Genomic DNA, 576,716 nt, shown 5'->3' on the forward strand with positions numbered 1-576,716 from the left:
TGCCGTATGAGAAGAGATTAATAAGACTGGGACTTTTCAGCTTGGAAAAGAGATGACTAAGGTGGGATATGATAGAGGTTTATAAAATCATGACTGGTGTGGACAAAGTAACTAAGGAAGTGTTATTTACTCCTTCTCAAAACAAAAGAACTAGGGGTCACCAAATGAAATTAATAGGCAACAGGTTTAAAACAAATAAAGAAGTATTTTTTCACACAACGCAGTCAACCTGTGGAACTCCTTGCCAGAGGCCAAGACTATAACAGGGTTCAAAAAAGAACTAGATAAATTTATGGACGATAGGTCCATCAATGGCTATTAGCCAAGATGGGCAGTGATGGTGTCCCCAGCCTCTGCTTGCCATAAACTGGGATGGGTGATAGGAGATGGATCACTTGATGATTACCTGTTCTGTTCACTCCCTCTGGAGCACCTGGCATTGGCTACTGTCAGAAGACAGGATACTGGGTTAGATGGACCTTTGGTCTGACCCAATATGACCTTTCTTATGTTAGGGCTCTCACCTGCAAGGTGGTAGATAGAATGAGGTTGAAATCCTCACTCTGGAGTGGGGACTTGGCACCACCTATCCCACATCCTAGCTTTGTGCTCTAGCCACCAGGCTATAGGCTCTTTTGGGTTGGGACTCTTTTAATCTCTCCTGTTGAAACTATTCCACAATTTGTAAATACTGAAATATTTCTTGGAGCAGGGATTGGAACCCAGGTGTCACTCCTTCCACATGAGTGCTCAAACCACCAGGCTATGGAGCCATTTGCAGACTATTTCTCTGGTCCAATATTTAATTATTTATACAAAGAGGCACAGCTCCAATAGGAAGAGATTGAGACCTGCCCCAGGATATCGCCCTGGGAGAAGGGAAGGTCTGGGTTAAAATCCTGGCCCCAGAATAGGGATTCACACCTTGGTCTCCTAAATCTCAGTTGAGTGTCCTAACTACTGGGATATCGTGTATGGCGAGGGGATGTCATACTCATTGTTTTGTGAATGGCACCTAAGCCCTGTTATGAATCCAGCCCAAAGATCAAAATGTTTAGTTTTGAAAATGTCACAATGAACCATTTGACACGTTGACACCTTCTTTCTTCAGAATTTGCCAAAACGAACACAAAGTTGTGAAAATTTTTGGTCAATGCAAATCTGCATTTTTTGGCAAAGAAGAGTTTTGTCTGAAAATTTTCACCCAAATCTATTCATCGGCTCACCAAACCCTCTCTAAATGTTTCTGATTCTTTCTCTCTCCCTCCCCCGATTTCACTCTTCCAAATGTCCTTTTCCTTCAATCTTTTCCTCTGCCACCTCATCCTCCATTTTAATTCCAATTTTTATTTTAACTGTCTTAATTAAACTAAATAAATAAAGAGGTAAGATCTTTGGGACAAGCACTGCTTCTTCTATGTACATGTACAGAGAGTAGTACATATTAAGTGCTACAGTAACAGGAATTTTCCTCTGTAACTGTATTTTCCACTGAATGCATCCGATGAAGTGAGCTGTAGCTCACGAAAGCTCATGCTCAAATAAATTGGTTAGTCTCTACGGTGCCACTAGTACTCCTTTTCCAGTAACAGGAATAATTAATGCACATAATAAGTGTGCTATTTTTGCAAATAAGATCACTTTGGGAAATGAAATATCCTTACCATCTTTTAAAAAAGGTAATAGACTATCAATATCCAAGTGTCATTAATGTTCTTGTACTTAAGACTAACTTGCCTACACAAACTAATTTAATGTAAGAATAAAGATTTTGGTATTTAGGTCATGGTATTTCGCTCAAGAAATATACAATCAGTATAGAACAAAGGCATTATTTCTTTAAGGTAGCTGCATGACCACCAAACTTAATTTGAATTTTCCAATACAGTAGTTCAAAATAGGTTCTGAATACTGGAAATGGGATCTAAATATTCAGTTTGAAGCCTAAATAAAATTGCTCTATATTAAATTATAAGATGAATTTTATAAACTTCTGCTCTCTCAGATTAATTGAGTAATGGCCTTGTAAAATTCTCTTCCTCTGAGACAAATAGTGTTGGTGTCCCTAAAGAGACTTTCACCTCTGACACTTTAAATTGCTGTTTGAGGAATCAATCCAAAATCGAATGAAGTCAATTAGTATTTCCATTCACTTCAGTGGGAGTTGAATTGGGTCCTGAGATGATAGTGGGCTACATCTTCAGTTGATCTTAATAGGCATAGACTTCAGTGGAACTATGTTTAGCATACTAATGGTAACCTAGTTGACTAAAGCAACCACTTAGGCAACTGGATTATCATTGCCATCTATTTCAAGCAGTCACTCATTCTGCCCTCAAAAGTATGGCACCATATTTTATTACTATTTCAAAATTGAATATGAATCAAATGTGCTAAATAGCACCACATAGTTAGTGTTAACGCACTTCCAGTTCACTCATTATTAGAATTAAGCAGCTTCTATAATAGCCCCCTGTTGTCTTAACACTCCACAGGATCACACTTCGATCCTATTTTTGACTTGATAGCTGTGTTCCTAGGTGCTTGGAAAATAGTTGTGGATAACAGGTTTCTACTGGGCTCCCATTACAATAAAAGATAAGTTAGATACAAAGAAACTAATTTCCTGTATATTAGCTGTCCCAATGGCTGGTTAAAATCTTATTCCCTATGAGAATTCAGCTGTATTAATCACTCAGCATTATAAGGCCACAGGTTATAGCAGCCAGGGGAATCCTTTTCATATCTTTTGTTATATTCCATTAAATATAATTTCAGAGCCATGCAGTTAACCTGAGGGGTCAGAGCTGGATGCACAAAATACACATTTTGTCCCCTTAAAGCTGGGGAAAAGGTATACAGGACACACACAATACAATGTAGTCCCAGTCTGTTCTGTGATCTGGGAAGACCCTCTGTAGAGATACATGGTGGCGGGTAGCACAAGCTGTGCTTATTCAATGTGGGAGTTAGGAAGACAGGAAGAAATTCAGGATCCTGTCTGTGTTCAGCAGCCTGTATAAAGAATTCTCTTTAGAGCAATTAAAAGTGTCCTGTCTCTCCTCTGCCTTGAAGAACACTAGACGACAGGACAATAAATGTTTATTTTCCACCTGTATTATTTCCCCCCTGTAAAATGTAATAGCATCTTCATCAATAAAATTATGTGTTTGTGAAGAAGACAAATTTGTATGTATTATTTATTGGATGTTGATGGTTATTGAAATCTTTTCTCTTTTGAACAGTTAAGAGATGGCAAGGGATCTGATACAACTCTTCCTGAATGAAGAACAGGGAAGGTTGAATCATCATTCACTCTCTTTCTCAGACACTGTGGATGGTGATGGCTAATTTAATATTCTTTATTTACCAATCAGAAAGTGCTGCATCATAGGTAATCTCACATCTGGAGCTGCTGGCTCTGGATAATCTACTTCTATTACTAATGGTATAATTGTGCTACATATTTTATATGTTTATTACATCCAAAACTATATTAAAATAATGTTAAGATTGCAAAATCAAGCACTCCAAAATTTTGGGTATGCTGGATTTAAGATTACCTGATCAGTTTGGCTCCTTTGTATGCACATGTTGTTATACCATTTTTAATTGCACTCTCACGTATACTTTTTTTTCCACATGACCCCTGTATCCTTCAGTGAATGAATAATTATCCAATATTTCTTTAATCTTTTCATGCATGGTGTGGATCCAGGCCTTATTCGCCACATATTGTTTAACTGCTGCACTGACTATACTTAATTATCTTCACAACACCCCTGTGAGAATAAATGATATCCTTATCCCCATTTCACAGATGGGGAATTGAGGTACAGATACCAAAGCCAAAATTGTCAAGTGTCCACTAATTTCGGGTACCCAACTTCTGACCCATAGGGCTTGATTTTTTTTAGAGTACCTAACATTTTTATAGTATTTTATAAATTTAAATCAGAATTCTAAGTGAATTCATTTGGAATAGTACTCAGTACTCTTACATATCTGATTCCTGATGTCTCATGCTGAGGTCCAAGAAAACAAGAAACCCACTGTTTAGTGAACACCTGTGAAAATTTTGGTTTAAGTGACTTGTGGGGCATCACATAGGAGGCATGGATAAAATCCAGTTCTCCAGAGTTGCATTAACTTCCTTAACTATGAAACCAGTCTTTCTCTTTGCAGAGGAATTACCATAATGCTTCAGACTAAAATTCCATCTAATCCAGTATCCTGTCTGTGTGACATGATCTAATGAACAACTGTAGAATAACTTAATGATAGGGAAATGTTCTGCCTAACCCTAGGCAGTGAGTGAGTGCTTGGCTGTCTGGCTTATGCCCTGCACCATAAAGATTTATATTCCTTATATGTTATCCTTTCTAATGTAACTGTGGTTATTCTCATTGTCTATATACATTTATAATCCTTTTGTGAACCCTGTTAAATTCCTGGCTTAAGTTCCAGTGATATCTTATGCCAATGAGTTCTACAGGATAATTCAGTACTGTGTAAGAAAGTATTTTTTTTAATATATGTGGACACAGTTCACAAGTCAATATCATGGTCATCACTTATGTCTAGAGAAATTTTCTTTTTTCAGTAGTACACTAAAATGCCTATTATATAACACTGTTCCAGTACACTAGCTGATACTTACATTTCAAATAACATTTTAATTTTTCAAAAGTAAGGATTTTAGTTTAAAAAAAAAAGAGAATCAGAGAGGGATAAGCAAGAAATCTTCAATCAGGGTCTACTAAAATTCTCCATCTTTTGTGTCCTCAATTTCTATACATTTGATAAAACATATGTGTGTGTCATTTTAATGACACATATTTATATTTTTCAGTGTTTCTATGGACACAATTGACAATCACTTGTCTCTATATTCATTACCATTCAATATTAGGATATGCCATCTGTGATTGTAAAAAGCTAATTTGTTCAAAATTCCTCAAGGTCAGTTAAATTCAGACCTGTCACAAGGTTTTGTGCAATATTTTGAAGCATTTTGCCATAGCCCACCACTGTAGTAGTTCATTAATGATCTACCCAGAATAAGATTTCATGACCAATTGAGTGTTATGAAATTACATCGGTAAAAATGTGATATACATATTTGTCAGTTTCGATGGAATGCTACTCACTCATGCCTCGCTCCAGGAAGTGGGTTAGGATTAAAACAAAAGTGCAAATCCCTCCTGCCATTTTAATGTTAAAGTAATAAAATAAATATATTTGGGAAGTTGAGGACTTTTAAGCGAATTAGTATTTCTTATATACTAGTGCTTTTTGGCATCTAGATAATGCTAATTATGTTACTATGTGAGGTTTTGTTATACTTGTTGTGATGGGGTTGCAGGGAAGTGGCCCAGGGAAGTAGACTGGAGGGGATGCAGCACGTTGCTGCCATCTACAGGGTCCCTGGTCAGGACCCAGAGTAGTGTATGGGCCCAGTTCCCCCCCATCTCCACTCACCACTGAGAAAGTGGATGGACAGTGGACTGCTATTCTCGCAGAAGCGGGGAGCACAGAGTGCGGCACAACTGAAGGGCTGTGTCATGAAGAAGACACCGTGGTCCTGGGAGTGATGGTGGCGAGACGCCACCAGAAGTGGGTGCACTGGCTAGCAGAGCTGATCCCCGGGACATCTGGCAGGGGGCGCTGGAGTGGTGAGTCACACCCCATTACACTTGTATACACCTTGAATTTCAGACAAGGTGTATTTGACTCATTACTAGATTAGAACTGTTAGGCACACAGATTGAATCTACCCTCTTTTTAAATACACGCTATTAAATTATTTTGTTGGAAAATAGGCCAACATTTTCAAATTTGGGACCAATGTGTTTAAAAGTTATTTCTCAAATGTTGGAGTTCCCAACTTAAGACATCTTTCAAGGTGCCTGAAAATCAGAAAGTCCCGAACACTCACCTTGTGAAAATTAGAGTGAGCTTAAATTATTGTCACCACATAGCTCTCAGTCAGCATGAAACAATTCATCTTCCATACCATATGGCATGAAAATGATAAATATCACCCTGACAGTGCAACCTGATCCTGTCAGGACAGGACCCCAATCATTTGGGGAAAGGGAGGAATTCTATGGGTGTAGGTTTAGTAGCCATATCCAAAATGGCCCTGAGAACATATTCTATGCATGAGATTTTCAAAAACATGCCATGTTGTTTCAGTTGAAGTCAATGCGAATTTTGCTGTTGCCTTCAGTGGGAGCAGAGTTAGGACAGCAATGGAATGGGTAAAATACCTCCTTTTGTTTTGTCTAGCCACATCTTAATTTTGGAGTCTTTTTTGGCCCATGGTATGATAATATTTAATTGATCTTTAAATATTCATGGTAAATAGGCCCAATGGCCTGTGATGGGATGTTAGATGGAGTGGGATCTGAGTTAATACAGAGAATTCTTTCCTGGGTATCTGGATGGTGAATCTTGCCCATAAGCTCAGGGTTCAGCTGATGGCCATATTTGGGGTCCGGAAGGAATTTTCCTCCAGGGCAGATTGGAAGAGGCCCTCGGTTTTTTTGCCTTCCTCTGTAGCATGGGGAATGGGTCACTTGCTAGAGGATTCTCTGCTCCTTGAAGTCTTTAAACCATGATTTGAGCACTTCAATAGCTCAGATATAGGTGGAGATTTTTCGCAGGAGTGGGTGGGTGAGATTCTGTGGCCTGCATTGTGCAGGAGGTCGGACTAGATGATCATAATGGTCCCTTCTGACCTTAATATCTCTGAATATATTTTGTACCTGCTGTTATTCTAGCAGCACAATGTAAGAACTCAGACCAACAAAAATACTTTTCTGTATTTTCAGAGGTAAAGCAAGTGGGTTTATTGCATTAACATTTCAGCCCAGAGCCAGGAATAATTTCTCATTTCAGTGTTCATGGCAAAGGAAAGTGCATGCTACTTTAGTTTAGAATGGCCAGATGATCAATATGGCATATAACAGTACAGAGATGGCAATGTAGCTAAATATATACAGTAGAGCCCAAACTGAGTGAGGCTTTTATAAGTCATAAAATGAATTTTAAAATCGAATTTGTCATTTGACCAAATGCCAGGGTAGGTCTTTTAGGACTGTAGTGACATGCTGTGTTAATTTAGTGTATGTCTCAATTCTGGGAGCAGCTTTTTGCTTTGGAGACCAGGTAGCTTTTTTCCCTCAGAAAGGACAAAAATAAGCCACTGCAGCTATCTAACATACAGGTTATACACCAAGCTTCCTTGACAGAGCTTGTCAAACCAATTGTGACAAACAATTTATTTAGAAGACTTGGACCTTTTTTTCTGTCTTCAAGTTGTTTGTGATCAGATTATAATTTTGGAACTAGATTGTAAGTGTACAGTTTGTCCTGAAAAAGGAGCAGCACACAGCAGCACTGCCGTAGAAGCAGACCAAGGAGGGAATTATGACTGAGAGTCACAATTTTCTCCCTGACTTCTGCTGCTGGTCTATGGCAGATTACTTCCCCAGCCCACTTGTTTCTATTGCAGCTCGTGGAATCAAGCCAAAGCTCCACTCACTTCTCATAGCTGCCTACCCACCTGCATGGGAGAGGCCGCCACAACCTAATGGTGGCTCTCCCTTCCTGGCTAGGACCCACTGGAGGGGTAGCCTGTAATGGGGTGTCTTGCACCCTTTTAACCCTCTCAATGCTGATTCCCCATTCTGGCACTTCGAGTGCAGAAGATGGGGGCCTGCAAGGACTCTAAAAATTAATACTGGCCACTCTAGGCTTGTATTAAACTCCCAAGCTTACAGCTACTCTCTGACCTGGGATGGGTAGATGCTGCCACCACCCAAATGCAAAAACCCTTTGAGAACCCAGGAAGGCTCACTTGGGAATTCCTTCCTGTGGGGTACTCTCAAGCCCTTTCACCCCCCGCCCCCAGCCCCCAGGGAAGAGCTGAGAAAGAAAAAACAAAGAAAATCAGCTGTTGCCACTAGCTAATAATAATAATAATAATTAATTAATAAAACCCCATGTGCACAAACCTCTTAAGACACAGAACTCCAATCCTGTTCTTTAAAAAGATAATTTTTTATTAAAGAAGGAAAATACATCTGAAAAATCAGGCTATTGTTAGATTTAAAAAGGGCTAATACAATAGTTAAACATTAAAAATAGCTTTCTTGAGGTCCAGATTAAAGGTTACAAGCAAAAGAAAAGCACCTGGGGTTAGCACAGAGGAATCCACAAGCCATAACAAATAAAAGGGATAAACCTAATCGCGTCTTCCTAGACATTTCCTGGTATGATATGATGATTTTTCATACCTGGCCCAAAGCCTCTTACAACATCACTGCTCCCTGTCTGCTTCTCCCCAAGAACAACAACAGACAGACAAAAGTGGAGTCTTGTTTCAATTTTAAAAAGTTCCAACCTTGCTATTGGCTCTTTTGGTCAGGTGCCCACTCAATTCCTTTTACCTATGCAGAGCAGTGAGACTTTTAACCTTTTACAGGTAAAGCAAGTAGAGGACAGCTACTAAGAGGGATTTTATAGCTAACTGGCTGGCTGGGTCCATAAAGGGGAGCTACGCTCCTAACCCCTTCATTTATCACAACGACTTTGTGCAGGCACACAGGGAAAGGGACAGTTTTGCACTTGTTCACTCTGGCACTGCTCAATAAATGGTTTCTGGTGTATTGGACCCTGTGGTCTGTTTTTGTACTGTTTATATTGATAGCTCTTTTGAGTACCTTGAGAATTTGATAATCTGAGGGTAATCTTCAATCAATGCATTTAGTCACATGGTACAATTTCTGTTCGCTTCCTGGATGACCTAACCAGTATAAACAGAAGAAATGCCTGAGGATATCACTGGGGTGTTAACTCTCTCAGGGAGAGGGTGGGACTCACTTTAGGAAGAAAGCCATAGCAAGAAAGATGGTGTAACCAGCCTCTCGGAGAAGAGGACCCCTCCTGACAGTAGCTGGGAGCAGTGGTGACAGTAGGTTTTGGCTCAGCTTGGAATCCACCCTGGATACTTCTCCCTCCACAATGGGGACAACACCCCACATTTCTGACCTTTGTAGTTTAGAGAGAGAGATTCTGATCCAAACTTCTCCACGTTCTAGAGGTTTTGGATCTGGGGTGCTCGTTCAGGACCAATTTCTTGTCATACTTATTCATTTCAGATTCATTTGACTGCAGAGCTTTGCTACGAGGGAGCCATGGGAGAATCACAGGAAGTAACACAGGGGCTTGGGCTCCATCTGATCATCTGAGATTCATGTTTATGTGGGTGGCACCCCCTTCATACAGGGGAGGGAGGTAGAAAACCCTTCCCTTGGCAGAAGAATTTGATGGAAACTGCAATGGAAACTTTTCTGAGACTCCTGGACCTTTGACACTGTTTTTCCTGCGTAGGGGAATGGTTTGCCACCTGTTCTACAGTCATCATTGTTACTTTTTCAGTCAGGATATATCCCCTACTGTTTAGCATCTATGTGTGTGTGTGTGTGTTTGGGGATCAGGGGAGAGAGAAACATTTTACATCAACAAAGGATTAGGTTGTTTAGCATACACATTGCTGAGAGTTACTGCACTGCAGTATTTTTCCTTTACCCTATTAATAATGCATTACTTCAATGTTTAATCCAACGCTGACAAGAAGAAAATAATTTCCATCCATGTGGTCAATAATAACTCCATTCCTATCTGGGCATATGTTTAAATATTTAAAGTCCTTTTTACCAGTTTCAGTAGAAGGAGATAAACCACATACGTATATGCATTAACCGACTACATCTTCCATGAGTGACATTAATATAGTTACAGCAATTATATATGCACTACCTGTGTTAATATATTCCATTAAAAATGTATGTTAAGAGAACATTACCATTACGCTGTGAATCTGTCAACTCAGTATATATCAACATTGAAGTGACCCAAGCACCCTTCACTCTGCCCATTTTGCATATACATTTTATACAGTGTTTGAAATTATCACAGTATTTCTTCAGTGATTCAATATAATAGCAAACTTTTTCTGCTAACTTATGTGAGCACGTGTAGCATCTTCTGCTCATGCATGGTACACTGTAGGCCAGATAAAGGGTACATGAAAATCTTTGACATGCACAATGCATAATGAATGAGGGATAATGACATTCACAATGGAAATTAATCAGATGCACATGCTCAGCACCGCTTGCAAAGTTTGTGATCATCTACCTTTGTGTTTCTCATTCAGTTAATTTCCTGAGTGCCAGGCATCGTTCAGGGAACTTTTGTGTAGTCTCCCATCCTATACACAATAATGTACATTATTTCATACATCTGCCAAATGCATAGCTGTTGCCCACTGGTTTCTTTTTATATAACACAGTCATTCAGCAACCTCTCACTAACTGCATACATGTGCTCAGTCCAGTTGTTAGGGTGGTAATTGGACATCTCCAGCAAGCGACCTTTCTATTGCTTCCCTGAAATACTTCAATATAAATAATAATTGTGTGATCAGTGGACTAATTAGTCTAATATGTAAAATTGGAGGTGCCCTCAACCCAAACCCCTACAGAGATATCAGTGTTAGCAGCAACATCAGCAAACTATTCTGTACCTCATTCAACAAAAGAACAATGCAGTATTTAATTTTTTATTATTAAATATATCAAATATTATTTATATATAATTATGACAAAGTAATAAATGAGATCCAAAATCCTTTGTTCCTTGAGACATGAATGAATTAGTAGACATATGTGAATTAGTAGATCTTTACTCTAGATATGGGTGTTAACAAATCTGTGAAAAAAGAAAATCATTTGCCCGCATCACAGACTTTAACAAAGCCAGCACCCTGAACTGATCTTTAAATTGTTGCAAAGTAGAATTGGTAGGAAAACATATGACCTCAATAAATCCATATGCCAATCCATCAAAAGCATCTTTATGTGGATCCCTTTGTCTCAACACCCCATACAATTACTTCGGTCCATGGGTTGGAAGCTCTGGGGTGGCATGGGGAGGAGTCTATGTACTCTAACTGAATGTGGGAATGTATGGATTTCACTCCGCCTTCGTCTGTGCCTGCTCTTGACCTGATTGCTCAGGCTTTATGCAGGTGAAGTAAATTTCAATCATCATTCAGAATGTCCTACATAAATTTTCTCTAATAAACATAGAAGGAAATAATGGGTCAGAACTTCAGTTGGTGTGACTTGATGTAGATCTATTGACTTCAGCTGGGCAATGTTGATTTATAGCAGCTAAACATCTGGCCCAATATTTATATACTAAATAAAGCCAATCCTCTCCCACCCACACCCACCTCCCCCTTAAAATAAAACCCTAAAAGAAAAAGAAATTCTGTTCCCATGTAGAAAGAAAAGGAGCACTTGTGGCACCTTAGAGACTAACAAATTTATTTGAGCATAAGCTTTCGTGACCTACAGCTCACTTCATCGGATGCATACAGTGGAAAATACAGTGGGGAGATTTTATATACACAGAGAACATGAAACAATGAGTGTTACCATACAGACTGTAACAAGAGTGATCAGAAAGGTGAACTGTTACCAGCAGCAGAGCGGGAGTGGTGGGGGGAACCTTTTTTGTGTTAATCAAGGTGGGCCATTTCCAGCAGTTGACAAGAACATGTGAGGAACAGTAAGGGGGGGAATAAACCAGGGGGAATAGTTTTACTTTGTGTAATGACACATCCACTCCCAGTCTTTATTCAAGCCTAAGTTAATTGCATCCAGTTTGCAAATTAATTCCAATTCAGCAGTCTCTCGTTGGAGCCTGTTTTTGAAGGTTTTTTGTTGAAGAATTGCCACTTTTAGGTCTGTAATTGAGTGACCAAAGAGATTGAAGTGTTCTCCAACTGGTTTTTGAACGTTATAAGTCTTGATATCTGATAAAAATGTTGGCATACTGTGGGGCCCTGCTGGTACCCATAGCAGTGCCGCTGATTTGAAGGTATACATTGTCCCCAAATGTAAAATAGTTATGGGTGAGGACAAAGTCACAAAGTTCAGCCACCAGGTTTGCTGTGGCATTATCGGGGATACTGTTCCTGACGGCTTGTAGTCCATCTTTGTGTGGAATGTTGGTGTAGAGGGCTTCTACATCCATAGTGGCTAGGATGGTGTTTTCAGGAAGATCACCGATGGATTGTAGTTTCCTCAGGAAGTCAGTGGTGTCTCAAAGATAACTGGGAGTGCTGGTAGCATAAGGCCTGAGGAGGGAGTCTATATAGCCAGACAATCCTGCTGTCAGGGTGCCAATGCCTGAGATGATGGGGTGTCCAGGATTTCCAGGTTTATGGATCTTGGGTAGCCAATAAAATACCTCTGGTTAGGGTTCTAGGGGTGTGTTTGTGCGGATTTGTTCTTGTGCTTTTTCAGGGAGTTTCTTGAGCAGATGGTGTAGTTTCTTTTGGTAACCCTCAGTGGAATCAGGGGGTGATGGCTTATAGAAAGTGGTGTTGGAGAGCTGCCCCCCAACCTGAAGCAAATACTCACCAGCAACCACATACCACACAACAAAAACACTAACCCAGGAACCTATCCTTGCAACAAAGCCCGTTGTCCACATATCTATTCAGGGGACACCATCATAGGCTCCTAATCACATCAGCCACACTATCAGAGGCTTGTTCACCTGCACATCTACCAATGTGATACATGCCATCATGTGCCAGCAATGCCCCTCTGCAATGTACATTGGCCAAACTGGACAGTCTCTACGTAAAAGAATAAATGGACACAAATCAGAGTCAAGAATTATAACATTCATAAACCAGTTGGAGAACACTTCAATCTCTCTGGTCACTCAATTACAGACCTAAAAGTGGCAATTCTTCAACAAAAAACCTTCAAAAACAGACTCCAACGAGAGACTGCTGAATTGGAATTAATTTGCAAACTGGATACAATTAACTTAGGCTTGAATAAAGACTGGGAGTGGATGTGTCATTACACAAAGTAAAACTATTCCCCCTTGTTTATTCCCCCACCACCACTGTTCCTCACATGTTCTTGTCAACTGCTGGAAATGACCCACCTTGATTAACACAAAAAAGGTTCCCCCCACCACCCCCGCTCTCCTGCTGGTAATAGCTCACTTTTCTGACCACTCTTGTTACAGTGTGTATGGTAACACCCATTGTTTCATGTTCTTTGTGTATATAAAATCTCCCCACTGTATTTTCCACTGTATGCATCTGATAAAGTGAGCTGTAGCTCATGAAAACTTATGCTCAAATAAATTTGTTAGTCTCTAAGGTGCCACAAGTGCTCCTTTTCTTTTTGCGGATACAGACTAACACGACTGCTATTCTGAAACCTGTTCCCATATAACAGCTAAAAATATCATAGCAGGGCTCCATTAATGTAGCAGAATTATTCAAAGATGAAATCAGCTCCCTGTTGAGGTGAAGAGTTCCTGAAGTGGTTCTATTTGTCTATAAGGTAATGCATGTGGGGATGTCTATGACATTGTTTAATAATGGAATCCTAGGCTTCAGTAAAGCCATTTGAAGGGCCGAATGTAAAGCAGTAGAAAAAATTGTCCATAGATATTTATTTAAGGAGTGCAGTCACCCATAGCTCCTTTGAGGACAAATCAGTGTTAGCAGAATACATTTGTGCATCTACTGAACAAAGTATAGGACAAGGGCCATTGCATTTCTTTTGTAAGATGTCCCAGTGAGCTAACGTCACCCAAGAGACATACTAAAGAGACACAGTTACTGTATAACCAAGGGAAATCACAGGCTTGAAATAAACAATAAGCAATATGAAGATAGCCCAAAGGCTGTGCAAGAGACGCACTGCCTGGAACTTCCATCAGTGTAATGGCTCCAAGTTTCTTATACCTAATTTGGGATAGTTGGATAAAAGCTCTAAGGCCTGATTTTTCGAAGGTGTTGATCAGTAGCAGCCTCCACTGTCTTCAACTGAAGTTGAGGGTGCTGAAAACAAGGCTTACAGTGAACAGATTGTACTGCACTCATATTGATCATCAACTATATATATATATAGTTCTCAGCACTTTGTCATCATCAAAAGATTATGCAAACACTAGCTGATTAATCTTCACAACAGTCTTGTGAGGTAGGTAAGTATTATTATCCCTTTATATTAATGGAGAAACAGAGAGCTAAGAAATTAAGGCCACATTTTTCAAATTATGGGAGCTGACATTTGGCACCTAAATTCACATATTGGTATCTAAGTAAATAATTTAGTTTTCAAAGGTGTTTAGTACTGCATCTCTTCTTAATTTCACTACTCCACATGTTTGAAAATCGAGTCACGTATTTCAGACATGCTGAGTGATCAAATGAATAAGAGCTGCGAGGTCTTCAGCTCATTTGAACAACAAGCTATTTATTTACGTGCCTATCTTCAGGCACACCAATTTGAAAAAATCTGGTCTATGTCCCTTTCGCAAGGACACATAGCAAGTCAGCAGGAGAGCTGTGATTTGAACCTGGATATTCCTGGCTCTCAGTCCCATAGTCACTAGACAATGCTGCTGCTCATTGAGGCATGCAGCTCCCACTGAGGTGAAATTCAATAACTATTGTTAAACAGAGCACTGCAAATCTTCTAGGACAGGAACTGAAGACATTCATATCCAAATGAGATTTCAGGGGGGATGTATGCAAGCTGAAAATAATTATATAAGTTGGGTTTTAGCAAAGACATCAAGGTTCACTCCTGAACTGTCATGATACCTTTAATCACAAGGGACCAGGGCAATAGTTTTATGTCTCATCTGCTAGGCATTAGTTCATTTGTACTTCAGGAGGAAGACTGCTATCGAATTTCTACTTGAGTGTTCCCTGGAGGGCTCTTATCCAAGTACTGAGCTGGACTAATGCTACTTAGCTTCTGAGATCTGATGAGCTCACAGCTTTAGGTGACATGGGTACAAGCTTAATAGTTATGGTTAGGAGGTTCTTTCCATTTTAAGTCCCTAATTTCTGGTGCTTGTAACTTTCCAAACCATTACTTTTTTGATAGAATTTCTCATGTGTGTTCAACCCAGAGGTGAAATCTTTAAAAAGTTTGATAAAAGCCATTTGTCAGTTATTGAAATATCCTAACAAGGGAGAGCACTTCCCACAAGCCAGGTCCTTTTTCAAACATTACTTTTGGACATGAATAATTCAGAAGATTTCATCTGTTTTCCCATGTAAGCGTCATGGTGCCATCTTTCCTAATAGGATCACCCCTGCACCCCCAAACGGATCTGCTCAAGAGGCAGCAATATTTTTTGCAATTCAATACACATTTCCCGCCTGCTCCCCCGCCCCCAGTCTGCTTTTGTTTATGAATGGGATGCAATGGAAAGACTACAGCACTGCTCTGTCTCACTATTACTCCTGCACCCTCACTCTGCCAAAAAGCAGGTTTACGTGGACAGATTCAAGGTAAGGTTGTGTGAGACCACTGATAAAAAGACTGGGGATTTTAATCCCTACTTCATAGAAATTTTAAAACTCTCTTTATAACAAAACTTTGAAAGTTTTTCTGAAGTGATGCTCTGGAATAGTGTTACATTCTATCAGTGGGGGTAGACTGTAGACCATAGGAGAAACTGAGGCACGAGTGCATTCCCAATTCTGGAAAGGTAACTTCCTTTAAAGGGGACTATGGGCTTAGTATCACCCTGTCTCTCATTCTTTACAGAACATGGGAATTCTGGGAAGGGGCTGGAAGGAGCCAGGAAGGAGTAATAAGCCCACGAGATGGAAGGACAGTGGGAAAAACAATGAAGGGGCCTGCAAAGGGTGAAGGAGGCCTGGAGAGATAGGAGAGGAAGGAAGACCTGAAGTAATAAGTGGTATACTGGACTGAAAGACAGAGTGATTATGAGCTCTGTGCTGAGGTGTAAAGACTTAGATCTGTGATCAGAACTGGAGAAGGAAACAGCCTGAGGTGAGAGGAGTAGTGTAGGCAGTGAGGCCTGGTGCGTGCACCTGCTCTTATTTAGGAGCACCAGGCTTGGGCTTCTAAAGAGGCTGGGGAAAGCAGCCCTTCACTCTCCTGAATCATTAAGAACACAACAGACACTCCATCAAAGACTGTTAAGCTCAGAGAGGGCAAAGGGCAGTGTTCTTTTTTCATTTGAACGCAATTACCTCAGATGGAGTGAACACTTACATTTGCTGGAGGACTGAACAATCAACCACCAAATGGAAACACATTTCTCAATGAGCCAGAAGCAAAACTGAGGGATAAACTAGACTATTAGCAGGGAGAGACTGTGTGGACCAGAGGGGAAACTGAGATACAGGAGAATGTATTCAGAGTAGCTTCAGGATAGTAACCATCCGTGCTACTACTTCAGGGGAAGGAGGTTCCAGGACACATGCACACAGTGCTTCAGTGATGCAAGCACGAAGCACTGACACTAAGGTGCCTCCTGTATACAGTCATTTCAAATGCCAGGGTTTTTTTTTAATTTCATGTTTGGATCTCACTGGACAATTTGGAGTATTTGTGTTTGCACATAATGATGTTATAAACATTTAAAACAGAAGAATGTGCATGTACAGTATATTAGCTTCCAGAAGAAGTGTGGTCTTCTAGAATTGTATGTGAATATGTACTGAATTTGTAGAACTAATCTATAAACTATCGTTTTACTTTTGTGTTTATTATAAAGTCCAGTTGGAAACTCAAGCACACTTTTCATGAGGAGACCGCTACGTTGCACCGTTGCCAGGTTTTACAATGTTTCTGTAAGATCAATGATTTTGCAACATTTATTTATTTTTTGCTTTGAACAATAAATTTCTGTCAGTTTAAGATTTCTGTCAGAGCTGGAACTAAAGCTGCATTTCTGCCTTGTGCTGCTAGCTTCCCTTATAGGGAGCATGAGCTGCAGTCATTGAATTGCAGTTCTTGCTGCAGCCAGTAGAGGCTGCTTGTTGCCTCCTACTCCATAAGAGTGCCTGTGCTGTGTGAGGAAACGGCAATTTAAGGAGGTAGAGTGAGCAGCTCATACCCTTTCCCCTGTGTGTTGCTATACTAGGAAAGGGAGGAGGGATGGGATCCAGTAGGCTGTGCATCTCCTATCCAGCCCATCTGCACTCCCCCTCCTAGTTCCACTGCTACTGAACACCTTGAATGTGTCACAAGGATGGGGAGAGTGTGCCAGACGGACTGAACCCCTTGGAGAAAAGTGCAAGGACTAAAGAAGGGAAATGGTCAAGGGCTGTGTATACTGGTGTGGAGGGAGCTGGCCAAGAGGCAACATGTGTGGGAAGAGAACAAGACAGGAGGGCAGTGATCAGTCGAGCTGCTGAAAGTCCCCAGAGTGGTAGCTGTGGAAGGAGAATACCCAGGACAAGGTGCCAGGTAAAGGTCTTGTCCCATCAGTCAAATGTGACAGGAAGAAGGTCCCTAGGATGTGTGTGTATGTGTGCATTTCAGACTGAGCCCTGGTCTACACTAAGGTGGCAGACACTGCGGGAACTGTGGGACAGCTACCCACAGTGCAATTCTCCGGAAGTCGACGGTTGCCTCGGTACTGTGGACACACTCCGCCGACTACATACACTTAGAGCATTTGTGTGGGGACACACACAATCGACTGTATTAAAACGCTTTCTACAAAACCGACTTCTGTAAATTCGACCTAATTTCGTAGTGTAGACATACCCTGAGTTCCGTGAAGTGCACCCACCCAAGGGCAGATTCCCTCTAATAGTTCAAAAATCAGAATATGGACCAGAAAAAGTGATTGGCTTCAAAATAATGAGGGCCATCTCTTTAAATTGCATGATCTTTCATGGTCTAATGATTTTTGAACTCCCAGGGTTGACAACAGTGTAAATCTGTAGAATTTCTGTGGCTTAGATGTGAGGAGAATGTAAGTACTGGGACCCTTAATTATTCTGCAAATTAAGCCACAATTTAAGGGACAGAATGACTTTTTTTGTTTTAAACTAGACTGTAGAACTTGTTGGTACATCTCAGGTCAGTATCTTTTAACTGTCTCAGAATAACATGCATAACCACAAACAGTGAGTGTCTGCAGACTAGGAAGTAATGTTTAGCCTTTCCTTGTTATCTACTGTCTTAGTTTACATAAATTGGGGTAACTGGATGAAGCACTGAAATAAATCCTCCTTTCTGATATTTCTCTTGTGTTTTGGCATGGTAATCATGGCTGTGATCTGAATAGTTATTTTCCCTTATGCATTATCATTCACTACAATATTATATATATATACAATGGCATACAAGGTAACAGCTTACTGTTGAAAGACAGGATACTGGGCTAGATGGACCTTTGGTCTGACCCAATATGGCCATTCTTATGTACAAATGTATTCAGAATTGAAATCTATTTGGTGTTGGTGTTTCTTAGCAAGTTAAAGTTTGCAAATGTTTGCACAGCATATGGAAAGAATGCTTCTTGGCATCTCTGTTGCCAGTAGGGCAGAAGTTAGATAATTTGGCAATGACCGGGTTTTCCCATTCACCCCGGTCTAATCCTCTGCTTCCTCTCTCAGGTACCACCTCCCAGCCCATGAGCCTCTGCACCCACTCCCTCCAAATGTAAGTGAGTGGTATAGTGATCTGGCAGGTGGCTCACAATATCACTACTCAAATTTGGCCTGGCTGCCTGTCCATCAGACGAAGGGGCAGCCAAGCCAAACCTGAGTGAGTGGCAGACAAGCCCAACTGGAAGGAGAGGCATTGTGAGCTGGTGTACAGGGTCGCAAGGACAATTGAGTTTGGCTCAGCCAAAAAGTTATCAGGCCATGTCCTGAGTGACTCCCTTGGCTGCGTGGCCTCCAGGCATCAAGAACAATGGCAGTCTGCTAATCCAAAGGTGGACTGCCTAACCCCCCAAACATTGATACGCTTGGTTTTGATGGTTTTTTATTTTTATTTTTTCAGTGGAGCAGAAAGATTATGGAGAAAACTGCTTAGCTGACAAACCCTTAACACATTAAAAGGTTTTTGAATTCTCAAAGCAGGCAACCCACATGCTTTGTTATTACTTTTCTACCTATAGGCATCCCGTTAGTTCTCCTATGTCTTTTTACCAACATAGTTTGTGATCTTCTGTGTCTCTGTCTTCCCCTAAGCAACATTCATATAGAGCTAAGCCTTTAGATAAGTTTCTTTGAGGAACAGTCTTCCATTTTTAAACTTCTGTTCTTTTGTATCCCCCTTGTACAAACTGGAATAATTCACTATCCAGTAGTGTTTAATCTCAAAATAGAATAACCAACCAGCCAAAACAAACATCTGCCTAATGGATGTAGGGAAATAAGATTTATACAAGGTTGTGAAACAATGATTTATGCAACAAGGAAAGCAGAAAATAATTTTCTATATTCTGATCTTGTCCCTGTCTTTAATTTGCACCTGTAAAAAGATGATTAAATGTTATCCCATTACCAGTGATGCACATGATTATCCCAGGGTGTCTTCAAAGGCCCATGCAAGAGAAGCAGGCATGCTAATTTAGTGCTTTTTTCACTCCCCTGATTACATTAATCTGAGGTTACTTTTGCAAAGAATAGAGAATGATCCAGCCAGCTCCCACCTAATTTTTGCTTCTGTGTTTAAACATTAAAATGATGATAAATGTAGTCAGTAAACCGGCAAATTTTACAACTACAGATATTAGTCCTATTGTTGTAAAAGATCAAGAAGCTCTTTTTGAACAAGTCTTCTTTTGTAACAATGAAGATGCTTAAAAGGCATGATTAGTGGGGAACTGTCAAAGTTTTCAAGTTTTTAAAATCTCCAGAAATGTAAGTAATGCCGTTCTGTAGTTTAATAAAATGGAGTCTATTCCCCATTTCTCAACATGCTGTGAAATCTGAGCAGCAGACCTCTGGCTCTTCTACTGGGATGAGAGAAATTACAGGTACAATAAAGATAAGAACATGAGACCTGGGTCAGACCAAAGGTCCATCTAGCCCTGTATCCTATCTTCTGACACTGGCCAATGCCAGGTGCCCCAAAGGGAATGAACAGAACAGGTAATCATCAAGTGATCCATCCCATCACCCATTACCAGCTTCTGGTAAACAGAGGCTAGCGACACCATCCCTGTCCATCCTGGCTAATAGCTATTGATGGACCTATCCTCCATGAATGTATCTAGTACTACTTTGAACCCTGTTATAGTCTTGGCCTTCACAACATCCTGTGGCAAGGAATTCCACAGGTTGACTGTGTGTTGTGTGAAAAAAATACTTCCTTTTATTTGTTTTAAACCTGCTGCCTATTAATTTCATTTGGTGACCCCTAGTTCTTTTGCTATGAGAAGGAGTAAATAACACTTCTTTATTTACTTTGTCTACACCAGTCATGATTTTATAAACCTCTATCATATCCCCCCTTAGTCGTCTCTTTTCCGAGCTGAACAGTCCCAGATTTATTAATCTCTCCTTATGTGGCACCTGTTCCATACCCCTAATCATTTTTGTTGCCCTTTTCTGAACCTTTTCCAATTCCAATATATCTTTTTTGAGATGTGGAGAACACATCTGCATGCAGTATTCAAGATGTGAGCGTACCATGGATTTATATACAGGCAATATGATATTTTCTGTGTTGTTATCTATCCCTTTCGTAATGACTCCCAACATTCTGTTTGCTTTTTTGACTGCTGCTGCACGTTGAGTGGATGTTTTCAGAGAACTATGCACAATGACTCCAAGATCTCTTTCTTGAGTGGTAACAGCTAATTTAAACCTTATCATTTTATATGTACAGTTGGGATTATGCTTTCCAATGTGCATTACTTCTCATTTATCAACATTGAATTTCACCTGCCATTCTGTAGCCCAGTCACCCAGATGTTTATTTTTCAATATGATTACAAGTCTTGTAGTAGTTTCAAAGAAACAGTCTATTCAAAATGTTTTATTTGTGTTTCCTGAATTTAGAGTAATACCCTTGGTATGTTACAACATCTCAGTATTAAAGGGACAAAGTGGGTGAAATAATATCTTTAATTAGACCAGCTTCTGAGCTTTCAAGCCACACAGAGCTCTTTTTCAGGTCTGGGAAAGGTACTCCTAATGTCACAGCAAAATGCAAGGAAGAACCGATTGTTTACCATAAGTAGTTAGGACACATTGTAAGGAACCATTAAAAGTGGAGTATCCTGTTAACACCTCTGCAGCCAAAGAGAGAGTGTTGGTGCGTTACAGATTGCTGTATTAAGCCATAAATCCAGTGTCTTTGTTCGGTCCATGATTTTTAGTGTCTAGCAGAGTAATGAATTTAAGTTCCTAGACTTGTCTTTTGAAAGTGTTGTGGCAGGTTTCCTTTGAGGAGAAGGACTGAGAGGTCAGATATAGAGTGATCGCTTTGTGAAAAGTGTTCAGCCTCAGGGTGATGTGGTGGTTTTGTCTTTTTACTATTTTCCTGTCTGAGTTCATTTGAGAGCGTAGTGATCGTCTGGTTTGACCCACATAGTTGTTCTTGGGGCATTTACTGCACTGGATGAGGTACACCCCATGTTGTGAGTTTGTGGCGAAAGTCAGGTATGTCTGAAAGGAAGCAGGCATTTTTATGTAGTGCGTGGTTTGAGGATGGTTTCTATGAGTCCCAATATCCTGGGACTGACATGGCTATAACTACATTGCATACAATATCTCCATATGTTATTGAAATTAATTTAAAAAAAATAATGTAATACCTGGAGATAAATTCTGAAGTCCTTCCTGATGTTGCCTGGCCCTTGCACTTATGCACATCTTGGGAGGTTTCTGATTTCCCCCACTTACCCACACGTACACTCCCCTGGGGGCTGATGATGCACAGAAGGCTGAACTGACCAGAGAGGTGGAGGGGTGTATGATTCTTCACTCCAATTATGCAGATACTAACTGATGGAGCCACCCAAAAGGGTGTGTGTAGAAGTGTGTTGGCTTCCCTCCTGGTTGGCACACCATGGATTGACACAAGGACTTCCAGAGATAAAAGCATGATCTACTAGAGCTTCAACTAAAGAGCCAAGGGTCTGTAGCTGGGTGCAGTAACAACTTGTATCCTCTGTGGGATTGGCACAAAGGGGAACTTGTGACACACCTACCCAGTTGGGTATAGAATCAAGCTTGAAGAACGACTCCCTGTACTCCCAGTGAGGTAGTGCTGCTCCACACCATTTATGGGCTCTGTGCTCAGACCTTACACTGGCCAAACTTCCTCTAGTGTCAATGGGAGTTCTGTCTGTTTAAGGAATGAATAAAAATTGAGGCTCAGTTTTGAACCAGATACTTTCATTAAAGAGCATTTATTCCCATTGGACAGCTCACTAAGAGTAGGGGTTGGAGAAACAGGCCTAGAGTAAGGACCTTAACATTTGGTCCACAACATGTTGAAAGGTAACAGTGAGCAAACTTCTAGGGGTAAACTATTTGTAGGCTTTGCAAATCATAGGCCAAGCTGGAGCTGAATAGACCTGATCTTGCTCTTGTCAAATTCATTTAGGATTTGAATGGGAGCAGAATTGCAGCCTAGTTGTTTTCTATATAAGTATCCCAGTAGCTTACTGCTTGCTTTCTCAAGTTCAGTTCCTGGAACTTCAAAGATACCGTGACCAATATCTATTCAAATGGAACCCTTCCTAGACTTTAATTTGAGTTTATAGTATGAGATGTGTATATGAGCACTGCTGGAAATGTTGGTGAATGCCCCTAAAGTGATGGTACATGGTTGCACAACAAGAAGGTGCTGAAATATAACAATATGAAAAACTGGAGAAAAACACAGGTTTTTTGAATGGAGAGTCACAGTCCTTTAAAAACAGCTTGAACGTCAACAAAATCTCTATTTCTGCTTAACATTTTTTTATGTCACTTGTCATTAATTGCTAGTAACATGTTGGCAGTGTGCAGAATTGGAAACTGTAGAGTAACCCACTTTGAATATTAATTGCTGGTTACAGATACTAGAACATGTGTTGTGCATGGTAGCTTTGTGCCACAGGGTAGATTGTATATGACATTATTAATAACGTGGTTATTCTTCTAGTCATAGTTTTCAGTCAAAACTGAACAGTTCTCTGTTGCCTCTGTTTACACAGATGTTCTGTAGAAATCAAGTGGAAGGAATCCTTAGTGTTCAATCAGTAAGTGGCAAACCAAAATTCTTACAAGCACAGAACCCTTGGGTATATGGAGTGTTGGTAATAGTCATTAAAGTTTATATTTGTGTCCAAAGGATATTTATATATGAAGCTTGAAGTAGTTATCTAAATCTCTTTACAATTTGCTTTGTTATATAAAAACTTAATTGTTGGGTTTTGAAGAAATAAGCTGCCCCTAAGGTTTTCAAAGTTATTGAGGAATGTCTGTTATGAGAGAACCTTATTTACTCACTTGGCCTTTCAATACTATTTATATTAGTGCCACAGCATGGAGTTAATGGTGAAACTATAGTGGAGAGGTGAGAAATGACTGTAAATAATAAATAACCCAGTAGTGATCATTCACATTCACGACAGGGGATGGATGGATCACTTTAAAATATTAGCTTTGGTTTTAGTAATTGTCATTATAAATATGCAGTTGTATTAAGTCACATGAATGTGCAGGCTTTTTTTCAGATACTAATACATTATTTGGGAGACAGCTGTTCCTCCTGTTGTTCTAGTTTGAAACGTAACTGTGTCAAAATGGCAGCTTCTTGTCAAATAGATGTGTTGCTCTCTTGGTATATGCAGATTGTTTCCTGGATCTGTTGATTCATATCAAGTTTTTGGTAGAGTTGGTCAGAAATTTTCTGATGGAAGGTTTTTCCACCAGAAAATACTGGTTCATTGAAACTGAAATGTTCCACGGAGCACATTGATTTTGATGAAATGTAGACTAAAACCTGACTTGTTTCCTGCCTTCTCACCTTCATGCCTTCCCAAGCTCCCAGCAGTCCATCTGGTAATCCAGCATTTAAGGTCTGCTGGACACTCTCAGGGCAAGTCTACACTACAAAATTAAGTCAACCTAAGTTTCATTGACATACAGTCACTGCAATAATTAAATTGCTTTTGCACATCCACACTATGCTCCTTGTGTTGGCAGTGCATGTCCTCACCAAGAGCACTTGCACAAATTTAACTGTCAGTGTGGGGCATTGTGGGACAGTTTCTGAAAGGCAGCAAGAGGCGATGTACGCAAGGCAGTATTGACACTGACACTGCGTCGACCTAACTACGTTGACCTAAGCGCTATGCCCAGGGCCGGATTAAGACTTTTACAGGCCCTAAGCACTGAAAATATTATGGTGCCCCCCCATATGTAATTCAAAATAAAAACAATACTATACCATAAAATACAATTTTATTTTTTGAAATGACACAAAACTTACACGTATGCTGAAATTAAAATAGCTTCTTTCTAGATTTTCTGATTGCAAAATTATGGATAAATTCATCGAAGCTGACTCGATGAAGCATGTCCGCTTGCATACACAATAGGGACAGTGAATCAAGTCTGTCCTGACACATTGTTGTTCTCTGAGGGTTTTTTATTCTTTTCAGCTGAGAAAAAGAGCATTATGCAGAGCAGTTAGTAATCATCAATGTTAGAAAAATATGTAGTGCGACCTCTACATTTGGAAATACATATTGTATTCCATCTTTCAATATTGTGTCATGAAGATCAATGTGACTGAATTTCATTTTTCCTGTTTCATTAAACTTTGCGCGCATATAACAGTGGAACTGCCGTACTTCTCCACAGAGATTCATGTTCAAGTCAACAGGGTATGAGTCAACTAGCTTTTGGGAACCTTGTGAATATTGTTCATCAGATAAGTCCACCCCGTTTAGAAAAGAAAATCTACTTGATACTTCTTTGTACACTTCACCTCTCCTCTTCATATGAGCTTCCAGAGTATCAATTATAGTGTAGTAAGTAGATACATGAAATTACACAACATACACTATTTTATATGTATATATATATATGAAAGAAAATGAATCAAGTACGTATAACTCAGAAGAATATATCAATCAAAAAACAAATTTATTGCAATACATGACAAGATCTGACTTCCTCGCATTATTTTCGATCTACATTAGTATGATGCCCCCTGGTTTAGGTGGGGATAAGTAATAAAAAGAGAACAGAAAAACAGGGGAAGAGTGTAGTGGAAGAGTGGAGTGTAAGGAAGTCTAAGAAAGTTCTGATTTTTCCCATGATGACTACTTCGATGCTTTTTTAAAAATATCAAATATCCATTTTTTTTAAAGAAAATCTCTTTTTTGTGTGTGTGTGCCCCCTACTTTGCTGGTGCCCTAAGCATGTGCTTATTCTTCCTGTTAGGTAAACCACTCATAGTGATGGAGTTATTAAGTCGGTGTAGTGAGCATGTTACATCAGTGGGAGCTATATTTTAGTGCAGACACTTACAGCGTTAGGTTAACATAAACTGCCTTACATTGACCTAACTTTGTAGTGTAGACAAGGCCTTACTGTCAGTTCCTAGAATTCATCTTTCCAGGAATAGCAGTGCTAATTCTCTGTTGCCATTATACCTGTGCAAAGTGGGTGTAAAATACAGCTTAGGGAATTTTTTCGGGCAAAACTTTTTTCCTCAATAAAAAATGAATATTCTCGTCAGCCAAAAAAAAAATTATGGATTTGTGTTGAATTCACCAAATTATTTCACTCCCCAAAAATGAAAAAAATCAGAAAAAGTGGAAATGTTTCATTTGATATTTATAAAGCACAATGTTTTGATTTTTCAATTCAAAGCAACTTGTTTCAATTTTTGCTTCAATTTTATTTAAAATGTTTATACATATAAAACCCCTTGAAAATAAAATACTAATAAATCAGAATGGTAGTGTTTTGCATATCCTTTGAACTCATTCTTCTTTTGGGTAAATGATTACACAAAGAGCCAGAAAGTGAAGAATCAAGCCTACTGGGGGTTTATCTAAAATAGAGTTTGTGGTTTTGTGTTAACTGCCAATCAATTTACTCATGTTAACACCAATTTAACTAATACAGTAGCAAGTGTTGATTAAGAGGCTTCACAAGTTTATTCCAAGACAAGTGCCCATGGAGTGTCTTGAATAGCATTTACAACTGGATTAGTCAATTTGAGTTAATTGGCAACCAATTCCTTCAAAATGGCACTAAAAATGCTAGTCTAGAGGGGTATCTTCAATAGAAGGCTGTTTTCTGGGGAATTTAATCCCTTTAATTGTCTGACAGAGCCTAAACCTGGCAATCTCCAAAGCATGATGTAAAATTGCATACTTCTTCATGCATTTAAATTATATAGTTTTTTTTTAAATGAGCCTGTATTGCAGTCACCCAGTTTTAGGGCCAAATTTTGAGATGCTCTTCCTTATAAAGACACACAAGGTCAGAAGGGCATGCAAGAATTCTTCCCCTTCACACAGATGCACAAGAGCCTCTCACAGTCACAGAGACCATACTCTGAGGTTGCCAGATGTTAAAAATGGGATAAGGAGAGATGTTGTCTTGGCCTTTCCCACCCCAGTCTTTCACCGGCCCACAGCATGGTGCTACAGCACTGGGGAACCAGTTTGCTGCATTCTAGGGGATAGAGCAGATTATACGTTCCCCCCCACCCATGTACAAAGAGTGGCCTTAGTAATAAGGTTGATTTTTAAATAGAATGTGAGGTGCCCACATGCTGCATTGATAGGCACCTTGTAAAGTAACTAAGTAAACAAACACAAGTAAGCGGTGAGCATGAATATTTAATAGATACAAAGTTATGTTTCATTTCAATTTAAAGCTAATTAAATGGCTTGTCATCAGCATTCTTAGAACGGCATTGCTCCGGAGGAAAAATTGTATTAATCATTCAGCAGTTACTTTTGCAATATAATAATTAGTTTATTTTCTGATTTAGTGCCTATAATATAAGTATCTAGAAACTATACAATAATTATTAAAAACATGCAGTACTTAAAGCCCATACAATAGCCCTTCATAAAAATTTGCCTGATATAAGACAGCCAACAAACCAGAATAAAAACAATAATAAAGTTAATCCAAAATCTTGATGACCAAAGATACTGTGGCATGATCTGAATGTCACCAAACACTTGATCTGATGGACAATCGAATAAAGCAATCTTCAAATGTGGGAGTTTCAGCTGGGAAACCCTTGTGACTACCTCAGAAAATGTAATTCAAGTGCTGACACCTTTAGCTACCACTATAGACTTCAGCTTGTGGTGGCAGTAAGGGAAAATATTTGATTCAGTCTCAACTGTATCCAAAATTGCACAAGTTTAATTAGAGGTATGATTCTCTCCTCTTTCCACCCCCAAGTTAAACTGGTACAAAACAGTGCGGACCATCAAAATCTGTTTTAAGGACTGGTCAAGATTTTTCCATCAAAACATTTTTTAATGAAAAATTGGGTTTTTGACGAAATGAAAAAAAAATTAGCTTGTCAGTTTTCCCCTAAAATTTTTAATTTTTCCAGTGGAAAATCTAAAATCCCATTCGCCCCCCTCCCCCCCCCATTTTGGGTGTTTTGGCTGAAAATTTTTCAGTTAAAAGTCAATATTTTCCACTGGAAATTTTCATAAAGTCTGAAGAATTTATATTCCTAGAAATATTCAGTGAGGGGAAGAAAACTCATTTTCCAACAAACTCTACTTGATTTATATAGATTTATCTTAATTCAGTAAAGAATCAACTATATAAGCTTGGTTTAAATCAAATAAAAATGTTATGTTTTACTAAATTGTTTTTTAAGCCAATTTAAAGTTACGTCTTTTGCAACTTTGAATATAGGGTTGATTTACACACAGTCTGAGCTGTGGTTTTTGCCAAATCAGTTTCTTTATGTGTTTAGTTAAATTGGTATAATTTTGTGTGTGTGTAGACCAGTGGTTCCCAAACTTGTTCCGTCGCTTGTGCAGGGAAAGCCCCTGGCAGGCCGGACTGATTTGTTTACCTGCCACGTCCGCAGGTTCTGCCGATCACGGCTCCCAGTGGCCGTGGTTCACTGCTCCAGGCCAATGGGAGCTGCTGGAAGTGGCGGCCAGTACATCCCTTGGCCTGCGCCGCTTCCAGCAGCTCCCATTGGCCTGGAGCAGCGAACTGCGGCCACTGGGAGCCACGATCGGCCGAACCTGCAGACACGGCTGGTAAACAAACCGGCCTGGGCCGCCAGGGGCTTTCCCTGCACAAGTGGTGGAACAAGTTTGGGAACCATTGATGTAGACAATGCCAACTGATCTGTGCTATTGCCCATTTTAGTCAATGGCAAAACTCTGATAGATTTAACTAGCAGAGACCAGGGCTTTACAAATTTATCTGATGATTCATAACATGAATGATAAGATCAATAGTACATTATATTGAGCTATATAATAAGATTCCGGGATTGTCACTTTGTGTTTCACTCTGAAGCCTAGAATGTCTCTTGAGTCAGCGAGAAGCAATGGAAACAGCTACAAGCATGGTTGAGAAGTCTTTTTTTTCTTCTCAGAATATCACTAGGTTCAATCATCATTGGGATTCAGTCTGTTACCATCCAATTTTTAAGTTCTCAGCCATTTTGACTTTATGAATTATACCAGTGTGATGTACAGCTACCACTAATACATGTATCTATGCCATGTTAGGAGTCCTAGACATTTGTGTTTTCGAGATAATTCAGCCAATCACTACCCTTACTCTACAGCTAATTTGCCTGGCATAATTTCATAAGTTTTATGTAGGAGGCTCTACAAGTGGTGGACTACTTGGCCCAACTGACACACCTGATTCAGAGCATGCGTTTTCCACTAGTAGTAAAAAATGTTAGGTTCTGATCCTGAAATGAGCTCTAGGGAAGAACGCCCAGGTGCCTATTCAGAGCCCGTTGTAGGACTGCATCTTTAAATTGCTTTTTAATACAAGATTACTCTCCTAGCCTTCCTCTCTATGCTTGCTAGAGTTATGGAGGGGTGAAGAGCTAGAATGTATAGGAGCATTGACACAGTTTACCTGGTCATCAACAGCCAAATGACAAAACAGATTGAAAACTGTAGTTAAACGTACAATTTTTAAAACAATAGCCTCAGTGTAAACATATTTTAAACGAAAACTTAGTGTCTTAAAAACTATATTTTGCTATTTTTAAAAGGTGAAAGTCAACCCTATGCAATTGGCCAGCACAAGGGTTACAAACGCTTAAATCCCACTTATGCTTGTGCTGGCCCTCTGCACAGGGTAGATTGCACTGTATGTGAAATGAGTTTATTAAGGTAACTAGTACATTTATTTTGGTTTATAAATACCACCAGTCAGCGCCCCTCCCAAGTTATGAATGGCCTTACAGAAACTTCCTTTCACAGCGTGGTATAAAGTGTGTATAATGGACAGTCTATCCCACCCTAATGGACTCAGACCCACAAGCAGGCAGAGTAATAGTGAGAATAATACTGCTCCAACCCTCTTCCCTGCTCCTCCCAGTTCATCCAGCCCTCACTGCGGAGCTGAGTATAAGGGAACCCGGACCAACCCATTGGGTCCCAGCCCATGGCCCCTGAAGTGACTGTATTGCTGGGGAAATGGGAGGTCACTGCCTTGCCTCCCGGCAACACAACTGGACCAATGTATCATCTCCCTGGGCTGCTTCCCACTGGCATCTGGTCTGGCTGTTCCATGGCCACTGGGGCCTCGTTCCCTATCTCCATGCTGAGCAATACCCTCTGTACTCCCTGTCTGGGTTCCTCAGGCTCTGGGGGCCAGGGTTTTCCTGCTTTCCAAGCTAGCTTCGGGGTGTCATCACCCCCTGCAACAAGTCATAGGCTCTGCAGGTGATTCAGCTCCCTAGAAGAGACGTCTAGCTGCTTCCCAGATCTGTCCCCAACTGATCTGCAGGTCCCGGCCCTTATACTTCCTGTCCTGTCCCAGCACTTCCTGTGAGGCAGAAGGGGCATCACAACTGCATCCACTAGGGTGAATTAACCCCCTCTGTGCTGGGATTAGGCCATTTTACCTCATTAAACTCCCCTAGCAGTTTTTCAAATAAAATTAATCTCTTACTCCATCAGGTGCCACTGAAGGAGTTGACAGAAAAATACTTGCAGTATAGCGATAGCAACATATTTCTGGTCTAATGCAACCTGACTGTAAAATGAAGAAACTTTATCCAACTGCAAAACACATTCATGTATTTTTAATGTTTTATTTTTGCCATATTGGAAATCCCTAGGATAAGAATTGGCTTGTTCACCAACACCCAGCCAAGCAAAAAAGCTTGGTTGGAATTACAGTCAGACTGAAGCAGGATGCAGGATTTGGTAGAGTATTCTGTGCTATCCAAATTTTCCTTATTTGAGGAGTTTCACACCTTTGCTGAAGATTGTACACTGGAAAAAGTTCAAATATGGCACACAAAATATGCACTCCACATGAACAAGTAATTGCATTGACATTTGTGTTGCATACATATATTTTACACACAACTCAAGCACCTTTTAAACAACTGTCCTATATTAAAGTGTCAATGGAGGAGGTTTTGGAAAATATCTATAAATTCAACTGTAATAAGTCACCAGGGCCAGATGGTTTTCACCCAAGAGTTCTGAAGAAACTAAAATATGAGCTTGCAGAACTACTAGCTCTGGTATGTAACCTATTCCTTAAATCAGCCTCTGTGGCAAATGACAGGAGGATAGCTAACGTAACCCTGATTTATATAAAAGACTCCAGAGGTGATCCTGGCAATTGCAGGCTGTTAAGTCTAACTTAACTACAAAGGAAACTAGTTGAAATGATAATGAAGAATAGAATGATCAGACATATAGATAAACACCATATGCTGGGGAAGAGTCAACGTGGCTCTTGTAAGGGAAATTAGGTCTCATCAATTAAAGAGAATTCTTTGAGGGTGTCAAGAAACATTTGGAGAAGGGTGATCTAGGGGATCTAGTGTACTTGGACTTTCAGAAAGCCTTTGACAAGATCCCTCAGGAAAGGCTCTTAATCAAAATATGCAGTCATAGGACAAGAGGAAAGGACAATAAGTTGTTAAAAGACACAATGGTCAGTTTTTCACAGTGGAGAGAGGTAAATGGCAGGAGCGGGGTATCCCAAAGATGTGTACCAGGACTTCCCACGGATCTGTACTGGGACCTGTCAACATATTCATAAATGATTGTGAAAAAGGGGTAAATAATGAGGTGGCAAAGTTTGCGAACAATACTCAATTACTCAAGATAGTTAAGTCCAAAGCAGACAGTGAAGAGTTACAAAGGGATCTTACAAAACTGGGTGACTGGGCAACAAAATGGCAGATGAAATTTAATAATGAGAAATGCAAAGTAATGCACATTTGAAAACATAATCCCAACTATATATACAGAATGATGATGTCTAAGATAGCTATTATCACTTAAGAAAGATATCTTGGAATCACTGTGGATAGTTCTCTGAAAACACCTGCTCCATGTGCCGTGGCAGTCAGAAAAAACTTAACAGAATGTTAGGGAAAATTAGGAAAGGGAGAGATAAGAAGACAGTAAATATTTTTTTGTACAATACACAGTCAACCTGTGAAACTTGTCGCTAGGGGATGTTGTGAAGGCCAAAACTATAACTGAGTTAAATAAAGAATTAGATATGTGCATGGACGATAGGACCATCAATGAATATTAGCCAAGATGGTCTGTATGTTGCTCCCCCCAAGCTCTGGGTGTTGCTAAGCCTCTGAGTGCTGGAACTTGGGAGTAGATGACAGGGGATGGATTACTCAGTGATTGTCCTGTTCTGTTCATTCCTTTGAAGCATCTGTCAGAAGACAGAATACTGGGCTAGATGCGCCCTTGGTCTACCCAGTAGGGCCATTCTTATGTACTTATGATAACAACAATAGCAGAAAATTAGATCTAACATTTAGCATATTAGAGTTCCTTGAATCCTAAAGCCAAGTTTGAGAGGGAGTTTCATTTGAAGTTGATGAACATTAAACAGAGATCTTTCATATATGTAAATACTAATGAGTCTGCTTTTGTTTCTCTGAGCTACAAATGACAGATAATGTGTGTGTCTCCCATTTTAAATCCATAGCAACTGCTTTCTTTTGAGAAACAACCACAGTGCTTAGAAAAAAGAACAGGAGTACTTGTGGCACCTTAGAGACTAACAAATTTATTTGAGCATAAGCTTTCTTGGCTACATCCCACTTCATCAGTTGCATAGAATGGAACATATAGTAAGAAGATATAAATATATATATATATATATATATATATATACCTACAGAGAACATGAAAAGGTAGAGTAAGAGGCTAATTAATTAAGATGAGCTATTATCAGCAGGAGAAAAAAAAAACTTTTGCAGTGATAATCAAGATGGCCCATTTAGACAGTTGAAAAGAAGGTGTGAGGATACTTAACATGGGGAAATAGATTCAATATGTGTAATGACCCAACCACTCTCAGTCTCTATTCAAACCCAAGTTAATGGTATCCAGTTTGCATATTAATTCAAGCTCAGCAGTTTCTTATTGGAGACTGTTTTTGAAGTTTTTCTGTTGCAAAATTGCAACCTTTAAATCTGTTACTGAGTGGCCAGAAAGGCTGAAGTGTTCTCCTACCGGTTTTTGAATGTTATGATTCCTGATGTCAGATTTGTGTCCATTTATTCTTTTGCATAGAGACTGTCCGGTTTGGACAATGTACATGGCAGAGGGGCATTGCTGGCACATGATGGCATATATCACATTGGTAGATGTGCAGGTAAATGAGCCCCTGATGGCGTGGCTAATGTGATTAGTTTCTATGATGGTGTCACTTGAATAAATATGTGGACAGAGTTGGTATTGGGCTTTGTTGCAAGGATAGGTTTCTGGGTTAGTGTTTTTGTTGTGTGGTCTGTGGTTGCTGGAGAGTATTTGCTCCAGGTTGGGGGGCTGTCTGTAAGCGAGGACTGGTCTGTCTCCCAAGATCTATGAGAGTGAGGGATCATTTTTCAGGATAGGTTGTAGATCTTTGATGATGCACTTGAGAGGTTTTAGCTGGGGGCTGAAGGTGACAGCTAGTGGTGTTCTGTTATGAAGAACAGACATAAACTCCCAACCGTTCACCCTATTTAGTTTACTTTATGTGGGATTTGGCAGCATCTTACTGATTTGCTTTTATCTCTTTGATGGTAAAATTAGTTCCCCTGCAGAAGGCCAGAACACTGCTTAAATTCTATTTTTAGGATTTAAATGTTGCATAGGCCTTGTGCTGAGTCTGCACACTTGGGGGAATTTCACCCATAGTAATGGGCCCAAGCTAGAACTTCAGATATAGAAATGCCAAAGGAAGCTGTCCATATGCTCTAGGCACCCTTAATATCACTTAAACAGCACAGGTGCACTTAGAATATATTTCTGAAGTAACCCACTTTCAATAAGCTGGGCACTAAGGCAGTGGTGGGCAACCTGTGGCCCGCAGGCTGCACGCGGCCTGCCAGCCGATTACCCCAAAGGGCCGCAAGACAGTTTGTTTACATTGACCGTCTGCAGGCATGGCTGCCTGCAGCTCCCAGTGGCCGCGGTTCACTGTTCCTGGCCAACGTGAGCTGCAGGAAGCAGTGACCAGCACGTCCCTGCAGTTCTTCCCACAGCTCACGTTGGCTGTGAACAGCAAACCGTGGCCACTGGGAGCTGCATGCAGACTGTCAATGTCAACAAACTGTCTCACGGCCCGCCAGTGGATTACCCTGACGAGTTGTGTGCGGCCCGTGGGCTGCAGGTTCCCCACCACTGCACTAAGGGTATATCTATGTTGCAAATAAAAACCCGTGGCAGGCTCACATCAACTGACTTGGGCTCGCGGTGCTTGAGCTAAGGGGCTGTTTAATTGCAATGTAGACTTCAGGCTTAGGCTGGACCCCAGGCTCTAGGACTCTGAGAAGGGGGAGGGTCCCAGAGCTTGGACTGCAGTCTGTGCGTGAATGTCTGCACCATAATTAAACTGCCCCACAGCCTGAGCACCACAAGGCCCAGTCGGCTGGCATAGGCCAGCCACAGGTTTTAATTGCAGGGTACAAATACCCTTAGAATCTCAAGTCTCCTCTCCTCCTTGAACTTGTCCACCCTTATACTTCCCCTGCTATTTTCAAATGCCTGGGGGAAGGATTAGTTTTGCAATGTGGCCTGAGGGTAAATCAGATTTGGGCTATTTTGGATTTAGGGGGAGGCATGAAATCCAAAGCCCTCCCAGGAGTTCCCTGCTACTTATACCCAGGGGCCTGCTGCCTGGGCACCTCTGCTGATCTCAGCTAAGTTAGTATGGCATAAGGAAAGAGGATACACACAGAGAAATTACATGAGAGCAAAATTTCCTCCCTCCGATCTGCATTGCAGATCTCTTATCAGCATTCTGGATTTTTTTTGCATATTCTGCAGTCATTCTGAGCACAGATCACCCACTGACAACATATGCATTATAAATCCATTATGTATATCAGAGAAATACATTTGCTCTACGTGTTTGTGTTCTTTTCATTGTTGTTGTTTGCACACATCTTGCTGCCCTGTAATCTTCTTTCTCTCCAATTACTGTACTTTTTTTCTGATTTTTAGCATGATATTTAAAAACATGTGAGTTTGGGACTACTCACAGTAGTAAGCACAATGGGTGAAATCCTGGCCCTATTGTGAGTTTTGGCATTGACTTTAATGTGGCCAGGAGTTCACCTTATGTCAGACAGTGTTTGCAGGTTTGTGCCATTATATTGTAGTGTCCCTTTGGTCCAATTAAAATATTTCATATCCAACTAAACCATTGCATGGATGGGTGATGTTTGTATCATGCCAGTAATAGGATAGAGTAATTTTGCTTAGAATTTAACTGTGTGTATTCTCTAGGATTATAAAAATTCTTGGTCTATAATGCTTAAGAAAGTTTCAAGCAAACAAAGACTGCACATCACTTTAAATGTAGACAGCCAAAAATATTGTACTGACCATTGATTTCAGGGAATGTCAATATTAATTGGTTGAAATGGTAACACATTGGGGTAACTGAAGCGGTGAGAGTGGCATCCCCATGTTCAGACTTCTTACCTGCAGTGACTAGTCTTCTTGGAGGAAGAAGGTTTCAGAGGGGTAGCCATGTTAGTCTGTATCAGCAAAAACAACGAGGAGTCCTTGTGGCACCTTAGAGACTAACAAATTTATTTGGGCATGAGCTTTCGTGGGCTATAACCCACTTCATCAGATACATAGAGTGAAAAATACAGTAAGCAGATATAAATATACAGCACATACAAAGATGGGAGTTGCCATACCAAGTGGGGGGTCAGTGCTAACGAGGCCAATTCAGTTAGGGTGGGTGTGGCCCATTCCCAACAGTTGACAAGAAGGGGTGAATATCAACAGAGGGAAAATTACTTTTGTAGTGCTAACATTCGAAAACCAGCAGGAGAGCACTTCAATCTCCCTGGACACTCAATAACAGACTTAGAACTGGCCATTCTTCAACAAAAAACTTCTAAAACAGACTTCAACAAGAAACTGCAGAAATGGAATTAATTTGCAAACTTGACACCATCAAATTAGGCCTGAATAAAGACTGGGAGTGGCTGAGTCACTACAAAAAATAATTTTCCCTCTGTTGACACTCACATCTTCTTGTCAACTGTTGGGAATGGGCCACATCCACCCTAACTGACTTGGCCTCATTAGCACTGACCCCCCACTCGGTAAGGCAACTCCCATCTTTTCATGTGCTGGATATTTATACCTGTTTACTGAATTTTTCACTCCATGCGTCTGATGAAGTGGGTTATAGCCCATGAAAGCATATGCCCAAATACATTTATTAGTCTCTAAGGTGCCACAAAGACTCCTCATTGTTTTTGGAGGAAGAAGCCTCTTCTCCCCACACACCCTTAATATTAGAGTCTCCTCTACATGGGTGCCTGGGCAACTAGTCCCTTTTCAAGCATCCAGTCTTCTCTTCAGGGTAGAACATCTAGCACAGTGAGAACTAGTACTCATCAGCTGGATCTAATGTTCCTACAGCTTTAAAGTATAGTATCACTTTGAAGGTGCCCACAATTGCAATGCAGGAAATATAAGATCCAGGAGCACAATATCCCTCTTCTCACCAGAACACTGTGTACTGCTTTTGTTTTGTCTTTTCTTAGAAATATATCAATATACTGTGATCCTGAAGTAGGGATTGGTTTTATAATGAGTTTTTCAGGATTATCCTTGTCTTTGTATCAACAAATATGGTGCCATTCTATCACCGGCTGTCACTGCCCCTGAAAATGGAAGACAGACCTTTTAGTCTGTCTGCTATATTTTCCAGTGATCTAGATGATTTTTGCCTTTTATGTAAATCTCTGGACTTTGCTCCCTCTGCTGTTTCCTTGCATTTTGATTCAGTATTATGACATGATTCTGTAAATTTCCATTGCCCGCACTTTATGGGTTGGTTGCCTGCTCCTAGAAGTTACTCAGCAGTAATTTATATGTATAGGACCTGGGAGATTGGGAGCTTGACGTAGCTCTTCTTCACACAAGCTAGTAAAAAAGCCATTTTATATACTTTCCTTATGCACCATGTCACAAATACTTTTTACAAATAAAAAATATCATGAACTAAACAGAAAAGTGGCAGGTTTTAAGGTGAGATTTAAAGAGGGGAAAAAACTCTGCATCTTGGGGTAGAATCTGGAAGAGCATTCCAAACAGGGGAGTGACATGGCTGGAGGGGTAGAGATGTGGAAAGTGAATAATTAACTTAATAGCCAAATTATTGGTGAGCTGTAACTTCACATTTCAGACTCAGAATGTTTGCCTGCTGCCTGTTGAGGGGAGTGTACACAAAAATAGGATTGCCGGTTTGAAAAAGATGTCCTGAATTTAAGCAGGTGCATTTTCCAGTTGTCCGGGCGCTTGGTGGAGACTATGAGTAGATCTGTAGTGCAACCAGAAGGTGTGATTGCAGCTGTAGCTGATATTCCAGATCTAGCTTTAACCTAGCCAGCTGAGCTCCCAGGACAGTGAAGCTGCAGCAGCACGAGTTTCAGGGCTGGCTATTCAAACCCACTTGGAACCCTGGGTGATTACTCATGGGGCTAGTCCACACAGAAGCACGTATTGCCAGAACTTCACTGTGCTGGTTGGGTATGTGTGCTCAACCTGCTATCCCATATCATGACTACAGTGGAGACATACCCTATGTTGAAGAGAAACTCAGTGTTCCTGTTCCAAATAATACCTCCATCTGCAGAGCTGGCCAAAATTGGGTAAAGGCTTTTTGATGGAAAAGCTGACAATTTCAGAATCATTTTTCTTTTTACTGGTTGAGAAATGGAAAATGCATTTATTCAAAGTTTTCACATCGTCTCCCCTCCCCCCCCCCCCCCCGCACACTTATTTTTTTTCTGTTTGCTGCTTGAGAAAAGGAGGATTGGTGCATGTGAAGGTATATGGGATAACATTCCTTTGGGGTCAGAGGCCTGCAGCTGGCTGGCTGGCTGATTAGCCCTGCCTTCTAAACCTGGGAAAAGAGCTGTAACCTAGCTGACTGATCCTCATAAAAGAAGATAGCAGGAAATTGAGAGGAAAGACAACAATACCCTCCAGAAAGCAGAGGAGTCTGTGTGGCTGTGCTCCCTATGGACTGCTACTGGAGCAACTGCAGAGAGGAATTGCTAAGGAAACCAAATGAACAGAAGGAAGACTCTGTCCTTTTATTACTGAGGCAAGAGCCAGGAAATGTGGGGTTGCTGAAATTACCAGTGTGAAGGGCAGTCTTGGGGAAGGGACTGCTCAGCCTGCACAGATTGAGGGAAAAGTCTGTGAGGTTTTTGGTTTGTTTTTGTTAAGAAGGCTTTGGAGGGGAAAAGGGAACCTAACCCTGCTGGAAACTGCTTCCCTGAATTCTATGAAAGATCTTCAGACAGAATTAGCCCAGGGAGCTGGCTCTGCAAGGGTGAAACTGGTCTGAGAGGAGGAGGGGTGCTATTAGATAGGTCCCCACCTTTTCCAGAGAGGAAGAAGTAAAAAATGAGAGATTTGTTTTGTCCAAAAAAAGAGGAAACATTCAAAAGAAAAGTTTTTTTGTGAAAATGCTCTAGTTATGAACAAGTGTGTGTTTATTTAAATGGGAGAAGAAGGCCTTGTTCTTCACTTCTGTCTTGTAAGCATGCTAGGTATGTGGGTTTTTATCATGGAAAAGAATATTTTTTTTAAATGGAGCTCTGTTAAAATTGTCATGCATCACTGGATGGGAAGGATGATCTAATTTTTGTAAAGTGAACCACTGAAATCTTTGCTCTCCTTTTCTGAATTTAGTCTAAGGATCTCAGAGTTCTTTAGAAACATGAATAAGACTCTCGAGCCCCTTGTGATGTATGTATTTTCTGCATTATATAAATGGAGAAACAGAGGCACAGAGAGATTATAGGACTTCCAAAAATCATACAGTAAGTCATTGACAGAGTAGGGAAGAGTATAAATAATTAAATTATGAATGATATTCAAAATATTCAGTGGAGAACATGGAAAAGTATGTTTGGATTCTTGACATGGAACTGAGTATGGTGAAAAGGCGTGGGCTGAGATTTTCAACAAAGTCTGGGAGATAGGGAAACACACCAATTTAATTTTAGACTGCTGTGGAAATAACAGCTGTGATAGATGACTCAGTAAATGTACTGTGCATATGATGGTTTCTAGAATCTACATAGCAAAATCATAACTAGCTGAAATCCATTCAAGATCTGAAGACCTTCTGCTCTTCTGTTTTTTCCCTCAATTAGTTTAATCTCTCATTACTTCATTGGCAAAATAGATAAAATGAAAATCCTATGGTGTGAAGCAAAATGTCAATGGTGATCCTCTTCAAGCTGCTTTTGTAATTCCTTCCCCCCCCGTGCCCACCCCCAACCATAAGATGATTGTCTTCTACCCTCGCTGTTTATGAACAATCTTTTGAGAGCATGGCCAGAACCTAGGGCTACAAGACAAAATTCATCTGACAAGGAAAATATAACTCAGCAGACTATGTAGGTTATGATGTTCTCAAGATTTTTTTAAAAAAATTCAAATTCTATGCACCACATACAGGAACTGTGGCCCTGTACACGTAAGCTGCTCTTATGTTCAACTACAAGAGCAGCTGCCATTGGAAGAGGGTAGAAATATAGGCAGCTTTCAAGCAGCTGTTGTTTGTGTTCCAAAACTGCATGCAAAGTATTTTCTCTCCTCCCTATTGCTCCTCCACTCTATCCAGTGTTCTATCTTCTTAAATTAGACTGCTAACCCTAAGCTATATGCCAAAAACTATAGATTGGTTTGTTCCAGAGCTGTTCTTCCTAAAACAGGTGAAGATGGTTGCAATTGGTAGCTTCAAGAGAATATTTGTGGGGAAAAATAGGCTCTTCACTTCAAGAGGCAGGCGGCTTGTGGTGATGGGCAAGGAAGTTGACTCTTTGAACCACTAAAGAAATCACACATACAGTTTAAAAAAGGGGGCAGCTGTTTTCTAATCGATTAGTATTGGAATGAGCTGATAGTTGCTATCATTTCTGGCTCAATGGCCACAGGAACAGCGCAGCATGGGAATACGCAGGAATAAAATAGCAGCAAGAAAGCCACAACAAAAGAAAACAGTAAATAAACAAAACAAAATCAGTACAGAGATGAAAGGAAATGTAAAAGCTGGATAAAATGCAGCAAAATTATAGAAGGCAGAAATACAAATAAATATGATAAAACAAAGAACAAACCACAATATTTTAAGGAGAACCAGTTATAAGGTGAGCTAGGGCATTTCCTAGAGTAGACAGTGCAATACTACACTGACTCCAATCATCGGTGTAGGCAACTGCTCCTCCTCTTCAAGGGCCCTCACCAGAAAAGTCATCAAAAGATCCATCCTCTAGTCCCACCTGCCATTCTCATTGTCTTCATGAGACTACATGCAGAGGTGGTGAGAAGCCCCAGGCTTTATTGCCAGTATTATACCAACAACACAGCACTCAGCTGTGTATCTCCTTTTCAACGGATGCAACCAATGACGTAGCAAGGATCAGCAGCTGGATGAACGATAGCATTCTCAAGCACTTTCTGGGCAATATGGACGTGATTCTGGAAAACTTCCACTCTCAGGGTAGAACCAGTTAGAGTGCACCATGGATCACTCAAGACCTACGTTCCAGAATTCTTGTGCATGATTCCCTTTAATATGTATCTGCTCAAGATGTTCTTTCTATCCCTCAGGAATGGATAAGGGTATTGTATGCTAAAGGCTATAATCCTTGAAATTGGTGCAAAGCAATTTTTTCCCCACTTATCCCTCTTGATCTCCTTTCTTTCTGAGTCAGACATTGTATGAGAAACAGTCCATGTCAGAGACAACCAGTGTTTCTTTTTTGTTTTACTTACATTGGGATAGCCTGGAAATGGACTGGGCTGTCAACTTTTTGATATTAGCTAGGCCTGTTTTTATGACCCTGTATTCTCCTCCTCCAGCCAGTGAGTGTTTTTACTATCTCATGGACAGATACCATTTGGCCAGCTTGGCAGCAGCCTCATTGGACTGACTTTTAGGACTTCACAAATCACTCACTTCAGTTGCAAAGAGATGCACATCCCTCATGTTCTCTGTGGTCTAGGAGTCAGTTTGTTTCCAGCTATTCACTGGTTGTTTGTTGACTTAACTCCAGGCTATGTCTACACTATGGACCTGACCATGGCATGGCTGTGCTACTACAGCTGTGCTGCTGTAAGGTGTCCCATGTAGCTGCTCTTTGCTGGCAGGAGAGAGCTTTCCTGCCAGCATAATTAAACCACCCCCAAAGAGCAGCATTGGCCGCTGTGGTTCTAGTATCTATTAAAAGGTTTTATAACAATAAAAACACAACTCACTCACTCAAAAAGAATATTGAACCAAATACATAATAATAAACCAAATATAAGCCAATTATCTAGAGATCTAAGAGCTGTCTTTTATGTATGAATTAATCCAGCACTAGGTCTGTATTGCTGACTATATAGATAGCTCAGTCTGAGGTCCCCATTGTGTTAGTGATTTCTTACCTCTTTGAGTGATTCTTGACCATTTCAAGGAAGCATAGCTTCTCTTCTCCAGCCAGCAATATCTGTGTGACTGACCTGCTGCTCCTGACATGGATGGATGGATATATATATAATATGTTCCTGTTGGCATGTTCTTTACCATAATGTATAGATTGGATTTTTATCCTTAAACATTGATTTCACTGCCCACACACAAACTGATACAATTATTTCCATCAATAATTGAAATGTACAGATAGACAAAGTAAGAAGAATACCACTTGGGAACTTATTAGAGTTTGATTTAAAGATATTTACTTTGCATATTTTGACATGTGCTGTTGGCAGTATGTATTTTAATGGTTATAAAATATTTTTTTTAATCTCAACCTTTGCTGTCATCAGATAATTGTCTGACACCTCCATGTTTTCATTCAATGGTGAAAATTTAAATTAATAAAAAATGTTTAAAAATAAACAAACTATACCTATTGAAACAATATTAAAAAAAAATTGTGCCAAACCTCTGGATAGACCTCTCAGCCTTGACCTCAAAGATCAATTCCTAGTCTGACTTGGACTATTACAAGAGGAGCATTTATGCTTTCTAAACATAGATCAATCTCTGATGCCAGAGTCAGGTGCTCCACCGAGTCCTGATCTAGCTCTAGTTTCTGGACAGCACTGGCCTAAGACAATTTTCCCCTTGGGCACAGGTAAGATCTGGTAGGCTCTGCATGATTTATGGTGACTTGATTCACCACATATTTGAATGAACATCCTTGGATTAGGAAGTGTAGCTCTTCATACAATGTATTTACTTCTCTCACTTTGCATATGATAGGATTACAGGTTAACTTTTGTTAACTATTTGTGCACACCTCCTTCAGGACCTGTAGCGGTGAGCATGATCTGTGGTTAGCAGAATCCATTCTGATTATTCTAAGGAAATTTAAGAGCACCAGTCTCATGATCACATGCGTTGAACATTTATGACCACTTCTCTCAGGAAAGACTGATAGAGGTTTGAGTCTTGAGGAATTCATTAACATCTCTTCTAAAGGGAAGTTAATCTAAGTACACCTTTTACAATGTGTTTTACAGGTCAATGATTTTAGTGTTTCCCTAAGCTCAACCTGTAGGTCCAGTAGATCCCCTCAGCACATGGGACAGAATTTATTCCAGTTGGATCCAGTTATTAGACAGTACAGATCTTTCAGTACATATTTCACAGATTCAGGGTACCTGATTTCCAACTCTGTGAATTTGCTACAATGGCCTATGTCTTAGACCAGTGGCGGGGCAACCTGTGGCCCATCAGGGTAATCTGACTGTGGGCCGCGAGACATTTTGCTGATGTTGACCGTCTGCAGGCATGCCCCCCCCAAAGCTCCCAGTGGCCGCATTCGCAAAAAGAAAAGGAGTACTTGTGGCACCTTAGAGACTAACCAATATATTTGAGCATAAGCTTTCGTGAGCTACAGCTCACTTCATCGGATGCATCATGCTACAGCTCACTTCATCGGAAGCATCATTGATGCTTATGCTCAAATATATTGGTTAGTCTCTAAGGTGCCACAAGTACTCCTTTTCTTTTTGCGAATACAGACTAACACGGCTGTTACTCTGAAACCTGAATTATTAGCAATATTATTTTATTTGTACTACAAGAGCACCCAGAGGGCCCAATTCTTTTTAGATTATATTATTCTAGTGTCATTATAAACACAGAGACAGTCCCTGCCTCAAAGAGTTTAAAGCCTAATAACTCAAGAGATACATGATAGAGAATGGAAACGAGACAGGTGCTATGTGACTTGCAAATGTGAAAAGAGCACATGGAGATCATCATGATTTTTTTTTAAAAAAAGAAAAACTACATAAGATGAACAAGAAGGAAAGTAAGGGATTGGAAAGAAACTTTGTGAATAGAAGATACAGCTCTGGAATTGAAGTTGGCAGGTCACACACACACACACTCCTCCCCCATCTGTGGGACTAATGACACATCACTCTGTGTGAGTGCAGGAAAACACTGAAACGTTCTCTTTTCCTCACATATAAGGACAAAGAAAGAACAGCTACAAAGTCAACAGCCATCTGCACTAACCCTTTTTGAGTGTATTCAAGAAAATCACTGCACTTACCTATAGGAGTGGAGATCATGTATTTGCTGTGAGTCTCCTTTTGTGTACTGTAACCATATCATCAGTTGGAGATGGGCACAGACCAAAACCCCAAATACTAGCACTCCCAATTTTTGGGAGAAGGGGTGAGATCCAGACATGGACCTGAATTCTGTGGTTCTCTAACAGTAACGGAGCCTGGCTGATAAAGCCCTGGAAGAACTGGGAAAGCAGGCTGTTGGCTGCCCCCTCTCCTGGCCACCCTCTGAAATTGTGAGGCAGAGATGGATCCTGACAGAACAAATAGGAAAGATGAGGTCATCAGCATTGTTGCACCCCATTTATGACCCCACCCTCTCTGAACTGTTGCTGGCTAATCAGGTTGCTGTATCTTGACTGATCTCACAATCCAAGTTCCAGCCCTGCTCCCAGCCAGTTTTCATCTCAGTGGGGCTCATTCTGTCCCCTCTCCCCCATTTTTTTTCTGGCTTCTTGACAAGATATTTATATGTTTAACCTGAAAGAAGTCTCTTAATGTCACTCCCTGCACTTCCTGAGCTCCACTGACGCAGAATAAATTAAACTCTGTGCTGTCTGGGCCGTTACTGAATAATCAATAAGGAAGGTGTTAGAGTTAAAGGATTTGTGCCTGTAGAATATGTCCCTTGTGCTTAGGAGACAGACATTTGTCTGTGTTAAGATACTTTCCTGCACTCGGGTGACAAAGTGCTTATTCAGTACCGAGTTCTTGATGAGCCCAGTGTCCTGACTGTATCATTTTATGGGCATTTTCATGATCTTTTTCTTTTGATGTTAATAGGCAGCTCTATCTAACTAAGGCTATGTCTACACTGGCAACTAAATGACAAAACTTGTGTCTTTCAGATGTGTTAAACACACACACACACATCCTGAAAGACAGAAGTTTTGCCGACAACAAGCGCCACCGGTGTGAACAGCTCTTTGTCGGCAGGAGCGCTCTCCTGCCGACAACGCTAACGCTGCTCGTTTGGAGGTGGAAGGTTTTTGTCAGCAGGTGAGCCGACAAACGGTGGCTTCATTGTGTGCCTTTTAGTGACACAGCTAAAAGCTGTCGCTAAAAGCTGGGTAGTGTAGAATTAAGTCCCCTTTCCCCAAATTCAGCGAATCAAGGAGAGACATGCAGAACCCTGCATACCACCGTACAGAAACCTTTAAGGAGGAGTCCAGTAGGACTTTTGTGCAGAAGAAAATAGGGTGAGAGGGTGGAGAGCATTTGTTTGAAATATATGGGGACAGTTTTGCAACTTGGATGCCATTTTTCAGCAGTAATATTGATTCGCAGTCACATACTTGGAGGCATTGGTAAATGTAAAACTGGCTAGCTCTTCAATATGAACCATTTATAACCACTCATCTGACAATTTTCTAATGAGGATTGAACAGGAAAACTAGTTTTCTGCCCAGGGCATTGCACATTTGGTATGTGGATGGACAGGGAGGGAAAGAAAGAAAGAAAGAGGAAAACGTAGTGGAATAAAATGTTGAAAACAATTACATAGATTACAGAGAATTTGTTGAGAAACTCTAGAACGCTCTTAAATGTGGCATTTTGCCAGATTCACAAGGGAAATTTCATAAATTATACACACTTCTGCAGTGATCTTTTCAAGGTAACCAGAGGACAGTTAATCTGTTTAATTGGCCTAATACTAATTTATGTCAACTGACTATAGCACAGTTTATACTAAAGGATCCAGAAAGCACATTAATTAAAATAAAATTAATAAACCTATTCAATCCATACAAAATATTCACTTCATAGCCATTTTGGGAACAAAATGCTGCATCTCCCTAATTGTTCACTCCAACGGTGGACTGGGCATCATAAATGGCTTATCCAGTTGAAACATATGACAGCAAGGAAGTTATAGGTAGGAAGAATGTATCTATGCTCGTGGAATTCAGACAGAGCATTTATTAAGATATAACAACATGCATTTTAGCAGCAAATCTATATTATGTTTAAAGAGACTTTTGACAGCCACATTTATCTGAATGCCCAAATAGGTGAGCTAGTCTACTGTTAGGAGAACCAACCATAAATACTTTGGATGGGGGGTTTGTAGGTGTCAAGAAGGGAAGGTTTGCTCCTCATAATTCTATACCCTGAAATTGCAGATAGTTACCTCTATCCCACAAAAAGCCATTCACAGTTTTGCCAAACTCTCAGTTCTAAATTATAGGACTACAGGATAAGAACTTTAATTAAAACTCATGTAATCTTTAATCCACTATGTGCCACTTTCCTTTTGTGTGAAATACCTGGATCCACTAGTTGGGGTGGGTATTGACTTTGTAGAGCCATTGGCAGCAGAACTTGATATAAAACATAGCAGTGATCTTTTTATTATGGCTCCAGCTTTCATCAGGGTGTGTACATGCTGCCTCTATGCGTGCTTTCAATGTACAGTAAGGATTACACAGCCTCTGAAAAGAGAATTAATCAATCAGAACAGATATAGTAAATCCATGTGCAAAGCACAAAGGGATAATGTTTATTTGTAGGGAGAGGACAAGGTAAAGGGGAGTTATTAATAAAGCAAACAAAACATCAGTCAAAAGCCAGCAGTAAGATGTTTACTTTACTTCCAGAACCCCAGTCACCCTTTGCTTTCCCATTGTCTCTGAGTTGTCTTAATGGAACACTAATGGTTTTTGAGGCAGGTGAGTGCACAAGTAACAGTTTGGGGATCATTATATTTCCTTAGATCTGATGCTGATGGACTGAGCTGGCTTGCTGAATAGTCAATGCAAGGCTATGAATTTTTCAAAAATGGTAGAAACCCATACAGTAGGGCCATAGCAAGCATAAAACTTGTTAAACACACAAATATGTGGCAGATCTTAGAGCATTTATGATTAATTAGAATCAAATATATCTTGGTATATCCTCAGGTAAATTGTTTTGTAGATAGGTATTTGCCTTCTTTTCTGGCAGGTCAAACAAACTTCATAGATTGGAATGCTGGATCAATACACAAGGTCAAGAGACAATTCATACTGGGTGTCAGCAGGCTGACCCTTTCCTTTATTTTCTTTTAATAAGTAATGGATGGAGGGAGGGTTCCTATTCAGACTCTTATCCCCTCTCTTTTCTGCTCAGGTCTCTGTTCTGCATCTGTTTTATTCCATTTCTACCTCCTATTTACCCAGTCCTCCACTAAGAAGGATGCAGTGCTCTTGATGTTAGCAAAACATATAGGAGCTACATTATTACTGAGTCACTTGTATGTGATGGGATCTACAGACCCCATGCTTACCAGGGCAAGAAATAGAGTAATGCTGGACTAGGAAAGCTCCAGCCTTCAGCAAGTGCAGCGCATGCTTCAGGGGGAGGAATAGTTCAAAAGGACATTGATAACTCAGGGAAAGGGGTGAAGGTGTTACAGGCTGCACCAGGAAACAAGGGTGGTGCTTGGAGCTGAGATAGGTATGGCTACAGCTTTGTTAATGCTGTTCTAGTGGTAGGGATCTGTATCTCCCCCTCCACCACCCCACCTCACTTTGGGAGTTGAAAGCTCTAAAAGAGGCTGCCTTGACCAGGACATTAACAGACCAAGTGGCTGCACCCAAACAGAAGAGCTCCACTCTGGTAGGATATGCCACCAGGGGGAAGTGTAACTTGGACCAATAACTGGTCTGGACGCTTTGCAAACTCCTAGGGCCCTGGGTTTGTCATTGGACCATCAGGCTACACTGTAAAAATGCAACAGTTCTCTTGTTGTGATGTATACATGTATTTCCTTCCTATTCGAATGTAAACCCCCACTCAGATAAGAGGAAAAAGGTGTAGATTTTATTTTTTTTAGGAGGTACAAGTCAGCAGACAGAGCAAAGAAAATAGCTCGTGTGTGTAAGTTCAATTTAAAAAAAAATCTTTTAATTAAAAATGATTTCCTACAAACATTCAATGACAGTATTTCAAAGTTTGTTGTTGTATGAAGTATAATAGATCCTTTTCTACCATAGGATACTTTGGTCAGCACCATAAAATGTTCTTTATCAATCTATGATATCTTGTTGCCTCCTCTATAGAATGAAAACAAGCCAGAGGGCAACTCTTTTTCCCTTGGAAAGGTAAGTGTATTGATCCATGTTTTGTATTGCAGCTGCCATAAGTTAAAATAAAATGGTGATTGTCTCTATAAGCTACTATATGGTCTACACTCTTTTCCTGCCTTTGGCTATTTCTCCATCCCAGGCCATTTAGTTAGATTTTCAGAACTGTCCAAAAGCATTGCTGAGCCTAATTTTCATACACAATTTCACACACAAATTGTTTTAATTGCACACATCTGGTTGTTTCTGCATGCAGTTACCACAATTGCACATGCACTTATTACACTAAGCCACACATTTTAAGGTGCATGAATACATGCAATGTCTGAAATATTGCCTTTGTCATATTATATTCATTCCAAGAAGATGTTTATATATATCCGAGGTATTAAAAAAAGTAACAAACAAACAAAAAACCCATTGCAATATACTGTACCCGTGCTGTTCTTGCAGTTGTTTAAACTAAGACAAATGGTTTTCTATTTAAATTCCTGTGCAGCACAGTCAGTGTGCTCTCAAATGGGGAAAAATGTAAATCAATAATACAGTATGTATTGAAAGTTTTAAATCATAAGAAAAGATTAAATCGCAGCCCAAGAAAACATCTATCTGCATATGTAACCGTAATATATGTTATTGATCCTCTAAAACAGGGCCTGCATTGATTGTTTTCACAAAGGCTGGTCAAGTTGGTAAGTTTCTAGAATAACATGACACAACTGAGATAAGACCCCATAGATGTGTCCACAGGAAGTCCAAGAAAGAATGTGATGGTATGTCACTCCTTACAGAGTTTCATTCAAGTATTAAATGAAAAATGCAACTGTAGCTGGAAAATATGGTTTGATTACAAAGAAGCATGTTAAGTCAATGATTTCCAAAAAAGGAAACATGGCCAAATATGTTTTAGTAGACAAAGGACACAGTAACCTTAAAGTTTGAGCAGCTTAAAGTGAATCGCTGCAATAAATATTGCGAAAATGTCACTAGCAATTATACCCATCCTTTAGATTGATTTAATTAATTAATTAAATAAAGTGGGGACCAATCCAATCTGTTTAAGAATTTCAATAACCAAGTCATCTAGTACTTATATGTCCTCATTAGTGTGGTATCTGACCGCTATAAAACATGAATTAATTTATTGTCATAATACCCCTTAGAGATAGGAAAATGTTACTATCCTACTTTACAGATGGGGAAAATGAGATACACAGATTAAGGCCCAGATTTTTAAAGGTACTTAGGCGTTGCTGTGCTCAGTGTGGCAACGCCAAACTGATTTAGGACAGTCAATAGGATTTAGGATCCTAAGTGCCTACAACATTTTTGAAAATGAGATTGAAGCTCCTAAATCAGTTGTAATGCATAGCAGCGTAGCAGTGTCTAAATACCTTTTAAAAAGCTGGGCACAAGAGACTTGCCCAGATTCACACAATAAGTCGGTTGTAAAGGCAGAAACTAAACCTAGATCTCCTGAGTCCCACCCCAATAGCACCTAAACTGCAGTAAAAAGTAAAGACTTGTTCTGCTAACAACGGGTAATCCATAAAGTTTTTGAAACATATGTAAGATTCACCTCATTTGGGTCCCAGTTCAGACAGGTACTTAAGCACAGGAGTAACTTTAACCATGTGAGTAGTCTGACTACTCACATACTTCAAGTATCTTGCTGACTTGGGCCCTTAAAATGCTGGGTCCCAGAGGTGCAGTTAGAATGATATTATAGATGATGTGGGATTCTTTGAAGGATTTCTGTAATATTCCTCAGACCTTTTTCTATACTTTTCACCTAATGGTATGACATGGAACACATCATGAATAAGCACTACAGAATCTTAGTTACATGTAGTGGTGTATTTTTCTCTGTTAGCGAAGGAAATCCCTCACAGCTTTTTTATTTTATTTTACTGAAAAGAGTAGTCATTCTGCTGACACCAGTTTGAGAGACCTCTTTGTTCCTGAGGCAAGAATTTGTGAACAAAGCATAATAACAGTTTGCCCAGTAGCTACTCATGAACTGTACATTTCAAAGCTTCATCAGATCCAGGAAACCTTTGGCAAAGGCCAAAAAGCTATCATACATTTAAAGGACACTGAGGCAAATTGGAATGAAAAACAAAACTAGGAATACAGTAGCATTAAATCCATTTTTAGCATCAGCCAAGGCACCAAACTGCCTTCAAGTGCACATACCCATATCTCTATATTGTAGCCCGCTTAGAGTACAGAGAGCACTTGTCCTGAGGCAAAGGAAGTGCTGGTTGTGTGAGGGGTGTGCAGAGAGGAAGAATGACAGGGTGTGAGTGTCTGTAGCTCCAGATAAGTGGGCCTACCATGAGCAGGCCCTCATGTAGTGAAGCAGTTGAGAACCAGCCCAAAGCCTGGAGGGACCAAGTAGCCAGGAGCAGGAGCAGCTCTGTGCCAGGGAGGAATCACCTGGGAAGGATAAACCAGAGCTGGAACCAGTATCACCGTCATCCAGTATCACTGTGAGTACTGGGGCTTGTGACTTTGCACTGGGAATATGGAGGGAGGCTAGAAGTAGATAAGTTGGGAGGTTATTGCTCTGTGTGGATTTGCAGAGAGTGGCAGAAGACAGCAGGAGGGATTTGTTGGGGGAAGTTTACTGGGCCTGAAGATGACTCTTGCACTCTCAGCAAATTTGCGGATGATACTAAACTGGGAGGAGTGGTAGATACGCTGGAGGGGAGGGATAGGATACAGAAGGACCTAGACCAATTGGAAGATTGGGCCAAAAGGAATCTGATGAGGTTCAATAAGGATAAGTGCAGGGTCCTGCACTTAGGACGGAAGAACCCAATGCACAGCTACAGACTAGGGACCGAATGGCTAGGCAGCAGTTCTGCGGAAAAGGACCTAGGGGTGACAGTGGACGAGAAGCTGGATATGAGTCAGCAGTGTGCCCTTGTTGCCAAGAAGGCCAATGGCATTTTGGGATGTATAAGTAGGGGCATAGCGAGCAGATCGAGGGACGTGATCGTTCCCCTCTATTCGACATTGGTGAGGCCTCATCTGGAGTACTGTGTCCAGTTTTGGGCCCCACACTTCAAGAAGGATGTGGATAAATTGGAGAGAGTCCAGCGAAGGGCAACAAAAATGATTAGGGGACTGGAACACATGAGTTATGAGGAGAGGCTGAGGGAGCTGGGATTGTTTAGCCTGCAGAAGAGAAGAATGAGGGGGGATTTGATAGCTGCTTTCAACTACCTGAAAGGGGGTTCCAAAGAGGGTGGCTCTAGACTGTTCTCAATGGTAGCAGATGACAGAACGAGGAGTAATGGTCTCAAGTTGCAGTGGGGGAGGTTTAGATTGGATATTAGGAAAAACTTTTTCACTAAGAGGGTGGTGAAACACTGGAATGCGTTACCTAGGGAGGTGGTAGAATCTCCTTCCTTAGAGGTTTTTAAGGTCAGGCTTGACAAAGCCCTGGCTGGGATGATTTAACTGGGAATTGGTCCTGCTTTGAGCAGGGGGTTGGACTAGATGACCTTCTGGGGTCCCTTCCAACCCTGATATTCTATGATTCTATGATTCTATGACCAGGAGCACCCAAGACTCACTGCCAGACTGGAACTTTGCCCAGGATTCCTGAACTCTGCATTTAGATGTGTTGCTTAGTATCTGCCCTTTCATATTGTGGTACCACTGGGCCCAGGGGGTCCTCATGTTGGATGTAACCCTGTTTTACTGCTCACCCTATCTACCCTGGTTTTCTCTATTTGTCCCTCTTTAAATACATATTTCCTTTTCCTATATTCATTGTACTATTGTGGTGTGTGTGTATGTGTGTACTTCACGGGGGTTGGAACAAGTGCTTTTGGGGTAGAAGGGAGTTTCCCTGCTGTGTTCCTGCATGCACCTTTTCATGGCCAGAGCCACCTGCAGAGTGGATGCCATCCTGGCATGAGGGTGCCATAATTATATTATGCACCCTTGATAAAGCATGAATTAAATAGAAATTTTTAGGTGTGTGCTTTTTAAGTTGTACATATTTAGTTGCAGCTTTAGTGATTAAAACCCCTATGCATTCAAATGTGAGCAGAAATCAAACCTCAGCAGACATATAAGTTTACCCCATAAATCTCTATGGGATGTTAATTCTGAACCATAAGAATGCCTGTTTAATTAGGACTGGTAACTATTTCACTACTAAGCTTATTTGACAAAAGATCCATAAAATGTGGCTGTTTAATTTTAAAGCTTTCTGGTTTATTCCACTGAAAGAGTTTTAAAGATGCATATAATTAATTGTTGTATTACTTACATTTTTTTAAATGCATCACTATTCATTAGTAGTAGTAGAATGACAGTAGCTTCTAGTGGTCCCAACTGAGATCTGGACCCCATTATGCTAGGCACATGGAAAAACAGTAAGAAACACATCCTACCCTGAAGAGTTAATAATCTAAAATTTGCTTAACTTGCTCTTGTTTTTATTTTTGTGTGAGATGTTTTGTTCTTTGAAAAAAATGCACCATTGGGTCTAGTCTCCTGTTTGGTCAATAAAAATAAGCATTGAGAATGCCATGGGGCAATTTTTGATGCTTTCATCTCTAATATAAATGACACTTGGTGCCTGATACTGGCTTAACTTCTGGGATCTGCTAGAAAAAGGAGAGAGAGAGAGAGAGAGAGCGCAACACAGAATCAGTGAGAAAAGGAACTGAGCTGTTGCTAGAAGAAAATATGGACTGGCTGCAACCATGGCACAACTTGCCTTCCTGCCACGTATAAATTTCTTTCTTTCGCTCTGCTTGCCAGAAGTAGAAGGGATAAAGCAGCAACAAGTGCCATGGAGGACAGGAGAGGCTCCACTAATTGGTGTCCTCAAAAGACTAGTGGAACAGAGATTGTGGAACTACAGTAAAGAGAGCAAAAGGCATCCTGATTCTGTTGCCTGTACAGAAGACTAGCCTAAAAGCAACCAAAATTGGAGCCCAGCCAAAAAGCATAAGACCTCGTGTTAGCAATCAGCAATAGAAATCAAACTCAGCAGGCGATCCCAGGTTATCCACAGTATTGATAAGTAAGATTTGCAAAATTCTACTTGCGCTCTCCTTGTATTAAATACTTTTTTGACATGTGAGTAAAATATATATTTTTTTTTGGCCATTATCATCATCATAGTAAGAAGATGAGAGTAGAATTTGTGCCTGGGACAGTACATTTATATGCATGATTTTTTAGAGTTGACTGTCGATATTGATAAGAATACATGTGGATGATTGGGGTTTGCTTGATACAAAGGCAGCAATCCTAGCTGACGTCTTACCTCACCGTTCACAGCCATTTGTGAGCCAGGAAAATGTTAATCAGTTACTGAATGTTAGATAATTGTAATTATATGGCTACCTTTAAAAAAGCAATGCCTCCAAGCTTTTCTTTGTAACCTCTCTTTCTCTCTGTAGACCTTTCCTTCTACACTATTTTTTGACATACTGTAAGGATCTTTCTCCATTTGCACTTCAAAATGTCAAACTTTAATTAAAGGAACAAGCGGCTGTAATGGGAACAATCAACTCTGGTTTCAATTGCTGTGATAAGGAATATATTTTAAATTACCAGCATGAACGTACGTAGAGTTTGTTTACAGCACTGTATAAGCTATAGTATAGTAAGTAGTACTGTATAGTAAACAGTAAAAGGATGAAGAATTTACTCATCTGAGAAATGCCTCGTTCATCCTTGACACCTCTGACCCAAATGCATTTTAAGTTCACTTATCACCATTATCTGTGCGTCATTTGTGAGCACATGTTTCAGGTAAACAGAACTTGTGTACATTTTGAAATTACCCAAGGAAATATCTTGCCCGTGTATCACCAGTTTCCAGGAAACTTACCTACAAGGCTATTCAATCTTCTGGTGCTCATTTCCTGAGTACAGGAGTGCTCTCCTCTGCTTGCTTTTTTCCCATGTGACCAATCTTCTTTCCACCTGTCTTCTGGGGATGAGCTTTTCTGGGTAACAGTGTGATTTGATGACGATGTGGTGCAATTGCAAATACCAACATATTGTACCAAAAAGTCTGATGAACCTGAACACAAGATATCTTCGTCTGGTTCAGCTGACTTAAATGTGGCTTGTTTGGATAAACTCACAGTTTCATAAAACTATTCATTGAGCTTTAATTTGCTAAATTAAACATATGTCCTAAAATTACTTATATTCTGGGATTATTAATGGTTAAGCTCCCCACCAAGATTTCCAAACAATTGAAAAAGGTACTTTATGGGAGAAAAAACTACTATGCCCCTCTCATCAGAATTTGGAAAATCAACAAACATGACTTTCTGGAGGAATGGGCTTGCCAGCCTTCTATCTCTGTGAACTACCTTTCTATACTCACATTCTGATGAAACAGTTTGATTTTTTGCTGAAGCTTTTTATATACAGCCTTCATTAGTTTGGTTGGCAACAAAAAGACTGTCGAATGAAGCTTTCTGAGCTTCATAAATCTTCTCTGCTTCTTCCAGCACCTCTCTGTGTAGGAACCCAGGTTTCACAACATCCTAGGCTCTGGTCCAGCACATCAACACTTTCTTCAGTACCAATCTAGTACTGAGTGAATAATACATTTTTCAGTTCAGTGGCTGAACCAAAACATCAAATAATTCAGTTAATTTCAAACTGCTTTTCTTCAGTTTTTGTCACAGAAATGAAAAACTGAAAACAAAAATTGGATGTGTTGAACAAAATACTGAAAAATTTTCCACAGGTCTACACTCATCTAACTTTTATGTGGCACAATCCACTTTCCACTTAAACTTCATTTTGCTTTCCAAGACCATTGAGCAGGTGAAAGTACATCAGGAATAAAGACCTAGGGCCAGATGCTCAGCTGGTGTAAATTGATGTAGCTCCATCAGTCAGTGGTGCAACAGCTGATTTATAGCAGCTGAGGAATTAGCCCATTTTAACTGATAAGAAAAAGCCAAATTCATGCCCAAGTAGAAACAATAGAGTAGCATATTCTCCAGTAGCTGATTATTTTAAATTGGCAATATGCACCATTTAGCAGAGAACACATAGTTGACTCAGTCTTCTTGTCACAACCCTGAAAATCTTGAACTGGGTTCTCCCTGCTCCCACCCAGCATCGTGCTACTAGCCAACCAAGCAGGAGTGACCATGAAACCTGAAGTTCCATCAGGGAGGGTTTCCCTGGACCTGATTGGAGAAACACAGGGAACTCTGATTGGTCATGGCTTCCTGCCTATTTAGACCCAAAGAGAGGCACAGGAAGTTTTCTGCACAACTGGGCTCTCCTGGCTGCTATATTGGATCCCATCTTCTTGCCTGAACTGGAGCCCTGGTTCCCTGCTTTGATCCATGTTCCTTTCTCGTTGCCAATCCTTGCCCTGATCTCTGAATTTGGCTCTGACCCTTCGTTTGACTCTCTGACTCCCAACTCCAACCTCTAGACCTGGCTGCCTATGTCCTGACCCCAATGTTTTGTGAGAACCACTACCCCAGGAAGTGAGCCTAGGACAGGAATAAGGATGGAGCCAATTGGTCAATCTCAGCTCTGAGAAGAACTAGGGTTCTCTGAGTGGACTGCTTGCCTCCAGGAAAACAACCAAGCACTACAACCTTGAACTGCATAATTGACCAGTGAGCACCAACTGTTTGTGGGAGCAGGTGAGCCAACTCTGCATGAAGATCACAATGCTGTGAGCATGACCCATGGTATGTGACCCTAAGCAGGGTCCCTTGACTCCCCTGCCAGAATGGTTTCACGGTAAGTCTTTGTCCGGCAGCACCAGGAAATATTGCAATTTGGGGTAACAGTCTCTGCAATTTGCACTGATCTTGGGATCTTCTGTCTGGTACTCCATGATCCCCCTTCACCATTGGTGAACACAAGAAGTCAGATTCCCTTCAGAATTTTACCAGTGATGCTGCTGAGAACAAGCCAACATTGATCTAACCTCCAATCCAAGAAAATCTCAGATAAGAATGGCTGCCCAGACTGTTATACTCTCAGACCCTATGGCAGAACTCCCCATAAATACCTAGACATCACTGATATGTTTGAAAAGAAAAACACAGATATTCTCCTCGCTACATCCAGCCTATAATTACCCAACAGATTTGCAACAAGGAGTGCAGGTTCAATTTGGGCGAAGGTATGCCAGGTCAGAGCCCAAATTGGCAGAATTATGAGATTATCTCCAAGAAAATCTAGCAAAAGGGTTCATTCATAAATCAAGATTGCCAACTGGAGCAGTAGTCATCTTTGTTAAGAAGAAAGATGGCAGGCTCCAGCTCTGTGTAGATTACCAAGCCTTGAATCAAATCACAACCAGGAATTGATACTGTCTGTCCCTAGTTCCTGAGATGTTGGTAATGACTGCTTTGTTACCCACAAAAAAATCTAGGGCACCCCGCCTATACCCTACTGAGAGCTCAAGGTGTGACCTAATCAATTTAGGTACCTGCCCTTTCCCATGGGGCTCAGGGCTCTACAGATCTGCGGAATCTTTTCCCAGTGACAGAGCCTTACACAGATGTGCTCTAAACATCTATATATTAGCAACACACACAGGATACATACACCAAGCAAATCTCCTATGCTCACCACTCCCAATACACAGACAAAATTCACCGAATGGCCAGTCAGGATTCTCTTTTCTGGGTGTTTCCGGAAATGCCTCTGCATGTCACAGTCATGCAGAGAGGTCAGAGTTCTAGCAGCTTGATGTTAAATTCCAGTCCAGAGATGGTTCCAGAAGAGCATTGCTTTTATTACATTATATAGGTAAAACTAGCTGCCTCCTTTAACTTCACTAAACCTATCACATTAGTCAATACCCCTAGGTAACAAAATTTAACCAGTCACGCACTGGCACCTATGTTTTTTCCTCCCTGCTCGACTCTTTTTACATTTGACCTCTCTTGCCCAAATTGTAACTTACTTATGACCTTCTTTTTGTGTGCAGATGGCCAGCATAAATTCACTGGTCAGAATTTATCTGATCTATTTTACCAGTTCTTGGGGGTCTTTCTGTTTCTTCCCTAAACTTCTCAGTGCCTGGGTGTCTCTACTTTACAAGCCATGGTATTAGAACTCTTGTTAGGGGCATTCCTGAGATGGGGGCACCTTAGCGGCAGTGGAGCATTTTTTTTCTTAATTTTAGTGGGGATCTCCCTGAGTTTCACCCAAGGCTGGTGTAGTATAGGGAGAGTGAAATCTCAGGCCGACACTGGATTGTGTGGGGAATGCCTGAATATTTATGAAGTTTGACCTTTGGGGGTGGAGGGGCGTACAATTTCATGCTTATTAGAGGGGGTGATAAATGGAAAATGGTATTTAGGACATTTTGTAGCCACTTTGATTATTTAGTAATGTTGTTTGGTCTACTGAATGCCCCAGGCACTTTCCAGCATTTCCTCAGTGATGTGTTACGAGATATATTAGACCAATATGTTGAAGTATATCTTGACAATATACTTATTTTTTCCGACAAACCAGAGCAGCACAGTTTCCGCATCATAACAGTCCTAGAGAGACTACAGCAACACGGCCTTTATGCTAAATTAGAAAAATGCACCTTCGGTCAAACCACTATAGAGTTCCTGGGTTTTATCCTGTCTCCTGAAGGAATTAAGATGGATCTGCACAAGGTCCAGGCTGTTTGTGATTGGGCCGCATCTCAACATGTCAGTGACTTACAATACTTACTAGGCTTTTCCAACATTTATCGTTGGTTCATCCCAAACATCTCAAAGCAGATCATACCTCTCACAGGCCTATTCTATAAGAATGTTCAGTTACATTGGCCCTTGAGGCCCCAAATGCTTTTGAAGAGTTAAAGCTAGCCTTTACCACTGCTCCTACATTGGCTCACCCAGATGCCATGCAGGCTTTTGTTGCAGAAACAGATGCCTCCAGTATGGTGACTCAAGCAGTAGTTTCACAAAAACCTGGTGCTGAAGAGATTTTACATTCTTGTGCCTATTTCTCCCAGAAACTCATCCGCACAGAGCAGAACTATGAAATCCTGGACAAAGGACTCCTAGCCATCAAAACAGCCTTAAAGGAGTGGTGTCATTACCTTGAGGGGGGTCAGCATTTGGTCCAGGTTTTTAGCAAATATAAAAATTTAGAGTACCTGTGCAAGGCTAGAGCACTGAATTAGCAATAATTTCAGTGGGCCTCATTCTTTTCACAGTTCAACTTTATTTTCCTTGTCCTGGAATTAGAAGTGGCAAAGCTGATGCCTTGACCCAGAGGGGGAATATTACATTGACCCAAAGGTCCAAGCTAGGAACAATCTCATAAATTTAAACCCCATAATTTCCTGAATGCCACTGTCTGACAGGATTCATTTTCTTTAATCCATTCTGTCTCTGCTTCGAGAATACCTTCCAATGAGTTAGCTGCAATAAACAAACAGCCGCGTGACACTAAGGAGGGAGTCCTGTTTAGGAAGGGACATATCTACTTTCCTCCAAGTCCCCCACATGTGGCCACATTACAACTATACCTCTAATTCTCACTAGCAGGACAGCTGGGGCACTTCAAAATGCAACATTGAATATCCTGTTTCTTCTGATGGCTCCGAATGCATTCTACAACATAGTCAATTGTTGCTTCCTATAATGTGTGCACTTATGCCAAGACAACACACAGTATATCATTTGTCTCCCTTCTATACCTGGAACCCCCACCTAGGTCTTGAGCAACTATTGTGTTAGATTTTATTGTAGACCTGACAGAGTCCAATGGGTTTACATGAACCCATGGTTCACATGGTTTATATGGTTTACATGATCATGAAAGTCATAGACAAAAATGGCCTATTTGTTCCCTGTGTCTGCCCACCCTCATTTGAAGGAACATCCCAGTTATGGATAACCCATGTGGTCCATCTCCATGGTCTCCCAACTCACATTCTCTCTGAATATGGCCCTCAATTCATCTTGGTTCTGGTGGGAGGTACTGCAAATTCTGGGGGTCCACACACACCCCTTCTCAGCCTACCATCCTCAGATCCATGGCCAAACAGAAAGAGCAAACCAAACCTTGGAGCAGTTCCTAGAATGCTACACCAGCTGCATGATGATGATTGGTCCTCACAATTACCACATGCAGAATTTGAATACAAAACTTCAGTCACAGATCAGAGCCCTTTGAAAACTATGGCTTCTATTCATGGTTCCACTTAGGATTACCTGCATCTTCCTACAACCCAACATCTTTGGATTGGATTCTGCAATTCTATCAAATGCAGGAGACACTGAGGGACAGTCTTGAAAAAGCAAAATTGGATTATAAAAGGCATGCAAACTAGCATTGTCAACCATGTCACCCTTATTTGGTGGATGATAAAGTGTGGCTCTCAGCAAAACATCTTCATAAGGATAGGATTTCCTGCAAATTGTACAACCAGTTCCTTGGTCACTATCGAATCAGATGACAGATCAACCCAGTCACCTTTGAGCTCCACCTGCCTCGTTTCCGCAGGGTCCATCCATGTTTCATTGCTCAAACCATAGACAGAAAATCACTTCCCTTACAGGGATCAACCACCTTCTCCACCAGTACATGTGCAAGGTTATGAAGAGTACATTGTCCATGAGGTCCTAGATTCCAAGATTAAGAGGGGAAAACTCTGGTATCTAATCAACTGGGAAGGGTATGCTTCAGAGGAGCATACTTGGGAATCAGCAGAAAACATTCATGCCCCTGCTGTACTCAAGTCATTCCACAAACACTACTCCGAGAAATCCATTCCAGCACAACCTCAAAGGGGTACTATCATGACACTGGGTCTGCAGCGTTCCCAGTCAATTTTTGCCACCCTGCTCTCACATAGCAGCTCCTTATTAACCAACCAAGGAGGGCAAACCATGAAACCTGAAGTTACATCACGGAGGTCTTCACTGGGCCTGATGGAGGAACCCTGGGAATGCTCGACAGGGCTTCCTATTTAAACCCAAAGAGGCACAAGAAGTTGTCTGAACAACTGCACACTAGCTGATCCTTGCTCCTGGTCTCTGACTCCATCTCTGACCCTTGGCTCAACTACTGACTCTAACTTTGGGTCTGATGCTTAGCTCAACTTCTGCCTCCTGCTCCAACCACTGGACCTGGCTGCCTACATCACAGCCCCAAAACCTCTTAACATGGGTTTCAAGGAAAAATCTTAACTCAATATTTCAGAATATAATTGGGATGCATTAGGCAAAATACATTTGTGACTCCTTTGATTCATTTCTTCATGAACACTCATGCAAGCAAAATTTTGTTTGTAAGAATGTTCATAGATAGAGAAACTACTATTAATATTCTTGTGATTAGGTACACAAACATAAATCCTCATGAAAATATGTGTATATACAAGAGTATTAATGTTAAAAATATTCCTACTGCCATCCTGCAAGCTCTTTGTGAATTTGGGTGTCATTTAGTCAGGTAGCAGTAAAAAATGCACGTGACAGTTGACCAAACAAGCATTTCTAATAATGAATAAATAAAGCAATACTCATGGTGATTAGGTCCAAAATATGTTTGTATTAAAAAAACATCAACTGGACACACTTATATAAGGAATAAGTTTGTATATATTGTCTGTTGGTCCATTATTCCAGAGCAGTAAAGTGGACTGAATTGCACTGAATACATTATTTATTGAAAATAGTTCACCAAGCTCTATTTGGGAGTTTGGGGAAAATATTATTTGTTTATTTTAAAAACAAACAAGAATAGTATTGATAGCACATCTCCAGCTGAAATAGGCAGTTTTGCTTCTAGCTGATGCATTTTGAGTTGCTTTCTGGGTACTTCAGGGATTTAGGGAGGTGCATTTTTACTGTAAAATAGTTGTGCATAAAAATAAAAGTCCTATTACTATACTGTACATATGCTTATTTGTCCTTGTGTACTTTGTTAATTTCTGTATTTATCTATTTGGATTGTAAAGTTATTTTTTTCCTTCTAACAGTAAAATGATTAGCGAGATGCTAAGACTAAGGCCTTGTCTACACTACAGAGTTTTGTCAACAAAAGGCAGTTTTTGTTGACAACAATGAACGCATACACACTCCGATGGGACTTTTGGCTGCAAAAATGCCATGTTTTGGCGACAAAATAAAACCACCTTGATGAGAGACATAAAGCTTTTTGCACAAAATTTTTGTCCACAAAGTGCCAGTCTGGATACCAGGCTTCATGTTATCACTTTAATTAGCTTCCAGGAGGTGTCCTACAATTCCCATCCTGACCGCTCTGGTCAGCAGTTTGAAATCCACTGCCATGCAGCTAGGTCTAGTGGTTGGAACTCCAGTGTCCCTCCCCCTTAAAAGCCCCAGGAATTTTTGAAATTCCATTTTCTGTTTACTTGGCATGGAGAGGTCTCATCTCATCTTCCCAGGTGACCATGGCGGCTGCACGCAGCAAATGCTCTCCTGCTTGGACCACTGCAGAGCTGCTAGATCTGCTCAGTATATGGGGAGAGGAAGCTGTGTAGTCCCAGCTTTACTTCAACCATAGGCATTTGTGCAGATTTCAGGAGCTTTGTGTGAAAAAGGGTTATGACCAGGACACGGTGCAGTGCACAGCAAGGGTAAAGGAGCTGAGGCAGGAAAACCATCACTGCAGTGCTGTACCTAAGACTTGTCAGTTTCTATAAGGAGCTGGATGCTATCCTCGGTGGTGACCCCACCTGTACTGTTAAGAACGCCATGGATACTCCGGCGGGTCTAGAGGCGGTGGAACAAGGACCTAACCCAGAGGACAAATTCACTGATGAAGACGTGGTGTTAGACAACAATGTGGAGCCCCCGGTGGGGCAGGTAGCTAGGAACTGTCCACCACTCCAGAGGTGTTTAGCCAGTCTCAGAAGTTGCTATCTGGCGATCAAGAGGCAGGAGAGGAGACACCTGGTAAGTGGCTCTAGTTTGTGTAGTGCAGAGGTGGGTTCAGGGTATAGAAATGTACAAGGCTGGCTGTGTTTCTGTATGCTGGACATTTCCCTGTGCAGCTAATTAGTACAGCAGAACAGGATGTTGATGCACGCCAAGATCTCACGGGAATCTTCCACAGAGATCTCTAGGAAATTTTCCTGTAGGTACTTGGCAATCCTCTGCCGAAGGTTCCTTGGCAGAGCTGCTTCATTCCTTCTGCCATTGTAGGAAACTTTCCCACACCATTCAGAAATCACTTGTGCAGGGTCCAAAGCAGCGCATAGGGGAGCAGGATAGGGACGAGGGACGAAGCCACAAACATGTAGTAGATGTACCCTCACTTTCCTGCTTATCCTCAGCAGTGAGATATCTGCTCAAGTGACTCCTGCCAATGAAAAAGTGAGGGAGAATTTAGATTTTTCCCCCTAGTCGGTTGCAGCACAACCCTTGCAGAGTGCTCATTTCCCCATGTAGAAGCACCCCCACTTCCCAGCCAACAGTCACCATGCTTTGGGTGTTCGCGGAGATGTGTGCTTGCAAATGGTTAGTGAGAAAGTGATTGTTATGTTACCAGAGGTGTATTTTACTGAAATGTTTCAATGCTGTGTGTGAATTTAACACTCATGCTTCGGTGCATTGTTTCTTGTGCTTTGGCAGATGTGGCCTTGAGGGATACCCCACATACACCGGCAGAGTGTCTCCACCAGATAAGAAAGTGCCCAAGATGGAGCAAAGAAGATATGTTCCAGGAGGTACTGCACTTTTCCAATGCAGAGAAAATGGAACACAAGGAGTGTAGAGAAGCTGAAAGACAGGACAGAAAAGAAAATCAGGAGTTTGTTAAGGAAGCTACTGTGTAGGTGATTAAAGTCATGGAGGAACAACTGCAGATGCTGAAGTCCTTAATAATGCTCCAGACTGAGCAGATCAGTGCTCACCTTCCCCTGCAGCACATTCAGAACTCTTTTCCATGCCCCATCCCCCAAATCCACCCACACATTGCTTTCCGCTTTCTGGGACTTCTCAATTTTTCCTTCACTCCACCCTCTTGGACAACTTTCAAAATGATAGTTGGACCTACACACAGTTCTGAAAGTCTGCCCTTCCCTGGTACCTCCCTTCCCACCAAGTGTGTGTGTGTGTGTGTGTGTGTGTGTGTGTGGTTTCTTATGCAATAAAAGCAAAGTTTTTGAATGATAACTCATCTTTATTTGTGTCCTCCAAATTGAGATAGCAGACACTACCAAGACATACACAGGCAGTTTAATCATTTGCTTACTGGAATGTAAGGCCCCAAATTTCACCATTTTTCCAAAGAAAACTACATTGCAGCACCAGTTACAGAGACATTACTGGTTCTCATTTTCAAAGCATTGCCTCAAAGCCTCCCTGATTCAAATTGCTCCCCTCTGGTAGCCCTGGTATCTGGCTGCTCAAAATCAGCAGCCAGGTGGTCTGCCTCAACACTCCACCCCTAAGAAAACCTTTCACCTGTACCTTCACAAAGATTATGCAACATACAACATGCAGCTATGAACATGGGAATATTATCCTCATTGAGCTCTCACCTGCAATTAAGGCATCACCATTGTGCCTATAGTCTGCCAAAGGCACATTCCACCATCATCCAGCACCTACTCAGCCTGTTGTTGAACCTCTTCTTACTGTTGTTCAGGTTTCCCATGTCAGGTTTCATGAGCCATGGCTGTAAGGGGTACGCTGGGTCTCCCAGGATCACTATGGGCATTTCAACATATCCCACTGTAATCTTCTGGTCTGGAAAGAAAGTCCCCGCTTGTAGTTTTATATACAGGCCAGTGTTCCTGAAGATAAGTGCATCATGCACCTTCCCAGACCACCCCGTGCTAATGGCAGTGAATCACCCATGGTGATCCACGAGAGCCTGGAACACCATGGAGAAGTATCCCTTTCTATTGATATACTTTGACATAAGGTGGTCTGGTGCCAAAATTGGAATGTGTGTGCCATCTATAGCCCCTCTACAGTTAGGGAAACCAATCTACAAAGCCACCCACTATTTCACCCGCATTTCCCAGAGTCATGGTCTTTGTAGCAGGATGTGATTAATTGACCTGCAAACTTGCATTAACACAGACTAATGTTCGACTTCCTGACTCCAAATTGATTTGCGGCCAACCAGTAGTAGTCTGGAGTCGCCGCACTACACTGCTACACTTCTACACTGCTTCTCTACGGATAGGCCAGCTCTCATTCTGGTGTCCTTGCACTGTAGTGCTGGGGCGAGCTCCACACAACAGTTCCAGGAAGTTGGCTTTCCGCTTCCAAAAAGTCTGTATCCACTGCTTGTTATCCCAGACCTGCAAGACGATGTGATCCCACCAGTCAGTGCTTGTTTCCCGAGTCCAGAAGTGATGGTCCACTCTCTGCAGCTTGTTCTGTGAATGCCAAAAGCAACCTAAAGTTGCTCCTATCCATATCACACAGCATGTCAGGCAAAATGCCGCGAAAGAAAGCCAGAAGCCCATGGAATGCTGGGACAGAAAACAATGCATCATGGGACATTGAGCCCAGTTCCAAGATGTGCCATGACCTAGTGGCAGAAGGTGTCAAGCTGGATTGTGGGATAGGTACCCACAGTCATTTCTCACACTGTCAATGATAGGAAGCATCCTAGCTTAGTCTGTGGAGGCTGCTGAAGGGAGAGGACACAGACTGCAGGCTCTTCCAAGGGAGTGGCTGCAGGCCCCCACCCCAGCAGCAAGGCACGCAGAGGCCCAAGTGGACCCCACTCTGCCTGATGAGCCCAGAGAAGAGACTATGCTGGCAGGAGCTAGGCCATTTGAGAACCCCAGAGATCCGGGGGAACCATGGAGCCTCACTGAGGGAGGAAGGGGAGGAAGCAGCTCAGGGGACATAGAACCTTCTCCAGTGAGTGCATGGGGGAACCGGTCAGCGTGTTTCAGGAGAATCCCTGCTGACTCAGTGGTGAGTGCTCCCACCACCACCAGAGCCCTGGGATGGGACTTGGAGGACCAGGGAGGGCCCAAGTTCCCATCCCCTGGGTGCCACAAACTCCTAACTGGTGTCCCACTGCCCCAGTGGGCCAATAGGCCACACAATCCTACAGAGGTGGGCTACACTACTGACTGGCTGTCGGGCCACACTGCCCTGAGGGAAAGGGCTGCTTACTGACTCCAGCCACTAGGCCTCACTACCACATTTTGTAGTCAGGGTCACGAACATAGGAGCTAACAAACTGCTGTACAGTTTTTCCTTCTTCTCCCCATACGGATCCCAGTCCCCGTGACAGGATGTACCTACCCTGTGACAGATGCTTATTCTGGGGCAAGAGGTGAAAGCACTAGATGGAGATGTACAGGATTTTCAAAGGGGACTGCTGGGTGGGCAGGATATGTATGTGAGACAAGTCCACGCAAATGGGCCAGACTGCTAATATCTTTTACTAAATTGCCTGGACCCCATTCTATTATTCACTGCAAGTGAATCCAAAGAAACACATTTAATTTCACTTTGAACTTTGGCATCCCTTCGGGTGCTTACGGACTGAAGAGACTATGTAAGTGGGATTCAGAAACTCCTTTTCAAGATCCAAGCATGTTACATAGTCAGAATCCATGTGATTACCAGCCCTTGATGTCACATATTTAGGGCCTAATTTTTAGTTGACCTAAGTGCACAGCTATGTCTTTGAAAACAGATCATTATGTGGATACAGGAGGGTGTGTCCTTATATGCTCAACTGAGTGCTTATGCAAGCTTCTTTGAAAATATGGCCTTCAATAACTGTCTTAATCACAAAAGCATGAGAGTGCTGATATATTTTTTATTAAAAATGACTTTGATGGTCTGCAACTCGTGTCTGTTCTTTAACTCTTCGAGTGTTCTGCACTGGAAATAGAATCATAGAATCATAGAATATCAGGGTTGGAAGGGACCCCAGAAGGTCATCTAGTCCAACCCCCTGCTCGAAGCAGGACCAATTCCCAGTTAAATCATCCCAGCCAGGGCTTTGTCAAGTACTTTGTCAAATACTCCTAGGCCATTCCACTTTAATGAGACTATGTTAATTTAAATTAAATCTGGCTGGTTTTGTTTAAACATCACTAATCCAAAAAATGACATGCATAGCTTTTGCCTTCTATGCCCCATCTTGAAGGAATTCCTGCCAGAGCTGAGCACAAATGAAAAAAATGAGGAGAAATCCTGATATGTGCAAGAATAACACTGAAGGATTATTTAATCACATCACTGTGTTTAATCACATAGGCGTTGAGGAGCTGGGATTTCCCTACGCCCGCAGCAGGTGTACACCTCCCATAACTTTCCCCGTTACCTGCGCTTGCCAAATCAGTTATAAAAGTAAAAAACTTGCTTGTGCCCCAGCTTAGTGGCACAGGAGCCAGCAAATAGCACTGAAAACAGGGGAGTTTGACTGGGAGTTTGGAAGGGGAGTTTGGGGCAAAGACTAAGAGAGCCAGGCAGAGGAACAGACAGGCTAGTGAAGGGAGTGTGTGCTGTTTTGGCAGTGTTTTGGTGCTCATTGGGGGATTGTTTTGTTGTGGGTGGTGGTGTTTTGGTTTGGTTTGTGTTTCCCAGACTAACAGGATTTAGGTGAGAAGGCGATGACAGATACAGAGGCAGCAGTGGAAGTGACCCAAGTAGTGGAACACACTATGACGATGACTGGATGTAGAAGCTGCGGCATGTACATGATCCTGGAGGGGGTATCTGAAAAGAGTTTCGTCTGCATGAAGTGCCGCCTGATAGAGCTAATGGAAGAAAAGACCCGAGGACTGGAGATGCAGGTGGAAACTCTGGTCGAGTTTAGAAGGGAATTTAAGTGGATGATGGAACAAAGACATGAGGAGGTTGAAGGGACAAGCTCAGACTTGCAGATGGAACCAGGACCGAAGAACTCTGAGGGGAGACTGCTGGGTGAGGAGAGTGGACAGTGGGAGCATGTGACTGAGAGAACCAGGCAGAGGAAAAGACTGGCTACTGAAGGAGAAATAGAGCTCAGGAACTGGTTTGTGGACTTGGAAAATGAAGAAGGGGCAAAGCAGGCAGTCACTGAAGGTGAGAGGGCAAAGAAGAAGAGAAAAGCAGCTAGTCCTATGGGAAGAGGGCAAGAGTCAATGGAGGTAACCCCAAATAAGCCCCAGGAGGATACAGGATGGGTTGCAGAGGATTGCAAGGGACAATAGGAATCGAGAGGACTTGCAGCCAGAGGGAACAGGGATAGACTGGAGAATCGCACCATCACCAGGAAAAGGCAAGACTATGTGATTGGGGACTCCTTACTGAGAAGAATGGACAGGCCTGTAACAAGAGGTGATCCAGAGAACAGAAGGGTGTGCTGTCTGCCGGGTGCTAAGATACGGGATGTGGACCTGAGGATGAAGAGGAGCATAACGGAAGTGGGAAAGAATCCACTGATTGTCCTTCATGTGGGAACAAATGATACAGCTAGATTCTCGCTGGAACGTATCAAGGGAGACTATGCCAGGCTGGGGAAGAAGCTTAAGGAAATCGAGGCTCAGGTGATCTTCAGTGGGATTCTGCTATTCCTAGAGAAGGACAACAAAGGTGTGACAAAATTATGATGCTCAACAGATGGCTCAGGCAGCGGTGCTATAAGGAGAGCTTTGGGATGTATGGCCACTGGGAAACATTCATGGACAGAGGAGTGTTCTCTTGGGATGGACTTCACCTGACTAGGGAGGGAAATAGACTTCTAGGATGGAGGATGGCACAACTGATCAAGAGCGCTTTAAATGAGGAATCTGGGGGAAATGGTTGGGAGATGTCCAGGTAATCTCCACACCAGATTTTAACATTGAGAGGGAAGAAAAAGAAGTAAGAGAGGATACAGCTGTGGGTAGGAGAATGGACATAAGGAGGAAGGGTAGTGTACATACTAGTCTAATAGGTGATACTGGCGGTAGAATGTCTGCACCTAATTGGGTAAAGAATGTGAGCGAAGCCAAACGGCAAACATTAAGATGTTTGTACACTAATGCGAGGAGTCTAGGTAACAAAATGGAGGAACTAGAGCTACTGGTGCAGGAAGTGAAACCAGACATTATAGGGATAACAGAAACATGGTGGAATAGTAGTCATGACTGGAGTACAGGTATTGAAGGGTACGTGCTGTTTAGGAAAGACAGAAATAAAGGAAAAGGTGGTGGAGTAGCATTGTATATCAATGATGAGGTAGACTGTAAAAAAATAAGAAGTTATGGAATGGGTAAGACAGAGTCTGTCTGGGCAAAAATCTCATTGAAGAAGAAACCTACTAGAACCTCCCCTGGGATAGTACTTGGGATGTGCTACAGACCGCCGTGATCCGATTTGGGTATGGATAGAGACCTCTTTAATGTTTTTAATGAAGTAAATACTAATGGGAATTGTATGATCATGGGAGACTTTAACTTCCCAGATATAGACTGGAGGACAAGTGCTAGAATAATAATAGGGCTCAGATTTTCCTGGATGCTATAGTTGATGGATTCCTTCACCAAGTAGTTGCTGAACCAACAAGAGAGGATGCCATTTTAGATCTGGTTCGGGTGAGTAGTGAGGACCTCAAAGAAGAAGTGGTTGTAGGGAACAAACTTGGTTCAAGCAATCATGAGCTAATTCAGTTAAAACTAAATGGAAGGATAATCAAAAATAGATCTGTGACTAGGGTTTTTTATTTCAAAAGGGCTAACTTTAAAAAATTAAGGAAATTAGTTAGGGAAGTGGATTGGACTGAAGAACTTGTGGATCTAAAGGTGGAGGAGGCCTGGAATTACTTCAAGTCAAAGTTGCAGAAACTACCAGAAGCCTGCATCCCAAGAAAGGGGGAAAATCATAGGCAGGAGTTGTAGACCAAGCTGGATGAGCAAGCATCTCAGAGAGGTGATTAAGAAAAAAGCAGAAAGCCTACAAGGAGTGGAAGATGGGTGGGATTAGCAAGGAAAGCTACCTTATTGAGGTCAGAACATGTAGGGATAAAGTGAGAAAGGCCAAAAGCCATGTAGAGTTGGACCTTGCAAAGGGAATTAAAACCAACCAGTAAAAAGTTCTATAGCCATATAAATAAGAAGAAAACAAAGAAAGAAGAAGTGGGACCGCTAAACACTGAGGATGGAGTGGAGGTTAAAGATAATCTAGGCATGGCCCAATATCTAAACAAATACTTTGCCTCAGTCTTTAATGAGGCTAATGAGGATCTTAGGGATAATGGTAGGATGACAAATGGGAATGAGGATATGGAGGTAGATATTACCACATCTGAGGTAGAAGCCAAACTTGAACATCTTAATGGAACTAAATCGGGGGGCCCAGATAATCTTCATCCAAGAATATTAAAGGAACTGACACATGAAATTGCAAGCCCATTAGCAAAAAAATTAATCTGTAAACTCAGGGGTTGTAGCATATGACTGGAGAATTGCTAACATAGTTCCTATTTTTAAGAAAGGGAAAAAAAGTGATCCAGGTAACTACAGGCCTGTTAGTTTGACATCTGTAGTATGCAAGGTCTTCGAAAAAAAATTGAAGGAGAAAGTAGTTAAGGACATTGAGGTCAATGGTAATTGGGACAAAATACAACTTGGTTTTACAAAAGGTAGATCTTGCCAAACCAACCTGATCTCTTTCTTTGAGAAGGTAACATATTTTTTAGACAAAGGAAACACAGTGGATCTAATTTGCCTTGATTTCAGTAGTGCATTTGATATGGTTCCACGTGGGGAATTATTAGCTAAATTAGAAAAGATGGGGCTCAATATGAAAATTGAAAGTTGGATAAGGAACTGGTTAAAGGGGAGACTACAATGGGTCACACTGAAAGGTGAACTGTCAGGTCGGAAGGAGGTTACTAGTGGAGTTCCTCAGGGATCGGTTTTGGGACCAATCTTACTTAATCTTTTTATTACTGACCTTGGCACAAAAAGCGGGAATGTGCTAATAAAGTTTGCAGATGACACAGAGCTGGGAGGCATTGCCAATACAGAGATGGACTGGGATATCAGGAAGATCTGGATGACCTTGTAAACTGGAGTAATAGTAATAGTATGAAATTTAATTGTGAAAAGTGCAAGGTCATGCATTTAGGGATTAATAACAAGATTTTTTGTTATTTTTTGAATACAAGCTTTGCTCAGAGAAAAGTATGGCCCTAATCTATCCTATACATACTGCAGAGGCCATCTACTCCAACTAGAACTAGTACAAGCTGCAGAATCTTCAAAAAGCATTGAAAACACCATAAATTTAAAGTCTTTGTTACACTCTTTTTTTCAGAAGGAGTCCAAAAAGACTAACCATCTTGGGAAAAATAGAAGATGCATTGGGACTGAAGTTGAAATTCCCAACCTGAGAAAACCTGCTGGCTTTCTCATGAGCGGTCCTTGGCTATTGTCTTAAAATTACTGCAACCATTATTACTGGCTTTGGAAAGTATCTAACGAAATGGGACAGATCTAAGTAGAGCAGCTAGTGGACTAATTTTGCTACTAAGTTCATAAGAACATAAGAATGGCCCTATTGTGTCAGACCAAAGGTCCATCTAGCCCAGTTTCCTGTCTTCTGACAGTGCCAGTGCCAGGTGCCCCAGAGGGAATGAACAGAACAGATAATCACCAAGTGATCCATCCCCTATTGCCCATTCCCAGCTTCTGGCAAACAGAGGCTAGGGACACCATTCCTGCCCATCCTGGCTAATAGCCATTGATGGACCTATCCTCCATTAATTTATCTAGTTCTCTTTTGAACCCTGTTATGGTCTTGGCCTTCACAATATCCTCTAGCATAGAGTGACACAGGTTGACTGTGTGTTTTGTGAAGAAATACTTCCTTTTATTTGTGTTAAACCTGCTGCCTATTAATTTCATTTGGTGACCCCTAGTTCTTGTGTTATGAGAAGAAGTAAACAACACTTCCTTATCTACTTTGTCTACACGAGTCATGATTTTATAGACCTCAATCATATTTCCCCTTAGCCGTCTCTTTTCCAAGCTGAAAAGTTCCAGTCTTATTAATCTCTCCTCATACGGAAGCCGTTCCATACCCCTACTAATTTTTGTTGCCCTTTTCTGAACCTTTTCCAATGCCAATATATCTTTTTTGAGATGGGGCGACCACATCTGCGCACAGTATTCAGATGTAGGCATACCATGGATTTATATAGAGGCAACATAATATTTTCTGTCCCTTTCTAAATTATTCCCAGTATTCTGTTCGCTTTTTTGACTGCCGCTGCACATTGAGTGGAAGTTTTCAGAGAACTATCCACAATGACTCCAAGATCTCTTGAAGAGAAGACTATTGCCATTCTCTCTTGTAATTCTTCTGTTGAAATCACTTGGGTCATTAAACAATGCCATCCAGGAATCTGCTACAACAGTAGTAGATCTTTGTCCAGCGATAGAAGCTACACTTGGATCAGAGAGATATCCATTGAAAATGTCCTGGAAGAAGCAAAGACTTCAGTACAGAAGTTGATTAATTAAGGCACTTATACTGAATCCGTAAGTGAAGAGGACAAGAAGCATTTGTTAAGCCAGCTGAAAAAGGTAAAGAACACAGACTTGATTCTTACAACTCTACAACAGAAACTTCTGGATTCTACTCAACCTCTACAAGCTTTTACAGATGCCTCTCATATAAAACACTGACAGTTGAGTGGAGTGAGGCACTACGAGCAATGGGATCACAGTGCCATGTGATCAGGAAAAAATAGAGAATTTGAACACAGAGTGGAATGTCATACAATGAGTGAATGAAGATTTGACTTCAACTTCTTTTTTATCATCAGTAGTGGCTTGATACGATCTTTGTGCTGTGCTTCCTGGGATGAAAGAAGTAGGAATCCATCTCTTGCTACTCCCAGTCACAACAGCTACAGCTGACTGTTCTTTTTCATCATTGAATAGAATTTTGTGTTCTGAAAGAGGTCGCCTTCTGCCTGATCATGTGAATGAACTAATGAGCATATCAGTTGAAGGCCTAGAAATACCGGAGACACAAGAAGCCACCAAAGATGAACACACTATATTTGAGAAGTTCATTAAGAAAGTTGTACAAAATTGCAAGAAGAAACCAAGAAGGATGTAGATATATATAATACTTCATAGGAGGCTTGAGTAGCCAGCTTTAATTTGTGTGATGATTTTAAAACATGAGTTGAATCTAATAAAATGGTCATGAAACATTTTTCAGTTTTTATTATGGTGCCATACAGTCCGCCTTCGCCCTCATGGTCTCACTGTTCATTGACACTTAACCCCCTGTAAATTCAAACACCCCCCATAATTTCAATTCCTGAGGAAAACACTACTGAGGAGAACATAGGAAATCTGAAATTTGATTTAATTAAAATTTGTACTTTGGAACAGTGGAGAGGGCTAATTGCATTTGATCTTCTGAAGTTGTCAAAGTTATCAGTTAACACAAAATATGATTATTCTTGTGATCTGGATCTCTCTCTTTATTAGGAATAGGACTGGGACCTTCAAACTATTTCTCATTTGTCTTTTGTTCTTTACCAACCTGTATTGGTTTTGACCTGGTGAGCTAGATGTGCAGTATTGCAGTGGTTCTCAAAGCCAGTCCGCCACTTGTTCAGGGAGAGCCCCTGGTGGGCTGGACCAGTTTGTTTACCTGCTGCTTCCACAGGTTCAGCCGATCGCAGCTCACAGTGGCAGCGGTTCACCGCTCCAGGCCAGTGGGGGCTGCGGGAAGCGGCACTGGCCAAGGGATGTGCTGGCTGCCCTTCCCGCAGCCCCCATTGGCTTGGAGCGGCGAACCGCGGACAGTTGGAGTTGCGATCGGCCGAACCTGCGGATGCGGCAGGTAAACAAACCGGTCCGGCCCACCAGGGGCTTTCCCTGAACAAGCGGCGAACCGGCTTTGAGAACCACTGCTGTATTGCATTATCTAGCTTCTGAATCACACTGGAACAGAATCCAGCTCCTTTTCCCATAGCTATGTTTTGCATTCAGCACTAATAGGACAGGTATTTTAGTTAGTAAAATCAGCAAATATCTGTTATTACCTGCAGCAAGAATTTAAAGATCATGAGGCAGGCCCCCTATAAACATGAGATTTTTTAAAATAAATAAATGTGGTGGTCTTTTCTTTTTTCTTTCTTTTTTTTTTTTTTTTTGCCTGCTCATTTTTGAGCCTTTGGAGTATACTTGGGTTATGTTTTCAAGTCTTTATCCTCTAACATGAAGGTTAGAAACGTACTTTTTAATTTAAATTAAATCCAAGATTCTCATCTAGTCATGTGCCTCCAGGAGCTGGGGCTTTAAGAAGAGCACCAAAAATTGTGACTTGTAATAAGATTGTAAGCATTGACAGCACTGAATATGACTCAAGATACACAGAGGGAGTAGGTCTGCTGAGTAAGAAAATTCCCTTGTAACAAAGACATTTTTCTGATGACTTCAAGGATTTTTTTTGTAGGGGTAGTAAAAACTGATTGCCTGATTTGCTTATAATTCCATGCTGATATAAGAATATTTTAATTAATTAGAATGGGGTAGATGCAGTGTAGGAAAATGGTAGCTTTATATCTAAATTGTTTAAATATTTGACAATACTGTTAAATAAATGCAAAAACAAATGCAAAATTGCAAAGCACAGGTCTGCTGGAAGTAAGGTCATGTACATTGTTGGGTTGTGAATACATTTATAACGTGAAATGATAGCAAGCCAAAGTGTGCTGCTACCCTATATTTTGTACTGCCCACCTCAAAACTATTAGATATTCTTTCATTATTCTGGTTGCTTGTCTTCTTGAGGGAAAATCTGACTTTCTAAGGTAGCATAAGTTAGTTTACTGAGATCCACATAAATATGTGATGTGTAAACATGCCTTGAAATCAAACATGGGGAAAGAATTGAGTCCTGCGGCTCTTTAGTTTTTTGTAAAGTTCAGTTGTCCTCTCTTAACAAGGTTTGCAAACTGAACTCTGAAGCATGGCATAAAGAGCTGACAATTCTTGCAAGCCTGTAAATATCTTCTGATTCACCATCATTTCAATTTGTAGAAGCTATTTGGTCCATCTGTAATAGAAGGAATAATATTTGTTGTTATTTGTAGGTAGGCTTCAGTGTGTTTTAGATAGCAGCATGTGGTTTACAGTATGTAATTACCTTGTGCTTGCTCCAAAAATAATCCACTTAATATTTTGTTACAATTACAGCTGGACAAACAATTCATTGCAAATAATATTTGCTGCCCAGCCCTATTGTTGGTTAGCAAATTGTTCAGGAACCAATCCTGATTTTCTTCGACTGTATTTATTATACATAATTATTCACAAAATAATTTGGATGAATAACTTTCAAGCTATGGGTTATTTGTGACCTGTTCACCTTGACTATTCAGTGTTTGGTTTGTCACAGGGTATTTTTCTGCTTCTTGACTGAATGACAGAACTAGTTTAATCAAGAGATTAGTGAATAATTGACTTCCAGTGGAGAAATTAAAAAAAAAAAAACTATTCAGATTACCATTTATGAAACTTCTGGGATTTGTGAACATTTTCATGAATATGCAGCTGTTGTCTGAGTAATCACAAACAATAAGATTGACCTCTCAGAACACAACTTCATCTCTGATTGGACTGCTGGCAAGGGTGCCAATATGGATTGGTTTCTATACACAGTAGTATTCTAAGAAATCTCATAAATACTACAGGGGATCAAATGGAAAAAATGAGCATTCTCAAGCTAATTTCAGTAATTACTATTTATTAGTTCAAGCATACATACTGATGAACCGAATGATATCAGTTTGGAAAGAAAAGCAAATGTGGACACCAGCACTCTAGAAATGACCTGGTGTCATAAATATAAAGGGAAGGGTAACCACCTTTCCGTATACAGTGCTATAAAATCCCTCCTGGCCAGAAGCAAAATCATTTCACCTGTAAAAGGTTAAGAAGCTAAAGTAACCTCACTGGCACCTGACCCAAAATGACCAATGAGGGGACAAGATACTTTCAAATCTGGAGGCGGCGGGGGGGGGCAGGGAGAAAGGCTTTTCTCTGTATGTCTGTGTGATACCTTTGCTGGGAACAGATTAAGGATGGAAGCTCTCCAACTTCTGTAAAGTTAGTAAGTAATCTAGCTAGAAAATGTGTTAGGTTTTCTTTGTTTTTTTTGCCTCGTAAATTCGCTGTGCTGGAGGGAATGTGTATTCCTGTTTTTGTGTCTTTTTGTAACTTAAGGTTTTGCCTAGAGGGATTCTCTATGTTTTGAATCTGATTACTTTGTAACGTATTTACCATCCTCATTTTACAGAGGTGATTCTTTTACCTTTTCTTTAAATAAAATTCTTCTTTTAAGAACCTGATTGATTTTTCATTATTCTTAAGATCCAAGGGCTAGGGTCTGTGTTCACCTGTACCAATTGGTGAAGATATTATTATCAAGCCTTCCCCAGGAAACTGGGTGTAGGGCGTGGGGTGATATTTTGGGGGAAGACGTCTCCAAGTGGTCTCTTTCCCTGTTCTTTGTTTAAATTGCTTGGTGGTGGCAGCATAGCAGGTTTCTAACCTAAGCTGGTTCCCAAGGCAAGAAAGAAATCTGTGCCTTGGGGAAGTTTTAACCTAAGCTGGTAAGAATCATGCGGGTCCCCACTTCTGTACCTTAGAGTTCAGAGTGGGGAAGGAACCCTGATACCTGGTACAGTTGCTGTTCTGCATTCCTATGAAATAAGGCTTAGAATGGAACAGGATGTTTTACATCTGCTAGAATGTGTTAATAGGTTTTCCTGGCAATCTTTTGAACAGCACAAGTCCTAACACAAAGAACATAAGATCACCAAAATATGTAGACAATGTAACATGGGACACACCAAAGGAGACGGAAAAAGGGAGAAGAGAGAGTAAATATGAAAGACAAAGTATGAGAGGAAGGGATATATTCCTTCTCAAAGAAAGAAACAGTACTTTCCACTCCTTATATGTGATGCAAATTGTGCATCCATGAAGAAGAATAACTGAGAAAATATTGACATACCTACTCTGTGGGGCACTTAAAGGTTATCCACTCGTTTTATCAACAGGTCAGTTTACATTGCATTACCTTTTCCTTTGGGATTTCTACTGAACTACAACTTTTCAAAAAGCGAATATGAAATATAACATTGTTGGGTAGTGGCAACCTGGCTCTAAAATTGGTCATTTCTTGCTCTATGTGGGCAGTTAAACAGGTCACTGATTCCTTTTTCAATATATGTGAAGATAAGAGCTTTGGTACACTTTGTACTAACCATAACCCTGGAATTTGAAAATGACTTAATATTTTACCTCTCAGCAAACATTTCTGTTTTTATTTTTGTGCCTGCATAAACAACCTTTTCTGATACATCCTCATTGTTCTCAGAAGAAGCTTTAATTTTTAATAACACATCTTTTGAATTTGGAATTTGTCCAAAGTGGAATGTTGCCATTTTTGGACGTAACACACTATTTTATTGCACAATATTTTTCCATCCATTAAAAGATTAATCCTTACAGACAAATCCCTGGCCACAATAATGCATGAATTTGTGACCTCCAAACCCGAATGCTGCAACTCATTACATCTGGGAATGAAGCCACATGACCTGAAAAAGCTCCAAACAATACAAAGCAGAGCAACCCATCTACTAAGAACATGAGTCATCACTGATGGCACATAACCCCTATGCTCCAAAGAGTCTAATTCCAGGTTTTTACCCTGATAGTCAAAGACCTTTCTGGGGCTAGCACTGCTGGCTACCTGAGAGATCACCTCAGTCTGTACAACCATGACCTCCCTCAATACTTATGTTTCACTGGAACAATGAAGCTGTTGATCAGTAGGGTGCAGGAAACAGTAGGTTGCTCACAAGTGCAAGAGACAGAACTTTTGCTAGAGCTGGACCTAGACTACCGGACTCATTCATGCAAGAAATCAGAGCAACCCCACACCGCACTAAGTACAGATCTAAATCCAAAATACATATATTTGACTTGGGTTTCACTCAAAGTATTACAAATCACCTTAATTATCAACCAATTTTGTCTGCTGGGATTGGGAAGGAAGTGAGGTATTAAACTTGGCTACATAGACTGCAGTCAATAGTCAAATCAGTAGCAACCAAGATTTAAGGAGTATCTTTTATTATATATTAAAGACCATACTCTGTCCTAATTTAAACCCTATGCAAAGCCTTTCATGATATGAGGATTGTATGGTGTATATATTAGAGGGTCTGGGGCATATTCCTGCAAATATTTACTATCAAGCTTCATGCTGGCTATTATGAACAGTCTCATTAAAGCCGTTGGGACTAATTACAGTGCTCAGCAGTATATTTACCAATAAGTGTTGTAAAATCAGGCCTCTGCCTCTTACACATGCAGGTGTAAATCAGGAGTGACTCCACTAAAGTCTATTCAGTTACACTGGTGAAAACCAATGCAAAATGAAAATTGAGCCTAGGAGTCCCAGTGATTTCAGTTGGGGGGGGGGGGGGGAAATCTGAGCCTTACATCCTTACATGTTTCATCAGGTTTTCACCAGATTTGCTCCCTTCAGATGATCTGAGAGTTTCTCTCATGACACTTATTCCTATCATCATCTAATCACCCACAATTTCTCTGAGTTTTCAATTCTGATTATCCATCCTCATATCTGTGTCAGTGTTAGCAGCATACAGTTGGATTTCATATTCACTTTTCCTCCCTTGTTTCAAACATAGGGAGCCTCACTCACCCATATCCATGACACTACTATACACAGAGAACCTCCAAATGGCTGTCCTTTACTTTTGATGTGTCAAGTAAGCCGAGATAAGAAACAGTTGCTAAAGCTTCTTTGGCTTTATTTTCCAGGAAGTGCCATCACATTATTGAGTTAAGATTTATTAAATAAAAGGAGATCACAACAGACAGAGTGTGGTGCCCTTGGACAAACTGTTCAGAAAAGAAACCTAAGCTTCTTTGAACTTCAGAACATCACAGCTGTGTCCAGGCTGAATAGACATTTCTGGAATTCTGTTCAGCGGCTCAGACATATCAATGTTTTTTTTTTTCATTGTGACTTTTTTTTTTGCATCTGCTCTTTACTTTTTTGGCCATTGAATTCATTTGCATAATTGTAATTATTATGAAACAGGGCAATGCAGTGATTTGATGCCTATAAAATGTCATTGGATTGAAATAAGGATGAATTTGAAAGGTCAGAGATAGGACTCTGCAAAAGCTCAACACATCTTAATATTTTCAGTGTGTTTGCTTTCTATTGTAAAGAACTAAAATCATATGATTTGTATAGCAGAGAAACCTCTTGATAACCAGGCTTTGAGGATTTTTGAAGCATATTGGATATATATTTATTTAATTCAGATCAAATAAAAATTGAATATTTAACTTAATTTTTCATGCAATTGGCACTGGTGTAAGTAGAAAATAATGCAATAAGTGGATGAATGAATTAATTACTTGGAAAAAAAGATAAGGTTAATTTTCTGCTTTACTCTTTTATTTAAAATGTCTACTGGGACTACCTTGTCTTCTAGTCTAAAGAGGAAATGATTTCCTTTTTGAATTGCACATTCATCGCAGGCACATTCAGAAAAGAAAGCAAAGATAGTAGTAATATATAAGAAAGTGGACTTTGCTATCTGTGCGTAAAGTATGACCACAGTCTTCACAGACAAATACATGATTACTTAGATGAAGAGCCAGTGGCATCTCAGGTTTTGTTTCTTTGCACTATTATTCAAGCCTATGGGTCATTATTTTGGATTCTTGTCTGCATTTTAACAAATATGCATCCTGCTTGAACAATAAATTGTGACAAGTTTATCCACAAAGCACAGCTAAATTATGTTTATTGCATGATCTTGAGATTCCTGTTGGAGCTGGGGTTTATAGTATTGGAATAGATTTATTTTCACCAACTTGGTTCAATTTACAGTATTCTTTATCATGAGGTATATCTTTGTGTAATTTCCTGCATTTCAAAACATTTCATAGATATATTTTTCAGAGTCAACATGCTGGAATAATGCACAACACTTAACATAATTCACATACAACTGTATAAAATAATTAATCTTAAACAGCTAGTTTATTTTTCTTGGCACTGCTGTTTCATGAAGTATCTGTACTTTAATCTGTTTAATTTTGTCGTAAAATATTTTAAATTACTTGTAGATTATGATGATAGTAATAGATATTAGCAATGCATTCTGTTACTGTTTTAGAGTCAAATTGTTAATTGAAGGTTATCAATTGAAGATGGCTATAATACAGAACTTTTAAAAGTCTCTTTCTGTCTCATTATCCCCTGCAAAAGGTTTAGTCTTAAAATTTGCTAACTAAAGTCTAATATTGACATTTAAACTTGAATTGACATGGCACTCTTAGAGGAGTATTTTCATGTAATATATACACATTACCATGAACTCAGAAAAGGATATCCTCTTTGTGGGCCTGATCCAAAGCTCACTAGTTCATTGGACTCTTTACACTGACTTAAAGAACTTTAAGCCCAAATGAGCAGCCTAACTAAATGTTTCAATAAAGAACACCTCCATGTGAAATTATAGACCCCCGCAGTTCAAGTAAGAGACATGCCAAAGGACAGCAGACAGTGGGGGGGCGGGTGAGTTAAGTTTGTGGCTGGAATACCAGGATCCTCATGGAGACTGCTAAAATAATGCAACCTTAGCTGTCCTGACTCTACACCTGTCCTGGATGTACCAAGGAAACTTGGGATATGTTGTCCCCTACAGAGCCTTCAGAAGAAGAGGAGCTCCAGAAGAATTTTTCAGTGTCGCAACCTTCTCCCACAGACTTTCTGCCACCAACTCCTCTATGCTTAGCAGAAGTTGGTGAGTCTCACCCCCAAAACAAGTTCAAAATTTGATTTGGCTAAGACCTCAATAGTTTGGAAGCTTATCCAAACCTTCTGTAGTCTCCCTTCTGTCTTCCACTCCTCTTCTTTGCCTCCCATCCTTCTTATTCCGTTCTTCTAATGCAACACATCTCAATTCCAAAACCAGAGTTCATTTCAGAAGCCATTTAAGGTTTCTAAGTGATAAGAGCATACATGCCTAATCACATCAATTTCAAAACATAAGCATTTAAATCAAGGAAATTAATAATTAAGGTAATCAGACACCTTACGCTGTCCTGGTAAACAAACACATTTTTAAATTCTGAGGAAATTCATATCTATTTGTAAAAGAGTACCGGTGTGCAAGCACAGGCATGGCCAGCATGTCTGTTACAGGGGCAAAGCTGTTTAAGACCAAGTATTGCTGGGAGTTGTAGTCTCCAGTTGGGGCAAATAGAGAGGGGTTAGTTGGCTAAGCATCAGGTGTCTCCCTAGGGGAGACTGTATAAGACATGCTTGTGGCTCCATTTGAGGAAGATGGTAAGATCCTGTAGGAAATCCCTCCAGGGGGATTAAGGGAAGTATATATCCTCTGCTCTCACAGCTAGCTAACTCTGAGACAGCCTCTGGGGATTATTGCCCGGTATTTTTCAGTTGAATTTGCTTTGTGACAAGTTTGAGAATAATAAAATAAGCCCTGAAGGAAAAGGCCTTAGAATAATGCCTGGAGCTTTATTTCATTTTCCTGGCTGGTGAAACTTCCTACCAGCTTACAATATTATACACGGTGCTCAGAAACTGCAGTGCTAAATGACGTACAAGAATTAGATCAACATAACATCCTAAACTCTGACACAAAATAAATACTGTTTTATCCATCTATAATGTCAAAGTATGAACCCAACAAAAAACCTTTCAAAATGAAACTTAAAAAGTATGTATATACACAGTACTCACAGATATTAATCTGCCTCAAATGCAAGAAGACCACATAGAGACATAAATGTAGCTTCATAATATTACACACATTTCCTAATATGCTACCTATACAACATTGTTCTCAGGCACCAACAATTGTTTAAGGCCAGACGGGACCAAAAGATTATCTAGACTGACCTCTTGTGACCCCTGGCCACTAAACATCACCCAGGACCCACAAACCAAGCCAACAACCAGAATTAGACCAAAGTACTACAGCCGGCAGGAGACTAGACTATTATGTGCCACAAGCAGAGAACAGGAGGGAATGAAGTGCACCAATGCCCGAGGCCCCTGAAATGACAAGGAATTGATTGAGACATACCCAGAGAATCCTGGAAAACAACCCAATAAGTAAATTAACAAAACCTTGGTACTGTTGGTTAATAAATTAACTCAGGATACTTTGTAATTTTAACAATTTATGGAAGATTATTCTGTGTACAGCCTCCCTTTCCGTTCACAATCTTATTTCATCCATATGGCAACTAGAGCTAATGCTCATATGGAACCTTAATAGTAGCAAATTGTTTCTGAAAGTTTCTCATTTTGGTTTGTTGACTTTGAGGTCTTGGGTTATTTTCAACCTGCATCTGTATTTGAACTCTGAGAGTATGGTTGTGAACCTGCCTAGACTGAAAACATAAATATGTCTTTGAACTCCCTATGAAATGAAAGTACGATATTTCACAATGCTTTATTTACAATAGTACCGTAAAATAATATTTTAAATATAAATATTCTTTACACTTTAAAAGGGAATTAAGGGCACTCTTATAATTTGTCAATACATTAACAACTGTATTCTAGGGAGAGAAAAAATATAAGCAGAAGCCAAAATATTTCATAATAAGACTACATCTAAAAAGAATGAACTTTTAGGGAAAGCACACATAATTCCTGCTGTTTATAGACAGACATTTTGAAAAGTTAATTGGATGGACTCTTGAACTTTAAAATATTTTTTCTAATGTTTGTAATTCTGAGGGAGCAAGCACTGGAGCTCTCAAAGCATAGAGCATATATGGTATTGCATTTAGTAGCTGTTGTGAGGCATGGTTAGGAATGATTACCAACAGCAGCTTATTGAGTCACTGAAATAATGTTAAAACTACCCCATTTAAACACCATACTGGAAGTCCCTCCGTAATCCAGTGGGCACATCCATTTCATGAGGAATACAAATAGTCAGTAGAGAGTAGATGGAGATTATGCTTTCAAGTGTGTTACATCAATTGATGAAGAAATCACAAAAAGAATTTGAAGGAAACTCATCTGACAAGATGGGGAGCAAGAGAAGCCTGCACCAAATATTTGATTATATACCCATTTGGCTTTGGACACACGCAGGTACAATTATGGGGCCAGAGTCTGAGACTCTCAACTCATGTTGAGTTGTACATTACTAGTAGCCCAGTTAAATCAGTATTCCTACTTGTGGAGCAAGGTACTAATAAATGTGAGTAAGGGTATCAAAATCTGGCCTTTAGGTATTCCAAAAGCAAACTCATTATTTTTTAAAGTGCTGTGTAGCAAATATAATAACCTGTTGCATCATTTAAAAAAACCCAAACACCTAGGAGTAAGGAAATAAATACAGACATCATACATTTTCCCCTGACCCTCTAATAAACTAATTATTTTATCAACTGAAAATTGATTTCTTCACAATGCATCAACTTTACTGGTGAAATAATAGTATTAATTTTGGAGTTAAAATTAATTTCAAGATAAATACAATGCAACTTATTTGAAAAAGAAACATATATTCTATTTTAATGAGTGGCGTACTGATTTTTGAGAGTAATGTTGAAAGAACTACGTTCATTTTGGGATAAAGTTAAGGGACAGAGTCCACCATGCCCAAGTAGTTTCTAAGACATTTTCAGGGATTATTAAACGTAATGTCTAGGGGTTTTTACATTTTATTATGCATGTCAGCTGTGCCCAGTATTTAGGTAGTTGTTTCTCCACGTGTGCCTTTTTCATACAGGTGCAGATAAAATGAACACTTAAGGGTTTGAGTTTAACAAGTGCTTGCTGCCTTTTTTGTTTTGTTTTTTGGGTCAGTTAATTTATTTAACATCTTATTTTATGCCCTGTAATGTTCTTCTCATTTCATAGTTTTTTGTGACTCAGTTTAAAAAACACAGAGTCAAATCTGCAGCTATAAATCAACAGAACTCGTTTGACTTCAATAGAGCTACATCAATATACACCAGCTGAGAATCAGGCCCATCATGATTTTATATTCTTGTTTACAATTTGAAAGGTGAACTGTCAGGCTGGAGAGAGGTTACCAGTGGAGTTCCTCAAGGATCAGTTTTGGGACCAATCTTATCTAATCTTTTTATTACTGACCTCGGCACAAAAAGTGAGAGTGTGCTAATCAAGTTTGCAGATGATACAAAACTGGGAGGTATTGCCAATTTAGAGAAGGACCGGGATATCATATAGGAGGATCTGGATGACCTTGTAAACTGGAGTAATAGTAATAGGATGAAATTTAATAGTGAGAAGTGTAAGGTTATGCATTTAGGGATTAATAACAAGAATTTTAGATATAAGCTGGGGACGCATCAATTAGAAGTAATGGAGGAGGAAAAGGACCTCGGAGTATTGGTTGATCATAGGATGATTATGAGCCTCCAATGTGATATGGCCGTGAAAAAAGCTAATGCGGTCTTGGGATGCATCAGGAGAGGTATTTCCAGCAGGGATAAGGAGGTTTTAGTACCGTTATACAAGGCACTGGTGAGACCTCACCTGGAATACTGTGTGCAGTTCTGGTCTCCCATGTTTAAGAAGGATGAATTCAAACTGGAACAGGTACAGAGAAGGGCTACTAGGATGATCCGAGGAATGGAAAACATGTCCTATGAAAAAAGAAAAGGAGTACTTGTGGCACCTTAGAGACTAACCAATTTATTTGAGCATAAGCTTTCGTGAGCTACAGCTCACTTCATCGGATGATGTAGCTCACAAAAGCTTATGCTCAAATAAATTGGTTAGTCTCTAAAGTGCCAAAAGTATTCCTTTTCTTTTTGCGAATACAGACTAACACGGCTGCTACTCTGAAACTTGTCTTATGAAAGGAGACTCAAGGAGCTTGGCTTGTTTAGCCTAACTAAAAGAAGGTTGAGGGGAGATATGATTGCTCTCTGTAAATATATCAGAGGGATAAATATCAGAGGGATAAATACCGGAGAGGGAGAGGAATTACTTAAGCTCAGTACCAATGTGGGCACAAGAACAAATGGATATAAACTGGCCACCAGGAAGTTTAAACTTGAAATTAGATGAAGGTTTCTAACCATCAGAGGAGTGAAGTTTTGGAATAGCCTTCCAAGGGGAGCAGTGGGGGCAAAAGATCTATCTGGCTTTAAGATTAAACTCGATAAGTTTATGGAGGAGATGATATGATGAGATAACATGATTTTGGTAATTAATTGATCTTTAAATATTCATGGTAAATAGGCCTAATGGCCTGTGATGGGATGTTAGATGGTGTGGGATCTGAGTTACCCAGGAAAGAATTTTCTGTAGTATCTGGCTGGTGAATCTTGCCCATATGCTCAGGGTTTAGCTGATCGCCATATTTGGGGTCGGGAAGGAATTTTCCTCCAGGGCAGATTGGAAGAGGCCCTGGAGGTTTTTCACCTTCCTCTGTAGCATGGGGCATGGGTCACTTGCTGGAGGATTCTCTGCTCCTTGAAGTCTTTAAACCACGATTTGAGGACTTCAATAGCTCAGACATAGATGAGGTTTTTCGCAGGAGTGGGTGGGTGAGATTCTGTGGCCTGCGTGTGCAGGAGGTCAGACTAGATTATCATAATGGTCCCTTCTGACCTTAGTATCTATGACGCTATGAAGCCATGAATCTCCATTGTGCAACGCATACTGCAAATATATCTGAATGAAATGAAAGCAGAACTGTGGGAAACATCAGTTTATGCTGCTGAACATAAAATGGAGGTTTAAATTATTCAGGAAGAGGTTTGTACATTTCTACTTGAGATGGTAAAATAGTATTTGGCTTTCTATTGTTTTGTGAAGCATGTGGCCCAAGTTTGTCAATATATTTGAAAATACTTAATGAAAGTTACAAGCAAATAACTGGTAGCTTCTAGAATAATAGTGCCATCTTACATGTTGGTATTCAAAGTTTGACATAAGTTATTCATGTCATCTGATTTTGATTCTGTTCCACAACTTGATGCAATTTATAAAGAGCACCAGGGGGTTGAATATATATTTTCAACATCAGATATGTACTTCTGACATAGAATGTGTGTATTCAACACAGAATAAACTAATTTGACATTTAATAGCTCTTTGAGGCAAGGACTGTTATTTATTGTATTATGTTCGTACAGTGCTTAAAACATTAGAACCTCATCAAGGTTCAGTTGCTTAGCTGAGGTGCTACTATAATAGAAATAATGATCATAATTGGATGTGTCTATCTTATCATCCAGACCACCACAAAAACTTTGTGTATTTGTGAATACTAATATACTCAAATGTGGTAGCATCAAACTAGGGTTCTGCTGTTCACCAACCAGCAGACTATGTAATATTAGTATTCTATCAGCTCTGGCTAACACAGAATTGGTCATGCTCACATAACTCAAAGTAAGTTTGTTCTGATGATCTGTTACAGATCCTTTTTTTGGGTATTGAGAGGTGTTATAAAGTTCTTCGTTTGATCACATGGAATCTGGAAATGAGCCAGATAGTGACTAAAAAGAGAGAAATCCCCATGTTAGGTGAGATCATTATATTTAAAAAATAAATGAGTGACTGAAAATGGATTGTGGTCTATGATGGTTAGTTAAACTTCCATTTCTAGCTGTTTTAAAAGTGGCAAAAATCAAATTTCTTTGGAATTAAGAATCTTTTCACCAGCTGCATGTGCAGTGAACTTGCCTGTAGTTAGATGAGTTCTTTCAAGAGTGAATAGCCCTTCAAATGTCTCAGTTTCCTGAGAGCTCTCAGTCCTGCAATTTTTCTCATGATTCTTTGAGTGACTTGTCATTTTCCTGACTCTTGGCAGCTACATGCTCATATACCCATCAGCAAGTCTTTGGCATCCCATTTCTCCATGCCCCTCTCAAGAACTACTCCTCCACTTGACAATCACTGCTGATTTTGTCTTGGCTGATTTTATAATATCGGCTATCATTGCTTTTGCCAGAACTGTTCCCTTTTTTTCAGTACCCTACCTCATATCCTATGACTACCTGCTCTATTGCCTAATTTTAACAAGAAATTTGGTTTGCTGACACAAAGTGATTTTACCCTCTCAACATTTTCTATGCTCACCAGTATGATGGTACACATGAGCCTTAAAGGGATATTGAAGAATTTGTCTACTTGTAAGACCAAACATGATCATACAGAGTCTATTTGTTATTTGACTTCCTGAGCTAGTAACAGGAAACAGAGATCTAATTCTAAGCTACTTTGTTTATTAGTTAGTTAGAAAAGTAGATAGAAAAATATAATACATGTAAATACATACAGATAAGTTAGGTTTCAATTAGATAAGTAAACTGCAGTGTTAACATGAATGAATCAATATTTGTACATTGCTTCCTTAAAAAGTTCTATGATTAGAAGAACATAATGGGATATACTAAACTAGTAAATCTTTTCAAAATCTGGATTTTGATTAAAATACAACATTAATCTTTACAAGCACATGCTGAAACTCAAAAAACTGCTTTCTTAAATACACTATACCTGAGGAAGCAAGTTCTTTAATAATAGTATATTTCTCATCATATTGAAGGTAACTTTTTGAATGTTCAAATTCCCTACTGCTAAACGTGATTTCCAATGCAATCTGAAACATAGTTACCTATGATTCACATAAGCTTCAGTGATAGCCAAACTATATGGTAAGGCATGATTATTTATGTTGTCACTTCTGGTCCCAAATACCTTCCATTATGTTGATTAGCACAATATCACACTGGCCTGGTGTGCAGCATCAATTATCATACTGCAAAATGGCTATGAGAATAATTTACTTCTCCGCTGCAACATGTAACTGAAGGGCAAAGTGATCTTTTCTGATATCCAATATGCACACACACTCTTACTATCTTTCTGGTTTTTGCACAGCCCTATGGGAACATTTACAAGTGCAAAAAAAAGCTCAGTTTTGTAGTAGGAAAGGAAGGCCTTTCAATGGATGTTCTGGAACTATTCAAGGTGAAGTCATGTTTATCGAGTGTGTTTTTAAATCATATTCATAATATCTGGTTAGTTAAATATGCTTTTGAAATGCATTTCAAAATATTCAAAATGTTATAAAGCTTTGGTAAGGCTGTAATTATCAAGAGCTCCAAGAGGTAGTTAAAAGGTTCATTTAAATTGTTCTGCCTCTAACTATCCATACAAAAGTTAATTGTCTCCCAAATTAATATTTTAAATTTCCTTTTAGGAATTTAGGGGAAGATTTTATATATAAGTATTCATTGACATTCCCTAATAACCCTCAATCAACTCGATAGGGATAGCAAGTTTTAAATCCAATAAAGTTTTCTTCTAAATCTTCCAAATAAAAAGTACAGGTTTTGCCTGAATTAGTATGGAACCCTGAAAATATTCCATTTCTCTGACAAAATAGTAAGGGATTAAGAATGCAAATTAAAGGATTAGCAATGCATACTGACATATCTGATTGCTTACCTCAAAATAGATCTTCCGTTCATATTTGGCAGTTGCTCTGCAAACTAAACAACTGATAAAAGTGAAAATTCTGTGTGGAGAAGGATTATAGAAACACCACTAGCCACAGGATGAATCAGAAAGGAGATATTTTTATTCTCATAACTGAAAAATTACTGAGACCGAACATAGAAAATCTCAGGCCACAAGAATTTGTTTGAGAGAGTTGCTTAAAGTTATCCTTCAGCAACTGAAAGGTGGGGTGTCACCTTAGTCAGTTAGGATGCCTTACCACGGAAATAGTCACATGATGAGTACAGAGGTGGAACAATTTATTTAAAACAAGAATATTTAATACACCACAATAACATATATATAATCCAGTTCCCCAAAATGCTGAATGACATTGATTCACAAAGTTTTCTCTAATTTATAATTAAGAGTCTTTCAACCTTCAGAGGCCATCCTGTATACTCACAAAGATTTTCCTCTCTCATCATCCATTAGGACTTGTGTAGACTAGGATTTGAAGGGGTGATATTAGCTAGTACATATTAACAGCCTAGAGTAGACAAGGTAGTGTGCCTTTAATGTGTGTGAAACTGGTCGAGTTAAAGCCTTCAGGGCCTCTACATGAGGTCATAGATAGCAATTCCTCCCTGATGATATCCTTTCAAACACTAACTAAATGTATGTTTGCACAGCAGAGTTCACTTGGGTGATTGGCACCCAGATATGAGCACCTGGGTTAGCCTAGTCTGCCTGCAAGAAGCCACACTGTACCACCATGCCAGTGGTTCTGTGTCCTCACTGGTGCTGCACTCCCTCGTGTGTATTGGTAGGACTTCAGGAAACACATCCCAGCTTATTTATCTTATGTAAAGAAATATATTATTTTATATGCATACAATACAACATACTAAGCAAAGTACTGACCAAATTACTTTTCTCTAGATATTTAAACTCCTCTGTCTACTTTTTAGAAACCAGCAGAAGGAAAAAGGGCACACAAGTCCTGAATTTGGGAGTGCTACTGTCCAGCTTCTCTTATTTGAACTTCTCCAGGTACTAGAGGATCATTATACATGTTTTTACAAAAAACAATCTACTGTTTTCAGAGGAGGTTAATCTTAAAGTAAGATTGAGACAATATTAAAAATTCTTCTGCCGTTTTCATGCATTCAGATGCTGAGCTTCACTTCCAACAACATGAACTGTCACTGGGTTGTCATACCGACTTCCTTTCTGGTTACTTTTTATTATAATGATGGCACTCTCTCTCCGTCCCCCTTTAATTTAGTGTTCTTTATAATTAGATTAAATTAAAATAATCTTATTACAGAGCAGTTTTCCTTGAAGGCAAAGGTAGAATTAATGGATCAGCCTTCCACCTTTAGAATTCTGTTATCAATCTTAAATTGAACAAAACCCGGCACTTTGACAATGTATCTTCAAGACAGGAAATATGTCTTCTGCTTTATTGCTAAAGTAGTATGAACTTTTACAATAATATCTAAGGCTCTGGTCCTTTAAAAACTTACATGCATTCTTAAAATCAAGCAGGTGACTCTTGTCATTGAGTTAAACACAAAACAAAAGATGGTCTCTGACCCAGATTGCTTACAAACTACCTCTTAAAAAAGGGAACTTTAACTGAGAGAGAGGTAAAGGTTTAGGCAGAAAGAACTAAATTTATCCTTGGTATAACTCTTTTGACATCACTGAAAATAATTAGCTGCTCTCAAAGCATGTCAAACTAATGACATTATTGGTGTCAATAAAATTTTGTGTTGCTTTTATAGCATATTGTTCTCTTCTGGTAAGAAAAATCCTTTTGTGAGGAACAGAGTGCCAAGTATCTGAGATGTATGCAAATGCTAGGGTAAAATATACAGCCTCCATAAAAACACTGAATGTTAGAAATTATGATTGCAGAAGTATCAGATGTCAAATGGGAAATCAAAACTGATTTACAATCACTTTTAGATAAGATATCAGAGACTTTCAATCATCAGTTCTGTATTTAGCAGGGAAAGCAATATTTCAGTCAGATTTGCAGTTAAAAAAGATCAGGAAGCTTATTTACCAGTGTGACTACCAGGATTAGAACATTAAGATGAGAAATACAAACAGAAGCTTACTTTAGCCAGGTGCCGTGTGTAGATAGCTAAAGGGTGTTGGGTCGGGCCCTTAGGGTCTTTTTTGTTAGAGATGGAGTGGCCTCTGGTTCAACTCTTAAGTATACTGATGCTTTCTGTACAGTTTTATTTGAAATATCAGTTTGCCTCCATTATTGCAGAATATATATATATATATATATATATATATATATATATATATATATATATATATATATATATATATAAGAACTTACCAAAACTCCCTAGTTTGTGCCCAGGCTCAAATGATGAAAAAACAGAAAAAAAGTCATCTATTGGCAGAGTCATATCAGCCATTGCCATGTTTCTTTGCCAGTAGAATCATGCCTGTTAGGAGAGCCGCAGGGGCATACTAGGTACAGCAGAGTCACTGCAACCTGCGTCTCTCTTGGGTTGACCGGGAATTACCTAAAAGTAGCTAAAGTGATGGCAAAACAGAATAGAAAATATAGTGGCAGGGTAGAGGAAAACAGATTGGAGGAAGTAGACAGAGGAAACCAGCAAAAGTAAAGTGGGCACACAAATGTTTTCTGGTTCTAGTGATATTAACATTCCTCATTTTAAGTACAAGGAATATCACAGAAACATATCTTTAAAATTGAAATGAACTTTTTTTACTGTAATCACTATACAACTGGGGAATAAAGGGCAGAATGGTAAAACAAAGTATATCTAAGTGTGTCTAAAAATAATGCTGACTGTTCTGGATGGCTTGTACCTTAAAATATTTAAAATAAACCTGTTTCCCCCACAGTCAGTTTACCCTGAATGGCAAGACCAAAAACATAGCTGTAAGCCCCACAGTGCCCTTCCACCATTAGTGCCCCCACCCTGGTTTACTTCACCTTCACAGTTCTCCTCTCTTCACCCAAATTGATGCCAGAACTTGGTGGAAACCTATGGGCTCCGTGTCTCTTCACCTACTGAGATATTAGTTAGACCTATATTTATTCTAGTAGTTACTTAGATTAAGATTAGTCAATGCATTGGTAATAAAAAAAATCTTACTTAGATTAAGGGCATTGCTAGGGTCTCTGCCCACCCCTACAACACTCCTGTACAACGGATAGACTCCCCTGTAAACAGGCCTCAAATGGCTGAAGGCAAGTTTCTAGAATTCAAGACTTGGCATTCCTATGATACAGGAATGTCATTAACAATAGCTCCTCTAGGTGCATCTTATGCTTAGGAGAGGAACACATCCCTGAGCACTGTTTGGTGTGCCAGATGTTTTCAAGGCACACTCTGAAAGCTAGAAAAGGCAGACTGAAGCTGTATCTTCTGGAAACTTCTGTTCAAGCATCTTCGGGTCCTGGCAAGTAAGCAGGGACAACTGCCTCCTCCTTGCCAGTCTAACTCTTGTAGTGTCCTGGTGAGCTGCAATATCACCCTGAGCTCACAGGACACTCGGAAGTCCCTCTCATGTACCACTCTGTCAATCTCCCTCCCCAGTCAGGAGACAAAAATCATCTTCTAAGGCTCCAACACACAAGAGTCTCAAAGCTGAGACTCACCTGAGCAGTGAGGCAAAATCAGCACCAACAGTTGCTTCACGCTTCCTCCGGTACAGCTCAGCTGACAGAACCTTCTTCGGCACCTCACGCACCAGCACTGGATGCCTCTGCACTGATAACAGAGACACTAAGGAAACCTGCTCCATGCTCATGAACACTGATCACTGCAACACTGGGGGACACATTTGATACCAATGGACTCATTGATATACAGGAAATTTTTGGCACCAGCTGGCCTAACCAGGAGGGCCATCTCTGGCATCTCTAATCCAGGACATGAAGCTGACCATTCTTGCTGGAATATGACCTATCCCCACTATGTATAACCCAGATGGACATGGAAGACATGGATCCCTAAGAGGCACATATAAGTCTTTTAGATCTAGAAGCTGGTACCTCCCTATGTATCTTCCTGGCCCTATTGGTTGCCTTAGGTTACATTAGGAAAACAAGCTTCAGAAGGAGACAAATACCTACAGGATCTCTATCAAGTGTTCTTAAAACTACAATACCCACCTGGGAAAGTGAAGAAACAGATTGACAGAGCCATTAGGAAACCAACTTTCCCAGTGATCTCCAGGCCAAGATCACCGCAACCAAAGCAACTGATCCACCTGTCTCCAGCACTGGTTCTGGTTCACCAAAAATTGTTGAAGAAGGGACAGGAGTTCAGTGGAAATTGCTTCTTCTCTGACCACCACCAACCATAAGTTGTTTCTTCCTCATTCCTGTAAAGGCAACTAATCCTCCATTTTCAGCCTTCTCAGAGAAACTAAAAGTATTTCGGTGATCTGATAAGGTTGGTGAGTACTGTAAACATCTTTCTGGACATAATTTAAGAAAAGCAGAATAAATTAGTGGACATCTGCCAACCCCCAATTGCTTTACTGCCACATTGCCCTTGAAGGGTGTAACTGTGAAACCGAGGTTCCCACAGTCAGGTGGGACTCTAGACTAGAGGGAGGGGGAAAATGTGTCTGAGCTTTTGGGGGCTTAGGAGGGCAGTGGCATTGGTTCCGGAGTCTCAGTGGCAGGACTGGAGGGGTCTCACTGCCCAACAAGGGTGTCAGATATGGGGTCTGCACCCAGGAGTATGCCTGAGAGACCCAGAGCTAAGAACAGTGATCAGTCACTGCCAAGACACTGAGAGCTTAGCAACACATGGGATTCAGCAGTTGGCTCCAATCACAGTTGACTGGTGTCAGTTCAGAGAGCTGGACTGGACCAGACTGTGACAATATTATAAACATATATAACAACGTCAATAATTTCTTCCCCAACCAAGTGACTAAAAAGCATGTCCTATTCCTCTAAGCAAAGCTATATACAAGTTAATAATGATAAATAACTCCTATTTGTAAGCTTGGAGATGAACTATCAAAATTAGAAAAATTCTCAGGGGCTATAGCAAATTTTGGAACTTCATAATGTGTATTGTATGTATTTTTATTACAAACATACCAGAAAAAAAGGGATCCTGGGATGAGAAATTGCAGGTGGATCATTTTCTTGTAGGAAGCTTGAGGTGTTAAAAAGAACTGAGCATATAATAGAAAGCTGGCTTGAACCTTAACTAAGAAACAGCTACTGCTCTTCAATAAGAACTTCTCTTTCTTCTACTGTATGCTTTTGTATAAAGAACCAATATTTTGACTCAAAGAAAATCAAAATCTTCTTAAATACACTTTAATCAAACTATATCAGTCTAGGCAAGGCAGTACCATTTCTCTCCATATTATTTCATTAGAGGTGAACAAAATGACTCCTGTGAGAACAATTCGTTCTCCCAAACGAATATTCATATTTGCATTCTCTCCACCATCAAGATTTTTGTATTATGTATTGAATATCTGCTGACCTTTAATACTCATTATTATTATTGTTATCTACAGGCAAATATCTTAGACTTAGGAAGTGATTCTTATGACTTCTTTAGGGTTTAATGGAAGAAGATGAATTATTATCCCCTTACATTGTTAAGGGCAAGCATAGGAGGGAGGAGTGGGAGGAACAGCTTACTATTTCAAGAATATGTTGACAGTTTGATGAGATTTGGCCAAATCATTCAGAAGAGCTGCTGAGAATACTGTCATTAGCTGGTAATAAATTAACTGGAAGTGCCAAATAAAATGTGGGCCAAGTGTGCAATAATACTGTAGTCAGTACCTAAAGTTACACTTTTATTGATTTTTAGTAATGATCATTTGTTGTAGCTTTTGCGTGACTGTCAGCACAGGGCTGAGCATGTTATCTAGGCTAACCTTTTGCATAAGAATAACAATGAACTGAGAACTCTCTGTCATCTTTAATCAGCATTTAATGTTTCTCTTCTGCATAGGAAGGCAGTAAAGCAAAACATGATGCAATTCAAGAAACACTTCAGCTTTGAAAGGACTCTGTTTTAAAGATGAATTCAAAAGCATTTCACTGCCGGCGCGTGGTGGGATGCTGTGTTTCTTCTGTCTGTATAATGTATCTAATTTAATCTGTAATTTACAGGGATGACATCAAATTTTGCAGAAGAAACAAAAAATCCCACTTGCACAACACTGAAAGCAAGACTAAAGTGATGACTTGATATTTTACTGAAGTGCCTGTTGTGTTCTTCATTCAACACTTTGTTAATACTATTAAATCACCTAGGCCTGGTTCCACAAAGGTATTTAAGTGCCTAACCCCTATTTTTAGGCACCCCTGCAATCCACAAAACTGCCACACAGCTGCTGCCTAATCCTGTAGGTGCCTGAACTCAGTGCCTAAGTTTTGGCAGTAAAGTTCCCTACATGCCTATGTTGCTGCCTCTGAGCATGCACAGTGTTATCTCCCTGTAGGTGTTGGGCTGCTTATCTCCTGCCTAAGCCCTACTATGATCCACAAATTTGGGGAAGATATGGGACCTGGGCCAGTAGGTGTGATCAGAGGCTAACTCCATATGAAATGAGACAGCAGGGGTGGGGGAAGGGGAAGAAAGAGGACTATTGGCCATTGGTTAGGGTACTCACATGAAATGTGGGAGACCTCTGGTTTAAGTTCCCCCTCTGCCTAATGAAAAGGACTGTCAACACAGAGTGTTCGGATGACTGCTCTAACCACTGGACTATCGAGTGATTCTTGCTCTTTTCTCTGCCCCAATTAATATTTAATTTTTCCAGTTTGATTAAATAACTGAACAACTTCAGTAGGAGAGATTGCAGGAGCTGCACTTCAGAATATCTGCTAGAGCGGTGGTTAGAGCACTCATGGGAGAACTACACTGATCCCTATTCAAATCTCTTCTCATCAGGTTGAGGAGGACTGGAACTAGGTTTTTCCCACATCCCAGGTGAGTACCTGAACCACTGGGCTAAAGGTCCATCGTCTGGCAGTTTTGTGTGGAGTTAGGCAGCCTCTGAGCATACCTACCAGCTCATGCCCTTCACATGAGTTATACAGGTGAATGACTATCTTCCCCCAGTTTGTGGATTGCAAGTACAGGTAGGTGCCTTCCTGTAGTCTAGACGTAGTGCTATCTCCATGACAAGGGTAGTGCTTAGCTCTTATCAGCATCTCCCATTGGCTAGCTTAGGCGATCCCCGTCTAGAATGTTGTCTTTTGTGGATCCCCTTCTAAGGTCCCTATATTTTCCCATTCACTGTATAGGGAGTCTAGGTTCCTAACTCAGGTGTTGTGGATCTCAGTGTTGTTCCTATGATTTTCTAGGCACTTAAAAGTTAGGCGTTGTGACACTGAGCTTCGCAAGGCCTAAATCCCTTGTGGATCTGACAGAGTTGCCAACCCTCGCAGATTGGCCAGGAGTCTCCCATAATCGGGCTCAATCTCCAGGAGGCTACTGAAGCCACTCTGGGAGATTTCAGGCCGCCTAAAAGTCCGTCAGCACAGCAGGACTAAGAAAGGCTGCCTACCTACCCTGAACCCCCGTGGTTCCCAGAAGCGACCAGCATGTCTGGCTCCTAGGCACAGGACCATCCAGGGGGTCTTTGCACGCTGCTCTGTAGCTCTCATTGGCTGAGAACCGCTGCCAATGGGAGCTGCAAGGGCAGTGCCTGCAGGCAGGGGCAGTGCGTGGAGCCAGCTGGCTACCCATGAGTCTCGGAGCCGGACATGCCGGCCACTTCCCAGGAATCTCCTGAGGTAAGTGCCGCCCAGCCAGATCCTGCATCCTGCAATCCCTCCTGCATGAATCCCAACATCCTGTCCCAGCCCTGATCCCACCCACACACCCAAACTCCCTCCCAGAGCCTGCACCCCACACCCCCTCATTCACTCCAACCCTCTGCCCCAGCCTCGAGCACCCTCTCACACCCTTAGTCCCTCCCAAAGCCCACACTCTGAACCCCCACCTGCACCCCAGCCCCTTGCCCTAGGCTCAGCCCACTCCCACACTCCGAACCCCTCGGCCCCACCCCCCAGCCCAGAGCCTGCACCCCCTCCTGAACCTCAACCCCTCTGCTCCAGCCTGGTGAAAGTGAGTAAGGGTGGGGGGAGAGTGAGTGACAGAGGGAGTGGGGATGAAGTGAGTGGGGGCGGGGCCTCTGGGGAGGGGCAGGGCAGGGGATGGGATAGGGCACGGGTGTTTGGGTTTGTGTGATTAGACAGTTGGCAACCCTAGGATCTGAGCCTTAGGATCCCGCAAAGACTAATAGACATGCTTCACTTGAAGGCTGCTCTAATTAAGGCCAGGAGTCAGGGCATTGCAGATCCATTATGAGAAGCAGAGAGCCATAAGCAGCTCCTTGACAGCACCCCTCTGCTTAACACTGTGCTATGTTTAGCAGAAACTCAGTGAAAGAGAGAATCTGGGTCTGGATCTTCAAAGCCATACAAAGGATTGGTTTGAGGGCTGATTTGGTCAGTTGTTGTTTTCTATGAACTGGTCTGCCCTTCCCTATTTACTTGTAGCTTGTTTTGAATTCTCTCTGGATTGCTTGTATCTACCATATCCAGTCCTCCCTATTAGTTTTCCTGTAGATTATTCACCAGCCCAACTTTTTTTTAAAAAATGCAAGAGCAGACTTTGAACTCCTATCACATTCACAGTTTCAGGATTTTTTTATTATTATTTTTATTTCCATGTGTCTATTTTTGCAAGGTAACTATAGCTTTAAGCATTGATCATGTTCATGCAACATGTAGTAGAAATGTGACTGCTGTTCCCAGATTAAATCCTTGATTTAAGGTTTTTGTATCTCAGCCATTGGAATGCAATTTGGAGGAAACCAGGCACATGTGAACTTATTTTAAGAAGAATGGTTTATATTGGCTAAGAATAAGATGCTATTGGTTTCTTTTTTTTAATTAGTTATAGAGCCATAAAATACATTTTCTTCAGATGATTTTTCTATTTGCAACCGCTAGCAACCAAAAAATAACCATCACATTTTGATTTGATGGGAAATGTAGCCCTTTCTGTTGTTATGAAAATAAAATAAAATAAAATAAAGCTGCTGGCTGAACATATGCTGTAGCTGGTTTTCCTTAAAATATATGCTCTGACATATATCTTCTGATATATCTTCTGATATACTCCCACATTGCACTGAAGGATCAAGGAGGAAGCATTGTAATATGAATTTAATTTCATTAGAGTGGAATTAAATTGCATTCTAGTCCCCTGAATGTTTGGGGAAAATTCAGACCCTGAGTTTCTGGTCCTAACTGTGTCCACTTATTAGTCTTAAAATGTAATACTAACTTAATCCAGTGAATTCAAAGTCTTTTTGACAGCATGGAAGCCAGGACAAAATTGTCTACAGTATTTTTCATGTGGCCCAACATAAATGTTCAACCTTTTGGTATTTGCAATAAATGTGGTTGTTTGCACTGATACTGCATTTTTCTTCTAATTATGTGAAGTGCTTTACAAACAAATTAAGAAATGTAATCATAGGTGCAGATATACTATATATCATATGGATGGTCATTAAAGTGGAAGAACATTCATAATGGGCCAAATTCAGCAGTCTTTGTTATTCATATTTTTTATTCAGACCTTACAAAGGCATACTTTTATTGAAGTTGAAGGGATTTTGTCTGAATAAGTACTGAGAAAAAATCTGGACCATGGCCCAATGTGATCTTGAAAAGTATAGCAGTGTGGGCATAATTATTTCAGTTTCTAATTAATTTTCTTTTCCTTGGCCTAAACCCTTGGAAGAGGACATCCTTCCAAAGCAGAAAGAAGATTAGATGCTCAACTCTCATGATTATTTTTAACAATGACAGCTGGGCTTGTTATTTGGAGGCTACTTTGGATTTAAATTAAGCTAAGATTTTCAAAAGTAACAAGTGATTTTTAGGTGCCCAACTTAAGATACATTTAAGCAGCCTGACTTTTCAGAGGGCAGATGGCTCAGCATTTTCCAAAAATCAGGCCTCTAAGATGGGCATACAATATTTGCACCAAAAATCAGTTTTGAAAATCTTGACCTTACAAGCCAAATCCTGTAAGTTAAACCCTGAATTAATTTTTCTTTTTGCCTATAAAACAGTGATATCACTGGAGATGTTACTGTATGTAATATTTATACATAAGAGTTTCTTGGATTAGTTCAGTGTCTACAGCTACAAAGGAACTGTTCTTTCTCAATATGCAGTTATCATTTAAAAGGAGCAGCGTAAACAGTTTACAATTAACCAGTCCTTTCTAGTAAATGTAATGGATTAATTAAAAATCAATACACTTGTTTCCAGCCACATTTTAATAGGGGAAAGTTTATTCTGAAGAGAAAAGACAGTTTAACACAGATGCATATCAGTCCTGTGAAAATAAGATTATTACTTTGTGTTACAGGACTCAATTTTCACATATACCCAGCTAAATTAGCCACTCTAATCCTAAATCTGGCTGCCCAAATGCACATTTGGATGTTCAAATATAGATATAGGGCCTAATTTTAGGTACTTAACTTTGAAAATTGTGCTCTTGAAGGTCAAATACTGTAAAGAAGCATGTCCAATCAACGAGAGTCCCCAGAAAAATGTTTGGGAAGCGCACAAGGCACATAAAGTTGGTTCGCTATTTTTTAAATCTTCATTATGATTTCTCAAATGCATTGGTTGCTATTCCAATTTGTACATTAACTGTTTTGAAATAGTTAGCAATACCATGATAAATATTTTCAGTGAGTTGCAAGCGGAAAATGTATATATTTATATATATTCTTCTTTTTTTTAACATTTGTACTACTGCCCAAGACAAAGGCAAAGTATATCTATCACATCTGCGTATCTGATATCTATAATGAACCCATCAAAGTAATATCTAAACACTAACAAAAATTACACAAGCAGTATGAAAGACTATTCTCCTTCCATTCTTTGTACATTCCACTGTCCTGGTCTAGGTTTTTCATTGCTTGTTTGTTCCTCTTCTCTTCTCATTATTCAGTATATAACTTATATGCTGTGCATAGGGCCAGGCATGCTTTTGTTCATTGCTGTAGGGGTCAGTTCACAGTGATATGACAAGCTGGTTTTTTTTCTTCTCGATTCTGCTATCTTGTGTTTCAGCATCTAAATTTTCATTTAAAAAACGAATGGATGGTGAGAATCACCCCTCTGCACTGGCCCTTGTATACCACTGTGGCAACTTACAGGGTCTGTAAAATCCCCTCAACTGGCCATGAAGTATTCCCTCAGCACAAGTGCTAAATAGGGTGGACACACACTGCCCTATTTGGGCCCCCTCACAAGCCCCAGCGCAAAAGGCATGTCAGGGCAGGAGGGAAGCCCCCATAGTACATGCCCATTTGACCTTTCTCGGCAACTCCAGGTTGCAGAATTGCAGAGCTGTACTTTAGCAGTCCAGAGCAACCTTCATTTTGGCTGCTTCATTTTGACTCCAGTTAAAACAGAAATATAAATATCATATCAATATGGTATTGGCTTTCTGTTATAGAAGGCCTGGTTTTAGGAAGTGCTGCAAAGCTGCCACAGATCCCACTGACTTCAGATGTGGTCAGTGCTTCTGGAAGTTAGACCCAGAAATTACATGTTTTATCATGCTATCACTAATGCATAGCCATGCATTTATTAATTGTTTAGAGTCATACCCTTGACATATTTTATAGAAATAAAAGAATTTCAACAATTGTGTAGCAACGGAGATGTAATAACTAAAACTCTAGAAGACTGTTAACACTGCTCAGGGGCAAAATATAGTTCCCTCAGATAAGACAGGAAAAAGCAACAGACAAGAGAGGGTAACATCCCTTTACATTTAAAAAAATGTAAAAAGCAGCACAAATGAGGTATTATTTATCTAGAATACACATAGAGAATTAAACAACCTAAAAGACCTGTAAAGCAAAATTATTATAGAATATAGACAGGACTTGGAAACAGCTGGAATGTGCCTGTATGCTGTATATCTCTCTGAAGTTCCTGTCTTGTTCTCCAGAATCTTACTTTTCAATTAAAAAAAAAAAAAGTCTAGTTGTCATGGTTGCAAAGAGAAACTCAAAAACCATGAACAGGGTGTAACCAATGCAGGGATGTCTGCAGTGAGCATGCACCAATAACTTTGAGAGCTATTAACTGCCCACTCCCTAACAGTGTGATATTAATTCAGACACTAGGGATTATAATTTAAATGTCTACACTGTTAACTATTCCAGACCTCATAAGTAAGGAGAGGGAGAGTCACAAAACTACATGATTTACTGTGAGTGACTGTCATAAATATAAAGGGAAGGGTAAACCCCTTTGAAATCCCCCCTGGCCAGGGGAAAGCTCCTCTCACCTGTAAAGGGTTAAGAAGCTAAAGGTAACCTCGCTGGCACCTGACCAAAATGACCAAGGAGGAAACAAGATACTTTCAAAAGCTGGGAGGAGGGAGAGAAACAAAGGGTCTGTGTCTGTCTGGATGCTGCTCTTGCCAGGGACAGAACAGGAATGGAGTCTTAGAACTTGTAGTAAGTAATCTAGCTAGGTATGTGTTAGATTATGATTTCTTTAAATGGCTGAGAAAAGAATTGTGCTGAATAGAATAACTATTTCTGTCTGTGTATCTTTTTTGTAACTTAAGGTTTTGCCTAGAGGGGTTCTCTATGTTTTTGAATCTAATTACCCTGTAAGGTATCTACCATCCTGATTTTACAGGGGGGGATTTCTTTATTTCTATTTACTTCTATTTTTTATTAAAAGTCTTCTTGTAAAACACTGAATGCTTTTTCATTGTTCTCAGATCCAAGGGTTTGGGTCTGTGGTCACCTATGCAAATTGGTGAGGCTTTTTATCCAACATTTCCCAGGAAAGGGGGGGTGCAAGTGTTGGGAGGATTGTTCATTGTTCTTAAGATCCAAGGGTCTGGGTCTGTAGTCACCTAGGCAAATTGGTGAGGCTTTTTACCAAACCTTGTCCAGGAAGTGGGGTGCAAGGTTTTGGGAAGTATTTTGGGGGGAAGGACGCGTCCAAACAGCTCTTCCCCAGTAACCAGTATTAGTTTGGTGGTGGTAGCGGCCAGTCCAAGGATAACGGGTGTAATATTTTGTACCTTGGCGAAGTTTTGACCTAAGCTGGTAAAGATAAGCTTAGGAGGTTTTTCATGCAGGTCCCCACATCTGTACCCTAGAGTTCAGAGTGGGGGAGGAACCTTGACAGTGACATTACATTTTAGTGATCCCAGGGGGGCGGTGTTTGAGAGATACCACCACTTAGTCTTTTCCCACTATATAGAAGGAGACATGCTGAAGAATCTCATTCAAACCAAGCTCAAGGAGACTAGTAGAGTTCCGAGACCATGCACCACCATATTTTGAACATCTGCTCAACCTACTGTGAGCAGCCTCATATTCTGGCAACACACATGGGTGGTGCTTATGTTGTGGGCAGAGATGGGATGAGCAGCACTGCCTTTTTATTTTCCCTAGTCTCACCCTTGAATGTCTGAACAGAACAAAAAGGCTTTGAATGAACATTCAGCTGAAGAAGCAGCAATTCTCCATAGTTGTCCCCAACCCATTTCACTTACTACTACGTAAACAAAATAGAAAAGAAGAGGGTATAAACTCACTCTTTGCTGACTATTACAGACTTCTATAATAAACAGCAGGAACCCCACTGAAATCATCACCAAAGTGCACAGCTTCCTGTCAAAAAGCAATTAGTCTCATTAAACAATGGCAATGGCTTTCATAGATCCACTTTAAACAGAGAACTTGTTATATTAAATCCCTTAGGATTAGAAACAAATACCAACCCAGCCCTCCCACCCCTCAGCCCAAAGAAGTTTGATATAGACGTCTATAAAAACCTTTCTGAAATAATTATATAATGCCCCAAAGGGAACACACACAATTCTTAGCCACAGGAAAATTTACCCTGTCTGATAAACAGCAGCCATCTAAATTAGAAATAACTAACATTGATCAACAAATTTAAACCAAGCCCTTTGTTGACGTCTGAATTTTGGGGCCTATCTACAACAAGATGAATTACTGATCAGTGTATCTAATGTTAAAAATCATGAACTACCAGACAGTCCTCTATAATAGATATTTTTACTGAAACATGTAAACAGATTTCCCAACACTGAGCCCAAAATAAACCTCAGAAATCTAACTAATATTTTTCGTTTTCACAATCCTCTGTAGTTCCTTGTTCTGCCCATGAACAGAAGTAGAAGTGATGAAAAACTGTAATAAAGGTTCACCCACCATTTCTAACCCAACCAAAAACATGAAGTACAAAAATGTTTCCCCTCACAAGGAACCCTGATCTTGTGAGATTTCTAGCCCAGTTTTGTAGACCCAAGAGGATGGGTTAGCGTGGGTGCATTAGACTTTGAATACAAATATGATATTTTGGGTACTTATTTTAATCCAGATTCTAGAGGTGTACTCATCAATAATTATTGCATATCTCTGTGGTAGCTTTAAATAATAGGTTGGAAAGGCAAGAAGTTTCAAATATTTTAGCATGCCCTATATAATTAACATTAATATAATTCATATTTTGTGGTTTTTATCATGCAAAGACAGAGACTTAATAATTGATCAGATGATGCAGTTGTGCCTCCATAACAGAATTCAGAAATTTTCTGAAGTTTCCTTGAAGAAAAATTTTGGGGGAGAAAATAAGCAAAGCTGCTGTGGGCAAGAATGATGGGGCAACAGAGCGATCATGAGTAACAAGAAATATACAGGTGAAAGTTTGTGGGAGATTACACTATTCTCTGCTGTCAGGCATCAGTTACACTATGAATGAGAAACAAGCTAAATCAGAATATCATCACAGATTGCTTGTACCCAGGCAGGTCCCCAGACAATCTGATGTAAAAAATAATAATGTGATAACCAGGGACCATAACATGAGACATTATCTCATGTGATCAGACAGGGAAAAAGAGAGGTTACTTTCCTTTTTCTATGTGGCAGGTAACTTGATTAAAATGACTGGCATTTCCTCCTCTTCTTATCGCTTTCAAGATGAACTGCCTCTGCAAATTGCAGCGCATCATAAATCAGCTAGCATAAATCATGTGAGAGGAGATTTCCTGCTAACCTTCCAGTCTTCAAAGTTATATTTCAGTAATTACTGAAACAGCAGCGATATCAACGTTTTATTGGAAAAAAGCAAAGCACTGTGTATCACATGTGGTGAATACGCAAAGTAGATATGACTTTGGGGCACAGTTTTTTCTTCACTGTTTCTCCCTTGGTCCCAGACTAGCCTACCACCAGCAGCGTATTGGGGTGGTTTCTAACCCTCCCAGCCTATTCTCTGCCCTCTTGCTTTGGGTAGCCCCTTACTCCTCTGCAAAGGTGTGTGGCCAAAGTTAGAAACTAGCCCTTTATAAGAATTGCAAGAGGTAAGATTCGAATCCTTACATTCAAACTACTTCTGTCATTTTGGTTCTGGGTTAGATATAGAATAGGAAGGAGGCCTTGTTTTTAATGGGATAGATTCTGATACTATTGCTCATGCTGAGTGATACATTACACCATTGTATTGCCCTGTGAAAAGTCAGTGGTACTATTCATGGTATAAGGTACTATTCCAGGTGAGGAAGGGTATCACGGTCTGGGGCTGTATCTGCTTTAGATGAAACCCAAGGGTATAGAAATCAGTGAGGAACAGCTATTAAACTTTTGGCATTGTTGAACTTGAATCCGAGCCATGACCTAGACCCGAGTCAGCCTTAAACCCCCATTTTTTTCTATATCCAATCTGGACCTTTCTCTGAATTCCACCTGTTGTTTAGAGAGCATCTGAAACCTTATGAGAGACTTTGAAAAGTTTTCTACTTAGAAATGGTGTTGCTTACAGATTGTATTGTCTCTGTTATAATTAGCAGACAGCAGGAACAGATGAGCATAATAAAATGTTCCTTCTTTTATGCCCATGCACTTTGTAATAAATATGAAAGATGAGAAATGTCATTGTACAAGCAGCTGTTTCAAAACAAAATGGTCTCTAAAGGAAAATGTAAGAAGGTGCCGATAACTCTTTATGGAAGCAGATATTAATGTTGATACCATTCCTCTCTATTGGAAGTTTAATGGTCCAGAAACCTTACATAGGTCATCTGGATTGAGGTGAATTCAATCCATAAAATATATATGTTCAGGGATGGAAGGAAATCACTCACTAATGCCAAGGTCATCATGATCTGGTTTTGTAAAATATTGTCCATTTTTAAATGTTTCACACTTTTCCTGTGTTCCTGGCTCAGCTGTGGCTCCCAAAAAGAAACAATCATGTCATTTTCTACTTTAATAAAACTTTGCCTTGCTCCTAGGATTGTAAGGGGGATAAAAAATAAGAACATATACATCCCAGCATTAACATAGAAAAAAAAAGTTGTTACAAAGAGAACTGTGTTTCTCGTATGCAGACATAACTGTTTTATAGCCACCTTATAACTGCCCCCTCCCATTTAGGATAAATATGAAGAAGTTATTGTATTCCAGTGGCTGAAACAATTAAGTGGCCTCAACGCCAAACATAGGCCCATGTCTCTAGCCAAATACAGCCATGTCCATGACCATTCAGGAATCTGAACTATATGGGTAGGCACCCACTAGACATTGTTTGGGTAATGGTGCACAGGGGTAAGTGAGAAGCAGGAAGAAAGCCAAGCAGATACATCCTGGGAGCATGGTAAGTGACCCTGGGATAAGCATAGAGAGAGGCTATGGGCTGGGGTGCTGGCTGAAAGCAGCTCTGACCTTTTAAGCAAGGAAACTGTTTGATTTCTCCTGTGCTCAGGGAAATAGGACTTTGTGCATTCCTTGTGAATACACAAAAGTGCATCAGAGAAATACCTCTCACCCATTTCTCTTAACTGAACAATCTACATGACCTTGATTTTTTGGCTAGCTGCTCAGGTCAAAAGGGGCAACACTATTCAACCAATGATATGGAACATCCAAGAAAGGTGACTACATATCCACTTATGCTATATCAGGCAATCTGGTTATAGACAATAAACTGAAAAATCCAATGTAATGTCTTCTAACCAGTATTCCCATGGCATATATCGCATCCCACTCTGCACTTCATGAATACACAAATGTTGATGAAAGTACACAGCTGGAAATGATAAGCAGTGTACTAGTTTTACTGTAACCAGCATCTCACAAAATGTGAGGAAAATAGATTGGATCTTTTAAAAGATATTTTTATCTAAAGGGAGAACTATCTGGGAAACATATTCTGAATGGAACTGATCCTCTATCTTATGTTATTAGGTTGATTCAAGACAAACAAAAGCTATACAGACACCGAAGCAAAAATGTTTGTAGTGTTCTTGTAGCCATGTTGGTTCCAGGATATGAGAGAGACAAGGTGGGAGAGGTAATATCTTAGCATTTGGTTCAATAAAGTATATTACTTCACCCACTTTGTCTGTGAATACCAGGTCACTCAAGTGCAGAAAATGAAATAAAAATGCAAAGACATGGTTCCCATTTCAAAACTATCTGATATTTTTATCTGCAAATCAATTCATCATCACAATAAAGCAAGTCTGTGTCTTTTAACCTTTTCCCATAGTCATGGACTGTGGCGTGCAAGTTGCTGTAAGCAAACTCTTTCTTTCTTTTCTTTAATGATTAATGGCTTGACTACAATGGGTGGGTGGGGGGAGGTAATTTCAATGTTATAGAATTACATGCCAACTTTCACTGTATTAGGACAGTGCAAGAAAGAAAGCAGAGCCCAACCAAAATCAGAGCTATGGCAGATGATGATGAGGGGCTAAATGCATCATCAATTAGATCCCCTCTGCTTTCCTTCTTTAAAAAAAACAAAACAAAAAACTACCACCAACAAGAGAACCACACAACACTCCCCCCCCCCGTGCAAATAACCCCCTTCTGTTCCAAATATTTTGTGTTCTCCATTTAGGGTTGCCAAATTTCTAATCACACAAAACTGAACACCCCTGCTCTGCTCCTGCTCCACCCCTTCTCTGAGGCCCCACCCCCAGCTCAGTCCATCCTATGTCCCTCCATCGCTCACTTCCCCTACCCTCACTCACTTTCACTAGGCTGGGCGGGGGTGAGGGAAGGGATGAGGAGTTTGGGGTGTGGGAGAGGGCTCTGGGCTGGGGAAGGGGGTTGAGGGCTCCAGCTCGATGTGTGGGCTGTGGAGTGGGACCAGGGATGAGGAGTTTGTGGTTCAGAAGGGGGTAGAGTGTTGGGGGGGGGTACAGGCTCTGGGAGGGAGTTTGGGTGTGGGAGGGGACCTCCAGACTGGGGAAAGGGGTTGGGGTGTGGGAGAGGGTTCTGCATGCAGGGACCCGGCGGTGCTTACCACAGCTTCCAGGAAGCAGCCACCAGGTCCTTGCAGCCCCTAGATGCATGCCTTAGCTCTGGCATGCTGCTGTGCCGCCAGCTGGACTTTTAATGACCTAAGTAGGAGAAAGGTGAGACAGAGAGAGAAAGGAGCTGTCCAGCTGGTGATTTGAAGGAAACAGTAGGTAAGGCTTTGTGATTTGTTCAATGGGAGAGCAAAAGGTCTGTGACCCAGATGTAGGTGGAGGGGGGGGAGTAGAGGAAGGCTGTTTGCTTATGTTAAAGAGGAATAGTGGGGCAGTGATGGGAATTATGGTAGCGGAAGACTCCCAAATTGTTTAATTGATTGATTTAATTTTGGGAAGATCAGAAATGATGGAGGATCAGAGGGGTCAGAAGTAATATTTCTGGACAATGAAGGAAATAAGTAATTGGCTGCCCTAGCCCAATATCTTATTGTGGGCACATTCCAACTCTGGTTCAGAGTTTTAGTAAATGCCCAGAGAGACCAAGGATGCAGGTCTTTATGGTCCAGGCCTGAAACAGTTTAAAAAGGGATAGAGAGTTTCTGTTTGTTTGTTTGTTTGTTTGAATTATTCAATTACCAAATGTGCTGGCAAGTAATAGCAACATTTGGTGAATAAAGCATGAAATAATACTTACTTTCTTCTACGAGAGCTGATTAAGGGAGGTGTATGAAGTAGAAGTTAAAAGTTCAGAAGAGATAGTAGCAGGAAAAAAAAGATATAGTTTGAACCAGGTCGTCAGCTGGGTATCCGTCTGCATAGGTCCATTAAGGAGAACTAAGTACCCTGGATTTATATAGTTCTCCATAATGGACCTAAGCAGATGTGTATGCAGCTGAGGACCTGGATTTACAACAGCTGAGATAAATTCCTGGTGTGTTTAGCAAGAGAAATGGCAGTGCTGAAGAGAGAACAAACAGGTGTGTAATAGGAGATGCTTGTGTGGCTCCTGAATTTTCTACACAGGAGTTTAGGGAAAGTGGATTCCTAGACACGTGCACAAAAAGCACTACAATATTCACAATAGATGCATTGCTTTCAGAAGTGGTATGGAGAAACTAAGATGTTATGGAACTAAAGAATTAAACTGCTGTTCCTGGATCCTGTGATTCAGATTTGAGTTTCTTTACTGGTTGTGCTTTCTCATATTTCACAATTCACATCTCATAGGGCTTAGACACCCTGGGTTAGGTTCTCTGCTACCTTTAGGGTTACCATATTTCAAGTTCCCAAATAGAGAACAGTGCTGGGAGGAGAAGAAGCTGGAGGGAGATTGTGGGGTACAACTCTCCAGCTGCCCCCCTCTGAAGGCAGCTCCGTTGCCAGTAGCCCCTCAAAAGTAGGGGTGGCAATACCATACCATGCCACCTTTACTTCTCCATTACTGTTGGTGGAAGCACTGCCTTCAGAGCTGGGTGCCTAGTCAGCAGTCACCACTCTCCAGTTGCCCAGATCAAAATTACGGATGTAAGTTCTTATTTCAAAAAATGGATGGAGATTGGAGGACCAACATGTACAGGAAAACGTGGACATATAGTAACCCTAGCTACACTGCTCAAGAGGCTCAGCACAGAAGCTCCAATGATGAGCATATAGTGATTTGCAATCTCCTTTAGAGTACTCTGCATGCTCCAGTAACAAACATGACCTTTAGAGTAGGAGCAGCCTGGGAAGGGTGCTGCTTTAATTTATGGTAGTGCCCCTCTCCCTGGCTACCTGTGGCCAAGCAAACATTTGCATCATGAATGTTTGTGTGAAAATATTTGCACAGATATTCATGTGACTTTTCCTCGGTACAAATATTCTTAAGAAAGCACAATATCACTCATGATTGTATACAAATAAAAAAAATGATCAAAGTGAATTCTTGGTTGTCATTTTGAATGTGTTTGTGAGTATGTTCTCACAGTATTCACCCAGCTCTGCCCTCTGGTTTTCCCTTAATAATCTGTCCCTGGGAGGGTACTGAGGTTTAAGATTTTCAAAGGTGTCCAATAGAGTTAAACGTCCAATCCCTTTGAAATTTAGAGAGGCTTGGGGCTTTAATTCTTTTAGGAGCCTTTGAAAATTCTAGCCTAGCTATATAAAGGAACAACTCAACAGGCTTGTATCTTAGAATCCTTCGTGCTTGCAGGGATCACAAATGACTGGGTTGAAATCTCAAATGTGTGAGATCAGCATTCAAAAGGACTAATTACATCTAAGATGTGGATTTGTGGAAACTGATTTATATGGAATACATTTTACTGGGGAAATATAGTACAAAGCAATACATTGCTTTCATTTTTTGCATATTACTTTACTCTTTTGGGATGGGAGGGACTTCTTAACAGGGCTTTCAGACACTTTTTTTTTTTGGTTTTTTTTTTTTGCAAAACATGGTGTTGCAGTTTTTCCAGGGGGTGAAAAGTAGAGGTATTTAAAGAAAAAATGTCTTGGCACCCATGAATGTAGTTTGGCTCACCTTAATAGACTGAGGACCTGTCTCAACTATTACTAAAATAGAATGTTACCTTTGTCTGGAAAACAACATATTCTAATCCGAATTTCATAAATTGCCTGCAAAGTATTGTTTTTAAAACCACTAATGTTCATATGTGTAGTCTGGAATGTCCCTCTGCTAGCAGCTTTTTGTCACTGAAGCGGGTGGCAGATGTAGCTTCCCAATTTAATGTGTGCCCTATGAGAGACCCTGCCAGGGAAGTGGGGGAGGAGGTGGAGCTGGGTATCACACAGACCGAGCTGCTCAGAGTGGAAGAGGCCCTGTCACAAGCCCAGCACACCACCCCCATGTCCTTGCTGCCTGAAGAAAGGAACACATGGGGGCATTACCCCTCTCCCACAGCTCTCTTGCAGATTCTGTTCTTTGAGCCTCTAGCAAGGCACAATTCTGACGTGCTGCAATATGGCTGGGCAGGTGCCACCATGATGCGAGTCCTGGGATATGGAGCTGCATGCAGTTTCTGATGCAAAGAAGTGAATGCAGATCCCCGCCCTGCCCTGTCCCACCCTGTGTGGTGCCTTCGCACCCTTCTTTTCATGATTTCAGTGGGTGCAGTTGAAGTCATAAACCTTTGCCAAAGCCGCTTGTGGTTGAAACTTTAAAAGAAAGTGCTGTGCTCTTAAGTAAATGCCTGCCTGATATGTGCAGGGCATAAAGAAATTGAATGCTGTTTATACTTTATGGCATTTTATTCCTGTCTGTCAAATGTCTATGGAGATGCCAGATTTCTGCAGGATATCTGTGTGAGTGTGGAGGTCTCCTGAGAATTTCCAAATGCAAGCTGTATGTAAAATAGGTTCAAAAACACTGGTAAAAAATGAAGTCAAAGAAGTTCAGAAGAGCAACAGAGTTGCTTCCTAACTATATTACAGACCATTACCAATCTTACGCTAACATAGTTGACTACACAATCCATCAAAGAATCAAATGTTAGTGAAAGACAACTTTCCACGTTTAAATTTCTGAATAGCTGTATAGCCAACCATTGGAGGAAGAGGACCATAACACATCCTACTGCAGTCTGATGTATTGACTTTACGGATGTTGACACTGGGCTGCCCCACTGTCACAGATGTTTGTTTTGCTGCTAGGCAAGGGAACTTGTAACTAAAACTCCTCAGGTTTTCAGGAATCAAAAGCATCACAAGTCCAGGCAAAGAAATTTACAAGTATGAAAAATTAAAAAGTAAGGTATTACATGCAATACTGATGTTGGTGTGTATTACTCCATCTTTTGGTTTTGGTATTAGCATTTTTGAAAAAGAAACTGCATACGAGAATGGTATGCTTGGAGGACAACACTGAGACTTGTAAACAATTTTCCATTCCATAGTTTTCTTTTATGTATAGGATGATATTTTCAAATTTGACAATTCTGGGAGGGACACTGGACCCATAATAGACCATTTGGAGTTAGAAACCTGGTGACTGATCCTTCTCCCATTACAGTGAATGCCAAAATTCCACAGGCGTTAAATTGTGAATGGGTGAGCTTGTGGCTCTCTGATTTATGGGTAAGCATTGGTTCAGAAGTGGTTTTGCTATTAAAAAAGCATTCTTGTGCTTGTGTGTCATTGAAAATCAACGACACTGAACACATCCACGAAGAATACAATGAGGATAAATGATGTTTATGCTGAGCTTAGTTCTCCTCTGTTACCTCCAAAGCTCCCCACCTACAGCTTTGGAGTTGCAAGAACATAATGGTAAAAATCTTCCTGCATCAACCAGTTGCAGAATTTGGAATTTGCAGGGAATGCATGCTGGAATGTGTGTGATTGCCATGCCCAGTTCTGAGAAGATCACACAAGCCAGAATGAATATATTTCAAGTAAGGGACTTATCTATACTAGGTCTGTGCTTATCTGGAATAATTAAGGGTGAATGTGTGAGGTGGCAAGGCAAGATGACTGGACCCCCAGTCTCTTGTAAAAGTAGGTTTGCAGTAGATAAGAAAAAATATTACATAGCCTTGTCATGGTAAATTATAGGCTTGACTCCTATGTGCCTTATTGGCACACCTATCACAACTTCAGTGGAAGCTGCTAGTGCTCAGCATCCCTGAAAGTAAAGGCTGTCATTAGTGTCTTGTAATGTATCGTGGAGACATCTGGGCAAATGAGGTATATGTTATACTCTATGCAGATTTAGGAAGAAAATAGGGTATGAGTAACACAGGAAGTAAAAAGAAAAGGAGTACTTGTGGCACCTTAGAGACTAACCAATTTATTTGAGCATAAGCTTTTGTGAGCTACAGCTCACTTCATCGGATGCATAAAGTGGAAAATGCAGTGAGGATGTTTTATACACACAGACCATGAAAAAATGGGTGTTTATCACTTCAAAAGGTTTTCTCTCCCCCCACCCCACTCTCCTGCTGGTAATAGCTTATCTGAAGTGATCACTCTCCTTACAATGTGTATGATAATCAAGGTGGGCCATTTCCAGCACAAATCCAGGCTTTAACAAGAACTTCTGAGGAATGGGGGAGAGGCGGGTATGAAAAAACAAGGGGAAATAGGTTACGTTGCATAATGACTTAACCACTCCCAGTCTCTATTCAAGCCTAAGTTAATTGTATCCAATTTGCAAATGAATTCCAATTCAACAGTCTCTCGCTGGAGTCTGGTTTTGAAGTTTTTATGTTGTAATATCGCAACTTTCATGTCTGTAATCGCGTGACCAGAGAGATTGAAGTGTTCTCCGACTGGTTTATGAATGTTATAATTCTTGACGTCTGATTTGTGTCCATTTATTCTTTTACGTAGAGACTGTCCAGTTTGACCAATGTACATGGCAGAGGGGCATTGCTTGCACATGATGGCATATATCACATTGGTAGATGTGCAGGTGAACAAGCCTCTGATAGTGTGGCTGATGTTATTAGGCCCTGTGATGGTGTCCCCTGAATAGATATGTGGGCACAGTTGGCAACGGATAGGTTCCTGGGTTGCAACGGATAGGTTCCTGGGTTAGTGGTTCTGTTGTGTGGTATGTAGTTACTGGTGAGTATTTGCTTCAGGTTGGGGGGCTGTCTGTAGGCAAGGACTGGCCTGTCTCCCAAGATTTGTGAGAGTGATGGGTCATCCTTCAGGATAGGTTGTAGATCCTTGATAATGCGTTGGAGAGGTTTTAGTTGGGGGCTGAAGGTGACGGCTAGTGGCGTTCTGTTCTTTTCTTTGTTGGGCCTGTCCTGTAGTAGGTGACTTCTGGGTACTCTTCTGGCTCTGTCAATCTGTTTCTTCACTTCAGCAGGTGGGTACTGTAGTTGTAAGAATGCTTGATAGAGATCTTGTAGGTGTTTGTCTGTGTCTGAAGGGTTGGAGCAAATGTGGTTTTATCGTAGAGCTTGGCTGTAGACAATGGACTGTGTGGTGTGGTCTGGGTGAAAGCTGGAGGCATGTAGGTAGGAATAGAGGTCAGTAGGTTTCCGGTATAGGGTGGTGTTTATGTGACCATCACTTATTAGCACCGTAGTGTCCAGGAAGTGGATCTCTTGTGTGGACTGGTCCAGGCTGAGGTTGATGGTGGGATGGAAATTGTTGAAATCATGGTGGAATTCCTCAGGAATTAAGACCATTGCACTCTTTTATTTATATTCTATATTTTATTTTATATATATTTCTGGGGTGTGGAGAAGGATACATTTCAGCTTAGTAATATCTGATACAGCCTCTATTGGGAAATATATCCTGCTCTGGCAGGGAGGATGGAACTGATAATCAGACAGCTCATTTTTCTCTCATTATTTTATTTTTAATGTTAATCTTGAACGGCACGTTTGACTCTTTTTTTTTCTTTGAAATTTGCGACTTTTACCCTGAGATTTTACCCTGAAGGCTGTACCCAACAAAGTGGGACAAAAGGTTATACCCTTGAGCTAGCAAGCATTCCTTCTTTATATTCACCTTTCCATTAAATGTCTTTGGAACAAATTTACTTTGGACTGGTCCAGTGAGTTGCTGAATTCTAATGTTGAATGTTACTTTTTGTCTCCTCGGTACATTTTTTCCAAAAAACAAGAGGCCTGAATCTCCCCTGCTTTGCAGCTGTATAGTCATTTATACCAGTGCAAAGAGGGTACAAATCAGAACAGTAGTGTTTTAAACCCCGTTTGCATGATTTTAAATGACTGCACAAAGTCTAAGGCAATGGAGGCTCAGGCTGGGTATGTGTAGTCAGTTCAGTCAAGTTTTGCCCAAACTGTGATCCTAGCATTGTAAAAGAGCTTTTAATAAAAAGGATTGAACGAGACACACAATGTTTGGTGTGAAAATAGTTCCTGTAGACATGTACTAATATAACATTTTTTTTTTAAATAAAGCCGCCTACCCAACAGACAGTACATTGTGTAAAGATAACTGTATTGCAGAAATACTTGCACACCTGAAGAATTCCCTTTGATTAAATTAGCAAATGAGTTTTGTAGGTTTTTGTTTTTTCATAAAATGTTAAACTACTTGGTCATCTATCTCACAGTGCTACTTAAGATTAACTGTGTGGGTGTTTTTATGGAAAGAGCATTACAGAAGGCTTTGATGCTGGATGGTTAATTACTGTTTGTTGACATATTTAATTTTTTTTTCATTATTATTTAGAGATGAACTCATTTAAGGTCATAGTCTTTCTGACCACATAATGCTTATTACTTGGATGCGCTGAGAAATCAGTAATGCTGCTGTCACTTAGAGCTAAAACTAGAAAGCTAAATCTGAACGAAAATGCAAAATATAAAATTAGAAATGAAGATTGTTACATTCTAACTTGCTCATAGTTTTAGCACAAACTTATAAAGAAGGAATGAACTAGGGAGAGATCGTACTGCTCTGTGGATGCTGGTATATTTAAAATATTCTGCTAACTGATAGGAACAACTGATTGATGGGGATTAACACCGTATATGACTCATTAATACGATATGTTGTACCACTGCTAGATGGGTTTACTTCCCTGAATCAAGTCACAGTCACAGTAATTAGTGGTGTAGCCATTGTAAGGTCACAGAATTAAAAAAATACAGCTGGCCTTGCTAAGATGGTAGCCTTGCTGGCACCTCTGGTTCAGAGAGATATCAGATGGTGAATCACATTTTTGGCAAGCCTGGTGTAGGTGCACTATGGGGAAGAGAGGGTTCCAGAGTCTTTATGCCCACCCCCTCCCACCGTGCACCTTGCATCCCAATACAGGGGCAGGCTTAATGTGGTGGGGAGCACAGGAGCTGGGGTATCACCACCATCATCTTCCCATCTCTCCCCTGAGTGGGTGAAGGCAAGAGCCTGGGTCCACACCAACAAGCAAAGTAGATGGGAACAGAGGGGAGGTCATGCTGCACTCTGCAAAATGCTGTTGGAGTTCCTCTTGCAATATTATCTGAATGACTTTTCTTTGCTTTAGCTCACTGATGATTACTTGAGTACCCTGACCCCTCTGAATATCAAACTGCTACAGGCCAAGCAACCCTGTGCTCACACTGCCTCTGCTACTTTCACTCTATTCAGGGTCTTGCTCTACTTGAGTCATCTCTCCCTGAGGTCCACTGTCTGAAACACTTGCTGCTAGAAAGTTCACCTCTGGGACACTGCGACAATTCTAGCTGCCATAAATATACAGTACATAAGGCCTTGGAGGAAAAAAAAATGGGTGGGACTGTCTGGGAATCTTTATTCTGTCACCTACGGCCTCTACCCTCCTTTGGCAGAGAATGCCTCTGTTGGTACAACTGCCCGCTGCGTGTAGGAAGTTTCATAATTCACAGCCTTGTGTTTGCAGGATGAATCAATCCCATGATGTACATAATATTCTAGATGCTTCATCGCTACCTGAAAGCTATCGTCCTACAAGACGTCCTACTTGAATACTTTAGAATGAGCTTTGAGACTTGGAGGAATTCTTCCAAAATGTAACCTATGGAGGATCCTCATAATTATTTGTCTGTCCCTTCTGTCTTGATGTTTTAGAGATCTGTGTAAAACTTTCAATGTGAAACCTGTTCTCACCTGATTTCTTTACAATACAAAAATTCCTTGAGTATTCACTCATACATATAAATGAATGTGCATTGGCCATGATTTCACCCATTTGTGCTCCCTTTATGAAAGCATTGGAGTGATTGTATTTTACTCACATGAAGGTTCACAAAATGCTAATCTTGAGATCTTACACTCAAGTACATGTGGAGACTGAATTTTAAGCTTGCATACTCAAATATCTGCACCAGAAGTGGTGCATTAATACCATATGGGATGTTGCTTGACACAGCAGGGGAATAGGGTTCCCAAAACCTCTGATTACAGCTCCAGCACTGAGGCAGTTAAATGATGTGCCTAAGGAACAGGCACATCTGCGCACCCAGGTGCTTTGTGTGTATGTGATGGGGAAAAATTTCAAATTAAATTCTAGCCAATAAATCTCAGAATAGGTAAACATTTCCAGGAGCGATACAGGTCTTGCCGGAAGCATGGCCCAGAAAGGAAAATGTTTACAACTTTCTAAATTTTCCTTATCCTATGTATTTGGTATAATGTTGCTGTGGCTCCCAGAGAGGTTAAAAAAAAACAAACAAACCTCACTTATTCTTGCTGTCAGTTCGTATTGCAAGTGCTATGTTCATCCAATTAAGGAACAGAAGCAATACAATGTGACTTCGGTGACCAATTGCAACAGGCCAACGCTGTCAGTGATACACATAAGGAATATTAAATACTAGCACGTGATCAGCAATCAATTTCTAGAGGGAAATAAAACTTACATAAAAGGTAGGTAAGTAAATTAGAATTAGAACTGTGATTTACCTGAAGAACAGGAGGCTAAATTCATTTAGTAAATTATATGTTGCCCATTTGCTCATATTTGTTAATTACAGATTGGAAACTCAGGACAGGTTAGGTGAAATCCATACCCTTCTTCCAAGCAATCTTGGGCCATTTATTGTTTTATGTTGAACCAAGGAGATATTTTCAGTTGTGACCTGTGTTTCCTCTAAGGTGCTTACCTGAGCAGCCGCACAGGAGCCCATTAAGGGCCATGCACCTGATGAGGGGAACCAAGCAGGCGCACAGCCACAGGGGCCTGGACGGAAGAGAGGTGTAGGGTGAGGTAGGGGAATAGGGGTTGGGTGGGAAGCTTGGGGAGTGCAGGACTGCGTCGGGGAGAGATATCTCTCCCCCAGCCCTGGGGCTGCTGCAGCGAGAGAGGGCTGGTGGGAGTCCTCTCTCTCTGCCGCAGCCCCAGGGCAACCTGTACCCCAAGCCCCTCATACACGGCCCAGAGCCTGCACACCCAGCCAGAGTGCTCACCCCCACACCCCAACCTTCTGCCCCAGCCCTGAGCCCTCTCCCACACTCTGAACCCCTCCGCCCCACCCCTGCCACACATCACCTCCCTATTGGTGCACATAACAAAATTCATTCCACACATGGATGGAAAAAATAGAGGGAAAATTGGTTATGACTTGAAACAATAGAACTGGGTAGTTTTCACTGAGTTTTCTTTCATGTACAGTATTCCGTTGAACCTGTAATTCAGAATAAAACTCAGGTTTTGGAAACCCATCTATACTTGAAATGAAGAAAATGTTCATATAAACCTTTGTGAAGCAAAATTTCTGATTTTTCCCCAGTTGTTCTATATAATTATTTGTATCATGAGCTAACTTTCCTGTACTAACCTGATGTATTTCTGTCTTCAAATATCAGCTAGCCTGTCATTTTGAAGGACATTGTAAGTCTTCCTTTACAGATTAGGCAACATAATCAGGACTCATTATAACTTATAGTGATAGACTAGGGGAGAAAGATGGATGTTGGCTTTCTTGAAAGGGCCTATTTATGTCTTGTAGCTGATAGTAGTGCCTATGATACTTTCTTGGCCATCTGCACACTGTAATTATCCTTCCCTGTTGTAACATTTCTACTCCTTGTTTTTTTCCTCCCCCCCAAAATCTCTGCTAGAGTTAATATTCCATTTTTCATTCTGTCAACTATGATGAGGTTTTAAAGTCCACACATGGCAGGCCTACAGAAATATACAGATAAAGAATGATAATGCTGGAAGGATACCTCATTTGTTCTGTTCAGTGTAGTATGCAAATGAATTACTTGTAACAACAAAATTAAATAAAATCATCATCATTCAGATCTATTAGAAAAATAAACATTCTTTGTATTTACTTAGAGAAATTAAGCTATATTCTACCGTACATATTTTCTAAGTCACTGTCAAATAACAATGACAAATTTTGCAATAAAATTATTTTTTTAAATATGGAATATTAAATGGCACTTTAATACATCTTGATTTCATTGTTTAAAAATAATTACGATAACATCCATAGGTTTTTTTTAAGGTTTTTAATACACTTGTTAAAGGGGAAGAGAATGGACGAATAATGGTCCAAAATCAACTCCCAATAACAGCCATATAAACTTGAAGTCAGTGGAATTGCACAGACATAACTGAGAACAGAATTTGGTCCCAAGTGCAATCTTACTGAAGATTTCCAATGTTTAAAGGAAGAGGCACCAAAAAGCAAGCTATTTTTCATGTCTTTTCCAGTGCAGATTGCAGACTTTTGGATGTGATGCATTCTATTGATAATGATTATCAAGACGTAATCCATTTATCTTTACGTTCTTCATGCTGTGATCTTGAACAGCACAAAAGAAAAAAACAAACATTGATTAACTAGATCAGTATTGTGTGATAATTCTTCAGTCTGTGTATACATGTTCTGTATGTGATTTTTTATTTGTCATTTGTCATTCTTAAATATAAATAACACCAGCAACTTGGTACTCCTAAACAACCCCACAATAATAGACAAAAGTGCATATATGATTTTAAAAAATCTACAAGGAAACAATTTTGCTCTTAAGCAACTAATGTTTTATTAGGAGCAATGGAAATAAAATGATTTGAACATTACAACGTATAGTGTCCATGAATATAAATTCATATTGCTAAAATAGTGAGGCACCATTTTTATATGGTATGTTGGGATTTGTTCCAAAATCTATTGATGTCAATGGAAAGAATCCCATTGACTTCAATGGACTTTGATTCATATCCTGAGTAAGGTTGTAATTACGCATTATAGGTTTCAGAGTAACAGCCGTGTTAGTCTGTATTCGCAAAAAGAAAAGGAGTACTTGTGGCACCTTAGAGACAAACCAATTTATTTGAGCATAAGCTTTCGTGAGCTACAGCTCACTTCATCGGATGCATACTGTGGAAAATACAGAAGATGTTTTTATACACACAGAAACCATGAAAAAATGGGTGTTTATGACTACAAAAGGTTTTCTCTCCCCCCACCCCACTCTCCTGCTGGTAATAGCTTATCTAAAGTGATCACTCTCCTACAATGTATATGATAATCAAGGTGGGCCATATCCAGCACAAATCCAGGGTTTAACAAGAACTTCTGAGGAATGGGGGAGAGGGGGGTATGAAAAAAAAAGGGGAAATAGGTTACCTTGCATAATGACTTAGCCACTCCCAGTTTCTATTCAAGCCTAAGTTAATTGTATCCAATTTGCAAATGAATTCCAATTCAGTAGTCTCTCGCTGGAGTCTGGTTTTGAAGTTTTTCTGTTGTAATATCGCAACTTTCATGTCTGTAATCGCATGAGCAGAGAGATTGAAGTGTTCTCCGACTGGTTTATGAATGTTATAATTCTTGACATCTGATTTGTCCATTTATTCTTTTACGTAGAGACTGTCCAGTTTGACCAATGTACATGGCAGAGGGGCATTGCTGGCACATGATAACATATATCACATTGGTAGATGTGCAGGTGAATGAGCCTCTGATAGTGTGGCTGATGTTAATAGGCCCTGTGATGGTGTCCCCTGAATAGATATGTGAGCACAGTTGGCAACGGGCTTTGTTGCAAGGATAGGTTCCTGGGTTAGTGGTTCTGTTGTGTGGTATGTGGTTGCTGGTGAGTATTCGCTTCAGGTTGGGGGTTGGCACCCTGACAGCAGGATTGTCTGGCTATGTAGACTCTCTCCTCAGGCCCTACGCTACCAACACTCCCAGCTACCTTCGAGACACCACTGACTTCCTGAGGAAACTACAATCCATCGGTGATCTTCCTGATAACACCATCCTGGCCACTATGGATGTAGAAGCCCTCTACACCAACATTCCACACAAAGATGGACTACAAGCCATCAAGAACACTATTCCCGATAATGTCACTGCTAACCTGGTGGCTGAACTTTGTGACTTTGTCCTTACCCATAACTATTTTACATTTGGGGACAATGTATACCTTCAAATCCGCGGCACTGCTATGGGTACCCGCATGGCCCCACAATATGCCAACATTTTTCTGGCTGACTTAGAACAACGCTTCCTCAGCTCTTGTCCCCTAATGCCCCTACTCTACTTGCGCGATATTGATGACATCTTCATCATGGAAAAGAAGCCCTTGAGGAATTCCACCATGATTTCAACAATTTCCATCCCACCATCAACCTCAGCCTGGTCCAGTCCACAGAAGAGATCCACTTCCTGGACACTACAGTGCTAATAAACAATGGTCACATAAACAACACCCTATACTGGAAACCTACTGACCGCTATTCCTACCTACATGCCTCCAGCTTTCACCCTGACCACACCACATGATCCATTGTCTACAGCCAAGCTCTGTGATACAACCGCATTTGCTCCAATGCCTCAGACAGAGACAAACACCTACAAGATCTCTATCAAGCATTCTTACAACTACAGTACCCACCTGCGGATGTGAAGAAACAGATTGATAGAGCCAGAAGAGTTCCCAGAAGTCACCTACTACAGGACAGTCCTAACAAAGAAAAGAACAGAACGCCACTAGCCGTCACCTTCAGCCCCCAACTAAAACCCCTCCAACGCATTATCAAGGATCTACAACCTATCCTGAAGGATGACCCAACACTCTCACAAATCTTGGGAGACAGGCCAGTCCTTGCCTACAGACAGCCCCCCAACCTGAAGCGAATACTCACCAGTAACCACATACCACACAACAGAACCACTAACCCAAGAACCTATCCTTACAACAAAGCCCGTTGCCAACTGTGCCCACATATCTATTCAGGGAACACCATCACAGGGCCTAATAACATCAGCCACACTATCAGAGGCTCGTTCACCTGCACATCTACCAATGTGATATATGCCATCATGTGCCAGCAATGCCCCTCTGCCATGTACATTGGTCAAACTGGACAGTCTCTACGTAAAAGAATAAATGGACACAAATCAGATGTCAAGAATTATAATATCCATAAACCAGTCGGAGAACACTTCAATCTCTCTGCTCATGCGATTACAGACATGAAAGTTGTGATATTACAACAGAAAAACTTCAAAACCAGACTCCAGTGAGAGACTGCTGAATTGGAATTCATTTACAATTGGATACAATTAACTTAGGCTTGAATAGAGACTGGGAGTGGCTAAGTCATTATGCAAGGTAACCTATTTCCCCTTGTTTTTTCCTACCCTCCTCCCCCCCTGTTCCTCAGATGTTCTTGTTAAATCCTGGATTTGTGCTGGAAATGGCCCACCTTGATTATCATACACATTGTAGTTGAGTGATCACTTTAGATAAGCTATTACCAGCAGGAGAGTGGGGTGCGGGGAGAGAAAACCTTTTGTAGTGATAAACACCCATTTTTTCATGGTTTCTGTGTGTATAAAAACATCTTCTGTATTTTCCACAGTATGCATCCGATGAAGTGAGCTGTAGCTCAAGAAAGCTTATGCTCAAATAAATTGGTTAGTCTCTAAGGTGCCACAAGTACTCCTTTTCTTTATGCATTATAGCTTTCTATATACAAAAAATCCCTTTATTTGAACTCATAGACATTAAGGTCAGGAAGGACAATCATGATAGTCTAGTCTGACCTCCTGCAAATTGCAGGCCATAGAACCTCACTCACCCAATCCTGTAATAGACCCATAACCTGTGGTTGAGTTACTGAAGTTCTCAAATCTTGATTTAAAGACTTCAAGTAACGGAAAATCACCCAATTTACACCAGTTTAAACATGCAAATGACCCGTTTCCCATGTTGCAGAGGAAGGCAAACCCCTGCCCCCGAGCCTCTGCCAATCTGACCCCAAATATGGTGATCAATTGGACCCCGAGCATGTGGGCAAGACCCACCAGTCAGACACGTGGGAAAGAATTCTCTGTAATAAGGCAGAGCCCTCCCCATCTAGTGTGCCATCACTAGCCATTAGAGATATTTTCTACTAGCAGTCAGAGATTGACTACATGCCATTGTAGGCAGTCCCATCATACCATGCCCTCCATAAACTTATCAAGCTCAGTATGAAGACTTATGAAGCCTATTAAGGTTATTTTTGCCTCCTATCAGCAATAGATCATGTCCTCACCATGTCTATTATGACAATTTCATAAACTTTCCAAAACATCAATTCTTCAGATTTTGTCAATGCACCCATGCACATATGAAGAAATATTGTCAGTTTTCTTAGAATCAATATGAACATTTATGTTGTTTTATCTAAAAGCCAATGTTAATAGAAATATTTTAATGACATTTTATTTTTTCCCCAAAAAGGAAACTGTTTTGTTTAGGATTAAATTGCTTTTAGGTATATCCAACTAGTCCCTGTGCTTGTGTACAAGAACCAGGAACTGATCAGAAATAAAAGTGAAACTGACTTGCCCATGCCATATGAAGTACACAAAGGCCTTGATCTTGCTAACACTTACATACATGCCAAACTTTAGGCATATGAGTGGTTTCACTGAAGAGAGTGTTAAAATGAAGCATGAGTGTTTGTAGTGCATTTGATCAAAAAATTTTGACCACATTTTAACAATTTGTAATGAAAGTTTGTTTTTGAAAAACATTTTTGATATCTTTGAAATTTTTCATAATTGTGTGAAAATGCCCACCTTCTCTATCTCTAATTTTCTTTATTTTCCTCTTGAAAAGTATGACATGGGAGGTAACGCCCCCCCCCCCGCAGGTGTCATAACCATACAGCTAAGGGTAGCCTAGAATTCCTCCTTACCTGTAACGGGTTAAAAAGCTCAAATAACCTGGTTGGCACCTGACAAAAAGGACCAATAGGGAAAGAAGATACTTTCAAATCAGGGGAAGCTTCGTGTGTTCTCTTGGAAAGCAGAGAAGCATCAGGTCAGAAAACTCCTTCTCCTATAAACCATCCTAAAATGAGTCTCAATATTGCAAAAAGAGTAAGTAAATAGGGATTTTAGCTTGTGAATTTTCCCTTTGCTAGAGAGAGGTTTATTCCTGTATTTTGTAACTTTGAAACTAAGCCTAGAGGGAGTTCTGCTGTGTTTTTGAATCTTTTATTATCCTTTAAAGTTATCTTCCATCCTGATTTTATAGAGGTGATTCTTCTACCTTTTTTTAAAATAAAATTCTTCTTTTAAGAACCCAATTGATTTTCAGTGTACTAAGACCCATGGGGGGTTGATCTGTGCTCACTTTGTAACCAATTGGATAGGATATTATTCTCAAGCCTCCCCAGGTTGGCACTCATATGCCCAAAAGGGGTGTAAGGGGGATATTTGGGGGGAATAGGAATTTCAAGTGATCCTTTCCCTTATTCTTTGTCTAAATCATTTGGTGGTGGCAGCATACCGTCCAAGGACAAAGAATTTGTGCCTTGGGGAAGTTTTTAACCTAAGCTGGTAGAAATAAGCTTAGGGGAGGCTTTCATGCAGGTCCCAACATCTGTACCCCAGAGTTCAGAGTGGGGAGGGAACCCTGACAGGAAGTAAAAAACCTTTTTTTTTTCCATTTTAAGTGGATTTTTTTTCAACAAAACAAAACAACAAACAAACACTTTCCAGATTTTGTTAGTTTTCCACCGGGCAAAAGTTGGAAAAATAATCAAAGTAGGGAAAAAGTAACTTTTCCTCAGATTTTCCTGCGGGAAAATAATATATCTATATATTTTTCAATGCAGAAAAAACTCAAATGAAGATGTCCTCACTCCCCACCTCCCCCATGAAAATTCACATGGCAAAAGTTTCCACTTTCCAGCTAGCTTTAGTCTATAGAACTGGGACTGAACAATATTGAAAAGTAAATCTGAGCCCAATTTGCTCTCATTGAAATCTGTGGGAGTTTCTCCGTTATCTTCAATAGAAACAGGATCAGCCCTTATGAGTTCTTTTGGTTTTAATTATAAGGCATTATTACTAAGACCTCACACTTGCAGAAGGTTTTAGAATGAGAGAGGATGACATTTGGATTTTAATTATTAGTATTGCAGGAAAATATGTTTGTTTTTAAAATATGTTTGGATATTAAGCAGTAAAAGTCTTTATAATAAATAGTATGAGAAACAAGCTCCCAAGCCTTAGTGTGGACACTGGCACAAAGCAGAGTGCTTGTGGTCACTGAAGGCATATGGCTTTTTTCTGCTTTCCCACTTAATAGCGAGGTGTTGTCTGCTTTACTAGCATGGCTTCCTTCTGATCTTTGCCTTTTACCTCAAATAGAATGCACAGCAATAGTGCAGCCTGGAGGTAATGAACGCATGAGCCACTACAGCTAGGTCCTCATCAGAGAGGAACAGACAGTGTTCTTGTTTCTTTTATCTATAACTAACATTTTGGCAACTGTCCACTGATGTCCAGAGTCAGTGACGAGTTCAGCATGACTTTGAGACCACACACTGTTTTCACTATAGGTGGGCATATATCCTTGACTGAATGTAAGATCATGATGTTTGCCAATCTCTGGAGGCATTACTCCCTGCTGACTAGTATCACTTCAGTGTTTTCTGGGCTCAGCTAGAGCCAACTGTCCTTCATCTTCAGTACAATGGGACAGCTGGGAAACAGCACAGTCTGCACTAGATGAGAAGAGCACATAGAGGTATGAGTCAGCACGCTGCTGTATTAGTCTACCCTCCCTCCCAATTCCTGACAGTTGCATGTACTTTTTAAATAAGAACAATGACTGAGCGTTGTAGACCTTACATGTGAGGGCTCCTGAACAGGAGGAATAGCTGATAAATCAGAACCCTGTGATCTGGCTGAGTGAAAGAGAGGGCCATCTTTGTTGCTGGTCCTGGAATGATGTAACACATCTGTAACTGTATGCACAGGAATAGTCCTGATTATTTCAGTGACAGTATGTGTGTACTTACATCTTTGTAATATCCACAGCTTAGGTTGAGAGTGTTGTTTCAGGTGCATTGTCGTAGGCAGGTCAGCTGAACAGTATAGTATGATTGGTCCATTAAAGGCTGTTTAACATAAATAAAAATCCTGAGGCAAAGACACTCTTGAATTTTTGGTAATATAAGTTCACCATCACTACTGGTATCTTGCTGTATTTTTTCCCTACGTTACCAGGCTTGTGTCCTAAGACCATAACAACTGCCATACTGGGTCAGACCAATGTTCCATCTAGCCCAGTATTCTGTCTCTGACAGTGGCCAGTACCAGAGCTTCAGGGGGAGTGTACAGAACAGGGCAATTACTAAATGATCCACCCATATCTTCCATCTGGCAATCAGAGTTTTAGTGTTGCCCTGAGCATCCGTGACGACCAGATAAACACAGACTTCTAGAGCCCGATCTTCCAAAATCTCTGCGCGCAGAACTCCCAGCTGTAATTTTATTTTAAATAGCATAATGTCAGGTGCTATTCCTATCAATATATAATCATTGCTTCTAAAAATGGAGATGGTCCTTAGCAGGCTAGCCCACACCTCTGGCAGTGCCATGTTGACAGCTTGCCAGTGGTGGCCCTCCTTTTATACAGGGGCTGACACTAGCTGAGGCTTAGTATTTCTTACAGGCTCTGGGGTTGAGTAGCAGGGGCAATCCATAAAAGGGTGGTGCCAGGAAGAACCAGACTCCCTGTTCTGTCCTCTGTGCTGCTGCAGGATACTTGTTACCATTATGCATTTGCTCTTCCCACCTCACTTCTGTGCAGCTATAGCGGCTTAACGTCAGGATAGCTTTTTGAAGACCTTGAGTAACACCTTATATTTCATCATCTCCCTGCCCTGTCTTGCAAGATTGGAGCTTTCTTCCCATCTTCCTGTATTGTTGCTCAGCTGTGGAAACATCTTCCTTTGTGTGTGTGAGTGTGACAGAATGCTAAGGCCTGACAGATGGGTCAGCACTCTGATTACTGTAGTCTGAATTCGTTTCCCTGGTGATAGCTTATTGAGCAATTAGCTAATCAGAAGGAGAGCCTGGGGAGGTAAGGAACTAATTAGCCCTCAATTCTAGCCTGATAAAAGTCAGGAAGGAAGTGTTACAAGGGGCAGGTCAGGGCTGAGCCTGGACTGAAAGAACTCTTCAGAGAGGGGAAATCTTCCTTCCTTCCAGGGCCTGGGTGAAGAGGGACTGAAGGAGGTGGGAACTGAAAACTGTGATGTTGTACTGTACTGCTGTTGGTGGAAGATACACCTCTAAAAGAAAGTGGGTATTCATCCATAAAAGATTATGCTCCAATACATCTGTTAGTCTATAAGGTGCCAAGGACTCTCTGTTGCTCTAAAATAAAGTGGGTCTGAGCAGTTTCTAGGGTATGAAAGGACTGGAACAGAGCATTGTCCCTCACAGCGTACCACTCTTCTGGTTGGGAAACCCACAGACGTTTGCCTTGCAGGGTCATATCTTTTACTTTGGGCTGGGGTGAGGCTCCAATTGATTAACAGGCTCCTTCTCTTCAGTTGCATTGTTACCAGCTCTGATGATTTCATTGTGAGTCCACACCGACCCAGTATTTATTGCTTTTTTTCTGGGTTATTACATTTTGAATCTCAGCTTTTTTTTGTTTTGTTTTACAAAACAAAAAGTTGTTTTTTAGACTTTGTGGTTGGAACCACAGTTGGAAACCATGAACCGTCAAAGGCACAAACACCAGAAGGCAAAGAACATGAACCCACAACTTATTATTTTAAAAATCTTACGATTCATAAGCCAGTCTTATAACAGTGGGGGTAAACTCATGATTTAATGCTTGAGGTTGGTAATATCCACTTGAAAGGGGGCTTGGCAGAGTGGGTAGGGAGCAGCTCTTGTGCATAGGGCTGCTTTACTGTTGCTAACTTCTCAGATCTGTCTCGTCCCTTAAATCTTGTCTCCTTGGCCCTCTGCCACTTGCATATTTTGCTATGCTGCTGCTTGTAATATATAGCCTAAGTTAGATCTATATTATGAAATACCCCCCTTTTCTGTCTTATTTTAGCCATTATCCAGTCTCCGTATTGGGTAGAAGTCATTATGGTTCTGTGTGAGACATCTTTCAGCCCCAGTATTAGTTTTTGATAAATATTTAGAGATCTAATGTTCAATTACACTTTCAAGAAAGATACTTAATGCCCAGAAATAACTGTTACAACCTAGTTTAGTTTTAGGAACAAATATAAAACCATATTACAGTATTATAACCAATCTGAGGCCATCAGAGACTTCATGGTGGTTGCTCTACTGCACACCATGGAAGCTAAGATCTTCACAACGGCAGCAAGGCTACAGTTCAGAGCCTCTTTTTCTTCTGTCTCTTGAGATAAGCTTGAATCTCGGTTAGCTATAGGGAGGTCTTTTCTCCTATCACATGGCTGAGCAGTTCTAATTCGATTCAGTAAATTGCAGGAGTAGATAGCCAGTTAACCCCTATGTCACGGTTCCTCCCCCACTCTGAACTCTAGGGTACAGATGTGGGGACCTGCATGAAAAACCTCCTAAGCTTATCTTTACCAGCTTAGGTCAAAACTTCCCCAAGGTACAAAATATTACACCCGTTATCCTTGGACTGGCCGCTACCACCACCAAACTAATACTGGTTACTGGGGAAGAGCTGTTTGGACGCGTCTTTCCCCCCAAAATACTTCCCAAAACCTTGCACCCCACTTCCTGGACAAGGTTTGGTAAAAAGCCTCACCAATTTGCATAGGTGACCACAGACCCAAACCCTTGGATCTGAAAACAATGAAAAAGCATTCAGTGTTTTACAAGAAGACTTTTAATAAAAAATAGAAGTAAATAGAAATAAAGAAATCCCCCCTGTAAAATCAGGATGGTAGATATCTTACAGGGTAATTAGATTCAAAAACATAGAGAACCCCTCTAGGCAAAACCTTAAGTTACAAAAAAGATACACAGACAGAAATAGTTATTCTATTCAGCACAATTCTTTTCTCAGCCATTTAAAGAAATCATAATCTAACACATACCTAGCTAGATTACTTACTACAAGTTCTAAGACTCCATTCCTGTTCTGTCCCCGGCCAAGACGACGACAGACAGACCCAGACCCTTTGTTTCTCTCCCTCCTCCCAGCTTTTGAAAGTATCTTGTCTCCTCATTGGTCATTTTGGTCAGGTGCCAGCGAGGTTACCTTTAGCTTCTTAACCCTTTACAGGTGAGAGGAGCTTTCCCCTGGCCAGGAGGGATTTCAAAGGGGTTTACCCTTCCCTTTATATTTATGACACCCTACAATATATTTTTGACAACTGGAATGAGCTGATGGCTCCTGATCTAAAATGCTGTAGTATTCCTGAGGAGACTGGGAATACCAATTAGGAATTGTATAAATAGGATAGATAAAACTGGCTCCAGCCTCTTATTCAGGGAATCCCTAAATTCAGTCTCTTTCTATGTCCCTTTCTTGGCTACTTCCTCTTAGATACTGCCAACTTCCACAAGATGGTACTCAGCAAAATTACCTAAACTTAATAAATAAATAAATTAAATTAAGGATGGGTAGTCTTGTTAAGGCATGGGAGTAAGAATTTTACATGCATCTGCCATAGACTTTCTATGTGACCTGGGACAAATCACTTACTGTCTTTATGACTCAGTTTCCCTATTGGTAAAATTAATGAATAAATGCTTCACACGGATACTAACAAATACTTACAAGAGAAGTAAGGCATACTTTATTTAATGGTGTGTTTATCATAAACAAATATTAAGTGCAAAGTATTCTGGTATGTTAATCCATTTCTCTTTCACATTTCATTTTAACAGGGTACTGTATACATTACAACTCTATAAAAATACATAAAGCTGTATTAGTAAATAAGTTTTTATACTGACAGAATTACACAGTGTATGTGACACCTTATTGATAACATGACATGTGAAAGATAAATGGATTAAGGAATATTTTGATTCTTTTCTCTTTTAGTGAGTTGTCAGTTTGCCAGAGTCCTCTTAATATGATTGAGGTGTACTTATCTAATATTATATTGTTTTGAGAGGTTTTTGAAGTTTTTACTAATTGTTTCCTGATCTATTCTCTCAGTGTTTTTTTTTTTTTTTTGAATTTCTAAAAGTGCTTCATGACTTGTTAAGAAATCTATCTGGGACAATATAAATCAGTATTTGTAAATTCCTCAGAGAAGTGTGGCCCATTCTTTGGCAACTGATTAAAAGTTTTGGTCTCTTTCTGTCTCTGGGTTTCTCCTTTATATGTTATTCTGCTATGACTTCTCATTGCTTCTCCCATATGCCCTCGTTGTAAGATGATTTTGTTTTGTTCCTAGATTACTTACTAGGACTGATAATCAACTTAATTAATGTTCACTGCTCATAGATTACTGATATTGTTCTGCCATTTATTTATTTGCTCCTTCATACAGTTTTAGGATCTTATGCCTTTCATATTGTACTTATTTTTCACCATTTGATAAGTGTAAACAATTAAAATGATTAAAATACTTAACCCGTTGGAGTATATAACTTGTTCAGGGCATTCCAAAATTATGTTGGGTGTGATAAGAATCCAGTTAGAAAGGTCATAGGTCATCATCCATTTATTTACATCATGTGTTGCTACATATTGTTTTGACATCCTGGTCTCATTGAAGCCCAATGCGAAGTTTGCAATCAATTTCAGTAAGTTTGAGATTTCATCCTTGATGTTGCATCTCTTCCTTTAAATGCTGTTCCTTGAATATATTATACAAACTTTGCCTGCTCATTGCCCTATCAATGTTTAGGAATTCTCTCTCTGGAGCAAACTTCAGAATGCAGGTGATTGCCGGCAGGCTGCTGAGAATAGCTCTTTGCCTTCTGGTAACATGTTCCAGCAATATGGTTTTCTCATCTTTTCTTATTTATGAATTAAGTGTATTATAATAGTGTTCAGAGGCCCCAGTCAGGACCCATTATGCTATGCACAGTACAAATACATAGTAAAAAACTGGCCAGTGATTTATAATACAGAGACAAGAATCAACATGTGTGCATGTAGGAGACAAGGGGAGCCAGGATAATAACAATGAGAACACAAACTTCCACTGCCAGCTGTGTGTTATTTTTGCATATTTCAAATATTTTGTTTGTTTAAAAACAACAAAAAGAGTAAATCTTTACCAAAAAGGCCCTGGATGATAAATGAACGCTGAGATTAGTCTAAACCATAAATTTTATTCTTGGATATAAACAATTCCAGAGTTCAGGAAAGTATTGAATCAATGTTTTGGGCTCATGTTTAAAGCCTGCTCTTGGAAATACATGTTAGTGTGTACGGGTGTGTCATCTTTATGATATATGTATCGGAACTACTTAATCATAGTTCTCTCACTCACATCGCTCTTGAACTAGCATTCTTAGACCCTAAAATACACTCCCCAGTGGTGGGTATTAGCTCTAAGTAATATTATAGGTATTAAAGGACAATCAATTGCTTGTTAAAATGACCCAGGATTTTCCTAAAAGAGCACTAATGTTATATCAGGGTTTTTTTTTAATTCCCTAAGAAAAGAGATGTGGATATAATTAGGTCAAACAATATTTTTTTTCTTTCCTTACTTCATAAATGCAAATGAGATGCCCCATTATTATTATTACTTAATGAGTTAATATTTATGTAACAAAAGGATTTAATATCTTGATAGTATATTTATGAGCCTGAGTGTTTGGAGAACATTACAATAGCACATGTAATCTTTGTTCACTTGTCCATTTACCCTGAATCCTACATCACTGAAGAGTTCTTCATATTCCTTACTAGATAACATCCAGTCCGAAGCCTGAATGCTCAAGACAGTATTTCAGTTCTGATGGGATGCTGTAAAGGCTCTTTTGACTGCTTCTTCTCTGCTTTCTGATAGGAACATAGGAAAATTACATGTTGGAACAGACGAATAGATTATCCAGTCCAGCATCCTCTTGTGTCTGAAAGTGGTAAAAGCCATATACTGCAGAGGAAAGGATAATTTCCCATAATAAAACATTGTACCAAGAAGGTGGGCATTAGCTATTGTAAATGACGAGGAATGGCTATTCCTATTCATTAAACATCAGTGACCTGACCTAAAGCCAGAAAAGCTAACAATTGTTAATAACATAGCAAGATGTTTAAATAGATAACATTGTACAATAAGATTAACTATATGCAGCATAAAAATATTTCATTTGACACAGATTTGTTTCCATTTAATTTCATGAGTGCCCATCCACTTCATTGTAAATTTTTGGGTAGGGTAAATTGAAGTGTAGTAGAAATTCCTGACTGGTGCTTGTTATATCCTTCATTATTCATAGTACACATCTCTCTCATTTCTTACCTGGAAGTATCCAGATTGGTAGATAATGTGTGAAAGTCAGTATTTGTATACAGGTCACCTGTTAATAAGCACTAAAGTTAATCTGGACTGTAGGATGTTTGGGGCCGGAACTATCTCTCTTCTACGTATCTGTGTGGTGTCTACCACAAGAGGTCCCTGATCCCTAATGAGGGTCTCTAGGTGGTACTATAATAGTACCTCCCATATTAGCGTGGTTGTACCTTTCCAAAAAATCCACTTTTTTTCAGTTCTTGGTCTCTGTGGAAATACATTCTGTGAATTTGTTTCTGGATTGCTTGAAGAAAAAACCCTTCAGCAACTTTTTGAGTGATGGGTCTGGGGAAGGCCGGGAGTGGGAAGTGTTGTAAATAAATTCTATACACTCTCCTTATTTTTTTTTTCAATGGGGCTAGGCAGGAAATTGTTCTCATTGGGGATTTGTACCTTTTTTGGTTTGGGATGGAGAGGCAAAAAGATTTTTTCTGAGTTAGAAGGGAAACCACAGGGGTTTTATTCCCCCTTAACTTTAAAAATGCTATTTGGACGAAGAAGCAATGCAGCAGAAGCTAGCAGATGTATCTTTCTAAGGTGGTGATGCTGTATCATGAAGGCATATGGGGCTAATTCACAAAAGGATTTAAGTGCCTAACTGCCTTTTCAGGCACATAATCCCAGAATCAGGCCCCACTGGGATTCACACTGCTGCTATGCAGCTGCCCCCAAACCCCGTAAGTACCTAAAATCACCCAACAGCTAAATTTTTGCAGTAAAAGCTCTCTAGGCACCTATGTTTCTGCCTCTGAGCATCTGCTGTGCTGCCCCAGGGCAGGTGCCTGGACACTTAAGCCCCAGAGTGATTCATGAACCAGGGGAATATAGGCATTCCTCCACCAGAGTCACTTGTGGGGACCCATGAGATAAGCAAGGTCAGAGCTTGCCTACTGGATTGGTCCCCTATACATGAGCTTAAACAAAATGGGAGCAGAGAATCTCCCTCATAACTAGTATACTCACTTGAGATGAAGTGGTTAGGGTTCTCACAGTACATGAGGTGGAGAAAGGATTTGAACAGAGATCTTCTACTTCCCAGGTGAGTGCCCTAACCACTGGGCAATGGGCTAGTCTAAAGTGGGCTTTCTCAGTCTCTCCTGTTCGAGCTATTCCACTTTAGCTAAATCATTTTTTTAAAAAGTCAGTGGTGTGCAGAGATTGGGTACTGGGTCATTTACCTCCCAGGTGAGTGTTCTAACCACTAGCCAGAATCATTCTCCTGCTTGCTTGCTCTGTTTTTCTTTCTGGTCTGACATTGCAACTGTTCCATGGTGGGTAAATCATGAAAGAATCATGGCAGGGAGGAAGATGGAAGAGACTGATTGACTCTGTATACTAGTGGTTGGAGCACTCACTTAGGAGGTTGAAGACCTAGAATCTCATCCCCTTGCTCCAATGACTTTTTTTTAAAAAAAAAATATTGATCCAAAGTGGAACAGTTTCAACAGGAGAGATGGAGGAAGCCCCACATCTGAATATCCTAAAACTGTTGCAGATCCCCATTCAAATCCCTTCTTCCCCTCAGTTAGAGGGAGCACTTGAGCCAGGGATCTCCCACATCTTAGGTGAGTACCCTATCCACTGGGCTAAAAGTCATAAGAGAAATACTCCTCCTTGCCAATATTAAAATGGTATAGACACTTAACCCCAAGAGAGGGCTTACAGATGATAAACCCAAGCAGAGGAAGGCTTCTGTTGCATCCTGGATTTAAGTATCTAGCTCAGGGGCTGGCAACCTTCAGCACGTGGCCCATCAGCGTAATCCACTGGCGGGTGGTGAGACATTTTGTTCATGTTGACCATCCATAGGCATGGCCCCACGCAGCTCCCAGTGGCCAAAGTTCACCGTTCCTGGCCAGTGGGAACTGTGGGAAGCGAAAGCCAGCACATGAAAATATTTAGAACTCTTCTCCCCCCCTATCTTGGGGCTGATACACTCATCACCCTTTGTGGGGCGAGGGGCGTTCTGGCCCTGCAGTTGCATCTGTAGGGCTGCCCCCAGTCTTGGGGCTGCGTGGCCCTGTGGCCTTAGTCTGACAACCTTATGATCAGGGCAGTACAGCCTGATGGCTAGAGTCAATGATACAGCCCCCTGATCAGTCAAATATCAGGGCAGCCTAGTGGCCAACATCAGTACTATGACCCCTGCTGTCAGGGCAGTGTGGCCCAGAGGCCAGAGTCAGTAATACAGCCTGTGTTCTCAGGCCAGTGCAGCCCAATGGCCAGAGTCAATACTAAGGCCCTTCCTGTCAGGGCAGTGCATCCCAGTGCCTAGAGTTATAGAATCATAGAATATCAGGGTTGGAAGGGACCTCAGAAGGTCATCTAGTCCAACCCCCTGCTCAAACCAGGACCAATCCCCAATTTTGACCCAGATCCCTAAATGGCCCCCTCGAGGATTGAACTCGCAACCCTGGGTTTAGCAGGCCAATGCTCAAACCACTGAGCCATCCTTCCCTGCCGATGCTACAGCCCCTACTGTCAGGGCAGTGTGGCCCAACAGCCTGAGTCAATGATATGGCCCTCACGCTCAGGACAGTGCGATCTAGTGGCCAGAGCCCGTAATACTAGTCAGTGGTGTCACCACCCCAGGGTGGGTGGTGGCTGGGATAGGGGGACCCGGATCCACCCTCTCCACCAGGTCCCAACCCAGGGCCCTATCTATCAGTGGCAGGGTTGCCTGCCACCAGCTCGGCGAAGCTCTAGCCGAAATACACCAAGCCTTGCTTCAGTTCTGTGACCATTTCCCCGTAAAACCTCCCTGGGTTACTTCCTACCCAAGTCTCTGGAATTCTCCGTCTCTGGGATTCTCCAGTCTCTTCACTCTGCATGCCATCCCAAGCCAGTGTGTTGGGGCCCATCTCCGACTGGCTGGCCTCCGCGTCTTGGAGGGCAGGCGGTCCTCCCTCAGGAGCTAGTGATGCACCTCCTTCCCCGCCACCAGTCAGCCCAGACTGAGCTGCTCTGCTGGTATTTATAGCCTACTTCCAGCTGGAACATGCACAGCAAGTCAGGGGTGTGTGGCCTCCTTGGCTAAGAGAGAAGGGTGAACCTCTGGTGTACCAGTGCAGGTCTGATACACCCCATCACCCCCTCCATCCCTGTAATACCTACCAGATAGAAGCACTGAAGTATTTTTAGGCCATATGTGCATGAATTAAGCAGTTCCTAGACTCTCCTAAGCCATATGGTATGATTAAAAGATACTTTTTGCAATGATGGTTGATGTTTGTTTGGTTGCTTATGGCAGTTTTCTTTATGTTATATTTGATTTTAGTCTGTAGAGTATAATTGTAAGTTTAGCCAATATTGCTCCTAGCCTGCTAATTTCGTGCTCCTAGTTGACTAGATTGCTCCTGATCTTTCTGGGAAATAAAATGTTGTTATTTTCATGCTGTTACTTGACTCATTAATCTAACCAACTTTATAAGATTCCCAAGTGCAACATTATTCTCCACTATACTAATAATATGTACTGGAATAAAAAATATTAGAAACTCTTGGTTAAAGCATCTGATGACCTCTAATAAACAGGAAATTTAGAAATTTTACTTTTAGCCAACACAGAGGATTTTAAGAGCCTGATCCTGCTGCATGCTAAGGTCAATGAATGAACTGAGTTTCAATGAGGGGAGGATTCGGATCAATATCTGTACAAGATCTAATAAGTTTGGAAATATCAATCAATCACTGGAGGGCATCTTTACTCTGAATAAATTTTCACTAAGCAACAGAAGAAAATGAAGGTTATGGTATCAAGCTTATTCAGGAGAACAAGCCATTGGGTAGTTAAGAAATGAAGTCATAGAATCATAGAATATCAGGGTTGGAAGGGACCTCAGGAGGTCATCTAGTCCAACCCCCTGCTCAAAGCAGGACCAATCCACAACTAAATCATCCCAACTTAAAAACTTCTAAGGAAGGAGATTCCACCACCTCCCTAGGTAACGCATTCCAGTGTTTCACCATCCTCCTAGTGAAAAAGTTTTTCCTAATATCCAACCTAAACCTCCCCCACTGCAACTTGAGACCATTACTCCTTGTTCTGTCATCTGCTACCACTGAGAACAGTCTAGATCCATCCTCTTTGGAACCCCTTTCCGGTAGTTGAAAGCAGCTATCAAATCTCCCCTCATTCTTCTCTTCTGCAAACTAAACAATCCCAGTTCCCTCAGCCTCTCCTCATAAGTCATGTGTTCCAGTCCCCTAATCATTTTTGTTGCCCTCCGCTGGACTCTTTCCAATTTTTCCACATCTTTGTGATTATAGGACCTTGCCTTCCACAGTGACTTGTAATATTAGCTCATATCACAATACAGAAAGGAAAATAGAAATGTTGACAGCTGACAAAAATCAATGAATTCAGTGACACATGGAAAAAAAGCAAGTAATAACCCAGAGTGCATTACTTTAACTGAAGGTTTAACATGAGAATGAATTATGTGCCTGACATCCCTTTTTTAAGGGCTTTGTGCGGGGTGGGGGGGAGAGCGGGCGGAGGGGAGGGGAGGGAAATGCAAAAGCAGAACGGAGTCTTCCAAGGGGAGTAGCAATCCTTTATGGAAAAGTCCTGTAAGAATGTAATAGAATTTGACAAACTTTCCACAGACCTTTTTAACAACCCTTTAAAGGTTAATAGAAAATGATCTCCACTATAAAATTATGCAGGATGATTTCAAAACTGTATAGAAAGGATTTTATTCTGTTTGAATTGAATAGGGTTTTTTGAACAGTTATGGAACCTCCATTACATTTTTTTATAGAACCATGTTGATTTCATCCATATTCTGTTGTACAGGATTTTCTTTAAGGGAAATATCTCTTGATAGCAAATATATAGGATACTAGACACAGGTATCCAGTCTCCTTGAATACCTCATTAAAATTGGTGTCATATGTAAGAACAGTTAGCATTGACTTATATAGTTAAGGTGCATGTTGGGAAATCATTATCTAATATAATTGTAACAAATGATTTGCAAACCTACAAACCCACATGATGACATAAATTCTCTCTCTCTCTCTCTCTCTCTCTCTCTGTTTTAATGGATCTGTTTGGAGCCTACACCCTTTCTTCTTTCCTGATCATGTGGGTACATAGGGAGGATTTTTGCTTAACAAGGCATCTTGTCCTATCGGCTGTGACCATGAATCTGCCTGAGCATTTTGCTTTTTCTTTTTTTCTATTTGTGTGTATATGCTTCAGGGAGGCTGTGCAATCCAGGGGAGAAAATACTGGAATTAAACCTGGGAGACATGGTTCTCCTCCCAGTTCTGCTTATGATCTGCTGTATGATGGTAGATAAGCAACTTCCCCCCTCTGTGCCTCAGTTTCCCAATCTGTAAAGTAAACATAATTAAAATTACCTCCTTTTAAAAACATTGATCAGGACATGCAAGCAAATGAACAACAGTCACATGGGATGGGTTTAAGTGGCAGGATGCAACATTATTAATGTAACACTGAGGAGGAGGGCTTTATGCCCTTCTCTCACATGCTAAACATTTAACTGGGTCCAGTGTGGGGTTAAAGGGCTCCCACCATATAATGAACTTAGGATAGACCCTCCTTGTCCTACCCCATACTCAGCTCACTTCTGAATCACCTCTGCTGCTCCCCATGTCTGGGGATAGAGGTTTCTAAAGGGAGACCTCAGTCTGCAAAGTGTTCAGGTTTCCGCTTCTTTGATAGGCAGACAGACCACCTGTGACATCCTGGGTCCTATTTACCTCTGAGAACTGTCCCTTTTAGCCTGTATCTGAACTGGACACCAGTCATACAATTTAACAAGCTAAACAGTTTTACCTTTCTTATTGTTAACCTTTCAAGTTCTATTGTGTAAAACCCAACTGCACCTCCATGTGATGCTGTGAAGAAGGCGAAAAACTCCACTAGATTTCTGCCGATTTGATCCAAGGAGAAAACTTCCTTCCTAATCCCAAAACAGCGTAGTGATCAGAACTGCAGCAGACTAAAAAAACATAGCTCCTATCCTACAACTAAGGGGAAAGGAGAGCAGTAGCAACAGCAAAGAGCTTTTGAAAAGCTAGGGACAACTTAAATAAACAGGGGGACATGAGAGCCAATTGGCTAAGCCAGTCCCTCACCTCCAACCAATGGAAAGACACCAGGCCTGAGGGAGGTGGAAATAGCACCTTATTATTACACATGCTGTCATAAATATAAAGGGAAGGGTAACCACCTTTCTGTATACAGTGCTATAAAATCCCTCCTGGCCAGAAGCAAAACCCTTTCATCTGATTTGGGCGGCATGTCATAAACGTACTGCTACAGGTAGCACAAAATCCCTCCTGTAAAGGGTTAAGAAGCTAAGGTAACCATGCTGGCACCTGACCCAAAATGGCCAATAATGGGACAAGACTCTTTCAAATCTGGAGGTGGGGGAACAAAGGGTCTGTTTGTCTGTGTGATGCTTTTGCCGAGAACAGATCAGGAATGCAGCCTTACAACTCCTGTAAAGTTAGTAAGTAATCTAGCTAGAAACTGCATTAGATTTTCTTTTGTTTAATGGCTGGTAAAATAAGCTGTGCTGGATGGAATGTATATTCCTGTTTTTGTGTCTTTTGTAACTTAAGGTTTTGCCTAGAGGGATTCTCTATGTTTTGAATCTGATTACCCTGTGAGGTATTTACCATCCTGATTTTACAAAGGTGATTCTTTTACCTTTTCTTTAATTAAAATTCTTCTTTTAATAACCCGATTGATTTTTCATTGTTCTTAAGATCCAAGGGTTTGGGTCTGTGTTCACCTATGCAAATTCGTGAGGATTCTTATCAAGCCTTCCCCAGGAAAGGGGGTGTAGGGCTGGGGGGGACGGAGCTAGTTTGGGGGAAGACGTCTCCAATTGGGCTCTTTCCCTGTTCTTTGTTTAAAAGGCTTGGTGGTGGCAGCATACGGTTCAAGGACAAGGCAAAGTTTGTACCTTGAGGAAGTTTTTAACCTAAGCTGGTAAGAATAAGCTTAGGGGGTCTTTCATGCAGGTCCCCACATCTCTACCCCAGAGTTCAGAGTGGGGAAGGAACCTTGACACAAGCGGTCTCTTGTCCGAACTTCCAGGAACAGCATGACATCCCCTTAAGTCAGTTCAAGATTATCCCCTCCCCTCTTTCCCGCTCCTCCCCACACACACTCCACTGACTCATGGAGGGTATTTTGAAAATTATAACTGCTAGTTTATCAGCCCTGGTTAAAATTGTGCACCCACTGTACCGGCAGAATACATCTGCTTCTATTAGAGACTCCAACATTGCTGTAATTATAGAACGTGGCAGAGCTCTGTTTTTGTAAGAAAACAAAGTATATTCCTATTAAAGAGCAGCTTGGAGTTGTTGGAAGCAAAATTAACTAAATGTTTTGACAGATCATACTAAATCCTGTGATAATACTTTATGCTGAAAGAGATGCAAATTTACACAGTAATAAAACAGACAGTCCCGCGCTAGAAAACCACAAGATTACTTCAACGTATTTAGCTCATTACTTTAGTCACACATGAATGTATATGTGCAAACTCAGCTCAGCCCACCCCGCCCACATAGTCTGCAACCAAGCACAAGGATGTATTTGTGAATTCATTCCATTTTACAAAAACAATAACTCTTTCTAATAGGCACACAGGACTACAATTTCATCCTGACTGTTTTACCCTTTTATTGTGGGACAAGAATAATTAAGGCTAAAAAACCCAGACTGTTTTAACACTTATTAATCTCCATCTATATCACTGAATTGTTGAATACTCTTTTAGCACCAGCTTCTATTGCTACCATCAACAGGAACAATAGGTGGTTTAGATTAGAAGAGTAAAAGCCTTCCTATTTATAATGAAGGCTGTGGTGATGATGATACTTTTAATATTAGAGTATAGACAATCAAATAGAAGTACTATATTAATACTCATATTTACTGGAGCTGGTTGAAATTATTTAAATTTTTGGCAAAAATTATTTTAGTGATTTTTTTCCTATTTTTCAACCAACTCTATAACTGGTTAGAAAGTTATGTCAAATTTAAATTTCTAGCAAAAAAAGGGGGTGGGAAGGGGAATGTTGATAGTTCCATATGGTTTATACCAGTACTAAGTCCTAGTTCTTCTTTCATATGGCTTGGGAAGTTAGCAATGACTACAAATTTATAAGTAGATTTGATAGCCAGCACATGGCTGCAACAGTGAGCTGGTGAATGTCCTTCAAGCTTCCGGCTGAAGAACGAAGGAGACACTCAGATATTATGTGTTCTATCATTTGTGCCTGGTGACCACAGTCACATACAGGTGTTTGCCTCATTTTCATTTAAAGAGGGTTTGTGCACATCTCCCATGAGATGTCCTAATGTGATTCAATCTGCACCAGTCTTTCCTACATAAATCAAAACCTGGTGGTTCCTTGGCAGGGTCAACGATGAGATGCTTGTTTTGAGCAGTCGAAACACTCCATGTGACTCTCCATTGAGCCTCAGCATGTAAGTTGGGTATAAGGGTCTTGATGGTTCCATAGAGGGTTATGGGATTTTAATTTCGCCTTTGGCAGGTTTTGAAGGTCATCGTGCTGTTACCCGCTCCATTTAAGGCACCTCGCCTATACCCTACTGAGAGCTCAAGGTGAGATCTGGTCAATTTAGGGCACCCAGCTTATACCCTACCAAGGGCTCAAGGCATGACCCAATCAATTTAGGCAGACCCACCCTTTCTCTTCCGAGGGCTCAGGGTGTTAGGCACCTTTTCTTTATCCACGGGGCTCAGGAAGAAACCTAGTCCATTTAAGTACCCGCCCTTTCCCTGGGGGCTCAGGGCTCTACGGGTCTGCGGAACCTTTTCCCAGTGAAAGAGCGTTACACAGTTGTGCTCTAAACATCTACTTATTAGCAACACACACAGACTACGTATACCAAGCAAATCTCTTATGCTTACCACTCACAAGATACAGACAAAATTCACCCGATGGCCAGTCAGGATTCATTCATCTGGGGGTTCTCAGCGATGTCTCTGCACGTCATGGTCTTGCAGAGGGGTCAGAGTTCCAGCAGCTTGATGTTGAACTGAAGTCTGGAAATGGTTTCCAAAGAGCATTGTTTTTCATTTACATGATATAGGTAAAACTAGCTCCCTCCTTCAAATTACTAAACCTATCACATTATCCCACACTCCTAAATAGCAAAAAAAAAAAAAAAAACAATTACACACCGACATCTATGTGTCCTCCTTCCTGCCCAAGTTCCTTATATTTTATCGCTCGTGCCCAAATTGTAACTTAATTGTGACCTTCTCTATTTGTGCAGATAGTCAGCATAAAACGCTGGTCAGAGCTTATTTTACCATTTGTTGACTCTTTCTGTATCCTCCCTAATTTCCCAGACCCTGGGTGTCTCTGCTTTAAAACCTGGGTGGTTATAACTCTTGTTAGGGACATTCCTGAGGTGGGGGTGTTTAATAAACAACAGAACATTTTTTTTTCAATTTTAGTGGTGAACTCCCTGAGTTTCACCCAAGACTAGTTTAATATTGGGGGCGGGGACGGGGAGAGTGTGTGTGATGGATTCTGTCACAGAGACCCCATTGGAACTGTCACCTCTGTGCTGAAACTACCTCTGAGCCCATTTTCCTGTCAGTTTGGGAGTCCAGAACCCCAAACTTAACTCTTGTTCAGCCAGACATGCTAGCCTGCTGCAACACAGACCCAGGGTCTGAACCACATACCCAAAGCTGCAGACTTTAATTGAATGCCATTCAGCAGGTACTCCCATCTCCAGCACCCAGACACCCATCTCCCAATGGGATCCAAACCCCAAATAAATCCATATTACTCTGTATAAAGTGTATACAGAGTAAACTCATAAATTGTCCGCCCTCTATAACACTGATAGAGAAATATACACAGCTGTTTGCTCCCCCAGGTATTAATTACTTATTCTGCATTCAATAATAATCAAAAGTGATTTTATTAAGAAAAAAATGTAGGATTTAAGTGGTTCCAAGTAATAACAGACATAACAAAGTAAGTCACCAAGTAAAATAAAGCAAAAACACGCAAGTCTAAGTCTAATACATTAAGAAACTGAATACAGGTAAATCTAACCCTCAGAGATGTGCCAATAAGCTTCTTTCACAGACTAGACACCTTCTTAGTCTGGGCCCAATCCTTTCCTCTGGTACAGTTCTTCTTAATTCCAGCTCAGATGGTAACTAGGGGATTTCTCATGACTGCTACCCCTTTTTTTCTGTTCTACCTCCTTTTATAGCTTTGGCCCAAGTCAGGAATCCTTTGTTTCCACGCCTCCCTCTAAATGGAAAAGCACCAGGTTTAAGATGGATTCCAGTATCAGGTGACATGGTCACATAACACTGTAAGACCTCATTCTTCATTACCCACAGGCTGGCCTCCATGTCCACAAGAAGGCTTGCAGGTAAATGTACCATCTACAGCCAATTGTCCTAGTCAATGGGTGCCATCAAGATTCTAAACCACCATTAATGACCTACACTTTGCATAATTACAATAGGACTCATAGATATTTAGGTCAGAAGGGACCATTATGATCAGTTAACTTCATATTTCTAGTTTTAGATACAAGAATGTATCTATTCATACAAATAGGATGAACACACTCAGTAGATCATAAGTTTTGTAATGATACCTTACAAGAGACCTTTTGCTTTAAGTATATTCCAGTTAATGGAGTGCAACTTCACAGGGTGTTCATCAGGTCTCAGGCCTACAGTGCAACAGAATCATAGGCACTAACTACATTGGTGCTCCAGGGCTGGTGCATTCATAGAAAAAGAATAGTGGGTGCTCAGCACCCACCAGCAACCCACTGATCAGCTGTTCGGCGGTGAGCAGGGGAGCAGTGGACTGAGGGCAGGAAGAAGCGGAGCACACTTGGAGAGAGGGCATGAAGAGGCATAATGAGGGTGGGATCTTGGGGGAAGGGGTGGAGTGGGGGCGGGGCCTTGGGGTGGAGCAGGGGTGGAACACCCACCCAGAAAGAAGAAAGCCTGTGAGCGGGATCTTCACATTTGCATTGACATAATTAAGCAAGTGAGATGTCTGAGCAACTCTTCTAATCTGTGGCGGCTGGATGTGCAACAGACCCCTGAGCTCCAGTCGACTGGAGTCTATTTGAGCATCCCTGACACTAGGCACAGAGCATTTTTTAGTTGAGTGTCAAGGAGTTTAGTGTGACTGTAGTGAGACTGCACAGGCACACAATATTCAGCTGCAGAATATAACCAGGAAATTGTTGCAATTCATAAGATCCGTGGACTGACGCCCCATGAGGTTCTGGCCTATTTTCTGATAAGCATGAAATGAGACCTGACTTTATCATGGGTTTTCTCGAGGTGTTGTCAAAAGGTCAAACTCTGGTCCAGTGTAACACCAAGATACTTTGAGTTAGCCTCGTGGCTGATCTCTCACTGCAGAACTGCAGATCAAGTTTGGTATTAACCATTTTATTGTTCAGAAGAAAAGTGGTTACTGTGTTTTTGTGGGGTTTTTGGGTTAGGCCGATGTTTCTGGCATTGGAAATAATCAGCCATTGTGTTAAGATTTCAGGTTAGGGTGCTGCTGATGGTATGGAAGCTTGTATCCTGAACAGCTAGGATGATATCATCTGCATACATGAATTTTCTTGACTCTGTCACTGGTATATATCCATGGTATATAGATTAAAAAGTAGCAGGGAGCAAGACAACAATCTTCACATGGTGCTTCTGTTAAGTGTTGGTGTTTTTTGTGCTCTGTGTTTTGTGCAAATTCACTAACATTCTAATGGCAGTTGGCCACTGGACATTGTATTACCAACCTGCCAGTGAAAGTAGCAGCAATTATACTTCCTCAATGTCCTGGTGAACAGTTGAGATGGTTTCATTGCAAAATTCTCATCCAGAATTCAACTGCTTCTACAAAGTTCTGGGTGCTTTGAATCCAGGATTTTGGTTCAGGCCCATCTAATACACATCATTTGCATTCAGCTGACAATTGGGTTTCTTCTCGATAATTTGTCAGTGTAAATTTCCAATAAGTGTAATTAATATTGTGTAGTGTAGTGGAAAATACATATCTCATGTTGCAAAAGAAATTAGTTCAAATTGTGTTGATGTGGTACTCAGAGAATTTCTTTAAAAAAATAACAAAAACTTTTTCATCAATGTAATTTTAAGACTTAATTCAACCACAACTTCTCTAAAGAAAAAAAAAAAAAGCTAAGACTTTATATGTTTTAAAGCCAAATGACAATAAAGAGAGCAGCTTCATGTAGTTGACATCTATCTCAACAGCCATGTTATTAGTAAAAGGGGCAGCTGTTTGAAAGATCAAACTAAACATGTCACAATTAGGGCCGATCCTGCATTCACTTAATAACATGAATAGATTTATGCATCTGTCTAGCCCCATTGAGTTCAACAGAAGTATTCAGGTGCATAAGTTATGTAAGTGTTTGTAGAAACAGTGTCTTGGTGCTTGTTCCTAGGTCTCATAAAGAGGGCTTTGCAAAATGTTCCACTAGAACACTGACTTCACCAGAGATCAGAGAGTGGATGGGCTTTAGTGCTACCTATGAGCATAATCTCAGCTCCATTAATGTTTACAGACTTCAGCTGATGCCAGATCAGAATCAGGTACTAGAAACCTAAGTGATGCCACCAGTAGGGATTTCTTAAAAGAAACCCATTATAAGAGTTTGATTTAAGATGTTGTAGTATAAAGGAAGCATTTTGAATGGTGTATCCTTGACCTTCTGTCCTACATAACCTACTACATCTTCTCTCCACCATTGTTCCAACTGAGGAGTAATTTCTCTTATCACTGGGAGGGATTCTGCAGTATCAGTTTCCATTTTTTCTCTCTCCTTGTCTGTGGAGGTTGGCTGGATTTTTGTATTGATACTATTGTTTTGTACTTTGGTTTTGTTGTACAGCACTTAAAAGCTTTGTAATAGGTGATTAGATGACCTCCTGAGGTCCCTTCCAATCCTGATAGTCTATGATTCAATGATTCTCTGACTTATAGATGGGTTAAAAGAGTGAAATAAATACTGAAATGTCTCAGGATGTCTGTGTGCTTCTGAAGATGCTGTTTTACCAATGGGATGTAAAACTAAGGTCCTAACTACTTGTGGCCATTAAAGTTCTATGGCATGATATTCCAAATTGAGTAATTTCTCTACAGTTGCAGCTGATAACATTACTTCAAACTTCTGTCTCTAAACCATTTAGCAGTGCTGCTTTGCACTGTTAATTGCTTCATTATGCACCGAAGATGTACGTCCTTTTACCATAGGTCATCACTGTCAAGGGAATTAACTCTCTACCCCATTTTAGTCTCCTTTTCAGTAATGACACCTTCACAAGGCCTTAATGAGATAATATATGTAAAGCCCTTTGAGATCCTTGCGTGAAAAGTCCTATATAAATGGGAGATATTAGGTGAAAATTAGTGAATTATTTCACTGTTTTTTTTTAAATTGTACTTTATTGGCATGAGGGCCCAACCTGTGGGGAGCACAGTAGTTGAACAATGTAGTTCCCTTTTAAAAGTACATGGATACAGTGTTTTATTTAGAAATCTGAGGAAAGGGCAGAAAACAAGGTGAGTTCCTCTTGTGCTTTTTAAAGTTATACTCAATGGAATTTGAATAGCAAAGTAATACTGGTCTCTTTATTTTGAGCAGTTCAAAATAGATGGGCAAGGACAACATGCACTATACAAAAATTGACCTCAGAAATGCTTATTACATGTTATCAGTTTAGGAAGTTGTTGTTTTCTCTTTGATATTTTCTATTCTCTGGCTAGAAATCAATTGCAATTGTTTAATTAGTGGTGAACTATCTAGTGATAAATCCCAGACAAGAAGGCTGAATTAAGGTGATGGGGACACTGATGTCTTTTCACTTGAAGGAGGCAAGAGGATTCCCCAGTAAACTCAGCCTGCTTGCACATCTGTAAATATTGGGGAATTTCTAATTGTGATTCCAGCTGTGCTGTTTTGCATCCTTGGTGCCACTGGGAAGGAAAGCTGTCATATGAGCATATGTTTTCCAACTGAAAGCAGAGTACATGGCTTTGACTTTTTTTAATCGTGAAGGAGTGTTGTGTCATTGCAGAGTATCATACAGCTACTTATGCAAATCATCTAAATAATTTAATGTTGGGTCATATCTTAGTTCCTGCTTGTAGACACCTGATGCATAGCTTGCAATTCTTCTGATAAAATTGCAATGGTGTTCACTGGAGATATAAGGCTTGATTATGTCTCTGCAATAGTTGACAAAATTGTGAGTGGTGCAGGACCAACCCCATAATATAGTTCCAGACCATGACCACATCCTTCCAAATCAAACATCCATGAAACCCTGGCTCACCTTAGACACAAGCAACCACTTGGGGGTTCCTAGTTTCTTGACAAGATACAGGCCATCACTGTTGAAGGAATAAACTCTCTGTTCCACTTCAGTCTCCCCTTCAGTAAGGAGACCATAGGTGGTGGTAATTCATTGCTGAAAAGTGGTATCACACAGATTTTGCTTCTGCTCTTGATTTGGGATCTGCAAAGTATAAGACAAACACTCCCTGAGACACAGTGGTGTTGCTTCTCTCAACAGTATCAGTTCACCTCTTGCTAATTTCATGAAGCATAATTTGTCATTGGTTTACAGAATGGTGCCTCAGCTGAAGTGATGGAATAAACAGGACAGGGATTGCTCATGTCTGTGGCAGGCAGATGTCTTCCTACTGTTCTCAGATTGTATGTGAATACCAAGAGACAAGAAAGAGCTAGCTTCTGGTCTTTTTTTTTTTTAAGGCCCCATCTGTAGCAACTAGCATAAAGGGAGGAACACAGGTTACAGGAGGGAAAAGTGTTCACGAGGCACGCGAAAACCAGATTGTGTGTTCGTGCCTAGAATCCTAACCGTAGTTGTAGTGTCTCTGTAATAGGTCTCTTAGTGAAATGCCAGTTTACTTTCAGAAACATGGAGTCCTCTCATGTTATTATGCTATACACAGTACATGAAATACATTCAGTAAACAGAGCAAATGAAAGGTGTTCTAAGAACTAGTGGGAAATGTTAGGCAACATGGAGAAACAACTTAGTGAGGTGCTCAATTCTCTAGCTGTTGAAGGCTAGGAAAAATATATTCATTTTCTGAAGGAAAGGGACATCCTCTCACAAATCCTAGTGGTTAGGTATGATATGGCCAAATGAGGTTGTTTGCAGGGTGGCACATACTACATTAATGCAGCGCTGCAATCCAGAATCCATGGAGGTGTGGATTCTGTTCTGCATTCAGGTGAAAAGGTAGCCCTGTGGGAAACTGAGATTGAAAACACTATCACCTCCCCTTGGCCCCCTCAAAGGTATGTGAAAGAAGTGTACCAAGATAAAAATCTCCATTCATCAGTCACAATAAATAACTTAATTAAATGCATGGGCAAGCTGTTTCAACTATGAGGTATAAGCTCTGTTTCAGGTATAGGAAATCTAGGAAGTATGTTCTGTATTGTGTTTTGTCTTTCCACTATGAGAGCACAGTTCAGTGTCATTTTATTTATCCCCATTAGTGCAGCTGGGTGTCAGTTGCAGTGCCTTGTGCCGGAATGGAGACATTGCATCTGTGGCATACCAGGGACAACCCAGTCTAATGAGCAGCTGTGTTACCCTTGCCCTGCAACCTTGGGTGCCTTATGAAGCCTTGCTGAAGGAGTTCCCACCTGGGCTGCTCACAACCAACTTTCTAGCATACAAGCCACACCCTTAGTACCTGTGTGCAACTGCAGCCTGCCAGCCACACTTGAGTTACACTGGCTTTCACCAGCCTTGGTTATACTGCAGGGTGACTCGAACACACCCTCAGTCTTATATTTTCCCTCAGAAATGTATGTCCTGTACTGGCCAACCCTCTCCTAGATAGTACAAATTATATTAAATCCATTATTCCTTTAAGGGAATAATAGGCACACAACTTGCCACCTCAAATGGAGTTTGTAGACACTTTAGTTTAAACACACTCGATTAGATAAAACAATAAAATAAGTTTATTAACTACAAAGAGAGAGATTTTAGTGAGTATGAGTAATGAGGCATAAAAATCAGAAATAGTTACAAGAAAAATAAAGATAAAATGAAATTGGCACCTAACTTAACAAACTCTGTTAAATTCAAAGCAAAGTTTTCTCACCACATGCTTTCAGCAGTCTTACTGACCAAATTTCTTAGGTTAGGGCCCCTTCTCCCAAAGTCCAATGAAGGCTTCCTTTTTTACTTCAGGTCCAGTGAATGTGATGGGCAGGGTGTGAGAGGTTCCTTGGGGTATTTGTCCTTCCTTTTTATGGTTTCAGGTCCCGTCTTGAAAAAAACATTTCCAGACTGTGTGGAAGGAGGTTTCCTACTGCTTTTTTCTTACCTGTTTCAGCTTCTTTTGTTTCCTTTCCTGCTTGATGACTTTGTTTACTGCTTAAATGAAAAGTAAGCAGAGAACACTTTTTTTTTAGACTGACCTGTTTGCCAACCTCAATTTGGAATGTGTGTTAATAAGACCATAGAGTAAAATCTTATAACTTCACATACAATGTTGCCGCACATATTTTGTCAGGATAATATTGATCAGCAAATTATGAGTTTTCAGATGATATCTTACAAGACATATTTTGTATAAAGATTATTACAATAGTGTGTAGGGTGTGAATACGGGGATGCATTCTGTTACAGCATCCCAGGAGTGATTCACCTTTACAAGACAGCCACGCCTGTAGAGGCTGCCTAGGAGGTTCATTGTTTCAGTATATCCTTCAGGCCGTTTGGACACATCTCAGCCCCTGCTTTCATTAGCCTTCTTTTAGATCTCTCCCAGCCTGCTCTGAATACCTCCTTCAGAATGGGGGCTCAAGGATCCTCTTGCCACACAACCTCCTCCAGACAGACTTCCTGCCACAGGACTTCCTGCAAATGACCTTGGGATCATGGTAACTCTGGAATCATTGACTGCCAATGTAAGATCAGCCCTGCAATTTAGATTTAGGAGTGTAATCCTAGTAAGCTAGCTCAGATACAGTGTCCCACCAGGCTGAGGCACCACATAAGCACTGCAGTTGTCAGATAGATTTTGTTGTTAGTTTGTGGCGAGCAGTTGAGAGACCCAGTGGGCAAAGTAGTTTTCAAAGACTAAGGGTCCCAGACATGGAAGTCAAATGGAGACATGTTGTAAACGTGCCTTAGTGAGTCACAACTGAGAATACGAAATTCAGGACAAACTGCTAAGAAATAGGGCAGATATACCCCAAAGCTGTAGGTTATTCTCCCATGAGATATACGAAACCAGCAACAGAAGTAAATTTCTGTTTCACCACACTGGCTAACAAGAAGTCATAAAAGCAGTTTCCTTAGATATCCCAGACCTTGTATCACCACCAGAAACACTAGATTTAAAGTTAAGTGGTTCTTTAAAACCAGTTTAATCAAATAACAGGCTCTTCTGATCTCAAAGGACCAGCCACACACCCAGGTCATTATATGTCAGATCTTACCCAAAAATCATGCTGATGCCAATCCTTTAGCCTTTAAAATCTAAAGGTTTGTTTACAAAAAGAAAGAAAGGCAAGAGTTAAAAATTGGTTAAAGGAATCAAATACATACAATAATTGCAAAGTTCTTGGTTCAGGCTTGTAGCAGAGATGGAATAAACTGCTGTCCTGATAAGTCTTTGGTTGCTTCTTAATCATTGGAAGAATCTCAGTCCCTTGGTTAGAATGCTCCCATTAGTGTATAAGTCCATAGTCCAGAGGTTTGAGCAGGAAAGAGGCAAAATGGAGGTGTTTCCAGGGTCTTTTACAGCTTCTGCCATGTGGAGGGAAACCCATTGTTTCAAACAAAGCCCTCAGCACAAGCTAGTGGAAAATTACAGGTGACAAGATGGGGTTTGGAGTCACATGGGCAAGTCACATGTCCATGCATAATTTAACACAGTAGGAAAGTCCATTAAGAGTAGATAGGCATTTTCCATTGTAAGTTAAGTTTTCTTTAATGGGCCATTCTACTTGAATAGCTCCTTCAAGATGTGTAGGCTAAATACCTTGTGGGCATTACCCCAGGAGCAAACATTTAAAATACAAGTATAGACCTAATACTCAGAACTTCACATACAAAAATGATACATTCATACAAATAGCATAATCGTATTAAGCAAATCATAACCTTTCCATAGCTATTTACATGCCACTTTTTGTACAAGATTTGTTGCAAATATATAACAATGGTTGCAACAATGATCTATATGGTCATATTTTAATCAGATAACATCAAACATGTCTGGCTTTTATTTTAAATTGAATTTATTGATAGTTCTGTTACCTCATTGTGAGTTTGATGCCACATTTTTTCAGATCAATAGGGTGAAAGTTACCCTCTATAATTGTCTTAGATTGTGAGACTCTTAGGAGCACACAAAGAATGAATACAGTGAGCATAAGCACAGTTACAAGTAAACAGTCTTGTTTGTATTATAATTTATAGATATACATTGCACTCACATACACATCTACAGAACCTGAGAGAGCCCAAGCAATGGCCATGGTCATGCTCACATCCCCAAAGATATTATAAAGTCTGGTGGATCTCTCAACAGGTAGTCATCTATAGAGTGGTGGTTCCTGCTGGGGTCTTCCCTTGGGGTCTTCTCACATTTACCCAACCAGGGAACTTTGTTTATATTGTTGTTCTGACCATGCCTAACACCTTATTCAGATACATGAGGGTTCCAACTTTTTTTTTCCTTATCTGTACTTCCACACCCCGAAAATTTTGGAGTTCTTCACCTTCCCTGGGTTGTTCTCTTAGTTCCCTGTTTTCTTTATTAGAATCTTATTCACATTTACATCAATCCGTTTCTAGGATAACCTGCAGTCAAAACAGAGCTTTCCATGATGTTACAATCAGGTGTCTTGTGATCTACCATGGTCTGTTCCATAGCATCACTACTGGCATATCTTTGATAGTAATCTTGTGGTTTTATTGGGATAGGGTCAGTCTTAGGTCACCCACTCATGTGAAGTCTTCTTAAGACTGTGGCCTAGTGTGGCTAAGCTAAAATCTTACAGGCCTCAACCTGTAGGTCTTGTATTACTGCCTTACCTTACTTATATCCTTAATACACACTTGTCACTCCTTAATATTTGTCAGTCTTCTACTCCTATAATCTTATCAAGTCATCACACATTGATTACCTATGAAATAACTTGAGTTAACTACAACAATAACACAATTAAATGATAAAATCAACTTATTGGCTATACATGAGTAGAATGGTCAAGGGCATGTCTGTTTCCTTTTGTTGGTTATTCCTTCACCTCTCATATTCAGACACTGTTGTTCCAGTTTACTGTTTTTCCGTGTTTTGTGTACTGCGTTCTGGGTAATAATATGAGAGAAATCCATGCTTCTAAAACTAAACTGTCTCCTTATTAAGAGAACTGGTTTCAGATTTTCTGGAAGTGCAACTAGCATGCCAGCCATGAGCACACAGACTGACTTCCTGGTGCTTTCCCCATACTTCTCCCTCGTGCAACTAGTGCTGCTCCTTCCGAGTTTCTTGCAGGTTGCTATGTTCCCATGCAAGGACTTGCTATCACTGCTTATCATCTGATTGGACTCTATTCTGTGCATTCTTTCAACCAGCATATATGAAAACTTCTGTAAGGGGCTGTCCATAAATTACATAACACAAGTCTCCTTTTTTTTTTTACATATTTGTTAGTGATTTTCAAGACCCCTTCACCCCCTTGTAATACTAAAACAAACATGGAAAATTAAGGACCCATCCAATATGTGTTACATGATTTGAGGACAACCCCTAATAGTCACTGTTTTAACTGTCTGAAAATGACTGTACTTGGATGAAACATATAGCTCCAGCCATGCCCCCTTTCTGTCTTCCTCAAGGCTGTAAGCAGCCAGAGTGCTGATTCTGTACACTGAGGGGCAATATCCAGTTCTGGTACAGGCTGCACCTCTTTTTTCCAATGTGTGCTGCTTTTCTGTCTCCCATGTTACCTGCTTATGGGACAACTGATGCCTAGGGCATTAGAGTTGACGAGAGACTTTGGTACATAGTGGGACATAAGAGACATCGGTGTGATCAAAGCTGTGTGATTCATTTGTAACAGCCTTAGAGTGATTGCGAAGTGGTTTATTTTATAGATCACAAATCATTGCCAGTCTTGTGCATTATAGAGAGAAATATGTATAGTGAATTCCTGAAAACACTGTGTCTGTGTGTGTGTGTGCACACACTTATTTGATTGCATTTTCTGATCATCTTGGGATTTTAAGACCTTGAAATTACAGCTTCATGGCTCTGCTGCCCTCTGCTATTTACCAAAAAAGCTTCTACTTTTGTTAACACTGATTAATGCTGGATTCCAAAAATCTTTAGGAACATTACCCCTTTCAGTCTTCTTATCATTCAAGTTTAGGAGGACCCATGGGGTTGTGGAGATGAGAACAACAGTGTTTATAGCCACTCAGTAGTTGTAGGAACCCCAGCGAGGCTCATTTAAGATTTAAAATATGAATTGTACTGACTGTGCTCTCTAAAGTAATAAATGCCTTTTTAGGCTTTTGATAGAACCATTAATATCTGGTAATATTTAAATTAACCAGTACATTAATCTCTATAAACCTATTAAGCTTTATTGTAATAAAGTTAATAATTGGGTCAAGGAGAATATACAGGTTATTTATACTTTAAACGAAAACTTGAAACAAAAGAAATGAGGCAAATGTTATTAAAAACTTTCAGCTACAAGCTAATCAGTGTTTAACTGCTTGCAGAACAGCATCATTATCCAAATTACAATCTATTGCTGAACAGACTAATATAAAAAGTCACTGTATGCTTAAATGCTAAACTCCACAGTGAACTTGAAATGACACCAGGTTAAATCAAAGGCCCATACTCCATTCTAATGAATAATATTTTAAAAGAATGCAACTTTAGAGTAATGCATAGAGTCACAGTTTCTGGGTAACTAAATCTGTATCCACCGCCCTCCCCTCCCCCCCCATGGCCCACTCTGTGTCTCCTCCAGGAGTACCAAGTCATGTCTCAGGCCTCCAACTGTTGTTTGTCTCTGGGCAGGGACCCTTGCTCCACTCCCGTCTGACCGGGGTGGAGGGGGGTGGTTTCTAAGGTCACAAAGCTCTCTTCCTTAAACTGTGAAATCCCCAGCAAGTAAGTCTGTCTACAGGACAGCACTTATGCTTTGCTTTCTCTCCAAGGGGTATGAATGGTGTATTGCCAGTATAAAGCTCTTTCTAAGCAAGCACATTTAGGAAACCAAACAATTTCCTATTTGGTAAATATTTTCCCCTTAGGTAAATAAGAACATAAGAACGGTCATGCTGGGTCAGACCAATAGTTGGAGCCCTACCAAACTGACGGTCCATTTTGCTCAGTTTCACGGTCATAGGTGTTTAAAAATCATAAATTTTATTATTTCAGCTATTCACATCTGAAATGTCACAGTATTGTAATTGTAGCAATCCTGACCCAAAAATGAGTTGTAGGGGGCAGCAAGGTTATTGTAGGGGGGGCGGGGAGGTTACAGCACTGCTACCCTTACTTCTGCCCTGGTGCTGTTGGCAGAGCTGCCTTCAGAGCTAAGCAGCTGGAGAGCTGCTGACCGGGAACCCAGCTCTGAAGGCAGAGCCGCTGCTGGCAGCAGCGCAGAAGTAAGGATGGCACGGTATTGTATTGCCACCCTCACTTCTGCACTGCTGCCTGCAGAGCTGGGCCCTTAGTCAGCAGTCACCACTGTCTGGCCACCCAGCTCTGAAGGCCACAGAGTCTTCAGAGCTGGGCACCTGGCCAACAGCTGCCACTCTCTGGCTGCCCAGCTCTGAAGTCAGTGCAGAAGTAAGGGTGGAGATATCCTGATCCCTTAAAATAACCTTGGGGTCACTCCCCCCCTTGTAACTCCTTTTTGGGTCAGAACCCCAATTTGAGAAACTCTGATCTTCCCCATGAAATCTGTATAGTATAGGGTATAAGCACACAAAAGGCCAGATTTCACTGTCCATGATGCATTTTTCATGCCCGTGAATTTGGTAGGGCCCTACCAATGGTCCATCAAGCCCAGTATCTTGTCCTTTGCCAGTGACCAGTGCCAGATGCTTCTGAGGGAATGAACAGAAGAAAGCAATTATGGAGTGATCCACCCCCTCTTGTCCAGTCCCAGCTTCTGATAGTCAGAGGTTTAGGGACAACTACAGCATGGGGTTGCGTCCCAGACCATCTTGGCTAATAGCCATTGATGGACCTATCCTCCATGAAGTTATCCAGTTCTTTTTGGAACTCAGTTATAGTTTTGGCAGTCACAACATCCCCTGGCAATGAGTTCCACTGACTGACTGTGTCATGTGAAGTACTTCCTTATGTTTCTTTTAGACCTATTAATTTCATTGGGTGATCCCTACTTCTTGTGTTATATGAAAAGATAAATAACATTTCCCTATTCGCTTTCTCCACACCATTCATGATTTTATAGACATCCATCGTATCCCCCCTCAGGCTTCTCTTTTCCAAGCTGAACAGTCCCAATCTTTTAAATTTTTCTTCATATGTAAGTTATTCCATACACTTAGACATTTTTGTTGCCGTTCTCTGTACCTTTTCCAATTCTAATGTGTCTTTTTTGAGATGGGGTGATCAGAAATGCACTGAGTATTCCAGGTATGGGCATGTGATGGTTTTAGTTAGTGGCATTATGATATATTCTCTCTTTTTAGCTATCCCTTTCCTAATGGTTCCTAACATTCTGTTAGGTTTGGGGTTTTTTGACTGCTGCTGTGCATTGAGCAGATGTTTTCAGACAACTATCCATGATGATGCCAAGATCTCTTTTCTGAGTAGTAAGAAGTAATTTAGACTCCATCATTTTGTATGTATAGTTGGGATTATGTTTTTCCAAATTGCATTACTTTGCATTTATCAACAATGAATTTCATCTGTGATTTTTGTTGCCAATTTTGGGTGATCCTTTTGTAACTCTTCACAGTCAACTTAGGACTTAACTATCTTGAGTAATTTTGTACCATCTGCAAACTTTGCCTCCTTACTGTTTACCTCTGTTTTTCCAGATCATTTATGAATATGTTGAACAGCACTGGTCCCAGTAGAGATCCTTGAGTGACCCCACTATTTACCTCTACACAGTGGAAAACTGACCATTTATTCGTACCCTTTGTTTCGTATCTTTTGGCCAGTTACTGATCCGTGAGAGGACCTTCCCTCTTATTCCATGACTGATTACTTTGCCTAGGATACTTTGGGATGCGAGCTTGGCAAATTTCAGAGTAACAGCCGTGTTAGTCTGTATTCGCAAAAAGAAAAGGAGTACTTGTGGCACCTTAGAGACTAACCAATTTATTTGAGCATGAGCTTTTGTGAGCTACAGCTCACTTCATCGGATGCATACCGTGGAAACTGCAGCAGACTTTATATACACACAGAGAACATGAAACAATACCTCCTCCCACCCCACTGTCCTGCTGGTAATAGCTTATCTAAAGTGATCATCAAGTTGGGCCATTTCCAGCACAAATCCAGGTTTTCTCACCCTCCACCCCCCCACACACAAACTCACTCTCCTGCTGGTAATAGCCCATCCAAAGTGAAAACTCTCTACACAATGTGCATGATAATCAGGTTGGGCCATTTCCTGCACAGATCCAGGTTCTCTCACCCCCTCACCCCCCTCCAAAAAACACACGCACAAACTCACTATCCTGCTGGTAATAGCTCATCCAAAGTGACCACTCTCCCTACAATGTGCATGATAATCAAGGTGGGCCATGTCCAGCAAAAATCCAGGCTTTCTCACCCCCCCCTTTTTTTTTCCCGGGGACACACACACACACACAAACTCACTCTCCTGCTGGCAATAGCTCATCCAAACTGACCACTCTCCAAGTTTAAATCCAAGTTTAACCAGAACGTCTGGGGGGGGGAGGGTAGGAAAAAACAAGAGGAAACAGGCTACCTTGCATAATGACTTAGCCACTCCCAGTCTCTATTTAAGCCTAAATTAATAGTATCCAATTTGCAAATGAATTCCAATTCAGCAGTTTCTCGCTGGAGTCTGGATTTGAAGTTTTTTTGTTTTAAGATAGCGACCTTCATGTCTGTGATTGCGTGACCAGAGAGATTGAAGTGTTCTCCGACTGGTTTATGAACGTTATAATTCTTGACATCTGATTTGTGTCCATTTATTCTTTTACGTAGAGACTGTCCAGTTTGACCAATGTACATGGCAGAGGGGCATTGCTGGCACATGATGGCATATATCACATTGGTGGATGTGCAGGTGAACGAGCCTCTGATAGTATGGCTGATGTTATTAGGCCGTGTGATGGTGTTCCCTGAATAGATATGTGGGCACAGTTGGCAACGGGCTTTGTTGCAAGGGTAAGTTCCTGGGTTAGTGGTTCTGTTGTGTGGTGTGTGGTTGTTGGTGAGTATTTGCTTCAGGTTACGGGGCTGTCTGTAGGCAAGGACTGGCCTGTCTCCCAAGATTTGTGAGAGTGTTGGGTCATCCTTTAGAATAGGTTGTAGATCCTTAATAATGCGTTGGAGGGGTTTTAGTTGGGGGCTGAAGGTGACGGCTAGTGCGTTCTGTTATTTTCTTTGTTAGGCCTGTCCTGTAGTAGGTAACTTCTGGGAACTCTTCTGGCTCTATCAATCTGTTTCTTTACTTCCGCAGGTGGGTATTGTAGTTGTAAGAAAGCTTGACAGAGATCTTGTAGGTGTTTGTCTCTGTCTGAGGGGTTGGAGCAAATGCGGTTGTATCGCAGAGCTTGGCTGTAGACGATGGATCGTGTGGTGTGGTCAGGGTGAAAGCTGAAGGCATGTAGGTAGGAATAGCGGTCAGTAGGTTTCCGGTATAGGGTGGTGTTTATGTGACCATTGTTTATTAGCACTGTAGTGTCCAGGAAGTGTATCTCTTGTGTGGACTGGACCAGGCTGAGGTTGATGGTGGGATGGAAGTTGTTGAAATCATGGTGGAATTCCTCAAGGGCTTCTTTTCCATGGGTCCAGATGATGAAAATGTCATCAATATAGCGCAAGTAGAGTAGGGGCTTTAGGGGACGAGAGCTGAGGAAGCGTTGTTCTAAATCAGCCATAAAAATGTTGGCATACTGTGGGGCCATGCGGGTACCCATAGCAGTGCCGCTGATCTGAAGGTATACATTGTCCCCAAATGTAAAATATTTACAGGTAAGGACAAAGTCACAAAGTTCAGCCACCAGGTTAGCCGTGACATTATCGGGGATAGTGTTCTTGACGGCTTGTAGTCCATCTTTGTGTGGAATGTTGGTGTAGAGGGCTTCTACATCCATAGTGGCCAGGATGGTGTTATCAGGAAGATCACCGATGGATTGAAGTTTCCTCAGGAAGTCAGTGGTGTCTCGAAGGTAGCTGGGAGTGCTGGTAGCGTAGGGCCTGAGGAGGGAGTCTACATAGCCAGACAATCCTGCTGTCAGGGTGCCAATGCCTGAGATGATGGGGCACCCAGGATTTCCAGGTTTATGGATCTTGGGTAGTAGATAGAATATCCCAGGTCGGGGTTCCAGGGGTGTGTCTGTGCGGATTTGATCTTGTGCTTTTTCAGGAAGTTTCTTGAGCAAATGCTGTAGTTGCTTTTGGTAACTCTCAGTGGGATCATAGGGTAATGGCTTGTAGAAACTCGTGTTGGAGAGCTGCCGAGCAGCCTCTTGTTCATATTCCGACCTATTCATGATGACAACAGCACCTCCTTTGTCAGCCTTTTTGATTATGATGTCAGAGTTGTTTCTGAGGCTGTGGATGGCATTGCGTTCCGCATGGCTGAGGTTATGGGGCAAGTGATGCTGCTTTTCCACAATTTCAGCCCGTGCACGTCGGCGGAAGCACTCTATGTAGAAGTCCAGTCTGCTGTTTCGACCTTCAGGAGGAGTCCACCTAGAATCCTTCTTTTTGTAGTGTTGGTAGGGAGGCCTCTGTGGATTAGTATGTTGTTCAGAGGTATTTCGGAAATATTCCTTGAGTCGGAGACGTCGAAAATAGGATTCTAGGTCACCACAGAACTGTATCATGTTCGTGGGGGTGGAGGGGCAGAAGGAGAGGCCCCGAGATAGAACAGCTGCTTCTGCTGGGCTGAGAGTATAGTTGGATAGGTTAACAATATTGCTAGGTGGGTTGAGGGAACCATTGCTGTGGCCCCTTGTAGCATGTAGTAGTTTAGAAAGTTTAGTGTCCTTTTTCTTTTGTAGAGAAGCAAAGTGTGTGTTGTAAATGGCTTGTCTAGTTTTAGTAAAATCCAGCCACGAGGAAGTTTGTGTGGAAGGTTGGTTTTTTATGAGAGTATCCATTTTTGCCCACATATCTATTCAGGGGACACCATCACAGGGCCTAATAACATCATTCACACTATCAGAGGCTCGTTCACCTGCACATCCACCAATGTGATATATGCCCCTCTGCCATTTACATTGGTCAAACTGGACAGTCTCTACGTAAAAGAATAAATGGACACAAATCAGATGTCAAGAATTATAACATTCATAAACCAGTCGGAGAACACTTCAATCTCTCTGGTCACGCAATCACAGACATGAAGGTCGCTATCTTAAAACAAAAAAACTTCAAATCCAGACTCCAGCGAGAAACTGCTGAATTGGAATTCATTTGCAAATTGGATACTATTAATTTAGGCTTAAATAGAGACTGGGAGTGGCTAAGTCATTATGCAAGGTAGCCTATTTCCCCTTGTTTTTTCCTACCACCCCCCCCCCCCAGACGTTCTGGTTAAACTTGGATTTAAACTTGGAGAGTGGTCAGTTTGGATGAGCTATTGCCAGCAGGAGAGTGAGTTTGTGTGTGTGTTTCCCCAGGAAAAAAAAAGGGGGGTGGTGAGAGAGCCGGGATTTGTGCTGGACATGGCCCACCTTGATTACCATGCACATTGTAGGGAGAGTGGTCACTTTGGATGAGCTATTACCAGCAGGAGAGTGAGTTTGTGTGTGGGGGGGTGGAGGGTGAGAAAACCTGGATTTGTGCTGGAAATGGCCCAACTTGATGATCACTTTAGATAAGCTATTACTAGCAGGACAGTGGGGTGGGAGGAGGTATTGTTTCATGTTCTCTGTGTGTGTATATAAAGTCTGCTGCAGTTTCCACAGTATGCATCCAATGAAGTGAGCTGTAGCTCACGAAAGCTCATGCTCAAATAAATTGGTTAGTCTCTAAGGTGCCACAAGTACTCCTTTTCTTTTTGCGAGCTTGGCAAAGACTTTCTGCAAGTCCAAGTGCACTGTATTGACTGGATCTCCCTTGTCCACATGCTTGTTGGCACCCTCAAAAAATTCTAATAGATGGGAAAGGCATGATTTGCTTTTACAAAAGTTATGTGGACACTTCTCTGACATTCTGTTTATCTAAGTTTCTGACAATTCTGTTTACTATACTTTCAACCAGTTTGCTTGGTAATGAAGTTAAGCTTACCAGCCTGTAATTGCAAGGATGGCCTCTGGAGCTTTTTTCAATAAATTGCATTATGTTAGCTGACCTCTAGTCAACTGGTGCAGAGGCTGATTTAAGTAATGGGTTACATACCACAGTGAGTAGTTCTGCAGTTTCGTATTTGATTTCCTTCAGAACGCTTAGGTGAATACCATCTGGCACAGGTGACTTATTACGAGAGCCCTACACGGTTACAAATGTATACCTGTGGATGTGGATATTCATGGCTATAAATCAGTATCCACAGAACCACAGGACTTTCCTGAGAACCACAGTGGTGAAAGGAGCAGAACGTGGGGCCGCCGCTCCCAGAAGCCAGCGCCCCACTCCAGCAACTCCTCCGGCACAGCTGTTCCACCTCCAACCCCACCCACTGTGGCAGGCACCAGGCTCGCTGGCAGCTGTCCCTGCTCAGCTCTTGTGTTCAAGCAGCACACACGCCCCCTGACAGGAAAGCAGACAGTTGCATGGAAGGGATGGGGCAGGGCTGAGGGCAGGAGTTGGGAGGAACTGCCAATGTGTGACACTAGCTCCTGGGAGCAGAGGCCCCACGTTCTGCTCCTTTCACCGCTGCAGTTCCTGGAAGAGCCTTACGGTTCCACAGATATCAATTTATATCCGCGGATATCCCCAACCATGGATACAAATTTGTAGCCGTGCAGGCCTCTACTTATTACTGTTTAATTTATCAATTTGTTTCAAACTTCTTCTCCTGACATCTCAATTTGAGATGGTTCCTCAGATCTGTCACCTGAAAAAAGGCTCAAATGTGGGAATCTCTCTCACATCCTCTGTAGTGAAGACCAATGCAAAGAATTCACTTAGCTTCTCTACAACATTCTTATCTTCCTCGAGTGCTCCTTTAGCCCCTCAATTGTCCAGTGGTCCCACTAATTATTTTTTTTGCAGCATTCTTGCTTCTTATATACTTGGAAAAAATAGTTTAATTTAGGTTTTGCATCTTTTGCTAGTTGCTTTTCAAATTTTTTGTTGACTTTTCTTATTATACTTTTATGCTTGACTTGCCAGAGTTCATGCTCCTTTCTTTTTTCTTTACTAGGATTTGATTTCCAATTTTTAAATTATGTCTTCTTGCCTCTAACCAGGGGTGAAAGTAAGTTAGAGGACTTACCAGTACGCTGGAGTCCTGAGCAGGGGGTGTGGCCTCAACTGGAAGAGGTGTGGCCTCAACCGGAAGAGGCAGGGCCTTAAATCCCAGGGCCCTTTAAATCTTTATTTAAAGGGCCAGGGCTCCAGCTGCAGTATTGGCGGCTGGGAGCCCGGGGCCCTTTAAATCACCCCCGAGCTACCAGCTGCAGCAGAGCCCCGGGCCCTTTAAATCACTGAGGAGCCCTGGGGGCTCCCGACTGCCACTGCTATCCTGGGGCTCTGGCAGAGCTTTAAAGGGGCTGGGGCTCTGCTGTGGTAGCAGCTGCCGGAGCCCCAAGCCCTTTAAATCCCCGCCTGAGCCCTGCTGCCAGAGCCCTGGGGTAGCGGTGGCCGGGCTCCATCAGGGATTTAAAGGGCCCCAGGGCTCCAGCCACCGCTACCGCCCCAGCCCTTTAAATGCCTGCCAGAGCCTCACCGCTGCTACCCCAGGGCTTTGGCAGCAGGGCTCCGGCAGGGATATAAAGGGCCGGGGCAGTAGGGGTAGCTGGAGCTCCGGGGCTCTTTAAATCCCCACCAGAGCCCCCCCACCCCTACCCCAGGGCTCGGGCAGCAGAGCTCAGGCGAGGATTTAAAGGGCTTGGGGCTCCAGCCGCCGCTACTGCCCCGCCCTTTAAATCCCCTCCGGAGCCCCGCCCCTGCTACCCCAGGGCTTCGGCAGCAGGGCTCAGGCGGGGATTTAAAGGGCCCTGGGGCAGTAGCGGCGGCTGGAGCTCCGGGGCCCTTTAAATCCCTGCCGCAGCCCCTCTGCCGCTACCCCAGGGCTTTAAATTGCCCTCTCTGAAAGCCGGTCCCGGTACGGCGCACCGGCTCTTACCGGTATGCTTACTTTTACCTCTTCCTCTCACCCCTCTTTTACTCTGTTGTTTAGCCATGGTAGCATTTTGTGGTTGTTGGGGGTTTTTTGGTCCTCGTTGTTGTTGTTGTTTAATTTGGAATATGCATTTAATTTGGTCATCTTGGTGTTTTTAAATAGTTTGCATTAGCTTGCAGGCATTTCACACTTGTGACTGTTCCTTTCAATTTCCATTTAACTAGCTTCCTCATTTTTTGTGTAGTTCCCCTTTTTGAAGTTAAATGCTACTGTGTTGCATTTCTTTGGTATTTTGCCCTGTAAAAGGGTGTTAAATTTAATTACATTATGGTTTCTATTACTTAGCAGTTCAGCTATATGCACCTCTTGAATCAGATCCTGTGCTCTACTTAGGTCTAAATAAAGAATTGGTTTCTCCTTGTGGATTTCAGGACTAGCTGCTCCAAAAAGCAATCATAAATGTTATCTCAAAATTGTATCTCTTCATCGCATCCTGAGGTGAGGTGTACCCAGTACCCCAGTATTACTGGGTTTTCTGTTTTGTAACTTCTTTACCCTCCCTGGGCATTTCACAGACACCATCAGGATCCTGGTCAGGTGGTCAGTAGTATATTCCTGCTGCTATATTCTTATTATTCAAGCATGGAATTTCTATTCATAGCGCTTTTGTGATACAGTTTGATTCATTTAAGATTTTTACTATATATGACTTTATGCTTTCTTTCACATATAGTGTCACTCCCTCACCAGCACAACCTACTCTGACATCCCTATATATTTTGTACTCTGGTATTACCGTGTCCCATTATTATTGTTGCACCAAATTTCTGTGATGCCAGTTATATCCATAGTCTCATTCAATACCAGGGACACAGGTTGACCCACTGTAATTTTTAGATTTCAGGGTCTTAACTATTTTCTGTTTTTAATTTAAAAGAGAGAGAGAGAATGTTGGCTAATATACAGAATTGGATTCAGGAAATCTGTGTTATTCCTGGCTTTACTACTTAACTACTATGGGACTTTGGCTAAGTCATTCATTTTTTGTTAGCCTTGTTTTCTCCAATTTTCCAGACTGTATGATGAAGCTTAACTGATGTTGTATGGTGTTTTGAGGTCTTTCATTAAAAGATGGTATAGAAGAGTAAATTTAATATTTATTAATTACTCTTTTACTATTGGCAGTAGTTTCTAGATTTTTATGAAGAAATACGAAAGAGATGATTATGATGGTCCTTTATGATCTTAGAGTCTATGAATCTAAAAGGAAAAGCAATAAAAAAACAATGGAATAATTGATGCCTCATTTTCACATATAATAATAATAATAATCAGATGGTGGCACTTTTCTCACCTCTTTTATTATTGTTTTATAAGGATGTTTGGAGATTGCAAATATACATGTAGGACCATATTTTTAAAGTTAGATGTGTGTACTTGCTCACACAATCTCATGGGGTCTATGTTAGGTGTGCAAATATTAAGGAAATTGTTTCTGGAATGCCCATGTTAATTTAGGCAACTTATTGTCTGTGTGTGCATAAATACCTGATTGGCACAAGTACAACCATGGGCTGGTCTACGCTAAAGCTGTACGTTGACCTAAATTACGCTACTTCAGTTACGAAACTGAAGTTGATGTAATTTAGGTTGACTTACACTTTACAGCGATGTCTACACCCCACTATGTCGATGGGAGACGCTCTCCCACTGACTTACCTTCTGCATCTTGGGGAAGTGGAGTACAGATGGCGATGGGAGAGCCTTCGTCTATCGACTTAGCTTGTCTTCACCAGACCCACTAAATCGACACCACTGCAGCAGTGCAGATTTAACCAGAAGTATAGACAAGTCCTATGTATGGACAAAGGATGTGACTAACTTTGAAAAATGTGACTCATATTGTATATGTCCAGCTAAACAGTTTAATTTGCAGTGTAAAAATGCCAATGAAGTAATACTTGAACTGTCTTGGAGAATAAAAATAACAATGTCTTTTTGCAGATTCGATTTCTAGCTAGTTGAATTCAGTAGCATTTTAAAGATATAAAGTAACTCAGACAAGAATAGTGATAATGGAAAACAGGTTGCTAACTTGCTGATAGGATGGAAGTTTTATGTTCTTTAGCTGCAAATAAAATTTGCAGCTATATTCCACAGTTCCCATGTTGTGGCAGGTCACTTCTCATTCTCTTCAATTTTATTAGAATGCTGAACACCTTAATCTCACACTGGGAATAATGAAGCAATGTTATTTCACGATAGTGTTGTAGAGATATAATATATATTATTTTGTGACTGGGATCTAATCTGCACTAAATTCAAATAATGTAGTTTCTAAATAACAATAATTAATAAAAAAGCTACCTGAATAGCACTTGTTTGTGTTCAGTCAGCAAAGTACTGTGTGCATGTACTTGGGAATGAGTTGGGAAGATATTAAGTAAAATCATCATAATAATATCACTCTCTGGGTGTTCATTCATATGTCATGTGAAGTTTATAACTCTACAAACTTATGAGATCCAACATCAGCAGAGAGGCAGAGAAATTTTCTTTCCTTTTACCTTCCCTTCTTAAAAAATGTTTTTTATAAATGAATTTATTTTTACAAGTACTGAGGGACAAAGTATCTCCCTGCTTGCAGCTCAGCTAGGGAGATGCCCTCAACCTGACTTGCACAAAAGTGCCCCTTATATTTTCAGTTCTTCATGTGTGATCTCTAGTACCATGTTTTCGACAACCAGAAGTTAATCAAGCAATATATTTTTGAGAAATTAGGCTTGGTAAAAAGAATTTGAAAAATCTTAATATTATTTTGTAAGCCAGATGACATAACTTTCCTTTTCCCTAAATTGCTGCACACTTTCTTCTTGTACCACGTATACCCATTTTCGACTATTGTTCAGATTCTCAGTTTGTCTGCCCACCATTTTGCCTTCCTTCCTCATTTGTGTAGGGTTTTTTTCCCCCACCAGTTACACTCAACTCCCCTTTATGAGGATATTGCTGGCATCACTTCTTTTTACAGGATGGAGCTTGGCTGTAACGAGAGGAAGATCCTTTTGAAATACCATCCAAGGTATGGGCCCCATTACCATAGTATCTTAGACCCTCTCTCTTTTGATATACTTATCATCACACTACTCATGTGAGGTAGGTCAGTACTGAGGGAACTGGAGCAAAGAGAAACAAAGTAGTCTGATAGGCAGTCTGTGGCACAGCAGGGAATAAACATGGGTCTCACAAGTCCCAGGCTAGTGCCTAACCACTGGATGATCTTTAGTTGCAATGATAATTGACCATTGCTGTTAGATGGGAGACAGTGGCCAGACAGGGGCAAAAGACTGTTTTGGGGGAAGCAGGGAAAGGTTTGCAAGAAAAGGCAGCAGTCATACAGGCTCCTAACTGTGTAGGAGTCCATACCCTACTGCACAGCTCATAAACTGGACAGGAGCCCTATGTGACCCAGGAGTTATACAAAAAAGTGCCTGATACATGGCGCTCCTAAACCATAGTGGAACTCTGTTCCTGCATGGCATGAAAGCCCCAATTGGCATCTACCTCTTCTCCAAGCTTTTCCTGTTCCCTAAAGACAGTACATGATACCCTTCTCCTTCTGCAGGCAACACAGTCCACATACGGGCTCCTAGACCCCACAGGTGTGAATTTCCTCAGTTGCAATGCAAATATGTTGTAGTGGTTAGATATATTTTTTTCCCTTTGCAAGGAACACTTTCAGGATCACTGCAGTAAAACTAAAAGATACTGAATGATTTAAAGATCATTTCACATAACTGTATAATTCCCAGTTTGCTGCAGAATTAAGTACATCTCTGCTGCATAAATTGGGGTATTTTGCTATAATGATGCTGGTTCTAGTAGGACCCAACTGAGAGTGCCAATTCAGGACAAATTGCTTAAAGCAGGGCAGTTACAGCCCAAGGCTGGGGTTTTTCCACCTCTAAGACAAACCAAACCAGCCAGCCAGAAAGGACTTTGGCTTTACCCCACTGGCTAACCACAAGTCACACAAGCAATTCCCTTAGACGCTCCAGTTTCCCAGTATTACCACAAGTGCCATTCGTTATGGGGACAAATGGTTATGAAAACCAATACCCCAGTAAAAGAAAAAAAGGTTCTCCTGATCCCAAAGGAACAAGCCCCAGACCCAGGTCAATATACAAATCAGATCTTACCCACAAATCATGTGGTTACCAATCCTTTTGAATCTAAAATCTAAAGGTTTATTCATAAAAGGGAAAAAATAGACGAGAGCTAGAATTGGTTAAATGGAATGAATTACATACAGTAATGGCAAAGTTCTTAGTTCAGGCTTGTAGCAGTGATAGAATAAACTGCAGATTCAAATCAAGTCTCTTGGGTATATCCACAGCTGGGATGGGTCATCAGTCCTTCGTTCAGAGCTTCCATTTGTAGCAAAGTCCCTTCAGAGGTGTGAAGCAGGATTGAAGGCAAGATGGAGGAGCTGCAGCAGCTTTTTATAGTTTCTTGCCATGTGGTCTCTGTTTTCTTTGTCCCAAAGACAAGCTGTCCTTCACATGGCATGGAAAAACCTCAGAGTTCTGTCCATAAGGCAGGTCCCTGCATGCCTTGCTGAGTCACAAGGTCTATCTGCCTTTTCTCAATGGGTCAGTCGTATAGCTGATGGTCCTTAATGGGCCATCAAGTGCGCTAGGCAGAGATGACACCAACTTGTCTAAGGTGTCACCCAGAAGCATAGCACAAGTTTGAACTACAGACAGTATAGAGCCAATACTTATAACTTTTAATACAAAAACGATACACATATACAGATAGCATAATCATAACCAGCAAACCAAAACTTTGTCTTAGACACCTTATTTGACCCCCTTTATACAAGATTTGGTGCCACTACAGGACCTTGGTTGCAACAATGATCTATACGGTCCCAGATTATGTCAATAACCTCACACTTGAATAGAATGAGCTGCATAATACACAAGGCCTTGGGTACATTTCATAAAATGGCTTAGAATTTTCCATTTTTATTTATTAAATAGGATTATTTTTATAAAGGTATTGGCAAATTTTGGAGTTCTTCACTATGGAAATTCAAATAATTGAGAGCATTCACTTGTCCTGGCAGTGTTGATAAACTTCTTATTAATTTCCTGAAGTATATTGCCTCTTGCAGGTACAAACAAGAGAACTGGTCAGCTCTGGTTCATGGAGCTTAGGACATGTCTACACAGCAGCTGGTGCACGGGTAGACCGACATGCACTCACCCTGCTCAAGCTAGCACATTAGAAATAGCAATATGGCCTCAACAGCTTGGGCTAGCCACTTGAGTATGTTCCTGGGGTGTCAGGGAGTATTGTACCCAAGTGGCTAGTTTGAGCCATCGCCTGTGCTGCCATGACCACACTGCTATTTTTAGTGTGCTTGCTCAAGTAGAGCTAGCACATGTCTGTCTATCTACCCTGGGAATCACCCTTCCAGCTGCTGTGTAGATACACCCTTAGACACAGTGCACCCACCTGAGAGAGTTTGTGCAAAAAACATATTTGGCTTAGAATTTAGAGATCTTGGAAGCTCTGCAAGACATGCTTATTACAAATTATACCTAGAGATGGCTGATTTATTTTTTTTTTAATTTAGCAATTGTTGACATTTTTTTGGTGAACACTTCTTGCTCTTTTTTATTGTCTCTTTTCACATCTGTTATGTGGATGGCTGGCATAGTGGCAGAAGCAAAGCTGTTTGTAGAGTCTGACTTTCAACTGTGTAAACCTTTTTTTTTTTTTATGGAACTGCAGCATTCAAATGAGGGTGCTTGCGTTTGAGATACCATTCTAAATAAGTTTAGCTCTACTTTAATGAAGTTTTTGTTTGGAAATTGTGTTTAGTTCCCATTGAGTAGTAAAGACTTGACAGATAAGCTGGGTGTTAGTCTGCTACTTGCTTCTGAATAAATATCTTCTTAATTCAAAATCTGTTCATGAAATATGACCACATAATTTCAGCCCCTTTTTCTGGATTTGCCTCAAGTATTGGCTTTCTGCTGTGCCACCAGCAATCAGACTATCTTGAAAGTGTTTTATTTTACATGAAGCAGATGGCAATAGCGCTGAATCTCACAAGACTTCCAACTGCTGTCATGTCTATAATCACCTTTGAGCCAAAGTCATGTTTAAGCAGAAGAGTTTAAAATTGTTCTTAGTTATTACGATGTGAAGAAGAGAGAGAGAGAATTAAAGTTATGGAAAATTGTGTAATACTTCTTTGAATTCCAGACCAGTATGTTAACCCAAATGTGATTGAAATAGCAGATTAGTTCTGGTGAAGTACACACCGCAACAGTCCAGTGAGATAAGGTGGAGAAACCAATTGCCATTTTCTCCCAGCTGCGATGGGACTGAATTTTGTGTGTTCTTTTCAGGAAATAACTTTACAACAAACTAAGAGCCCAGTCCTGGAGACTGGTGCTTTAATGGCATTTGCCTTTAATGGACCCATGGTTAACACATTACTAGGAAGGGTTCTGAGTGGGTTGTAATGCTCAAAATCAAGTAATTAGACTGACATCTTTCTTTGGGGATGTCTTTGAGGCAGGACAGAAGGTCAGCAATATTTTTTAAAACCTTTCATCAACATATGGCACAGTTTGGCACAGTTGGAATAGTCATAAAATTGTTGGACCCAGACAAGAAAATTGTGAGTTTATTATTGCAGATGATTTCCAACAGGTCATGATCATCAAGTGTGGAGATAGATCATAGTTGCTCCATGGTATGAACAACAGACTTCCTCAGGGATCTTTCTCTGATACTCTTCAATATATAATATATATATATATACAGATGCCCTGCTGCCCACCTCAGTAACTAAGTTCGTGTAAGTTGATGACATCTGGCCAGAAGGAGCTGGCGTTCTGCCTGTCCTCTGACCTTGACACCTTGGCCAAGTCCTTTTCAAAGTGTCAATTTAAACTAAATGCACTGATAAGAGTGTCATATTGTTTTGCTCTCACTTCCCACTTAACTCATGGATGGCTACAGGTCCTTCTGAACAATCATTTTTGAATGGCACCCTACTTATTTTGGAATGAAGCTTGACTACTCTCTGTCATTTCGACAACACATGGAGAAGACCTGCACTAAAATCCAATCAAGAGTTGCACTCCTCTGCAGGCTTGCCAGCAACTCATGGGGCACTAGTGCTGCAATCTTATGGATGTCTACCAATGTCCTAGTTATAGCACCTGCTGAATACTGTGCAGCAGCATGGGGCTCCAATCGCCACTGTGGCAAGTTGGACTCAATGATCAACTCTGTTCTCTTATGATCACTGGTGCAAACCAGACAATTCCAGTGTCCCACCTTCCAGTCCTAGCTGGCATTTCTCCCCCAGCGATTACGCTTGAAGGTAGAGCGCTGGCCACATTACTTTGCGCATCCATCTATCAAGACAGTATAATTCACAATTTCATCTCAAAGCCACATCAAAAACTCCAACTAAAGTCAAGGCTCTTCTTCTCTGAAATAGTTCAGCCTCTCTGAAAGTACATCAGATATGACCTTTCTAAGGAACAGTGGCAACAGGTGGTGCAAAACTATATTTTGGATTGACGGTGCCTTTCTTGGCAGATGGACAGCCCAGATCTGTGTCCCCTAGTTTCTCCGAATCAGCTCTCACATGACCCTCAGAACAACCTTATGACCCAAAAGATCGTTCTTTGTTACAACAGGATATATTGTAGTCACAGGCAGTGTAACCTACATCTTTACTACTGGGGCTTCTTGAGCTGCCTATCCCGCCCCTGTGGAGCTCAAGAACACACAGCTCGCCCTCTGGTTATGGACTGCTCTCTGCATCATCTTGATGGTGGATGGCTGCCTTTGAAGTCTCCAAATGCTGCTGCCATGATAGAGCAGCAACATCACTCACACTACATCTAAGGTGTTGTTTGGTCTGGCAGAAGCCATATGCCAGAAAAACTAAGCTCAGTCATGGAACGGCAAAACTCCCATTTGATTTCAACAGACACCAGGCTCCAAGTAGCAGTTGTATGTGTAAATGGGGTTACTCACAGCTGAAACTTAGCATTTGTTGTTTGTTTCTATATATCATTAATTCTTTTAATATTTTAAACAGCTTTTATTCAGTCTGTGCTTGGATCTCCTTTTAAGGTCAAGAACTGTGTCTCCTAAATAGATCTGCACAGCACCTAGCATAATGGGGCTCTGATCCTGGTTGCAACCTCCATGTACTATCACCATATATATTTATATAGTCTTAGATTCTAATTATGGCTATGTGCTCACACCGGGGAGAAGAATCCTGTCTTCACCATCACCCCACTACATGGGCTATACAAACCTTAGTCCAGGTGCTTGAGATTAATTGGGGCTATTCCCTCCTTGGAGTATTTTGATAGGGAGTGGGCAAAGCCTTAGGTCTATGCCCTCTCCTCACTGGCCAGAGTAGCCAAGCCAGTGTGTGTGGAATTTATGGGGAGAAGAAGGCTTTAGTAATTTACAACTAGCACAGACCAGAAGGAGCAGGGAATGCAGAAGAGGAATTGTGACTCAGAGGCATCTCTGAGTTTTAATGCCCCCCTGGGCTACTCCTAGGTTAGTGAAAAATATACACAACCTCTTGGCACAGACCTAAGCAAAATCCAAAATCCAGTCTATAATTATTAACAAGGCACTTGAATATTAGAGAAAATAGAGAGAAAGAGAAACTAGCTAGCAAGACCAGCACAAACCTTGTAATCCTGTTTGCCTCCGTATTTCCTCAACTTTTGATACACTCTCTGTAATCCTTGCTAGGGGTTTCCTTTAAGTTGATCAGACCTTTCTGAGCTATCAGCAAATGCTGGCTTTCACTGTAGTTTTGGAAAAGTTTCAAAGAAATCATATTTCGTTTCTTCCTTTTTCTTTTTTTTCTAAAGCAGTGTGATTTCATACAAAGTTTATGGCAGACAGTAAAGTTGTTTTTTTATATCACTTATCTGAGTGCTGTTCTGCTACATAAAATATATATTTCATACACTTGAAATCCTGGGACTATGAATTCATAATGACTGCCATCACTTTCAAACGCTACGATAGCTACAGAAAACTTTATATTATTATTATAATAATACACTACTTTAATGTTTGGAGATCCTAGCCCTTGCTAGTAAACTAAAACTAAACTGTATATAAACTTTTCTCTTTAAACAGGCATGTTTTTGTCGAATTGTTCATAAATACCAGATCCTAAAATGAATCCTAAGAATAAACAATAATATTCACTCAAGATTCAACTTTCATTCCTCATTTTTATATTGACTCACTATTGGAAGAATGAAGAACTGAATCCATCCTTCATTTCTGACGTGCTCCTGGACTTACAGCATTTTTATTTTCATTAACCATTTCTTAAACTTCCTGAGTCGGTTTTATTGAATTTAAGATGTGTGTTTATATTTGTTCCGTTGTTTAGGAAATTCCTTGTCTTTAAGGTTGCATGTTTGAACTTAATTATTAAATTTTGTTGTTAACAATGGCAAATGGCCTCCTTGGACAGCATATTCTACTCATTACCTATGCTTGGTATTGACAATCCATCCATGTGAATGCTGGCCTGAGCTGTCTTTCAGTAAATATTTCTATAATAATTATTTAAAATGTTGGCTAAAGAAGGTAGGAACATATTTACCTGAAGTTACAATATGGTGCAACTCCTTTGTTTACACTTTCCATTGCAGAATTTATGCCAGTAAAAAGAAAGATGTATTGGGATAAATATACACAATTAGACCACATTCTGTCATCCTTATTTACATTCTTTGCCTGGTTCATTCCTAACCTAGATGACAGTTCTACACGGCTGTTACTCTGAAACCTGAGTTCAACAGAAGTACTTATGTGCCCACTTGTGCATTTACTTAGCTTTAAGCACATAAATCTTGTAAGAACAGTGATTTTTTTCAAGTGTTTGTCTGTTATAAAACACCTTTGTCATAATCTTCCTTTCCCTCCACACAGATTTCAATTGTTACAGATGAGAATCAGGTCTGTACTATCAACATAATTTAAACATTTCATTGTCTCTAATATTGCCCATTACTAATTCATTAGAAGTCAGCGAATTGGCATAATAAATGAAACACCTACTTAATTAGGACAAACTCTAGAACCAGTGTACTATATGTCAAAGACTAAAATGAGTTATTGACACACTTAGTTGTCAATACTTAAATTATATGCCTCTTGTTGTCGGTATGCCCACTAACAATCATTTTGAAAACACCAGTAAAGGTTCCAAAGTTGTTGCTGAATTGAGTTTTGAACTTAAAGCATGGATTCAAACACATGTGTATGTATGAATAGCACATTCTCATCAAAATTCTAATACTTATTCTTTGAATGTAGAATGAATCTACTGACAATTTTCAAGTAGATTGGTTATCTAGTTTGAGTAAAAATTAAATTTTAAATGGGTCCTTTAAGAAATTTAGTGTCCTGTAGCACTTTTTTTTGTCCTCAATTATTTGCAGATCCTTCAAACTTTCATGTTGATTAAACTCACAGAAATCTTGTACATTGACTAAATTTCAAGGTATTTTTATTCATTTTTTTTTTTTTTGGTCACTATTCTTCATAACTTGAAGTTGCCTTTTCTGCTGAGGTTAAAGAATAATGTTTCTCTACAGAGCATTCCACAAAGAACTGCCCTCTTTTAAAATGTTTCTGCTGTTTTTCTCAAAGCAATATCTTTTATCCCTGGCCTAAAATGCAATCCAAATGTTTATCCTGATTTCCAGCCAACAGGGCACTGAATTTCATTTCTGGGTGGGGGGTGGGAATAGAAATTGCGACAAAAAGCCCAAATACTTGACATTTTTGTGGACGTTAAATTCATTAGCATTTTGTTTGGGGAAAACAGAAGCGTTGCTGCAGCAGAACCATGTTGGTGTTTCTAAAACTAAATGTGAGCCCTGGAGCCCTGGCTCCCTGGCAATCGACCAGGGGGTGTCTTGGGAGCTCGGGAAGGTTCCCATGGAAGGTTTCCATGTTGGCCAGTTTCAGTCTAAATATTAGTTGAAATTGACATATTTCCACTGAACATTTCAAGTTAAATGAATCAGCCTTTTCTGATGTGGGAGGGAGAGAGATTTTGGTTTAACTGTCATAGCATTTCCCCCCAGGTCTCAGGATGACAATGCTTTTCCACATCAGATATTGTGCTGTTGTTAACTGTAGCTGCAAATGTGTAGAATATTTGTTTCCATTCACTCATGTTACAGCAGTGGTTTTTGTTTGTTTTTGAGGTTTTTGACAGAAGGCAGTGTCGTGTGTTTTTTGACAAAAGGCAACAAAATACCCATCTCCAAACACCAAGATTAGACATTAGTTATTGGGTCCTTAATGAAAAGAACAATTTTTGTTTTTAGCCCTTATATGTACATATTAATAGTTTGAGAGAAATAGCCAGCTTTTAAACAAATAAAAATGGGAAAGTGGAGATTAGAAAACGTGGGTTGATTGGTTTGTTTGCCTCTAATTTCATGTGCTGTTCTAGTAGAGGAGCAGGAATGCACAGTGGTGCATGATAGCACAGTAGAACTAGCACAGGCTGAAACATGGAAGTTCTGGGATATGGAAAATTCTGACACTGAAATTTCACAAAAACTAGATGTGACGAGTTCGGTCACAGAAACTCTCTTGGGACTGTCACCTGATGTGCTGAGACTACCTCTGGGCCCATTTTATCTGCCAGTTTGGGCCTCCAGAATCCTGCCTTATTGAGCCAGACACGCCAGCCTGCTCCAACACAGAGCCAGGGTCTGAACCACACCCCCAAAGCTGCAGACTTAACTGAAAACAGCTTAAGAAGTGCTCCTGTCTCCAGCACCCAGACACCCAGCTCCCAATGGGATCCAAACCCCAAATGAATCTGTTTTACTCTGTATAAAGTTTACAGAGGGTAAACTCATAAATTGTTCACCCTCTATACCACTGATAGAGAGATACGCACAGCTGTTTGCTCCCCCAGGTATTAATTACTTACTCTGGGTTAATTAATAAGCAAAAGTGATTTTATTAAGTATAAAAAGTAGGATTTAAATCATTCCAAGTAATAGCAGACAGAACAAAGTAAGTTACCAAGCAAAATAAAACAAAAACATGCAGGTCTAAGCCTAATACATTAAGAAACTGATTACAGATAAAATCTCCCCCTCGGAGATGTTCCAATAAGCTTCTTTCACAGACTGGCCTGCTTCCTAGTCTGAGCCCAATCCTGTCCCCTGATACAGTTCTTGTTAGTTCCAGCTCAGGTGGCAACTAGGGGATTTCTCATGACTGGAACATCCTTTTTTTCTGTTCCACCCTCTCATATAGCTTTGGCACAAGGCAGGAATCTTTTGTCTTTCTGGGTCTCCACCCCTTCTTCTAAATGGAAAAGCACCAGATGTATGATGGATTCCAGTACCATGGTCACATGTCCTGTGAGACCCCAAGCCTTCATTTTTCCTGGCCTGACTCACAGGAAGGCTTGCAAGTAAACAGAGCCATTTACAACTAATTGTCCTAGTTGATGGGAGCCAAACCTCCATTAATGGCCCACACTTTGCATAATTACAATAGGACTTCATAGAGTAATACTTAATATTTCTAGCTTCAGATACAAGAATGATACATTTATACAAATAGGATGACCACACTCAGTAGATTATAAGCTTTGTAATGATACCTTACAAGAGACCTTTTGCATGAAACATATTCCAGTTACATTATGTTCACACTCATTAGCATATTTTCATAAAATCATATGGACTGCAAGTCACACTAGATATTTGAAGGGGGGTGGAATTGTTTTGGAAATACCAATATGTGGTGTTTCTGAAGGCAGAAATACTCCCCAGAGCAGCAGTAGCTGAATAAAATTGACATGATTCTTGTCAGTTTCAAAGCTGCTATTCAGTGGGCAGCTGTGAAATTGACAAGAATCATGTCAGTTTCATGCAGCAGATGTCAGGCTTCCAGGGTCTTGACTCTGGGACAGCTCCACTATGCAGACTGCCCTTGAGACACAGACCCTGGAAGCCCATCCGAAGACTTTCAGGTTCACAATTCCATGGCAGGGAGCCTGAGTATCCTGAGTGTTCTAATTAAAGCCAGGCTCTAGCCTGGGTTTGAGTTCCAGCTCTGCAGAAGGGACCCTGGAAGAGCTGGGTCCCTGGCCCTGGGTAGTGTGTGTTGTAAGGCTGTCCCAGGGATGCAGACCCTAGAAGCCTGGTCTGTCCAAGAGCTGGGCAGGTTTGCAACAGACCCCTGCCTGAGATTTACAGTGGAACTCAGTTTTGATGGAAAATTTCTGAACAGCTCTGTAGCATGTACACTTAGTAATAAAGTAGCTCTGTCGACTGTAAATCTTCTTAACATCCATATGGCCTGATTTCCAATGGTGCTCTGTCCGCTGAGCTCAATGAGCATGGAAAATCCTCAGCAGTTCCTAAAATAGGCAATATTGATTTTTTGCAAAATTAAAAGGAAGCAGCTCTCAATAAATGAATAGCAACAGGTTCTGCTGGTTTTGATTAATTTTCCTGAGTAGCATAAACAGATCATTTTGGACAGGGATGAGGGTGGTATGGACCTCAAAAGATTCAGAGCTTATCTGAACCTCCTGAGCCTTCAAAATCAAGTTGAGACTCTCATAAGAACAGGCTTTCTTGTGGCATTTATGTCACTTCTGGTATGCTTACTTCTGGGAACACCACAAAGAGGAAGGAGCTTCTCTTTGCAGTGTTTCAGCCCTTCTAGTTCAGGAAAGCAAAGGAGAATAAGTGTGCTGGAACATTTAAATGTTATAACTGGTTGACTTCAGTTTAGATTCTAAAATTAGTTACAGGATCAGGAGAGATTTTATTTAATCAAAGCAATTCAGCCATCCTTTATTTTATTTTTCTCTTCCTGTAGCATTTCATGTATGCCTATCACGATAGCACTGTCCCTAAGCTAACCCGATATGATCAAATTCAGTGGCCTTGTAAAAGACCAACAAGAGCAGATTGATTTTCACTGTTCACCCAGAACAATACCAAAATGATCCATTTACTCAGTACAACATCTGAGTAAACATAACTGGAAATAGTCGCTGCTGATATTACTGTGGAATGCCTCTGACTCAGGATATCTTGTATCCTTTCTGTATCTGGAAGCTCATTAGCACCTACATTTTACATCTTTCAGCATAGTGAAAGATGTCATGCTACAGGACTTCCACCTTTGATTCAAAAGGGGGGGGGGGAGAGTATAAAACTGTCTGTTGTGTCTGTAAAGATAAAAATGGAGTTAGTTGTCAAATTTCAGTGGAGTTATATCTCCTATTTACAGACCTCTGTAAGGCAAATCACTTATTTGCACACTGGTTTTTTTAGTTGTTGAGCTGACATCTGAAATGCTTTGTAACATATTGCTGAATGTTATTTTTTCAGTTATGTTTGCTGTGGTTCTGTTCCCCCCGTTCTATTTTTCCCCCAGATACCAGGTTGAGACTGAGATAAGGTTCTGCTAAATCTTTTGATTTTTTTTTCAAATTTATTGGGGATTATTTCCTAAGAGATATACGTTTTCATACCAGGCTGGTTTAGTGAAATCTGCCATGCAAATACATTTTCAAAGCATCAAGAATTCTTGTTTGCTGAAAGTTAACTACTCCTTGAACAGCTCTAAGCTGCAGAGCCATTTCACCTTTCAAAGGAAAATAACACATTACATAGATTTGAAAAAAACTGAAATCAAACAATGTGAAAATAATTCTCCCAATGACACAGCCATGAGGATTGTCCTTAGCTCTGTATGTTACCACTGGAGGACACAGTTTGATTCACCGGCCTGGTGGTATGTCCTCTTTGGACACCAATATTGATAGGTTCAAAGCAACAACTGAGAGGAGTTGAGCACCCTCAACTTCCTTTTGAAGTTGGGGGTGTTCAACCCCTCAGAAGGAGTGTTCAACATCTTGCAGGATAAACCTCTTTGCTATAAGACTGGTTGAGGGTTTTAGTGCTGCAGTAGCAACATATTCCTCTTCTGAGGAGGAGATAACCTTGTAATGCTCCATGGCAATTCCTGTGGTTGAACATGATGTAGCGTGGATGGGCCTTGACTGGAGTGTTCTTCAATATTCCTTGGCCAGCAGATACTGTTCCGTGACAAGGTCTTGAGGGAGAGATGTCTGTGAATGAGAGGCAAAAATTGAATGTGTCTACTAATATGATTTTACAATACATAATGGTGTTCCAATTATGTTTTGTTCTACCCCAGTAAATGACTATATATAACATAAATGTTATTCAAAGAATGGTGCAAAAGACTCTGCAGTTGTGGAATAATTGAGTTCGACCCCAATCAATGACTGAGATTTATAAAATAGATGATGGATGATGGTAAGGTTGCAATAACTGGGGGGATATTCTTTTACAAAGCAGAGTTCCTACCAGTGAGCTACTGTCTACTGTATGTAATCTGTTTTCGTTGACATTCTTTAAATAAATTTAAGGGCACTTTGGGACTTATCTACAGTTCATATCATGCAAAACTGATGTACTATCTCATGATATTTTTCCTAGATTAATGTTTCTGCTGACTGAAAATGCTAAAGAGTCACAACTGTCTGCACGTTTCTAACTCAAGTTATGATATAAGTTTTTAGTTTTCCATAATGTCTCACTTTATGATAACTTGAACACTTAGAAAAATGCAAGCTAACCAGCACTTAGCATAAAGTTTGAAGGCTCATTTAGCAGAGTGTCAGAAGAACTGAAACATTATTCTTTTTCAGATGCTTGGCCAAAAAACAAACCAGGCACTTCTGAACTGGTGGTTCTGAATACATAATTGCTACAGATTGGGTCATTTTTTATTTTTTAACTATTTTCCCAATGTATCACTGTTAAACTAAACTCTGGAAGCCAACTTTTTTTAAATTCAGACTTTTCTTTTTCCTGTTTCCTTTTATGTAGCTCTTCCTGTATTTTCTTATTTGGGTCAGAACCGAGCTAACTCCACCAGAATGTTTCTCATGCCATTTACTTTGGACAGGAGCTCACTTTGAGCATATCAAGGTCTTTTATTTTTTTTTCTTTAGTCTGTGGATAAACAACATCATTTTAGGAATATTACTAATTGCTTCACTCTGATACTGTTAGACAATAAAAAGGGTTTTCCTGTTTTCTCTGCTAAATCAAAGAGGGGTATTTTGGGTAAAATTAAAAAGAATTAACACCTATTGTATAGTTTCTAAAATCTGTATAGACATTATGTTGCAGTACCCGAGCAAGTCTATACACGTGGCATGAGGTAATTGCATAGATAATGCAAAATTATGCACATTATTTAACAGAAACCTGATGATAACTGTTCAACAATCCTGTTGGCGATAATAGTAATTACCCAGTGATGTTGCTGCTACTGTGTTATCATTTTGATAATTCTGTTTCTAAATTGTGTCACTGCTCTATTCCCACAAACGTAATCTCCAGCCATCAGTTGGGTTGCAAAGACAGCTTTTCTAAAAGGAGAAACAGAGAATTATTGTTAGTTTAGTGAGAGAGAAGCTCCATAACACTAGTAAGAAACTTGTCTATTTTCACTGCTTCATTTATCATTAATTTTTCCAATTTTTTTCTTCCTTCCCCTCTTTTTTTCTTTCTCCTTCATCTTTTGAGAGTGAGGATGAATGCTAATGAGACGTTAGTTGGCCTAAGCCGCAGTAGATCTCTCTGGGAAAATGAATTTGTATTCCAAATACTGGAGGTAAAATTTTTCTGATCCTTAGCAGGTCAGTTAAACTGGGTAATTTCCTTCCACCTGTTGGCACAAACAGTCACGTACTGGCTGATTTTATTCATATATACATATATAGATATACAAAATTACATAGATATATATGTGTCTACTTCAAAGTTATTTGTAAGTACACCATTCAAATTGAGATTAGAAAAGAGGAATGGAGGAGGGAGAACTCAGTTATGTTCCAAAGCTATTTGTAGAATTAATAAATAAGAACACATCCTCCCTCTTTCTTCTGTTTCAATGGGGAGAAAAACAAATTCCCTTCTGCCCCCCCGCCCCCGCTCCCCTCCAAAATAGTACTTTTGTTCCAGAAAAGTTAGACCTATATTTTTAGTGGATAATATGCAAATGTAAACTTGATCCTTCAAAACTCTACCTTTTTGAATTACTGCATATGTATTAATATAAAGTTATGAATGACTATGGGAGAAAATTACAGGTTTCAGAGTAGCAGCCATGTTAGTCTGTATCCGTAAATTATGCTCCAATAAATTTGTTAGTCTCTAAGGTGCCACAAGTACTCCTTTTCTTTTTATGGGAGAAAATGTATTTCCACAAATTTCAGATTCAGAGCCAAACTCCCTTAAGGTTCAGAGAGAGGATTATGATTCCAGCCCATCTGTACTTCAGATACAACTATTTGGTTGCAAGGATGGGATTAATGATCGTTTGGGGGAGAGGATAGAGAAGGAAGGATGGACACACATGAAAAATGTGTATGCATCATCAGTGAGTCTGCATTGTGCTTTGCTGCAGCTACAGAGTTTTAGCACTTAGGGCCTGAGCCAAAACCCACGGAATTAAATCTAAATCTTTCCATTGACTTCAAAGAGCTTGAGATTAGGTGCTAAAGAGAAGCTAATGACAAGGCCAGTGGTTAGAACAAACAGTTCACTTTGCTAAAGAACCTTGTGCTATTGCGAACCCAGGTGAAAATAAGTGTAATGTTGTCCTTAAAGGATTAAATCCTAAAAAAGCTTATAACTTTAATGAAAACTACAGCTTCTATAACCACAGACAACATCTAAGAGAATAGGTCTGACTTTAAACAAATTTGATTAAGTCTGTGCAAGTGTATACAACTGTATCTGACCTGAAACAAGCAGATAATACACTTACTGTGTGAGCCAACCCTCCCTGCATTAAGCACCCTTAGACAAGCTTAATCGGAAAGCCTGCTTTGCAGTTATTATGCATGATATCATTTTGTTTGACTAGTGAAACTAGTTCTAAGAGGAGACAGAAGTGTAGTATGAGACCCCCACAAAAGGGTTAAAACACTTTCAAAAGTTGCTATAAAATTGTGTCCGAACTTCAGGATCACTGATCATCCAATGACAGCTTATTCTGACAGTGACTCCTTCTTGTGGATCACTAGTGTTGGTGGTGTCAATGTTTTTTTCTACTGTATCCAGAATACCTATACCTGATACCCAGACCACTAAGTCTTCATTCCACTAGGTATCCTTCAGGCCATGTCCTTTCACCAAGGAGGATTGGACAGATCTTTATTAGGAATATATTAATGTCTCTCTTTAGTAGAGGATAGTGTTGTGTGATGGGAAGCACTACCCTGCTTGGCATTCTCTCCAGACCTAAGCTAGACTTACTGTCTCTATAAAATTCCCTCCCCTTTTCAAGAAAATAAGAGACCAGAAACTGATTCTTCATTTTTTTTTTGTAAAAATATATATTTAAAAAGTTGTAGATATTTATCTGTCAGCTTTGGAGAACTGAAAATGGCTGCAGGCGTGGGAAGCAATTGAGCAAAGACAAGTCAGGCACAATTAAATAGTATAACCTTACAGTTAATGTTATGTGCCAGCTCCTCTCCAGAGGATGCCAAAGTCACTCAGATGTTTCCAGGCCCCAGGCAGAAGTAGGCAACATCTCCAGTGCAGCTGTAGTTTGAAGTGAGCTGAACACCTGGAGATCAGTGGGTGGCAGGAGAGACAGAGTTTTGATTGTCTATCTGCCAGGATGAACTTTATAAATTAAAAATGTGTGCCTTGGGCTTACTTGCATCAGACCCTGGAGAAATAAAACTTAAACTTTGCAAGTGGGCTGATTTTCAAATTCATCCATTTGCATTCTTGTTGGCATATTTCTTTCCCCTCCCCTACCCCTTGCTACCTCCCCCCCCCACACACACACACAAATACACCCTCATCCAAAGGGCCTGGTATGCTTATATTTCATCAAGTGGCTAAAACCACAACAGAATGTCAGTCCTACCATAGGTAATGAAAGCAACAATTAAAAAAAAGCAAGGGGAGATGAAAACATGAGGAATACTAGTTGGAAATGGAATAGCTTTAAGGTAAGTCAGTCTTTCTAATATGCAAACAAACATCACAAACAATTGCCTGTTGTAAAATGTCTGAATTACTAATAGAAAACACAGCTGGAGCCAATCCCCAGTGGTAGAATCGTTTCTAAAATAAATTTGCTTTTTCCATGGAGTTCAGCTATATAGTTTAAAGTAACATAAATCAAGTTTTGAACCATCTCTGAAAAGCAGAAGGAGGAGGAAAAATACTCATTTGCCACTGGGAATTTGGCTCAGCAGATTCATAGAAAAGATGACAACATTTTAAGAATTCATTAAAATAATGTTAAGATTTGGGAATTTGAAAGCAGAAGTCAGGAGATGTGAAACTATAGGGACCATTAGATCATCTAATCTGGCCTTCTGTATAACACAGACAATAGCATTTTGCCTAGTCAATGATGAGTTACTCATTATTCTTTGTTAAAGAAACAGCTACTGTAAAGAAAAACATAAATTTGTTCAAATCAGGAATTACATTTAGAACATACTGTTGTGCTTTTTCTGTGCAATGAGACCCAATTCTGTCTTCTGGACAGTTACCAATCTGTTATAAGTGACCACATTCCTGGACCCCACATGCTTCTAAGACCCCTGCATATATCTAGTCACTGTTGCTGCCTCTGGGTCTCTAGGATGCACTACCAGGCACTGGCCCTTTGTCTGCACTCTTCCTTCAGCATTGGGGCTCCATAGTCAAGCCACTATAGACCCTATAGAACCCTGAGGCCATGGTGGCTTCTCTATGCTACCCCAGACTTCCACCTGGCTTTGAGTGATCTAGCTTTCTAGATTAATCCCTTTGAAGACAGTAGATTAGAAAAGCGAGGAACCCAGGCTTAGTAAACGATGTCTTAACCACAGTCACTTTACTTTTAAAAACAGGAGAGAGTTACCGATCTTTGAAAACAACAATTCCTAAGAAGCAGGCACGTGCAGGCGCACACGCACACACACCATGTATCCAGGCTCAGAAACTCCAGTTCCTTCCCTGCCAGACGGACTTCTGCGTACAGCATCCATTGTTCCATGCGGGTGGGCTGAGAGTTGAGGGACAGAGTTGATGGCCTCAGTTTGCTTTGTGAAGAGTTCACTGTCAATCATTCAACCAGGTGGCAAGCACCATTCCTGGTCAGAGTTTCTGTCTGGCATACATTATAACTTTGCCCTGGACAAGGTTAGACATGTCTCCAGACCCTAATATATGCTTTAATTGAAAATGGAGTTTACAATATAAAATGGAGCTCCTGAAACAAAATGGAATTCACAAAACAAAATGGAGTTCACAATTTCATAGAGTCATACCCCTCTCTGTTGAACTGTTGATCAGTGCTCTTCAGATCAGTAGTCTCTAATCCATTTTTCAAGGGTCACAGCTGGTGTTTGAGGCCACACTAAATTAGCATATGAATATGATACTGGACAACGTTTAGCACAGAACTTTGTTTGCTTGACTGATTCATAAATGAATGGAGTTAGTTCAATCATCTTTCTATACCATTCCCTCCCTCCTTTCCTCCTGTGAAATAAATACATAAATCACCTTTTAGATACAGAACAACAACTGTTAATATTAATCCAAAATATTTGAGAAAGTTTTGAAAATAGGAGAGAATGTTCGCTCAACCTTAGCAGTAGTGTTTGCTACTGTGAACTTTCTAATATAATCTGGGGTGATAACAGTGGCCAAACCAGCTTTGAATTTCTGTTCATCTTTAGTGTTTTATAGGACTTGGTGTTGCTCTCAGCTAACAGATAACCTGATCCAAAGCTCAACTCAGTGGAAAGACTCCCATTGACTTCAGTGGTCTTTGGATTAGGCTCAGTCAGCATTAACATGGCAGACATGTTTCACCTTAGTTGATGACTGTGTTTGTCTACAGTGACTTGTAGAAGAGTCATTATTGTCAATTGTATTTATCTATTACAAATAGAGAAACAGTCACTGTTCCAAAAAAACCTCACAATCTAAAGAGACAAAAGAAACAAAGAGCGAAGAAAAATAAGTATTATCTCTATCTTATAGACAGAGAAATGAATTTGGAGAGAGAGAAGCAACTTGCCCAAGGTTTTATAGGATACCTAGGGCAAAGCTGAAAATTGAACTGAGATATCTTGAGTCCAATCCAATGCCTTAACAATAAGACCACATTCCACCCTCCTCAAAAAAATAAATAAATGAGGAAACAAAATATGGATGGGGTAGAGAGAGGCAGAGCTAAAAGTAATAAGTACATTTTCACAGACCACCTGTGTACCATGTAGCTTGTCACCAGGCTAGTAACTATCAACAAGCCATATGGAAGAAGGGAGACTTACTAAGGGATTTGGAGGAAGATAAGGTAGCGGCTTTACAGATTTTGTGGTGGAAGGATTTGTTCCACATTTAAGGAGCAGCAGAGGGAGGAACATAAGTGCTCTTGGAAGAAGGGTCCTATTAGGTGGCAAAGGCCAGTATCACTGATGGAACAAAGACAGTGGTCAGTGAAGCAGTAAGAGAATAGATCTGATATAAGGTGGGGCTAAATCATGAAGGGACTTAAAGGCAAAGACAAGAAATTTAAATTTGATGTGGTGGAGAAGGGGAAATTAATATAGGGACTCAAATGGGCCTTGACATATGATCATGTTAGGAAGGTGATTATATTCACTTCTTTAGCCAGATGAGAATTTTTGTAATTTGTTCTAACTGCCACATGTATACTAAAAGTATAGAAGGATAGTATTTCTCCTAAATTATTTGGATGGTTAATATTATGTTGAACATATTCTGTCATATTCAACTTCTTTTAATATATCATCTTAGTATTTTACTTACTTTTATTTTAATAAGAGTAAATGTCCAGTAGGACACAACAAATTCGGAGATGGCTAATATCTAAATTGGCTTTTGTTGCCTTTAATCTGTGGTCTTGCATACCTGCTTTTTTATACAGTCTTCATGGCTGAGGATGTTAGGGAGATTCCCAAACCTGAGCCATCTTTTGAAGGTGACAAATCTGAGGAATTGTCACAGATTGAAATGTCACTAGAGGAGGTTTTGGAATTAATTGAGAAACTTAACAGTAACAAGTCACCGGGACCAGATGGCATTCACCCAAGAGTTCTGAAAGAACTCAAATGTGAAATTGAAGAACTATTAACTATGGTTAGTAACCTGTCCTTTAAATCAGCTTCTGGACCCAGTGACTGGAAGAGAGCTAATGTCACACCAATATTTAAAAAAGGCTCTAGAGATGATCCTGGCAATTACGGACCGGTAAATCTAACGTCAGTAACAGGAAAATTAGTTGAAAAAATAGTAAAGAATAAAATGGTCAGACACATAGAAGAACATAAATTGTTGGGCAAAAGTCAACATGGTTTCTGTAAAGGGAAATCATGCCTTACTAATCTATTAGAGTTCTTTGAGGGGGTCAACATACATGTGGACAAGGGGGATCCAGTGGATGTAGTGTACTTAGATTTCCAGAAAGCCTTTGACAAAGTCCCTCACCAAAGGCTCTTATGTAAATTAAGTTGTCATGGGGTAAGAGGGAAGATCCTTTCATGGACTGAGAACTGGGTAAAAGACAGGGAACAAAGTATTGGAATAAATGGTAAATTTTCAGAATGTAGAGGGGTAACTAGTGGTGTTCCCCAAGGGTCAGTCCTAGGACCAATCCTATTCAACATATTCATAAATGATCTGGAGAAAGGGGTAAACATTGAGGTGGCAAAGGTTGCAGATGATACTAAACTGCTCAAGGTAGTTAAGACCAAAGCAGGCTGTGAAGAACTTCAAAAAGATCTCACAAAACTAAGTAATTGGGCAACAAAATGGCAAATTATATTTATCCACATTAAATTTCAAGTAATACACATTGGAAAAAATAACCCCAACTATACATACAATATGATGGGGGCTAATTTAGCTACAATTAGTCAGGAAAAAGATCTTGGAGTCATCGTGGATAGTTCTCTGGAGACGTCCACGCAGTGTGCAGCGGCAGTCAAAAAAGCAAATGGGATGTTAGGAATCATTAAAAACGGGATAGAGAATATGACGGAGAATATGTTATTGCCCTTATATAAATCCATGGTAGGCCCACATCTTGAATACCGCGTACAAATGTGGTCCCCTCATTTCAACAAAGATATATTGGCATTAGAAAAGGTTCAGAAAAGGGCAACTAAAATGATCAGGGGTTTGGAACGGGTCCTATATGAGGAGAGATTAAAAAGGCTAGAACTTTTCAGCTTGCAAAAGAGGAGACTAAGGCGGGATATGATAGAGGTATATAAAATCATGAGTGGTGTGGAGAAAGTGAATAAGGAAATGTTATTTACTTGTTCCCATAATACAAGAATTAGGGGGCACCAAATGAAATTAATGGGCAGCAGATTTAAAATAAATAAAAGGAAGTACTTTACACAGCGCACAGTCAACCTGTGGAACTCCTTGCCTGAGGAGGTTGTGAAGGCTAGGACTATAACAGGGTTTAAAAGAGAAATGGATAAATTCATGGAGGTTAAGTCCATTAATGGCTATTAGCCAGGGTGGGTATGAAATGATGTCCCTAGTCTCTGTTTGTCAGAGGGTGGAGAAGGATGGCAGGAGACAGATCACTTGATCATTATCTGTAAGGTTCACTCCCTCTGGGGCACCTGGCATTGGCCACTGTCGGTAGACAGGATACTGGGCTGGATAAACCTTTGATCTGACCCTGTATGGCCATTCTTATGTTCTTGTGTTACATTGTGCTTTTGTTTCCTTGAGGTTAAAAACTTACTCTTCAGTTATGCCATATGAAAGCTGTACCTGAAGGTATTCATATTCCTGTTCAGGAAAAGAGAACTTCCACACCCAAACATCCTTTGTTTCCCTCTCAGTAATATTAATAAAACATCTCAGTGATGTGTTGCTAAGCAATTGCAGCTCTAGTCTGATGACACACAATTTGAATGAAAATATGACTGATTTAAAGTCTGATACTGAGCAACTCCGGCAAGATGCTGAACCTTCTCAGCCACAGTTAACATGCATGTTTAAAATTATCCTACAATAATTCGATCCAGGGAGAAGTCTGTTTTCATGTTTTATTTTTTTATACAAAGACTTCAGGGCAAACAAAGTTGTTAGCTTGCGAGGCAAAGTAAGACATATTTCTTATATAAAGCAGCTGAAATGAACTCAGGCAATTATTGATATGACTAAGATGCACAATATAGGAAAATATAGCATTCCGTGACTTATTCTCTGAGTCACTAGATGTTAAATGAGAGAACACGTTTAGGAGTTGATAATTAGTTATTAATTCAGAAAGGAAACATTCAGTTCAGTATTTTGTGACTGAGAGAAATGTAACACAATACCATGAGAGTTTATGCTGTTTTCACAGAATCTCTGCTGTCTGATATATATCACTATGGTAAAGTTGAACTGTTTGCTTTGAGAAATGATGTGGAGAGGATTACTAGCACACAGTGATATCTAGATCGGTAAGTAATTTACACTTTTTTCTGTAAGCTAATACTATGCTGATTAAAGTATAAAGATCTCCAGCACCCAGAATAAACATAATTTATCTTTAGAAATTAACAAAATTCTGCATTTTTCTTCACAAGCTTTTTACATGTGTCATTTAGCAGATGAGCCAAACCTGAAATTTGTTAACCCAAATTAAAAAAAAAAAAAGTTGCAGGGAGAAGGAGAGGAGAATGTCTGTCTGTATTTTGCTTCTTTGGATAACTGTAGGAACATAAGATCTGCTAGACTGGATTAGACACTTCAGAGGAAGATGTAAGAACCCTGCGACAGATAGTTATCAGGCAGCCTCAGGGAAAATTTCCTCCTATCCCCTAATAACTAGAGAATGGTTTAAGCCCCAAAGCAGAAGTGTATGTCCCTTCCAAAATGTTTGTGTTTAGGTTTTATTGTTATAATGCTGGTGATTCTTGTACCATGCCTCCTTTGTCAGATATAACAACGAGGAGTCCTTGTGGCACCTTAGAGACTAACAAATGTATTTGGGCGTAAGTTTTTTGTGGGCTATGTAATCTACTTGATCTTGTATAACTTAATCACTGTTTGAGGTCCTTGGGATTTTATGAGAGATTAAATATTTCTAATAATCTGAATTCATCATTAATTCTTGGATTGTTTAACTAAAAATGCATCAGAGACACTTAACTGGGGCATAGGAATATGGTTCTATGTAATGTCCAGTTGGGTGAAGACAAAAAAAAATCAGTTTTGTGCAAAAAGTTGCTTCTCAGCTGGAAATTATTCATATACAATGTATGCAGTTCTCCTTACTGCCACTTTCAAGAGTTGTATTCAAAACTGATTCTTGATTCATCATCACCAATTTCTTTCACAAGGCCCAGGAAGCAATTTTTTCTGATGGAAACAACGGACTCACCACAGCAATGTTTCTGCCACCAAAACGGCAGCTTCTCTTCTTCTTCTCTGACTTCCTTCACTCATCTCAGTACAGTTTCTTTCTAAGTTCTATCTACTATTTCTGTATATGTGAATAGCTGCCATGGTAGACTAATTTAATAACAATGAAGCAGAACTCAGATCTTATTCAATGTCATCTGAATTTATCTTTGAAACACCCCAGAGGCAGGGCAATGTTACTTCCAGTTTACAACTGGGTAAGTGAAATACATAGACATTAAGGTATAAAAGTGTTGCTTCACTCCGTGCTGTAATGTCTATGTCTCATTTTCAAAAATGACTGGGGGTGTGTCTACACTGTAGTTTTAGCCTGTAATCTTGCCCATATTTTGTCCAATCCACCCTACCATCCAGACACAAAACCCTCAAGCATATGCACTTTGAGCTTTGAACCAGTGTTTGCTCGCATAGCTGTGGTATGAGTTAAAGATCAAGCTGTGCTTCAGTGCAGGCTAGAACTCATTCACTTTGCAGGCAAGATTACTCGACTGCTGATAGTCCGCCAACCTGTCCCCCTGAGGGACAGACGGTCTTCTGCAATTGGCAGGATTGACTGGGAAAGAATCCTAGAGTGTCGCAGGACAAATAACCCCAAGGGACACACAACTGAGTGTAGAAACAGTTAGTACACAGTAGTGCATCCGCGGGGCTTTGTGGTGGGAATGCTCACACTCAGACTAGGCTAACCTGGGTGCCTAACTCAAAAGGTTTCAGAGTAGCAGTTGTGTTAGTCTGTATCCGCAAAAAGAAAAGGAGGACTTGTGGCACCTTAGAGACTAACCAATTTATTTGAGCATAAACTTTCGTGAGCTACGGCTCACTTCATCGGTGTAGCAATGCCGAGTGGAACAAGGCCTAAATACCTTTTAAAAATCTGGACCTAAGTGTCTTGCCCAAGGTTACATGGGAAGTCTCTGTCAGAGTCCCAGTCCATTGCCTTATCTATAATATCAACTACACTATGGGATGAAAGTCTGGCCCCACTGAAGTCCATGGCAAAACTCCCACTTTATAATAGTGGCTTCAGAAAGAGTTAGAAGTTGAAGTGCCAGTAAGGATATGAGACTTTTTTTTTGTTTTTTGTTTTTCCCCCTTGATCTTTCCAGTTTTATGGAGTCAAGAGATTTGGTTAATTCAGAAAAGTTTTAGGTGCTAACTTTGGGTGCTAATCCAAACTGACACAGAACTCTAAGCCCTCTGACATTTGCTCATCACCATGGTACATATGCTGCTCTTAGGAAGCGGATTAAAAATTGGAGGCCTTTGACAGCAGCCTATTGTTTTATTAAAGCCATACACTGAGAGCTTCTGGAGGATAGTACAACTGTGGAAGTCAGGCCCATGAATGTCTTCACCTCCAGAAGGAAACCAAACTGCAACCACTACTTGTCCATCAGGGAGCTTTCATATTCCTTTCATTTCTTTTTACAAACTTGTATCTTCTCAATGTTTTCTTTTGTATCTTACTCATGCTTATGATGAGACAGATATCAGGTAGCTCATTACTGAATTTTAAAACTGAAATTTAGAGTATGTTTGTTGTTTCAGTGTATGGCAAAATACAGAAATAATATTCTCTTTAGGCTAGCATTTCAAAAGCTGGGGTCCCCCTCCAGAGGGTCCGTGAGTCATGCCCAGGGCCGCCGGCCTCACTGATCAACTCCTACACCTCCATCCCAGTGCCTCCTGCACACTGCAGAACAACTCCTTTCCCTCACTTCCCTTGCCTCCTGCACGCCATGGAACAGCTGTTCAGCGGTGTGCAGGAGGTGCTGGGAGGGAGGGGGAGGAGCGGGGATGGGGTGCGCTCGGGGGAGGGGCGGAAAGAGGTGGGCAAGAGGAGGGGCAGGGGTGCAATGGGGGTGGGAAGAGGTGGGGAGGGAGTGGGGCAGCAGCGTAGCCAGGGGTGGGCCTGGGTGGGCTGTGGCTAACCTACTTAGCATCCAGGCCCACCCCCTAACCCCAGCTCTGCTCTGGCCCCAGCCCTTGTCCCGCTCCGCCTGGCTGCCTGGTATTCCAGCTGGGGAGCGGGGTTGGAGTGCGGGGGCTTGCTTCACTCTCTCTCCCCCGGTGCTTCTGCTTGGGCCAGGCGGGTGAAGTGGCACAAGCCCCCGTGTCCTGACCTCACTCCCCAGCAGGAGCACCTGGTGGGCAGAGCAGGTGGGGGGACAGGAGCATCCATTTTTCTGGGGCCCTGTGTTGGCCCAGTGGCTAATCCGCCACTGTGAGGACAGCGAGCAAACGGTCACCTGGTGATGGTAGAGGAGATCTTCAAAAAAGGTAGACCCGTCACAGGGCAGGAGCCAGGCATGGAATAGGGCAGTGGGACCCAGAAGGGATCCGGGATCCATACATGCTGGAGAACAGAGTCTTCTCCCAGAGCTGGGTGTGTGCCTGGGGCCCCGAGGAGCCCCTAGCCAGAGGGTTCAGGGGGTGAGGGAGGGCGTCCCCCCATCCCTCCTGCCTTCCCAGCCTCCCTGTAATTGCTGTCCACCTGAAGGCAGGGCCCACCAAAATATCCCGTGCTGGCTACGCCACTGGGGAGCCTTGGGGAAAAGGGTGGAGTGGGGTGGAGCCTGGAGCTGAGCAGGGGGCTTGGGTGTCCATGAAAAATTTTAAATCAAAATGGTTCCTTGACTTGCTAAAGTTTGAGAACCACTGCTCTAGGCCATCTTGGCCACAGCAAGAAGACCCAAAAACATAGGCGTGTTTCAAACATTCATTGGTTTTCAAGTGAGAATGAAACCTAGCCATTGGCACAGATTCTCAGATCAGATGACTGTTGTGTGAACTGTTCCAGTATGCCAGATTTTGCCAGGAGATGGGAAGAGATTTTTGATCAGATGGATCAAGTGAGAACTCCCTCCTGGTCATGTGTGGGAAAAAAAATGGCACCTGGAAGTACTTTTCAGAACACTCTATGAATAGTCCCTGGAAAGACAGCAATCCAACTGACCCCTGCTTGACAAAGCAGGTATGGAATTCTAAAGAAAACAACGTTTAATGAGACAAATGCATTGCAAGAGTCCCAGCTGTCCGCTAAGCAGCTTTGTTGCAGTCAATGTGCCAGACTGATGTTTGTTCTGATGTTGGCTCCTCTGTTCCCAAGCAGGATAATTGATAAAATATGGAAAACAAAACTGAGACGAACAAAAAATAAGTATTTTTTAAATGTAGAATATTGTTTTGAAACAAGTTGGTGAATTGAATTGTCTTTTTACATCATCTGAGAACAGAAATGTTCAATATTATGCAATGAATTAATCATTTAAAATCTCTATATAATATCCATGCAACTTTATCTTCCTTTCTAATAGACATTCTGTGGCCAACTTTATCATAATGTTCCCTAAGTTCTGTAGCAAATCTTTCATTTTTGTTCTTTTGCATAATTACTATGCAGCCAAAACAAACAAACAAAAAAAAACAGGTTGTCGTCTCTTCAATATAATGTTTAGTGGCATTACTGAAACATGTTCTAACTGTTGACATGGTCTTACCAAAGAGCCTTCCAAGTAACTCTACTTACTGTGATGTTTTGACATATCTGGGGTAATATCCAAACTAATGAGTAGTTGTGTCCTCCTCTCCTCCAACCTGGGGTGTCTTTTTCACTGCTTTGCTGCAGTAGTCACCACGCCTTGCTTGCTGATTAACAGCTTCCAGCATGTAAGTCACTCCCAGCTATGTCTGTGTGAGAAGCAGCCTGTCAGACTCACACTGGCTTTGTATTGCAAGGTGAGTCCAGTGTACTACCAGTTCCAGATTTCGCCCCAGAAATGTATATTTTGTACTGCCCAGCCTTTTCTGGGACAATACAAGCTTATATAAAGTTAATCATTTAATTAATAAAAATGATATGCCTACTCTTGCCATCCCAAATGGAGTTTTCCCAACACTTCAATTCAAACACACCGGATTAGATGAAGCAATAAAACAAGTTTAACTACAAAGAGATAGTTTAAGCGAACATACACAATGAGGCCAAAAAAAAAAGTCAGAATTGGTACAAGAAAAATAAAAGTACAACACAACTAATGCCTAGCTTAACCACCTAAGGTAAATTCAAAGCCAAGTCTCCCTCACCACATGTTTAAGCAGCTCCACTTGCTGAACGTCTTTCAGTCAGGGTTCCTGCGCCAGTCCAACGCCGCTTCTTTTGTTCTTCAAGTGTTTGTGAATGATGTGGGCAGAGAGAAAAGGAGGAATCCTTGGGATACCTGCCCCTCCTTTCTATGGTCCTCTACCTCCTTTGAAAAAGCATCTCCAGCTGGGAACATGGTGAGAGGCAGACTGTGTGGATGAGAACTCCATGCTGTTTCTTTGCTAAAATGTAGATTTTTTGACCCTGCCCCCTTTTCCTGCCAAAGAATAGCTACTTAGCAGTAAATGGCCCATTTGACCTTGTTTACAGCTGGCTGAGGCATCAGCTTGCCCTTTGTCTCTGAGGAACTGGTTTTGGTCATTCTCCAGTCTTGAAACATGTTTTAGTAACATTGTACAGTGGAATCTTATAACTTTACATAGAAGGGTGCCACACATATTTTACCACAATAATAATGATCAGCAAATAATGAATTTTCAATGATTCACAAGACATACTTCATTCAAAGATTATTACAATAATGAGCAAGGGGTGAATTCAGGGGTATAGACCATCACAGACATATAGGACTAATTACACATCCTAGAACACGCCATCTAGTTTGAACTACGTTCCCCAAGGATTTTCGTATATATTCTCTTAAGTTGACAACACATCAGCTGTAAAACAGGCTAACTGTGTTAAAATGTTAGCCAAAGACATTTTTTTATTATTTAAGTAATTAATAATACAAACTTCAGGGCATAAACTTAAGTTACTTATCAAAAGCCAGAAAGTTTATTTCAATTATTTTTAAGATTTTTCTTCTAAAAATGTCCTTGCTAAAAGTTGCAATTACCTGACTTGCATGAATAGAATGATGAGGGGTTGTAGAAGTGCATGAAATGTATACTGTGAAGGCTGCAATTTTCAAATCTAATCTCTCAGCAGCAACCAAAATTATGCGGAGGGCAGGACTGTTTCATTTTATTTTTCTCAAACTTGTGAGAGAGAAGAGTGGATGGTCTTATGAATTTTGATGCAAAATATTGAACTGCTGTTCACTATGCCCCTTCCCAAGAGCTGTGCTACAGCACAGAAAGTAGGTTGATATCAGTTTCACAGGGAAGGGCATTATCGTCTTCACAATTGGAAGAACCAGCAATCGCCAAATAATTCTAACTCTGCCGCCAGGACAGACTTCCCAGAGTTGCAATCCTGTGAAACAAACAACCTGAACCATGATCCCATTCAGCAAGTTGGAGTCCATCCAATGGCTTCAAAGTCTAAAAGGTATCCCCACAAATTAAAAACCACAAGAAGCTCAGGAATAATCCAGTGTACCACCTTGTAAAGTTTTATTTATTATTATTTTCCTTTGGATGTGCAAGCGGGGACAAGAAATTGCTTGTGCATTGTGAAATCCTGGACAACTTGTTCACAAATTCATAAAGTAAGAAGCAAAAAAATCCCCCAAAACCTCACCATTGTTGCATGGCTTATTTAAGCCTACACTTTTGAAGGAGAAGTCTGTTTCCTTCCCTACTCCCCACACACACAGCCCGCTAAAGCTGTTAACAGTTGATGTATCAATCTGCTGTAAGATCAAGCTATTTAGCCAATCTATGAATTTGTGTTTTTATGAGTGGTATTTGCACACCCAAGTTCTTGTGACCACAACCCATTTTCTGTGCCATAGTGGATCTCGTGAGAAGGATCATGGTTTGCTCATGTAGTATCTAAATAGGGCTGATGGCTTTGGAGTTGTGAGGGCTCACAAAAGCCCTAGTCTGAAGCAAGAAGCAGGCCAGTGCAAGGTTGGGATGGTCAGCTTGATCTGGATTTTTAAATATGAAGTGGGGGGGAGGGCCAAGTTCAGAAGACGTGGCTAAAGATTAGTCTTTAAATCTTTGGATTGTTGTACAGACCTGATTGAAGTACCAAAACTTAGAGAGGGGGTTTGCCAATATTTAAACATGTCATTTTTATTTTTTTGGGGAACATAGAGGATTTTTATTGGGAGGAGGGGTGGAGGGCATGGGAATATGTTCAAAGTTTATTTGGTAATGTTGGAGTTAATGCATATTTTGAAAAAAAAAGTTAAAATGGCATTTGGATATGTACAATCTGGAGGGGAAAACAGTTAATGTACAATATGGTGAAGTTAATGAAGTTAATGTACAATATGGTGTTAGTATAGAGTATTAGGGAAATGGGAATGGAAAATGGAGATCATTCTCTCAGAATTGAACACTGTTAAAGAAAATGAGAGAGGTGTGTGTAATTTAGAGAAAAGGAGCTGAGAACCTTAGGGGAATACTTTGAAAGAAATACAGGAGTTCAGGGAGAGTAGACATATTATACATTCATAAGTAATGTTTTCCACAGAAATATTAACACCAGAGTCTGTCACATAACTTGCTAATATACAGCTTCTCAGACTCAATTTAGAGTACTGAGATAACTGATTAGAAAAGAGATTATAACCAAGGGACATCCTAGACAATGTCCTTTCACTGAGCTTAAGGAAAAATTCCACTAGCTAACAGCTAACATTTACCTAATATTGCTGCCTATAAGTTATACTTCTTTATAGGAACCTTTCAAAGAATTGAGGCAGGCTATTATACTTGTAGCTTGATTCCAAATGCCAGTTTATGGAGGTGTATGGGATGATCTCTTCTGTGGTGTGGAGACTAGGATAATTAACACTTACATAAATATTGAGAACTAGAAGGTGCAATGTAAAAGAAAAACTAGATGAAAATTCAATAATGCTAAAAATCTCAAAGGGGAAAAACAAGATTTAATTATATTAACCTTCATGATATATAAACTACTGAAGAGTTTGCTGTGTGTTCAGTATAACAGAGATTGTTCTTTAAACCACAGGTCAATAAACAAGAGGATTACAAGAGATTACATTGGCAAATTTCTGTGGTCTCTTACTTTTTTACTCTCTTATTTCCAAAAAAACAAATAGTATCACAAAGTATCATGTTCTTCTAAAAATGCTTTCTACAATATTGGGAAAAATCACATCCCCAGCACAAAACCTGCAGAACTGGGTCACAATGTCTCCAATCCCAAGCGATCAAAAACTGTGAGTTACACCCCCCCAAATCATGAGACTTTCTCTTTAAAAATCTAAGCCTTTAGGTCACTCTCAAGTCACATTTTTATGCTTTTCCTCTGCAAACCTGAGGACTAGTAGCTTACTATTTTTTCAAATGAAAGCTGAGATTCTCATATAGAAGAATTTCAGGAGCCGCGACTTCAAGAAAAACACAAAATATTGCAAGTATCACAATAAAATTGTAAGAATTGGCAACAGTAGGTAATATATTAGGAAGATCTAGAAGACACTTTTGGAAGAACACAAGCATACGCACGATGGCTTTTGTTGCGACTTTCAGCAACCTAACTGAATGTTTCCTGCAACTCTCATAAGTGCTGAGAAGAGAAATCACAGCCCAATGTATAGCTATTAATGTTATAATTAAATAAATGTACTGAGAGAGGATGAAGAATCTTACACAGATGTTCAAGGCCCATATGCACATTGTGCACTTTCATGGCACAAGTGAGCCAGAGAGCAAAGAGCCTCCCCAAGGGGACTCCATACATCATACCCCTGCATGCTGTAGAGAAGGTTTCTGGGACTGTTCTCTACACTGTCATATAGAAGGTTGGGTGTTTTGGGGACATGGCTACTGGGTTCAGACCAAGAATGAATTCACAAGATCCTTCATAGTGATAGTGAGGGAACCATGACCACACTGACTGCTAACCTCTGCAGGTATATGGGGACCTTCTATGATGTGTAACAGCTGTTTTCATGCAGACCACAGATGCCATCTTGATTTGAACTTTTGGCACTTATTCAAAAAAAACCCAAAAAACAAAACCCCAAAACAAGGAAGTTCCTGAACCAAAATATACAGGAATTAAAAATAATAAGTGTGTTTCATTAGAGTTAGTTTCACTTTTTTCCTAAAAATTCTATAGCTTCAAAAAATCCAAATGTTGCAGAGTCTAGAAATGAGCATTAAAAGTATCCAGTCAGTTCTCCACTGCCTGTAGTCCCCTATCACTTAGTCACCTCAGACAGCTTGCTCTGCCCAGCCAAGCTTCTGAATATGAATTTTGTATCTTGGGTCTATCTCTCCAATACTCTACAAGCCAACGTATAAATGACTTCAACCGTGTGAGGATGAATTGAGATGATGCATTTTTAGAGAATGGATTTCCAAAGAATAGTACATTATTGTATTATTTGCCTGATAAACTTGTGTGCTCTTTTTTCCCTTTAAACATCATAAGTCATCTTTCCATTTTCATTATGGCATGCTCCATAATGAACAAAAAAGAAATTCATACTCTTTCAACAATCTAATATGCAAGGTCCTACTGAATAAAAGCTGTTTCAGAGTAACAGCCATGTTAGTCTGTATTCGCAAAAAGAAAAGGAGTACTTGTGGCACCTTAGAGACTAACCAATTTATTTGAGCATGAGCTTTCGTGAGCTACAGCTCACTTCATCACATGTATGCCGTGGAAACTGCAGCAGACTTTATATATACACAGAGAATATGAAAAAATACCTCCTCCCACCCCATTGTCCAGCTGGTAATAGCTTATCTAAAGTGATCATCAGGTGGACCATTTCCAGCACAAATCCAGGTTTTCTCACCCTCCACCCCCCCACACAAATTCACTCTCCTGCTGGTGATAGCCCATCCAAAGTGACAACTCTTTACACAATGTGCATGATAATAAAGTTGGGCCATTTCCTGCACAAATCCAGGTTCTCTCACCCCCTCACCCCCCTCCCAAAAACCACACACACAAACTCAGTATCATGCTCAAATAAATTGGTTAGTCTCTAAGGTGCCACAAGTACTCCTTGAATAAAAGCTATATGTCTTCTGTAATGATTAGTGAGCTGGCTGATTTCTCTTCCATGCATAATGTATAACGCTATATTGTGTATTCAAGTACTCCGTGGAAACCAAAACTACATCTTATTGTCACAGACAGCTAAAGAAACACTAAGTAAGAATTTAGATTTTTTTTTTTTAAATGGTGTCTGCGGTAATTCCAAGTTTAAATCTATCAGCATTAGGAGGATGTTGTTCTAATTCCTTTGAGGCCTGATTCTCTCCAGTTCTGCACCTTACACAGTCATTTTTACACCTGTGTATATTGAATACAATATGGGTGTTGTGCACACCCATTTTGAATTGCACCCACAGTGAACTCCCTTTGCACTAGTGTAAATGGCTACACAAAGCAGCGGCGAATCAGGCCCCACTATGTTTGTCTGGAGTGCATTATCTCAGTCTCACATTTTTCTCTCTAGGCCCTGCCCTTAATGTCTTAACCAAAATTTCCTGTGAATTCAAAAGATTTTAGTGGGCATTTAGGATGTGTTGACACCGCTCTTTATTCTATAATAATTTATTTTCCTAACTATTACCTTACCTCTGCATCACCATATATTTTGTCTCCTCCATGCAGAACATCTTGTGGTAAGCTAGAATGAAAACTAGTGTGATTGTCTGTTTATTGCATGTCTGTACCGGGTCCACTGCAATGGTGTCCTGATCTAGGTGCAGCTACAGTACAGATAATATGAATGGCTTTAGGTCTATACTTTTATAGTAGGAATACAGTTTTCAGTGTCTAAACTAATTTCACACAGAAAACAAAGCTGTGGAAGAAAAGCACCATCTCATCTCTCAAATACTTTTAAAATTCAATATTTTCTGAAAATAAACTAATATTTTGGATATACAATCATAGAATATCAGGGTTGGAAGGGACCTCAGGAGGTCATCTAGTCCAACCCCCTGCTCAAAGCAGGACCAATCCCCAATTAAATCATCCCAGCCAGGGCTTTGTCAAGCCTGACCTTAAAAACTTCTAAGGAAGGAGATTCTACCACCTCTCTAGGTAACGCATTCCAGTGTTTCACCACCCTCCTAGTGAAAAAGTTTTTCCTAATATCCAACCTAAACCTCCCCCACTGCAACTTGAGACCATTACTCCTTGTCCTGGCCTCTACTACCACTGAGAATAGTCTAGAACCATCCTCTCTGGAACCACCTCTCAGGTAGCTGAAAGCAGCTATCAAATCCCCCCTCATTCTTCTCTTCTGCAGACTAAACAATCCCAGTTCCCTCAGCCTCTCCTCATAACTCATGTGTTCCAGACCCCTAATAATTTTTGTTGCCCTTCGCTGGACTCTCTCCAATTTATCCACATCCTTCTTGTAGTGTGGGGCCCAAAACTGGGCACAGTACTCCAGATGAGGCCTCACCAATGTTGAATAGAGGGGGATGATCACGTCCCTCGATCTGCTCGCTATGCCCCTACTTATACATCCCAAAATGCCATTGGCCTTCTTGGCAACAAGGGCACACTGCTGACTCATATCCAGCTTCTCGTCCACTGTCACCCCTAGGTCCTTTTCCGAAGAACTGCTGCCTAGCCATTCGGTCCCTAGTCTGTAGCTGTGCATTGGGTTCTTCCGTCCTAAGTGCAGGACCCGGCACTTATCCTTATTGAACCTCATCAGATTTCTTTTGGCCCAATCCTCCAATTTGTCTAGGTCCCTCTGTATCCTATCCCTGCCCTCCAGCGTATCTACCACTCCTCCCAGTTTAGTATCATCCGCAAATTTGCTGAGAGTGCAATCCACACCATCCTCCAGATCACTTATGAAGATATTGAACAAAACCGGCCCCAGGACCGACCCCTCGGGCACTCCACTTGACATCGGCTGCCAACTAGACATGGAGCCATTGATCACTACCCATTGAGCCTGACAATCTAGCCAACTTTCTACCCACCTTATAGTGCATTCATCCAGCCCATACTACTTTAACTTGCTGACAGGAATACTGTGGGAGACCATGTCAAAAGCTTTGCTAAAGTCAAGAAACAATAATACATCCACTGCTTTCCCTTCATCCACAGAACCAGTAATCTCATCACAGAAGGTGATTAGATTAGTCAGGCATGACCTTCCCTTAGTGAATCCATGCTGACTGTTCCTGATCACTTTCCTCTCATGTAAGTGCTTCAGGATTGATTCTTTAAGGACCTGCTCCATGATTTTTCCGGAGACTGAGGTGAGGCTGACTGGCCTGTAGTTCCCAGGATCCTCCTCCTTCCCTTTTTTAAAGATTGGCACTACATTAGCCTTTTTCCAGTCATCCGGGACTTTCCCCATTTGCCACGAGTTTTCAAAGATAATGGCCAATGGCTCTGCAATCACAGCCGCCAATTCCTTTAGCACTCTCGGATGCAACGCGTCCGGCCCCATGGACTTGTGCACGTCCAGCTTTTCTAAATAGTCCCTAACCACCTCTTTCTCCACAGAGGGCTGGCCATCTATTCCCCATGTTGTGATGCCCAGCGCAGCAGTCTGGGAGCTGACCTTGTTAGTGAAGACAGAGGCAAAAAAAGCATTGAGTACATTAGCTTTTTCCACATCCTCTGTCACTAGGTTGCCTCCCTCATTCATTAAGGGGCCCACACTTTCCTTGGCTTTCTTCTCATTGCCAACATACCTGAAGAAACCCTTCTTGTTACTCTTGACATCTCTCGCTAGCTGCAGCTTCAGGTGCGATTTGGCCCTCCTGATTTCATTCCTACATACCCGAGCAATATTTTTATACTCTTCCCTGGTCATATGTCCAACCTTCCACTTCTTGTAAGCTTCTTTTTTATGTTTAAGATCCGCTAGGATTTCACCGTTAAGCCAAGCTGGTCGCCTGCCATATTTACTATTCTTTCAACACATCGGGATGGTTTGTCCCTGTAACCTCAACAGGGATTCCTTGAAATACAGCCAGCTCTCCTGGACTCCTTTCCCCTTCATGTTAGTCCCCCAGGGGATCCTACCCATCTGTTCCCTGAGGAAGTCGAAGTCTGCTTTCCTGAAGTCCAGGGTCCGTATCCTGCTGCTTCCCTTTCTTCCCTGTGTCAGGATCCTGAACTCAACCAACTCATGGTCACTGCCTCCCAGATTCCCATCCACTTTTGCTTCCCCCACTAATTCTTCCCGGTTTGTGAGCAGCAGGTCAAGAAAATCTCCCCCCCTAGTTGGCTCCTCTAGCACTTGCACCAGGAAATTGTCCCCTACGCTTTCCAAAAACTTCCTGGATTGTCTATGCACTGCTGTATTGCTCTCCCAGCAGATATCAGGAAAATTAAAGTCACCCATGAGAACCAGGGCGTGCGATCTAGTAGCTTCTGCGAGCTGCCGGAAGAAGGCCTCATCCACCTCATCCCCCTGGTCCAGTGGTCTATAGCAGACTCCCACCACTACATCACTCTTGTTGCTCACACTCCTAAACTTAATCCAGAGACACTCAGGTTTTTCTGCAGTTTCGTACCGGAGCTCTGAGCAGTCATACTGCTCCCTTACATACAGTGCTACTCCCCCACCTTTTCTGCCCTGCCTGTCCTTCCTGAATAGTTTATAACCATCCATGACAGTACTCCAGTCATGTGAGTTATCCCACCAAGTCTCTGTTATTCCAATCACGTCATAATTCCTTGACATCACCAGGACCTCCAGTTCTCCCTGCTTGTTTCCAAGGCTTTGTGCATTCATATATAAGCACTTGAGATAACCTGCTGATCACCCCTCATTCTCAGTATGAGGCAGGAGCCCTCCCCTCACAGACATTCCTGCCTGTGCTTCCTCCCGGTATCCCGCTTTCCCACTTACCTCAGGGCTTTGGTCTCCTTCCCCCGGTGAACCTAGTTTAAAGCCCTCCTCACTAGGTTAGCCAGCCTGCTCGCAAAGATGCTCTTCCCTCTCTTTGTAAGGTGGAGCCCATCTCTGCCCAGCACTCCTCCTTCATGGAAGACCATCCCATGGTCAAAGAATCCAAAGCCTTCTCTCTGACACCACCTGTGTAGCCATTTGTTGACTTCCACGATTCGACGGTCCCTTTTCCTTCCACGGGGAGGATGGACGAGAACACCACTTGCGCCTCAAACTCCTTTATCCTTCTTTCCAGAGCCACGTAGTCCGCAGTGATCCACTCAAGGTCATTCTTGGCAGTATCATTGGTGCCCATGTGGAGAAGCAGGAAGGGGTAGCGATCCGAGGGCTTGATGAGTCTCGGCAGTCTCTCTGTCACATCGCGAACCTTAGCCCCCAGCAAGCAGCAGACTTCTCGGTTTTCCCAGTCAGGGCAGCAGATAGATGACTCAGTCCCCCGGAGGAAAGAGTCCCCGACCACCACCGCCCGCCTCCTTCTCTTGGGAGTGGTGGTCGTGGAACCCCCCATCACAGGACAGTGCATCTCATGCCTTCCAACCAGCGGAGTCTCCTTCTGCTTTCTCCCCCCAGACATATCATCTGGTCCACTCTCCGCAATGGTACCTGTGGAGAGAGCATGAAAGCGGTTAGTTACCTGTGTCCGCGTTGCTGGAACCCGGACATTCCCCCTTCTTCTTCTGGAGGTCACATGTTGCCAAGCTTCTTCACTGGCCTCTCGGCTCCACTGTGCAACCTGCTCTAAATCTTTAGAGCTTTGTGCCCGTAGAAGCATATCCTGACTTTTGTCCAGAAAATCCTCCATTTCTCGTATGCAACGCAGGGTCGTTATCTGTTGCTCCAGCCTTCAATCTTCTCTTCCAATATGGAGACCAGCTTGCACTTTGTAGAGACAAAGTCGCTTCTGTCCTGTGGAAGAAAGACAAAGGTGGCACATCCAGTGCAGGTCACAACAGTTGAACCCCCTCCTTCCATATCACCTTCCTACTATGAGCTTCTTCAGAGAAGTTGGCAAGACGTAAGCCTCACTGGGCTCACTCCAGGCGAACTCCCAGGCAAACTCCTGCTGTGTGCTGCTCTGCTGTTCCCTGCTGCTCAGCTGGTTCGCGGAGCTCTGGCTATTTTTAAACAGCCAGGCTTCCCTGAAACAAACAAACAGACAGCCCTAGTGCCCACCCCCTGCAGGCTACCAGCCAATCAGGCACTCGCTCACGCTCTCACACTGCCCTCCCAGCAAACACACACTCGGATACTTACTCAGCAAACACGCACTTGGATACTCACCAATCCCAGGCAAACTCCTGCTGTGTGCAGGATTATTCTGGGATATATAGAAAAATATATAAGAACATAAGAATGGCCACACTGGATCAATTCAGTGATCCATTTAGCCCACTATCCTGTCTATCCCCTTTCATCCAGTTCCAGCTTCTGACAGTCAGAGGTTTAGAGACACCCAGACCACAAGGTTGCATCTCTAACCACCTTGACAAATAGCCATTAATGGACCTATCATCCATGAACTTCTTTAATTTTTTTTCATCCCAATTATGCCTTTGGCCTTCACAGCATCCCTTGGCAAAGAGTTCCACAGGTTGACTGTGTGTTGTGTGAAGATGTTCTTCCTTTTGTTTGTTTTAAACCTGCTGTCAATTAATATCATTGGTTGACCCCTGGTTTTTGTGTTACATGAAGGGTTAAATAACACTTCCTTATTCACTTTCTCCACACCAGTCATTATTTTATAGACCTCTATTGTATCCCTCCTTATTCATCTCTTTTCTAAGCTGAATACTCCCAGTCTTTTTAATCTTTCCTCATATGGACACTACTCCATACCACTAATCATGTATGTTGCCCTTCTTTGTACCTTTTCCAATTCTAATATTTATTTATTTATTTATTTATTTATTTATTGAGAAGGGATGACCAGTACTGCATGCTGTATTCCAGTTGTAATGTTGTCACACTTTTTGGAGTAGCTGACCACGGTGAGTGACTATCTCAGGGCAGACTGTCAGAAAACAGGGCAGACACCCCAAACTTATGGTATGTTATATAATTAGATTTCACCAAGCCAGTATCAAATGTGAACTCCTGGATTACTATACCAGTATTACCATGGAGTCACAGACAGTCCCCTTAGCCTCTCCAACACATCTTGCCACCCGGACAAACTGAGCTTTATGATGAAAGATTATTAAAAGCAAAAATCACACCATATGAGGTTGATCCCTGTCCCAAGAGACTAGTCACTTACCCTAGATCAACTGGTACTCCAGATCTTACACCAAAAACAATGCTGGCAGCCAATTCTATAGTAAAATCACTATAGGTTTATGAGCTAAGAAAAAAAATAGAAAGTTATTGAGAGGTTAAAGCTGGTAAAATATTATAACAGGTAAATCACAGTTTGTGACTACAAATGGTGGCAGTGATAATATACTGCCAGGTTCCCAAAAGTCTTTTCCAGGGCTACCCAGAATAATTCCGGGGATCTCAGTCTTCTTGTGCAGTTATTCTTCCCTGGTTGAATCCAAACAATCCAGAGATGATGGATCATTTCTTCAATCCCTATTTATAACTCCTTTACATGGAAAGCAAACTGACAGTGACTGTACCCACATGGGTTGTTTCTCTGATTACAGATAGTGAGGAATGCACTAAGAATCCACCCAATTATCACTTGCTTTGAAATTAACAGAAATGCTAAAGTCCTTAAACCCTTCATTAGCAATTCACAAGATTTCTTTGGGAAATTTAGTTGCAAGGGTATTTACCATGTAAATATTTGCTGTTACATTATGACAGGAATAGATAAGCGAAAACAATACAAGTAACCTTCCATTAGTTTTATGAAGGTTAAACACCTGAAGTGCTTATACATTTACCATCACTTTAACGTATTACACAAGTTGTCAAGGTTCCTTCCCCACTCTGAACTCTAGGGTAGAGATGTGGGGACCTACATGCAAGACCCCCTAAGCTTATTCTTACCAGCTTAGGTTAAAACTTTCCCAAGGTACAAACTTTGCCTTGTCCTTGAACCGTATGCTGCCACCACCAAGCGTTTTAAACAAAAAATAGGGAAAAAGCCCACTTGGAGACGTCTTTTCCTCAAATCCCCCCCAAACCGTATACCCCCTTTCCTGGGGAAGGCTTGATAAGAATCCTCACGAATTTGCATAGGTGAACACAGACCCAAACCCTTGGATCTTAATAACAATGAAAAATCAATCAGGTTCTGAAAAGAAGAATTTTAATTAAAGAAAAGGTAAAAGAATCACCTCTGTAAAATCAGGATGGTAAACACCTTACAGGTTAATCAGATTCAAAACACAGAGAATCCCTCTAGGCAAAACCTTAAGTTACAAAAAGACACAAAAACAGGAATATACATTCCATCCAGCACAGCTTATTCTACCATCCGTTAAACAAAAAGAAATCTAACGCATTTCTAGATAGATTACTTACTAACTTAAGAGAAGTTCTGAGGCTGCCTTCCTGATCTGTTCCTGGCAAAAGCATCACACAGACAGAAAAACCCTTTGTTTCCCTCCCACTCCAGATTTGAAAGTATCTTGTACTCTCATTGGTCATTTGGGTCAGGTGCCAGCTAGGTTACCTTAGCTTCTTAACCCTTTAGAGGTGAAAGGGTTTTGCCTTTGGCCAGGAGGGATTTTATAGCACTGTATACAGAAAGGTGGTTACCCTTCCCTTTATATTTATGACACAAGTTAATTAGCCTGAAGACAATATTACATCTAACTATCACTATTGATCTATACTAACATATAAGTGAACTGGCCTGTGCTTCTGAACTGATGTGGTTTGCCAGCATCATGGGCATACCATGGCTTTATATAGTGGCCATTATGATATTTTCAGTCTTATTATCACCAATGAACATTCAGCAAATGTTTTCAGAGATGGACAAAAATTTGTCCATGATGACTCCATGATTTTTTTCTGGAGTAGTAATGGAATGGAAGACCCTTTACAGTCAGCTTTGGACTTAATTATCTTCAGTCATTTTGTATAAACTGCAAACTGCCATGTCACTTATGCCTTTTTCCAGATCATTTATGAATATGTTGAACAGTACTGTTTCCAGTACAAACCCCTGGGGGATTCTATTTACCTTTTTCCACTGTGAAAGCTTACTATTTACGCCTACCCTTTGTTTCCTATCTTTTAACCAGTTACTGATCTTTTATTACATGATGGCTTAAGACAATGGCTTTTATTTGCCTGCACCATTTTCTAAACATCAGTTGTACTATTCACTAGAGCTGGGTGAATAACCTGTTTCATTTCAGGTTGAACAAAACAGGTTCATTTTTGAGCTTTTAAAAATATTTTAATTTTTTTAATAAAATTGAAGGAAATTTCAAAACAAAAAAAATCAAAACACTTCATTCAGAAACTGTCACAAGGAAATGTTTAGATTTTTCTGGATTTTTTTTTTTGCACACTTTGGTGAAACTGACACACATTTGAAAAAAAATGATTGTCACTAAATTTGTATTTTTGCCCCTCCCACCAAAAAAGTGTCATTTGAAAAATTTTGCCTAGCTCTGCTGTTGACACAGAGACTTCAAATTACGTTATACTCTAGCAGTAAATTCTTGCAAGCAGAAATGATGTTATTTCACATCAAAGCTCTTTTTACAACCCCCTATGGTTTTCCTGCTTTTTATTACAAAAACACAGAAACTGGTATCTGAATATACTATATCTTATTGTTATCTCCATTTTTGTACTGTAACTAGATAAGTCATCTCAGCAAATGCAGTAGATAAGCATAAAAACTTTGGAAACAGACAATGAAAATTGTGGGGTTTATTGTTACTTGTAGATCTGAAGTCCAGATCGCCAGCAATCATCATAATAAGCATTGCTGCATTTATTTTAGCAATGCTCAGTGGTAACTTGATGTACACAATAATTCAGCAGTGAAGTTTACAGTAATATTAAACTTTTAACTAAAACACATAATAATTCTTTTTAAGACTATTGCTCTTTTCAGAAGCAAATAATTAAATAATAAATATGAGAAGCTGTTTTTTTAATGCTAACATCTCTAACTGTTCATTGCTGTTCATTAATGAATGTGAATTGTTTTGAATCAATACTAAATTGCTTGTGTAACCAGAAATGTGATTTTAAGAGATTAGATTGGTGAAGGGAGTGGGAGGGGGTTATTCACAGTTGTGCAATGGAATACAAAAATCAATCTCCCACTGAAAAACTAGTTACAGCAATACAATTAGTTCTTTCCATAACATCTGACAACTTAGCAAATGTCACATTCAAAATAATTTTATCTCTGCTGTCAGATATTTCACACCGCTAATTAGATAGTTAAACCCCTAAAGGCATGCTTCTAAAATCTTAATTCACAAATGTTCAGTGCTACTGTAGCTCATTTGTGGTCTGCAGATGTGAAACAAATATTATAAGCAACTTTTTATGCTATAAAGTGACTAACACAGCTTTTACTCAGCCCTTAACTCTTTAGCATTATTGTCAAAGGAAGTTAGGGGGTGGATTGTGGGAGGAGTGAACCATTTGTTTACCCTGGTGAAGAAATTCACTGGTACATTGTATGTTAGCTCTGGATTCAAAGCCAATGGTCAGAATATACAGATTGTTATCAGCAGTTGTAGATAATCATCTCATCATTAACTGGTGAAGGCAGTTGTCTGGCTAGTAGGAAATACTGTGTGGTCCCTATAAGGGCTAGAGAGCTAGGGAATGATTGGCTGAGGCAATGTGGGAACACTGATTTCCCCCCTCCCACAGGTGACTGGAAGAGAGGGGGGACTATTTAGGTCCATGCCAGTGCAGAAAAAGCCCTCTTTTACCTGGAGGTTGCAGAGGCAGAGTGTGAAAGTGAGTCCCTTCCACCCAATGCTGCAATAGGTGTCTATCTAGGGGACCTCAATGCTTGTCAGGGAACTTGGCCCCTTTTTCTCTGAGGGGACCTAAGTGTGGGAGGGTAGGTCAATTTACCCTTCCCTCTCCAGACAGTAGGAGAGACCAAAACTAGCAGGATAGCAGAATTAGCAAATAGGCTACTGGGGAATCTGGTGTCCTAGGAGATGGTTCAGGGATGTCTGGGGTACACACACCTTCTAAAGATGCTAATGGTGTTTTCTCACAATAATTTTACTATGTATTGTCTTTTTGATATTCTCATTTTACCTAAATTATTTATGCAGTTACTTTTATGGTATTTTATTACGTGATCAATAAGCTAAAGGGGTTTTCTAATCCAGTCACTATTATTGACAGCTGTGGCAACCAGCAGTTCTTATGAGTTAAAAACATCTTTGAATGGGCCATTATTTTATCCATTATAGAAAACATCTGCAATAACAAGTATGTTCTTTGACTGATAAGTAACTGGATCATAAACACCCCTTATCAATTACTCATTCTTGTTTGTTATAACATACTTCTGTAGACATCTTTCATTAGTTTGGAGAGGTCCTTTTTCCTGGACATCTGGATTTTCATAGACTTAGAGGGAATAATTAGGTATAGTCCAATACCTAATTACATAAATTCCTGAGTGTTATTTACATACTAAATTCAGGTTAAGGAAAGAACTTTCAACTTCATAGGTAGAGGGGCCCATATTGATTTATCTATATCACACACACACATATGGATTTTGGGTAATGTGTAAAAGAATTGAGAGTTTAACATATAAAAATCATAAAATGTTAATACTTACAAACAGGACACAGTCTCTGTGATGTGCCCATCTGGAGGGATATAGCTGGTCAGATCCCCTAAAGAACCTCCCTCCCCCCCGACTAGAGATGTGTTCTAACCCTCTCTTTTACTCACAGAGATCAGAGTCAGTATCATGGTGCAGACACTGCTCCTGTAACTCGCATAGTAGAAGTAAATGGTAAATTGTGCTAGGAACACATGAGTGTTTCTGGGAAGAGTGCAAGGTTTTTTTTGCACACTAAGGCTGTATCATCAATACGAATAAACTCACACAATGATACTTTGCAATAAGGCACAAACATCGTACTTAAAGAGTTTGTCAGGGTCCATCACTATACTGGTGTTAGTTACGTTGGGGTGACTCTTCCCTGCATGGAATTTCAAAAACTTTGAGATTTGTCTTTTTGTCCATTTGCAGGGTTTTGCTTGGACATAAACACACACCATCTCTTTCATTTTACTCTAAAGTACTGTTTGTTTTTTTTCCGACTCATCTACACTCCAGTGAGGGACTGCTGAGGCCTCTTGTTTCCAGCTGAGGTCCACGTTAATGTTGTCTGAAAACAATGTCACAAGAGCAGTTAAAGTGCTGGGGTTCATAAACCTTAGTGATCCCATTCCCTTTGTCTACAGCCTGCACCAAGTCCCTGTTAAAGCTCCCTCACCCAAACTGTCTGTGAATGGGTCCTGTTGATTGTGCAGAAATAAATGTGCACATAGGGGGAACAGTAATTTACCATTTACACTGTAGAGTAGCACAGTGAAATAGAAGCTTCTTGGAGCTTCTTCTTCTTCTTCATAGCACTTTAACTTTGGCTATGCCAAAATACTGTCTGATATCTCTCAAATTTTCATACACAATGATGGGGTGCACCACAGGTACCTTTTAGTCTTGTTAACAGAGGGGTAGAGACTGGTGAAATCATATTATCAAATTATCAATCATATTATCATCAACAAAGCATGCTGGATGTGAACAGTCTCTGTACGGGTCACGTATATCAACCGTTGACTGGAGAGAGGGTAATCTCTCTTTCGATGATTATGGTAACATTTACTGGCAAAGGGTTATGCCTTGTGGTTTTCAAAATTTAATCAGCACTTGGCCGTGCACATTGAGGATAATATCATGTACTGAAAAGGTCCTATAATTTAGTCATGATCTCATCATTATCCGTGGCTGTTTTTGCATCCGATGAAGTGAGCTGTAGCTCACGAAAGCTTATGCTCAAATAAATTGGTTAGTCTCTAAGGTGCCATTAGTACGCCTTTTCTTTTTGCGAACATAGACTAACACGGCTACTACTCTGAAAAAAGGAAAGGAGTACCTGTAGCACCTTAGAGACTAACAAATTTATTTGAGCATAAGCTTTCCTGGGCTAAAACCCACTTCATCGGATGCATGCAGTGGAAAATACAGTAGAAAGAGATAGATATATACACAGAGAACATGAAACAATGGGAATTACAATACACACTGTAACAAGAGTGATCAGTAAAGGTGAGCTATTACCAGCAGGAGAGAAAAAAAAAAACCTTTTGTAGGGATAATAAAGGTGGGCCATTTCCAGCAGTTGATAAGAATGTGTGAGGAACAGTTGTGGGGGAAAATAAACATGGGGAAATAGTTTTACTTTGTGTAATGACACATTCACTCCCAGTCTTTATTCAAGCCTAATTTAATTTAATGTTTTTGTTGTGTGGTGTGTGGTTGCTGGTGAGTATTTGCTTCAGGCTGGGGGGCTGTCTGTAAGCAAGGACTGGCCAGACAGTCAGCCACACTAAGCAAATACTCACCAGCGACCACACACCACACAACAAAAACACTAACCCAGGAACCTATCCTTGCAACAAAGCCCGTTGCAAACTGTGTCCACACATCTATTCAGGGGACACCATCATAGGGCCTAATAACATCAACCACACTATCAGTGGCTCGTTCATCTGCATCTCTATCAATGTGATATATGCCATCATGTGCCAGCAATGCCCCTCTGCCTTGTAGATTGGCCAAACTGGACAGTCTCTACGTAAAAGAATAAATGGATACAAATTAGATGTCAAGAATTGTAACATTCAAAAATCAGTCAGAGAACACTTCAATCTCCCTGGTCACTTGATTACAGACCTAAAGTCACAATATTACAATAAAAAAACTTCAAAAACAGACTCCAATGAGAGACTGCTGAATTGGAATTAATTTGCAAACTGGACACCATTAAATTAGGCTTGAATAAAGACTGGGAGTGGATGTGTCATTACAGAAAGTAAAACTATTTCCCCATGTTTATTTCCCCCCCTACTGTTTCTCACACATTCTTGTCAACTGCTGGAAATGGCCCATCTTGATTATCTCTACAAAAGGTGTTTTTTTTCTCTCCTGCTGGTAATAGCTCACCTTAGCTGATCACTCTCATTATAGTGTGTATGATAACACCCATTGTTTCATGCTCTGTGTGTGTGTGTATATTATGTGATACAAGAGGGCCAGGAAGAAATGGGAGAGTGCTAGAGGGGAAATATATAAGATCAAGGCTAACTAAGGTATGGTTCCCTGTAGACTAGAGAAGGTGGCTGCAGGTTAATTGGAGCACCTGCAGTCAATTAAGGCCTTGTTAGGAACCTAATAAAACCCCCTGCATCAGGCAGACAAGGGAGGAGAAGGAAGGAGAGAGGATTGGAGCTTGGAGGTGTGTTGAGAGATTTGGAAGACCTGAGAATTGTAGTAAGGGAGACCCTGCCCAGCAGGACAGGGAGACTCCCTTCCCCCCAGCATCTAAGGGCTGAGTCTAACCCCACCTAAGGGAGATGCGGATAAGAAATCCACAGGGGTTGAGAGGGGCTGGGACTCAGAGTGAGGAGCAAACCCAGACCCCTCCCCCACTTCCCTCCTCTACCACCTTTCTGGGCTAGTAGCGGGGCCCTTGGCACCCAAGAGCAGGGGCAAAGGGGGGCATCTTAGCTCCCCACCAAGAAAAGTGCAGGACCCACCAAACTAAAATTAGCCATCTTGCCACTATATATATATATATATATATATATATATATATATCTTCCTACTGTATTTTCCACTGTGTGCATCCGATGAAGTGGGTTTTAGCCCACGAAAGCTCATGCTCAAATAAATTTGTTAATCTCTAAGGTGCCACAAGTCCTCCTCCTTCTTTTTGAGAAAATTTAAATAATCTACGAATCTGATGTCTATGGCCCCCACTGTCTCACAAATTAGTTTTCCACTCTGTGCTAGCATGCTGACTTCCATTTTTTAAAATAAACTGTCTAAGGATGAAATAACTGTCGTAACCTTTAGCGCTATGGGTGATAAAGGTGAATCCCTTAAACCACTTGTCTACAAAAGTTGAACAAACTCACTGACACCCTCTTACGTTCCCAACTAGTTAATGAGATAATGCATGGCATAGATGTAATCTGGCACATTTACCCCTGTTTCTTGCATGCATTCAAATTCATAAAGATTTAATTGTCACCCTCTTCTGGAAAGCAAATATTGCCCATAATAATTGTGGCCATCTATGCTCCCAGTCTCCTCCCAGCACTGGGGACACATCTTGCTTTTATATTGAATATCTTTAATGTCCTAGAAACCACACTTATCACAAAGACTTATATAGTTTCACAGGCAACTTTATCGACTGCTGCCAAAGCTCTGTGTCTGTCTAAACAGGCTTGGGACTTGCAAAATAGCCTACATGCTTTCTTCATACAATTCAGTGAATTCTGTGCTAATACACAAACAGCAGAGTTTTTTACAGGCATGGTGGTGTTTTGTGGCTGTATGTACCATGGCAGTACTTGTGCTAATATGCTGTGCATGCTTTGTTTGTTAGGACATTGCAATATTGTCATGTAACAGAATAAATGTGATTTTGGGGGTCATTCCCTACGTGTTGTAAAAATGGACCACTCCCCTCTTTCATGGAAAATGATTTTAATAGCCATGCCTAAATGTCAAAGGAGCTCACCTCAGACCAAAAAATGTTCAGTTTCACTGATAACCCCAATTACTGGTGGAGATGCTTTTGCCCCCCTTCAATAGTTGGGCATCTGTGGGTTATCCATTTGATAACAGGGCCAGGATGTTTTTGGCAAAATAAAGTTATAACCCTGGTTATTTAAATGAATCAAACGTTTCCTCCTCTCTCCTCTGACCCCCCTTTTACTGTATATTATAGAATTTAAGGGCCTAGCACCTCCTTCATCACTGTTTCTAATGCTAGTCACAACCAGCCTTAGTGTATAAGTACCCACAATCTCTGCATTGCTCTCTGAAGTATTGTTAATATTGTTTAAGATATCTGCAGCAAAATGATGGGGTCTAAATTAGCTGTTATCATTCAAAAAAGAAATCTTGGAGTCATCGTGGATAACTCTGAAAACATCTGCTCAATGTGTAGTGGCAGTCCAAAAAGTGAACAGAATGTAAGGAACCATTAGCAAAGGGATAGATAATAAGACAGAAAATATCATAATGCCACAATATAAACAAAAGGAAGTATTTTTTTTCACACAACACACAGTCAACCTGTGGAACTCCTTGCCAGAGGATGTTGTGAAGGCCAAGACTATAACAGGGTTCAAAAAAGAACTAGATAAATTCATGGAGGATAGGTCCATCAATGGCTATTAGCCAGGATGGGCAGGGATGGTGTACCTAGCCTCTGTTTGCCAGAAGCTAGGAATGGACAACAAGGAATGGATCACTTCATGATTACCTGTTCTGTTCATTCTGTTCACTCTGTTCTGTTCTGATTACCTGTTCTGTTCACTCTGGAGCACCTGGCATTGGTCATTGTTGGAAGACAGGATACTGGGCTAGATGGACCTTTGGTCTGACCCAGTATGGCTGTTCTTATGCTCTTATCTATTATTCCATTATTAAGATTTTTGGCAGTAAAAATAAAGATTGACACTGTGTGATTTTTTTTTTAAATTTCCATTTTAAAATTAATGAACTGATTTACCTGTACAGTTTGAGAAAATTAAATATCTGCTGAAAGAGTAAGTCATTTAAATTTTGCTATTATTTGCTGAATTCTTATGTAGAAAAGAGGTTGAATCCTTGATTTAAGGGCAAAACTTTATTCAAATTAAACTATGGAACTATCAGCAATGCTTCCATGAATGCACACCATTATAGAAACAAAACTGTAGCTTATAAGAAATAAATCTATTTTCTATTATGTGCAAGTGAGTTGGTATCTCTCCAGTGTCCGAGGGATTTATCTCGAACAGTAAAAATTGTGGCAGCCATTTGGTTTGTTCTATTATAATCGATTTTTTTAAATGTTTGTTTCAATATTCTAAAGATACTGCCCTTTTGATTTCTAGTAGAAATAAAGCAAATAGATTTATTTAACAGCTCTACTACTCTTTCATGAAATCAAACTAATAAAAAAAACCTACACCTTCTTCACTCATGAGATAAGTTGTGACAGGTATCCACACCCCCTTTTTCTCCTTTTGATGTACTCCTAGGTCTCATTTTTGAACACATGCATTTTTGGCACCATAGGCCATTTTGAAAAATTCTGTAAAGTTTTTTGTTTGTTTGTAACCTAATTTATCCTTACGGGACTGGAGGGGCATTTAAAATAAATGAGTACACAGAGAGGATTTTTTTTAATGCAGTTAATGCAATTCTAAATAAAATCTAATAAACAGTTGTAGAAACATTTAATGGCAGAGGAATAAAGAAGTATTCATAAATGTATAAATAATTTTTAGATAATTTTGTGCAGTTAGTACACTTCTTAAATAAAGTAATTCAATAATTTACAAAATCTTAGTAACAGCAGACTAAAAAAGTGTTACAACATATATATTAATGTGCATTTTTTTTAAGAGGAAAATATGTTTAATGCATTAAGTACATTCCTAAGAATGCAGTTAGTAGAATTAGAAATAATTGTACAAAATATTAATTACACGAATAAAGGAGAAATGATTATACACACACACACACAATTTATTTTTATAAAAAATGCAGTTAATACAATTCTAAATAAAGTTGATTAGAAAATTGCACAAAGGTCACAAAAGATAAGTGATATATAGAGAAAATATAACTATTGTATTAGTTACGTTTAAAATAATATAGCTGTTCTATAGCTGCCTTTCAGAGATGACCAAGAAAGTTTTTTTTTCTTTTAAAGAAAGGGAAAAAAAATCGAAATTATCTCACCCCAGAGACATGTCACCAGCCAAATGGCAAAAAAACCCTGGTCTGGGAGTTTGAAACAAACCATGTCTCAATGGTCAAACTAACCAGAAAGGACTTTGTAACCATGGGACCTCTTTTGGAATCACATGACATAGAATATTAAATTGCATCTCATTTTCCTGACAGTTCTGTAATGTGGCCCCAGAGGGCCCTAGTTCAAGAATAGGTTTGGCCCTCCCTTCCCAATTCCAAAATCTAACATTTTTGTTTACCCCAATCTATCTCATTGCACCCCAACATCCTCTAATCCCTCAACCTGCAGTCCCCCAAACATTCCCCACAGCCCATCAACAATTTGCCCCCTAACCCCTCACCCTCTACCCCTGGGACTTTCCTTACCAGCACCCCCTGGCTCACTACCCCACTCCCATCCTGGCTAGGATGTCTCCTCTAATCCCAGTTGTCCCATGGCTCCACTCACTCCCATTGCCACCCCTCACTCATTTGCATATTATTTTAAATAGAACTTGTCCTTTAATTTTCACAAGATCTGCTAGGAGGGTTCACAAATTTTGGTAAATTACTTCATACTTTACAGAATTTTCCTTTATCTTTGAAATAATTGTTTATAAAGGCTTTTCCCTTTTAATTTAGATTAGTATAGTTTAAATTACTAAAGTTAGGATAGTTCGCAAAAATCTAAGATTTTGTTTTAAACTGGTAGACTTGTTTGCTGGATCCTAAAAGAGGTTATGCATATTATTTGGCAGGCTCATCAAGATTTACTAGTAAAACAACAAGAAAAAAGCTCACAATAACGGCCTTTAAAAAGGACCAAAATAATCCAGCATTGCCCATAAATGGAGTTAATAATCCTGATTCTGAACAATCCAGTACTTCCAGGGCATTCCTCACATATAAATCTCAGGAACTCAGATCTGCAGTCTACTTTACAGTATCTAGAGGTTAAAACTTTCTGACTCCTCAGCAGTTACAACACTGGCCAGGGTATCATAGCAAGTGAACAAAGATCTCCTATTAATGGTTATAAAGAGATGGTCAGGGCATCTTTAGCTCTTCGATATGGAATAGAAGAAGAGATTAAGAAGCTACTTTTTGAAGTGTTGAAAAACTTGATTCGCTGAATGCCTTAAAGAAAGATAAAAGACGCAAGAAGTATTTGTAAGTTGGGGAAAGTTGTGCATGACAAAGAGCAACATTTACTAGACATGAATCCTGAAAATTTAATGGTGGGGTCGGAGAAAAAGGTGGAAGTTCCCATTCTTCATGAACCTAAGGAGTTTCCATAGGTATATCTGGAACATATGAGAAAGTGGATAAGACTCCAAAGCTCATTGAATGCTTATGACTATTTTCAATAATTTTCTATTTGCTAATTTAGACAAAAAGAAAAGGAGTACTAGTGGCACCTTAGAGAATAACCAATTTATTTGAGCATAAGCTTTCATGAGCTACAGCTCACTTCATCTGATGCATTCAGTGGAAAATACAGTGAGGAGATTTATATACATACAGAACATGAAAAATGGGTGTTATCATACACACTGTAAGGAGAGTGATCACTTAAAATAAGAGTGACATCCTGGCAATGGTATTCAAAAATTGCTGGATGAGATTGATACCCAAGTAGGCTCCAATGATTTTGTGCAGCTATGTTTAGATGCTATAGGATTAACCACCTTTTCTTTTCTCAGAGGATACTTTAGAAAGACTTAAATGCTGCATAAGAACATAAGAATGGCCGTACTGGGTCAGACCAATGTCCTTATAGCCCAGTATCCTGTCTTTTGAAAGTGGCCAATGCCAGATGGTTCAAAGGGAATGAACAGAATGGGGCATTCATCAAGTGATCCATTCCTTGTTGCCCATTCCCAGCTTCTGGCAAACAGAGGCTAGGTACACCATCCCTGCCCATCCTGGCTAATAGCCATTGATGGACCTATCCTCCATGAATTTATCTAGTTCTTTTTTGAACCCTGTTATAGTCTTGGCCTTCACAACATCCTCTGGACTAGATAACTACTAGATAACTAACACTATTTGTGTTTCCCCTAAAGGACTCTGGATCTTGCATTACTTACAAGGAGGAAAACATTCATTGAATTCAATGAGTTTCGTGTGTCTTGGCCTGCAGGATTAGGCTTTAAATCAGTAAAGAATGGTTTAAAAAAGTAGCTGTAAAAGATGTCTACTAAATATTATTGGCACTTAGCTATCACAAGATGAGTACATCATATTTATGCCAGAATTTAAAAAAACTATCTTCACATGATCTTTGGAATATTGTCTTTAGAATAATGTGCTCTTCAGAATATTACCTAACCACAGCATCTGTCCCATTTTCCCCTCTGATAATTATATGGGTTATACTACTTGCTAAATTATTATTTTTAAATTATACTAAATTTCATAGGTCCCTCTCATGATCCAAGCCCCATTATGTAACGCTATATACAGAGCAGAATAGAGTTACTTCCCCAAATAGTTTATAATCTAAGAAAAAGAAGATGTAACAAGTAGATGTTGAAAACACTTAACAAGAATAAGGGAGGGAGGATAAGGGAAATAGTAGTGAGAACATGCATAGCTGGATGTTTTCAAACTGGTTACATTTTTAATATAAATTGTAAGATGATATTAAACAAAGATAAGCATCAGAAGTCCCTGCTGTATTTTTATCTATAATCTCCAAGTGATGGTTTCCTGTAAGCATCATGGTAGAAGTGAGTCTTGAGGAAGGATTTGAAGGACAGGATGTGTGGCCTTATGACTCATTTGGGGAAAGTGTTCCCTAGTTAGTGCATACCTAGAAAGAAAGCATGAAGGAGTTTGTGGAAGCAGCAGGCAGTAGAGGCTGACATCATGGAGGTTGTGGGGGACACACTAAGATAAAATAGCAAATGTGTAAGGAGAGGCTAATTTGTGAATGATATTAAAGTTAAGGACCAGAAGCTTGTACCTGATGTGACAAAGAGGGATGCTGGAGAGTGACATGATCAGGAAGATGAACCTAAGTGGAGTGAGGTAGATGTCAGGGATGCCAGAGAGGAGGAGGTCACAGTGATCAAGGTAGCCTATGAAGGGCAACAAAAATGATTAGGGGACTGGAACACATGAGTTATGAGGAGAAGCTGAGGGAGCTGGGATTGTTTAGCCTGCAGAAGAGAAGAATGAGGGGGGATTTGATAGCTGCTTTCAACTACCTGAAAGGGGGTTCCAAAGAGGATGGCTCTAGACTGTTCTCAATGGTAGCAGATGACAGAACGAGGAGTAATGGTCTCAAGTTGCAGTGGGGGAGGTTTAGATTGGATATTAGGAAAAACTTTTTCACTAAGAGGGTGGTGAAACATTGGAATGCGTTACCTAGGGAGGTGGTAGAATCTCCTTCCTTAGAGGTTTTTAAGGTCAGGCTTGACAAAGCCCTGGCTGGGATGATTGAACTGGGAATTGGTCCTGCTTTGAGCAGGGGGTTGGACTAGATGACCTTCTGGGGTCCCTTCCAACCCTGATATTCTATGATTCTAAGTACCAAGGCATGAGTTTTAGTAATGTGGCCAGAGATAAAAGACTGGATCTTAGAGATTCTGTGGAAGAAAAATGACAAGATTTGGACACAGTCTGGATGTATTGGGCTAAAGGAGAAGAGAGGCAAAGATGGCATCCAGATTATAAACATGGGTAACAGAGGATGGTGGGGATATCAAAAGGGATGGAGAAAGAGTAGGATGGATTGGGTTTGGGAAGCAAAACAAGTTGTTCAATTCTGGCTACGTTAAGTTCAAGCTGACAGTGAGACATCCAGGAGGAGATATTAGAGATACAAGCAGAAATGCAGGATTGGATGGAGGGAGACAAGTTGGGAATATAGAGGTAGATATTTGTGTTATCAGTAGAGATTGATGCTTTATCTTATTTTGTTTTACTGGTAGCATTAATTTACATTACTAACATCATAATATCTGGATACTCATCCTAATGCCTTAGATTGTAGACTAATTTCATCATGATTCTATCAAGTCTTCAAAAGATGGACTTTACAGAGGATACAAGTCTGTGGTGTCTGCCACACAGTAGGGAGATATCTTTAATGTTGAAGGAGTATTGTATCAAGAATTATTTCAGGATGCAGTTAGGGGAAAGGAAAAAAAAGAGGTGTAGGTTAATAAAAAATTCAATTAAAATAGATAGGAAGGACACGAGATAATAAGAAAAAGAAAGGGAAAGTCTAATTAAGACAAGCAATAGATAGATAGGGTAAACAAAGATGCTATCAGATCAAAAAAATAAAGCAGACAAGTCTTGAGCAAGAAACCAAACTTATGTAAGGAAATAAAGATGGGGCCTTTATAAACAAGATAACAGTACATTCAGTAAATATCTCAAATTAAGGGTAAAATAGAGAAATCTTAGAGGTTACGCAGAGTAAAATATTTAGTTGGTAACTGTGCATAATGTCAGTAATGGGGATACCTCTCAGTGTTGAGGGGTTCAGTTTGGTTCTGATCATCACCCAACTGTCAAGTTGCTTGACCAAACATTTTCTGCAAGTATCCAAGTCTAGAAATCTTTGATGGAAAAGTCATAATCACAGGGTCTCTTACGAGTTTGTTGCTACTTTCTCTTTTGGGAGAGAATGAAAGCACTCAAAAAGGCCTTTCTTGAGATAGTTTGGCCTCGACTGAAACGAGGAAGTGCATTTGTAAACAAAAATGAAATATGAGAAGGGGAAAGGATTTCTTTATGCTTCAAAACCTTTACAAAATGGTGGTGAGGATAGTGGCTTGGGGTAAGACTGTAAGAATAAGCAAGGGTGAGTATGATGGTCTACCCTAATGTAAGGGCAGCCCTATTTCTAAAAGGTTTGAAATTGGGAGTGGGTTTGGATGCCTGGTTGCTCATGGAATCACAGGTGACATCAGTTGCTAAAAGCATCTTTATTTTTTAGAAGCCTGTTTTTTTTGTTCTGCAGGGTCATCTACAGATAAATAATTCACTGAGGACTTATCTCAATTAGAATTAAGCCATTGAACAGTATTAGCTTTATCATGGTCTGAATTTAGCAGCAGGTATGGAAACAGCTTTCAGAAATGCTAGATGCTGAATTGTGGAGACACAATCAAATATTAATAAGAAATCCTGCTGAGCCTAACAGAAATAACTCACTAAAAATGAGTTTGTAATGATAGCATTAGGTAAGTAGACCGCATAGAAAGTACAGTAGTTCCGTTCAAATTCCCCACAGTGTCATATAAGGAGGGGAGCAATATACATTTAAGCACTTAAAATGAAAACAGGGACAAAAGATTAGCATTTAAAAAAAATGTTCAGCAAAGCTACCGCAGTCCTTCTCTTCAGGCACCTCCAGTAACAAATAGGCAGGCTGTTTAATAATCAGAAAACCTCATCTATTACATTGGATGTTTTTGGATGCGGGTTTGTAATTCTTCATATTCAGGCTGGCCCTCTAATGCTTCATTCAGTACATGCCTCTCCTACTTGTCTTGTGAAAGCGTCAAAGGAAAGATGATCAGAAATGTTATGATGGTGTAAAGGTCAGCAATGGATAGCAAAAACTAACATGATCAAAATATCCCAAGCTACTGTATTACATACCTTTCCTCTTATCTCACTGAGGATCAGTCTCTGCCCTTAGAGCTGCACTGCCCTTTTAAAACATATAGCAAAATTAAGCATGCTACACATGAGCAGCTGACAGGGGCTGGATCATCCCCTCCTATGGTGAAAGAAAAGGAAGAGTAAATCTGTGGAAAGATCCCAAAGTCAATTTCTTACTCAAATATTACACTTGGGATAAAGTTTCTTACTCATTATTTACAAATGCAGAAATCTAAGCCCTGTTGAGGTTTCTGTGTTTGTTAACTTTTTTTTAAAAAAAAAATGCCACATTTCTTTAATTGTGTGTCAATGTTTTTGACAACTGGGTACATTTTATAAATGAAGCACTCTATTTAAACAAAGATGACACAAACCTCTCACAAATTAACATCGAGTCTGCTATTTCCCTCCCACCTCACAACAAAAGAGATGGGCTGTGAATATTCTAAAGGACCAAACAAAACCACTGAGTAAGAATGGTCAGTCCTGTTTTCTCTATATTAATGCATAGCGTTGCAACAGCAGATCTCAGGGTGCTTCATAGCCTTTAATGTGTTTGTCCCACAACATCGCAGTGAAGTACTATCATCCCCATTTTACAGATAAGGCACTAGACACAGATTGACTACATGACTTGCCCAAGGTCACTCAGGAAGTTTGTGGCATTGTATGTACGTATTGTTCAAAAAATCAATTAAGTCCAGGTCCACAAAGGGACTTAGGCAATATGATGCTGAGTGCTGCAATGCCTAACTTTTAGGCACCTAGGAAATCACAGGAATAACACTGCAGTCCATAAAGCCCGAGTGTGACACTCTGTATGACTATGATGTTTTGTACAAAGGATGCCTTGTGAGGTATCATTTAAAAAGTCTTGATCCATTGAATATTACTATCCTGTTGGATTGTATATACTATAATTGTATCTGAAATTATGCAGTTTTGCTATGTGTGTGTGTTACTGAAATATGTTGTGCAGTTGGTAGATGACCACAGCCAGTCTTTCCGTGGCAACAAAGGAGAAACTGAAAAGTCAAAGTCTTTGTCTTCCAGCCAGACATGTTTGATGGCCCATTAAGAAGAATACACTTGCCCAGAGACTCCTCAAAGAGGGTGCACATGAAATGGGGGCTGCCTAACACACATGTCACAGCAAGGATCTTTCGAGCACCTTGAGAGAAGGTACAAGTGAGGGTCAGTGACATCACCAGTTGGCCCCTCTGTCTCTCTCCCCCTTCCTGCCACCCCATCTCAACACCTGAAAGGTCATCTGGAAGACAAAGACTTTGAACTAAGGAGATTGGTCCCAGGCTGAAAGGGAATTCAGTCTGTGTATTAAGAACTGTAAGCTGCCTGTAACATCTATTAGGGTGAGAAATGACTTGATTCAAATCTTGCTTAGTCTGTAGAATCTAGACTGCAATTTTATTTTTATTTCTTATGTAACCAACTTTGTTCTTTATGTCTGCTACTTATAATCACTTAAAAGCTTTCTTTCTGAGGTTAATACATCTGTTTTATATTTTGGTTGAAGTGTTTAGAGAATCTCAGCTCAGGATAACTAGGGCTGTTGCACGTCCACTACCATTTGTTGAAGTGGTGAACAATTTAATGAGCTTGCACTGTCCAAGAGAGTCTTGAGCAATGTAAGACGGTATATTTCTGGGGTGCAAGGCTCAGGGCTGGGGTGGTTTGCTGGTGCCTCTCTCTGCATAATGAATGAGTGGCTTAGAGACCATTCATGCAATTTAGCTGGGGTGTTGGTCTCCCCATGTTGATGGCTGAGTGATCACAGCACTGGAGGGGTTTGCTGCTAGTCACTGGTGTAGCATTCTTATAGACAGCCCAGGCTGGAGAGTTAAGGGGACACAGTGGTCCCACAGTTCTAGGTTGTATCCTGGGGATCCCATCACACTGAGTTAGGTGCCTAGGCTCCTGTACAAGGAACAGAGAAAGAGTGGTGCCTTAGACTGCCATCCATAAAGCCAGCATACTAGAGGGAAGGCTGCCTAAGCTAGTCAATGGCAGATGCTGACCAGAGGGATGTGTGCTAAGCCCCTGCCCTCACAGAGATAGGCACCTCACTACATGTTACAGGGAAGCGCCTAGTTCTGGTAACAATCTACCAACCCGGGGAAGATAAACATTTGGCCACCCATGTCAAGTGCAAGGCCTGAAAAAATGTGGGGTGGATCTCCCTTATGACCTTTAGCACAGTAGATAAGAGTATTTTCCAAGGATGTGGGAAAATCCCTGGTTCAACTCCCCCTTTCCTTCCTGCCATGGAGAAAAGAGATTAGCCACATCTCAGGCAACTGCCCTTACCACCAGGCTCTGGAATGTTCTGATTCTCACTCTCCTTTTAAAGTTTTTTCCATTCTAATTGAATATTATGTTGGCAGGAGAAAGAGGTAGAATGACACTATATTCTATTAGTTAGGCACTCAGAGAGGTGGCTCTTCCCTGTTAAAATCCCTTATCTCTCTCCCCAGCACAGGGGGAAGGATTTAAACTAGGGGTCTGTTTGTTAAATTGGAAACCTTTTGTATGATTTACTTCAAATGTGGTAAAAAATATTCTAATGCACTCACAGGCCTCAACTGCCAGTTTTTTGAGGATTCCTTTGCTTGTGAATTTAAGGGCTTAAAAGGGCCAACTGGTTGCAACTTGAACTATGGAAAGGCTACATACTTATTAGTCAGTATAACTTCAACTAAGGGGTCTCTTACTAAAGGTTGTCATTTTAATATGTTTGGAGTGAAATAAAAAGACATGTCCACTAATCCCAGTGTTAGTAGCAAAAATGAACAGAGTTTTAGTATTCCTGATGGACATACTAGATTATTTGACCAATTTGGGTTTTTCTAAAGCTTAGTCAGCATGGATATTAGGGACACACCATACAATATGAAATTGAAGTTAAATATTTCACCATTACAATGGAACACACATCCACTTTGTCTAAATTGAAAACATATATATAGACATTTAAAAATGCCCCCCACCTGCCTCAGCAGGTAGGAAATTTAACCAGACCAGTGGTCATTGGGACAGCTCCTGCAGAAAGTGGGAAGAACGCATTTGTTGAGGCGAGGCAGGGGTGCTCCCTCCCTCTCCAGAGCCTCTAGCCTCTCACTGGCCAGCCATAGGAGGAAGGAAACTGAATAGCTCACCATCCTGACCTTCTATTAATTTAAACCATAGCCAGAGGCACCTGGAGCATCTTTTGCTCCACTGCAGAAGCCTCACCCCACCTGCTTGTGCTGGTAGCTTCGAAACTTTGTTTTGTGAATGCTGCGGGTCTGAGCAATTGGCTATTTTGGAGTCAGGAAGGATTTATTTTTCTTCCTGTGGAATTTTTTCACCTTTATCACAGCATCAAGGAGTATCCCGAGCCCCCTCCCACACTGCAAACCCCTCGGTCCCAGTCCAGGGCCCCATCCTGCACTCTAAACCCCTTATTCCCACCCAAGAGCCCATACCCCCACCAGAGCCCTCACTCTCTCCCACACCCTAACCCCCTACCCCAACCTGGAGCCCCCTCCTGCACCCTGAACCCCTCATTTCTGATCCCACTCTGAAGTCTGCACCCCCTCCTGCACCTCAACCCCCTGCCGCAGCCCGGTTAATGTGAATGAGGATGGGGGAGAGCAAGCTTTGGAGGGAGGGCCATGGAGGGAGTTGGGGAGGGCCTCGGGGAAGGAGCCAGGCAGGGCAAGGGTGTTTTGTTTTGTATGATTAGAAAGTTGGCAACTCTATCAATGATGTACAACAAAACTGAATAGGAAAAGCCTCTAGTGATAAGTACTTCACAAGGAAGTTAGTGTGTCACAACGTGAGACTGCTTTCCAGTGCAGTTAAAAGGAATGTGTCCCAGCAGAAAAGAGCTGGGATTTGTTGATGGGGCTTCTGCTTATGGGTTAGGGGGAGACATTATGGCCTTCCCAGGCTGACATTACCCCTGTAGTACCCTCTCTCCCCTTCACAGGGAAGTGTGTATATGTGTGATAGCTTGCTCATCTGAGTCCTAGGGGCAGGTGGAGGAAAGTCTACCCTGAGTGGTGGCTTAGGGGGTAGGAGCTCTGTAATCCATGCACTGGAACCTATTTAGGTACCTGGTAAGTGAGCGGAAGGGTGACAGGGCAGGTCACACATTTCTTCCCCCCACCCCCAGCACATTATGTTTAACAAAGTTGCAACTTCTCCCTTAAAAGCCATCCGTGTATCTGTCCTCCTCTGCCACTATTCCCAGATCAATAGACATAGACTGGATTTAATCTTGGAGTCAGAATGTGATAGGATGACTTAAATGTGGACTATTCCTACTTATGGAAAAACAGCGTTTTTATTCCATCACTAAGATTAACAGAGCTCTGACATGAGTTATGACCTTTTGTTTCTAGGACTTCAAAATAAAGAAAAGCATCTGCTTCAGTTTTTCTGAATCTAATAAATATAACTAACCTAATCCAAATTCCCTGATCCAAAACTACCCCCACTTCTGGGAGAGTTTGCAAACTCAATTCTACCCCATGCCAAGTGGGCAGGACATTCCTATCCCTACACTCCAAATTTTAGCATCTCACGAGATCTATTGGACAAAAATGGCAACCATTCATTGGCCTCCACTCCCCATCCCAAGCTCCCACACTGATGCATACTCCTTCTCTCATCTGCTCTGCACCACATAGGGGGAAAAAACGCAGTCTTTAGACACTAAGGCCTTGTTTACATTGGCAATTTGCCACACTTACAGCTCTCATTAGCCAGTCACTGGGGCACTCATGAAGTTTACCCTGCTTTGGGGCTACCTAAATTAATTCAAATGCTGTCTGTTAACATTCTCTACACTAGAGGATTGCAGTGATGCAGCTACAGTGGTGACTGGCTATTGATGGCAGAAGTTGGGTAGCGTGGGCATACAGATACTAGGTCACATTCTCACCCAGCATAAATTAGAATAGTTTAATTGAAGTGAATGTAGTTGTCTTGATTTACCCCAGTTGAGAATTTAGCCTGCTACAGTGGTTTGAAGAGTGGTTGGCTATCCCAGGAGTTACACTCTCAAACATCATCTGTACCAATGCATTTATTATCATATTATATTCTACCCTGTACATTCTATTCCCATACACATGATTCCTTGTATGGAATCTATTATTTTCTCATTGTCTCTCTTGTGCAATCTCCCCCTGCATATTTAATAGAATTTCTCTCATTCTCCGACTTTGCTGCTATTTAAAAGAAAGCATGTATTAAAGGCAAACAGTAAAATGTTATATGTAGTCATGAATCCTGATGTGAATGCTGAGAAATTACTGCCAAAACAATATTAAAATAAATTGCATGCATTAACATTCTTCACAGATTTTATATGTACCATGATACAATTAGAGTATAATTTATGTTACTGAAAGATACAAATATTTACACTTAGTATATCATTATAAATGAATATTGAAGTCAGACAATGTGTTGATATCAAAGGCAAACTTGACAATGGCATACAATATGATGAGAGAGAGAGAGAGAGAGGGAGGGAGAGAGAGAGAGAGAAATGTTTGTATAAAGGAATCCAGCATCCAATAAACAAATGTATCTTTTAGTTATAAGTCCTAGACAAATGCTAAAATGACAGCATCTTTATCACTATGGAAAGGGCTCAACATTTTGACTGCAAGGGGAAATATTAATTGTCATAAATATAAAGGGAAGGCTAACCACCTTTAAATCCCTCCTGGCCAGAGGAAAAACCCTTTCACTTGTAAAGGGTTAAGAAGCTAAGATAATCTCACTGGCACCTGACCAGAATGACCAAATGAGGAGACAAGATACTTTCAAAGCTGGAGCCGGGGGCGGGGGGAACAAAGGGTCTCTCTGTCTGTGTGATGCTTTTGCTGGGACCAGAGTAGGAATGCAGGTCAGAACTCCTGTAAAGAGTTAGTAAGCAATCTAGTTAGATATGCATTAGATTCTGTTTTGTTTAAATGGCTGATAAAATAAGTTGTGCTGAATGGAATGTATATTCTTGTTTTTGTGTCTTTTTGTAACTTAAGGTTTTGCCTAGAGGGATTCTCTATGTTTAGAATCTAATTACCCTGTAAGGTATTTACCATCCTGATTTTACAGAGGTGATTCTTTTACTTTTTCTTTAATTAAAATTCTTCTTTTAAGAACCTGATTGCTTTTCATTGTTCTTAAGATCCAAGGGTTTGGGTCTGTGTTCACCTATGCAAATTGGTGAGGATTTTTATCAAGGCTTCCCCAGGAAAGCGGATGGAGTGCTTGGGGGGAGATGTTTCCAAGTGGGCACTTCCCCTGTTATTTTTGTTAGAAACTTTGGTGGTGGCAGCATAAAGGTTCAAGGACAAAAGGAAAACAGTTTGTACGTTGGGGAAGCTTTTAACCTAAGCTGGTAAGAATAAGCTTAGGGGGTCTTTCATGCAGGTCCCCACATCTGTACTCTAGAGTTCAGAGTGGGGAAGGAACCTTGACATTAATATGCAGAGAAAATTTGATTGAAAACTCAGTATAGAGGGAAATAAGCTTGTATTATCTCTTGATGCCAATATTGATCACACAAATGCAATTCAGCTGGTCAGATGGGAAATCAGTTGTTTTCTGTACAAAGCACAACATCTAATTTTTTCACATCAACATTGTACAGTATATCTGAGATCTCTGAACTTGATTTCTGGTTTACATCATAATTGGGGGGTAAAAACTTGGGATAAATTGTTAAAAGATCTTTAAAAAATACAGACAGGCATACAGTGGAGAAGTACTTTGGGTCAGTTTCTGTTCTCATTTGCTGTGGTGTAAATCCAGAGTAACCCTGTTAGAGCCAGTGGAGTTCACCATTGTAGCCAATAAAATATCTTTGTAACTGGTCAGACTGGCATGGGATAGTATATATCTGTTTGAACTAGATATATTATTTTAAAATATTTGTGGGTATAGGAATAAATGACATGGATAAAAAGCATTGGAGAAGTTAACATGAAGTTTATATAACATAGATATTGGTATAGAACTTAACTCCACTAGGCGGGTCAGGAAAGTGATATTTTTTCCTAAACCTTCTAGGAGTTGCCAACAGGGTATAAAAGAACCACCAATGGCTATGATTTTAAAATCAGTTGTGATTTTTTTTTATACTTCTTTGGGTATAGAGGATTTTTAACGTTAAAAATATGGGTTTAATGTGGGTTTTTTTGTTCCCCTAGAAAGACAATACAAAATGCTATGTTTCTTTTCTCCTTTTGGATTATTTAAGCCAAACCACTTGTCAATGAAAATTTTAGTTTTGTTTATTTTATTACTGACAATACTGTTTTTAATTCTTATGCCTCCATGTGCAGGCTAGGGACAAACCATAAACTAAATAGCATGCCTCTATCCTGCACCAGATCATCATCAGTTTCTCTTCATTACTTCAAGATATGGATCATTTACAAAACAAAACTTAAAAGATTCTTAGGAGGCTTTGTTAAAATCCTCTAAAGGGGATTGTTTTTCTGGAGAAAGTATACCGGGGGGGTTGTGGGGGTTGGGGAAATCTGTGCTATGGAATTATATAAATGGAGTAAACCTAAATGTAGCTTGTAGCTGATGAGACTAGTGACTCAAACGTTCAAAATTAGACTGGATAAATCAGTAGAAAATGTATGGTACAGAACAATTTTCCATTGCCTGGCCATGGACTGGATAACTCAACAACAGAGATATCTGAAAACTTCCTCCATGAACGTGGCCCCACTGGAAGTTGGTGGGGGTCTGCATTCTCCTTACACCAGTGAAAAAACAGTGCATACCCACAAATGTTATGCTTTCAAAGCACAAAGAACAAAACACGTACTTAAAGTTAGGGGACTTCTTTTAGATTAAAGAAAAGAACAAAGGAAGAACAATTATGAAATTTCCCTCTTACTCTGTAAGATCCTCTTTTACCTGAGTCCCATCACAGCCCTGTCCCACAAGCAGAGAAGCAGGCAGATTTCTTGCATTTAGAGGTGCAGTACAAAGAGTAATCCTAAAGAGTAATCTATATGTACACCACACCAATCCATCAGTCCTAGGCAGGTTCTGTACAGTCAGAGCTGCTATTCAGTGATTCTTAACATTTACCCATACCTGGATCCACTTTTGCATATCCCATTATCTCACTTAATCATTTCCCTGCCAATATGGGGGCCTTAAACAATGCTGCACTTCAGTTCCTCCTATTCTCTGCCTGCAGCACATAAAAATCCAGTCTCTTGTGGGCTGTAATACCTTGGTTTCATTTTGGTGGTAGAGGTGGCCTGTGATATACAGGAAGTCAGACTCAAAGATCTGATTGTCCTTTCTGGCCTTAAACTCTATGACAATATCCCTAATATGACCAGGCCTTCCACTGAGCAATATGTGAAGGACAGGGTGGTCACAAACCCCTGACACTTGTTTACAACACCCCAGGTTGAAAATCCATGATCTAACTTTGTTTCTCAATCTTTTTCATGATGGCAACTTAAAGCCAGATGGGACCATTATGATCATCTAATCTGACCTTCCATACAGCAGAGGCCAGAGAATTTAAAGTGAAAGATTTTCACAACATTCTGTACATTTACTCTAATGGTAAAAGAATATATCAATGATAACAATGATAAGCCTATGTCAGTTGTGTGTATTATTTACTTTGCTATTAACTATAACAGCGTTCAGTACCTTGTGACCATCCTGGTTGCCTTTGATGATCACCCTGGGAGTTTCAATCTACCACATGAGAAACACTGCTCTAACTGGAGTAGCAGGGGCTGGCCCACTGTCAACTCCAGAGACCTGATTCTGTGGGATCTGATTTATATAGGCTCCATAAACCAAAATTGGCAGGCTTTATTCACTCCTACTTAATCGAATTTTAATACCTATCTTCTAGAATTCTGTTAAGAAAATTATCATTTGGACTGGTATCAGATGTGAGGAAGCATTTGCACTCTGGGTATTTATAGGGCATTGATCAACTAGGTGCCGTTTGTGTTTACATATTCTAAACTATAATACAACCAAGTAAGAAAAGTAAATTGTTTGTATCAAGAATGTTCAATTATTACTATAAATAGCTCCTTTATAATCTGTTAACAGATAAGTATTTAAAATCATCCTTCCATCAGATTGTTGTTGATGGTGTAGAGGCAAGTTATTTTCAGTTTTCACACTACTTCTGGGGCCTTTTTCTAACTTATTTCCAATTTTTACAGCAGAGTTGAATATCACTTAGGGCAAAAGAATACTCAGGGAATCCATGTGGAGATGGAATATCCTAAACTCAATTAATAAAATTAATCTCTCTAGGGAAACCATTGAAGTCAGTGAAATTACTCTAGGGATGGAGTTGGCCCATTGTCTTGAACCAAAATTCTTGTAGCATGCAGCCCTGATTGATGTCATAAAATGAGACAGAACTCTATCCAAAATTCCCACGTGGAGGGTAAATATGCCAAGAGAAAATCATTTGTCCAACAAGCTCAGCTCAACACTCTGTTCTCTACACCTAAGAAAATGATATTGGAGAGATGTAAGGTCTATGGTCCCTCAAGGTTCTGGAAGTAGTAATATAGAGCTAATTTACTAATAAGATTCTCAGTGAAGCTTCAGTCCTCTTGCTAACAAACAATTCCAAATATAGCAGGCTTAAACCAACAGTATTATTCCAAAGTATCTTCCAGTCAAACTGCTCAGGTTCCATGATTTTATTTTTCAAAAAGGACATTCATGTGGAAGTCCTCAAAAGGAGCTAATTAACTCGTGTTACTCATTTTTAATATGACTTAGTATTGGATACCAACAGAAATCAAATTAAGAGAGTTTCATTAGCAATAAATTGGAGCAAAGAAATTAAAATATTCACATCTATGGGTACTGGAAAGGTTGCTGCATTCAGATAACACAGACAACATCTGTTTTGCAAATATTTGTAGCTGCATCTTATAAGGGTCATTGTGACTTTAACCACACACACAAAAAAGATTGAGTCCTTGAAATCTAGTACAAAAGATGTTCTTATCAATTCTGTGCTTTTGATTCCACCAATAAATAAATAAATTAATTAAAAATAAAGAACATCCAGTGGTACATCAGGAGAAAGCTGGCAGTCAATTAATTACAAAGTTCTGCTGAAGGAATAACTGAAGTTCTGTTTCTTTGCTGAATCTTATAATCTCCCCACGCTTCTGGGGGTATTGTGCTGTGTCATTTCCAAAATGGATAGACAGTAGTCTATAGAATAAACTTTCATTCAGAGGTGTAAGTAAGCCGGTACGTCCCGGTATGGCATACCGGCAAGAGCCGGTGCGCCGTACCACAATTGCCTTTCCCAGATGGCAGTTTAAAGCTCTGGGGTAGCGGTGGCGGGGCTCCAGTGGGGATTTAAAGGGCCGGGGCGGTAGCAGCTGCCGGAGCTCCAAGTCCTTTAAATCCCCGCCTGAGTCACTACCCTAGGGCTTTGGCACCAGGGCTCCGGTGGGGATGTAAAGGGCCCTGGGCCTCCAGCCCCTGCTACCACCCTGGCTCTTTAAATCCCCGCTGGAGCCCTGGTGCCAAAGCCCTAGGGTAGTGGCAGCGGGGCTCTGGAGGGGATTTAAAGGGCAGGGGCGGTAGCAGCCGCTGGAGCCACAGGGCCCTGTAAATTCCCGATGGAGCCCGGCTGCCGCTACCTCAGGGCTCAGGCAGCAGGGCTCAGGTGGGGATTTAAAGGGCTCAGGGCTCTGGCAGCTGCTTCCACAGTGGAGCCCCAGGCTCTTTAAAGCTCTGCCAGAGCCTCAGGGTAACAGTGGCATCCGTGAGCCCCCAGGGCTCCTCAGTGATTTAAAGGGCCCGGGGCTCTGCTGCGGTAGCGGCAGCTGGAGCCCTGGGCCCTTTAAATCACCCCTGAGCCCTGGGGCTCCCAGCCGCCTCTGCAACTGGTAGCTCGGGGGTAATTTAAAGGGCCTGGGGCTCCTAGCTGCCACTACTGCAGCTGGAGCCCTAGGCCCTTAAAATCAAGATTTAAAGGGCCCAGGGATTTAAGGCCCTGCCTCTTCCAGTTGATGCCACGCCCCCTGCTCAAGACTCCGGTGTACTGGTAAGTCCTCTAACTTACTTTCACCCCTGCTTGCATTGTAATAACGCAAAGAGCAAGGGGAGAAAGGATAACCCCAGGATTATGCAACTGATGCACTGAAAAACACTAGGAATACCTTTGCAAATTTTGTGCTCACAGGGTACATGAATATGAGAAAATAGGCAATGCACATGGAAAATAACTTGTGTGCAATTACCCATGTTGCATAAGTCATATATATTTTCCTTACACAATTGCTGTTTGTTAAAATTTTCTTAATTTATAGCTAAAAATATACATTCATTGGGCAAAAATTTTGCCCTTTATTGGTTTATATATAGTAAATGTTCAGGTTTTCTAAAATATCAATGATTACTCACTCTGATTATTTTGGCACATTATTTAGTAGTTTTCTGTATTAGCTTTAGATGGAAAAAAGTCATCTTAGGAAAATGACAGTACATAAAGAGTGATGTGCAAAACAATTACTTTTCCCCTTAAATGCATAAATTAGAATTGTGCAGAGAACAGAAATTCTGTTTCATGAACGTTTTAGAGATTTTGACATTTGTTTTTGTTCCAGTTTGGAATGAAACCAGAAAATTGTGAAATTCTCTGTAAAATATCATTCTGGAAAAAGTTTGTTTCAGGTCAATTGAAAATTTTTGACAAAATCAAAATGTTCCATTTCAAATTTTGACTTTATTATCATCTATAATACAAAATAAGTATCAGAGGGGTAACCATGTTAGTCTGTATACACAAAAACAACGAGGAGTCCAGTGGCATCTTAAAGACTAACAGATTTATTTGGACATTAGCTTTGGTGGGTAAAAAACCAACTTCAGATTCAGATACAAAATAAAAATGTCCAAACAAAATTTCATTTTTAAAGGAAAAAAAATCAAAATGTTACATTCTGAAAGTGTTGAAAAGGGATGTTTAGAAATTTTCACTTTTTTCCTTCATTTTTTCTCTAGACCAAAATTTTGGAAAATTACACACAATTTCATAAATCATTTAAAATTGATGTAACTGCATTCTCCAATAGACAATGATTCCATCTAAGTTTTTATGACCAGCTGTACTCACTTGACAGAGGACATTCATTATCTCCTAGATGGCAAACCCCTTTCCTAAAACCCATCCTACTAAGTAAAGCTTCCTACCTTTTAAATCAATAATCCTCACAGCATCCCTCATCCTTAATTGTTTTCTTATATTTTATTTTGTGTTTGTCTGTCTTTCACTGGAAGCCATTCTTCTCTCAGTTACACCAGTTTAACATCTTAACAATGAAGCTACATTAGGAAATAAACTAATGTAACTGAGAGCAGAATTTGGCCCTCAGGTTGAAAACTCTTCAGGGAAGGGAATACGTTTAAATTATTCATTAAACACTTAATTTATGACTGTGTATACATTACTATAGTTGTAATTACTGGGTACATAAAATCTATTATTACATGTGTATACATAGCTGTATAGCAGATGCTGAGTATTCTTGAAAAAATGACATTTTTATGGTCTTGAATCTTAAGCGTGGGAATCACTTTATACACATGCAACAAATTCTGTTCAAGCAACAAGTAATTAAGTCATTCCTGATGTCACACTATCCGGAGTAGCTCACCACTGAGAGTGCACACCTCAGGGCAGATTGTCAAAAGCAGGGCAGACACCACAAACTGGTTGTATGGTCTATAATTATATTTCGCCAACCCAGTAACAAATGTGAACACCCAACATACTACAATAGTTTTATAACACGCCATTCTATCGTGCCACCCAGGCAAGCTGAACTATGTGATAAACGGTCACTTACACCAAAAATGACAAAATATTCAGGTTGCTCCCAGTCCCAAAAGACCAGTCAGTTAGCCAAGGGCAATACTTTATCTTAGATCTCAAAGACAAGGCTTGTAGCCAATCCTGTAAGTAACTAACTAAAGTTCATTAATTGGGAAAAAGAAATAGAATTATTTACAGTTTAAAGCAAGCAAACAAGCATATATCCATACAAGTTTCAGTCTGATTCAAAAGGTAACAGCTATTATTTAGATAGTAATTAGTAATGGCTTAGTATATTTATAAAGATGTATAAAGTAATACCTTTATGTACAAGGGCAGATAGAGCAGTTTTCCTGTCCCTAGAAAAAAAATTGAGATTTCAAAGTTTTACCATCCTGAATTGGGACAAAAAACAGTCTTAAAATATTTGCAAAGTGACAAATGAAAAAAAATTCCGATCAAAATATTTTTTTATTTTAACCTTTCTTTTTTCATTTGTTACATTTAGCTTACATTTTGAATTGAAAAAGTTGTTCCCCACCCCAAAATGGAATTCTTCATTTAAAAATTGTCAAAACATGAGGCTGACCTTTTAAAAACTTTTTTCCAAAAATATTTTGAACTGAGAAATTTGTCAGATATCAGCTCTATCCCCCACACAGTTACAATTTCAATGAATCGGTATTTTCTGATGAAACACTTTAAGAAAACACTCCTGACTAGCTTTAGTTATCATCAAACTGTGGTATTATGCAGGGACACTGGATCTGAGAGAGAGAGATTCATAGGCTTGATTAAAATAATCAACAGACTGATGGTGACACTAGCCAGCCAAGAAGCCATCACCTTCTTCTGCAAATTAGACCAGCTGTAAGTCATGTAGGAATGGCTCTTGTCTGTTGATTCTGTTCTTCTTAAGGAGGAAATAAATCATGTGTGTAGTCAGCAGAAAAATACCTAAATTTATTACTCTAGTAAAAAATGAAGTGACTATTGGAGCTAGAGTGGGAAAGTCAAAAGTGGGCAATTTACTGTACTTCTCTTTGCAGTGATTGACATTATATAGTTTAATATTTGAAAAGGAACAGTTCAAAACATCATTTGTAAAGTAGTATTTGGTAAAACAGGAAATATTAGTTTAGTTATACAAGATTAATGTGTTATGTGCAAGTAAAGCATTTTCCATAATAGGAAAAAAAAGAAGAAAAAATTCTGATATTAATGTGGGTATAACAAAAGGCTACACATTTGATATTTATTAAAATTGAGGATATAAAGGGAACTTCATTGTGTGACCTACCAAGAGCCAGCCTTCAAAGATCAGGGAATTATCAATCAACCTGCCAATGGAAAAAAAAAATGGTTTTGTTCATTAGGAGAGATTGGCGACAGTGCACAGTCTGCTTCTGCAAGGAAAGGAAGACAGTTCTGGAAACTCATGCTGACCCAGAACTCATGTTGACCCAGCAGTGTTCCTTATTGTAGCTGCTTCTGAGAAAGAGAAACTTTAGGATGTGTGGGAGAAATGGAGAGGCTTTAAGGCTACTCCCAAAGACCGTGTAGCTGGACACTATAAGGGATGAGAAAAAGAAGTGACCCTGTTTCAGACCAAGGTATATAAGTCATAACCAATTTACTTCAAGCAAATGCTATAGCTATTTCTGATGACTTTACAATAGGTATTTTGAAAAAAATAAGTGGCAATTGTAACATCAGAAACAATGCAATAAGAATGCAAAGAAAGTGTTGTGTTTTGTTTTTATTTTTTTAAATAAAGAAAAGTGTCCTGAATACCTCAGGGGATAGATAAGGGGATATAAATCCTTCATTTCTAATATGCCAACTAATATCCAGCCCAGGACAGTGGTGAATCCATCTGATCCAGGAAAGCTCACTGTACATTATCTGAAGGATCATATTCCTTTCTGCACATCCCGAAAACTTTTGGGGCTAAAGACCTGCAAGACCCGGTACACAGCCAACCATATCAGCAGGGGGCAGCTTCCCCAGGCCAGCAATTTAAAAGGGCCCTGGGCTCCTGTCAGTGGCTGGAGCCCCTGGCCCTTTAAATCGCTGCCAGAGCCGCACTGCTGGAGTCCTGGGGTAGTGGTGGCGACCAGGAGCCCTGGGGCTCCAGCGGCTATTTAAAGAGCCAGGGGCTCCAGCAGTGCCCGGAGCCCCTGGCCCTTTAAATCACCACCAGAGCCCCAGGGCTCCTGGCTGCCACCGGAGGTACTGCTACTATGGGGCTCCAGCAGTGATTTAAAGTGTCTGGGACTCCCTGCCTCCGCTACCGCAACTGGAGCCCTGGGCTCTTTAAATTGCTGCTGGATCCCCGGGGTAGTGGTGGCGATGTAAAGGGCCTAGGGATTTAAAGGCCCTGCCACTTCCACCTGAGGCCCTGCCCCTTCCAGTCAACCCCTCCCCCCTTGCTCAGGACCCTGGCCCTGCGTACGGGTAAGTCCCTTAAATTACTTTCATCCCTGCCAGGACTAAACATAAGCTCAGCTCAAGTGCAATTAAAGATTTGCAAGCTTCATCTAATTTTGATACAAAAGATTGGCATTGGTTTAGTTATGAGGAAGGGCTATCTGGCTTAGAGCTGTTATAGCTAGTTGCTTAGAAAAGAATATGGCTAAGATTGGTATGGGAGAAGTGTATATATGTATTTAAAAATCTCCTTGCAATATTGTGGTGTATGTATTTTTCCCCCTTTAGACATGCAAAATTAGAGTAATTTTTGTGCTTTTTTTTTAGGATGTGTTTGATATTATCCTGTGTCATTTGCAGTGCAGTTGAACTACTGCAGGAAAAGCTCTGTTGCTTTTCTCTTTGTTAACTTAGGTGTGAAGGAAACTTTCATTTCCTTTTCAGCATGCTCTTGTGATTTCATAACGTGGCTCAGGCTTGAAAAGGTCAATAAGAAAAGAGGAAAAAAAGTTGTTTATTTTTGTAGGTGCTATAATGTTTTAGGCTAGGTGCCCTGATTTCATTTGAACTGCATCGCCAGACTGTGGCTGCAAAGTCATTTATCTTCAAGTTAATCAATAGGAAAGAAAAGAAGAGAAAGAAAACATGTTACTGTTTGAAATTTCTGTAGGGCCTAGGGCTGGGCATAATGCACAATTGGGAACATCAGATGCTGTCTGCCACCAGTTTCATTTCACTGCCAGCAATGTAATTTAGCCACAAGTTAATAAATAAGAATGAATAAAGCAGCATACATATCTTCTGCATGTGATCACTAATTTCATTGCAGCTTGCTAACGCAGAGCAAACAGGCATGAACCTCAGCAAACCGTTGGCCCTTAACAACCAAGCCAACAGAAGAATCTATTTAATATCACACCTTTTTCTTGTTTTTTTTTATCTGTGTCCTGTTGAAATCTCTCTCTTTAGCTCGCTGCCAAAGGCTAATAGTTTGCAACAAAGCCCACCTCAAAAATATCAGATAATGAAAAAAGGAAAGAAAGATCATGAAAAAAGCAAGTTGCTACAGCCATTTCTGCTAGTTCTAGTCTCAGAGGCTCTTTGTATTATTCTGATTCACCAATCTAATGTCACTAGTAGAATCACTTTTGATGGTACTGACGTTCTGCTGCGTGTATCTGAGAAACTGCTTCGAAAGACCACCACCAAGAACAGCATGCTTATCTGGGTTGTGCTGGCTAACAATCTGAAGGAAACTTGTAATGTTGTTGAAAGTCACCACTATTAGAACTACATATTTGTCCTTTTTTCCTTTATGGAATGAGCTGCTAACAACAGGAAGGATAGTCTGGTGGTTATGTACTAGCCTAGCAGTTGGGATATCATGGTGACACTGAACAAGTCACAGAGGCCCAGATCAAAGGTATTTAAGAACCTGCCGCTTATTGATTTTAGTGGGACTGAGGTATCTAAAACACCTATTATCAGGAACTGGGTCCTATGTCTGTCTGCATCAGTTCCTCATCTGTAAAAATGGGGATGATATTATTTCTCTACCACACTGGGGTGTTGTAAAGATAAATACATTAGAGACTGTGAGAAGCTTGGATACTGTGAAAATAGGAGTCAGATGAGTACCATATAAAGAACAGGATCAATATTAATTGTGATTATGGCATGAAGAATTTACAGTAGATTATATTACCTAACATATTTGTAGTTAAACTGAATATTTTTTACAATTCTTACCAGAACTCCATTTCAGTCATTCAACTTTAACCATTTAAGTACTCTTTGAACAGTCAAACAAAAAAACCCACCCCATCTCTGTATGGCCTTTTGTACATCTGCCAAACACCCTCACATTCCAGTTCACAGCTTGTCTTGTTCCACAGGCACTGCACAAAACCTTGTGGCCCTGCAGTGCACACAGAGCATTGTGCTGCCCCAGGAGGAGTTAATTCAATTTGCCTTGATTTGCTGCTAATCACATTTTCATCTGTTAGTTGTGGTACTGAGAACCTGCAGTTTGCAGGTTTAATTAACACTGCGACTATAATTGCAACAGAGGGAATATCAATTTAGAGCATATGCACATTAGGCTACACTTTATGCTGTCTTTAGTTTCATAGCATGTACCATACTGTACTGTTGCTTACACTACATAAATCCATTTCCATGTACATGTATCCAGCTACACAGTACAGCCTAAATATTGCTCTAGTAAAATGTAATGCAAATAATTTAGAGAGAGAGCACAAGAAAACATAAGAATTCACTGTAACTGACAAATGTTCTAAACAATCCATGGGACAAATTCATGTACACCTGTGTAAACCCCAAATTGGTCTTGCAAATTTAGTTTTGATGAAGATTTCTTAGAACAGAAGAGAAGGATTTCAGCCATTTTAACAACCCCTCAAATAATTGCTGTGACCTCTTTCGGACCCCATCCTTGAAAAATTACTCACTTCAGTCCCCCCAACAAAATGACCTCACTAGAAAGTCTATGAAAACCAGAGCAGGAGAACTTTGCATCATGATACAAGGAAACCATTCTGTGTTTTGTTTTTATGTTGTGAATAACTGACTCTTCTTTTGTCATGTTGTGTAACTGAAATAACGGTGAAGTTTTGGAGTGTAATATATACTCACAACAAAACTTCTGCTGTTATGTCTTTGTTTTGTCATCGAGTTACCTACAAAATATAGGTTTCAGAGTAGCAGCCGTGTTAGTCTGTATTCGCAAAAAGAAAAGGAGTACTTGTGGCACCTTAGAGACTAACCAATTTATTTGAGCATAAGCTTTCGTGAGCTACAGCTCACTTCATCGGATGCATTCAGTGGAAAATACAGTGAGGAGATTTATATACACACAGAACATGAAAAAAATGGGTATTATCATACACATTGTAAGGAGAGTGATCACTTAAGATGAGCTATTACCAGCAGGAGAGCGGGGGGGGGGGGGGAGTGGGGGAAGAAAACCTTTTGCAGTGATAATCAAGGTGGGCCATTGCCAGCACTTAACAGGAAAGTATTAGGTATACACATTTAAATTCAGTGCTTAAATTTCACTGAATGGCTGAGGCACATTTTTACAGGCAGAAAAGTGAAAATCAGTATCTAATTTCTGAAGAGAGACATTAACAAAGGAGGAAAAGAGACCAAAATTGTTCTGTGTGTTTTTATTTTGGAGCTGCTGTGGGAGAGAAGTAGGATACAGTCACAGCACTGGGATAATAATCTGACACTAAGGTATAATTCTTTAAAATAAATCATAGCCTCCCTGACTCTGTTTTCTTAATGGGCAGGGCTGTAGATGAATATATCTGTTGAAGTGGAACACAGTATAACCCTTGGGAACCTTTTCTTGTGTTTAAGTGTTCTGCTAAATAGGAAGCTTTAAATTGTTTCTGCTGGCAGAAGGCTACAACACTCATTTCTGTTTCAAGGATTAGGGAGCTCAGTAAATAAGTGTAAATGAATTCATGTTGGTAAATCAAACTCCTAATCCAAATGCATCAGAGATTCATGAGAAACTAATTTATTTTAGTAAGGTTATCAGCCTATACTTTATGTAGATATCTGGGAAGCATAGGTATAGTGGTGACAGTATTAATGGGGTGTTTATCAACTGATAAAGCAGCATAATTAATGTGATCCACTTCAGGGTAATTTTGCTATGGTATTGTTTTCCGCAAAAAAACAATATCTTACAATAACTCAGACAGAAGTAAGAATTTGCAAAGTTCATACAATTTGCATGTGTCACAATCTAAAAATATGTTACAATGATGAGAAATTCAATCCATAAAACCACCCCAAAAAACTCCAAAGATCAGGTACACATTCAGATATGTAGGGCACAAATTCAAAGGTGATGGGAGATATAGTTTAGACTCCATTCTTATAAGGCTGATAAATTCCCAGTGTAGACATCGGCATAGCTACATCTCTTAAGGTGTTAACACCCTGGAGAGACGTAATTATGCCAACCTAATTCCTGGTGTAGACAGCTCTAGGTTGATGGAAGGTTCCATCGACCTAGCTACTGCCCCTCGGGAAGGTGGATTAACTACAATGAGTGTCCATACTGAAGTGCTACAGTGGTACCTCTGCAGCAGTTTAGGTGTAGACATATAAGTTAATATAAGGAGTTTAAACTGGTGTAATTTAAATGTGGAGCAGCAAGAAGAATGTATAAACTAGAGTAGGGTGTAATTTATACATTACTGCAAGGAGTGGTAGCAAAGTGGATTTCTCTGTGCCCCTCCTGACTGCAGTGGGTGGTATTTCTTAGAATCCATGACTCTATGAATCAAAGGCCAGGATGGACCATTGTGATCATTTATGCTCACTTCCTATATAAAACAGGCCATAGAAATTCCCCAAAATAATCCCTAGAGCATATCTTTTAGAAACACATCCAAATTTAATTGCAAAATTGTGTGTGATGGAGACTCTACCATGACCCTTGGTAAATGGTTCCAATTTTAATTAATCTCACCGTTAAAAAAATATGCCTCATTCCCAATCGTCTTGCTTCAGCTTCAAGCTTACACTTTTCTCTGCTGGATGAAGAGCCTGTTTTTAAACATTTGTTCCCCATGTAGGTACTTACTTGATTATAGATATAACCCTTTAACCTTCTCTTTGTTAAACCAAACAGATTGAGCTCCTCAGGGCTTTAAGGCTTGTTTTCTAACCCTTTAATCATTCTTGTGGCACTTCTCTTAACCCTCTCCAATTTATCAACGTGATTCTTGAATTGTGGGCACCAGAACTGAACACAGTATTCTAGTACTGGTCAAAGCAGAAGTAAAATAAAATTTCTCCTTCTACGCTAGTTTCTACTGTTTATACAGCCAAGGACTGCATTAGCCCCTTTGGCCACAACATCACACCGGGAGTTCATGTTCAGCTGATGATCCACTACAGCCTCAAAATCTTGTTCAGATTCACAGCTTCCCAGGATAGAGTTCCCCATCCTGTACATATGGCCTACATTCTTTTTTTGCTAGATGTATACATTTACATTTAGCTGTATTAGAATGCATACTGTTTGCTTGCACCCAGTTTACCAAGCAATCCAAATTGTACTGAATCAGTGACTTGTCCTTCATTATTTACCACTTGCCTTATTCAAATGCTCCAGGGTAATGTACCATTTTCTCCTGGCATGCCTTCCTTGCACCTTGAATATTCTTTCATAGCTCTGGAAAGAGTGTAAACCACTACTGAATCAGAATGGTAGTGCTTTACCACTACTTTTCATAGGTGTGGTGGAATCTCCATCCTTAGAGGTTTTTAAGGCCCGGCTTGACAAAGCCCTGGCTGGGATGATTTAGTTGGTGCTGGTCCTGCTTTGAGCAGGGGATTGGACTAGATGACCTCTTCCAACCCTAGGTTTCAGAGTAACAGCCGTGTTAGTCTGTATTCACAAAAAGAAAAGGAGTACTTGTGGCACCTTAGAGACTAACCAATTTATCTGAGCATAAGCTTTTGTGAGCTACAGCTCACTTCATCTGAAGTGAGCTGTAGCTCATGAAAGCTTATGCTCAAATAAATTTGGACACTAAATTTGGACATAGGACACCATGTGCTATACTTACACTACATGCCATGGCCAGGGGTGCGTAGTTAAAATCAAGAATCTGCATGTGTGCTAATAAGCTTACCAGAGTTCACTCAAATTCCAACAGGGGCCCCGGCAGGTGAACAGTCCTTCAAACCTTGCACAGGGGTTTTCCTGTGCTTACAAATTCATAACCACCTAGCTCACAACAAGCACACCCATGAATATGCGAGTCATTGCTTTATACGGTTTGAGCCTCGCATCTTGTCTTCATATACATGGTGATCACCAGACAAATCTTTCCTCCTCAGGTCAAAGCTTCAAAAGCTGAGCTATTGCATAATATGGAATGAGGGGCAAGAGAGGAGGGTTACATTTGCATACAACTCCCCCTTGGGATTTCCTGGGCAACCCACTTAACTTTAAGAGTTCACATCATTTCAAATAGTCCTTTGATGCTCATAACACTTCCCAGGGTTTACATTAGTGAGAGCTCTCCCCTAGAGATGTTACATCCAATCTTGCAATAATATATAAATATTTGCATTTTGAATACAATGAACTCCCAAGATACTTAAACTTAATTCAATAAGGTTTATCTGGGGTATTGTAGGAAATTACCACAACTGTCATAGGAATCACTCCTGATTTACACAGGTGTAATGGAAAGGAGAAACAGGTCATTGTTTTGACAGGATGCTCATCTCCTGCCATACACATACCTTAATTCTCACAATGTGCAAGGGAACCTAATGTAAAGATTAATCAGAATAAATGCGTTTCCTGGGAAATTTCAATAGCTATTACCTTGACATGCTTGTCCTTGTCACAGTGATTTTGTGCTTTTCTCCTCAACTGAATGACTCCTTCCACACAATAGATGATATTGCAACTATATATTATATATGATTTTACCTCACTAAATTTCTTCTTTTTAGCGTTGCTGTGAACAAAGGATAATTCAGCTTCCCAACCTGCTCCCAGAAGGGTCATTTAGAGATGAATCAATTCATTATTTTCAGAAGGAGATTTTCTTAACCTATTATAACCCATAGAAGACTATTATATTTGCCAAGAATAATCATATTGCACAGCAAGTACACAGGGTTAACTGCTGTGTGCCTTTCTTATACAAATAGCCCCAGTGAAGTCTGTAGGACTATGCGATTAAAACAAGCAGGATTTGCCTCACAATGCAGTGCAGGATGAAATGCTAAACTTAGATGTACAAAACTGGGGAAAGAACGAGGAGTACTTGTGGCACCTTCAAGACTAACAAATTTATTTTGAGCCTAAGCTTTCATGGGCTAAAGCCCACTTCATCGGATGCATGTAGTGGAAAATACAGTAGGTGTGTATATATATATATATATACACACACACACACACACACACACACACACACACACACACAGAGAACATGAAAAAATGGGGGTTGCTATACCAGCTATGATGAGACCAATCGACTAAGGTGGGCTATTATCAGCAGGAGAAAAAAACCTTTTGTAGTGATAATCTGGATGGCCCATTTCAAACAGTTGACAAGAAGGTATGAGTAACAGTAGGGGGGAAATTAGCATGGGGAAATGACTCATCCACCTCCAGTCTTTATTCAAGCCTAATGTAATGGTGTCCAGTTTGCAGATTCATTCCAGTTGTGCTGTTTCTCATTGGAGTCTATTTTTGAAGTTTTTTTGTTGAATAATTGTGACTTTTAGGTCTGTAATTGAGTGTCCAGAGAGATTGAAGTGTTCTCCGACTGGTTTTTGAATGTTATAATTCTTGACGTCTGATTTGTGTCCAATTATTCTTTTGCTTAGAGACTGTCCGGTTTGGCCAATGTATATAGCAGAGGGGCATTGCTGGCACATGATGGCATGTATCACATTGGTGGATGTGCAGGTGAACGAGCCTCTGATAGTGTGGCTGATGTGATTAGGCCCTTTGATGGTGTCCCCTAAATAGATGTGAACACAGTTGGCAACGGGCTTTGTTGCAAGGATAGGTTCCTCAGTTAGTGATTTGTCATGTGGTGTGAGGTTGCTGGTGAGTATTTGGTTCAGGTTAGGGGGCTGTCTGTAAGCGAGGACTGGCTTGTCTCCCAAGATCTATGAGAGTGAGAGATTGTCCTTCAGGATAAGTTGTAGATCCTTTATGATGTGCTGGAGAGGTTTTAGTGGCTGAATCATTACACTAAAAACTATTTCCCCGTGCTAATTTTCTCCCTACTGTTACTAACACTTTCTTGTCAACTGTTTGAAATGGGCCATTCACTACAAAAGTTTTTTTTTTTCTCCTGCTGATAATAGCCCACCATAATCGACTGGTCTCGTTAGACCTGGTATGGCAACACCCAGTTTTTCATGTTCTCTGTATATCTATATCTATATCTATATCTTCTTACTGTATTTTCCACTACATGTATCCGATGAAGTGGGCTTTAGCCCACGAAAGCTTATGCTCAAATCAATTTGTTAGTCTCTAAGGTGCCACAAGTGCTCCTCGTTCTTTCTGCTGTTATTCTCTCAAGATCTGTGAGAGTAATGGGTCGTCCTTCAAGATAGGTTTTTAAGGTCAGGCTTGACAAAGCCCTGGCTGGGATGATTTAACTGGGAATTGGTCCTGCTTCGAGCAGGGGGTTGGACTAGATGACCTTCTGGGGTCCCTTCCAACCCTGATATTCTATGATAGGTTGTAGATCCTTGATGATGCATTGGAGAGGTTTTAGTTGGGGGCTGAAGGTGATGGCTAGTGCTTTCTATTCTTTTTTTTTGTTGGGCCTGTCCTGTAGTAGGTAACTTCTGGGAACTCTTCTGGCTCCGTCAGTTTGTTTCTTCACTTCAGCAGGTGGGTATTGTAGTTGTAAGAATGCTTGATAGAGATCTTGTAGGTGTTTGTCTCTGTGTGAGGGATTGGAGCAAATGCGGTTGTATCGTAGAGCTTGGCTGTAGACAATGGATCATGTGGTGTGGTCAGGATGAAAGTTGGAGGCATGTAGGTAGTCATAACGATCAGTAGGTTTCCGGTATAGGGTGGTGTTTATGTGACCTTCGCTTATTAGCACCGTAGTGTCCAGGAAGTGGATCTCTTGTGTGGACTGGTCCAGGCTAAGGTTGATGGTTGGATGGAAATTGTTGAAATCATGGTGGAATTCCTCAAGGGCTTCTTTTCCATGGGTCCAGATGATGAAGATGTCATCAGTGTAGTGCAAGTAGAATAGGGGCATTAGGGGACAAGAGTTGAGGAAGCATTATTCCAAGTCAGCCATAAAAATGTTGGCATACTGTGGGGCCATGCGGGTACCCATAGCAGTGCCGCTAATTTGAAGGACAAACCATCACTCTTACAGATCTTGGGAGACAGGCCAGTCCTTGCTCACAGACAGCCCCCCCCCACCTGAAGCAAATACTAACCAGCAACCACACACCACAGAATAAAAACACTAACCCAGGAACCTATCCTTGCAACAAAGCCCGCTGCCAACTGTGTCCACATATCTTTTCGGGGGACACCATCGTAGGGCCTAATCACATCAACCACACTATCAGAGGCTCATTCACCTGCACATCCACCAATGTGATATATGCCATCACGTGCCAGCAATGCTCCTCTGCCATGTACATTGGCCAAACTGGACAGTCTCTACGTAAAAGAATAAATGGACACAAATCAGATGTCAAGAATTATAACATTCAAAAATCAGTCGGAGAACACTTCAGTCTCTTTTGTCATTCGATTACAGACCTAAAAGTGGCAATTCTTCAACAAAAAAAACTTCAAAATCAGACTCCAAGGAAAGACGGCTGAATTGGAACTGGATACAATTAATGTAGGCTTGAATAAAGACTGGGAGTGGATGGGTCATTACACAAGGTAAAACTATTTCCCCATGATTATTCCTCCCCTCCCCGCCCCTGCTGTTCCTCAGACGTTCTTGTCAACTGCTGGAAATGGCCCACCTTGATGATCACTGCAAAAAGGTTTCCTCTCCATCCCAGCTCTCCTGCTAGTAATAGCTCACCTTACCTGATCACTCTTGTTACAGTGTGTATGGTAACACCCATTGTTTCATGTTCTCTGTGTGTATAAATCTCCCCATTGTATTTTCCACTGCATGCATCCGATGAAGTGAGCTGTAGCTCACGAAAGCTTATGCTCAAATAAATGTGTTAGTCTCTAAGGTGCCACAAGTACTCCTTTTCTTCTTGTATCCTGATGTAACCCTTCTGCCAGGTGAAGCTAGCAGCAACAAGGGCCGGGTTCAGTATCAAGGGGTTCCTTTTCAAAAATACAACACAAAACCGGCGCAAGCCCCCACCCAGTGACCTGGGCCAATTACACACCACCCCTTGGGTGCCTCTAAGAGGCAATATTCCCCCTCTAGCAAGCACAGAGTCTGAGTGTCACAAAAAATGTTAATAAAAGGAGAGAATTAACTCAGCAGTAATTTGGGAAACCACCACAACTAGAGCTCATAACACAAAGCATGAGCAAAAGAGACCCACCCCCAAATAAGTTGGGCAGTGTGCTACTCCCCTCAAGGTCTTAAGTCCAGCAAGCAAAAAGTCCCTTTAATGTGCCTGTCCCTTCTCTGTACCCCACTCACAGTTGCTGTCCTTGGCCAATGCAACCCCAGCATTCAGAGGTTCATCTGCAGAGTTCACCTCTGGTGGGCGGGGGGTGTAAGGAAGCACCTTACATGCTGCACTGCTCGGGCATTCGCTCGTCACCCCAATGGCCGATTGCCACATCTCTGCAGGGCTCTGGTAGCCACTTGCCATGCCTCTCCACCAGCCGCCCTGCTAGCCGCGCCTCTCCACCAGCTGCCCTGCTGGCCACTTACCACACCACTCCAGCAGCTGCCTGTTTACCAAGATGTCTTCAGGGCCCCCCACACTTGAGATCTCAGTGATCTCAGCTGTTAGTGGAGGAGCTTCACTGCTGGTGAACACTGGGCAGTTTCTTGCAATAAACACTGTCCCAAAGTATGTCTAATACTTAGACCAAGGTATCAGTGATTTCAGCTCTGCAACATGTAACAAGACTCTCAATTGAGTCTAAATTAGCTCTTTTAGTATATCATGGAGAGAGAAAGGGACAAATGGAGTCTAGGACCCTTAAACAGAGCCCACACTACCAGGTACAAGAACCTGTCCCCACCCTCTGTCAATTCATTGGGCTTTGCAACCCATGTCCCCACCTAGCAAGTGCTGTTACATTGAGGGTGAGTCCCTCCATTGGGGTATGCCAGGTACAGTTCTGCTGCCCTCGGTTCACACAACAAGGATAGCAACACCCTCCTGCCCCAGTAACAAGGAGACTGGGGATCCAACACCAGCCACAAGTGATCATTTGGGAAAGCAGTCTCATCATGCTGAGCACCTAAGCAGGGTGGGTGTGTCCGTGCAAACGAGATCAGCTTCTGAAATCTTTTTCCACAGCTCACCACTAGATGTCAGGGAAGAGCTCATCAACACTCTGATTACACTGAGGTATAGTGTGAGTTGTTGCCTTGTGCTGTCCACCTTTTCCCCCACAGAAGGTGTTAATGCACCTTTGCTTCCAAGTCTGCTGCCATCTTGCTCTTTTGTGGGTTGTTGCTTCCCAGTTGCTGGAGTCAACCTGAGCTGCTAACAAATTTGACTTCAATGTATCTTTATATATCATTTGTACTGACCACCATATACCACATTTTAATGAAAGGTGTGTTTTAAAATTTAGTTAGACCAGCCCAAGACTCTGTTTGGACAATAAGATTGAAAGCTGGCTTCTGTCTAACTCGTATCAGTCAATTTGTTAAGTTTATATAAGCCAATTTTTAACTGATCCAAGAAGATCCATAAAGGGTCTCAAACTGTTTAACTACATTGTTTCTTTTTAAAATGATTTTTGTTAAAGCAGTGCAGCTTTGGTTTGTAGACAAGACCTCAGCCTATATTCATCACCATCATCATCACTCCTATAACCCTGTTGGTCATTGGGGCACCATCACTGATGAGCAATCAACCAATTGTTTCCACCCCGATGATTGTGTGTCAGTTCTTGAGTCTTTGCAAAGTCCATTCCTGTCCACTCTTTTATGATGTCAATCCATCTCTTCTTCTGTCTACCTCTTCCTCTCTTCCCTTGTCTTTTTCCTTGGAGGATGGTGTTGGATAGGCCAGATGATCTTGTTACATGGCCATACCACTTCAGCTTATGCTTCTTCACAGTCATCAGGAGGTCTTCATATGACCTAGTGCACTGGGTGATGATGTTGCGGACCTCTTCATTAGTGACGTGGTCAAAGTAGTAGATGCCCAGAATTTTACCAAAGTATCTCATCTCTACTACCTCTATTTTCTGTTCAAGTTCTGCCGTAAGGGTCCATGTCTTGCACACATAGTGTTGCTTAATTGACTGCTCAGAATGGTAAAGATCATGCTGCTACCTCAGCCATTACTCCAGGTCATAAAAAAAAAATCACTCCGGCAAGAATTTCTCTCTACTCTGTGGTTTCCTCTGAATTCACAGTAAGACATTGAAAGAACAGAGGGATTTCATAATGTTACACATGTGCTCCTCAAGAAACATTGGAGCTAAAAAAGTTTTACAGGCCTATCCTTTACTGTTTAAAGATTCACATTTCCTGCTGTCAGGGTTCCTCCCCCACTCTGAACTCTAGGGTACAGATGTGGGGACTTGCATGAAAACCTCCCAAGCTTACTTTCACCAGCTTAGGTTAAAACTTCCCCACGGTACAAATTAATTTTATCCTTTGTCCCTGGATCTCCACTGCCACCACCAAACTCACTGGGTTTACTGGGAAACATAGTTTGGACACGTCTTTCCCTCCAAAATCCTCCCAACCCTTGCACCCCACTTCCTGGGAAAGGTTTGGTAAAAATCCTCACCAATTTGCATAGCTGACCACAGACCCAAACCCTTGGATCTGAGAACAATGAAAAAGCATTCAGTTTTCTTACAAGAAGACTTTTAATAGAAGTAAATAAATCCCCTCTGTAAAATCAGGATGGTAGATACCTTACAGGGTAATTAGATTCAAAACATAGAGAATCCCTCTAGGCAAAACCTTAAGTTACAAAAAGGACACACAGACAGGAATAGTCATTCTATTCAGCACAGTTCTTTTCTCATCCATTTACAGAAATCATAATCTAACACATACCTAGCTAGATTACTTACTAAAGTTCTAAGACTCCCCATTCCTGGTCTATCCCCGGCAAAAGCAGCATACAGACAGATACAGACCCCTTGTTTCTCTCCCTCCTCCCAGCTTTTGAAAGTATCTTGTGTCCTCATTGGTCATTTTGGTCAGGTGCCAGCGAGGTTACCTTTAGCTTCTTAACCCTTTACGGGTGAGAGGATTTTTCCTCTGGCCAGGAGGGATTTTAAAGGGGTTTACACTTCCCTTTATATTTATGACACCTGCCCAAAGAGGTATTCATCTAATTTGTTCAAGTGGCCCCTAATGATAGGTATTACTGTGCCTGGCAATGCGCCCAAGCAGAGGTAATATTTTAAATCAATAGACTTCTGGAAGAACCCATTTTGTAATGGCATCAGCGTTAATGTTTTCAGATAGTTTACTTGTAGATGTAACCCTTAACAGATAATCTCCCTTTCTTACTTTCTTATTATGGGTTTATTCATGTGACAGAATCAAGTCAGTGTGTGTTGTGAGTATGTGTTGTGTGCCCCCTCTGTTCCTTATCTGCAGAGGATCTGAGCTTATTTCAGCCCTAAGATAAGGAACTTGGTTCAGTCCTACAAACACGTATCTTGCACTAGAGGTCCCTGGTTCATAGAATTATAGAATATTAGGGTTGGCAGGGACCTCAGGAGGTCATCTAGTCCAACCCCTGCTCAAAGCAGGACCAATCCCCAACTAAATCATCCCAGCCAGGGCTTTGTCAAGCCTGACCTTAAAAACCTCTAAGGATGGAGATTCCACCACCTCCCTAGGTAACATATTCTAGTGCTTCACCACTCTCCTAGTGAAAAAGTTTTTCCTAATATTCAACCTAAGATATTCAATCTCTAGCATTGGCCAACATTGTAGCTATCACATTAGGACTATGCAGGGCCATGTTACCCTGCAGGAGCTCAGGAAAGAACTCTACCTTGTGATTCACAACACTTGCTGAAGCATATTCAATGGTACCCTCTCTTCAGGTGGTGCGACTCATTTTCAGAACTCCAAGTTGCCTGCATCAAACTGGGAGAGGAAGGCGGGCAGGAATGAGACCTTGACTTCTCCCGGATCCACCCAGAACAGGGGGAAAGAAGTTGATAAGAGCTAGAGCCAGTGATTTTTGCCTTCTTAGAGTGATCACAACAGAGCAGGAAGGATCACTGTGGGACTTATCTGGGATGATCAACTAATCTAGTGTGGCTTGAAGCCCTGTATACTTCCTGTTCTCTCTTGTATTGAGGTGACTGAACTGCTGCAAATACAGCTAGTACAATCATCATGTTACTGACATGGATTGTGAAGTGTTAGGAATGCTTGTGTGCATGGGCATGAAGGCTGGGATTTTCAAAGCAGCCTTTGGCAGACGCCAAAGGAAGTTAACCTTAGGGAGATTATGTTCATACTGTGGCTGGGAACATGCCTCCCAGCCCAGATAGACAGACACGTACTCGCTCTGCTTGAGTGAGCATGTTAAAAATAGCAGTATGGATGTGGTGGCACAGGCTAGCCACCTGAGTACAAGCCCACCAAACCTGCTGAGTCCATATTCAGCTGGCTAGCTCCTGCTGCCGCAGCCACACTGCTATGTAGAGCACAGTACCCAAACTGAGTGAGTATGTGTCTGTCTGCCCAGGACAGGAGGCACTCTCCCACCTGCAGCATAGACATTGGTTAAGACTCCTTTGAAAAATCAACTCTGAAGTGTTTTACAAGTATTGCTGAGAACTGCACTAGTGGCTGGATTGCCAGAGTTCTCTAGCTCAGGCAGGGATTTATGGCAGCCAAATTCTACGAGGTGTTCAGCACCTTTAGCTCCCAACTGTTGAATTACATGACAATGCAAAATGTAGGTACATTTTGTAACACCATAGGATTCTTATAATATTCAGACTCAACAGGTAATAAAAAAAGAAATTAAAATGTGTAACTGAGCTATTACTCTAAGGTAACAAAAATATTAGTAAGTTTTAAAGTGAAAAGGCAGAAATATTGTAATCAGAGTCTAAACTTGACTGAGCGACAGCTAGTTAGAAGAGAGCTCAGATCTTGAAATGTCCTGTCAGATCCTGGATAAGGACCAGTTAAACTATTACAATCCATAGACAATACACAAGGGACACAATTATCGTAGAGTATTATGGCATTAGTGGATAGCTTTGTTCTAAAGCACCAACTCTAATAACTATTGTCTAAGCACTTGATTTGCTAAATTGGAAGAAGAGGATTGTGAATACACACAGAGGTAAAGAAAACAATTATGTTGTGAGATTAAGTGTTTTAATTAGCATGTCTGTCAATATGCTTCATTATTTTAGAAATGCAGCTGAAGCAGCGGACTGTTGTATTATGAATATTAATGACATTTTTAGATGTAAGCCTGTTCATTTCCCAGCATCAACTCTGAGCCAAATCAATATATTGCTTACTTTGCAGAATGTGCAATGCCATTCAATTTTTCTAAATATCAAGCAAGCACATTCCATTAAAGGTTTGTGTAATTCCTTCTGGGGGAAAAGTACATCCAAACCTAGCAAACTTTGTATTTGTACTCCTGAAACTGTAAAAACAGCCTCTCTCTCTCTCTATTCCTGCTGAGATCTTGCATGCCAGGTTTTAGCCTGCAGTGAAATCAACAGTTAAGATTTTTGAAAAGTTTTCGTAAAAAAATTTTTACACTCTTTTTACTAAAAAGACAACTGACAAACTTAGAAAACAGCTTTGATTGATTTATACTTTATCCAAATGTTCTAACTTATCCCATGCACTGAAGATTTAGGCTTAAATAAGAAGGATTTTTCTTCTAAAACATATTCCTAAGATTGTCTCTCAGTAATAGATTTGGTTTATGTGTGGATTACAAATCCACAGTACGCTTTTTAATGTCAGACCTTTATTAGCCATTACGTGAAAACATCACTGAAATTCTAACATCTGCATAGGTACAAAAGTTAAAATACAGAGCATAGTATTTAACTGACTTTTTCCAGTAAACTCAGGGCAAATTTATAATTTTACCTTCAATAATCCAAAATAGTGAATGTTAAAATACATAGGTATATTAATAAGAATCTCTAGAGTCAAGGTTTTTTTTGTTTTGTTTTTTAAAAACTGAAGCAGAAGTATGGACTTCTGTGAGTTTGAATGTATCTTCTGTACAAATATAAACATTACATATAAGCTTTGAGTCCCTAGTAAATGAACTATTTTCCTTGGTATCTATTTGACTGGAATATTTCATTGAGTTACATAGCTGCCTTAATCCTAAAAATGTTCATTCTGCATATAATTAAAAATTATATTGTCAGCACATGGTTTGAGCTCCTAAACAAGTAAGAAAATAAACCAAGTAAATAAGTGAGAGCCAAAATGTAGATGTCAGATCAGCAAAGGGTGACTAACAAGTTTCTCAATCAGCACTGGCACATTTGCTTGTGACTGGGTCAAGGGATCACATCTCATCTGGTCTAGTGCCCCCTTCTGTCTCTCACTTGTCTTACAGCCACTTTCACCAGGACTTGGGGTGATTTCTCTTTGTGACTGAGCACTTCTATAGGACACTATTTAGTCTTCCCCTTCCAAAGTCCCTCTGGACCAACTTTCTGTGCACCATCCCAGGCAGTCCTCCATCCCACTTCCCAGTCTATACCACTTCCCTAGTGGCTGGTAAGGGAACCCGGGCCCACCTGCTACTTTGGGTTTCAGAGCAGGGACCTTATAATCAGCAGCCAAGGCATACAGTTTCAAACTTTGCTGCTTCTTCCTACTCTATCTTCCACAGGCTCCCTTATCCACAACTACTCTGAATAAACCCCTTCCATGAGGAACAGGATCACAGGGCTTTTACTCCTACCAGGTCTATATCCAAAGAGTGACTCCAGACCCCCTTCCTACAAACCTCTTCTGCTTTCACCTTCCTGGGTTTATACAAGCCAGCCTTCATCTTCAATTAGTGAATATCACTCAGGCCTGACTCACCCCAGCTGCAGCCTATAATGCTAACTTCTGACCCACCTTAATACCTTCACAGACGGTGTGGGTAAACACCCAACCAGTGACTTTTAACTAAGATGAGCTTTGCAGAACTTTTTTTTTTTTTTACTTATATGGTAGATCTGCTGCCCTTAGCTGAGTTTGTAATTATGATTCTCTGGAGCTCTTACTTTAGAACCAAAGTAAGTGGCCAAAGTTTCTAAAGAGTTCCACACATTGGGATCAAGGTATAGACTGTGTTCCATAGCCTTTATTATGTGCTCAGTGCAATGACTAACTAACTGAGAATGCATGTCAAGTTTAGTAATGTGTTAAATGTATAACCACAACAATGAAAAGGGATCTGAGGAAGACTAAGTTGGAAGGTCTATCCAATGGCATAGGTCTCTCCTCTTGCTTGAGTTTATTATGCCTTTTAGAAATCATCTGTCTCCTCTGTGTATAAGTCTTAAAAATAACATCCTACTACTCTGCTTAGGAAATACATAAAGTAAAGGGAGTACTTAAAGCCTTTGTTTTTAAAAGGAGGTTGTAAATTTTGGATACATCCTGCCATTGCTGCCTAAGTGCAGTTACTTTACCTGCATGCTCATCAGGCACTCTCATGCTCTTCTGCTTTTATAGGTAAGAGTTTCTACATTTATCCTTCACATTCTTCCTATTCACCAGAAGCCTAATTTTGTACCTATTGAAGCAAATTCTCATGCACCTTTAACATAAGACGGAGCAGGACTGAGGCCTCAGGGCCAAATTCTGCCAACCTTACTTTAGGTCTGCAGCATCATACTCCACAATTATTTATGTTGTCTTCATTGAGACTGCTCATGGAGCACAGTATTACTCAATGAAAATAAGGATATGTCTACACTGTAAGTGCTACAGAGGTACAGCTGTGGTGCTGTAGTAGATCCACCTCCTCAAGAGGCAGTAGCTAGGCTGATGGAAGAATTCTTCCATTGACCTAGCACTGTCTACAGTGGAGCTTATGTTGTCATAACTTAGTCTCCCCGAGGTGTGAATTTTAAATACAGGGCATGCACATGCATACACACAGTAAGCAATTACATCTTGTATCCATTGGAACTTTTTTCTCTTAAAAAAATCCAGTTTGCCTGACATTAAAATATTGATATGTAGCAGAATCTTGTGATTGGATTGCATTGGCTATATTTAAAATTGTACTCTTGTGTCTATTGAATTCTTGGCCTTTCTGTTGAGATTTTTATATACGTAAAGTAAATAAGACACCTAAGTCACACTGTTATCCATCACATTACACATTCACAATAATACTGTTGATGTGATGTTTATTTGTGGAATTCTACTTCTATCAGGTCAAACGGCTTTGTTGTACAATAATTGTTCAACTGACATAATCAAAATTGATATGATTTATGATCATGTCTTTAAACTGTAAAATAGTAAAACAAGAATTTGTTATCCAACAGGGAGCAATTAGCTTATACCATGACCACTTATCACTCAGTCTATATTTTAGTTTCTAATTTTTATATATATATATTACTGTCATAACCCATTAACTTAAATATGGTTTATAAGATCAATAACTCTCTAGAAAATGCTTGTTAGCATAGTTAAATGATGGGTTTGTTATTGCTTTAACAGCCCTCTTCTTTGACATAGGCTATTAATTAAGAAGCAATTTGTTACATTCTGCTAAAACACTTTCAAAGAGTTATTGCTAAATAAGAGACAAGAATGAAATCAGGTTTCAAAAAAGCTATTGTAGCTATTTTATTCTGTATATTTTTATAATAGGAAGAGGTAAAATGTATCTATATTTGAGATGATAAACAGGAGATGCTGTTGCTAAATCTTTCTCCTTTTAAAAAAGAAAATGGCAAAATTCCTTTTCTTTACTTCAATGGGAGAAAGTTCTTGATTATTAGAAAACAAAATAAGGGATGGGGGCAGTATGTGTTAACACTTTCACGTCAGGATTTCAAGTTCTTGGTGAAATCTCAAATCTTATTTACATCACAATAATGTCTAAAGGATCAATTGAAATTGGGGGTATACTGGGGTTGGCTCTCAATGTGCATTTGTACAGCACCTAATACAAAGAGCTTACAGTCTAAACAGAAGAGAGACAAGGGGGGAGAGAAAAGTAGTGTTACCCCAGTTGTACAGCTAGGGAGCTGAGAAAGAGATTAGAGCCAGATCCACAAAAGTACTTAGGCATCTTTGCATTTCATGAACTCCAGCCAAATCCGGTAGGTGCCTAAATTCTCTCAGCACTTACTTTTTGGGAGTAAAGTTCCCTGGGCACTTATATTTCTGCCTCTGGGCACACGCACTTCTGCCTTACTCTAGGTGTTCAGATACCTATCTCCCACCTAAGCTCTAGAACAATACACAAACCAGGGGAAAACGAGCATTTGCCTGCCTATGCCATGTGCAGGCCCCAATCTGGTATGTGACTGCTGGCTCTGGTCCCATGCAAACTCTGGGCAAGTAGTGGTGATGCCATCACCCACCTTATAACTTTTAGGTTAGAGCACTCACCTAGGAAGTGGAAGCCCTAGGTTCAATTCTCCCCTCTGCCTGAAATGAAGATCCAGTGCAATCAACCTGATTTCATGAAGCGTTTTGATTTTGACAAACCCACATATCCTAACACAATTCAGATCTGTCATAATTTCTCTGACCAGTTCTACTAATTTCTTTAAATTTTTGAGTTGATACAAGGATGGTATCCTGTTAAGAGCTTTAATGAGGTATGACCATCCTCTTATGTTTATTTTATACAGCACACTGAAAGCTATTGAGACAGTTAAAATTAATCTTTTTTTATAGCCTCCTTTTTTCATCCACTGATAACAGTCTCAGAAGTTCTCCTTTGAAAATGAGATTTTATATGCATAATCTCAGCACAGAGATGACTATTTTTTTGGTTTATTTATGCAAGTTTGTGCACATATCTGAAAAATGGCTGCATGGATATTGTCAAACAGGAGAAAATAAGCTGCATGTGTCTTTTCACAAGCTTACACCATCACACCTGAAATCCATGCAAACAGTGCCTAATGGACAGCATTTCCTGGTACTGAGAAATTTCTGATATAGGAATGTGATAAATGAAGGGGCGGAGTAGCTTCCTTTTATGGACACCCAACCAGCCAGTTAGCTGTAAAGTCCCTCTTGGTGGCTGTTCTCTTCTTGCTTTACTTGTAAATGGTTAACAAAGTTCCCCAGGTAAAGGAAAATGAGTGGGCACCTGAACAAAAGAGCCAATGGGAGGGCAAGAACTTTTTAAAATGGGGGAAAAAACCTTCCATTTGTTTGTTTGTGTCTCTCTCTGGGAAAGAGGGGAACAGAGGGCAGTAGGAATGCTGTGTAAGGCATGAACCAGGTATAAAAATTCATCTTTCATAATTAAATTAATTAATTTAATAAGTAAATAATTAAATAATTTGGATAGGGAATGTTTAGTTAGATGCTATCAGGTTTATTTCTTATTTTGGCTTGTGAATCTCCTCTGTGCTAATCCCAGATGCTTTTGTTTGCTTGTAACCTTTAAACTGAACCCCCAAGAAAGCTATTCTGGGTGCTTAATTTTTGTAATTGTTTCTTTTAAGATCTAGCAAAATCCCTAAGTTCCAGATGTATTTTTTCCCTTTTTGTTTTAAATAAAATTTACCTTTTTTAAGAACAGGATTGGATTTTTGGTGTCCTAAGAGGTTTGTGCATGTTTGATTAGCTGATAGCCACATATAATTTCCTTTGTTTTCTTTTTCAGCTCTTCCCTGGGGGACATGGGTGTGTGAAAGGGCTTGAGGGTACCACATAGGGAGGAATTCCCAAGTGCTCCTTCCTGGCTTCAAAGGGGTTTTTTTTTGCATTTGGGTTGTGGCAGCATTTATCAAGCTAAGGTCAGAGAGAAGCTGTAACCTTGGGAGTTTAATACAAGCCTGGAATGGCAAGTATTAATTTTTAAAATCCTCGTGGGCCCCCACTTCCTGTACTCGAGGTGCCAGAGTTGGGATTCAACTTTGACATATAGGCCTAATGTGGTTTTAGCTAGCTTCTTCATTCTCCTACTGGGAATGAGCAAGGAAACAATATGGGAGAGGAAAGGGAGAGTGTCAAATTAGTTCTATGTCTGCCTAGATTAAACTTGGTCCGTGGAATATTTTCTAAGATGCCTTACATAGATCTCTTTACATGGCAAATATTTACTTTTTATAATCTAGCTCATTTGTAACATCAATTCTTTTCTGACAATAGATTTAATTCTTGTTTTATTTAGAGGAAATAAAAGGTAAGAGTTGTTTTCACCCACATCACACCCTGGGGAAAGACAGAGATGTCATGTTTAAAAGATCATTCCAGTGGGGTCATTCATGCCAGTACTAGCATCCTTGTCTTCTGGGGTGCTAAGATCCTTTCACAGAGCAAGCCCAAAAGCTTATGTGTAAAATTAGTCATGTCACGGAGTGTTATTGATCCTCATGATTTTATAAATAGTGATAATGGCAGAAGAGTTAATAGCAGCTTCCTTGTTGCAAAAAAAAAAAAAACTGTAGAAAGCTTTGAAAGTGATTTTTTTTTCCGTGCAGAGAAGAACCTGAAGAAACTGACATCTTCCTGGAGAAATCAAGGAATTCTGCTGAACAGTGCATTATTTCCTACAGGGAATAATTTTGCAGAATCTGCCAGACACATGTTGGTGTTGGATGATAAAGAATATGAAGTGGTGAGAATATAGTTATATCTTACAAATAAGAAATAAAGAGAGACGTTGGGTTTTCCCCCCACAGCACCAGCAAACTCCAACAGATTTAAACTCACAAGCTTCTAAACATAAGAATAATACTGTCTTGGGTTAACCGGGATTCTCCCAGAAATGAACGGTATAGATTCAGGTGCTGGACCACATTAATCTCTGGTGAAATTCCAATTCAGTTTATGTACTTAAAACAGAATTGCTTTGGCCTCCTGTCTCTAACTTCACCTGTGTGGTGGTGGTTCTGGTGGTGATGATGATGATGGAGTCAATGTCCAAGGATTCAGCAATGATTATAAGTGAACACATATGTGAGATCAAATGATTGCAAGCACTATAAACACAGCTATATATGGGACCAACTAGATTGTTGATGACTATTGCAGGCTCTTGTATCTTTGCCTTACGCTGTCTACTCTTTTGCCCCAGAGAAGGTGTTAATGCACCTTTGCTTCAAAGTAGTTAACGGCAACATGACAAGTCTGCTGCCACCTTCCTCGGTTATGGATTGTTGCTTCCCGGTTGCTGGAGTCAACCTGAGCTGCTAAAAAATTTTGACTTCAATGTATCTTTATATATCATTTGTACTGACCACCATGTACCACATTTTAATGAAAGGTGTGTTTTAAAATTTAGTTAAACAAGCCAAAGACTGTTTAGACGCTCAGATTGAAACCTGGCTTCTATCTACTTGTATCAGTCAATTTGTTAAATTTATATGTCAGTTTTTAACTGATCCAAGAAGATCCACAAAGGATCTCAAACTGTTTTAACTACATTGTTTTTTTTTTTAAATGATTTTTGTTAAAGCAGTGCAGCTTTGGTTTGTAGGCAAGATCTAAGTCTATAGTACCTATTTAAAACAAGGTATTTATGAATACCCAACACTGAGAAACATAATAAAAAATTACTACTGCATTAGCACTCCATTAAAGAGGCTCTGTATGGATTTACTCTGCACATCCATAAGTAAGCAACACAGTCACTGAAGCACCAAACATTTCTTTGACAGTTTACAGAGATGCAATACAATTGAACCCATACTACTAACTTCACACAGAGTTTAAGAGCCATACAATTCTATATTTGAATTTCTAAAATCAATATTGTTATGGTGTATCAAAAATGCTTTCCCTAGAAACTTTGTTAATTTACCTTAAGAGCTCAGACTATTTGAGAAGATGAGTGCTTACTTTTAGAGTGGTTTACCTTGGAAATAGGAAGATAAGAACATTCTTTCAGCCTTTGCTGAACCTTATGAAGTTTTCTAAAAGTCTGATAAACTAAGATTTTTTGCCCCCCAGATATTTACAGCCACATGAAAAACATACTGTGTCCAGTTTTCATATCCTCACTTTAAAGAGGATTTTGAAAAACTAGAAAGCACTCAGAGACGATCCAAAAGAATGATTTAAGGTCTGGAAAACATACCCCATTCAGTGAGAATCTTAAATGAGTTTTCTAGTTTATTAAAGAAAAGGTTAAAATGTGACTTGATTAGTCTAAAAATACATACAACTGTTAGATTAAAGAACTTGCTATCAGCAGACAAAAGACAGAACAGGGTTCAGTGAACAGAAGTTGCGTAAACACTTTTAACAGTAATAGCAATTAACTATTGAAATAGTTTACCAAGGAATGTGGGGATTCCCTATCAGTTGTTATTAAATCAAGACACTCTAGTTCAACCAGAAGAACTTACAAATGGGACATACTCCTCTGGAGCGTACACACCATGTAAGGACTCCTGCAGAGTCTGGTTTAGGGCTTAACCCATCTGCACTTGAATGAGCAATGAAGTCTCACATTTAATAACAGTGTAGTTGTTCATTTCAGTGGAATATCAAAAGCAAAGCTTTTGATACGGTCTTCCACAGTATTCTTGCCAGCAAGTTAAAGAAGTATGGGCTGAATGAATGGACTGGATAGAAAGCTGGCTAGATCATCTTGCTCAACAGGTAGTGATCAATGGCTCCATGTCTAGCTGGCAGCCGGTATTAAGTGGAGTGCCCCAAGGGTCAGTCCTGGGGTCAGTTTTGTTCAATATCTTCATTATGATCTGGAGGATGGCGTGGACTGCACCCTCCGCAAGTTTGCAGATGACACTAAACTTTGAAGAGTGGTAGACACGCTGGAGGATAGGTGTCATAAATATAAAGGGAAGGGTAAAACCCTTTAAAATCCCTCCTGGCCAGGGAAAAGCTCCTCTCACCTGTAAAGGGTTAAGAAGCTAAAGGTAACCTCACTGGCACCTGACCAAAATGACCAATGAGGAGACAAGATACTTTCAAAAGCTGGGAGGAGGGAGAGAAACAAAGGGTCTGTGTGTCTATCTATATGTTGTTTCTGCCGGGGATAGACCAGGAATGGAGTCTTAGAACTTTTAGTAAGTAATCTAGCTAGAGATGTGTTAGATTATGATTTCTTTAAATGGCTGAGAAAAGAACTGTGCTGAATAGAATAACTATTTCTGTCTGTGTATCTTTTTTGTAACTTAAGGTTTTGCCTAGAGGGGTTCTCTATGTTTTAAATCTAATTACCCTGTAAGGTATCTACCATCCTGATTTTACAGGGGGGATTTCTTTATTTCTATTTACTTCTATTTCTATTAAAAGTCTTGTTGTAAGAAAACTGAATGCTTTTTCATTGTTCTCAGATCCAAGGGTTTGGGTCTGTGGTCACCTACGCAAATTGGTGAGGCTTTTTATCCAACATTTCCCTGGAAAGGGGGGGTGCAAGTGTTGGGAGGATTGTTCATTGTTCTTAAGATCCAAGGGTCTGGGTCTGTAGTCACCTAGGCAAATTGGTGAGGCTTTTTACCAAACCTTGTCCAGGAAGTGGGGTGCAAGGTTTTGGGAAGTATTTTGGGGGGAAAGATGTGTCCAAACAGCTCTTCCCCAGTAACCAGTATTAGTTTGGTGGTGGTAGCGGCCAATCCAAGGACAAAAGGTGGAATAATTTGTACCTTGGGGAAATTTTGACCTAAGCTGGTAAAGATAAGCTTAGGAGGTTTTTCCTGCAGGTCCCAACATCTGTACCCTAAAGTTCAGAGTGGGGGAGGAACCTTGACAGTAGGAATAGGATACAGAGGGACCTAGACAAATTGGAGGATTGGGCCAAAAGAAATCTGATGAGGTTCCACAAGGATAAGTGCAGAGTCCTGCACTTAAGATGGAAGAATCCCATGCTCTGCTACAGATTAGGGACCAAATGGCTAGGCAGAAGTTCTGCAGAAAGGGACCTAGAGGTTACAGTGGATGAGAAGCTGGATATGAGTCAACAGTGTGCCCTTGTTGCCAAGAAGGCTAACGGCATTTTGGGATGTATAAGTAGGGGCATTGCCAGCAGATCAAAGGAAATGATCATTCCCCTCTATTCAACACTGGTGAGACATCATCTGGAGTACTATGTCCAGTTTTGGGCACCACACTACAAGAAAGATGTGGAAAAATTGGAAAGAGTCCAGCGGAGGGCAACAAAAATGATTGGGGGCTGGAGCACATGACTTATGAGGAGAGGCTGAGGGAACTGGAATTGATTAGTTTGCAGAAGAGAAGAATGAGGGGAGATTTGATAGCTGCTTACCTGAAAGGGGGTTCCAAAGAGGATGGATTAGGCTGTTCTCAGTGGTACCAGATGACAAAACAAGGAGTAATGGTCTCAAGTTGCAGTTGGGGAGCTTTAGGTTGGATACTAGGCAAAACTTTTTCACTAGGAAGGTGGTGAAGTACTGGAACGCATTAACTAGGGAGGTGGTGGAATCTCCTTCCTTGGAGGTTTTCAAGGTCAGGCTTGACAAAGCCCTGGCTGAGATGATTTAATTGGGATTAGTCCTGCTTTGAGCAGGGGGTTGGACTAGATGACCTCCTGAGGTCCCTTCCAACCCTGATATTCTATGATTCTATGATTCTGTGTTCACTCTTTGTAACTTGAACTGCTGCCATAACTGACTCTTTCTAAACTTGGAACATGTTTAGAAAAGCAGACACAAACTAGTTCCTCGAAGACAAAAGGCAAACTGACTCCTCACAGCCAGGTGTCAACAAAATCAAAGGGCTATCATATGGTTAAGTGGCCATTCTTTGGCAGAAAAAAGGGTATGAGCGAGAACTCTACATTTTTACAAGGAGGAGAGAGGAAAAATTATTCTCCTTAACCTCTGAGGATAGGACAAGAAGCAATGGGCTTAAATTGCAGCAAGAGGAGGTTTAGGTAAGACACTAGGAATAACTTCCTAACTGTCAGAGTGGTTAAGCACTGGAATAAATTGCCCAGGGAAGTTGTGGAATCTTCATCATTGGAGATCTTTAAGAGCAGGTTAGACAAACGCCTGTCAGGGTAGATCTAGATAATACTTTATTTTGTCATAAAAGCATGGAACTGGACTAGATGACCTCTTGAGGTCCTTTCCAGTCCTATGTTTCTATGATTCTGGAAAAGAAACAGCTGGAGGTTCTCATTACCACAGACCTTCTGTCTCCTGAACCTCAGCTGGAAGTGATTTTCAAAGAAAAGAACTATAAGAAAGGGAAACACATGCCCCCTAATACACCTCCCTGTCTCTCTGCCCATGGCATAAACAACACGTGAAGGACAAAGAAATTAATACTGAACTGGGCAGGATTCCTGGCTGAAAGGATTCCAGCCAGTAAGACTGCTGACCCATGTGGTGGGAGAAACCTTTGCTCTGAATTCATTTAGCTTGTTAATATAGATATTAATTGTGTTTTACCTTTTATTTGCTTGTAACCAATACTGACTCTTATGCCTCATTACCTGTAATCACTTAAAATCTATCTTTCTGTTGTTAATAAAATTATTTGATTGTTTTATCAAAACCAGTGTGTGTTTGGATAAGTGTTTGGGAAATTTCATTTGGAGTAACAAGATTTGTGCCTATAACTTTCTATTAATTAAATGACGGACTTTATATGAGCTTGTATTGCCCAGGGCCATGCTGGACAGTACAAGACACACATTTCTTGGGGAAAGTCTGGGACTGGGAGTTTGCTAATGTGGCCCTGCAGTGTAATTCCTGGGTGGCTGGCTATTGCACTCTTACAGTATAGCTGGAGGCTGTGTGTGAGGAGACCAGGAGTGGTTCCTCTCACAGCAAAGCAGTGTAAAAGGCACCCCAGGCTGGAGAATTGAGAGGACACAGTCGTCCATCAGTCCAGATTGTACCCTGGGTAAATGTCACACCTACATTGTGCTATTTTTTTACAGAGACTAGGATCCTCTGTCATTATCAGCCACACAATGTTCACTTTAGGAGCATTAAAACTTACAAGTCACAGTTTTGGATTTGTTAGAAGCTCCATCTTTCAATAAGAGAACCGCTGTGGCAGAGAGTGCTCCTTTTTCACTGAATGATCACTCAGCTGCATTTTGAGAATTTGGGAAGGTTTAGTTTCCACTTAATTCACAATACTTTAAGAGCATTTCCAAAGTTGCCATAACTGACTCTTTAACGCGTTTTTCCCCTGCTTGCTTTTCAGTTTCAGAACTCTAGAAAACATGCAGTAAATATTTTTATTTTTGTTTTTTTTAAAAAAACCCTTTTCCTAATCTTGACAACTTTAAACCCCCTGCTCACAGACTCAAGGCAGATCTGGTTGAACCATTGAGTTTTCTGAATTTTGCTAAAGGCTTTAGGCTACAGTATGCTACCAAAATTATAGTTGATGTAAAAAAAAGTCTTGTTTTTCTCATACTGCATTTTGTTTGTATGATGGCCTTAACATAACACAATCAGACTAAAACCATGTTATCATACACTTCATGGACCTGGAATGCTTATGTTGAGCTTATCAGTGGAGTATCTGTGTGCTTTACAGAATGAAATATACACATTCTGATCATTGTTTTATCTCTCCCAGAATGCAGCAAGAGTTTATTACTGAAGGAAAGTTAAACTGAAGTAGTGAGAGTTACATAATCATTAAGGGGTGAAGTTTGTGATCTTTCTGATTTCTTTAGGCTGCAGTTCATGAGTGGCTTAGAGAGCATTCAGGCGCCTTAGCTGGATATGTCCGTGCATGTTTCTGGCTGAGTGATGACAGTCCCTGGAGGGGTTTGCTGCTTGTCACTCACATGGCATTGTAAGAGATGGCCCAGGCTGGAGAGTTAAGTGGGCATACCATTCTCACAGTTCCAGGTTCTACCCTTGGGGGTCTGTCACACCATGTAAATAGCTAATCTTTTCAGAATCCCTCAAATATATCCTCTGGCATTGAGTTTGACAGGATAATTATGCAATGTGTCAAAAATCTCTTTTTATCATTTTAAATTTGCTACCTTTCAATTTAATTGGCTGTCCTTTTGTTCTTCTATGAGAACAAACAAGAATGCCTGATCTTCCTTCTTTATGCCATTCATTTTGCATTATTCCATCCTCAAAGTCAGACCGAATGTGTAGTCTCTATTCCATATGCAATAATAAACAACTTGCCTCAAATATATGTACAGAGACACAGAGAGAGAGAGAGAGAAAGAGAGAACTGTTAGTGATCCCTATATTTAGATTGACTAACACTTTCCAGTATAAAGGATTCTTACTACCTTTCCTTGAAAAGCTCTCACTCCCACACTGTTTGCAGAAGACCTTTGGTAGTCGGCATGGGGCAAGCACTCAAGCTAGATAAATGTCGTTTCTTTCTTCTATTAAATTTTCTCTCAGCAATGTCCAAATGGAAACTGTTAAAAATCATTAGTTCCTTCTTTCACTTGCATTCCTCAGGAAAATGTCAACCTCTCAACACCCCCCCCCCCCGCTCCCCCCCACACACACATGAACATTCTCAGGCCAGGCTGACACCACTGCCAATGCAGTAGCAACCGCTACTGTACTGGGAACAGCTGCTGGGGAGGGTGTGGTGGAGAGAGACAGAAGCCAGCTGGGCTCTTCCACCAACATATCTGGACACAGCACATAATCTCAGAAGCCTGCTCCCTTCACTGGAGGCATCCCATGGGTCAGGAACTGGGCCAACAGCACCCTTGTTCGTATGCATTATGAACACACACCAATTTTTCCCCAAAGGAGTCCTACCTCTCTCAGTGTACAGGTTGGATGCACAAGGGAGCAGGAAAAAACAGTGCATGAGCAGCTGTAAATCTAGCATTTCCCAGGTGCTTGATATACATTCTAAAAAATCATCTTTTAATGTCATTTTTAGAAGATCATTTCTACATATACACCCACATACGTATATACACACCCTAAACAAGAAGAACCCTGACAGTTTCCATCTAATAAAATATGTAGTACAATGTTAGTAACTGACACAATCATTAAGTTTTTGTAATTAGTGCAGTTTCTGAAGAATTCTGGAGGAAATGTTAAAACAGCACAAAAAGCAGTTAGAAGTCCAACTGCCACGTGTTTCTTCCAAAGTCGCCCCTCTATCACTGCAGCTATTTCTCATAAACCTTAAAACAGGAAAACAGTGAAACTCTTAAACTCTTGTGTATTTGTATATGTGCATACAGACACATATATACACTCAAACACAAATTATATCATAGCAATAAAAACCTTGTGAAACCACAGGACTATCCTGAGGAATTAGTGACATCTGGAGATTCTGTGCCCCTATTTTGTAGACCAAAGCTTATTAAAATACATGCAGAATAAGATTTATTTTAAAATAAATGCTGGGAAGAATAAGTTTTCAATATAGCTTCTCTCTTAGATATGTTTGTTTCCATTTACAGCAAGACTTTGTTATTGTATATTTAGAGTCCATATTCACGTTGAACAGATCATGGTTAATTTAACAAAGGAACCTGGCTTTGCTTTCAGTGCAATCTAATTCAAAACCTTTTACCATGAAAAACACCATGTACAAAAAATGTAATGAGTATCGAAAAGCCTTGAAGCATAACAGTAATCCATTTTAGAACCAGTGGTACACTTTGCTTTCTTTCCATCTATTTCAAAATGAGTCACAATTCTACATTCATCATTAGTTCATGTGTCAATTTCACAAGATGTGGCAAAAAAAATATCCTTGAAACATTTATTGCAACTCCAATTAAACTACATGTTTCTGGAGGGAGAATGAGATGAAATATCTCCAGGGAATCAAAATCTGTGCAGGTATACATACTAAATGATTTGTTACATTTTGGAATTATTAGCTACCATAAGCATAAACTCTCACATCTACAGATCTGTCTTCCAACAAATAATCAAGATGGACCACCAAAAACCCACCACCACCACCAAAAAAAAAAAACACTTTCACACCCTGTGATAAACTGAAGGGTAAAGAGAAGTGAGTTAACGACAACATATAACTTCTTTATCAACTATCAATTTCACACCATGGAAATTATACACAGTAGACATGGCTTTGACAGATAAGAGATCTCCTGCTGCTAAAGATTGGTATTAAGTTCCATCTTCCATTCTAAGACCCTCTCTCCTATCCCACTTTTCTTTTCACAGTTCAAGATTTTATTTTTTTTATTTAAAATTCTCCTGCCTGATCTCAGTCCCAAAATTAATCTAAGTAAGAAATTGGAGCAAAATTGGCTCAACCACTGGAAGCACAAACACAAAGTTTTCAGTGAGAAACTAAGGAAAACATGCATTGTCTTCACATACTCCCAAATGCCTCTGGCTCTCATTAAAGAAAGACAACATTTTGATAAAATTGGTTCTGTCGTTTTAGATACAGATAAATTAAGATCCGGGATTGTAGGATTGCTCAGTTAATGGTAATTCTGCTTCCAGAAAGTTAACTCAGGTATACTGCAATTTAGCAGCACTTTTTTTCCTTCCTAAGCAACCCCCAATCCTGCTTTTCTTCATTTTCCCTTTTTTGTTTTAAAAAGAAACAAAAATCAGAGTTAAGGCATTCCTAAAAATCCAGACCCTTAGGCAGGGAAACTAGGATGAAGTCTCATTGGAAAGGCATCTGCAGTATCTTCCACCCTACCATAACCCTCTTCCCTGCCAATTAATGCTGTAATCCTATGGGCATTTGCATTACATAGCTAGTCCTAACATCAGAGGTTGGATTCCCCATGATGGGTAGAAGGAAGGAAAACCTACAAAATAATTCAATTCCATGTATACCAATGGGAATCACAGAAGATCTTGCCTGCACATGTCCTGCACCAGTGTTTGAAAGACCAGCATGCCCCCCAGACATCTGCAAAAATCCCATGATTTTACCAGCTAAACCAGTGTATAACCAAAAGCAAGAAGGGAACTTGACTTTGTTCATAACCATTAATTACAAAGAGAGGAAGGATATTTACAGTGGCAGAAGGTACTCCATCTCCCCAAGAGGCAGTAGCTAAGTGAAGGGGAGAATTCTCTTGCTGTCTTGGGGAGATGGAGTACCTATGCCAATGGGAGAACCCATTCTCTCAACATAGGTAGTGTCTTCACTGAAGTGCTACAGTGGTGCAGCTGCAGTGTTTTAAGTGTAGACACCCCTAAGTCTCTTCCAGCTCTGCTTCTGCCACTCACTCTCCCCCAGGTCCCAGCCCCGGGCCCTGTGGGCAGCAACACTGGCATGGTCCTCCTTGCAGTTAGGGTATGTGTACGCTACGAAATTAGGTCGAATTTATAGAAGTCGATTTTTTTAAATAGTGATTTTATAGAGTTGATTGTATGTGTCCCCACACCAATGCACTAAGCACATTAAGTCGGCAGAGTGCATCCACAGTACCGAGGCTAGCGTCAACTTTTGGAACGTTGCACTGTGCGTAGCTATCCCACAGTTCCCACAGTCTCCATTGGAATTCTGGGTTAAGCTCCCAATGCCTGATGGGGCTAAAACATTGTCATGGGTGCTTTTGGGTACATGTCGTCAGTTGCCCCTCCCTCCGTGAAAGCAATGGCAGACAGTCGTTTTGCACCTTTTTTCCATGCGGGCGCCATACTGCTTTCAGCAGACGGTGCAGTAAGACTGCTAACCATCGTTGTCATCCGCCGCTTCCTCTGCCACTCTGCTCTCCTGATGCTATGAATCCACCTCACAGGTCCTCTATATGGCCGTCATCATCCACTGCTTCCACTGGCACTCTGCTCTTCTGGTGGTCTTGCAGGGCCGCTTCCGCTGCAACTCTGCTTGGCTGCTCTTGTCTCACCATACCATGGCAAGCATGCAGCCCACTCAGCTGTTGTGTCCTGGCAGCAGACTGTGGTTTAGGTCTGCAAAACTGGTCATCCATACACCGCTTCCCCTGAAACTCTGTTCTCCTGCAGACGCCATACCATGGCAAGCATGGAGCCCGCTCAGATCACTGCGGCCGTTATGAGCATTGTACACACCTCGCATATTATCATGCAGTATATGCAGAAACAGAACCTGCAAAAGTAGGTGAGGATGTGATGGCAGCGCAGTGATGAGAGCAATGAGGACATAGACACCGACTTGTCTCAAAGCACGGGCCCCGGCAATTTGGCCATCGTGGTGGCAATGCGGCAGGTTCATGCCATGGAACACCAATTCTGGGCCCAGGAAACAAGCACAGACCGGTGGGACCGCATAGTGTTGCGGGTCTGGGATGATTCCCAGTGGCTGCGAAACTATTGCATGCGTAAGGGCACTTCCATGGAACTTTGTGACTTGCTTTCCTCTGCCCTGAAGCACAAGAATACCAAGACGAGAGCAGCCCTCAAAGTTCACAAGTGAGTGGCAATAGCTCTCTGGAATCTTACAATGCCAGACAGCTACCAGTCAGTCAGGAATCAATTTGTAGTGGGCAAATCTACTGTGAGGGCTGCTGTGATCCAAGTAGCCAGCACAATCACTGAGCTGCTGCTATCAAGGGTAGTGACTCTGGGAAATGTGCAGATCATAGTGGATGGCTTTGCTGCAATGGGATTCCCTAACTGTGATGGGGCAACAGACGGAACACATATCCCTATCTTGGGACCTGACCACTAAGGCAGTCGGTACATAAACCGCAAGGGGTACTTTTCAGTGGTGCTGCAAGCACTGGTGGATCACAAGGGATGTTTCACCAACATCAAAGTGGGATGGCCGGAAAAGGTACATGATGTTCGCATCTTCAGAAACTCTGGTCTGTATGAACAGCTGCAGCAAGGGACTTACTTTCCAGACCAGAAAATAACCGTTGGGGATGTTGAAATGCCTATCGTTATCCTTGGGGACCCAGCCCACTCCTTAATGCCATGGCTCATGAAGCCGTACACAGACATCCTGGACAGTAGTCAGTAGCTGTTCAACTATAGGCTGAGCAAGTGGAGAATGGTGGTAGAATGTGCATTTCGGCGTTTAAAAGCGCACTGGCGCAGTTTACCGACTTGGTTAGACCTCAGCGAAACCAACCTTCCCATTGTTATTTCTGCTTGCTGTGTGCTCCATAATATCTGTGAGAGTAAGGGGGAGACATTTATATTGGGGTGGGAAGTTGAGGCAAATCGCCTGGCTGCTGATTACACGCTGCCAGAGAGCAGGGCAGTTAGAAGAGCACAGCAGGGCACGCTGCACATCAAAGAAGCTTTGGAAACCAGTTTCATGGCTGACCAGGCTACGGTGTGACAGTTCTGTTTGTTTCTCCTTCATTAAAACCCACTCCCTTGGTTCACTCTACTTCTCTGTAAGCCAACCGCCCTCCCCTTCCCACTTCAATCACCGCTTGCAGAGGCAATAAAGTTGTTGTTGTTTCAATTTATGCATTCTCTAATAATTCGTCACACAAATGGGGGGATAACTGCCAAGGTAGCCTGGGAGGGGTGGGGGAGGAAGGAAGGACAAGGCCACACTGCACTTCAAATCTTATTGAATGCCAGCCTTCTGTTGCTTGGGCAGTCCTCTGGGGTGGAGTGGTTGGGTGCCCGGAGGTCCCCCCACCCCCAGTGCTCTTGGGCATCTGGGTGAGGAGGCTATGGAACTTGGGGAGGAGGGCGGTTGGTTACACAGGGGCTGCAGTGGCGGTCTGTGCCTTTCCTGCACCTCAACCTACACCGGAGGATATCAGTTTGATCCTCCAGTAGCCTCAGCATTGCATCCTGCCTCCTCTCATCATGCTGCCGCCACCTTTCCTCTTGATCCCACCACCTGTCCTCTGTCGCATCCCTCCTGTCCTCACGTTCATTTTGTGCTTTCCTGGACTCTACCATTGTCTGCCTCCACACATTCTGCTGGGCTCTTTCAGTTCGGGTGGACTTCATGAGCTCAGAGAACATTTCATCACGAGTGCATTTTTTTCATCTTCTTATCTGCGCTAGCCTCTGGGACGGAGATGCTAGTGGCAGCGTTGAAACATTTGCAGCTGCAAGAGGGAAAAAAAAAGGAGAGTAAAATTGAAAAAAGACACATTGCCATTTAAAAGGAGGGATTGATGTTTTTGGGTTAACATGCAGCACAAACCCAACTAATCCCCCCCATCCCCCAATTTTCTGAGATGATCGCTTCACCCTTCTCCCCACCGCATGGCTAACAGCGGGGATGATTTCTTTTCAGCCACAGGTTAACATCCCAGCAGGAACAGCCACCTGTGAATGTCCCCTTAATAAAATTCCCCTATTTCAGCCAGGTGACCATGAATGATATCACTCTCCTGAGGATAACTCAGAGAGATAAAGAACGGATGTTGCTTGAATGCCAGCAAACACCGGGACCACACCCTGCCATGCTTTCTTATGCAATGATTCCAGACTATGTGCTACTGGCCTGCCGGGGTAAAGTGTCCTACCATGGAGGATGCAATAAGGCTGCCCTCCCCAGAAACCTTTTGCAAAGGCTTTGGGAGTAGAGCTTCATTGAAATGTCCCTGTAGGATTTCTGCTCAATCCCCAGAAATGATAACAGACTTTTCCAGTAGCTGTACTGGCCACAAATGCATTCCAAGTCTTCAGGGCAAATTAATAATTAAACACGCTTGCTTTTAAACCGTGTATTATATTTACAAAGGTACACTCACCAGAGGTTCCTTCTCTGCCTTCAAGGTCCGGGTGCATGCCTTGGGAGGGTTGGGAGGGTATTGGCTACAGGGTGATAAACAGTTCCTGGCTGTCCAGGAGAATGGTTTCTCCACTTGCCTGGTGTGTGCTATCTTCAACCTCCCCCTCCTTATCATCTTTCTCGTCCCCAAAATCCTCATCCCCATTGCGTGAGACTCCCTTGCAGTAGTCCACATACAGGTGTGGGGTAATTGTAGGGGGCACCCCCTAAAATTGCATGCAGCTCATCATAGAAGCAACATATATGAGGCTCTGACCTGGAGCGAACGTTTGCCTCCTTTGTTTTTTGATAGGCTTCCCTGTGCTCCTTAATTTTCATGTGGCACTGCTGTGTGTCCCTGTTATAGCCTCTGTGCATCATGCCCTTGGAGATTTTGGCATATATATTGGCATGTCGTCTTTTGGAATAGAGTTCTGCCTGCACTGATTCTTCTCCTCATACAGCAATCAGATCCAGTACCTCCCATTCAGTCCATGCTGGAGCTCTTTTGCGATTCTGGGACTCCATGGTCACTTCTGCTGATGAGATCTGCACAGTCACCTGTGCTGATCAGTTTGCCATGCTGGCCAAACAGGAAATGAAATTCAAAAGTTTGAGGGGATTTTCCTGTCTACCTGGCCAGTGCATCAGAGTTGAGAGTGCTGTCCAGAGTGGTCACAATGGAGCACTATGGTATAGCTCCCAGAGGCCAAAACCATCGAATTGTGTCCACACTAACACAAATTTGACCCAGCGATGTCAATTTCGGTGCTAATCCCCTAGTCGGGAGGAGTACAGAAATCGATTTTAAGAGCTCATTAAGTCGACAAAAATGGCTTTGTTGTGTGGACGGGTGCAGGGTTAAATCAATCTAACGCTGCTAAATTTGACCTAAACTCGTAGTGTAGACCAGAGCTAAGTCTGCTGCCCTGGGCTACTTCCTACTTATGTGTTCCTTCAGTTTGGGGCATGGTTCCTAGAGTCCAAACAGTCGATTGCTTAACAAAAAGAGTCAGGGCCCTGCAGGTTTTCAAAGGGGGTGCAGGCTAGAGAACACACTGCCTTGCCTGACCTGCAGTCCCCTCTCAGGCTCAACCTTCCTTCTCTGGAAAGCCAGACAGAATCATTTTTCCTGCAGCCTATTTACCACCTGAGCCTTGGCTTCTGAGCTCCCTTTTAACCCACTCCTCCAGTTGGATCATGCTTGGAAGGCCTGGAGGCTAGGCTACCTCTGCCCAGCATTGCCTTTTAACCCCTTTGGGCCCAGTGTAGGGTCTGTGTGTCTCATCACATACTCTCCCTGTCAGCCCCTGAGTCATGGTGTTATGGGGCTGATTTGGATCTCCTCTGGGTCTCCTCCATCTCAGGAAAATAAACCAGCATTTTTATTTTCCATGAAAGCTCTGGAAGCAATATGGCTGCAGTGAGAAGTACCACCATGTGATGAGCGGATTGTGATTTTTCATGGAGTTCAGCCAATAGAATGGTGTATTCTCAGTTACTAGGCAGATTGGCTCCCCCTGCAAGTAATATTTCAGGGCATAAATGGTCCATTTCACTGTTGGATATGTTGCTTTGTGTGATAAATGGCTTTGCGAAGTTTAGGTGTACCTAGCTAGAGTACCTAGCGGGTCTTTCAGTGCTCTGAATGTCTTGTCACAGCTTTTTGTCCAGCTGATATTTTTGGACACATAATCTTTTACTAGGTCTGTTAAAGGGCAGCAATAGTCACAAAGTTTGGGATGAATCACCCACTAATCTCAAGAAATGGTGATGTTGCTTCTTTGTGAAGGATAAGGGTCAGTCTGCTAGGGTTTGGACTTCATCCACTAGAGGTCATAATTGTCCTCCCAGGGTGGCCAGGCAGCTCTTGGTTGGCATGGGCTGGCTTCCTTAACCGCTTGTAGTATTGCAGTAATGTGCTTTATTGTATATGATGACACAGGTGCATCACATACAGTTGCAGCACTCTATTCATAAGCCGCTGAAAGATGGCAGCAGCCCTCAGAGTCTGCAGGGCATGGTCTTAAACTGATGTAACATGAATGGCATGGAGAAGGCAGTCTTCTCTTTACATGTGGGCATCAAAGCAATCTGCCGATACTGCTTTGTCAAGTAGCGGGTGGATATATACTCGGCTGCCTTCAGTCTTTCTAATAGTTCATTGAGCTTGGGCATGGGGTATGCATTAAATGTTGAAATTGCATTCACCTTGAAGAAATCGATGCAGACCCATGTTGTCCCATCTTGTTTGGGCACAACCACAATGGGGCTTTACAACTCAGTGTGCAACTCTTCCAGTTCCTCTAGATTTAACATGGCCTGAAGCTTCTGGCACACTGTTTCTCACAGAAGGGGCCATAGGCTCTTGCACACCTTCCATCCTGGTTTAGTGTCAATATGGTGGAACATCAAATTCATTTACCTGGGCACCACTAAGAACACCTATGGGAATGAGGCAATCAGCTGACAAACTTGCTGTTCTTGGTCAGGTTGCAGATTTCTCCCGATGGCATGGGGGGGGCAGTGACCTTGGGACATAGAAGCCTGAGAGCTGAGCTCAGGGTCGGGGTGTGTGCATGAATGGGGTGACAAAGAGACCCTGCTAGTTCTTCCACACCTTTAATAAGTTTATGTGATACAGCTGGGTCTGCTTCTTCCTCCAGGGTTGCTGGACCTCATAATCAACTGCCTCCACACATCTCACCACCACAAAGAGTCCTTGCCATTGAGCTAATTGCTTGGATTCTGATGTTGGCAGCAGAAGCAACACTCAGTCTCCTGGGTGGAACTTGCATAGTTGGGCCTCCTTGATATAGGCCTACTTATGGTTGTGCTGTGCCCTCTACAGGGTTTCCCTGGCAACCTCTTCCACCCTCCAGGGTCTTCAACTTCTGTCTGAGCTGAATAATGTACTGCACCACACTGATTGCTCTGGAGTCCCACTCTTCCAGCATTTTGTGGGGAGATCCAGAATCTCCCATGGCTGCCTTTGGTACAAAAATTTGAATGCAAAGAAGTTTGTGGATGCCTGGGGGCCCTCATGGACAGTGAACAGAAGAGTTGGGAGCAGGCAGCCCCGATGTCATGGATCAGTGGCTCTGAAATTCTTCAACATGGTCTTCAATGTCTTGTTCCACCAATACCAATGGTTTGAAAGTAGTATACAGATATTCTCAAGGACTTGACCTTTAGTAGGTCACATGGCTTGGTCACATAGCTCCTTCATTACTTGTGAGGTAAAGTTTGTTCCCTGCTCTGTTAGCATATCTTTCGGAATATCCACCTGGGAAAACACCTTCAAAAGTTCACTGGCAATGATGGCCACCATAGCAGATTGGAGAGGGAAAGCCACAGGGTATCGGGTGGAATACTCCAGTATCACCACTATGCATTTGTACACAGCTGTGCACTTTTCTAACTAGTCCATCAGGTCCACACCTATCCTTTCAAATGGCATCCCTATTTTAAGCAGTGGTAGGAGGATGGGCAGGTGGTTTGGACCTTTTAGGTACCCATCCAGTGGCACTTGAAGCATGACGCACAAAAATCCTGCTCCTCTGAGTGATGACTGGCCAGTAGAACCACATAGCACAATGTCAAGTGTTTTTTTTTCAATCTTTAGATGGCCCCTCCACAGTATTGCATGTGCCAGTGGAAGGACCTTCCCCTTCAGAACTTTCTTGGTTCTAGAAGCTGCATTCTCACCTCCCTTGTCTTGGAATCCTTCATGGGCTGATATGCCTTTTCTTCAACCATCTCAAAATGAGGCCCCTATGTAAGTTATCGAGGTTCTAGTACCATGCCATCCAAGTGGGCGAGCTGCAGATTAACCTGTCATCCCTTTGGGTTCGGTCATCCCTTTGTTATTCTACAAAGTCTGCCTTGCCAGACTGGAATTCCATTCTGAGTGGTGGTGATGAGCCCGTACTGCTCTGGTTTGGCTCTGGGGCATGTTCATTCACCCACAAGGACAGTCCTTCCCCTGGGTCTTTGTCTTCCTCCAGGGCACTCTCCTCATGGTGCCATTTCTTGCCCACAGCAGCCATCTCCTCTCTTCTTGGGTCTATCAGCCTCAATTCTGTCTCTGCTTGGGATGAACCGCCCCATCTCTGGACAACCTTTTCCTAAAACATCCAGTCCCACCTCAGGATGATCGAATAGGCCAGGTCTTTGTACCATTTTGGCGTGGTTTTGCATGGTCAACCTCACCTCGCTTGTTGTGTGGGGTTGCATGTCTCTGTGGACACACTGGAGGTAGATCATACCTCTATGCTTCCCTCCTGGTCCCACCACCTGACCAGGGTCTGACTGCAGCTACAGTCTATCAGTCCTTGTATGGTTACTCTGTCCACTTGTATGGGGACCACCATTTTCCCTGGGCCCTTCTTCCAAGTCTGGCTATCTGCTGTCCAGGCCTGCTGGTAATTACAATCCATGAATGATGACCCCCACCCTCCCACTCCCCAGCAATGGCCTTGTAGCCTGCAGGTGAAGCATGCCTCCATGGTAAAATGTGGCTCTGTCATTAATCCTCCTGAGGGGGGATAGCCCCTGTGGGTAAAGACACACCATTGGGTCCAGATCCCTGCTAACAGGCTGAGGGTATGCTTCTGGCCTCCTTGTGAGGTCTTTGTAACATCGAATCTACCCAGTTCACTAGGATCCTTTGGTTGGATTCGGGGATCACTGGTGCATGTGCCCTGAGGGTTCAGAGGGTTGACCTTTAGCATTTCTGCTTCAGGCCCAATAATTCTACACCAGGGCAATGGCCTCTGCCAAAGTTTTGGGGTGGTGTCTTACCAACCAGTCCGCCCCCATCACCCCCGCCCCCGTCTCCCCCAGACAATCTGTGTGAACTGCTCTATGATGACCTTCTCTGCCCCTTGAACTACCATGCAGAACCCCCATGCATCCCTCTGGCTGGAACTACTGCCGGCAATAACCTTTCAGACTCTGGATGACAGCCTGGGACTGCGCCCCAAGTGGGAATTATTTGTGTCAGAACCTTGGCCAGTTAGGTTTTGGGAAAGATGTTCAAGGTGTCCAGGCTGCTTGACTTGGGTGTAATCCTTGGCAGCCACAGTGCTGGTAGGCAGTCTGGGCCAGGCCCATCAAGTAGGGGGCCAATAGGGTGTCCCAGATTTCCATGGGCCATTGAGCCATGAGAGCAACCCTCTTAAATGTGATGCGGTACCATATGCATCCCCATCTTTGTTGGTTTCACCAAGATAGGTGGCATTGAGTCTGTACCTCCCTCTCCCACTGTGAGAGGTGCTGCTGCCCCAGGCAGCTATAGGAGCATCACAATCTCCTGGATGAATTGTTGCTGCACTGCCTTTTCTTTAATCATCATCTGCTGCTGCTGGATCACCTGCTGCTGGCAGTGAGTTGCTGGACAAATTGGGTTCTTCTGCTGCTTCTGCTGACCCACTTCAGCAACTTCTTGAAATCCATTTCTGCTTTTTGTTTTTCCTCTCTTGCTCGCTCCTTTGAGTTTCCTTTTGAACCACTCCTCCAGTCTAAGCATGCTTGGCCGACCTGGAGGGGCTGGACTATCAGGGCCCAGTATTGCCTTTTAATCCCTTCTGGCCGAGGCTGGGGTTTGTATACCCCATCACAGCCTCTAATGCACATAAACCAACAAACATGACATAAGTTTACAATTGTGTACTAGTACTGATTGTTGACCCCTCAGTTCACAGATAGGTTCCGAATAGGCAGCAATCCTTAAATAAGAGGGGGTTTGGTTTTTTTTGTTTTTTGTTTTTTTACAGCACATTGAGAGTGGTGTAAAATTCTCCATATGCAGGAAGTCATGGAGAAGTTATGAGGGTTATGTTATGGGACTGTATTAAATTCATCGTTGAAGGTAAAGTTATTTACTGTATCACTGTGACATATTGTTAGGGTCCCTCTCTCGTGCATGCTATTGTAGTTAAGCAATGAATCACAATAAAGCTGGAGTTACTATGCAATCATTCACATCCAATATGTTAGGCACAAGGCTGAAGATCAACAGCTACAACAGTATTTAGGCATGAATTATTACCTAATAAATTCAAGTTTAGGAGTGTTTTACTGTAATACATATATTAGTATGGATATATAGAATACAGAATTGGGTGTGTGGAAGCAGAAAGGCTTTATTGGCACATGTATGGGATGACCTCATTACTTGTGAGTAAATGGATAACTTTCTTGACCTTTTAAAAGGACTATGCAAGGAGAGTAGAGCATTTTTTTGCTGTAAATTATACCAGTAATTCTGGATTAACTGCATTGTGGATTAGCTTCAGTGTGGTTGATGGAGTGAATGCAGAGTTGGATCAGTGTAAACTGTGTGTCCAGTGCAATTTATGAGCAAAGTGAGAGGTCAGGACATGAATACAACATCCCTGCGCTGACTATAATAACTGCCACCTGAACCTGTTGGCAGGGTGGACTTACATTCTGTGGCACTCCGCTACTGTGGACGAGAAATTGTGTGACATCTGCAAGTTAATTATTTTTTTTCTTCTGATGAATTATATATGTAATGTGAGCAACATAGCATCTCAGATTATTTCTATAGTATTTTCAATTTATGGTATTCTGTGCCTACATTTTCAGTTGGAACATGCAGCAGAATTTTGTACTGTATTGTGGAAGGTGTCAGGAGAAAGCCAAAGCTTTTGGCAACTGGAAAGGGGAAACTTGGAGTTTCAGGCATCCATGAAGATATGGGGAAAGATTTGGGTCTATGGGATAAGTACATTAGCTGGATATTTCTGCTAAAATAATCATAAGTGAAATAGTTAACTCCAAAAACATAAAGTAACAATGACAACATTAGTACTGTTAACAACCTACGACTCTGAATGGGTCAGTTCACACCTCAGCTTTGGTTTCAGTCCATCTGCAGATTGAGGAAGATAGCACTGCACTAGTCTACATTCTGTTTGCACTTTCTTTGGAAACATAAGGTCCAGAAACATTTTTACATTAAATCTTAGCTTGTGAACCACAATTCTACTGCATGGGGTGGATTGCAACAGCATTTGTGGCCCTTTAAAGCAGTTGTTTCTAGGTCTTTGGAATTACAGTACATGGAACATTGCATTCAGTTCTAAACACACATCACTAAAAGAGGTTGACTGATATTCATCCCAAATTTCCCTTTTCTTACATTTTCCCCCAATATTTCTTAGTTTTCATCTTTCATAAGCACCAAAGAGGGAGTGGATTCATTAAATATGGTGCTTATCAAAGATTATAGGAGTATACTAGATACTAGGAGTAATGGGATAAAATGTAAGCAAAGGGAAATTTAGGATGAATATCAGTCAATCTTCCTGCAAATATTATAGATCGCAATTTCCTGAGTCAAAAAGTTCTGCATCTTACACAGGAGAAATTCTGTATTAGACTTTGTCTTGACAGATAAAGAGAAACTGATCACAGAACTAATAACTGATGATAACTGAGATAAAAGTGATCATGATTTGATCATATTCATAATGTGCAAACCAAATAAAGTTCAGACCACTGATGTATATACCTGGTGCTTTAAAAGGGCCAATTTCACAAAACTGAAAACAATTATTAGCCAAATCAGCTGGAAGGAAGACTTTAATCAGAAAAATGTGACTGATAATTGGGAATTGTTTAAGAACATTTTACTAGATGCCCAATCCCACAACTGAGGAAGAAGGCCATATTGGTTAAAAAACCACCAGGCTTAGAGGGGAAGTGAATCTGTTATGCTTATAAGAAGCACACAGGATCTTTTTCAGGAGAAAAGGCAATACAGCACGTTTATTGAAGATACAACCATTAGCATATGCATTCAGTCACACTACACACACTGTCCCACCAGTCGATGTTATGGTTACCAGTCCAGAGTCCGAATCAATCTAATGGCCAGCTAGGTTGATCACGGGTAGGAGGAGCTGGGTTCTGTCGGTTGCAACATGATGCTCCGGGGAAGTCTTGGCAGAATGAGCCTAAAGTTTCATGGCAAGGCACCCTGTTTATATAGTGATTTTCCTTCATTGGGACCAGCAATTCTTGCACCGTCATGTTGTAATCAATTGTTGTTGGACGAGTACTTGTTTTCTTAAATTGTCATTCTCATTCTTTACATCAAGTTCCTCTGGGAGTTATTCCGTGCTGGTTTTGATCACCACTATCTTATCCCCATTGATAGGTACCTGCCTCATCTTTAGGGTCATCAGTCTGCCCTCCTCTGACATTTCAACAGAGGTGTGTTGCAGCCTGCTGGTGCCCTTGCATCTGTCTCCGGTTCCTCCCTTGCACATCTTGTTCAGCGATGGCCTTCACACTTATCTCTTTACACATACAGTCCTCATTCACACACAAAACAGAATTAATTTACACAGAACATTCTGAACAGGAATATTAAATTGCAATGGAAAAGAAAGCAATCATGGCATTCTTTTACTTATTTTAAAATGCTAAACCTACAACAAATTGGTGACCCTCAAAGGTCTGTTACTCCCTTGAAATCAGTCCAGACAGAGATTCTGGCTGATGGCCCATTAGGCCATTCCTTTCTGCTATTCAAAAAGGGTGGCTGGCAGAATATGATCAAATCATACACCAATACATTTAATACTTACTATATTATTATTCTTTATCCTTCATTCTAAAATATATAAAATACAAACATAAAATCCTACTACTACAAGGGCAGATATAAAAAAAATAAAATAGTAATATATAAAAAAGGAAGAAAAGGAAAGTTGATAGTCATGAATGTAAATTAGAAGCTAGGAACTGTAGAAAATTGATAAGGGAGGCAAAGAGTGACAAGGAGAAATCTATGGGTTGCAGAATTAAGAACAATAAGACGGAATTTTTTAAGTATATATTAGAAACGAAAATAATCCTAACAAGGGTATTTGTCCATTTCTAGATGTAAATGGTAGAATTATGAACAATAATGCAGCAACAGTAGAAGTGTTCAATAAATATTTATGTTCTGTATTTGGAGGAAAAAACAGATGATGTAGTCACATATGATAACACTGTTTCCATTCCACTAGTATCTCAGGAAGATATTAAAAAGCATCTACTTAAATTAGACATTTTAAAATCAGCAGATCCAGATAACTTGCATCCAAGAATTTTAAAAAGCTGCCTGAGGAGCAGCCTGGACTTTTAATGTTGATATTCAATAAGTCTTAGAACACTGGGGAAGTTCCAGAAGACTGGAAGAATGTTAATGCTGTGCCAGGATTCAAAGAGAACCCAGGTAATTAAAGACCTGTGAGTCTGACATCAATCCCAGGAAAGATAATGCAGCAGCTGATATTGGACTTGATTAATAAAGCATTAAAGACAGTAATATAGTTAGTACCAATTAACATGGCTTTATGGAAAATAGATCTGTCAAATTAACTTGACTTTTTTATGAGATTACAAGTTTGGTTGATACTTTGACTTCCAGAAGACATTTGACTTGATTTTGAATGACATTTTGATTAAAAAACTAGAATGATATTACATTTAAATGACACATATTACATGGATATACAGATAGCTAACTGATGGTCTCAAAATGTGGAATCATCATTGAACAGGTAGATGTGTTTCTAGTCAGGTTCCCCAGGGATCAGTTCTTGGCCCTACCCTATTTAACATTTTTATAAATGACATGAAAGGGAACATAAAATCATCACTGATAAAGTTTGCAGATGACACAGAAAAACGGGGGAGTCGTAGATAGTGAAAAGAACAGGTCATTGATACAGAGCAATCTTAGCAAGTTAGGTGAAATCAAACAATGTATGTTTTAATAAGGCTAAATATAAATGTATACATCTAGGAACAAAGAACATAAGTCATACTTGCAGGATGGGGGCTGCAATGACTCTGAAAAACATTTGGGGATCATAGTAGATAATCAGCTGAACATGTGCTTCCAATATGATGCTGTGGCCAAAAGTGCTAATGCAGTCCTTAGATGTATAAACAGGGGAATCTCGTGTAAGAGTACTAATTTTATTTTACCTCTGTATTTGGCGTTGCTGTGACTACTGCTAGAATATTGTGTCCAGCTCTGGTGCCCACAGTTCAAAGATATTGTTGATAAATTGGAGATGGTTCAGAGAAGAACCAGGAGAATGATTAAAGTATTATTAAAAATTTCTTATAGACTCAAGGAGCTCAATCTGTCTTGCTAGACAAAGAGACTGCTAAGAGGTGACTTGTTTACAGTATACAAAGATCTACACGAGGAACAAATATTTAATAACCTTAATAAGTCTTTAACCTAGGGAAAAAAGAATAACATGACACAATGGCTGGAAATTGAAGCTAGACAAAATCAGACTGGAAATAAGATGTGTATTTTTTAACAATGAGATAAATTAACTATTGGAACAATTTACCAAGGATCATGGTGGTGTCTAGCTCATGGATGGTTTTTAAATCACGCTTGGAATTTTTTCCCTAAGAGATATACTCTGGGAATTATTTTGTGGAAGTTCTATGGCCTGCGTTATACAGGAGGTCAGACAACATTATCACAATGGTCCCTTCTGGCTTTGGAGTCTATGAAAAAAAATACAGGATTGTTTCCAGAGCTTCTCTACCTTCTGTGAATGCCCAGTATTTCCAGCTGGGAATATTGTGTTGAACAACCTTCCTTATATTATCATTTTTAATACTTCTACTTGTTAGGGGAAATCAACCTAGTTAGCATATGTGACTCCATTTTGGATTTCCTCTCGGCCATTAACTAGAAGCGAGCACATCACGTACCAAGGGAGGATCCTTCAGGGTGGACAGCCGGACAGTTTCAAGATAAGGGAAACAAAGGAGACAGGAACCAGCCGACATGCCTGAAATAGTTGCTAATTCAGCTTTTTTGCATGGGGAAGGTGGCTGCAGGGGATTGGTAATAGATAAGGAGAAGGCCTGTTTATTGGTTTAGGCCCCCCGAGGCACACAGGCAGGATGTTTTGCCAACAGTATATAAACTTTGTGTAACCTGTAATCGGGGTCCCGTTCTGCTTAACAGAGCGGTACCACGCTCGAGCGTAATAAACCTACAAACTTTGAGATACTCTGCAGTCTGTCTTTATTTGGTTGCCTCAGCCTAGAAACGAACTGTACGTGTCCTAACTGGAAAAATTCGTAACATACTTCTGGTCTGTACCAATAATAGAAAATGCATGAAACAGACAATTAATTTAGCTTTCATTAACCTCCACTACCCTCCACCCCTAAAGGTCTAATTCTCATTCTGAGCAAATATTCCAGGTTTAAAAAAAAAAAAACAACAACTTTAGACAAACTTTCTTACCAATCCCTATTTTTATTATTCTAGCTTCCTTCTGTCTTCCTTTACTCAGCACCAAGAGCACCAGGTTGAAGTAGTACACTCTGCCCCTAGAACTACCTGCTCTGTACATCTCATTTTCCACTCACATGTTATCTACAGTAATCTTGCCTTTGTTTTCCATGACAACACCATATCCTTTTCTTATTTTTTTCTTTTGCCTTCATGAACTTATCAGCTGGAATTGCATAGAAAGGTGGGCCCTTGTAAATGTTATGATGATTTCTGCACTTCCCACCAGTGTTCCATTGTACTCACATAATATCTATAGCTACTGCTTTTGCCTACATCAGTGAAAAATCAATTAAATCATTTAGGGCCTGCTTCTGCTCCCTCAGAAGTCAATGTAAATTTTGCTGTTAGCTTTAATGATAGCTGAAGCAGGCCCTTATTAACTAAGGCAGTGTTTCCCAAACTTGGGATGCCACTTGTTCAGGGAAAGCCCCTGGCGGCCCTGGCCTGTTTGTTTACATGCCACGTCTGCAGGTTCGGCCAATCGCGGCTCCCACTGGCCGCGGTTCGCCGCTGCAGGTCAATGGGGGCTGCGGAAAGCTGCGTGGGCCGAGGGATGTGCTGGCTGCACTTCCCGCAGCCCCCATTGGCCTGGAGCAGCGAACCATGACCAGTGGGAGCTGCAATCTGCCAAACCTGCAGACGCAGCAGGTAAGCAAACCGGCCCGGCCCACCAGGGGCTTTCCCTGAACAAGCGGTGGACCAGAGTTGAGAACTACTGTACTACAACCTTGAAGCACAACCGTTCCTGGACCTCCTCAGGGGTGATGTGGCTCCACGTGACTCCCAATTCAGGCTGGTGGCTAAACAACAAAACTGAGCTCTTCTGAACCTTTGTAAAGTAGTCAATGATTTTAGTTTATTATTCATTTATTGTGTGATGTTATGATTAATTTGCATGTCATGTTATATATAGTCATTGTGTGTTAAATAGACTTAAATTGTAGGATTATAGAAGTATAAGATTGATCATTATTTAGAAGGAATAATTATGTATCAGATATCTAAGTAAGAAAGGCTGAAACACAAGAACTGTAGGCTGAGGCCTGCAAGATTTTAGCTTAGCTATTTTTGGCCTTGAATATAAAAAATGCTGACATAAGTAGGTGACTAAAGAATAGCCCAATTCCATATGATTATGGAAAAAAGGTACCAAGGGGTAATATTGCAAAAAATTAGCCGGAAGATTAATTTTAATTTACAAAAATGCTGTAGAGACACATCTATCTCTAATATATGTTTTAACACAGGTTGTGTGTCTATAGGGGCAAGGTTGCAGAAGATTGGCGAGGAGCTAAGTGGTGGACTGAGTATGTGACTGGAGGTAAGCGGAGGATGCAGGCAGTTTCAGTGAAATTTGTCTGACAGACCCTGCCAAAAGATATTGTAGAATAGCTCAGCATATTTTTGCCTGTAAACAAGTCAGTTTATGTAATAAGCATAAATCATACATGTAAGAATGTAACCGGCTGTTGATCCCATGTAACCCAAAGATAACCACAGAGAATATAGCACCATAGAGGACTCCCCCTGGCGGAGTCCTGCCTGGTCAGCTGTCCCGAATGGCCAGAGTCCCCTGCAGCCCCTCCATGCATCCTAGGGGCTCCCCACGCAGATTGGAGCGTAAGTTCTTCCTTCAATAAAGCATAGTTTACTATTCTTAGGCCTGAGTGTCCTCCTTTCGCTGGTATCTTCCCCCCCAGCCCTTGCGGGCACAGTGTCAATAACAGGTTGTGTGTCAATGCTAATGAGAATAACAGGAACTATACACAGCCTATAGGAACTGGGATACCTCAAGTTTTTAGGGGTCACCAGATCAATAAGGAAAAAGAGGGTTGACACTTTCATGTAGATATAGGCACAATTACATTCTAAAAACAGGGTCACCAGAGTGGGGAAAATGAGCTTCTTCTGGGAAAACTCCAGCAGGAACCACCCCCGGAAGAGCCATCAGACCCTAACACTATCTAGAAGGATATGAGTATTTCTGTGGTTATAACTGGCATATGGATATATCTAGGAGTTCTATATGCTGTGACATTCATAGCTTTGGATCTTGTTCTTGTGATTGTATGTGTTACTTGCCTATGGTTTCATGTGTTCCTATGAGCTCTAGATCTAAAATAGGCAGAGGTAACTCTGTTGAACTCAAGACTGTAGCCGCCAGAGCCAAACCCTCGACAGTGTAATATAACATCACTCAAATTAACTTTAAATAAAAATAAAGGCCACAGTAATACTATGAACAAGAGTCTAACTAGGTCCCATGGCATCTTATAGACCAGTCCACAACTAATGGCTCTACAGTATCATTGGATATAACCCCTTTAAGGGAATGTACAGTTTGGAACTCTACTTGTTCTGGTGACTGTGTGTAGTCAGCTATGCATCTGAGAACAGTATGAATGTGTGATGGACTGAAGCATGAGCCACTGTAAGTCAGAGCTGTGCTGAATAAAGTGGAAGAAATGCCCTGAACACTTTGTCTCTTAAGTATTATTTCCAGCTAATCTACTCCTGCAGTTTACCCAGCAAATTGACTATCCAGGATCCCACTCCCAGTCATAAGAAACCATCTGACTTTTGTTACCAGAGCTTAAAAGGGAATGAGACTGACTGACCGGAACATAATTCACTAACTGAAAGAAAAGCTATTCCCTTTCTGAAGAGCATTGTTCCCTATAGCTCAGCTAGGGAGACTATATGTCTATTTATTCTTATTCATATCCCAAAACTGCCCCCCAAAGTAATGAATGAGTACAAATATTAACCAGGTGGCAGGGCGTTGACTAACAGAATGCCAAAGTATCCATTTCCTTGAGGATCAGTATAAACCACATTGTGCCATTTAGACATAGCCTCTGCTGTACTGCCCTTTAAGCCAAGATGAAGGGGAGAGGGCCCATTGCCCTACGTCTCTATGGAAAACAAAACAAAAGAGTCACCACCTTCCCCTGAGTACAGGGAACTATAATTATCCTTGTGCACTCACTCAGCAACCAGGAAAAGCTGTTTCACAATTAGCTAGAACACTTAGGGCCAGATTCGTGCCTGGCCTCTGCACTGCACCAATTATTCAGGTAGAAAGTTAAAGAACCTTCCCTCCACTCTTACACAAAGGCCCACCATATATTATGTTTATTGTGTTCCCATCATAATGACTGTGCAGGGATAGCACCAATAGCTCCCAACGGGGACAGGAACTAGATTGGTGTTGAGGACCCTGCTTTGCAGAGCAGGACAGCCAAAAAGGAGAGGGAAGTCTGAACCACTTTAAGGTGTGAGCAACAGATGTATTGCCACCTTGTCATATTCACAATGCCTCCCAGAACTCCTGTTAAGGCCCTTCTGCCAAACCAGGCCAGAGACTATCAGAGCCTTCTATGTATAACATTTTGTGTTCTGCAGCCCTGTTCTAAATAAACTGTCTTTCTGAATTTCTCAGCTTTCAAGATGCTTAGGGGTGTGTAGAAGAATGGACTGACTACTGGTGTGTTCTCTTATGGCCAGCATGGCGAAGCAGCTCTGTCCTGTCTAGTACCCGCTGCTGATGGTCACTCAGTCCTGAGGTGGTTCATCTCTTCTCATGATTTGGCACTCCAAACAGATCATTTTTATTCCCTTCCCTTCTGGAGTAACAGAAAGGCCAACAAAAACAAATGTCTGATCCCTCCATCCTGTCTGCCACCCTCAATTCTGGACCCAATGGTCTGTACATCCTTTCTCAGGGTGTAGTCCATGTCTCTTTCTCAGGGGCTTCATACCACCGCACTAGTCCTCCTTGGACTTCTTCCTACCAAGATTTTCCCTGGGCTTTCTACTTGCCCTGCAAGAGTCTTTTTGTTCCCTGAAGGTCTCTTCTTTCCCTACTACCATAAGAGTGACTACAGGCTTTCTCTCTGGAGCCCCTTCTTTGTCTCTGTTTTTTTTGGTGGAGCAGCCTCGTTGTATGAGGCTATGACCGCCACTTCCTTCCTTCATTTTTAGAAAAGTGTTTTGTTTTGTTTGTTTTTAATATCCTTTCACTCAGTCTAATGTCCTCAAGGGAACACAACAAAGCTTTTTTTCCCCACTATTCCATTTTCCCAATATTCTTACTAGTCCTTCTGGGGAAAAATCTTTGATTCTAAACCAACTCAATTTTTCATAAAGAAACTTTCTTTCTATAGAATACTGTCCATAATGCCATAGATCATGATCAACAGTTTCTTTGGTTTTGCGCACATTACACAAACCATCTTTATGTTTCTTTGTTTGTTTAAATAAGTTTGAATTATTATTTAAGGCACAATGGCCTGTTAACACTCTAAAAATGACAGTTTCACTTTTTCTATCATGACTGTGGAATATAGTCCTTGATTTTTAATTATTATTAATAATTTTAATTATCCTTGATTTTTGAGGATACATCATTAAACTTCAGTCTTTTTGTTTCCTTCATCCATAGTTCTTGCCATTCCTGGGCAAGTTCCTTCATGAACATACTTTTACATTCTTGTCAGCCATCTCATTTACAGGTATTCCGTATGCGCCAGAATCTGTGCTATTGTCACACAGGTGCAGGCTTGCATTATTTTCGTATTTTGGAACATTATCTCCCTTATTCTGTTTTCTGAACTCCGAATTCTTATTGTCATAATCCCTTATAAGGAATCAGATAAAATTACAGCTTCAACCAGTCACATAGTTCTAATCCTCATAGTCCTAATCCTCTAATCCATCTTCATAGGGTGCATCCAATGAAGTGAGCTGTAGCTCACGAAAGCTTATGCTCAAATAAATTTGTTAGTCTCTACGGTGCCACAAGTCCTTTTCTTCTTGCAAAAAAGTTTTAGTTATCTCAATATTCCATTTTTACATATATCTTTTACACATTTTTTGATCCTGTATGAGTATGAGGAAGTCTGTGGCAATCAACATAATTGTCTACTCAGCTCCCAGCAAGCCTCATAAATCTGATGTATGCTTCTATTTTCATGATTCCCTTTTACCTTTGCCCAGAAGGATAGATCTAATAGTATCATCCTTAGATATATAGGTGCTTCTCCAGTGGTTACTTGCAGCACATACACCGGTGTTATCACTGCACATGCCAATCACAGAGCTCGGGCCTGAAGCAGTTCCAAATTTCTAAGAGTTGTTTCTGAGACTGAACCAAAAACTTGACATCTATAGTCTAAAGCTTGTTGTATCAATGTTCTGTACAGCATCATCAGTACCTTCCTATCAGCATACCATTTTTTTACAGTAATACTTTTAAGTTAGTTCATCCTATTTTACATTTGGTATGATATTATCTATGTGACCTTTCCAAGTTAATTTATTATCAAACACTACTCCTAAGAACATAACATTTTGAAATATCTCAATGTTTTTCACTATAAAGGAATATATTCCAGTCTTTCCTAAGTTTCTTTCTGGTTAAAAGCATTCCCTTAGTTTTTCGACTTAGTCCATATAGCACAGCCATCTGCCAAAAGGGAAATACTTAGTCCCATCTGCACACTTTCTGGGAGGTCTCCTATCATAATGGAAAACAAAGTAGGGCTGATAATACTCTCTTGTTGAATTCTGTTTGTCAGCATGTAGGCTTTTGATAAAGCAGTTGCCACTTTGATTTGTATAGTTCTGTCACTTAAAAAGTCCTTCAGCCACCAAAAAAGCATTCTTCCTTTTATTCCAATTTTGGTTAGTGTATATAGGAGGCCTTGCCTCCATAGCATGTGATGTGCTTTTTCTATGTCCCAGAAGACTCTTTTAAAGTTCTTAGTCCTTATGCTTTTTTGTATCTCCATTTCTAGTCTCGCTATGTGGTTAACTATGCATCTTCCTTTTCTGAAACCACTTTGTACCTCAGTTATAATATCAGTTATAATATTTTCCTCTAACTATTCCACTAGTCTGACATTTATAATTTTTTCCATGAATTTCCCCTCCTATGATATGAGGGCAATAGGACAGTAAGCATCAGGTCTTGTACATAACTTTCCTGGTTTCCTAGTTGGTATCATCAATGCTGTTTCCATTCTATTGATCGTAGTCCTTCCCTCCTTCCCCCCGCCCATATATCACTATACAGCTGCAATAGAATCTTTAGACTCTCTTCTGACAAGTGTTGAATCATTTAATTACTTATGTTATCTTTACCTGGAGCTGTATTTTTCATTTTTCTAATGGCTGCAATAAGCTTCTGCATACTAAATTTTTTGTTTAACATATCAGTATATTCTCTCCAGCCATTTATTGGTTCAGTTTTTCTCAGTAACCTCCTTTTTTTCCTCATAAAGCTCATTGCTTTGATTCAGATCACTACTGACTTTTTGGAATTATTTTGCTAAAATGTCTGCCCCTGCTAAGTTGGAGACCACAATTTCATTGTTTACAATAAAACCAGGTATACATTTACTTTTACTTTGAATTCCATTCATTCTTTGAATTTGCATATGTATTTCTGAAGCTTTGAATCTTGTTCCATTTCCCTTAGAAATTTCTCAAACTTCCCTTTTTTGTCTTTTTGACTGCCACTGCTTTACATCTTTTGTAATTCACTAAGTCTTTTCTATTCATTGTGTGTTTTGTTTCCTTGTATGCCTTATTTATTTCCTTGATTTCTAATTTGCTATCCTCATTCCACCATGAGACCAGATTTCTAAATCAGAGGCAATTTCATGTTTTGTATTTGGCCAGATCAGCTGCTTCTGTGATTCCTTTCATTATTGTTATGGAATTCTTATAGGTTGTCACTTGTACAGTTCCTGCACAAATATTCATCATATTTAATCTTGAAAAGACCACAATCAGCTTTTTTGAAAATTTCAGCTAGAAACTCATGTTCTGATTTTGGTATGCCCATGGCCTTGGTACTCAGTAAGCCTCAGGAAGTGATCACTTCCCATTTTGTCTTCTTTATGAATTTCCCAGCTCTATTTACTAGCTATATTATTTATTGCAATTCCCAAATCTAAAATAGAAAAGGTTCCATCCATTGAATTAAGTCTAGTAGGTGCTCCTGTATTCAATATTACCAGGTTATGTATATCAGTAAATTGTTCTAAGCATTTACCATTTAGGTTGGTTTTCTTATTTCCCCATATCTCATTATGGTTAGTAAAGTCTCCACAAATTATGAATGGGTTTTTGACATTATTAACTTCTTTTTCTAATTAAAAAATTACTAATTTTACATGGATTCTAAACCTTATAAATCCGTATATAAGTGGATATTGGTTTTGTTGTTTTTGTTTCTCATGGGAATCTCAATTGCATTATATTCAAAACTTAGTTTCTGCACTTCCATTTCAATGTATCTGAGTCCCTCTTTCACAAATATCAGACGCCTCTTCCTCTAGTAACCTCTTGATCCCTTCAGAGTATATCATATCCTGGTAGATTGAACACAAGTTTGCTTTTTAGCCATGTTTTCTTGCACATATAACACACCAGGTTTTTTTTCCCATTTCAAAGATGGCTTTTTAAAATTTGTGTCCATGTATTATTAAACTACATGCATTCCAGCTAAGAATCATTAAGACCATGTTATTTAAGATGTATTATTGCCTTCATTTAAAAATCACATGAAAGCAGTCTATCGCGAGGTTGTCTAACTATAGATATGTTTCTGCTCCTTTTGCTATAATTCGCAAAAAGAAAAGGAGTACTTGTGGCACCTTAGAGACTAACCAATATTTGCCTAAGCAGTTTTCTTATATCAGGTTACCAGCATCTCCAGTCCTTGGGGCCATGGGAGCCAATGTTCACAGAATCAAAGCGTTTTGTTCCCTTTGTTCACTAAGTGAGGGACAACTAAAATGCCCTTTGCTCCCTTTATATTACCCAGAGTCCATTGTCTCTGCCTCAAGAGCCAGGAGGGATTCCTGCGGTGCAGACTCTGTCCCCCAGTGTGCCCACTAAGCTGCTGCTTGTTGGCTTGATGGCTTTCTTTATTGTATATGTAAATTTATTTTCATTGTTTTCTGCCAGTAATCAAACCAGTCAGACAGGTAAACATTCATGCCATTGTCTAGGGCAGGCTGGGTTTATGCCTTGCCTCCCAAATGCATTTTAAGAAATATTTCCAGCATATTTCACCTTTTAGATGCATATGTCAACAGTGTGTTGGGGGTGGGAGGTAATAAATATTGTGACCTGATATGAGTTACAGTATGGTGGGGCCTCTGCCAGTTGGCAGTGAGGGGCCCCCAGTTTCACACTTCTATAACAACTCTAGATATTCTTCCCTTTACAAGCCCAGTTTGGTCTGCAGCTGTAAACTGTGGGATAATGTCTAAAGTTCTCTAGATGGGAATTTCAGACAATACTTAGGTATCATAATGTATAAAAGAAATTAAGCAATAGTACCCAATATCCCAATTTTATATTTTTAAAAGGTATTACCTCAGACAGTGCGAGTGCAGGGATTCAGCTGACCAGAGGGTATTACAAGTTTCAGTCGCTGTTGGTTACAGATCTACATTAGACTCCTTGAAAAAGTTTGTGGTGAATCCATCATGGCCTGCTTCTTTGCTTGACAGAATGTGCCTAATAGCCCTTGCTGACTTTCTCTAGAGTAATGGAGCTTTCTTCTGCTTGACATATTGATGCCATCACTCAGTCAGGTTTTAATCATGCTTAAAATATTTTCAATATACAGTATTCCATTCAGTCAAGCCAAAGCTACAAACCATATACATGCATTCATCACTAGCAGGCTTGGTTCTCTGTATGTCAACCTTCCTGCAGATGCCCTGCATTCTCCACAGTGGAACTAAGACGCATTAGACAGACTTGACTGGGACTAAATTTTTTATCATATCTTTCTTCTTTGATGCTCTGTTACTACCAATTTTTAACATATCATAGTTATTTCAACATTTCATATTTGATTTCATACACATTTCATACTTGTAAAGACATATTTTTTCCTGCCCCAACTTACTTATCTGCTTTTTCCTTACACACCTGCCAGATCTCTTACACCTTACACTTATAAGATACTCTCCGTTCACCCAATTCTTTTTGCATGCTGCTGACTGAGAACTTCACACTGTGCTTGTTCTGTTAGAAGTTCTCTACTTTCATACTGAAGGAAAGTGACCTCAGATACACCCATGTTGCCCTATTTATTGCAGTGAAAATCAATGTATTCAGCAATAGAATTTGGCCCTAAAGTTATTAATTTATTTTAATATTGCCTTTAGGTGATCTTATGTATTACATAATTCTTCTTCAGGCTTTTAGTGAGAAGGTGCCCAATCCTGAAAGCTCTTTGAAAAGTTTGTGAGACAAACTTGTGGGACTGGTCTCTTACATTACAATTCAATAAATTTTCAAAGGTCATGAACACACTGCTAAACCCTCACTTTGAATTTTTTACACCCAAGTTACTATGCAAGGTTGTTTTCTCTGCAAACACAAACCCGGTGTTTGCTTGTGCAAACTCATTTACATGGACATCACTTATTTGATACCTACCTATCTGATTTGCATGCGTAAGGGTGCACTCATAAGTCTAAGTATTTGGACATACAAAAGTATGAGAACAGAGAAACCAGGTGCAATTTTAGAGGCCATTTTGAACATCTGGCATTATAAAAGAGATTATGTATTATTGTTTTATGCACATATTTTAATTTCTAGTAAACTGCTACATCTCTACAATTATAATCTTTCTGTATTTCCTATAAAAATAAAATGCCCATGGGAGACAAATTTTAAAACCCCTATAGAAATATGCATTTTAAAAGCAATATTTTTGTACATAAGGGCTGGAATCAGTACAGAAGCGTGGAACAGTGAAAATCCTACATTATTGAGCTATCACATTAACTGAAATCTTTTCTAGAGAAATTGAATGTGCATTTATGGAAAATATATTATTTAGATACATTTATGGCTAAGAGGGACCATTGTGATCATCTAGGCTGACTTCCTGCACATTGCAAGCCACAGAATCTCACCCTCCCCTCTGAAGATCCATGACCTCTGGCTGTGTTACTGAAGTCCTCAAATCATGATTTAAAGACTTCAAGTTATGGAGAATCCATCATTTTCTCTAGTTTAAACCTGCAAGTGACCTGAGCCCCATGGTCCCAACAGCAGCAGCAGCCGTTGGTGATAGTTCCTACTAGCAGTTGCAGATCAGCCACAAGCCATTGTAAACAGTCTCATCATACCATCCCCTACATAAACTTATCAAGCTCAGTCTTGAAGCCAGTTAAGTTTTTTGCTCCCACTGCTACCATTGAAGGCTGTTCCAGAACTTCACTCCTTTGATGGTTAGAAAACTTCATCTAATTTCAAGCCTAAACTTGTTGATCGCCAGTTTATAGCCATTTATTCTTGTGTCAACATTGGCACTTAACTTAAATAACTCCTTTCCTTTCCTGATATTTATCCCTCTGATGTGTTTATAGAGAGCAATCCTATCTTCTCTCAGCCTTCGTCTAAACAAGCCAAGCTCTTTGAGACTCCTCTCCTCAAGTAGGTTTTCCATTGCTCTGATCATCATGGTAGCCCTTCTCTGCACCTGTTCCAGTTTGAACTTAAACATGAGAGAACAGAATTGCACAGTTTTCCAGATGAGGTCTCACAAGTGCCTTAAATAATGGTACCAACACTTCCCTATTTGTACTGGAAATACCTTGTCTGATCCATCCTAGAATTTCATTAGCCTTTTTCATACTCATCATGTGATCAACCAATACACCCAGATCTTTCTCCTCTATCACTTGCAACAGATAAGTCCCCAATTTATAGCAAAAATTCTTGTTGTTAGTCCCTAAAGTGCGTGATCTTGCACTTTGCACTGTTCAATTTCATCCCATTTCTATTACTCCAGCTTTCAAGGTCTTCCAGATTTTCTTGTATGATATTCCAGTCCTCCTCTGAATTGGTAATATCTTTCGACTTTGTGTCATCCACACATTTTATTAGCACACTCCTACTTTTTGTGCCAAGGTCATTAATAAAAATGATAAAGAAGAATGGTCCCAAGACCAATCCCTGAGGAACTCTACTAGTAATCTCCTTCCAGGCTGACAGTTCACCTTTCAATATGACCCATTTAATTGGTTGTAAAGTAGAGGCTGGCCTCAAGCAATTGCCAGTCATTTTGCCATCAAGCTATTGAATTATGTTCGTCTTTGGACTATGTCTGGAGACTTGAAAATACTATCTGCATCTTAGGGCCGATTTCTGCCCTCAGATCCCTATTATACCCCCTTCTAAAAGTAGAATCTATTCCCTTAACTTAGTGTTGAAGCCTTTTAGAACATAAAGTTCACATTTTTAAAGACCTTCCCTCTCTAGACTGGAAAAAGTTTAAAATCTGTCAAAACCAACATACTTGCGATAAGAAACCCAAGAAGTCTGACTGTACAGTGCTGATATATGCAAGTAAAAGTGAGTTCAATCATAATTTGCTGCAATAATGATAGCAAAGTGTTTTAAAGGGGATAATTATTCTTCTACCTTTGCTGTTTAGTGCAGTCAGACATTCAATTTTTCTGCTGCTCAGTAACTTGGTTAACTTCTTAAATCGTTATTACAACTGAAGAGGTAATAAACTATTAATTCTGATCTGCTGAAGCAGAGTTTCTTTTTAACTATCCCTCAATTACTCTTTATTCATATCTCTAGCAGTAGGAGGTAAAATATTAATTTCCTTTTGTTTGAGAGGGTACATAGTTTTCTGTTCTATTCTGCTTCATAGTTGTCATTGAACCACGGAAGTTAAAGATGGGGTCCGTGAGCTCCATTCAGGTGGTCCGCGGATAGTTCCTTGGAAGGCTGTACACAAGAGAACGATGGCCACCCACCTAATTCGTGGAGCCACGCAGGCGTGGCTCCACGAATTAGGTGCCTGGACCCTGGAGAAGACACACATATAAAGTGAGGTTGTGGCCTTGGGGGAATAGGGGGCAGGTTGGAGGGAGCAGTAGGGTGAGAAGAGGGGGTGGGGGGAACTTGGGATGTCCAGGGCTGCGGTGGCCAGAGAAAGAGGTGACTTTCCCCAGCTCCAAGGCTTCGGCTGTGGGGAGAGATGGCCCTCCTTCCCAGCCCCAGCTCGGGGGCTGCTGCAGTGAGGGAGAGAGGGAGAGACCCCCCCCCCACTCCTTCCCAGTCCCAGGGCTGCTGCAGTGGAATGGTAAGAATTAGAAAGGTCGCATTAGAAAGCTGAGACTACTGATATTAAAATATGGGTGGTGTGCTTTTATTTGTAAAACAAAAACAGTTAATTATTATTATGTTTTTTTTAATATAGTGATTTTATCCAAAGTGCTTTACAATAGTTACCTAATGGTACAAACAACATTTGGAAAGATCATTAAGTGGGCTGCCGAGACCCTCAGCAATTTTCAAGTGGTCCATGAAAAAAAAAAGTGTGAGAATCACTGGAATAGACCTATAAGATCACATAGTCTATTCCCCTACAAATCCAGGCTTGTTCCCTGCAATTCTTTGTCTATTGTGTTGTCCAGATTAGTTTGAAAATACCAAGCAATGTGGGTCTCAGCATTTCCCTGGGGAAACTCTTACACAGTCTTATAAATCTACCTTTTATACAGCAAGCATCTTCACTGTGTCTTGTACAGGACCAAGCACACTATCTGTGCCTGAGGTCCCCGACACAGAAACACACAAAGGGTAGAAGTGCAAAAAGCCTCCCCCTTTTGCACCCTCACTGCAGTGACTAGACAAAACTCTGAGTGCAGGGACTTTTTCCTCCTATTCCCTCTCAGAGTGTAAGCTACCCCAAAAGGGGACAGGAGGAACAGGAAGGAAGAGGGGCCATGGCACCTTTTCTTCTTATCCCTACCCTCCTCCACCTTCTGGCCAGCACAGCTAGCTAGAAGCAGAGAAAGAAATACGCTATCCCATGCTAAGATAGATGGAACCCTACCAGAACTCCACTAGGGCGGTGTAGCTTTGCTTTCCCAACAATGCCAGGATGTGCTTATCAGCTCTAGATAATAGACAGCAATTGTCTCTCCAGGAGGAAGCTCTTCCTGATATTCAGCCTAAATTTTCCTTTTAAAAAATAAACCATCCCATTACTCAGACCAATACCCCACATGCCAGAAGCAATAATCCCTCTTTCTATACCCTTTTAGTATGTGAGGGCTATTATCATTTCCTCACTTAGTAGTTCTTATAGTTCTTGCACCACCTTTATGTCTTCTTGATCCTTATATCCTTCATGAGAAAGATGATCAGACATAGCTTGTCAGATGAGTTCTTGATACTATGAAACATCTTCAAATAGAGATACTAATGTTAGCAAATGTAGTTACACTGCTTGCCGTTAAAAACTATCAATGGTTACCATAGTGTTAGCAGCATGGAATCACATATTGTTCTACGTCCTCATAAAGTCTGAGAAGAATTCTGTGAATAGCATGGTAAATCCATTTTGCATGCAAATAGTCACAATTACACTAGCATTGTTAAGTACCATTGCAATATAAAAGTCATTCCTCTCAGCTGCCCAAAGCAACTACTATATTAGGAGCTGAAGTGTACAGATGAGCTGGAAACGTAACCCTGAATTTAACACCAGGAGATTTGAAAGGGTTTTGAAATCCATACTAGTATCTTATTCCAAATTTCACAAATGTCACCTTCTTTTTATAGGCCCAGAACCATCGAGCCAAACAACTTCAAACTTTGTAGCATTAGGAATTTGCTGCTTGCATTCATCTCTACTTTTAAAGCAAAGGATTTGTCACTACTCTGGCATATTTTTTAGCAATTCTTTATTAGTCTTACTGCTCTGGTGACTTTATGATAGGTCTTTATAATATGTGAAAGTCTATTAAAGTGAATGCTAAAAAACTTATGTCAGCAACATTGCCATGTTAATTTTAATGTATCAAATCCAGAGATCTTTACTCAGTTTGTAATCAGGCCTACTAAAACACAACTTCTATTTAAAGCAATTGAAGTTTGGCTTAGTAAAGGACTGACAAATATTGAGTAAGAACATCATGATTTGATTCAATATTAATAAATTGTCGGTATAAAATGATATAAAATTGAGTAATACATCTATAGCCTCTCCCACCAGGGACACCTTCGAAAGGACCTATGATAACATCTGGTTTTGGGTGTTTGAGGAATCCACTGACTAGTTACTCAGGTACAGCAATAGAGATTTTAAATGGCAACAGGTAGCATACAAAGGGGAAGCGTTTTAAAGAAAGAAGAGCTGGTTACATGTGTGATTGATTATAGTAAGCAAACAGATTACTGGTTTTGAAAATATTGCATATATACAACATGTCATCTTCTACTGTCCTGAATGGGCTCCATCTGCCAAACTGAAATTTTTCAGAGGCAAAGATCTTTCACTGCCTAGAGCTTGCACTCTCCCAGTAGACAGTAAGACTCTGGCAGGTTGAACAATATTCTACCTTAAATAAATTGTTACCTGGGGTAATCAGAACCCAAAGCAGTGGTAACTTAACTGTTTCTCTCTAGGTGGTCTCAGGAATAAATCAATAGGAGGCACAGCTCATCTGTCTGATAAATGATTGATACAAGGAAGCGTGCTCTTATCTAACACTACTATTTATTGGCTTTAAGCACACACACAAATACACAATAGACTTAGGACATCCCAGCTACAGATACCCACAGTCTGAGATGGTTTTGAGTGATAACCATCCATCTTTCCATCCATCTGATGGGGAGTTTAGATGTCAGCTCCTTTCTTGAAGAAAAGTTCCCTCAGACTTCTCCAAAGCAAATTATTTCACCTAATCTTTTATAGCTAACTCTAACAAAGCACATAATCTATAGTGACTACTAATAGGTTGGCATAGTAACCTCTACCGGGTCATCAATTCTCCTAATTTCAACATACTACTCATTATCTCAAAATATTTCTAGTATTTCCAGTCATAACAACAGTATGTCAGGGGCACCTAAAACCAAGGTTGCTATTAACTCATTCTCTTCCATAACTTTCTATCCTATCCTCGCATTCTGAATAGCAAACTGCAAGTATGCAGCTGTCTGACCTTGCCTCACAAAGGCCTAAAATTATTCCTTGCTATGTTGTATTTGGTTTTCAGCTGGCAGTGGATGAATATACAAAATGGCTGACTGCAGTACTGTCAAATTCTGGGGTAAGAAAATGGGAACACATAATTCTGCCTTGGGATGTGAAAAGTTTTGTTTTCTTCACGTGATCAAAGCTGTGAATTTGTGTAAGATGTGGCCAAACAAAGATATTAACACTGAAAGGGGGTTTTAAACATCATTAATCCAAATTATGTATTTATGTCAAATTAATCAGTGAGAAGCTGCCAAAATTGGAAAACTGTTCTACACAAAAATACATTTTGGGCTTTATCCAAAACTCATTGAAGTCAATGGGAATTTTCCCACTGACTTCAATGGGCTCTGGATCAGGCCTTCAGAGTGTCTAGAATTAAGATTGAACCAGTGTCTAGAATTAAGATTGAACCTTAACTTTTTCTCTCTATTTACTTCTTTTCTACTTATGTGAATGATGAACTCCTCTGGAGCCCTTTGAAATCATGTGACTCTCCTGAAAAACCTTAATCCATCCATTACCCATCTGCTACTGCCATGAAGAAAAATGCACAATTACATTTTAAAATGCAACATGTGTCAACTTGCCCATATTTTTTCACTATAAAAATAAGATATTTTGATAACCACAAGTTAGTTTATTTTCACTGTAGATAATTTATGTGGGTCTCCTGCCATCATACTGCAAATGCTATTAACAAATGAGAGTCAGAACCATACATCTTAAATATTTTGTGTTTAAATTGTCAGAACGTAGTGCTTATGAAAATGAAAGACTAATGGTACAGCTTTGAGCAACGAATAAAGTTGGCAGGTGTCACACAAGTCTCCCCATGTAGGGGAGTGCTACTGAATCTTAATCTTGGCACAGCTTCTATTCCATGTAATCCTGCAATTTCATAAAGCAGAGACTCCAAATTATATTAGATTGAGAAAAACTGTGCAGTAGTTTTGAAATATGCACAAGCAGGATAATACCATATTCAATTTCATTTGAGACCTCAGGTGAGGATTTATATCTAAATCCACACAAGTGAAAGTATAATGCAACCACTGCAACACCTCCTGACCTTTTCCCTCACATTTCATAATTTTAATAAAAATTTGAGCCTAATTTAAAATCAAGAAAATGGTAATGCCTAAAGGAAATAACCTTATGCTTAGCAGATGCAGCAGAGTTATAATACATGGACACTGACCAATCTAACTGCTAGTGGTACCTCAAAAGTTAACATAATAAACAGACTTTTAGCCATTAGGAAAGTTAAAATTGAAGATGGGCCCAAATTAAAGTCATTCATAAATGTTGGAAGAGTTCAGATCCAGATCTGAGGCTTAGTCCCTCTCCAGCTTTAATTTTGTATGGTCCTGTTTAAATGTATGCTGGGAACATCAGGAATAAGAAAGTTTAGAAAACATGAAGACTACCCTATAGACATGAGTCACTCCCAGATACACAATCCCCCAGAAAATACTAAAAATTCTGGGATGTAAAAATATCAGCTTATGAGGGACTATATATGCTGAAGAGAATAATTAGAGGCAAACGATATAAATTCTACTACAAATTTTTGTTATACACCAGCCATGTACAAAAGAAAAAGAGAAGATAAGTAAAACTCTTCTACTACTTAATTAACATTCAACTAAACTGCATCCGTAGTTGATCACTCCTAGTTGACCTCTTTCAGCTAAAGTCAATATTCTAAAAGTTGAATGCCAGTTGAGTATCTTCAGAGGGGGATGAATGCTGGCTGTGCACTGTCACAAGCAGATGAGCATAAGATGAGCATTTTTGCAGATTGCTGAGTGTTAGTTAAGTGCTTTCATGCATTGATTCTTATGCCTAAGTAAATCTGTTAGTCTTTAAGGTGCCACTGGACTCCTCATTGTTTTTGTGGATACAGTCTAACAAGGTTACCCCTCTGATACTTGTCTTCAAGAAAGTTACCCTGGGATAAGACCCAGGCCCCAGGATACCGTGGGCCTGAGTCTCTACTACATTGGATCTTGTGTAGTCACTTGTATTTGTGCAAAATTAATGTAAAACAAAATGCAGTATTTTACACCTTTGATGTAAGGGACTGCACAAAAAACAGGCTTAATATTTAAAGAAAACAAATAATGCCCTACGTTTGTTTAGGAGACTTGGAACATACTATTGAAAGTTTCAGACTTAAATATATTTAGCTAAGGTTTCAAAGCTAACAACCTAGCCATATATATAATCTTGCATTTGTTCATGCCAGTGATCACGTGTATGTGCACCTAACCATTTTATGTTCACAAGTGTGCAATATGCACCAATGCATTCAGCCTGTTTGGAAGATTTGACTCATCTATGTTCTCATTTTAAAAGCAAGACCATTGGAATAACAAGACCAGAAACTGAAGCCCTCCATATGGAGTGATAATGAAACATTCCCCAAACAGACCTACAGATGTCTCCACCTTATTCCTGAGGGACCACCTCTAGATTCAGTAATACTGTCCTATTCAGTTCTTGACTTCTGTGTAGAGACTATGAAAAATGCCATTAGGACCTTATTATTGTAATAGGAACTGTACTGGATCACTGGCTTTGGCCCACCAATTTATTTCACATAGTTCATCAGAGATTAATAACTTTCAGTTTCAGGCCTGTACTGGTGACCTACTGCTAAATATTCCATGCCCCATTACCAACTTCCTGAACCTCCCAGCCACACTATTTCACTAGTAGTCACTGTATAAATGAGAAACGTAGACCTATTCCTCAGAGTCTGAAATTCTCACTCCACATATTTTCATACTGTGGGTGAGTGTGTGAAGGAGGTTGGTAGGGCTCATTTGAGATCCCATGAATCTTCCAACACATTGCCAATATGGGGAGTAATGGAGCCAGCTCAGGATCTGAAGTCAGTCTCTGTGTGACACAAACTGCTGATTAAACCTAGTTCAAAATTATTTCTGAAACTAATTTATACAATTTTCCATTCTACTAGCTATTTACTTATTTTGCTGTTGAATTCTTAAGGCAATAGGAAAGTGATTATGAATCATCGTAATAAAATATTTGAATACAGAACTTTATTTTTAGCAAAAGTTAATGGGCCAAATTCAATCCTGACCTAACTCCACTTAAGTTGAAGACATGCCTGGTCTTAATTTGATTTAATGGGTTTTGTATTGTGCAAGTGACTTTTTGTCATACCAATGAATTCATTTAATGTATTGTATTGTAAGCAGAAAACATCTGCCCCTACCATCACCATTGTCACTTATTCTCTCTGCTGTTCATGTTAAAGCCGTTCACATCACATTGTTTTTTAAAGTGGTTTTCATGTGTGCATATAGCACAGGTAGCAAAAGTGCCTGGTGATTTAGAAAAGTGCCCTTGTTTGTTGAACTATGGATTTGTGATAGACAGTCAACTCTGGTCAGAATGCATCTTGGAAAAAGAATGTTCAAGGATCACACGTTTGTGTTAATGAAGTCTAAAAATCCAGAGAAATGGACCATAACTTTATAATGAACGGGGCTAGTTTATAAAGAATTAATGATCACATGCTCAACTTGTCCCATTTCGAACAATGATACATTGTGAGAGCAATTTGCATTCAATTAATTTGCTAATTAAGAAATGGCAGTTGCTAAGGAGTGAAACTCCTGCTTAATTGCCTAATAAACAAGCACAAAACATTTCAAGTGAATTAAATTTAGGAAAGAATCCTTTCTTTGTGACAAGAACTGCTTAAAGCGTAAAGACTTTATTTTGTTTTCATCAGGAAAAATAGACAACTGTGTGGTTCACTCTTGTTTTCCTTGTTTATAGTTACCCAGATTTTCAAATGGGCATAGGCAAATGGGTGCAGTCACTTTTCTGTACAGCCTGCGTAAGAATACAAATCCCCCAGAGTGCATACACAAGTTGGAATTTGTGTGCACACAGAGAGACTTAATTGACTGAGTAGAACCAACTAAGAACCAATGGAAAGTTTCAACAGGAATTTCCACTGAGGTACATATCATAGATATTTACATGCTTAATGGATTTGCCCAACTTTAGGATCTGTAGTTTGAAAATTTGACCTTGAATCATGTTCCCAATTGCCTGAAAAAAAAACCTGTTTATAACCACCTTTTCCTCTTTATCCCTCACAAGCAGAGCAGGGTGAATAATTGATTTTTTTGGTGTGGCCAGCAAACCAAAAAACCAGAACATTCAGTTCCAAAAGTGTTCTGAATCTGTCAGCAAAGTCTGGCCAGCCTCCAAAAAGTAAGTGTGTGTGTGCATGTGTATCCATGTCATAAAGGCTTTAGCCTAGTTGTTAGGACACTCCCTTGAGATTTGGGAGATTCAGGTCTAAAATCCCACTCATGGTCAGGAACTTGAGCTTAGATCTCCCCCATTCCCTAACCACTAGACCAGAAGTGCGCAAACTTTTGGCCTGAGGGCCACATCTAGGTATGGAAATGTTATGGCATGCCATGAATGCTCACAAAATTGGAGGTTGGGGTACAGGAGGGAGTGAGGGCTCCAGCTGGAGGTGCAGGCTCTGGGGTGGGGCCAGGGATGAGAGTTCTGGGGTACAGGAGGGGGCAGTGGACTGGGGTGGAGCAGAGGGGTTCAGAGTACCAGAGGGGGCTCTGGGCTGAGGCAGGGGGTTGGGAGGGGGTAAGGGCTCTGGCTGTGGGTTCCAGGGTAGGGCCAGAAATGAGGGGTTCAGGGTAAGGGAGGGGGCTCTGGGCTGGCATAGGTGGTTCAGGTGTGGGGGACCAGGATCTGGACTGGGGGTGAGGAGCTCAGAGTGTGGGATGGGGCTCTGGGCTGGGGCAGAGTTTGGAGTGTGTGGAGGGTGAGGTCTCTGGCTGGGGGTGTGGGCTCTGGGATGGGGCTGGGGATGAGGAGTTTGGGGTGCAGGAGGGTGCTCCAGGCTGAGTCCAAGGGGTTTGGAGGGCATGAGTGGGATCAGGGCTGGGGCAGATGGTTGGGGCACGGGAGGAGGTCAGGAGTGCAGGCTCTGGGCGGCGCTTACCTCAAGCAGCTCCCAGAAGCAGTGGCATGTCCCCCGTCCAGCTCCTATGCGGAGGCTCAGCCAGGCAGTTTTTCATCTTGCCCTGTCCGCAGACACTGCCCCCGCAGTTCCCAGAAGCAGCGGCATGTTCTCCCGCCAGCTCCTATGTGGCGGTGTGGAGCTAGCCAGACATCTCTGCATGCTGCTGAAACCACAGGTGCCACCCCTTCAGGTCCTATTGGCTGTGGTTCCCAGCCAATGGGAGCTGTGGGGGCAGCACTTGGGGTGGGGTCAGAATGTGGAGCCCTTGGCTTCTCCTACCACAGGAGCCAGGTGGGGGGAACATGCTGCTGCTTCTGGGAGTCTCACAGAACCATGACACACGTGGAGTGGAGACAAATCCCCAACCCCACTCCTAGGCAGGAACTCAAGGGTCAGATGAAAGGGGCTCATGGGCCGGACTGGCCCATGGGCTGTAGTTTGCCCACCCCTGCACTGGACTATAGGCTATTCTGGGGTGGTTTGGTTTCAATCTGTCCTGTTGAAGCTCTTCCACTTTACATAAGTACTTAAATATTCCTTGAAGCGAGGTCTTGAACTCAGGCCTTCTGCCTGCCAGGTGAGTGCCCTCACTATTCCCCTGGGAGATAGGAGATGTCAATTCAAATCCCACATCTGAATCAGGAATGGAGAAGATATTAATCCACATTTCCTACCTCCCAGTGCCTTAATTACTCAGCTAAAGAGTTATCCTCTTTCTCTCTTTGGCTCAATATATATTTAAGTGTTTATACAAAATAGAATATCTTCAACAGGAGTGTTTGAAAGCACATACACTTTTCTAAATGTGGCCCTGAAAAGCGTTTTTCTAGAAGAAATGAATAGGGTCAAATTTGTAAATAGTTTTGGATCAACCGAAACTGCATTTTCTGATGAATAAAACTATTCTCCTGAAGAGTTCTCCCAGCTCTACTCGCAAGTCATAAAATAAATGCCTTAAACTTCTCTCCCTGGAGTATCTCTCTGCTTCAGTGACCATAACTTCCCTAATTAAGCTATATAAAATATATACCACCAGTCTTATTAACACAAACACCATAAAATTCATACTTAGAGAAAAATGATTATATGGACAATTACTGTCAGTTTAGTTTTCTGTTCAATGTTAATGCTTGCACAGACAATTAAAAAGAAGCATGAATTAAGTTCTCCCAGAAGACTATAAACATAACACACTTTTTGTAAAATAAAATGTAACATTGTTTTGAGGGCACCAAGAGTAGTTGTTGTCTTACATTCATTAGTTTTACACTTCTGTTGATTATTTTCCCTAAAAACACTGCATCAAGCATGTCCTTCTCAACTGCAGGGGCAGCAAGGATTTAATTTATTCAGCACTATTGTGCCTCTTAGCTACATTGGCAAATGCTAACACTGTCCTAGCTTTAGTTTCAAAAAGACACATAGTGTATTTTTTAGTACCAGAGAATAAAATAGCGGAGAACATGAAAAAAACAGTAAACCTACACACTGTCATCAATACCTACTTTATCTCTTAATTAGCCTTAGTGAATATCTCTGCATTTTACATTCCAAAATGTAGTGTGTTGCCAAGATGGGGAAGATCCCAACAGTCCCGAGAGTGGCAGATTGCCACTATCTCTTCCTTTCTGCAACCAAATGATCAGCACACTGTCTTTTTTGGATTGCAGAAGGCACCAGCTGTTGTTATGAACTTGTTTTCAAACCAGCACAGTTTCAGCAGAAAAGACTTCATCAACAAGTTGCTACTATGCCAGAACATACTTACTCTTTCCAGAGTGAAACCACACACTGTGCAAGCCAGGTGAAGATACCCTCTATGAAACGTATTAGTTTACATACTCAGGGTATTATCTAATTCCCTTTGAAGTCATTGGAAAGACTTTCATTGACTTCCATGGGCATTTGGTCTGGCCACTCAACATCACTATAAGTCCTGTTTTACAGTCAAAACCTGACATCCTTACTCATTTTTTAATTAGTTCTTACTTCTATATTGAATTATTAGTTATTTTTATTTCTTATATATTTTATCTTGTAGAAAACACAGGGCAAACCACCGTCCCTGTCCTATGGAGCCTGTCCATCTACACAGGTTCTTGTATTGGTGCCCATGATATGTAGGTTTACCATCAGACTGGACAGACAAATCAGTTTAGACACAAAATGTCAACAGAAGAAACTTGTGATATTACAGTGCAACTCTCCACCTCCCACTTGTGTCATGATTAGATGCAGAATGCTCACAAAGCAACAAGAAAGGCTGTTCACATCTTTGATCCTGCGCCTTCCCATTATAGCTGGATTACTGGAAAATTTGTCTCTGCTTTATATAATATTCATGGGAATTTATCAGGAGAGGCATTACAGGCATAGGTCAATCTTGGTTGTTATTTTTTCCTTTTTCTTTTCTTTCTTAATGAAAAGAATTAATAAGAAAAGAAAAAACTTTTGACATCCATTTCTCAAAGGGAGGAATGTTTCTGAGTCACACACACTAGGGGACTCCAGAAACAGCAATTTTTTTTCGATGATATTTCATGAAAAAATATTATCAGTTTCATTCCAAGGCTTTAAAAAAAATCACAGTATTTTGCTTTTCATGAAACTTTCTAGAAAGGTGTGTGTGTGTGGGGGGGGGTCTTCAAATTGTTAAGCTTCAAAATATGTCACATCTAATATCAAACTTTTCATGTGCATATACCACATGCTGTTTTTAAAATCCTCTGTCTGCCTCCATATCAAGGGGAGAAGTGGGCCCTTGTGATATTACATGGTAGCATAATGTTGTTAAAGTCTGTAGCCTTTCACTGGTGCAGGAAAAAAGGTGTTCTGAAAGGGAACTTAATTTTTTTAAAATCAGAACTGCCAGCAGGCAAAGAACATTAAATGAAATATATATGTATATATTATCTCAAACACACACACAATATCATTATAATGGCAGATTTGAGTGACTTTTCTGGGGATAGGACTTTGAACTACAGCTCTCACATTGTTACCAGCTCATTATTGATTACACCTGGTAAAACCACCAATTGTCAGATAAGTGAATCAACTCAGATGGATTCAATGCCAACTAAGACTGCATTTCATTCATCAAATTAATGTTGGTTCCTCAGTGATGTATGATAAAATTAGGGGGGGATTTGACAGCTGCTTTCAGCTACCTGAAAGGGGGTTCCAAAGAGGATGGATTTAGACTGTTCTCAGTGGTACCAGATGACAGAACAAGGAGTAATGGTCTCAAGTTGCAGTGGGGGAGGATATTAGGCAAAACCTTTTCACTAGGAGGGTGGTGAAGCACTAGAATGCGTTACCTAGGAAGGTGGTGGAATCTCCTTCCTTGGAGGTTTTCAAGGTCAGGCTTGACAAAGCCCTGGCTGGGATGATTTAATTGGGGATTAGTCCTGCTTTGAGCAGGGGGTTGGACTAGATGACCTCCTGAGGTCCCTTCCAACCCTGATATTCTATGATTTTATGATTCTGTGTTCACTCTTTGTAACTTGAACTGCTGCCATAACTGACTCTTTCTAAACTTGGAACATGTTTAGAAAAACAGACACAAACTAGTTCCTCGAAGACAAAAGGCAAACTGACTCCTCACAGCCAGGTGTCAACAAAATCAAAGGGCTATCATATGTTTAAGTGGCCATTCTTTGGCAGAAAAAAGGGTATGAGCGAGAACTCTACATTTTTACAAGGAGGAGGGAGGAAAAATTATTCTCCTTAACCTCTGAGGATAGGACAAGAAGCAATGGGCTTAAATTGCAGCAAGAGGAGGTTTAGGTAAGACACTAGGAATAACTTCCTAACTGTCAGAGTGGTTAAGCACTGGAATAAATTGCCCAGGGAAGTTGTGGAATCTTCATCATTGGAGATCTTTAAGAGAAGATTAGACAAACACCTGTCAGGGTAGATCTAGATAATACTTTATTCTGCCATAAGAGCATGGGACTGAACTAGATGAGCTCTTGAGGTTCTTTCTAGTCCTATGTTTCTATGATTCTATGATTTTGGCAAAGAAACAGCTGGAGGGTCTCATTACCACAGACCTTCTGTCTCCTGAACCTCAGCTGGAAGTGATTTTCAAAGAAAAGAACTATAAGAAAGGGAAACACATGCCCCCTAATACACCTCCCTGTCTCTCTGCCCATGGCATAAACAACACGTGAAGGACAAAGAAATTAATACTGAACTGGGCAGGATTCCTGGCTGAAAGGATTCCAGCCAGTAAGACTGCTGACCCATGTGGTGGGAGAAACCTTTGCTCTGAATTCATTTAGCTTGTTAATATAGATATTAATTGTGTTTTACCTTTTATTTGCTTGTAACCAATACTGACTCTTATGCCTCATTACCTGTAATCACTTAAAATCTATCTTTCTGTTGTTAATAAAATTATTTGATTGTTTTATCAAAACCAGTGTGTGTTTGGATAAGTGTTTGGGAAATTTCATTTGGGGTAACAAGATTTGTGCCTATAACTTTCTGTTAATTAAATGACGGACTTTGTATGAGCTTGTATTGCCCAGGGCCATGCTGGACAGTACAAGACACACATTTCTTGGGGAAAGTCTGGGACTGGGAGTTTGCTCGTGTGGCCCTGCAGTGTAATTCCTGGGTGGCTGGCAATAGCACTCTTACAGTATAGCTGGAGGCTGTGTGTGAGGAGACCAGGAGTGGTTCCTCTCAGAGCAAAACAGTGTAAAAGGCACCCGAGGCTGGAGAATTGAGAGGACACAGTCGTCCATCAGTCCAGATTGTACCCTGAGTAAATGTCACACCTACATTGTGCTATTTTTTTACAGAGACTAGGATCCTCTGTCATTATCAGCCACACAATGTTCACTTTAGGAGCATTAAAACTTACAAGTCACAGTTTTGGATTTGTTAGAAGCTCCATCTTTCAATAAGAGAACCGCTGTGGCAGAGAGTGCTCCTTTTTCACTGAATGATCACTCAGCTGCATTTTGAGAATTTGGGAAGGTTTAGTTTCCACTTAATTCACAATACTTTAAGACAGGTTTCAGAGTAACAGCCGTGTTAGTCTGTATTCGCAAAAAGAAAAGGAGTACTTGTGGCACCTTAGAGACTAACCAATTTATTTGAGCATGAGCTTTCGTGAGCTACAGCTCACTTCATCGGATACATACTGTGGAAACTGCAGAAGACATTATATACACAGAGACCATGAAACAATACCTCCTCCCACCCCACTCTCCTGCTGGTAATAGCTTATCTAAAGTGATCATCAAGTTGGGCCATTTCCAGCACAAATCCAGGTTTTCTCACCCTCCCCTCCCCAAACTCACTCTCCTGCTGGTAATAGCCCATCCAAAGTGACCACTCTCTTTAAAATGTGTATGATAATCAAGGTGGGCCATTTCCAGCACAAATCCAGGTTTTCTCACCTTTAAGAGATAATAATACTTTAAGAGCATTTCGAAAGTTGCCATAACTGAGTCTTTAAAGCTTTTTTCCCCTGCGTGCTTTTCAATTTCAGAACTCTAGATAACATGCAGTAAATATTTTTGTTTTTGTTTTTTAAAAAAACATTTCCCTAATCTTGACAACTTTAAACCCCCTGCTCACAGACTCAAGGCAGATCTGGTTGAACCATTGAGTTTTCTGAATTTTGCTAAAGGCTTTAGGCTACAGTATGCTACCAAAATTATAGTTGATGTAAAAAAAAGTCTTGTTTTTCTTATACTGCATTTTTTTTTGTATGATGGCCTTAACGTAACACAATCAGACTAAAACCATGTTATCATACATTTCATGGACCTGGAATGCTTATGTTGAGCTTATCAGTGGAGTATCTGTGTGCTTTACGAATGAAATATACACATTCTGATCATTGTTTTATCTCTCCCAGAATGCAGCAAGAGTTTATTACTGAAGGAAAGTTAAGCTGAAGTAGTGAGAGTTACATAATCATTAAGGGGTGAAGTTTCTTAATTCTTTAGGCTGCAGTTCATGAGTGGCTTAGAGAGCATTCAGGAGCCTTAGCTGGATATGTCCGTGCATGTTTCTGGCTGAGTGATGACAGTCCCTGCAGGGGTTTGCAGCTTGTCACTAGCATAGCATTGTAAGAGATGGCCCAGGCTGGAGAGTTAAGTGGGCATAGCGGTCTCACAGTTCCAGATTCTACCCTGGGGGTCTGTCACACCATTTAAATAGGTAATCCTTTCAGAATCCCTCAAATATATCCTCTGGCATTGAGTTTGACAGGATAATTATGCAATGTGTCAAAAATCTCTTTTTATCATTTTAAATTTGCTACCTTTCAATTTAATTGGCTGTCCTTTTGTTCTTCTATGAGGAGAAAGGATAAACAAGAATGCCTGATCTTCCTTCTTTATGCCGTTCATTATTTTGCATAATTCCATCCTCAAAGTCAGACCGAATGTATAGTCTCTATTCCGTATGCAATAATAAACAATTTGCCTCAAATATATGTACAGAGACACAGAGAGAGAGAGAGAGAGAGAGAGCTATTAGTAATCCCTATATTTAGATTGACAGGTTTCAGAGGAACAGCCGTGTTAGTCTGTATTCGCAAAAAGAAAAGGAGTACTTGTGGCACCTTAGAGACTAACCAATTTATTTGAGCATGAGCTTTCGTGAGCTACAGCTCACTTCATCAGATGTTTACCGTGGAAACTGCAGCAGACTTTATATACACACAGAAATCATGAAACAATACCTCCTCCCACCCCACTGTCCTGCTGGTAATAGCTTATCTAAAGTGATCAACAGGTGGGCCATTTCCAGCACAAATCCAGGTTTTCTCACCCTCCACCCCCCCACACAAATTCACTCTCCTGCTGGTGCTAGCCCATCCAAAGTGACAACTCTTTACATAATCAAGTCGGGCTATTTCCTGCATAGATCAAGGTTTTCTCACATCCCCCCCACCCCCATACACACACAAACTCACTCTCCTGTTGGTAATAGCTCATCTAAACTGACCATTCTCCAGGTTTAAATCCAAGTTAAACCAGAACATCTGGGGGGGGGTAGGAAAAAACAAGAGGAAACAGGCTACCTTGCATAATGACTTAGCCACTCCCAGTCTCTATTTAAGCCTAAATTAATAGTATCCAATTTGCAAATGAATTCCAATTCAGCAGTTTCTCGCTGGAGTCTGGATTTGAAGTTTTTTTGTTTTAAGATAGCGACCTTCATGTCTGTGATTGCGTGACCAGAGAGATTGAAGTGTTCTCCGACTGGTTTATGAATGTTATAATTCATGATTTCTGTGTGTATATAAAGTCTGCTGCAGTTTCCACGGTAAACATCTGATGAAGTGAGCTGTAGCTCACGAAAGCTCATGCTCAAATAAATTGTTTAGTCTCTAAGGTGCCACAAGTACTCCTTTTCTTTTTATATTTAGATTGACTAACACTTCCAGTATAAAGGTTTCTTACTACCTTTCCTTGAAAAGCTCTCACTCCCACACTGTTTGCAGAAGACCTTTGGTAGTCGGCATGGGGCAAGCACTCAAGCTAGATAAACGTCTTTTCTTTCTTCCATTAAATTTTCTCTCAGCAATGTCCGAATGGAAACTGTTAAAAATCATCAATTCCTTCTCTCACTTGCATTCCTCAGGAAAAATATCAACCTCTAAACACGTCCCCCCCCCCCCACACACACACAGGAACATTCTCAGGCCAGGCTGACACCACTGCCAAAGCAGTAGCAACCGCTATTGTACTGGGAACAGCTAGGGACCTGCTGGGGAGGGTGTGGTGGAGGGAGACAGAAGCCAGCTGGGCTCTTCCACCAACATATCTGGACACAGCACATAATCTCAGAGGCCTGCTCCCTTCACTGGAGGCATCCCATGGGGCACGAACTGGGCCAACAGCACCCTTGTTCACATGCATTATGAACACACACCATTTTTTCCCCAAAGAAGTCCTACCTCTCTCAGTATATAGGTTGGATGCGCAAGGGAGCAGGAAAAAAAAACAGTGTATGAGCAGCCATAAATCTAGCATTTCCCAAGTGCTTGATATACATCCTAAATAATCATCTTTTAATGTCATTTTTAGAAGATCATTTCTACATATACTCCCACATACGTATATACACACCGTAAACAAGAAGAACCCTGACAGTTTCCATCTGATAAAATCTGTAGTACAATGTTACTAACTGACACAATCATTAACTTTTTGTATTTAGTGTTAGTTTCTGAGGAATTCTGGAGGAAATGTTAAAACTAAAAAAGCAGCACAAAAAGCAGTTAGAACCCAACTGCTACTTGTTTCTTCCAAAGTCGCCCCTCTATCACTGCAGCTATTTGTCATAAAACTTCAAACATGGCAAACAGTGAAACTCTTAAACTCTTGTGCATGTGTATGTGTTCATACAGATATATATATATATATATATATATATACACACACACAAACACTAATTATATCATAGCAATAAAAACCTTGTAAAACCACAGGACTACCCTGAGGAATTAGTGACATCTGGAGTTAATTAACTCCCAGACAATTATGCCCAAGAAATATCCCAAACCCATTATAGGTAGTAGGAACCTGTCACATTTTTTGTGTTATATAAAACATATTCATCTTAATACCCTGTTCCATTTCATTGGAGGATGTTTTCTAATTTGTTCAGAACAGAGCTGCAATATTTGAATCAGTTTGCTCATATCCCATAAACATTTCACAATTGAGTAAACTTCCCAGCTAGTCATATTCAAATTAGCTGGCAGTATATTTGCCAATTGCTTTCCTTCTCAATAATAATAATAGCATTCAGCTACCAGAATTGTCAGAGGAACAGGTATGTCAGTAACCTGAAAACCATAAATGACTGAATGACAAAATAAATAAATAAATAAAAATCCCAATCTCCCTGTTTGGTGTGCTTGCTGGGTGTAAGGCACTTGAATAACTCAACAGTGTTTTTAGACAAGTTTTGGGAATGTAAATTCCAAAGCCTATTAAAATTAGCTTCTCCAGGAAGCTTGAAACTAAAACTTGCCTTGCTTGAAACTTCTCTAATAACAGATCGTGTGGCATAAAGTATATTAATTCTGCTATTGTTTTGATGAATATCACCAAGGTGCAATCATTGATCTGATTTTCTCTTCCCTTATTTTCTGAACTAACTAGAATAAAATTGAAATTCAAAGGTTTCATGCTCAGGTGGATGCCTTCCAGGGTGCTGTCAGAAACATACAAATTACACACTGGGTTGCAGCAGGTAACTAGCAAAACACTTTTTTAATTATTATTTTTTTCAAATCCAGACAAATGAGACTATAGATGCATAGTGCAGTATACCCCCTCCACATTCTCTTGACATATGCACTTAGCCAGCACTGCAGAATCCCAGAGCAAAAACCACTCCCACCCCCGTTGTCTGTCTTATCTTATTTTAGCTGTTTAAAATTTAGTCACACTAAGCTCCAAACTGGTTTACTTTTGGATCCCCCATTGGAGGCATTTAGCGGCTCATCCCACTCAAGATTCAGTTGTGTTTCTACAAAAACAAAACAAAACAAAAAAACAAAGCAGAAGTTATGCTACTGAAGTCAGAAACATCACAGAGGAGAGGGAACAAAAGTCAAAGCAAGGGTTACAGGTTTCTGGTTTGGGTTTTTTGTTTGTTCATTTCTTGTTGTTTGTCCATATTTCAGTCATCTTGTATTGACTAGGATAAGGCGCATTTCCCAGGTCTGGAGTGGTAAATGAGAGCACTGTCTTCACAAAACTCAGCCTTTGAAGACTTCTGTGAAAGCTGCTTGTATATTAAAAAAAACACCCAGAGACTATTGACAATTCATTCTACATTTTGTTAGCTCACCTGCAGCCAAAAGTAAAGAGATGGAGAATAGAGCAAAAAGCCAACTTGAGAACCTGACAGGAAGGAAAGTATTGATATAAAGTAAAATGTGCCACTGTACAGAGGCCCAGAATAAGGCCTATACCCCATTCAACTCACATTTTAGCGTTAGGTCTAATCTACACACATATTTGTAGTGATCTAACTATTTCAGTTGGGGTGGGTTTTTTAAAAACCAAAATTCTTATGCCAATGCAATCCCACCCTTTATATCTTATTCTCCCTCCACTATGGGAATAGCTATACTGGTATAGCACTTTTATAAGGGTGTGACTCCGTCTGCATTGAGGGGTTGTACTTAATTAGCTTTGCCAATATAAAAAAGTGTTAAAACTTGTGTTTAGACAAAGCTTTATTTTGAAGGCTTAAGTGATACATAGACTTTGTGCTGGCCTTGTACACAGAGGTGAATATCTCTATTGTGGTTCATTACTGAAATCAATCTTGTGCATAGCACTGCTCCAAGTATCAAACAAACATCTGCAAAACTGCCTTTTGTGGCAGCAGAAATGATTACAGACTGCTCTATATTGTGTGGTATGGCTTTTGAGCTCTTATTGATACTTACTTGAGCTTGTGGTGTTTATTTTTTATTTTTTATATGTTTTCTGCACAACATGTTTTGATATAGATGTGTAGGAAAGAACGCATATTATTTGTGGACATATTCCCCTGAGGCTCACAATCACTAAACAGTACACTGTAAAACTTCTTTGTGTGACAAGACAGTTGGGTAATTATAATTTAGGCAGGTGACCTGAACTGAAGGCACTGGAATTGCATTACAGTCCATATTTGACATTTTTGTTTTGTTTTAGTAATCTTAAAGGGTCTTGCCAATACTCAAAGTTATTTGTGCAAGATTTATTCCCCTCTTTTAAATTAGAGCAAATGTATTAGCCCGAAGGTACCAGCACTTGCATTGAGCTTGAATCATAGAATATCAGGGTTGGAAGGGACCTCAGGAGGTCATCTAGTCCAACCCCCTGCTCAAAAGCAGGACCCATACCCATTCAAATCATCCCAGCCAGGGCTTTGTCAAGCCTGACCTTAAAAACTTCTAAGGAAGGAGATTCTACCACCTCCCTAGGCAACACATTCCAGTGTTTCACCACCCTCCTAGTGAAAAAGTTTTTCCTAATATCCAACCTAAACCTCCCCCACTGCAACTTGAGACCATTACTCCTTGTCCTGTCCTCTTCCACCACTGCGAATAGTCTAGAACCATCCTCTCTGGAACTACCTCTCAGGTAGTTGAAAGCAGCTATCAAATCCCCCCTCATTCTTCTCTTCTGCAGACTAAACAATCCCAGTTCCCTCAGCCTCTCCTCATAACTCATGTGTTCCAGACCCCTAATCATTTTTGTTGCCCTTCGCTGGACTCTCTCCAATTTATCCACATCCTTCTTGTAGTGTGGGGCCCAAAACTGGACACAGTACTCCAGATGAGGCCTCACCAATGTCGAATAGAGGGGGACGATCACGTCCCTCGATCTGCTCGCTATGCCCCTACTTATACATCCCAAAATGCCATTGGCCTTCCTGGCAACAAGGGCACACTGCTGACTCATATCCAGCTTCTCGTCCACTGTCACCCCTAGGTCCTTTTCCGCAGAACTGCTGCCTAGCCATTCGGTCCCTAGTCTGTAGCTGTGCATTGGATTCTTCCATCCTAAGTGCAGGACCCTGCACTTATCCTTATTGAACCTCATCAGATTTCTTTTGGCCCAATCCTCCAATTTGTCTAGGTCCCTCTGTATCCTATCCCTGCCCTCCAGCGTATCTACCACTCCTCCCAGTTTAGTATCATCCGCAAATTTGCTGAGAGTGCAATCCACACCATCCTCCAGATCATTTATGAAGATATTGAACAAAACCGGCCCCAGGACCGACCCCTGGGGCACTCCACTTGACACCGGCTGCCAACTAGACATGGAGCCATTGATCACTACCCGTTGAGCCCGACAATCTAGCCAACTTTCTACCAACCTTATAGTGCATTCATCCAGCCCATACTTCCTTAACTTGCTGACAAGAATACTGTGGGAGACCGTGTCAAAAGCTTTTCTAAAGTCAAGATACAATACATCCACTGCTTTCCCTTCATCCACAGAACCAGTAATCTCATCATAGAAGGCGATTAGATTAATCAGGCATGACCTTCCCTTGGTGAATCCATGCTGACTGTTCCTGATCACTTTCCTCTCGTGTAAGTGCTTCAGGATTGATTCTTTGAGGACCTGCTCCATGATTTTTCCGGGGACTGAAGTGAGGCTTACTGGCCTGTAGTTCCCAGGATCCTCCTTCTTCCCTTTTTTAAAGATTGGCACTACATTAGCCTTTTTCCAGTCATCCGGGACTTCCCCCGTTCGCCACAAGTTTTCAAAGATAATGGCCAATGGCTCTGCAATCACAGCCGCCAGTTCCTTTAGCACTCTCGGATGCAACTCATCCGGCCCCATGGACTTGTGCACGTCCAGTTTTTCTAAATAGTCCCTAACCACCTCTTTCTCCACAGCAGGCTGGCCATCTATTCCCTATGTTGTGATGCCCAGCACAGCAGTCTGGGAGCTGACCTTGTTCGTGAAGACAGAGGCAAAAAAAGCATTGAGTACATTAGCTTTTTCCACATCCTCCGTCATTAGGTTGCCTCCATCATTCATTAAGGGGCCCACACTTTCCTTGGCTTTCTTCTTGTTGCCAACATACCTGAAGAAACCCTTCTTGTTACTCTTAACATCTCTCACTAGCTGCAGCTCCAGGTGCGATTTGACCCTCCTAATTTCTTTCCTACATGCCCGAGCAATATTAAGCCAAGCTGGTCGCCTGCCATATTTACTATTCTTTCAACTCATCGGGATGGTTTGTCCCTGTAACCTCAGCAGGGATTCCTTGAAATACAGCCAGCTCTCCTGGACTCCTTTCCCCTTCATGTTAGTCCCCCAGGGGATCCTACCCATCCGTTCCCTGAGGGAGTCAAAGTCTGCTTTCCTGAAGTCCAAGGTCCGTATCCTGCTGCTTACCTTTCTTCCCTGTGTCAGGATCCTGAACTCAACCAACTCATGGTCACTGCCTCCCAGATTCCCATCCACTTTTGCTTCCCCTACTAATTCTTCCCCGTTTGTGAGCAGCAGGTCAAGAAAAGCTCCCCACCAGTTGGCTCCTCTAGCACTTGCACCGGGAAGTTGTCAAGAGACAATTGTCAAGAGCTTGGCAAGAGACTGCAGCCCAGCAGCCCTGAGGAGATTACAAAGACAACTAGAAGGCCTTTATTAAGAATCTCATAGCCACAAACCAACCTTGTTTTAATCTGTTCAGGACTGAAAAGACATCTGGCTGCATGACACAGACAGCAGCTTAGAACCCCAGCTACAAAGACCTGAATGACACTCTGAATGCATTCACTGCATACACAGGGATGAACACATGCCTGAAATCAGATGTGAATCCAGATAGAATTTGTTCCTATCTAGTCTAGCATTAGGGGATGCCACTGACTTGCTGGGCAAGTCACTTCACCTCTCTGTTTCATTTCCCCATCTGTACAATGAGGATAATGATATTTTCTTACCTTTTTAAAACTGTTTGTGCCATGTAAAAGCTAATTATTATATAGTAAGCTCTTAGTCATAACATGGAGCATAGAAATTAGAATGCTGCTTTGATTACACTAGATCTTAAATGAAACAGATGGTATGTCTACACTACGAAATTAGGTTGAATTTATAGAAGTCATTTTTTTAGAAATCCTTTTTATATAGTCGATTGTGTGTGTCCCCACACAAAATGCTCTAAGTGCATTAAGTGCATTTACGCGGCAGAGTGCTTCCACAGTACCAAGGCTAGCGTCAACTTCCAGAGTGTTGCACTATGGGTAGCTATACCACAGTTCCCACTGTCTCCACTGCCCATTGGAATTCTGGGTTGAGATCCCAATGCCTGATGGGGCTAAAACATTGTCTTGGCTGGTTCTGGGTACATGTCATCAGGCTCTTCCTCCCTCCCTCCCTCTGTGAAAGCAACATCAGACAATCGTTTCACGCCTTTTTTCCTGAGTTACCTGTGCTGATGCCATACCATGGCAAGCATGGAGCCTGCTCAGCTCACTGTCACCGTATGTCTCCTGGGTGCTGGCAGACGCAGTACTGCATTGCTACACAGCAGCAGCAATCCATTGCCTTGTGGCAGCAGACGGTGCAATCGGCCTGAAAACCATCCTCTTCGTGTCCGAGGTGCTCCTGGCTGCCTCGGTAATGTCAGTCAGGAGCGCCTGGACCAATATGGGCGCAGGGACTAAATTAGGAGTGACCTGGTCTAAATTAGACCAGGTCATTCTCTTTAGTCCTGCAGGCTGTCCTATTGTACCATCTTATGGTGAGCTGGCAGGAGATGAGATTGGCTAGCAGTCCTATTGTCTTCTGCTGGGCAGCCAGGAGATGTGGATGGCTTGCATTCCTACTGCACCGTCTGCTGCCAGCCAAAGATGTAAAAGATAGATGGAGTGGATCAAAACAAGAAATAGACCAGATTTGTTTTGTATTCATTTGCTCCCCCGTCCCTCCCTCCGTGAAATCAATGGCTGACAGTCATTTTGGTGAGGTCTGTCAGGGGCACTTTGAAAACTTTAATGGAGATTCAGTCCTGCCTGAAATACCAGAGGGAGGGATAGCTTAGTGGGTTGAGCATTGGCCTGCTAAACCCAGGGTTTTGAGTTCAATCCTTGAGGAAGCCATTCTGTATGACAGTTGTTTTTGTTTCTCCTTGATGTAAAGCCACCCCCTTTGTTGATTTTAATTACCTGTAAGCCAACCCTGTAAGCCATGTTGTCAGTCGCCTCTCCCTCCGTCAGATCAACGGCAGACAATCGTTCCGCGCCATTTTTCTGTGCAGACGCCATACCATGGCAAGCATGGAGCCTGCTCAGATCACTTTGGCAATTAGGAGCACATTAATCACCATGCGCATTATCCAGCAGTATATGAAGCACCAGAACCTGGCACAACAAAACTGGGTGAGTAGGCGACGTCAGCACAGTGACGGGAGCGATGAGAACATGGACACAGACTTCTCTCAAAGCACGGACCCTGGCAATGTGGGCATTATGGTGCTAATGGGGCAGGCTCATGCGGTGGAACGCCAATTCTGGGCCCAGGAAATAAGCACAGACTGGTGGGACCGCATAGTGTTGCAGGTCTGGGACGATTCCCAGTGGCTGTGAAACTTTCGCATGCGTAAGGGCACTTTCATGGAACTTTGTGATTTGCTTTCCCCTGCCCTGAGGTGCAAGAATACCAAAATGAGAGCAGCTCTCACAGTTGAGAAGTGAGTGGCAATAACCCTGTGGAAGTTTGCAACGCCAGACAGCTACCGGTCAGTCGGGAATCAATTTGGAGTGGGCAAATCTACTATGGGGGCTGCTGTGATGCAAGTAGCCAAAGCAATCAAAGATCTGCTGCTAACAAGGGTAGTGACCTGGGAAATGTGCAGGTTATAGTGGATGGTTTTGCTGCAATGGGATCCCCTAAGTGTGGTGGGGCCATAGACGGAACCCATATCCCTATCTTGGCACTGGAGCACCAAGCCGGCGAGTTCATAAACCGCAAGGGGTACTTTTCAATAGTGCTGCAAGCACTAGTGGATCACAAGGTACCTTTCACCAACATCAACGTGGGATGGTTGGGAAAGGCACATGATGCTCGCATCTTCAGGATCTCTGGTCTGTTTCGAAAGCTGCAGGAAGGGACTTTATTCGCAGACCAGAAAATAACCATTGGGGATGTTGAAATGCCTATAGTTACCCTTGGGGACCCAGCCTACCCCTTAATGCCATGGATCATGAAGCCATACACAGGCAGCCTGGACAGTAGTCAGGAGCTGTTCAACTACAGGCTAAGCAAGTGCAGAATGGTGGTAGAATGTGCATTTGGACGTTTAAAAGCACACTGGTGCAGTTTACTGACTCGGTTAGACCTCAGCGAAACCAATATTCCCACTGTTATTACTGCTTGCTGTGCGCTCCACAGTATCTGTGAGAGTAAGGGGGAGATGTTTATGGCGGGGTGGGAGGTTGAGGCAAATCACCTGGCCACTAGTTACACGCAGCCAGACACCAGGGCAGTTAGAAGAGCACAGGAGGTGCGGTGCACATCAGAGAAGCTTTGAAAACCAGTTTCATGACTGACCAGGCTACGGTATGAAAGTTCTGTTTGTTTCTCCTTGATGAAACCCGCCACCCCTTGGTTCACTCTACTTCCCTGTAAGCTAACCACTCTCCCCTCCTTCCTTCAATCACCGCTTGCAGAGGCAATAAAGTCATTGTTGCTTCACATTCATGCATTCTTTTTTCATTCACCACACAAATAGGGGGCTAACGACCAAGGTAGCCCAGGAGGGGTGGTGAAGGAGAGAAGCACCAGGAGGGGTGGTGGAGGAGGGAAGGACAAAGCCACACAGCACTTTAAAAGTTTAAAAGTTTAAAACTTATTGAATGCCAGCCTTCTGTTGCTTGGTCATTCCTCTGGGGTGGAGTGGCTGGGTGGCCGGAGGCCCCCGCACCGCGTTCTTGGGCGTTTGGGTGAGGAGGATATGGAACTTGGGGAGGAGGGCAGTTGGTTACACAGGGGCTGTAGCGGCGGTCTGTGCTCCAGCTGCCTTTCCTGCAGCTCAACCATATGCTGGAGCATATTAGTTTGATCCTGCAGCCTCAGCATTGAACCCTGCCTCCTCTCATCACGCTGCTGCCACCTTTCAGCTTCAGCCCTCTCTTCAGCCCTCCACTTACTCTCTTCAGCCCACCACCTCTCCTCCCGGTCATTTTGTGCTTTCTTGCACTCTGACATTGTCTGCCTCCACGCATTCGTCTCTGCTCTGTCGGTGTGGGAGGATAGCATGAGCTCAAAGAACATTTCATCGTGACTGCATTTTTTTCGCCTTTGAATCTTCACTAGCCTCTGGGAAGGAGAAGATCCTGTGATCCTTGAAACACGTGCAGCTGGTGGAGAAAAAAAAGGGACAGTGGTATTTTAAAAGATACATTTTATAGAACAATGGGTACACTCTTTCACAGTAAACCTTGCTGTTAACATTACATACATAGCACCATGTGCTTTCGTTCCAAGGTCGCATTTTGCCTCCCCCCATCACGTGGCTAGCCCGTCCCCGCTTCCCGTGGCTAACAGCGGGGAACATTTTTGTTCAGCTACAGGCAAATGGCCCAGCAGGAGTGGGCACCTCTGAATGTCCCCTTAAGAAAAGCACCCTATTTCAACCAGTTGACCATAAATAATATCACTCTCCTGAGGATAACACAGAGAGATAAAGAACAGATGTTGTTTGAATGCCAGCAAACATACACTGCAGTGCTTTGTTCTACAATGATTCCCAAGTACATGCTACTGGCCTGGTGTGGTAAAGTGTCCTACCATGGTGGACGGAATAAGGCTGCCCTCCCCAGAAAACTTTTGCAAAGGCTTTGGGAGTATATCCAGGAGAGCCGCGAATGCCAGGACAAATTAATCATTAAATATGCTTGCTTTTAAACCATGTATACTATTTTAAAAGGTACACTCACCAGAGGTCCCTTCTCCGCCTGGCAGGTCCGGGAGCCAGACTTGGGTGGGTTTGGGGGTACTGGCTCCAGGTCCAGGGTGAGAAACAGTTCCTGGCTATCAGGAAAACCAGTTTCTCCACTTGTTTGCTGGGAGTTATCTACAATTTCATCATCATCATCTTCCTCATCCCCAAAACCTGCTTTCTCGTTGCCTCCATCTCCATTGAAGGAGTCAAACAAAACAGCTGGGGTAGTGGTGGCTGAACCCCCTAAAATGGCATGCAGCTCATCATAGAAGCGGCATGTTTGGGGCTTTGACCCGGAGTGACCATTTGCCTCTCTGGTTTTCTGGTAGGCTTGCCTCAGCTCCTTAAGTTTCAAGCAGCACTGCTTCGGGTCCCTGTTATGGCCTCTGTCCTTCATACCCTGGGAGATTTTGACAAATGTTTTGGCATTTCGAAAACTGGAACAGAGTTCTGATAGCACAGATTCCTCTCCCCATACAGCGATCAGATCCTGTACCTCCCATTCAGTCCATGCTGGAGCTCTTTTGCGATTCTGGGACTCCATCATGGTCACCTCTGCTGATGAGCTCTGCATGGTCACCTCTGCTGATGAGCTCTGCTCTGCACTCACCTGCAGCTTGCCACGCTGGCCAAACAGGAAACTGAAATTCAAAAGTTCGCGGGCCTTTTCCTGTCTACCTGGCCAGTGCATCTGACTTGAGAGTGCTGTCCAGAGCGGTCACAATGGAGCACTCTGGGATAGCTACCGGAGGCCAATACTGTCTAATTGTGTCCAAAGTACCCCAAATTCGACCCGGCAAGGCCGATTTCAGCACTAATCCCCTTGTCGGGGGTGGAGTAAGGAAATCGATTTTAAGAGCTCTTTAAGTTGAAAAAAAGGGCTTCGTCGTGTGGATGGGTGCAGGGTTAAATCGATTTAACGCTGCTAAATTCGACCTCAACTCCTAGTGTAGACCAGGGCAGAGACACAGAAAGTATAACAGAAATTAAGGACCAGGAAATTAAGGTAATTTATATCTCTGCCTCATGGAAGATTTCATCATCCAGAGTGGGGATGTAACTTAAATTCTGTTATTTTGCCAAGATGAGATATTATAGGTCGCCTGAATCCATGACTATCTGACTAAAGATTTTATGTCACTAAATTTGTTATGTATTTCACTCTTATCCTTACTTGAGGGTGTCAATTTTCCATGTGGGTTCTACATTGTCTCTGCATGCAGATTGAAAAATAAGTATCTGGGGCACAATCCTGTACACACTGAATTCAATGGGACTGAAAGTTACACCTCTGACTCACTGGGATCAAGTCTATAATGAATTAGTTTGCTTACATGAATGCCTACCCCCTCCTTGCATCCTTCTCCCCCGAGCGCGCCACGTCCCCGCTCCTCCCTTTCTCCCTTCCCCTCCCAGTGCTTCCTGCCTGCTGCCTAAGAGTTATTTGGACTTTCTAGGAGGGAGAGGGAGGCGTGGGGATGTGGCGCGCTCGGGGGAGAAGGCAGTAAAGAGGCAGGGCAGGGGCGGGGACTTGGGGGAAGGGGTGGAATTGGGATGGGGCGAGGGTGGTGCCAGGGGAGGGGGGGTCAAGCACCCATGGGGCAGAGGGAAAGTCGGCGCTTGTAGGCTGGGGGTCTCTTCAAACACCAAACACTTCATCTTCTCATCTAAGCTTCATCTTGAACCATCTTCTCAACTGTCAGACTGACTGAAAGTGTAAGGATCTGTAGGACAAGAACCTGGCTCTGTAGAGCCTTGGACAGCTGATGGTCTCATATTGCTATTGGGAGGTCATGCAGAGCCCCATCTGAGGAGCACTATGAGATTAGTCATCAGAGGAAGGTGGCCCAGGAAGTTGTCTGGGCAGCCAGGCAGACTTCTTGTTTGCTATGACTCCAGACGGCACCAAGACTACTGCTTTCCAGTCTCAGACCTCATCCTGACTCTTGTTTCCTGATTCCATCCTGATAACTATCTCTGCTCTCTGGCCTGTGACCACAGCCTGATTCTTGCTTATTGATCCCAGCTCACTGACTACCACATTCGTGACTGTCCTTGACTTGTAGACACTGGCCCAGATCTGGCTGTGTGTTTCCAAAAAGACGATAGATTCCTTTTTATTTTTTTCAAAAGAGCTTTGAACTGTTTTTTGTCTTTTTTCCCTCCTGTAGTTTAATGTTGACTCCAATGATAGGAAAGAGTTTCACATCTCCCTCTGCTTCCACCATTATGGGACTGACAGAACACAAGTAACTTTCCACACCAGACTTCATTGTCTCAAAAACATCATCTGATCTTTGTTAGCACTGTGCCTTGTTTCTTGTAATAGCTTTTTTTCCTCATCACTGCTTTATGTTTTGGTGTTAATAAACATAGGGTACAGACATTTGAAATGTGCAGTGTGTTTGCTGTTTTGTGATTTGTTCAGCTGCTGAAAGAGACAATGTATTAGACTGACAGTTATCTCAATTTTCAGGTAACCATGCTTCTGACAGGAATTAAATATTTCAATTGCTCCCCTCTTCTCCCTCAAAGGTGGGGAGAATTTGTCTGGGCCAGCAGGAGAAATAACTTTGAGTTGATATTATTATTAACCTTGCTGACATGCCATGGAAAACATCCTCTGAACTAGGGAAACAAATCGTGAATAATCAGGGAAATGGATGAAGTAAATGCACACTGAGACCACAGGGAGGTGAGGGATGAATGGCGCCTAGAGGTACCCAAGGGGGTAAGTTTGAATCAATCAAGAGACTGCTGAACTGGCAGGTGGAGATATGTCAGTGACGCTCTAGAAGAGGTGGAGGAAGGAGAATGTAGGGTTATCAGGGCAGAGACAAGCACAGATACAATAAAATGGCAGTGGGGTTACAGCCCAGACTGACTGTAGGCCTCTGTTCTTAAGATCAAACAGCGAGAAGAAACATTGCCTGTGCCAGACATGGGCTAGGTCTTATAAAATTGCCAAACCCAGAAATCAAAGTGGCAGGCAGAGTCTAATTCATAGGCCCTTGCAGCAAATCCACATGACTGAGAACCAGGAATAAGGATGCTAGGAACTGGAGCAACTCTACTTTGAAAAGCTCTGGCTCCAGGTGCATGGCACGTTTTCATAACCCTTAGTGGACTACAGATAGGGGCCATCACTCAAAGAAGAGTGGGTGGTGTCACTTCCTATACCTGGTTACAAGAGTTCTCAACCTTTTTCTGTCTGAGGCCCCCAGCATGCTATAAAACCTCCATGGCCCACCTGTGTCACAACAACTGGTTTTCTGCATATAAAAGCCAGGGCCAGCATTAGGGGGTAGCAAACAGAGCAATTGCTTGGATCCCCATGCCACAGGGAGCCCCATGAAGCTAAGCTGCTCAGGCTTCAGCTTCAACCCTGGGTGGTGGGGCTCGGGGGCCTCAGGCTTCAGCCCAATGTAGTGGGGGTTCGGCTTTCTGCCATGGTCCCAAGTGAGTCTGATACTGGCCTTGCTTGACGGATCCTCTGAAACCTGTCCGCAGCTCCCCAGGCACCCCTTGACCCGTGGTTGAGAACCACTGCCCTGCTAGACACACAGCGTTTTGAACACCAGTGACATTGGGTCACTAGTACAGCCTTTTTACCCTTCTAAACTTCCTCTCAGGACACTTACATATAAATATTGTGCAATCCTGGCTGCTTTTCCTGGCTGATCTTTTCACAACTCACTGATTGACTACAGTTGCAACTACTGTGTTTGAAAAACCATTCAAGTTTTACTTAACTACATTAAACATAAAAATATAATTCAGTAACCCCTCTACTTCTTACTCTTAGACCCCACCGCCAGAAGGGACCATTGTGATCATCTAGTCTGATCTCCTGTATAACACAGGTCATATTCCTTTTGAACTAGAACATGTTTTTTAGAAACAACACAGGTACTCTGAGAGCTGCTCAGAGATAAGCAGGATGGACCTTAGAGACCAGCCAACATGTCCTGCACTCTGTTACATGTGCCGAGAGAGGTGTGCACTGACCAATGACATGGTTTGTCAGTAGTCATGTTATATCCATAATAGGTAGAAGTAACTACATTGTCCCAAGAGTGGTAATGTCAACTCGAGAGTCATCCATTTCTAGGGTACTGGAACTGAGTATTGCATTTTTTGTATTGTTAATAAACAGGGTTTGGGGGTTCAACTGTGACCTTGTGGTTCCTTCCTTTGTTCTGTAAAAAGGAAAGACACAATACAGTCCAAACACACCGTGACTCTACAAAGACAATAAATCATGCAGGAAGAAGCAGATCTAAACGCTGCCTAAAGGGGAAGGATCATTTCCCACTGCAGCAAGATTTCAGGAAGTTGGCTTTGTCTAGATTATGACTCTGTGTAGTACCTGACTGTGGGCACCAGAGATTTCTTTATTTCTTCCTCACATATGCCTGCTTTTTTCCTTGACATGTTGAGAGCTCAGCTCTTGCTAAGGTTTGATCCTGCAGTTCAGGACTCTAGCGTCTGTTATGGCAGAGAACATGCCACCAACAGTGGGCCTTCACCCTAGAAGCATCTGTCTCAAGAGCAGTCAGGCACTGATGTTGATTTTGCCGGCTGAAGAAGAGAACCCGTGCTTTGTGGCACCAGAGTTAACCAGTCAAGAGTTATTCAAAGGCGTTAGACTAGAAACCACTACCATAATGAGCATCCCAGCCTCAGTTATCTATGTGGTGACTGATACAGACCCACCCCGATGTGACACACACATAAAAGGAGACTCAAGTCCCCAGATGTTTCAGTGAGGCCTATCAGATCTAATCTCTGCCCAAAGGAAAATATTTATTTTCCACTCCTGCAAGATTTTAGGAAGTTGGCTTTTTCCAGCAGTTGCCAGCCACTAAAGTTAGATCAGGACTCCGAGGAATACCTGACTGTAGTATCAGAGATTGCCCTATTTTTTACATAAGTGTTCCAGCTTTCCTTCACCTTGTGAGAGCCCAAATCTTGCCAAAATTTGATCCTTACAGCTCTAGCATCTGTTATGGTAAAGTACATGCCACCAACAGAGAATATTCACCCTGGAAGCATCTGTCTCAAGAGCAGCAGGGCAGCCATGTTGATTCTGATGGCTGTAGAAGGAAAACCATCCTTTCTTGTATAGGTAAAGAGTCATTCTAGAAGTTTAATGTAAAGGTAGATGATGTGATCTGATAAAGGAAATAGATACAGAAGAAGCATTATCTGATTTCTGAAGTGGTTATATATATATATATATATATATATATATATATATATATATATATATATAAACAACTCCAAAAAAACAAACACATTTCCTTTGGTAAGATTAAGAGAAAATAATGTGCTTTTACTGAATTACAATAAAGGGCGGATAGGAATATTAGGCAGTCTCCCTGTCACTGTAACTTATAAAGGTATCTGTTCACCATTAGAGTTAATTGTAATGGAAGGAAATGGCCCTCCACTGGCGATAGGAACTTAAATTGGGTTAGAGTATGGAACATCGCATGCCAGACAGAGTGGGGGCATTGACAGCGCAATACAAAGCTGTATTTAGTATAGACATGGGCTTGGTAAAAGGCGTAACAGTCAGGGCTGGTTGCATTTGACAAGGCTAGTCCTAAATTTCTGAAAGCTAGACCTGTGCTATGTGCACTGTCAGAGCCTAGGGAAAAGCAATTGGATGAAATGCAAGAGCAGGGCATAATTTCACCTGTGGGTTCCGTGAATGGGCTGCACTAATTGTGTGCATTCCAAAAAAGGATGCCAGCATGAGAATTTGTGGGGACCATAAAGTCAGCATAAACCCTGAGCTGGAATTGGACCAATATCCAATCCCTAAACCATAAGATTTATTTGCAAAACTGGCAAGGGGAGTGAAGTTTACCCAACTAGATTCATCGTAGGCCTATCAGCAGGTAGTACTGGTGCCAGATTTTTTTTTTTTTTGAGACAGCAAGCATACATAAGGGGCTATTTAAGTATGAAAAATTACTTTATGGATAGCCAGTGCATCTGCTGTGTTTCAAAGAATAATGGATCATCAGGTACTGCAGGTGGTAAATGATTTTGTCTGCTATGTGGATGACATATTAATAACTGTAACGAATACTTAAAAAAACTATAGAAGGTTCTGAAGAGATTGCAAAAAATATGGTTTTAAAGTTAACAAACGTAAGTGTGGGTTTTTTCTAAAATCAAATTAAAGTCCTCTATTACTACCAGGTCTAGTGTTTTGGATAGTTATGCTTTTTTGTCCTAGAAATTCCTCATCTACCTCTTTCTTCTGATTTTGTGGACTATAGTAGACTCCTAACCATGAGTTTGACATTGTTTTTTTTTTTTCTCCTTTAACTTCACCCAAAGGCCATCAACTGGTCTGCCTCTCACCTCTTTCTGGACCTCAGAACAAGTGAATACATTCTTGATATATAATGCAACACCTCCTCCCTTTTCCCTTCCTCTTCTTCCTAAACAAGCTGTACCTCTCTGTGATGCCAATTAAGTCATAATTTTGTTTGTGCACTAAGACTTCTAGTTCTTCCTGGTTATCTCCCAATGATTTCCTTTTTCCTGGTTATCTCCCAATGCCATATTCCTTGCATTTGTGTACAAGACTCTTTTTCCTAGTATCTAACCTAAATGTCCCTTCCTGCTTAAGACCATTACTTCTTCCCCTATCTTCAGTAGACAAGAACAATTAACCACTTTTTGTGCCCAGGAAAGATTTTTTTCTTCAGTTTGATTTTCAAGAACCAAAATAACTTCAGTTTTTGATTTTGTTTTTTTGGATTTTTGAGGGACTTTTCTCCATTCCCATTTTCTCCTTTACCCCCCTTTTTGCTGCTGAACAAAACAAATAGCATACAGGGTTTCTTTAGTTTTTATTCCAATTCCCCCCAACTACTGTATCTCCCTTTTCCCACTTCAGTTTTTCAAAATTTCTCTAACTTTGCAGCAAAAGTTAGAGTGCCGGGGGAAAAAATGAGTGCCTCTACCACTCTTTTTTTAAAAAAAATTCAACTGTTGAAAAGTTAAAGTGGCAAAGCGATCTAGTTTCCTTTTTTCTTCTTGCTACTCTAATTTTTCAGAACTTGGGGAAATTTTGAAAGTTACAGAGTGGGAAAACACAACTAACTCCCAAACTTCATTCATTCTATTGCAGGCAGTGGCAAAATGGAACAGAAGAATAAATAAGATGAAAAGAAAATCTGAAATTTAAATTTAAAAGTTTTCAAAAACTAAAACAAAGTGAAAAATTCAACGATAAACTGAGTACTTTGTTTAGTTTCATTACAATTTTTCTATAAAAATAAAGTGGAATCAAATTATATTTTTACACAGGAAGTATTGTTTTCAATTAAATCCTATTTTTTTAGGAGAAAACGTTTCAGGTGAACAATTTTAACCATCTATAAAGGGAAGTGAGGAGGGAACTTCTGTCCACACTTTCCTACTATATCCTTGACTACTTCTGTTGGTTTTTTTTTTTGTTTGTTAGTTGTTTTTGTGTTTTTTTTAAATCACGCTGTAGTAATAGTGATGCTAATTGGTAATGAGAAAAAATCATAGATCCCCAGATAGTCATATCTGGGATAAACCATTTGTATCCTCTTTTGTAAGAGTAGGCTGCATAATTTGGGAATCTGTGTCCATATCATGAGACTAGCTAGAAAAGTAGGATGAATCTCACTAAAAAACATCTGATAAATCATGACCCCATGCCAAGAGGGTAGGTCTGCTGCTTATGCAACAGAAATCACAGATTCTTCAGGAACATACGAAGAGGTTGATATTTTGGAAAAAGGCAGGGTAAGATTTAGGCTTTGTCTACACTTGCACTTTTGTCGGCAAAACTTTTGTCGGTCAGGAGTGTAAAAAACCACACACCTGACTAACATAATTCACAGGCAAAAGCGTGCGTGTGGACAGCACTATGTTGGTGGGAGATGCTCTCCCGCCAACATAGCTACCACTGCTTGTTGGGGGTGGTTTACTTATGCTGGCAGGAGAGGTCTCTCTGGCTGGCAAAGAGCAGCTACACAGGAGACCTTACAGCGGTGCAGCTGCAGTGATACGGCTGTGCTGCTGTAAAGTCAGTAGTTTAGACACAGCCTTAGGGTGGTTCCATACTGGGGACAAGATTGGTTTGGCACAAATGGTCCCTTCTATCTGCCTTCCAGAGATTACCTGGAAAAGGTCATACCAGTCTGGGGTGTATTATCTTTCCCACAAACCAACTTGGCACTGGAGAGCCAACCTTTAAGGCAATTCCTGAGGACAGCTGTAGCCAGGGAATTCTTTAGCAGCCAGGGTTGGGGGAACTCCAGTACTTTGGGTCCAGTCCAGATTGCAGGACCACTTCACAGCTTCTTGGAGGTCCCAGGGTACAATGCACAGGAAGGCACTAGTAATCCATACCCTGGGAACAACCTTGTGAAATTCTTCTCCTGCCTGCCCCTTCGCCCATTGATTTTACATACAGGATCAAGGTTGGCTTGAGGGGAGTTTTTTCACTAATGAATATGCCCAGTCTTGATGATATTCTAGTTCTTGGAAAATCTCTAATGCAGTTCAAAGGGGGCAGGATTGTTTCCACTAGAAAGGAAAATATTAACAATAAAGAAAAGTATCCGAGATTCTTACTTTACAGGTTGATGCCCTGACTTTTTTTTTCTCTCTTGGAGATACACTTAATTGTCTCAATTCAACCAGTACTGAGAGGAGGGGTTATAAACCTGGCAGTAAAAAGATGCCAGTTTATGTAATTCCTTCCCCCCCCCCGGGACTGCAAGAATGAGGGCAGGAAATGGATCAGAAATACATGTAAATAAATGTAAGGGGGAAGAAAAACACAGATAAGATTTAGATAAAGTTTTGACTCGCTAGAAGTTATGTCTTTTTCTTTCATCCTTTACTTTTGTCTACTTTACAATTTATGGCAACTCATATCTTGTCTTATCAAAACTTGTCTTCTCTAAAGTTAACTCGATCAATATAAGAGGTTGGGCGGGGGGGAAATCTAGGCTAATTCTAGCATTGCCAGTGCAATAATTAAGGACAGTGTGGCTTGACAGCAGTGCAAGCATAACAATCCATGAAAGGGAAAGATAGATGCAAAAAGGGAGCCTAGGGTGAGATGGAGGCCCATGGCACACTATGACGAACTGCATGTGTGGTGCAAAAAGATTTTAACTGATCAACCAATAAAGGACAGCAAATAGCCTGTTGCTATTCAGCATAAAAGCTTGCTATGATTTTAAGGAATTTACTTTTCAGAAGTTATCTATTGAGTTCTTGAAAGGATCACTGAAAACAAAAATCCAAGTCAATAATACAACACTCAGCATTTGTGTTTCTATCATTCCCTAAGAAGAACAGAAAACAAACCATAACATTTTGCATCTGGCAATTATCGCAGAACATTTTTGCTACCATGTGTGTGGTACATTTCTGTTCAGAAAAAGCGTTTTTTTTCCAGTCATTAAGAATGAAATTAAATTTTCCTTCAACAAGGCCTGAAATGAACATGTCATTTGAAGAGCAGAAACAAGCCTTATTGTATAAATCCAGAATGATGCCTTACGGGCTTTTTATTTTACCCTATTATACTAAAACTGTTCTATGCTTTTCAGTGACAGATAATATTCATAAAGCCACTGAAAATAGAACATTCCAACCCTAGAATATTAACAGGGAGCAAATGTGCACTTTCCTTCATACTGAATTTCCATGTTTTCACAAACAACCATTCAGTAAAATATATGCATATTAAAAAGTAGAAAAAAGCCCAAAGGACATTTTTTAAAGGATAGCTATTTTTCTGCTAGGTTGTCATGAAGTTGTTATGAGGCGGACAGATAGGAGCTCAAAGATTAATAATTATACATTATATCATTATATTAGTTCTTTGACAGTTATTACTCTTCTTCAAGTTTTCACTTTTGCATAAAACTCTTAACATTCCCTCATATTCCAAATCACAACATTAGAGTCTTCTGGTAGCCTGCATATAAAAAAATCTCCTCCTCTCCGCAATACATGTATTTGATTTTTTCTTATAAAAAGAAATAAGAACTAACAAGAACACAGCACACTGCTCCAAATCCTTGGGTACAGCCTCTGTGCACCTACTGCAGCTCAGGAGAGTGAGGGATGGGAGAAAAAGGTGATTTTAAAGTAACCTTTGCTTTCTTCCAATTGCAGTTCTGCCAAACAATAGATACCACCCCCTCCCAACTCTGTGGAGCATCCTGGAGCTTGCTCTTCCTTACCCTGGCTACCAACATCCAAAGGAGCAATTCCGGCTGGTGGGGATCACTGGAGTACAGAGATAGCTGGCTACACTCCCACTCCCCGGGGACCTGGAAAGGAGTGTCCTAAGAGCCATTATGGCTGCTCTGTACCACTGAGGATTCCCCTGCTCAGTTGGTTTTATGGCTCTGCTGTGAAGACTGGCAAAAAGCAACTGTGGCAGGGCCAAGAATCTGATCCATTAACTATAAGAAGTCTAGTAAATAGCATATTTAGCAACAGCATGCCTGCAAAACAGATGGTGCTTTAAAGAATGTGACTAAGAAGAATAGGACTTAGCTGATAGGTCAGACAGATGGCAGGCTATCTGTGTTTTGATATTGCACCAAAGACTGCTACCTAGATGAGGTTCAGAGAAAGCTGCAAAAAACCCCTTAGAGATCAACTGTGGACTAACCTGCCCGGGGGGGAAATTTCTTCCAAACCTCTTTATCCAGTGGTTGACTTATCCCATGAAGCTTAAGATTTTTTATCCCGATATTATTTAATCTGTCTATTCTTACTGTGAATGTTCTCACTACTTAAGCTAATGTCGACTCCTTGTTTGAAGTTCACTCCGTTTTGACAAGTTTTTTTGGCTGTGACTTTCATAGGCTAAATATTCATTGTTTAATACACATTTCTTTTTCTTATCTTTCAGTTACACTATGTGTCTCCTGATCTTGAATTATAGGAAAGGGTAATTTGCCTTCTCTGTAGCATTCATGGTTCTATAGAGCGCTCTCATGCCCTTGCTAATTTCTTTACTCTCTAAGCACACTCAGTCTTTTCTGCTCTTTCCTCACACTCCGTTGTTCTCTGAGTGGCAGCCATGTTAGTCTGTATCAGCAAAAAAAACTAGAAGTGCTTGTGGCACCTCAGAGAAGAACAAATTTATTTGGGCATAAGCTTTTGTGGGCTAAAACCCACTTCATGCATCCGATAAAGTGGGTTTAAGCCCACAAAAGCTTTTGCCCAAATAAATTTGTTTGTCTCCAAGGTGCCACAAGGACTCCTCCTTTTTTTTTTTTCAGTTTTTCTCTGTTTCTTGTCTCAAATCAGCAGTCTGCCCCCATTCAGCAAAACGGTGGCAAGCTGAAAAAAATAAGTGTTTTTTTTTTGTTTTAGTTTCAGTTTTTCAGTTACAATCATTTCAGGGATTTGCTTGTAACAATGGGTACAATGGGCAACAATGGGCAACATTTTGAGATGGAAGCGTGACTTTCTAGCTGACAGACTCTCTTTCAGAGCCTGCCTAAAAGGAATGTTTCTTACATAATATTTGTATTCTGCCTTCTATTTCTGTGTGTTCACTGACTGATCAGAACTATTAATGTCACATTCCATGCTTTCAGGTCACATTAAAGAAGAAGCGAAAAATGCCATTTGCTTTCTCAAGATCACATGAAAGAAAACGACCTTGCTTAAACATATTCACCTCTATAGATTACAGTGGCATTGTTTGGAGAACAATGCAACTGAGGGTTATTCAGCTCTGAATCTCAAGTAGAATTTACCTCTTCCATTTTATTTTCATCTCATAATTTAGTGTAAATTAAATTTTCATTCTTTACATGAATGGGTCTCCTAGGTGACCTTTGCTCACCTATTATGGTTGGCATTACAGCGCTGCATTCAGATGCGATATTAAGTTCAAGCAATCTCTATCCAAAATCACGTTGCATAGGTGCATTTAATAAAATCACATTAGAAAAACATTGATATAATTTAATTTGGCTTCTTTGTGCCTGCACTTAAAACCATTCCAAAGGGAATGTGAAAGCCAGTGCATATGGCTCAAGTGTAATTGTGTATAAAGTTTGCATGTGAATTAGAATGCAGAGGCAACACAGACATCTGTCCACAAAGTCCTTTCTGATTTGTTTGCCTGAAATGCTATAATCTCAAAGAAAGCACGCAACACCAGAAGAGAAATAGAGGAAAGCAGTTGATTCTTCATTGTCACAATGAAAAATAAAATTTACAAAGAGGTCTTGCATAATAAACCTGCATATCCTAATCTCAAATGGTTTCTCAGCAATCTATCAACCAATCATTGACGCAGCTTCTTCCCTAGTGTTTAGCCTAAATTAACACCACCTAATGCTATAACAAAATTCTGTTAGAAAACTATGACCAGGGTACTATTGAGAAATTTTTGGACAAATCCTCTCCAGTAATCATAACAGAAATCACTAATAACTTTGAGAGCTAAAAATATTAGATTATGTTAATAAAATACCAGATTCCGGGATGTTTACTCCATGTTAGTGGCACCTTTTTTCATAAATAGTTCAGCTGAATTCAATAGGATTCAATGTAAGTACAGGGATCAGAATATGGCCCAGTATGACTGGTTCATAAAAACCAAACTGCACTGTAAATGTTATTTACTTGTAAATAAAGTGATTGCAGCTACAGAGGGGTAAACCAGTTTGAATAAAATAAGAACCATCTCTCTTCACTCCAAAACATCATCTCTAATTCAAAGGCCAGGATTTTCATCAAATTTGGTGCCTAACATTAGGTTCTTAAATAAGTTCTCTGATTTTTCAAACTGCTGAGTGTCCAGTAGTCTTAATTGAAGTCATTCTGTCATGTGGTTGAAGTCAGTAGGAGCTGTTGGGTGCTCAGCACTTTTGAAATTCAGGCTAATTACAGTATTTAGGTCCTTAACTTCAGACATCAGGTTTTTAAAAAAAATCTTGCCAAAAGGATCTGTATATCTTAGTTCTGGAAGGGATTGGAAATACCGAAATACAATACTGTGAGGGGCAATATATTTGGACTAACAGTGCTTTCAATTTCCTGAAAATGTTCTGAGAAAGGCTATTCTTACAAGATTTCCAGCCCAGTTTTGCAGAACAAAGAAATTTAGATAGTTCAGACAGACATCAAAAGCTATGTTCTTATCTGAATTGAATATCTGAACCTTTAGAGTACGTCTACACTGCAATCATAAGTGTGCTTGCACTGCTTGTAGACATACGCACACTAGTTTTAATCTAGTATCATAGAAATGTAGGGCTGGGAAGATATCTTGAGAAGTCATCAGTTCCAGCCCTCTGTGCTGACACAAGAGCATGTAAACCTAGATGATCTCTGACAGGTGTTTGTCTAACCTGTTTTTAAAAACCTCCAATGAAGAGAGTTTCACAGCTTCCCTTGCAAGCTAATTCCAGAGTTTAACTACCCTTACACTTAGCAAGTTTTTCCTAATATCTAACTTAAATCTTCATTGCTGCAGATTAACCCAATTACTTCTTCTACCCTCAGTGAACATGGAGAGCAATTGAAAACTGTCCCTCTTTAGAATAACCCTTAACATTAGCTGAAGATTGTTATCAAGCACCTAACTCAAGTCTTCTTTCCTCACCATTAACATGCCCAGTTTTTAAATTTTTCCCTCATGGCTTTTCTCATTTTTTGTTCTTCTCTGGACTCTCTCCAATGTAGCCACATCTTTCCTGAAGTGTAGTGCACAGAATTGGACTCAGCAGTGGTGAGGCCTCAGCTGGAGAACTGAGTAGAGCAGGACAATTACCTCCCATGTCTTACATACCACACAGCTGTTAATGCATTCTCGAATGATATTAGGCTTTTTCACAAATGAATTACATTGTTGACTCATATTCAATTTGTGATCTGCTATAACCCCCATATCTTTTTCTGCAGTTTTGTCACATAACCACTTATTCCCCATTTTGTAGCTGTGCATTTTATTTTTCCTTCCTAAGTGAAGCACTTTGCACGTCTTTATTGAATTTCACCTTGTTGATTTCAGACCAATTTTCTAATATGTCAAGGTTGTTTTTAATTCTAATCCTGTCCTCCACGTGCTTGAAACCCCTGACAGCTTGGTGTCCTCTGCAAATTTTATAAGCATACTCACCACTCCATTATCCAAGTCATTAATGACAATATTGAATAGCACGGTTCCCTGGACTGACCCCTGTGGGACCCTACTATATACGTCCTCCTAGTTTGACATTAAACTGTTGATAATCACCTTTTGAGTATGGTCTTTCAACCAGTTGTGTACCCATTTTACAGTTATTTCACTGAGACCAGATTTACCTGATTTGTTTATGAGAATTTCATGTGGGGCCATGACGAAAATCTTACTAAAATCAACCTATGTCATATCTACTACTTCTTACTTGTCCACTAGGTCAGTAACCCTGTCACAGAAGGAAATTAGGCTGGTTTGCCATGATTTGTTCTTGATAAATCCATGCTGGCTATTTTCTCTAACCCTGTTATCTTGTAGGTGCTTACAAACAGAATGCTTAATAATTTGTTCCAATATCTTTCAAGGCATTGAAGTTAGGCTGACTTATCTTTAATTCTCTTGCTCTTCTTTGTTCCCCTTTTTAAATATAGGTGTTATGTTTGCCCTTCTCCTGTCCTCAGGGACTTATTCAACCTCTATGAGTTCTCAAGTATCGTTGCTAACAGTTCTGAGGTTGCCTCAGCTAATTCCGTAAATACCCTAAGGTGAATTTCACCGGACCCTGATGACTTGAATACATCTAACTTTTATCTAACTATTCTTTAACCTGTCCTTTCCCTAAAATTAGCTAAAATTAGTAGAGTAGCTGTGGTAACAAGGGCAGCTGCTTGGGCTAGCCTCATAAATTTGTACCCAGGAGATCCAGAGGGGTTTGTCCTTGGGGCAGTGAGCCCCTCCCATTGCTCCCCACTGACTATGCTACTCCGGCAACACTACTATTTTCTAGTGAGCTAGCTTGATCTGAGTTGGCACAGGGCATGTCTCTTTGAGCTGGGAAACATAGTCCCATCTCCAAATGCAGACACCTATATGTTTACCCATCTCTGACTTGAGCCATTCAGCTTTGTGGCATCATCCATAGTACAAAAGGAGCTAAATTTCACTACATGATGCAGCTGTTTACTTTATAAGTCTGGGAGTGTGAAAGAGTTTTAATAAATAAGAATTAAATTAGTCACTCAAAATCTGAACTTTTTGATAAACATTTTATTAAGCAGCATTAGTTTTGGGGATCAAGCCACTCATTCATTTCCTGATCTAGCTGTCTACTATGAAGGGGAGTTTGAGGAATACAGAGTACAACATTGGCCCCCAGAATGTAGAAGGAGAGGGAAAACCTGTCCTGACACCATGTTTGGACAAGAAATGGGTTAAACTCAAAAGTCAGTCTTACTGTAGAAAAACACAAGCCTAGAATCTGTGGCATGTATCTGCTGCTAGAAGTCTCTAACATACTTTGATATAAAATGGAGAAAAAGCTTTTAACCAACTGTCATGAAATTCTTTAGATTTATGTAAGTTACTATGGGCAATGCCTTTATGTAAAAGCTTAGCACAGGCTTGGTTACAGAGTAGTCCCTGCCCCAATGGAGCTGTACAAAACTTCTGTTGCTTTTAATTTAATGAAAATTTAGTAAAGAAACTAGAAATTGTATTAGTAATTAGAAAATTTCAACTATTTGGAGGGTCATTCCTGTGGACAAGAGATACCTAAACATAACGTTGGTGACACATTTTGTACATTGTATCTGTTTCTCAGGATGCATTAATATTCACTGATATGCTTTTACTTATACATGTTGTTGGATAGTGTAGATGAATTAATGCTGAAAATGTCTGTGAACTTTTTCTTAGGGTAAATTAGCAAAATGCTTACACATCTGGTGGCAGATAGTATTCTAATTCCAAAATTTAGAATGTGAATGTATAGGAAATTTCATAGACTCTTAAAATGAAATAATTTGAAAATATACAGATGAGAAAAATCCTAAAAAGAAAGCCACATCATTTTTATGCAGAAAAACAAAAATACATAACCAACAACTTTTAAAGACAAATTTATTTATACTCTTTAACAGTTGAATTTTCAGAATCATAGAATCAAAGAACTGGAAGGGACCTCGAGAGGTCATCTAGTCCAGGCTCTTGCACTCAAGGCAGGACTAAGTATTATCTATACTATCCCGGATAGGTGTTTGTCCAGCCTACTCTTAAAAATTCCCAATAAAGGAGATTCCACAATCTCCATAGGCGATTTATTCCAGTGCTTAACCACTCTGACAGTTAGGAAGTTTTTTCCTAATGTCCAACCAAAACTGCCCTTGCTGCAATTTAACCCATTGCTTCTTGTCCTATCCTCAGAAGTTAAGAAGAACAATTTTTGTCCCTCCTTCTTCTAACAACTTTTATGTAGTTGAAAACTATCATGTCCCCTCAGTCTTCCCTTCTCCAGACTAAACAAACCCATTTTTTTCAATTTTCCCTCATAGGTCATATTTTCTAGACCTTTAATAATTTTTGTTGCTCTTCTCTGGACTTTCTCCAATGTGTCCACTTTTTTCCTGAAATGTGGCGCCCAGAACTGGACACAATACTCCATTTGAGGCCTAATCAGTGTGGAGTAGAGTGTAATTACTTCTCGTATCTTGCTTACAATACTCCTGCTAACACATCCCAGAATGATGTTTGCTTTTTCTGCAACAGTGTTACACTGTTGATTCATATTTAGCTTGTGATCCACTATGACCCCCCACTTCTTCCTAGGCAGTCATTTCCCATTTTGTATGTGTGCAACTGATCGTTCCTTCCTAAGTGGAGTACTTTGCATTTGTCCTTGTTGAATTTCATCCTATTTACTTCAGACCATTTCTCCAGTTTGTCCAGACCATTTTGAATTTTAATCCTATCCTTCAAAGCATTTGCAATCCCTCCCAGCTTGGTATCGTCCGCAAACTTTATAAGTGTACTCTCTATGCCATTATCTAAATCGTTTGAAGAAAATTTGGTGGGCAAAAATAAATACATAAAATTAATATCTGAAAATACCAGTGTTCAGTTCATGTGATTATTAATAACCTGAATTTTCAATTCCCACTTACATGGGATATTCATGTCCAAAAAGTTGCCCATTCAGGGAACAATAAATCTTCACACAATCTCTACATTTGTACTAGACAACCCCAGAAATAACCTACTTCATTCAGAATATGGAAACCTCCTAAGCCACCCATTATTGTTGTGGGTATTGAAAACAAGTGGAAGGAAAATAGAAAAGGTCATCTTCACACTTCAAATCAGTGAACAGGAAACTCAGTAAATAGGTCTGCCATCAACTAGCCAGTTTCAAATTTTGTTCCAAAGTTTCAGAGGCTCAGTTATCTGAGGAATTATTAGGAGATAACAGGGGTCTTTGGAGGCATCCAAGCTATGATACTTAATATTCAACTGAGTTCCCAAGCCTCCAAATTAGCCAAACAAAGATTTTAAAAGAGCCTTTCCAGAAAAAGCCTGCTGTACAGGAGGAAATCAGGCACTTTGAAGACCTGTCAGCCACCACTACAAATCCTCTGGGTTGGAGACTCTATTGTGTTCAGCATTATCAAAAGTGTTAATAATAACTTAATTCTCTTTTGCTATAAAGAGCAAAGTGAGCTTTGAAGGAAGATCGGTTGATCTTCTAGATTTGCTAGTGCAAGAAGCAATGCTGGAGTTGTACACTAATCAATTCATTGGGAATCATAGAATCATAGAATATCAGGGTTGGAAGGGACCCCAGAAGGTCATCTAGTCCAACCCCCTGCTCGAAGCAGGACCAATTCCTGACCAATTCCAAATCATCCCAGCCAGGGCTTTGTCAAGCCTGACCTTAAAAACCTCTAAGGAAGGAGATTCTACCACCTCCCTAGGTAACGCATTCAAGTGTTTCGCCACCCTCATAGTGAAAAAGTTTTTCCTAATATCCAATCTAAACCTCCCCCACTGCAACTTGAGACCATTACTCCTCGTTCTGTCATCTGCTACCATTGAGAACAGTCTAGAGCCATCCTCTTTGGAACCCCCTTTCAGGTAGTTGAAAGCAGCTATCAAATCCCCCCTCATTCTTCTCTTCTGCAGACTAAACAATCCCAGCTCCCTCAGCCTCTCCTCATAACTCATGTGTTCCAGACCCCTAATCATTTTTGTTGCCCTTCGCTGGACTCTCTCCAATTTATCCACATCCTTCTTGTAGTGTGGGGCCCAAAACTGGACACAGTACTCCAGATGAGGCCTCACCAATGTCGAATAGAGGGGAACGATCACGTCCCTCGATCTGCTCGCTATGCCCCTACTTATACATCCCAAAATGCCATTGGCCTTCTTGGCAACAAGGGCACACTACTGACTCATATCCAGCTTCTCATCCACTGTCACCCCTAGGTCCTTTTCCGCAGAACTGCTGCCTAGCCATTCGGCCCCTAGTCTGTAGCGGTGCATTGGATTCTTCCGTCCTAAGTGCAGGACCCTGCACTTATCCTTATTGAACCTCATCAGATTTCTTTTGGCCCAATCCTCCAATTTGTCTAGGTCCTTCTGTATCCTATCCCTGCCCTCCAGCGTATCTACCACTCCTCCCAGTTTAGTATCATCCGCAAATTTGCTGAGAGTGCAATCTACACCCTCCTCCAGATCATTTATGAAGATATTGAACAAAACCGGCCCCAGGACCGACCCCTGGGGCACTCCACTTGACACTGGCTGCCAACTAGACATGGAGCCATTGATCACTACTCGTTGAGCCCGACAATCTAGCCAGCTTTCTACCCACCTTATAGTGCATTCATCCAGCCCATACTTCCTTAACTTGCTGACAAGAATACTGTGGGAGACCGTGTCAAAAGCTTTGCTAAAGTCAAGAAACAATACATCCACTGCTTTCCCTTCATCCACAGAACCAGTAATCTCATCATAAAAGGCAATTAGATTAGTCAGGCATGACCTTCCCTTGGTGAATCCATGCTGGAAGTGATTGTGTAGGTAGGAACAATCCATCCATCCAGAAGAAGGGCATTTTCCACAGCCAAATATGAATGACATCCATATAACTCTCTATAAAACTATATTGCTTGAACCATCTCACAAAAGAGTGAGATGCATTAAGCAGGTTGCAGAAGCCCAATCGTGAAAGATCTTAAGAAGTTTTGGCAAGATACACAGTGGTCTCTGTACTAGAAAGAAAGAGCCTGAGAAATGAGGCCTTGTATAAGAAAACCAGTACAAGGCCTGAACTAAATAAGTGGTTGTCAAGGTTCCTCCCCCACTGTGAACTCTAGGATACAGATGTGGGGACCTGCATGAAAAACCTCCTAAGTTTATCTTTACCAGCTTAGGTCAAAACTTCCCCAAGGTACAAAATATTCCACCCTTTGTCCTTGGATTGGCCGCTACCACCACCAAACTAATACTGGTTACTGGGGAAGAGCTGTTTGGACTCATCTTTCCCCCCCAAAATACTTCCCAAAACCTTGCACCCCACTTCCTGGACAAGGTTTGGTAAAAAGCCTCACCAATTTGCCTAGGTGACTACAGACCCAGACCGTTGGGTCTTAAGAACAATGAACAATCCTCCCAACACTTGCACCCCCCCTTTCCTGGGAAATGTTGGATAAAAAGCCTCACCAATTTGCATAGGTGACCACAGACCCAAACCCTTGGATCTGAGAACAATGAAAAAGCATTCAGTTTTCTTACAAGAAGACTTTTAATAGAAGTAAATAAATCCCCTCTGTAAAATCAGGATGGTAGATACCTTACAGGGTAATTCGATTCAAAACATAGAGAATCCCTCTAGGCAAAACCTTAAGTTACAAAAAGGACACACAGACAGGAATAGTCATTCTATTCAGCACAGTTCTTTTCTCAGCCATTTACAGAAATCATAATCTAACACATACCTAGCTAGATTACTTACTAAAGTTCTAAGACTCCCCATTCCTGGTCTATCTCTGGCAAAAGCAGCATACAGACAGACACAGACCCTTTGTTTCTCTCCCTCCTCCCAGCTTTTGAAAGTATCTTGTCTCCTCATTGGTCATTTTGGTCAGGTGCCAGTGAGGTTACCTTTAGCTTCTTAACCCTTTACAGGTGAGAGGAGTTTTTTCCTCTGGCCAGGAGGGATTTTAAAGGGGTTTACCCTTCCCTTTATATTTATGACAGTGGTCAAGCCCTGCTAATATAAAGGAAAGTGAGCAAAAGTCAGGCCATGAATAAGGCACTGCCTGCGGGCAAGTTCACAGAACCTGACAAGAACAGCACTGGTATTGCAAAAACACACACATTCCTGAGACGTAGTAGGCACAGGACACGCATGCAAGCTGTCATAAATATAAAGGGAAGGGTAAACACCTTTAAAATACCTCCTGGCCAGAGGAAAAACCCTTTCACCTGTAAAGGGTTAAGAAGATAAGATAACCTCGCTGGCACCTGACCAAAATGACCAATGAGGAGTCAAGATACTTTCAAAGCTGAAGGGTGGGGGAGAAACAAAGGTTCTCTCTGTCTGTGTGATGCTTTTGCTGGGAACAGAAAAGGAATGGAGTCTTAGAACTTAGTAAGTAATCTAGCTAGATATGCGTTAGATTCTGTTTTGTTTAAATGGCTGATAAAATAGCTGTGCTGAATGGAATGTAGATTCCTGTTTTTGTGTCTTTTTGTAACTTAAGGTTTTGCCTAGAGGGATTCTCTATGTTTTGAATCTGATTACCCTGTAAGGTATTTACCATCCTGATTTTACAGAGGTGATTCTTTTACTTTTTTTCTTCAGTTAAAATTCTTCTTTTAAGAACCTGATTGCTTTGTCATTGTTCTTAAGATCCAAGGGTTTGGGTCTGTGTTCACCTAGGCAAATTGGTGAAGATTTTTATCAAGCCTTCCCCAGGAAAGGGGGTGTAGGGTTTGGGGAGAATTTTTGGGGGAAAGTCATTTCCAAGCAGGCTCTTTCCCGGTTATATATCTGTTAGACGCTTGGTGGTGGCAGCAATAAAGTCCAAGGGAAAAAGGAAAATAGTTTGTACCTTGGGGAAGTTTTAACCTAAGCCGGTAAAAATAAGCGTAGGGGGTTTTCATGCAGTTCCCCATATCTGTACCCTAGAGTTCAGAGTGGGGAAGGAATCTTGACACAAGCACATTCCAGAAGAGTAGTACCAGAACACCCCGATACAGGGTTATGGTACAAACACACTCCCCAAAGAAGATGAAGTGTGATGGATAGAGTTGTTTTCATTGAGCCAACATGTACAAGAAAAAGGACAGTAACTAACCAAGTCAGAGGGGCAATACGTAACTTGTTTGTATCAGCAAAAACAACAAGGAGTCTTTGTGGTATCTTAGAGACTAACAGATTCATTGGAGCATAAGCTTTCATGGACTAAAACCCACTTCATCAGATGGATGATGTGGAAAATACAGTAGCAGATATATACACCCTGTACATGAAAAGATGGAAGTTGCCTTACCAAGTGGGGGGGGGGTCAATGCTAATGAGATAATTCAGTTAACAGTAGAATTCCAAGGTACTAAAAATCACTTTTGTGGTGGTAATGAGAGTGGCCCATTTCAAACAGTTGACAAGAAGGTGTGAGTAACAGTAGGGGGAAATTAGTTTTTGTAATGACCCATCCACTCACAGTCTTTATTCAGGCCTAATTTGATGGTGTCCAGTTTGCAAATTGATTCCAGTTCTGCAGTTTCTCATTGGAGTCTGTTTCTGAAGTTCTTTTCTGAAGAATTGCCACTTTTAAATCTGTTATTGAGTGACCAGGGAGATTGAAGTGTTCTCCTACTGTTTTTTGAATGTTATAATTCCTGATGTCAGATTTGTGTCCATTTTTTTTTTTTTTTGCGTAGAGTCTGTCCAGTTTGGCCAATGTACGTGGCAGAGGGGCATTGCTGGCACATGACGGCATATATTACCTTGGTAGATGTGCAGGTGAACGAGCCCCAGATGGTGTGGCTGATGTGGTTAGGTCCTATGATGGTGTCCCTTGACTAGATATGTGGACAGAGTTGGCACCAAGGTTTGTTGCAGGGTTTGATTCCTGGCTTAGTGTTTTTGTTGTGTGGTGTGTAGTTGCTGATGAGTATTTGCTTCAGGTTGGGGGTTGTTGTTTTTACTGATACAGCCTAACATGGCTACCACTCTGAAACCTGTTATTTGTATTGTTGTATAAAAAGGGGTCTTAGAGATAGGGTCTTTGGCCAGCTGAGAGGGGAATAGAAAGTTCCACCATTCACTGAGCTGAGTCCATTGGAACAGGCGCACATGTGTTAGAGTACATGTAACATTGAGCTAGGGCATTAGGACCGTGCTTTGTTGGCCAGGTGCCTTTGCTACTGAAACAGAACTGTGGTCTTATTGGGCTTTTTGATCTAGGTTTGCTGTGTCAGCTATCTGTACAGAGCTGGAACAGCACACAGAAAGAACACACACACTCAGCCATCATCCGACAACAGTCTCAACTCCCATTAAGTTCAATGGGAATTGCACATGCCAAACACTCCTCTAAATCAGGCTCTATATGCATGCATACAGTGTATGCAGTTAAAAGCGCTATCTTCCTTTAACCAGTAGGTGAAATGTCACTGGTGTGAGGATATGATCCCAAAAATTAGACAGGAGAATGCCAAATAGAGCTGCAAATATTTTGACAGATTATTATATAATCAGATGCCGTGTGCTCTCTAGCAGATAAGACACTAGACTGGGAATAAAGAAATGTACCTGTATTCTGCCACTGACCAGCTGTGTGACCTTAGGCAAGATACTTTGCCTCTCTGTATCTGTTTACCCGTCCCACACTTTGTTCAACTTTTCTAGTTAGAAGTAAGCCTGTAAGCTCTTAAAAGCACAGATTTGTTTCTAACAAAATAATCATATCTCCTTTCTCCTATACAGCATATCTCATCCATATGTCTCAAAGTGCTTTACAAAAGAGATCACTAGCATTATCCCCATTTTACAGATGGTATGGCGGTATGGAGAAGTGGGGAGTCTTGCTCAATGTCACTCAGCAGGCCAGTAGCAAAGCTAAGAATAGTGCCCATGTCTCCTGAGTTCCAGTTCACGGTTCTATCCACTAGGACACAATTATGCATTTGTACAGTACCATGCAAAATGGTACTCCTGTTCCTGCTGGGACCTCCAAGTGGCAATGTAATAATATTGTATCCACTGATGAAGAGGTGAAAGAAAATGAACATTATTCTCCAAACTTGGTTTTTGTGTCAACCTTTCCCAAAAGGAAACCACAAAAAAGAGAGGACCTTGTTTTTTTTAGAGGAAAATGGGCATCGGTCTATCTGAAGATCTCCTTTCAGGAGAAGGAGCCAGAGGTGATTCAAAAATGGAAAATCATTTTGCAACATTTTTCATTTAGATAGAAATTTCCCCCAATAGATCTAGCCATAACAGACAGTATTGAAGCTGACACTATGATTAACATAATGGGTCAAATGCCAAGGTAACATAAATGGTTGTGTTAGTTATATGTTGTACACCAGGTTACATGAGTGTTTGCATTATATCCTGAGTGGACTTAGTCCAGACTTATCCCAAAACAGGAAACCAGCAGGAGTGTGCATGAAGATAAAATGATAAAGTAGGTTCTCCCTACTTATAATGACTTACTGATATGTACCTTTCATCTGTAGTTATGCCATGTCTGAATCTGACCCACTATATGCTTTTTAGCTTCCTTTGTTTGATCATTTTTCATTGATATTGATATTTATGATTTTATCTTCATTGACTTTTACAGAGTAAATTCATTTACTGAAGTTATTGCATCCTTTTCCATGTGTTTATTGATCAAGTTGTTTTTCTTGATTTAAATGAAGACTATACATCAGTAAATCCTAAATCTCCAGGCTAAATTCTTTAGGTTAAAATAAATATAGTTTTTCTCCCATATTAAGATGCACTGATCCATTATACAGGGTGTGTGTACGTGTGATACATGAAGGGCGGGGGAGTAGCTCCCTTCGATGGACACCCAGCCAGCAGTTAGCTGTAAAATCCTTCTTGGTCTGTTCTCTGCTTGCTTTGTCTGTAAAGGGTTAACAAGCCCACAGGTAAACGAAAAGGAGTGGGCACCTGACTGAAAGAGCCAATGGGAAGGTAGAACTTTTTAAAATGGGGAAAGAAACTTTCCCTTTGTCTGTTGTTTTCCAGAGAAGCAGGGACAGAGCAGCAATGCTATAAGCAGGAAAGCTGTGTAAAGTTTGAACCAGGTATGAAAAATTATCGTCCATACCTAGAAGGAATTATTTGGATAGGGAATGTTTAGATAAATGTGAGCAGGTTATTTTTTATTGGCTTATGGACTCCTCTGTGCTAACCCTAGATGCTTTTGTTTGCTTGTAACCTTTAAGCTGAACCCCCAAGAAAGCTATTTTGGGTGCTTGATTTTTGGAATTGCTCTTTCAAAATCTAGCAAAAGCCTAACTTCCAGATGTATTTTTTTCTTTCTAATAACATTTACTTTTTTAAGAACAGGATTGGATTTTTGGTGTCCTAAGAGGTTTTTGCATATGTTTAATTAGCTGGTGGTCACAGCTAATTTCCTTTGCTTTCTTTCTCAGCTCTTCCCCAGAGTGGGGTGAAAGGGAGGAATGCCCAAGTCCTCCTTCCTGGGTTCAAAGGGTTGGGGTTTTTTTGCATTTGGGTGGTGGCGGAGTTTACCAGACAAAGGTCAGAGAAAACCTTGGGAGTTTAATACACGTCTGGAGTATTAGTTTTTAGAATCCTTCGGGCCCCACTTTCTGCATGCACAGTGACAGAGTGAGGATTCAGCCTTGGCAGTATATCTATATAGAAAAAAGATACAGTAAGAAATGACTAAGTAATTACTTCCTTAGACTGTAAGCCCTTCAGGGCAAGGGCAGTCTTTTAGTTATGTTTTTGTTATGTACAGTATGAGGGACAATGGGGCCCTGACCTATAATTGAGGCTTCTAGGTGCTACCACAATACAAATAAATAAGCAAATATTATTAATAATAATAATAAATAGGAGTTATTGTCCGAAAGATGAAATTCTCCTATAACTCCTTTCACTTTAACTTGTCACTTTTCTTCCCCATTCTCATAAAAAGCAGAGCTCTATGTACCTTTTGAAAAGGCAAGGATTGTGGCAGACTAAGTCTCAGTAAATGAAAAGTAAGCACTTGCTTAAAGTTAAGAACATACTTAAGTACTTTGCTGAATCCAGACATACAGCAGTAAGCAGGAGCAAAGATGTCCACAATGGGGGCACCAAAACGCATAAATTAATGGGCTAAACCCTCCACAAAGCTGTACTGTAGTTGGCTAGCAAGCAGTGCCTCCTGCTGTGTGGAATAGTCATGCATTTCATCAACACCTTGTTCCATGGGTGGGAGAAGATTAAGGTTTTGCAGGGGAAATGTGAATTTGGCACTTGATGAACAATTATTTTTTCCAGTACATGTAAATGACTTACATTATGGGATCTACAAAGAGGTCTATAAAATAATAGTGTGAGATGTTTTACTCTTAGGCAAATATTTAATTATCTACCAGAAACTTGTCTGGAGGATCAAATAAGGTAAAATTTAATACTAAAATGAAGGATAGATTTAATACTAATGCAATACAAAAATCATGCATAACTGCAGCTAAAGAGAATGACTTTGATATAATAAAATCCTTCTGAGTGAAATCCATTTGAGAACCTAGAAGAAAACCTTGCTGTTGAACTTGTTTGCCGTGCTCGATACCCATGTGCTGACTTATCTCCTGTGTTGATACATGCAGTGTATTTTTATGTTTGCTCACTTTTCAGTTTTTTTGTTTTGTTTTATTTTATTTCATTTCAAGGTTGAGATTTTAAATACCTAGATTATAGACGGGGAATCCAGGCAGCTGAGAAAGTGAAACAGCAGAGAATAAACAATTTTCTTAGTATTTTAAAAATAAATTGCTTTCCAAACTGAACAATAGATTTAAAAATACAGTCTCAACATTTTATATTTTAGTCCTACTTGATTGTGTTTGCCTCATTTTCTTTCAGTATGGCTTCTTAGGTGCCCCTGTATTCTTGAAACTGTATATACAGATACAGATAAAGGCAGTACTGTGGTTAGTTCACTCTACAGAAATGCCCATAAAGTTTAGCTGTGTTTGGTCATACAAAATGACGGAAGACACAAAACAGTATAGTTCAGCCAATGTATGGATAGGCTTCGTCCTAATATAATTTATACCAGTGGAAATTAGGTGCTACTCCACTGAAGTCAATAGAAGTGCATCCTATCTCTTACAAAGTTCTTATAGCTTTTGTTTTTGCTTACAGTTTTAAACTTTCAGATAGTTAGACAGCACTGTAAAAGGAGACTGTGTAGGTTGTATATAGGAATGAGCAAATCAGAACAGATAAAATTAAAACCTCCTCAGATATTGCCTATAACTTGACCGAAATCTGGGACACACTTATTTGTAAAGTTTGGTTTAAAAGCTCTCTCTATATTTGTGTGCCTCTGGGCTTCAAAAAGCACAGAAATATCAGAAGAGAAAACTTCTCCCATGAGTTCTAGTCCTCTTTTCCTGACTCAAGAGGTTCAAATTGTTTGGGTAAGCATAAACATCTAAGCTATTAAGTTCTTATCTGATCTGAACATTTTGAGGTTCACTAATCTAAATAAAAATCCTCTAGGAAATAATTCATACAAAGTCTGAAAGGATTTTAAATCTTCAAATATACCTACGAGTGGGAGGATTAAATTTTAATCAGTATGGGCTTGATCCTAAGATGTGCTCTGCACCCTCAGCTCAGAAGGAATAATCAGTATCTTTCAGCATCGGACCCGCAATCCTGGTTGTTGGTTATTTCTTCTTTCACGCAAAAATAATAAGGGGAAAAAAACCACCAGTCAATAATAGACATAACCAGAAGAAACTTTAAACGCATGGGAGATGTTGAAGTTTTGGATAGCTGGTGCTTATTCGATATTTCCATCTTACTATCAATTAATAAGATATTAATCTTATGAAATATCATGATCAAATATTTTTATGCTTGAATCTGTGATGAATTAGCTCCTAAAGCCATTATATTTTAAGCAATTAGCATCTGTGCATATTTCAGTATGCTGGCCATATGAATATTTAAGTCAATAAAATATATAGAAAATATATTATATACAAAATTCATAAAACCCAAGTCTATATAAGCTTATATTATACTTAAATATCTCCCAGCCTTGGTAGGTGCTAGTAATGAAATAGCAATGGAAAGAATGAATTTGCTACTGTAATTTTCATTCCATGCATCTGAAGAAGTGGTTTTTTTTACCCACAAAAGCTTATGCCCAAATAAATCTGTTAGTATTTAAGATGCCACCAGACTCCTCATTGTTTTTGTGGATACAGACTAACACCGGCTACCCCGCTGATGCTGTCAATGCTATCAGTAGTGAAATCCTTGTCACTAGAAGCTTGGATCAAAATTGCGGCAAACTGGAAAAGAAAACATACATGCAGGAGATAAGGGAACAAATGGGGGAAAGCACATCTTCTCAAAGCAGGAGAGCTTCCCCCTCCTCTCACTTTATTTGGCTTTCTGAAGCCCAAATCTTTCATAGCCTCCCCTACTACTTCACCAGCCATAAGAAGGAGCAATTGCCTGAAAGAAGCTGCCTCTGGCTTGCGGCATTTTCCAACAGAAGCTGGACTAATAGCATCATCTGATGGGAGAGGCAGAGTTCCCCTGTCTACCTCTGGTATAAGAAAATGTGTCCTCTACACCAAGAAAGAGGGTGAGTGGAACAGGTGGCATAGTCCCCACAACCAGCTTCATCTCCTGTCCAGGAGGTAAAGTTCCCAGGGCAAAGAGAACATCTTTGTCCCCTCTCTCTCTCCTCACAAGGGAGGGAGTGAATGTAGGAGAGGTAAAAGAGATCATGTAGTACCCGATAAGACTGAGGGGGGGGAAAAGGAAGAGTGGTGTGGCCATGGTGGGGGGATGGAGCACTGAAGAGGAGAGACTTACATGGGCCATTTAGATGGAGGAGTACAGCAGCATGTTTCCTTATGTGCAACCAGCCAACTCTACTGACTGGTGCAGAGAAGTAGCAGGGTGAGAGCCCTGCCTACTCCCTAGCCTCTTGAGGCCCCCAGCAGTGCACGGAGAGACCAGACCCAGTGCTCCACCAGTGCAATTGTACCAGACCTTTGTATAAAGCCCAAAGAGTTGGAGAAAGGTCCTTCTCCCCCACCTTCCCAGGCCTCTGAACATCTGCTTGAAGGTCAGACAAAATACTGGCAACAGGGTCAGTGCCATGAAATACAGTTTACTGACAATGGTCACTCTAAGGAAATCAAATGCAAAGAACATTGGTCTTTTGGGTTTGCAATAGAATGTAAGTTCAAGCTGTCCCCATGCTAAAAAGTTTTTGCATGTAATAATGTGATGGGAAGAGAACATTGATTCAAGTATAAAATAATGCATTTTATATCTACTTTATCTCACATGAGTATAACAACATATTTCCATAGTCACAGGTAAGTACATGAAAATTTGCAGTGCAGGAAGTATGAAATTACCCTACATCACCAGTATATTAGTGAGTCGTAATCAATTACCCGTAAATATCAAGCAGTAACCTTTGTTAACCTTTAGGCTAAAACTTACCCAGGGAACCTGACATTTTCTGGAGAATACTATACAGAATATCAGAACAGTCTTGCATGTAATATAGATAAGACTTTATATATGGTCATTTAAATTGTATTTGGAAATAACCTAATAAACAATGTTCATTGCAGAAGTATTCAGCAGCTTTGACAGGGGAGTGCAACAAGCAACACAGAGCTGGTAGAAATTTGAAGATGTTTTTCTTGATTACATAGTTCTCCTGTCTGTCACGATGACTATGTACAAGATTATGGCCCTGAGCCTGTTTTCTGATGATATACAAATGTGTCAGAGAGAAATTGCAAGTGTAAAATAATCTGAAACAATGTATCAGAGATAAAACCCAGAATGGAGGAATGTTACCTTGGATCTACAGTGCTCCTGTCCATTTTTTAAATGATTATTACACAATCAGGAAAAAAAGAAATATTTTTCCTCCAGTTTTATATAAGATACATAGGTTTTCAGGACATTTCTCAAAGTTGATGAAGACAAGAAGAGAGAATCTTATATTGAAAGTTACAATACGCAGAAAACTAGGGCTCTGACTTTCAAATGTGACTAATGATTAGTTACCCAACTTGAGAAAAAGTCACTTTGAAAATTTAGGCCCAGGATCAAAACACCTCTCCAACATTTAAATAGCTATGGACACCACTTTGTCCATCCCCAAGTATGCTTAACACTAGTTGGCACAAGTGCTAGTCATCTTTGCTGAGGGAGGTGATAACTGAATAAGTATTAATAATGCCTAGGCACAGTTCCTCCTGTTTAGAGGGACAGCAGACAGGCACTGCTCCGATGGGAAGTTCTCACTCCTAGTCTCCACATGTACCAGTATGACAATAAAGAGTTTTATGCCTCTGGCTCTTATGCGAGTACCTTTCTAACTCCTGGCAAAAAAAAACAAAACAAAAAACCCAAAAAAGTCACAGTAAAAAATAAAACAAACATATAAACTGTCCCCCAAAACCCTGCAAGAGTCATGGTATTAGCTTAAAAATGGAAGTTATAGAACACTAAAGTTTAATATGAAAATTAAACTTCTCTTCACTGAAAATAATGGGATATTAAATACATCCTTTATTTCACAATGACATCACTTAAGAGTATTAAACTATTATTTAAATCAAAAGTTTAAAGCCATTAAAAAAAGACATGCCAGTACACTGGATATAGATTTTTGGAACTTTGGATATTTTTAATTGACATTTAAATTTGCTGATGTTCAATGAAAATGTTCACCAAAAGTTTTGAAATGATAAAGCAATTAGAAATTCCCATCCAAAGTTAAGAACAATTCAGAATCTTTTCATGTTTTTTTTAAAAGAAACTTTTTTAGAAACTCTAGCTAGATGCATATAGAGCCAATTCTGGAGGGGGGAGGGGGAGAGAGAGAGAAATACTGCTTATTGAAGGACTAGCTGAAGTTTCAAAAATCTTGACTTGTAATGGAAACTCTTAAAAAAAAAAAAGAGTATTTGCATACAAGTCACAGCACTGACAAACATCCAGCCATGTTCACTTTAAAAAGGTCAAATAAAATGTGAATGAGAAGAGTATAAGAAACAAAAAACACACGTCATGACACTGCAAAAAGTTAAATTTTCAAATTTGATTGCCTCCACTTTGGCTCCTAAATCCATAGTTGGGAAACTAAACACAAGTGGCCTGAATTTATATGGATTTAGGACCCCAATACTTGAGATAGTCAGGTTAAAAATAAATAAAATCAATGTCACCAATACTTGTACCCATCACTGATATCAATACAAATAAGTATTGTTTTAGCACTTCATGTATTCAAAGCACTGTACAGTCAAATTAATTAATCCTCTCAGCAACCTGGATAGATAGGCACTAATATTCCTATTTCACAAATAGGAAAACAGACAGAAACTTGACTTGCCGAAGATTACATGGTCAATCAGTGACTGGACTGGAATAAGAATCCAGAATCTCCTGATTCCTGAGCTCATCCCTTCAGGCCTGTTCGCTTTCAATATTTTAAAGAGACTGCAAATGTAGTGATGAATTTTAATACAAATTTCCTTGCTGCTTTTCATTTTTATTCTTGCATTAAAGAAACTAAGGAACTTAGTCCATAAAACCTGTTCCGTGCATGCTTCAGTTAATTATAATAAATATTTATTGGAGCCATGGAATGGGAATGATGACTTAGACCCTCCCTGGTCATCATTGTTAGTACCTGAAAGTATAATAAATCCGATGAAGAGAGCTGTAGCTCACAAAAACTTATGCTCAAATAAATTGGTTAGTCTCTAAGGTGCCACAAGTACTCCTTTTCTTTTTGCGAATACAGACTAACACGGCTGCTACTCTGAAACCTATAATAAATTAGTACCAACACCATATTCTTGGGCTAATTTACTTTGAACTGTATAATGTCAGAGAGAAAATTAATGTTTCCAAAGAACAATTTATGTATAAATCATTGGCCAGAAGTAATTGTGGATGCTTTGGGGACCAATACATAACAAAATGCAAGTTTGTGTATTGCTGAAGGGTTATTCTGATTTCCCTAGCCTATGCCTCCAGGCTTCTCTCAGCAGTGGAAAGTTAGTACTCCCTGTGCAAGTGCTATTTATTGGTCACCTTTGGGGCTATAAAACAATTTACCCTTTTAATTGGCCTCTGCCTTCACACATCCTCTACAGCGAACAGGGAAAGATTAAGAATGAGCTCTCAAAACTGGATACTCATGAAAAAACAACCTTCCACACAAACTTCCTCATGGCTGGACTTTACAAAAACTAGACAAGCCATTTACAACACTCACTTTGCTTCTCTACAAAAGAAAAAGGACACTAACTATCTAAATTACTACATGCCACAAGGGGCCACAACAGCGGTTCCCTTAACCCACCCAGCAATATTGTTAATCTATCCAACTATACTCTTAGCCCAGCAGAAGAATGTGTCCTATCTCGGGGCCTCTCCTTCTGCCCCTCCACCCCCACGAACATGATACAGTTCTGCCGTGACCTAGAATCCTATTTTCAACATCTCCGACTCAAGGAATATTTCCAACAAACCTCTGAACAACATATTAACCCACAGAGACCTTCCTACTAAGACTACAGAAAGAAGGATTCTGGGTGGACTTTTCCTGAAGGTGGCAACAACAGACTGGACTTCTACATAGAGTGCTTCTGCCGATGTGCATGGGCTGAAATTCTGGAAAAGCAGCATCACTTGCCCCATAACCTCAGCCATGCAGAACACAATGCCATCCACAGCCTCAGAAATGACTCTGACATCATAATCAAAAAGGCTGACAAAAGAGGTGCTGTCGTCATCATGAATAGGTCAGAATATGAACAAGAGGCTGCTAGGCAGCTCTCCAACACCACTTTCTACAAGCCATTACCCTCTGATCCCACTGAGGGTTACCAAAAGAAACTACACCATTTGCTCAAGAAACTCCCTGAAAAAGCACAAGAACAAATCCGCACAGACACACCCTGGAACTCCGACCTGGGTTATTCTATCTGCTACCCAAGATCCATACACCTGGAAATCCTAGACGCCCCATCATCTCAGGCATTGGCACCCTGACAGCAGGATTGTCTGGCTATGTAGTCTCCCTCCTCAGGCCCTATGCTACCAGCACTTCCAGCTATCTTTGAGACACCACTGACTTCCTGCGGAAACTACAATCTATCAGTGATCTTCCTGAAAACACCATCCTGGCCACTATGGATGTAGAAGCCCTCTACACCAACATTCCACACAAAGATGGACTACAAGCCGTCAGGAACAGTATCCCCGATAATGTCACAGCAAACCTGGTGGCTGAACTTTGACTTTGTCCTCACCCATAAATATTTCACATTTGGGGACAATGTATACCTTCAAATCAGCGGCACTGCTATGGGTACCCGCATTGCCCCACAGTAGGCCAACATTTTTATGGCTGACTTAGAACACTTCCTCAGCTCTCGTCCCCTAATGTCCCTACTCTACTTGCGCTACATTGATGACATCTTCATCATGGAAAAGAAGCCCTTGAGGAATTCTACCACAATTTCAACAATTTCCATCCCACCATCAACCTCAGCCTGGTCCAGTCCACACAAGAAATCCACTTCCTGGACACTACGGTGCTAATAAGTGATGGTCACATAAACACCACCCCATACCGGAAACCTACTGACTGCTATTCCTACCTACATGCCTCCAGCTTTCATCCAAACCACCCCACAACACGATCCACTGTCTACAGCCAAGCTTTACGATACAACCGCATTTGCTCCAATCCCTCACACGGAGACAAACACCTACAAGATCTCTATCAAGCATTCTTACAACTACAATACCCACCTGCTGAAGTGAAGAAACAGACTGACAGAGCCAGAAGAGTTCCCAGAAGTCACCTACTACAGGACAGGCCCAACAAAGAAAATAACAGAACGCCACTAGCAATCACCTTCAGCCCCCAACTAAAACCTCTCCAACGCATCATCAAGGATCTACAACCTATCCTGAAGGATGACCCATCACTCTCACAGATCTTGGGAGACAGGCCAGTCCTTGCCTACAGACAGCCCCCCAACCTGAAGCAAATACTCACCAGCAATCACACACCACACAACAGAACCACTAACCCAGGAACCTATCCTTGCAACAAAGCTTGTTGCCAACTGTGTCCACATATTTATTCAGGGGACACCATCATAGGGCCTAATCATATCAGACACACTATCAGAGGCTCGTTCATGTGCACATCCACCAATGTGATATATGCCATCATGTGCCAGCAATGTCCCTCTGCCATGTACATTGATCAAACTGGACAGTCTCTAAGTAAAAGAATAAATGCACACAAATCAGACGTCAAGAATTATAACATTCAAAAACCAGTCAGAGAACACTTCAAACTCTTTGATCACTCGATTACAGACCTAAAAGTAGCAATTCTTCAACAAAAAAACTTCAAAAACAGACTCCAACGAGAGACTGCTGAATTGGAATTAATTTGCAAAGTGGATACAATTAACTTAGGCTTGAATAAAGACTGGGAGTGGATGGGTCATTACACAAAGTAAAACTATTTCCCCATGTTTATTTCCCCCCACACCCCCACTGTTCCTCAGACATTCTTGTCAACTGGTGGAAATGGCTCACTTTGATTATCACTACGAAAGATTTTCCCCCCAACCCCGCTCTCCTCCTGGTAATAGCTCACCTTAAGTGACCACTCTCGTTACAGTGTGTATGATAACACCCATTGTTTCATGTTCTCTGTGTATATAAATCGCCCCACTGTATTTTCCACTGAATGCATCCGATGAAGTGAGCTGTAGCTCACAAAAGTTTATGCTCAAATAAATTTGTTAGTCTCTAAGGTGCCACAAGTACTCCTTTTCTTTTTACACACACACCAGTTTCCTTCTTACTGCTCCCATGTAGGAGAGACAGTTTTCTAATGCCCAGTTAGCTCACTTCATTACTGTTCTAGGAAAAGGACATCACTATTCTCCCTCCACAGGTACCCTCGCCCTTACTCTCTGCTCTTACATTTGAGGATATCCCTCATATAGTTCCTTTGCTTGTCTCTCTGTCCTCACTACCTCACCCCTTTCAGTCTTTGCCTCTAATGTATCTTCTTTTTTGTGTATTTTTATAGATGGATCCTGCTCTTGCCAAAATAGCAAACCATGTATGTTACCCTTTCCCCCACCAATTCACCCCCGTCCCTTTTCTTCTCCAGTCTTCCTCATTCAGCTCAATATGCTGAACTAGCTGCCATTGCCTGTGCCCTGGGAATGGTTTTCTTCCTCCTCCTTCCCTGCATTGTTGGCCTCAGACAAACCATGGGAGTGTAATACCTCCCATATAATGGTGTATGCCTTTCTGGCACTCTAATAATTTTGTTTCCTCAGATGGGTCATCTTTGTTCTATGCTCCCGTCTTTTCCTATATTGCTACACTGGCATTTTCTCTTTCTTCTCCTCCCTGTGTTCTGAAAGTAAAAAGGCACAGCAAAAAGGACCCATTTCACTTTGAGAATTCTGCAACTGCCTTTTTCACCAGGCAGGGAGCTCAAAGTGGGGTGTTCTGGACATTCTCACATAAAATAGTGAGCAAGCCTAGTGAGAAAGAACTAGATGACCTCCTGAGGTCTCTTCCAACCCTAATAGTCTAAGTCTGTCTCTACAGTCCACCCCACAAAAATTGTACCTGATTTGCAAACATTGCAGAAAGTGAATACAGAAAGTGAATGCTGGAAGCCATAAAACAGATATGGATTGAAAAGACATTGGCCCAGCATTCACTACTGAAACCTTATGAGCCACAACTGATCACAGTAAGTAGCTTGCTTATTTTGTAAAGGAAATGGAGCACCTGTGTGGGACATGCCATCTCAATTCAAAAATATTTAATTTATTCAGTGCATGATGTTCCCTCAGCACAAAACCATGCAAAGATTGGAAACTGGAGGTTAGTGGTCAAGTATCACAGATGATGAGAAACAGTACTGTGACAATTGCTTAATCTGTTGTCAGAATAATTCATCGAGAAGTAAAAACAATGCCCCACTCTGACAACAGTGAAACACCGGGCCATGGTGCACTTTGCACATTGATTTTGTGGGACCTATATTGCCTAACAGTAATGGAACAAATACTTGTTGGTTGTAGCGCGTCAAATTACAAAATGGACAGAGGTTTCCTAAAGAAAGCAAACATAGCTACTGCAGTTAGCTCATGGGCCAGTGGAACAGATATTCTCTTGATGGGGATTACCAGCTAAATTAGAATCAGATCAAGGGACACAGCCCATAGGACAAGTTTTGAAAACTTGTATGTTAGCATGTGGGCTGAAGCAGAAATTCCACATTCCTTACTGCCCTCAGAACTCTTGACAAATTATGAACAGACCCATTGAAATAATTTTAAGGAAGTTTGTTTTTATACATGGAAAAATGAGATAATGTCATTCCATTGGTTCTTATGGCCATCTGGGCCACTCTTGCCACAGCAAAAAATCATTCTACCTTTGAAATAATTACAGGAAGAGAGATACATACTAGAATATGTATTATGGGAAACTAGCAGTGCACAGATTGAAGGAGTACAAATGGATGTTTAACATGCAAAAATTTGAATGAGCATCTGAAACAGGTGCATTTGTACGTGGCAAACAAGCTGGAGAGAAAAAAATGTAAAGCAAAAATGTATTTTCACAAAAAAGGTAAAGGAAAATGATTGGGAGGTAGGAGACCAGGTCATGCTTCTGTCTTATGTTGTACCAGAACATAGTTTATGCCACAAATGGCTCGATCCACACTATTTTGTGGATAAACTTAGCTTGTCTGGGTCTAAAATTAGAATTATGGGAAACAAAAAGAAGATCAAAAATTCTAATATGCCAGTCAATTTAAACAGTTGAAAAGACATAGTGTTTCTCCAGAGTTGGATTAATGTGAAGGTTTCTCCTCCATATGACCAGTGCACTCTGGTGCTGCCGAGCAAAGGACATTTTTTCCCCAATTGACAAAAACAACAACAGTTAATTGTTATAAGGGAGAAACAGCAGTGCTCTTTGTGGACTCACAGCTAACATTGATGAAGGAAATCCAACCTATGATAGTGGTGTGGGGCAAGGCAAATGATCTGTATTAACCCCAACAATATAATCTCATAATGGCAGGGAGATATACAATGAAGAATGTCACCGGCAGGCAGATCTTCCAACCTATGTCTTCATGAACTGCATAGGATAGGCTAACAGCAGTACTTGAACCATACATAATATCACACCCCCTGGTGCAGGGATTGTTCCAAATAGTTATCAGAATCAAGTCTGAGAACAAAAGTGTTTTGTAATGTTTAAACATGAAATAGTAAATCCTATCCTAAACCTGCATGCACAACTGTTGAAGGAAACCTGTGTAAGGCACTGGAGTCCCAGAGGGGAAAGGAGGACTCTGGAGCACTTCACTTGTCCCTAATCCTCTATGGTAGGTTATAGGGGTGGACATGTCACTTTAGGGGTTAATTTTTATTCAAATGTAAGACCCCAACCAATTGTACTATGGTATAGCTTACCAGTAAAACAGGACAGACCCAGAGTGGGGGGAAGGGCCATGTAGCCTGAGCGGCTCTTTAAAAAAGGGTATTGACTGTGAAAATAATAAGAGCACATTTTAATAAAATGATCTAATAAAAAGTAATGTTACCTGATGCAGCTTAAAATTACTGGCCTGTGTCTAATTTATCCCATTTCATGGGAACCACAACCGTTCTTTTGATTATATTTCCCTGTTGGTGCTTGAACACCCTCCAACTCAGTGGTTCTCAAACTGCTGCCTGTGGGCTGCTTGCAGCCCATTCAGTACATAGCTGCAACCCATGTGACATCCTCAGGGTCGTACAGATAGTGTATATATATTGTGTGGATGCGGCCCCATAACACACAGAGAGACCTGCATATGCGGCCCACAGTGATAAATAGGTTGATAACCACTGTTCTAACTACTCCAGTGGTGACTCAGCCTTTTATAACATCACCTGAGGAGCTTAACTGCTACATCTATAACCTTTAATCCTAGTAATAATCAGACATCTCTAATATCCTGGCACCGATATGGCTACAACAGTGCTGCAAAAATCCATGTCAGGCATTTTAATTAATAATATACAATTTATGCATATCCCGGTTGTGCTAAACATTTCACACTGGAATATGGCTGAAATTGGACACAGTGTGGTGATGGATGTGACAGTACAGTATGCTTCTTTACTAATGAAATGATAATATCTTACCAGGAGTGAGCTTGAGACCTCATAGAAGAACACGAGACAGTGCCCAAAGCCAGAATTTTTAGGAGTAGAAAGTGGCAAAGTCTAGATGGTAGTATTAGCTGTATTTCAGGTTTATTTGCTTCAGGAATGTCAGTATAGAAAAGGGCAGATGTGCAACATATGAAGTGTCATATTAACTATTTTGAGCATGAATAGGCAGTTAATGCTTTGCAACTCATAATGACGGTTGTGGGGAGGGAGGTGTCGAAGGATTGGACACAGAGGGAAAATATATAATTTATGGCATGCGTATTACTGTGGCATCATTTAATCAAACACGGGTGAAAGTCAATGAGATAACTGATAAAATGAAAGGGCAAAAACTTGTCACCTGGGTAAAGAAATAATAATTAAGGATGAACAACTCCTTAAATGGTATTGTCCACAATGTGTTTCTAAAAAAGGCAAGGGAATAAATTATTGTGTAAAAGCCTGTAAAAAGCTAGTTTTTAGCACCATTAGAAGCTTGGAGGTCAGTGTCACCACATCCAAACCAGGGCTTCTTTTACTTTAAAAAGTTATGCACTGTCTCGGGCTCCCTGTATGTAACATTTACTTTAGCCCTGCCAATACTGGATCCTGACACAGCAACATTCAAGTTGCAGTGGGGGAGGTTTAGATTGGATATTAGGAAAAACTTTTTCACTAAGAGGGTGGTGAAACACTGGAATGCGTTACCTAGGGAGGTGGTAGAATCTCCTTCCTTAGAGGTTTTTAAGGTCAGGCTTGACAAAGCCCTGGCTGGGATGATTTAACTGGGAATTGGTCCTGCTTTGAGCAGGGGGTTGGACTAGATGACCTTCTGGGGTCCCTTCCAACCCTGATATTCTATGATTCTATGATTCTATGATTCTTTGAACATTTGACCCACTATCAGCTAGGTCTAGTCTATAGGTTACCTTGAAAACAGCACTGAACCTACTGCAATCACTGGTTTATCCTAACAGTACATAGCCCTGTAGGGCTCCACACATGGCTTGTTTTGCTGTGAAGGGATAGCAATACATGTGTAGGTGTGATGTCTTTCATGTTACCACTTCCGTGTGCAGCCATCTCTGCCATGACCAATGTAATGAGACAGGTGAGTTGTCAGTTACTGTCTGTAGCCCAGTGAAGCTAAGTGGAGAAGACCATCGGAGACGGTAACCTTCAACATTGAATGGATAATATTGTGTTGTTACTAGTCATGCAGCATATATCCACAAGGCCCAATTATGTGATGTCATTACTAATTTTTGCTTTATATCTCAGGCATGCTTTGTTATTGGACAAACAGTTGTGACTCCTATTCAAGTTTTCAATGATGGGTCTGTGGTCAATAGTGAAACCTGATCATCAGAATGACACTGAGGAGTTGGTCTCCATTTTTGATGTGCATATTACTCTGCTAACCCCAAATATAAAATTATTACATTGGAAAGATACCCATGTTATACAAATTGGTCCTGCTACAACAGAAGCAGAAAAGGCTCTTAATCAGTTAATGCACAATGGGGCTTTTGGCATGTTATTTACACACACTTGGCTAAAGGTTACTTTTAAGGATTTAATTCTAGTACAGGTGGTAATGATTTTAATTGTACTAAATTTATTTTGCCGACTGAGACTTATGGTTAAAGAGTAAAAAAAGGAGACAAACTATATGTGACCTATGCTGATCCTTAGACTAAAAAAAAAATGGGGTTTAATGCTTATAAATGCACATATAACATTTATGGTGACAAGGTGGGGCCTTGTTGACCAGTAAGCCAAATTAGTAGTAGGCTTAAGGCATATCAGTGAACCAAACTCCCAAGATGCCTTGAGAATGCTAAATTACTGTAGGATATGGCAATGCTGGCTTGCTAAACTCTTTAGCCTAGTACCATGTTACTTGATTTACTAAGCAGTTTTTCAAGGAAAGTATCAACTTGAAAAGAATAGGAAATGTATAATGGTAAATGTTATAATTAAGCAGCAAATGTATGATCATGTGTTTGAAAAAATATGCAGTGTGCCAGACAAACACATTTTTACTCTTACGATGGAAAAGAGGTTGTAAATCATAAATAACTTAGCTCTGAGTAGTCTTGAGCTAGTCACAAGCAGCTTAACCAGAGAGCACTGGAATCAGTCTATCATCCTTGTTATTGGCTGCAAGCTTTGGATCCAAAGACTTGGTGACCTATATACCTTTCTGTTATGTGCTGTATTAACAGCTGATTGATATTTATCAGTCAAGTTTGGATACATGAAGTCTCTTTAATCGTTAAGATAAAACTTGAAGTGGTGACAGTATCTATTTAGACCATGTCTGATGATTGCAACTCATTCTAAGGTTTCTAGATTGTTCTCATAAGTTACTGAAGCTGTTACAGAATGCTGCTGCCAGAGTCTCTTATTGAATCTGCCATAGGTTATTCAGTCATATTACTCTCATTCTAAAGTGTCTCCCCTGGTTTCTGCTGATATTTTGAATTGATTTTTTATTCTACTTCAGAGAAACTGCATGCTTGTGAATAGTGCTGGACTGACAACAAGAGAGAATGAACTATTTATCCACAGAACACACACAGCAAATTTCCCAGCGATGTCCCACATGTGCTCTGGATTGTGCACCTGTAGCAGTAAGTATAATTTCATCTCTAATCCCATTGACTCTTTGGTAAGTTTCCTGAGGCTGTCAGCAAAGTTACAATTTGTGCCAAATGTGCTGGTGATTTTTGTGATGCAGATCCTGTCGCCTGGAAAATGGATGAGTGACTAACTCATTTTATGAAGGCCATCAAATAATCAGATAGCTATAACTACTTTTTCCACTACAAGCCTTTGCTGAATTTGAACCTGCAGTCTAGTAATATATCTTGTTCCTAATTCCCTAAAATATCGAGTCTCCTGAACTTTTTTATTGTAAATTTTGTATTTGATACTTCCCATTGATAACTCACAGGAGTTTTGATGGGTTGAGAAGACACTATTGTTTTCTATTGCCTTCCCTTGACAAAGAGTGTCCCTTTCCACCTGGACCACTTTGCATTGACAGTCCCATCATAACACCCAGTAACACAGACTCTCTCTCGAGACCCACTTTCCATCTATGACCTTGTCCAGAAATTTACTCACCTTTTCACGTCCCTGTACACCATAACAGTCCCCACTTGATCTTTCTTTGAGGGAGCAGGGAAGGTGTATGCCTCAGAGCACCTCAGAGGTGAAGAAGGGAAGCATTAGTAAACCCTCCCCTTCTTCACCCAACAAATTTCATGTGGTAAACAGCAATAGAGCTCACAAATGCAGTTCAGCATGGAACATATTGCCTTCGACAAGCTTTTCTTTCCCGCTTACATAGGGAACAGGTGGGGAACATGTGCAATATGAAATTTACCAAAGTCAATACAATTGACTTTGACCTTGAAGTCCACTGGGTACAGACAAAACAGAAGACTATCATTGGAGAAACAAGGTGAGGTAAACCAGAGATTATGGCTAGGGAAACCAGAGTACAAGTTGTAGAGGAACCATAACTGGCAGGAGTTAGTGAGATGTTCATGCTTGAGGTGGGTGTGTTGGTAGATCTTCAGAAAATTACAGACTCACCCACAGATTGATTATTAAGTATTTTGTTTCCTTGACTCCTGCTCCTAGACAAGGTTAAATAACCATATGATTGGTCCACAAGTATTTGTATGCAAATTTAGAAATTTCCACCAGCACACATACATAGTCACAACCTTGATAAGGAGTGAATGAGACACTTACCTACTGTATCTCACTCTTTCTTTTATTCCAAATTACTTCAGTGTTCTCTTTACAGCATCCAACTTTTTCCAATCACAAGGAGAGAACCATCTGCCCTGCCCCTTTCCTTCTCTTAAAGGGGCCATTTGGCCCAAGAGCAAAGAAAAATGTATTTCCCTAGATAGAGTATTGGTAAATCATGTAAGTCTGAAAATAACATCTTAGTGTCTAGAATAAAAAGAGTCCTGGGAATAAGGGAAGCCTAAGGAGGAGCAGAGACAACTGACTTCTACAAGACTGCTGAAGCACAAATAGATTCCAAAGGGGAGACCATTTTCTCCTTGCTAAATTTTGATCCTCTAATTCTGTCTCTTTCTTTCTATTTAGCACTGGACAAGCATGAGAAGGTTAAACTAATAAAGCCAATTCAACCAGCATAAGAAATGGCCTAAACCTTGGCCTAATGCTTATTTGTGCAGTGTTGGAGGAGATCATGAAAGTGAGCTTACACCAAACTAAGGCCAGATGATGCAAGGCCCAGGAGCTGTGGCAGACTCTTGCTGGCCCTGATGTCTCAAAATGCACATCTGCAGTATAATTTATTGTGTGTTGCAAATTCACTTTTTGCATGAAGTATTGAGGCTTTGTGCTACTCAACCTGATGTGACAGTCCACCCAAAAAGGTTTAGAATAGGTAAGGAGAACCTCAGCTTCATCTATGTGCAGATTCCATTCCATGAATCTCTTCATTCCTCTTCTTATATAAGAGGCATTTCTATCATGCTTATCGTGAATTCACTATGTCTGTAATCAGAGTCATTTTATTTTAAGGACACTGGGCTGGATTCTATGCTCTCTTACATCAATATCTAAAACCCCATTTAATTTAATGGAAGTGAGGTCAGATCCATAAGTACATTTTGGATAGTTTTTACCCCTGCATTGCAGAGGTATGAGACAATGAACTGGGTTCTCTTCTGGCTCATCAATATCATCAAAATTCAGAGTGTTAGTCTGAATCTCATAAAGATGTAGGCACTGAACATCCTCTCCCCTCAAGTGCACTTCTATACTTCCATCCAGAGCCATTCTTTCCCTTTGATCTTTTGTGCCACATCATTTGCTGAGGATTTTTGCTCTGTTTTCACATACTTGGACATCCCCTCCACTAGTTACAATATGTCCCATCCTGCATGAACCACTCAGCTTTCTGTGGCTGTCAACAACTTCTGTTTACTTTTCTCCTTCAGAATTATCAACTGCATCACTCACCTCTCTGGGGTCTTTCCTTTCTAGCAAATTACCTCAGTAAAATTCCCAGGTCCTGTTGCCTTTTCTCCATTAATTAGTTTCGTAGTAGTTTTTAAATTCATGTAGTTTTAACACATTCAGTGTCACCACTTCACTTTTATTCCCACTTGTCAAAAACCAGCAGGAGACAATAAAAGGTGATAAAACTATTGTATAAAAATAAATATGTATAAATTAGAGTTGTTTTTCCTGCAATCAAACAGCCTTCAAAGTTACACTGCAGCTAATAAAGCCATAAGTGCCTAAAAACCCAGCTTCTAGCTAAACAACAACTAGTCATAAGATTACTCTCTGAAGTATTTGTTTTATATGTTGGAGGCAGAGCTGTATAATTATATGCTCTGTAACTTCTTGATATTTTGTGTTATATGTCCCTATGTTTCCATTTCTCAGTTTGATCCTGCTTTAAAAATAAATCTCATTTTGACTATTACTAAAGATCAGAGAAAGTGTCACTGGACTCTTATTCCTGATTACAGTGAATGTTTTTGCAAGAATATAGTTATAAAAAGTGATGTTGTTCCTTCTAGTATCTTCCAGCACTGAATGCTCAAATGGATAGCTCTAAGCACAAGGCACTAGAAGTCAGACTATAGCATTAAACAGTAAAAATGATACTACTGAAACAGAGCCATTAGAAGCAGTAAACACAGTATGTCTGGTTCAGGATATAGCTAAATAGTTCAAAAGCCACAAAAAAAAAAAACTTTTGGCCAGATTATGAGCCCAATTCTCCCAAGGGCTGAGTGCCCTCAATTCCCATTGACATCCAAAGTGGAAAATCACCATTAAGGAGGAGATACTCACAGGGACATCCCTAGGGGAGTGCGAGGCCTGGGGAAGAAGTGATGGATTCATCTCTCCCAGGACCGACCATACTGGCCAATCACACTGGCCCACGGGGGCCCCCAAAGAGCGGTCCCCCCGATTTGCTCTTCCCAAGGGATGGTCTGGGTACTTATTATCCCATGGTTCTGCTCACACAACTCCCATTGAAATAGATTGGCCGTCCTGGAGAATGAAATCTTCTTGTATATGAACAGCACAAGCAGTAGCACGGCAAGCAGACCCACACGGCAACTTAACTCCGGTGTGAAGGGACCACTTCTAGTGGTGAAAAGGTAGCTCAGTCTCCATCTTCCTTTAAACATTGGCCTCTCTACTTGGACTGCCATAAGCGTCAACTAGTGCTGGTTTTGCAATGTGGGCACCTTCCCATCAGGAATCATACTGTGACTTACCTCACCAACCATAGCTAAATGAACAGAGATCAGGTGGCAACACCTATCACACAGTATCAGGCCTGGTCTGGCTTTGAACCAGAAACCTAGAAGTGAAAAACTTTGACTGGTCTCAGAGCAGTACCAGAGGCTTTGACTGGTCTCAGAGCAGTACCAGATCTGACATTGCCTAATGATTGAAGTTATTTAGTTTTGAACAAAACAGCTTTTAAACATATATATTTTTAAATACATTAATAATGCTCTAAGTTCCTCAGATGAGTAGATGGTAATGTTTTTAACTGAAGCAGAGGGGGGGTCAATTGTCAAGATTAAATGGTTGCATACACAGCTAGTAGGAACCTGTGGGGAAATCATGCCAGCACTAGCCAAAATTACTGAAGCTTCCTTTGAGAAGACAGGTTGCCAAGTACCCTTAAACAGATGGTGGTTAAAATTATCGTTAATAAATCATGATATTTTTGCTTATGATCACTTTTCAGGGAAGGCTGTAGAGAACATGGTGATGAGGCAATAATCTACCTGTGATCTAGAGTAAGTTTTCTAGATCTTTATCATTTATGTTTAAGATCTGGCTGTAGCTTGAAGACAGTATTGGAATCTTTGTTTTTTGTTGGTACCAACACTGAATATAAAGCATTTGCCAATCAGAGTCCTGGATGGACCCAGAATGAGAGGAGAATCTGAACTAATGCTTCCCAACTAGAAAACAGCAGTATTACAAGATGTTAAGCATTCTAGCAGCAGAAGACAAACTGATATCCCACTCCCCAAATTTATTTCCAGCCTGAAATGTAGATATCCCTGAGCTGTGCACATTCACTGTGGCATTGATTCTAGTAAGACTGTGTCCCAAGAAAGGATGGACACTGATGGTAAAATAGGGATGGAGGACATTGTGCTTCGCTTTTTAACAGGCAGGCTACTTCAAACTGGCTGCTTTCTTGCCAGAAATTGAACTGCTTCAAATCTACCTTAGAGATCCAAATTTGTCTGGGTCTATAACCTGACATGATGTATATCATTATAGGCACTGTCATTATCTAGGTTTATCTATTTTCATTTCAGCTGCTAGATTCAACAAAAGAGACCATTTAAAAAAATCTTGTGATTTTCATTTAAGATGATGAACAGGGGGGAATTGAAATGAGGAGCAGAAGGCATATGCAACTATAAAGCTATATTCCCACATTCAAGCAGTATGGCAAGATGTGCTATACAGAACATTTGAGGATCATTTGGATTTAATATTGCAAGGTCAATAAGAACTGAAAACAGGTTCTTCTCTCTAACTAGCTCATTTCAGCACGTCCAGACATTGACATTTTTGGTTGGAAGCTTTTTATTCCTAATTAATTGCATCGAAACTGAGGGCACTCCCAGCATTGCCCAGAGAAGGAATGGATGAGCTATTTATAATGGTAAATTATTCAAAATTGCAAACCTTTTTCTATTTGTGAATTATCCATGATCAGCAGTTGGCTAAAATGCTTAGCTAAATCCCCTGTACTGCTATGAAAATCTCAGTTGTTGATATTAACTAATTTGTTTGTAATTGGAATCCATTCACTAGACCCTCTACATGGACATAATTCCACTTCTGGGTTGTTTAAAAACTACTCTCTGTGATAATTCCCTTTTTGGATTTGTACTGTATGCTTGCTCACATAAGTTATAAGATGATATTTCTGCTCCATGACGGGATGACAGACTTTTATAATGAAGAGAGGTCAAGGTGATTTCAAGATCACGGCAGGAACACTAAGGGAATATCACTTTCTTCAAACATTCCTGAGAACAAGAAAACCCCCACTTGTATATATGTTCCTGGAAAACTAATAAAAAGGGTCGTATATACTTTCTAAGGAAATTCATGGCTATCATTTCAATAAATATTCTTTTTTCTATAGTATTTGCCAAACTCTAGCCAAGAATCTCACTTAGGAAGCAGCAAATAAAGGGTCCACCAAAATTCAATGCATGTGGTTTAAGAGTGAACTCAGAAGCTTTTTCTGTTTTTTTTTTCCTTCTTCAAGTCTTTATCTCATGAATGCATTATCAGTAATTGCTTCATATGGTATGTATATATAATCAAATTTAATTAGTAATTTAAATGTACAGCAAATTAGATCATTTTGAATCCCAATTAAAATTAATAGCAGCAATTAATTCAGACCTATTAGTCACCAGCTTGCACCAGAATCCAGCTGCTGCCGTTTTCAAGTAAACTAGACAGTGTTTGGTGAATGGATCCCATAAACAACATCACTGAGGGACTTTGTCAGTTGTTTGTTTGTCAAAAATATGCTAAGCCCTTTCCATCTGGTTTACTGTTGCAGTTAGGAGGGATCTGACCTACCAATCATAAATGCTGCCAATTCAGCAATGGAATAATATGAAAATGCTTCCTTAGGCTTCAAATAAGGATCGAGCTGCATAAATCCCTGTTAACATTGTGAAAAAAACAGAACTACAGATTTATTTGTACCTGTTTGTCAAGGGGAATTACAACTCCAGCACATATAAGAAACAATCATGGTAAAATGGTTGGGTGTATTGCATCTTACAGAAGATGATTCAAGAGTCCTCCTCATTTTGTCATTATTCCAAGGAGCAATAGGGGCAATTCACTTCAGTTAGAGAAGGACTAAAGCATGTAGTTTTCCTCAGAGATAACCTAACCCAAACAATATCACCACCTTGCACTTAATATATGGTAGCGCCTGTCAAGGTTCCTCCCCCACTCTGAACTCTAGGGTACAGATGTGGGGACCTGCATGAAAACCTCCTAAGCTTACTTTCACCAGCTTAGGTTAAAACTTCCCCGAAGGTACAAATTAGTTTTATCCTTTGTCCCTGGATCTCCACTGCCACCACCAAACTCTAACTGGGTTTACTGGGAAACGTAGTTTGGACACGTCTTTCCCCCCCAAAATCCTCCCAACCCTTGCACCCCACTTCCTGGGAAAGATTCGGTAAAAATCCTCACCAATTTGCATAGGTGACCACAGACCCAAACCCTTGGATCTGAGAACAATGAAAAAGCATTCAGTTTTCTTACAAGAAGACTTTTAATAGAAGTAAAGAAATCCCCTCTGTAAAATCAGGATGGTAGATACCTTACAGGGTAATTCGATTCAAAACATAGAGAATCCCTCTAGGCAAAACCTTAAGTTACAAAAAAGATACACAGACAGGAATAGTCATTCTATTCAGCACAGTTCATTTCTCAGCCATTTAAAGAAATCATAATCTAACACATACCTAGCTAGATTACTTACTAAAGTTCTAAGATTCCATTCCTGGTCTATCCCCGGCAAAAGCAGCATACAGACAGACACAGACCCTTTGTTTCTCTCCCTCCTCCCAGCTTTTGAAAGTATCTTGTCTCTTCATTGGTCATTTTGGTCAGGTGCCAGCGAGGTTACCTTTAGCTTCTTAACCCTTTACAGGTGAGAGGATTTTTTTCCTCTGGCCAGGAGGGATTTTAAAGGGGTTTACCCTTCCCTTTATATTTATGACACGCCCCCCAAATCTCAGCTAGGGTGAAACGCTGGCTGGGATTTCTTCCTGGAGCTCTAGGAAAAACAGAGTTAATAAGACACATGCACCTCTAAATATACTACCAAGTACATAAAGACTAACAATATTTTCCACATCTCAAGGACGATTTTAACCAGTTGATTCTGGGAAACTTTCACGGGAGAGTGCATCAGCCACTTTGTTAGAAGCTCCTGAGAGGTGTTGGATGTCGAAATCAAAATCTTGGAGAGCTAAACTCCACTGAATAAGTTTTTTTTTTATTTCCCATGGTGGTATGAAGCCACTGTAGTGCAGCATGGTCGGTTTGCAGGTGGATACGCCATCCCCAAAAATATGGGCGTAGCTTTTCAGGGCGTAGACAGTGGCATGACGTTGTTTTTCAGTGACTGACCAGTTGCTTTCCCTCTCAGACAGTTTTTTGCTGAGAAACACTACAGGGTGGAATTCTTGATCAGGTCCTTTCTGCTTTAAAACTGCTCCCACACCACGCTCGGACGCATCTGTGGTTACTAGGAACGGTTTGTCAAAGACTGGGGCCCTTAGTACAGGGTCAGACCTGAGTGTCGTTTTAAGCTTGTTAAAGGCCTTCTGACACTTTTCGGACAACAGAACGGCATTTGGCTGTTTCTTTTTGGTTAGGTCTGTCAGTGGGGCAGCGATTTGACTGTATTGCAGTACAAATCATCTGCAATAACCAGCCAAGCCTAAGAAGGATTGAACCTGTTTCTTTGACTTTGGGACAGGCCACTTTTGGATAGCATCCACTTTGGCCTGTAGGGGGCTGATAGTTCCTTGACCCACCTGGTGTCCAAGGTAAGTTACTCTGTTTAGGCATATTTGACACTTCTTAGCCTTAACAGTTAGTCCTGCCTCCCTTATGCGCTCAAGGACTTTTTGTAGATGTTCCAGGTGGTCTGCCCAGGAATCCAAAAATATGGCCACATCGTCAAGGTAGGCGATTGCATATTCTCCTAATCCCGCAGGGAGACCATCTATAAGTCTTTGGAAGGTGGCAGGTGCATTTCACAGCCCGAAAGGGAGTACATTAAATTCATACAGCCCGAGATGTGTGGTGAAGGCTGACCTTTCCTTGGCAGATTCATCTAGCGGCACCTGCCAGTACCCCTTGGTTAAGTCCAAGGTAGAGATGAACTGGGCCCGACCCAGTTTCTCTAATAGTTCATCTGTGTGTGGCATTGGATAGTTGTCTGGACAAGTTTCAGCATTTAGCTTACGGTAGTCCACACAAAAATGTATTTCCCCATCTGGTTTGGGAACTAGAACCACTGGAGATGCCCATGCACTTCCAGAGGGGTGGATTACATCCATCTGTAACATATCCTGGATCTCCTGTTCTATAGCAGTTTTAGCTTGAGGAGACACCCGGTAAGGTTGGACTTTAATTGGGTGAGCATTACCTGTGTCAATGGAATCGTATGCCCGTTCAGTCAGTCCTGGGGTGGCTGAGAACGTTGGCGTGTAGCTAGTGCACAGCTCCTTGATCTGCTGTCACTGCATACGCCCAAGGGTCATGGAGAGGTTCACCTCTTCTACACCACCAGCACTTTTCCCTTCATAGTAGACACCTTCAGGCCACTCAGCATCCTCTCCTCCCTGGGCTGTAAACTGACAAACCTTTAATTCTCTGGAAGAAAAGGGCTTTAGAGAATTAATATGGTACACCGTAGGCTTTCGGTTGGAGGTGGGGAATGCTATGAGATAATTAACAGCTCCCAGGCACTCCTGGACCATGAATGGCCCTTCCCATGATGCTTCCATTTTATGGGCCTGGAGCGCCTTTAAGACCATGACCTGGTCCCCTACTTTGAAGGAACGCTCTCTGGCATGTTTATCATACCAGGCTTTTTGCTCTTTTTGAGCATCCTGTAAGTTTTCTTTAGTAAAGGCTAAAGAGGTTCGGAGGGTGTTTTGTAGGTTGGTTACAAAGTCCAGAATGTTAGTTCCTGGAGAAGGTGTAAATCCCTCCCATAGCTGCTTCACCAACTGTAATGGCCCCTTAACCTCACGGCCATATACAAGTTCAAATGGGGAAAACCCTAAACTGGGGTGTGGTACAGCTCTGTAGGCAAAGACCAACTGCAGCAACACTAGGTCCCAATCATTGGAGTGCTCATTTATGAATTTATGGATCATGGCCCCCAAAGTTCCATTAATTATCTCCACCATGCCATTTGTTTGATGGTGGTAAGGAGCGGCAACCAAGTGATTTACCCCATGAGCTTCCCAAAGGTTTTCCATAGTTCCTGCCAGGAAATTAGTCCCTGCATCTGTGAGGATGTCGGAGGGCCAACCTACCCTGGCAAAAATGTCTGCTAGTGCCTGGCACACACTTTTAGCTCTGGTGTTGCTTAGAGCTACTGCTTCCAGCCATCGGGTGGCAAAAATCCATGAAAGTCAGTATGTACTGCTTTCCTCTGGGTGTCTTTTTCGGAAAAGGACCCAGAATATCCACAGCTACTCGCTGAAATGGAACTTCAATGATGGGGAGTGGCTGGAGAGGGGCTTTGACCTGGTCTTGGGGTTTTCCCACTCTTTGGCATACTTCACAAGACTGGACATAGGTAGAAACATCCTTGCCCATTCCCTCCCAGTGGAATGACCCCTGGGTCTTTGGTCCTGTTCACCCCAGCATGGCCACTAGGGTGATCGTGGGCTAAGCTCAAGAGCTTGGCCCGGTATTTAGTTGGAACTACCAACTGTCTCTGAGGATGCCAGTCTTCCTGGTGTCCACCAGAAAGAGTTTCCTTGTATAAAAGTCCTCTTTCTACAACAAACCTGGATTGATTAGAAGAGCTGAGAGGCGGTGGGTTGCTCCGTGCCGCCGTCCAAGCTCTCTGGAGGCTTTCATCTGCTTCCTGTTCGGTCTGGAACTGCTCCCTTGATGCTGGAGACATCAGTTCCTCATTGGATTGTGGACCTATGCTTCGTCCCTCTGGAAGCGATGTAGGGGATGGGGCTGTTTCCGCTGACTGTGAATCGCTCTCCGCTGGGACACTATGTTGGGGTTCAGGCTCCGGCTGAGCCTCTTGTGTAGGGTTATGGGCTGCTGCCGGTTCAGGTTCTGTGGGGCCCTCTGGGTCTCGTGCTGGTTGTTCCGCTGGTTCCGGTTCTGGGAATGGTTCCGTCTGGGTCTCTGGGACTAGATCCACTACTGCTGTTGCAGACATTGGCCTGGGGTCCGGGTCCATCACGTCTGACTAGGTCCTGATAGAAGTTTCCAGAACAGAGCTAGGCCTCACGGCTTGTTTCGCCTGGCTGCGGGTGACCATGCCCACCCTCTTGGCCCACTTCACATGATTGGCCAAGTCTTCCCCCAACAGCATGGGGATGGGATAATTATCATAGACTGCAAAAGTCCATGTTCCTGACCAGCCCTGGTACTGGACAGGCAACTTGGCTGTAGGCAAATCGAAAGAGTTGGACTTGAAGGGTTGAATCGTCACTGGGATCTCTGGGTTGATTAAATTGGGGTCCACTAAGGAAGCATGGATAGCTGACACTTGTGCTCCTGCGTCCCTCCATGCGGTGACCTTCTTCCTGCCCATACTCACAGTTTCCCTCCGCTCCAAGGGTATCTGGGAGGTATCTGGGCCTGCGGACCTCTGGTGTGATTCCGGTGCAATGAACTGGTGCAATCTGTTGGGGTTCTTGGGGCAGTTGGCCTTTACGTGCCCCAGCTCGTTACATTTAAAACATCGTCCAGCTGATGGGTCACTGGGGTGAGGTGGGTTGCTGGAGAACGGGGTGGTGGGATGAGAAGGGGTCTGGAGAGTTCTTTGGGTGGTAGGTGGGGCTTTGGGTGGCCCCCAGTAGTAGGGTGTGGTCTGGGGTTGTCTTTTCTGGTCTCCTCTCCAACTGCGACCAGTTTTCTTCTTCTCTGCCACCTCCACCCATCTGGCTCCAATCTCTCCTGCCTCAATTACAGTTTTGGGCTTCCCATCTAGGATGTATCTTTCTATTTCCTCAGGAACACCCTCTAAGAATTGTTTCATTTGTATTAGGAAGGGCAAATTTACTGGAGATTCAACACTTGCTCCTGATATCCAGGCATCCCAATGTTTCACAATGTGGTAGGCATGTCGGGTAAATGACACGTCTGGTTTCCACCTTAGGGCTCTGAACCTCCGACGAGAACGCTCAAGTGTTATCCCCATTCTGACTCTCACCTTGGATTTAAACAGTTCATACTTGTTCATGTGTTCTTTAGGCATTTCAGCTGCCACCTCAGCTAAGGGTCCACTGAACTGCAGCCTCAGCTCTGCCATGTATTGGTCTGTAGAGATGCTGTACCCAAGGCAGGCCCTTTCGAAGTTTTCTAAGAAGGCCTCAGTATCATTGCCTGCCTTGTAGGTGGGGGAACTTTCTGGGATGGGAAGTGATACTTGGAGAAGGATTGCTAGGGTTTGTTGGTATATTCTGCTGAGCCATTACCTTCTCCATCTCCAGTGCATGCTTCCTCTCTTTTTCCTTCTCCTCCTCCACATGCTTCCTTGCCTCCATTTCCCTCCTGTGGGCAGCCTCCTGTACCTCCTTCTCCAGCCGCATGAGTTCTATCTGTCTTTCATGTTCCTTTTGTTTTTCCTCAGCCTGAAATCTGGCTAATTCCAGCTCTTGTTGAGCCGTGGATTCTGTCATCCTAACCTCTCTGTTTTTAACTAACTTTACACCTGAGGTTTAGAAATAAACAAAACTTGGCTGTAAAATTTTCCTGTGCTGGAATAGGATACCTATTCTCTGATAGTGATTGTCAGCCTACAGAAAAAGACAATTCCCTTTGTCTCTGCTCTGTCCTCAAATCAAAGCAAAAAACCTCCAACTACTTGGAAACCTGCTTACCAGCAGCCTAAAGGAAAAAAAAATCCTTTTCAAACCGGTGCTCCTTGTAAAAAAAAAATCAAAATCCTAAAAAAAAAAAACAAAGACACCCACAACTCTTGCCATTTTTGTCTCCAGGCAAATGGGTAGAACATCCCCCCCCCCCCCACTCCCCATTTACTTTTAGGGAAAAAAATACCTTTGGTTTGGAAGACTGTGAATTTCCCTGCAGGAATTAAGTACCCTGCCTCCAGGCAAAGAAAACCTGTAATTCACAAAGATAATCCCCTTTTATCTCTGCTCTGGCCCTAAAGCAGAGAAAAAACTAGCTGCTTTCAGTTAGATCTCCTTTCCAGCAGTCCCAAAGGAAATTTTTTTTTCCTTTTTAAAAATCTGTATTTCTAGTTCAAAAAAAATCTCAAATTGATCTCAAAATGATTTCAGGTTAATCCCACCACTCTGCCACCATGTCAAGGTTCCTCCCCCACTCTGAACTCACCAATTTGCATAGGTGACCACAGACCCAAACCCTTGGATCTGAGAACAATGAAAAAGCATTCAGTTTTCTTACAAGAAGACTTTTAATAGAAGTAAAGAAATCCCCTCTGTAAAATCAGGATAATTTACCTTACAGGGTAATTCGATTCAAAACATAGAGAATCCCTCTAGGCAAAACCTTAAGTTACAAAAAAGATACACAGACAGGAATAGTCATTCTATTCAGCACAGTTCTTTTCTCAGCCATTTAAAGAAATCATAATCTAACACATACCTAGCTAGATTACTTACTAAAGTTCTAAGACTCCATTCCTGGTCTATCCCCAGCAAAAGCAGCATACAGACAGACACAGACCCTTTGTTTCTCTCCCTCCTCCCAGCTTTTGAAAGTATCTTGTCTCCTCATTGGTCATTTTGGTCAGGTGCCAGCGAGGTTACCTTTAGCTTCTTAACCCTTTACAGGTGAGAGGATTTTTTCCTCTGGCCAGGAGGGATTTTAAAGGGGTTTACCCTTCCCTTTATATTTATGACAGTGCCTTTCTATCATTAGACTCTGCAAGTCACTTGACCACATGCTAATTAAACCTCACATACCACCATTTTAAAAGTGAGTATGATAATACACCCACCATTTCACACCTAGTGAAGCTGAAGCACAGAATGGTAAAAATGTTTTCCCCCAAAATCAGAAAAACATGGCATACTCATTAATAGAACCCACAATCCCGGTCCCTTCGCCCTCTGTTGTAGACCCTATATGACAATGGCTTCCAAAAGGTAAATATATATCCAGTTACACTCTGTATTTTTCTATCATTCTGATTATGCAGATGAACATTCTGGTCCTGTTTATGAGAACTTCATTTTATCTATGTAGATAGATAGATTTAGATACACCCACACACACAAATTGGAACTGGAATCAGACAAAAAGAAGGATTTTAGATAAATGGGTTATTATTTATCTATTATTTGTCTTGCAGTACTAACTAGAAGCCCCAGTGCTAGACCATGACCTCACTGTGCTATATGCTGTGCACACAGAACAAAAAGTTGGCCCGCGCCCAAAAGAGCTGCCAATCTCAGTAAGAGACAAGAGACAATAGATGGATACAGACAAATGGGAGGAACAAGGAAACAATGAGATGCTATTGGTCAGCATAATAGGCAGTGATCTCAATAAGCAACTTATTATAGCACTGATTTTTACAGTGGTGCTGACAGTAATAGGGAATAATTTGGCAGAATTGGGCCCAGTCTTTATTTGTGAATCATAGAATCGTAGTCTTTAAGGTCAGAAGGGGCCATTATGATCATCTAGTCTGACCTCCTGCACAACGCCGGCCACAGAATCTCACCCACCCACTCCTGTAACAAACCCCTAACCTATGTCTAAACTATTAAAGTCCTCAAATCGTGGTTTAAAGACTTCAAGGCGCAGATAATCCTCCTGCAAGTGACCCATGCCCCATGCTGCAGGGGAAGGTGAAAACCCCCAGGCCTCCACCAATCTGCCCTGGAGGAAAATTCCTTCCCACCCCCAAATATGGCGATTATCTAAACCCTGAGCATGTGGGCAAGACTCACCAGCCAGACACCCAGGAAAGAATTCTCTGTAGTAACTCAGGTCCCACCCCATCTAACATCCCATCACAGGCCATTGGGCATATCTACCGCTAATAATTGAAGATCAATTAATTGCCAAAATTAGGCTATCCCATCATATCATCCCTTCCATAAACTTATCATGCTTAGTCTTTAAGCCAGATATGTCTTTTGCCCACACTGCTTCCTTTGGAAGGCTGTTCCAGAACTTCACTCCTCTGATGGTTAGAAACCTTTGTCTAATTTCAAGTCTAAACTTCCTGATGGCCAGTTTATATCCATTTGTTCTTGCGTCCACATTGGTACTTAGCTTAAATAATTCTTCTCCCACCGTGGTATTTATCCCTCTAATATATTTATAGAGAACAATCATATCTCCTCTCAGCCTTCTTTTGGTTAGGCTAAACAAGCCAAGCTCTTTGAGTCTCCTTTCATAAGACAGGTTTTCCATTCCTCGGATCATCCCAGTAGCCCTTCTCTGTACCTGTTCCAGTTTGAATTCATCTTTCTTAAACATGGGAGACCAGAACTGCACACAATATTCCAGATGCAGTGAAGCGCTTTTATGTTTGATTGTGCATACTATTGTATAGCGAAATGCTGTCTGGAGCGGCTCACGAACATGGGTGCCAACCTCAGGGCAGACTGTTACAAACCAGGGCACAACCCCGAGGTTTTGTGTTCTATAATTAGATTTCATCATCCAAGTGTTATGTGTGAACTCCTTAGGCACTATAACAGCCTTAACATGGAGTCACAGACAGTCCTCTTGGATAGTATCTTGCCACCCAGACAAGTCTGCTTTTGTGATAGACGATCCCTTACACAACAAATCACAATATTCTTAAAAAGAAAAGGAGTACTTGTGGCACCTTAGAGACTAACCAATTTATTTGAGCATGAGCTTTCGTGAGCTACAGCTCACTTCATCAGATGTTTTTTTTTAATATTTAATATTTAATATTTATATTTTAAATATTAATATTTAATATTTAATATTTAATATTAATGTTTTTTCAATATTCTTATTACTCCCAGTCCCAAAGGACAAGTCACTTAACCCACATCAATTGTACCTTAGATATCTCAAAGACAATGCTTGTAGCCAATCCTGTAATAAACTAGCTAAAGATTTATTAACCAGGAAAAAGACATAAGAGAGTTATTTACAAGGTTAAAGCAGATATACATTCACAAACAAATGAGCTACAGTCTTAGGTATCAATAAAATACAAGCTGCTGCAACGTGAAAACTCTGTATGCCCTTTAGGGCTAACCCAGGCTAAGCAGCTTGTGGATCCCTTGCTTATGCTTAAGGAATATTACCCTCTCCAAATCTCAAGCAGCATAGTGATACAGATCCTTCTGGTTAGGGATTTTTATTCTCTTCTCCCAAAGTTCAAACTGTAATGGGATGAGTGTTTGTGCACAGGCCCTCTTCATGGGTGTCTGGGGAGCAATCAACAAATTCTTTTGTCCACTGATGTTCCACAATGGTTTGTCTGGTGTCTATAGGGCTTCTTTTGTTGGGCAGTAAATGACACCTCTTGAGGTAAACTAGTATCTCGTACGTGGTAATGCTTCTCTCCTTACTGTGGTGGTTTAAAGTTTCATAGCAAACACTTAAATATTACAGTATAACATGGGATACAGAAATTACAAGTGCATGCCACATCTCACAAAATTGTTATAAAGTCCAACACAAAACACATCTCTACAAATCTAACACCTATTTTAACCATACTAACACACAGGTGAGCCAAACTGCTTTCCAACTATGCGTTTGTCAGTGTTCAGTGAGGCCTACAGGCCTTGACCTGAGCTGGCACCTTGATTGCCAGCATAACATGCTTTTTTAAGATTTTCAAAATCAATTAACAAATTAAAAATGAATAATTAATGAAAGAGTCGAGTTTTGTATCTGCGAGTCAGACCCCAGTTTGAATAACTCCTTTCTATGACTGAGATGTAGAAGAAGGGGTTTTTATGGCCATTTTGATTAGAAATTGTAGGGCCCAATTGTGATCTCAGTTCCACCACTGTACAAACGCAGCAACTGCATTTAAGTCAAAAATTGAGTTACCCCCATTTCGATTCAACTTTGCAAATAACTGCCTCCCAACTTCAACACAAAGCCCCCCAATTACTCATGCACAATTAGGTGTCTCAGTACATCAATAGACACACACAAGTACAAGCCCCAATATGTACGATTCCATCAGGGGAGTCATGTGTCTAAACTGGGCATGTGAAAGAAGTGCATGCACTCATTAGAAAAACTGGGTCTTCCACCAGTGTGAGATCAGAATTTGGCTTTTATTATGCTAGTGAGACAGAATTTTGGGAAAATAACCACTATCAGTTTTTGCTGCCTAAAACCTTCCTTGTAAAATTCAGAGTTTCTCTGGAAAATTTCATACTGAACATCTCATTAATTTCAGTGTTATTAACTTTACATAAAAATATTCTGAAAAGCCACTTTTTGGCAATAAAAAAACCCTATTGTCATATGTGCAAATACGGAGGGAAGTGAGGCATTTGCTTATGTGACTGGCAGTTTTAAACTATGAATTTTGAAGCAGTAAACAGGAATTTCATGGTAAACACACACATTTTACTTTTTGTGAATGCATGTGAAGAATGATTTCCAAATGATTTAGGTGTCCATTCCTTCCCCAACTGAAGTCAGTGTTCATATCTGCACTAGGAGAAGGGAGTTGCTTAATAAGTATTACCTAACACGTTAAAACCTTTGCATTGACAAGGCAAGGTATAGTTTTAACACTTTGGCTGGTCAAAGTAAACTCACACACCTACAACTAAGGATCCACACAACCCTCCGGGGATTTACTTCAATCAGGTAACATATGTTAAAACTACAGTTTGCCTGGCAGCCCCCTAAGATTTTTTAACATGTGTTAGCTACAACTATTAAAAATGGATCTTTTTCCCAGAGGCCAATAGAACAGGATCAGGCCCCTGACCTATAAAATAACTTGTGCAAATTTAACAAAATGTTGACATGACAGCGTGAAAGGTTAACCTAGAAAATCTTTATTTTAAGGAATATATATGCATCCCAGCATAATCTCAGTGCTTTTCAGTGTGTGTGGTGTTAATTCAACTATGAAATGTAAATTAGGTTCACAGATTTCCTCCCACTAACATGTAAGAGTAAATTCACACATTCATTTGCTGGCACATTTTTGAAGGTCTTTACATACTGTGCCCTACATTACAGGAAACCTTGCTTTTATTTTCACAGGCTATATAAGTTCAAAGAGCACTGAATGTTATGAAACTTAGGCTTTTAGAGTATTTTCCTCTGCATTTCCCTTCCACTTAGATGTGCTCCGAAGGCACTCTTGGTACCTGTTTGAATTCCCTTTAATGGATTTAAAAAGTTAACTCAATCAATCAGAAATAACTCTTAAAAGTACAGGGTGCTGTAAGCCCCAAATGTGTTTGCAGTGAGAATTTCTAGGGAATACATATTGTATTCATCTAAACCCTCCAAAAAAATCACATCACTTTTACAGTTGTTTGGGTACCAATATGTCACTAATCCATATACTACAAGTAATTACTAGAGGCCTGATTCTCAAAAGTGTTGTGGGAGCTGGGGTTGCTCAGTACTTCTGAGGGGGGAAAAGCCATAGATAAACCACACACAGGGTAACCAGGACAGGAACGCTGGTCCTTTAACTCCAGAATCATTCTCTGTTAGTTGAACAATGATCAAGCCATCACAACATGAGGTCTTCATTTTGCAGCCCCTTCAACTAGTTAAGAAAATGTTCCTGCTCAGCATCAATAAGCCTATGGTACTGTGCTCAGTTCCCATAGTTTCCACTAATTGCATTTTTTGGCCCTCTGAAAGAAGTGTTTCTCACATTACTGAGATTCTCACAAAACAACTCCTATGCCTGGATTGCCAACACTCAGTTACTTTTGGAAACAGGATTCATTTTTAAGTGGCCACAAAAAGGACCTAAGGATTAGAACTCCTACTGAGATATGCATGCATGCAGCATGCCAGATACAACAGGCCATGTTCTGGCCCCCAACTCTGGCTGCTTTGTCTCACTCCTGCAGTGCAAAGCTGCCAGGAAGCAACTTGTTCTAGCTACCTGGAAATTCCAGTTTGGTAAGGGGTATTCCCACATGGATCAGAGCCAGCATTGTGGCTCTATTGTCTTCCCTTTTATAGCTCCCTCCAGTTCCCTGTTTAGAGGTTATGCTGTGGTGCTTCTGAGCTTCAGCTTTTCCTAGGTGAGGGACTGACCCTTAGAATGCTCTAATTTATGCAGGAGACTGGGCTGCCTGGGTAACCATTCTCTATGCCATCCTGCATTCAGCTGCTCTTTGGGCCCTACCACTGTACCCCTTTTCTTCAAGGGACAGTAAATGATCTACCTTTCCTTCATCCACTTGTATTCAAAGACCTATCCCAAGATCCAGGGCTTATGAGAGATGGGGGGAGGGCAATTGTATTGGGGCCCCAAGCTAGGGTCCACCAAACATGACTGTAACTGGGGTTAAATAGATTCACAGATACTAAGGTCAGAAGGGACCATTATGATCATCTAGTCCGACTTGCTGCACAACGCAAGCCACAGAATCTCACCCACCCACTCCTGCGAAAAACCTCTCACCTATGTCTGAGCTATTGAAGTCCTCAAATCGTGGTTTAAAGACTTCAAGGAGCAGAGAATCCTCCAGCCAGTGACCCATTCCCCATGCTACAGAGGAAGGCGAATCTTCCAATCTGCCCTGGAGGAAAATTCCTTCCCGACCCCAAATATGGCGATCAGCTAAACCCTGAGCATATGGGCAAGATTCACCTGACAGATACTACAGAAAATTCTTTCCTGGGTAACTCAGATCCCACCCCATCTAACATCCCATCACGCCTATTTACTATGAATATCTAATTACCAAAAACATGTTATCCCATCATACCATCTCCTCCATAAGCTTATAGAAGAAGTGGGAGGGGATGAGTGAACATGATGAACCAGGACCCAAAATTTCTCAGTGGGCCTGCCGAGATTCATTCCTATCTCCTAAAACATATTTAAAATCTGCTGCCCTACTCATTTATCCTATTGATGACAAAACAGTAATCTCCAATTTTCACTGTTAGAGCTTCTTCCATTTTTTTTGTTAAAGTAGGTGGATTTTTACTCTACTTCAGTTCTAAAGTCAGTAAATACCCAGAACTAATTGCTTTTGTAGCTTTGGAAACTCAGGGCTTTGCAAACATAGAAGCTACTCTATATTATGAATGAAGTGATTTTCCTTTTAATGCAGGTACCAAAAGCAAATTTCAGCCTTATATGTCCACCCAAGCTCCCATCCCATTGCCTAGGGGAATTTATAACTGCACCATTAAATTGTCATGTATGACAATTAAACTCTAGGGAATGATGCTGTGAGGTTTACAAACAATGCAGGACACAGAAAGAGTTTTCCTTGGCTAAGTCATATCAGTCAGTCGGGGAAAAGATTCTTAAAGGGACCATGCAGCCTGAAGAGAACTTTAAACTGAATTTATTAAAACTTTTCAGTGCATTTTTAGACAATAAACCCTCACAACTAGCTGGGTTCTAGTGTTAGTTTGCAAAAACATGGACTAAAATGTGCAACAAAACACAGCTGCCTTCTCAACAGCAATTCCCCCTCCAATCTGTATTAAATTGTGGAAAGGGGTTTGGAGTAATTTTTGTCTGTGTGGATTTTTCTAAAATAGAAATAAGTATTTCACTTTTTCATTACACAAACTGAATTGGGCTGGGATTTTTTTTTTAAACAAAGCTGTAATAATATGAGTAATGCAATTCTGTAACACTTAAGTAGTTCAAGATGAGACTGTAAAATTTTGGAATGACATTTTATCAAAATACCATGAAATGTGTGACTGAAGCCAAAACGCAACAGTAGTAAACTGGTGTGATCAAAACAGAAGAAGCAATTTATTTGAAACCCAATTTACTTGATTCCCCAAATCACCCCCTTGTCCACTGCAGAAATAGAACCATGCAAGGGAACCTGTTGGCAACATGTTTATTCTTTGCGACTGTTATAGTATGAGCCCATATTGCCCCATGGACATCTGCATGCAGAGGAAACCCTTGGTGCATTGATCTCCCCGATCTCCCCCCACCTTATGAAGGAGATCAGCGGCCACTGCAACACTCTCCACCCTTTATTGCAAAGAGGGCTCTCTGTTGAGGTAGGATCAGCACAAGTATAAGGGGTTGGGATTGTGCAAGCCTGAGATGGAGAGTGCAAAGGCTATTTCTAGTGGTGGTATTAAACTGGAGCAGTCCTTGCAATCAGATTCAAGTTGTGCCCGTTATTGTGACTGTCTTAAGTATGCCCTTCCCTACCCTCTCTGCCTACTGACATTGGGTCAGGCACAGAATGAGCCCTTTTACTTATCACTGCATTTAGGAAGGGTAATGAGTCATATGCAATAAGTAGCACAAGCTTATAAAAAAACAGATCTCAATGGAATTGCTTAAAAAATAGTATAGGTCCTGACCCTACAACCTTTGCTACCCAAAGTAGTCCCATAGACTTCAGTAGGACTACTGACCTGAATACGAGTTTCAGTAGACTGTCTTACTTTGTATTTTATTTACAGAATGTCATCGCTCATTAGATGAAAGGAAACCAGTAGATAAATTCTATTTGGATTTTAGCTAGGCCTCTGATATAGCACCAAACTTCTTTCCAATTGGATTGAATATAGATGTGGTCATGTAGACTGAAAGATGCATGGAGAATCATAATGCAAAAGAGAATAAAGATGATCTGCTGTGTAAAAAAAAATGTGAAGAAAGGTGCCCAGTAGGGTGCCACGGGGATCAGTGTCGGGTCTGATCCCACTGAAATAAATGACAGTTGAGGACACTTCACAAGCTCCAAGAGGCACTCTGAGCCTCCCAGGGTCATGGCCTTGGAAAGACGAACAGAAAATGTCAGTGTTCAAATTTGAAAAAGTTGGGGAAAAAATCAGTTGAAACACAGACCATTAACATAATAGAGAAACCTGCCTGATGGACAGCCTCAGAAATAGCAAGAGACACATGGACTCAACTGGAGTATTGTATCCAGTTCTGGGCAGTGCATTTTGGGAAAGATGTGGACAAATTGGAGAAAGTACAGAGGAGAGCAACAAAAATGATTAAAGGTCTAGGAAACATGACCTATGAGGAAAGATTGAAAAAGGTGGATTTGTTTAGTCTGGAGAAGAGAAAAATGAAGGAGGACATGAAACAGCCTACAACTATATAAAAGACTGTTATAAAGAGGAAGGTAATAAATTGTTCTCCTTAACCACTGAGGACAGGACAAAAACTAATGGGCTTAAATTGCAGCAAGAGAGATTTAGGGGAGAGATTAGGAAAAGTTACCTAACTGTAAGGATAGTTAAACACCGGAACAAATTACCTTGGGATGTTGTGGAATCTCCATCATTGGAGGTTTCTAAGAACAGGTTAGAAAACACATCAGGGATGGTCTAGAATAGATAATACCTAGTCCTGCTTCAGTGCAGGGGATGGGACTAGTTTACCTATCGAGGTCTCTTCCTGTCCTACATTTTTATTATTCTATGATTCCATGGTGTGATAATGAACTAGAAGTTATCCATGAGTTTGCAACATGAAATGATGGGGGAAATTTCGGGCAGAGTATGCAGAGATCTTACCATACAGATCAGGGAGACAATACCTGCTTCTGTAGCATGGGGCACAGGTCACTTGCTGGAGGATTCTCTGCTCCTCAAAGTCTTTAAACCATGATTTGAGGACTTCAATAGCTCAGACATAGGTGAGGTTTTTCGCAGGAGTGGGTGGGTGAGATTCTGTGGCCTGCGTTGTGCAGGAGGTCAGACTAGATGATCATAATGGTTCCTTCTGACCTTAGTATCTATGAATCTAGCTTTAGTGGAATTAAACTTTAAAAACTGAATTCAATTTTGCTGATTAGTTTCCAGTTATGTAGTGTTGTTGTACCCTTGCTGGTCCTAGGGTATCAGAGAGACAATACGGGAGAGGTAATATATTTTACTGGGCTAACTTCTTTTGGTGAGAGAGACAAGCTTTCAAGCGTACACAGAGCCCTTCTTCTTCTACATTTCCCAGACTGGAAGAAGAGCTTTGTGTAAACTCAACAGTTTCTCTTTCTCACTAACAGAGTTGGTCCAATAAAATATATTACCTCATCCATCTTGTCTCTCTAGTTTCCAGTTTGAATTCCCTACAGTTTATCACTGTCTGATAATACCACCTAAAACAGATTTATGAGGAAAGATTAAAAGAATTCTACATCTATAGCTTGGCTAATGCCCAGAGTGGAAGATGAGTAATCAACACATATTTGAAGGATGCCAACACAAAGGACACAGGATTTATTTAGAATTCAAGGAAGTGTAACTAGGATTGATGGGGTTATATTATTGAAAGAAAAATGTAGGCTTAATATTTGAAAAATATTCCGGAGATGAGGGTCCCATTAGGGTGGCAATTCTACTCTCCTGAGTGAATCTCCATAGCTTTTTAAACTAGACTGATAAAATAATAGAGTATGTGCAACTAGGAATAATCCTGCATTGCTAGGGAGATAGACTATCTAAGATTTCCCCACACCCCATTCCAATTCCTGGTATATGATACTGACTGTAATATTGTAATAAGGTACTAAAATGCTCAACTTTCTACAAAACAGGGTTTCTATTTTATTCCATCCTCATAAGCCATTTTAAATCTAGTCATTTAATACTTGCAAATTAGTTTAGTTACCTCTGACTATATTTTAATACATTTACTACTAAAAAGGGGAAGTAACTGCATGATGCTAATTTAGTTACACTGTTTAAAATATATGGGATACAGTTTATTCCTCTTTAAATTTATTAGAGGTGGCTTCCTGTGTTTTACATGGAAATTACATTTCAAGCATCACCAAACCCTATTTCCTTGTGAATGGTTCAAAAGTAATCATATTAACAAACACAATGTCTACAGAGAAATCAATCTCCCTGCAAGCCTAAACTTCTTTTGCAATTTACCTGTCATTAGATGAAACAACAGCCACTAAAACAAGGCTGATATTTAAAGTTAACTCTCCTTATTTTCATTTGCAACTTTACTTTAGAATACATAAAAAATGATCCAGCGACACACACAGACAACTAATTAAGAATAGATAAGCAGCCATGAAATAAAAAGATTTCAAGGACTCCTTATAACAAACTGCAGTGCAAGAGGAGATTCTTAGAGTGAAAATTATGGACAAAAAACTCACAATGAAAAGCAAATGTGGGGGTAGGAAGAGCTTAGTAAAGTCCGCTCCATATTTCAGTGGTATTGTTTAGAAACCAGTGCACTCAAGCACAGTAGAGACCATAGGTTCTGAAACTAGATGTGCTGGGGGTGCTGCCACTGTGGTTGCCAGGCATCCGGTTTTCAACCAAACACCCGGTTGGAAACGGACCCTCCCCAGCCTGGTGAAAATGAGCAAGTGAGTGAGGATGCGGGAGAGTGAGCGATGGAGGGAGGGGGGAATAGAGTGAGTGGGACGAGGCCTTGGAGAAGGGGCAGGACGAGGGTGTTCCATTTTGTTTGGTCAGAAAGTTGGCAGCCCTATGGTGGCTACCACACCCCCTGACTTGAAGTGGTTTCCATTAAATACAGAGTTTACAGTTTTGTTCAATGGCTCTCAGCACCCCCACTTTAAAAAATATCCTAGAACCCCAGTAGAGACCTTGCATTGCTCCCCAGTAAGTTCAGGCAGCAATATGACCAATAGTACTCTCTCTCATAACACCCACTGTATGACTAGAGTACCTGCTTGTCTTCCAGAACACAAGAGATATAGTAGTACCTATTTTCTATGTGTATAGAATTAGGTATTACATATTGTAAAAATGGGAACATTTCCGTCTTAGCATTGTTATGATTTAAACTCTACAATACACTTTGAAACCCTTCACAACCTCCTTGGGGCCCCAACATACAATCTGAAGAACAACAGAATAGATGTTATAATATGGTAATGTTCACTTATATAGGAACTGAAATAACTTTCCAAACATTTCGGAACTACATGTCATAGCCCTTTCTGTGCAGCAAGTATTTTTATCGCTGTTTTACAGTTGGGAAAACTGAGTCACACTGATACCTCTCTTGCCCAGAGTTGTATCCCAGTGGCACACAAGACAAGAAATAAGGTAGTAACTACAACTGATTGAAATTTTTTTGATGGAACAGTTATGGAAAAATCAGTGTTGTCAAAATTGTAACATTTCACAGGAATGTGTTGATTTCAATAACATTTTCAAACGGAAAATTCAAAACAAATAATTTTAACTAAGCAAAAATTTTTTGTTCTGAATATTTTTAAAACTATGTTTTTAAACTATAAGTTAGATATTACATAATATACACTACATAAAACATATGTTAGTGTTTTATATTAGGTTATGTTTTTTCAATCTTACTGTTGCCGGCACCCAGTGCCAGAGGCAAGCAACAGCAGGGGTTCGTTGCCCGGTATGCGTTACCCAATAAACACAACAGGGTGGAGAAGCAGAAAAGTTTATTTGGAGCTTTAAAGAAGGTACAGGTAGAAAAGAATTTTAAATTTTGCAAACTAGAGCAGGTTATTATATATATTTTTATATTTTTTAATGCTATTGCATTATATATTAGCTAATTAAAGCTTTGCACATATATTTTGTTTTTTTTTTATATGGGTTATAACAATGTTTATTTTTTGCAATTTTTAATAAGCATTTTTAGCAACTTAAACAACTAGCACATTTTGCCTGGCCTTGAAGCTGGTTTTTTTTTGTTATTTTAACTTGGCGTTAGCAAACCCTACAGTATGGAACATTATTTGTGGCTGCAACATTATATTAAAGGCAAAAGAGCTTATTCAGGCCAGCCAGGCCTGAGTTTTATGAAGGGGGGTTTGAAAAGAAGCCCCTGGGCCTAGAGCAGGGAGACTTTTTTGACCCTTATGGTTTTTTATTTTTTTTTTTACTTAATTAGTGGCCATGCCCTGGGACCTTAACATTTTTTTTTTTTTTGAGAATACTTAACAAGCTTGCAACTGAGTCTTTTTGTATTTTTTGGACAATAAGTGATTTAGCGCTGAGGAGTTAGAATTTTTAACAAGAGGATATGCTTTATAACAGGCAAGCAAGAGGAGAATGATAATATACAACATGGCACCTGTGACCAGGAGATGAAAAATGCCTTCTCCCCAGGTCGGGCAGCCATCCCCAGAGTGAGGCAAAGATAGTGGGCTTTTTTGGGGGCACTTTTTACTGGTTAAGGGCCTGTTCGGCTGACAGGATGTGCTTGTTAATATTTTGTGAATTTTTTGGGACATACGTACAGCATTTAATTTTAATCAGGGCACACACCCTGCCCTGTGCAGCCAAAAGATAATTTAGGGCTTGGCGGTTTTGCAGAGACAACAACCAGAGTTGATACAGTTTTGTGTTGAGGTTCCTCTCTATGGCCAAGGTATTATTGGCGAACTTGGTGAGGAATACAGAGAGCTGGCGGTAGAGCTTGGCTAATCTACCCACCCCATATGCTGGGAGAAGGATTATACCAAATTTATTTTTTTTACTAATGGGTTTGGGGTTGGCATACAGGGACCACTGATGCCGGGGCCAGCCCGATGGGAGGTGGGCCGCGTCTGCAACCAAGTGGCGTTTGCTTTTATTTACCCGTTACAGAGGTCTGACCAGTTGTGGGGGTTGTCCTCCAAGGGAACCTGGCTGCATGGTAGGGGATCTGGGAACATATCCAGCAGTTGGAAAGATTAAATTCTTGGGCAAAGGCAATTTTGAGGTCCTCATAGATATTTACATGCAAATGAAGTCTTTGTTTATCCCTTTTTCAGAGAGAGAGAGATGGGGAATACTAGGCAAATGACACCCACTATGAGGAACCTCATGGTATATATGCCCTTTGTAGTCCCCCCCCCCATGCTTATGTTTTTTTAAACAATAATTTGAGTTTAAAATCATCGGAGGGTGATGTGGTGATGGGCTGGACGGTCCACTGTTCCACTGGTGGAGCAGTAGACACCACCTTTAGGCTAGAGTAATGGATCCAGTTTTTGCGTTTTTTGACCTTTGCTGCCGTGTGGGAAACCAGCAGGATGGTGTGGGGACCCTTCCACTTTTCTTGGAGAGGCTTGTCTTTCCAAGAAACAACAACAACGAACAAGCACGGAGTCACCTGGCTGCAAGGAGTGGACAGGGGTATCCAAGGGAAGAGGCTGGAAGTTTTTGGTATAGCTGTGGAGAAAAGAGAGAACAACAGACAGAGAGCACATGTACTGAGACAAAAAAACACACCCCGTTTCCCACTTCCCTGCCAGAATCGGTGTCTCATTTATAGGCCATGCCCTTTTAAACATAATTTTAAAGGGACTAAGCCCTAATCTACCCTTCGGGAGAGCGCAGACATGGAGTAGGACAAGGGGTAGAGTCTTCTTAGCACACTTTTGAGAGATGCCGTTTGAGGGTCTGATTGGTCCGCTCCACTACCCCACTGGCTTGCGGTCTCCAGGGCGTATGGAGTTTTCAGGGGATTTGTAAGGCATGTGAGATGCTTTGAATGATTTTTGACGTGAAGTGTGTCTCGTTGTTAGATTTTATTTACTGGGGGAGTCTAAAGCGGGGAATGATTTTTTTAACAAACTTGAGGGCTACTGTTTTGGCAGTACAGTTACAGCAGGGGAAGGCTTTTGGCCATCCGTTGAATCGATCCGCTATGACAAGGAGATATTTGAGCCCTTGGGTCTGGGGAAACTCAGTAAAGTTTATTTGCCACACCTGTCCGGGGCCTGGAGTGCATTCCAGGGCAGCTGGTGGCACTGGATGTCCTGGTCAGGGGTTATTTTTCTGGCAGACTAAACAGTCAGCTTGTACCTGGGTAGCCAGGGGTCACAGTCCAGAAGTTAGAAAGTATTTTTTTATCAGATGGATAAGTGCTTCTCTGCCAGCGTGAGTGGTCTGGTGCAGCTTTTGCAATACTGGCCGGATCAGGCCCTTTGGTAGAAGGACCTTCCCTTCCAGGAAATGGAGCCATCCCTTCTTTTCCTGAAGACCGAGTTTGTCAGCTATTTTTTTTTTTTTTACTAGAGTACTGAGGAGTCGGAAGCTCCCCCACTGATAGGATAAGGGCATGCATATGGGCATTCTCAGTCTGGGGAGACGTCAGGGTGGCAGCATGCTTTGCCTCTCTATCTGCCCTAGCATTATCGCTGGCCACATCTTGATCCTCCCTCTGATGGGCTTTACAGTGTGTCACCGCCACTTCTGAGGGGAGTTGCACTGCTTCTAGTAGCTGGAGAATTTGGGGCCCGTACTTGACTGGGGAGCCCTGAGCTGTCAGCAGTTCTTTCTGCTTCCACAGGCCAGCATGAGCATGCAGCACACCAAAAGCATATTTTGAATCAGTAAAAATATTGATGCGCTTCCCTTTTCACAGTTCAAGTGCACGGGTCAGGGCTACTAGTTCGGCAAGCTGGGCAGAGGTCCCAGCAGACAACCTCTCGGCCTCCACGGTATCATGGAGGGTCACGACAGCATAACCCGCCCTCCTTGGCCCATCTATCACAGTACTGCTGCCATCGGTGTACCACTCATGATCTGTATTTGGGAGTGGCTGATTTTTTTAAGTCCTGGTGGCTGGAGTACTGGGCATCTATGATCTCTAAACAATCATGTTTTTGTTTTTTTTGTTTCTGGCAAGAGGGTGGCTGGGTTAAGGGAGGGGCAAGACTGCAGGGTGACCTTGGGGTTTTCTAACAGCTTAGCCTGATACCGAGCAATCCGAGCCTGGGTGAGCCAGAGCCCACCCTTGGTGTCTAGCAGGGCTCGGACCATATGGGGAGTATAGATTTGCATAACCCCTCCCAATGTTAGCGTCTTAGCTTCCTCAAGCACTAGGGCAGTAGCTGCGACCGCCCATAAACATGCCGGCCAACGCTTTGCAACCTGATCCAGTTGCTTAGAAAAATAAGCCACGGGATGTTTCTAGGTCCCCAACAATTGGGTTAGCACTCTCAGGGCCACCCCTTTTTGTTTGTGTATATACAATTGAAATGGCTTAGAGAGATCAGGCAGACCCAGGGCTGAAGCTTTCATCAGCTTCCTTTTTAGGATTTTAAATGCCCTGTCGGCTTCTGCGGACCAGTGAAAGGGGTCGTGATCCGTTCCCTTGACACAGTTATATAACAGTTTAGCCCATAGTCTAAATTCTGAGATCCAGATCTTGCAAAAGCCTGCCATACCCAGAAAAGCTCTGAGCTGTTTACGAGTGCTTGGGGTAGGGACTTGACAGATAGCTTTCTTTCTTTTGCTTGAAAGCTGATGCTCCCCTTGCCTTAGCTGTAACCTGATTTCGCTCCACCTCAGACAACAGGGTTCTCAGGAGGATATTACAGTCATCCCAGTCCGGCTTGTGACTACTGAGGCACCCCTCAAAGACTGAAATAAACCGGCTTGGGTTTGGGGAGAATTTTCCAGCCTGTGTTTTAAAAGCTGCTAGGTCTATTGGATTGAATGGCACATGGGTGTAAACTTGTATGGTGGTAGCCTGACGTCCGTCTACCCCGGGCGAGCCAAAACAGTCTCAGTAAGCAAAGGATAGAGTCCCACTGAGGGGGCAATCTCTGTAACCCGAGGCATCCTACCCTTATAAGTTGGGGGTGTGGGGGTTAAAGGGGACACCAAATCTGCCATTACAACATGGGGGGAGGTTTCTGGGGGCTAACATGAGCTACTACCGGTTCTATCGGAGTCAAATTACAGCTCTGCAAAATTACAGCTCTGTTTTATTTCTTAAAGCCATAAACGCTTGTGCACACAGATGTTTATTTCATTTACCCGTTTGCTGACAAAACAAAACTAATTGGAGAATCGTATTATAATTGATTGACCCTCCCGGTGGCCACCTTTCCTGGTCTTCTAGCCGATATTGAGGTCAGTCTACTGTACAAGACGTTTTTAATTTGCTTTTTGTCATTGGATCTGATTTAAACACTTTTTAGTTTGCTAGAAATGCATTCTAGGTGCGTACACTGTGCCCTGCTTCCTGAGCTCTGTCCCTGTCCCATACCTACAGGGTAACTCTGGGCGTCCCCAGGTTCTAACAGAGCACACAATCCGGATTTTAAAAGGTTCCTACCTTATCTAAGGGACCGGTTCCCCACCGTCGCCCGCAGCTGCTCCTCCCCTATGTCCAAGGGACCGGTTCCACACTGTAGTAGAGGCTTTGGTCTAAGATAACCTTTTTGTAATTTTGCTGTTTTTAGTTGAAGATTGTTTGCAGGCTTTTTTGAAATATTGATAAGTTGCATCGGTGGACTGGAGAGACAAGAATATGTTAAGATGTAAAGACAAGTTATATTAAAATTCAAAAACTCAAGGTTACCAAAATAGATCAAAGTAAAAGTAGAAATATGCTGATAATGAAGAAGCTACTGATACAAGTTACCTACAAAAAGCTGCCCTTTCATTTCGCATTAAGTAAATTTTTGACACACAAGTTCAGACATCTGACTTCTGCACAAAGTAATATGCATAACCAGTTACATTCCAATCAGTCATATAGGGCCATATTATACAAAATTGAAATGTACTGTAGTATGATAGACATATTGCAGCCTTAGAAAAACAGTAGTTTTGTATATCCAGTAAAAGCCACTGAAATAGAAAACATCTTGGACAAACCAAGCCCACTGCAACTACTGGTGTCATGGATGAATTTGGCCAATTAGTAACTATAATCATTTAAAATTTTAAAGTTATGGGCCTGCATTTTCAAAAGTGAGTAGTGATTTGGGTGCCTCCATTTTTGAGTGTCCAACCTGACACATATTAATAGGACATAATTTTCAGAGGACAGTTACTCATCACTTTCTGAAAGTCAGCCAAAAATCAGGTTGGGCACCCCAAATCATTATTCTCATTTGAAAATTTAGCCCACCATGTACAAACACTGGAAAATACTATGATTTTCTGGAAAACTATTGTTATTTGTACAATCTCAAGCAAAGAGTATTTGTTTTATATTTTCTCATTGTAAAGTTGTATGTTCTATATACTACAGCCTAGGGATGTGTGAACTAGTCTGAACAAAATATATAATGTCTCAGAACTGAAACTGAATCAAACCTTTCTGGATTTCTGAAACAGTGCCCTGTGAATAGAAGTTTGTTCATTAGTAATCTGGTATTTTTTAAAATAATTTTGCAATACTAAGCCTACAGACCTGGATTTTAAAAATGCCAGGTAAACAATTTTTGCATCTCGTTTCCATACAATTGGAGTAATTTTGCAAGCAAGTCAGGGAAATCACCATGTTGGCACCTACAGTTGCTCATGCAATTACAATTCACAAGTCAGTAACTGCACTAACAAATTAGGCATACAAAAAATACAGTTTGTATAACTTATTTCAGAATCAGGCCCATATGGGTTGTTTTCATAATTATGCCAATATGTTCGTAATTAATTACACATTACTAGTTTATACACTTGAAAAATATATAGATTTGCAGAATGGTAACATCCCAGACAGCTCTCCCTTTGACCTTCCACTATGTATATCTTCTTACCTATTTTTTTGCTCTCATTTCCCTTTGCTGCTTTCAACAATTCAGTTCTTGCATGTAGCATTGACTCACCAGAGTTAAATGAAATTTAAATGTAACCCATTTGCCACGTAATCAATGATACACCGGTGATGTACACTTTTACATGCAAACATAGCAGAACTACAAAACAGCAAGAAGAGGTGCCAAAAAGTAGCTTACAGTCAAACCAGAGAGAAAATATGGGTATGAAATGACCACACAGCAGTGAAAGTGCAAATGAATAAACTTTAGAGGAAAGTAACAGTAATATTCTAGGTGGTAAATAAAAGTGTTACCCTCAAATATTTATACTATTTTGCTCAAATGAAAATGGGATGTTTGTCACATGTGGCAAATGAAACCAGAGTGCAAAAACGAATGAGAATGAGACGTATCTTTTTTCAGCTGTTCCTACAGCTGTAGGATTATTTCTCTGATGTAGCCCTTATAAAGAGAAGTTTATAGTAATTTCTAAGAATCATGACATTAAGTAGGTCTGCTATGATGGAACAGCAATCTTAACATGCAATGACATCTCATACTTTCAAAAATAATCTGTAGGGACTGTAACAATAGAATCCCTAATGCACCACTGCAGAAATATTTTCCAATATATTGTCATTGGACAGCAATGTTTTATTTTCACAGAGAAGCACCGAAACAGAACAAAGATACCAACCAGCTCAGCATTTTAATATTTAATGGCACTTAAAATAATGAAGAAAATAATTATAATGATCTAAAGAAACAATTAGAAGATTATTTAATCTTTGACTATTTAACTTTTTATGAGCTTAAAACCTCTGTGATTCTGCCCAGTTTGTTTATTTAAACTGGGAAGGAGAGGCTGAGATTTCCCTAATGTAAAAGGGGGACATATTAATATATTAACAAACAAACTAGGGAAATACAACCTACATGGAGCTACAACCTAGGTGGGTACATAACTGGCTGGAAAACCATTCCCAGAGAGTAGTTATCAGTGGTTCACAGTCAAGCTGAAAGGGCATATCAGGTGGGGTCCCACAGGGATCAGTTCTGGGTCCAGTTCTATTCATTATCTTCATTAGTGATTTAGATAATGGCATAGAGAATACACTTATAAAGTTTGCAGATGATACCAAGCTGGGAGGGGTTCCAGGCGCTTTGGAGGATAGGATTAAATTTCAAAGTGAGCTGGACAAACTGGAGAAATGGTCTGAAATAAATAGGGTGAAATCCAATAAGGACAAATGCAAAGTACTTCACTTAGGAAGGAACGATCAGTTGCACATATACAAAATGGGAAATGACTGCCTAGGAAGGAGTACTGGAGAAAGGGATCTGGGGGTTATAGTGGATCACAAGCTAAAGGGAGTCAACAGTGTAACACTGTTCCAAAAAGGCAACATTGACTGGGTAATGCCTTAAGCCTTCAGTAGAGTATAGGTGGGGTGCCCTAGATTATGTGGGTAACAACAGAGAGTACACATATAAAGTCTGCAGACAATAACCAGCTGGGAGGGGTTGCAATGGATTTTGACAAATAGGTAGAGAATTTAAAAGTGGAAGGCAGTTTAGGTGAAAGTGATCACAAAATGGTAGAGTTCATGATTCTAAGGAATGGTAGGAGGGAAAACAGCCCAATAAAGATAATGGATTTCAAGAAGGCAGACTTTAGCAAATTCAGGGAGTTGAGAGATAAGATCCCAAGGGACGCAAGTTTAAGGGGAAAAACAATTCAAGAGAGTTGCCAGTTTTTCAAAGAGAGATTATTAAGGGCACAAGAGCAAACTTATCCCACTGCATAGGAAAGATAGGAAGTATGGCAAGAGACCACCCTTGCTTAACCAGGAGATCTTCAATGATCTGAAATTAAAAAAAAGAAAAAAAAAGAAAAACGTCCTACAGAAACTAGGTCAAATTACAAAGGATGAAATAAACAAATAACACAAGTATGCAGGGACAAAATTAGAAAGACACAAAATGAGATTAAACTAGCAATTTAACATGAAAATATTCTACAAATACGTTAGAAGCAAGAGGAAGACCAAGGACAGGGTAGGCCCATTACTCAGTGAGGTGGCGGGGGAAGGGGGGAACAATAACAGAAAATGTGGAAATGGCAGAAGTGCTGAAAGACTTTTTTGTTTCGGTTTTCACCAAAAAGCTTAGTAGTGATTAGACATCTAACATAGTGACTGCCCCTGAAAATGAGGTAGAATCAGAGGCTAAAAACAGGGGAAGAACCAGCTGAAAATTACTTAGACAAGTTAGATGTCTTCAAGTCACCAGGGCCTGATGTAATACATCCTAGATTGCTCAAGGAGCTCACTGAAAAGATATATGAGCCATTCATGATTATCTTTGAAAAGTCATGGAAGATGGGAGAGATTCAAGAGGACTGGAAAAGGGCAAATATAGTGCCCTTTTCACAATAATCCCTGATACATCTGGGATGTATTAGCGGGAGTGTTGTAAGCAAGACATAAGAAGTAATTCTTCCACTCTACTCTGTGCTGATTAGGCCTCAACTGGAGTATTGTGTCCAGTTCTGGGTCCCATGTTTCGTGAAAGATGTGGACAAATTGGAGAAAGTCCGGTGAAGAGCAACAAAAATGATTAAAGGTTAGAAAAAATGACCTAAAAGGGAAGATTGAAAACATTGGGTTTGGTTAGTCTAGAGAACAGAATACTTGGGGGGACATGATGACAGTTTTCAAATACATAAAAGGTTGTTACAAGGAGGAGGGAGAAAAAAATTCTCCTTAACCTCTGAAGATAGGACAAGAAACAATGGGCTTAAATTGCAGCAAAGGCAGTTTAGGCTGGAAATTAAGAAAAACTTCCTAACTATGAGGGTGATTAAGCACTGGAATAAATTGCCTAGGGAAATTGTGGAATCTTCATCATTGTAGATTTTTAAGAGCAGGTTAGAGAAATACCGATCAATCTAAATAATATTTAGTCCTGTGCTGAGTGCAGAGGACTGGACTAGACGACCTTTCGAGGTTCCTTCCAGTCCTACGGTTTTATGATTCTATTATTCTGGGGACATAGGTTGGAATGAAGTGTTGGAAATGAAATGAGAAAAAGGACAGAAATCAATGATTTAACGGGCTTTTTCTAAGTTATCTTTATTGTTGGCTATCAGATTCAAAATTCAGAGTAGCCAGAACAGAGAGAGAATGGAAACCAGTCTAAAGAGATTTACATAGTCACTGTACAGTTATAGAGAAATAACCATCCAGTTAGTATATAAACTCCTGCCCTCCAATTGGGTTCCAGCCATTAGCCAAACAAAGAAGCAATTTGCACACTGTACAGTTCCAGAAACTGTAACAGGAAAAACTAACCAGTGTGTATCAGTAATTGTAATATCCCTTCACTATGATTGACTGAGACAATATCACTGTAGTATAACAGAGAGCAGAGAGAATGGTGGTTTTCCATTCAATTGTTTTAAGCTCTGAGTTTATTTTCCATTGGTAAAGGGATGGAGGGGGGCAGCCACAAAAAGTGAGAAAAATTCAGAAATTTAGGTTCTAGAGGTCAAATTACTGACAATTTAAAAGGCCTGCACTGTGTATATACCAATTACACAACTTCATACACTATTATGAGTTTAAATGGCATATAACAATTTATCTGACACAGGCAACTTTACCGGTAAATGATAACATAACAATTCAATAAAAAGAATGAGGAGGACTTGTGGCACCTTAGAAACTAACAAATTTATTTGAGCATAAGCTTTTGTGGGCTAAAGCCCACTTCATCAGATGCATGCCGTGGAAAATAGAGTAGGAATATATATGTATATACACACACACACACACACACACAGAGAGAGAGAGAACAAAAAAAATGGGGGTTGCCATACCAGCTCTAAAGAGAGTAATCGATTAAGGTGGGCTATTATCAGCAGAAGAAAAAAAAACTTTTGTAGTGATAATCAGAATGGCCCATTTCAAACAGTTGACAAGAAGGTGTGAGTAACAGTAGGGGGGAATTAGCATGGGGAAATAGTTTTTAGTTTGTGTAATGACTCATCCACTCCCAGTCTTTATTCAAGCCTAATTTAATGGTGTCCAGTTTGCAAATTAATTCCAGTTCTGCAGTTTCTCATTGGAGTGTGTTTTTATAGTTTTTTTGTTGAATAATTGTGACTTTTAGGTCTGTAATTGAGTGTCCAGGGAGGTTGAAGTGTTCTCCGACTGGTTTTTGAATGTTAAAATTCTTGACGTCTGATTTGTGTCTAGATGATGAAGATGCATCAATATAGCACAAGTAGAGTAGGGGCGTTAGGGGATGAGAGCTGAGGAAGCATTGTTCTAAGTCAGCCATAAAAATGTTGGCATGCTGTGGGGCCATGGGAGTACACATAGCAGTGCCGGTGACTTGTAGGTATACATTGTCCCCAAATGTAAAATAGCCTCCCAGGTAAAACCTCTCCAGTGCATCATCAAGGATCTACAACTTATCCTGAAGGACAATTCCTCACACTCACAGATCTTGGGATACAGGCCAGTCCTCGCTTACAGACAGCCCCCCAACCTAAACCAAATACTCACCAGCAACCCCACACCACACAACAAAAACACTAATCTAGGAACCTATCCTTGCAACAAAGCCCGTTGCCAACTCTGTCCACATATCTATTCAGGGGACACCATCACAGGGCCTAATAACATCAGCCACACTATCAGAGGCTCGTTCACCTGCACATCTACCAATGTGATATATGCCGTCATGTGCCAGAAATGCCCCTCTGCCATGTACATTGGCCAAACCGTACAGTCTCTATGCAAAAGAATAAATGGACACAAATAAGACGTCAAGAATTATAACATTCAAAAACCAGTCGGAGAACACTTCAACCTCCCTGGACACTCAATTACAGACCTAAAAGTCACAATTATTCAATAAAAAAACTATAAAAACACACTCCAATGAGAAACTGCAGAACTGGAATTAATTTGCAAACTGGACACCATTAAATTAGGCTTGAATAAAGACTGGGAGTGGATGAGTCATTACACAAACTAAAAACTATTTCCCCATGCTAATTCCCCCCTACTGTTACTCACACCTTCTTGTCAACTGTTTGAAATGGGCCATTCTGATTATCACTACAAAAGTTTTTTTTTCTCCTGCTTATAATAGCCCACCTTAATCGATTACTCCCTTTAGAGTTGGTATGGCAACCCCCATTTTTTTCATGTTCTCTCTCTCTATATCTATCTATCTATCTATCTATCTATCTTCCTGCTGTATTTTCCACTACATGCATCTGATGAAGTGGGCTTTAGCCCACGAAAGCTTATGGTCAAATAAATTTGTTAGTCTCTAAGGTACCACAAGTACTCCTCGTTCTTTTTGCTGATACAGATGAACATGGCTACCACTCTGAAACCCATAACAATTCAATGTAGTGCAATACAAAGAAGAAAGGATAATTTTAAAAGAAAAGGTACATTTACCTTCCATGCATACACTATTATCAAGTAGGGTAAACTGGCTAAGTTCAGCAGTTGCCATTGTTGTGCTTTCAGGCATGTGATTACGTCTCTCTTTGGGTATTTACAGCTCCAAGCAAACAATGGGTGGTACTGAAATAAGTAATAATATTTCTTGAGCCACATGCACAAGTCAGGTTGTTCCTTCGCTCAATAAACTCATTTTCTATCCTCTTATAATGACTAGCCTCTTTGCTGGACCATGGACATTGGACACCAGCTCAGATAAGCAACATCTGTGTATGTTTCTCAAATGTCCTCATATCCCCTGGTGGTTTTGCATGTGCCTCATAAGTGTTCATTGCCTGTGTTGTTCCAGGAGTTAAGCTGTTCTGTGCCTTGTTACTGGGAAGCATATGACAGCGAATGTCTGCAGTAACAAAGTTTTGGAAATTGCAAGGATAATCAGTGCTAGGCAGTGAGCTGAATTTTGTAGTATGCCATCTGTGACAGTCACTGCAAGAATAATACATTTGCTTGAAATGACCAAACAGGAACACATCCAAACATTATCCACTGATAGATCAGACAGTCTTTGTCTTTAAATTGTTTTTAGTATCTTTTGTATCAGCAGCTCTCTTATGTCAACTGAAATTAAAACCACCGGTGAAAATGGGGCTAGAAAACTAAAAATGCAACCTAAGGCAATTTACTGAGCTGCACAGAATTTTTAAAACCACCTGGGTGATACTAAAATTATTGATATCAAGAGAAACAATTGTTTAGAAAATAAAAGTTCCTTGGGTAAGCCAGCAGCTTTTACTTCAACATATACCACTTTGTGTGAAAAGACCCACTCCACATACCAGTTTGCAAGGGATGCTGGGACCCTAGACAAACATAATAGGACATCAGAAATAGGGCTATATTAAACAATGTGCCAAAGTTAGAGACCACATCATAACAAATCTTACATTCCCTATACTAGCTATGTTGAAGTTTTGCCATCCACTCTGTGCTGTTGTCCTACACTAAACCAGCCTGTTCAGTAATGTCAATGGCACTGATTATTAGTAGCATCCATCTCACTGCAGTGGAATGGATTCAGTCACTTACGGTACAGCAAAATGTGAGCAACCTGTGGCCTGGAGGTGGTATGCTCTAATCTCCTGTAACACTGAATACTGTGCTAGTGGAATTTCCTTCACCTTCATCGCAATTTCAGGTGTTTTTTCTATGCTGATGACTCAGATCTACATCACACCCTTTATCAGTTTCCCTTCATCCAATCCCACATATCAGCATCTCTGACACCCCTGGATGTTTCAGCAACTTAAACTTCTAAAAGTGAGGTCATTTTCCTCCACTAAAACCCCCTCCTCTTCCTTCTTTATCTGTTATTCATGACATCCCCACTATTCATTCTGTTGCCCATGCTCACAACTTGAAATGTTTTTCTGTCACCTCTTTCCTCACATCAAGGTTGTGTCCAAATCCTGCTACTATTTTTTCCACAGGATTTGAAGATCCCATACTTCTTCTCTGCTGTGACAGCTGTATCTTACATCCATGACCCAATCAACTCCTGAATTAATTAGCCTAATCATCTCTTGTTTGACCTACAGACATGTGACTTACTTCCTTGCAGCCTATAAAAAATGAAGCTGCCAGTTTTCATCCACGCTGCAGGATCTTTCCTGATCCAGGCCACCAACCCACTACCTTTCTCATTTAGATCCCTCATGAAAACTAATTTCTTCCACAATAAGTCAGTAATATTCAGTTTGTATCTTTCACCTGTTTGTTTTTATAAAAACAAAGAAAATATGTGAACGTGTGGTCTTATTGCCACAAAACTTGCCCTTCCTCGGCCCACTTCCTCCTTACTCTTTTTTAAGTTGATTTGTTATCATACCTAAAATTTAGATAGTAGGCCCTTTGGGGCAGGATCCATTTCTTTACCTTCTGTGAAGACCTAGTACATAGGTTCTTAACCTGAGAGTTATGACTCCTTTGGGGATGACAAACAGCTCCAGGTGGATGGTGACCCCTCTCTCTGTGATTAAATGGAATGGGGTGCCCAAAACTACTTTATGGTGTAATATGCAGACATAGTATAGAGACGTTTTAACACTCACTGACCTAGCACACCGTGGCGTACTATTGTTAACAAATAAACCCAATAATGATATTATAAACCAACAAGCACAGAAAACACAAAGAATTCCCACACCAATGCTGTTCCTTCAGTGATGTCATCCTTACCTCTTATTATCTTGTAGACTGCAATAAAGAGAGCCCCTGGACCCTATTTTTGCATGGAGTGCTGCTATTGAATATGCTCACTATACTTTCTACAGCAGGATCAGTGAGCATAGTTTGATGGAATAGATGGGTTGTACATTTTGCTCCCCTACCCTTTCGCATTCTGGTTTGCACTTCATTAGATTATTGGTCCCCTCTCTGTTTACCATGATGTATGTGATGGGGAAGCTTGTTGTTTAAACATCTCTCCTTTTCTGCCTTTATATTTGTGAGGCACCATGTTTGCAACTTGCAAGCCAACTTTCCCAGATGGATAGCTCCCATTGAGAGCATGGAGAAGAAAGTAATTCATCTTATTCTCCCCATTCATTTTGCCATATATTTTTGAATTACACCCCATCACGGTGAAGCTGCATTAATTTTTCATCGATTCATAGAATTTAAGACCACAAGGGACCATTAGATAATATAGTCTAACTTCCTGTATATCACAGGACACTACATTTATCCCTGTATTACGTTTGACTAAAACATATCCGTATTTGTCTAAAGCATATCTTCCAGAAGAGCATCCGGTCTTGATCTGAAGGCACCAAACATGGAGAATCTATCATTTCCTTTCAGAGTTCATTCCAATAGTTAATTGCCCTCACTATTACAAACTTGTACCTAATTTCTAATTTGAATGTTTCTGGCTTCAGATTCCAGCTACTGATTCTTATTATGGCTTTTGTCATTAGATTAAAAAGCCCTTTAGTACCTGATATTTCTTCCCATGAAGGTACATATGCACTTTAATAAAATCACCTCTGAATCTTCTTTTTGCTGAACTGAACAGATTGAACACCAAGTCTCTCGCTGAATGGCATTTCCTCCAGCCCTGAAATCCTTTTGTGGATATTTTCTATCCCCACTATTTTTCAGCACACTTTTTGAAACACCCCAACTGTATGCAGTATTACAGTTTCAGTCTCACCAATGTCATATATGTAAGGAAGGGGTAAAAATCACCTCTTTATATCTTCTTACTATGTACTACCTCTCTATTTATACATCAAAGAATCACATTAGCTCTTTCTGCCACAGTATCACACTGGGAACTCATACTCTTTAAATCTCTTTCATTCTGTAGGCATGCCTGTGTTCCTTGTTCCTAAATGTATAACTTTGCATTTGGCTGTATTAAAACACATTTTGTTTGAATGGGCCCAGGTTATCCTGAATGCTCTGTGTGACTGCCCCATCTTCATCATTTACCACTCAGAGAATCTTTGAGTCATCCACAAATTTTATCAACAGTGGTTTTCTTATTGATTACCAAATCATTACTGAAAATGCTGAATAGCACCAGGCCTAGTACCAGTCCCTGCAGAATCCCAGGAGAAAAACCACAGTTCAATAAAGACTCCATGCTGATGTCTACTTTGAGATTTGTCAGCTAGCCACGTCTTAATCCATTTAATGGGTGCTTTACTGATATTGCATAGTACCTCATGACAGTCTGATTAAAAAATTAGCACTAAGTTAAATGCCTTACAAAAGCCTAAATACATTACCTCTAATCTCAAAGGATTAAATCCAGTTTGACAAGACCTATTTTACGTATAAGAAGGATCTGGCAAATTTCTGCAATATCCTGAGCAAACCTTATTGCATTACGATTCTTAAATATATTGTATTAAAATGCAAATGTTTATGTAACATCTCTAGGAGGGAAGACATGATTAATGCAAATGCTTGGAAATGTTATGAGCTTCAAAGGGCTATTTGAAACAATGTGAAATTTTAAAGTTACGTGGGTTTTCTAGGAAATCCCTAGGATGAGGTGTATGCAAATATGTACCCCTTCTGCCTATGCAAGAACTCAGCTTGAGGAAGGGACTTTTTGTCTGCTGATCATTTGTTACACAAGGTCCAACTACACAAAGGAGTAACTCACAGATTTGTGTGTTTGTTCTGAGTCAAAGTGGTTATAAACTTGTAACCACAGGAAACCCCTGTGTGGGAGTTGAAAGACTGTTCACTTGCCAGAGCCCTTAGTAGATCTGGTTGATCTCTAGTAAACTTATTAGCTTGCATCTAGCTTCTTTTATTGATTTTAATATGTTTTTTTCTCTGTAATGCTTCTGCCTTAGGAATATATGTGCTTGCTTAGAACTGTGTGGTAATTTAATTGTGGGCAAGCAGACTGTTTATAACCTCGAAGGAGAAGGCAAAGCAGGTCTGCTTAGGCAGCTTGACTTTGTTGGGGAATTCACAGCGTAAGCAGGGAACTGTGCAGCCTGGAAATACTCCAGTCTAGAGGGAGAGACATGCTTGTCTCTGCCAAAGAGAGGAGGTGGTTGAAGAGTGAGAAGCCTTAGAGTGGGTGCCCTTGCTTGACAATAGAGAGGGTACAATACAGGTACAGTTGTCCAGAACTGTGACACCTGTTACTGTGCCTCAGTGGGTCACAGCTGAGGATGCTAAATTCAGGACAAACTGCTGAGAAACATGGCAGAGTCACCCCAAACTGGTGGATATTCTATCATTATATCATATTGAGACAATAACAAAAGTAAACTTCTGTCTCACTACATTGGTTAGCAAAAAGCCAAAGATGCAGTCTCCTTAGGCATCCCAGCTCTTGTCTCACCACCCAGACACTAGACTCTGACGAGTGGTTACTGACAACCAATTTAATCAAATATAGGGTCCTTTTGATCTCAAGAGTTCAGTCACCTAGCCAGGTCAATATATAACTCAAATCTTACCCAATAATCATACTAATGTCAATCCTTTAGTGACTAAAACCAACGGATTATTAATAAAAGAAAAGAAGAAGAGAGTTAATAATGATTAATAGATCATATACATACAAATAATTGCAATGTCCATATATCAGGTTTGTAGCAGTCATAGTATAGACTGCTGGCTTGTAAAGTCTGTCTGGTAACTTCCAAAAGATAGGAATGTCCTCAGTCCATAATTCATAGATGTGTTGTTCAGTCACCATATGCCTGAAAACCTCTGTGGCATATCCGGCTGGCTTGCCAAGAGTAGCTCAGAATGGAATGTCCCTTTGTCATTCAGGAACCTCTAGGATTGTCATGTCCTCCAGAATATAGAATCACTGAAAGGACTGACAAAACCTTAGCTAGTAAACCAAGTGCTGATTACAATGGTCTGTAGTTTTTAAATATATAGCATCAGTAAATTTCAGCTTGCCATTGTGTGTACACTCTTTTCACTCTGCTTAACTCAGTTGCATATGGGAAACAAAGTATTCCACTAAGATTATAGGGAAGTGGAATTTTACAAGGTATAATTTTTCAGCCTTGAGATTGCACAGACACATTCTTCTGAAGATGCACTGAAACTTTGTTGAAGTACTGAGACTTTAATGTACTGTTTATTTTCTGCTTTCAAGACATTCAACATCTGCAGACAGTGACATGGAATAATATTTTTAATAAGGCGTGCAACAATATTTTTGATGACAGATAAATATATAGCTGTGGTCTATCACAGATTATTCACTTCTGTACTTGCATGCCTTTTTAGTCCTCCATGCGAAATGCCCTAAGATTAACTCACACTACACTAGAAATGTAGTACAGCTCCACCAGTTTAGTGCTATAATGTAGACCAGGGATCGGAAACCTTTGGCATGTGGCCCATCAGGGAAATCCGCTGGCAGGCCGGGGTGGTTTGTTTACCTGCAGCATCTGCAGGTTCATCCGATCGCAGCTCTCACTGGCTGCAGTTCACCATTCCAGGCCAATGGGGGCTGCATGAAGCAGTGTGGGCCGAGGGATGTGCTGGCCACCGCATCACGCAGCCCGCATTGGCCTGGGACCATGAACCACGGCCAGTGGGAGCTGCGATTGGCCAAACCTGCAGCCACTGCAGGTAAACAAACCATCCTGTCCCACCAGCAGATTTCCCTGATGGGCTGTGTGCTAAAGGTTGCCGATCCCTGATGTAGACACTTACTACAGTGATGGAAGGGATTCTTCTGTCACTGTAGTATATCCACCTCTCTGAGGTGATAGCTAGGTCTAAGAAAGACAATTATGCCTCATGCAACTCCCCCACACCAGCTTCACAGCATACAGCAAGAGTTCTTCATTTACTGCAGAAAGTTCTGTAGAAATACATTCATAAACATACTGTTCCCTCTCTTCCACTGGTTAATGCAAGTCTATAATGTTGGTGCACAAAGCATCCCTGATTTCTGTTGCCTCTGTGCATCCTGCTTCAGCTGTGACAGGTGCACTTTCTGGTTGAGTGTGCCAGTTCAGCAATCCATTATGGTCACAGGTCCATTCAGGCCAAATGGCTCACCTCTGGATTCACAAAAACTGTGAAGAGCACAGCAAAGCCACAATAAAAAGAGATAGCATTGATACTACTAGTGTGACCTGCGGTGCTGGGGTAACCATCATTGAAAATGCCAAGGTCAGGGCAGACTGCAAAAGGAGAGCAGATACTCCCAAAACTGTTGGTTAACACTGATGTTAAACTCACCAACAAGCCACAGACTGTGCTTCTGATCCCCCACACTGGTTATTGCCAAGCTGGAAAAAAAGAAAAGAAATCACATAGCCCCCTTACTGCATTCCAGTTCTCTGGCTCCTAATCAGCACTTAGGTCCAGTACAGCGAGAAATTATTTAAAAAAACTCTGCTTACTATACAAAATGTTCTTCTGAATCCCAAAAGGCCAGCCACATTGCCAAGTCAATATTAGGTTGGATCTCACCCAAAATAACATGCAGTCAGCCAGTATTTAGTGTCTAAAAATAAGCTTTATTATAAGGAAAAAAGAAAGAACAAGAAGAGAGACGTTAAATGGTAAAGCAGTCAGATACATACAGAGACTTCAAGGTCCCCATATCAGGTTTTTAGCAGTACTGGTGAGTTTGCTGGCTTGAAAGTCCCTCTGGAACACATCCAAAGCTTGGATGGGTCATTCAGTCCTTTGTTCAGAGCTTCAGTTTCTAGAAAAGTCACTCCAGAGGTAAGAAGCGGGGTTGAAGACAAAATGGAGATGCTGCAGCTGCCCTTTATATTCTTTTGCCATTTGGCTTGTACTTCCTGTGTCCCCCAAACACAAGCTTTACAGCTCATGGCATGGAAAAGCCTTAGAGTTCTGTCCATAAGCATACCACATGCCTTGCTGACTCATAAGGTGTATCCCCTAGTTCCTTTCAATGGATTAATTGTACAGTTGATGACCCTTGATGGGCCATTGAACAGGCTAGGCAGTGCTGATACCTGTCTCTCTGCGGGTGTCACCCAGAAACAAAGCACAAGTTGGAAGATACAGATATACCATACATATCTATAACTCATAATACAAAGGTGATACAAACATATAAACAAGTTTATCATACTTGCAATTTATAACATTTTCGCAGATACCTCACACAGCATATCTGGTCAGAGTCCTTGCAATTTTATAATATTTGTATCAACAATATAATAGTGTTCCCATATTCTAGACAGTGTCACAACTGGAATCGAAACAGTTCTGTAAAATTTCAATCTGTCAAACGTGCATTCATCCACCATTCTATGCCTACTGTAAGTGTCATTAAACCTTCTTTTTCCAGGGCCTTTGAGATCAGGGTATGTTTTCATAAGCCAAGGCAAAAGGGGGTATGTGGGGTTCCATAGAATAACAGTGGGGACAGTTAATCCATTTATGACAATGTAATTTGGTGGGACTAGTGTCCCAGCCTGTCCATGAAGGTAGACTCCTGATCCTTGCAAAACCCTGGAACCATGAATGTGTCCAGTGCAGCCCATGTTGATATCCATAAAAATCAGCCTCTGTGGTCCACAGGAGCCTGCATAACAATGGAGTAGTACACTTTGCAGTTTATGTACTCATGTGCTCTTTGAGGAGGGCAAACTATGGGCACATGAGTCCCGTCAATGGCCCTGCTGCAGTTTGGAAGCCCCATTCTCTCAAAACTAGCAATTAGTCCATGGATATTGTTTATACCCAACACCTTTGAGTAAATCATGTGCCTGGTTGCTTCCAAGACCTCTGCTGTCACTTTACCCACAGTTGACTTTCCACCTCCAAACTGGCTAGCAATGCATTTGTAACAGTATGGGGCTAGCCAGCTTATGGATGGTTAAAGTAATCTGCTTCTGGACCAGGATGGCCACACTCATGCATGTGTTGTGATACCACAGGTTCAGAGCAAGCTGCTCAGAAAGCTCTAGAAACATAGCTTTCTTCATGTGTAAGTTCTAAATCTGCTGCTGATCATTCCAGATTTGCAGAAGATGGCTCAGCAGGATGTCTCAGTGGGCTGCAACAGTTCTCTGTAACATGCCATGGGATGAAAAGTCAAGTTTTCCAACAGTGTATCATTGGCAAGAAAGGTTACAGCTGCAGAATTTATCATTCAAATGACAGTTGCAATGACAGCAACTGAAGTTGAAACAAGCAAATAAAAGAATGAAAAACACATTTTAAAAAAGAAGGAAGGAAGTAGAGACTGTATATAGCAGCTGTCTGTCTCCCAAGATTTTTGTCATAGAAGATGAGAGTGTAAGAATTTAACAATTCCTTTGAATAATTACTGCCCTCAGTACAATTTAACTGTGGCAACACCAAGTGTACAAACTGAGGAAAACAGTCAACATGGTGTTATTTTTTAATGGAATAGATTAGACACACACAAGTCATCGAGGCATGGCATCTACATAGTTAAGGATATATCCAGATTTCCATTGTAAATCCTACCTTGTACTCTTCCTCTAACTTGTGATTGAAATGGAATTGTGTTTAAATTTCAGAATAGATTAAAAGAGATTTTCCCCCCTTTGGAATATAGAAATTGGATTAAAAAAATCCTTTCATATAGTGCTTTAATCCAGAAAAGTTTTACATTTATATCTCACAATTCTTCCTCAGTAGGTCTCTACATGCTTGAGCACAGCATAGTTTTCCATCGAAAGTTTCATTTTTAAAAAGTACTGCAGCTTTGTCACCATGGGCTGGGTTAGAGATTGAGGCCTATGCTTTTCTTAATCTATTTGTGATTTGGGATGCCTCAACTTTTGCGTGCCCAACTCGAGATACTTTACAGGAGCCTGATTTTCAGAAAGTGCGCAACACTTTCTGAATGTCAGTTTCATTAGCAGTATCTCCCAAAAGATATTGAGGCACTCCCTCACTAAACACTTTTGAAAAACCCATAGGTCTACATTTCACTGTCCCAATTAATAGAGTTTTTAATCACTAAGCAGTTAGCACTTCCAACTAAGTGCTAATGCCTGTATATGCAAAATAGCCATGGATGAGGGACAGCAGAGCAAGGTGGGTCATGGGAGAATGGGAACGGATTTGTGGAGTGGGGTGAGGACAGGGAAAGGGGAGACTCCCAGCTTGCTGTGCAGTCACTGCAACTGGTAGACCTAAGTACAAGGGAACAAGGTTCCATTAGTAAAGATATGAGCAAAGGGAAGAGAGTAGCCATTGAAGGAGCCAAGGAAAAGGGCCTGCTGGAGGTTGAAGATAGAGGGCAGGGCTGGCACTGGGCTGAGAAAAAGAGGAGGAAGAAAAAAAGCTGGAAACTGGACAACAAAGGACTGGCTGCAGAACCAAGGTTGGAGACTGTCTAGGACAAGGGTCTCAAACTCAATTTACCTTAGGGCCCCTGACAGTTCTCAAATCCTCCCAGCAGGCCAATAATGTCACTGACGATGGTGTTCAGAAAATAAACTGTTTGTATTGTATTTTTTATTTTGAATTTCTTAGAAATAATAAAACTGTCATACAACTTTATACAATTCTTGGCCTGCCAGAGAGTTTTTAGTGTTTGCCAGACACCTGGAAACGCTTCAGTTCTGTCAGTTTGTTGATGTCTCGCCTCAGTGACTGAGCAGTTGAAACCTTCAGGATTGCAGCAAGGGGGGCATCAGATAGTTGTGTTCGGTATTTTGACTTGTTTATATTCATTGTGGAAAAAAGTGATGCTGCCTCCATGGCTGACTCTGCCTGGCAACTAATGATGGTATCTCCGTCCCTCTTACCCAGCCAATGGGAGCTGCGGGGGGCGGCGCCTGCAGCAGACATTGCCAGCTGCATGGCTGCATGCATCTCTCCTCCGTGGGCCGCAAAGGGGTGGTTCTCGGGCCAGGATTTGAGACCCCTGGTCTAGGGAGCTGGTTTGGCAGAGAAGTTGAGCCAGTGAGCCAGTAAAGCAATCATTTACTGTAAAGAAAAAAATTCATACCCCACTGGAAAAAGGCCTAATGGACACTCAAGCTTTTACTAAAGTATACACAGAACTCTTCGCACAAAGCTCTGGATGGGAGCCTGGCATTGTACAAAGAACAGAGTTATAAAAAACAAAGGAAATCCCTAAGGAGACATTGTCTGACTATACTAAAAGAAGGACAGGAGACATTTGATATGATTTTAATCAGGCCGCAACTTTATTATTAGATGTCTGGGACTACCTAGCAGATAAAAGTGTACAGTGCAGGTAACCCCATGTTTATTCCATAATGCCCAGGAAGCTTCCACCAGCTCTCCATCTTTTTCCATTCAGGTCCCCCCAGCCAGTCCATTGCAAGGACCATACCATCCAACCCCGCCCTCCACTCTCCCCTTGGAAGGTTAGGGGCTATAAGAAAGATGGATTGGCTCCCTAGAGTACCAATCATAGGCGTCCCCCACCCCACCCCATCGTTCCATTCCTTTAATGAACACCTCCTTTTTAAGTCCTATTCCAAGCCATTTATCTGGTCACTGTATACCTTACCTATGGAGTACCTGCACTGAACATCCGCCCAACACTTATATAATGAGTTGCAACATATATCCTACCACCCTTCATGCCATGCATGAACACAGCCCTTCCTGAACCCGCTGTGAGGAAGGTGAAAAAAAACCAACTTGACCTAGGCCAATCTGGTGGTAAGGGAAAAATTCCTTCCCAGTACCCCTATAAAAAGGGGACGGCTAGCGCAATGCCCACAGCAGGTGTTGACTAAACCTGATATTTCACTACCTAAAGGAGAAGGAGGGTCTGTGCTGGCTTAGCCTGCTCTGTGTAAAAGGGAGCTATAAGCACAGGGCTGCCCCTTTTAAACCCTCTCGCCCATCTAGTTCCCAGGGGATGAGTCAATGTCGCCATGTTACCCCCATCCCCTATTGCAGCAGTTTTCCTCTCTGCCCCCCCACCCCAGTCATAAAGCACTGTTTACCTTCATTCGATAAGCCAGCCAAATTCCTTCCCCCCTCCACCGCTCAAACTATGAGTAAATAACCTTACTTTCAGTCATACAAACTGTTTTTTAAAAGTTTGGCCTTTCATACAACCATAGACAATCCACAAAATTAAAGATGCTTTAACAGTTCCAGGCTCTTTCCTAGGGTTCTCTATAATGCTTGTCCCCGCACTGTAGACGCACATCCAAATCTAGTTCTATGGAGCTCATTTATTTAATTAGATACATGGAATTAATATCAGAGGCAAAACTACTTTAAGAACAGACACTAAGCATACTTTGTGATATAGTATAAGTTAAGTCCATTTTAAAACAGGAACTATTTATGTCATAATGGACCATCAAAACATGGTAATACAGAACGAATATTATGCACTAAAGGTCTGATCCCCATTATGCTCATGTAAATCTAGAGTCACACCACTAACATAATAGAGTTAACTTCAGAATTACACTATTGTAAGTGAGGGTAGCAACTGGTCCATATATTTGGTTACCCAAAGTTGCTGTATTAAAATGGTATATGAAAGTGACAATTCCAACTCCAATTAAAGTCAAAGGGAAGATTGTCAGCTTTTAAACAGCTGTGGATCTTGGTCTAAAATAGTAAAATAGGTCCAGGGACAGAGTTTAGATTATTTGTGTGATTCTCATTGACAATGATCCAGTTTAAAGGCCTCTGCATGTGACAGAGCTGTTAAGGTAACTTTAGCTTGTGATTTACATGCATTTTCATTATTTGTTTAGTAATAATCTCCTCTTGAATTGCGCTTTGCAACCTTAACTGTAACTCATGCTGTTTTTAGTTTGGGATACATATATAAAGAAAATAACCCAAGATACTGAACCCTGGTCAACACTAGGACTTTAGGTCGAATTTAGCAGCTTTAAATCAATGTAAACCTGCACCTGTCCACACGATGAAACCCTTTATTTCAACTTAAAGGGCTCTTAAAATCGATTTCCTTACTCCACCCTTGACAAGTGGATTAGCGCTTAAATCGGCCTTGCCGGGTCGAATTTGGGGTACTGTGGACACAATTCGACGGTATTGGCCTCCGGGAGCTATCCCAGAGTGCTCCGTTGTGACTGCTCTGGACAGCACTCTCAACTCAGATGCACGATTGTTTGCCGTTGCTCTGATGCAGGGAGGGGCGACTGATGACACGGCTTACAGGGTTGGCTTACAAGAAGCTAAAATCAACAAAGGGGGTGGCTTTAGATCAAGGAGTATTTCAGGCAGGACTTCATGGAGGGTTCCAATAAGAAATGGTGCACCTAAGTTATTGTTCTTATTAGAACAAGGAGGTTAGTTTGGCCTCTGATTGATACATGTCTAGATTTAGCTCGCTGCACCTTCTCTGTGAGTGACTGCAGTGTGACCTAGAGGAATGAGTCCCCTAGATGGGGGGCGGGAGGGAGTTGCAAATGAGTACAAAACAAATCTGGTCTATTTCTTGTTTTGATAAAGTCCATCTATCTTTTACATCTTTGGCTGGCAGCAGACGGTGCAGAAGGACTGCATGCCATCCACATCTCATGGCTGCTCGGCAGAAGATGATGCAATAGGACTGCTAGCAATCCGTATCGCCTGCCTGCTCACCATAAGATGGCTCAATAGGACTGACTGCAGGACTAAAGAGAATGACTTGATCAAGTCACTCCCATGTCTGCCCAGGCGCTCCTGATCGACCTCACACAGGCGACCAGGAGCACCTCGGACATGACGATGACGGCTACCAATCCTATTGCACCGTCTGCTGCCACAAGGCAATGGGTTGCTGCTGCTGTGTAGCAATGCAGTACCGCATCTGCCAGCACCCAGGAGACAAACGGTGACAGTTACCTGAGCGGGCTCCATGCTTGCCATGGTATGGCATCTGCACAGGTAACTCAGGAAAAAAGGCGTGAAACGATTGTCTGACGTTGCTTTCACAGAGGGAGGGAGGGAGGAAGGGCCTGATGACATGTACCCAGAACCAGCCAAGACAATGTTTTAGCCCCATCAGGCATTGGGATCTCAACCCAGAATTCCAATGGGCAGCGGAGACTGCGGGAACTGTGGGATAGCTACCCACAGTGCAATGCTCCGGAAGTCGACTCTAGCCTCGGTACTGTGGAAGCACTCCGCCGAGTTAATGCACTTAATGCACTTGGAGCATTTTCTGTGGGGACACACACACTCGAATATATAAAACCGATTTCTAAAAAAACGACTTCTATAAATTCAACCTAATTTTGTAGTGTAGACATACCCTTAGGGTTTTTTTTTGTCTGTTTGTTTTTTTGGAACACTGAGAATAAAGTAGATTTAGCATTAACGGAAAACTCCGTAAGTCTACTCATGCTCATCTCATGTGTACTACTTTACATTTACATAACTACTGACATTGCCAGAGTTACTCCTATGAGACAGGTGGTACATCTATAGCAATGCTTCCTCCCAGACATCATTCCCTGGATGTTGCCATCACTGCAAAACCAGTCTGGAGTTCAGAGTGTGGCCCTCTGGCTGTATGTCTCCAACAGAGGGGGTATAAAGCAGTCCAAATGTAAAAGGCAAACAAAAGAGTCCTGCAATCTACAAAACAGTCAAGGCTCACTCCATCCAAAGGTAAGAAGTTTCTGTAGTCTGAAGCAGACCTGGACTTCTAACTCCCTGTGGGTCTGAAGGAACTCTAAAAAAGAAAAATAAAGCAGATATAGTCCTACTTCTTCGGAGGATCCAGGCAACAGAGGCTCTTTCCTAGCCAGCAGTTCCTGCTCTGTGGTGCTACAGAGCTCTGTATTATAGCTCTGCTCACCTCAGAACACCACCCTGGATTGGGTTTGAATCCTCCCTTTGAAAGGATCCCACTCCCACCCTCTCCAGAATTGGCAGGCCCCACAGGTGCACCAAGCTGGGGCTGATTGTGCCTAGAGGAGCTCTTTAACACTTTCCTGATTGGGATAGGGATTGGCCCTAACCACCTCCTAATATACAGCAATGTAAATGAGAGGATTGTCAGATAGATTACATGGGGGAATAACACCTTTTGCTATTTGGTAAAGTGTTAAAAATACTGGACCAAAACATCCACTAAGCCACAATGGTTTAAATTCGAATTGATCCCACCAAGTTGACAGTCACTATGAATTTGAACTTATGTAACCGAAGACATAATTTAGCCATTTCTATATTTAATTAACATTAATTTTACTTCTCCCCCTTCAATGTTTCGTTTTAGTTATGCTGTTTATTGATTCACATCAAGTGACATCTGAGACAAACTACTGAGGAAACGGTGCCTTATAGAGGTCATAGGGTTCCTTTCAGTTTGCTAAGGCACAATTAGGCTCATAAAAATATAGGTCTGTTTCATGGAACAATTATGATGACAGTCAAAGGGGGCAGAGAATCAGTGCTGCACGGGGAACCACACAATAAGGGGGAGATCTTCAAAGGCACAAAGGGGAGTGAGCCACCCAACTCCAGTTAAAAGGGATCTGGGGTCTTAACTCCCCTTCATGCTTTTGAATATTTCACCCTTAGTGTACTAATGCCACTACGGTTCCTCTCTGTATGTCTGGGCATCTGCTGGTCCTTATTGTCAAAACTGTGTTTTAGAATTAGTACACCATGACACACAGTATTCAATAGGGTAGGATGATTATCAGGACATCAAAATTACTTGGTATTTACAAGAGATAGCTCAAGGTCCTGCACCTCATTCACAGGTTCAGTGTTTATGGAAAGTTGTGGGTTTTTTACTAAGGCTTCTGCCTTTGTGATTGTGTCTCTAATCCAATTACAAAGAGCAAATTGGCAAGTGAGAGGCAGCTCAGAAGTTGCCTTCGTAAACTACCTGAGGGGAACATGAGGTAGGAGGGGATTTAAATGCTAATTTTAACAACCTATGGAAATTAAGTCTACTTTGGAAATAAGAATTTTAGTTAGTAGAATGCAGGAAATATGAAAATAAAAAGAATGCCAAATCATTCCTGTGAGGAGGGCCCAAGTAAGGCCTATGCCCCACTGCATCAATCAATTTCATAGTTAATTCTTACACTTTCTTGGTGTAATTTTATCACATGTAATATGAAAAAGCATCTCTTCTTTGCACCATACTGCAGGAAACATAGAAGCACTGGCTATGTTTAAATACCTCCCCACTTTGTGTCATCAGCAGATTTATTATTGCTTCTGTTTTACTGCTCGTCAGTGGAGATCAGCGCCCAACATTTCCAAAAGTGACCACTACTTCAAGCTGCCAAATTTTGCACCCAGAAACTGAGCGCACATAAATTCAGTGACCACCTTTGAAAATGTTTACTACGAAGCTCCACTTACGAGCAATAAAACAGAAACAGCAATACATTGGCTGATGACACAAAGTTGGGAGGTATTGTCAATATAGAAGAGGATTGGATGACCTGGAGGACTGAAGTAATAAAAATGAAATTAAATTTAACAGTACAAAATGCATATCTTCTGTGTGGGGTTTTTTCCTCTTCTTCCTCTTTTCTCTGAATGATCAAAGCTGGAGATGAGACACTGGACAAGGTGGGCCAGGGCTCCGAGGTAGTGCTAAGAATTCTCTCTCAGGTGCATGGCTTATGGGTCTTGCTTGCATGCTCAGGGTCTAACTGATTTCCCTCCATATCAGATTGACAGGAACTTGTCCTTGACAGTTTTTTGCCTGCCTCTGCAGCACGGGGTGCAGGTCGCTTGCTATGATTACAGGGGTATATCTCACCAAATCAATCCCTGCCCTTGCTGGGGCTTTGGTCATTAGTGCACTTCTGTCTCACCTATTCTCTGCCTATGACACATAATATTTTCACTTCCAGAGGGTTGTAATATTTTATTCTAATCCAGATTATTGGGTTCAATATGGGGGTAACTGTGTAGTATTTAGTGGCCTGTGATATACAAGAGGTCAGATTAGATGATCTGGTGGTCCCTTCTGGTCTTAAACACTAAGAATCTTAGATAGAATTAATGAAAATGATAGAGAACAAGTGAAAGAATGTAATATTTATTATTGTCTAAAGCTTTTCTTGTGCTAGTTCTGAGATATAGTGATACTCTGATCAAATGAAGAAATAATTTTTCTGAACTTTATATTGTTGCACTACAGGTAGAATATTGAGCATAGAGAACCCCAAACAATACTGCGAAAAGAAAAGGAGTACTTGTGGCACCTTAGAGACTGACAAGTTTATTTGAGCATAAGCTTTCATGAGCTACAGCTCACTTCATCAGATGCATGCAGAAGAAAATACAGTGGGGAGATTTATATACACAGAGAACATGAAACAATTGGTGTTACCATACACACTGTAGAGAGTGATCAGGTAAGGTGGGCTATTTCCAGCAGTTGACAAGAACGTATGAGGAACAGTAGAGGGGGAAATAAACATGGGGAAATAGTTTTACTTTGTAATGACCCATCCACTCCCAGTCTTTATTCAAACCTAAGTTAATTGCATCCAGTTTGCAAATTAATTCCAATTCAGCAGTCTCTCCTTGGAGTCTGTTTTTGAAGGTTTTTTGCTGAAGAATTGCCACTTTTAGGTCTGTAATCTTGTCTTACATACTTTTAATATAAAAATGTAACTGCATATCAAAATGAAAAGAAAAGGTAGAGATGTAATCCATTATTCATCCTTTAATTTGGTATGACAAGCAGACTAGAGTAATAGCAAAGAAAAAATAATAGTTTCATAAACTTTCAAAATTACTATGTTTCAGGTCAACAAAAACACTTTTCTAGTGAAAATCTACAAGATGTAATTCTTTTTTGGGAAAAATGAAACTAGACTTGGGGATACAACATAACATGCCAAGTGCTGTGAATTTATAATCTGTTACACGACTCCTGCAGGCAGAAACTATATTAATTAGAGCTGAGCCAAAAATTTACAGTGAATAAGTTTCTCGTTGGATGTAGCTTCTTGTTTTTGTTTGCAGAATGTTTATCAGCTGATAGTTACTTCTTCAGCTATATTTGTTATTCAAATCTACTCAACAATTTTAAAAAATGTATATTATGTTCTGTGGGTCAATTGGTAAAAGTTCAGTGACACTTCACATTCAACATTTAACTATGATTAGTCACATAAAGTAAGTCATATGTTGTTTTCCTCCTGCTCCCTGATGCAACAATGAAATTTTTGGTACTCAGGAGGACAGGTCAAAGACAGGTAGGAAATTTGGGAAAAATTCTAAATCTTTTCCTTCCTAGGCCCAAGTCAATATTCTTAACAAAATTAGTTTATTCTAAGATTTAATAGCCAAGTACCGAGTAGTTAAAATGTATTTTTTTGGTCATCACATTTGCCCCTAAATAATTGTCCATGTAGGCAATTAATGAAGAAGTTCTGTGCATCCCAAAATTAAATGGACCCAAAAACAGACCATTGTAGTGACATTTACCCATGGTGCAGAGGGCCAACTCTAAGGGCTTCCACACCACTTAAATCATAGAATATCAGGGTTGGAAGGGATCTCAGGAGGTCATCTAGTCCAACCTCCTGCTCAAAGCAGGACCAATCCCCAATTTTTGCCCCAGATCCCTATATGGCCCTCTCAAAGATTGAACTCACAACACTGGATTTAGCAGGCCAATGCTCAAACCACTGAGCTATCCCTCCCCCCACACAGGCTAGCACTGAGGGGCTGCAGGTTGAGCATAAGGATTTGCCCATGAAGATCCTGTTACTGTATAAGGTCTCAATTTTGCAGATCCTAGAGCTATGAATAGTTAAGATGAACTTCCAAGCTTCTTGGTGCCTAGATGAATTTGGCCTTCAAGCAATTGGAATTTTGCCCGTTACTACTACTATAGAGTATTAATACACTAGAAAGAAACATATATACTGTGCCCAGACAACTAACACCATCCTCCCAAACACTACCACCCAGTTTCAGTCATAAACAGCCATTTCTGGGTTTTATTAGTTCATCATATTTTGTTTCTTTTGTGCTACTAGGTCAAAGAGACAGCACAGAATGAAAAGGCACTTATACACACACCACTCAAAATCCCCCTATAGAAATGAAGCAAGCAAAATAAAGATTAACATTTTAATTTGCTAGGCATTTAATTTTCTCCAGATGTCATGCTACACTGTTGCAATTTCACACTCATGGTTGATTGTGCCTACCTAATCTACTTGTGTTTATATTGTGATCTATTAAATCTTGTTTTCCTTTTATGAAGTTTGATAAGCCTTGATTGATTCTTGCCCTGTGGTGCTTCAGTGTCACATAAACAGGTGTATATATATATATATATATCTTTGTTTCACAAACATATGCAATATCATAATTCCCAAATGGTATGTTAGGATACTGGCAGCTGGAAGTTTATATTCAATTTGTGGAGGGTGTCAGAAGTACTAGAACCTTATCCCATTCCGTAGAATGTTTTGATTTAAATTCTCATAAATTTCATCAATTGTCCAAACAGTTGGACAAGCTGAATGAAAGCTATATTCCCAGATAAAACTAGCTTTTGCAAGTGTATATGCTGGCACTTAAACCATACCATCATTTCCCCGTTTCCTTCTACATCCTATTTTGTTTCCCAACATTTTTCAAGCTGCCACACTCTGCAGCTAATACCTAAGCAGCTTTCTGCAACCTCTCTGTTCCTTTGACAGTCTTGTCTCCCGCTCTGGCATTTTACTTCTCACTTTGCATTTTCTTAACCTTCCTGGTAGTTCCTTTCCCATCAGAAATCCAACATGGCTCTAATCCCCCTATGCATTCTCCTCACATGAACACTCTGCAACGAGTGCCCCAACGTTCTCCCCAAATCCATTTACACTGCTCCACCCCCCCCCAAGAAAATTCACTAACCACTTAAAAAAAGATATTAGGTAGCATAAGATGAGCAAACGAGAGCTTTGCCCAATAGCAGAAACTCTGCATCAGGAATAGGATCTCAGGAGATGGAGACCATGGATCAGTCCCAGGTATGGATCATGGATCAACAATAAAATATTATGTATCAGGAGTTAGAAAGTTATCAATTTTACTTACAAGTCATTTACTCTTTCTATCTTTGAGTCTGTCTTCTTTCTTCTCTCCCCATCCCTTTGCAAAATATTACCAGTGGCACTACGCAAAACAAGGTATATTTCATGGAAAATCTTCAAGTATGTTATCTTAGAAATATGAATTGGCACAACTCACTTATTTGCAAGTGTAGACTAAATTAACTCAAAGAGAACTGGATGTGGATGCCCTTGTCTATGCTTGAAATTAAACTATTCCATCACCAGCTCAGCTGCACCAGTTACTAGGATTACTTGGTAATCAGAACTCCTATATTTTAGACAAGATTTATAAGAAAGTGAATACCTATTCCTGATGCTAGTTCTTGCTTGTTTCATGCATATGAGGTGTCTGACTCTACTAGGACTCTTCACAAAAGTGATGTATGCAGGATTTGCACTTAGTGATATACTGTTATACTAAAAATAGAAAATGAAGACCAAGCAGTAGAGTTTTGCAGCTTTGCTTTTTATCACTAACGTGTAAAAATAAGTTTGCACAGTAGCACTATTGTTGGTTTTTTGTTATAGGTCAATGACCTATTTCTTCGAAAGGATGAGAACTTTTTTACTTACTTTACAACTTGTACACTCTGCCAAATAATTTGATCTGTTGCAAGCTCAGTTTTCCATTCTGCATTAATTTGAAGTTTTCCAAGTGCAATCACAGTTTGTTCCTCAAAAATTGAGTTGAATTTTCATTCTTGGCAATAATGCAGCTGTTTATGAAGGTAATGTCAGATGATGGCACATTTTAGACCAATAAATAGCTTGTCCAAAACTCCTATTAAACTGATGTATCATTACCTTTCAGTCTTTGTGTAAATCCCTCTGAAGTTATCTTCCATACAATATATTCTGAGATCCTGAAATTTCTCATTATAGAGCTGACTACGATCACAAATGTAGCTTTACATGTATCTGCTGGAAAAAAAACAAAATACAAATCTTTAAGACAAAGCTCTCTCAGGTAATATTACTCACCTGACTCTCTGCTCTCCTCTAGGTCTGACCTCTTGCCAAATTACATTAATCTGATTTCAGGTCTGCTGTCCATTCACACAGTGCTTTAATGATCTCTTTCTCGAGACTATAAATTAGGACCAATGCAAAGTGACACCCCCTAGTTCACAAATATTCATCTTCTCTCATATGAAGAGTGGTCAAATTAACCATCCCATCGTGCACTGACTAACAAACTAAGAGGAATAACCGATGTAAGGAGCTGATCAAATACCTTAAAGTTGTATGCATGTACACAACATATAGTTTACACATCTAAAGATGAATTCAGCTGTGATGTTCAGTAAATGCTGTGGACTAACCTTTATTTTATTTTGTTTTTAAATATACTCCTTTTCAAATCTCTAGGTGCCTTAACTTAAGCATACAGTAAACACAATTAAACTACAGCAGCATTGCAATCAGTTCTGCAGGAACCTGGCTAGCCAGCTAACCAACTCACCCCGCCATCTAAGATACAATCTTTCCATGCAACTTTAGCTCTCCCCTTCATTGTCTCTGGTGAGCTGACAAGCCCTCCACTCCTCAGCATTCTGGGATGGCCTTTTTGGTGAAGCAGTGAAGACTGAAAGTGGCTCTAACCTCCTACTGCATGAGGAAGTAGCACTTTAGCTGTTACTAACATTATTTTGTTTCATGAGCCTTTCCAAAACCAGAGAATTTTCAACAACAAAAATCCTCTTTACTACAAATATTTTGCTCTGCTCAAGTTGTGCACTTACCCTCTCCCTCATTTTACAGCAGCCGGGCCAGAAAACTCTCCTCCTGCTCCTACATATTATTATTTATTTGTATTAGCATAGAAACTGCTAATGCTGTGGGAGTGGAGTAGGTCGTTGGGCTGATGTTTCTTGACTTTAGCAAAGCTTTTGACACGGTCTCCCATAGTATTCTTGTCACCAAGTTAAGAAAGTATGGGCTGGATGAATGCACTATAAGGTGGGTAGAAAGCTGGCTAGATTGTCGGGCTCAACGGGTAGTGATCAATGGCTCCATGTCTAGTTGGCAGCCAGTATCAAGTGGAGTGCCCCAAGGGTCGGTCCTGGGGCCGGTTTTATTCAATATCTTCATAAATGATCTGGAGGATGGTGTGGATTGCACTCTCAGCAAATTTGCGGATGATACTAAACTGGGAGGAGTGGTAGATACGCTGGAGGGGAGGGATAGGATACAGAAGGACCTAGACCAATTGGAAGATTGGGCCAAAAGGAATCTGATGAGGTTCAATAAGGATAAGTGCAGGGTCCTGCACTTAGGACGGAAGAACCCAATGCACAGCTATAGACTAGGGACCGAATGGCTAGGCAGCAGTTCTGCGGAAAAGGACCTAGGGGTGACAGTGGACAAGAAGCTGGATATGAGTCAGCAGTGTGCCCTTGTTGCCAAGAAGGCCAATGGCATTTTGGGATGTATAAGTAGGGGCATAGCGAGCAGATCGAGGGACGTGATCGTTCCCCTCTATTCGACATTGGTGAGGCCTCATCTGGAGTACTGTGTCCAGTTTTGGGCCCCACACTTCAAGAAGGATGTGGATAAATTGGAGAGAGTCCAGCAAAGGGCAACAAAAATGATTAGGGGACTGGAACACATGAGTTATGAGGAGAGGCTGAGGGAGCTGGGATTGTTTAGCCTGCAGAAGAGAAGAATGAGGGGGGATTTGATAGCTGCTTTCAACTACCTGAAAGGGGGTTCCAAAGAGGATGGCTCTAGACTGTTCTCAATGGTAGCAGATGACAGAACGAGGAGTAATGGTCTCAAGTTGCAGTGGGGGAGGTTTAGATTGGATATTAGGAAAAACTTTTTCACTAAGAGGGTGGTGAAACACTGGAATGCGTTACCTAGGGAGGTGGTAGAATCTCCTTCCTTAGAGGTTTTTAAGGTCAGGCTTGACAAAGCCCTGGCTGGGATTATTTAACTGGGAATTGGTCCTGCTTTGAGCAGGGGGTTGGACTAGATGACCTTCTGGGGTCCCTTCCAACCCTGATATTCTATGATTCTATGTTCCCAAGAGCCTATCTATTGCCATTGGAGGATTCTCGGCCGCAGCATGTTAAAATGCCAGTTCACATAGAGAAGTGTTTTCTAGTTCTACTGTCCAGTAGGGGAGGGGGTGTTCCAGCTTACTCATTCCTATGAATATACCCTGCATTATGAGGAACCAGACCTAGTGGGTACCCTAATCAGGATACAGGTAACTATCTTCCTGGCTTCTATAGGATGCAAGGAGTGGAAAGCCTTCAAGCTTCTCAGCAGGTGAGGAAAGGTTGGAGGCCACTGGACTGTCCCTTAGTAAATAACTCTAGGAAAGAGGGGAAACTCAGGCATGTTGGGGTAGGACTCTCAAGTAAATATTGTCTTACCCTGGGCTCCAGCCAGGGTTGGGGAATTTAATCTGCCCTCCCTGCAAATACTTGGGTGAGGGGGACAGTACTTGGTTATAGTGGAAGAGGGAAAGGAGAATTCCAGAAGGACCAGCCAGGTGATTTGAGAGAGTTTTCCTGTTTCACTTTGAAATGCAGGAGAATGAAACAATTGGGATTCTTTCCCTCCCCAGCAGCCTGAGGCTGAAGGAGTGTTTCCCCCACTTCTCCTATGCGGTGCTTGTTAGAGCAAGGACCACTGATGTGCATTCTGCCAGGGGTCAGTGCTGCTGCCATCAGCACAGTCAAATCTTGCAAACTGGAAACAGAACTTGGATCCCAAAACACTGAGTCTTATTCTAAACTTAAAACCCAGGATTGTTCAGTGGATTCTATTTCAGCAGAAGTCCTCTATCCCTGCTAATCACTGTTCAAAGGTGGATTCAGTTCATATAAATGAAAAAAAATTCAAGAGCTTTGTGGATTTGCCTGCCTTTTTTTCTTTGGCAGTTTTCACTGAAACAATTAAATTGGACAGGCAAGCTGAAAATGCAGCAGTATTCATGGAATACTATCAGAATGGTAGCCATCTTAGTGTGGATCTGTAAAAGCGGCAAAGAGTCCTGTGTCACCTTACAGGCTAACAGACATATTGGAGCATAAGCTTTCGTGGGTGAACACCCAATACTAGCCACTAACAATATAATTGTGACACTGTTCTCCCTACGAATTGCAAGTCTTTTTACTGAAAAAACAAAGCTTCAAGAACAAAGGACTTCAAAGCTTTGAATTCCACCTCCCCTTTGGAGGATTTCCTTGAATACCATGGAATAACACAGCTTTTGAACAAGAACTGCCTTCCTGCAAGATTGGTGGAACTTTAAGGCTCTAGACTTGCATGCATTTGACATGTCTGGCAAGGGAGACAATGAATTAATTATGCCGTTAAGTGTTCAATTTCTTCAGTGCAAGCTTGTGGGTGTCAGTTACAATTACTGTGCTTAGCTTCACTTTGAATCTTTAGATATTTCGCTTAAATCAAGAATAAACTGCTTTCAGAGAAAACACACAAGAAATTAAGTCTTCCTTTATTTTTTGGAACAGCATCTCCAACTTGTATGTCTGCAATGAGACTTGACCATTGCCTTACTTCTGTCAGAGAAAGAGGAAAAATGTGCAACTTGAGAAAGAAGGTCTGTGTCAATGTTAATTGCTTCCTTCCTCTTTGGAAAACAAGTCTCACACACACACACACGACCTCAGAGGAATGACTGACTGTGACCATGTTGCTTTTCTGTTTATTAAATCTTGGGATAAATTAGATCCAGTAAATATCAAGTGACCTAGACACCACAAGGTAAAACACAAGTGGTTTTCTGCATCACAGGAACAGCAGGATAAAACTTGAGTGCTTAACTGAGAATCAGACTGTAACTCTGCAATCTGCCCTGGGTAATAGACAGTGTAAAGCTGCACCATTGCAGGAGCAAAGCAGAGAATGAGTTGTAACTCAGTTGATATTGTTTCCTTTGCTCTGGGGAAAGAGTAATTTACTTTACTGCTTTTTGTGGAGTGGCTTACTCCCCTCTGTGTGTCAAGCCAGATATTATAGCTGTTGAGTAAGAGCCAGGGCTCCAACAACTAACTGCCCACTTGCCCGGGAGAACTCCTACTCTTGTCCCCATTGCCAGAGACAAAATCTGAGCAGGGGAGTAACGGGTGGGGTGGGGTGTCCTGTGTGGGCACAAAAAGTCAAAGGTGTTATGTAAGCCAGTCACTGTCCAACATTAAACAGTTGAAAACTAGGTTTGAGTTTGGTATACAAAGACTTCAGCCTGCGTAGTACTATGGCAAACACACCATTATACATCTGTTTAACCTTTTTGTAAAAATACAGAAAAGGGAAAAAACAGTTATAGCATTTGAAATGTATTGGGCAAGGGATGTTGGTAAAATAAAAGCTTTATCTTTACCTGGAGGGAGTTCTTAGAAGGAAAAAAAAAAACATTTGACAGTATTTTATATGGTATCAAAAATGGTAATAACTGGGGGAAAAGACAGAGAAAAAGAAAATAATTGAGATCAGCTGGAGCTATTGTTGTTAAAGTCTGATACTGTTTCCAAAGAAGAGTAACGACAGAACATGCAGCTTCTATTTCTGGTGATAACTTTTACTTGCAAGTTCACTGGTGGAAAAAACACTAGCCCACCACACGGTCTTAGACACTTTAAGACTGGGCAAACCTGTACAAGCATCAGGCTGTTTCGGACATTGTTTTAGTTGCCTCTTTCTGGACACAGGTTTACAGCAGTGTTGCAAAATGCAGTATTTTCCAGCTAAGCCAGACTTAGACAGAAGCAAAACAGAGAGGGATAGGAAAGAGAAGAAATAAGGTAGGGAAGGAAAAGAACACACAAGAGAGAAGATGACAAAGTCTCACATCCTAGGTGAAGTTTTGGATTTAGATGGAGCTGGTGAAGGTGGCAGTGTTGGTATCATCTGGCTTCCTCTCTCTAGTCCAGTCTCATTAGGACATCTCTCAGGGTTAGGAAGATGATCATCTAGGATCCCAAGAAACAGTAGGGATGGCAGCCATGACAGTGAAGCTCTGACCTTCCTTCCCCTTCTCTCACCGTTCAGTCAGCCAACATTTCAGTAGCCAGCGTTCCCTCACAAAAGTTTCTTTCAGAGGACCCCAAAAGGGGAGTGATGGGTGGAATAGTCCATCCTCACAGTTTGTCCACAAATGAGGCCTGGTTTCTGACAGACCAATTTTAGTTCACTGATTTACATAAGACCATAAGAACAGCCATACTGGGTCAGACCAAAGGTCCATCTAGCCGAGTATCCTGTCTTCTGACAGTGGCCAATGCCAGGTGCCCCAGAGGGAATGAACAGAACAGGTAATCATCAAGTGATCCATCCCCTATTGCCCATTCCCAGCTTCTGGCAAACAGAAGCTAGGGACACCATCCCTACCCATCCTGGCTAATGGCCATTGATGGACCTATCCTCCATGAATGTATGTAGTTCTTTTCTGAACTCTGTTATAGTGTTGGCCTTCACAACATCCTCTGGCAAGGAGTTCCACAGGTTGACTGTGCGTTGTGTGAAACATACTTCCTTTTCTTTGTTTTAAACCTGCTGCCTACTAATTTCATTTGGTGATCCCTAGTTCTTGTGTTATGAGAAGGAGTAAACAACACTTCCTTATTTTCTTTCTCCACACCAGTCCATGATTTTATAGACCTCTATTATATTCCCACCTAGTCATCTCTTTTCCAAGCTAAAAAGCCCATATCTTATTAATAGCTCCTCATATGGAAGCTGTTCCATCACTGATAATTTGTGTTGCCCTTTTCTGAAACTTTTACAATCTAAGTAGAAGACAAAAGGCAACAGAGAGATACTAACTGGGGAATATTTGATTACTTAGAGCATCCTGTTTGCACTCTTATATTTTAAATTTGGAAAAATTAAAGTTTTGTACTTTTTTTTAAACACACACATTGGTGGAAAAGAAATTGTATTTAATTTTTTATATCTCTCCCCACAACATAACTATATAGGCTGATACATTATTTTAATATATTTTGACAGGTGTTCAATCAAACAAAAATTCAAGAGCTGGCGTGCTTTTACATTTAATACATTGGATATGAGCTCTGATTATCACAGTGGACCCAATGCTGTGTGGTGCCAAGCACTCAAATTATGCTGATTTCAAGGTGAATTAAGGGCACTCAGCTGGTCTTAGCAGATGCTTCTAGGATCAGATGCAATATTGCCATTTGTTTGTTTCATACTTAAAAATCCTCTTGCATTAATTCTTCTGGCATCTAAAATATGAGAGTTTGCAAGTTCAGGAATTAGACCAGAAAGGGGCAGGACAAAATGCAGTCTCCAATAGACTTTTAATAAGGTTAACATCACAATCACTGCGTGATTGGAGAAGGTGGAACGTAAGCATAGATGGGTAGAATTACTCTGGGGGATTATTCCACTGGTTAGCATGCCAGCATGCTTGAAAGAGACTAAAACTAATTTTTAATCTTTCAAGTGTTCATAACTTCCTTATGGTTTAGCATATGGAAAGCCCATGCTATGTAGGGTTTCTCGTATTAAATGACTCAACTTGCAGACAGTGATTTGAAATTTGGGACTATTTCTCTCTAACTTCATCTTTAGTTGCTAAACACTGGCCTTAACTTCATTAGGAAAAAGTGTGTGTTCTCAACTCAAGTTAGCTTACTGGAGGTAAAATTCAAGTAAAGACCAGGCAGTCTAATTTTAACAAAAGTTATCAGGTTTAGGTAAAAACTTTGCTTCCTTATAGTTCCTTATAGTCCTTAATTAAGTTGACCTGCTAATTTGTGTGCAAATGAAACTGCCTTATCTTCACTAGGATTTTACCTTGAGTTAGCTGACTTAACACATCTTTTATTCCTAGTGAAGACACAGCCAAGCAATAATAGAGAATCATAGAACTGTAGAGCTGTAAGGGACCTCAAGAAGTCATCAAGTCCAGCCCCCTGCACTCTGACAGTACCAAGTAAACCTAGACAATCTGATAGGAGTTTATCCAACCTGTTTTTAAAAAACCTCCAATGATGGGGATCCAACAACCTCCCTTGGAAGCCTATGTTATGCTTATAAGAAGCACAATAAATCTTTTTCAATGGGATAAGGCAATACGCTGCGTTTATTGAGAGTACAATTTAAACATAAAATCAGCATGTGCTTCCATTAACCCTCCCACCCACCCACATACCAAAAGGTTCTGCAGCTGGATCTTATAGTTACCAGTCCTTAGTGTTGCTCAGTCAGTTCCAGTGGCCAGCTGAAACTGCACAAGAGGGAGGGGAGGAGCTGGAGCTGGGTCTCTGTTGGATGTGTCTGAAGAACCGATGTTGATACAGAACAAACCCAAAGTTCCATGGCAATACACCCTTCTTTTATAGTAATAAAGTCCCCATACAAGTCTATGGACCTTGCTCTGTCACACCAGAGCTGTTAACCACAAGGTAGTCAAGGTTGCTCCCAATCAGCATTTTGGGTTGTTACTGGGAGCATCCATAGCTGTTTCTTATCTCAACCCTCTAGCTCCACTCTTTATCTTCTCCTTGGGTGTATGCCTTTGCTTTAGGGTCATCAATCTGCCATTGGGGTGATTCTGATAATAAGGCTGGTGCCTCTCAACTTCTCCACTCCCCTCTGAACCATCCGACCCATCAGTACTGGTGCCTCTTGTCTGTTCTCATGCCACACATTCACTTACACAAAAAACTGTAAATAATTTCAAAAGCAAGAATTACAGCCATAACACTTCTATCCTTCTAAAAGAAATTAACACAAAACAAAGAATAAAACTAAAATGTCTTTTTACTAATTCAGAGCTACCAAAATGGAGTACAATTTACTAGAGACAATCTCTCCCATTAGGCTTTTAGCCTACACCTATTCCAGAGCTTAATGACCCTTACACTTAGAAAGTTTTTCCTAATATCTAACCTGAAGCTCCCTTGCTGCTGATTAAGCCTGCTACCTCTTGTCCTACCATCAGTGGATATGGAGGACAACTGATCACCATCCTCTTTCTAACAGAACTAAGCATATTTGAAGATTTACTAGGTCTCCCTTCAGTCTTCTTTTGTCAAGGCTAAACATGCCCATTTTTTTAAATCTTTCCTCATGGGTAAGGTTTTCTAAACATTTTACCATTTTTATTGCTCTCTCCAATTTGTCTACACTTTAGGAAAAATGTAATGCCCCAATTTGGACATAGTACCCTATTGAGGCCTCACCAGTGCTGAATAAGTGTGAAATGATTACGTCCTATGTCATATTTGGAAATCCTATTAATACAATGGTATTAGTATTTTTCACAGTTGCATCACATTGACTCATATTCAATTTGTAATCCACTCTAACCCCCCCGATCCTTTTCAGCAGTATTATCACCTAGCCAGTTATTCATCATTCTGTAGCTGCATTTGATTTATCCATCCTCAATGAAGTATTTTGCATTTGTTTTTATTGAATTTCATCTAGTTGATTTCAGACCAATTCTCCAATTTGTCAAGGTCCAATTTGAATTCTAATCATATCCTCTAAAGTGCTTACAACCCTTCCCCACGTGGTGTCATCTGAAAATTTTATGATCATACGCTCCACTCCATTATCACACTAAAAGAATATTTTCCAGATTCATGGAGACACGGCTCCATGAGCCTGAGAGAGGAAGTCTCCCTCTAGCGAGCTTCATAGTTTCTAAGAAGGCACACTGTACTAGGGAAATCAAAAGCTTTGCTCTTAGGGTTCTGCGTCCAGGTACGCAATGCAGTAACTTCTGCTGTAAATCACAAACTCTACCACGCTTGCAGTTCTTCTACTGCTTCATAGGGATTTTTTTTGCGGGGGTGGGTGAGGACTTTCTGAACTGTCAGAAAAGTGCCACCCCAGCCTCTTGGTTTGACATTCATGCTGTTCACCATTCAGTTCTGTGGCTTCTGAGCTGCCTTCCCACATTTGGCACTAGTATAGCCAACTGGCTAGCTTGAAAGGGTAGCTCAGAGGTAGCAACATCTTAAATTCCTTATTAATTATAAAATGGAGATATTTCACTTTTTGTCACATTCACAGGCTGTAGATGGAACAATGAGCTTCTCCAAGTGAAACCACAACTTGCTTATAAGATACATCTCCCTCTCACTGTTGTGGACTCTTGAGGATGAGGGTGAGGGTATAATTAGAAAACATTTTGAGTTGATATTTTAAATATCATGTGCCTACAGATATGCCATGTATTTTATTCATATAGCTCTATAATTCTATGAGTTCATAAATTTGGTTTGGAAGGATTAGATTTTTAATTGGTAAATTCCATACACACAAACTGATGAAAAAATATTTTCATCAATAATGAACCAAATTTGCAGATAGGCAAAGTAAGAAAAATGCTGCTTGAACTTATCAGACTTTGATTTAAGGATATTTACTTTGCATTTTTGTTGACAATTTGTTTCTTTTTATGGTTATAAAACTTTTGATACCACTGATAATTTCTGACTGTAGCAAGGCACAACTCACCGGTGTGGCGCCTCTCATCCTGGGAATTAGCTCTCCAGCCTCCAGAGCACCCTCTACAGGCTGGTGTCCTACTTGCTTCAGGCCCCCCATGTCCCTCCTAGACTGTGGTGCTCCTTCCCTTGGGTTTCTGCTCTCTCAGTCCCCAGGTCTCCCCACCATCTATCCCCACCTTGCCTCAGCAGCTACTGCCAGTCCTCATTTAGCCCCTGCACACTGGGGCAGACTGCAGTCTGTACCGCTCATCATCAGCAAGGAGGGTTTGGACCTGGTTCCTTTACCTAACCATGGGCTACCCCTCTACAACCCCAGGACCTGCTTTAGGCCTTCAGCAAGGCCTGCAGGTTGGGAGTTTTCCAGCTTGGAACTCCCCAGCTCTTCTAGCCTTTCCTCAGCCCTACTTCACTCTAGGTACCCTGGTGAGCTCCCAAGCAGCCAGGCCTGTCTCTCTACACAGCTAGAGAGAGACTGCCTAAGCTCCTGGCTCACAGCCTTTAATAAGGCCAGTTGTGGCCTGATTGGGGTGTGGCCCCAGCTGTGGCTGCCATCCCCATCAGCCTAGCTGTAACCCTTTCAGGGCTGGAGCAGGTGACCATCCTGCTACACCGACATGAACATTTTGATAAAAATAGGAAAAATGCTTAAAACTAAACACTGATATTATCCAAACAAAATTATATTTAAAAAAAATGGAATACTGCCAGGTCTACTTATAAATTATATAGGGTTGTAGAGTGTGGTTGTGTTGTAAGTGGACAGTTTGCCTCACTCTATGGTCCTATTAGAGTCAATAGGCTTTGTTTAGGGTGTAAAGACAGCAAGATTGTACTCAGTGCAACATCTGTTTTGTCTTTTTTCTGTCTCTCAACTTTTTCCAAAAGAAATCATGCTGCGTGTGCGCTCACTCATAGGATATATACAAGGTGCAATTAAAGATGAGTTAACGTTGTTTTGTGGATAACAAGTGAAATGGAAAACTAGGGGGAGAAAATGCACATACTAGGCCCATCACTTGCTAAACTCTACATTATTCAGACAATTTTCGAGAAATTAGATGTTCATTTTAGCAACAATGGACTGAAGATGTCTCCTTTGAACAGAAATTATGGCTCCACCTGAAGACAGACCTATACTGACAAAACTGAAGTGGCCAATGCATTATACCATTTTTCAAGCTGCTTTTAATTTTGGACACCTTCCTTCTTTGGAAGAAACATCACAATCTTGGCTTCAGTTCAAGAGTGCAAGGTTTTTGGAACAAACTTTTCTGTCATTTTGAGCTTTAGTTGTAGAATCTGAATATGTGTTTGTACTGAAGTGGTGTGGTGCCACATCACCCCACCGAGGGAAGAACCTCCCCAGACACCAAAGTGGGCGGAGCAAATGGATCCTGTGCCCGCCCCCCAGAGGTCAAGGAGCAGGATAGGAAGTAGAAAAGCCCAATCCTGAAGCTCAGTTGTGCAACAGTGGCTAGAGAGGCCAGATGCCTGTGGCCTGGCTTAGGAGACATCGGCAAGCTGTGGCGAATCCGAGGAGTGTCCGAGCCTACCCCTTGCCAGCGACCCAGAGGAGCTGTCAAGTCTACCCCTTGCTGGTGACTCAGAGGAGCTCATGGTGCTGGATCCCTCCGAGGACACCACCCTGACCCAGGTACTCGATGAGGGGGAGTCAGGAAGTAGCCCAGGGGTAGCCGACCCCAGTCTGGCTGCAGCACTGCAGTTGTGGCCAGGATCCCTACTGACACAGCAGTGGGTCTTCGACTCCTGCTACAGCCCTGGGCTGGGATGCAGTGGAGTGGGTGGGCCTGTGTCCCCCCCTGCCACCCACAAGGTGGGTGGCAGTCTCCCCCTCCCCCTGGTTGCTAAAGCCAGGGCCTGGACCTATATTGAACTATTTGCTCAGTCCCTGCCTGAGGGCTTGAGCCCTGACTGTTTCTTTGCTGCCCCTCCCTGACCCACGGCCTGGGCTTATATCGAACTGCTTGCGGGACCCAGCCTGGAGGTCTGGGCCATAAACTGGGTATTCCCCAACCCAGCCGAGAGTGTAGTGAGGCGATGTAGTGCCCCACCACCCTGCCGAGGGATGAGCCCTGGCTGAGTTCCATTACAGTGTTGTATCAAGAACTTTGTGTCTTCCTTAACTAAAGTTAGAAACTAAAGGCTGCTCTTATTTACAACAAAGTAAATTGAGAGTAACTCCTCTGAAGTCTATGGACTTATTCTGGATTTAAGCCAGTATAAATGAGATCAGAATCTGCTCATAAGTATTTTGTTTTTTTCTCACCACTTTCTGATGAAAGGAACTCTACCATTCATCATATTATAATTATGGCCTTCTTGTTTCCTAAATTAATTGCCTTGAGGAATCTTTCAAACAAAAATAAATGTCCATTTCTGATTTTTTACACTCCATCAATCAAAAGGAAAATACACAAAGTACTGGATATTTTTCTCTGCTCCAATCTTCTGATCAATTTCTGGAGAGGAACAGGAGTGAATACTAAAACTCCAATATAAGACTGCAAGAGAACGTTGGCCCAAATAAAAATAAGCTCTTAAAAAACAAAACTCACAACTCAGAACAGGAACAGGAACAGGAAGAAAGGAACTTGCCACTTTAGTTTCCAAATGTTCCACTGGGTTAGGGTTTGATATTCTATCAAAAAAGTCAGTATTGTCTCATTATTCTCCAGCAAAAAGAGCATGATATTTGCTTCATCACATAAATTGCTCCATTTTCACAAATATTTCTGTGTGCAGTTAACTCTTACAGCTACACAGAATAAAAATTACTTTAACTATATGATTTCCTATTTTTTTTAAATAACATGAAGGTTGCATAATCAAGCACTGAGTACTGGTGCAACCTTGATATGGCGCCTTGTTTTTGTACCTTGAGATGCAGTCTTGAATTACATAATCACATTACTTTTTACACAGGATCCCTGCCCCAAGCAATTGCCAGGATGAAAATGCTTTGGGGATGAATCAGGGCTGAACAGTCAGTGAGACTTTTTGAAGGACACCTCTGATGTGTTGCATAAATTGAAGGTGTGAAGTGAATGAATCTGCTGAGTGCAGCAGGAGAAGATGGTCTTGTTACCAAGGCAGATGAATGCCACCAAAAGGCGGTGCTGTAAAAGTCCTAAGTGAAACTGCATGAGTTACTTCAATCAAAATGTTTGCAGGTGGCCACTAACTGTATCTTGTTTTCTGGATGCCCAGCGTGAGACCAGGGACTAATATGATTAAGTACTGAGCACTCACCACTGCAACTGAAATCCATGGGAGCAGCTGTTCCTTAATACCTCTGGAAGTAAGGAAATCTGAATGAGAGGAATTAACATAGATTTGGGAGTCAGGCAGTCCCGAGTTCTAATTCTGCTACTGACTCTGTGGGTTGTCTTGGGCAAGTCATTTTACCTTCTGTTTCAGTTGCCACATCTGTAAAATGGTAAGTAAGTGTTATTTCCATTACCTCACAGGCTAGTTGTCTTGATCAATCAATGTCCAAACCCATCATTTTTATAGAACTACATATATTGAAATCAAAGCACTATTAAAAAAAAAAAAAACAGGCCCTAGCTGTTTCAAGTTGAATGACCAGTCACTGAACATGCCTGAAATTAATGGGACTTTGCAAATTTTGGCCTTACTCTCCCTAAGAATGGCCACACTGATCCATCCAGCCCAGATCGTGTCTTCTGTCAGCGGCCAGTGCCAGATGCTTCAGAGGGAATGAACAGCACAAGGCAATCATCAAGTGATCCAGTTGCAGCTTTTAGTAGTCAGAAGTGTAGGGACACCCAGAGCATGGGGTGCCTCTGTGCCTATCTGCGAAACACTCTGTACCTCATGGAAATGCTGTGAAAACTAATTAATGAATGTTTGGATACTATGGTGATCAGTGCCATAGGGAAAACTCATGAGAACTATTTACTGTACCATCCATACTCTGTCTCAGATACTGAATTAAAGTACAAGGGCACATCCTGAATGAGCATAAGAAGAAATATTGAAAAGCTGCCTCATTCCCTGAGCACTATCCATCCTGTGCATTGCGTGAGGCAAGAATCCTGTAGGGAAAAACAGAATGTGCTCGTGTAATTAAAAACCGGTATCATATGCTGACTTAGTTGCATAGGAGACCTGGATTCTGACTGGTCTAGCTTGAGAGGTTGACTTTGCAACCTCAATGACAATCTTAGCATTGTTTAGTTAATAAACATAGTACATACTCCTATATGTATGGGAGAAAGTTCTAAATGATTAAGTGACTCGACTAAACTCTTAAAAGTTGATTTAAAACAGCTTCTCTAAATATACTCTGCTAGTTGTTAACTGATTGTGCATATACAGGAGCATACGGGTTAAGTGGATGTAGCCAATGTTTATTTACACATGTACACGTGCGCACACACCCTAAAGCGGAAATTGCTGGAGGCAATCCCACAGTATATGGCACATTAATACTTTTTTTGTTGAAAATTTACTGAAGTTATAGTTCAAGAGAGGCCAGCTGTCCTCTAGGTTGAGTGGGTGTTAAACAGACACCCAGTGCTTAATTTGAAATGAAAGAGGTGTCCTAGCTCAAGCAATTAGGTGCCAGGGCTTAAGCGATTTTTTTAAAGAACGTTCATAACTGATCCGGCAAGCCCAGGGGTACCAGGGTTATGCACTGACAAGCCTAGAGGTGCTGGGGTTCAGACCTGGCCAAACCTGGGACAAATTAAGCACTGCACACATCCACCCACCCACCTGCACAGAACAGTCAGTGATTTTACTTCTTAAAATAATCAAAACATCTGCATCTCCAAGCACAGTGATGAGCCCCAAAGAAGCCCAGATCCAAGTATTTCAAATTCTAGGGGCTAGGAAGATGGAGAAGTGAAATCTCAATCTAGATGCAGCTGTGAGTTTCTTGGGTTGGATCAGTTTCTGTCATTACTGGTCTGTCTCATTTTTATATATTTATTGCCAGTGCTAGCAGATAGATGACTTTGCAAGATTCTGTGTGTATTTTTTACCAGTACATCCCTTCTAGTAAATTTTTGGGCCTCTTCTGAGAGGGAACTGATAATCACACTGAGATCTATGTCTTTATGAACACAGCTGTAGCACAACTAAAGGCAGAAGCTGAGGGTATATACGAGTAGCAGTATATATTTTAAAATGTAATGCCAGGACTATGCAGGAAAGGAGTTTCACTTCCACCACAACATCTGTGGACTCCTAGTCAGCAGAACTGTTGTGAACAGTCTAATACATTTCGGCTGTCTTTTATTGATTTCAGTAGGAATTTCAGTCTACTTTGTAGTTAAGATGGCTCAGATTTAGACTGAACTATGCTCTGTCATGGGAACAGAGATTTCAAGAGGGGATAAATGTTGAGTTTTCTTTGCTTCACTTGACTTGCTAAGGATTTAGAGGTTCTTAAAGAGCTGAGGTTATCACCTACAAATTAGTCCCATTTACCACTTGGCTGCAAATCTACCAGTAAAAACAAGACACCTTTGATCTCATTCACATTGATATAGTTCTGGTGTAACTATTGATTTCAGTAAAGTTACTTTGGAATTAATCATGCCAGGTGTCAAAATCTACTCTTAGTGGTACCAAAGGCAGCTGACTGACCTAAAGGAATTGGCATGAGCACTTGATTTTAATGAATCTCCAGAAGAGAATAGTTAACTAGTGAGACCAATGTAGTGTCTCTAACATACTCACTTCCAAAGCTATCTGGAGGAAAGTTAAGGAAACCTGAAAGCTCCAAGTAATATCAGAATAGCTTCTTCATTGTCTCTATAAATTTCCCAAAATAAGGAATATGGAAACGAGGCAAGAATTGGAAACTAAAGTATAATGAGGTATTATATTTCAGATTTGGATTTCACTTGTACCAGTGTGAATCCCCAGTAACTTCATTGACTTGAAGAAAGTTTCCAGCTTCTCTTAAATAATAGACCCTTTTTCTCTTGACACGTGGAATCTCATCAACTGTTACTCAATATCTAATCTTCCCATTTTGGGAAACTATAAATAGAATTGGTTGAAAAGTTAGATGGGATTTTTGTGAAAGCTTTGTGGATTTGGCTTTGGCTGAAATCTTTTTTGTTTTCCCCCCACCGGTAATGAAAAAGGTGGTGGTAACGAGAAATAAACCATTTGTGTGAAGAAGTAATAGAATTATATTCCCAAAGCACAGCAAATGGGAAGCTCCTCCACACACATCAAAAAGTACTGTAAATCTACTGTGAGATCAAAGTATGTTATCCTGCCATGTTGCCCTTTAGTTAAAACAAGAGTGAGAGCAATAAGGGTTTGGAGCTTTAAACCAGACTGAGATCCTTTGCATTGTAATATGACTATACAAAGTACTATTTGTACTTTGATCTACTTTTGTTGAGAAATTAAGTAAAATTTAAAATCTTCCTAAAAATAAGAGTCTGAATAATATATATACAATTGAAGAAAAATCTGAAAATAAAGTTGTTTAAATGTAAAAACTGAATTCTAAGACACATGCTTTTCCCATGCCACCTGGATCTGAGCGAGAAAGATTCCCCCCCCCCCCCCACAGCACCAGTACTATTATTAGTAAACACTCCTATTTCCCTATGCTATAAAAACCCAGAGTAAGACACAGGCTTGCTCTCCCAGCACAGCACTCAGCAAATGAAATGATCGGATGTCTTAAAGTAATGGAATAATAGAAAGAAACAAAAAAAATCACAACTGAAGTAATTTTGTCAGATAATGGTACATTAGCAGACTGGCAAAATGTCTTGTTTTAATGTGTAAAATGCATTAAAATATTTTCAGTAGTGCTAAATGGCGGCAGAGCAATGCATGGATAAATGGATCGTGATTAACTATATTTATGGTTCAGTTTTGATTACTAAACTCTTAATTTAAAGGTTTTTTGCTCTTCAGTGTAATGTACTAGTTCTGAGGGATTAATTTGGTCTAAGAAAACTAATTTTTCCCCTATCAGAGTGTAAAGAGGAGATTTTACAGAAGATTTAATAACTTACAATGAAAATACATATTTAGAAATACCTGTGGCACTTCAACAGTTCTGTAGCTGTGAATGACTGACTGAATTTCAGGAAGGCTTCCATTTTATTGAGTTTTCAGAAAGTGAAGTCACCATGTAGAGAGGAACTCACCTGAAAGTGGAGGGAATTGAGCTATCAGGGAAATAATCTTTCTTGCTGGAGTAGGGATTAATCCTCTGGGTATTTTTGAAGGGAAATGAGGATATGTCATCAGAGTGAAGGGGAGATGTTTTTGTGGCCAGGTAATAAACGTTTAATTTATTCAGGGTCAGCTTCCAGAAATACATTGAGTATTTTCAGCTGTTGTTGCATCTCTAGGAGTCAGTCAACATTTTAAGATCAAATGCTTTTGACCACTGTCCTGATATAGTATGGCCATATTAAAAAACTAGATAAATAACCTAGAAACATGTACAGTATACATGGTTGTGGTGTTCAAGTTAACCAGTCAGAAGTTCTGCCTTCTCTAGGATAGTAAACTTCTTTCAAAAACAGAAAAGAGGGTCAAACAGGAACGTGCCTTCCAAGTGATACTGCACCACTGAGCCAGCAATCAAGGGCTGAGGTAGACACCAGAATATGAGAAGCACAGATGAAAGAAATAGTTATCTCAGTCCTTTTTGGTACAGAAATAACATGGTCTAGAACAATTAACATTTTCTGTTGTTTTTTTTAAACAAATCACTTCGCAGTAACGTGGCACTTATACAGCACCCTCCATCAGAGGAAATGGAAGCACTTGGCAAAAGTTAAGTTAGCTTCAAAACACCTGTGTAGGGAAGGGGAGGAAGTATTATATACATTTGAAAGAGGCAGAGACTAAGGCATAGGATAGTGATTATCCCCTTCCCCATCACTCAGGATGTTTCAGGAACCTATATACCAGGTCTCCGAATTCCTTGTCCTATGCCAAAACCACAAGCCCAACTTTCCTCTTCCTCTCAGTGTAACAAGATATCCTCATGAAACACTGAGAAACTGAATGTTAATTATGTGCTGCATTATATACATACATCTGAAAACAATATAGTCTTTGGCATTTGTGACTGTTCTACCTGTGTTTGAAAACAAATGGGTTATTTCCTTGCATTTGCTTAGCTATTCAGTTCATGCAGGCTCCCATTAGTTTCCTTCAAGCTACATCATTCTGTCTACCTTATCAAACAGACAACAGAATGTAATGTTAGAAAAATTTGACCTAACTAGCTGTAGTAGACTTGGCCTGCACCTGCCGTGTTCCCTCCCAGTGCAGAAACAACTTGGTCCTGCTATTTCTCTGCTTCCTGCACTGCTGTGTTTTATCGCTGTGCTGGGGCTCCCACTACTTCTGAATTAATCGCCTACTGACTGACTGTTTACATCTCTTTACATTGTCGGAGCTATCTCTGCAACAAAAAGGGCCAGAAACATTATTTAAATGCAAGCTGAGTTTCTCCATCATGGGACCCAAAGGCAAACTCTGGTTAGCAGTTGCACAAGCCTATTCCAGATCATCAGTGGAGTTTCTGATGCCCCTACAAAATCATCCAGTGTTAACAAGGGTGGGCCTGGATTCCCCTACCAGCCACTGCAGGGCGTGGCATGGGCAGGGTAGTGGACTTTGAAAATTGACTGTGGGAGTTTGTTTAGAGAGACTTTGATAAGCTAAAAGGGAAGAAACTATAGTGACCTGGCTGGAGGGCCAAGCCATGAAGAGAAACGCTGCAGCTCAGGATGAGAGAGGATGCTGAGTGACAGATTGGGACAAGGGGCTGAGAAATCGCAAGAGGATTTCTTCAAACCAGTGGTAAACTAATACTCAGATGAGCCACAAGGAGATGCTACAGCAGCGAGTGGCGCGACTCCTATGACAACCACATAGGGAAATCTAGCAAGTATTGTTATGACAGAGGTCACCAGATGGCATAGATATTTCTTAGATGTGTGCAAGTATTTAATCTTGGGTGAAAAAGGCTGTGGTCTTTGCAAGAGTTTTGTTGTGATCCAGTTACTTTGGGAAGATCTGTGGCAAGCAGCAAGGGAGTTTGCTCTCAACCTTAATCTAACTAGAGTCTGTTCTTGAGGCAGAGTTGTGTTTTGCAAACTGGACACCAGTTCTGGGCTGAAATTCCTGAAAGAAGGAATTTCCTGCATGCTGTCTGAGCACCTCTCTTCAGGGACGTGTGTGTGTGTATAAAAAAAGTTACACTAAGAATATACCCAGTCACTCTACTAGAGATCTCTCTACAAGAAGCCAACCCACAAGGCCCTGACGCAGAGGAATGAGTATATTCTATTGATAAACATATCATGCAATTTCAGGATTTGGAATTTGTATTGCACAATTTTTATTGGTTCTATAATTAGCCCAAACAAACTCCTGGTGGGAGAATGGGACTGGAGCAGGAAGTTGGTGTTTGAGGAGTTCAGAAATGAAGGGAAGATCTCCGGTAAACCTTCACTGTGAGCTGGATCCCACTGAGTTTAATGGGGCTGCTTAGCACCTTGCAGAACTGGGCCTTATAAGATGAATGAGGCTGGATTTGTGAGTGTGAATACTGAGCCTGGTGCTCTGCTGTATCCTGTGGGGACTTACAAGACCACTAAGAAACAAAAAAGCTTTAGCCACACGGAGGCCTCCTAGCTGCACTGCTTTTCATCACATAGTTGCCACAGCTTTAAACTGACTTGCTGAGAGGTAGGACATAGGTGGTAGCTGCAATAGCATTTTTGGTAGCCTGTTTGGTAGTTACAGGAGGAAATCAATTTGGTCATATTTTTAAAAAAAACATTAAGCTATTCACATATTAGGCTACCAGGTCTTCTGGTTCCTAACCTATCAAGGAAGTTCCCTTTAAAAACAATTGCCTACCACCATTTGCTTTACTTGAAAGAGATTGATGTACTAATAAGGTAATCGGATGAAATAAACTGAAGAGAAATATGTCTTCATATTGAGGATTGCTCAAATTCTTATACTTCAGATTTAATATGAATGTTGCAGGCATTTGTAAAGTTGCATTTACCTTGGTTAATATGATGGTTTGGGGGTGAATCCTTCATGTTTATGTAATACACAGCACCTTGTATTCCAGAGCTAATTGTTTGGTTATACAAATGGTTTCCTATTTAGATTTCTAGTCTGATTCTGCATTCCCTGCCTGTAAAGGTAAAATGCCTTTTAAATTAGTGGGATTGTTGCTTGAATTATAGTTCTGCAGGTGTGGACCATGATTTTAGTTATAGATAATTTATGCCATTACTCCAAATCAAGTAAACTGTAACTGACTCTGAAAACTGCATAAAATGTGATTTGTGCTTACTTTCCTGCACAGAGTGTCAGCCAGTAATGCTTTAATTAAAAGCATCATCCTTGAGGTGCATGATAAAAACTCAGAGATACTGCATGTACAATACCAAGTTATCTTTAAAGATTCAAGTTCCAAAAACACGCTTTAAGTTTAACAAATTCGGTGTGATGTTTCTGTATGCCAGGCCACTGTCTTCCAAGCAGTCTAATACAAAAGAATTTTAGATATGCCATGTGTACTAGTGCACTGTCCCCATTCTTTATCTTGCTACAGGTAATTGTTAATTAGTTCATCCTTATAGGTGTCTAAAGTCCTAGAAAAAAGAAAAGGAGGACTTGTGGCACCTTAGAGACGAACCGATTTATTTGAGCATAAGCTTTCGTGAGCTACAGCTTATGCTCAAATAAATTTGTTCTTCTCTAAGGTGCCACAAGTCCTCCTTTTCTTTTTGTGGATACAGACTAACACGGCTGCTACTCTGAAATAAAGTCCTAGAGATTCTTTGGGCCCTAGAAATGAAAAAGTTTCACAGAACAGATGTGTTTGTTATCAGGCTTCCTTCCTCGATTTGGGTAAAAAATTAATCAATTGTTCGACTCTATGGCTTTATGCAAATGGCAACACTTTTGATGAGACGCATTCACCAAAGAAACGCTATGTCTATGATACAGCCAATGTCGGCATAACTTATGTACTCATGGTATGAAAAAACTACCCCCGTGAGCAACATCAGTTACACCAACCTAACCAGTGCTTGTGTGCATGGTGTTATACTAGCAGGAGCATTTCTCCTGCCAATATAGCTTCTGCCGCTTCTGGAGGTGGTTTTATTATGCTGACAGGAGAGAGCTCTATGCCCATCAGCATAGAGCATTTTCATCAGAGGCACTGCAATGGCACAGCTGTATTGATAGACATAGCCTAAGTGTCTCACAATTGGGTCCTCGGCATGAGAAGATTTACTCTTCAATTCCGGTGCACGTATACCATTTCTAAGGCTTAGTGGAATATTCACACTACAACTCTCCCATTTGGCTTAAGATTCAGTATGTCTGAAGTTCAGTCTGGGTTTGCAAAACCTTGGGGAACAGAGGCGGAGGCTAGTTAGAGAGTTAGGAAACCGGAAACCATCCAGCCAGGCACCCAGTAGAATGGGCAGGAAGTGGAAGGGGAAGGAGTCTCACATGCTCATTTTTTCCGAATAATCACGCTCTACAAGGGCAAGGTCATTAGTGTCTCTCTTTACTGACAAGCTGTACGTACAATATCTGTGAATGTAATATTACAAGGCTTCTGTTCCAATTTATCAATATTTACTGCAGCTTGGTAACACTGGTAACTGGGTGTGACTGCAGCTCAAGCCAACATACCCAAGCTAGCGGGAGATTCACCAGAGGCTAGTCCTAGCAGTAATTACCCATAGTTCTAGGTGGGTTTGTACAATCCACACCAAAGCTCATGCTTACATGACTTCTCAGCTCCAGGACCAGAGCTAGAAAGATTAAAGTTAGACCACACCCGGGTATTTCAGGGTACTCATACCCTAACAAAACCCATCATGTACAGTGCTGTCACTTTAAGTATTCTGTGTATAGATCTACCAAGCAAGTAGTAACCAGGAAAATTATTCATTACAAATATTTTTTGCAGCATTCAAGTGTGCTAGACTACTGTGGAGAACAAGTATCTAACAGTCTAAGGCTACATTCAGCTAAATATTTGTCTTGGGTCAGGGGCATTTTGAGGAAACCTAGGGCCCAGTTTTTAACTAACATGTTCTAATTTAAATGTCTACATTGAATTTGTGCTAGCTTTCTGCTTTCTAATGGATTTAATGCAAAATGGGGAGACATACAAGTTCAAAATGACTTTGGTCTGAGATGGAGTTTGAATGCCTGTGAAGCGAATTACTGCTTTGGTGTAAAGCCCTAAGTAGGATGGTGGTCAGATGGAAAAAACACTGAAAAAAATAAGTCTTTAATAGGTGTGAAAGCATCATCAAAACACTTCTCATAAATAATGCATAATGATATATTTCAATACCGCTGGTATTTTAATCCCTGAATTTGTTCTGCATGTCCTTGTCTAGCAGAACTGAGTTTTCTCTGCTATATATAGGGCCACTTCAAAAAGTGATGAACCAAAGGAGCATCTTTGGGAATGGAAAAAAGTTTCCCAAACACCAACGATTCACCAAATCAACTTGACATAAATAGCAAATTATTTCCTTTTAATAAGTGATATATTGCTATGTGCCTGGCTGTTTAATTCAAACATATAAAATAAATTAATGGTGCCAAAACTAGCATCCTAAGCTTAAGAGATGGTGATTAACAGTTTATGTAACGTGACCTCTAAAGATACAATTATGAATTGATAATGGATTGGTTAGTGAAAATAGGTGCAGCTGAACCCATTGGCTTAGTAGGGGAATTTGGGCTCACTTATCACACAAATAGACAAAAGCTCCTAGAACAGGGATCGGCAACCTTTGACATGCAGCCCACCAGGATAAGTCCCCTGGTGGGTTGGGCCAGTTTGTTTACCTGCTGCATCCACAGGTTCAGCTGATCACAGCTCCCACTGGCTGTGGTTTGCTGCTCTGGGCCAATGGGGGCTGCAGGAAGCAGTGGCCAGCACATCCCTCAGCCCACATCACTTCCCACAGCCCCCATTGGCCTGGAGTAGCGAACCGCGATTGGCCGAACCTGTGGACGCAGCAGGTAAGCAAACCGGCCCAGCCCGCCAGGGGGCTTATTCTGGTGGGCTGCGTACCAAAGGTTTCCAATCCCTGTCCTAGAATTTTGTTATAATTTTCAGGAGGCCAGCATATACTATTTGCACCATTGAAGAGGCTCAGGCAGCCATGCACAAACCACTGTGTATCAAGCAATCTGTTATATTTGAGAAGCATTTTCTGTTCTACTAAGAATTTCCCATACTGAGCCATCTGAGCACCACACAAAGGGTCCTCTTCCCCTGTTCTTCTGGATTCCTGACCCCATCTCCATCCCCATGCTTCCCATGGACAACATGACTCCAGTAGGAGCTGTGCTGCCAAGGTCTCCTCCAAACTTAGCCTGTCTCTGTAATCCTCCTCAGTGGGTAAGGGGCTCCACATGAGGTGAGGAACTTGGTAAATTGCACTGATTTTTCCCTTCAGGTTTTGGGGGTAGGGCAAGAATCCAGAGCATGTGGCAGAGGAGAGAACTATTCCCACACAGCCCTGTTTCCTCTAAATCCACAAATGTGGGATTCAACTGAGCCTTCACACTGGGGGTTCTTTGAGGTGGTGTTCTTTGCTTATGAACTTCTTAATCCAAGACTGATGGAAACTGGGTCCTCTTACCATGCCTATGCATTTCCCTCACTCACCTATCCATTCCAAAGAGTTGCAAAAGCCATACAGGAAACCCACAGAAATTTGGCATGCTCTGTGGATGCCTGGGCCTTGGATATGGATTTCGGGTGAACAGATGTTTTCACAGATTTTAAGGCCAGAAGGTGCCATTGTGATCATCTAGTCTGACCTCCTGTAGAACACAGGCCATAGAATGTCCTTGAATAAATTCCTGCTTCAGGTTCAATAGCTATAGTTGAACTAGAGCATATCTATGCTGCAAATGACTAATGGGGCACAGGATTTTCACTTTCTAGGTTCTCCATGCACTCATCTAGAAGTGAGCAGTCAGCAGATCTCAAGGAGACAAAGATGTATCAAACAAGTGGTGGTTGTCCATACAATGTTTCTGCTCTATGAAGTCGATGTGAGTTGGGCCCCACAATGTGGAAGGGTACAACTCACGCATCAGAATCATAGACTATCAGGATTGGAAGGGATGTCAGGAGGTCATCTAGTCCAACCCCTGCTCAAAGCAGGACCAATCCCCACTAAATCATCCCAGTTAGGGCTTTGTCAAGCCTGACCTTAAAAACCTTTAAGGAAGGAGATATCACCACCTCCCTAGGTAACTCATTCCAGTGCTTCACCACCCTCCTAGTGAAAAAGTTTTGCCTAATATCTAACCTAAACCTCCCCCACTGCCACTTGAGACCATTATTCCTTGTTCTATCATCTGCTACCCCTGAGAACAGTCTAGATCCATCCTCTTTAGAACCCCCTTTCAGGTAGTTGAAGGCTGCTGTCAAATCCCCCTCATTCTTCTCTTCTGCAGACTTTTGGTTCAACAAGTGCAGAGTCCTGCACTTAGGACAGAAGAATCCAATGCACTGCTACAGGCTAGGGACCGAATGACTAGGCAGCAGTTCTGCAGAAAAGAACCGAGGGGTTACAGTGGATGAGAAGCTGGATATGAGTCAACAGTGTGCCATTGTTGCCAAGAAGGCCAATGGCATTTTGGGATGTATAAGTAGGGGCATTGCCAGCAGATGGAGGGACGTGATCGTTTCCCTCTATTCGACATTGGTGAGGCCTCATCTGGAGTACTGTGTCCAGTTTTGGGCCCCACACTACAAGAAGGATGTGGAAAAATTGGAAAAAGTCCAGCGGAGGGCAACAAAAATGATTTGGGGACTGGAACACATGAGTTATGAGGAGAGGCTGAGGGAACTAAGGATGTTTAGTCTGCGGAAGAGAAGAATGAGGGGGGATTTGATAGCTGCTTTCAACTACCTGAAAGGGGGTTCCAAAGAGGATGGCTCTAGGCTGTTCTCAGTGGTAGCAGATGGCAGAACAAGGAGTAATGGTCTCAAGTTGCAGTGGGGGAAGATTTAGGTTGGATATTAGGAAAAACTTTTTCACTAGGAGGGTGGTGAAACACTAGAATGTGTTACCTAGGGAGGTGGTGGAATCTCCTTCCTTAGAAGTTTTTAAGGTCAGGCTTGACAAAGCCCTGGCTGGGATGATTTAATTGGGGATTGGTCCTGCTTTGAGCAGGGGGTTGGACTAGATGACCTCCTGACATCCCTTCCAACCCTGATATTCTATGATTCTCAATAATCCCAATTCCCTCAGACTCTCCTCATAAGTCATGTGCTCCACCCCCCTAATCATTTTTGTTGCCCTCCGCTGGACTCTTTCCAGTTTTTCCACATCTTTCTTGTAGTGTGGGTCCCAAAACTGGACACAGTACTCCAGATGAGGCCTCACCAATGCCAAATAGAGGGGAATGATCACATCCCTCGATCTGCTGGCAATACTCCTACTTATACAACCCAAAATTAGCCTTCTTGGCAACAAGGGGACACTGTTGACTCATATCCAGCCTTGTCTGCAGAATTGCTGCCTAAGCAGTCGGTCCCTAATCTGTAGCAGTGCATGGGATTCTTCCATCCTAAGTGCAAGACTCTGCACTTGTCCTTGTTGAACCTCATCAGATTTCTTTTGGCCCAATACTCTAATTTGTCTAGAATGAAGTCATTCTTTCCCCCAACAACAATGGCCACAAGTGACAAACATTACCCTGAAGAAAACCCTTTTTATACTGGAAAGGAAAGAGATTTCCTCTGGTGTGAGGACTTTACACCTCTCTCCAATTACCTTACAGAATTAATGTTTTGTAACCTTTAAAAACAGATTAACTAACAGTGAAAATATTACTGTGCAGCTGGAAGAAGAAGAAGGCACATGAGATTGGCTGGGTGAGAAAGGGGGAACCTGGCGATGGGGGAAGGAAGAAAAAAAGTGATTGAAGGCACTGTGGAGGGAGTGGAAAAGAAATGGAAGGAAAGAGACTTGAGAGCACCAGCAAAAAAGCAGATGAGATAGGAAGGTCCAGGAAAGAGGATGTGGAATAACAAGGTGAGCACATAGGCTAAAAGTGTATGGTGGGATGGATGGACAGAATTGAACAGGGGAGAAAAAAAGAGGGAAGAGACCACAGAAGAGTGTCAAGGGGAAGTGGGCTAGGCAGAAAATATGAAGGAGAAAATAAAGTATGGAGCTGGGTGAGGAGAAGAAATGAAATGCTGTCTCTCCCCACCCCACCCAAAAGAAAAAAAAAAGACAGAAATGTATTCAGAAACAATTGGCACTGCGATAGGACAGAATTCATAACACTGAAAAGGGTTGGAGAATAAAAAACAAACAAAAGTGATTCCTACTTCAGTGCCCGAATTTTATTTTTATTTTTCCCACTTCTCCATAAAAATTTTGTGCACACATTACAAATGGCAGAATATGGTTGCTGTGAAGATTTATTGGAGGCCATACATCTTGTTGTTATTGGACATGTATTTATAAAAATCACCTGTCAAGGGCTTTGAATCCCATCAGGAAAGTGTCTCCTCTCTTCCCTGACAGTTGGAGGTTGTGAGGATACAGTCCCCAAGACTTATTTTTAAAAAAATGCTCTGGACCCCCTTTTCTTTGTGGCAGCAGCTTCCCACCCATTGGAATCGCTCTGCACTACATGCCTAAGGAGCAGATACAGCTCAGAACTGCTCCTATTCTGCTTTGATCCCATTATCCTCATGATTGGTGGTTTTGCTGCAGTCATTTAGCATAGTGATAAAGGGCTGCCAGGACTCTTACTACCGCATAGAAGAAGACCAAGATTTGGAGGACAGTAAAGCAAAACAAGTCTGAAGTTTAGAGCTTTATCTGTGGTGTTATATAGACACACATTTTGGGAAATTTTAACATCTGGGGAAATCCTGCCCCCCCATCCTTGCGTAATTCAGAAACTGCTGGACTGATTTTGCTTAACTTGCTTGTGTGTGAAAGATTTTAAAGTATGACTGTGGTATGGAGAGTGATTATGGAATCCACAACAGACCTTGGAAACAGTTCTTATAGTTAACTACTCTCACGGTTGAAAGTTGTGCCTTGATTCAAAGCTAGACTAAATCAGATTAAACATCCAGCCATATGATCTTGTTATACTTTTGTCTCCTACACTGAAGAGCCTATTATTATTGAACTTCTGTTCCCCATGTGATCAAGTTACCCTCATCCTTCTCTTTGATAAATAGATTAAGCTCCTTGAGTCTATCATTATAAGGTGTTTAACCCTTTAATTCTTGTGGCTCTTCTCTCGACCCTCTCCAATTTTTCAACCTCCTTCTAGAAGTGGGGAAACCAGAACTGGACAAAACATTCTAGTAGCAGTTGCATCAGTGACAGATACAGAGGTAATGTAACCTCTTTATTCCTACTCAACATTTCTCTGTTTATATATCCAAGGATCATATTACACTTTTAGCCACACTGTAATACTGGGAACTTGTGTTAAGCTGATTATCCAGCCGGACCTCCAAGTCTATTTCAGAGACACTACTTCCCATCCTGTAAGAATGGCCTCTATTCTTTGTTCCTACATGTATACATTTACATTTGGCCATACTTGTTTCCTTGCCCCCAGACTACCAAGTGATTCAGATCACTCTGTATCAGTGACCTGTCATCTTAATTATTTACCATTCCCCCACTCTGTCATCTGCAAAATTTATCAGTCGTAATTTTATATTTTTTTCCAGGTCATTGATAAAGAATGTTAAATAGTATAGGGCCAAGAACCAGGCCTGGTGAGAGGCCACTAGAAACATATTCTCTTCATGATGATTCCTTGTTTACAATTACATTTTGTGTAATATATCAGTTAGTCAGTTTTAAGTCCACTTAATGTAAGGATATGTCTACACTACAGCTTATTTTAAAATAACTTATGTTGCTCATGGGGGTGAGCAACATAAGTTACACTGACATAAGCGTCAGAGTGGACAGCACTATGTTGGTGGGAGAGCTTCTGGAGTATTTAATAAATATTCTCACATGCTTCTAAAATCAGAATAATCTATTAAACTGGGGGACTGCTTGAGATGTTCAGAACCTCATGCCAGAATAGATGGATGACATACAATACCTATTCTAGAATTTATGTCTAGAGCAGGGGTTCCCAAACTTGGTTCGTGGCTTGTCCTGGGTAAGCCCCTGGCACGCTGCGAGAGGCTTTGTTTACCTGAGTGGCCGCAGGTATGGCCACTCGCAGTTCCCAGTGGTCGCGGTTTGCTGTTCCCAGCTAATGGGAGCTGCAGGAAGCTGTGGCCTGGCTTGCACCGCTTCCCAAAGCTCCCATTGGCCGGGAACGGCAAACTGTGGCCATTGCAAGCTATGAGCAGCCATACCTGTGGACTCTCAGGTAAACAAAGCATCTCATGGCCTGCCAGGGGCTTACCCTGAACAAGCCGCGAACCAAATTTTGGAACCCCTAGTCTAGAGAATATATAGAAAATATCAATGTAGGCTTTTTTCCCCACTTTCTTCTGAGCTGTACATTCAAACATAGTTAGAAACATGAGCTTTACCAGACTGAGAATTACAGCTGACTCTGATAACTTCAGTTCCAATTTATTTTTCTCATGTTATTTCTCCTCTACAAATAAGCAGTATTCATTCAGAGATATCCTTTAAGTATGTTCCTCTGATCTTTATTAGATGAGATTTAAATCCTTCAAATTCTTGACCAATGCACAGGCAAAAACTGGCCTAATCGAAAATTGTAGCAGTGAATTAGGAGGAAAAAAGCTTCAGTGACAAGCAATACTTTGCAATGAGCCATTGAGTGAAAGCTCTGAGCCATGCAGAGTACAAAATCTGTGGTTAAGGTTGATTAGGCTTCAGATTGTAAAATGCCCTTATAGTGTCAATAAATCAAGACAAAATTTCACACAAGAGAGTGACTAATAATATTTTGTTGTCGCATTAAAGTGCAAAGATGTCTGAAAGCATAGCCACAAGGTTGAGATTTTAATTAGTTATTAAGGTGCTCAAATTAATGTAAATTATGTTTGCTCTTTCCAGCTAGACAATTAGGATTGGGAACAACATTAGCATTTTCATTAAATTTTGAACAAACAATAATCTGGCAAGCTTTCTTTAGGAACCTGAACAGAAAACAGACCAGAGTTATCAATGAAGGGGAGGAAAAAGGTGAACCTGAAGTTTAGGATTCCCATTTGTATTCTACTACTCCAGCACTAAATGGAAATTCACAGTATAACACTAATAGCATGGAACACTTCTTAGAGTTTACCTCAAGGGATTTGGGTGATTACAATAATTCAGAAATGAGGAAGGGGAAAAAAAGCAACAACAGGTAAGTAGTTCTCACCAGTCTTCATAAACTGGTGTATAAATTAGTGTATAAGTGTGCTATAATTGTCATTAAATATGACTCAGCCTGTGGCCGAATATAGAAAAGGTTGCTCAGTGTAAAACAGTGGGTTCATTATCATGTACATTTCAAGAAGTCAGAATCATGGAACACTTATGCAATCTGTTTTGTGTTTAATGTACATAAAAACAAAATTGGATTTTCATATGAAAAGCTGAAAGCACCTTGCAAAAAATAGTTCACAGTACCCTAACAAGTTAAAGAGGTTATGTTTGGCACTGACTTACAACCTGTACAACCCCACCAAAGTCAATGAATAAATGCAGGCAAAAAAGGTTAAGTAACTTGTCCAAAGTCACCCACAGAGTGAATTTTGTTAAATATTGTGTATATATATAAACATATGTGTGTGTGTATATATGTACACAATAAGTGGGTGGAAGTGATAAACTGGATAGGCACATGCTTTGGCATTTCCACTTACCTATGAGTACTCACTAACTCATTTCCTGATGACTTCTTATAATAGTCCAATCTCCTGAGCAGTTTCTAACATGTTGTGGGGAAGAGGGCAGGAGAAGGGGGAAATGAATAAACTTGGCAAGAAATTGCTTCTACCACGTCCTCCACCAAAATCCCATCCCGATGCAAAGCCTAGAATATGCAAGGTTCAATCCTGTGCCACTGACAGGTTTTTCTACACGTAAAAATACAATTTTAAAGTCTGTTTATCTCTCTGCCTTTGCAGTGCTCTAAAATGTAGTTTTATACCAGCGGGAAAGGAGAGCCCCCATTTTCCAAAGAGACACATGGTATTTACTTCTAATCCTCGAAAGGTTTCTCTTATCTCAGACCATAATATTGCATGTACAGAAAAGTTAGTCACTCAGAGGTTTTGATGACTCCATCTGAGACCTGCACAGCCCACATTCATGGCAAGTGGAAGGATACAAGAAAAAATCCCTCTAAAACTCTTAATTCCAAAGCATTCCTACTAATCCTTTCTGTAACGTGGCATAAAAGTACATGAAATGGCACAAAGACTTTATTTCCAGTCAGTTGGAATGATCTGCATTACTTACTAGTAAAACCAAGAGTGAGTTAGGTGAGCAATACAAACTGATCAGAAAGGACTAGAAAACATTCTTGAGTGATAAACTAAATAGATTGAGCTTCTTGAGTCTAACAAAGAGAAGGTTAAGGGGTGACTTGATTACAATCTACAAGTACCTACTTGTGGAAACAAATATTTGATAATGGGATCTTCAATCTAGCCAAGAAAGGTATAATATGACCCAATGGCTGAACACTGAAGCTGAACAAATTCAGAATGGAAAAAAGGCATATATTTTTAACCATGATGGACAATTTACCAAAGATCATGGTGGATTCTCCCCCACTGGAAATTTTTAAGTCAAGATGGATTTTTTTCTACAAGGTATTTCTAAAATAATTCTTAGGAATTATTTGGGGGAAGTTCTATGGCTTCTGTTATACAAGTACGTCATACTAGATGATCGGAATGGTCTCTTTTGCCTTTGGAATCTATGAATCTATTATACTGAAAGCAATTATACATCCCATATATAAATACTTATACACACACACACAGTGTATTTCATTTTTTAAAATGCTAATTCTGAGCCACATCAAGAAAATTACAAAACAAAACCCTACATTTCCTGTGTAGATTCATGTTTGAGGCTAAGCAAGTTTTTATAGGTGCAAGTAATTTTTAACAGTAATTTTAAACAAGTGTTAAAATCTGCTTTTCTCCCTCCCCTCCCCCCAATTTGGAATCCTCACACTGAAAATGGGAGGAACCATTTGTATCCAAGTCAGAATCAGTAGTTACTCCTTCAAAGTAATACAGAAGACTAAAGAAATCTATGCAGAATGAAGGGAAATGCCCACTTCATAGATTAGCATACTCAAAGTAATGTTGTGCATATTTAGCAAGGTTGAAAATGGCACAGAATATGTAAAAATAAATGTGACTGTACAACAAACTTAACTTACTATAATTCTTCAAAAAAGAAAAGGAGTACTTGTGGCACCTTAGAGACTAACCAATTTATTAGAGCATAAGCTTTCGTGAGCTACAGCTCACTTCCTCAGATGCATATCGTGGAAACTGCAGCAGGCTTTATATATACACAGAGAATATGAAACAATACCTCCTCCCACCCCACTGTCCTGCTGGTAATAGCTTATCTAAAGTGATCATCAGGTGGGCCATTTCCAGCACAAATCCAGGTTTTCTCACCCTCCACCCCCCCACACAAATTCACTCTCCTGCTGGTGATAGCCCATCCAAAGTGACAACTCTTTACACAATGTGCATGACAATCAAGTTGGGCTATTTCCTGCACAAATCCAGGTTTTCTCACATCCCCCCCACCCCCATACACACACAAACTCACTCTCCTGCTGGTAATAGCTCATCCAAACTGACCACTCTTCAAGTTTAAATCCAAGTTAAACCAGAACATCTGGGGGGGGGGGGGGTAGGGAAAAACAAGAGGAAACAGGCTACCTTGCATAATGACTTAGCCACTCCCAGTCTCTATTTAAGCCTAAATTAATAGTATCCAATTTGCAAATGAATTCCAATTCAGCAGTTTCTCGCTGGAGTCTGGATTTGAAGTTTTTTGTTTTAAGATAGCGACCTTCATGTCTGTGATTGCGTGACCAGAGAGATTGAAGTGTTCTCCGACTGGTTTATGAATGTTATAATTCTTGACATCTGATTTGTGTCCATTTATTCTTTTACGTAGAGACTGTCCAGTTTGACCAATGTACATGGCAGAGGGGCATTGCTGGCACATGATGGCATATATCACATTGGTGGATGTGCAGGTGAACGAGCCTCTGATAGTGTGGCTGATGTTATTAGGCCCTGTGATGGTGTCCCCTGAATAGATATGTGGGCACAATTGGCAACGGGCTTTGTTGCAAGGATAAGTTCCTGGGTTAGTGGTTCTGTTGTGTGGTATGTGGTTGTTGGTGAGTATTTGCTTCAGGTTGCGGGGCTGTCTGTAGGCAAGGACTGGCCTGTCTCCCAAGATTTGTGAGAGTGTTGGGTCATCCTTTAGGATAGGTTGTAGATCCTTAATAATGCGTTGGAGGGGTTTTAGTTGGGGGCTGAAGGTGACGGCTAGTGGCGTTCTGTTATTTTCTTTGTTAGGCCTGTCCTGTAGTAGGTGACTTCTGGGAACTCTTCTGGCTCTATCAATCTGTTTCTTCACTTTCTCAGTTGGGTATTGTAGTTGTAAGAATGCTTGATAGAGATCTTGTAGGTGTTTGTCTCTGTCTGAGGGGTTGGAGCAAATGTGGTTGTATCGCTCGTTCACCTGCACATCCACCAATGTGATATATGCCATCATGTGCCAGCAATGCCCCTCTGCCATGTACATTGGTCAAACTGGACAGTCTCTACGTAAAAGAATAAATGGACACAAATCAGATGTCAAGAATTATAACATTCATAAACCAGTCGGAGAACACTTCAATCTCTCTGGTCACGCAATCACAGACATGAAGGTCGCTATCTTAAAACAAAAAACTTCAAATCCAGACTCCAGCGAGAAACTGCTGAATTGGAATTCATTTGCAAATTGGATACTATTAATTTAGGCTTAAATAGAGACTGGGAGTGGCTAAGTCATTATGCAAGGTAGCCTGTTTCCTCTTGTTTTACCCCCCCCCCCCAGATGTTCTGGTTTAACTTGGATTTAAACTTGAAGAGTGGTCAGTTTGGATGAGCTATTACCAGCAGGAGAGTGAGTTTGTGTGTGTATGGGGGTGGGGGGGATGTGAGAAAACCTGGATTTGTGCAGGAAATAGCCCAACTTGATTGTCATGCACATTGTGTAAAGAGTTGTCACTTTGGTTGGGCTATCACCAGCAGGAGTGACAGTGGGGTGGGAGGAGGTATTGTTTCATATTCTCTGTGTATATATAAAGCCTGCTGCAGTTTCCACGATATGCATCTGAGGAAGTGAGCTGTAGCTCACGAAAGCTTATGCTCTAATAAATTGGTTAGTCTCTAAGGTGCCACAAGTACTCCTTTTCTTTTTGCGAATACAGACTAACACGGCTGTTACTCTGAAACCTATAATTCTTCTGTATGAGTTTGTCTACATAAATCAAATTGTCTTTGACTCATCATCCTCTGACATTTAATGAAAGCTCTGGCAATGTGCATGAAGGCAATATAAATAAATACATACTTCTTCTGTACTGGCCTTCCAGATCTAAAAATGATTGTTGGGAGAAATGCACACAAGTGTTTTGCTAAATGGTAAACATTACCGGTTCAAAAGCTTAACCCAATACTCTTGGGGTTAAATAGTTTCCACAATAAGGACCTGGTATCAACTGGAAACTTCTAGCTCTGTGGAATTCCTCCTGGTCCTCTTCACTCTGGTATTCGCAGCCTGCCCATCTCATCTATCCCCAGCTGTGTAGAATGTCACCATGACCTCTTACTCCTGGTGGTTACAAACCATACAACCTCCTCTGACTTCCTCTCTTTCTCTGACTCCTGGGTGGCCAGCTCTTTTCTCCCTTGAATCTGGGGTACTGATGTTTGCTGAACCTGTCTGTCTAGGAACTCCTTAACATCTCTGAATCTCAATTGCCCCTCCAATACAAGGACCTCCTCCCGCAGTCATCAACTTGCACTTCACACACAGGAAATCCCTTCTGGCTTCAGGCAGGAAAGAAAACACAGCACTTCTATTGCACATCACCACCATCGCATGGCCTTTACCAAGGCACTGATCAATTCTCCAAGGGTCACCAACAACGGTTTACCAAGGCACTAACAAACAGAACTCTCTCAGATGCATACTCAGGAGTGCATGGCCCAACTATGCAGCCAGGACACAGAGCAAAACAACAAACAACCCACAGATAGACCAAGAAAACCAGTCACCAAGTCCCATACCAACAAGTGCAAAGTCCAGAGCAATACATTCCGAAACTCTCCTGTTAGCTGCCTCTGTTCATGGCTCTCATGTCAGACTAGATTATCACAATAAATCCATCTGGCCTTGGAATCAATGAATCCGTATTAGTTTGTGGGCAATTTAAGAAAATCTTGGGGTGGGAAAGACTGGAAGAAGAAGAAAATTCAGCTTAATAGTGTATATATACTTATCCTTTATGGAGCACTGTGGCAGGACCTCAGAAACTGCATAGGAACCTTTTGACTGACCTAGTTAGTAGGCATTTCAAACCTAATTTCTAAGGATGAGGCTTGTCAAGTTTCCTTCCCCACTCTGAACTCTAGGATACAGATGTGGGGACCTGCATGAAAGACCCCCTTAGCTTATTCTTACCAGTTTAGGTTAAAAACTTCCCCAAGGCACAAAGTCTTTGCCCTTGGATTAGGTAAAACGCTGCCACCACCAAGTGTTTTAGGCAAAGAACAGGGAAAGGACCACTTGGAGTTCCTATTTCCCCAAAATATCCCCCCAAGCCCTTACGCCCCCTTTCCTGGGGAGGCTTGAGAATAATATCCTCACCAATTGGTTCAGGTGAATACAGACCCAAACCCTTGGATCTTAAAAACAATGAAAAATCAATCAGGTTCTTAAAAGAATAATTTTATTTAAATTTTATTTAAAGAAAAGGTAAAAGAATCACCTCTGTAAAATCAGGATGGTAAATACTTTACAGGGTAATCAGATTCAAAATATAGAGAATCCCTCTAGGCAAAACCTTAAGTTACAAAAAGACAGACAAACAGGAATACACATTCCCTCCAGCACAGCGAATTTACAAGCCAAAACAAAGAAAAACCTAACGCATTTTCTAGCTAGATTACTTACTAACTTTACAGGAGTTGAAGGGCTTGCATCCTTGATCTGTTCCCGGCAAAGGTATCACACAGACAGACAAAAGCCTTTTTCCCCCCCTCCAGATTTGAAAGTATCTTGTCCCCTCATTGGTCATTTTGGGTCATGTGCCAATGAGGTTACCTTAGCTTGTTAACCCTTTACAGGTGAAAGGATTTTGCCTCTGGCCAGGAGGGATTTTATAGCACTGTATACAGAAAGGTGGTTATCCTTCCCTTTATATTTATGTCAAGGCAATTGAGTAAATTCAGCTGAGTCATGGGGAGAGGGGGTGGGAGATGCACCTTGTCAGATCCACTACCTATCCAAGCTATTTTATTGGCAGTAGTATGTATTTTATTGCTGTAGTAGCTTACCACCACACAGGGGGTGTAATCCTTTTTTGAAAAGGTACTCTCTTTCTTTTCAAAGGGCAGTATAAAATGCTTGATTAGAATTGTTTTCACTTTAGAAACAGGTACCTAATGTGGGAAAGCTAAATCAAAGAAAGAAATCTGGCAGTTAGCTGTAAACATAACCAAGGCAGTGATTACCCTCCTCTTCTCATAGTAAGTGACTTCCATAGCCTAAGTTTATCTCCTGCAAAAGTTGTCATTATGCTTACAAGCCTCCCCATTTTGGGCATGTGAGTGTCCATTGTTCATTTCATATCATTGTCATGGTGGGAGAAGCAGTTGCTTGGGTAGAAAGTAATGCTTAATGCTGTAATGAAGGAGGTGCCAAGGCTTGAGCTGGGTGGCCAGAGAGTGGCGGCTGCTGGCCTAGAACCCAGCTCTGAAGGCAATTCCACTGCCAGCAACAGCACAGAAGTAAGGGTGGCTTGGTATTGTGTACTGCCAACCTTACTTCTGCACTTCTGCTAGCTGTGGCACTGACTTCAGAGCTAGGCAGCCAGAGAGCAGCAGCTGCTGGCCGGGACCACAGAGATACTGGGGCTATGAACTTCAATGCCTACAGGTGCCAGGACTCAGCCCCACACAAATTAAGCACTGATAGAAAGGGTTTTGAACAGCAGGACTCAGATCTTGACCTGTACTCTACTGCATGGGGAGCCAGTGCAGATGGAAGAGACACGTGGTGTTGTCCTCAGTGACCTGTGCTGCTTAGATGAGCTGACGCATTTCATATTAGATGGTACTTTTTTAGGACACATGACTTCATTCTTTGATAGGAGTTGAACTAAGTAAGTCTTTGGGTCCCTGTGGCTGGGCTTGTCTAATAGGATGGGGCACAGTCTTCTGGCCAGTTGCAGATAGTTATGGGCATTTTTGGGGTACTGTGGGCATTTGGGGACGCAGCAGCAGTAAGAACTCTAGAATGTCCCAAGGCTGTGGACCTGCACCTATATTGTTAATGATGCCCCCTATAGAAGATGAATACAGAGGTGGCACATTTTCTTCCCACTAGCAACCCCTCTGGATGGCTGGGTTCAGAATTAGACTTCTGCTTTATCTCCATGTGCTACATTTGGCTAGGCATTGAGACAGCTGGGAGATGGTGCTGATGCATTTGATGTATAAGGGATGTAGAGCTGGGAATTATCAGAATGATGCCCACACTTCTTATTCTAGATCAAATGAGACACACAGGCTGAAGGAGAAGGCTGAGCATTCTGGGAGTCTACCAGCAAGTTCTGGAGATGAAAGCAACATCTCAGTTTGGTCTGCAAGAAAAGACATGAACTGTTTCAGGGCATTTCCCATTCTCCTCTAACCTCTTGGAGTGGCGGGGCGGGGGAGGATGGGACAAGCAGGTAGTTTTCAGTAGTAAAAAATGCTTCTGAGGAATCAAGCAGAATGAGTATGGGTATACTTCTTTTTGTGGGTGGGAAACCATCTAACAGAGGATGAACTGCTGTCTGAAGCACTGCTGGTCAGGATTCAAGATATTGTCAACCTTTATGTGTAATTGGAGATAGTTTTGCTATCTTATTAATTAGATCATTAGAAAAAGGGAAGCTAGATTTTGGTCATAGAAATGTATTGAGTGCCGAATAATGGTCTCTTTAGTATTGGTTAGACTATTGCATGTTACATTCTATTCTGGTTTGGCTTATTACTACAATTATTAGCCCGGCATCTGTGTTCATTTTCAGAGGTGTATTAAATACAGTGACCCATCTTACCACACATGGTTCATTTTTCATTTTGCCCCATAGGTGGTAAGGTAAGGAAGTGGGGAGGGGATAAAATGCACTTTGTTAGTGAAGACTAGTTCATAGAAACATGCTTTGAACCTGGGACACAAAATGGTGAGGTCCGAAGTAATTCTTAGTTCCTGGTAAAAATGAATTCAAAATTCTTTGACCAGTCTCCAAGAATTCTCTGCCCTTTTAGCTTTGTCCTTGTGACGGAAAACTCATCTGTGCTGGTTTTTCTTAAGAGCAGACTTGACAACTGTGGTAATCATCCATAACATGAAGTGATCGTGAATATCCCTGACCTTGACTGTTATCCTTGACCTTGACTGACCTTTACATGGCATAATATTCTATGGAGAGCCAGAGTAGAGAGCAGAAGATAGGTCTGACATTCTTCAGGTAACACATGAGTGAGGAAGTGTGCTTCTATGTTTTGTACTGGTTATAGTTTGTTTAGGACATGAAGGACAGATAGTGCTGTGTGTCATCTGCATATTGTTTTGACACTTGAGCCTTTGAAGTCTCATCATTTTTATTGATTGGGTATTGACTATCTCTTTAATAAAGACCCCAGATGATCTTGGCTCTTTCACCGGCCAGAAAGGGCAAGAATCAGTCATGGATTACAGCCCTGATTGTCATCAGCACTTCCATGCCTACTGCTTGTGCAACAGAGACACAATCTTTTAAGAGCAATTTATATTTTAACCCCAAGAAACTTTTCCAGATACAAATGACCCTCTCCATTAAGACAATTTTCTACTATAAAAGGTGGTAAGTTAGGAGGTTGAGCAGAGAAAGCTGGAATTCATAAAACAATTTACATAGTCCAGAAAAGGTCTTCAGAGTGTGACTTTGCTCCTGTACAACACAGAAGGATCTCATCTAAGCAACGAAGGAATGCTTACCTGCTCCCAAGTACCTGTTTGTATTAACCTACTCTCTTATGGGGTTCTTCTCTCCACAATGCACAAAACAGGCTTTACTTTAACTAGAACCCTTTAAAAAGTCACTTCTCCCTTTGAGATTGTGGGCATACAATACAGGCAGATCTAGTTTGCAAACTTGAACTAATCTCTGCATCGTAGTCTGTATTCTTTCACATTCCTGTTTGCCCAAAGCCTTACAGCTAATTCTAACCTGGAATTCAGGTGTCAAGAAGAAATTGATCATTAAGTGATGCTAGCTTTCAGAATTTTTCCTTGTCCCTTAACATCATTTATGAAACAGATGTTCTTGTGGAATGCACACTATGAGAATGCAGGTCTTAAAGTGTCTTGCTGGTTTTTAGAAAATGTATAGGCAAGTGAGAAAAATCCTGATGAATGCTATACAAATTATATTTGGGCTGCAGGCAGAATGCCAGAAATCATGTATGAAAACATCATATCAAACAGGAATTCCACAGGCATCATCAAAATATATTTTTCATAAAACACATTGCTTTTTATATATGTCTTGTGGTTATGTGAAGACAAAGCAATCTGCTTGCTCATTTAAAGCAGAGCAGATATTGATTGCTGAAGCTGTCTAACATGGATAGAAGGAACTTGAAATTAAAAATTGTGTTTGTGCTATGCTTATGGTAAATACAAATTAAACTAATGACAAACGCCAGTGAAGCAATGAAAAATAAGGCTAATAATTCTGTGTTGCTGTAGCATCTTCTGTACAAGGATCATATAGCTATATACCAGTTATTGAGCCTCTAAGAACCTTAACTGGTTTAGGGCTTTTCTAAACTGCAAAGTTGTTGGCAAAATATTTGTCTTTTGCAGGTATTTAAAAAAGTCCCCCCCCCCCGCCAAAGACAAAAGTTTTGCCGATGCAACTGGCAGTGTAAATGTGGCTTTGTTGGCAGGAGCACTCTCCTGCTGACAAAATTAATGCAGCTCGCGCGGCTGGAAGTATTTTGTCGACAAAAGTGCCGACAAAGTGCCGAAAAAGAAAGTTTACACACTCTAACTTTTAGTGACAAGCTTTTCCTCCTCGTTGTTTGGTACCAGCAAGTCAAGCCCAGCCCCTTCCCCTATTTTTCCTCTTTGTTCCCTGCATTGCCATCTTGTTCCCTGACCCACCAAGCCCTGTGCACCTGTGCTTTCACACTGCTTCTGATTGTACCCGAACCATTTTGTTCCATGCCCTAATCACTGCACCCCCTCACGCTTACAGCTGCTCCTCACCCAGTATACCCAGTGCCACCCCCCTAACACTGGCTATCGTGTCCTGCGTCTACCTTGATTTATTTCTTTAACCCCCCCCCCCCCCCGCCCCAGGTTATGTTTGTTTGCACCCTCCTCCCCCATGGATAGTCTAGTGGGAAGGAGGGGTCAGCCTCCATTTTCAGGATCAACCATGGGTTGCTGTGTGGCTCCATGGGGGTGGATGGTGTTCCTGGCCATGAGGATCCTCAACCCCCTAAATGAGACATACCACCTTTGCATTGCTGAATATCAAGAATTGTAGGGTGAGTCTCCACACGTCAGGTAACAACTTCCTTCAAATGAGGGAGTTGTCTGTGATATTCCAGCAGTAGGCACACTGATCCAGCCACTGAAGCCAGCAGATAGCTTGAATGGAAGGACAGGGTATACTTCAGCCACCTCAACACTATCTCGGGTAGGGTGGTCACCCTGTTGTCCCTGGACATTCAGCCTGAGGTCCCGGGGGTTGTCGAGATAGTGCTGGGATGCAGGGGAGGATGCTCTGTGACTGCGGGGTCTCCTTCTGATCCCTTTTTAAGTCACACGTCTGAGTGGGGTCCTCTGACTCCTCAGATATCTCTAAGGAGCGGTGGGGGCTGTTGGGGGTTCTCTGGTTGGTATCCTCTTCTGGTTACCTGATTTTCCCCCTAGGACTTTCACTCCCATCCCCATTTTTTCATTTGCTGTCCCCATTATTTACCTGTAGCCTGGGTTCAATGGCCCCTTACCCTCAGTTGACCGGGAGAGCTGCTAGCTGTTGGCAGGTTTAGGCCCAATCTCTCCTGGCAACCATAATAGATATACATGTTTCAACTTGTACAGAAAATGAGTCAGAGGTCCTACAGATAACAGCCTCATTCACTATGCCATCCTAATTCATTCCCAGAGTACCATCCATCCTATGCATTGAATAAGGTCAGGCCCTCTGGGGGGAAAATGTGCACTGTAATTAGGCTGTATCAGTGCATATGCACAAGGGAGCCCAAGTAAGGTTACCCCTACAACCTTAATTCTGGCGTTTCCAAGCTTGATTTTGTAACCTTAAAGCTCTTTCTTTTTTTAAACAAATTGGGGTGGGGGAACTTATGTAGAATCATATTGACCTTCCACTTGAGTCATAAGGAGGTTCGGGCCTTTAGGTCCACAGGACAGATCTCTACCATTTGAGCTAATAGAGTAATTGGTGTCAGCAGTAGACAACAGTCACTAGAGGGGAATCTCTCTCTCTGTCACACACAATTTGCTCGTGGGTTTCACAGCTATTTGCTGACAGCAGAGGAATGTAGAGACTCAGATCTTTTGAGTTCAAGTCCAGGTTTTGGAAGGGAGTATGACTTAGTGGTTAGATCTTCCTGCCCCTGCACTTTCAGCCTGTCTTCCCTACCCTAGCTCGTGCCCCACATTCCCTCTTCTCCTACACACCCACTGCACCCCACCCCTCTGCATATGAGTCAAACGGCTTCCTCCTTTGTGCTGTGTGGGTGTCAGGAGGGGGCATATCAAAAGAGTCTCCTTGCTCTCATTCCCTGCACCAAGCATCAATGCTACTCTCAACTGCCACCAGAAGCAATTGCATGGAAAGCCCTGCTCAGCCTTTGCTTCTAGGCAGGAGCATGCTTGATGCAGCCAGAATCTTCACAGAATTGAATTGCAAAACTCTATCAAGTCGCTCTTGAGTATATGCAAACAGATTTTTTCAGCGACTTTAAACCTGGCCAAATTTGGGTAGACTTTCACAGGGACTGTTATAGAACTTCTCTGACACCAGGATGATGCTCCTGCCCAATTTCAAGCCCTTGTTCCAAAGCATGGAGGTACTACAAATTTTTAATGAAACTGCATAATTTTCTCCATGGCAAAATTCTGTATTTTTCCCTGATCTCATTCCAGGAAATGGCCAAGATCTTTTACGTGAAACGTCCAAAATTTATATTTGGCCTGAGACAGCATGTAAAAATCTCAGCTTGAACAGTTAAAGCTTGGCAAAATTATCAGCAAATGAAAACAAAGTCTTATAATGGAAAATGTTCAGTTTCCTTCACTTAAGCAGTCCAACTTATAATTAAGCAAATGGAGTTACACCAATTTTAGGCCCTTATCTCAATATTACATGTAAAGAAGCTGAGGCACAGAAGTAACAGCAGTGGAAAAAGCTCAGAAGGTATGGATGTTCATTTTGCTTTGGATAAGTGCCAGACATCAGCCTACAAAAACTACCACTGGAATACACGAAAAAAACCTGTTTTTCATGGGTAATCAATATTCACTCATGTTTCCATTTAGTTTTGGGAACTATACCTGTTCAGAAAGTGGAGTTAAAAATTCAAGTGTGCAATATTTATCTGCTTTTCTATGAAATTACAATATTTTCTAAAAGTCCTGAAAATTCATGAGATGAGCCCCTTTCACTTATTTGGATAGTTGCCTTTTGGCACTAGCTGAACACAAGATGTGCAAAGGAAGCTAAAATATTCAAAAGAATGAACCAGACATTTTTGGATTTGCTCCAGAACTGTGGGTGAAAGTTCTGGGTGGAGTCATCTTATTTTATCCCTAACCCGCTGCTCCAATAAAACAAAGTTTTTAAATAAACAAATACCTTCATTCTATCGTGCTAAGGTGCTTCTATAATAATTAGGATCATGTCCTATAAGATAAGACAATTCTAAGATTGTGTATCTTCTAGAACAGTCAGTTTTACTTCATTGTTTTCATCTCTATTTCCCTCATGAGCTCACACATTTCAGATAAATTATAACTGTATGTGTTAATTTATAGAACATCCATACTGCTATTTGTTACAAGTAAATGCTCTTTCAAATTATGATTTACTTAGTGGCATATGGCTAACTAAAACAAAGTTATTTAAAGCCATCATTTTTCTGGCTTCTCATGATTTCTTATTAAAATATTATTTTAGTATAAGCCTTTAAGTAATATGAATAAATATTAAAACTTCTGTCAAGAACTCTTAAGATATGCCTTTAAAAAGTATGTCATTCAAATGCATAAGAAAAAAAAGGGGGGCAGAAGAGTGAAACATTTCAGACACAACAAGTTCATACTGAATATAGGGCTTGATTCTGCTCCCTTTGTCAACAACAAAAATCCCACTGACTTCAATTGCAGTAGGGTCCTGGAGATAGAACAGAAGATAAAAAATGTATCAAGTATCTCAGTGTGGATGGAAAAAAAAACCTCAGTGAGGTACAGTGCAGAACTCAGCCCAGGGTTAGGCTAAGGCACGGGTTCTCACAACAATTTTTGGGTGGCCTCAGAGTGCAGCCACTATCTCTTGCTGGTGGCTGCTCTGATAATTTTTCCTGAAATTTAAGTATTTCAGTTTAAAATTAGAAAAAAAAAACAAATAAATATGCATATATCCATGTCCAAATCATTGTAATTTATTTACGTAGGATTTTTTTTCCAGATTCAATAATAAAAATAATGTACAGTTGTCTCTATTCTCTACTGGATCTAAACAGAATAGAAACACAAATAAGGTACTTTGTAGGTTCTTGTATTTTGCTTTTTTTTCAAGCCATGATAGTTACTGAGTCTGCTGTGAAAACTGATATTAACAAACATACAAATATCACTTTTCACAGCAGACTTACTCAGTCCCAGCAAGCCCTGGATGGGGAGGTGGATATGGAAGCAGTGGGGGCCAGGGGCACTGGAGGGCAGGTGACCGTGGGGCCAGAGCCCACCACCGTATGCTGCCCAGGGAATGGAGCCTGAAGCCCTGTGGCTGGAGCCTGCCACCTGCCACCCAAGGGCTGAAGCCTGACCAACCAGCCCTGGGAAGGTGGGGAACTCACTGGCTGCCTGCTCCTCCAGTTTTTGTGTCCCCAGAGGTGGTCAGGACCCAACCACTGCTGGTGGCCCTGGGGGAGGGGGCCACTGGTTCTCCCGCCCCTCCCCATCACCATGCAGGAGGCTATGGCACAAGAAAAGTCTCTGGTGGCTCCATGCTGCCATGGTGGCTGCATTTGAAAAACACTGGGCTAAGAGGACTTTAAGCTTCCTTTGCACATTCCCAACTCTGAGGTGTTCCAAGAGCTAGAGAGGCCCCTTATGTAATGTAAACAGTCCCCTCCCCCTCTTCCAGACTGTCTAAGTTACAGAACTGCAACAGCCTCACCTTGCTGTCCTATTGACTGCTGTGCTGCCCAAAATTTCTGCAATGTTGAGGCCCCACCATTACACTAGGGCTTGCAAAGGGGTCCTTGGGAGACAACCTTACGGCTGACTTCTACCATGACTGAGCTGCGGGAACTACCTTTATACCAGTGATTTTCAACCTGTGGGCCTCGGACCCCTGAGGATCCTCAGACTATGTCTAAGTGGTCAGCAAAACATTGTCATTGCCATCTAACAGTGGATTGCAGCCTGTAATCTGTGGAGCACTGGGGGGGAAACAAGCTATGTCTAATGTTCCCAAAGGGTTCCACATCTCCACCATTTGAATTTTTTAGTGGTCTGCAAATGAAAAAAGGTTGAAAACCACTGCATTACAGCACTCCAGCCCACTTGCATAGTGTAAAGGAGCCAGAGTGGTTGGGAATACCACCCAAGGAGTTGAACATGGTTAGGAAGCATAAGCCAGTAATGAGCAGAAAACCTATTAACTGTGTCAACATATAAATCCAGAAATCTATAGTGTCTTTATTAAAATGCAAAAGCTGAAAGTTCATATTTTAGTTAACGGTGACACAGGCAATGAAAAATCCAAGTAGCTTCTAAAGTAAAGAATGGAATGATGACCCATGAATAAAGAACTGAGGGCTTATCCACATGGAAACTTAGTGAGTGGTAAGGCAGGGTCTGAATCTATAGAGCTCTCATATACACTGCACTAACTGGCTGTGTCAACCCTGCTATTATGCACTAAAAATTCCATAGTCAAAGTGCACTACAGAACCTTTAATTCACAGTAGCAGGGTCCACATGGCTAGTCAGTGCATGGCAAGGATGTGTGCTGCAGAGTCACACCCTGACCTGCCACGACTATTCATATAGACAAGCCTGGAGGATATAAAATGTTAATTTCAGAAGTTGGAGGAAAAAAATAAATCACAGAACAGCTGAAGGAATATAAACATTCAGAACAGAATTGTTGGGGCTAGAAGGGACCAAACTAGTATTGGAGTGGTCATCTAAATTGTCCCCTTGCTATCTCCTTGCCTGAAGCAAGACTGCAGTCTCCTGTGAAGAGGACTAATGAGGTCCTGACATTCTGTTTTCAAGACCTGTAATGCATCAGTGTTGACATTTGAGATTAACCTTGGCATTTTTTAGATATATTTTACATCACGCTTTTTTCTGTGTGAAAATATGAGAGGAATGAACAGGTAAGAATGACAATTAGTGTTGTGAGTGTGGCATGATCTTAAGCAATAAACCTGCTTGCTGGGTATGTTCAGAATCTTATTTTGTGCCTCCTTTGGTGTCTAACAAACAAAACAAAACAAAACCTACGTATTCCTTTTATTGCTGCAGAGCCAGTTCAGCTGCAGGTGAGTGAGCAGGATTCTATCCTGTCCCAGGCATCGTTATCTGAACTATGAGCTAAATGAACAGAATTTCTTATTGCTGGTGATGTGTGAACCAGAAAGAACTCCACTTGAGTTTAAAATCCCAGGGTGAGTTTGTAGTCTGGCAGTTTAATGTACATGTAAAGAGATTTTTTTAAACAGATTTGACTTGGAAGTCACCGACAGACAATACATACGGAATCCTTTCATACATTAATTTTTCAGTGCCGTGGAAAACTGCCAGTTACACTTTATAGTACAGAAACTGGTTCTATTGCAGTGGCAGTACATCACATTAAGGTTTTTATTGTTTTGTGTGGGGAGGAGGTTCTGTTTTCTGATAACTATATAACACTCTCATAACTGGGAAGCTATTTACATGGATAAACTACTTATTACCTCTTTAATCACAGGCTTAGTACAGGTATCTTTAGAATCCAGAAGCATTAACTACATCAGATTTACACAGTAATTAGTCACATAATTAGAATTTTTGATAAATAATAAATGATTACTGATAGCAAAGCATAAGCACAGGGTAATCAATCACTGTATGATAATATGTAAATTTTGTAACTGTACCAATAAGCACTGGAAAAAAGGAACACAAGTTAAATCTTGTCTCCACAAAACTAGATTTGAGTTGCTTGACTTAGGACTGGTCTACACTAAAGTTGTAAGTCTACCTAAGTTATGATACTTCAGTTATGTAAGTTACGTAACTGACATCAACATAATTTAGGTCAACTTACAGCGGTGTCTACACCGTGCTGTGTTGATGGGAGACACTGTCTTGCTGACTTACCCTTCTGCCTCTTGGGGAGTACAGACATCGACGGGAGAGTGCTCTGCATCAATTTAGCTTGTCTTCACCAGACCCGCTAAATTGACACAGTTGCATCGATCGCAGCACTGCCGATTTAGCTGTAAGTATAGACAAGCTCTTAGCTAGAGTTCCTGCATATACTACATCATGCAAGGAAATCACATTGGAGCTCATTTTGCCTGGACAGAGCAGCTAGCAGACTGAGGGAAGAGAGAGCCTTCTTGGACAGCTCTGAGCACCCTACTCCACTTTACTTCTACCTTCCAAAGATCAGAGATGTCTGGGAGGGAGGCAGAAGATTCCCAGGAGCTGACAGGACATTTTGGATAGGGGAGGGAACAGGAAAGTTGGGCCACCAACATTTTCACAAGTGTGTGGGGGAAAGGGAAACAGAGCTGTATCTGAGCCGGTAGGCTCTTTTTGATCCCTTCTCTGCTCTTGTGAACATGGTGTGATTTAGCCTTCTTGCTCCCTCCTTCCCTATCCAAACAGTACTGGCACGCCTCCTGGCCACCCCTACCACTTCCTTCACAGGCCTCGAACTCCTGAAAGAAGAGCAGGATGCATACTGCTGCCCGTGGAGAAGAACAACTATTAATCTTCTGGATCATTTTAAAAAAGAGATTTTATCATTAAAAGGATATCCTGTTGGTTATGATGCAACAAAACACAGGGGCTCCACATTTTGTTTGTTTTTCACGTACCCTAATAGCTTGTGCCACGTTTTGGTAAGTTTTGAGGCTGAGAGTTAGTTATTTGGCTATACATTCATACCGGATGGGAGAGAACCAAAATGCATGCATCTTGAGATGACCTATCACCTTCGTTCAGACTGGCAACAAATCCTGAGGCAATGCCAGCAGAAAGCTAAGACACCGAGAGGTTAGTAGAAGCAAGGGAGATGGGGAAGGGGGCGATATCTATCATTACATGCAGGGTAACACTGTTGCTACAACATAAAGTTCCAGTGGCTAATGCACAGACATGGCACAGGGAACCCAATGGTTGGATGGAGTTAAATCTAGAGTGGGGTATGCAACCTTTGTATAAAAGAGACAACTTGTCAAGAGCCAAAATAATGCACCTAATTTGCAAAAGAGCATACTGCAGTCATCCTTGAATACAATGACACAGATACAACAGTCCCCATCAAAAAGCCACTGGGATGAAGATACAGTGGTAAGTGCCATCACCTATAGGCTGCGCCAACATGTTCTAAAGGCAAGCAGTCATAGACTGTTTTGTGCAGCTTGGAGAGCTTCATTTGGCATGAGGGCTGCACTTTTGTCAGTCATGGACTAGGAAATTGAGATTCAGTAAACTGGTTCAAGTTATATATGGGCTGAGTTATATCATAAACACATGCAACCTCTAGATTCTGTAGGGTTTGACTATGAACCCCCTTGGAGAGATGGGGCCAATGCAGTGCAGGCACCAATCTACTCCATCCTTATGGACGGAGTAAAGTGTACACTGAGCAGCTCAGGGTGAGACTGTCTCCTGAGTCTAAAAGGTGCTCCTGCTGGGATGCCATAGGTCTACCATCCATGCAGAGCTGTGTGGAAGTGATACAATTTAGCCCACTGTAGTTCATCATTCCATGAAGCATGACTTTCAGGAATTATGGTATATGCAGCATTTCTGATGGCCTGATATTGTGGCAATGACTTAAATTACACTAAGGACAATGGACTAAATCATGCTTTCATGGTGTAAATCTCGAAGATGTCCATTGAAGTCGCTAGAGTGCCCTCAGATTTACAACAGTGCAAATGACAGCAAAGTTTGTACCCTGATGTGCATCATGCAATGCTTTATATCGTACAATGTGTACTAGAACTCAGTGCCCAGGATTGAATAAAGAACTGAGTTATCCATACATGTAAGTTAATTCACTACATTGCCAATTGAAAGCAACATCCTAGACACAATGGAAGATCTAAAAAAATACCCCCAAAACCTTATGGTGTTTGCTGAGAGAGATGAGGTTTTAGCAGTCTTGAAGAGAAAACAATTGAAGATGACAAACTTTGACAGAAATTCAAAGCCTGCCACGAATCAGTAAAATAAAAGGTGATTCCTGAGGACATCATGAATATGTGACCTTGGGACTATGTCTTATGGGAAATGAACATTTATATGTACTATCTGTTTTTAGATCCAACCTGCATTGGCGACAAAATAACCTGGTTAATAGGCCTAGGTTTGCTAATTGCCTTACCTGAGATTGAATTTCAAATTAATTTAAAATGCAGAAAAAATTATTTTAAGCTGTTTTGTTTAAGGTTAAATGAAAACTACAAATTATTGTGATTTTAACACTATTTTGCTGTTATGTGTTGTGGGTGCTTGAAGCAAGTCTCCTGAATAAGTGACTTAGTCACACAGTTTAAGGTAAGCAAAGCAGGAAAAGCTTTATCTCCGTTAGGAGCTTGCACAGAAACTCAGCACTTCTCCCAGCGATAGGAGTAAAAACTCTTAGTGAACATCTACACTTCGAGCTGGAGGTGTAAATCCCAGCTCAAAGAGACCTACCTATGCTGGTGTGATCAGAGCTAAAAGCAACGTGTAACCATGGGAGTGTATGAGGCTAGCTGCCCTGCGTACTTAATCATCCAAGATCTGAGGTACATAGTTGGGGAGGCTAGCCCACCCTGCCTCTTGGGCCATTGAAACAACACTATATTATTAGTATGCTAACTCAAATCAGAACTAGTGAGGATATGTCTCCTTGAGCTGGGAATTCACTTCCAGATCCAAATATGGACATAACCTTAGTCTCCCAGGGCTGCCTATGCATCCTACCTCCCTGGATTAATTATGTACTCTTACCATAAGGTGTCCGGGAAATAACTCTCTGGCTTCTCCAAATGTATCATTACAGAATATATTATGTAAATAATTAATTATATTATGTAAATAATTAATTACTCCACTTGTCCACTTGCACAGAATAGACAACTATAGTTTTAATGGATGACACAGACTAAACAATCCAAATGATTTGTACTGTTCCAGTTAATAATGGGTTACTTTGTAATGGCAGAAAAACCATACTGTCCTTACAATACTTTATGGAGCTTCCAGTGAAAGAATATACTGGTGTCTTTGGAAAAAATAGAAAATCCAGATTCATATTGTAAGTGCTTAGTTTAGGATTCAGATAGATTTAAAGCAAGCAGGCTCTTGGGACGAGCAGGGAAGAGAACAGATGACCATTTCAAAATTAATGACAAGTCATCATCTAAAGGTTCAAGAGTTCTTTTCATTTAATGAACTCTTAAATGTTGGTGCCTTATGAGAAGGTCATCCAACCCTTTTGAAAGCTCTTTTTCCGTCATCCTTTTTCTTATACCAGCTGAACTGGATATTTTCCCCTTCCTGTGCTGTACACAAGAAATCCCTGGTCCCCAGTACTCCCAATTCCCGGCTCCTGACCCGTAATTTTTGTGATATTGTATCTGAAGAGTCACATGTGTGCACAACTTTCTCTGCTATAAGAAAGTGTTGTACACTGTATGCCTGGCCTAATCATTGGTACACCAGAATACATTAACCTCCAAGAGTTCAGAATATTTCATCTGGGACAGTAGATATTGACTAAAATGGGATCAAGACACATTATTGAAGAAAGGTGGGGAAAGCTTCCCCCAAGTTGCCTATATTTGGTTTGTGTTCTAAGGCCTTGAATCTAAGGCTGTTGAGATGGCACTTTTCATTAGCATTAAACATTAAAAGTATAAAATTATTTAAAAAATGGAAAATATGAAAACAAACAGAATGACACTGTAAGACTTTAAGAATGACTTGGATAGGATGCCCATTGCACATGAAGAGTCCATTGGTAGGGCACTGGACTAAGTAAGACTTGGATTTTAGTCCTAGCTCCACCACAGACCTGCAGTGTGGCCTTGGTCAGGTCATTTAAACTCTATAACAGTTTCCTTTGTTGTCCTTTGAATGGCAAGAGCCACCTAGTCCAAAAAACAGATTTTTTTTTCTCCACTGAAGACTTCAAAAGCAATTCACGTTTGTCAATGTTTTTTCCATGAAAAAATGTAATGTTGTCAAAAACTGAAACCCATAAGAGTCTGTTTGAAAAGTTCTTGGATTTTTAACCATCCCCCCCGCCCCCCCATACACACACACACTTCTGCTCCCCACCATCGAGTTCTCTGAACTTTCATACAAATGCCACAAAGCCACCCTGCGTTCTAGCCACAACCCTCTAACCCACCCATCCAGATTCCCCCAGCCAAGCTCCTTTCTCTATTAAATTCTCCTAGGCTGATCACTCTCAGCCAGGCCACCTTTATGTGGGCCTGCACACATACGTTCCAGGAATGAGGCATATGCCCTGGTTCAACAAAAATCGTGTGTGTACTCAGAAATCCTTGTCCACCTTCTACCTGCTCATCTGAATGCTTTGGAATCACTTTTCCCCCGCTTTCCTCTTCACAGAGTTATTTTGTATTTGTGAATATAAGTGTGAACCTCAACTATGAATCAGTGGCTAATTAACAGTATCTTCAAAAGAGGACATACAGAAATACAACAAAGATCTGCTGATGAAACAGGCAGTAGCATGATCTGAATGAAAAAGTTACAGGCATGGCTGGTTGGCTTCCTGCTACAAGTAACAAACAATGCAAGATTGTTAGAGGGCATGTTAGAGGGCATGATACCAACTACTTATCATTTGAATATATACTTTAAGTTTTGAAGAAAGTGAACCAGTTCCTTGCTCAGTCATTTCCTATAAACTGTTTTACAATCATTCTATGAAACCTTCCCTTCTTCAGTGTCACCTCAATACAAAGCACAATTCTTTAAAAGACAAACCTCATGTATTTTTTATAAAGAGAAAAGCTAAGTGTTTTGAAAGAAAGTCACAAAACAACATCTCTCAGTGACATTAATAAGAAGGCCCTAGAATGTCATACCATGCATATTTGAGAACTGCTCAAAGTGGGAAACCTCATTCAGTTAGTGACACTCTCATGTTGCCTCTGGCAATAGACACAGTGTAGCTGATTATTGAGGATAAAGCTGCAAAACAGGTTGACGCCGTTTTTTGTTTTTCTTTAAACAACAGAGAGTCATGAACAATTCAAGACGTGGCTTTTTAAGTAAAGCAAATGCTCATAGAATGTGTAAATCGGTGTGGGTTTTTTATTACAGTTAGATAAAAGTGCCAATATTACTAATTTTGCTCACTTCTTGTGTATGTAAGGGTTGAATCAAATGACAAAGGAGAGTTCTCATTTCGTGACGCTCTATCAAGATGTACAATGATAGAAGAAATTTTCAACAACCAGAATGAGTTCCTCAGCAAACGTTATGGAGTGTCAAAACTGCATTGGTGAGTACACTGTCAGAACACGACTAATAACTGGGAAATTTGGTGGCGTTTTGGCAAAAAATAAGGAATTGGTGCCAAATGCTAAATTCACTCACTGTGGTATTTATCATGAGGCAGTAGGGGTTTAAAAAAAAGGTTGTTAATCTGAAAGTGACTCTGAATCAAGTTGTAAAGAGGGTTAATTTTATTAAAGTTCAAGCATTAAATTCAAACTTCTTTTCAGTTTTGGCAATGAAATTGGAAGCTATCATCAAAATCTTATTCATACAGAGGTAAGATGGCTATCATGGGGTAAGGTGTAGACTCATCTCTTTGAACTCCATTCTAAGGTAAAAGTTTTCTTTAGTGATTTTAGTTTTGAATGTTTTGAATGCTTTGTAGTTGAGTTATGGATGTTAAGACTAGCTTATTTAGCTGATTTGTTCATTATATCAATGAACTGACCACCTCTTTATAGGGAATGAAAACCATGCGCTTTTAATATTCATGACAATATCAAGGCAACGTTAAAGAAACTACAGTTTATAGCACAAGGAGAAAGGCAAAACTGACAATCACTCACAACCTTGGGAAATTTGCTAATTGAAGATTCATACTGATCTCATGGCTAACATGCTCTTAAAAATCTCCAATGATGGAGATTCCACAACCACCGTAAGCAATTTATTTCAGTCCTTCACTACCCTGACAGGAAGTTTTTCCTAATGTCCAACCTAAACCACCTTGCTCCAATTTAAGCCCATTGCTTCTTGCCTATCCTCAGAGGTTAAGAAGAACAAATTGTCTCCCTCTTCCTTGTAATAACCTTTTATGTACTTGAAAATGATTATAATGTCCCTCCCGCCCCACACGCAGCCTTCCCTTCTCCAGACTAACAAACCCATTTTTTTCAATCTTCCCTCATAGGTCATGTTTTCTAGACCTTTAATCATTTTTGCTTTTTGCTCTTCTCTTGACTCTCTCCAATTTGTCACATCTTTCCTGAAATGTGGCGCCCAGCACTAGGAACAATACCCCAGTTGAGGCCTAATTAGCGTGGGGTAGAGCGGAAGCATAACTTTTTGTGTCTTGCTTACAATACTACTTCTAATACATCCCAAAATGATGTTGCTTTTTTTGCAACAGTGTTACACTATTTGGCTCATATTTAACTTGTGATCTATTTTGATTCTCAGTTTCCTTTCTGCAGTACTCCTTCCTAGGCAGTCATTCTCCATTTTGTATGTGTGCAACTGATTGTAACTTCCTAAGTGGAGTACTTTGCATTTGTCCTTATTGAATTTCATCCTATTTACTTCAGACCATTTCTCCAGTTCATCCATATCATTTTGAATTTTAATTCTATCTTCCAAAACACTTGCAACCCCTCCCAATGTAGTATCATCCACAAACTTTATAAGTGTATTCTCTATGCTATTATCTAAATCATTGATGAAGATATTGAACAGAACAGCATCCAGAACTGATCCCTATGAAGCCTCACTTGATATGCCCTTTCAGCTTGACTGTGAACCACTAATAACTACTCTATGGGAACAGTTTTCCAACCAGTTATGCACCCACTTTATGATACCATAATCTGGGTTGTATTTCCCTAGTTTGTTTATAACAAGGACATGTGAGTATCAAAAGCCTTACAAAAAAATCAAGATATACCACATCTATCACTTCCCCCTATCCACAAGGCTAGTTACCATATCAAAGAAAGCTATTAGGTTTGACACAATTTGTTCTTGACAAATCCATGCTGACTGTTACTTATCACCTATCTTCTAAGTGTTTGCAAATTGATTGCTTAATTATTTGTTCCATTATCTTTCCAGGTTTTGAATTTAAGATGACTGGTTTGTAATTCACTGGGTTGTACTTATTTCCCTTTTTATAGATTGACACTATATTTTCACTTGTCCCGTCCTCTGGAATCTGTCCTGTCTTCCATGATTTTTCAAAGATAATTGCTAAGGGCTCAGATATTTTCTCTGTCAGCTCCCTGAGTATTCTAGGATGTATTTTATCAGACCCTGGTGATCTGAAGACATCTAACATGTCTAAGTAATTTTTAACTTGTTCTTTCCTTACTTTATTCTCTGATCCTACCTCATTTTCAGGGGCAGTCACTATGTTAGATGTCTAATCACTTCTAATCTTTTTGGTGAAAACTGAAACAAAAAAGTCATTTAGCACTTCTGCCATTTTCTGTTATTGTGCCCCCACTCCCCCTTGACTAATGGCCCTACCCTGTAGTTGGTGTTTCTCTTGCTTCAAATGTATTTGTAGAATGTTGTCTTGTTATCCTTTATGTTTCTAGCTAGTTTAATCTTATTTTGTGCCTTGGCTTTTCTAATTTTGTCCCTACATACTTGTGTTATTTATTTATATTCACCCTTTATCATTTGAACTAGCTTCCACTTTTTGTAGGACTCTTTTTTTGAGTTTCAGATCATTGAAGATCTCCTGGTTAAGCCAGGGTGGTCTTTTGCCATACTTCCTTTATTTCCTATGAAATGGGATAGTTTGTTCTTGTGCCCTTAATAATGACTCTGTTTTTCCCTTAGACTTGCTTCCCAGGGTATCTTATCTACTAATTCCCTGAGTTTGCTAAAGTCTGCCTTCTTGAAATCCATTATCTTTATTGTGCTGTTTTCCCTGCTACTATCCCTTAGAATCATGAACTCTTACCATTTCATATTCACTTTCACCTAAGCTACCTTCCCTGTTCAAATTCTCAGCCAGTTCCTCTCTATTTGTCAAAATAAAATATAGAACAGCCTCTCCCCCAGTAGCTTTCTCCTCTATTTAAAAAAAAATGCTTCCAATACATTCCAAGATTTTTTTGGATAATCTGTGTCCTTCTGTGTTATTTTCCCAACAGATGTCTGGGTAGCTGAAGTCTCCCATCACTACTAAGTGTTGCGTTCTAGATGATTTTGTTAGTTGTTTAAAAATGACTAGTTGTTTAAAAGATTACTACAACCAGGGGATTAACTTAGCCGTGGAAATAATAATTTAAAACTATTCTATAGCATCAATATTCTGTATACTATGTTTGGGTATTTACAGAGTCCTAACAGACAATAATAGATGAGATGCACATCTTTAGAGGAGATAGGCATTGATCCCACTGTAGTGTCAGTGATGTATGCCTGATATCCATAACATATTATATTTAGTTACACTAGGATATGCCATAGAAATATCAGGTCTACGAGAACAATTTTTATCTGGAAGAATCAATGTACAGATAAAAGTGTGTTGCATTTTGCTCCAATCTTCATTTCCAAATATACAGTGGCAAGTGTGATTTATTTAATGAATGTTTGTAAATTGAATGATGTATTGTGAAATCAATCACATGAATTTGGGTATCTTACCTGTAAAATTATTGAGAGTCACCAGATGGTGTTGTTACAGTTAAGGTTATAAGTTTTGTTTATTTGAACATACAGGAATTAGATCTTGAAAAAATGCCCAATGTCAGCATTAGTGCAGTTCTTTAAACATAATCCTTTAGCTACAAAATGGTCTTTGTGTGTACCAGACACTGCTGTATCAGTACACAAGAAAGTGCTGTGAAACTGAGGCAGGCATGACTCTAACAATTATAAACTATAATAGTATCTGATGTTTCTCACCTGTTGAGTTCTTGAGACAACACCTTCATTATGAATTCAGAGGTTCCACAAGAGAGTAGCTAGAAAGGCAGAGAGGCACAAGGTGTTTAGGACAGAAACAAAATAATCCAGTCATTAGGAATTTAGAATATAAAAATTATTCCATCTGCAATTGATATACCTGGGGTTTTGATCAGCCTCAATACCAGTGTAATACATCACAGACAGTGGAATTGTTCAGTCAAGTATTTTATCATCAAGCTACTATTGTGTGTCTTTACTCAGTTTTAAATTACCTACTAATAGAGCCAGGCTACCATTCACTAATCACAATCACAAATCTACATATTGACACACAATTACCAGCAAGTTTATAAGTGTGAATATATTTGTGACTGATTGTCTGACTGTTGCAGCATGATGTATCCATGTAGGTTAGTAGAGGGATTTTTTAAAACTATGTGTCAATTTTAACATTTTCCCCCCTTCAGTCCCATTTTTCCCCTTTAAAATTTTTAAGCACTGATGCTTTTGCTTTTCTGGCACCAGTTTATTTTTGTTTGCATGCACAGCTACCCATGAGCAACTTTAACCTCAACGGGATCACTTGTGAAAGTAAAGGTATTCACCTGCTTGGTGTCTGCAGGAACAGGCCCCTAAGCCTTGGTTCTGCAATTGGTAGTGTGTGGGCAGACTGCTGCACCCACACAGATTCAATTTAAGCCAATGAGGCTCTGCATGGGAGCCATCATTTGTAGAATAAGGGCTGTATTCAATAATTTATGTAATGCATCTGCATTAAACAAAAAAGTGAAGCTTGCACTTTTGTAAAGCTGCTGTTGCAAACTGTTAAATTTGTTCCACTGCATTACACCAATATGTGATCTGAAAAAAGATTTCCTAATATTTTTAACTGATTAAATAGGTGATGCTGTATAACAAACTATATACTAATTATAAGAAACCAATAATATTCAGCTTCCAACACTTCCTAAATAATAATGGATTGTTAAAATGACATCTCATTTTTAAACCTGTCAGTTTTGTATATTTCTCCAATAACCCCGTTACCATGCTTTTACAGCAGTTTTAAAACACAGAATGAAGATGGTAAATTGGTAATATACAAGAGCTAGTACGACGGTCGCCATCTTGGCTGACATACCAGGAACCTCCAGAGGTAAAAGTATAAGTATATTATCCCCCTAGCTAGGACTGTACTACACTCCCATCCTTTGTGGATCAGGCACAAAAGGGGGATCTGTAACATGATCATCAGTGGGTTACACCAGCAGAAATAGTTTCCATACTAGAAGGAGTAGCGAGAAGTTGAGCTTCTGAACATGTGTGACCAGCGTGGAGAATAATGTTGACCAGGATTGAGAATCATTTCTTGTTGTGATCAAAACAGTCTGAAATTTTTTCTCCACTATTTTTTTCTTTAAACTTTATGCTGGCCATGTCCCCTCCCCACTGCAACCCCTCTCCTTGCTCCAAACATGCCTTTCTTCCTAGGGACCATATGGAAGGGTGACACCCGTGTGTGCTAGGCTGGTTGTATGTCGTCTCCCATGATGGGGAGTTTCCTTTCCATGTCCACCATCTGGAAATTGTAAAGAGAACACACATAAACTGGAAATATCATCTGCTGCATTGAAGATCTCCTGGTTAAGCCAGGGTGGTCTTTTGCCATACTTCCTTTATTTCCTATGAAATGGGATACTTTGTTCTTGTGCCCTTAATAATGACTCTTTTTTCCCTTAGACTTGCTTCCCAGGGTATCTTATCTACTAATTCCCTGAGTTTGCTAAAGTCTTCTTTCTTGAAATCCATTATCTTTATTGTGCTGTTTTCCCTGCTACCATCCCTTAGAATCATGAACTCTTACCATTTCGTATTCACTTTCACCTAAGCTACCTTCCTTGTTCAAATAGACAACAGTGAAGAGTCTATAGTCAGCATAGACAAATGGGGCAAGGGGCAATTTGCTGGTAGAATACAGGGATTACATTGGCCACATAACAGCATGTGAAGGGGCACTCCCTCATTTTGGTGGTGGGGAGACTAACGAGCTCTTCTAGGCCTATTCAGTACTAATGAGGAGCACGTGTAAGGATTGCACTGCCTGGAGCAGGGGGAGCATAAAAGATGTAAACCTGCTGCAGGAAGTTGTGGTGAACAAGACGGGGGGGAGGGGCTGCTCCACCACCACCTCAGGGATGCTGACAGAGAGAGGTTAGCCAGGAGGGGGAGAACTGCAGGCCTCATCACCCCTGAAGCTACAAAGACCAACTGTAAAGCAGGATGCCCCAAGAGAAGAGGCTGGAGATAGAACCTAATAAAAGACAACAGACTCTCTGATACCCTAAATGCAAAGAGCTGAACCCAGAAAGATTGCCCGAGAGCCGGACCACCTTTGCCTTTCTTTGTTTTCAGTCAGATTCCCCTCTCTTGTAAGGGAAGGAGAGAGGAAAGGACCTTTCTTTTGTCTGTCTGTTTTACTTAGAAAACCCCTCATATGCAGCAAACTTGGGGGAAATAACTTTATAAATGGCCTGAAGTGGCCTCTGCCCCCAGACAGAGAAAACACTGAACCAGGAAGACAAATCCATATTGCCTTCCATTCCTGCTCCATTAGAGACACCAAAGGAAATAAGAAAGTTCCTTGGGGAAAAGGTAGCGTACAACCACCATAAAACTAGAAAGACTTTTCGTAGTACAATGGCACCAAATCATAGCAGACCTGCTGAAACTTCTGAAAAGTAGAATCCTTGAAACCTTTGCCAATACAAGTGGAAAAGCAATCTCTTGAGTGTGACCACTGCAAGCAAGGAAAAGCAATGATGAGATATAATAGTCACAGTAAACTAGGAATAGAAAATTAGAAGGATTTGTAAAGCAAAGTGGGACAGAAGTAATGACATGTCCCATTAAGGCCAGTGCTTTTTAATTTGAGAGGACCAGCATGGCTGGAAGGCACATATGTTGCACTGGAATAGAATGTGAAGAAGAAAGCTGGAGTTTTTCTAATAAAAGACCATTTAACTCTATATTTCTACAATATGTATAGCCAAAAGCCCACAAAATTATACTGTTTAAAGAACATTTTCAGATGAAGCCCTCTAAATTAATGGGCTTTGCACTATATGTTCAATATGTTTTAACACTAAGTTTAGCAGTTGTCTGTGTCATAGAGTTTGTTCTTCTCTGCATCTGAGGAAATAAAAAATAAATATATTTTTTTTTAAAAATGGATCCCAATTTCCATTGAAAAAGCCCTTACCTTGTCATACAGAAATGTCACTTGATAAAGAAACCTATTTGCTGAATAATATGTGCCAAATAGTCAGGATGGCTTCTTTTATGTTGATTCAAACCTGTAAATGCAGCATGTGATGGGTTAGAGTATGTCTGTATATGTCCATCTCAAACTACAGACTGCATTTTGTTCTGTGAACACTATTTCGAGTGTAAACTGCAATGTATTTTCACTGTTGAATTCACTAATAAACAGAAAGATATTTCCAGTATCACATAGTGTCTCAGTGGTAAAAGCTCTCTTGTTTTCAGTACACTAGTATTCAATGCTTTTCCTATAATATAATGCCCTAAATTATACAGAATAGCCCAGAACTCATGCTATGGTACACTAATCACTGATGTATGCTGTATTGGTGAGTTCTGTTTGCCTTCTTATCTGCTATCAGACATTAATTTTAAGCCTCATTGACTAATTAATTCTTCTCTTCTCCCACCAAACAAAAAGCTTACCCAAATTAAAGTCTTCAAAAGTTCCTCTTTAGGACAGTCCCCCACCACATAAGTGGACTTTTGTCCACTTGACCTGTGCTTTGCCCTCTAAGTAAATTCTCTTGGGATTATAAATCTAATAGTTTTAAACAGCTTTTTTTTAAAAAAAGTCATCCATTCCAGAAGCATTTCCCCATTTTCTTCCTAACCTTGGAATTTCTCTCAAAAAATTGCTATGCAAGAGCACCCCTGCACCTAAATCAGCTTTTTTATACATTAAAATAATGCCACCACCTTAAACCCCAGCATCTTGGGTTCTTGCAGCACTAGAAATGGGAGTTTTATACTCAATTCACATCTTTCCAATGGGTCATACAGTGCATGCTTCCAGGCATGGAAGAGTTAGAGATTGAAGTTGTGAGATGATATATATATATATAGATGTAGATATCAAAGCTAGTTTTGATCATATTTAGAGAGTTTTTTTCTTAAAAAATTAAAAAATAAAATAAAATAAAAATCTCCCTCTAAATTCCATAGTTGAGCTTTTGGTAACTGAGGTGCTTGATTTTTATAGTCAGAGAATTTAAAAAAAAAATCAAAACCTCTTTTTTTAAAAATAATCTAAAACAAACAGTTTTTCTGCACACACGTAATACATGGTGTGGTATAAAGTCTTTAACCACATTCATTTGGGATGGTTTACATAAATCACTCCTGACTTTTTCATTCATAGGTAATATGCTCCTTCCAAATGTATGATAAAACACCACATCATGACATATTATCTGTTGCACTGTATATGCCTAAGATGCCCATGATAACGCCCTTTTTGAAAGGTCCTTGTTGTGGTCCACTACTCAATTTTGAGCCCCCAGGAACTGTTCTTTGGTCCAAGTGAAACCTGGAATCGGTAGTCTCTCAGCAATAGTTCCACAGCCATCGTAACCCACTTTGGTAAGACCAATGAAAGTTTGTACAGTATGCCTGTTTGCCAGATGATGTTACATGCAGCAGAAAGATCACATGTGCCTGTCTTCTGCCTGGTCTGGAAGCCATTTTCAGTGGAGTTGGTAAGTACCAGCACTTCATCCTGGTAATACTACCACATCCTGGAGGTCCCCAAACAACTGTCTGCCTGAGGCTCAGTTCTAACACAGACACTTTTCAACCTATTCACAAATGGCCTTCCTAATTCCACTGCCAGGCATTTGATTTATGCAGAGAATATATGTGAGGTAGTACAGAACTAGGATTTTAGTCATCTAGAAGTCGTCCCAAATGCTGACATGAAAATGATGGCCCTTTATTGTAAAAGATGGAGACTTAACCCAAATACCAAAAGTCAGTTTCCCTCTGCTTCCATCTATACTACACAAAGGCCCACAAACAGTTTCCCATCTTCCTAAATAGTCATAGGCTTGACCACAACCTAAAGCCTGTGTACCTAGGTGTTACACTGGACCATATTTTAATTATCAAGGCATACCTTACTAAGACCTCACCTCACTAGAAATAAAGAGAAGAAACAACCTGATCTCCAAACTAATTGGTTCTACCTACTTCTGTATATAGAACAGGTACCATGAGATATACCAGCTTGACATGGCTGCCAGTTCTTCCCAACATTGCTCCTTTAGACATCAGGCAACAAGTCATCTTGGCTAATCAGTCCTTGAGCCCCCACGGAGAGAGCACTGATCAGAAGTCATTCATGTTGGTTTAACCATTCAGTCAGCCACTGGCTGGCCAGACTGTCAGTGGCACCGGATACGTGATTGACATAGTGCATCGTGGCCTAGAACCCCTGAGCTCAAGTGATCTGCCAGCCTCAGCCTCCCAAGTAGCTGGGATTACAGGTGTGTACCACCACACCCAAGCAACAAGTTACCTTGCAGAATTTGTTCCATAAGGTGCAAGACATGCCTCATCTACCCCTGTTTAAATATGTATTTAATCCAGCAAGCCACAGTCATTTCCCCTAAAGACATTTAGACATTTCCCCTAAAGAATCTCAATATCACGTCCAGGTGGCATATTAGATGGCAAGAATAAGCTTCAAAATAGTATTATCTTGTGCAGCTCCAACAGTCCAGCCCCATGGTTTTGAGTTTCCACACTATCTCTGGGTAAAGGTCAAATCACTTCTGATGTGGAATGATCAGATGTGCTGCTAATGACTATAAGTGGGGCCTTTGTGACTCATCCTGTTGCCACTGTGGCCAGTTAGAAGATGTAGGCCGCATATTTGCAGGCTTCATCCACTGGCAAGAGCTGGTTCCCTCATAGACGTGTACAATGCTTTCACTCGGCTATTGAATGGTTAAGTGAGTTAGACTAACACCCTTGATTTGACTATGTAGATGCAATTGCTATACATTTCTTAAATGTTGAGTGAACTAGGACTCCACACTATATATCATCTGCGTATGAACACTTCCCTGCTGAAACCTTTACTTCAGATCACTGATCCAATTTTGTTTGCAATGTTTGTATCATATTGTTCCACTTGTTATTTCCCTGCTGAATAATCCTGAATTCATTTACCACTACTTTCTCCCTTCAGTTACTAAACTGCCATGCTAATTCTTAATTCTTTTTTTCAGTACTACTGTATATTGACATCCAGAAGGCTTTCAAAACAGCTTGTCTCCTGTTTCGTTCCTGTCAGCTTTCTTTGTCACCTCCTCAAAGAAGCTCATCAAATTTGTTAAGCATGACCTCCTCTTTTTGATCTATGCTGGTGTCTTTGAACAATCTGTACCTTTTCAAGTGTTGCTCTTTCCTTTACTCTAATTGAACACTCTACAATATATCATGGTGCAGAGATCAGAGTTGTAGACCTATAGTATCTCTTCCTCATTTGATACCTTTTTGAAGTTATGTTTGCTTCTTGTTTCGCACTATGTAACTTTCCAGTGTTCAGTGAGGAGTTGAAAATCTCCACTGTTATTTCAATATCTTCTGCTGTTTCCTTTTACAATTCTGCAGTGTAGGGTGACTGATTCTGGAACACTTTTTATATTTATTATTTGGATTTTAAGAGGCCCCATCTTTTTTCCCTAAGCATATGTACTTTACAGATATAAATCATACACAATAAATCAACAATACAGTATGAACTTGTCACCCCTACTACCTGTAAGCCCTGGTCTACACTAGGTCAAATTTAGCAGCATTAAATAGATTTAACCCTGCATCCGTCCACACGACGAAGCCCTTTTTTTCGACTTAAAGGGCTCTTAAAATCGATTTTCTTACTCTAACCTCAACAAGGGGATTAGCGCTGAAATCGGCCTTGCTGGGTCAAATTTGGGGTACTGTGGATGCAATTACATGGTATTGGCCTCCAGGAGCTATCCCAGAGTGCTCCATTGTGACCGCTCTGGACAGCACTCTCAACTCAGATGCACTGGCCAGGTAGACAGGAAAAGGCCTGCGAACTTTTGAATTTCAATTTCCTGTTTGGCCAGCGTGGCAAACTGCAGGTGACCATGCAGAGCTCATCAGCAGAGGTGACCATGCAGAGCTCAGCAGCAGAGGTGACCATGATGGAGTCCCAGAATCACAAAAGAGCTCCAGCATGGACCGAATGGGAGGTACGGGATCTGATCACTGTATGGGGAGAGGAATCCATGCTATCAGAACTACATTTCAGTTTTCGAAATGCCAAAGCCTTTGTCAAAATCTCCCAGGGCATGAAGGACAGAGGCCATAACAGGGATCCGAAGTAGTGCCACGTGAAACTTAAGGAGCTGAGGCAAGCCTACCAGAAAACCAGAGAGGCGAATGGCTGCTCCGGGTCAGAGCCCAAAACATACAGCTTCTATGATGAGCTGCATACCATTTTAGGGGGTTCAGACACCACTACCCCAGCTGCGTTGTTTGACTCCTTCAATGGAGATGGAGGCAACACAGAAGCAGGTTTTGGGGATGAGGAAGATGATGATGATGAGGTTGTAGATAGCTCACAGCAAGCAAGTGGAGAAATTGGTTTTCCCGACACCCAGGAACTGTTTCTCACCCTGGACCTGGAGCCAGTACCCCCCGAACCCTCCCAAGGCTGCCTTCCGGACCCGCCAGGCAGAGAAGGAACCTCTGGTGCGTGTACGATTTAAAATACTATACATGATTTAAAAGCAAGCATGTTTAATGATTAATTTGCCCTAGCATTCGTGGCTCTCCTGGATATACCCCCAAAGCCTTTGCAAAAGGTTTCTGGGTAGGGCAGCCTTATTCATCCACCATGGTAGGACACTTTACCACTCCAGGCCAGTAGCACATACTCCGGAATCATTGTAGAACAAAGCATTGCAGTGTATGTTTGCTGGCGTACAAACAACATCCGTTCTTTATCTCTCTGTGTTATCCTCAGGAGAGTGATATCATTCATCGTCACCTGGTTGAAATAGAGTGCTTTTCTTAAGGGGACATTCAGAGGTGCTCATTCCTGCTGGGCTGTTTGCCTGTGGCTGAACAGAAATGTTCCCCACTGTTAACCACGGGGAGGGGCTAGCCACGTGGTGGGGGGAGGCAAAATGCGACCTTGGAACGAAAGCACATGTGCTATGTATGTAATGTTAACAGCAAAGTTTACCATGAAAGAGTGTACCCATTGTTCTATAAAATGTGTCTTTTTAAATACCACTGTCCCTTTTTTTTTCTCCACCAGCTGCATGTGTTTCAAGGATCACAGGATCTTCTCCTTCCCAGTGGCTAGCGAAGATTAGAAGGCGAAAAAAACATACTCACGATGAAATGTTCTCTGAGCTCATGCTGTCCTCCCACACTGACAGAGCACAGATGAATGCATGGAGGCAGACAATGTCTGAGTGCAGGAAAGCACAAAATGACCGGGAGGAGAGGTGGTGGGCTGAAGGGAGGGCTGAAGTTGAAAGGTGGCGGCAGTGTGATGAGAGGAGGCAGGATTCAATGCTGAGGCTGCTGGAGGATCAAACGAATATGCTCCAGCATATGGCTGAACTGCAGGAAAGGCAGCAGGAGCACAGACAGCCGCAACAGCCCCTGTGTAACCAACCGCCCTCCTCCCCAAGTTTCATAGCCTCCACACCCAGATGCCCAAGAATGCGGTGGGGAGGCCACCGGCCAACCAGCCACTCTGCCACAGAGGATTGCCCAAGCAACAGAAGGCTGGCATTCAATAAGTTTTAAACTTTTAAAGTGCTGTGTGGCCTTGTCCTTCCCTCCTCCACCACCACTCCTGGTGCTTCTCTCCTTCACCACCCCTCCTGGGCTACCTTGGTAGTTATCCTCCTATTTGTGTGATGAATGAATAAAGAATGCATGAATGTGAAGCAACAATGACTTTATTACCTCTGCAAGCAGTGATAAAAGGGAGGAGGGGATGGTGGTTAGCTTACAGGGAAGCAGAGTGAACGAAGGGGCGGGGGGTTTCATCAAGGAGAAACAAACAGAACTTTCACACCATAGGCTGGCCAGTCATGAAACTGGCTTTCAAAGCTTCTCTGATGCGTACCGCGCCCTCCTGTGCTCTTCTAACCGCCCTGGTGTCTGGCTGTGTGTAACCAGCAGCCAGACGATTTGCCTCAACCTCCCACCCCGCCATAAACGTCTCCCCCTTACTCTCACAGATGTTGTGGAGCACACAGAAAGCAGTAATAACAGTGGGAATATTGGTTTTGCTGAGGTCTAAGCGAGTCAGTAAACTGCACCAGCGCCTTTAAATGTCCAAATGCACATTCTACCACCATTCTGCACTTGCTCAGCCTGTAGTTGAACAGCTCCTGACTACTGTCCAGGGTGCCTGTGTACGGCTTCATGAGCCATGGCATTAAGGGGTAGGCTGGGTCCCCAAGGATAACTATAGGCATTTCAACGTCCCCAATGGTTATTTTCTGGTCTGGGAAGAAAGTCCCTTCCTGCAGCTTTTGAAACAGACCAGAGTTCCTGAAGATGCAAGTGTCATGTACCTTTCCCGGCCATCCCACGTTGATGTTGGTGAAACATCCCTTGTGATCCACCAGTGCTTGCAGCACTACTGAAAAGTACCCCTTGCGGTTTATGTACTCACCGGCTTGGTGCTCCAGTGCCAAGATAGGGATATGGGTTCCATCTATGGCCCACCACAGTTAGGGGATCCCATTGCAGCAAAGCCATCCACTATGACTTGCACATTCCCCAAGATCACTACCCTTTATATCAGCAGAACTTTGATTGCGTTGTCTACTTGCCTCACAGCAGCCCCCACAGTAGATTTGCCCATTCCAAATTGATTCCTGACTGACCGGTAGCTGTCTGGCATTGCAAGCTTCCACAGGGCTACTGCCACTCACTTCTCAACTGTGAGGGCTGCTCTCATCTTGGTATTCTTGTGCCTCAGGGCAGGGGAAAGCAAGTCACAAAGTTCCATGAAAGTGCCCTTATGCATACAAAAGTTTCGCAGCCACTAGGAATCGCCCTAGAACTGCAACACTATGAGGTCCCACCAGTCTGTGCTTGTTTCCCAGGCCCAGAATCAGCATTCCACCGCATGAGCCTGCCCCATTAGCACCATGATGCCCACATTGCCAGGGCCCGTGCTTTGAGAGAAGTATGTGTCCATGTCCTCATCACTCTGGTCACCACGCTGACGTCACCTACTCGCCCGGTATCGCTTTGCCAGGTTCTGGTGCTGTACATACTGCTGGATAATGCGTGTGGTGTTTAATGTGCTCCTAATTGCCAAAGTGATCTGAGCAGGCTCCATGCTTGGTGTGGTATGGCGTCTGCACAGAAAAAAGGTGCGGAACGATTGTCTGCCATTGCCCTGATGGAGGGAGGGGCGACTGACAACATGGCTTACAGGGTTAACTTACAGCGAATTAAAGTCAACAAAGGGGGTGGCTTTGTGAGAAACTGAATGGCCCCCTCAAGGATGGAACTCAAAACTGGGTTTAGCAGGCTGTTGATTTCACAGAGGGAAGGAGGAGAAAATGAGTACAAAACAAATCTGGTCTATTTCTTGTTTTGAGCCACTTCATCTATCTTTATACATCTTGCTGGCAGCAGACTGTGCAGTACGACCACTAGCCATCGTCATCTCCTGGGTGCTCGGCAGAAGACAGTGCAGTATGACTACTGGCCATCTTCTCCAAGCTGCAGATTAAAAGACAGTGCACTGCCAATAGGACTCAATCACCATGAGACAAAACAAGGGAAATGACCTGGCTGAGTCACTCCCATGTTTGCCCAGGCACCCGGTTACAAGAGCACCCAGGACTACGTTGATGACGGCTACCCATCATACTGCACTGTCTGCTGCCAAAAGGCAATAAACTGCTGCAGTGTAGCAATGCAGTACCATGTCTGCCAGCACCCAGGAGACATACAGTGATGGTTAGCTGAGCGGGCTCTATGCTTGCCATGGTATGGCGTCTGCACAGGTAACTCAAGAAAAAAGGCGCAAAACGATTGTCTGCCCTTGCTTTCATGGAGGGAGGGAGGGAACAGGGACCTGATGATATGTACCCACAACCACCCGCGACAATGTTTTAACCCCATCAGGCACTGGGATTTCTACCCAGAATTCAAATGGGCTGCGGAGACTGCAGGAACTGTGGGATAGCCACCCACAGTGCAATGCTCCGGAAGTCGACGGTTGCCTCGGTACTGTGGACACACTCCGCCGACTACATGCACTTAGAGCATTTGTGTGGGGACACACACAATCAACTGTATAAAAACGCTTTCTACAAAACCGACTTCTATAAATTTGACCTAATTTCATAGTGTAGACATACCCTAAGGATTCATATATATTGCTCACTTTAATCCGGATTTATATCTTCCTTAACCCATCTCGTTCTTGAAAGCAAAGTGTGAAGGTCGATCATTCACTGCAGAAACCATGCAGTGGTCAGGCAGGGCAGGACAGGTCCTCTTCTTTTCTGGCACCCTTGTTGATAGCCTCACTGATCATGCTGTGATCTAGTCCTTCCATGGCTCAGCCTTCCAGCCAGATCACATGTTCTAGTCCACCCATTTCAGGGTACACAAAAGAAAGTCCAATAATGGCAAAGTCTTCAGATGCCTGCCAGGATTTTAGAGTTTTTCTTTAGGTCAGGGACTTGTAGTTCTGGATCTTTGTCCATTCAGAACCTTTCCCAACTTGGTTCCCCACCTATCCTTGCCTCCTTTTTAGAGGTTGCTAGGAGAACCTGGACCCACCGGGCTCCAAACCAGGGCCCAATGGAGGGGAGATAAGTCATGAATCTTGGGTGCTAAGCAGCTGCCTCTCTGAATCACTTTCTCCCACAGTCTGCTTTTCCCCACAGAGTATATTAAAGAATGCAACACAAAACCAAGTTTTTGACATTCAGGAGCAATCAGCACTTCCTCCTTTGTGGGCTTGGTCAGCTTAGTATTGACCAGCCTCAGGGAACAAAAGCTCCTGTAGTACTCCTTGCTAAAAGCACAGTTCTGTTCCCTTCTATTGTTTGCCTCCACCGAACTGGCCTGCTCTCTTTTTCAGCTCCTCCTCCAAGCCAGACATGTGTCCCAGGTGTGGCAGGGTGGGGCTGCCTGGGCCCAGACCAGCTGCTTAATCTGGTGCAGGGTTAATAAACCCCATCACACCTTGAAAAAACAGACAGGTCTTGCAATGTGTTCTGAAGTTCAGACTAAGGGCATGTCTATACTGCCTCCTGTCCAAGGACGACTATTTTAATGCAAACTAGGAACCTTTTAGTTTCCACCCACTGCATCCACACAGGGGAGTAACAGCACAGCCTTTTGGTGCTTTTCATACCCTCCGTAGTACAAACTGTGGGGCAGTGTAGACATGCCCTAAAAGGAAAAATAACCTCCAGAGTTGAGGATGCTTCACTGACAATGTTCTGTCAGCAACCCCCACCCATTAACACATCAGTATGCAAACTTGAGCACCTCAGCTGATCTCAACTGCAGCAGTAGCACCTGTTGAAGGGACAGTTTCTGAGGTAGCCAGTATCCAAAACATTTTGGGTGAGATTTTCAATAGAATTCAGTATTGGCCTAACAGTGCTTGCACTGAAATCAATGGGAAAACTCCATTGACTTTTCAATGGAACCAGCAGCAGGCCAATATTAAGTGCTGTTGAAAATCCCACATCTGGGGTTTTGTAAATTAACACCAGCACCTTGAAATGCCCTGGGTAATGAGTTGGCAGGTAGCGCAGATCATGGAGTGCAGGTGTAATAGTCTGTGGAAAATACCACTGCGAAAGTGAGTAACCTCATTCAGCAATACTTGATGTTTCAAGAGAGACTTCTGGTATTGGCCACACAGGCTGTATTGCAGTGATACATCTTGACAAAGGGAAGGATAACTGTACTACATTCCACATCCAAAATAAAAAGTTCATAACCTCTTATCTAAGTGCAGATGAACACATGCTCTTGGCAAAGGCTGCTTCTAGGATATCCATGAGGCAAGTCACCCCAGGTTGTGAGCCTGTGTCATAAATGGTGTGAAAGTTTCCCCAATCGGTGTTGAACTAACCTCTTTTAATTCATCTGATAACTTCCCTCAACTGGGAAGCATTTATATTACTTCACTTTTGTCTAAGTTAAGTCTCACCCACCAAGCTATCACCTATTCATTAATCTCTACAGGAACTGGATACATCTTTCCAGTGTACCAACCAATTTAGATGAGACGGAGATACAAAGCCGGATGTCTTCTGCATACTGAATATACTGCAGCTCATATTTCATCCCTAAGCACCTGATCAGCCAGTGGCAGTCTTCCCATAGACTTCTGCATGTGCTGGCTCAGGCTGTAACCCTTAATAACAGCTATATAGACACAAATGAACAGCAACAGATGCAAACAGAACCCTGTGGACATTCATCCAGACAGATGACAAAATGCTTAATTCCAGTACTCACTAAAGAACTGAGGGGCTTGGAAGCCTGAGAACCCCTCTCAAAAGTCAATGGACAAGTGTAGAAGGAAGTGTGAAAGGTTCTGCTGCACACTGCTCAGGATGTGGCATTCATGGTAAAGAAGACAATGATTTCTGCACATCCTGGGGCTGTGCTCTGTGGGGCGGGGAGTCCCTCCACGTGTGATGGGTTTGGGGAAAACAATATTCCATGGTCAGCTATAATATTTCTTTCCCCTACTGCTGTCATAGAGACCAGAGTTTACTCTTTTCAGAACTTTGTGAGTCTATTTTTTATATACAGAGAGTTAAAGCTCTGATAGAAGAACAGCGACAATCTCTGAAGGAAAACCTTTACTATACAAAAGTTTACTTATAATCCTTGGAACAATCATTAATATTGTCAATAACTCTTTTAAAGACACTGCCAGGGTTTTTTCCACCAAGATTAGTGTTTGTTACTATCACAAGTTCAAATGCAAAATATAATTATGCACATATGCTTTCCTAGGGCTCTTCTCTGGGAGGATTTATCCTTTTAGGTCTCTGTGGATTGGTGGCCAAGCCCTCAGTAGGGCACACTAGCTCCTTAAAGTCTGGTAAACAAATGATAAACTCAGTCTTCAAATTCCTTTTGAGTCTCTGCAATACAGTCTGCAATTTGCAAAGATGTTCCACTGCTGAGTTTTTTAGCCTGGCTCCCCCTCCCCTTGAGTTCCCATTGGTTCCAATCTCATGCCAGGGCTACCCTATAAACTTACATCATTATAACTACATCACTCAGGGGTGTGGAAAATCCACACCCCCGAGCGACACAGTGATACCGACCTAACCCCAAGTGCAGACGGAAGTGGATTAACTATGCAGACAGGAGAAGCTCTCCCATTGACATGGTAGCATCTTCACTGAAGCACTACAGTAGCTGCACTGCTCCAGCATTTTAAGTGTCGACCTGCCAGAAGAGTGACCCTGGGTGCATCCTGCCAGGCTGCTTGCAAACAATAGAAATCACCTAAGTCGCTTCAAAGGAGCGTGCCTCATGGCCATCCCTAATGAGCGTGCCTAATGAGCACCACACCCAATTTGTGGATGATTCTGGCCCATGCAGTAGTCATCCAATCTATCTCTAGAACCGCTGTAGACACACAGAGGCCCCCAAACCAATAACAAGAACTATGTGACCTTCTACTGTTTCTTCTCATGTTTACACCACGTAATGCTGCAATGCACACATGTGGGTTACAAACATGCCAGCATGGAAGAAAGCTTTAAAAAGGAAAAGAAGGAGGTGCATAGCCAGGGTATTTGAGACAACATTGATTTTGCAGGCAAGGGAAGAGGATTTATCTATTTTTAAACCATTGTTCTAAAAGGAAGGTATGATAAATCTTTGTTTCATTGTCAGATCTGTGTGGTGCAGTTGAACACTAATATACAGGACCCTAAAATGCTATGCTTGATAATGTTAAACCAACTTGAGGAAATGTTATTTTAAAATTGGCTCCAGTGTTACCTTCCTGCTTCTGAGGTTTAATGTATTTGCAGGCAGGTAATGAGCTTCTGGATGTAGAAGCCTGTCTGTATCCCTAGGATCAGTTCACCAGCTGGCCAGGACTGTATTGCTTTCAACTTTGTGTGGTTTGGCAGAAAAAAAAAATTAAAATCTTGGGAAAAAATGTTGGGAGCAAAGCTTTTCCATTCCAGGTCATTTCTAAAAACTAGCAGTAGCAAAAAACATCCTAACAGAGCTAAAGTGGATGATTGTTTCAGTGATTTTTCTGGTCAGTTGCTCTATTTAACTGTCTTTTGCTGCCGGGCTTAATTTGCTTAAAACATCATCTCAAAATGCCTAATTATCCCTAAACTTAAAGAACTCACAAAATGTTTTATTTGTATTACAGTAGTATCTAAAAATTACATATGAAATCAGAGCCCCATTTTAGGCCCGGTGTATACACACATGAGAAGATCCCTGCCCCAAAGACATTAGAAGCTCAAGTATTGTTATCCTCATGGGGACTGAGGCACTGAGATATTAAGTGACTTGACTAAGATCACAGAGGAAGTCTCTGACAGAGCCTAGAAATGAATCCACATCTCCTGATTCCTAGTCCAGTGCAATTCACCCAAGAGCATCTCCCCTGAAAATCTGAATAATAGAACTGTAGGACTGGAAGGGACCTTGAGACATCATTTAGTCCAGTCCCCTGTACTCCTGGCAGGAAAGCAAGGATCTGAGCTATAATAGATGGCCAGATCTTGTGACACACTGTGATGGATTTCAGAAAGGGGCAGGGAGTTGGGGGAGAAAAGGGGTGTGTCTTTGTTTAAATAATGAACTTTTTCTAACCTGAGAGGTTAGAACTGAAGTTCAGAACAATTCCACCCTCCCCCCACCAAGAAGATTTGTCTTCTATACAGAAATATTTTATATTATCTTTTTGTCATGGCAAATTCAGCATTAAATATATAGCTATTAGACTATGAGAGAAGTTAGCTGGAAGGAAGAGGTTTATTAGAAAGAGAAGTGTACGCAAGTACATCATATTGCAGAGAAAGAAAAGTCAAACTGGAAGAAAAATGGAAGCACTGTTTTGTTTTGTTTTAATCTTAGGCATACAGCCTTTTTTGTACTGACCTCTTTTATCATATTTCCCAAGTGCAGCTGATAAAGCATTTCCTGTAGCCAGTGAAGAAAATTTTTCTGAAGTAGAGTTGAACACCACAGGCATCTTTGTATAAACAATGAATGCTGTATTTTTTGTGAGAGCAAGAGATTCAAAGGATGGTTTCTTTTCTTTTCCAGAAGGCAAACATTATACAGTTGGTTGCCTGGGAGATTGCTTTCGCCTTTAATTCAAATTTAAAGCACAGATTGATCTCCAACGGTGGAGAAGGATGAAATTAAAAAAAAAAAAAACCTATGCAAACACAGTGCATAAAAATAGTTAGAGACATTTCACCTCTTGCTTTAAGCTGAGCAGGGAATTTTCAGGGGAAAGGAATGCAGGAGCTTCTAGAACACTTACAGCTTCAGTAAGGAACAGTAAATAGGTACCCTTTGCAGAATGAATACATTGTCAATCCTGTTGTAAGAGCTGTGTGTGTCATTCATACCACTTTGAATGTATGGTTTTATCAGCTTTATTTTTAATTGAAGTTAGTACTCATGGAAGGGGCAAGATTGATGGAAGCAGGAGCAGGTATATAATTGCACAGAAACTCACAATGTAGGCTTCCACAAACATGGAGAGTCAAGGGTAGGAAAAGTCATAATGTGGGCTCTTCCACTCTCCTCTCAGGAACAAGTAGTCTCCAAATAAAGTTCTTCTCTTCTGGGAAGGCTACAAATAAAGCCCTAAAATAAACACATTATCTCACACTGACCTTATGAGCAGCAGTCTGCTTAGCCTTTCAGCTTTATAAACCAATCAGTTGGGACTGGTTGCCTGAAAAACTCCAGCTCCTGGACCTCCTACACTCATAACCCTTTCCTGCCTAAAAATACAACAGTGGGGAGAGTTTTCTGAGTCTCACTCTTCTTGAGTAGTTTCCGTGTCTCGAGACCTCTGAATACAGTATGCCTTATCAGAGCTGGGAGCATCCATAATGAGGCAAACACTTATACATCAGCCAAAAGCTGTGCTTTAGTAGCAACAAAATCATTACTGTAATTTTAGACTATCTCACAGTCAGTTTAAAGCAACCAGATGAAAAATATCATGATGCTCATGCAACTGACTTTATTAAAATATTACCCCTTTAACGTGATCTTCCAAGAATACCCAGACAACTCAGATATGTTCAAAATTATGGTTATGTGGGACAAACATACACCATACAGTGAAACTTGCCAGATTCAGACTTTGATGAACTGCTGAGGGGAAAGTTGATTGTATTGGCTCATGTGCTTAGCTGTTAACCTGCTTCTTGTCTTTTGGAGTAAGATTTCCAGAAGTGCTCACTGTTCACCTCATTCTTATTCTTAATGATCCAACCCCATTGAATTAATGGGAGCCAAGTTAGACCAAATACAAAGTGCATTTCCAAATGTCATCTGTCACAGGCATAGCAGCGTCATAGTGCCCCTTCCTGGCTGAGCACGACACTCTGGGTGAAATCCACAAAGGTAGTTAGACGCCTAAGTCCCAGTTATGGCTCCATGGTGAGCCAAAAAATTCCTGCTGAACCCTGTAGGCGCCATCCTAAACTCACTCAGCACCAAAGTTTTCAGGGTAAACATTCCCTAGATACCTATGTTTCAGCCTCTGCTTCCCTCCAGGCATCTGAATGCCCATCTCCCACCCGGGTCCCAAAGTGATTCATGAACTGGGGAACATAGGCAGTCGAAAACCTAAGTCAAGTGCAGGGCCCAACCCAGTAGATGTGCTCACGGGCTGCCTACCAGAATGGGCCCCAGCAAGACTAGAGGGAGGAGTTGGTGGTGCCCACCTTATATCTTTCAGCTTAGTGGTCACAGCACACACCTGGGATATGAAGTTCAATTTCTTCCTGGGGAAGAAAAATTTGAATAGGTGTCTCCCACCTCACTAGAAAGCTCTAATCACTCAGCTATAGGATATTCTGATGTGGGGGCTCCCTCAAGCTCGCTCTCCTGCTGAAGCTGTTCCACTGTGGATAAATAATGAAAGTGATTGGAAAAGGCGGCCAGAGCCAGGGTTCCCCTCCTCTCAGGTGGATGCCCCAACCACTGGACAACCATCATTCTCTCTCTCTCTCCAGCCCAATGACTATTTAAGTATTTATAGTAGACCACTCATTGGGCCAAAGAGAAAGAAAACACAAACAACCCTCCCTGCCTCAGTTTTCCCTCACCAGGGTTTTCCATCTCTCCTGGCCCTCTGTTGCGTCTCTCTGAGAGGTCAATCGTCTTCCAGAATAAGAGAAGTTCAAACAAACAAAAGGTTCTTCTACCCTGCTTGGTCTCCTCTTCAGCCCACCCTGTGGGCTCCCTTCCAGTGTCTCTGCACTGACTTCTAATCTCCTTCCCAGGAGTCCCCCTGCAGGTTCCAGGCTTGCCTTCTAGGCCTCAGAAGCCTAAGTTGCTCCCTGTTGCTCCTCGTCTAAACTATGTTCTCTGCCTTTTTATGAGGCCCAGTTAGTCCTGCCCCCATAAGCTGTGAGTAAGCTAATTGAACATGGATGGTTAGGTCCAGGCCTCCTGGTCTTTTTAGGAGCAGGCCATTCTGTTCAACCATCCTTAAAGCTTTAGTCTGAGAATTGATAGCGCATATCTCAAATGCCATCTCCATGGGGAACAGAGGGGGAAATGATCGCTTGGATAATTGTATCCCAGATCACCATGCCTTTTGTTTCCTGTTCTTTGTGCTGGGTAACAACATGAGAGGATTCTATGTTTCTAAAACCAGACTGGCTCTTAAGGAGAACTGTTTACAGGTACACTGCAACTGCAGCTAGGATTCCAGCCACATGCGCAAAGACAAGCGTCCCGGTAACTCCTCCAAACACTTCCCTCTAGATTACATGCAGGTTACTACAGCTTTGAACTGCTCCATAAGTGAACAGATCCAGTCCTGAACACAAAACGATGGTGTATTTTGTGCTTGGAGTAGTTCACCCCAATCAAAAGATGAGCTGCTTCACTCTGAATCAATTGAATCTCTGGGTTGGTTAGCTAGGATAGCTCCCAAAAGAGTGCAAATACATAAAAAGGTTAAATGATCCTAAATGCTAGATAATTAACTGAGATAATAATCTCACTTCTGTCACATTAAGTGTAACTCACAGCAGCCAGTTTCATTCCCCTTTTTAGTGTCTTATGCAGGGTTATTCAGGGACAGGAAGTTCTCTCTAATGAGATTCATGTGTGCAGATGCAATTCCTCCACAAGACCTCTCTAGCGCTAATAATTATTTATTTTATGTTGTGTTCAAAAAACTGCAAGGTGCTTAGCTGTGCTAGAAGTTTAGACAAATAAAACTTCCCTAGCTATACCTTGTCTTCCGTTATCCCACTACTGTTCTTGGCCCTCATCAATCCACTAGTAGCTTCTCCTGGCCTAATTGTGCTGTTTGCAGCTGGCACTCTCCTCAGTCTTCAGGACTTCATCAGTGCCATGGAACTCATGACAACACACCTTCCCAGTGAACATGCAGGCACTGCTAAAAGTTATGCTGCCATGTTTTTGGATTGAAAAACCTGTGACACTGGCAGACCAAGTGTCAGCTCATGACAAAGCTCCAGGTCAATTCACTTTTGTATTAGTATAGATCAAAGTAATAGTTAAATGTATAAGCATGTTTAAACTTTATGATGGGATGTTAAATGCATTGTTATCACTTATCTATATCCAGTCATAATGTACTGCAAACATTTATGCTGTGTGTACCCCTGTAATTAAATAACCCATCAAATGCAGAAGGAGCCTTGTGGAATGCAAATGAAGAACTTCAACAGAAAAGTGCTGATTTCAAAGCAAGTGGCCATTGTGTGTCATGATTGGAGGTCAAAGACTCTAACTGCATTCCTCACTCTCTGTCATCAAAGGGAAAGCCCACATGAGAAATGACCCTGTCAGCTTGTTTTCTGCAAGAAGAAGCTATAAGTATAGATTCAAGGAAAGATCCTTCATCTCTGAACTGTTTGGACTCTTATGGGGAAGTGTACCAGATGCAAAGCGAAGATCCCCAACTGCAATCTGGTACACTTCCCCAAGCATCCTTACAACTACAATATCCACCTGCTGAAGTGAAGAAACAGATTGAGAGAGCCAGAAGAGTACCCAGAAGTTACCAACTACAGGACAGGCCCAACAAAGAAAAGAACAGAACGCCACTAGCCATCACCTTCAGCCCCCAACTAAAACCTCTCCTATGCATCATCAAGGATCTACAAGCTATCCTGAAGGACGACCCATCACTCTCACAGATCTTGGGAGACAGGCCAGTCCTTACTTACAGACAGCCCGCTAACCTGAAGCAAATACTCACCAGCAACCACACAACAGAACCACTAACCCAGGAACCTATCCTTGCAACAAAGCCTGTTGCCAACTGTGTCCACATATCTATTCAGGAGACACCATCATAAGGCCTAATCACATCAGACACACTATCAGAGGCTCATTCACCTGCACATCTACCAATGTGATATATGCCGTCATGTGCCAGCAATGCCCCTCTGCTATGTACATTGGCCAAACTGGACAGTCTCTGCGTAATAGAATAAATGGGCACAAATCAGACGTCAAGAATTATAACATTCAAAACCAGTCGGAGAACACTTTGATCTCTTTTGTCACTCGATTACAGACCTAAAAGTGGCAGTTCTTCAACAAAAAAACTTCAAAAACAGACTCCAACGAGAGACTGCTGAATTGGAATTAATTTGCAAATGGATACACTTAACTTAGGCTTGAATAAAGACTGGGAGTGGATGGGTCATTACACAAAGTAAAACTATTTCCCCATGTTTATTCCCCCCCTCCTCCCGCCACTGTTCCTCAGATGTTCTTGTCAACTGCTGGAAATGCCCCACCTTGATTATCACTACAAAAATGTACCCCCTTCCCCGCTCTCCTGCTGGTAATAGCTCACCTTACGTGATCACTCTCTTGTTACAGTGTGTATGGTAACACCCACTGTTTCATGTTCTCTATGTAATTAATCTCCCCACTGTATTTTCCACTGAATGCATCCGATGAAGTGAGCTGTAGCTCACGAAAGCTTATGCTCAAATAAATTTGTTAGTCTCTAAGGTGCCACAAGTACTCCTTTTCTTCTGGCTGAAGTATTATTACAGGTAGATTAGGGCAAACATTAGGCTTCTCTTCTGCATCTTTTATTAAACAGTTAACTTTATGTATGCAGTGTTGTTGTAGCCGTGTTGGTCCCAGGATATTAGAGACTCAATGTGGGTAATTTAATATCTTTTACAGGAACGACTTCTGTTGGTGAGAGGAATAATTTTGAGTTTACACAGAGCTCTTCTTCATGTCTGGGAAACATACTCAAAATGCCACAGCTAAATACAAGGCAGACAGATTGTTTAGCATAAGTAGTTAACACATTTCAAGGGACCGTTCAAGGTAAAGTGGCCAATTAACACATGTCCAGTTCACGGGGGGAGGAGGGGGGAGAGAGTAAGGGAAAGAAGAAGAGGACAAGATCGGGGGGGGGGGGGGGATTGCCAGTGTTACAATAAGTCATAAAGTCAAGTGTCTCTATTCAGACCACAATTTTTAGTGTCTAGCAAAGTTATGAATTAATGCTCCCAGGCTCATCTTTTGAAGGTGTTCTGAAGATTTCCATTGAGAATGGGGACTGAGATCAGATATACAGTTATCATTTTGTGAAAAGTGTTCACCCACAGCTGATATGGTGTTGTTGTCTTTTCTCATTTTCATGTGTGAGTTCATTCAATAATATAGTTTCACCTACACTGTTGTTGTTGGAGCATTTAGTGATGAGTTACAACACATGTTGGAATAGGCTTGTGTAGGATCCATGGATCTTTAAAGGTGTGTTGTGGTGATCATCATCATACCAGAGTATATATGCCTATAGATTTTTCGTCTGTTTTTCTGGCAGGGTCTGGAGCCGCTTTGAGTTGGTGTGGCTTGGTCTGTGGGGAGCTTGCTTCCAATGATGAGGTTGGAGAGGCTGAAAGGTTGTTTGAAAGTCAGAAGTGGGGGTTCAGGAATGATTTGTTTCAGGATATGGTCCCCATTAAGTATAATTAATTGTTATATATATAATGATAATTGTAATTGTTTCATGATACCCCATACGGGTTCCAATGTGTGGATGTGGGTGACAAATAAGAGTGTGCAGTTGGTGGTGGTTTAGTTCTATATTGAAGCATTTTCTCTTGGGATATTTGGGTGGCACATTCCATGACATGATCTACATCTCTGGTGGAGTGTCCTTGTTTAGTTAAGGCCATTTTAAGTATTTTAAAAGTGCATACTCCAGCCTCTCTCCTCAAAGCCTATTCTCTGGTATCTGAGTGCCAGGCTGTATATAAGAGATGTTCTGGTATGTTTGGGGTGATCACTGGATCTGTGAAGGTACATGTTTGGATCTGTGGGTTTCTTGTATATAGTTTATCTGTAAGGTTCCATTGTTGAAGCTGATCATGGTATCCAGGAACCTGATGTTAGTGTGGGAGTGTTCTAGACACTTTTCACAAAATTATCACTTTCTAGCTGACCTTTCAGTCCTCATTCTCAAAGGAAACCTGCACATCACCTTTAACAGATGAGCCTGGGAGCTTGAATTCATAACTTTGCTAGACACTAAAAATAATGGCGTGAATAGAAACACAGGATTTATGGCTTATGACAACAATCTGTAACCCAGTAACCTCCCCCGGCCCCGCACCAGCTGCCTTTCCCCACTCCCCTGCCTTCCTTTCCCTCCTATGACTGGAGGGGTATTAACTGGCCATTTCACCTTGCAAAGTCCCTTGAAATATGTGTTAACTACTTATAATAAAAAAAAATTGTTTCATCCTGCATTTATTTGTGACAGGTCCATTTCCGTGACCTGAAGAAGAGCTTTGTGTAAGCTTGAAAGCTTGTCTTTTCTCACCAATAAAAGTTGGTCCAATAAGAGATATCATCTCACTCATCTTGTCTCTCTAGTTAACTTTATGATTTTTATATATCAAAATGTTCTAATTCTGGCAGCTCACAAGAAAAAGGTGTGTAAACAGTAACAAAGATATCAGCAAGTCAGCAAAGATGTTAAACCAATAGAGATGGAGCCAGAAATCAATAAACCTCTTTGATAATAAGTAGCCAGTGGTCACAAAGGCCTGCTATTTCTTTCTGTTAAGACCTGAGGCATTACATCAGTTCTCACTGCCTAACAATATATTCATGGCAATTTCCCAGGCTTACAGACTGACCTTTCTCTTCACCATAGCAAATGGAGAGGAGCACCTGATATGAAATATGAAGTGGCTCTGCAAAGGATTCTGGCTAATTTAGCTCTCCAGCATGCATTCTTTTGTCTGCTACGGCAGACATTTTTTTTTCCTTGCCAGCATAATTTTAGTTCTTTTTGTTGTGTGTTCTTTCAGTTAGATTTACAATAAGCAATCAGTATTCGCTTGACATTACATTAAAATCCAAGCTTTAGCAGCAAGTTATAAATATAAGGGTCATAGTTTAATCATTATCTACAGTACAATTCAACCTCATTTGTCAGCAATTTTCTTTTTTCAATTATACTCCCGCATACAAATATTAATAGATTGGCAATGTAGAGAACTGCTGCCCTAATTTATCTCCCAGCTCTAAACTTCGTAGACAACTGTACAGTAGCCACCAGGTTTCAAGAGACTCCTCTGAACAATAGGATGTCTTCCAATTATGTGCCCTGTAATTTTCCTTTTCCAAGCTTGGTAATTTGGGTATCTGAGGTTTTAATGACCATCATTTTAGGAAGTGCTGATTGCTTTATGAAGACAAGTGACTGAGTTGCAACAGAGAATTCTACTTTTGCATATTTATAATGAAAAATCATTAAGGGAGCTGTTAAATGCATCTTAGCATCAGACTAGTTTTTCATGGCTTTTGCAGTTGGTTTTTTCTGGGGGGGAGAGGGGGAGCCTCTTGTCCAGTTTTTATAATATATTGGTTTTTGTTAAGTTACACAGTGGATTTTGTTATTTTTTGTAGGACAGTAGCAGCAAGAACCCCTATCTAGGATCAGCATCCCACTGTGTAGGTGTTGTACTGACCCATGGTAGAAACAGTCCTTTCCCAAAGAATTTATACTCTATATGGCAATACAGAAGAAGGGTCTGAGAAAGGAAGTATTATTCCCATTTTGATGATGGGAAAGAGCTTATTTTAAAATTTTACTCTCTGTGCCTCCAAGTTCCATTTTCAAAAATGACATGAAACTAAATGTCCCTGGAAATCAATGATAATTTGGCTCCTAAGTGCCAAAGTCACTTTAAAAAATGGGGCTTAGGGGCCTAAGTAAAGTTGGTTGAAAAATTGGGTGGAGGGAAGGGTCTGCAGAAAATTTTGGTTTTTCAGCAGAAATTCAAATAATGAAGTATTTTCATTTGGAAATTCTGCTGCAGTGCTCAGAAGTTGTAGTTTGAGTGCCTTATGCTCCCAGTCTCATCTGTAGGCTGTGGTCCCCGCTCAAACTACATCTCCCACGATTCACCATGGTCTTCCCTCTTGACAAAAGGGAAGCAGTACATCAAGGGAGATGAAGTCTGAATGGGGAGCCTGACACACAGAGGAGACTGGGGAGGGGAGGCAACTGAACCACCACTCCCATGAGGCAAACAAAACAACATATTTGGGTTTCGGCCAAAGTCTTTCCAGTTTTTTAGGAAAATAATTGATATTTTCTGAGGAAATAAATAAGATTTTTGGTGAAAGGATCCATTTAGTTTAGACCCAATTTTCCATCACAGTTTCCATAGGAATTTTTCACTGCCCCTGAATCACTTTGGTGCTTTAGAAGATGTTATCCTTAGAGTTTAAGTATGAGGCCTGCTCTACACCTAAAACATAGATTCACCTAGTAACACTGCTCAGGGGAAAAATTCATACCACTGAGAGATGTAGTTAAGCTGACCTAAGCCCCAGTGTAGACACTACCAGGTTGATGGAAGAATCTTTCTGACAACCTGCTTACTGCCTCGAGGAGGTGGCTACGCTACAGCAGTGTAGTTGCAGTTGTGTTGCTGTAGTGCTTTTAGTGCAGACAAAGCCTGTGGCAGAGGTGAAAACCGAGTGTATAGTCAAAAGTACCAGTGAAGTGCTGTGACTGCAAAACCATCCTTCCTTACTGCTAATAAACTGACATATTTATATAGTGATATGTGTTTTTAGGGGCAAATCCTACTACCTACCTCAGCTGCTGGGCCCTGGCTGTGTACCAATATGGTTCTGCTGAGTAAAGGGAGGGGGCACATTTATCCTGGGGGTGCAGAGGTCTATGCCTGGAGCATGAGACTCAGTCTGCTGCTTGGGGAGCCGTCTCTTTTTGCCTAAATATTTGTCCCCACCCCTGGGAGTGCAGAGCAAGGCACAGCCAAATACTTGGCCATTATGCTGCTGCTCATTATTCATAGATTCCCAGGCCCGTGTGATCATCGAGTGTGATCTGCTATATAACACAGGCCATAGAACTTCCCCCAGAATAATTCCTAGAGCATGTCTTTTAGAAAAACAGCCAATCTTGATTTAAAAATGGTTAGTCATGGAGAATTCCCCATTATTGGTAAGTTATTTGAATATTAATTACTCTCAGTGTTAGAAAATATATTCCTTATCCAGTCTAGCTTCAACTTCCAGCTAATAGATCATGTCATACCTTTTTCTGCGAGACTGAAGTCCATTATTAAGTATTTGTTCCCCATGTAGATACTCATAGACTGTGTTAATCTCAGAGTTGGTGAGCTGGAAAATGAAGAAGGGGCTCAGCAGATAATCACTGAAGGTGGAAGGGCAAGGAAGAAGAGAAGAGCGGCTAGTCCTATAGGAAAAGGGGAAGAGTTAATGGAGACTACACCAAATATGAGCCCCAGGAGGATACAGGATGGGTTGAAGAGGATTACAAGGGAGAATAGGAATGGAAAGAACTTGCAGCCAGAGTGAACAGGGGATAGACTGGAGAATAGCACCGTCACCAGGAAAAGGCAGGTCTATGTGATCGGGGACTCTTTACTGAGACTAGACAGGCCTGTAACCAGAGCTGATCTAGAGAATAGAAGGGTATGCTGTCTTCCAGGTGCTAAGATACGGGATGTAGACCTGAGGTTGAACAGGCTCCTAAAGGGAGCAGGAAAGAATCCCCTAATTATCCTTCATGTGGGAACAAATGATACGGCTAGATTCTCGCTGGAAAGTATTAAGGGAGACTATGCTAGGCTGGGGAAGACGCTTAAGGAAATCAAGGCTCAGGTAATCTTTAGTGGGATTCTGCCTGTTCCTAGAGAAGGGCAACAAAGGTGTGACAAGATTATGACTATCAACAAATGGTTTAGGCAGTGGTGCTATAAGGAGGGCTTTGGGATGTATGGCCACTGGGAGGCATTAATGGACAGAAGAGTTCTCTCAGGATGGACTTCATCTGAGTAGGGAAGGAAATAGACTTCAAGGATGGAGGCTGCCACAACTGATTAAGAGAGCTATAAACTAGGAATTTGGGGGAGATGATTGGGAGATGTCCAGGTAATCTCCATGCCAGATTTTAGCACTGAGAGGGAAGAAAACAAAGGAAGAAAGGATACAGCCGTGGGTAGGAGAATGTATGTAAGGAGGAAGGGCAATGTGGATACCAGTCTAATAGGTAATACTGGCTGTAGAATGGCCATGCCTAATAGGGTACAGAATGTGAGTGAGGCCAAACAGCAAAAATTAAGATGCTTGTACACCAATGCGAGGAGCCTAGGTAACAAAATGGAGGAACTAGAGCTACTGGTGCAGGAAATGAAACCAGATATTATAGGGATAACAGAAACACGGTGGAATAGTAGTCATGACTGGACTACAGGTATTGAAGGGTATGTGGTGTTTAGGAAAGACAGAAATAAAGGTAAAAGTGGTGGAGTAGCATTGCATATCAATGATGAGGTAGAATGTAAAGAAATAAGAAGCGATGGAATGGATAAGAGAGAGTCCGTCTGGGCAAAAATTACATTTGGGAAGAAAACTATTAGAGCCTCCCCTGGGATAGTGCTTGGGGTGTGCTATAGACAGCCGGGTTCTAATTTGGATATGGATAGAGCCCTTTTTAATGTTTTTAATAAAGTAAATACTAATGGAAACTGTGTGATCATGGGAGATTTTAACTTCCCAGATATAGACTGGAGGACGAGTGCTAGTAATAATAATAAGGCTCCGATTTTCCTAGATGTGAAAGCTGATGGATTCCTTCATCAAGTAGTTGCTGAACCGACTAGAGGGGATGCCATTTTAGATTTGGTTTTGGTGAGTAGTGAGGACCTCATAGAAGAAATGGTTGTAGAGGATAATCTTGGTTCAAGTGATCATAGAATCATAGAATATCAGGGTTGGAAGAGACCTCAGGAGGTCATCTAGTCCAACCCCCTGCTCAAAGCAGGACCAATCCCCAATTAAATCATCCCAGCCAGGGCTTTGTCAAGCCTGACCTTAAAAACTTCTAAGGAAGGAGATTCCACCACCTCCCTAGGTAACGCATTCCAGTGTTTCACCACCCTCCTAGTGAAACAGTTTTTCCTAATATCCAACCTAAATCTCCCCCACTGCAACTTGAGACCATTACTCCTTGTTCTGTCATCTGCTACCACTGAGAACAGTCTTAGAGCCATCCTCTAAGGGGGGATTTGATAGCTGCTTTCAACTACCTGAAAGGGGGTTCCAAAGAGGATGGCTCTAGACTGTTCTCAATGGTAGCAGATGACAGAACGAGGAGTAATGGTCTCAAGTTGCAGTGGGGAAGGTTTAGATTGGATATTAGGAAAAACTTTTTCACTAAGAGGGTGGTGAAACACTGGAATGCGTTACCTAGGGAGGTGGTAGAATCTCCTTCCTTAGAGGTTTTTAAGATCAGGCTTGACAAAGCCCTGGCTGGGATGATTTAACTGGGAATTGGTCCTGCTTTGAGCAGGGGGTTGGACTAGATGACCTTCTGGGGTCCCTTCCAACCCTGATATTCTATGATTCTATGATTCTCTTTGGAACCCCCTTTCTGGTAGTTGAAAGCAACTATCAAATTCCCCCTCATTCTTCTCTTCCGCAGACTAAACATCCCCAGTTCCCTCAGCCTCTCCTCATAACTCATATGTTCCAGTCCCCTAATCATTTTTGTTGCCCTTCGCTGGACTCTTTCCAATTTTTCCACATCCTTCTTGTAGTGTGGGGCCCAAAACTGGACACAGTACTCCAGATGAGGCCTCACCAGTGTCAAATAGAGGGGAACGATCACGTCCCTCGATCTGCTGGCAATGCCCCTACTTATACATCCCAAAATGCCATTGGCCTTCCTGGCAACAAGGTCACACTGTTGACTCATATCAAGCTTCTTGTCCACTGTAACCCCTAGGTCCTTTTCCGCAGAACTGCTGCCTAGCCATTCGGTCCCTAGTCTGTAGCGGTGCATTGGATTCTTCTGTCCTAAGTGCAGGACTCTGCACTTGTCCTTGTTGAACCTCATCAGATTTCTTTTGGCCCAATCCTCCAATTTGTCTAGGTCCCTTTGTATCCTATCCCTACCCTCCAGTGTATCTACCTCTCCTCCCAGTTTAGTGTCATCTGCAAACTTGCTGAGGGTGCAATCCACACCATCCTCCAGATTGTTTATGAAGATATTGAACAAAACTGGCCCCAGGACCGACCCTTGGGGCACTCCACTTGATACCGGCTGCCAACTAGACATGGAGCCATTGATCACTACCCGTTGAGCCTGACAATCTAGCCAGCTTTCTATCCACCTTATAGTCCATTCATCCAGCCCATACTTCTTTAACTTGCTGGCAAGAATACTGTGGGAGACCGTGTCAAAAGCTTTGCTAAAGTCAAGGAACAACACGCCCACTGCCTTCCCTTCACCCAGAGAACCAGTTATCTCATCATAGAAGGCAATTAGATTAGTCAGGCATGACTTGCCCTTGGTGAATCCATGCTGACTGTTCCTGATCACTTTCCTCTCCTCTAAGTGCTTCAGAATTGATTCCTTGAGGACATGCTCCATGATTTTTGCAGGGACTGAGGTGAGGCTGACTGGCCTGTAGTTCCCAGGATCCTCCTTCTTCCCTTTTTTAAAGATGGGCACTACATTATCCTTTTTCCAGTCATCCGGGACTTACCCCGATGGCCATGAGTTTTCAAAGATAATGGCCAATGGCTCTGCAATCACATCCACCAACTCCTTTAGCTCTCTCGGATGCAGTGCATCCAGCCCCATGGATTTGTGCTCGTCCAGCTTTTCTAAATAGTCCCAAAACACTTCTTTCTCCACAGAGGGCTGGTCACCTCCTCCCCATGGGGTGCTGCCCAGTGCAGTAGTCTGGGAGCTGACCTTGTTCATGAAGACAAGTCTGCTTTTCTGAAGTCCAGGGTCCGTATTCTGCTGCTTTCCTTTCTTCCTTGTGTCAGGATCCTGAACTCGACCATCTCATGGTCACTGCCTCCCAGGTTCCCATCCACTTTTGCTTCCCCTACTAATTCTTCCTGGTTTGTGAGCAGCAGGTCAAGAAGAGCTCTGCCCCTAGTTGGTTCCTCCAGCACTTGCACCAGGAAATTGTCCCCTACATTTTCCAAAAACTTCCTGGATTGCCTGTGCACCGCTGTATTGCTCTTCCAGCAGATATCAGGGTGATTGAAGTCTCCCATGAGAACCAGGGTGTGCGATCTAGTAATTTCTGCGAGTTGCCGGAAGAAAGCCTCGTCCACCTCATCCCCCTGGTCTGGTGGTCTATAGTAGACTCCCACCACGACATCACCCTTGTTGCTCACACTTCTAAACTTAATCCAGAGACTCTCAGGTTTTTCTACAGTTTCATACTTGAGCTCTGAGCAGTCATACTGCTCTCTTACATACAGTGCAACTCCTCCACCTCTTCTGCCCTTCCTGTCCTTTCTGAACAGCTTATATCCATCTGTCATAAATATAAAGGGAAGGGTAAACCCCTTTGAAATCCCTCCTGGCCAGGGGAAAGCTCCTCTCACCTGTAAAGGGTTAAGAAGCTAAAGGTAACCTCGCTGGCACCTGACCAAAATGACCAATGAGGAGACAAGATACTTTCAAAAGCTGGGAGGAGGGAGAGAAACAAAGGGTCTGTGTGTCTGTCTATATTCTGTCTTGGCCGGGGATAGGCCAGGAATGGAGTTTTAGAACTTTTAGTAAGTAATCTAGCTAGGTATGTGTTAGATTATGATTTCTTTAAATGGCTGAGAAAAGAACTGTGCTGAATAGAATAACTATTTCTGTCTGTGTATCTTTTTTGTAACTTAAGGTTTTGCCTAGAGGGGTTCTCTATGTTTTTGAATCTAATTACCCTGTAAGGTATCTACCATCCTGATTTTACAGGGGGGATTTCTTTATTTCTATTTACTTCTATTTTTATTAAAAGTCTTCTTGTAAGAAAACTGAATGCTTTTTCATTGTTCTCAGATCCAAGGGTTTGGGTCTGTGGTCACCTATGCAAATTGGTGAGGCTTTTTATCCAACATTTCCCAGGAAAGGGGGGGTGCAAGTGTTGGGAGGATTGTTCATTGTTCTTAAGATCCAAGGGTCTGGGTCTGTAGTCACCTAGGCAAATTGGTGAGGCTTTTTACCAAACCTTGTCCAGGAAGTGGGGTGCAAGGTTTTGGGAAGTATTTTGGGGGGAAAGACGCGTCCAAACAGCTCTTCCCCAGTAACCAGTATTAGTTTGGTGGTGGTAGCGGCCAATCCAAGGACCATGGGTGGAATATTTTGTACCTTGGGGAAGTTTTGACCTAAGCTGGTAAAGATAAGCTTAGGAGGTTTTTCATGCAGGTCCCCACATCTGTACCCTAGAGTTCAGAGTGGGGGAGGAACCTTGACACCATCCATGACAGTACTCCAGTCATGCGAGTTATCCCACCAAGTCTCTGTTATTCCAATCACATCATAATTCCTTGACTTTGCCAGGACTTCCAGTTCTCCCTGCTTGTTTCCCAGGCTTCGTGCATTTGTGAATAGGCACTTGAGATAACCCACTGATAGCCCCTCTTTCTCAGTATGAGGCAGGAGCCCTCCCCTCTCACGCGCTCCTGCTCGTGCTTCCTCCCAGTATCCCACTTCCCCACTTACCTCAGGGCTTTGTTCTCCTTCCCCCAGTGAACCTAGTTTAAAGCCCTCCTCACTAGGTTAGCCAGCCTGCTCACAAAGATGCTCTTCCTCTCTTTGTTAGGTGGAGCCCGTCTCTGCCTAGCACTCCTCCTTCTTGGAACACCATCCCATGGTCAAAGAATCCAAAGCCTTCTCTCTGACACCACCTGTGTAGCCATTCGTTGACTTCCACAATTCGTTGGTCTCTACCCAGGCCTTTTCCTTCCACGGGGAGGATGGATGAGAACACCACTTGCGCCTCAAACTCCTTTATCCTTCTTCCCAGAGTCATGTAGTCTGCAGTGATCTGCTCAAGGTCATTCTTGGCAGTATCATTGGTGCCCACGTAGAGAAGCAGGAAGGGGTAGCGATCCGAGGGCTTGATGAGTCTCGGCAGTCTCTCCGTCACATTGCGAATCTTAGCTCCTGGCAAGCAGCAGACTTATCGGTTTTCCCGATCGGGGCAGCAGATAGATGACTCAGTCCCCCTGAGGAGAGAGTCCCCGACCACCACCACCCGCCTCCTTCTCTTGGGAGTGGTGGTCGTGGAACACCCAACTCTAGGATAGTGCATCTCATGCCTTCCAATCGGCGGAGTCTCCTTCTGTTCCCTTCCCTCAGACGTATCATCTGGTGCACTCTCCGCATTAGTACCTGTGGAGAGAACATGAAAACGGTTACTTACCTGTATCTGCGTTGCTGGTACATGGATGTTCCCCTTTTTTTCTTCTGGAGGTCACATGATGCCAAATTTCTTCACCGCCCTCCTGTCCCCGATGTGCAGCCTGCTCTGAATCTTCAGAACCTTGTGCCCGTAGAAGCATATCCTGACGTCTGTCCAGGAAATCTTCAGTTTTTCTTATGCAACGCAGAGTCAATACCTGTTTCTCCAGACCTTGAACCTTCTCTTCCAATGTGGAGACCAGCTTGCACTTTGTACAGACAAAGTCGCTTCTGTCCTGTGGAAGAAAGACAAAATAGCACATCCAATGTTGGTCACAACAGCTGAACACCCCCCATCCATATTACCTTCCTTCTCCGAGCTTCCTCAGGAGTTGTAGTAATTACTCAGAGAGTCCAGCAAGATGTAAGCCTCAGTGGGCTCTCCCCAGGTGAACTCCCAGGCAAACTCCTTCTGTTAGGTGCTCAGCTGTTAGCTGCTCAGCTGGTTCGCAGCTGACTGGCTTTTTGTACAGTCAGGCCCACTTAAGGCTCACCTGGAACAAAGCACTCCCAATTCCTGCCCTTTTCAAACAACCAATCAAGCACACGGTCAAACTGTCCTCACAATAAACACTCAGATACAAATACTCAGCTACTCACAACAAACAAACACTCAGATACTCACCAACACATGAGATATTCAGTTCAAACTGAAAGGAAGGATAAACAAAAATAAATCTGAAACTAGGGTTTTTGATTTCAAAAGGGCCGACTTTCAAAAATTAAGGAAATTAGTTAGGGAAGTGGATTGGACTGAAGAATTTATGGATCTAAAGGTAGAGGAGGCCTGGGATCATTTTAAATCAAAGCTGCAGAAGCTATTGGAAGCCTGCATCCCAAGAAAGGGGAAAAAATTCATAGGCAGGAGTTGTAGACCAAGCTGGATGAGCAAGCATCTCGGAGAGGTGATTAAGAAAAAGCAGAAAGCATACAGGGAGTGGAAGATGGGAGGGATCAGCAAGGAAAGCTACCTTATTGAGTTTGGAACATGTAGGGATAAAGTGAGACAGGCTAAAAGTCAAGTAGAGTTAGACCTTGCAAAGGGAATTAAAACCAACAGTAAAAGGTTCCATAGCCATACAAATAAGAAGAAAACAAAGAAGGAAGAAGTGGGACCGCTAAACACTGAGGATGGAGTGGAAGTCAAGGATAATCTAGGCATGACCCAATATCTAAACAAATACTTTGCCCCAGTCTTTAATGAGGCTAATGAGGATCTTAGGGATAATGGTAGGATGACAAATGGGAATGAGGATATGGAGGTAGATATTACCATACCTGAGGTAGAAGCAAAACTCAAACAGCTTAATGGGACTAAATCGGGGGGCCCAGATAATCTTCATCCAAGAATATTAAAGGAATTGGCACATGAAATTGCAAGCCCATTAGCAAGAATTTTTAATGAATCTGTAAACTCAGGGATTGTACCGTATGATTGGAGAATTGCTAACATAGGTCCTATTTTTAAGAAAGGGAAAAAAAAGTGACCACAGTAACTACAGGCCTGTTAATTTAACATCTGTAGTATGCAAAGTCTTGGAAAAAATTCTGAAGGAGAAAGTAGTTAAGGACATTGAAGTCAATGGTAAATGGGACAAAGCACAACATGGTTTTACAAAAGATAGATCATGCCAAACCAACCTGATCTCCTCCTTTGAGAAAGTAACAGATTTTTTAGACAAAGGAAATGCAGTGGATCTAATTTTACCTAGATTTCAGTAAGATGTTTGATACCGTGCCACACGGGGAATTATTAGTTAAATTGGAAAAGATAGGGATCAATATGAAAACTGAAAGGTGGATAAGGAATTGGTTAAAGGGGAGACTACAGCGAGTCATACTGAAAGGTGAACTCTCAGGCTGGAGGGAGGTTACCAGTGCAGTTCCTCAAGGATCGGTTTTGGGACCAATCTTATTTAATCTTTTTATTACTGACCTCGGCACAAAAAGTGGGTGTGCGCTAATAAAGTTTGCGGATGATACAAACCTGGGAGGTATTGCCAATTTAGAGAAGGACCGGGATATCATACAGGAGGATCTGGATGACCTTGTAAACTGGAGTAATAGTAATAGAATGAAATTTAATAGTGAGAAGTGTAAGGTTATGCATTTAGGGATTAATAACAAGAATTTTGGTTATAAGCTGGGGATGCATCAATTAGAAGTAACGGAGGAGGAGAAGGACCTTGGAGTATTGGTTGATCATAGGATGACTATGAGCCGCCAATGTGATATGGCTGTGAAAAAAGCTAATGCGGTCTTGGGATGCATCAGGAGAGGTATTTCCAGTAGGGATAAGGAGGTTTTAGTACCGTTATACAAGGCACTGGTGAGACCTCACCTGAAATACTGTGTGCAGTTCTGGTCTCCCATGTTTAAGAAGGATGAATTCAAACTGGAACAGGTACAGAGAAGGGCTACTAGGATGATCCAAGGAATTTAAAACTATGAAAGGAGACTTAAGGAGCTTGGCTTGTTTAGCCTAACTAAAAGAAGGTTGAGGGGAGATATGATTGTTCTCTATAAATATATCAGAGGGATAAATACCGGAGAGGGAGAGGAATTATTTAAGCTCAGTACCAATGTGGACACAAGAATAAATGGATATAAACTGGCCACCAGGAAGTTTAGACTTGAAGTTAGACGAAGGTTTCTAACCATCAGAGGAGTGAAGTTTTGGAATAGCCTTCCAAGGGAAGCAGTGGGGGCAAAAAATCTATCTGGCTTTAAGATTAAACTCGATAAGTTTATGGAGGAGATGGTATGATGGGATAACATGATTTTGGTAATTAAATATTCATGGTAAATAGGTCCAATGGCCTGCGATGGGATATTAGATGGGGTGGAATCTGAATTACCCAGGAAAGAATTTTCTGTAGCATCTGGCTGGTGAATCTTGCCCATATGCTCAGGGCTTAGCTGATCACCATATTTGGGGTTGGGAAGGAATTTTCCTCCAGGGCAGATTGGAAGAGGTCCTGGAGGTTCTTCGCCTTCCTCTGTAGCATGGGGCATGGGTCACTTGCTGGAGGATTCTCTGCTCCTTGAAGTCTTTAAACCATGATTTGAGGACTTCAATAGCTCAAACATAGGTGAGAGGTTTTTCGCAGGAGTGGGTGGGTGAAATTCTGTATCCTGCGTTGTGCAGGAGGTCAGACTAGATGATCATAATGGTCCCTTCTGACCTTAGTATCTATGAATCTATTCTGTAACCTCTTTGTGAAGGTATGTAGATTGAACTCCTTGAGTGTCACTATAAAGCTTTTATTCTGGTCCTTTAATCAGTCTCATGGCTCTTCTCTGAACCCACTCCAATTTATCAACATACTGCTTGAATTGTGGAAACCAGAATTGGACACAGTATTCTAGCAATAGATGCACCAGTGCTAAAAACAGAGGTAAAATAACCTCTCTATTCCTATTCAAGATTTCCCTGTTTATGCATCTAAGGATTGCCTTTGACCTTTTGGCCACAGTGCCACAATAGGAGCTCATGTTCAGCTGATGATCCCCAAGGATCCCCAGATCTTTGAAAGAGTGACTGCTTCACAGGATAGATTCCCCCATCATGTAAATATGGTCTGGGTTCTTTCTTCCTACATGTATTCCTTTCTCCAAATGCATATTGTTTGCTTGAGCCTAGTTTACCACACAATCCAGATCATTCGGAATAGGTGGCCTGTCCCTGTCATCATTTACCACTCCCCTCATTTTTCATCATCTACAAACTTCATCAGGATGATTTGTGTTTTCTTCCTAGTTATTAATAAAAAACGTTAAACAGTTTGGGGCCAAGAATTGGCCCCTGCAAGACCCTACTAGAAACACACCTGATCAATGATGATTCCCTATTTACAATTACATTCTGAGGCCTATCAGTTAGCCGATATTTAATCCATTGAAATTGTGCCATGTTAATTCTATATCTTTTTAGTTTTTTAATCAAAATATTATTCAGCACCAACTCAAATGTCATATGGATGTCAAACCATATTACATCAACACTATGACCTTTATCAACCAAACTTATAATCTCAAAGAAAAATATCAATTTAGTCTGACAGGATCTATTTTCCACAAGCTCATGCTGATTGGCATTAATTATATTACCCTCTTTTAATTCTTTATTAATCAAGTCCCATATGAACTCCATTCTCTTCCCTGGGATCGATGTCAGACTGACAGACCTATAATTACCCTGGTCATCCCATTTACCCTTTTTAAAATGTTGAGGCCTTATAGGATGAAATGCCTTTCCTTTGATATCAAAATACTGTACTAAGTATCATCACAATACACCTGTGGAATAAATATTATTATAACCCCAGGAACATATAACCTCACTGCTACTTTCATGTTCTAACCACTAGAAAACAAACACTCTCTTCTTTATAAATGGAGAGTAATATAACCCAGTAAAATGTGTTTGTGTCTCCTTTCTATCTTCAGCTCCATCCTCCTCAGCAATAAATCTCAGTATATCACCCTGTCCAGATAACAGTTCCCATTGAAACTCCACAGCACTAAAGGGATAATAGCCTATATTTGTTGCATGTTTTACTTGATAACTAATTGTTTGTGTAGCTGGAAAGAAGCATTATAGAATTGTAGGACTGGAAGGGACCTTGACAGGTCATCTCGTCCAGTCCCCTGCACTCATGGCAGGACTAAGTATTATCTAGACCATTCATGACAGGTGTTTGAAAAAAAAATTGAGAGCTTTAGGCAATGATGAAGATTCCACAATCTCCCTAAGCAATTCATTCTAGTGTTTAATTACTCTGACAGGAAGTTTTTCCTAATACCCAACCTAAACCGCCCTTGCTGCAATTGAAGCCTGTTGAATCCTGTCCTATCAGAGGTTGTTAAGAACATTTTTTCTGCCTCCTCCTTGTAACAACCTTTTATTTACTTGAAAATTTTCTGCATTACTCTTCCTAGGCAGTCATTTCACATTTTGTGTGTGTGCAACTGATTGTTCCTTCCTAAGTGCATTTGTCCTCATTGAATTTCATCCTATTTACTTCAGAGCATTTCTCCAGTTTGTCCAGATCATTCTGAATTTTAATCTTATCCTCCAAAAGACTTGCAACCTCTCCCAACTGGGTATTGTCTGCAAACTTTTTAAGTGTACTCAGAAGAATACAAAATAATGTACCTTTAATGCTTTCCCCTGAAGAGGCATTGGTTAATAAATCCCTATAGGCTCTGTTGCTAAATCAGAGGGGATAGAGCCATTGGCATTTAATTGTTTTATGACCTTTTGGGAAAGATTTGTGTGCTAGAGGGACTACAAACAAATTTCTACAGACCACTGAATAAAATTGCAGTATCTTGCCATTTATATAGCAGCTTTCATCCCAAAGGATCTCAAAGTTTTTTACAGACTTCGTAAGGTAATCATTCTTTTAGCAACATTGTGTAACATGCACAGCATTAATAATAGACAGAAAGTTATAACTTGTCCCCGTCTGTAGCATCAGATATAATTACTATCGTAGTAGGCTGTACCTCTTTAGCACCCACTTGAGGAGAGGGTAGGCATTGCTCTTGTCTCAGAGTCCAAGGCACAGCCCTCTGGCTGTGCTGTACAGGGCATGGACCCTTTGCAAGAAAGGATGGGGGAGTTAAAGTCATCCAAGCAAAAAGTGAGTGTGCTTCTGCACCCAAAACAAGAGTCCTAGGCTTTTGGAAAACCAAAGAAGGGTGGGTGGGGGGAGAAGGGAAAAGTACCAGCCCTCCTCCTATTTGAGAGAGCGTAGGCAGCCAACGCTATCAAACCATTAAAGCCCCTCTTTCCAGGGGCCAGAGAGCTCTGACCTGCAGTCCTGCTCCTTCCGAGTAGGCACCCAGAAATGAGCAGGGAACCTCCCTTTTAAAGACTCGCCCGTGTTCAGGCTGGATAAGCCTCACATGTGCACTGAGTTGAAGCTGATTTTGCCGAGAGGAACTCTTTTATCCTTGCCTGACTGAGATGGGTATCTGCTCCACTATACTATGTAAGGTTTCAGAGTAACAGCCATGTTAGTCTGTATTCACAAAAAGAAAATGAATACTTGTGGCACCTTAGAGACTAGCCAATTTATTTGAGCATAAGCTTCCGATGAAGTGAGCTGTAGCTCACGAAAGCTTTTGCTCAAATAAATTGGTTAGTCTCTAAGGTGCCACAAGTCCTCCTTTTCTTTTTACACCATGTAAGGGCACAGAAACCAGGAGCTGGGATAGAATGCTCGTACTGGGGTTCCCAAAGCACAGGCCCCTACAATTTCAGCTAAATACTACAAATCATAAACACAAACATTGTGATATATTTATGTAGGCAGAATGATGATAATACTTTTGACCGAGATTGTAATTAAACATCTCTCTTCCTGCAAAAAATTATGAGATAGTAGTCAGGGTCCCAGTTTCATATATATCTAAAAAACAAGCACCTCCAATACCACAGTGTCCACTAATTTCATACTAGGGCATCAATTCAGTATTAAATCAGAGGAAACAGTATTATTGGCTTCTTCTGTGACACAGCACAAATCGCTTAATTTCTCCGTGTCTCAGTTCCCCACAGACTCATAGACTTTAAGGCCATAAGGGACCATCATTATGATCTAATCTGACCTCCTGCACATTTCAGGCCTCAGAACCTTGCCCACCCACTCCTGCAATAGATCCATAACCTCGGGCTGCATTACCGAAGTCCTCTAATGATGATTTAAAGACTTCAAGTTATAGAGAATCCACCATTTAAACTAGTTTAAAGCTGCAAGTGTCCCATGATGCAGAGGAAGGTAAAAAACACCCCTCATTGTATCTGCCAATTTGACCCAGGGACAAATTCCTTGTCAACCCCAAATATGGCAGTCATATAGACCCTGACCATGTGGGCAAGACCCAAGGTCAAGACCTGGGAAAGAATTCTCTGTAGTAACTCAGAACCCTCCCATCTAGTGTCCCATCACCAGTTGTTGGAGATATTTGCTGCTATCAGCCACCGATCAGCTACATGCCATTGTGGCAGTCTCATCTTACCATCCCCTCTATAAACTTACCAAGCTCAGTCTTGAAGACAGCTAGGTATTTTGCCCCCACTGCTCCACTTGGAAAGCTGTTCCAGAACTTCACTCCTCTGATGGTTAGAAACCTTCATCTAATTTCAAGTCTCAACTTTTTGATGGCCAGTTTATATCCATTTGTTCTTGTGTTCACATTGTTGCTTAACTTAAATAGCATCTCTTCCTTCATGGTATTTATCCCTCTGATATGTTTATAGAGATCAATCAAATCTTCCCTCAGCCTTCTTTTGGTTAGGCTTCTTGAGTCTTCTCTGATAAGGTAGGTTTTCCATTCCTCAGATCATCCTAGTAGCCCTTCTCTGCATCTGTTCCAGTTTTAATTAATCTTTCTTAAACTTGGGAGACCAGAATTGCACACAGTATTCCAGATGAGGTCTCACCAGTGCCTCATATAATGGTAAAAACCCTTCCCCATCTCTATTGGGAACACCTCGACAGATGCATCAGCCGTTTTCACAGCCATATCACATTGGCAGTTCATAGTCATCCTGTGATCAACCAGTACATCCATAACTTTCTACTCCTCTGTCTCTTCCAACTTATACATCCCGAGCTTAGCAAAAATTCTTGTTAGCCCCTAAGTGCATGATCTTGTACTTTGTGCTATAAAATTTATCCCATTTCTATTACTCTGACTCCGTTTTTTTCAAGGTCGTCCAGATCTTCTTGTGTGATATTCTGGTCCTCCTCTGTATTGGTAATACCTCCCAACTATTTATCATATTAACATTTTATTGGTACTCCCACTTTTTGTCCCAAGGTCATTAATTAAAATGTTAAATAAGATTGGTCCCAAGACTGATCCCTGAGGAATTCCACTAGTAACCTCCCTCCAGCCTGAGAGTTCACCTTTCAGTATGACCCATTGTAGCCTCCCCTTTAACTAGTTTCTTATCCACCTTTCAATTCTCATATTAATTCCCATCTTCTCCAATTTAACTAATAATTTCCCACATGGAACTGTATCAGAGGCCTTACTGAAATCCAGGTAGATTAGATCTACTGCATTTTCTTTGTCTAAAAAATCAGTTATCTTCCCAAAGGAGATCAGGTTGGTCTGGAACGAGCTACCTTTTCTGGAACCATGTTTTATTTTATTCCAATTACCGTTTTCCTCTCTGTCTTTAACTGCTTTCTCTTTCAGTTTTTTCCCCAAGACCTTGTATACAATTGAGGTTAAACTTATAAGCCTGTAATTTCCTGGATCAATTTTTTTTCCTGTTCTTAAAAGTAGGAACTATATTAGCAATTCTCCAGTCATAGGGAACAACCCCCAAAATTACAGATTCATTAAAAATCCCTGCTCTTGGGTTTGCAATTTCATGGCCAGGGGATTGATAATACTTCCCTTCTCCCACCCATTGACTGTCTTGTCTAATAGATTATAATTTCTTCAGGGGCTGCTTCTTACTATGTATATGTACAGTACCCTGTGTTTGGTTGGGTGTATCAATACATTACCATAATACAAACAAAATAATACTTTTAGAACCTGAGACCTCTTAGGAGGGATTTCCCTTCTTACTACTGGAACCAACACTACTTTGTTAGCATTTCTTGCACTATCAAATCACTATGGATAATTGTTACCATTATTGCGTCCAAAAAGTGTGCTGGGGTTTTACAAGACAAATAAGGAGACAAGGATTGTAACATGCAGTGTAGCATAAAGGAAATAAGGAAGGAGGAGGAGAACAATAGTAAGATTATGTGGTTGCCCACTATAGCCTGTAAACACTGAAATTGTTCAGTTAAAAGCATTTTAATTATATCTGAGGAAAACAAGGTTATCTGAATGTTATTCCTGCTTTTCCTTCAGCATCAACAAAAGAAAGAACTGAAGAATGATCAGGAGTAGTGATTGTTCTGGTTGGAGGGGCAGATATTTTAAAATAATTTTCCCATGCTTGAATATTATGTTTTATGAATGATTCTTTATTAAAAAGCTTCTTTAGCAGAACCTTAAATATTATTTGCTTTAGCCTCTGTTTTAATTTTTCTTTATATGTCATGGTTCACCCTATAAGATAAAACATCCCTTTAATAAATAAGTAGCTGGCAAAATAAAGGGTTAATATGTATTCAGAAATTGTCCCTCCTGGATTTAATGTAACTGTTCATTTTCACTGTGAACACCTTCATTCTTTTGGTTAGGTGATTAATTTAAAAGATAGTGGCTGGAAACAGTAGGTTTTCTGAACCTAACATATTAATTTGATTCCAGTTTTATAAGATTAGTTTAACTCCTACAAAAATATATACTTCCTCTCTTATTTTTGTTGTGTTTGTGTTAAAACTTCATTATAGAAATGTTTAAAGTAAACCAGACAAAGAAATAAACAATTACTATAGTGACAGAACAAATATAACAGCTGAAATATTAGCAGGAAAAAGCAATTTAAGTACACTGAAGAACAATAAACATAGTGTGAGTGGAAACAATATAAGAGACATATAAGATATACAGTAATATTGTAGCAATACTAGGTGCTAGTAAACACATTAGGCTATTAATCAAGAAGGATCACAGTTCACAATTGGATTTGCCTCATGATATAATGAAAGACAAGCCCTCTTGTCAAATATATATTTTTTGTAATAATTTTATATAGCTTCTTTCTCAAAGTTACATATAAAGCTTACTATTTCATTCTTGTCAAATATATTTTTGTTTGTAATAATTTTATATAGCTGCTTTCTCAAAGTTATATATAGATCTTACCAACCATTTAATTTTGGAGTAAGATATTTCTAAGAATCAGGGCACGTAAAACCAGGAAAATGTCCACAGTTGTTCTGTGTTTGCAGAGGAGATAAGAATCTCGTTCAGCATATTCTGTGGTTAGAGGAATGGGTAGGAGCTTTTGGGCTGACCAGCAGGGACCGTTTCAACATGATAAAAGCTACTCTGCTGGAAGAACCATTAAAGGGAATATTCCCTGAAGAAAGAGAGGCCCGTGATGATCCTCATCCATTAGCTTATTGTGCATTTTGTAGTGCAGCTTTTAAAGGGGACAATGATCTGCATACTATGCTGGCTAATGCCCAACAGGATGGTGCACATCCTCAGTCCTCTACCTCATGGTTATATGCCATTTATACCACAATGTATTAAAATCCAAATCAGAATGATATACCTTTTAAGGGACTACTGTTACCTAATATGTCCCCCCCCCCACCTTAAAAAGATCATGCAAGGGCTAGAAACAAAATGTTCACAATTTGATTAGATAATGGAAAAAATGGAGACATCATGGAATGTGTGTGGATATAAAAAGAAGCCCTTGAATGTGGCCACACAGAAATCTCAACCACCAAGTCCAGAAAAGGTCACTTTTAGAAATTAAATGGGGCCAAATAGACAGAAGGTCAGCATCTACCTTCTTCTAATTTCCAAAACTGTGCACAGGGATCCATCAAGGAAAGAGTTCTGAGATAGGGTGTGGCGTATTATACCTCAAAGTAGTGCCCTGTAACCCCCATATCCATAATTGGTATATCGTTGTAATATTTCATAAAAGCATGCCTTGTGAGATATCATATGAAACATGATCTGCTGAAACTCATTGTTTTGTCAAAATATGTGTATCACCATTGTATATGGAATTATGATATTCTGCTATATGGTTGTTGTTGAAATAGGTTGTGTGTCCGGGAGACACCCACAGCTAGCAACAAAGGAGGTGACCCACACCCATACAGGCGTTAAGCGACCATCGCAAGCCACTGACCACCAGGAGAATTGTAACCAAGAGTTTTACAACTCTGTAAGAGACAGTTGCGCAAACACCATGCAATGAAGATTGCTCAAATCTGTGACTCAGCAGGGCCCAGCAGGACATGCCTGGATCAGTATCTTTACTGGGACATGAATTCAGAGTACAAAATAAGGGACCATGGATCATGAAACCACCTATCTCCTCCCACACCTGCGCTGAAGGCAACAAGAACACTGGGAAGACAAAAACTAACTGAGGAGACTTGTCCCAGGCTCAGAAGGAAATTCAGATTGTGTATTAAGAACTGTAACCAGTCTGCAACATCTAGTGGGGTTAGAAGAGCTGTTTGATTCAAATCTTGCTTAGTTTGAAAGTTTAGGATTTAGAATGTGTGTTTACTTTTTATTTTCTTAGGTTACTATATCTCACCTTTTTGCGAACCACTTATAATCACTTAAAATTGATCTTTTGGTAGTTAAAATAAACTTATTTTAATGTTTTATTTTAACCAGTGCGTTTATCCGGGGAACCTGCTCAGATTACAATAGCTGCTGCATGTCCACTATCCTTTGATGAAGTGGCAAACTAATTAATGAGCTTGCATTGTTCAAGACAAGGTCTTGAGCAGTGTAAGACCATACATTTCTGGGGTGCAAGGCTGGGGGTTGGGAGGATTTGCTGGTGTCTCCCTATGTATAGTTTATGAGTGGCAACGTAGCTAGGTGTGTCTCTGCATGCTGGTGGCTGAATGATAACAGTGCCTGGAGGGATTCGCTGCTTCTAACTAGCAAAGCACTGCTAGAGACAGCCCACAGTGGAGAGTTAAGGGGGCACAGTGGTGCCACGGTTCCAGGTTGTACCCTGGGGGTCACATCATACAGGGCCTCCTTGTACAGGTAATTCCTAGGACAATTAGAAGAGGTTAGAGAAAAAAAATCAAAGGGATACAAGAAGCAGTCAGGCCCAGTGTGGACATCTCCTGGTAAAAGCCAGGGTGGGAGGTATTTGTTGTTTAGTATGAGTAGATAATGGGGTGTCTGATTCTATTTTTGACCAAAAAACAACAGCAGTGTCACCCTGGAGAAATAATGATGCCATAGAATTGGAGGGGTTTAATGAAAAAAACATTTAATGGAAGAACTATTCTTTCCAAGCTCTTTCTTACACAAATTAGAGAATGAGATGCTTTAAAATCTATTGCCATTAGGTGCCTACCGAAGCTACATGCAATAATTGGCTCTAACATTTTATGGGAAGAAGATATGTTAGTGGACTTAGCAAATCAGTGTTTGTGGACTCTTTGCCATAGTGATATTCCAGTGACAGTTCCGGATGTGTGTTCTGTACACACAGTGAAGGCAGGAGGCACTTTATATCACCTCCTGAGGTGATCTACGGAGGACCTCCAAGCACTGATAATTCAGCACAAGTACCTATTTGCTATACACCAAAATGATTGTGGAAGGATGGATGTGCTCATTGTTATTGAACAGCCTGATCCTATTCCACAGAGTAAATATAATTATCTGCATAAAGCTGTACAACTAATACAGAAAATGATTAAATCATTGTTAGAGCTGGAGATTCTTCAACTATGTACCTCTATTAATAATTCACCAATTTGGCTGGTTCGAAAACCAAACAGGTCATGGCACTTTACTATCAATTATGAAGTATTACATTAGATAACCCACCCAACTGCCTCAGGGTTTGCATCACACCCTGAGGCAATAGCAATTATCACAGAAGAGGTGTCTTATTTTACAGTCTTAGATAATTCAAATGGATTTTGATCCTTACTGTTGCACCTTGTTAGTCAATATACAATTGTATTTACTTTTGAGGGCCAGCAATATACTTGGATCTATTTGCTTCAGGGATTCCATAATTCCCTGGTGATCTTTCATCTGCACATGCAGTCCCTATTACGGGACTATCCCGTTAGGGATATTCTGCTGCAGTATGTGGCTGATCTCCTGTTATTCACTGAAAACACAGAATCTCATTTGGAGACATTAGCATATTTATTTGAAACCCCAGAAGGGGAGGAGTGAAGGTTAACCCTCGGAAAGCCTAGCTGTGCAAATATTCAATTGGCTTTTGGTGTCTTGTCTCTCAGACAGGGAGAGAGTTGCCTTAATACAGGCTCTGCCTCCCTCTACCACTAAAACTGCACTACACCCCTTTTTAGGTTTGAGAGGGTTCTACTACAATTTTATATCCAATTATGCTTCATTCACAGCACCCACCATAGCCTTTTAAAGATGGGGATACTTGACAGTGGACTCCGGATCCTACTCAGGCCATAGAGACCTTGAAAGAAGACTTGGTGGATGTTCAGTATTGGCTCAGGCAAATTATTCCATCCCCTTTGGGTTGGAAGCAGCAGAGATGGACACTGTGTTAGAAGCCTTCTTAATCCAGGAACATCAGGGACCACAGTTCCCCACAGCAAATGGCTTGCACCTACTTACCCTTGTTGAAAGGAAGTATGGCCCTTGTGAAGTCCACATGTTGGCTACTTTCTCGGTTCTCAAACATTTTGCATATATAATCGCACTACATAAACTGGGTATTTATATACCACATTCCTCACTACACTATTTGTTCTCTGTTCACGTTAAGGAAAGTAATGTGCCCAGTTTCCAGTTGGCCCACTGGTGCCTTTTGTTGCAAGACCGTTTAGAGGTAAAACATGTCAAGAAACTCATCTACCCCAGCCTATCACCTTTTAGTTAAGGAAGAGTCTCACCACTGCCCTCTGCCATAATCATATATTGTCAGATCCCCATTTGTAGAGGGAATTGATATGGTGTGAAAACCCCATGATGGCACCTTTTTGTTGATGGCTTCTCCTATTATGTTCAGGGAAAACCAGTGACAGGATTTGCCCAATGGCTGTCCAAGGAAGAGTTTGCACACTAATATTCTTGCCTGTCACATTTGGCACAATTTGGAAAACTTTTAGCAACAGAAGTAGTGCTGGTATTATACCCAGATACACCACTTACCATTTATTCTGACTCTAAATGGGTGTGCAATTCCCTAATTATTTGTTATTATTGGGACAAAATGGGTTTGTCTGGGCAGATGGAAAGCCCCTTGTCCATTTGGAGACTCTACAAAATATTTGGGATTTAGTATAAGGCAGAATTACTACCATCTATAAAATAAGGACACATTCCATAAATACTTGGGGTGCTCATGACCATGCTTATGTAGACCCCCTTGCTAAGGAAGCTGCCCAAACTGATCCTTTATGGCAGTCACCATGTAGTATAATATAGGTGTGTCCGGTTGCCACCTGTGCTTTAGCCAAAAGTGCCATATTAGATTTAGCTCCAGATCTTGAAAGCCTTCAAAAGGCAGATTCATTATTGTAACCCTCATGGGATATAGGGTTGCAAGGCAGGGAGTGGAAGGGGTTACCCCTTAAAACAAAACAAATAGGTCCTTATGGTCCATCAAGCTGATCAATGGGTGATTGTTTTTCCAACAGCGATGGGACAAATTGCTGTCTATTTGCCATGATGTCCCCCTGGGAGGACATCAAAGTGCAAATAAAACAAAGGCACAAATCTTGCAGACAGGATGGCTAGATCTGGATGAAGATTTAAGACAATATTGTACAAACTGTCTGATGTATGCCCAGAGCAATTCAGGTCAAATAGTTGGAAAGGCTAAATTTCCTCATCAACAAATTGTAGGGCCCTGAAATAGGTAGCAAATAGATTTTTTAGGGTTATTTCCTAAAACCCCTAAAGAAAAAACTGTCCATTTGTTACTGATTGTGGGCCTCTTTACAAAACAGATTGAAGCTATACTAGTGAAAAATAACTTAGCCCTAGCTGCAGCCAACGTGTTGGTGGAACAGATTTTTAGTAGCTAGGGAATCCCATGATAGACAGACAGACAGACTCAGATCGAGGCTCCCACACTGGACAGATAATGAAAAATATGTTGCACTGGATGGAACTGAGCAGAAGTTCCAGGTCCCTGATCACCCACAGACTTCTGGGCAACTAGAAAGGAGAAATCCAACAATAAAACAAATGCTCAGAATATTAATGAAGTGGTCTGGGAAAAATTAGGATCAACTAATCCCTTTGATTCTGATGCCATATAGGCTTCAGAAGCCACAGGCACTGGAGTCTCACCTTTTGTAGCTATGAAAGGAAGGAAAATGAGAATGCCAGATTGTTTATTATATCCAGTGCCTCCCGAGCTAGTGCAGGAAATTACAATGGAAAAATGGATGCTAGATTTATGTGACAGGGTAACCAAAGTGAATCAAGTAATAGCAGCAATAGAGAGCAGACAAGTAGGTATTTTAACAAAAAATGAGTGAACAAGAATGGCAAATAGGAGACAGTGATAGTCAAGAGATTAGGAAGTAAGACCCAATTGCTGTGATCAATTGAGTGGGGCCTTACTACATTGAAGATAAAGCCAGACCTAGTGTATATCTAGTCCAAATTGACAAGGAAAAGAACTAAATTAAAAAATGGTACCATATAAAACCAACTGAAATTATATAAAGGCAACTAATTACAAGTTTGTGAGATCTGCTTTATTTATGCAGGTCCTCCAAGGTGCTACTTCACCTGAATTCTCTGAAGTAGATAATGAATGGTTGTGTGGCTGGGAGGGATTCTGTTTATAGGACTATGGGTTTGGATTCCACAGATGGTACCAATTAAAAGCTATGTTCTGTGACTGCCTATACAAAACTCTGTAGGGTCATCATTGGACAGGGCTATGACTGGGCAGTCAGATAATGCCAAGACACAGCAGCGTTCCAGTGTTTGCACCACTGGAATTGGGTGACTGGAGACTAGAGGTGGACAATGGTCTGTATGAAGTTAATTCACCATAATTACGAGAGGGACACTGGAAAACAGGAACTGAGAATATCATGATCCCAATGTGATGATGGTGTAAGAGAATTTTTCCTTATAGGGTTGTAGAAAGGGTATTATTCCTGAATGCTGTAGGAGTAGGATAAGTAACCTTATAACTGTTACAAGTAGGATAACAAACTTCCACAAAAAATGAGACGATAAGAACAGAGGACTCGCCAATAGAGAAATAAACAATTACTTTAGTGACAGAAAAAATATAACAGCTCAGATATTAGAAGGAAAAACCAATTTAAGAACACTGAAGAGCAATAAACAGTGTGAGCAGAAACAGTATAAAAGACATAAGATATACAGTACTATAGGAGCAACACTAAGTGCCAGTAAACACATTTGGGCATTAATCAAGAAGGATCATTGTCCATGACTGGATTTGCCTCATGATATAATGAAAGATAAGCCTTCTTGTTAAATATATTTTTGTTTGTAATATTTTTTCTTTATAGTTGCTTTCTCAAAGTTACATATAGAGCTTACTAACAATTTTACTTTATCTGAATTACCATGGCCTGTCCAAACTCATTCGCTATACATGTCCCATGCTTATGACATTTCCAACAATGGGGAAGTGAGGTGTATTCACCCCAATGGCCCAGTCCGGCAAACACTCCAAGTACAATACAAAATTGTCTAGGAAGAGAAAATTCACTCTAGAGTAAGAGATTCATAAGTATCAGGGCATTTAAAACCAGTAAAATGGCCACAGTCATTCTACATCATCATAATTTTGTGATCCTTGACAATTTTATGCTGCACATAAATGATGTAGAGTTCAATCCTGAAAGTTCCATCAACTTCAATGGGAGGTCCATGCATATAGTGTTTGCAGGATTAGGCCACTGGTGTGAAAGAAAGATTTTAACCATTTTTTTCTACTTAATTTCTGAAGTTTCATATTATGTTATAGATATATCCATTTTTGCACGGTCCATTTATATATGGTGCATTTCTTTCCCTTACTTAATGTTTTCTTTGTAAATATGCACACTTGTGTTTTACATTTTGTAATTGAATGCTAAACTAATGCTAAATATGTTCAGCTCCTAGGTGGCACTGTATGTATCATACAATATTTAAGTTAATCTTGGCCATACCTGGCAGAACATTGAAGGATCTTGAACACATCTGGTGTGTATCCCAGCTCAGAAGAAAGCCCTGTAGCCAGTCATTATCTGGTACAGAAAAGCATGACATGCTGTCGGAAGTAAAGTAGTGCCAAAGGAGAGCAGAAATAAAAGGAACAAAAAAGCAACAAAGGTTGTGTCATGATCCAAGAAGTGCAGTCAGGGTCAAGGCTATAGAAGATCTAAATTGTAGCCTGGATGTTTCCTGGAATGTTCCTTGGGTTTATATAGGACAGGGAGCCAATCAGGAGCCATGAGGCTGCTCTCTATCAAACCCTTGTGGTGGAACTTCCTATGGTCTCAGTCCACAGAAGATCATAGGAAGTGGAGCACAAAGTAGCTATAGTTGCTTGGTGGTAGCTCTGTGGGCCTGGGTTCTGGACTGCAGGATTGCATCAACATACTATTCTTCAGTGCCCCAGAGAAGTTTATCTTTGTCCACTGTGAAAATCTGTCAGACTGAAAAGCACTATTTTGCAAGATTTCAGATTTCAAACAAGCTTCATAAAGAAGCTGAAGATATACAAGTTTATGCTATGAGGAAGCAGGGAAAGCATATCTTTAAATCCTTTGACTTTACTAAAGACAGTCACAAAGGTGACTATTGCAAGGGTTCTGGCTATTTTTGATTAATTTTTGGATGAAAACACACTCTTTCATAAACCGAGTTTCTCTCAGGTATAAAGAATTAAAGAACCAGCGGAAAATGTTGAAAGTTTTATAAAAGAGTTCTTCATACATTGGCTGAAATCTGTGATTTTGGGAATGCAACACAGGAAAATATCAGAGACAGACTGGTTATGGGTTTACAGATAAAAATATTTCACAGCAGCTACAACTTAACCCTAGCCATGGTCATACAGAAAGCAAAGCAGTCTGAACTAGTCAAACACCACAACAAAAGGCAGGAGCAACTTGAAACACCTGCAACTCGCTTCAAAACTATAAACCTCTACCACACAGACCTTGGAAGAGACTAGCTGAAGATTTATGCAAAGTCAGAGAACATCATTACCTGGTCATATTGGACTATATTTCAAGGTATATACAAATTGTGTACTTGGAAGATATAAATATGTTATCAAGAAATTGAAGAGCACTTTTACTCATTTTGGTTTTGCAGAACAACTAGTGATGAACAATGGACCACAATTTACTACAGCAGACTTTATGTTATTCCAACCAAATATTACTTTGATCATATTACTAGCAGCTCACATTCCCCCACAAATAAGTGAAGAGGGTGAGAGAGCTATACAGATAGCCAAGAAAATGCTATAGCAAGAAGATCCATTCCTTGGTCTTCTGACTACAGATACCAATAGCAATACAATACCAATAGCAGCTACTGGATATATTTCTGCTGGGAAGACAACTCAGAACTACTGTTCCAATTTTTGAAAAGAATATCTCCAAAATGGGAAGACGTGAAGACAGTGGCCAAACTGGATAAAAAAAGCTAAAAGAGCATAAGAACATTTCTACAACAGACATTACTCAGTTAGAGAACTGCCAGGTCTAGAGCCTGCTGACACCCAGTGACCATGTTCATGTCAAACTGGATGGAGAAAAAAGGATGGACAACTCCAACTGTCAAAAAGAGGGAAAAAATCACCCCCCAGATCATGTGTGATTGTGACCGACACTGGAGAGTTCAACAGAAACCACTGACATCTACAGTTTGTATCTCAGAAAGAACAATCAACATAGCAAACTCTACAGATGGTGATGCAGAACTAGAAGACAATGACTCAGAGATTCCAAACCGACCACAGCTAGTCATTGCAACTCATGGACAGCCAGATGACCAAATTGTTACAGGTTTGGGAAGTGAAATTAAAAAAAAAATGAATATGATTCAGAGACACTTAACCGACTGATAGGTACTGAGCTTCAAAGATAGTGTCTATTTTGTAAACACTAGGAATGCATAACTTAAAGGGGGAGATGTAATGGAATGCTAAACTTTATATGTTCAGCTATGAGGTGGCACTGAGTGTAACATACTTTATTTAAGTTAACCTGGCAGAATATTAAAGGATCTTTAACTGAACAGTTCTCATGTGTATCACTCTGAGAAGTAACTTCTGTAGTCAGTCTATATCTGATATAGAAACCTGAACTGTTAGTATTAACCCTGCCACCTGATACCAATCAGCTCTGTGTTCTTGGGGAAACAGAGTGAAGTATCCAGACTGTCTGACTCATGAAGGACACCCCCACCAGCCTCTGCTTGAACCGAAATTGATCAGAAGACAGACTTACAGAAAGCAACGAAAAGGCGGTGGGAGACACACCGAAACCCCTCCTGACACGGGTGATAAGATTAAGGTAACTCCCCTAGCCTCATCTGCATCAAAGATGGGACAGGGAGGCATCTCCATTAGTATACAGACTGGAGAACAGAGATTCCAAGGCAAGAACCGCACTGATCTCTGGGACCAGAAAAAGCAGGGAAGCACTGCACCATGGGGGATCTCTGCTCCAGATGATAATGAACGTATGCCTGTACACACCCAGTTCAGCAGTTATCAGACCAATTCTAGTAATGAATCCTTTATTAATATCCAAAATACTGAAGCAGCTTAATTGCATTGTGAGCTCCCTGAAAGGACCACCACCCATAACTAGGAGTGATCAGTTCCTACTGTCTAGCCTAAAGAAAACCCTTGAGTCATCAGTTTACCCATAAACAAATCTAGTGTTCTCCCTTGAACCATTGTTGTTTCCCTACAAAAAACCCATACCCATGCTCAAGTGTTCTGATCCTTGGATCCAAACTCTTCATCAGTTCCACTGGGACTTCATCTTCTCCTAACTAATCATGCTGGAAGCTCTGCCTGTCTCCAGCACTAAGGACCCTGAGCTACCACCATCACCTGGGAACCCTGACCAGTTCAAGCTTCATGGAGTGGTGAGATCCCAGGTCTTGCTCTCTCTCTGTTTTCTTTTCTACCTCAGGTATACCTTTTTAACCCTGACTTGTTTGATCAGGTATAGTTTTCTGTATATGACTTTTGTAATCTTTTAGAATGTAACTGTTATGTTTGTTTAGGCTCTCCTTGTATGGTTATCACTATTATTCAACAAATAACTTTTATGGTTAAACTGGTTTCTTCCCTCCCTCTCTCTCTGAACTTTACTTTTTTGTATGTCTGGCTTCCCCATTTACTCTGTAGCAACGCTTCTTTACCTAAGCTAAAGATCCCTGTAGCGCCCAAAAATACTGTGGGGTTTGCTCATGTGGGTTACTACCAGAACAATTGTGACATGAAAGTGGGAGTAGGGACGTGCTGAACCTGTGACATACAAGGGTGGCAGCTTGGAAGTGCTACTCGACCTAGAGTACTGAGTCCAGGGGCATATAAGGGTGGCAGCTTGAAAGTGCTGCTTGACCCAGTCCACTCAGTCCAGGGGCATATTAGGGTGGCAGCCTGGAAGTGCTGTTCGACCCAGCCCACTGAGTCCAGAGACATATAAGGGGTCAGCTTGAAAGTACTGATTGTCCTTGTCCACTCAGACTGGCTGTGTGTTTGTGTGTGTGTGTGTGCATGCTCATCTGATTCTGGGGCTGGAGGAACCCAGCCCTGGGGAACCTAGGTCTTGCAGGATAGCTCCATTGGAGGGGACATGTAGAAGGGAGAAGTAGAGCTCCATATGAACACACAAGGGACACAAGCAGTACACTGATAGAATTATAGAACCCCCCACAGAAGAATAACTCTAATAAATGAGTGTACCCCAAAGTAACGAGCAAATCTGGTAACACACCTACTCTGTAGAAGAAGAACATGACACATTTGTAGAACATCAACATAATTATATATAGGGACAGTAAGGGAGAGAGCTCTCTTAGTTCTGCATATTCCGCTGCCATTGATTGCCATGAGGTAACCAACTGAGAGTTCAAACTATAATGATATGTAACAGATGGGCTTGAGGAAGAGAGAAGTGGGTTGTGGTCTAGTGAAAAATGCTTCATCTGTAAAAGCTCAATGCCTTCTACTGCTGTCAGTAAATTGAATTTATCTGAAGAAGAGCTGTATACAAAAGACTTCTAATTTCAAGTCAGACTGATCACAGTGTACAATACGTGTTCGTGGACTGTGTCATCAAGGCTTTGAGAGATAATGCCCCCCTACTCCTCACTGAGGCATACCCCAGGCATAGTGAGTTCTTCCCACACCTTAAAGTCTGGGTCCGTTTCATTACAGTGGAGCCTTACTGAATTCCACCACAGTGGGCATTGCTGGATTCCATGGCAAAAAACAGCTTCATAGAGGTAGATATGGCCCAAGCCCTGGGTATTCCAGTACAAGTAAAGATGATTCCCTGACCCAGTGGAAAGTATGTATCACTCACTCCTGCCATCAGGTCCAGTGAAACAGGAGATTGTGCTTCTGGAAGTTGCCATTTGGGATCATCAGGAAGCCCTTCAGTTCGGGATGATCCACTCACCACACTTCCCATAATCCTAGGTAATTCATGGCTGGCAGCTCATGATCTGCACATCCTTTATTATGAGTGCCAGGTTAGCTTCCATGCCCAATTCTGCCAGCAAATCTGCCTGATGAATCCCAGAATCAAGATACACCCCTCCCCAGGCCCTGGATATGGGTCAGGTGAGACTGCTACTAAAATTTTTAGCACTATCCCTCAGGTAGAGTGATTATGGTGATGTCTTCAAGAAGAAGAATGCCAACACCTTACCACCACTTCAGGATTATGACTGTCTGATCAAAATGCATCTATGTGATGTTGGGAATCTGAGCTGGCTGCCCTGCGTTCCTGTCTCTAGGAGAATCTGGCCAAGGTTTCTATATGGACATCTACCTCTCCTACTAGAGCGCCAGTTCTTCTTGTTAAAAAGAAAGATGGAACCTGCACCTATGCATGGATTACTGGGTCATCAATCAGTTTACAATCAGGAATAGATACTCTCTGCCACTCATCCCAGAACTACTGGACCATGTATGATTAAGACCAGGTATTCACAAAACTTGAACTACAAGGGCCTACAACCTGCTTTAAATCTGAGAAGGGGATGAGCGGAAGACTGCTTTTCGAACTGGCACGAGCACTACCAATATTGGTAATGCTGTTTGGCCTCACAAATGCCCCTGCAACATTCCAGCATTTCCCAAACAAGGTCTTTCATGACATCCTAGACCAGTATAGAGTAATCTACCTAGAGGATATCCTCATATTTTCTGAGGATCCTGAGCAACACATCAGCCATGTCCAGTCAGTCCTGGAATGGCTCTGCCAACATAGTTTATAATAAAAGTTGGAAAAGTGAAGTTTTGACAGGTGCTCCATGGAGTTCCTGGGCTTCATCCTGTCCCACAAGGGCCTCCAAATGGACTCTAAGAAGATGGAGGTGGCATGAACCTGGGTACTCCCCCCAAAACATCAAGGATCTACAACACTTCCTGGGGTTCACTAACTTTTATAGGTACTTCATCTCTGCGTTTTCAGATCGCCCCACCGACAATGCATCTCCTCAAAAATACCATCTTCACCTGGTCTCTGGAGGTTCAACAAGCATTTGACCAGCTCAGCATAACCTTTACCAGCACCCAATATTACCCCATCCTAACCCAGTAGCCCCCTTTGTCATCAAGTTTGACCCCTCCAGTGTGGCAGTTGGGGCCATATTCTCTCAAAAATGCAGTTCCCAAAAGTACTTCCTCCCTTGAGCATATTATTCCCATAAGCTCACTCCAGTTAAACAGAACAACAAAATTCTAGGTAATGAGCTTCTAATCATCAAAGCAACCTTCAAAGAGTGGAAGGTGTTTAGTACCCAATACAGGTTTATACAGATCATAAAATCTTGAAGTATTTCCACCAAGCCAAAGCATTGAACCAGAGGCAGCTTCGCTGAGCTATTCTTCATGTGCTTCAGTTTCACCATCACATGCCACTTGGGGGGCCCAGAACAAGGCCACTGATGCCTTGTCCCAAAAAAGGGAATATCTCGCCAGCCAAGAGTCCCCGAGCTGAGTTCCCATTAATTCTTATATCCCAGAACGTCCTGGATGATGCAATTCCCTGAGACCTCATCTTTACTGATCCACTCAGCGGCAGAGAAGTAGCCTCCTCCCAAGGAACTTGAGGCAGCAAGCTAGTGGCAACTCCAGCTCAAGATGGCTTGCTCTATGTTGCAGTGGGGAAGGTTTAGATTGGATATTAGGAAAAACTTTTTCACTAAGAGGGTGGTGAAACACTGGAATGCGTTACCTAGGGAGGTGGTAGAATCTCCTTCCTTAGAGGTTTTTAAGGTCAGGCTTGACAAAGCCCTGGCTGGGATGATTTAACTGGGAATTGGTCCTGCTTTGAGCAGGGGGTTGGACTAGATGACCTTCTGGGGTCCCTTCCAACCCTGATATTCTATGATTCTATGTCAAGGACCACTTGCATAGTCTGCCAGGATTCCGTTAGAGGTATTATGGTTGTTACAAACTTTCCATAAGTAGGCCATCTGGATCACTTCAAGACCCTCCATTTGGCTGCCTGCTCCTTCTGTTGGCCCCAATGAGTATGAAAATAGACTCCTATATGTTGATTCTTGTGAGACGTGCCAGCATCAAGATGCAATGCTCAAAATCTCTCTCAATATCCTACTGCCTTATGAGACCCAATCCAGACCTTGAACAGCTATTACCCTGGATTTCAGAGTCAAGCTCCTCATGTCTAATGGGCACACTGTAGTCCTCACTCTGGTTGACCAATTGACAGAAATGGCACACTTTATTCCCATTGTGCTCCTTTCCTCTGCAGAAGAAATGTTCCAGCTCCTGGTGACTCATCATCCATCTCCATGGACTCCTGAAGAAAGTCAAAACTGACAGGCTCCGCAGTTTGTGTTGTGGTTTTGATACAAAGCCCTATGATTGCTCAGAGTCCGCACTTACACTACCTATGACCCACAAACAGACGGTCAGTCCAAACAAGCATAGCAAGTGTTAGTATAATACTTGTGCCGCTTCATGAATTTCCATCAGAACAACTGATGGTGTCTCCTGTGACAAGCAGCATTTCTTACAAGAGTGTTGATCATGTCTCCAACAGGCAGAGTCTGTGTTGTGCAGACCCAGTCGTACCTGTCAACTCCATCAATACCGAGGCCACTGACTGGGTGTGCCAGATCCATGAGGTCCATAAAGAGCTCAAGGTACACCTGAACAAGGCCAAGGAAATTTACAAACTGACCATTGGCACCAAGGAGGCCTGGCATTTACTATCAGGCAACTTTGTGACTCTGCCCAAAACCTCTGCACCAACCAGCCATATTTATACTGGATTACCAATACCTTGGACCATATTCCATCAGCCAGGCAATCTACCCAGTGACCATGAGGCTTCAGTTACTCAGATCTCTCAAAATACTCCCAGTGTTTCACTTATCCTTGACAATTGCTTCACGCACTGGACTCAACCAATCCACCCCTGCCCCCACCGCAAGTTGTCCATGAGACACTGGACTCAAAAATCAAATGCATCTCTGTCTGGTACCTTCTAGGCTGGGATGGCTATGGCTACAAAGATCAAGCCTGGGAGTCAGGATCCCATGTCCATGCTTCTGACCTCATGGCACAGCCTTGCATGTAGCCCATCCTGTTTAACCCCAGCTGACAAAGGGCCACCCCAGAGGGGGAATAATGTAAAGTCCAGCAGGTCTCAAACACAGGACTGCAGAGCAACAAGGAAGCAAACACCTAAATGCTGCAACCCAGAAGCATCTGTAACCAGCTTGCAGTTTGCTAACTATGAACTGCAGTAGCCACAGACCATGGGAAGTCTTTCCTCAAGGGGACTGACAGGCAGCAGCCTCATGGCTCCTGATTGGCTCCCTGCCCTATACAAACCCAAGGGGTGTTCTCCACAAAGTGTTCTGGCAACAGTGTGGCTTTCTTGTAGATGCCTTGGCCATTCTTGCTTCTTAATCTCTGCTCTTAAAGTCCTGGCTTCACCCTTAGCTTGGTTTGGATCTTGCCTCCTGATCAGGACCCTGAAAAGTGACTCCAATTCTGATCCTTGCTATCAACCCCAGCCTGGAATTTGACTATGAACTCCTCCGCTATTCTCAGTCTCAGGCCTGACCCTTCTCTGACCCTTGGCCCCAACTGGCCTTATCAGGATCCTGACAATAAAGGTGTCTTCTTGCCAAAGGATTTGCCAGCAATCTGGTGGCATACATGTCGGTAGGGCGTCCAGGGCTTACTAAGGGTTAAGTGAAAGCAATGTCTCAGAAGAAACCCTTAAGGCAGGGGTGAAGAGTTGGTAACTTTTTGCAAGTCTGGGGTGACTTGTGTGGGGTAGACTCAGTGTTTGAGTGTAGGCCAGTGCACAGGTAGCTCCTGTTTGCTAAATCTGACTTAAACCAGAGGTTTGCCTAAGCAAAGAGAAGGTGATAGACCTCCAGTAGTGCTCATTTGCTTTGTTCCGGAAGTTTCTGTAGCATCTGTAAGGACAGAAAATGTATGGTACTGGCGTGCTGGGACACTGCTCAAAGAGAGTAGAATCAAGGTGTGTTTATAATAATACAGAAGTTAACTTGAAAGAAGCAAGTTTCAAAATAGTTCAGTCAGCTGTCCCCGCCCTCCCCCACCCCCATCCTTCTAGTATGGACCAGAAGTGGAAACACAGAAGTGCTGGGGTGGTATTGCAGAGTTATATGGAGCCAGGAGTACTGAACTAGAAATATGAGTCTGTTCTTGTGAAATATCTGAAACAGTTTCTAGACACAAAAAAGAGTGGATACATTAAAATAAAATGTAAATTAACATCCAAACATTGAGATACTTACCTAGCCCTCACTTACCTGAAATGGTTTGCTGTCTGATAGTACAAAGGAACCAAAGTGGGTCAACATCCAAATGTTCACTACAGGTATCTATGGAAGAAATTCAGTCTTGGGCAGAGCGCCAGGAGAAGACCTAGTCACCACTTAAGTCCCACATAAGATCTCAACATTGGATGCATGGGCCTTGTGATGGCCCTCTTCTGAATTTCAGCCTGTATGGGTATTCTCTTGTAGCTCGCGCTAGTCAATAGAAAAATATAGACAAATAAGAATCCAAGCATCCAGTGTGTGCCATACTCAAAAATAAAAGTATAAGAGAGAGGAAAAATAGGCTCATTTGAGGAGAAAATGTAACTATCATTTGCTATTGTACATACCTATGCTGTAAAAAGGCGGATACATTCTCTTGCTGTGAAATTGATGGAAAATGAAATCATATACAGCAATAATATTCCCTCCAGCATCAGTCAGCGTTTCCAATCCATTAAGAAAGAAAAACAGATTTTACAGGCTGCCTTTACTGACAATGAGAGGTTCTCATTAGGCCAGCAGGGGCCTTTCTGCAGTATGCTTGTCTAGTAAGCATCTACAAATGTTGTGATCTTGATGCCTTACATTTGGTTAATGCAGGACTGCCAAAGGACTTTCTTTTTTTTTTTTCTGTATCAGAAATCTATCTACTTTATCAAATATGTGGCAAGAAATTTTTAAAATTGTACATTCCACTCATCCTCAAGGACTGATACATATTTAATGTGGTGCCAGAATATTTTGATCCGTTGAGGACTATGAAAAACGCAAAGAAGATTTTCCAAAGCATTCACTGTCACATCTTGTGACTGACTGTTAATACAGGAGATTAATTGACTCTCTTACATATTCACTTGAAGATTAGTCAGCTTCTATTTACTCTGCTACAATAAAATTTTTCAGCTGTTATGCCACCTGTCCCACTGGCTGATTTCACACTGTCTGCATTTGTAAAAACATCAAATATTTACAATGGTTCTGTCAGTGTAACTTCTGAACAGTGGCCAAATGCACAGGGGAAATGAAAACTTGTTTCTTATACACACACACACTCTGTATTTGAAAAATAAATCGAAAACTCATGTAAAAGAGTGTCGACCAGCTCTTGCATTCCTCAGAGGTTCCTTTATTTGTGAATAAATGCAATTACCCCAGCATCTAACTGCCACATCACATGCTACAGATGCTTTGTTATTTTAGTAAATATTAATGAATGGGTTTATCGTTTTTGAAGGCTTACAGCTGAAATACTACTAGACTAGGCTTTTCAAGCCCATTATTTATAACAATGCAAATGTGATTGTTATTTATTTGAAATGCAAACCATATTATAATACTTCCCAACAGATTTTCAATTTTCAGCACTAAGTGAATGAATTATGAGCTGATTGGCATTCTATTTCTCTTTACACCTTTTACTTTTTATAGAATACACTAAGCCTTAGCACATCCACTTGGGAGTTCCAGCAATAACTAAAAACAACAAGGAGTACTTGTGGCACCTTAGTAGGGGGAAATTAGTTTTTGTTGTGACCCACCACTCCCAGTGTTTATTCAGGCCTAATTTGATGGGGTCCAGTTTGCAATTAATTCCAGTTCTGCAGTTTCTCATTAGAGTCTGTTTTTGAAATTGTTCTGTTGAAGAATGTCCACTTTTAAGTCTGTTATTGCGTGTCCAGGGAGATTGAAGTGTTCTCCGACTGGTTTTTGAATGTTATAATTCTTGATGTCTGATTTGTGTCCATTTAATCTTTTGCATAGAGACTGCCCGGTTTGGCCAATGTACATGGCAGAGGGGCATTGCTGGCAATAACTAAGGAATGAATGGGCAGGTAGAGTAGAGTAATCTTATCCTGTGACCAACAGAAATGGCCCCTCTAGCACAATTTCAAGACTTTGTGTGGGCAGGGATAGAAAAGTGTATACTATGGCTGCACTTTTCTATGTGGCTATCCTGAAGTCTTTTATTTCCACACTTGTCAGTCTAATACCTTTCACAAGCCCTATATTGGACTTTTTACATCCATGTTGAAAATGAAAAATATATTTGTCTACTAAAAAGATGACTTTTTAAATTTATAATGGACTTTTTAATAAAGAGGCTGATTTGCCTTTCAACCGTGTTACATTGGTGCAAGTGAGAGGAGTAGTGGGTCCCTTATATTTATTTATGGTATGAGGCCAGATTGTTGCACAAGCTACCAAGATACATCTTATGTTTCTATGGAAGGCAAAATAAATGCACAAGCCTTCTACTTACATACATAATATTTTCCAGTACCCTCTTGTCCTCCCAGCTCATAAAATGTAAGCCTTAACCTTCTCCCTGACAGATTTTAATTTTAAAACCTTTAGCTTCACACCAAGGCTATCAGTCAGCCTTCAAATTCTGCAGCTCCTCATAAACCATATGAACTGCTGTCTCCTCATTTCTTATGTCAACAGAATCTTCTCTTGAATTGCAAGCCTTGAACCTAGCATGAGATCAACTTTCATTTTGCCTGTTGTGCCCATTGTTTCTGAGTCATTTCACTAGGCATTACCAAGCTATTGACATGAGTATGATGGTAACGTCCATACAGTAAGCTCCAGCAGCCAGCTTTATTCTGCCAAGATATATACGATTTTCTTAAATGTTATGATGATTTCACATTGAAACAATTTCTATTGCAAAAGTATGGATCATCAATATCAATCGTCTCCAAAATAACATCCTGCCATCTAATATATAAACCATTGTTGTTTACAGGGTTGTTTGTAGCTGTGTTGGACCCAGCATATTAGAGGTAATATCTTTTATTGGACCAACTTCTGGTAATGAAAGAAAAAAGCTTTCAAGCTACACAGAGTTCTTCAGGTCAGATCTGCCTAGCTTGAAAGCTGGTTGAATAAAAGACATCACCTCATCCATCTTGTCTATCTATGATATAAACTATATACTTTATGTTCAGCAATGCTAATATAGTGTAACATTTAATACTTTTCAAAAATCTCCAAGTATAAATAATTTCAGTATGTAAGCAGTGTCGGGATAAGCTCCACCCTGACATCTGGTGGTGAGGTGTGGCAAGTTGTGGAAAAGAATTTCAGGGGCTGATCTCATTTGCATAGACACACCCACCCCGCCTAGAATGAGGCCATAGCTGCCCAAATGGTCACTTTGGCTGCTGTGGGATCCCCAGTGTCTCTGTTATTGGGGCAGGAAGAATAAATTGTTATTACCCTGATTATGGGAACTGTGCTTGGAACTGTACTTGGCCTCACCATCAACTAAGTAGCACTCGCTAGGCAAGGGTCATGGGTTCCAAAACTCTGTGAATTGGGGGAGGCTGGGGACAAGTATTAATACTTGGTGGCATGGGATGAGTCGTGAGGGCCTTACATGCTAATTGCACGTCCTCCTGTCTCCACTGTGGAATATCAGAGCTAATTTTGATTCCATTAGGAGTTTAGTTACAGGCTGCTGAGCTCACTTTGGGCTAATGGTGCACCAGCACTGAGGCTCCGCTACTACAAGCTGAATTCACCAAAGAGCTGAACTCACTGAGTGTTGTGTTAAGTAGTGGGGGAGCCTGAAGATATATGGTGGAGCAGTTTGCGGGATGGCTGGAGTGCCTTGTGGACAGGCTGGTGGAGCAGTTCATAGAATGGCAGGAGCTGCTTGTGGGACGCGGAGTGGAGCAGTTCGTGGACTGGCTGGTGGTGGGATGGCGGGAGCTGCTTGTGGGCCACAGAGCGGAGCCAAGCGAAGCAGTTTGTGGGGCAGCTGGTGGAGCGGAGCGGAGCAAAGGCCTATGGAGCTGCAGGGCGGTCAGCTTCAGATCATGTAAGGTGCCCCTTACCTCTCTCTCTCCCCCGCCCCATCTCCACCCAGGTTGGGAGGTTAAGCTCTGCAGATAAACTTTCGAACTCTGGGGCTGCCCTGACCAGGGACAGAGACTTTTGGGTCATTGGGACTTTGGGTGATTTGGGGTTGCTGGACTCAAGAACCAAAGGGAAAGGGCATGCCCCAATTTGCTTGGGGTGGGTTTTGCTCATGGGCTGTGTTATGAATCCTGTTGGTGGCATTTCCCCAACATAATGCCACATTGTTTCTCTCTTATTAAAAGGCTTTTTGCTACACTCAGACTATGTGCTTGCGAGAGGGGAAGTATTGCCTCTTGGAGGCACCCAGTGGGGGTGGTATATATTTGTCCCAGGTCACTGGGTGGGGGCTCGAGCCGGTTTGCATTGTGTTATTGGAATGGATCCCATAGATGTTGAACCCAGCCCTTGTTGCTGCCATCTCTGACGGGCAGAAGGGTTACAAGTAATTAATTTAAGACTGCCCAGCCAAAATGTGATATTGATCTTCTTGTTTATATATGATGATTTTTGTAAAGTTCTATGTTCACAAGTACAAAAGACAAATTATTTTTACTAGCTCAATCCAAACCCCACTGAATTGAACAGGACTCTTTCCACTGACTTTAATGGGCATTAGATTGGTCTCTGTTAGAACAACATGTTTAATATTTTAAAATGTGGCCTGATCCTGCTTCTAGTTAAACGAACAGGACTTTTCCCTATTCCTTCAATAGGATAAGGACCACAATACGTACTATAAAACAGGAAAAGATGGACTATTCAAAATATACATTTATAAAGGAAGATGTTAATGTTTCTTTCTGTTGAACTCAGTCCACTGATCTAATTTCAATAATCAACTCGAAGTTGTGTAAAAAAAGATGAGGCTGGGGCCTGATTGTTATTGTATTCGTAGAGTTTGACTGAGGGCTGCTGGAGCTTCATTTTTAAGAAAGCAGGGAAGGAAACCACCAGCAGAGTGCCAGGGTGAGATGACCAAATACGTCAGTTTTCCATGTTATTCACACACATATATATTTGCTAATGCCTGCAGTACAGCTGCTGTTTATTATCCATCTGCTTCCTGCCAATCAGCAGTGGTTCTATTGCACTCCAAAAAAAGCTCTGGTTGTATTAATAATAGTGGAAATAGCACTTTAAACCTTTTGTGATCTCTCTCTGCTGATGTAGTTGGACAGACAGCAGAAAATGAACAGGTTTGGGAATTGAGGGACACAGATTGGAAATCCCAATCCAAGGGAAATAAATTCTAATTGGAAGGAGGCAAGGTTATCTCCCAATGGGGCAGGGTGAAGGCAACAGTGCATGCATATGATCCTTTATTAATAGTTTACAGCAAACTTCATATCTTAGGGTTGGTCTAAATCTAAAATATTTCTCATTTTTCATTTGAAAGTCTCGGACTGCCTCCAATTAGTGTATGTCTGAACTGCAATCCCTGCTTGAACTGCCTTACCTGATCTCCCTTTAAGCTTGGTCGCTCAGGTCTTAGAACAGCGAAACTGAAGCAATGCACACCTCAGCATGAGCTGTACAAGCCTGCCTGGAACCCTGGGTAATTACTTGTGGGACTAGTTTGTGCTGCTGTGGCTTCACTGTTCCAGAACCTAAAGAAGCTAGATTAAAGCTTGCTCGGGTATGTTGGCTTGAGCAGTGATTACACCCAGTGATTGCAGACAAGACATACCCTTAAAGTCAGTAGTGCAGAATTCTGTGGTTTATTACTCTTGTCTGATGCAGTTTTTCATGTTGTTCACTATGGCTTTTATATTTGTCTTTTGCTTGTATGTAAAACAGCAAACAAATAATAAAAGGGAATTAAAAATTACTGGCATAAAAGACAACATGCTGCAAAGAGCAAATCTGTTACTCTCTGCTTTACGTTCCAAAAGTGAGTTTTATTTCTGTTCAATCTCAAATGTGTCTCAGCATGTGACTTTTTCTATTTTATGCTTCTGACTCTATTTTCAGAAGAGAAGAGCACTGCTTGCACCAGTCAAACTTCCTGCATGACAAGAACAAACAAAACTTTGATGAACCAGACACTCACGCATGGAAATACTATTTTGGCTTTACTCTTCAAGGTCAAATGCAATAATACTATGCTAATAATAGTTAAGAAAAATCTTTAGCAAAGGAAGGAGAAGGAAGACAGATTCATTATCTTCTGACATGATCAATAGGCAGAATTACCATATGGACTAAAAGATTAGAGGTGTAAATCAACCATCAAAAGTTGATGGTCCAGTAACTTTGTACCTTTTTCAGAATGAAGGGGGACAATTATTCCTCCATATAATTTCATGAGAAATTAGATTTATGAACTTGAACCTATGGTGGCAACTGCTTTACTTTTCTTTGTAACTCTACCAAATTATAAAGTCTTTATTCTGAATAGGCTCACACAGAAACTTTGAAGTCAAAACCCCGTTGCTTTTTGTGGAGAGAGGATCCAATACAAGTCCCCATACCTGAACCCATCCGAAATATTTTACTCCTAGATCAAATCTGATAATTGAAGGGGCCTAGTGTACTGGTTTTGAATTCACCAAAATTCTTATGAAGATAACTAATCTTATATCGTTTCCAACATATAGGGCCCAAATATAATGAAAACAGGTGGTAAAATGACACCAATGACAAATCTCAAACATGAGCTCAAACTCTAGCTCTGTTTTAGCCCCAAACCACAAACCTTTGCTTAATTGTAAAGCTAATTTAGATCAAAATATAACTCCCTATTTGAGACCAGTATCTCTGAACTTGATATTGCAAAAGTCTACTACTCATGTACAAATGTTCTATTTCTTGTTTTTTTCATTTTCCCAATTAGCTTTTTTAAGAGTACCGTCAACATGAGATTGGCTCAAAACACCCTTAAACTGTTAGGGGGGAGGGTATCTTCATATAGGCACCCATGAGCTAACATTCAGGGACATTTATTTTGGTAAAAACATCATAACTTAGCAGCAGCAGAAGCGTTAGCCTGGAGATATGGTTACTCACTAACTATGGACTACTGAAGGTGCACCAAGAGTGTTTGATTTTACTCAGCCTATTTAGATTTTACAAATAGTTCCAAAATACTGTTCAAAAACATGCAATCATTATCTGATTTAAAGTGCTTCTGGAATTTACTTCTTTGCAACTGGTCCCATGAACAATCTGTTCCAAATTTGCCATTTATTCACAGGGATACTTTGGGAGAGTCCCTTAATCTCTCAATTTTCCAGTTTATGAAAGTGGTGGGGGAAAACAATGCCTAGCCATCTGTATAAAGCTTTTTGAGATTCCTATTTCAGCATATAAAGCATCAGGGATGTCATGAAAAGAAAAGAACCCATCAGGGTTCCTCATAAGAGAAAGCTTTCTTTTCTTTTGTTTCCAAAATTTCTTTTACAAATTAGAAATGATTCCACCCAAACAATAAAAAGGAAATTAGCTTCCAATAAAACATTTGCAAATAAAAAGGAGAAAATTACTCATTAGGAAATGGCTCATTAAAATGAACCAAATCCTGGTGTCATTAGCACACCCATTTTATGCTACTAACTCCTTTCTCCTTACCATTGCTCCAGCAGAGGGGAGAAGGCTCCCCTGAGGGAGCTCTATCCTTTAACAATTATGAAGGAGTTAATGAATAACACTCCAGACCCAGTTTTGATCTGACTTATACCAGAGTAAATCAGGATTTAACTTCACTGACTTCAGTGAAGTTAATCAGTGTGAGAACAGAATAAGATTGTAGATCTCTTAAAATCTGTTGGGAGAAGATGGGTCTTTGCATTTTTAAAAAAAAAAACACAAATTGATTTTTATCAATAAGAATAGCATAATTAAGCATCACATAAAGTACAACTGCAGAATAATTCATTCTGAATAACATCCATTACGAATTTTGGCAATTTCATCACAGGTTCAAGACATTTTTTTCCCTCATTATCCAACGAGCTCCAAATGAGTGACTTCTTATAACTAATATCTCTGTTCACTTCTCTGGATGCACCAAATGCGGCTGAATTATGATGCCAATCGCTTAGAAAACTTGACGACAACTTAGAAGTCATTGACATTGCCAAAGACATTAAAGAGAATAGTACTACTATTTAGCATAGGAAGAAAATTATATGGGAGTACTGGGGAAAAACGCCATATGATACAAACAGAACATATGTTCAAGATCAAGAAGAATGTACCAAATACTTTGTACCAAATTGCTATTTATGACATATGAGGTGTTTTTAAATCTATGAAGCAAAATGATTTTCTTAGTAGATGACTAGATGAATAATTTCAGGATTCAGCCTAACTTCAGTGATCTAACCGCTGATGAACTGAAACACAGTGTAAGTTTCCTGCATATACTCCAGAATTCAATGACAAATTCTAGGGACAGAAATGGTTGTCATAGACATCTTGCAAAAACAGAGAGAATTGAAAATGACTCTTCTACATGTTCAAGAAAAAGAGAGAGGGGCCTAACAAAGCTAAAAACACCCCAAATAGGACCCTGAAGCGCTTCTCAGGGAAAGATGTGTGGGAGGTCTCCTGCCAGAAGTCCAGGGAGACAGGCTGACAACCAGAGAAAGGGTCTGTGTACTTGGCACTTCCCAGATACTGGGAATGGTAAGCCTTAGGGGAAAGCAAGCATCCATATAAGCGGTTTTTCATTTTTTTAAGATATGTGGGGGTTTTAATCTGAAATATTCCATCTATGCTGGGGTGGCGAGGTAGTCAGGAATGCATAGCAGAGATGGCTCTTTTGGCTCTACCAGCAACCAGAGATTCCCATCTCACAAAGGGGCTCCACAGCTGGCATGTTAGGGCAGCTTTATGGCCCCAAAATGGTTGGAGCAGTGTGGGGTGGGGGTGGGGGCTAGGATCTGACTGAATAACTACAATGGTATGTCCATGTTTGTGCCACCTCTTTCCTTCCAAAAAATCAATAAAATCTGGCTTAGGTTCACCTCCGTCACTATTTCAGTTTAGAACATGGAGATTTCCAGAAGTGCTGGTGCTTGCTAGACATATGCCATTGGATTGTATATACTGGGAATCTGAAAAGTATGTGTTATGATATTTATGAAAATATGCTTATGTCATAAATATAACGGGAAGGGTAAACCCCTTTAAAATCCCTCCTGGCCAGAGGAAAAGCCCTTTCACCTGTAAAGGGTTAAGAAGCTAGGATAACCTCGCTGGCACCTGACCAAAATGACCAATAAGGAGACAAGATACTTTCAAAAGCTGGTAGGAGGGAGAAAAACAAAGGGTCTGTGTCTGTCTGTGTGATGCTTTTGCCGGGGACAGAACAGGAATGGAGTCTTAGAACTTAGTAAGTAATCTAGCTAGATATGTGTTAGATTATATGATTTCTATAAATGGCTGAGAAAATGAGTTGTGCTGAATAGAATGGATATTTCTCTCTGTGTGTCTTTTTGTAACTTAAGGTTTTGCCTAGAAGGATTCTCTATGTTTTGAATCTAATTACCCTGTAAGGTATTTACTATCCTGATTTTACAGAGGTGATTATTTTTTACTTTTCACTTCTATTATTTTTTTCAGAAACTGAATGCTTTTTCATTGTTCTTAAGATTCGAGGGTTTGGGTCTGTGGTCACCTATGCAAATTGGTGAGGATTTTTACCAAATCTTCCCCAGGAAGTGGGGTGCAAGGGTTGGAAAGATTTTGAGGGGAAAGACGTTTCCAAACAACGCTTTCCTAATAAATAAACCCAGATAAACGTTTGGTGGTGGCAGTGGAAGTCCAAGGGCAAAGGGTAAAATAGTTTGTACCTTGGGGAAGTTTTAACCTAAGCTGGTAAAAGTAAGCTTAGGAGGTTTTCATGCACGTCCCCACATCTGTACCCTAGAGTTCAGACTGGGGAAGGAAACTTGACAGCTTATGATATGAATATGACATAACAGACTTTATGCAAGAGGGGTCTTGTAAGATATAATTGGAAAAGTTATAATTTACTGAATGTGATTATCCAATGTGTATGCTTATCATTTCTGTATGTGCAGTTAGGAATATTGACAATGTATTTCAACCATGCTACTTTGGGTGAGGCCCACTGCTAACTCTTCAGGTGCAACAACGGAAAAGCCAGTCAGGGCTGATGGCCCATCAGCGAGGACAATGGACTGTGAAAAGGCTTGGCCTTCCAGCTCCATACTTCACCTGACTCTGTAGTATCAGAGAGTCCATGAGCCAGTGGTTCTTGTCACGTGATATTAAACATTACCTGGGACTTCTTGTAACTTTCTACTGGAAGGGAAGGGGGATCAAGTTTGGGAAACAAAGGTTTCCTTACTTATGTAAATCCTATTTAAGGGTGGGGAGGAAGTTAAATGAGACTCTTCCTCTCCATGGCCTTGCTGCCCAAGAAGAAAGACTGCTAAAGCCACCTGAAGGGAAGGCAAGGGGATAGTCCAGACTGAGACAGGGATCCAGTTTGAAAAGGAATGTAACTGGAACTCTGAACCACAGAAACTTTTCACCCTACCTAAAATAACATTTAGGGTGAGAATTTACATTTTGGAACCTGTTTCTTAAGGTATATTGAGCTTAGCTTGTGTATTTTGCTTTATTTGGTCAGTAATCTGCTATGTTCTGTCTCTTATATTCACTTAAAATTCACCTTTTGTAGTTAATAAACTTATTTCTTGTTTATAATAAAACCCAGTTTATGTAATTTCTAGCTAAGGTGGGGCAAGAAGTTGTGCACATCTCTCTTCACTTTGAGGAAGAGGGCAAATTTTATGAGTTTGGGCTGTACAGATATTTCTATACAGTGTGAGACAGTAGTCTTTTGGGTTTGTCTCCCAAAAGGGGTGGGCAAGTGAGTGTTGGGGGAGCCCTCTCACACAGAGCTGACTTCAGTCTGTGTCTGCAATGGGGTGTGTCCCTACCTGTGTGTGTGTGCTGCAAGAGGCCAAAGAGCCTAATTCAGCAAAGCAGGGAGAGGGAACCCAGGCTGATTGAGCAGGGGAGGCTCAGTTTAACCCCAGAACATCAGGTGGCATCCCAGAATGGGGGTCCAACCCATCACAACGTGTCTAGGTTGAAAAACTGAATTTCTTTATACTTTTCCTGGGTAACTTTTAATTCAATGGAAAAATAAGAATGGTATCATATCAAACCCACAGAAAAAATGTTCTCACACTGCAATCATGCTCCTTCAGTTTCCAGCAGAATCTAAATCGTTATACTAGGAAAACTCTCCAAATTGCAAAATTATTATGCTCAAAATCAGATGAAGATATAAATACAGTTGGGTTTGAAAAAATATGTATAAAGCAGCCAAAGAAAGACTACTGCATAACAAAAAGGAGGATTTATGGCAAATATAGGAGTATTATTAAGAACTCAACGACATTATTAAAAGGCATTTGAGAAAAATTAGAAGTATTAAGCAAATATATTAAAAGGGAAATGGGAAAAAGGGAGAAGAGAGATGAATACAGAGGGCATTAGCTGTAATATATACCATTAAAAAGAGGTACACCTTAAAAAAGCATATTGAAGCTGTCAGGATCAGATTAGATGGTGAAAGAAAGGGGAAAATAGATTAATTTACTACAGTTGAAATGTGGCCAGATTAATCTTAATTATGTTATTTTGTCATCAGATACAGTCCATATGGCTTCAGTGATACATCCATTAGTTCTTTAGGGTTTTTGTTCATTTCCTAAGCCTGGCTGTATTACTTTTCTCAGTGATGAAAAAAGGGACTTCCTCCAGAGATGCTACAGCATGTTACTGTGATTTGAAACTGGCTGTGAATTTGCAGTTCTAATTATGGTTTGTTGGCTCCCACAGACCCCAGGACAGAGACTACAGAAGTGAAACTGAGGCTTGGTCCAACCATAGAGCTTTTGCCTGTATATCTATGTCAACTAGTAGTCTGGAAAAAATCATCTCCCAGCTGACATAGCTCTGTCGGCAAAACCCCAGGAACAGATACATCCAGACCAAAAGAAGAGTGGCTCTGTTGGCACACCTACGGTCATTCAGGGAGACAGTGTAGCTGTTTTAGCAGAAAAACTTATCCTGCTGGTTTACACAGAGCCTACAGTAGGGAGCATTGCGAGCATAGCTAGGTCAGCATAGGTTCTGTAGTGTAGACAAGCCCTGAGACTGCCTGCCTCACTTGTGCCGTAAAGACACAAACAGCCTGTAAGGGCCAGACCAAGAGACCAATGGATGAGCAGGCAACCAAATTCAGGCCTGGATAAAGCTGCACAAGGCCAGAACAACCCCAATCTATGAGTTGAGTTCTGCCAGCGGTTGTGTTTGTGGGAGAGAGCTGGCTCCAAAATGTCAGGTTACAGCAGCTGGAGGTGCAGTAGCCCAGGAACAGCAACCTGCATCAGAAGGGAAGTAACTGTTTTTTTTCCTTTCTCAGCCATGAGGTTTGAGACCAACCTGGAGGGTCCAGCTCCACAAAGGAGAGACTGAGCCACAAGACTCCACTGGGCCTGCAATATTCGGTAATTTTATCTAGTTAGTGGGCATTTAGTGTTTTATTATCGCTGTGCAACTAAATGGTTACTCATTTATTTGATATCCTTGATTCCATTGCCTGCTCCCTTTCCATTCTTTCAATTTACCTGTCTTTTCAAGGAATAAAACATTGTTTATATCTTTATCTGTTGATTTCCAGTACTTATAAATTGCTTGTTGTCTACCAGTTTATGCACCTACCCACCAGGGGAAGCACCAAGCACCAAGGCCTTGTCCATATTAGCGGCAGCATGCAGGATACAGATAGCCCACTTTTCACTGCGGCATGTAGCTATCTCCACACCACAATATGTAGCTACATGCAGTAGTGAAAGAGAGTCAGGCAGGGGAAAGGTCTGTCAGAGCTTTTCTTCACTGCTTCCCTCCTACCAGAGCCTTTTCCCATAGCACTGTAGATGGGGGAAGGTTCTGCTTGGGTGTGTAGTAGAGAGCCATGTAGGGTATGTACCCTAATGTTCTGGCTTGTCTTTACTCAGTGGCTCACTGTTGACACTGCTACCTATCTGTGCTAGGGTTGTGGGCAGGGTATGTACTCTTCACACTGCCATAAATACAGACATAGCCTAAGAAGCTGGGGCCCATTAGTCCTAAAGTGAGTTGCCAAGCCCCTGAGAAGGGAGGAATTAGGGTCTCTTCCACTTTTGGGAACTAGGGGTAACCCTGGAGGGGATACATGTTCTTATGTCGAGGTAAGAACCCTCTGATCTGTTTGGTGGAGTGGGATGTACCACTGACCCTACTAATATGACCCCATTACCATATAGTGTCTGTGCTTATATCTTTTACAACAGGTGAAATGTATTTATTTATTCACCAGAGCTCACAAGTTCAGATTTTGCCGAAGGCAGTTTTACTATATATTCTAAATGAAAACTGCCTTTTTTAAATCTAGCAACTGCAGTGTTTGCATGACAGGGTGGGGAGAGCTAAGCCTGAAAGCTGGGCCTCCTGATGGGAGTCTAAAAAGAATTTCCTAGATGCTCACAAGATGCTGTACAAGTCTCAGCATGTTCAGAATAAAATATACTTTTAAATTATGAATAAAATACTGGAAAACACTCTACTTGCCTTACAGTGATTGTGTACAAAAGATAATAGTAAGAGATAAATTGGATGAAGTTTGAGGCAAAGGGGAGTGGGAGACAGAAGGAGTCCCAGCAGATAAAAAAGGGAAAAGTAAACACAAAAAAAGCACTAAACTAGCTGAATGCTGAATTTGTTTAGAAACAAAAGAGCAGCATTATGTTTTCCATATAAATGAGAGATAGCTTACAAAGGATAATGGCAGATTTGGCAACAGCAGCATCAGTTTTGCCTTCCTATTTGGAGAATGTATATGCAAATATCTTGTGACTAAAATGCAGGTTCTGTCATGGTCTTCCTGTGTGACACTGGGCAAGTCACTTAAAGGGAGACAGTCATATTTACTCTTTTTAAATAATGTATATTTAGAATCTAAATAGAGCAGATTCTATTATGTTACTCCAAAATGTATGGGTTTAACAGGTAAAGTGCTCAGGCCGTTTTTCTGAAGACCCTCTGAACAATACCTTGAGAGCATATAGCCTCCAAGACTGGGTTCCTGCTACCTGCCGCAGGGATGCCCCAGAAGGGAACTGCTCCTGGGGAAGCCATAGAAGATAAGGATATATTTGGATCTGAGGCACCTTACCCCAAGTGGTCACTAAGAAAGGGTCCCTAGGCTTACTCCCTAAACATTACTGCAAAGCAAGTTCCCCTCTCACCACTACACATGCTATTCCATAGTGATAGAATGGAAATCGAATACAGTTACTCACACTGACCTTTCTAACATCTAAATTGGAGTATTAAGTAAAACTACAGTTATGCAAAGACAATTAGAAAGAAAAGTTGCTAATGTGCTTCCATTATCACCTATCAAACTACGGTTATGCTGAAAAATGCCAATGACTGTCATCAGATGACTATGACTCCAAGACCATTACAGACATGGTTAAAATCAATAGATGTGCCAAGCACTTTTTCAGACTCAGTGGAAGGAGCAGTTAATTCCCTTTTTGTAATAGAAACAGCTGCAAACAATGGAGGGACTGCCCAAGGTACATGGCAGTCAGAGCTAAGCTGTGTGAGCTAAGCGGTTTCCCTCACTGCAAACGCAGGGACTAGGATATTGGTCTTGCAGCTTGTGTGTAATAAAGGGAGAAAGCCAGCAGAAAGCCTGTAGCACCAGTTGTGAGCATGACACTCAAGTTGAAGCAGCAAGATAGAGTCACTTAGGTGCAGGACTTCTGTAGCAGCAGAATGGAGTATTTATGACCAAGGAGGCTGCCAGCCGCTGTTTGTTTCCACTGTGTTCACGCAAACAGGACTTTGTGTACCTTTTTTCGTAAATAAATAAGTTTACACCAAAGAATATACCTGGCTCGAATCATCAACTTCTCATCGTAATGGAAACAATCCCCAAGGTCCCAAATATTGGTGACTGCTCAGGCCACAGAGGCAACAATATAATACTTAGAGCTCTACTTGCAGATTCATTCTTACACAGATTACGGTCACAATATACTATATTTTAACAGCTTCATTGGAGCTATTACATTCAATTGCATCTGAGTCTGAGGCAGTTTACTTTAATTGACAGCACAATAGACCATAACACTCTCTTTTGTGTAATTTGTTTATAGACTAGAAGGTTATAGAGGAATCACTAATCGAAGTTTAACTATAGCAGTGTAAGGAAGTTAAAAGGATGCATCAGTTGAATTGTAATGCATTCAAACCATGATGTTTTATTTGATAAACATAAAAACAGATGCCAAAATTAAATCTGATTAAAGAAACAGAGTATAATTAAGATGTACCTTCCTCATGTCAGTTAATGCTATACTTCAAATCAAATGACTATACAGATGCTAGTGAAGCACCTTGTTAAGATCAATTTGCTTCCTGGATGCCTTTCTGGCTTTAGTCATACCCAAGTTAACGGCCTCAATATAGGGTAACTGGATGAAATTTAATGGCCTGTGATATGCAGGAGGTCAGACTAGATGATTTAATGATTCCTTCTGGCATTAAACTCCTTCTCTGAATCCTTCTGTACATTATTCTTAATAAAGTTTCCTTCTGCAGATGCTCAGCTATAGCTTTACACCTTTCTCTATTTGCTTCCACGGGCCTTTTAGACGTGCTTATTATTGGTAATGTGCTCACTTTTTATTCACTATTCTAATATTGCTGAATGCTGTGACTGGCCATACATATGAGCACATGATAAATATGCAAATGAGTAATATTTGAGAGAACCCTAGGGAAAAGGGTAGGGAACAAATATACAAAAAATATGGATTTGACTCTCTAACCTTTTCTCGTTGAGTAGCACTTACTCACATTTGTAGTCCCATTGATGTCAGTAGAACTACTGGTACAAGTAACTTCAGCCCAACAAAAGTGTTTTAGAATCAGACTCTTCCTTTTTTAGAGTCTTTCCTATTTGGAAGCAAACTTTCAATTAAAATAGATAAATAAATGTATACTGGGACTAAGTTCCTCCTGTGCCTTGGTGGGTCCTGCATTTATTGGATTTGCTTACCTCAGAGATTCACAGGAGCCCTCAGGTTTGGCCACTTTTGCTAGTGGCTCAAACCTGCCATTCACTCAGCTAACCTCATCACTGGCCAGCATGGGAAAAAGGAAGGAGAACAATCCCCTCAGTCCCTGCTGATCCACCATATGGTTTGGGGAACAGCCCAGAGACCTTTCCCTGTGGTGGAACCCACAGTCCAGGTCAACTCCTCCAATGTCTGATCAGGAGTTGGGAGGTTTTGAGGGAACCCAGGCCCACCCTCTACTCTGGGTTCCAGCCCAGGGCCCTGTGGACTATAGCTGTCTAGAGTGCCTCCTGGAACAGCTGTGTGACAGCTACAACTCCCTGGGCTACTTCCTCATGGCCTCCTCACAAAACCTTCCTTATCCTCACCACAGGATCTTCCTTCTGGTGTCTGATAATGCTTGTACACCTCAGTCCTCCAGCAGTACACCTTCTCACTCTCAGCTCCTAGCACCTCTTGCTCCCCACACACACACACCACAAACTGAAGTGAGGTCCTTTTCAAACTCAGGTGCCCTGATTAGCCAGCCTGCCCTAATTGATTCTAGCTGCTTTTTAATTGGCTCCAGGTGTCCTAATTAGTCTGCCTGCCTGAATTTGTTCCAGCAAGTTCCTTCTTGTTCTAGAACTGCCCCTGTTACCTTACCCAGGGAAAAAGGACCTGCTTAATCTGGGACTAATATATCTGCCTTCTAACACTCTCCTTCTGTGCCTGTGAGGGAGGCCAGAGCAAAGTGGCGATGGGGCTGCAGGATGAGGAGATGCTGGAGGGCCACAGCGGTGAACCTGAGGAAGAGGAAGAGGAGGAGGAAAAAGAGCTAGTGGATCCTTTAACCACAGTAAGGGAGCACTGTGAGCAGACTGAGAAGTGTGTGAAGGCACAGGAGAAGCTAGAGCTGTGTGAAGCGCGAGTGTCCGCAAGGTCCCACACACAGGAGGAATGTACAGAAGAGCTTTTTGACTTCCTGCATGCCAGGGACCACTGTGTGGCTCACAAACTCTTTAAGAATCTCAAGTAAATGTTGGAGCAAGTCCCACCATCTGCCTCCATCGTTCAGCTGGAACACAGTGCAGTTTCCTTTTGGATTCCAAGTGCTGCTTGCTGCCCGTTACTGTGAATGTACAGTATAAGTGAACAGCTTCCTGGCTGTGCTGCGGTGATCCAGGTGCCAACATGTCATTGCATCTATGTTCCGTGAAAAACATGCAGCTGTAACACAACCATCTTCTGTGGTTTTCCATATTAAACATATTCAAAGTTTAAAAAAAAACCCACACTCTCCTGTAGCCATCTGGCCTGACCCTGTCACAAGACATATGTTTTGTTTCTCCTTTCATTTCTCTTCCTTGTGACTTTTTTCCTTTAAACTCTTGTTTTGTCCTCTCCTTTCTTTCTCAGTATCCATGTTTTGACTTAGACTATTTTTTAAAGTAACCAGAGAGGGTCGGGGGGGGGGGCGACAAAAAATAGTAGAAAATCACAAATTATAACTTATGTTGACAGGGAGCGATTTAGAAATTTTTAAATGTAGGTTGAATTTTCTCAGAAAGAAAAGGAGTACTTGTGGCACCTTAGAGACTAACCAATTTATATGAGCATAAGCTTTCGTGAGCTACAGCTCACTTCATCGGATGCATTCTGTAGCTCACGAAAGCTTATGCTCAAATAAATTGCGAATACAGACTACCATGGCTGTTACTCTGAAACCTGTCATTATGCAATTTTCTCAGAGTTTTCCTCAAACTAGCTGATAGCTTTGGACACTTTATTCCTGAGTTCAGAGAAGTTATATCTACACAATGGATTATTGGTCCACACCTCTTGTTTCTTAGTATTAACATAAGCACAACTGATTGTCCTTGAACTAAATTCATAGTGAAAGAGACAAAAGATTATAGCTGGTTTAGCCTTCACTGTCAGTGAATCCATTGGAAAAAATGATCATTTGGAGGCACAAAAGAATAAAAGTCAAACCAGAATATGTTACAATGACAGAGACCTTGAGAAAACATCTTCTAACATAAAAATGAAATATTTAATTATAGTTGTGATATTTGAGGATATTTTGAGACCTTGAAAACTGGTATGAGCAGGTCTACTGTAGAGTGCATCCAGATATTGTTCATATTTTCAAAATAGTACTTTATCCTCAGAAAGTGATAAATAAAATGATGAATAATATAGATTTACATATGCTCCTCTATTCACTACCAGGCTATAATTAAGTCTCATGTTCTGCTCCTGTTAACAAACAGGAGCCACTAAAAGAGGAATAATTTCAATTTGGCTATTCAATATCGCCATGGATCACCATTTTGCATTGTAATTTATGACCCACCCTGCTGAATGAATTTTGTTAACTTTGTCCTGTTATTATTACATACACTTAATACTCACACTATCATTTTTAATGTAATAATTTCAAAATACTAGATCTGGATGATGATCGCATTTGAATGGTTTACCATGGTGTTCTGTTCTAATTTACATCTAGCTTCAGTTGGGTTGCATTGGTGTAAATGTACTGATTTGGGGCATTTTTTTTGTTGCAAAAATGTATTTATTTTTTAACAATAGTAAAAACTCTGTTTTATAGCATGATACGTGCAATTGCCATTGTGCCTTTCTCTTCTTTTCACAATTAAATTTCCTTGGGCATTATCAAGCCATCAGTTTTTAAGTCTGAAGCCAATGGGGAATTCTTTTTAGAAGTCAGTGGTGTATGACAGCCCACTGTCAATAGTAAAAATCTTATCTCAGACAAGAGGATCAGTATCGCAGTCTCACAATGGAACACCACATAACGAAGGGAAGAATTAACCTTTAAAGTATTACACACTAACATATTATTTTTCAACTGGAAAAGAGTTGAACGTGGCTCAGCAAAGCAAATACCTTTGATCACAAGCTGTTCTCTCCTCCTGTGGGCATCTCCTAGGAGTTCAGAAGTAGGTCAGTTAGATATAATGTAAGTGCCCATATTTCAAAGGGCATCCTATGTGGAAAAATTTCCCTAAAATGTAGTCAGCCTAGGACTTACATCATATCCTTGGATAATACTGATCAGCTGACTCTATGATATTGTTCCTAGAGAGTACTCTCAAGAACGGAGTTAAAATATGGCAGGCACTACTATCTTAGAATGGCAATAGTGGATAGTATATTTGCATCCCTCGTAAAACCCATCTTGAATTCCACTGACAGGAATGCTTTGGTACTGTACAAAACTTTCTCCTGTAAGGCAGCTACATGCTATATTAGCTTTCCCTTTCAGCTGACCATTAATATAATTATTCACCTTATATTTTCACTTTAAACATGCACATGCATTTTCTGCCAAGGCCAGCTTGACACACAGACACACACTCTTGTTTAGGAGTGACAAAGGGTAGCCCATTATACTTTCAAGAGAGAGATGACCAAGTTTAAACTAAAATACTTGAAAATACCTTAGCCTAGGATCTCAGTCCTGATGTAGTCACTGTTCATGTGCCACACCTAAATATGCTGGTGACTTCTGAAATGTGAAAATTAAAGTGAATGTAATCTGGAATAAATGAAATAAATCCAGAGCACAAATGAAACAGATAAGCCCCAATTCAGAAAAAAACATTTTAACTCATGCCTAAATGCTTTGCTGAATAACACATACTGATAAAGTTTCAGCCAATTCCGTCCAACCACAACACATTCAAGAGTAAATTTACAGCTAAGGGTATAAATGTTAAATCTAGTTATTAATGGTTGCTGTGTTTTTAACTTCCTGCCATTGTGCCTTGCTGAAGACACACTATATCCTATGATCAAATTAAACAAATTGCCATGGGATACCAGTGATGCTAGAAATAAATGTAGCACACCACAAATGAAAAACAACCTTCCCCCTCCACAAACAAAAATGTCAACGTAAAATGCAGTGATTTATAAGTCATATACTCTGTGTCAGAATAAAGCAGGGGCAATTTTAAACTTCCTCGGACAATTCAATAACCTGCAGACCATCCCCAGATCAAGTAACCTACAAACTGGCAAAGGATGTCTTATTACTAATCCTAGATACTCCTACAATCAGAGAAATAGATGGAGCCATATAGCAGACTTGCTATCTCCACTTAGAAGACTAAAAAATGTCAAAGGAAACCAAAACCAGACTAAAACAAATTCTGAAAGACAATTTTATCTATATGTATTAAGAAGATAGTCACATGAGGTAGAAAGTATCGTTAAGGCTGTGGGTTTGTCATGGAGGTCACGGAAGTCATGGATTCCATGACTTTCCATGACCTCTATGACTTCTGCAGCAGCACTGCGCCTGGTTCAGGGGCAGCTCAGGAAGTTCCTGCGCCAGGCATACCGGCCGCTGCTTGGGCAGTCTTGGCCACCATGTCGCAGCAGCAGAGTTTGGGTGTGGGAGGGGGCAGGAGGTCGGGGCACGGGACAGGGTGAGGTGGGTAGCACTTATCTGGGGGCTCCCTGGAAATGGCGACATCCCCCTTGCTCAGCTGCTAGGCAGAGGCATAGCCAGGCAGCTCTGCACGCTGCCTCTGCCCAGAGTACTGGCTTTGCAGGTCCCATTGGCCAGGGAGCTGTGGGGGGTGCTGCCTCACAATCCAAGTTCCAGACTCTGTGCCCAACCATCTCTTATCTCAATTGAGCTTGTTGTGCGTTTTTAATGCTAGTTCTTCCAGTTCCTTAAACCTTTTACAGGATAGTTAGATGCTTATGTAGGATAAGTCTTTTAACATCACTTCCTGCACTCACCCACTCTACTTCTTCCTGGCGTATGCACAATGTGCCTCAGGTGGTATGTGACCAGGATTCATCACCAAATTTGGTCCACTGGCTGGGTCATTAGTTTCCCCGGCCCGGGTCATGTATTGACGGGGAGTGTGATGTGAATGCTATTCCATGCCCCCCAGTTCCACTGACTTAGAATAAACTAAACTCCATGCTGGCTGGGCCATTATTCCATAATAAATAAGGAAGGTGCTAGAGATAAAGGATTTGTGTCTGCAGAATAACATTCCTCCTCATGTTTGGGAGACAACCCTTTGTCTGTGATAGGAGACTCCTAGAAGCACACATTCTTCTCTGCTCTGCTGCCACGTTGCTCATGTACTCAGTTCCCGAGGAGCCTGGTGTGCTGACTGTGTCCATGTTAGAGTACCTAATGCTCTTTTCCCTTTTTCTTCTGGTGTTAAGAAGAAGTGTTATCTAACTCATTGCGTGTGTATTTGAGCTGTGGCGGTGTTTCAAAGCTTATAAAAGGCCCTTTTCTGAAGCCCTTTTGTGAGCTAGCCATCTGAGTTACGTGTTAGAGTGAGAGTTGCAGAATCTGGCACTAAATGCACAGTCATCAACTTTACCCTGCTCACTCACCTGTCCTGACAGTTTATCTTCGTAGATCTAACAGGGATCCCTCAGTAGTTCCCATGTATTAACTACACTACGGCTCAGCACCAGAACCACAGAAAAGGAGAACACTTCACTTTTGACTGTTCTCTTGTCATATCTACAATAGCCACTATATAAAACTTGCTTTCCAATAGTATTGCTGCTGCAAATGTAGTTGTAATTGTCATGGTTTTAATGTTTTTTCTAATCAAATAAAAAAATGTCCCCCATCAACTGATTCTACTCTTCCTAAGTAAATCAGTTTGCCTTTGGATGTGCAACTGTGGGGATTGGAAAGAATCATGATAATATTAATGTATATTAAACATATTTAATTCTGTAAATTTTAGGTGCCTCCTGACTTTTTGAAACCAATAATATTTGAATGTGTTGGATATTTCTCTAGATACCACATGGTTAGTTTGCCTAATAAGACAAAGAATTAGTTTGGGGTTTAAAAATGTTTAAAGGACACCACTTCTCTTCTTGCTACATACCAGTGGGTTAATACAGAAGGAAGTCTCAAACTTGTTCACAATGTACACCATATATAGTAAATTAGCATGCCCATAATGTGTCTTACCAATGTTCCATCTAGCCAGTATCCTATCTTATGACAACCACCAGTGCCAGATACTTCAGAGGAAATGAACAGCAGTGATCCATCCCTCTCATCCAGTCCCAGCTTCTGACAGTAAGAAGTTTAGGGGCACCCAGAGCATGGAGCGGTTTCCCTGAGTGTTTTAGCTAATAGTCATTTATGGACCTATCCTCCATGAACTTACCTCATTCTTTTTTGAAGCCAGTTCTACTTTTGCTCTTCACAACATCCCCTCAACAAATTCAACAGGTTGGCTGTGCATTATGTGAAGAAGTACTTCCTTATTTTTATTTTAAACCTGATGCCTATTAATTTCATTGTGTGACCGCTGATTCTTGTGTTACGTGAAGGGGTAAGTAACACTTTCCTATTCACTTTCTCCACACCAATCATGATTTTATAGACCTCTGCCATACCCACCACCCCTTAATCATCTCCTGTCTAAGCTTGAACAGTCCCAATCATTGAATCTCTCTCCACATGGAAGCTGTTCCATGCCCCTAACCATTTTTCTTGCCTTCTTTGTAACTTTTCCAATTCTAATATAGCTTTTTTTGAGATGGGGATACCAGAACCGCACACAGTATTCAAGGTGTGCATGTACAATGGCTTCATATAATGGCATTATAATTTCAGTCCTATTATCTGTACTTTTCCTAATGATTCATAATGTGCTGTTAGCTTTTTTGACTGTCACTGCACATTGAGCAGATATTTTCAGAGAATTATCCATGATCTCCAAGACTCCAGAGATGTCAAAATCTCTTTCTTGAGTGGTAACAGCTAATTTAGACCCCCATTATTTTATATGTATAGTTGGGATTGTGTTTTCCAATGTGCATTACTTTGCATTTATCAGCATTGAATTTCATCTGCCATTTTGTTGCTCAGTCACTCAGTTTAGAGAGATCCCTTTGTAAGTCCAACTTTGGACTTAACTATCTTGAATAATTTATATCATTCAGAAACTTTGCCTCCCCACTTTTCACCCCCTTTTCCAGATCACTTATGAATATGTTGAACAGCACAGTTCTCAGTACAGATCCTTGAGGGACACCACTGTTTACCTCTCTCCTTTGGGAAAACTGATCATTTATTCCTACTCTTTCTCATGTCTAGCTGTCCCTGCATGTGGAACTGGAAGCATTTCAGAGAATGCTACCAGGGAGATCCTGGACTTTAATCTTTTACCTAAAAGCCTAAATTTAGCCTCTGGGACCTGTCTCCTACTTTTCGCTATGTCATTGGTTCCTACTAGTACCACAGTCACTGACTCCTCCCTAGTATTGTACCTAAGTCTATCTAGATGTCTCAAGAAGTCTACAACCTTCGCACTCAACGGACAACTCACCCTACAATTCTCCCAGTCATCACAAATGCAACTATCTATATTGCTAATAATTGAATCCCGCATTACTATTACATGGTTCTTCCTAATAAATGGGGTCCCCCCCCGATGAGGGGGATTCTCAGTGCTAGAGGATACCATGACATCATCTGGAAGGATGGTCCCATCTATAGGATCATTTCCCTCCACTCCAGTTTGATGTTCTCATTCCCTGAGACTTTGATGCTCCTCAACAGACTACTCTACTGTACCCTGGAAAGTCTCATCTATGAACCTCTCTATCCCCTTGCCTCCTCCAGTTCAGTCACAATGGTCTCAAGAGCTCATACTCATTCTCCGAGGGTGTCATAAATATAAAGGAAAGGGTAACCACCTTTCTGTATATAGTGCTATAAAATCCCTCCTGGCCAGAGGCAAAATCCTTTCACCTGTAAAGGGTTAAGAAGCTAAGGTAACCCCACTGGCACCTGACCCAAAATGACCAATGAGGGGACAAGATTCTTTCAAATCTGAACGGGGGGACAAAGGGTTTGGGCTGTCTGTGCAATGCTTTTGCTGGGAACAGATCAGGAATGCAAGCCTTCCAACTCCTGTAAAGTTATTAAGTAATCTAGCTAGAAAATGCGTTAGATTTTCTTTTGTTTAATGGCTTGTAAAATAAGCTGTACTGAAGGGAATGTGTATTCCTGTTTTTGTGTCTTTTTGTAACTTAAAGTTTTGCCTAGAGGGATTCTCTATGTTTTGAATCTGATTACCCTGTAAAGTATTTACCATCCTGATTTTAGAGAGGTGATTCTTTTACCTTTTCTTTAAATAAAATTCTTCTTTTAAGAACCTGATTGATTTTTCAGTGTTCTTAAGATCCAAGGATTTGGGTCTGTGTTCACCTGCACCAATTGGTGAGGATATTATCATCAAGCCTTCCCCAGGAAAGGGGGTGTAAGGGTTGGGCAGATATTTTGCGGGAAGATGTCTCCAAGTGGTCTTTTTCCCTGTTCTTTGTTTAAATTGCTTGGTGGTGGCAGCATAGGGTTCAAGGACAAGGCAAAGTTTGTACCTTGGGGAAGATTTTAACCTCAGCTGGTAAGAATAAGCTTAGGGGGTCTTTCATACTGGTCCCCACATCTGTACCCTGGAGTTCACAGTGGGGAAGGAACCTTGACAGAGGGCCATGAGTTGCTTTCACTGAATGTGTGCCTATGCCACCTGCCCACAAGGAAGGTAATTGTACATGCTGCATTCAGTGCAATAAATTGAATAGCCCCCACTCTGCTTCTGGACTTCTGCCTGCATTCTTTTTACTCTTTCAATGTTTTTGTTTGTTCTTTGGGGAAGGGGATACGGTGGGGGGAGCTTCTTTATCCAAGCTTAGAGTATGTATGTTGCATATATCTGGCTTTCATGCTCCACCTCTAAACTCCCTCACAAACCCCTAAACTCCTTATTTGCTGCTCCTCCTTCACCTGAAGAACTCTCTCACAAAACTCGCCTGTTTGTTGCTCCTATTCGCTAGCTCCTCTGATTACTCAGGACCTAGTTTTTTAAACCCCTGATATCCCTGAGTTTGACCTGCTCCCTTGTCAAGTGATCATGAAGGGATTAAGATTTCTTGTAGACAACCTGATCTACCATTTGTGATTGCATATCATCCCTGAAACAACTACAGCAATGCCCTATGCAAAAAAGGGTTGAGAGATGTTGAGTTTTTATATCCATTCAGCCTTTGGCCTCTGTTAAGACTGATAATGAAAAAGATTGAATGTATTTTTAGTTTCTAATAATGCAGTTTTAGCAGCTGGCAATAAAGGAGGGATAACTAGCACCGGGTGAACAACCAGTTCTCTACACACCATCACCAAAATGCTCTGTGGATTACTAGTGCTCCTCAAATCACAGTTTCAGAATTCTTGTATGCACATCACTTCACCCACCTGAATGAATCAGCTACCTCTGGTGTGGTATGCAGAATGTGATTAACAGTGTAAACCCACACTGTGGAGCAAAAAGTAAAGAGTACCAATAAAGTAAAGTAAATAGCAGCAGGAATTTTCAGGAGGCAGAATGTGCTGATCAGAACTGGATTTTGGCCAGAACCCCATCCCTATTTTCACAAAATAAGGTATATGATACTGCATTACCACACAGGGTTAAAAGCTTGCCTTTGCCTCTCCTCTGAAAGAGGGTGCTCTCCACAGTACAGCACCTCCTAAGAGCATGTGAGTGTTTTGCTTCAGTACTTCTTCTGAGAAAACAGTGCCATCTTATGTGTCATTAACATCACTTTGTGTAGCACTTTGGATTTTTCTTGGACATCTCATATCGAAATACTGACCTGACCCAAAAGTGCTTAGTTGTGAGTTCTATCGCAGTCCCCAAGATGTTCTTTGTGGAGTCCAGAATCTTCGCTGCGATTATTGGAATTCTAATTAATTTGGGGGTTAGGTAGAAAAATGAGTCTTCCGATAACACTGTTCAAAAGTTTACTATAACCCCTCCATTTTAGAGTCGACACTGCATGTGCTGTAAACTGGTAAGAAGAGACTGCTGTCAGAGCTTTCATTAGTCTCACTCCTTGACACTTCTCTCACTGATTGCCAGACAGCTTCCACAATAATGCTGTGCATGATCTGAGACTTGATAAACTGCCTTCCCACGTCATTACACTTCTCCCCCTCTTTTCTCCCCCACCAAAAGGAGAAGATGACGACATTAAACAAGACAGAAATCCTTTTTTTATGAAAGGCAAGTTAGTATGAATAATGTAACGGAAAATAATATTCACAGGTGGTGTGTAAGATGATCCCAATGGATATGGCATTAAGAGAAGTGTAAGGGCCAAAGTGGGATAAAAACACATACATAAGAGAAAAGATATTCTCCCAGGGGGGCAGTCAGTATGAAAATACAGCAACTTCACTGGATAGCAGCCATTCATAAAGGGTGGAGTCATCAACTGCATGTTAAAAGGCTGATGCTTTCTCTCCCCAGTATGTTCTGTCAGGAGCCATATCAGCCTCACCAGGTTAGAGAGAGCAGCAAGAGAGGCAGCTGCTCTCCAGCTCTGCCAGAGCTTTACCAGCCCAGCTCTATAGCTATTAGAGATGGGCCCAAACAAAATAATTTAGATCCTGATCTGGATCTCACCCCTTTCCCCAAAGATCAGGGGTTCTGGGGTTTGGTTCTCACCCATGTCTAATAGATAATATGATGATAATATTAAAGAACATGAAAACAGATGCTCACCAGTTCACATGATTCACAGAGAAGTCTCATGAGTTTGCTCACAGAACTAAGAAGCAAATAGTGGTCCACTCTTCCGCTCTCTTGGTCTCTCCCCTTCTGTATATGCACGATGGAAAAAGAATGTTTCAAGGTCTTTCTGAACTCATGCTCGATGATGTCATTAGTAACACTGATCAGGGACAAGCTGCAAATTTCAAATCCAATTACTCCCACTCCTGAGAACTTATTCATCCAAATAGAAACACTTGCTAGGGCAGTACTGCTTCTGTGGCAAAGAGCTCACCATGGTGAGTAGCTTCTCCACCCTTCCTCAGCCTAAGTAGTGGCCTACTCCACAGCAGGTGCCATTGGTAAGAAAGGTGCCACTTGTGGAATAAGGTACGACTAAACACAAGTAAGGAGGTCATACTCCTTTGCTTCCATGTGACTGAAAGAAAATGAATCGCTGCTTTGCTTTCACAATGTTAACACTTGCATCTCTGTAGCTAAGTTAACAATAATCAAATCTGATGCTTCAGGACATCAGTCGGTCATGTGCTCAGAGGCCAGGAAGGATTTTTTTTCTCCCTTAGTCCAAAATTGGCCAGATGATTTTTTTCCATCTTACTCTGAAGCATGAGATATTGGTCCACAGCTGGAAGCAGGATACCAGGATAACTGGACCAATGGTCTGATGTGGTTCAGCAAATCCTATGGCCATTGAAGCTTAGCTGTGCCACTCTTGCTATCTTGCTCAGGGTTAAACCAATCGCCAGATTTGGGTCAGGAAGGAATTTTCCTCCAGGTTGGATTTGCCGACATCTTGGAGGTTTTATGCCTTCCACTGAAGCACTGAGCAGGGGATCAATGTCTGCTGGGATCACCTGGGCCCATATCACAAAACTGATTTTCTGACAATGCAGAAGCTTCAGACGTTGGTGACACAACCCTCCTGCCTATTGTGAGTGATAACACTGTAGTATCCAGAAGACTCCAAATTTTACCACAGAATTAGCTCCTAACTGATTTACTAGTGTGAGTTTGCATCAATAAAATTCATTTGGAAAGAGTACAAAGCGAATTGTGATTTTGTCTATAGTTGGAGCCTGCATGTGTTAAAAGCAGATTTTCAGATACAGCAACTAAACACTTTGCAGCTAGGGATGAACATTTATAACCATCAGAGAAGTGAAATTCTGGAACAGTGGGGGCAAAAAACCTACCTGGCTTCAAGACTGAGTTTGATAAATTTATGGAGTAGATGGCTTGCTTAGAATACCTACAATAGCATGTAGCCAATCTGCAATTGCTAGCAACAAATATCTCCAACAGCCTGTGATAGGACAGTAGATGGGGAGGGCTCTGAGTTACTACAGAGAATTCTCTCTCATGTGTCTGGCTGTTGGGTCTTGCTGAAATGCTCAGGAACCAAGTGACTGCCATATTTGGGGTCAAGAAGGAATTTTCCCATAGATCAGATTGGCAGAAACCCTGAGCGGTTTTCACCTTATTTTGCGGCATGGGGCACGGGTCACTTGCAGCTTTAAACTAGTGTAAATGGTGGATTCTCAGTAACTTGAAATCTTTAAATCATGATTTGAAGACTTCAGTAACTCAGCCAGAGCTTAAGCGTCTATTACAGGAGTGGGTGGGCAAAGTTCTGTGGCCTGCAACGTGCAGGAAGTCAAACTAGCTGATCATAATGCTCCCTTTGGCCTTGAAGTCTGAGAGTCTAAGGTTGATAGGTATGATATTCTTTTTGGCCCTTAAATGCAGGCATTATAGTCCAGTGTGAAGAAAGGGATAGAGCTCCCAGCATTGCCTTGAAAAATAAGCCAGGCAAGGTCCCCACACTTTGCTCTCCATGGCACTCACACAGAGAAAAGATTTTCATAAACATTCCCAAGGACTGGCTCTTCTGTCCTACAAGTGTTAAGGCCGCTACCTTCTTTACAAATGTAAGCAACTGTTTGGGGGTTGCAGAATATTTACAAACTTCTGGAAGGAACTGGATTTTTCTGAAATGTTTGTATTGATTTTATAAAATGTGTGACTTTCCCATGTGTAGTATTTATCTTATATTTTGTATTATTAAGAAGAGAGTAAATGGCAATAAGGGAATGATTTTTTTTCTGTTCTTTGTTTTAAAAATACCTGAGTGATTTTGTTGTTAATATAAATTGTCAGATTGATAGCCTTGCCAACTGAACTCCTATATTAAAGAATCCAGAGAATGAATATAGTCTTGGGAGTAGCAACACAAGCTCCCTCATACTGCCCCCATCAATATGTCTTCATCCTGACCTGGAGGGGTATACCTCCAGGGATAAGGAAAGTTCAGTCTCGTTATCCACTTGTTATACCAATAAAATAAAAACCAGCAGGATCTTATTAAAGGGGAAAAGGCAAAATACCACATTTATTGTGAATACAGAAAGAATCATAGTAAGCAGTTAGTTATAACTATAACATTCCATTCAATTTCATATTTATTCACACATTCATTCATACAAACACACGCACACATAGGTTCTGCAAGGTTGTTATCATAGTTACCAGCCTTAGAGTTGCTCATGCCAAGCCACTGGCCAGGAGGCCTGGACATGAGAAGGGAGCAGGGCCTCGTCAGATGCTCATCTGATGCTCCTGGAAGTTGGTTTGCAGAATCAGACCCCAAAGTTCTCACTTTCTAGAGTCCATTTTGATAGGAATTTCTTCCTATGCCAGTCGATGGGAATTGCTTCATCATGCTGTTGCTGAATCAATCAGCAGATGGCACATTCCTGACGGCTCCATGCTGCCAGATGTTATCTTGTTCTTTGGTTCTCCCATTCTTGAGGCTGTTGGGTGGATTCCAGTCTGCCCTCCGGGGGTCCTCTGGTTATTTCCACTTGACGCCTTCTTCAGCCGATGGACACTGCATTCTTAGGCTGGCACCTCCCTCATCATTCAGTTATTATCCACACCAACCATCCATCCAGAAACATCCTCTACCTCTATTTTAATCACAATTGTTAACAAAGCGAGATGAATACAACAAAAGGGCGGGGAGTCTCTGGGTGCTGTTTCTGTTGTTACAGAATATTGCTTTGAGTCTCTCTTTGTGTGAGTAGTTGTTACAAAGAATTGCTTTGAGAACAGACTCTGTCTTAGAATGTACTAACACAATTAGCAGCTTGCAAGTTTCACACATAGAGGGAGAGAAACAGTACCAAACACCAAGAGACCTCTTAATTAGTAATACCCTGGAATTTAAACTATGGAGAATCAAACACACTCACCCCTTAGCCTTTTAGTTCAGACTGTCAATCAGGGATACCTCCAGTGATAGTGATCCCACTACCACTACAAGGGTTACTGAAAATAGAGAGATATTAATCTCACTATGATATAGTAAGATGAAAAGTTTCACTTTGAGTACCTTGACAATAAAGCTTTATTGTCAGGGTACTCAAAGTGAAACTTTTTCCAGTGCTCTCAGTTTCTTTCTCCTCATCTTCATGGTTATGAGGTATTTACTTCTTGATCTTTCAGTGGTGCTAAATGCTGATGTTACAGTAACTGGGCCAAGAGCTGACTTTTTTTTATTATGACTAAGAACCAGACATACAACCTTAAGTTTTGTGTAGAAAATAGCAGAATTCTTCCTCACACCCTATTAATATTTTGAATTCTGCCCCCCCGCCATGCTTTCTCTTACTTTGACATGGTTCAGGGCAGTGATTCTATTACTATAGAGAATGCTCTGGCGATTTGATGAATTAGGATGATTGGGTATGGGGAAAGGAACTGTTTGCATAAGTGCATTTTATACCTCTTTATCTATTATTAATAAACCTTTACACTTACAGACTATCTTTCATCTGAGGAATTTAGAAACAATTACTAGGCTGCATCTTCTGTGGTATACATTGACTTAAATGGAATTATAATTTACACCAATGTAGAATCTTGCCCATTACATATTAGAGCACTTCAATTACATTATTATATGTGTTAAACAGAAACAGATGACAAAATTTTGCCTTAATTAAAGTAAAAGGACAGAACTCACATTCTAGTCCACAGCACCCAACCTTTCTTCCAGAGAAGTCAGATCCAAATCACTTCAAGTTTATATAAAACAAGAGGAATTTATCAGGAGTTACAGTAAAGACACAAAATAGAAAAGTTGCTCATTCAATCGTTAACTCCAGAATTGACTAAAGTGACTTGAAGGCAGCCTAACTACGTACAACTTTCACCTTGTTCTGTCTCTCTGAGTACATAATAGTCCACCTTAGATTCACTTAGATTCCCTTAGCCTCATACCCATTTACCAAAATGTACCTTACACATCACTTCTTAATTTTCTCCATTACATTCATTACTCCCCATATACCCTTCACACAATTATACAGTAAAGACAAGACAGGAAGCTTGAAGATGATGCATAAAGTGAGAAAAAGCCAGTGAAAGAGTTCAGACAGGGGACCATAAAAATCAGGGTGAGGGGAGAACCAGCTAATATTAGCTGGAGAGAGAATGAAGTGGGACTCAGGGGTACCAGTGAGGGTAGGTTATAGTTTTCTCCTGTCCTGACTACTAACACAAAGGCAAACAAGAACAGTCAGAGAAATAGAAATGAAAAATTGGATTTTTTAAGGTGGTACTGTAGGCTCGGAGGGAATATTGCTTATATTACCTTCTTTTATAGGTTTCAGAGTAGCAGTCGTATTACTCTGTATCCACAAAAAAACCAAGAGTACTTGTGGCACCTCAGACTAACAAATTTATTAGAGCATAAGCTTTCATGGACTACAGCCCACTTCATCGGATGCATTGAATGGAACATATAATAAGAAGATATATATATATATATACACACACACATACAGAGAAGGTGGAAGTTGCCATACAAACTGTAAGAGGCTAATTAATTAAGATGAGCTATTATCAGCAGGAGAAAAAAAAACCTTTTGTAGTGATAATCAAGATGGCCCATTTAGATAGTTGACAAGAAAGTGTGAGGATACTTAACATGGGGAAATAGATTCAATATGTGTAATGACCCAACCACTCCCAGTCTCTATTCAAACCCAAGTTAATGGTAGCTAGTTTGCATATTAATTCAAGCTCAGCAGTTTCTTGTTGGAGCCTGTTTTTGAAGCTTTTCTGTTGCAGAATTGCCAACCTTAAGTCTTTTACTGAGTAGCCAGAGAGGTTGAAGTGTTCTCCTATTGGTTTTTGAATGTTATGATTCCCGATGTCAGATTTGTGTCCATTTATTCTTTTGCGTAGAGATTGTCCGGTTTGGCCAATGTACATGGCAGAGGGGCATTGCTGGCACATGATGGCATATATCACATTGGCAGATGTGCAGGTGAATGAGCCCCTGATGGCGTGGCTAATGTGATTAGTTTCTATGATGGTGTCACTTGAATAAATATGTGGACAGAGTTGGCATTGGGCTTTGTTGCAAGGATAAGTTCCTGGGTTAGTGTTTTTGTTGTGTGGTGTGTGGTTGTTGGAGAGTATTTGCTTCAGGTTGGGGGGCTGTCTGTAAGTGAGAACTGGTCTGTCTCCCAAGATCTGTGAGAGTGAGGGATCATTTTTCAGGATAGGTTGTAGATCCTTGATGATGCATCGGAGAGGTTTTAGTTGGGGGCTGAAGGTGACAGCTAGTGGCGTTCTGTTATTTTCTTTGTTGGGCCTGTCCTGTAGTAGGTGACTTCTGGGTACTCTTCTGGCTCTGTCAATCTGTTTCTTCACTTCAGCAGGTGGGAATTGTAGTTGTAAGAATGCTTGATAGAGATCTTGTAGGTGTTTGTCTCTGTCTGAGGGATTGGAGCAAATGTGGTTGTATCTTACAGCTTGACTGTAGACAATGGATTATGTGGTGTGTCCTGGATGGAAGCTGGAAGCATGTAGATAAGTATAGCAGTCAACAGGTTTCTGGTATACAGTGGTATTTATGTGACCATCGCTTATATAGCACAGTAGTGTCCAGGAAATGGCCCACTTGTGTGGATTGATCTAGGCTGAGGTTGATGGTGGGATGGAAATTTTTGAAATCATGGTGGAATTCCTCAAGGGCTTCTTTTCCATGGGTCCAGATGATGAAGATGTCACCAGTGTAGTGCAAGTAGAGTAGGGGTGTTAGAACAACGTTTCCTTAGCTCTTACCCCCTAAATCAGCCATAAAAAGGTTGGCATACTGTGGGGCCATGCGGATACCCACAGCAGTGCCACTGACTTGAAGCTATATATTGTCCCCAAACGTGAAATAGAGGTGGTATTGTTAGGAAGGAATCTGTGAGTTAGTATGTTGTTCAGAGGTGTGTTGGAAATATTCTTTGTGACTTTGTCCTCAACCACAACTATATCACATTTGGGGACAATATATAGCTTCAAGTCAGCAGCACTGCTATGGGTATCTGCATGGCCCCACAGTATGCCAACATTTTTATGGCTGACTTAGAACAACACTTCCTTAGCTATCGTCCCCTAATGCCCCTACTCTACCTTCATGACATCAAGACAACACAGATAATTTGTTGGGACTTTTGAGCAAATCAAAGTCCTTTGGAAAAACAAACTACGGCCTCTTGCTGCTAAACTCATGGCAATTTCACTCATATGATATTATTTCATGGGCACCTTGTGACATTGGATTGCTTATGTGCAACAGAACACACACCAACAGTGATTACTGCTAAGATAAGCATGCACAGAGGGAGTTAAGGCAGTAAACTGCAACAATACATTGCACGTCATGATCAAGTTAAGAGGAGGTCTATGTTTTCAGTAGTACTGCACCTTTCTCTCTACCTTTCTTAACTGGATCTCTGTCAGTTATCTGCCTGCCCTAACAAATTAGGTTGGTAAACAATATGGGCTACCACACTGAGAACTCCATCTGTTGTGAAGTACTAAGGCAGTGGTTCCCAGACTTGTTCCACCGCTTGTGCAAGGAAAGCCCCTGGCAGGCCGGGCCGGTTTGTTTACCTGCCGCATCTGCAGGTTCGGCCAACCACGGCTCCCAGTGGCCGCGGTTCGCTGCTCCAGGCCAATGGGAGCTGCTGGAAGCGGCGTGGGTGGAGGGACATACTGGCTGCCGCTTCCAGCAGCTCCCATTGGCCTGGAGCAGCGAACCGCGGCCACTGGGAGCCACGATCGGCCGAACCTGCAAACGCGGCAGGTAAACAAACCGGCCAGGCCCACCAGGAGCTTTCCCTGCACAAGCGGTGGGAGAAGTTTGGGAACCACTGCCATAGACCATACAGGATCTCTCTTATCTGGCTTCATACGTATTTGCAAAACATACAGGGTCTGAAGCCAGGCACAGCACGAATACCTGAAGACCATTGAGACTATTTGCAAGTCTCAGACATTGACAGGTTTGTATTTTCCTGTGTATACAGAACAGAAATTATGCAAAGATTATAGCAACTGCCGTGAGTTTTAAAGTTATACAATTATATGAATGTAAAGGATTCTAAATATAATGTACTTTTCTTATTTATTAGCAGTGATTTCTTAAAAATGTTGGTCTCATACTACTTTTTAAATCACAGGTTTGGTTAGAAGTACAAAGAATTTTCATGCTTTGATCAATACACATTGTCTGTGAAATTGATTTTGAAATGTATCTGTTTTCTGAACAATTTACATTCATGCTTAATAGCTCTGTTTACAAGTTAGCTTCACAGATTCCTAATAAAATTCTATGTCTGCCATTGCAACCAGTTAGCAAAGTGTTGCTATAACTTCACAGGCTGTGTTTTTCCTCTTGCCTTTCTCCCGGCCACAAAACATTATGTTACTTTTTGGTTCAGATTGGTCAATAGCATCATGAAGCATTATGTGATTTGGACTCAGTTTGGTCAACAGCAGGGAAAAACGGAAAAACAAGAGAAAAATAAACCAAAAAGGCAAACAAAGGAATCAGAACAGAGGGAATGGAAAGGAAGTCAGAGGGAAAGAATAGAAAAAATGACAGAGATGGATTTAAAATGACCTGATGGAAAAGCAGCAGCTCTTTTTAGCTATTAACAGGAAGCAGAGCCAGTGGAATAGATTGTTCTAATTGTGAGAACGGAAAATTGAAACCTGAATCACTGGCTTAAGATAGAAGAGAAGATTCTGAGACAGACATGTGTAGGATATCCACACTGCTATGTCTAGTTATGCTTCAAACTATTGTTTAAGTCACTGTTTTTATGCTTTTTAATTCATTAACAAAAAGAACAAATGGTTGAAGAAGCGTGATGCTCAAAAAAAATTAAAACAAACAACGGAACAGCATGACCTAAACCAGAGATAATGCATAACTGTTGATGTGGGGAGGCCCAGTTTTAAGGTTCTGGTGGTATGCAGCAGGGTTCAGGGCAATGCATATAAATCATGGCAGGAATCTGGGGGGGACACATGATCCGGCATGCCCCCTGCATTACCTCTGACCGAAAGCACCCCTGAATTCACATCCTACATACTATTATAATACTCTTTGTACAAAATATGCCTTTTGAGGTATCATTTGAAAACAAACAGTTCACTGGTCAATAGTATCATGGTGAAATATAGGTAGCAACATTATATGTAAAGTTATGAATTCCCCCTGCATGATGTTGTTAGCACACGTTCAAACCCACACAGCACTGATTTAGCAAAAGTCATTAAACAGGTCTATCCCAAACGAAGGAAGCTGTTTACACCTCAATTTTCATATAAGTAGTAAATGGGGACCTTGAGACAGCAAGAAGAAGAAATGGCAGGAGACAAGGCAAATCTGCATTTCAGCATACACAGAGGAGAAGAAGAGCATGAAGCAACCTTCACCAACAGACTCCATGTCACCTTCTTTACTGTCACCTTCTTTCTTTGACTAAACTTTGTTTTGGGGGATAATCCTCAGAAGAATCTACTTCAAAGGGTGACCAGACTATACAAGTAAGGGGCAGAAACAACTCAAGATATCTCTCCCTCTCTCTCTCACCTAAGACAGCAAAGGATCCAGCCCTTAGACTTTGGGGGTTCAGGACCTGAGAATTTGGTCAGTCATGTTGCTGGGATCATGCCATGAGGATGTTAGCTTGAACCAAGTCTAGCTTGTTAAGTTTTAACTACTAGAAAGTGTTTTATCTTTATTTCTTAGGTAACCATTTCTGACTTTAATACCATATACTTATATTCAATTTACAATCTCTCTTTAGTTAAATAAACTTGTTTTATTTTTAATCTGCACTAATCTAGCGTTGTGTTTACACTGAACTGTAGGGTAACTCCAGTTAAAGTAGCAAACTGCTGAATATTGACACTTTAGAGGACAACAGAACTGAAATATTTGGACTGTCCAGAAGAGGTCTGAACGGTGTAGAACAAATGTTTTTGCAGAAAATTCCGGACTCTGAGTGTATTAGGGTCACCCTGCAGGTTGTAACCAAGGCTGGTGGAAGTCATGATGTGGCTGGTGTTGCTGACAACATTTTAAATCAAAATTTGGGAATTTTCAACTAGATCTACAAAAGACTCTGCAATAGGGCTACTCTCATGGGCTAGTGACATTGAAATTTGACTTCACAGAAAAGAGGAATCAAACTCCCAGTCATTCTTTTCTTAGTGGGGCATCTATGGGTTAGTGTAGGAAAATAAAGGGATACATGGGAGAACATTCTGGAATTTTATCTTTCCACCTGAATACAAAATAAAACAGTTGACTAACAAATAGCAAAGATGCTTTCCTTCCGACAGGCATGTCACTATTCCTGGCTCATTGCTGCTGTTAATGGGATTGTAGACAGATTCCATCATTCATACTCATGAAGTAGTTATTCCCTCTCTGCATTTTATCACAACATGTCAAAAGTGTATTTACTTAAAATAGTGTGATGTGTGAAAAAAAAATACAGAAACCCTGTTTGTTTTTTCACAAGCAAAACTGGATTTTAACGTGCGAGGAAAGGTGTTGAATTATATCTTTGATAATTGTAAGCTGAAACATTTTGAAAATAATTTGACTTCTGAAGTTTATCTAGCCAAAAGTGTTTGCTTAAGGCTAGAAATCTTATGAGGTAAGATGAAACACTGAAAAGTGGCTGCCACCTGGCCTCTATATTTGTATTTGCAATATTGGGAGCCATAGGAGTGAGATTTACATGTACCTATACAGTCAAGTATGTGTAAATTCCACATGGATGAGCAACCTGAATTTGAAGTGCTCAAAATTTTGTGACTCAAAATTGCAAACACCAAAAAACCTAGGCACTCAAATAGATGCCACTTCTGAAATTTTTGAAATGACTTGAAAAGGATGTTTGTCACCTAACAGATTGTTTGATCACATGACAGTCATGACACACTCAGAAGATGACTTGGTGAGCTCCTGCACAGCCTTTCCCTAATTTTCAGCAAAATTTGCAGCAAAGCTCCCCAGTTACACCTTGTATCTCTTACTCAACCTGGGGGAGTCCACGAGAGCAGGGGACAGGTGAGAATAAAGTGAAAGGAGCAGGACTAGAGAAGATGAGAGTAGGCTGGAGGCTACTCCTCCACCCACCCCCCACCCCCACGCCACTGCTGCTACATTGTCATCATTTCCAGAGGTGAGTCAGGCACAATTGCCTCACTATTGGGATATACGCCATGAAAGACTATGGCTTCATCCCCAACCTGCCTCTCTCCTTTCCTGAAAACATGATACCAGGAGTTGAGTTCTACAAAGACCAATGGAGTCCTGGGCTAGGCTCTTTCCCTCCCCTTCCTTTTTCCTGACCTCACTGGCCCTGCCACAACAGGAGACATACTTTGTTCTCCTCTCAGAAAACAGAATAGTGGAGTGACGGGGAGGCCCATCCCCTCCTTGAAGGAACACAAAAAAGCAATGGCTGTGCTGGAACACAGAGGAAGGACAGAGTAGGTGGGCACATAATTAATATGTCTGTTCTAGAAATGTGGGCAACAGTTGGCAACCCTGGACATAGTAACCAAGGCTGTTGGAAGCCAGAGTATGGCTGCTTTTTGCTGAAAGACTGGTGGGGTCAGAATTGCTTGCCAGGTTGTAGCTATACACAGGCATTCATGGTGCGACCTGCATGCTGGCAGGCTGTTTGGGATCAACTCAGTCAGGAACTACAGCAGCAAAGCATTGTGAGATACCCCAGGGCCGGTGGTGACACAGCCCCACTCTGGTCCACTTTGTTGGGATTGGTCCTGCTCTGGGCAGGGGGTTGGTCTAGATGGCCTCCAGAGGTCCCTTCCAACTCTGTTATTCTATGATTCTATGGTCTGAATTGTACCCAGGAATGTCAGTGTGGTCTCTGCCAAGAGTTAAGAACTAGCTAATTGTCATAGTTATTGCAAGGTGTTTTATGGAAATAATTTACGAGATATAAAAGTATAATATTAGGTTGCAAAACTGTTGAAGTGAGACTTGTCACCTGAGGCAAGATGAAGTATCTGGGCTAACTCAATCAAAACTGAGAACAATGGACATTTGTGGAGACAGCACTTTATTCACTGTTTGGTCCAGATGCAGACATGAGCATCGACAATGACAAACAAATCCCAAAAGGGTTTTTTGAAGAGGGCCTCCAGAGGGCTAAGAGACAATAGCCTGAAACTGTATAAGAGCAGAATAAGTGGCGCACATTGTTACCCAGTACAGAGTGTTTGCCAGCAGGGGTGTCTCATGAAAACAGAATCCCAGCTCTTTGGACTGGACAAGCATTGCCAGGACTAACCTTTGAGTAAGAAATACCTTATTAGACAGGAAAGTAACTTGTTAAGAAGAATAGGCTATAGATTGCATCTTATGTTTTTCTTTTACCTGTAACCTTCCATTTCCAAACCCTTATACTTGCTTTTATATAAATCTGTATCTCAAGCTCTTGTTAAACCAATAAAATAAAAACCAGCAGGATCTTATTAAAGGGGAAAAGGCAAAATACCACATTTATTGCGAATACAGAAAGAATCATAGTAAGCAGTTAGTTATAGCTATAACATTCCATTCAATCTCATATTTATTCACACATTCATTCACTCATTCACACACACACACACACACACACACACAGGTTCTGCAAGGTTGTTATCATAGTTAACAGCCTTAGAGTTGCTCATGCCAAGCCACTGGCCAGGTGGCCTGGACATGAGGAGAGAGCAGGGCCTCATCAGATGCACATCTGATGCTCCTGGAAGTTGGTTTGCAGAATCAGACCCCAAAGTTCTCACTTTCTAGAGTCCATTTTGATAGGAATTTCTTCCTATGCCAGTCGATGGGAATTGCTTCATCATGCTGTTGCTGAATCAATCAGCAGATGGCACATTCCTGACGGCTCCGTGCTGCCAGATGTTATCTTGTTCTTTGGCTCTCCCATTCTCGAGGCTGTTGGGTGGATTCCAGTCTGCCCTCTGGGGGTCCTCTGGTTATTTCCACTTGACGCCTTCTTCAGCCGATGGACACTGCATTCTTAGGCTGGCACCTCCCTCATCATTCAGTTATTATCCACACCAAGCATCCATCCAGAAACATCCTCTACCTCTATTTTAATCACAATTGTTAACAAAGCGAGATGAATACAACAAAAGGGCGGGGAGTCTCTGGGTGCTGTTTCTGTTGTTACAGAGTATTGCTTTGAGTCTCTCTCTCTGTGAGTAGTTGTTACAAAGAATTGCTTTGAGAACAGACTCTGTCTTAGAATGTACTAACACAATTAGCAGCTTGCAAGTTTCACACATAGAGGGAGAGAAACAGTACCAAACACCAAGAGACCTCTTAATTAGTAATACCCTGGAATTTAAACTATGGGGAATCAAACTCATTTGTGATTTTAATACAGAACTTCTCTAATATGATCCAACATAATCCCCCTTTTGACACTAAGATTTATAATCGTCAGTGTCACTTTCTATGTAGCCTATTCAAGAGAAGGTACTGTGAGGCAATTTGAGTTTGTGATTCCAATTCATCCCACATACTTTACTACAAGGTTCTGGGGCAACAGGCAAGGTGAGGCACACCCACTTTTGAGGAGTCCATTCAGTACAATCTCTAGTGTCCAAGAGCTTCCCTCCCTCCCCAGTCCACTGGCTCGAGGTCCAGGGTAGCCAGAAGGATCCCATGTGTAATATGGGGAGTCGGCTAACCTTCAATACCTTTGCCTCCAGGGACTGTTGGTGTGCAATTTTGACAACAATTTCTCCCATTAACAAGTCTGGTTTTACAATACTGGAAATGTATTGCATCCATTCATATTGATAAGTATCAAACAATGATCTCTTTCTTTGTTTTAACAAATGCATCAAACCCTGAATATTTCCCAATATGACCCAGAACATTTTGTGTTCCAAAGTAGCTAGGGCAAGTATCTACATTTCAGTGCATTCCATAGCTATGGCTGTGTAGTTTCCTATTTCTAATTTTTTTTTCTTATGCACAAGCCATGTGGTAGTATTAAGCCATTGCCAAAGATTCCATCGGGCTTTTAGGTTACCCAGACCAATTTGGACCAAGTCTACATTGGCATGTACTTGTTTTTGTATCAGGCTGTCCTGTAGCTGGGACAGAGAGCTTAATTTATTTTTAAGTACCTGCAGGTCTTCACTCAGTTAAATAAACTTTAATGTGGATTTACTACAAACCTGTGCCTTGCGCTAGGGATAGCATTGACCTGAGGTGAAAGCAGTGAACTGGAGTGCACAGTTACCATGGAGGTGGCAGATCAGTGTGCACTGTGGGTGTCTAGAAGATAAGGGACTGGCAATCAAGGGCAAGAAACTGGTGGGGTAAATTACTAGCCTGCGTGGGGAGACAGCGGGGTGTGCAGAACGCCTGTGCTGCCAGTGGCTGGTGAGAGTTTCCTAGGTGGGCACAAACAGAGCTCCCTCCTTCTGTAAGCAGCTGGCAGTGATCCATCCCCGGACACCTTGGGTAAACTCTGAAAAGTGTCACAGATCTCCAATGTGGACAAGCTGAATTTTACGAGGAACAAAGTAAAACAGAAGGGTTGATCATCACTGGGAAAAATCAACCTGGGGTCAAGGTTGGTGAGGTGCTGAGCGACTTTAATGCATATAGAGGGTTCAATGATCGAATGTAGGCTGTGCGGCACATTACAGGATTAGACCAGATCCAGAAGTTTCATCAGAAGTTAGCATGAACAATTGGGACCAAGTTTTTCAAGAGAGTTCTTCTCCCATTTTACCACCTAAATAAGTGGCCAGGGTTTCAAAAGAGGTCAACATGTTGGATAAGCCTAGCCTTCAGTGTCATTATAAGAGCTTCTGAGTGCTGAACACTTGTGGGTGCTGAAATGTTTTGCTAGCAAATTCTTTTGGACAATATCCTATTTACAGTAAAAATAAAAACATTCTGGAAAGGTCAAAGTAAGAGGTCATAAAAGTTTCCATCCCATTACCTTTTAAAAGTATTTTTCCTGCCTATTATTGTAGCTGTATTTAGCATCACCAAACGCTTATTGTACAAAAAAGCAGATTTTGTGTGAAACTTGACAGCCACACTTTTTTCTAAAAATGTATTTATATCACTGGTTGTTACAGCTGAAGAATGACACTGATAAATATATTTTAACATCCTTGTGTTGGAAAGTACAGTATGCCTTCATTTAATTCTTTTCTAAAAGCAACATGCAAAATATCATATTGTGTCTGTGAAACCTGCATGAAGGATCATCTGCAACAGACAAGCCCTGTCATAATTGACCACTTCAAGATATCTGGAAGCTTTCCAGTAAAATGATGTTCTTTGTTTATTTAAAGCTCTCTCTCCATGCAGACCAACTTTTGTTGGTCCTGTTGGTGGATACCAGTTGATAGTCATGTTAACTTTTTAATGTTGGGAGGTTGAATGTTGCCATTATTTTAATTGAAGGGAGCAACTTGTGATCGGTAGAATGATGTATTTACCTCAGCCATCAATTCCTTATTCACTACCTTTTCACTTTTATTCACTTTTCAGGCTTCTAGTCACACTGGTGACTATTTTTCAATGTATTAATTTCACCATCCCTTAAAATACTGTAGAAATGGTAGGCAAACCTTAATATCTCTGAATCTATGTGAGTATCCCAAAGGGATATTCTTACTTGTGCCTGTGCACAAGTTGTGCGAGTTCGATATTGGCATCAGTGTGAAGGTAGAAATCACTTTCCTTACCTCCATGTTTTATCTCTAATATGCCAGTATCAGCCCATAATTGTTGTTGCCCTAGTACAACAGACAGACTTCAGCACAGACCATGGAAATTACGGTAACATTTTGCCATTTAGGCTGACAGAGACAGCTTTTCTACTACATATTATCCACAAGCAGTTAGGTAACCCAGTCAGCTTGCCAGCTGAATGCATTGGGATTTCAGTGGGAGCATGCAAGGACATAACGTTGTCAGCCAGATACGAAGCAGGTCTGGGAATTAGGAGTTGAGTTTTTATTTCCAGCTTTGTCATGATTCACAATGTGATCTTTGGCAAGTAAATTAACCTCTCTTGTGCCTCATTTCCACATCTATATAACAGTGATAATGACACATTCACTCTTGTGAAGCCCTTTCAAATCAACAGCTGAAAAGTGCTATATAAGTACTAAGTATGATTAGTAGTCCAGAAAGCTGGTTCACCATGGAATCAGACTGAACGGGAAAAAGGCAAAATACCATGTGGCTGGAGGGAACTAAACCCTCACAAGTAGTGCGAGAGCCTCCTCTTGTTTTTCATATAAAACAAAACGATTTAGATATCACAAAACTTTGCATGGAGGGGGGAAAGTGTATTTTTGGTGAGAATTTTCTTGAAGCAAAGACACTGATTGCACACAAGACCTTGTGCTATTATATTATAGAATACAGCATGTCTACAGTCCCAGTCTCCAACAACATCTGCAGTACTGTAGCACACAGCTCACCAATCAAATAAAGTTGCAGGTGAATTCAGTAGACTAACAAGTTGGTTGCAACTGTATTTGAAAGGCAAATACCGATGGATGTTAACCCCATTCAGATGTCACTACCAGCAATTTCCATCATTTTTAACTGTGAATAATACATGTCAAAGGAAGCACTCAATTCACAATACAGGTGACACTCAGGAAAAAAAACTACCAAGTGTCCATGTGAACAAAGTAAGTGTTGGTGCATTTTAATTCTCCCAAAGCACCAAAGAGAGAAAGATGAAAGAATTAGAAATCAAGAAAGAAAGAAAATGCTGAATATTGTATGTGTCTTCACAGACACATAGAAATGGCTAAACTTGAACTTAAAATTAGCCTAAAGGACATTTAGTTTGATATTTTAATGAATATTTTATATAATATTGCACTCATCTTAAAACATCTATTGAGGGAGACAAAAATGGGAAACATTTAAACAAAAAGATAAAATCCAGATTTTAATTGGTTTCCCCAAAGGCACTACATTTTATTTGAAGTCTAAACTTCATAAAATGTGGATGGAGAAAATCCAAGTTCAGACAAGGCATTTTGGTTATGGTCTCATTGTTTGTGGATGTGTTGTATTCCCTTATTACAACTGATGTATAACACTTTGGGGATTGGGCGGGGGGGGGAGAAGAGGGCAGAGGGTGGTAGCTGAGATAAGCATTTCTTATCTCAAAGAAAAAAATTAGACATTTAGCAATGAGGGCAAGGGATTTTGCAGCTGGCAGACTGAAAAGTCATGTAGAACAATGGGGGGAAAAAAGTAAAAATTTAACCTGAATAGAAAAAAATTAAAATGTTTGTGCAAGTAAAATGTTGGGCCTTGTTCAGCAAACCTTTACTCTGGTTTAATGGGGCTTATGATGGCAAAGATTGAATAATACAAAGGTCAATCAGGCCCAGCATTTGACCTTTGCTTACAAATCTTATTTCTCTTCTACATATAGTGTCTCAACTGTGTATTCAGGGCATGCTCCAAAGCCCTTTGCAGTCTTTCCAATAAACTTCTAAAGGCTTTGAATCAGTCCCCTATTGTTCATCAACAGAAAAATACAATTTCAATGACCTGTGAAAGAATTATTTTCTCTTTCTACATGGTCTTTAAATAAAAGGTCCTGAAAGGATCTCAGGTCCCAAGACACATAAGGATATTTAATAACAGCAGGAATTTTGATAATACACATAGGTTTTAGATTACCAATAGATGTAAGGTGCAGGTATAAATAATTACATATAGAACTTTTTATTAAGGAGCAAATCTAGTCTATTTAACAGCTTATAAAATTTGTGGGCACAGAAGGCCTTCACTATTACAGAACCAATGTGCTTCAGCTATGTAGGGGGGAGTAAGAAGGGGAAGGGAGTAGGAAGACAAGACAGTAGGCAGGGGCTCGGCATATCAGAATGCTGTGGCTATCTTCTCTGCAGAAGCTTCCTTCACCCCAGCACATAGAGTGGGTCTGATGATGGTACAGGACCAGTGGACCCTTGCCTAAATGGATCCACTCATCTTTGCTCCTGCAGAGGTGTGGTGCATGAGCTCAGGGACTGCTATAGACATGAGGCAGCAGTATTGCCCCTAGAGCAATCTCAGTTGCCACTCAAGGAGAGGGCTCTTTCTCATACAATCTACCTGGGACTCCCTAATGGACATTTCAGCTAGTCGGGCTGTGCACTGTGGACAGAAGTAGGTACCAAAACTAGGTACTGAACAACAGTGGATCAAATGAATGTCCACTGAAATCATTGGAACTACCACAGATTAATTCAGTCCACTCTGTTGAAAACAATATGTAGACATATTCATATATTTTCTACGTGGTGCATTACAATAAGACTAAACAGTGATATGAGAATGAAAGCCAAATAAAACCAAGACAAATATTCCATAGCATGTGTACAAGATTACATATAGGAGGTAATGAATAAAGGACAAACCACACTCTATGCCACTATCATCTGTTTCATAATACTTAGTTAAATTACATTAGAAACAATCTACACAGAGGATATGCTGGGCCAAATTACAGGTATTTCAGAAATACCATGTGACACTGAAAACATGTAGTGTATTAATATCTCAGTGTGCTCTACATGAACATTGCTACTATAATCTTATGATTGTAGACGATAAGTCTTTTCCATCTCAGTTGGTTCATCTAGATTAACGCCCTGGCAATGCAGAATTGTTCCCAACAAAATATGTTTGATATTGTACACAGGTTTATTTGTTTCCTTCTGTTTTAACATAGGATGTCAGGAAAGGTCAGGGAGAGTACAAAACCACATTATATCTTTACATCCAGCACATCATCAAAGATCTACAACCTATCCTGAAAAATGATCCCTCACTCTCACAGACCTTGGGAGACAGACCAGTTCTCACTTACAGACAGCCCCCCAACCTGAAGCAAATACTCTCCAGCAACCACACACCACACAACAAAAACACTAACCCAGGAACGTATCCTTGCAACAAAGCCCAATGCCAACTCTGTCCACATATTTATTCAAGTGACACCATCATAGGAACTAATCACATTAGCTACGCCATCAGGGGCTCATTCACCTGCACATCTACCAATGTGATATATGCCATCATGTGCCAGCAGTGCCCCTCTGCCATGTACATTGGCCAAACCGGACAATCTCTATGCAAAAGAATAAATGGACACAAATCTGACATCAGGAATCATAACATTCAAAAACCGGTAGGAGAACATTTCAACCTCTCTGTACACTCAGTAAAAGACTTAAGGGTGGCAATTTTGCCACAGAAAAGCTTCAGAAACAGATTTCAGAGTAACAGCCGTGTTAGTCTGTATTCGCAAAAAGAAAAGGAGTACTTGTGGCACCTTAGAGACTAACCAATTTATTAGAGCATAAGCTTTCGTGAGCTACAGCTCACTTCATCAGATGCATATCGTGGAAACTGCAGCAGACTTTATATATACACAGAGAATATGAACCAATACCTCTTCCCACCCCACTGTCCTGCTGGTAATAGCTTATCTAAAGTGATCATCAGGTGGGCCATTTCCAGCACAAATCCAGGTTTTCTCACCCTCCACCCCCCCCCCCACAAATTCACTCTCCTGCTGGTGATAGCCCATCCAAAGTGACAACTCTTTACACAATGTGCATGACAATCAAGTTGGGCTATTTCCTGCACAAATCCAGGTTTTCTCACATTCCCGCCACCCCCATACACACACAAACTCACTCTCCTGCTGGTAATAGCTCATCCAAACTGAGTTTGTGTGTGTATGGGGGTGGGGGGAATGTGAGAAAACCTGGATTTGTGCAGGAAATAGCCCAACTTGATTGTCATGCACATTGTGTAAAGAGTTGTCACTTTGGATGGGCTATCACCAGCAGGAGAGTGAATTTGTGGGGGGGGGGGGTGGAGGGTGAGAAAACCTGGATTTGTGCTGGAAATGGCCCACCTGATGATCACTTTAGATAAGCTATTACCAGCAGGACAGTGGGGTGGGAGGAGGTATTGGTTCATATTCTCTGTGTATATATAAAGTCTGCTGCAGTTTCCACGATATGCATCTGATGAAGTGAGCTGTAGCTCACGAAAGCTTATGCTCTAATAAATTGGTTAGTCTCTAAGGTGCCACAAGTACTCCTTTTCTTTTTTCAGAAACAGACTCCAACGAGAAACTGCTGAGCTTGAATTAATATGCAAACTAGATACCATTAACTTGGGTTTGAATAGAGATTGGGAGTGGTTGGGTCATTACACATATTCAATCTATTTCCCTGTGTTAAGTATCCTCACACCTTCTTGTCAACTGGGTCATCTTGATTATCACTACAAAAGTTTTTTTCTCCTGCTGATAATAGCTCATCTTAATTAATTAACCTCTTACAGTTCGCATGGCAACTTCCACCTTCTCTGTATGTGTGTATATATATATCTTCTTATTATATGCTCCATTTTACGCATCCGATGAAGTGGGCTGTAGCCCATGAACTATTTGGAAGATAGTTTGTAACAAGAAAGGAACTACTATATTTAAAAGTAAATATAATTGTAAATTAAGCTAAACAAAAATGTCTTCTCCTCCTTGCCCTCTTCACATAATGATAGCAGCTTGTCTAATATACAGGGACTAGTAACAGGAAATGAAGCTTTTCATTTTTGGTCACTCCTTTCAATCTGGCCCAGGTTGTTTGAGACAGAAAGTGGCTAACATCTGCTCTCTGTTTGTGGCTCATGTGCTCAAGTGTTGGTAACTTTGTTGCAGTTTCTAGTACCCAGGTGTCTATGCTGTTAGTGGCAGCCTTGTTTGCATTCTCACCAAAGCAGCAAAGGATTGAATGGAATGGAGACTCTCATCCCTCAGTCATTACAGAACAAAGGTTGAAGCACTGTGGGCTTGACCCAAAGCCCATTGAAGTCAATAGAAAGACTTTAAATTAGGGATCTTTTGGCAGGACAGCGGAATAGCTTGTCCTCTTGCTACCTGTGCTGTACCTCCACTGCCGATAAACAGAGCTTTAGCTTTTAGGATGGTCAATGCAGCATCATTCCTGACCACTAAATTCACTTAAGAAAGGGTAATTGCACTACACATTCCTCTTGCTCCACATGCTGCCGCCATCTGCATCCAGCTTCTTTCACTGAGTTGCAGGCAGTGATTTCACTAAATGTATTACAATTCTTCTGTAATTGTTTCAAAGCAGTGCAGTATTTACAATAAAACCAGCACCCTTATGGCTGGCAGACTGCCCCTCTAAATACAGCGGCCTTGTTCATACAATCTTGATGGAATACTATTGATTTGTATAAAGGGGAGATGACCAGAATGGAGGAACATCATCTCTTACTACTTCCATGGAGTAGTTATAGAGGAGTTACTGAACTCTTCCAGACAATTTCAGGCTGCAAAGAAAAAAAAACATGCCTAAGATATGGGGACAGAGTTGAAGGTTGGGCAGCAGGGAATGAAAAGCAGCTCAGTCCTATCAGAAAGTTACTTAACTAAAGGTCCCAGTGAGTTATAACCTAAAGACAGTTTCACTTGAATTAATACAATATATATTTACGAGTTGTTAGATCTCAAATATGTTCAAAAATAGACTGATATTTGATTTTCTGTGCAGATTTTTATTGCTCATGAAAGGTGCCAAACTGAAAACTTCATTTAATAACATTTTCTGGTTATTCTCAGAACAATTATAACATGGGTTCATTATTTACACAAAATGCTCCATCAATTTTGCAACTCCACTCACTCAGTTCCATGACTGTTAACAAAGCAGGAGCCCTAAGGTAGACAGTCATTTTAAACACTGTGTCAATAAAACCTGCAATAGGCACATAGAGCTTCTAATACTACCGGCAGCTGCCAGCTCATATACAGTAGGGCTTTGAACGGTGCTAACATCAGCAGAGCAACCATGGGACATTTTGCAAAATATTATAAGAAACACTGAATAAAAAATCATTCCTATCCAGAATAATTTAGAGTCTAATTAAAACACAAAGCACAAGTGAGTATAAACCAACCAGAAGGAACAGGGGAGGGTGAACAAGGGAAGCAGTATCAAGAACATGCATTTACATATCCCAGATATGTGCAAAGCTATATTTTTTTTAAGTCAGTGGAGAGGTCTGAACTAGCAGATTCCAATGCAGGAACAGCGCCTTAGGCCCTTGCCTAAAGCCCACGGAGAGGAAATGATGTTAAAAGGATTACACAACTTTGAGCTCAATGAAAGAAGCTGATCCTGCCTCCAGAAAGATGATTTTTTAGGAGTTTTTCATCCACATTAAAATTACATGATAGTCTGCAGTGGGAAATGGGCAGGAGTGAGGAGTATCAGATAGTATATACTGGAAAACAGATGGGGAAATCAACTTATACAACATTTATAAAATTCTATACAAAGTACAAACATAAAGACCTGTGTACAAATTGCAGCCATACATTCTTTAAACTAGTCTTTGATCATTTAAAGCATTGATAAATAAAATGCCACTCATGGCTTTACACAGTGTACCTTTAGGAGTAGCTTATTATAGAATGTACTGCGTGGAGTTGGTCACACTGCATGCTGTAACCCAAATGTTAGAATCTTCCCTTGAAAAACTGAAAGTTTGTTCATTACTGGAATTCAGTGGAGTATCTTAATGTTTGGTGAAATGTAAATCAATGGATTTTCTGTGGGTTTAGGGGGTGAGGGTTGTTATTAATCTGAAAAATGATTTATCTGTGTGATGTTTCTAATAAGTAAAATATCACATCACTTTGCCTGAGCGGACTGTTAAAATTAAAATCAGCATTCACTGAACATACGATGTCACACAAATACATAAATGGCTCAAGTTGCTGATGTTAAGATTGAGGGAGTTTTTTTTAAATCCAAAGCCAGTGAAGCTAGAGAGATTTAAAAAACACAAAAAAACAAAAAAAAAAACTTGACATTCTACTTGATGGAAATCATGTAATACACTGTCTATTCCTAATATATTCATAACTCACCAGCTGGGAAGCCACTAATGATTACCTCATCCTGTATGTTGAGAGGTAAAACCATTATGTGGTATTTTTAATACATAGTGTGCACCTTATCAAGTTGGATAAGAATAACTTTCTGTAATATTTACTGCCCAGGCGCAGTATGACGGTCTTAGTACCTGTTCAGTTGGTGAGTATAGTAACAGTTTTACTGAGCTATAAAACATTCTGAAAGCTCCCTTGCTTTTTCTGAGGTACTGAGCAAAGAAAGCAAAGAACAATCACGAATAATGCAAGAGAAGTAAGTGTGTGTTTAAGACATTCAACACTCCAGATCCAGCAGTGCTGCAAGTCAGGGTGTACCTGAGAAATTAGGGTCTGACCCAGCAAACACTTGATGGGGATAGCAAGTCTGCTCATTGACTTTGGTTGGACCACATGTAGGCCAGATTTTCATTGGCTCTTTTGAAGGGCTCAGTGCAGAGGAGGAAGTGCACAAGAAGCTTTCAGCCCCCTCCCTTCTGTCCTTGCTGTGCAAGGGGTAGAGACAATTGCACTCCCTGTGCTTGCAGAAATACACTGACTGCCTTTTTTGCATCCCTCTGGAGACGCAACATGCTCCTGATGGAGCAAACAGGAGGCAGAGTGGAAGTTAAATGAGCATTTTCCTCTTGACTTCAATGGGAATTTGATCGGACCATTATCCCAGTGCAAAGCAAGTGTAAGACATCAGCCAGTCAAAGTAGTATTGTTTCACACATGCTTTGCACTGGTATAAATGAAAACATAAGAGGAAGGACAATGGTATACTGGTACCAAGAACTTTCCCCCTGAGTAGAGTTAAATAATACTGGGGGCTGTGTATTATACTGCAAAGGTGTGGGAAAGCGTGAACATCCACCTTGTGAAATGAGGAGGGACTATGCCTCCTGGCCCCAGCGTGAGCCATTGTGTCATTTACACAATCTGCTTCTCTTCACTCTCCAAAAATGATGGGCCAGATTGTGGCATTGAGCCACGGGCTCACTTTAGAGGTGGAGCATACATATTCTACCCCATAGGAAGCTCAGTGAGGGATTGTGCCACAATTGCTCTGCAAGCTACTTGGCACATGAGGCATTGTGCACACTGCATGACCTCAGGTGGTGTTGTCCCTTGCTTCCCTTTCTACAGTTGGTTAACTCCAGAGGCCAGGGCAGAGAAGGATCACCCATGGGCCACTTCCTCATTGCTATCTTTGGCACAGTTTACACACCTGGGGGTTAACATTCACTGTGCTCCTGATGGTGATGGTCCTAGCCCTTGCGCAGAGTGGAAGAAAGGTTCCATGTGCCCTTCCACACCACTAACATCCACAAGAGCCAGTGGCAATCTGGCGCAAAGCTTTTACAGGCTTTGTGGGGAAATTGTGCCTTTCTCTATTTCATTTCTCTCCCTCTTGATTTAGCCTCCAAATCAATAGTTAACAGAACTGGGCAAATACGTTACAATGACTGAGTTATTCAATAAATTTCACTTGTTCACTGTTCACAAATTCACTGCAAACAGATTGTGTTTGTCCTGAATTTGTCAATGCCAAATAAATTTCTGCTAAGAATTCTTGGTTTAGAATGCTTTTGCAAGTGGTTTGCATGGCAGCACACCTACTTCAGTGTACACTATTCACTGCTTTTGAGGCAATGCATAGATATCAAAATGACAAAACTTTAGAAATAGAACATACAATAGGAGGTAAGATAGACTTGTATTCTAATTCTTCTGTCCAGACTGTCACTTACAAGCTATGACATTGGTGCCCTTGCTTTTATTTTGTGTAGATTTTAATTTACAGTTTAAACTTATTTTCCCATAGAAAAACAAGATTTTGACATTAACAGACAATTCAAGATAACCTGAGAGACCAACAATCCTCAGACATTTAGGTAGGAATATAAGATTATCAATGAACTAATAACTTCATTCTCTCTCTTAAGGTCTTAAAATACTTTACTTGATGTCCCCCAAACATTCATCTTCCTTTGAATTATTTGACAGTGTTTCTTTCTGGAACTAATTCTATAAACAATGAAACTTCAAATTAGGAGTAGCCAAATTCTGCCATCAAGACTCCCAAATGAATAGTAACTTACCCTACCAGTAATTCCACTGAACTCAAGGCAACTACTGGCATAAGAGAATACTCAGCAGAAGGGTAATGGAGTCACACTCAAACATAGTAGCTGGTTTAATGCTGGAATAGTCAGCATAGAACCATGACTCCCTTGAGTCTGGTTTCATTAACCAAAGGTAGGACACTTGGAACAAATCCTATATTTCCAAGATTTTGGCCTGAATTTAGCATCCTTACTTAAATTGATTTCAAGGATATAGCTTGAAGGGTGTTAAAATGTGGCTTAAGTTTGCTGAGTAATAGATACACAGTATGCCAAATGATTCATCAGTCTAGCTTTTTGATATTTTAGTATACAGTTGTCAAACACAGCAGACAAAAGCTCATACAAATCCTGGGGGCCCTTTGTTTTTTACGCAACAGAAAACTACAGGGTGGTTCAAATTGTCAATAAACATGTTCCCTGTGGATTTCCAAAATGGGGATCATGAGACAAATGTATTTTTAACTGGTTTTGAAAAGGCTACATGAGGGATGGATGGTGGAGCTTGTATCTCAGCATTCTCTCTATTGGTGCATTTGTCATTTTCTCCTAAATTACTAAGACATCAGGACTGCATGGAGCTCTTTAAAATAAAAAAAGAGATTTATGGAGTCTTCTTAGAACCATAAAATGGCCTAGAGCCCTTCCAGACAATAATGACTAATTTATTATTCTATTCATTTAAGCTATAATGGAAGCATTAAATGGAGTATAACTTTGGGACCCATTTTCAAGTAACCGTCTCTGGCTACATGCAATAACCATTTTGAAACTTTTAGTAATTTGCAAGCTGCTAAATGTTTTGCTTTTCCTTCTTGTACCCTCTATAAATTTCATTATTTTTTCTTGGGTTCCACATTCATTAAACATAAGCACATTAAAAAAATAACAGTCTTGTTAGACTTCCTTGCCCTCCACACTCTATCAACAAGGGCAATGGTGATCTGCTACAGAGATTCCCCACGATTACAAATGAACTGCAAGTGATTGTGACAGCTTCCACACTAATGCATTTAGCCCAAACTGCTCTTGTGAACAATTGTTACATTTTTAGGTTAATTTTAATAGCTTTCAAAGTATGTAATGCCCTGGCAGCTGCATTTTGCTGCAATGTAATATGTCTATGTTCCTTTGACTCACCAGCTTTCTACTCAATTCTATCACTTTAGAATGTTTTTCCTGGCACAGGGGGCAACAATAGAGATGTGTTTGCCCACGTGTATGTGTTGTGGACACAGAAGTTGGTTCAATAAAAGATATTTCCTTTCCTACCTTGTCTCTCCCACATTCTGGGGCCAACACTGCTATAACACCACTGCAAACAACATTAACATAAAATACAATTTCAGAGTCTCCATTTCAAAGGGAGAGTGGTGCAGTCCACATTAAGCATGGCCTATGAATTTTGCTTATTATACCACTTATTTGTTTTCTAGTAGTGGCTAGCGACACCAAATAAGCACCGGACTCCATTGTGATAGGTGCTATAGCAGCCAAGTAGCATGATTTAAAAACAAACAAAGAAACAAAAAGATAATCATAGAATACCATGAGTTAATCTAAATTACTGTACTGTCATTTATATTGAATGGTGTTGCTGTATGTGTTGTACAGAATTCAGCATGAGTCACTTAAAATGGAAAAGAAATTAATGCAATATTCATGCATGTGGAAAATGAAACACTAATTTTCCCCAAAAGATTTTTATTTCACGAGAATTAATTTACAGAGTAATAGTAAATTAGTTCAGTTAATTTATATTGAACATGTCACTTAAACACATTTGACTAATTCTATGCCCCATTAAAAAGTACCCTTTAAGGATACAGTAATAACTTTAAGAGCTATGGTAC

General features: G+C 41.0%; 1 protein-coding gene and 1 long non-coding RNA gene across 2 annotated transcripts; both read left to right on the forward strand.

Moving 5' to 3' along the window:
- Nucleotides 1-93,594: 93,594 nt before the first annotated feature.
- Nucleotides 93,595-462,642, forward strand: LOC140907094 (uncharacterized). The gene is made up of 6 exons (XR_012157370.1): nt 93,595-93,684; nt 183,333-183,432; nt 278,213-278,271; nt 354,562-354,688; nt 462,191-462,319; nt 462,543-462,642. It is a non-coding gene; the product is annotated as an uncharacterized lncRNA (long non-coding RNA).
- A 77,839-nt stretch (nt 462,643-540,481) lies between these two features.
- Nucleotides 540,482-540,818, forward strand: LOC140905974 (cytochrome b-c1 complex subunit 6, mitochondrial-like). Its single transcript, XM_073329467.1, has one exon. The coding sequence runs from the start codon at nt 540,482-540,484 to the stop codon at nt 540,758-540,760; it is 279 nt and encodes a 92-aa protein (XP_073185568.1). The 3' UTR covers nt 540,761-540,818.
- Nucleotides 540,819-576,716: the final 35,898 nt, after the last annotated feature.

Source organism: Lepidochelys kempii, chromosome 2 (assembly GCF_965140265.1).
Source record: "Lepidochelys kempii isolate rLepKem1 chromosome 2, rLepKem1.hap2, whole genome shotgun sequence".
Classification (NCBI taxonomy): domain Eukaryota; kingdom Metazoa; phylum Chordata; order Testudines; family Cheloniidae; genus Lepidochelys; species Lepidochelys kempii.

Bases quoted from the DNA above. Each gene is read 5' to 3' on its own strand.
- LOC140905974 (XM_073329467.1), top strand. From the start codon at position 540,482: ATGGGGCTGCAGGATGAGGAGATGCTGGAGGGCCACAGCGGTGAACCT.